The sequence below is a fragment of the Thamnophis sirtalis genome, unplaced genomic scaffold (assembly GCF_051295495.1).
Source record: "Thamnophis sirtalis isolate CommonGarterSnake01/CBP01778 unplaced genomic scaffold, rThaSir2_p1.2 scaffold_1, whole genome shotgun sequence".
NCBI classification, from domain to species: domain Eukaryota; kingdom Metazoa; phylum Chordata; class Lepidosauria; order Squamata; family Natricidae; genus Thamnophis; species Thamnophis sirtalis.
Genome location: NW_028261381.1, coordinates 91,185,077 through 91,679,340, shown reverse-complemented (window position 1 = coordinate 91,679,340; position 494,264 = coordinate 91,185,077). Strand labels below are relative to the sequence as shown.

Here is a 494,264-nt window from a genome sequence, read left to right as displayed (position 1 = left end):
ATGATAGATAGATAGATAGATAGATAGATAGATAGATAGATAGATAGATAGATAGATAGATAGATAGATAGATAGATAGATAGATAGATAGATAGATAGATAGATAGATAGATTCATCTATCTATCATCTGTCATCTATCATCTTATCTATCTTATCTATCTGTCTATCTATCTATCTATCTATCTATCTATCTATCTATCTATCTATCTATCTATCATCTGTCTATCTATCTTGTTCTCATATGTTGCCAGGCACCAATAACCAGAGTCAGGTCTGCCCCAACTCAGATCTTATGGGGAAAAAAATATCCTTGACTCCTTTTGGTTGAAGTAATAGGTACTTTTACTAAAGTTGAGTGGTTGCTGTGAAAGAAAGGCTGAAAAAATGTAACCTGTGCCAAGATTACACTCCTCCCCGCCCCCCGGCTTTAGATACTTTGGTAATTAGATTTAGATACTTTGGGAATGGCTTGGATGTTTGGCACCATTCTCTGCAGTTTCACATTCTGTTCCCAGGCCAGGTTCCTTGACAGCTAGTTTATTCCATCAAGGCTATCTTCCTTCCTCCCACTGTTTGTCTTCACATTCCCATGCCCATCTTCACTACTCTACATTCCTTTCCCCTTACCCCCCCCCCTAGCATTATATGGTAGGATGCCAGCAAAGCATCAAGTGAATATAGAAGGTCCGACAATCAGATCCACATGTGAAGGGTTCAATTTATTGCTTTATTGCAATAAATTAAGGGAGGTGGGATTGAACTTCACTCCACTTGACATCTTCTACCAGTCTTTTTCTAACATAAATATATTTAACAGGTTTTACAAAAACAGCAGCTGTGTCCAGAATCTCATAGAAAATGGACCTCTGTAAAACTGACCTGAATTTTCCCATAGTAAAGGAAATAGTCCTTTGTGATTTTAATTAATGAGTAAGAAGTCTCTTTGTGTCAGTAGAAGCAGAAATAAATAAATAATAGTATAAGATGGCAAGGGTCTTCCAATATCTTCCCAGAAGTTGGAAATCAATCAATCAGAATAGAGCTGGAAAGAACCTTCAAAGTCTTCTAGTCCAACCCTCTACTCAAGCAGGAGACCTTATATATTTCAGACAAGTGGCTGTCCAGTTTCTTCTTAAAAACCTCTGTTGATGAAGCACCCATAGCTTCTGAAGGCAAGTTGTTCCACTGGTTAATTTTTCTCACTTTTAAGAAGTTTTTCTTAATTCCAGGTTGCTTCATTAGTTTCCATCCATTGTTTCTTGTCTTGCTTTCTGGTGCTTTGGAAAATAAGTTGACTCCCCCCCCCTTCTTCTTTGTGGACACCTCAAATGCTGGAACAATGCTGTTTCATTCCATTTCAATTGAAAATGGGAAAAATTCAGTTGAAAAAAGGAAAAATGGAAAAAAAGCACTAGAAAAGAAATGAATGTACACAAAGTAGACAAAATGTATTAAGGAGCTTGTTGAAAATTTTATTATTCCATAAATAGACTACAAATTCTATCTCTGATCTTAATATAACTGGTACATTTGAGTAAATTATTAGGAAAATTATAGTTTTCATATGGCAGAAAAATAGTTTAAGCAGCCATAAAGAACAACTATTAGCTACTTGGCACATGAAATACAAATGATGACATGGAGTTCTTAGCTTATTTAACAAGATGCATTCCTTTCCTAACAATTGGCAAACAAAACACAAAATCCATGGAATAGAAAGAGGAATTCACCCAAAGTGACAGACATGAATAAAACTATGATATGCATGTTTAGAAGTGAGAATAAAAGAGAAATGAGTATTGAGTCATTTTGATGTATTAGGAAAACTTTTGTAGAGATTATGGGAAAAGACCTTTCTAGGCTTATCGCCATTTTGGTTCTTTTACAGCCTGCTCCAAACCAAATCTCCCAAAGAGGTTTGAATTATAATTATTATTCCCAGGCGCTTATCCATTGCTTGTGTTGCATAATAAGCATGAAAATGCAATACATTAGGAAGGCTTAAAGAAGGCTCATCTGCCATAATAACTGAATAATTCCATGCTGGAAAGGGAAAAATAGACAGGAATTCATTTGTTCTTGCTTGAAAGGCTACATTGTCCAAGGCTGTGATTTATACAAACCAGTACATCAAATTGCATTCAGTGAAATTTATTTTTTTGGGTAAAGATGAATGGGACAGTGAAATGTGAAATTCAGTTGCCTTGATTTCCTCTTCATGAAAGAAAACATTACACTGTTGAATTTATGCAATAAGCAATTGGACTAGAAAAGTCACAGGTTCCACTCTCTTCCATAATTTTAGAAATTTGTACAAGCTATTAAAACAGACAAAAAAGCTGATTCATATGTCCTCATTGCCACAGTGTGAAGATGCCTCACTAACAATGTTTGATGAAGGGTCCTCACAAGATTATTTTATTTTACTATCTTCCCTCTTTATGACAGCCTGAATTCAAATCTAAAGGTTTTTATATAAAAGCAATATTTTCCCTCTTGTTCTCACATGAAACTTTCCAACCTAGGGTATTAATGAACAATGATTATTGTAACTAGTAATATAGTTAGGGACTAGGAAATCCAGGTCCTACTGGATTTGTAACAATCCATTTGTTACAATCATGTCCCCTTCTACATCTGGTTTCTGGGTACCATGGCACTATTATCATTTCTGTGAGGGGAAACTAGACACATGTTCAGGGGATCAGAACTTCACAACTCCCAACAACTGAAAAGCCTTGAAAGACAGGGGCCTCAATTCCCAACCCTTTGCTATGCTGGCTGGTGATAAATGTGAGATGAATCTCAATGCCAGTAAGGTTGGTCTAGAATGCCAGTTGTATTCTGGTCTAAGCTTCTCTAATAATTCTTTTGCCAAGAGTCAGTGTAGAGTTGCTCAATTTCAGCAGGATAGTTGTTATGGGATCATTGAGCAGAAACCTGCAAGGAGCAAGGTAGAAGGTGGCAACTGTGGGTTCTACTCTACTAGTCAACTTTAGGGGGCAGTGCTCCTCTCTGTTTTTGTAAGCCAATTGAGCAGTTCTGTCTGAAGATAATTCTGCAGTCATGTGGCTATCATAACATGACACTGCAGCACAGAATGTACAGTACAGTGGCACATAGAATGCTGTTACCTTCCCACAAAAGTGGTACCTACTTGCATTTTCATATGCTTTCAAACTGCTAGGTTGGCAGGAGCTGAAGCAAGGGCATTCCATCATGTGCTGGTAAGACTTGAACTGCTGAAGGAAGAAGGGGGATAAATCAGAGCATCAAAGAGTTAGCTGTTCAGAAAGATAGTTTTGCACTAAAGCAGGGTCAAGAGGAAAAGCAAAGCCTTGGAGTTGCTTATTTGGGCAACATTCAGGAGCACATCTGGAGTTTGATTTTTTTTTAAAATCACTGAGTGGCATAAGAAATAGCAGGGAATCCAAAAGATCTGTTGGAATATCTGGAGTACTAAGTACTAACTATCTGTTATTGTTCTGCAATAAGAGGACAGCAACATTGGCCAACTTTGTTGCTGAACTGCATTGTTGACATACTTTTCTCCCAATAGAATGTGGCACATTGAAGCAGCTTTGTGAAAGAGCCCCATATGGCAATCCCACTAATCTTCAACAAGCTGGAAACTATCCCCCCCCCCACTAAAAAAAATCCTAGTGCATTGCTCTGTTCCCAGATTTATTTGAATTTGGAAGCAATGATCATACAGTACAAGTCCTTAAGCCTTTCCTCCAAGACAGTACTAGAAAATACCATTATACAGCAAACAAATAATATTCAGGAATATAATAAGACAAATAAAGAAAGATCTTATGCCTCTATTGACAGTAAGGGAAGCTTAAGCAGATGACACAGATCAGATCTCCTTCAAAACCAGCAAACACGCAGCAATCTCTTAATTAGATCAACATAAATGTTCCATCCCATGGGCAATTTTGACTAGATGTAGAGTGTCTGAACCAGTGCGGGTTCCTACCGGTTAAGACCAGTTTAACCAAACTGGTAGTGATATGGTGGCCTGGGTCACTGGAACCGGCAGCAACCCAGGCCTGCCATGCCCCCGAACTAGTTTGCTGGTCGGTGCCATCGGCAGTGCCATCTTGTTTTTTAATTCTGCACATGTGCAGAACAATTTCTAGTGAACTGCACATACGCACACATTAGCAAACCAGCAGTAGTGCTGGCCGGAACCCACCCCTGATCTAAACCCTAATTAAACACATCTACTTTTCAGTGGATTCATCACACAGGATTTTAACAAGGAGAAGGAGAACAAGCCTATCTTATCTTGGCATATTTTGCTCTCCTGCCAAGAATGAGAAAAACAAGGCTAAAGAGTCTTTGTTTATACCATCTCAAAGTTAAGGAGTATCTGTTATCAAGGTTAATTGGATTGAAGATGAGAAAGACCATCCTACTCTACATGGGTGCCACATCAAGGACAAGGCAGAACAAAGTGTAAACCAAATATAACTGTTCAGTGACTAAAATAAATGCCTGTGTAACTCTTCATGGAATATTTTGCTATTACTTGTAAAAAGTCTATGATCTAAGGAAAGAGTACATATCTCTATGTTGTTTCTCTTCATCATTCTTCTGATAAAATCAGCAGCACTAGACATAAGACAAAAAAAGAAGAAGGGAAAATAAATTTAAATATATAAGAAGAAATTAAAAGACAATTCCTTACAAGTTCTGTATAAAATTCAATTACCTTATTGAGCTCTGGTGGCACAGTGGCTAGAATGCTGTATTGCAGATTAATTCTGCTGACTGCCGTCTGCCAGCAGTTTGAGTCTCACTAGCTCAATCCTTCTTCCATCCTTCTGAAGCTTCCATCCTTCTGAAGTCAGTAAAATGAGGACCCAGATTATTGGGGGCAATATGTTGACTCTGTAAACTACTTAGAGAGGGCTGTAAAACACTATGAAGCTATAAGTTAAGAGCTATTGCTATTGCTATTGTGAAGATGCCAAACACCAGAGTTCAGATACAGACTGAAAGCAGGTTTCTCCTGAAATTTTGGCAGAAGTGATTTGAGGTGACATAAATTGCTTCCTTGAGAAAAATCATGTTGCCTCTTCACTTTGAAGAAAATAGTTATGTTGCCTCAATGGTACAAATCTTTTTATCAAAGCAAATCGAAGTCACTTTGCACTTGTCTAAAATATGTAGTATACATAGCTGAAGAATCATTTTCAACAGTGAAATAATCACTATCTTAGGATCTGTAGACATTCCAGCTAGGACATTTGTTCAAACATGCCACAAGTCATCACCAGTCACCTATATACTATTGATGTTAATACATATTTATGTAGCACTTGTCATACACGACATATTTTACAAGTCATGTCTCATTCGTCTTCTTTAAGTGTTATCATTACTTTGTCAGTGTTGTAAAGATTTTTTTCCCTTCAAACTGGAAGATCTGATTTGCACAAGGCTACTCAAGGAATCCTTGTGAGAAATGGAAATGAATTTCAAACCATTCTAAGCCTGATTTTTTTTTTAAATCCACCATACAGCAATAGGAGTGAAATGAACATAGGACAAAGAATCACAGAGCTGGAAGAGACTTTAGAAGTTTTCTAATCCAGCTCCTGCTCAAGGCAGGAGACCTTATACCATCCTGGTTAAATGATTGTCCAATCTAGTTTTTAAAACTTCCAGTGATGAAGCACCCACAATTCCAGGAAGCAACTGATCCCACTGATTAACTGTTCTCACTGCCAGAAAAATTCTACTTAATTCTAGGTTGGATATCTCTTTAATATTGCCTTTTGTCCTGCCCTCTGATGCTTTGTAGAGTAAATTAATCCCTCCTTCTCAGTCACAGCCCCTCAAGAATTGGGAAAAAAAAGTTAATATGTCATCCAATCTTTCTCTTAAATAGGCTAAACATACTAGGCTCCAAAACTATTTATCATACAATTTAGACCTCAGATCCTTTGCCATCTTTGTTACTCTTCTCTGTGTACTTTAAAGAGTCTCGGAATCTATTTTGTATCACAGTGACCAGAATTGTTTGTAGTACTCGAAATGTGGCCTCAACTAGTGTGACATAAATCAACATTATCACTTCCTGTGATCTTGATGCTATTGCACTACTGACGCAGCCCAGGACTGTACTGGTGCTTTTTTTTGGAAGCTGCAGCACATCCCTGCTTATACTTAAGTGATGGTCCATGAGGATACCAGATCTCTCTCACAAATACTACTCTTAACCACTCGTACCACCTATTCTGTACTTATACATTTGGTTTTTCCTCCTTAAGTGGTGGAACTTGCTCTTGTCATCACTGAACTGAATCTTGTTGGGATTTTGTTTCCTTTCTAGAGATTATGAACTCTAGTAAAAATTAGAAATGTTGGAATATATTTCAAAAATGAAAATACCCACAAATAAACACAATTAAGAATATCGTCTTATACAATGTTTCCTTGTGGCCAGCAGGTGGCTCCCTTAGCACTATGGATTCACGTTTTAAAAGAGAGAGACTGAATCAGAATAGAGCAAGAAAAATACCGCTTTTCTTCTGTCATCAGCACTGATAGCTGCTAAAATAGATATAAACTGGCTGTAAGAGCATGGTTGAATAACTGCAGAATATATACAGTATCTTATGACATTGGTTTTATTTAAATGATTGCATTTTTACACATGCAGACTATAGGAGAAGAAGGAGAAAGTATTCAATATGACAACTAATATATATATATGTGTGTGTGTGTGTGTGTGTATGTATATATATATATATATATATATATATATATATATATATATATATATATATATATATATATATATGTATATATATATATATATATATGTATATATATATATATATATGTATATATATATATATATGTATATATGTATATATATATATATATATATATATATATATATATATATATGTATATATATATATATATGTATATATATATATATATATATATATATATATATATATATATATATATATATATATATATATATATATATATATATATATATATATAATTTCAGCTATCAAATATATACTGTTAATGCAGGGCAGTTTTCAGATAATCATTTAGTATTGGCTATTTGTTGGCTTTTAAACAAGTTATGTAAAACAATGAATGCTTACACTAATTAACTATATCTTAATCATTAAATACTCCTTTTTGGATCTGTATCTATTTTAATGTAAGACAAAATGTATCAGAGGTTAGTAAAATAATGAATATTAAAGTATTTGTATATCTTTGATATCAATCAGAATTTGTTTTAAAAAATGAATTAGACACCGTGACACCTTTCCCCTCCTTAGTTATTAAAAGGCACTGGTGCTAATTTACTATTCTAGCTTTACATCTGGCTTAAGCTGGGGTTCATTCTTGGTTTGAAGTCTCTTAGTGCAAATGTCCCAGGAGGGAAGAGAAATTTGGAATAATTAGCTTCCACTTTTCAAGTCCTTCCTGCAACGTAGAATCCACTTGTTTTCATTGGTATCGTTAAGTCCCTCCCAACTCAACAAATGTGAACTGAAATATGAATTAGAACTAAAACAAAGTTATTAAGAGCAGATCCTAGCAGGCATACAGATGTCTCCACTTATCCTGTTTATTGCTATTGCAGCTGCACAGAAGACCATAACAGTTCTTTTACACAAGTGCAGAAGAACTTTTTAAAGAAGTAGGGGACTTTTTCCCCACCTCTTAAAACCTGGAAAAACTAGGAAATCCATAGCCTGCATCCACTTTACTGGAATTGGTGATACTGGCATTTTGTAAGCAAATGAGAGTTTTCCTGAATTAATCAAAGGACAGTTTGTTTCCAAGTTTTTAGTCTACAGGCAAACTGGATTAGCTGGTGTCACTTCATCTTAACCAGCAGATACCTGAACTTTTTAAGTACAGTGGACTGAAATGTCACTTGAGAAAATTGAACTGGGCATTTTACCTCCAGAAGAAGCAGATGGCAGATGTGCTTCACAGCCAGAGCTTAATGAGACCAAATTCAGCAGCCCACATGTGGATTGGTTCAAATATGAACCTTATTCTTCAGTCTCTTTACCTAGTGGTAAGCGCCTCACTTTATATTTTATTTTGGGGTGCTATTTTGTAATTAACAATGGAGCAATATGTAGACTTGAATATAATATTAGGCTTTTGACCATCAGCACTGATAGCTGCTAAAATAGATATAAACTGGCTGTAAGAGCATGGTTGAATAACTGCAGAATATATACAGTATCTTATGACATTGGTTTTATTTAAATGATCACATTTTAAAATATATTTATAGGGACTATAGAATGCTTGCAGTCAATGAATGCAGCTGACCTGTATTTACTTAGAGCCTTTTCCATTATGCAATATTCATGCTCTTTTAATTGGTGGATGGTGATTCATCCTACTGATGTTAACTCTGCCAATCAAAAAAATAATGTGCTTCTTTGGTAGTAAGTAGCTGACCTCCGTCTACAAAAGGTACTTCTCTGGCACTTCTAAGAGAAAAGAAGGGAGCATGAGCTAATCATGTACAAAATAAGGTTGTTCAAATTGCTGCTTTGTACATTTTCAAATGAGATGTCACTGCATTTATGTCTTTATGGCATAGGAGATATTCTTTGTTTTCTGTGACAGTAAGTCTGGTCTTTGCATGTAACAGTATAATCTTATTCATTCATGCTCAGAAATAATTCTCAATGAGTTCAGTAGATCATATGGTTGAATATATAAAATTAACACTAAGGTCCTGCAAGCCAAGGAGGGTTACCAAAGGTGTTGCTAATGATAATGTTCCATCAATATTTATAATGTAAACCCATATCTTGACTAACCTATGCGATAATAAATGTCTTAATCTGATGATACCACGCAACACTTCATTTTGACACAGGTGGCCTGATTTTAATGGCAAAAATACACTCAATGGAAGCAATATGTTAATGTTTTCTATATATATTGTGTATCATTAAGTGGTTGTTTTGACAACTGCAACTAAATCTGGTACCCAGTTGTTGCAATGAATATTTTACCCATGGTGATGGCAACTTTGAACTAAATTGCTACACAAATATATCATACAAACTTGTTTCCTCTTAATTTCACATGAGAACTTAAAATAAAGTGCACTGAATTGTCAATTGAGAAGACTGAAGTGGACAATTTTTTTCTTTAGCAAATGAATTAAATTTACATGCATTTGGGGAGGGGGGATCTACATGACCTGCCAGACTACATAGCTTGCCAGAGTATTGTGTTGTGTTGTATTCTATTGACATATTAGTAATTGAATTTGTTGTTCATAAACTGTGTCACTCACTCATACGTCCATGAATTATTCTCCACAATTTCCATCACGTTGCAAAATAAGGAGTAGAGAAAGGATACTTTTCAAAAGAAAATGGAGAATTGCAAAATATTCTACTCTCAGTTATCCCATGCTTGTAATTGCCATGCCCAACATTGATATAAAAATTGTCATCTAAGACCAATTTTAAGGGCTGTCTTAAACATATGAGTTGGAAGAAATCCTTTCTGAAGATTCATTGAAGTTAATACTCTGAAGCATTTTTTTTACTTGCGAAACCTCTTGGATCATTTATTATGTATGGTTTGTTAGTTGTTTTTTCAAAGCAAAATTAAATACAAAACCCTATTAAATACAATGTTTAAAAATAAAAACAAGAGTACAAAGGGCAGTTCCTGTCTACAAGGAGGACTTAGTAAAATATTATACATTTTGTTTGTGCTCATACTGTATGTACACAATTCTTCAAATTCTATTCAATATTTTCGAGGCTGTGACTAAGAGAAACAAAATAGTTCATACCTGGTTCAGTATTGGATTGAGATTTTCTCTGCTGTAATAGGAAGTTTATTTCATGATGTATGTCATCTGACACGATTCATAGGAGATACCTGACTTAGGTTTGCATTTGATGTATAATCACTTGTTACCTGAGCAAGTACAAACAAATTAAACATATGACACCTGAATGTAAGCAGTGTCTTATTTACAACTAGTGGGAAAAAGAACAATCTCACAGGAATAAGAAACAGTTCTAAAGCATAATTAGCATCTGCTTATGAAAACAGCACACAGTAGAAAGGCTGTGAGTTTCTCCAGTTATCTGTGACTTGTTCAAGTACTGTTGTTGGTCCTCTTATCACTTCTTCGTGTTTTTTTTTCCTCTTTATATCCAGGTTGTTCTTGACTTATAACCACAATTAAGCACAAACTTTCTGTTGCTAAGCAAGTTAAGTAAAGTTTGCACTATTTTGCAAACACAGATAAGCAAATCACTGCAATTGTTAACTTTAACTTTAATTGTTGTTAAGTGAGTCTGACTTCCCATTGACTTTGCTTGTCAGAAAATCGCAAAAGATGATCACATAACTCTGGCACATTGCAAACTTTATAAATACCGTTGGTTGCCAAGCATCCAAATTTTGATAATGTGACCATGAGGATGTCATGTGAAAACAGTCATAACTCACTTTTTTTAAGGCCCATTGTAACGAATCATTTAAATAGTAAAGTGATAAATTTATGTAATAAATGCATAATGACAATTAAAACTGCCCATTAGTTCATGTGGCTTGGTAATGAATGAGTAAATCTAACTAATCTGGCATTGCAACATTAAGAGAACCAATAGAAAGTACTAAAGCCTTTTAGTCTTTGTACATTTCTGCTGCCCTCTAGTGAGCTTCCATTTTTTTATATCTCGGTTCTTGCTCATGTTAATACGTGGCACGACATAACCACGAACGTCAAAAGCGCACCGACAACACCGCGGTGCTAAAACCGCGATGTCAAAAGCGCGGCCACAACAGCGCGCCGACAACAGCGCGCCGACAGAAGCGCGATTTAACTTAAGGTAAGGTTTAGGGTTAGGTTTAGGGTTAGGTTTAGGGTTAGGTTTAGGGTTAGGTTTAGGGTTAGGTTTAGGGTTAGGTTTAGGGTTAGGTTTAGGGTAGGTTTAGCGTTAGGTTTAGGGTTAGGTTTAGGGTTATTTTTAGGGTTATGTTACAGCGCGCTTCTGTCGGCACGCTGTTGTCGGCGTGCTATTGTCGCGCGGTTTTGACGGTGCGGTTTTGTCACCGCACTTTAGTCACACGCGCTTTAGTCTACCACGGTTTTGTGATGGAACCATGTTAATAAGGGTATTTGAACAAACCATAGCAATTTCAGGGCCTACTGTTCTCTCTTAACTGTTGCAATGTGTTCTGTCTGCCTCCTTACTTTTAATTTTGTCATGTGAATATTGCTGATTTTATTTCTAAACACCATCATATTATTACACTTACATGCACGTACTTAGTTTTTAATGGATTGCTATTTTTGATACATGTAATTGCTGATCATTTCTGAGTCCAAAGCCCTAATTTTAACATCTTTATTTGTGAAAGTTGTTGTAAGTTGGCTTTTGAGGCAGTCAGTGGATCACAAGAAATAGTTTAATCTTGAACTGACAATTATATATCTTTCCCTTCATATTCAATGCAAATGAGTTGTCAACCGGTGGGCTTATTAAGAGTGGCCAACTCCCACTTTGGTTGGTGGCAAGTTTATCTTCTGCCTCCCTTCTGTAGCACAGAATATTGTTCATCAAGTTGCTCAAGTTTGTCATGTCTTGCTTCTTCACAACATCTGGCCATCTGAGACAGGGGTGGGTGGCTGCCAGCATTGCTGCCAGTTCGCTTTGTGCATGCACTTCACTTGTGCATGTGCAGTTGACTATAAATTGCTCTGTGCATGCGCACAACATTTAAAAAATTACTAAAAAAGATGCTGGCAATGGCATTGGCAACCAAGGAACCAGTTCAGGAGGGTGGCCAGCCTGAGTCACCACCAGTTTTGGCAACCAAGGCCAAAATACCACTACCGGTTTGCCCAAACCAGTGCAAACCACCTCTAATCTGGAACCTCTTCTGGAAGGAAAGGTGAAGTATTAAAAGTGCTCATAGTTCTTCTGTTCATTGAGGGTTTCTAAAATGTCTGGTATTATCTCTTGACAGGGTAGTCCTGCTCCTGAAAAACATGCAAGCAACTTCATGGTCTTCCTATGATTGCAGCTATTGCTTAGTGGGCAAGTGTAAATTGTGGCCAGAGGGCCTTTCTATAGCAGAAAAGTTCTATAGCAGAAAAACCACTGATTGATGGATGGATGGATGGATGGATGGATGGATGGGTGGGTGGATTGATTGAATTTATATGGCTACCTAGCTTACATGCAATAATTTTAGACAGCTCAGAACAAAAGCAATAAAACAACAAAGAAACTACTGTATCACTCTCACCAATGAGTATAAAATATCTGTGATTTCTATAGGATTAGGTTTATTTCATCATTATATTTGGGTTTGATTATATCATGGAGATTTTATTACATTATTTTATGAATATAGTATAAAACACTCTACATGTTTTCAACTGCAGCAGGTATATGTCCAATAAATACCTTTTCCTAGCTTGGAAAAGTGAAGAAGAAAGAAATGTGGAATTACTGCTAAAATCTGCTTAAATTCCACCCAAGAACTCTTCCAGGTGGCTTATTGTAATATGCTTTGTTACATCTTATTCCTGGGCTTCTCTCCAGATTAGCATGGGATACAATCGGACAAAGCACCCATTAAATAATTGAAACAAACACAGAATGCCCATTGGTTCTAGCCAGGTCCCTAACCTTTATCACTAGTGAATTCAACAGTACTTGTCCTCCCCTACAGCATAATTAATTCACCTCAAAGTATCTAAGCACTGAAGGAACTTTACCCTGGCATGATGTTATGTCCTCCTAGAGTGGTCTGTCATTTGATATGTATAGTTTGCCACATACTAACATTTATTCTCCCCTACATGATGTAATGGTCCTACATCATCTTTCTGATTCTTTTTAGACAACTGTTTTTATGTACAATTTAAAAAATATTTTTAAGCTTTTTATTATTTTAGGCTCTGATGTACCTTTTAAACCTTTTTAATTATTCATACCTCAGACACCATATCCTTGACCATAATAAAGATTTATTTTGATTTTTTGGAACATGCTTTATTATTTATATATTACATTTGTATGTCATTCATCCATAAGGCTTTCCCCCATCAGTTGGCCCCCAAACGTACCAGGCATAATTGTCTCCAACTTGACGTACAGTGATATATTGCTATTAAAAAGTGAAATGACTTAGCTCGGTGAAGTGTTTTTGTGTGAGCGAAAACTGCGACTGATAATCTCATTGCTTTCAACATGGGGTTGACTTCTAAAAGTGCTGTATATATACATATATAGAAAAAAGTCTACTCTTTAGCAATGTTGGGGTTTCTCCCTGCATTCTTTTATTGGCTACTGTTCTAGGCAATGATAACTATTGGACCATGTTCCGTTTAGAGTGGTGCATAGGAAGCATCTTTCACAGGAAGATTTTTGCAGTGTTACTTATTTCACATATAACATATTTCATCTGGTAATGTACTCCACTTTGATTCCAATTTGAGGCTTAGGTTCTCTAAGTCTAGTTAACCAGGCACCTTTTATAAAGAATAATCCATTGCATTTTGATACCACTGAATTAATAATCACCATATCCATTGGCAGAAGGAAGGCTAACAAACCTGTTACATTAGGAACTTTTAGGGTTGAGTGTTGCAATTGCTACTACTTCAATTAATTTAAAAGAGCCTTCTGTACTCTTAGCAGATTTTTGTATCATTTATTAGACTTGGCTTTATCTATATGAGTCCCTCTCTGTAAAGTAGGCTCTTTGCCAGAGATAATTGAAAGCTCACACAGAGATTTGACACACTGAGTCACTGCCCTCTGCCCTCAAGGTTCTTGGCTTATGTACTCACATGGCAAAAACTAGATGGAAACTAATCTGGATATAGAAGTTCAATATTTCCCAAGGGTATAGTATATCATTCCTGCTCTTCCTCCTTCTGATGAGCTATTTACTTTTAAGTTAGGACACTGTTATACAAATCCTAGTCTATTTTAAAAGCAAATGTCCAATGATTTATGATTGTTCAGAACAGGTTGGCATAGTTTGGTTAAAGCTCTTTCTTACACAGTGTAATAGATAAAGATAATTTTTCTCAGAGGAAAAGATGACTGATATACGCAACTGTCTAATTTCACCACACAACTACGGTATTAAATTAATGGACTGTATCAAAAAATGTTGCATGTGACTAAAATCAGTAAATGATTTGCTTCAGAGCAGATTCCCTGTTGCATTTCCTATTATCTCTTCTATTGTTCTGTCAGCGTGGATTTCTTTTGTGTCTAGGTTTTTCAAATGTCTTACCTCTCATTTTATTTAAGCCCTTTCTTGTCTTGGGAGAATGCTTAATGGTCTATGCTAGAAGTCATAAATTAAGCCAATTTCTATTCCTCTCACTACCCATGATGATATTCCGTGTTGGTAGTGGGATTTCTGGAAGTTAATTCCATGAAATACTAAGAACACTCTTGCATTGTAATTAGCAAGGTCTACTGTAATGAACTAATGAACAGTGTTTAAATGAATCAACAGAGTATTTTTGCAAAACAGATGATTCAGTGCTGATTCTAACTTGAGAGTTTACCGATCTTGAGAATTTACTCTTGCAAAAAGGGATTTATGTACCTTGCCATAATTTTGAATGATGATCACTTTCCGTCCAAATGATTTCCAGGCATTAAAATCTACTCAAAAAAATTCCCTACTCTGTATAAAGTTTTCCCTCTTCTGCAAGAAACATTTGCAAATTAGGGGGAAAGATTCTGGACAAGAGAATTTGCATTCCAAACATGTTTTCCTTGGGAAAGCTCAACGGATGAGATTGCTCATGGGGTCTGAAGTCTGACTGATCACCAGACGTATGTTGGGAAACACATTTTCATTTTGTTGGTTGTCTCTGGAAGTGAATGATTTGCTTGTTGTAGAACTAGACTACTGACAGACTGCCTATACCCACACAGAGTGCCTAGAAATGCCTTACTTTTGGGCATTTTAATAAATGAAGTTAGACTGATTAGTACCAGGGACAGAGCTTTTATTGGGTGATGCCTTCCTTTGCGTCTGTCTTCTGCAGAAAATGAGGGAGGCTTTGTCCATTCCAATCCTATTTCTTTTAATCTCTGGAATTAATTCATTGCTTCATTTCACTTTGTGCCTGGCAATTGTGAAAGGTTGCAATTAAGTTCATTTGTCTTTTTTAATGGGACTTTGTACATTAGGAGCAGAAAGGTAAAGATGCCCCAAAAAGGAGTGCATGAATGATAAAATGGTAAGATAAATAAACACTTTGAAGGATTCACATAATTGAGTCTTTTTTTAATATTACTTATCTCTTTTTTATTTATAACTTACATTTTTAGTTCCTTTGGGGAAGATAGCTTGGAACAAATTATTTTTGCCTTACAAAAAATCAGTGTAGGAAGCAGAGTGTTATAAATAAAGAGGAGTCTAAAAAGTCTAAATATTTTTTTAAAAAAGAAAATTTGGCTGCCTGTTCGTCTCCACTGGCAAGTGTGAACAATGCTGTTTTACTTAAAAGTCCATTCTGTCTGACATCATATAGCTTGAAAGTAGACATTTACACAAATGTTGTTAATTAGGCTTGTATTTATCATGTTTACTTTTTTTCTGCACCCTCCTCAAACTCTCCAAAAGAAAGAGCTGAATAATAAGATCAAATGCCTTTACAGATAACACATTTCTCAATCTCTGTATTTTGTGATTTAAGCAGACTCAAAATTGACTTTAACAAGGTGGGGTTGAAAAAGATTGTCATACATAAGCAATCACTTTGTGTGTGTTTTTCTACATTAACGTGGGTCAGGAGAAGAAGACAAATTAAAGATGTGGGAATAAAAATAGCATTCTGAAAATTAAGGACTTTGTGTTATTGATTCTTAAGAATCCATTTAAGATCTATACAATTTGAAGATCAAACAAGAGTCACAAGGGTAAATGTGACAGAAAAGGCTGCTCTGATTTCTCAATACTTTACCCAAAAGATTCACAAGTTGAAGCAGGGAATTAAGTAATTCAAAGCCATGTGCCTTGCAAGCTTGATGGCTTTTCTGACACTTTTAGGGTGATAAGAGTAATAAAACGTAATTTCCATGTATGCAGAAATTGAGTTTGATTGGAATTCTTACACTGACATGAGAATAGCAATAGCACTTAGACTTATATACTGCTTCACAATACTTTACAGCCCTCTTTAAGCAGTTTACAGAGTCAGCATGTTGCCTCTAACAATCTGGATCCTCATTTTACATACCTCAGAAGGATGGAAGGCTGAGTCAATCTTGAGCAGGTGGGAATCGAACTACCAAACTGCAGGGAGCCAGCAGTCAGGAGAAGTAGCCTGTAGTACTGCAGTCTAACCACTGCGCCACCACAGCTCACCACCACACTCACCATCACAGCTCATGAAGGCAGTCATTCAGTTTTATTTTATATTTGATTTATTCTGGAGTGGCAAGGTTACACTGCTTTAGGCCGAGGTGGCGCAGTGGTTAAATGCAGCACTGCAGGCTACTTCAGCTGACTGCAGTTCTGCAGTTCGGCTGTTCAAATCTCACCGGCTCAAGGTTGACTCAGCCTTCCATCCTTCCGAGGTAGGTAAAATGAGGACCAAGATTGTTGTTGGGGGCAATATGCTGACTCTGTAAACCGCTTAGAAAGGGCTGAAAGCCCTATGAAGCGGTATATAAGTCTAACTGCTATTGCTTTCTCTTCAATTCTACATCCAATCACAAACCATCACTTTTCTCTCTTCTCTGTTAATGGAATGAATGGCATTCTTGTGCAACCTCGTTAACAAGTGGAAATTTAACCTTGTTCTCACTTCTCCCATTATTTTTTCAAGACTGATCACTTCAGCTTAAGTTATTGGATCAAAACTTTCTTTTCAGTGTTGGACTGGATTAAAGTCACTCAACAATGGGTTAGTGGAAGTCAGAAGAATATAGGTGTTGGCTCCACTGTTTGTTTACTTCTTTAAGAATGTGGTTAGCAAGGAAATTAATAATTATTTTTCCCATGTTCACTTCTTTTTCTGTGTCTTAAATGGTTCTGTGACATTATATCTCATTGTGCCACCCTGATTTTTATGATGACTAACTTCTAAGTTAGAGTATGGTCAGGAGAAAGCAACACTTCTCTCCAACTTGGCAAGCCACAGAATCCAAAGAATGCAGTAGTTCCCTCCATGAATGAAACACCCTTCTCACCATTCCATACAACTCAATGGGAATAGTTCGAACAATTCTAACAGCAATATCTAGCCATAGATATAGGTGGCCCTCAACTTTCATGGCCAAAATGTCCATTGCTAAGCAGGACGGTTATTGAGTGTTGCCCCATTTTATGATCTATCTTGCCATAGTTGTTTGTTGTGGCCCAGCCAGAAGCCATTGGAGTTGCAAATAAACTCCAACAGTGAGGGGCCCTATTAGTCGGCTCTGGAAGAGGTGGAGGACCCTGGACAGGGTTCAGACTCTGAGCAGGGACCAGAGAGGCTGGTTGGCCACCAGGAGGCACCTGAAGCATGGAGCAGTGGTGAAAGCCAAAGGGAGTTGATCCCAGACGCCAGGCAAAAGCAGGCAGATAACTGCCAACAGCAACTATGCAGATACAGAAGATAATTGGACCCAGGTGGTTGTAATTAGGCTCCTCCCAAGAGAGTATATAAGAAGAGACTTTGGGAGGAGGTTGTTTTCAGAATTCAACTATTATACTAAAGCTGGAGAAGCTCTGGTGTGTATATCTTATCTGGGAAGTCTGGGTTGCTGCCAAAGTCTTGTCGGTGTGTTAATTTACTGTGAATAAATTGTCTAGCAGTAATCTTGTGTCGGCATGACTCACTATATGGAGGGGGGGTCAGAACAGTTGTTTAAGTGAATTGTTGAAGTTGCTAAATTAGTAAACCCAGTTGTTGTGAATCTGACTTTGCTTGTCAGAAGGTTGCAAAAAGTGATCATGTTGTGGCCCCAAGATACTGCAACCATCATACATACAGTATGTGCCATTATTAAGCATCCAAATTTTGATCATGTGACTATCGCTGTTGCTGCAACAGACATAAGTTGAAAAATGGCCATGAGTCACTTTTTTCAGTGCTGTTGTAACTTTGAATGGTGATTAAGTAAATGGTTGTCAGTGGACTACTGCAACGTGCTCTACATGGGGCAGCCCTTGAAGAGCATTTGGAGACTTCAGCTTGTCCAGAATGCAGCCGCGCGAGCGATTGTGGGTGCACCTCGGTTCACCTATGTAACACCTATCCTCTGCGAGCTGCACTGGCTGCCTATTGGTCTTCCGATACGCTTCAAGGCGCTAGTCGTCACTTATAAAGCCCTTCATGGTATTGGACCTGGGTACTTGAGAGACCGCCTGCTGCCAATTACCTCCACTAGACCGATCAGATCCCACAAATTAGGCCTCCTCCGAATTCCATCCGCCAGCCAATGCCGACTGGCGACTACCCGGAGGAGAGCCTTCTCTGTGGCTGCTCCGACCCTCTGGAATGAGCTCCCCGTGGAGATTCGAACCCTCAACACCCTCCAGGCCTTCCGCAAAGCCCTTAAAACTTGGCTGTTCCGACAGGCCTGGGCCTAAAGAGTTTTTGCCCCCCTTCTCGAATGGTATGGTTGTTGTGTGTTTTTAAATTTTTGTATTGTTATGTCTCGTCTTTTTTATCCCCCTGTCTGTACCTCCTTCCCTGATTGAATTGTGAGCCGCCCTGAGTCCCCTTCGGGGAAAAGGGCGGCATATAAATGTAATCAATCAATCAATCAATCAATCAATCAATCAGTTGAGGACCACCTATATCTGTGACTAGGTAAAGCTTTCCTCAACTCAAACAAGGACACATTTTTAAAATAGTTCCTCAAGGTCTCAGTTGACAGGTATTTGTACATGGTGTGATAATGATGTATTTATAACTTTAATAAATAAAATTACTGCCAAGCTAGGCCAGGCCAGGCCAAGCACTTAAAAGACTTGGAAAAATTCTAAAAAGAAAAGATGTGATTCATAACATAAAGCAGTAAGCAACTCAAGGCTTCCTTGGATCTCCCAAATGGGAAAGCCACACTCATTGTAAAAATGCCAGAACATAATTGGGAACAACATGTAGATGGACCAGAATAGATCACACAATTTCCTCATGTTTTCCTTCCCACCATCTCCATAATCAAAGGATGTATTTCAAAACATTTGCAGCCCCTATCACACTCTCAGAATAAAGGGTATTCTAACAAACACTAACAAAGGGTGGCTCAGTGGCTAAGATGCTACGTTTGTCGATTAGAAAGTTCAGCAGTTTGGCAGTTCAAATCCCTAGAGCAGTGCATCCGAGTAAGCTCCCGATACTTGCCCCAGCTTCAGCCAAACTAGAAGTTCAAAAATACATAAAAATGCAAGTAGAAAAATAGGAACCACCTTTAGTGGAAAGGTAACAGCGTTCCGTGCGCCTTTGGCATTAAGTCATAGCAATAGCAATAGCAATAGCAGTTAGACTTATATACCGCTTCATAGGGCTTTCAGCCCTCTCTAAGCGGTTTACTGAGTCAGCATATTGCCCGCACAGTCTGGGTCCTCATTTCACCTACCTCGGAAGGATGGAAGGCTGAGTTAACCTTGAGCCGGTGAGATTAGAACCGCTGAACTGCAGATAACAGTCAGCTGTAGTGGCCTTCAGTACTGCACCCTAACCACTGCGCCACCTTGGCTCTTCATGCTGACCACATGACCACGAAAATGTCTTCGGACAACGCTGGCTCTTCGGCTTTGAAACAGAGATGAGCACCGCCCCCTAGAGTCGGAAATGACTAGCACATATGTGTGAGTGGAACCTTTACCTTTACCTAACAAATAACAGAGAAATGTCTTCTTTATATACAAAAGCCAAACAATGCTTTTGTATATAAAAGCATACATTCTGAAGTATATTTTGGTTCAAAGGTTTGTCCATTTCAAAACCTTTCCCTAACCATTTTCAAATGTACTTGTATATTTAAGGTATTTGCTTTGAAATTACCTAATGTGCCCTTAACTATCTTTCTTAATCCCCAATTAACTAAACCACTAAGTATATTAGTCTCACTTTGTAAGAAGACTACTCCAACTCTTTTTCTACCTTTCACAAATTTGTAGAATTTCCTAGTTCTATGCAACCATACACATGTAATATTTTCATTGAAGTCTTTATCATATCACATTTCTTTCCTAACCTTCATATACGCCGAATGGGCCCAACCCATTCGGCGGGTCACATGCTCGACCTCGTATTCCTCTCGGAGCAGTGGATTTGTGACCTTGGTCTGAGGGGTAACGACATCATACCCCTGTCGTGGTCAGACCACTGCCTACTGAGGCTCGACTTCCGGAGACCAAACCCCCACTGTAGGGAGGAGGAACCGACCAGGTGGTTCCGCCCCAGGCGACTTATGGAACCGTTAAGGTTCCAGACGGAGCTTGGGGTCATTCCTGATACTTTCGCCCACAGTCCGGTAGAGACTCTGGTTGCTGCTTGGCACTCGGCAGCATCGGAGGCCCTCGACCGGATTGCGCCACTACGGCCCCTCCGAGGCGGCGGATCCCGGAGACCCCCTTGGTTCACCGAGGAACTCCGGGAGATGAAGCGCCGGAGGAGATGCCTAGAGCACCGATGGAGGTCCGATAAGTCCGAATCGAACCGAGCAATGGTAACCACCTGCACCAAGGAATACACCAGGGCACTTAGGGCAGCGAAAAGATCTCACATAGCCACCTTGGTTGCGTCCGCTGAGTCCCACCCAGCCGCCCTGTTTAAGATAACCCGCTCCCTATTAAATAAAAGGGAAGCGGGGGAACCCTTGCAGGGCAGAGCTGAGGATTATGCCCAATTCTTAGCGGACAAAATTGCTCGGTTTCGGTCAGACTTGGACTCCATCCCCGCAGTTCCAGCCGAGGCACAAGAGGATCAAGTAGAACAGCACTGGGTTGAGTTTCAAGATGTTACCGCCAGGGATGTGGACAAGGCCATGAGGGCTGTAAGTGCCTCCACCTGCGTACTGGACCCGTGTCCCTCATGGCTGGTTACTAACAGCAGTGAGGTGACACGAGGCTGGATCCAGGCGGTTGTGACCGCCTCTCTTCGGGAGGGGAACTTCCCCGCCGCATTGAAAGCGGCGGTGGTGAGACCCCTCCTAAAGAAGCCATCTCTGGATCCAGCTGTTCTTAATAACTATCGCCCAGTCTCCAACCTTCCCTTTCTTGGGAAGGTTGTTGAGAAGGTGGTGGCCTTCCAGCTCCAACGGTCCTTGGAGGAAGCAAACTATCTTGACCCCTTCCAGTCAGGCTTCAGACCCGGTTACAGCACAGAAACCGCTTTGGTCGCATTGAGCGATGATCTCTGGAGAGCCAGAGATGGAGGACACTCCTCCATCCTGGTCCTCCTTGACCTCTCAGCGGCTTTCGATACCATCGACCATGGTATCCTTCTGCGACGACTGCGGGAGGTGGGAGTGGGAGGCACCATGTTGCGGTGGTTCTCCTCCTACCTCTCGGACAGGTCGCAGTCGGTGTTAGTGGGGGGGCAGAGATCGTCCCCTAGGCCCCTAACATATGGGGTGCCTCAGGGCTCGGTCTTATCCCCCCTACTATTCAACATCTACATGAAACCGCTGGGAGAGATCATCCGTAGGCACGGGATTAGATACCATCAATATGCGGACGATACCCAGTTGTATCTGTCCGCCCCGTGCCAACTCAATGAAGCGGCAGACGTGATGAACCGAGGCCTTGAAGCCGTTATGGACTGGATGAGGGTTAACAAGCTTGTGCTCAACCCAGAAAAGACCGAGTGGCTGTTGTGCTTCCCTCCCAAAGATTCGACCAATATTCCATCACTCAGGCTGGGGGGTCAAATTTTATACCCCTCAGAGAGGGTTCGCAACTTAGGAGTCCTCCTGGATCCACAGCTATCGTTTGACCACCACCTGACGGCTGTGACCAGGGGGGCATTCGCCCAGGTTCGCCTGGTGCGCCAGTTGCGACCCTACCTGAATCGGGAGGCGCTCACAACAGTCACTCGGGCCCTTGTGACCTCTAGGCTGGAATACTGCAATGTGCTCTACATGGGGCTGCCCTTGAAGAGCATCCGGCGACTTCAGTTAGTGCAGAACGCGGCCGCGCGAGTGATTGTGGGTGCACCTCGGTTCACCCATATAACACCTATCCTCCGCGAGCTGCGCTGGCTACCTGTCGATCTCCGGATGCGCTTCAAGGTGCTATTAGTCACCCATAAAGCCCTGCATGGTAGTGGATCTGGATACTTGAGAGACCGCCTTCTGCCAATTACCTCCCTGCGACCAATTAGATCTCACAGATTGGGCCTCCTCCGTATTCCATCGGCCAGCCAGTGCCGGCTGGCAACTACAAGGAGGAGGGTCTTCTCAGTAGTAGCCCCGACCCTTTGGAACGAACTCCCCGTGGAGATTCGTACCCTCACCACCGTCCAGGCCTTCCGCACAGCCCTCAAGAACTGGCTAGCCCGTCAGGCCTGGGGATAAGGATAGCCGCCCCTCCCGAATGATGAATGTATGTTGCTTATTACTTTTATTATATGTGTCTACGTCATTATTTGTATTCCCCCTCCCTGATTTTATGTGAGCCGCCCTGAGTCCCCTCAGGGAAAAGGGCGGCATACAAATGTTAATAAACATCTAAACATCTAAACATATACTGTATGTCAAAAGAATGCATGAGGGGGAAAGTTACACGCACACTCTTTTTTAGCCATGCACAAGATTGATTGATTGATTGATTGATTTTCCTTCCTTCCTTCCTTCCTTCCTTCCTTCATTCATTCATTCATTCATTCATTCATTCAATTTATATTGCTCCCATTTCATATTTAAGAGATTCTGTGAATGTTACAAAAAATACCTAAAATATATAAAATGTACAATATAAAAATTAAACATATAGCAGCAAAGAATAATCTGATCTAACTAACTATCCATGCAGCCAGAAAAAGATGGTCAGCCTCATCAAAGGTCAACAAAGATGGGGACATCATATGTGTATATCAATTACATTCTGATCAAAGACATAAGGTTCACCCTCCAAAGTACATGCTTTTTTTGTTTGTTTTCAATAATGGACTAGAAGTAGAAGAAAAGACCAAGAGAGCTGAAGATTATCTATGTTTTTTCCCAAGCTAAGGAAAAACCCTTTATGTTTAGGTTTGATCCTTCTATGGCCTTCTCTGTTTAAAATCTTTGTCAAGAGGTTTGGAGCATTTAAGAGAGAAGTTTCTACATCTGTTCTTTTGATTTATGGAATTCTTCACTTAGAGATCTTAATAAAATTTCTGAGAAACCATAAAAATACCTTGGTAGCATGATAGCTAACAATATTAAGGGCTACCCCTCTTGATATAACACAGGCAAAGTTTTCATAAGCTATGCTAATTTCCATGACAAAAGGCACACGTCCTGTTTTTTGACAGAGAACTTCAGTGCTTAAGGAATAAACAGCATGATGTCCATTTTAAGGTACAGTGTTTATCTGTTTTCCAGAAATTGTGTTATTGTCAGCTCTTCTGGAGAAAGGGGCCCCAGGGGGTCACTAAATGGAGATCAAGTATATAATAAAATAATAAAGTTGGGATAAACTAGTTTTTTTAATAAAAAAAAGTTCAGTGTGATAGCAAATCCAAAAATTGCTTAGCCCTAATTAAAAGTTCTCTATCATGTCAACTTTAACATTTGAAAATTAGACTTTGTTCTTAACTTTCAGGTTATATATTAATTTCTTTATACTAAAGTTCTACTCCTGATTCATGTTTTTATCTCCAGGTCCACACACCAATGTAATTTCTCTGTAGAGCCCATTTTAACACTGCATTTAATGGAAAATTCATAGTTTAACTCGGTGTAAATGGGTAAGGACTATTTCTAAGTAATAAACCATACATATGCACACGTAATACCTGAAATGTTTGAAAAAAATATTTTTATGAATTTTTAAACATACCAATTGCACTGCTCTTCAAAGTTGTTCTTTGTTGTTTTCAGACACATCTATGCCTTGGTTAGGCAAATGTCTTTGTTTTAAAAATCTAACATAATGCACACTTATTTTGATGTAAAATGGTACATTAATGAAGAATTTGGAGTAAAGTAAATATAATAGTCTGTATTTCATAAGAAAGTTTCCAAAAGTGGAAGATATTTTTCTTTTCTTTTTTCCTCTTTCTCCCTGGGGCTCACTAAACACTCATCCAGGCATGCACAGACACAGGGACAAAATGTCAAGTTGTAAATAATGACAGGAAGTATTTTCAAAGAATGTATACACTTTATTTGTAGGCTTCAAAAGTTCTTTAAATGGATATTGAATGCAAATTTCTGTTTATTACATTTTTCCTTTGTTTGGGAGTAAGTTGTCCTTGTCCTTCAGATAAATTTATCTAGTTGAATGTATTTTAGTCTCTTCTTCTTTTTGCTACTATCAAAAGAACACAGTGTTCAAAAGACTGCATAAAAAGGAAGTAGTGAAATGCCAAAGGAAGTCAGATATTATCCTATTTCCATAGTTTCCTAGATAATATGCCAGCATATTCAATAAATAGCAAATTCACATTCTTCTTTTTTTTCTTTTGACAATTTTCTCTTTCTTTGTAACAGCTTATTTATTTGTTAGTGAGATTTCTATTCTGGTTTTTCTTTTCGGAGGTCAAGGTAGCTTACACAGCAACTCCCTCTCCTACTGCATGTTAGCTTTGTACTACTTATCCATGAAAATTTTATTTTGACCGAAATCTGGCAGAATCAAAATATTCTGAATAGAATTTCTGCAATGTGACAGTTCTGGGTTTCAGACAAAATATATTTCAGGTAGAAAATGATACTGTGTCTTAAAAATAACCAACTGGGTTTCCAATATTTTTCAATATTCTCTGAAACTATGAATAAATGTATGTGTGCCACTGTATATGTGGGGCCCATTGAAGTTAATATTATTCCAGATGTTTATATACAGAATAACAGAGTTGGAATGAACCTTGGAAGTCATCTAGTCCAACCCCCTTTACCATGTTAATTGAATCAGAATAGAGCTGGAAGGGACCTTGGAAATCTTCTAGTCCAACCACCTGCTCAAGCAGGAGATGCTATACAATTTGGCTGTCCAGTCTCTTCTTAAAAACCTCCAGTGATGAAGCACCCACAACTACTGAAGGCAAGCTATTCCACTGGTTAATTGTTCTCACTGTTAGGAAGTTTCTCCTTAATTCCAGATTGCTTCTCTCCTTGATTAGTTTCCATCCATTGTTTCTTGTCTTGCCTTCTGGTGGTTTAGATAATAGCTTGATTCCCTTCTTCTTTGTGTCAGCCCTTCCAATACTGAAGTACTGCTATCATGTCACCCCTTCTTTCCTCTAGACTAGCCTTGCCCGATTCCTGCAACCGTTCTTCATATGTTGTAGTCTGCAGGCCCTTAATCATCCCAGTTGTTATTTTCTGCACTCTTTCCAAAGTCTCAACATCTTTTTTGTAACGTGGTGACTAAAACTGGATGCATTAAATTGCTTACACAATCAAGATGCACCAGCTTACCCTGCACTAGCCTGGATGAGATTATTCATTTACTAATGAAACTGATAGGCTGCCCCAAACTATTACAATTCTTATTGATCAATAACACATTGGCTTGGCATCAAGAGAGAGAGAAAGTTGTAAACTACCATTGGTTTCTCACAGACTTGCTCCTCTATGGCTGAAGACTCTTGATTTTTTCCCTCTAGTCTTCCTGTTTTTTGTTTTTTTGCATCATGTGCATTTTAAATTATTATTTTACTTCATCATTAACAAAACACAATATGTTTATTTATTTTTTATTTTTTATTGATTTGATTTGTCAATCATTTACAAGATAATAGGTATAAGAATAAACAAGAGTATGAATAAAATGGGGACGAATAAATGGGGACAGTAGGACAGGGACGGTAGGCATGATGGTGTGCTTATGCACACTCCTTACAGATCTCCTAGGATTGGGGTGAGGTCAATAGTAGACAGTTTAAGGCTAAAGTTTTAACGATTTGAAGATGTAACAACAGAGTCAGGTAGTCAATTCCAGGCATTGACCATTCTATTGCTGAAGTCATATATTCTGCAAACAAATTTGGAGCAGTTTACATTGAGTTTGTATCTGTTGTGTGCTCTTGTATTATTGTGGTTGATATATATATGGCTAGTAAATAAAGTATTTCTTTTTATTATTCTTAGAATTTCCATAAATGTCTACCATATGTAAACAAGCTTCAATAAATTGCTTGTTTACACTACTTAGAATAGCCCTTCTGGCCCATCTTTCTTTCATTTAGCCACTGTTTGCTTTTTTAATCTTCTCATTCTATATTTAACTAATGTGGGCTTAATTCTTCAAGGCAAAGACCATTCTCTAAAAAGCCCTGTAAAAATGCCATGCACAACATGAAAATGGCTACTATAAATACATTTCAAATAAATTAGAACAGATTCCACTGTTGTAGTTGGATACAGTGCTGAGTTTATAGCAAAGGCATCGGCAACAGCTAAAATATGTATCAGTATTTGCGGTTGTAGAACAAACTGCTTGTAAGAGATTAGACCCTATTTCTCCACCACATACAATCAAATGTATTTCTTTTCAATTTCAGACTTGATAGCTATCATTTTGTCAGTTGGGAAATGAAACAGAACAGCAAAGATGAAGCTATTTCTTTTCATATGTAAGGATTCTCTATATAAGTATATACATCTGGAAAGCTCATTTTGAAGTGAATTAAAGTGTCATTTCAAGAATAAAATCACTTTTCTTTAATCATACTGCTCATACTGCTGTTTTGGTACTTTGAGGAAAAGTACTGGCCATAATATTTATCTTCCACGGAACTAACCCTGTTCTAAAGCCTTACTGTAAGAGAACCACAAAGTGATGGAATTGTCCAGTATATATTAGTGTATTGTGTACTGTATATACTCAAGTATAAGCCTAGTTTTTCAGCCCACTTTTTGAGCTGAAAAAAGCCGCCTCGGCTTATACTCGAGTCAGTGAAAAATTTGCCTGAAATGGAGGAGAAAAAGGGGCGGGGCCATGCCGCTGGGTGACGCTCGTGAATGGCCCAGCGCCCCTGAGTTTCCCCTCCCTCTGTGTCAGTTTGCCGCGCAGCATGCACCGCACCATCCCCCCTCCTCACGTTCTAATGTAATGCAGGGCTATCTTACGATTCCCCTTCCTCCCTCTCCTGCCGCTCTGCAACGATGTCCCACCTCCTCCTTGTTATGGCAAGCAGCCACATAGCGATGTCCCACCTCCTCTGGTACAGTGATCCAATGATAGGAATCACTGTGCCGTGTGTCATAGGAGGCGGGACATCATCATCACAGCGGGACATCAGCATCATGAGGTGAGTGAAGTATTTCATTGAATACACCGGTATTGTGTGATAATAATTTGTTATGCAGAGCAAATTTTTACAATGGCTACTGTATATTTAATGGGCACAGGCAGGCTGTATATGTTATTCAATGGGCAATGGCATTATTGGTATCTATTTTTATTTTTGAAATTTATCGGTAGCTGCTGCATTTCCCACCCTAGGCTTATACTCGAGTCAATAACTTTTCCAGTTTTTTGTGGTAAAATTAGGTGCCTCGGCTTATATTCGGGTCGGCCTATACTCGAGTATATACGGTAGTATTGCATAGTATTAGCATATTAATGTATTGTGTGGTATTGTACACTGTTAGTATACTGCATAATATTATGAATTGTGTATTCCTCCAGATGTATGTCAGCTTCAGTTGTTATTGTTACTATCATTTTCATCATAATTTTCTCAGCAGAAAAATACACTTGATATTGAATGGGCTTGAAAATTAAGTATTAAGCCCAATTATTATTCACATTACTTGGAATTTCTGTAGGCTATACTGAAAAATAAACCTAGGATAACACAATGGCAAACTCTCCCTTATCTATGATTTAAAAAAACTTGAATGAACATGTTCATGCCATCACAGGTGGAGCTCAACTTGAATGAGTGACAATGATGAAGATGATGTTAGATGTATATTCCACATTTTTCTATGAACTCATGGTGGCTTCATTTATTCCCAAAGCAACCATTTCAGATAGGTTGGGGTGGGAGAAAATGTCTAGCCTAGTATCAAACAATAAATTTCTATATTTGAGAATGTACTTTAATCAATATCTCACTCACTAGATAGCTTCTTCAATTGCATGAAAATGAAAGAGATGATATGTCAGGCCTGAATGACTCAAAGTGATTGTAGAGGATAGACAATAAGGGATATAAATAGACAAAACTGATGGGTCTTTGTATGACTCCTGTCCATGTATTTTTAGCCTTTGTATGGTGTGAATATACAGACAAGGCAAGGGGGGAAAAGTAAGAATGAAATCCCAGATATGAAACAAATACTGATTGTAACGTATTTTGATTCTTTTGATTATGATAGGAAACAGGATTGAGTTCTTACGCTGATCTCTCCCCATGTTTTTATACTACCTAGAATTTGTTCTTTGGGACAAGTTCTGTTTATTTCAAGGGAGAATCCACTTCCAGTAAGACTCTTGTGAAGCTGGGATGCTTGCAGGAAAAGCTTCCTTCTCCTATTTGGTCAGGCTTCATTTTAAGGAACATAAACAGCAGCTGAAATAGAGCTTCTCAGTGAGGCATTTGCAAATTTGCCTGCTCAGACAAAAGGAAAGGAAAAAGGCTTGATACATAGGCCATTCTCAGAAGTTGAAGAATAGCTGGTATGAACTACGTCCTGAAAACTTTCAGTTCTTGCTCATTCTACTTAAAAAATCAAAAATCCATAGCTATAGAAAGATCTTGGATAATCATAACCACTATCTCTGTTTTCTTTTGTCACAATTGTTCTACTTCTATTTGCAGTTCTTTATTTTTCTTCAATTCTTTCTCTTCTCCTGTATTCTTCTTTCTCCAAGTAATCCAACATCCACTATCCAGAATTTTTTTGTCTTTTGTATCGAAAATTGTTCTCTGTGGTGTTGTTGACAGATGCTTGTCTGTTTGTATTCTGAAATTCCAGAGTACTTTAGTTTCATTTCTTGCAGATATTTCAATGGACTATTGTTGCTATTTTGTCGTGACATTGTTTCTAGTCAGTCTGTGCAATCTTCTTGCAACAGCTAACCAAGTGGCCCACTGTTTCTTCAGCTTCCTTTATCATCATTACTATTATTATATACATAACAATATATTAAACCATAGTTGCCAGTTCTTTAGCTGATGTTGACCTTTATACACATCAAATTCATCCTAAGAACCTAAGATATCACAATGTATCAGCATAATATATGTGCCAATCCAAGCACTATGGTCTTTTATAATTGATTGATGGAAATTTAGTCAATGCTTAAATTTTCTAAGTGTCATCCAAAATTTTTTGCTATGACATCCAATGTATTGATAACCACTAAGACTGGTTTATGCCATAATAATCAATGCCATAATTGATTACCATATTTTTCAGAGTGTAAAACGCACCCGAGTATAAAACACACCTTAGTTTTTGGGGAGGAAAATAGCAGGGGGGAATTCTGCCTACCTGATATTCATCTGGCTAGAGTCCTTAATCTGGTCAGCTTGAGTACATAAGTTTGCTGGTTTTGAGCATGCGCGCACACAAGCTTTTTATCCCCTGCTTGGGGATAAAAAAACAGCTTCTAAAGCACAGCTGATTGTGGGAAAGAGAAGCAATGAGAAAAGCAGGGCAAGCCTGGAAGATTGCTTCATTCATTAGCACCCCCTTAAGGGTGGAAAAATGCTTTTAAAAATCTACATTTGGAGTATAAGACGCACCCAAATTTCAGCCTCTTTTAGGAGGGAAAACATGTGTCTTATACTCTGAAAAATAAGGTATTTAGTCAGTTTGTATTCCTAGCTATGACATGCAAGGAACTCTGGAATTAGAGGAAAACTTTGTAGAAGTTGTAAGAACATTGTTATATGGAAAAGAAAACCCAGGGTTTTTTTTTTTCGTCAGATGCAATTTAGTACTGTTCATACAATATCCTTTCTGCAGACTTATATGTAACCATGTTGTACTATAAAAGTAATTGCGTTCACTCAAACTTTAAAACATACTGAAATAATAAGAATATAAATAATAATACAATACAAATACTAGTCTATAAATACCAGCAAATATGGTTTTCTGGTTTTTAAAAAACTATATTTGATATTGCTTAAGTTGATAAAATGAATGCTGACATTATAAGGTATTATGAATGCAAGAAATGGATGTAATCTGTTGCTGATATTTTTGCAACTTTAAAAAATATGATGCTGAAAAAAATTGGCTCACTGAAAAGAATAAATAGGTGATGGAATTCATGCCAGGTATTTTTGTCAGAAATGTCACAGCAATGAGCTTCCTGATTTAAATCTCTTAGCAATAGAGCATTTTGTTCTGCTTGACATGAAGGCAATTGGTGGGCCACTCTGGGAATAGAAAATCAACAATACACCAGCTGTCATTTTATCTTCTATCACTAGTCAGAACTAAGCTGTTTTGAAAGCCAGAGCATTTTCAAGATAACTTTGTTTTCTGTTTCTGTCCCTTTACATTGTTAGAATAGAGCTGGAGAGAAAAGCTATGGCTAAGATTCCCAACTGGGGTAGTTTAAAGGGCCCAAGATCAATAACTTGTTTGATTTGTAACAACATAAGAAGGTCCTTTGGAAATGCTTTGGGAAGGCCAGAAAGTGGCTGTGTGTGCAATGTCCAGTCATTCTCTTGATTTCTGACAGCAGAAGCCCTTGTGAGGCATCTGGTCTGGAACATTTGGAGCTTTCAAAATTATTATGAGTACTAGTTTTTCATAGATGTATCTTTCTCTGATCACCTACAGAAACCATCCAGGAAATTTTAAAGAAATGATTGCATGGTATCAAATTAGCAAACACTGAAGACATAAAGCTATGTGAACAATGTGGTCTAATATACATATGTAAGAAGGAAAATAGCAATAGCAGTTAGACTTATATACCGCTTCATAGGGCTTTCAGCCCTCTCTAAGCGGTTTACAGAGTCAGCATATCGCCCCCACAGTCTGGGTCCTCATTTTACCCACCTCGGAAGGATGGAAGGCTGAGTCAACCTTGAGCCGGTGAGATTTGAACTGCTGAACTGCAGCTAACAGTCAGCTGAAGTGGCTGAAGTACTGCACTCTAACCACTGATTATTATTACCCTGTTGCTTTGCATGTACACTAAGAGCTTTTGCACTGGAGACAAATTCCTTGTGTATCTAAGCCCATTTGGCCAATCAAGTATTCTAGGCTCAGCTCTGCTCTGCTCTGCTCTGCTCTGCTCTGCTCTGCTCTGCTCTGCTCTGCTCTGCTCTGCTTTGCTATGCTTAATATATGAGAAAGGTTGATATTTGACCTGCCATGTTGAGCTAAAATAGTGATAAGAATAAATATCATGGCATCTGCTTTTCTAGGGCAGATTTTACAGCTCTTCAATCTCTCTTTTCCTCCTCCGCCCCCAACCCTGTTACTTAGTTTAGACCTCAGCAAAGGAAGTTGACAGATTAGTAAGAGGTAGCTACAATGTTAAGTGTGTAGTTGATATTGAGTGCCCAATAGACAAAAATGGGAAATAAGCATTTAGCTTATCTGGCCATTAGCATTTAAGCATTTAGTTTATTCTTTAAAGAAATGTCTTGTCCCTGCACCCTTTTTGTTATATCACTTGCCAAGGATGTTGAAGAACTCCAAAAGTTGACACATTCTTCTTTTATTAATTTGTTCCTAGTAGCTCAAGTTACACTGGTTTTTCTAAAATTTTGTGTGTGTGTGTGCTTTTTCTAAAATGGAATTTTTTTTGTTGTCTTCTCTTTGGTTTTCATCTATCTTTTGCTTGAAGTGTAGGAAATGAAATGTTGTGGCTGGTTGGTTTGCACAGAGCCGATCATGCTATTTTGTACTGCCTTATCAGTTCCCCTATTCTCCTTATGTCGGGAAGGGAAATGAGTAATTGGAATGTGATATCTCCAGTCCTGTGAATAGTGAATTTACCTTTACCAAGAAGGATAAAAGAAAACAGGCTTTCATTCTCAAAACTCATCTCTAAATCTCTAACAGATTAAATTTACCATGTATTGGACGGGTTTTGTTTTAAAGTCTAGTTTAAAATATGGAATCAAATTATTATGAAAAGACTCCTATTGAAATGTATGACTGACCCGATATCCTCAAATCCTCTGTCATTTTGCAGGGCTGAATCATAGTTCAATATTTTACTTGAGAATATGTTGTGATTGATTCTAAAATATCTAGAAAAATGGTATGGATTCTTGTTTAATTCCCTCCACTATGGGGAAAAAGTAAAATATTGATTGACAATGTCCAAATGTAAATCTGTCCTAACTGAATTAGGATTTATTGATTAAAAGACAAAGTGAGTTGTAACTAAAATTAAAATTCAGCTATTGGGATCATTCAAGAAGGGGTTCACCACTGAGATATTTTTCTGTTGAGAAGGTCATTTGCTCATGCATAAAAGAGAATTGAAAGTTACCAGGCATTAAAAGCCCCATAATGTTATTACTGCTGTTGTGAAATATCTTTGTGAGCAAATGAAATAATCTACCGACAAATTTTGTTTCCGAGGAGAAAACTATTGTATATAAATGTTTTCTTTTCAAACTCTCTTTCTTTCTGCCTCTGTCTCTCTCATTTCTAAATTTTATTTTATATCTTATTCTATAGATACTCTTTTTTATAGACCTTCACTGTGTATCCTATTCTGTGGCTCTTACAAGTTTCTATGGGTTTACTATGCCTGTAAACTTTCTCTTTTCTCTCTTTTTGTTGCTTGATGTTATCAGGATTTAGCTAACCCCATCCCACAACTGGGGTATAATATTATTTTCCTCATCCAGCCAAAATGCTTCAGGCTCCCAGGTTTGGCCCTCTTGGCTGTTACCAATGCTAGCTGGCTATTGGTGCTGCTACAGAAGAAGATGTGGTTGCTGGACTCTATGTCTCTGGTCACACTTTGTATCTGGATTCTAAACTTCCGGTAGTTCCTTGCTTTCGATTAAGGCCTTTCTGCTTCTGTGCTTCCAGACATCTCTTACTGATTGCTGATTCTGGTCCCTCATAGTCATCAAATCAGCTTTGATATTGGCATATTTTGCACTGCCACATACTCTTTCCCCCTCTCCGATGCATGCCATTGCAATTCAATGGCTCCTCTTGATATAGCTACAAAAGAAAAAAGAAAAAGGACTTCAGAGGATAGTATGACTCAACATGATTCTTATTGTTGTTGTTAGTTGCAAAGTCATGTTTGACCCATCACGATCCCATGGACAACATTCCTCTAGGCCTTCCTCTTCTCTACCATCCTCTGGAGTTTATTTAAGCTCATGCATACTGCTTTGGTGATTCCATCCAGCCACCTCATTCTCTGCCATTCCCTTCTTCTTTTGCCCTCAGTCTTTCCCAGGCTTAGGCTCTTCTTCAGTGAGCCCTCCCTTCTCATTAGGTGGCTAAAGTATTTGAGTTTCATCTTCAGGAGGCCACTTCTAAAGAGCAGTCAGGGTTGATATCCTCTAGGACTGGCCGGTTTGATCTTCTTGCAGTCCAAGGGACTCATAGGAGTCTTCTCCAGCACCATAATTCAAAGGCCTCAATTCTTTGGTGCTCAACCTTCCTTATGGTCCAATTTTCACAGAACAGGGACATATAAGAAGAAGCACAGAGGAGAAATTAACAAACTGCATTGTGACATTATGATGTGAACTCCAATGGCTCATACCCTGATGTCTCATTTTAGCACGTACCAGTACTTGTTATGCTGGAGTTTATGTTGAGATGTCATGACACATATTTCCAGATTGTTCTTCATTGCAATTAAAAGGAGGTCTCTTTGCTTGGTGGCAGTTCCCTTAACCAATGACCACAACAATATGCAATTATGCTACTCCAGTGATTTTTAATTGATTGAAAACTATGCTATTGTTTGCAAAACTATAATTATTGGTCTTGGGGGATAGGAGAGGGGGAAGAATGAAGGTATCTGCAAATATGAACAGACTGTGTAAAGCTGTGCAAAATCATCTGAAGGAATCATTTATAGAGCAAGCAAAGCTTTCCTCCCAACTCAGAGTGCTACGTCTTCCTGAAGTTTGGTGTTTGTGGGCTTCCTTATATTGTTTGATAAATCTAGCACTGCACATACTTTCTGTAGGATTGCTGCTATTTTACTTCTGCAAAATCTGTGGATAAATCTCTAGGGAAGCCAGGATTCCCTAATAATAAACAGGTTTTTTTTAAATTTTCTAAATTTAGAGTAAGTGAATGACATAATACTTCTCAAGACTGTTAAAATTGTTTTTGTTTATTCTTTTGATAAATACATTATTTCTCCAGAACTGGAAGAGCAACACCATGTTCTCAAAATATCATTGTGATATATCTTTGTTGTTAATGGATGATATTAATAATAATAATAATGATAAGACAACAATAAGCAATAACCTAAAACTGCCGCGAACTCTATTTGTTCATCTTATAATATACAACCATGCATGTGAAATCATAAATTAATGGATAAAAATGTATATGAATGGGCATTTGAATTTTCTTTCATTTACCAGTAATAAAAAAAATTGTTTGCATTTTTGAAAGATTTAATATTATGAAGAAGTATCTTAGAAAGGGAGTTCTATATTTTTGCATTCTTCAATGTAAGAACTCCACCTGGTCGATATTATGTTTTAGTGATGGAAGCATAAATTTTGTTAACTCTTAAAATTTGGAGTTAAAAACTTAGTTGTGGAAAAGTCAAATTAATGTTGGCAAAGCAATGTTGAAGCACACAGAAGCTTTTTTCCAGTAGAAACCTCAGTACTGGTGCTATTTGGCAAATATATCTTTTTTTTTTTTTTGGTTCAAAAGTTTTATTTTCTTTTAAAACAAACATTTCATCATTCCTCAATCAGTAAGACAGTACAATTTTTTTGTGTGTCAAAACAGTTCTAGTTTACCACCAAATTCTTGTCTAGCCTAATGTATACCCCTCCCTCCCCCCTCCCCCCAACTCCCCTCTTCCTCCCCCCCCCGACTTCCCAGAACCCGTACACGGTATGGATTTTTAACAAACACAGTGTAAAATCTATTGAGAAAAAAGAAATAAAGAAATTAATGACATCTCTACATTGATCTTAGCTTCTTCTTGCTGAGCTAACTTTAAACAATTTAAATCATTTCTGATCTTAAGCATAGGCTAACTGGAATTTCTTGGTCCCGTATTTATTTTGTATATAGTCGATCCATTTTTTCCAGTCTCGTTTATATCTCTCATTTGAGTGATCTTTAAGATATGCCAATATTTTAGCCATCTCAGCTAAGTTTGTAACTTTCAATGTCCATTCTTGAATTGTAGGCAAGTCTTCCTTCTTCCAGTATTGCTCCACCGGCAAATATATCTTTAATGGTAGTGCTCTCTGGTTGTTTTCTTGCAGATGTTTCATTACCCAAACTAGTTAGCATCATCAAAAACCCACTAGTCATGAGTGGGTTAGGGTATGTGTGTATATATATCATTTTTTCTTCTTCTTTGCTTTCATTTCCATTTTATTCACTGAAAAATGATACGGTCATTTTATTCTGAGTTTAATGTGGTAAAATGCTACACTTGGCTTTAAAATAAACTGTCTACATTTTGTGTAGCTCATCACAAGACATAAATGAAGTCAAAATTCAGTACCTTGTGTAAAAGAAGACTCACCTTGGGAACATAAGTTTCACAAAGTAATAATGGTTTGAAGTGTTCCTTTTCAACAATAATATTTTTTCTCAAAATGATCTGATGTAATTGTTTCCTCAGAGAGCCAACCCTGCATGGGAAAGGCTTCTGTTAACCTGATTTAAACAAAATGTTCCCTGAAGCCGATATTACACCCACATACCTTTGCTTTATTTTAATTGAAGGTACATTCATGGATTATGGATCTGAGCGAATAAGGAAAATAAATGATAATTTTTCTCTGATAATTTTTCAGAAAAGATACAGATGTTTCTAACTTTTCAGTAACCCATGGGGAAATGCAGTGGGGAAGTGATGATGATCTGTCAAAAAACAGTGAAAGTATCTGTCTTCTAGTGATCACAGTGTAACACATAATGATTTTTTCCACTTTAAAAAAAAAGTCATTGGCAAATAAATTCACACTGTGGCTGATATGAGTCTAACATAAATGAGATGTTTAAACTGTGTTATGATTTCATCACTTCCTTCCAAGCAGCAGAACGTCCTCTATTTGCATTGGATATTGGTTGAAAATTTCCTTCATTTGTGTAGTTTGCAAATTTCTTTAATTTTCATTATAAACTGTTTACTATTTCCTTAAGAGTCCTTTAGCAATGCAGCAACTAGTCTTTCAATATTAGTTCTTTAATTGCATTGCAGTCTTAACTGTAATATTCAAATGCAGTGATCAGATGCAATTATAACATTGTAATCTGCCAGGAGATTTGCTAGCTCAATCTCTGGTGTGATGTAGAACTACGGTAAATAATAAATGAATGAAAGCCAGTGTGAACTTAAATATATTTTGACATGAAGGCATATGAAATCATAATATTAATATAATTGCTGATGGTGTTACCTAGCTCAGTAATGGAAATTATTACCCAAGCATTTTCCTCTATAAATTTTACTATCCTGTCATTCTTCTTGAGAGATAAAAAGATATCCAAGGAAATAAAACAAGTTGCATAGCACCAAGTGGACAAAGGAGAATAAACCCATAGTATTTGTTTACCCAAGGGTGTTGAACTCTAGATTTCTAACCAAACCCTTCTGCTTTTGGCTTTATAACAGGAGAAGTATTCTGATCATGACATTTTCCTAGTTAAATTGCTTTAAACACACACACACACACACACACACACACACGTGAAAATCTACGAAACACACACACACACAGGTGTAGGTATGCTCATCATCAATTCCAAAATGGGCAGGTTAGTTATTTTACAGGTTTCTGATTCGGAATTAAAAAATAGAAAAGAAAATCTGATATTCTCTATCTGAAAAACTTCCCATATTTTTTTTTAAAAAGAAGTCTTATTGATTTAGAATCTGTGGGCTGAACTTTTTAGCTCCATAATTCACAGATGTGTTTGATGCGTCCGTAAGTCTGTCAAATTTGCTATAAGGGAGGGAGGCAAAAAGGCTCTTCCCCTTCTTCATTCTGTTTTCAAGTGCCTAAATAAAGTATGGTGCTTTGGACTTAAGTATAAGCCTTCCTGACATAAAATCAATTGAAACATGCAAGACAGAATCACTGTCTATGAATGCAGGCAAAAGATTTTTTTTTCCAAATCAACTCTTCCAATCATTGATTTGAAGCAATCTAAGATTAGAATGGTATTATTTTGCACAGAAACCTCTAGCAATCCTAATTAAATATGATAAATAGTTCTAACTGCAGTTTAGGAAACAAATACAGATAATTCATGTATAATTAGCTCTCCTGTAGCACTGTACATTTTAAAAAACTCTCATAAAATAGGATCTATGGAGCAACTTAATATCTAGGTGATAAAATGGGAACAAGGTGGGTTTTTCTTGTCCAGTTGTAGTTTTGTTTATTTGGAAAAGCTTTCTTTTTAGAATTGTTGAATTGGGTTAATACACATTTGTTATGCTATAGTGTGTGTCTCTGTGCGTCTGTACACTTGGTCTAGCACTCTGTTTGTATTTATGTATTATTGCTTCCTCTTGTGCTAAACCTTGTTTTAGCTTCTGCTTATTTATTCTGCTTGAAAAATTGTATCCTGCCAGCTTAAAGAGTGAATTTTGCAAGAAAAATGTGCCGTAAAATATTGTTATTGCATTTTATAGCTTCCTGTGACCACAGTGGAATTTAGAATTCAAATGTATAGGACACACTCTCTGAGGGTACGTGATTCTGAGGTAAACAAGATGTACATTATGCCAGGATATTAAAACAGAAATGGCAAAAAAAACTAAAAATGGAGTTCAGTTATTATTTGCAGCTACTAAAATTTAAAAGAATGCTACTGAAATGACTGTTTGAAAACAAACTATGATAAGGGTACACCAATAACATGTCAAGTACTTTAAGCTTAATTGATGGCAATTATTTTAGAATGAAATAGCATATAAAAATTACCGATGTTTTATACAGATGGCCTAAAAGCTTCAATAGGGAAATAGGATCTTGTGCAGCCTGAAACTCAACAGGTATGAGTTAAAACTTTTAAGGAGGAGGAATATTAAACCATATTGGAAGGAGGAAATTAACTCTTGCTTGAAGGTAAGAGTAAGAGTTGCTTGCATGGAACTGCTGCAGCACAGATTGAATGAGAACTCCTGTATATGATGCCCCTATTCAGCCCAGGCTGTAGTAAGATTAAACTACCCTTAAACAGAGGCAGTTATCTTGTTGTGTAGTCCAGGTTTTGTCTACAATTTTTGCCTTATAATTATTTTGGTGTGCACTCCACTTATAGTATGGGCACACATACATCTGCACACAATTAGAAGGAACATAGCTTGATTTAAAAACTTTTGCAAAAGTTACAATTGATACATTTGGAAACCTCCTATTCTGATCTTTAAAGGATCTATAGCATAATTTTCTTTCTTTATAAGGGCCTGTCAGTTTTGTTTTAACCTGTTGAATAGTCTTTTCAGTTCGTTCCCTCTCTTTGTCATCGTCCCCACCATCCATATCCTAGGTCTTTCGTACAAATTGTTTCTAACATATACGTTTCTTGGTTGATATATAATGATATGATCCAATAAGGTACAAAATTTAGGTTCATATCTTGGATAGGATTTGTCTCCTATAATTTGGGGACCCTGATTTAACATCCATCCCAATTTGATCCTGCTTCATTTCCAAGTCCAGACAAATCCAGCTACTCTTGGCTGAGAATGAATTCAGTGTCAGAAGGCAAATAAAGTTTAACAGAGGGAACAGAGATCTGGTACTATTCCACAATGTCAACTGATGTGGATATGTTGTTCATAGATAAAAAAGGTAACAAAAAAAAGTTGAAAGGGGGAGAAAAGGAATCCAAAATTACCCCAGTTAAAACTCACTTAAAATATTATAATACAATAAAAATATAAAGGTATCCATATAATATAGAGGTGGATCTCGGAATGTCGGTTTTGTGTGATTTGCCATATAAAATAACCCAAGTGAAATAAGTGCTAGTTTATGTGATTATAAGCAGTACCGATATTCATTTCTACAACAACGACCCACTTCAGGGTGGGGGCCCCCTGTTTGTTTTTGTTTCAATAATCACATATGAAGAAACTGAGCAAAAATGTTATTGACTGTCTCTAATGAGATATAAAATAAATCAAACATTTCTTTCCCCCGTGGGAAAAAAATACATTGGGAGAAGATATATTGGCCTGGCAAAGTATCATTTAAGTTTGCCCTGTGGCTTACCCCATCTTTCCTTTTTATATTTGTAGAGGCTTCCTTTAAAAACCAGACGAAACCTTTATCTGCTGTGTGCCTAAATTTGACTCTGGAGTAGGAAATACATTTAACTTGTTTTTCAAAAAAATATAAGCAAGATTTTAAGTTCTTTCGAGGTATAATTAATGCAAACTACAAAACAAAATAAAAAGTAATAATCAATATTAACAGTGAGGCAAACTTTGACCATGATTTGTACTTAAAGCTGAAGAGAATTCTAATTCAATATTTAAAGAATGAGTAAATATTTGTCTTAACAGATTTCATTCTGAAAAACATGCTAAGCATCCCAACTAATAAAATAATGAAATATGATAATCCGAAGCACCTTAGAAAAACCAAACAAATGTTAACATTATATTTTCAACTCACAATCCAAGAAGCAATGGATGGAAACTAATCAAGGAAAAAAGCAACCCGGAACTAAGGAGAAATTTCCTGACATAACAATTAATCAGTGGAAAAAGTTGCCTCGGAAAGTTGTGAATGTGGCAACTCTGCAAATTTTTAAGAAGAGGTTTGATAGCCTGACAGCCTGACAGTCTGAAATGGTATAGGGTTTCCTGCCTGAGCAGGCAGTTGGATTAGAAGACTTCCAAGATCCCTTTCAACTCGTTTATTCTGTTATCCTATGAGGATCCAGTATATTTTGAAATTCATGCATTTGAAGACAGATAATTTAATGGCATAGAAATCTAGCTATTTCTAGCTACGGTGTTTAGATAGTTTCTTGTTTCATTTTACCATTTCTTGGTAAAATGAAACCTAGCTTTGACCTAGACAGGTTTCATAGCTAGAATTTTTTCAAAAATAGTACTGTACATGCATATGAAATTGCTACTGAAGCTTCTATTGATATGATAAAGGAAGAGAAGGAAGGAAGGAATTAAGGAAGGAAGGAAGGAAGGAAGAAGGAAGGCAGGCAGGCAGGAAGGAAGGAAGCGTGCTTGTCTTGTAGTAGTAGTACTGAAATTTGTGATATCTCCCAAATGTTACTTCAAATGGATTGATTCCTTTAGTGCCATCAAGTTATTGTTGACTCTTTGTTCCACATAGATTTTTCTCCATGACAACCTTTCCCTAACCAGGTGTTTCAACTTTTCCAATGGTACCCAAATCCCAGTTGTAACTAAGTCCATCCATCTTGCTGATTGTTGTCCCCTTTTCTTTTCTTCCACCTTTCCCAGCATTAGAGCCTTGTCTAGAGAATTAGGTTTTCACATAATGTACCCAGTGTAGAATATGTTTTAGGCTGGTTAATGCCTCAAGTGAGAACTTTGGGTTAATGATTTGTTTGATGATCCATTTGCTTGTTTTTTGGCAAATACTTGAAAAAGATTTCTACTATTGAGAATGCCATCAGTAAAGAGGAGAAGGACCCAAGAATTGTATTCCATTCCCTGTACTGATCTGTCATTTTTTAAACCAATATTCTTTGAGACCAACAAGAATCAAATTAATTGCAAATAGTACTTGCTGATTTTAGCAGAAAACGTATTGCTTGGGAATGCTGAGCTCTTGGGAATTGTGTTCTCTTAATGGCTTTATCCATTCTCTCCTGCTTTAAATTGCTCTAATTTAAAGGTGCAACTACTGTTGCAAATGGTAGTCTCAGGAGGGTGGATTTAAAAGGCCAATTTCAATAACTGATTTACATCTAATTAACCCAATTTGAAATAGGCATTTCCAGAATGATTTTGCAAGCTGGTTCACTAGTGTGCTTGTAATGGTTGCATGTTTGCAACTGAAAAAAGTAAAATTAGATGATGATTACCAGTTTGTGATTCTAGTATAAAATCTGTTGTTTACATTCAATTTGGATTATTTAGTTTTAATGAACAGCACTGTAGATTATTTATAAATCAACAAACTAACAATTTTCTTTATATAATTCAAACATATCCAAATTTGAGCCATTAAGCCTAATCTATTTTTATATCAGATCAACTGATCAACTTTGTGCATGCAAGATCAATGAACAAAGTAACTTATTTGATAACTAACATGTTGTGTATAATTTGGAAGTTGAACAAACTTCCATTCAAGCAAGTGTGTGTGTCTGTGTGTGTCTGTGTGTGTCTGAGTGTGTGTGTGTGTGTGTGTGTGTGTGTGTGTGTGTAATAGAATAACAAGAGTTGTGAGGGACCCTGAAGTTCCAACATCTTCTTAGAAATCTGTTCCAGTGTTGGGGCATTCACAACTTCTGGAGGCAAGTTCTTCCACTGATTAATTGTTCTAAGTGTCGGGAAATGTTTCCTTAGTTCTAAGTTGCTTCTCTCCTTGATTAGTTTCCACCCATTGCTTCTTGTCAGGTGGAAAACAGCTTGACTCCCTCTTCTTTGTGGCAACCCCTAAGATATTGGAACACTGCTATCACGTCTCCACTAGTCCCTCTTTTCATTAAACTAGACATATCCGGTTCCTGCAACTGTTCTTCATATGTTTTAGCTTCCAGTCCCCTTATCATCTTTGTTATTCTTCTCTGCATTCTTTCTAGAGTCTCAACATGTTTTTTGCATCGTGATGACCAAAACTGAATGCAGTATTCCAAGTCTGATTGGGTTTATGATATTGGAACATTCTAGATGCAACAGCTTATTCTTACTGAGAAAATTCAGAGAATAATAATTTAATGCTGTGCTTTAGACTAAATTGTATTCAAAACTTAGGGAGTGGATAGAATGAATATTAGTTTGATTTATATTTTAATGTTTATCAAAATTACATTTTCTTTACATACAAAGTGGAACAATTATTTTGAGGATCTTATATTTCTTTAAAAATTTATATTATTTTTATACTAATCTAATTTAAAAATCAGTACAAAGTGCAATAGGAAAAAATAGATTAAAACCCATATATTAAGTGAAAATACTTGCAAACATTATATATTATAGGAGAATATATTATACAGAGAGAGAGAGAGAGAGAGAGAGAGAGAGAGAGAGAGAGAGAGAGAGAGAGAGAGAGAGAGAGAGAGAGAGAGAGAGATGTGTTAAAAATTGTGTGGAAATACAAAGAAATCTTAAGAAATATGCAAATTTATGTAGACATGAAATCTGGTTTTGAAAAAAAATGTAAATGTTCTAGAAAACAAAACCGACAGTGTTAGCCATCCACAGAACTGAAAACTATAAAGAACAAGCTTGTGTAAATATGTTTGATTTGTTCAAGGAACAATGAATTTCTACTTTGGTTGGGTTTGTCAGAGACCCACAAGTGGTCTCAGGACATCGTTGAAAGAGTTTATCTTCACCATTCATATGGTTTGTTTGTTTCTTTTAAAGCTAAGTTGTTATTATAACACTCAGAATGCACAAAGCCAATGAATCTAGGAAGCCAATGATTCGATACAGAAATAGAAAATGTAGCTGACATTAATTTCTGGTATATTTCGTGTTGGTTTCCTAGATGGAGTTCATTGATAGATTTTTATTGTTTGATTTTGTGCTGTGAAATTGTTTGTGATTCCTAGTGACCATGCAGATAGATTTTCTCCATGACAATCTATCCTTGACCAGCTCTTTCGGGCCTTCTCTTGGTGCACTCCTTACCATTGTACCATTATACCATTGGAGCCCATCTCTCAAAGGTATTCTCAAGAATCTTCTCCAATGTCAAAGTTCAAAAGCATCAACACACTTACAAAGTCCAACTTTCACTTCTAGAGAGGGTCATGGCTTGCACAATTCTGATCTCTGTAGGTATCGACACATCATAGCATTTGAATATCTTTTGAATAGCATTTAAATACCTTCCCACTGTCTCTTCTCCTGAATTCCTAACTTTGGAAGTAGAGTATTAAACTAGATGTGATCTGATGCATGAAGCAATTCATAGATCCTAGGGGATCACCCCTCTGGATCTTAGTTTAGTTCTCTGCCACTAAAGAGTAATGAATAAAAGCATATGAAATTGATGAATGCACAAATGTTAAGGGCTATGTTTATAAGATTTTCATGCCTGTCCTACTGAGTGCTAGTCTGTGATACATTTCTTGGCTGCTTGTTCTTTTACTGTTGCTATAAAAGCCAGACTGCCAAGGTTGGTTGTTCTATCTGTTATCATTAATTTGATCTTCTTTACATTTAAAGAATGTACAGTTTCTGTATCTGTTCTAACATGACCACGGCTTTGCATGTTAATATTAAATGCACTGCTGTTTATAAAAGAATAGCAGTGTTTTCTTTTAATGAAACTTTCACCATAGATTGCTATTTGGATATTAGGAAAAGGAGCACAAAAATGTGCAAACCCTGAGCGCCCTCTCGTGGTCTCTAAAATTCTATCCCTGCAGTTGTATACATAGTTTCTGAAAGGTATATAAGTCTGTCCCTCGGAATCAGTAGGGAAATTACATATAGGATTGCAGCCTCAATAAATCATTTTAAACAACTAGTTAATCAAAAAAGTAAACAAGCATTCGCATTAGAAATTATTAATAGCTGTGTCAATGACTGTGACAGCAATTAATTGGAAAGAGCTTGAACTTGCCACATTTTGATTTATGTTCTTCAAAAAGTTGGTTAAGCCAATACAAGTTCTGAAATCCAGTGCTCACAAAGCAGAAAATAAAAATGCAATAGTATGTTCCATCTGCTTAACAGTCTTAGAGCCATAAGCATCTGGTACGAACCACAATGATGAAAAATGATGAAATGTTGCAGGAACCAATCTGGGTCAGTCACTGGGACCAGATGATGAAATGTGCTTTGTGAAATCACAACACAAATCCAAGTCTCATAAACTTGGGTCATGTCATTGGGTGCAAGTGCATAAATCACATGGTTTTCCCAGTGTGCCTTCCCACCTGCCTTCTTCTGAATTCCTAAATTTGGAAGTAGACTATCTAGACTCAGATGTCACCTAAGGTACAAAGTAGTTCTTAGATCCTGGTTGATCTCAGGTTATTGTGGTTCCGTTCCCACTGTAGAGCAATGAATAAAAGCATATGAAACTTTTGAATGCACAAATGTTAAGGGCTATGATTATAATTATTTACACACTTTAACTACCAGTGAATGCCGTGCAACTTAAATCTGAATAAGCAAGCAGAGGACTGGGTTGTAAGCAATTTTAAGAAAATGGCTTTAAAGTATAAAACCTCACTACCTTATTTTTGAAGTAATTGTTTTAGTGGTAACAGTATCAGAGTAACAGATTTGGAAGGGACCTTTGAGGACTTCTAGTCCAACCCTCTGCCCAAGCAGGAGACTCTATACCAGGGGTGTCAAACTGGATTTCTTCGAGGGCCAGATTAGCATTGTAGTTCTCCTTCATAGACTGGTGGGAGGGAGGGGCAGAGAGATGGATGCCTCCTGCAGTACCCTGCTGGCCAAAATGTGGTGAGGGGGTCCACATGCAGCCCCAAACCTCTCATTTTCTTTCTCCATAATCTTCTGCAGCAGTCTGCTAGCTGAAAATGGGCCGCATGTGGCACATTTTTGACCAATTTTCACCCGATTTTCAATCTGTTTTTGGCTATTTTCCAGCCCCCTTTTGGCCTGATTTTTGGGCCATGTTTGGGCCAGTTTTTGGGCAGTACAGTGCTGCAGGATGCCATGGAGGGTGAAAACAAGGCAAAGGGGGCCGCATATGGTCTGTTTTAGCCACCAGAGGCACCGCGGGCCAATCCTTTGATATTTCCAGGCTGTCTCTGTGGGTTGGATTTAAGCATCCTGCAGGCCGGATCTGACCCAGGGGCCTTGAGTTTGATACCCCTGCTCTATACCATTCCAGGCAAGTGGCTGTCCAGTCGCTTCTTAAAAGCCTCCATTGATGGAGCACCCATAACTTCTGAAGGTAAACCATGTCACATTAATTGTTTCTCTTTAGTATTAAGTTGCTTCTCTCCTTGATTAGTTTCCACCCATTGTTTCTTGTTTTGCCTTCTGGTGCTTTGGAAAATAGGCTGACCCCTTCTTCTTTTCTGTTCTGTTCTATTGATTCTATACCCTCTGGTCCAGTGGTGGGTTATGATTGGTGCGCCTTGGTATGGGCGTACTGGTGCCTGCCAGGAACACCAGGTACCATTCCTGTATGGTGCTCCAGAGGGCCCACCCGCCTGCGCTCTTTACCAGTATTTGAAGTTTTTGGGGCTTCCACGCATGCGCACGGAGCGCATGGCACCTGCGCAATGCTCCGCCTAGCAGCTGGAGTGTCACGGAGCATCGTGGGTTGTAAGTACGCATGCACGTGCTACACACGTTCATGTGATGGGCGCTCAGCCCCGTTGCACTGTACCGGTTGCAACGGGATCTGGAAACCACCACTGCTCTGGTCTACATATATATCTTTAATTTCTTGCATGTAAACTTTCTAAAGATGAATGTAACTGAGAATGCCATTAGTTAGGTCACCTATCTCTTAATAGCAGTTAGACTTATATACCGCTTCATAGGGCTTTCAGTCCTCTCTAAGCAGTTTACAAAGTCAGCATATTGCCCACAACAACAATCCGGGTCCTCATTTTACCCACCTTGGAAGGATGGAAGGCTGAGTCAACCCTGAGCTGATGAGATTTGAACAGCCGAACTGCAGAACTGCAGTCAGCTGAAGTAGCCTGCAGTGCTGCATTTAACCACTGCGCCACCTCGGCTCTTAACTACCTTCATAAAGCAAAGATTAAGGAAGGAAAAGCAGATTTCAACTGTAGTAACTTGAATTATTTTATAAAGCAGATGATATATTTTGAAAGAACTCAAAAGTACCAAACGTTCTCCAAAACCATACTTTTAAGTATGTGGTGAAGCAGATGGCAGCAAATATGGATCAAAAAGTTTGTCATCAGACTTTTGAGAAAAAAAAGGAAATAAAGAAGGAAAATGGTTCTCATTGTATGAATAATATCTTGAAAGAACGAACAGCACCCCCATTCAATGAAATGCTAGTATTGCTAATGGGATTTCATACGGTAGAAAAACGGTGGACCATATCAGTCAATAGTAAAGAATGTCAAACTTAGTTAAAGGAAATTCAGATGAAATGTTGACTGAATGGAAGATTTTATAGTTACAAAAAGCAATAAAGCAGATATGAAAGAAGATTCAGTTTATCACACCCTTAATAAAACATCACAAAATCATCTCCTGGTATTTACCTCTATTCACTGAGTGGTTTGATATGTGTAATTTTGTAATGGAAAATCTTTAACTGCAGCTCATATAGTGTATTTTTATTCAGCGGATGATATGCCTGCGTGGTGTATGTGTTTTATTTTATTTTTATTTTATTTATTCCTCACGCAAAAATTACAAATTCAAAGGAGCAAAATAAAATAAAAAAAAGTGACATGGATGATAGGGATCTTAGTAAACTTATTCAGATCACCTTGGGAACCTCTTAAATATTGAGTGAGCTCCACCGAAGTTAAGTTAGAATTAAAACTATGAAAGTTAATAGATGATATAACTGAATCAAGTAAAATATTGATATTATTTCAATTTTTTTTTGCAGTTAAGTTTAAAGCTGTTTACTTGAAGTTCAAAGAGGTTGTTCACACGTGTTGCCTTTGATTAAAACTTAAAAAAGTCATTTATAGGTCAAATGCTACTATGTACAATTTTACATACAATACTGAATATTATGCGATACTAAATCTCACCATAGTTCTAAACTATCCAAACCAAGAAATTGAAGCCTAGTTGTCAAGCTTCAAATGGTGTTTTTGCTGTTGCAACTATTATCACTTCTCAGCTTGCCAACAAACTATGGGAGGGAGGGAAGGGAAAGATAGAACGAAAATCCAAACATCAAGATGCCTGCCATGGGAACCAAGGACGTTTCAGGAGGTGTTTACTAAAACTGAAGAAGACTTTCTCACAACAATACTCGAAGTCTCCATTAGACAATGTGACCTGACCTAATGGGGGGGAGGAAGATCTTGAATGTTAACTGTTCTGACCACCCTTGTTCCACACCAAAGCACACTCCGAGCCAAAGATACTTTACGCAATTTATTAACAGACAAACAGGTCCTTGGCAGCAAACCGGCACAGAGAAGCTTGGGCAGCAATCCAACACAGATAAGCCGTGGCAGCAATCCAGCCTGCCAAGCTCACAATAATGTTCTCCAACATTAGTTCCTGCGTTGACTTCTGCAAAAGGGGCGTGTGCACAAGCAGTCCTTTTATAGTCTGGAGAGGAGCCTAATTACCACCAGCTGAGTGCAATTACCTCCTGTACTTGCGCAACTGTTCCTTACGCTTATTAGCTCTTCGGTGCCGGGCATCCAGGAACAACTCACTGCTGATGTCAGGATCACACTTCCTTGTCTCCTCCCCACTGATCCAAGGCTCAGGCACCACCTGGTGGCCAACCAGCCTCTCTGTGCCCTGCTTGGAGTCGGAACTCTGTCCAGGGTCCTCCACATCCTCCAGAGCTGATTCATAGGGCCCCTCGCTGTCGGAGTCTAGTGGCAGCTCCAATGGTTCCTGCTGGGCCACAACAGTTAACTATATGGGATTGCACAGGAAATAGTTAGATCTGGTTTTTCCCTCATCTTTGCCAATATGATGTACTCATTAAAGTTTTGCATTAAGAGATTGAATTGTCTCAGTCGTGCTTGCTTTTGGTTGGGTTCGTCATTTGGAACATTCACACTGATAGAATAAGGTATTTTCTATTATGGACAGAAGAGACAAGACCTTTCTTGTAAAGTTCCTCTGAACTTGTTCAATTGATTTACAACAGTTCACTTAGTGACTGTTTGAAGTTACATCAGCACTGAAAAAGTGACTTATGACTTTTTTTTTCACACACCACCATTGCAGCAACCCTTGGTAACATGACCAAAATTGAGATGCTTGGCAATTGACACATATTTATGACACTTGCAGTATCCCAGGGTCATGGGATCACCTTTTGCAATCTTCTGACCAGGAAAGTCAATGGGAACGTAACAACCATGTTAATAACTTCAGTGTTTCACTTAACAACTCCAGCAAGAAAGGTTGTAAAAAGGGGGGCAAATTACTTAACAAATGTTTCATTTAGGAACATAAATTTTGGGCTCAGTTATGATTGTATGTTGAGGACTACCTATATCCGATATGTGGTAAGGATTCCAAACAGTTGTACAGTATTCTAGGATTGGTCTAATGTATGTTTTGTAAGCTCTAGTGAGAAACATCACTTTTATTGTTTTTTAGCAATGCTATTGCAATGAACTTTAGAACATAAATGTTTATGGGCTATATGCTACCCTTTCAGTTTTGAAGAGTAGAATAGGTAAAGGTTCCCCTCGCACATATGTGCTAGTCATTCCTGAATCTATGGGGCGGTGCTCATCTCTGTTTCAAAGCCGAAGAGCCAGAGCTGTCCAAAGACATCTCTGTGGTCATGTGGCCAGCGTGACTAAATCCCACAGAACGCTGTTACCTTCCCACCAAAGGTGATCCCTATTTTTCTACTTGCATTTTTACATGCTTTCAAATTGCTAGGTTGGCAGAAGCTGGGACAAGTAATGGCAGCTCACTCCCTTATGCGGTGCTAGGGATTTGAACAACTGAACTGCTGACCTTTCTGATCAACAAGCTCAGTGTCTTAGCCCCTGAGCCCCTGGGTCCCACAAGAGTAGAATATAGATTTTTAAAATACATTTTTAAAAAAACAAGAAATTGATCTCAGAGCTTTCACTTTTGAGGATTGAGAAAGCCAGGTTCGGGAGAAAGGCTCAGATTTCTCTTCCCACACTTATGCTGTTGTGCTTGGGGGTAGACCTGGGAGCAATTTCTAGGAATTATAGCACTAAGGAGACTTTAGTTCTACAAGTCACTTAAGCCAGTCATTGGGATTGTGCCATTAATTGCTCTCCAATTGATTGCATAATCAGGGGAGGGCGGAGCATGTCCAAAAGAGGACATGAAAATAGAAGCAAATGCTTCTAATTTGTTATATTAGGAACAAGGGTCAGGGCTATGAAAGAACAACTTCAAATACTAAAAAATAAGTTGTACAGAAAGCCAAGATCTGTCTCCATCATTTTAGTTTTCAGTCTGTTTAATACAGGATTTAGCTGAATTCTGGAAAAAGGCTTTTGACATTAGGTTTACCTAAGTGGATTTCTCAGTTTCACTGGATTTCTTCAAGCTGAGTTTAGACTGGGTGTGGGCAACCAGAGCCATCTGCTGCTCTTTTATCCCCCTGCTGTGACTCCCTGTTGGCTAAACTGGATGAAACTGGATGGCCCCACCCATTGCCCTCCCCTCCCCATCACTCCTAGCCTGCCCTGAGAAGGTAAGACCCTGGCCCTGCCTGGCTGCAGCCAACCACGCTGTTTTTGCCACCTCCATAACCTGCCCGCTGCTCTCGCAGCACTGTTAAATTTAGCGCACTTCACAATGGGGGAGATGGTGTCCCCTCCTCCTCCTGGAGCCATTATGATGCAGAACTACAGCCAGGTCAGGCCAGTGTCTCAGGGTGGAGAGCTTCTTAGGTGAGACAAGAAGTGACTGGGAGGGGAGGTCGAGGGGCAGGGCCAGCCAGTGGTGTGTTCAGCTGACAGGGAGCCACAGGAGGGGGACAAAAGAGGTTCATTTATCTTGGAACGACTCTGAAATGACTCTTGAGTTAAATCATATGGTAAAAAGCACCCAAAGAAGAAGAAAGACCAACAACAGCAAAAAAAAACAAAAAAAAACAACTCCATAAACCAACCCTCACCTGCTTTTGAAATGATTCAAGTCACACACACACACACACACACACACGCAAACACAGGGGGAGAGAGAGAGAAAGAGAGGGAGAAAGAGAGAGAGAGAGAGATGAGAGAGGGGGGAGAGAGAGTTGGAGAGAAAGACAGACAGAGAGACAGAGAGAGATATACCTGTTTCCTCACAGAAAAGGAAACACTGGAGCCACAAAACCTGGGTAGATGTGGCTGGGGGATCATGTGACTGCGCGGGAGTGAGTGACTTTGAATTGGCCATTCTCACCCAGGTTTTGTGGCTCCTGGTGTTTTCTTTTCTGTGAGAAATGGGTCCAAATGGCTCTTTGAATGTTTAAGGTTGCAGACCCCTGGTCTAGAGTGCCATTAGTTAGGGTGATTTTAATTTTTACTTCTCAGCAAAGAAGTTGACTTAATAACTTAGATGCCCATTCTGCCAGTTCGGGAATCCTATAAATGTTTTGGACTTTCTGGAATTCTAGAATTATCTTTTCAGAGTTGCTTTCATGTACATATACTGTATGCTTCTGTTGAATTTATCCATACATGCTCCTCATGCCTTAAAAATCAGTTTTGAATGAGAATATATAAACTTTCATAGACAAACCAGCAAACTTATGTGCTGAAATTGACCAGACTAAGGATGCTAGCCAGATTCAACACTGGAATGTCATTGCATAAAACATGCCCAACTTTAATCTTGAATAAAGGAAATTCAGATTCCTTGTAGTTTGATGTGACCATAATACATCATCTGATCCAAATGATAACATTTGATAATCAGATAAATTACACCTAGAAATGTTAATTTGAGTATTTGGCTTTTTAATTTTAATTTTATTTTTTACTCACTGGTTTTGTAGTGAGACTGGAAAATACATGTGAAGGCAAGAGTAATATCAACTTTATTTTTGCAGGATAATTTAAGGGAAGAAAAGGAAAGGAAAAAATAACTTATTGACATAGGATAAAGGGAAGACATGCCTTCTGCATGTCATTATTCCTGAGCTTTCTGTAATTCTGAGTAGATCTGGGGAAAAAGAAAGTAATGCTATGTGAGTTCATCAGAGCTAATCAAATAAGCCTGTTTGTGGGCAGACAGTGTACTTAAACCATTATATCTGTTACTTATGCTAGTCTTAAGAAGACCAGAATCAGATCTGAACAATAATGTGTCATATAAGCCTTTATATGGTTTTCCTTTTGTATAATTGTGCCAGCTATTTAGTTAAATTAATTATCTGTATGCTGCCACTACCTTCTGCACAAATACGTTACAAACTGCTCACAAACAGCCAGGTTGAATCAAACCTAGGATTGATGTGTCCCAGCAGATGGCAGCATCAGGCCAATCTTGTCTTGGCTCAGGAAGCGGAGCAAATAATTTAGGACTAGAAACTAAGCTACGAAGTTGAAATGGCTGAGAAAACATATTAAAAGAAAATAGTAGTACATCACTTCCATATTTCTGTCAAGAAAATTACGTAATATGTTGAGTTCAACTTGTAGAAGATTGAATTGCCAGTTTAAATATATTCATGGTTACAATAAGCATTAATGCAGAAAGAGGTTGGAGGTCACTCCTTGGTGGAGGCAACCAGCTGTGAATGCAAGAAGCCAAACTAAAAACATACTTTTAAAGTCCTTGGGGAAGGGCTTTTAAGCAAATGCAGCCCTTTTGAAGTTTCAGGCTGTCATACTATAAATCAAACTATAATTTCAACAAAAGAGAACAGCCAACCCAGCAGCCTAAAAAAGAGAGTTGAAGGCAGAATGCAACTCATGGGATGTGAGCTGCCTTTTGTAGAAGACTACATTTATGTAGTTTGCCCCTCTCCAACAGATTTTGAATGCCAGCATCACTGAAATTTAGGAAGTCTTGTCACCTTCCAGCCAACATTTCATTGAGGAACTGGCAAGAGGCCCATTCAGGACAGGTAAATTATCCATGAAGGACTAGTGGAAATTTACAAGACTCAGCAAAAAATCTTGCTGCAGAGTTTTTTCCCTGTCACTGCAAATTGTGAAAAGAATTTCATATCCTACCATTGTGTGGCATATGCAGTTTTTAAAAATACAAATGTAATCATAATCTCTTGCAAAATTTTAGGTTTACATGGAACCCTAGTTGAGAAAGACTCCTCAAGGTTTCTGAATACTTCCTTTTTGATGTTTAGGCTTATTCCTGGAGAGATACATTAATAGGCTAATAGATGCTAAATTAGAACCTGCTTCTTGGTTGATACATAGAAAAATGCATGAAAAGTTGCAGTTGAAGGATGTGTGCACAGATAATTTATAATAGTCTTACAATTTGTCCTACATTCTCACAGATAACGGTGCCTATAATTTATGCGAAACATGTGGGTTCAGTCCCAAATGAAAATGGATGAATTGGTTTTAACCCACTGTCCCCTATTTCTCAATCTCTCCATTAAAAAGTGAGAATAAAAATCTGTTTGAATGTATGTTAATGTTGCCAAACATATTTTGCATTGAAGTACATTTTTAAAAGTGATTTCCACTGAGACCTGGAATGGTGAATCATTTAGTAAGCAATATAGAGGTTGTATTCAGCAGGCTCTGACCAGTTCTGGAGAACCGGTAGCGGAAATTTTGAGTAGTTTGGAGAACCAATAAATACCACCTATGACTGGCCCTATTCCCATCTATTCGCTGCCTCCTGAGTCCCAGCTGATTGGGAGAGAATGGGGATTTTGCAGGAACCTTCCCCTGGAATGGGGAGGGAATAGAGATTTTACAGTATCCTTTCCCTGCCACACCCACCAAGCCACACTCACCAAGCCATGCCACATCCACCAATCACAGAACTGGTAGTAAAAAAAAATTAATCCCACCACTGAAGCAATAATAGGATGAGGTGGACTAAGTCCCTGGGAGGAATCTATCATTTTCACTCTATCCAAGACAATGCACTTCAGGATCCCGTGTAGTCTGTAAATATGCTGCACAAACATCTTGGCTAGGACCCGGATTGAAGGAAGCTTTGAACATGCCACAAAGTGCACTTGCTTTGAGAATAGGTCAATGACAGTATAGATTACGGTATTCCCAACACTCTCAGGCAGTTCTGTGGTAAAGTCTATGGATATCTCCTCTCACTGGTTAGCGGGGTTGGCTGCAGATTGTAGCAAGTCTGGAGGTTTCCCAGGTAGGCACTTCATGGAGGCACAAATGGGGCAACTGGTCATATCAGTTTCTATGTCCCTTTTCATCTTTGGCCATCAAAACTGTCTCTTTGGCAAATGAAAGGTTTTCACAAATCCAACACACACACACACACACACACACACACACACACACACACACACACACACACACACTTTGGCTTTCTATATTGAAAATGATTTGGAAGAAGTGCTTTGGTCCTTCAGCACAGTCAACCTTTCTTCAGGTTTTAGTCTGACCCTGAAATAAGATGACATTGTTTAATAAGCAAAGTCATCACATTTAATGTAGCGCTAAAGTTTGCAAAGTGGGTGGCTATTGTTTTAACCCTGTGAATGGGAAGATGAATGAGACTGAGAGAATTATGGTTGGAATAAGACAAGTGGAAGATGCAATTGTAAGATTGAAGGGATTGTAATTTTTCTTGATTCATAGAGTTCTCCTCCATTTAGGGGGTAAAGGGGCAAACAGGTCATTAGTTACCCTGTTTTCCTATGTGAAAATGATGATGGGTTAGCTAGCAAAGAAGTAGAGAAGGTTATTTTTAGAGCTGACATCATTTTGTTATCTGAGCCTAGCATGAGAGCTGAAACATTTACCAACTAAATCAGGAGCCAGTTTGAATGCTAAATTTAGACATAACAACTCTAGATTTTAACATGGAAAAGATAATAGCAAAATAAGACGGTTATTTGAGCAGTTGTTGTGAATATAATTTTGCTGGTTTTATTCCTTCCTGTACATTCAGCATCTTCATAAATGACTTGGACAAGGGGATAGAAGAGTTATTCATCAAATTTGCAGATGACACAAAGCTTACTTACACTTTGGAAGATAGACTCAAAATTCAGAAGGGTATTGACAGACTTGAGCATTGGATCCAGAGGTGGGTTCCTACCAATTCGCACCTATTCGGTAGAACCTGTTCGTCAAATCTACCGAACTGGTTAGAAGAGGTTCCACCAGTGGACCCAGAAAGCAGGCCCCACCTACAGAAGAGATTCCAAAAATTTTTGAAACCCACCACTGGTCCTTGGATATGATTATTCTACACTATCATGCTCATATTTATAAAACTCAGTGCCTCTGTGAAAGGTAAGGATGACTACTGTGTTTGTGGTGCAATCAGAACATTGCGTGTGTTGAAGTTGTTTTAACGCAAACCAAAGATGCCTTTTAAAAAACAAGTTTACATCATATTCTTATGCATGCCAGTGCTGTGTGTGAGGTAATTTAAGGTGGTTCTGACAAGTGTCATCGGCATCTTCACATGGATGGCAAGCCACTCCCACAAAGGAGGCCCCACTCACAGAGTAGGTTCAAACAATTTTTGAAACCCACCACTGATTGGGCTCAAGCCAACAAGGTACAGTTCATTGATGGGAAAAAAAGTAAAAACCTTAGGCGGGGGAAAAAAAGCAAATGCACAGGTACAACATATGCACTAACTTTCTCATTTTTGAGAGAGATCTAAATGTACTGGTAGAACATCACTTCAGTGTAAGCTAGGTGCCAAAAAACCAATGCAGTTAGAGAAGGCTTAGAGGTGGTATGATAGACATCTTTCAATAGTTGAAGGCTGTCACAGGGTGGAAGCTCATCAGGGAGAGATTCAACCTGGAACAAAGGAGGAATTTCCTGACAGCAAGAATGATTAATCAATGGAAAAAGCTTGTCTCCCAGAATTCACTCCATCACTAGAGGTTTTCAAGAAAAGCCACGGTGGCACAGTGGTTAGAGTGCAGTACTGCAGGCTACTTCTGTTGATCACTGGCTGACAGTAGTTTGGCAGATTGAATCTCACCAGCTCAAGGTTGACTCAGCCTTCCATCCTTCAGAGGATGGTAAAAAGAGGTTGTTGGGGGCAATATGCTGACTCTGTACCCGCTTAGAAAGGGCTGGAAAGCACTATGAAGTAGTATATAACTCTAAGTGCTATTGCTAAAGATTGTACAATCAACTGTCTGGAATGGTATAAGGATTCCTGTCCTGCCTTGGACAGGGGGTTGTACTCGAAGACTTCTAAAACTTTAGTACTACATTGCAGAAAAAGTAGTGGAAGTTGGAATCAACTTCCAGCAAGGGTAATAGGTCGAACAGTAACTGAATTTAAATATGCTTGGGAGAAACACATGTCCACTGTCTGATAAAATTTTGAAAAGTAAAATAATAATAAAAAAAAATCCTCAAAGGACACACTCGAAGGGATGAATAAACAAAGAGACCACAGTGGAACAATCAGATACAAGGCCCTTAATACCCACCCATTCATAGTGGAGAATGAGACTGTTGCCAAACCAGGGGTGGGCTCCTATGGGTTCACCCAGGTTTGGGAGAACCCATAGCTAATGTCAGTTTGGAGAACCTCCAAATCCCACCCCTGGCTGGCCCCGCCCATCATGCCCCACCCTGCCACCCCACTACGCCCCTCCCAGGAGTCTCCATGCACCCTGTTTTGGATGTGAGGTAAGTGCAGGGCCTGCTCGGAGGCTTAGGGAGGGGAAAAACAGGGATCCCAGAAGACCTCTTGGCCCCAGGGAGGCAGTTTTCACTCTCTCAGAGGCTCAAGAAAAGCCTCTCGAGAAGGTGAAAGCAGCTCCCCCACCATGGTGAGGAATCTGACTAGGCTACGCCCACCATGGCCATGTCCACCCAGCAACTGAGCAGAGAACCTGTTGCTGAAACTTTTGTGCCAAACTATTTTTTTTATCCAGTCATCTTCAAACTGGATGAATAACTTGTTCTAGAAACTTACTTTTCTGCAGCATATGAAAAACTACATCTCCTGAAGTTCTGCCAATAGAATCAGACTTCCTATCTAAACCATATTTATAAGTAATGTAGCTGTCGCATCTTGAGGTATAAAAGTAATTGGCTATTATTGACTCATTTAGCATTGCCATTTCTGACTTTTTAACTGAAGATGGTAATGTTTTGCTAATAGGTGCTGAAGTAATGATTTATTTAATGCATTATATTAATTTAAATCCTGTTATTGGCATCAAAATATAGTTAGAAATCAGTTAAAAACTTTTCTCCCAGTCAAAATGTGTGTTTGATAGGCAAATTAATAACAATGGATGATTAAATTCTGAAATTGCTTAACTTAATCATTCTAATTATGGATAATTAGACAATAAAGCAATGCAGCCTGATGTGAAACTGAAATGTGCTACTTAGTGAAAATATCTCTAAGAGCCTGATGGAGTGCAAGCTTTGCATTAGGAAAAAAAGGTGTAGTAAAGGGTGTTGAATTGTGAGCTTCAAGGTGTGGACTAGAGGTGGTATTCAGCCAGTTATCTCTGGTTCGGGTGAACCTGTAGCGGTGGCTGTGGGAGGCTCCGCCCACTCACCCTAACGTAATGTGCAAGCATTGTGTATGAACAGAAGGTGATGCACATGTGCAGGCATGGCATGTGCACTCACGTTTGTGAAATGGGTAGGGAAGATAAGTGAATCTCACTGCTGGTGTGGACTTCAGTTTATTATAATCTGATATTTTTATGGCTTCCCCTTTTCATTTCACTGGGGATCTCACCAGAAATCCTAAGACTCTTGAATAGAGCTTCACACCCTTGTTTAGGGAAAAAAAACCTTTGAAGGAATATATATATATATAAATTTAGTATATAAATTTTTATTTGGAAGCAGCAGAGAAATTGACACAGACTTCTCCAAAAGATCAGCAGCTCCAAAAGATCCACAATGACACCGAAAAACAACACACACCTAGTGCATAACTTTTGTGTTCCCCATTGCCCTTATCTGCCTTTCTTCTTCTAGTGTATTCCCGCAGGTGCAGGGTCTGCTTTTCATATCATTGAATGCCACTTTGCATGGTTAGCTGCATGTCCGGGACACACGCTCACAGCTTGCATACCTTTGTTGATAGTGTCTCGTCATCTCTGTTTTGGATGCCGGCAAGGTCACGGGACATTGACATCTAGGCTGTCTTGGCAATGGTGGAAGGTTCTGCTCCAGGGGTGGGTTCCTGAACTGGTTAGTACCGGCTCTCTGCATGTGTGCTTTGTGCATGCGCTGGCCACACATTGCTTGCACATGCGCATTGACTTAAAAATGCTGCACACATGCACATAACCATGCCAGCAATGGCAGAAGACACTGGAGAACCGATTCAGGGACGTGTCAGGCCTGTGTCACTGCTGGTTCTGCCACCCAAGCCTGAATTCTACTACCAGTTCGGCTAAACTGGGCCGAACCAGAAGCAACCCACCTCTGAGCTGTTGTGAGGACATATCCATACCAATGGAGCTGGACTTGTCTCATCTTCTCATCTGCTTCTGATCTCCTTGGTCATAAATGTTGATTCTTTAAGAGTTAAAGCAGTGACCTTAAAATAGAATAGGGATGTACACCAAATGGAATATAAGTTTTGTATTGTGTAAGTGCTATCTCCCCATTCCAGGCTGACGAAACAAAACAGAAGTCTAAAACTGTTTGGGGTGTTCTGAACATAGAAGAGATTTCTAACAAAGCTTTTGAGATGCAAGAGTCTAGATAATCACTAGATGACAGCAAAGAGATACAGAAATGTCTTCCTTGACTTCAAAATACTGTAACAATTTGCCCTGGAGATAGGTGTATAATCAAAATATGAGAAATAGACTCATTCTGAGATTTTTGATCCATCACACAAGATAATCAGTGAATTATTTTCTCCAGGAGAGGAGATATTCTGGCAGAAAACATTACATTAATATATTTTTTCTATATCTGTATTGTTGAGATCTACAAGTCACATTCTACTCTGGTTTTAAAAAGTTCAGTTGCAGATTGAATTTTTTCCCCTTGCTTATTCTCAAAACTAGATGTGCTTCCCTCCCATGGAGAATTTCAGTTTATACCAATAAAATTAAAAGGGAGGAAGGGGGTGATCCAGGAGAGAATCCTATTCTGGGAAACATACACATACATACATGATCACACACACAAATTCCCTCCCTGGCCCAGAGGCAACATTTACATCTTATAAATTACATTTGCACAATATTTGTACTACCTTACATTTATAATACTCAGCATACAAAAGAAAATATTACGCATGAATCATGAACACAACCTTACTATGCAAAACAGCCCTTCTTTTTATATTTGAAATGCTAAAGGAAAAAATGCAGCAAGCAGATCAAACTAAAAATTCAAAGATACTTTAGCAGAAAAAGGTGCCAGAGACCATATTAACAGTGTGAAGGAAATACACAGAATGAATCTCTTGAGAATGAAGAAAGAGGCCTAGCTGTTAATCTCCTCCAATGTGACTAGGAGAGGTTCACCTTAAGGAAGGCAAGTTGTTATAGTCAGGGTCCAGTGGTGGGTTACGAACAGGCATACTAGTGCCTGCCAGGAACACCAGGTATGTTCCAGTACAGTGCTCCGGAGGGCCCACCCGCCTGCCTCTGCTCCTTACTGGTATTTGAGCTGTTTGGGGGCTTCCACGCATGGCGTGTAGGGTGCCTGCACGATGCTCCGCCGAGCAGCTGGAGTGTAATAGAGGCGTCATGGTGTGTCACAGGCGGTAAGTAAACATGCACATGCTGCGTGTGTGTGCATACATGCTGCGCACGTTCATGTGGTGGCCGTCCAGCCCCTTTGCACCATACCGTTTGCAATGAGATCCGGAACCCACCACTGCCTTGGTCCAATGCTTTTGTGTATTGAGATATTGCCCTATTGCCCTGCCCTGGAGAACACTTTCTTTTGGGTTGTTAGTTGGTAGAAAAAAACCATGCTGCTGAGAGCAGCTATTGTCAAAGCTTGCTAGATGTTACCACTGGTTGCTCTAAAATGGACTAGCTCCATCTTCTCAGCTTTCTTGGCTTGGTCATGCAATATAATATCAATGATACTGCTTTGTTAGCCAAGTCAACAAACATCAACCATATGCAAGGATGCTGCTTCATGATGAAGTTAGAGTTCTTGGGCCAGCCAAGAAAAATCCTACTCTAACATTAGACTTTGGCTTCTGCTGCTAGAGTAGAAGAAAATGTGCTGGATGATCCAGGCCTCTTCTCTTTGCTTTGGCTGAGTCTTCTGTCCTCTACCTAGGCCATTTCCACAACCAGGATTTTTTCCACTGGGGAAAATTATCAGTTAAGGTAATTGTCCCCTTCTTCCTTGGATCAAATAATCTGGCAAGCATTAATATTTTGCTTGCTGCCGAACAACTTCAGTGTGAAATATTAAGAGTCTAACATTTTCAGAGCCAAGTTTCTTCTAGTGTGCAACAGGTAGATGGAATTCCATTGAATAGGTACAATCTGAGGGATCAGGTGTAGGGTTGGGTATATTATGACTGTGCTTTGCTCTAACCCTTGCATCCCCTTTTTATTGTAGTGGAACTTGTCAGATCAACTGTTAAATGAGATTTTCTCTAAGAACATTGATGGTGACTTGATGCCAGCTGCAGTTGGCATTGTCAACAACCTGGTGTTGTCCCTTCCAGACCAAAATGTCTACAATTAGACATAGTTTAGGACTAATGCAGCTGATGCTAATAGACTGTTCCTGATGGTTCATGCATTTCATGTTAGATATTCGGTCCATGATCACAATTGAAATTTGGCTGGCCAAAGGTTTCAACATGTGATTCATGTTCATATTTTTATCCCACTCCTACTAATGCTTTCTTAGGCAAATTTGGGAAATATGCACTCTATATCAATCAAACCAAGTGTATGAATTGGCTATCTAAATGTTGGGACCTACTGATTTCAGAAGTACTGACACTTCTTTGCTGCTTTGGTGATACAAAGAAGACACATCTGTCTTCTTTATATCACATGGCACATGAATGGAACTGGTAAATAGGAAGTACCAAAATCCAGCATTCTCCACTATGTTGAATAGCTCTTATCTGAAGCCATCTTCATTGTGATAACATGCATCATGCTTGACATCTTTTGGCTTCCTGTTGCTTGAACAACCCCCTCCCAACTTCAATAACTTTGTACACATCCTGCTTTGCTTAAGAGGTAGTATTTGCTTCTCCTTGGCAACCCAGCCTTCCTGTTGCTGCCAGAGGAGGATGACATCCAAGGAGGTGCTTAAGTAGCCTGAGTATGAAAGATGCCTGCTCTTCTTCTCACTGCTGCCCCATGACTTTCCCCGTGACCCGACAAATGCGCGAACGTCAAAAGTGCGGCGACAAAACCGCGGCGCTAAAACCGCGATGTCAAAAGCGCGCCGACAACAGCGCGCCGACAAAAGCGCGCCGACAGAAGCGCAATTTAAGTTAAGGTAAGGTTTAGGGTTAGGTTTAGGGTTAGATTTAGGGTTTGGTTTAGGGTTAGGGTTACAGCACGCTTCTGTCGGTGCGCTGTTGTCAGCGCACTTCAGCGCTCATTCGTCGGCACAGTTTTGTCACCGCGGTTTAGTCAGGCGCGCTTTTGTCTTTTGCGCATTTGTGGTGGAACCGACTTTCCCAATGAATCTTCAAACATTAGGTTGCCATTGAGCCCAAAATCTGAGTCATTTCTTGGTCAAGGGTAAACTGATAACAGTTTGCTGGATCACAATTATTCACTATTATCAAATGCTATGGCCTGTGATTTAAGAGGTGGCAGTTCCTATCCTCCTCTGATGCCTTCAACCCATGGTTTGGTAGAAGATTAGAGATTAAGCATCGTGCAGAAATGTATTGTTGAGATAATGCTTTTCAATATCACCTGTCATCATTGTGTAATTGGAAGTGAATCCCAACTATCTCTTCCTCCTACCCAGTAATTTTAGAATGTTATTTTTGTATAGTTATTCAAACCAACTAGTATGTCACCATTTGAATAAGAAACATAGATTATTATATCTTTCATAAGTCTAACTTTCTTTGGTAGTTATATAAAGAACTTTGCAAGGCAAAATAATTAAAAAGCAATTAGTGTTTCAGCTACTTGTAACTGCACACTCAAGCCTTTGTTCATTTACGTCAATAATCCCACATCATTTAACCCAGTGTTCTTGAATTCATTATGCTAAATTGTGAAAAAAGCTCTCTGTTAGCCATATGATCAGCCCAACCTATTTTTATTTTATAACTGCTATGAAATAAAGAACATAAAACATACAATATGGGGAAGGTGGAGTGTTGAACCTCATAGGTCTGTGATGGCAAACCTATGGCATGCATGCCTCAGGTGGCAGATTGAGCCCTCTCTGTGGGCACACAAGCCACCACTCACCTCAACCATGCATGCGCGCGTGCCTTCCACTGGCCAGCTGATTTTTGAGTCTCTGTCATGCATGCAGGAGACACGTGAGCATATGTGTGGGTCATGCATGCATGTATGCATGGGGGGAGAACTGGAGGGTGCAGTGCATCCCCGTGCTCCATTTGTGGTGCCAGAAGGCTTCAGTGAGGGCCTCCAGAGCCCAGGGGAGACCATTTTCGCCCTCCCGGATGCTTAATAAAAGCCTTCAGAGCCTGGGGAGGGCAAAAAATGAGCCTCACAGAAGTTATGGAAGTCCAGAAATGGACCTGTTTCTGACCTCTGGAGGGCCTCTGGAGCCCAAAGGAGTCCAGTTTTGCCCTCCCAGAGGTTTGAGAATAGCCTCCAGAGACTGAGGATGGTGGAAAATTGGCCTAGAGGAAGTTCTGAAAATCTGGAGACGGGCCTATTTCCATCTCCGGAGCCCAAGGGAAGTTGTTTTCACCCTCCCGGAGGCTCAAAAAAGCCTCCGGAGCCTGGGGAAGGTGAAAATACACACACACACCACCGTGATGCAGGAGGCCAAGTAGACCGTGCAAGGGGGGTAGTACATGCATGCTTGTGGGGAGGGGGCTCATGCACACATGCACAGGGGTGGGCATATTGCATTGTGGATGTGGACACGCATGCACACTATGATTTTGGCACATGAGGAGAAAAGGTTAGCCATCACTATCATAGGTGATCTATAGGTAATAGATAATTCTTATACTGTTAATGGTATTTCCTAACATTACCTCCAGGTAGAGTTACAGCTTCCATTACATACAGCTCTACATTTATGTCCAAATACACAAGCTTAGGCCCCCGCATACTGCATGCAATATCACAACACATGTATATAAGATACAAAAATTGCTTTTTGAGACCATGTAATCAGTACTGAGGCTCCAACTATGGAAAGGGACCATCTCCTGTCTATGTTGATGCTCGTTGGTTTTCTCAGCTGCTTTGTATTTTAATTTCTGCATACATATATGATTCATTTTTATGATTTTTCCCACCCAGACCTCTTGTTGAGATGGGTGACTATATAAATTGATTAAATAAATAAATGGCCCCACTTTCATTTTAGGATGAAGTAGGAAGAGGACGAAATCTGAATGTTGTGATTTGAGATCATGATCAATAGGAAGGGTGGAAACAGTTCTTGGAGAGTTATGAAGCAGTTCTTACATGGGAAGAGATAAGAGATGCTTGGTCACAATCAACCCAGTGGGAAGGCCCTTGCATCACAAAGAACTTACCCCACCTGCTTATTCTGCTACATGGGACAAACTTCTTATCAATCTTTCTTGGAAGGATCAAATGACACTTGATTCTAGCTGGTGGGAGGTGTGCTCTTGGAGGCAATTTTTAATGAAATAAATGCAACTTATTTAGGGAAAGAAGTTCTACATGTATCTGATTTATCTTCATTCTCCTATACCCCTTGGGACCAATTTATTTCTTCATTCTTCTATGTCTATTGAGGCCAATAGACTTCAAAATTAATTTTGCCTGAGGGTTACAAAGAATTAGATTTAAATTGTTCTCCAATGGCCAATTTAGCCATCCCTCTATAGCCACCAAGCAGTTTTGTGCAACTGGCAGTTTTGTACTTCCCCAGAGCAAGAAATATTGCCCAACATTCCCCAGGAAGGAAGCAAATGTATCTGGATGACTGAAGGAAATTAACTGAGTGATTTTTTGGGGTGTGAGAAATTGTTCAAGACTGGCTTGCGTAATGTTAGCTCCCATGTATTTCTCATTTTCAATCTGCAGGACTTAATTATTGATGTTGATTTTTTTAAATTTTACTTTTTTGGTGTTAGTTCACCGATCATACTTAAGAAGAAGTAGCTTTCACATATTTTTTATATAAGATCTCTAGAGCAATTTGAATTGATTTTTTTAAATATTTCAATAGAAAATGCACTTTGTGAGTATTAGAACAGAACTTTGCATATGAGCAAATAAGTAGACTTTGCTTTCACTTTAAGCAGCATAGATTTAGACTTGTTCAGCAAGTTGAAATTGGCTTAGAATGAGCCAGAATGAAAACATTAGGTTTTTTGTTTTTTAAAAAGGGTGTAAGCAGTGGTGGGATTCAAATAATTTAACAACCAATTCTCTGCCCTAATGACCAGCTGGAGGAGGTGGGGCTTGGTGGTCATGTGACTGGGTGGGTGTGGCCAACTCAATGTCACTCATGTCAATGGGCACTTCGCCTTAGCTGCTACAATGTAATAAGGGTTAACCGGAGAGGCAGTTTCTGTAAGCAGGGCAATAAAGTTTAGGCTAGAAACAGCACCAGAATGTTTCCTTCCTGTCTTCCTTACAGGATTAGCCCTGTAAATTGAAAAAAAAAAGAGATTTCTTCCAACAACTGGTTCTCCGAACTTCTTAGGAAGTTAACAACTGGTTCTCCTGAACAGATGCGAACTGGCTGAATCCCATCACCGGGTGTAAATAAAAGTTACACATTTGGGGGGAAATGTGGGACAGTGTCACTCAGTCATTTTTTGAAGTCTTTACCTCATAGGAATCAATTCTCAACTTCACAATTCAATAAATATGTGAAACAGAAATAAGGTATTTATGCACTCCACTACAAAATCTCCTTATTTTGAAACTCCTATTTTTTCATTTTGAATGGTTTTTACTAAAGAGCTTCAGAAATGTCTGATATGACCCAGAACAACCATTTATTTACAAATAAAGAAACCATGCATATCTTGGGAAATACATGGTGGAGTGGCAGGGGCAGGGTGTGGTGGGCGGGGACAGCCAGGGGTGGGATTTGGAGGTTCTCCAAACCAGCCATAATGTTAGCTACAGGTTCTTTTGACCCTGGGCAAACCTGTAGCAGCCCACCTCTGGATAGATGGATGGATAAATGGATGGATAGATAGGTAGGTGGGTGGATGGGTGGATGGATGGATGGGTGGGTGGGTGGGTGGGTGGGTGGGTGGGTAGATGGATGAGTGGGTGGGTGGGTGGATGGATGGATGGATGAATAGATAGATAGATAGATAGATAGATAGATAGATGATAGATAGATAGATAGATAGATAGATAGATAGATAGATAGATAGATAGAGTAGAAGGGTTTTAATTATGTTGATTGAAAAATATTACAGTGTAATGTATTGTTTGGGCTAACTTGAGAGTACAAACACACAAACACAAAAATTTCTGGAAAATAATAGATTATTACAAATGCCCCTTGATTTGCAGTCAGGTCAACCACTTGTTTAGCTCCATTTCCAAGTCTTCATGGCCTTTCAGATGGGAGCCAATGATGCTCCATAGAGAAGGGGCTTTAATGCAAGTTATATCCTTCACATTCCGAGTTTCGATTTTCAAGTTTAATAAAATTTGTATGCCTCCCACTCCCATTGGGACTCTGAGCGGCTCACAACAAGACAAAAGAAACATTTAAAATTTAAGAATAAAAAATACAATTAAAAGTCCACATCAAATACAATTAAAAGTCCACATCATCCATTCCATCTAAGCGGGGCTGGATATCAATCAACAGCCCCAGGCCTGCCGGAACAGCCAGGTATTGACGGCTTTACGGAAGGCCGGGAGAGTGGTAAGGGTCCAGATCTCTATGGGTAGATCATTCCACAGGGCTGGTGCAGCAACAGAGAAGGCCCTCCCCCAGGGGGCCGCCAGCCGGCATTGTCCGGTTGACGGCACCCAGAGGAGGCCCAACCTGTGCAATCTTGTTGGTCGTTGGGAGGCAAGTAGCAGGAGGCAGTCTCTCAGGTAGCCAGGTCCTAAACCATATAGAGCTTTAAAAGTAATGACCAGCACCTTGAAGCGCATCCGGAGACCAATGGGGAGCCAGTGCAGCTTGCGGAGGATAGGTGTAACATGGGTGCATCTAGATACACCCCATATCGCTCGCGCAGCTGTATTCTGGACCAATTGTAGTCTTTGAACACTCTTCAGGGGCAGCCCCATGTAGAGCGTGTTACAGTAATAAAGTCTTGAGGTGACGAGGGCATGAGGGACTATTCGAAGTGCCTCCCGGTCCAGGTAGGGCCACAACTGGTGCACCAGGCGAACCTGGGCGAAATCCCCCCTTGTCACAGCTGATAGATGGTGCTCTAACGTTAGCTGTGGGTCCAGGAAGACACCCAAATTGCGGGCCCTCTCTGAAGGGTGTATAATTTCACCCCCCAGGTTAAGAGGTGGAATGTCTGGACTAACCTTGGGAGGCAAACTCTTAAATTGCACTTGGGAGTCAATAGACACTCGGTCTTGTCTGGATTGAGTGCAAGCTTGTTCGCTCCCATCCAGACCCTGACAGCCTCCAGGCACTGGCACATCACTTCCACTGCTTCGCTGAGTTGGCACGGGGTGGACAGATACAATTGAGTATCGTCCGCATATTGATTCCATTCACAAATTTCATTCCTTCTAAGTTCAGTAATGCTTACCGAGGAATATATTATTTGCTTTCTTCCATTGAATCTTCTAGTTCTTCTTATTTGGTTTCTATAGTCTCTATAACTGTTTAGATCCTAATTTATTCCTGTCTTGGACACTTCCACATCACACTGGTGGTTTCTTCTTTCTCCCACACAGGATTCAATCTGAAAAGTTATCAGCTGGGTGCACAAGATGCCTTCCAAGAAGAATCTTAGTGCAGCCCTCCTCTTCTAGGAGTCTTAGAAATATTTTCCATTATTAATGAATCCAAATTGTTCCTGTTAGCAACTTTGGTGTAGTCAGTTGTTCACCTCTGATCCCCCACTCCCTCTCACCCTCTTCCTCCTCCCCTCTTCCTATCTTCTAACTTGAAGGAGTAAATAAAAGTTCCCCACACTTCTATTTCTTTCATACTGTGCAGCATGTCATTTTACCTTGCAGGAATTTTTATTTTTCTCTGCTTAGATTATTCAGATTGGATCTCATCTTACTTTTACGGGGAAAAGCACCCTGCTATGAATGTTATATTAAGTGCCTATCATACAAATAACATTTCAACCATCGGTGACTTTTGAGACAACAGATATTGGGAAATGCAACTAGGGTACAACTGGTGAACAGCTTATTTCTGGAATATTTTCCATATTCTATAAATGAGATTTATTTGGAGTATATCTTGGTTTAAAGAAGATATGAATAAAATTTAAACTTAAACACAAGCTAAGGAAAGAATAAACCCTCCTCTTAACAAAAACAAACTGAAAGCTTCTTTTGGGGTCATAGTATTTTTGTTCTTTTTTCAGTGGCTACCAAACTCTTAAATTGCACTGTATTATTCATTAGCAGATAGATTAAATGCATCATGCTCTAATGGTTTTCAAAAAGTCATCTACAGTGTGTAAAAGTACTGCGATCTATGCCAAGCTCCACATGCCCATTTTTTTATTCACTTTGACTTCATTTCCTATTGGCTCAGAGAGATTCACCAGCTGTTGGAGCAAGATCAAACAATTTTGGAAGTGCTAATTTAATATAAATAGCTGGATCTGGTTTGTGAAGGAATCTGTATTAATTTGGGCTGCAGTGGCAGAATTCTCAATTTTCACCTGCTTTTTTCCAAATGCTGGTCAGCCAATGCAAGGTTGCACATTTTGAATGATACAGTGACAGGCTACTGTATGGCAATGGAAACATGGTTAAACAACATGCTGAAAGTCTATCATTTGATGAGCAGCACCTTGGTGTTATATTGCAAATGTCCTTATTAAAAAGTTAAAAGGTAATTTTTAAAATGTTGCAAAAGCATTATGTTACACTGGCAAAATGCGTATGGAAACATTACTATTGTGAAGCCTGATGACTAGGAAGGTGTACAGTAGCCAACATGATAGTGGCATACCATATGACATCTGCTTTGCAAATGATATCCTACTTGCCTTTAGCTCTTTTTTCCTATATCTGTTCTTCCATTCACTGACAGCAATTCACAATTCCCTAGCTTTTATTTAGAATGCTATTAACATTTTATTTCATTCTGCTCCTCCTTACATAACCAAATCTTGTAGGCAATGTTTCACACTGATTCTTCCCCAAGGATATTGTGCAAATGGACATATTATGCAGAATAAATGAAATAATACCATATAGTAAGGAAGTGTTCCGTCTTCAGCTTTTTAAAACTAATTCTAGAAATAATTATACTTTCTTATCAATATAAATTCTGCCAACCTAGCAGTTTGAAAGCATGTAAAAATGCAAGTAGAAAAATTGGAAACACATTTGGTGGGAAGGTAACAGCATTCTGTGTGCCTTCAGCATTTAGTCATGCCGGCCACATGACCATGGAGACGTCTTCGGGCAGCGCTGGCTCTTTGGCTTTGTAATGGAGATGAGCACCGCCCCCTAGAGTCGGGAACGACTAGCACATATGTGCAAGGGGAACCTTTACCTTTACCTATCAAAATAAAAAGCTTTTCCTTTTTTATAACAATAAAGAGAATTGGAATATCCAGCTTTGTGTATAAAATGGATTTAAGCTAGAAGCAGAAAAAAATTAACCATTTGTGGCAGGCGATTGAAATATATAAATATCTGTCAAAGACAGTTCCCAGATGTGAGAGGCAGATATATATTAACTAGAATCCAAGTTCCAGATTAAAGAAAGATAGCCTCCATTATTCTTTCTATAGCACTGTTTTGAAATAGAAAGATAAAATTTATTTTTTGTCTTCCTTAAGCTTCCCCTTCAATAATAGGTCCAATCATATGATGAGTGATATCGCTTGTCTCCTGTGACTATTTTGAGATGAAGATCCGGATATCAGTATGTAAATTAGGGAAAACACTGCAAAGAAAAAAATGTAGGCTAAAAGTCATCTTTTCTTCTTTCGGTTTTATACTTTTTTGGATTCCTAAGAAGAGAACAGAAGTGGCATTGTTTCACAGCCTTTCAAGCTGTGATACCTACAGTATTTACTGAATAGATAATAAAATCTGCCAAGAAGAATGACATAAAAATTTAATCAGTCTTTCTGACCCTCACCTACCTCTATATCTGACTCTGTACATTAGGATATGTAACCAAAAAAAAAAACCCTGATGGAAGTAAAGAAAATACCATTAGATCCAGTCTAGTTGATATTCCCGGCATTTTCAAAATATAATGTCACCACACTGCAGAAGTCAAATCTAGAAGTTACCACATTATGCATGGCAACCAGCCTCTTTCAGTCAAGAGGTATCAAAACCGGTGTATTAATGTAAATAAGTGGAAGTTTCTCTCTAGCACTAGAGCCACTGGGCTATTTGTGATAGGACTCGGTTCTTCAGTGATCCTATACAAAAATCCTGTTCTTTTAGGTGGAACACAAGCTCATTAATGAACTTGTGAATATTGTGAATGTTCTAACATTTGGGGCACTTGTAATGAAAGGATGCAGATATTCCCTTCATTGTTTGTGCTACAACAGCCTTTATTGTAGGAAGTGAAGCAATTTAGATATGGAGCCTACAATTAACTGGGACAATGTTGAGGACCACAACTTTAACTTTGATATTTTATTTACTTTTCTAGTTCTTCAATGCCATAGTAATTCAACTCCCTCAAATCAAGGGGTATTTGTAATAATCTATTATTTTCCAGAAATATTTGTGTTTGTGTGTTTGTACTCTCAAGTTAGCCCAAACAATACATTACACTGTAATATTTTTGAATCAACATAATTAAAACCCTTCTACTTTAAAGAATGAATAAATAATCCAGGACCCATCACGCCAAAATTTTCGCAATGTTTATTCTACAACTTGCCTCCAGAAACTGTAAATGCTCAAACACTGGAAGTTTTAAAGAAGAGATTGGATAACCATTTGTCTGAAGGGTTCCACCACAAAAGCGCGTAGGACAAAATCGCGCTCGACAAAAGCGCGCTGTGACGTCATCACAGCGCGACGAAAAAGTTCGAAAAATGTAAAAATAAAGCGAAAACCTTACCCTAAGCCCCCCAAACCTAACCCTAAACCTAACCCTAAACCTAACTCTTAACCTAACCCTAAACCTAACCCTAAACCTAACCGTTAAAGTAACGAAAAACCTAACGCTAACCCTTAACCTAACCCTAACGCTAACGCTAACGCTCTAAAGCTAACCCTAACCCTTAACCTAACCCTAAACCTAAACCTAACCCTTACCTTTATGTGAATCGGCTTGCTTTAATTTAATTTTTATTAATTTTTATTTGAATTTTTCGATCTTTTTCGTCGCGCTGTGATGACGTCAAAGGCGCGATTTTGTCGATAGCGCTTTTGCCGTCCGCGCTTTTGACGGGTCACGGTCTGAAGTGATGTAGAGTGTCCTGCCTAAGCAGGGGGTTGGACTAGAAGACCTCCAAGGTCCCTTCCAACTCTGTTATTCTATTCTATTCAGTTGCATTTGCAAAGTTGTGGCTGTTGCTATGTCCTCACAGTCATTTGATTGTGATTTCTGACACTCCCTGTTAGTTTCTTACAAGTAGGTCAATGAAAAGGCCAGAAGGAAATTGGACGTTGCTCCTACTCCCACTGCTTTTTTACTCACACATGGTCATTTTCAGAGCAAAACAGTAATAATAACATTCACAAAAATGTAATAGTCTTTCTGGTCACATCAAACTGTACTACCTTTCTCTCAGAGGACATTCTACTGGGTCACAGATTGTTTATGGACATTGCTGTTTTAAGAGCAGGATGGTGGTGTGCTTATCCCTTTATGACTTCCCCACACATTGTGCTTCAGACTTTATTATTTGTTATATGCATATAGTTATAAACCCTATATGTATTTTTTAAACTTACTGAGCCAGACTTGGGGAGAATGAATCAGAATATTTATTATTTTCAGAAGATAGTTTCCTGGTACAAAACAATTCTTTATTTAAATGGTGGTGTATTTCAAATCTAGTTTAAAGAGAAATGATTGCAAGTAAGGAGAGCAGAAATAATCTTTAAAATTTCCAGTTAACAGTAAATAATAGGGTAGCAACTTAAATAGTGACTGTTTTCTCCACTATGTTGTGATATGAGGTTTGTTTATTTTATTTATTTAGTGTATTGCATATCATACATGGATTAGCAGTATATACAGTAGATTAACATTTCACCTACATTAGTAAAACACAATGAAGTATTAATGTTAAAAAAGATCTATGTTCAAATACCAATGTAATACATGGTATTTTCATACAAGTAAATGATAATGTTGAAGTGTGTATGGAATAGAGAAGAGCTCAAATCAAATTTCAATAATAGGTGGCTACGCAGGAAAATAGGCGGTCATAAAAGTTTCTACTACGGTATTGTTGTTACTCTCACACACTCCTCTATGTTTGCTTGTGGACTTTCACTTAAAGCGCAGATGGGAGGAAAAATAATCAGCAGTTTGGTTACTTTCACTCATGGGAGAACTTGTTTTGAAATGTGTTGATCTTCCTTTCTAAAAGCATAATCATAATAATCACACATGAATAACCAGCAAATAAGAGTTAAATTTTTAAACAGAGATAAGCAGAATTCCTCAATTCAAAATTAATATATTCTAAGACAATTTGGGGGTATATACTATATGAACACTGTTTTCATTTGAAATGTGTAAGAACAAGGCAAAAAAAAATTCCTCATTTTTTAATAATGTTAACTTTAAATTCTTTTTTCATATAATAGGATTGTAATTAATTTTTAGTGTATCGCTCCTTTGCTGTCCCTACCAACTAACGTGATGTGATTTTCCAAAGGCCATCTTCATTAGTCAAACTGAAATGTCTGCCAACATTCAAGGTATTTGTTATTTCAAGTCAAGGCATGTCAAACATTCATTGTAGCACTATATGCATTCCTAATGAATACAGAAATAATAAACTATTCTTTTAATAAATGCAATCATGCATAGATTGACATAGAAATAAATTAAGTTCAACAAATCTTACTCCAAACTATACAGATTTGCTGACTGATTGCAGGTTCCAACAGGAGGGGGGGGGGAGGAGGAAAATTATCAGTAAAAATATATCTTGTAGTTCAATCCAAAGAGAAGGATACAGAAAAGCTTAGCTACGGATTAGCAATTGTTTCTAACAGTAGCCATAGTGTTATGGGTGAGGGTGCATATCTTGTGAGATTTCAAGAAGAAAAGTGGGGATCTCATAAAGTTTCCTGGGAGTCTGCATATACATACATTTCTAACAATTAAAGATCAATTGTTAAAGCACCTGTGAAGTCGCTTTCTAGCAACATCACAGGTGCTTTGTCTAAGAGAATATAATACACAGTATTTTTAAACAGACTTTTAGATACTGTAGTATATGCTGTTTATCAGGACACATCTATCTGTTTCCTGCATGCTAACTAAAGCTATTTTTAAAGATTAAAAAACAATGAAGAGAGTATCCAGGGAATAATATAATATTTATAATATTGATGCACATGTAAATTGCCAGCTATCAATTCACAGAAGTCTCTGCTCATTCAAAATGTATAACTGGGCAAAAATGTAACTTTCAGCTTGCTGGGAGCAATAATATTCTTTCGTACTCATGATTCTCTTCCAGTTCACCTAGCATTGAAATAACATGCAGGCTTTCTTTTAGAAACCTATTTGGGATGCATTTGCTGTAAAGGATTTAGCTAGCAAGAACCACTTTCATTCTATTTTAACTGGAGCTCAGTTTATTTCACGGAGTTAGATTTCTTAGACAGGTTTCCCAGGAAATCCTTCTTATGCAAGAAGGAAGGTTTAGTTTTATAATGTTTTGTATGCTATTGAAATTACTGATGCACTATGTGCCAATTGCATTTCTAGAGAGTCTTTAAAGGCACCCATCCATGAATGCATTGCAATAACTAGTTTCGAAGAGATAAGAGTGTGTGTTATTATCACCAAGGATCCCATTCTAAGAAGGACTACAATTGGTGCAGAGATAGTATTCTATTTTCTTCACTACCGGTTTGGAAGTGGAAGCATGTGCAGGAGGTCCTTGATGACATCTGGGTGGGTGGGTAGAGCCTTGTGCCGCCGCCACTACCAGTTCGCCTGAATCGGTGTGAACCAGCAGCATACCACCTCTGCATTGGTGTGTCAGCTATTACAGCAGTAGCCAAGAGTCCATCAAGTAACAAGCCTGCTTCCTTATGAAAAGTTACACCTCATTTTGAATCAGACTTAATGCTCACTGAGAGATTTTCAGCCTGTTTCCTCTTTTCTGTCCTCCATAGCTTTTAGGAACCAAGGCAGGCAGATATCAGCTCAAAGTTTCTTCCCACTGTATTACCAAATGGAACTCCTATTCAGAAAGCAGCAGAACCAGTGCAAAATAGTATCATCCATTTCCAAAGATTACAGGCAGTCCAGAATACTGAGATTGAATATATCACACAGTAGTATATTCAGCCATCTCTGTGATGGCAAATCTATGGCAGGCTCTTTGGGGCAATTTTCCATCCTCCTTAGCCTCCAGAGGCTTTCCTGAAGCGAAAACACCCTCCCCCGACCCTCCAGAAGCTCATTGGGATGTTTTTCGCACTCCCCAGGCTTCAGAAAAATCTCCAGAGCCTGGGGGGGGGGTCATGTGCACATGGGGGTGTTGCATGCACAGGTGGGAAAGGATGATTGAATTGGTGTGGCCACAAATGCATGCGCAATAGCACACATGCACACAATTTTGGCACGCCATAAGAAAAAAGTTCACAATCATTGCCCTGTCTGATGATTAGATAGATTAAGAGTAGACATTTCATTCTTCTTCAAGACAGCTGACACAATTCCAGCTCCCCAATTTTGAAATCTAACTCTCATTAGTTGGCCCAATGAACTTGGCAAAGTATGAAGCCAATCCACAGGTTGTCAAACTCATTCTGTAGAAAATCCTACCCACATTCTAGAAATCCACAATCAAAATTAGCCTCAGATAACCTCACAAGGCATTCCTAAATCCGGCCACCTTATTTAAATCTGCCTATACAGAGCCCAGATGATCAAATATAAGTGATGGTATCAGCAAATCTTTATCAAACATTTCAGCAGCCTATAGGTAAATAAATCTGTCCATCTACTATAAGCAATATTTGCAAATTATATTCTGCCAGTACAATCAGTGTGGAGAACAATAACAATTTGCCATTCTTATTTCTACAGTATAAACCCCAACATGGGTTCTCATCAAGATTTGATCATGTTTATTTCTCACCAGTGATTTAATCATTATTTTGGTTACTTTATCTTCTACATAACCAGTCATTTTCTAAGGAACACCTCAGGATCACAGGGAAGCCATTAAAGAATAGAAATATCCACAAACTTAATTATCTTCAAATTCAAGAATTAGACAGAAATGTGGTGAAACTGATTGTCAGTTTACTGGGAAAGAAATATCCAAAAGACCTACTGGAAAGCAACTAGATTCATAAAGTACCTTGGATAGATAAACTTAATTGGTCCCACACACCAGCATTGACAGGCTACATATTGTTCAGAAATTGATTTGATCATGGCAAAGAATAACAGTAAGATCCTTCATTGTGTCACATCACAACCTAGCAAATAAAATGACATTTGGGGCATGGATGGATTGCAACCTGAATTTACCTGGGAGAAGCCCAGGAGATTTGCCTCCATTGTATCTTAACCTGCGTGTCTTTGAATTCCCCATGAATAATAAAGGCTGTGACCATTAATTTCACAGCTAGTTAAATCTTAACTACTCTGGTAATAAACCAAGCCTTGGAATGACCCTTGGTTTATGAGATCCCAGAATAGGAGCCGTGGTGGCACAGTGGCTAAGATGCAGTATTGTAGGCTAACTCTGCTCACTGCCAGCAGTTTGATCCTGACTGGCTTAAGGTTGACTCAGCCTTCTATCCTTCCAAGGTTGGTAAATGAGGATCCAGATTGTTGGGGAAAATATGCTAACTGTAAACCACTTAGAGAGGGTTGTAAAGTACTATGAAGTGAGTATATAAGTCTAAGTGCTAAGTGCTATGTTCTACAGGTACAAGTTACAATATCCTTGACATGCTCTATTGTCAAATTAGATTGCAAAAGTCAACAGTTGTCTATATCAGATAATCTACAACCTTTTTTTACATTGTTATTCTGTACATTCACAATCAATATGACATTTCCTTGAGTCATATTTTTGATCCCCTGAAGTCATTAAAATTATCATTTGAATCCTTCCTTAGTTAATGCAAATATATTGAGCCAAAATATATTGTATCAGAATCCATTTCATCTAAATGGGATATACATTAAAACATTGCATATGTTTATTGGATTTCATTGAAACCACATGTCCATTTATCGGGATCTCCTGGAAAGTTGGTTCACTTCTTTGTGTCTTCTTCGTGTTTTTTCTTTCTTTTCATTCTTTTCCATTTACTTTTCTTACTTACTTTTTTCTTAAACTTTTTAATTTTTTACCTTTTAACTTTTTCAAATAAAAAGTACAGTAGTTAAAAAAGAAAATTGATTTATGTAGTTGAAAATTAGAATTCTGTATTCACAAAAGGACACATTAATATCCTGGCTTCAAAATCAATGTGATTTGCCGTAAACCAAAAAGCTACTCTGAATCCCCAGGTTTTTATATGCTGATTCTCTTTCCATGAAAAAAAAATTCAAGTAGAAGGCAAGTGATGAGAAACTATGAAATCAAATGTTGCACTGACCATCTGCAGAATTCTTTGCCATCAGACCATTTTTCTCCTCTACTATAGCTTAAGGCAGTCTCTTCTATTGTTGATTGGCAATGCTTCTTTGATGAAAGGTAAATTAAAAAAAGAACTGTCTTCTAGAAACCTATTGAGTTTCCTTCTCTTAAAGAAAAGAATAGAAAAGTGCTAACAAAATTCAAAAGCAACACAGTACTGCATTTCCCCATCGGACGGGTGTAGTGAATTATACCTAAATCATCCACTAAGGGGAGCATGAAGCTGGACCAGCCTTTCTAGTTTCTATGACAACGGCGGGGAGTAAAGTCTTCCAAGCCCAACACTCACTGAAGCAAATGCTGGATTACACAGTCCTTCCAAATGTGCTGGATTCCATGGAGCAGCAAGCAGCTCTGTTTCCTGTTTTGCAACACCTTAATTCCCTCTAGCTTTGTAAATTGGCCCATCCGAGGTCTCATTTATGAAGATGGTTCATCACTCCGGTTCCATACAATCATTTAAACAGCAAAAAGGTCAGTGGGAGTCTTTTCTTTCTCCGGTGATGAGCCTCAAATCATTAAGTGCATGCCCTTGCAGTATTCTTCAGCTTCAGCATAGCAGCTGCTAGAAAGATTTGGAGCAGAAAACCAATGCAGGCAGCTTTTAAAACTCTTGCAGTAAGTTAAAATGCTCTTTTGCACTGGAGCTTGAAGGAGTTCTCTGGGTGGAGGAATAACCCTCTTGGCTACATTAAATACTTTTTTTCCCTGTAAAAAGCTTTAAAAGATATGAGTTATGTACTTAAAAACAGCTTCTTCATCACGAGATTGCATTCTTCCACAATTAGAAATGAACAAATGGTTGTTGCAGCAATTCACTCCACTATTATCTATCTATCTATCTATCTATCTATCTATCTATCTATCTATCTATCTATCTATCTATCTATCTATCTATCTATCTTCAATCGACTGTCTGTCTGTCTGTCTATTATCTATTTATCATCTATCTATCATCTATCTGTCACAGTATAGAATAATATAGATTCTGTTTCTGTTATTGGAAATCATTAGCAAGTAGAATAATGTCTTGCTTCATAAGCATGTTTGTGTTTAACTCTGACTCTCGAAATTATTCCAGTAGTTAATACTGTAAGTCCATTCAAGGTTTTATGGCTATTCTATTAAGTAAACTCATGAGATACTGTTTTCTGATTTGGAAAGGCTGCAGTTTGGTTTGTAGCATGGAATGGAAGACTGGTATAAAAAGAACTTCCTAGGGAGCTGATTTGGATGATCTTAAAATGTGTCCCATTATTGTGATTCTGTTCTTGTCTTTACAAAATATGCACTTTCACAGGAAACGTGTTCCTTCTTTTGTACACATTTTTTTTTCTTGGAACTTTCGAGAGTGCTTAAAAAGCTTTCTGCATTTCATTGATCTGGATCATAACCCTATGAATCAGTAATCCCATTTTTATATGTGGAGGGGGGAATGGAGGGGTAAGCCATGAGACACCTGCTGGTATAGAGTAAATTTTAACATTAAGAAAGGGTTAAGCATCTCGAAGCCTTCCCCTCTGACTGTTAGGCTTTTTAATTTGCTCACATATTAAAAACAGAGTGCTAAAAAACAGAGGTACGTTTCTATGTAGTCAAACCTTGCTTCTTTTCCTCCATTTACCTATTTTGCAGTCAGTTGCAATAGTCAACTCCAACATGGCCTAATAATAAGATTTCCTATAGTGTAACTCATGTCTAATCAAATACATTTCTGAACTATTACAAAACAAAAGGTGTCCTCAGTAGCAATGTTCTACCTATAGTTAATGAAAATGTTGCATTTAAATGTGTGTTTACTGATTTAAGCATTTTCACAAGCATCCATGAGTTAGCTACAAGAGGTGTAAAGATGCCAAAGAGATCAGGGTGATGGTAGTTTTGACAGGTACAATACGGAAACAGATAATACTTCTTCCTTTGCACAAATATCCTTTGTGTAACTTGTCTAGCAACTTCACTACTTTTCAGTATTTAGTGATGGAGTAAGCACTTTAGAATACATTTCCATTAAGCTTTTCCTCAAATTATTTTGGGACATTATTGTTCTTTGTTTAAGAAAATTAAGAATTAAGAAAAACCTTGACCGTAACTCTACTGGATAAATGTTAAATTGTATTTTATTGTTTATTTTGTTTTCTTTCTATAACATATTTCCTACTAGTAAAATCCTATCTGTTCTTCTTTGTGGGTGCCAACTGAATGAATAAACATTTTCCCAAATTCTTGTTAGTATCTGAACTTTTAAAATGATGTTATGAAAAGTGTTCCAGCACAGGATTGTCCTTTAACACCTTAATTCCCTGGGACAAGTTTATCAAGAATAATGTCCCTTCATAATTCTTGAATAAAGGAAAAAATATACTAATCTCCTTAAATAGTTATTATAAGTTATTTTCCAAGCTTAAGGACTTACTTCCTCTGCTTTTAATTTTGTGATTTGCCTGAATCAGGGTTGTCAAACTCATGTCATCACGGCAGCATCACATGACGTATCAGGACTCCCCCCCTTTTCTAAACAGGGCATGGGTGTGACTAGCATGTGACACATCTGGCCCTTGGGCTGGAAGTTTGACAGCCCTGAACTAAATGGTCACAGAAAGAACCAGGGTAAACTATATACTACTCTCCAGAAGTTTTAGTTATAATTCCCAGGATCCCTTACCACTGGCCACAGATGTGGGAATGATCTGAATTAAAATGGACACCAAGCTGCCCATCTGACCTACAGAAATCTTGGGCTCTGAAGGCAACATTGTGAAGCTTGAAAAGACCTCATTCCAAGGAATCCTAACCAAATGTGACTGGTAAAGATGGAGTGTTTTCTGAAGCTACTTTGCCTAATATAAAATGCTTAATATAAATTGCCTGAATGTTCCATGGGGAATTACATTGTCCCTAATATACATCCCCACACCCAGCCCAGTAATAGGACAAATACTGAATTTAACTATGTTAATTTGCACACATGTGTAATTTTTGTACATTAATTTGCATACATGTATAATTCCAAGCCTGGTATTTGTGTGTGTGTGTGTGTGTGTGTGTGTGTGTGTCTGTGTCTGTGTGTCTGTGTCTGTGTGTCTGTGTCTGTGTCTGTGTCTGTGTGTCTGTGTCTGTGTCTGTGTCTGTGTCTGTGTGTCTGTGTGTCTGTGTCTGTGTGTCTGTGTGCAGAATGACCTAATAGGCATTTTATACAAAACATGTTGAAAGAGATGTGAACTCTAAGCTTCTAATCTCTTAAGCATACTGCTGATGTAAGTTAAGTTAGCACACTTCATTTTCCCAGTTATTAATTCAGCTGTCTTTCTTTTCTTGCACCAAATTTTAAATTTGGGGACGATGGAATAAGGAGAGTTTCAATAATCTTGAAATGAAATTATAATGTTAACACCTAATTCAGTAGTTCTTAAATGCAAAGGTATTAGCAGATAGGAAATGTTACTTCTTTTCATTAAAAAAATAACAACTAAGAAAAATGAATACTATTATATAATTTAGAACAAATGTGTGTCTTGGAGATACACACCACACACACATATGCATACACACATGCACAAACACACACACACACACACACACACATGTGCACCCTTTAGGGTTAGAGATGGTAAAATAAATAGCAGTTTTGCCATACATGTGAACCTGACATGCAGTAAATTATTTTGCCACTTAGCTTGTTCATCAGCAGTATGGAAGACATGACTCAGAGATATTCCAAGTAATTGTTTGCAGTCTCACTAAATGTTCTTTATTTACATTTAGTCACATTCATTTTAAAAGACAAATCTACCTACCTTCATATTCTAGAGTTATTTTCATACTCGGTAAACAGCAATGTACATATGCTACAATTGTTAAAGTCCATTGATTCATCTAGTGAGCAATATTATGCAAAATAATTTAAAAGTGCAAATTAATGTATTAACATATGAATCTTAGAAATTCAAATTATGTGAAACAAAGGAAGTATGCACTTTCTTATTTTCTTGCTATTTCCCTGTTTTTTTTAAAATGAAATAGCAGTTAATAACCAAGTACCATCTGCAGTGCATTCCCAGAGACACTTCAAGGTAAAAATCATTATATATTATTCTTATATGGCAGTCCTACAGTTGTCAAGTTTGAAATAGATACTGACCTGATTTGCAAGCATGAACTGCATTTACCTGAAGTTCATAATCACTTCTCTCTTTTTTTCTATGATATGGTTGTGAGGAAATAATACATTTTAATCATCATCATCATCATCCCTAGTGAGGCTCTACCTTGCCATGGTTGTGGAGCTTGTGTGCTCTGAGGAAAATGAGAGCTATGCCAGACTGGACAGGTCACATACTGGACAGGTCACATCAGAGGAGATAGACAAAGAGACTTTCTTTCCATAAAAAATGCCACACTGGCTCGGATGTCACCCTGGTTAACAAGGTCCAAACCAGTGGTGTGATATGAATGGTATGCCCCGATACGGGCATACCGGTGCCTACTGGGTACCATTCCGGTACCATGCTCCAGAGGGCCCACATGCCCGCCTTCCTTACCTGTATTTGAGCAGATCGGGGCTTCCGCGCATGCGCACATAGTGTACAGCACCTGCGCAATCCTCCACCAAGCAACTGGAGCATCGCAGGTGGTAAGTATGCATGTGTGCATGCATGTGGTGGATGCCTGGCCCCACTGAACCATACTGGTTACAATGGGATCCAGAACCCACCACTGGTCCACACTAGATGTTGGAGTTGCTGGATATCTGGTGAAAAATGGGCTACAGGACTCAGGACTGTTGGCTGAGCAATCAGGACCAGCAGCTGCAGAACTACTGGAAGAAAATGTGTTTACCTGTCACAAATATACATATCCTGCAACAATATCTATAATACCTATAATATCTCTAATAGTATAAGGACTCAATAGGTAGATGAAAATGCCAACCCAGACTGAACATCTGGCTGACTGTGCAATGAATAATAATAACAACAACAAAAATTAATAATACATACATTTTATTATTCTCACTGGATCCTAAGCAGTAGTTAACAGATTATATCTTGTAATAAACTAGCTCTTAACACTATGATATGAAGCTGACTTGGTAAAGCAAATTTGACCTAAGTTTGGCCATAAATAATTTAATTTGGGTTGACACTTCAAGCTAGAGCTAATAAAAAATAGAAATGAAACTGTCCCATCTCTTCATTGTGACATTATTGGATCAAGAAGAGCTCCCTAAACTCAATATCATAAAACTGAACTATAGCTTAATTAAAAGACAAAAATAAAATCAGAGTTTTCAGCAAATCTTGTAGAAGCTCAAAGAAATTGTATAGGAAAGGCAATATGTTGTATACTAATGATACTAATAGATATAACACCAAATTATATAGCTATTCCCATTCTAAGTTTCTGTTTAAGAGAGCTTTTTTAAAGTTTCTGTCTTATTCAATGAATGAAAACCACTTGAAGCTTCATAACTATAATTTTCCCTATATGCAATATTTAACTTTAGATCCTCACTGGCTTTTTGTACTATATATTGTATTTTTCCTTATATCTAGTAAAGCCTCTTGGATATGCTCCCAAGCAATGCACAAACCATAATAATAAAGATATTGAACACCCCATGACTTGCTATTTCCTTCTTTGATTAGTATGGCAAAAGCAAAGACCTCAAGCGTATTTGATAATTTGACCTTACCTCTACAGGTTATTTGGGAGCACTTCTAATTTGAAATAAATTGAAGCTCTCAGCAAACCAGCCCTGATACACATTGATTCAAAATATATATATATCTCTCTCTCTCCCTCTCCCTCTCCCTCTCCCCCCCCCCTCTCTCTGAAATGTAGTTTTTAAATAGTTTTACTCATGCAGAAAGTTTCAGTTTTCACATCTGGTATTTTACTTCTGGTATTTTCGTTCTATGTTTTATATTAAATGATTGGGCTTTTCCTTTATATCCTTTCGACCTTTGTGTGAGATAACTTAACCAGGGAAAGTAAGTTATTGGCCTAAAATGATCAAGTCCCCTTTGTGACTAAGAAGGAATTTTAACTTCCTCTCAAGACTATCTAACATGGAAATCATCGGTGGATGAAAGACAGAAGGTTTCATAGCAATAGCAATAGCAATAGCAGTTAGACTTATATACCGCTTCATAGGGCTTTCAGCCCTCTCTAAGCGGTTTACAGAGTCAGCATATTGCCCCCAACAACAATCCGGGTCCTCATTTTACCCACCTCGGAAGGATGGAAGGCTGAATCAACCCTGAGCCAGTGAGATTTGAACAGCCGAACTGCAGAACTGCAGTCAGCTGAAGTAGCCTGCAGTGCTGCATTTAACCACTGCGCCACCTCGGCTCTTTCATTATGCACTCATACTACAATGGTATTAATTGCCGTCAGTGGGCATAATGGCCACCCATTTTATGAACTAGAAAAGTTCATGAGGATAAGGCTAATAGTGACTGGTGTATAAATTTGGATGACTGTACGCTATTTCTTAAATTGAAAGCAAGCAAGGATGTCATCAGCATTATGAAAATGGCTGGAGTTGCATCCTGTCATCACACTGAATACTTTGTAGATACCATAAAAACACTGGAGGGGAAATTGTTCTTGGTCTGGTTTCTTGCTGGTAACCTTTCCAGCTGATCTAGTTGGCTGCTGTATTTACACTGGGACGTTTGACTTGTGTCTGAAGAACTCTTCATGTATTTGCAAATGCTTAAAAGTTTCAGTTTTGGTACATAAATTAAAATGTGTGGCATATTTGATGACAGACTGTAAGAAAATTCATCACGATTGATTTGACAGACGGTTTTGAGTAATAAAGTTTCCAGTTTTAGTTGCCGATGATAAGCCTCAGAAAAGACAGTTATCTGTTAATACTATGGTAGGATAGCATACAGCTTTATGAAGAAACACCCTTTTGATTTTTCTGACTTTTTGCACATCTTTGACAATTGATGTTTCATGTGGATCCTACTGATGGAAGTTTGAATGACAAAATATCATCAGTGTTATTCAGCTATTTCACAGACATTGAACATGTTCCATTGTGAAAAAATAATTGCCATCCTGTCAATTCAGTTAAAGGAATAAATAAAATGAGTTGTGTGGGTACTTCATTAAACAATCAAGGATGATTTAAGCCAGGTTTATGAATCTCATAGGTTTTGGCTCTCTTTGTCTCAGTGATGTTTTGCCACACAGATTCTAGAGGCACATGATGACACCATTCATCTCATACAAATTGTCACTCAAGAGAGGATTAGCACAATGAGGAGTCCTCCATGCATTCTGAGTTTGTTTGTTTTCTTGTAGATGTTTCATTGCCCAAACTGGGTAACATCCTCAGTGCACAATTAACTCAGCATTAACATCAGCACAATGGCTAAGGGACTGATTTGCTGCCTCAGGACATGTACAATATCAAGTAATTGAATGAAGTACACATTATGCTTTGAATCAGGATTACTACAGGAGAATATCAGACCATACGTTAGCTGCAACTGCAAATAATCATGGCAGTGAACTGAAAGATACCAGCCAGTTTACAATAGAGCAGTGGTTCCCAAACTTGGCAACTTTAAGACTTGTGGACTTCAACTCCCAGAATTCTCCAGCTAGCTCTTCTGGCTGGAGAACTCTGGGAGTTGAAGTCCACAAGTCTTAAAGTTGCCAAGTTTGGGAACCACTGCAATAGAGGGAATACAGGAAAAAGTACAGTGTTTTAAAATGGTCAAGTCAATGCTTAGCTCTAAATAGCAAGAGCAAGAGCACTTAGACTTACATACTACTTCACAATGCTTTACAGCCCTCCCTAACCAGTTTAAAGATATTCCATTCACATCAAATAGTTTCTTCCTTCCATTCTTCTACAGTGTTTTCTCCATATGCACAGTACCTAAAATGGACAATACAATTACAGTATGTGAGAAAAACAGATTAGATAAGGGAATGAAATTTGCTGCAAAGAAACTTTAATTTATGATGAAAGGGTCTCTTCTTCACCATCCACCAGTGACGTGCAGTCAGCTTTAGCCCTGGTGAGGCACTTTTTAGACTTGTGGACTTCAACTCCCAGAATTCCACAGCCAGGCATGCTCAGTTCCGATTTAAAGTGACAGCATTTTCCCCCTTGCAAAATAAGTTTTCCCATTCTTTTTCTTCTCCCTCCCCCTCCTTCCTCCCTCTCTCCCTCACTCCCCCCTCTCTCAAACAGACACACGCACACAGAGAACTTCGATCCCTCTCTCATTCACTCACTCTCAAACACAAACACAGAAGTTGGATTGGATATATTTTCCAAAGACTTGAAAGCAGCTCCTCTGTCATACCCTCCCCTTCCCCTGCTGCCTTCTGATCAAACTTTTTGAATTCCTCCCCCCTCCCCACACGCACCTTTTCCAGCTGTTTCAGAGACGATTTCAACTCTGCTTCTCCCTGCCCTGCCCTCTTGAAAAGCCAGAGCTCTGTCAGACTGAGCTAGTTGCTCCCAGAGAACTCTAAAAAGCCTCTAAAAAGGCCCTCTACAGGAGGCGAGAGAATACGTGCCTCATTTGCATAAGGAATTCTTTGCTTGTTAACCCTTGCTTAACTCTTAAAAGGCAAAAAATTCCTTATGCAAAAGAGGCCCCTAGTTCTCTGGCCTCCTCCTAGTTAATACTGAGAGCAGACACCAAGCCATTGTGACTTGAAATCTGGTAGCAACTACCCTGGCTTTAATTATTTTAAGAAAATTATTTAAAATCCTTTCCTTTCCCTGAGGAGACTGGTGAGGTCCCGCCTCCCTTGCCTCTAGTGACTGCATGTCCCTGCCATCCACAAGTCTATATCACATGAAAATGGCAGTAAATAAAGAACAGAAGGCAGAACAATTGCAGGTTGGACTGTAAAATACATGAATTACCTTAAAAACACATTTTACTTTTTTAAAAAATCCTGTAATTCATGCCAAAACTTCTAGAATACTTGGTGAAACCTTAAGACTTGGCTTCATTTCAAACCAAGCTTCTTAATAAGGTTTCCCTTATTATAAAACACTGTACTTTTTCCTCTGCATTCCCTCTATTGTCAACCTTAAGCTGATCAGAATAGAACTCCTGGCAGTGAGCGGTGATTAGCCTGCAATACTGCATTCTAACCACTGTACCACTCCTAAAGCTCATGGAAATGTTGTAACAAGATGTGAAATAAGTAAGTCATGATGGAAAATCTCCAAGTGGTACTGAGTTGAATCACTTTGTCATGGGGAAATAGGACAAAGTAGACAAGATGAAAATAACACTTTTGCCAGCAAAGTACCAGTGTCAATGTCAGATGCATGGACAAAGTGATGAGGTGTCAACTGTGTTGCCATTAACTGTTATCTTGCCTGGTCCAGCCACACCTCTGGATGGAAATATTCATGGGAATATGAGAGACAAATCATAAATTACAAAATAGAAACTGTCACAATGATTCTACCAAAAGTTGATTACTGAATCTAAGGGGATAATTTTTCTCTCATCCTGAAGCATCATGTGTGAGATGATTTATATATGAAATAATGAAACAAGTAGCTGACTTCAGTGTTAATTGTTCTCTTGAACTTCATTTCCATGAAACTCTGATTAAACCCATTGGCAAATATATGCAAAAAAAAAAATCAGACATCCCAAAGGGAGTGAATATTTTTTTGCAGAATTCTAGATAATGTATACTTTAAATAGAATGACCAAGGGATGCTTTGGTTTACATCCCTGATAAATTAGGCTATGAATCCATTTCTACCAAAATGCTTTGCATCCAGAGATGACATCCTAATAGGCATTTTTACTCTGCCCTGTGACTCCCAGAAGTGCTTATTTTTGTGTCACTTTCTGAAAGTCAACAAGGGTCCTCATTAAAACTTTGGAATACTATGTCAAATTTTGCAGAAACTGATAACCAAATCACGTATGACACCAGGAAGTGTCTGAAGGATATCAGCATGTTGACCAATCCATAATTTAGAATGTGTAAGAAAAAGACATTTGCTATGTTTGTTAAAACAGAATGTTTTCTGTTAAAATTGCAGATAGTTTGATTATTTTTCCTTGTTTTGCTCAAAAAGTCCTTGATAAACCACTTTACAAGGAAAAAGAAGAAATGTCAGTATATCCCAAAATGTCAGGTGACTCATTGTGATCTTTTTAAGTGTATTGAAGAGAAATAACCATCTTGCCAACAGGTGCATGGTGCCACCTGTTCAGTTTTTGCATTCCTTCTTCCTTTGGCAGCTTTACAGTTGCCTTATAGATGCACTTTTAAAAAAAATACTACCATTCGCCTACACTTCAAGAAATCTGAATTGCATTTTATTTCTATGAAAAATAATGTAAGCATTTCTTATTAGAAGGTCAAGCAACAAGTTTAACAACAAGTAGTATTCATTTCCAGCTTTCTTACATTTGAAAGCAGCAAATAAATAGTTTGTCATTTAACAAATTCCAGAAAATTTTGATGGATAAGATACATTTCATCATAAAAATAAGAACATGTGCAGGGAATATTAGGGATAAACAGGGATGGAAGACCATCAATCTCCAAACATTAATTTTTCTTGAACCTAAGAAATAATCTGTTGAAAAAAGGTATAGTTAAAGGCAAAGGGTAGCAGCCTGGGCAGCGTTTTGGTCGAAGTAAAATAATTTCACTGAGGGATATGCCTAGTTTTCATGAAAGCAGACACAATGGCAACTTTATTAACCATCTCAACCAAACTCCATTAAACTTCTCTGAACCATTTCTAGATATGATCATTTTTATTACAGTTCAGAAGTATGTATCCATTTGCTAAGCTCTGCTGCACACATACTACTTGGATGCTATGTTCTACCTGTGCTGTCAATCTCTTGAATATATCAGTTCACAAAGTTCACAAAGCCCACAAATAGGTTAGCAGAGTTTGTAGCTAGTGTTTCCTTGTAAGTCTGAATTTGTACTCTTAATCAAATAACCCAAATGCTTGTTGTACATTTTTGCAATGTCATGGACAAATATATTCACATGAGTTTGAAATTTGATTTTGATTGCTTTGATTTTTTATTCCATTTCTTTCTCCCCCTCCCCCTCTCTCCTTCCTTTGAGACTTTCAACTCTAGCAGTATAGTCTTTGATGCATTTTTCTTACATAATTACTAAATTTCATTTCTAGCTATTCTGGATATATGGGGGTGTGATGGTTCAATGGTTAAAGATGCAGAGTCTGTCAGCTGGAAAGATGGACAGTTCAACACCCAAGCATTGCCCTCTCTTCCTTGCCACAGCATCTGCCCACATAGCAGTTTGAAAGCAAGTAAATGCGTGTAGATAAATAGGTACCACTTAGGTGGGAAGGTAACAGTGTTTCATGTGCCTTGGCATATAATCAGGCTGATCACATGGCCACAGAATTATCTTTGGACAACACTGGCTCCCTTGGTTAAAAAAACAAAGTTGAGCACCGTCTTCTAGAGTTGGACACAACTGGACAGGAGAAACTTTTACCTTTACTTATTCTGAATATACTTGTTTCTTATAAATGCCAATATTAACTTTAAATTAATTTAATTAATATCATTAATGTTGGTTTATCAGGAAATTTCCAGATAAATACTAACTTTGAATTTAAGATGGATGTTCAAGAGACAGCCTATTAAGCATCAATGTAGAGTTAATTTGCCTGAGTTAGACTTGCCTCTAAGAAAGTGGTTCCAAACCTACTTGAGTTGGTTTAATCATATCCACAAATCAATTAGAACATTCAGTTGACTTTAAAACAAATCCTAGTATTATGTAGCTTTCAGTACCATGGGCTGGAGAGCAGCAGGGTACAGCAGATGGAGTTACCATTTTGATGATTAAGACAAGTTGTATATGAAATCCAAGTCAAGAACAGAATGTGAACACCAGGTGTTGAAATTTACAAATATGGGGCTATGAATTTTTGTCTAACAGTAGTAGTAATTCACTAAATTTGCTATCCTTGGGTGTGTACCATAAAATGATGATACCACTTGGCAGGGCTTACTAGGAAACTTCTATTCTACAGAAGACTAAGGTCATCTTTGTTCTTTTGATATGCTAACTGTCTTTGCCAGCATCCAATGGTTATCTTATATTTACAGCCAAGATTTGGTAGTTTTATCAAAAAATTAAAACACTTTCCCCAATACATTGCTTTCATTGTTGTTGCCACATGTAGTAATTACATGTTCCGAATTAGTTAATCAAAATGAACTACGCAATTTTTTCTTCATTTTAAGTAGGTTGATAAATATGAATGCAGGGACCAAAATAGATAAATAATATGTAGAGCTTGATGAAAAGATGGAGAAAATACTGTTCAGGCTTTCCACTTGTAATAAAAATTAAGATATACCTCCTGCTTTTTAAGTATAATATAAATCATAATCATAAAGGGTTGAAAAGGATCATGGAAATTATCTGGACACATGTATATCTGGGGATGAATCCAATGCTAGAGTATCTCTAGATTTTGTATCCTTTCCATAATGATCATTCTGGTGAGGTGAAATCTTGGTCTGGCATAGGATTCTTGGAACATGGTTTATAATAAAAAGAATTCATTCCAGTCTCTGGAATGAATAATAAATAATAAAATAAGGATTATATGCTTCACTTAATTTGAACATGCTAACTCTAGATGAACATTAGAAGTAGACTTTGATCATGTTTCTGGCATATTAATATATCAATCCCTCTTAATTTTACTAAGTAAGCCCTCTTTCCTCTTTAGGAAATAGTTCTCTGCCTACAGTTTTGAAATTTGAGGTTGGCTAGGCTATTTTTTTCTAGGAGCTGCATCACTTGTCCAGGTTCCCAGAACATCACAACAAGATTCATGGCTGATAACAGAAATATCACCAGCGTGGGCAGAACTGAAATTGAAAAGTGAGGTTTAATACAAAGTATTTAAGACAAGTTTTAGAGTTAAGAGTTTTTTTTAAAAAAAAAATAAGTTTCCCAAATTTCAGTGCTATGATTTCAGGAAGGCTCTTGATGTAACTAAATAGAGTAGCTGTTCACTCAGCCCATAGGACACGGGGTGTCAAACTCGTGGTCCCACTTTACTATCACATGATGTTTCATGACGTTTTTCCCCTTCGCGGAGCTGAGGTGGATTTGGCTTGCATGTGATGCATTCCTGCCTGTAGGCCACCAGTTTGACACCCCTGCCATAGGACATGAGTTACCACCTATATAGAAAACCATGTGACATCAAATGTGACAATAGCACTTAGACTTATCTTCCACTGCATAGCCCTTTAGAGTATGTTCTGAGTAGTTTACAATGTCAACATATTGTCCCCAACAATTTGGGTTCCCATTGTACCAATCTTGGAAGGATGGAAGGCTTAGTCAACCTTGAGTGTCAAGTGCCAGGAAAAATGCTAGGAGATTCAAGCAGTTCAAATGAGTATAAAGATTTATGGTAAGCTTACTATAATCTGAACTACTAATGATCAAGGGAAATTAGCGAGAATTAAGAATAGAAAGGAATTCAGGGTGGCCTAGACTTAGATATTTGCATGCAGAGACTAATTACTTACAATGTTTTGACCCGTTCGTTGGGTTTACCCTGGTCTTCTCGTACATCGAGCTCCATCAGGATCAAACTCTAGGCTGTTGGCAAAGTTTGCCTGCAATACTGCATTATAACCACTACACCCTCATTGCTCCTGGTGGTAATTTACTGGACCATCTTAAAATTATGAATATACTGTCAAAAGTTAGAGGGTTATATGAATGCTATACCTTTCAACAATACAGAGTCAATAAAGAAAGTATTTTCCTCAATTTACAGTATAAATTTAATGTATTATTAAAGCACTGTTTTTATGCCCAGCTGACTTCAAAAATGAACTTATTTTCATTCTTAAATATGTGCTTGGTTATTATTTTTAATAACCAGTAATTATTCCCTCTCTGCAGAGAACAATAGGCATTAAAATTCAGCAAAGGGGGAAATCAATAACTATTTATTGCTTTTACATAATTTAAACTGTTTCCTAAAAGATAATTAATACTGAAAAAGCTGTACCACAGAGTTACAAACAATCATTTCTTGATTTATTTATTTTAAAAAAGGCACATGAAAAGTTCAGATTTGCTTTGAAACATAAGATTGCAAATTTAAAATTTTAATGTTACAATAGGAGAAAATTAAATGAGACTGTGTCATATAATGCTGGGTGCAACAAAGCAGCTAACACAAACTTTCCTGATTTAGTTATCTCAAACTGTATCTGACTATGATTTTAACTGTTCCAATCCATGCTAGTTTAAGATTATAAAAACAGAAATCATAGAACATATTAGTGCAGGTTGTCCTCAACTTATAATCACAATTGTGCCCAAAATATATGATGTTAAGTGAGATAATAGTTGTGAATTTTGGCCCATTTTACAACCTTTCTTGTCACCATTGTTAAGTGAATCACTGCAGCTTTTAAGTTAGTAATACAGTTGTTAAGTGAATTTTGCTTTCCCATTAGCTCTGCTTGTTAGATCCCAAAGGTGATTGCATCATCCTGGATCATTGCAACTGTCATAAGTATGAACCAGCATCCCAATTTTGATCACATGACGATGGGGATGCTGCAAAGGTTGTAAGCGTTAAAAACAGTCATAAGTCTTTTTTTTCACTGTTGTTGTAACTTTGAACAGTCACTAAATGAATGGTTGTAAGTCAAGGACTACCTGTATTGGAAGGTAGATTTAAGTAATATATCAATTTCAAAACCATATTTTTCGGAGTATAAAACACATCTTTTTTCCTCAAAAAAGAGGCTAAAAATCTGGATGCTTCTTATACATTGAATACAGCATGTTTTGCCTCCCGAAGCCCCACCCATTAACCAAAATTGTTGTGCATACCCTTATGGAGGTTTTCAAAGAGCTCCTGGGGGCTGGGGAGGGCAGAAATGAGCAAAAAACCAGGCCATTTTTTGCCCCCAGCCCCAGCAGCACTCTATAAGCTTCTATAAGGCTATGTATGCAATTCTTTTGACAAACAGGCTTGTTTTTTGCTTGTTTTTAATGCCCCCCCCTCCCCAGGAGCACTCTGCAAGCTCCCCAAGGCTATTCATGCCTTTTTTTTTTTTTCAAAAAAACCCGGGGCCATTTTCATGAAAAACAGGCAGTTTTTGGGAGGTTTGCAGAGTGCAAAAACTTTTTTTTCCCTTTCGGAAAGCTCTTTAACTGATTGATGAGAATTACATTGATCAAGTGCTGTGCCAGCAGAAACAAAGTCTTAGGTGCTGCAGATTGTCAGCAATTTCCTTCTCCAGCATATGGATAAATATACCTGGAAACATCTACCTACCTATTCTCTCTCTCTCTTTCTCTCTCCCTACCTACCTACCTACTGTATTTCTCTCTCTCTCTTTCTCTCTCTGTATCCCTCAGTCTACCTACTACTCTCTTTCTCTCTCCCTAACTACCTACTGTCTCTTTCTCTCTCTCTTCTCCTCTATCTACCTACATACCTACCTACTCTCTCTCTCTCCCTACCTATTGTATATATCTCTCTCCCTCTCTCTCTATTTCTCTCTCTCTATCCTTCTACCTACCAACCTACCTACTCTCTCCCCCCTCTCTCTCCCTACCTATCTACTGCATTTCTCTCTATATCTCTTTCTATTTCCCTCTCTCGATCGCTCTATCTACCTACTGTATTTCTCTCTCTTTCTCTCCCTTTCTATCTCTCTATCTACCTAATACCTACCTACTTTTTTTAAATTTGCCTCTTCAAAACCTTGGTGCGTCTTAAACTCTGGTGCATCTTATACTCTGGTATATAGTGTGCTGTAAAAACTATCATTTTGAGAAGGAAAGAAAGAACATGAGATGAGTATGTGTGTTTGTATGTGTTTGCCTATTTTCTTTTCTTTTTTTTTTTTTTGAATATTTCATAACTTTATGTCTGGAACTGGGAAACATATTTAATTGAGGCTCTGATTTCTTTCTGTGTAAAACTCCTGCAACCACTTGCGTTTTACTGATATTCATTTTGTCTCACAATGATAAGAGAGCATGTAGCATTAAACTTGACTGATTTTTTTGGGAGTGGGGGAGGTGTCCATTTTTTCCAATTTGTTTTAAAATGTAGAAAGCAATAAGGTTAGAAGGAAAAATGAATAACTGCACTGAGGATCATTTAAGCTACAGTCAGCTACTTTACGCAAATTTCCATTTTTGAAATTAAAAGAAACCCACATGAATCCTTTCTGATATAAAATAAAAAATGCAGAGACAAACTTGGATGAAGAAACTTCAAAAACATCCCTAAGGAGAAAACTGTTAGGACTTCTGTCTAAGTACCATGCCTTTGATTTTGCATCTCTCACTTAGATTCCGCAGAATAATTTGGCAGCTAATGTCTGCCTTATCTCAAGCAGGACGTGTCAGCAACGGCATTCCAGATGGGGGTATGTGTAGAAAGAAAAAAGAGTTTGAGATTGTGCTTTTTATTTTGTAAATGGTGCAAACATAAAAGACATCTAGGCTTTCTTCTTTCTTTCCACCAGTTTTGGAAGTTTTCTCTATCAGCTTTGCAACTGGACAGCACAACAGGAGAGAATACATCGCATTAATAACTCATTCATTTAACTCATTTTATTATTTGTCAAGCATAACATATTAGTTTAAACATGATTATGAAACATGAAATGGATATGAATAAATGGGGACATTAGGACAGGGATGGTAGGCACTTTGGTGCGCTTGTGCATGCCCCTTACAGACCTCTTAGGAGTGGGGTGAGGTCAAAAGTAGACAGTCTAAGGTTAAAGTTGTTGGATTTGGGGAGGAAACCCCAGAGTCAGGTAGTGCATTCCAGGCATTAACCACTCTGTTGCCGAAGTCATATTTTCTGCAATCAAGTTTGGAGCAGTTTACCTTAAGTTTGTATCTATTGGGTGTTCGTGTATTGTTGTGGTTGAAGCTGAAGTCGTCATTGACAGGTAGGACATTGTAGCAGACAATTTTATGTACTACGCTTAGGTAAGACCGAAGGCGGCGTAGTTCTAAGTTGTCTAGTCCGAAAATTTCAAGCCTGGTGGCATAAAATACTCTGTTGTGAGCAGAGGAGTGGGGGACCTACTGTAGAGCAGAGCCAGCAAAGGATGTGACTTGGAAACAGCCAGAATTCCAAACTGAGAGGCTTAAAGAATGGCTACCTATTCCTGCTTTTCACTTTTTCTGCAATGATAAGTCCTGTTTATTCCTGACTCATAAGGAAGCAGTAGGGCAGCATTTCTTTCCCCATCTTCAGTTATCTGCATGGCACTGATTTGATCTCAAACTTAGCATTATGTCGTTTTGTGAAAGTCTATTTTGTTTGCATTGTCATTAAGAAGCAATTTTGTTTTCTGTATTATTAAAATTATTTTAAGAGTCCCCTATCTTTGGTTTTTGTTTTGCTTTGATTTTTAAGCAAGTACAATAGCCTTTACATAATTGAATACTATTGAACCATTCCTGCATCATTTTTTCCATAAGGAAATGACCTTTCACCTCCCAAGCACTTTTACTGACAAGCTTCCTGGATTTGACAGGCATTTCTATTATCTGTTCTCAAGTGGTCCTGGAGAATTGGCAACCACTACACAAAAAGATTGAGAGGAATTTCTTCAGAGTCAATTTCACCTCATTCTCTTTAAAAGCATCGTTCCCTGTGCTGAGATTCAGGGGAGGAAATCAGGGGGTTACTTTAATATTTCAGTCTAAAGCTACATATGTTGGCATGGGATGCTCATTCCATGATATTTCTTCATTACTTTAGGTCCTGTTCATCGATGATAACATCAACTTCATTATTATTATTTAATTGCGCAAGCAATTATATCCTGGAACATAGCGGGAAACACTTTGAATGATTTGTACCAATAGGAATATGTTGAGAGATCTGGGCTTTCTAGTTCAAGAGTAATAAATAATACACCATGTTGTAGTGGTAAATGACTGCATTGTCAAAGGCAAATTGAACATAATCAGATAATATTGGCAATACTATTGCACTAGAGAATTACTGCTGAGCATAGAACAGTTTCAATAATAGTCAGGACAGTTGCAGTATAATAATTCCACCTTACCTATTGGTAGAATCCTGTAAACTAATATTTTGCACTGCAGCAGAAAAAAGGTGACATTATTCCTGGAATTTAGTTAGAATTCCCCATCAGTAGACAGACTTCTCATATTTCCAGCCTCTTTTGTTTATTTACACACAAAAGATATATTTGAGATATATGAACAGTCAGTTTTAGTTTCAGAACCAAACAGTCCTCTGAATTGTGCCAGTTAAGCAGTGTTATTGAATGGCAAATCCCTACCCCTTTAAGCCTGTCATTCCTCATGTTGTAAACATTGTTTGAAAGTATTTCAGGAAAAAAGCTAGCTGAAGGGTTGACAGAAGACATGTAAAACTTATTTAACAAAGCTTATTTTTAATGATTTAAACCACATACTGAACAACCTATAAGAAATAGTCCGTCTGCCCTTCCTTCCTTCCTTCCTTCCTTCCTTCCTCCCTCCCTCCCTCCATCCATCCATCCATCCATCCATCCATCCATTCATCCATCGATCCATTCAGGGAGGAATGGTTGGCAATACAAACAATAAATAACTTTGACTAAAAATTGAGCATTGAAATTTCCATAATAATAAATATAAAAAATAAAACATCCACAGTAACATTTTAACACAATAGATTAATTTATAAATGGCAATTAGCCTTTTAAAACCCCTCATTAAAATTTCCACAGTTCACAAACATGCAATTTGAGCCTCAAATACCAAAGGCACTCAAAATAGCTTGATTTTCACTGCTTTCATGAAAGAAGGAAACAATGGAAGCTTGGCTCTAATATTCAAGGGAAAATTACTTAGCAGTATTTTGTATAGTATGCCTGTTTAACTTAACACCCAAGGAAGATAATACAATGCAATGCAATGCAATGCAATGCAATGCAATGCAATGCAATGCAATACATACTATATAGGGAATATAACATATCTTAGAATATAATATATTCAGATAGCTTCCATTATCTGAAATGGAAGAAAGACTGCTTGTGATAACAAGTCTTTCACAGCAGTAAACCTTTTAAGCCACCCAGCGGCTTCATGGAGCTTTAAGAAATTCAATAAATAATATGAAAATAGTGATAGATAGATAGATAGATAGATAGATAGATAGATGGATGGATGGATGGATGGATGGATGGATGGATGGATGGATGGATGGATGGATGGATGGATGGATGGATGGATGGATGGACGGACATACAGACAGACAGATCTGTGCCAAGTATGATCCACTGCCCAGCTTTGTGACAAGCTAAGTTACACCTTTCTATCAGTTCCTCAGTTCCTCCAAAGCATTTTTTTTCTTCCTGCTTCATGCATTTTTTTGGTTGTTATTGCTAAAATTAATGTTCCATTATCTTGTACTACTCGATGAAGAGTAGTATAAAAATAGAAGTCTAAAAGTACCATGTGTGCATTCAAGTGTAGAATTACTCCTCATAAATAGGATTTCTAGTCAACTGAATATTAATTCAGATTAATCTATAGAGGAACAATATTAGAGAGGTGAGTGTGAGATTGTTTTGGAACAGTGCCGTAAAATAGGCCAGTGTTTCTTTAAAATATGATAAATAGTAATCCTTACAATTCCCAGTTTCTCTTGATAGACATTTTAGAAATTGTCTTCCAACCCATGTAACTGCCTGTTGGAGAAGGATGAAGTAAAACTTCCCCAGAGCTGTCCCATTTTAAATTTATTGGTAGAATAGTATAAAATATAGAAGATTTTAGTAAGCAAAGGTCAAATTGCAATCATCAGTTAATCCAGATCAATCAGAAATAGTTTGACTAACTAATTGTATTTACAAATGGTCCAACATAAATTGAACATGAAATTTGAGACAAAGCAAAATAGAAAAACACTACTAATATGTGTTGTCTTGTACAAGAGGGAAACAGAAATAAGATTTGAGAAAGGTTATAAAATTGTTCCTTATGTGGAAGAAGTAATTCAAAGATTTCTTAAATTGCTCTTTATAGTCTAGTCCTTCAGCTTAGCCAGTGATGGGATAATAGAGCCAAAAAGAAGCAAATCATTAAATTATCACCAGGCAGGCAATTTGGAGAACTTACATTACATTATCCCACATGGCCAGGATAGAAAGGAATAATTCTCCTGTCCTCTTCTCTAACAATTAGATTCTATTAAATGACACCATTGAAATATTTCACATTACTAACATTGTTCCTCAAATCAAGGATGCTGGCCATATATTCTGCTAAAAGGCAAGGCTTTAATTATTAATTCAATATTTGTCCTGTCTTAATTTAATTTTTCACTTTTTATTTTTATCAGTTGTTAGTCATCTTGAGCACCCAATTTTGGTAAAAATGCATGGGATCTGTGAAATACATCTCAGAGCATCTGGTTGACCTTGAAGCTAATCAAGTTCAAATATCATTAGCACATGGATAGATAATATTATGATAATGTATTAGAATGAGAAGTCAAAAGAAAGAAATCAATAGTAGTTACTACTGGCAATAAAATTCATGGACATGTCCATAGGTTCAGATGGATTTTTTTCAACACAAACTGGCTCAAAGCATGAGTGGAAGAAGAAAAAATGTAGATATACATCAAGAGTTTTTAATGATATATAATACAACACAATAGCAGGGTTGGAAGGGATCTTGGAGGTCTTCTAGTCCAAACCTCTGCCTAGGCAGGAAACCCTATACTGTTTCAGACAAATGGCTATCCAACATCTTCTTAAAGACTTCCAGTGTTGGGGCATTCACAACTTCTGGAGGCAAGCTGTTTCACTGATTAATTGTTCTAATTGTCTGGCAATTTCTCATCAGTTCTAAGTTGCTTCTCTCTTTGATTAGGTTCCACCCATTGCTTCTTGTTCTACCCTCAGGTGCCTTGGAGAATAGTTTGACTCCCTCTTCTTTGTGGCAACCCCCGAGATACTGGAACACTGCTATCATGTCTCCCCTAGTCCTTGTTTTCATTAAACTAGACATACCCATTTCCTGAAACTGTTCTTCATAAGTTTTAGTCTCCAGTCCCCTAATCATCTTTGTTGCTCTTCTCTGCATTCTTTCTAGAGTCTCCACATCTTTTCTACATTGTGGTGACCAAAACTGAATGCAGTATTCCAAGTGTGGCCTTACCAAGGCATTATAAAGTGATATTAACACTTCGCATGATCTTGATTCTATCCCTCTGTTTATGTAGCCGAGAAGTGTGTTGGCTTTTTTGGCAGCTGCTGCACACTGCTGGCTCATATTTAAGTGGTTGTCCACTAGGACTCCAAGATCCCTCACACAGTTACTACAATTGAGCAAGGTACCACCTATACTCTACTTGTGCATTTTGTTTTTCTTGCCTATATGTAGAACCTTACTCTTTTCACTATTGAATTTCATTTTATTAGACAGTGCCCAATGTTCAAGTTTGTCAGTGCATGATGTGTTTTTTAAATCTATCTTTTCTTTCCTCTTCTTTTCTTTTGATTTATTGTATTGTTAGCCGCCCAGAGTCCCATGGGATTGGGCGGCATACAAATGTTATTAAACTTCAAACTTGTCAAGATCCTTCTGTATTTTAAGCCTATCTTCTGGAATGTTGGCTATTCCTGCCCACTTGGTGTCATCTGCAAATTTGATGAGTTCCCCATTTATTCCCTTATCCAAATCATTGATGAAGATGTTGAAGAGTACTGGGCCCAAAACAGAGCCTTGGGGTACTCCACTGCATACTTCCCTCCATGAAGATGCAGTTTCATTGAGGACTATACGTTGAGTGCGGTTGGTCAGCCAGTTACAAATCCATCTGGTGGTGATGCTGTCTAACCCACATTCTTCTACTTTATCTAGTAGTAGGTTATGGTCTACCTTATCAAATGCCTTACTGAAGTCCAAATAAACTATATTTATGACATTCCTCTGGTCCACTAATTTTGTCATTTCATGATCTGTTTTTGACAAACCCATGTTGGCTTTTGGCTATTACTTTGTTTACTTCTAGGTGTTCGCTAATTCATTGCTTGATTATCTTTTCCAGAATCTTTCCTGGTATTGAGGTCAGGCTGATAAGTCTGTAGTTTCCTGGATCTATTTTTTTTCCTTTGTTGAAGATGGGAACCACATCAGCTCTTATAAAGAGGTTTAATCTTAATGAGGGTTCTTTGATCAGTGACACATTAAACAGGTTCACACAATAATTATGATCCAATATTATTAAGTCCACAAAAATTATACTAAATAGTATTTAATTTTATTTGTTAGACTTATAAACTATCTTTCTTTCACTTGTACATATTTCTTTCACTTGTACATATTTTACAATTGTTTTTCCCCAATAACCAGTGATCAGACTCCAAATCATTAGAGACATGTCATGACTGATGGTGGACTTGAATCTGGGTCTCTCTGAATTTTATCTATCAATTTAACTTTTATATCTTCATGATTTTCTAATGGTAAGCTTCTGAAATTGTTTTGTATTTGCAGCAGATCTTAAAATTGTATGAGCAGGAAAGTGTAAGGAGTAACTAAGAAGAACTAACTAATGCCTCCAAGTCAGGATGCGGTTGTTTGAGCAAATCAGGCAAAAAGAGAAGTATTTTTAGATGCTTAAATCAATAGTTAATTGCATTTCAATTAAAGCAAGAGAAATTTTATTCTGTCCATTAGTTCAATAAGTGTTTCTTCGTTGTATAAGCACAAATGGTAGATGTAATGATAATAAGGAATGGATGTCCTGTGAAAAATATTGGAATATTTTCTAGAAGTCAATCTATTGGTGCATTCCTGCTATTTTTTTTCTAAATCATGTATTTCTATAGGCGACCCTAACTTCTCATGTTCAGCTATAAGCAGCATACCTCTTATTGCTAGGTATCAGTAAAGAAGAAAGAGCCTTGAGAATTCTTTGCAGGAAGGAAATATCACCAAAACTGGAAGACTAGGAGCTAGAATCATCAGGATCTTCTATTTTTAAGAGAACAAATCACATTACAAAATCAAAATTACAAAATTTCAGTGAATGTTCTAATGTTGACATAGTTACATCCCAAAGATATATAGAATACTTTCATATTCTGTCAACAATAACATGGAGCTAATCAGCACTGATGATTTAAGATTAATGTTCTTCATAATTTTTAAACTAGCTGTTTTATTTTAGATTTATTTGCAACAGGATACTGAAATGAATAAAGAAATCTATCACAACATTGACACTATAGTCTAGTCATAGAGATAAATTTTGGATAGGATATTCTGATTTCTGTATTACTCTAGAGGTTCAGGTTCCTGGATTTCAGTGATGTAGAATAAATTATAGTTTTGACATTTATTTATACTGCTTCTAGGGTAGTGGTTACTGCTGCTTCTGTTTGCATACAGTTATTTCTCATCTGTCTTATTGCTACAAATACTTCCACCAATGAACTTTTACAAATTTCATGCTTAAAGACCCAGAGAAACATTTACAACAGGTCTAATTTCAGCTGCAAATAAACATCAATTAGAAATTAGTCCTGCATGTTGACAAGAATATTCAGTTTATCCAACAACTCACTTAAAATAATAGGACTACTCATGCTTAAAATGTGTAAGTGTTTTTCTGGCAACAGCTAAATTATAGCAAATGCTACAGGCATCCTTATATAATGGAGAGACTCAAAAGCACTTTCCCTTTATAGTATTACCTTGCGCAAGCTTTATGTTACTGTAAAAAATTACATCATGTAAAGAAGTTCTAAAATAGGAGATTATATGGTAACTGCCTGCCAGCAGATTTAGCCTACTAAAAAATCTAGCTGAAGTCCAACTGCTTCCATAATAGCATCCTTATAGCTGGTGATGAGATAAATAACTCTGCTTAGAACTTTATCCATCTCTAATTGAAAGTGAACTTATTTATAGCCATAATAAACCTAGAAGCTTTTCTTCTGATGCAGCTCTGGTTACTTTGAGGAGAAAATATATAGGATGCTGTTACAACTGAAGAATAGCACCTTGAATCAAAGTGATGACAATTGCGTGTTTAAACTATGAAAGTGCATGATTTAGTATAGTTCTTTTTTTCTTCTTAATTTCATAAGGATCACTGAGAGTGATAATGTTTCCCCTTTGGTAAACAAGTTTTGCTTTTGATTGCAATAGGAAGATTTATTTTTTTAAAAAGCTATATCTTTTAAATATTTTGACAAAAAAATCATTATTTTTCAAAATGGAGGAGAGAGTGGAGGTTGTGTGGTGCAGGATCTTTGTAGATGTTTTTTATGTGTTGCAGGTGGTGAGATATATATTGGTCTATTTGGATTCTTAACACTCTGGGCTCATCACTAAGATGTTGGAGGCATTTAGTGATGAGCTAGAGTGTTAAGAATTGGATTGTGGGCTGAATCAGCTGGACTGTGGGGCTTGAATTCTCTTCTAGGACATTGGCTATGAGGAGAGAAAGACACACTATTGCTTATTCCTATAAATTACCACCAGCAGGGGCTGAGATTATTCTTGTGGAGGCTTGCTGAACTGTGATGACTGGTATTTTATTGTTTGATGGTGGTGACGCACCCAGTGGATGGAAAAACAGTGAGGGAGATGCAAGGCTGGAAGCCTTGACAGCAATAGTGATCCTTGTAAGATGATCTTTCCTCAACCTGGTGGCTGGACTTTACAAAATTGCATTGGGTGCAGGAGCAATAGTGCTCATTTTTTTGATGCCAATGGTGTGCAGTTACACACAGCAAATGTTAACTTTCGGATGGTGCCTTAGTGGATTTCATAGAGGATGCTACCACAGTGCTCTCTATGGTTACTTCAGTACAGGGGTGGGGAGGATTGCCAGGACTTAAAAAATTGGTTTGCTTTTCATTTTGGTCAGGATGGCTAAATGAAAAAAGTTTAGCAACAGCGGAAGACTTGTGCCTAGAAACTGCTGCAAAACCCTGCTGCAGGAATGAAGTCCTACTTTTGGCCCTTGTTGTTTGGAGGGCTGCAGGGTTAGGTACTGTCTCCATTCCTGTTTTAATATCTGTATGAATTTCTGGGTGAGATCATACATTGCCATGGGGTGATGTCACATCTGTATGTTGATGATACCCAGTTGTATTCCTCCACCTAGTCAGTTAAGTGATGCCGTTGACTTGATATCCTTTCTCAGTGAATGAAAGCTGTATGGGTTCAACTGTCCTCATAAGACCATGTGGCTTTAGAGTCTTCTTATGGGCATTTCTATATATCTGAGATGCAGTTGCACTGCCCCAAACAGACCCAGTGAAACAATTTAAGAATTCTTCTAGTCTTAAAGAACAGATGACAGTTGTAGCCCAAAGGACCTTTGCCCAGCTGCAAATAATGCATAGTTGTGCCCATTTCTAAATTAGGAGGCTCTACTAACAATTATTCATAATCCACCCACCTTCCAGATTGACTACTATAATACGCCCTATACAGGGCTGATCTTAAAGGGTATTGGAAGCTTCAACTGGTGCAAAATGAATCAATGCAGGCAATTATGTGTGTTTCAAGAACTTCCCTTTCTGTATCTCTGCTTCATGAGCTGGATTGGTTATGGGTTTGCTTCCAGGTCCAATTTAAGGTGCTGGTTATGATCTTTAAAGCATTTGATCAGGTTGTTTGGGGACCATCTCTCGCTAGTAACTTCTATCCATCCTATCAGGTTTGTTAGGAGAGGTATGTCAGGAAATGTATGTTGAGTGTCTGGTAATCTTTATCTGATGTGTCCTAAGAGAAAGTCTTTTCTGCCATAGCAACTCCTGTTATCTTCTCGGAAGGCCCTCAAAATATGTTTTTTCTCAATGAGCTTGGGGATCCCATGATGAGTGGAGCCTGTTATATTGTTATATGATTATTAACTAATGCATTCTCTGTAGGCTAGCTGCCTTCCCCCCCCCCCCTTTGTTTTTATTTTTAATTTAAATTGTGGTTTTATTTTTATGTATCTTGCTTTTATGCATTTTGTTTTATTATGTATGCCACCCAGAGCCATTATATGAGACAGTGTAAGAGATGACCAGCCTGAGCCCGACGGAGAGGTCAAGCATATAATCTGTCTCAGGTCCTTTGTGCCCACAAGAGATCTAAGTCCAGACCACCTTGAATTTCACCAATTTGCTTTGCACTGCTGTATCTTTTTAGGATCTGAAGAATGTTTGTTATCAGAAAACAGAAAATATTATAGGAGGTCCCTAAGTAAAATCTTTGATATGTTTCAGATAGAAAGATATAAAGGGAATCCTAAAATTCAGAATCTGGGGGAGAAAGCATTTGCACTTTCCCTTCCCTGAAAGTTTTTTTTATTGCAATGGTGAACCTAAAGAAACAATCTGAAAACTCTCTAACAGACTAGACAGAGTGACAAATTAATGTCTCTGGGCTTTGTTTTGTATTCTGTTGGGTCAATACGTCTGAAAATTCCTTCTAAAACACTTGAAAGCCACATTCTTTATAGACTGATACAGCTTTGAAGTTTTGAGAAGCTTCAGTTTAATTCAGACCATATTGCTTTGCCCCGGACATAACTATTAAAAATAATTCACAATGATTTAGAATTGATCCAAAATGAATTTCTATTATTTTATAGGCTGTATGCCTATAAAGTTACTCACTCTTACTAAAATCTTGCATACATACAGAACATACACTATGTGCCTTTTAAAAAAAGATAAGCAAATGGCTGACAGTACCCTAAGGGCTTGGGTGATATCCAAGGTGTGAGAAATACGAATAGTTTTTATAAGAAAGAATTACTTAAAATAGCTCAGTGATAACATGTGCAATGAGGAACGTGTGTGCTAATTGGCTATTGAAATGGGGAATGAAAAATCTTAGAAAACTGAATGGAATTGAATGTTTTGGTAATCCTATGGATGGGCTGGTCAAAACCAGCATTCTACATTTAGATGACTCAGATTAGTTTCCAAAATCAAATTAAAAAACCTCACAGAAGAGGTTGATTTGAAAATAGTGCTTTTGTTTTCCATGTGTCTCTCTAGTTAGCTAGTGCAACAAGACTATAAACACAAGGTACTAGTTGGGAAATGCAAAAGTTATTGACAGTGAGAGAACTGGATCTATCTGGAGGTATTCCTTTTAATGTGCAATCAATAATCACTGCAGGAAAGAAAAAAAAAACCATCATCGCCCCGTATATCAAATTCATCTTATTTTCACAAGATACTCTCAGTGTTCATAGGATTGGTAGATGACTCAGGAAATGCAATGTTATTTCAAGAGTTGTTCCTACAGTGTGCTGATATATTGATAGGGTAATTATTGGGTGTTAACAAGCTAATATTCACACAATTAAAGCTTGCTGATTTCTGTAAGAGAGTGAATACAGATTACAGATAAAATGAGCATTAGTTTCAAATGTCTTTTATCTGGTGCTCTGAATTTCAACAAAAAAAGGACAAGGCTAATTTATTTAACATTGTCCCTAGAATTGCTGGGGAATCATAGACAACACCATCTAATATTCAATTAAAATATAAGCTCAAAAGTGGTCCTAAATGCATCATTCACATTAAACAAAAGGTAATAACGATGAAAAAGTTTCATCAGAGTTCAGCCTCAAGAGTTCATTTGTCATAGGTTAGTTTTGAGTTCAGCTCAGTCTGGCTTCCCCTTCTATAGCTACTATAAAAGAAGCATAAGAAATTAGATACAAACCATTTCCGAATACTATAAGACAGGAGTGTCAAACTGGCAGCCCAAGGGGCAGATGCGTCACGTGCAGGCCACACCCACCCCAGTTCCGTGAAGGGAAAAAATGTCACAATACGTCACATGATGACAATGTGACACAGTGAGTTTGATAACAGTGTTATAAGATATACTTCTCCAGTTTCACTTTTTATGAATTACCCCAGTGGTTCCCAAACAGCAGAGCTGGCTGGAGAATTCTGGGAGTTGAAGTCCACAAGTCTTAAAGTTGCCAAGTTTGGGAACCACTGAATTACCCTAAACTTTGATAGAAAATCTTTTTTCTTCGCCTGATATAGACATTAGGAGCTGTTTTTGAGCTGCTATCTTTGCTTTCCTCAATGGAGACCTTGAGTTACCCATCCAAAATTCATCTCCAGTTTTCACCTAACTCAAGCTGTTTTGCATTCCATACATCTAAGGTTAATTTTTTGTTTCAATTTGTTTCTACTTATTAAGATAAAAAGTAATCTAGTGACATAATTCTGTTAAAACCCACTCAGAAAGGAGAAAGTTTCAATCTTTTCACGTCCCTGTTCCTTTTCATTACTTTTACTCATTTTAATGATCTGAAATATAAATCTACTTCTTCCAGGGTTCTGTTATTTTTCACAACACTTCTGCTTATTTGTTTGTTTCCTATGGGGAATAGTAGTGATGAAAATAGCAGTAGTAGCAGCAGGAGTGCTAATAAATAGTTATAATCTTGTAGAACCCTTCATTCAAAAGAGACAACAAGGAGGAAACAAAAAGATTAAAACACAGAGTCTTCAACACCCAACACCCAGATAACCAGGGATTAACAACAGATGAACAATCAAGCAGAAAACAATGCTGCAGTCATTGGACTACAAGGAGAAAGCCACACCTCCCACCAATATTGGCAGGGCAAGCTCTGTATATAATCAGGGAGAAAACCTACACTCACTAGTTTTGATGATGTTACCTAGTCAAAAATAAAATCACTGTAATCAAACAACCAAACTCAGAGACCATCAAGGATGCCACAGTTCAACCCCAAACGGCATCCATTCTCTTCTATCAGACTCATAGTTTTAACAGTAATTGGTTTAATCACAATGGAAAGGCAACCTATGGAAGAAAAAAATGTGGAAGGCAAAATCCACCCAAATTGAACCCAGGACCTCAATAGATTTCAGAATAAAAAAGGCAGATGTCTGGAGCCATTCTGAACAAAATAAAATCAGCTTAAAAGAACAATTTGAGAGACTACTGGTAAGCAGATGGCCTCTTCTATTATGAACCAGCTGGATCTTTTTGACAAGGTTTGGGAATTCATCCTTTTATAAAAGCAAGAAGAATGAGACACAAATAGGCCATGACAAAATAAAATCATAGCGTGGTAGTGATACAATTGCAACATGATATGGTTCAGAGTTCTTTGAAACAGAATGTTGTAGACAAGGAAGCTCTTTGGTCATTTCTCCTCAAGGGATATTCAGCATCTTCAGGGGACATACAACCATCATTTTGCCAAAATACTGTATCAATAATGGGCTTTTTTATCACTTCAATAATGGTAGTATAAGAAACAGGTGGGGAAACTGGGAAAGTATTTCACACCACCCATTCATTTATACAGTACAGGAGAAATGCTAGTGATTAAACATGTGATATTCTGCATGTAACAACTTTATTCTTTATGAATATTTATCTATTTTATAATTATATAAATTTGGGTGGATTGCAAATCATAAAATATATTTCAAAAAATATTTTTTTCTTTAAAAAAGCCAATGAAAAGATAAAATACCAATCACCATCATACATTGGTAAACAGATACACATAAGGGACAATAAAGCATGGCCAAGTTCTGCTTATTAAGAAATGTGTGACTAAAATGCCAGATTTTCTCTGGCACTTAAAGCAAATGATCTTGGCAGCATTAGAACGCCTCAAAGAGAAGACTCTGACTTAAATTCTGGGATAATATTCTTGCAGATACAGAGAAATGAGGAGCAATTCTTCCTTAAAGTTTGGGCAGTTATGAGTACATACTTGGAGAAACATCACCTCAAGTAAAGGGGTATTAAAGGCTTTAGTGAAATACGGTAGATCTTTTCAACTCTTTCTGCCAGCTCAACTACATCATTTTCCTTGGCATTATTAATAAACAAAGCTTGCCAGGTTTTGTTAATGAAAGAATGAGCTACCTTTACGCAGGAGATGACTGCAGTGGGAAGGGACAGTAATGCAAATCATGCAATCCTTTAGCTGAGGCAGATTTTTTTGTGGTTTACTTCATCAATTGGGAGGGTTTTAAAAAGTGTTTATCCTAATTGAAAATATAAAGTATGATTTACCTTTTTATCCTCTCAAAATGATAGAATACTGCATCATTAGAAAAAAATAGCATAAGATATTATATTGGGAAAAAGTATTTTTTTTTCTAACATGCATTTCTGTGTATGACCCACAATGCATGTATTGGAGAAAATATTCATATAGATAATATATGACATATGTTTATGTCAACATTTGTAAAATTTGTACATTAAGGTAGAAATTAACAAAATGAATTTTAAAGTAAGAAAATGGGAATCAGAGTCCAAAATTCATCCATCTTTATGTATTCCTTGATACTAATGCATTATTTAATTCTAAGGAAATATTAGGTCCTCTACTTCAAAGATAAATGAAAATTCCAGAGTTTCCCCCCCCCCCATTAATTGGAGAATTTTGGAAATACTTGGAGACATTTCTATAATGTGTTTTTCTTTACCTATCTGTTGCAGGCCTAAAAGCAGGAAATCTGTCATTTGTACATTATGCTTATTTAAGCAAAATATACCATTTCTATAAATTGTCTTCAAATAATCTGTCATAATTCAGCAACTGTTGCTCAATAATGGACCACATGTTCTTATATAAGTAGAGCTTTTTATTTAGTATTAGAGCAGCAGAGTGCCAAAGCATAGTTTCTGGTGGCAACTGGATGAGTAGGAGCTGATATTTGATGACAGAGCATCATCCATGCTTGGAGACTTCAACATGTGAGAGAATAATTTACCTCCTTTCAGAGTTGCTTCTCTTCCCCAAAGGTTCTACTGAGAGCTTTTCCCTAAATTCTTGATCACTCAACTGGTCTTTCTCTATAAGTAATAGTAATACATGAATTTCAGAAATGTGAAACTGAGGGAGGAGGATTATTACTTTCTTTCCACTTGCTGTTTTTCCTTACATTATTTTGGAGTTTGGAGTTTGGAGTTTATTCAATTTGTAGGCCACCCTATTCCCCGAAGGGACTCAGGGAAGCTGAACAAAAGCCAAGGGAGGGGAAATTACAAAAAGTAAGACAAAAAACAATCAGACAATACGAACAACTTAAAAGCACAACAGACACAGCAAATTCGAGTAGGGGGGAGGAACTCAACCCCAGGCTTGCTGGGACAGCCAGGTCTTCACGGACGTCCGGAAGGCCCGAAGGGTGGAGAGGGTCCGAATCTCCACGGGGAACTTGTTCCAAAGGGCCGGAGCAGCCACAGAGAAGGCCCTCCTCCGAGTAGTCGCCAGCCGACATTGGGCGACAGATGGAATACGGAGGAGGCCTAATCTGTGGGAACGAATGGGTCTGTGGGAGGTAATCGGCAGAAGGCGGTCTCTCAAGTACCCAGGTCCAATACCATGTAGGGCTTTATAAGTAATAACTAGCACCCTGAAGCATATCCAGAGACGAATAGGTAGCCAGTGCAGCTCGCGGAGGATAGGTGTAACGTGGGTGTACCGGGGTGCACCCACAATCGCTCACGCGGCTGCATTCTTTTATTTTGCCTGTTCCGCTTTACTCCAATTCCAGTCAATCTTTGCTTTCCTTATGAAAAAACTTACAATAGGTTTTATTTCTTCATCTCAAAGTCCTTATATCAGATCTTTTCTTAAAAAAAAATAACTCTGTGTAAATGGTCATACAGAGACTGTGCAATTATTGTCACCAGCCAGTTTGAATAGCATTGGATTAATAGCATTGCTGCTGACTGCTTTCAGGTTTCCTCAGTGCAGTCAGGTGAATACAGATTGATTTTAGTAGAAAAAGTTTAATGGGCTGGCATAAAAGGAACTAAGTATGACAACTGAGGCAAACTAATCTCTTAAATGACTAACAACATGTGAGTCATGTTTCCCACACGATGTAGATTATTGTTTTCCCACAGAAATAGATGGAATTCATCTAGTGTGGTTAACTTTATCATCAATCTTCTGGGAAAAAAAATCAAGCAAACAAATAAGAATAATAACTAGGAGTCAGTGGAAATAAGGGAAAGTTCCATGACATTTTAGCCATTAGTATATACTTTGCTAACCTAAGTGCCTGGAGTCAGAAAGTGAAATGGAAGATATGGATTTAAATTGCAGATTTTGATTGTTGTGGTATAGGAGCAAACTATTAGTAAGAGATATTGTATACCATTTACTGAGAGAGAAGGTAGGTTTTCCTTTCCTAAAAGTGTGCAGATGGAAGCTAGAGACACATCTATAATGAATATTTTCAATTTGATTCCCCACATTGAAGAGTTTGACTCAATGGGGTAAATGTTCCTTCCAACTTTAGCATTTTATGACCACTACATGGAAATAATGGTCAATCAGCTCTGTTTGGATAATCTATGAGCAGTACATGAGAGCAATCGTTAATATAATTTTTTTCTTCAATGAGCAATACCATTTCAACATAGAAGATTCTATTTCAACATGAAGATTTGTTTAACTACATAGCAAACAGCTGTTGGTGGACCAATGCTACATTAATTTGTACTATGTCATCCAAATACTTTATATTGGCATTACACCCCATGGGAGTAAAACAGACCTCAATACTCACTATGCTTATTCTTCAGATATTCAGATCTATGCACAAATCCATCTTGTGGTGACATATATTTTCTGGATCAGAAGTCTTTGTTTATGTCCAGTCTCTCAGTCACCTGTCTCAGTAACCTCTTGTTTGAATTACTTCAGTATATTGTATATGAGAATTGTCTTGAAAATGCAACTTGCCCCAAATACATCAGGTGGAAAGCAATTTGCCCAAGTAACATTTCTGATCTGTTGACTTCAAATTCACTTCCAAGTACAATTCAGATTGCTGAATGGCACTTTTAAAATACTTCAGAATTCAGGTCTTGGTATCTTCAAGCCACCTTCTCCAACTGGCTTCAGCCTTTCCTTTGATAAAAGGAACAGGACGGAGTCCCTAGCTTAAAGGAAGGTTGTCTGATGAGGTCCTGGATCAGGCCTTCTGAGATAGTTCACCTTTTCTCTGGGACAGCATATACCCCTTCAGAGAAGACAGGCCCCAATCTTGCTTGCTTTTTCTGATAGTCTGTTTCAGTAGGTCTTTGGATTCTAAAGTATATTCTTGTATTTCTTGGAAGTAGTAGTATATATAAGTTATGGCCAGGGGTGAGATCCTAACAGTATAACAACTTGTTTGCTTCACTCGTGTGTGCTTGATGCATTTTATGCATGCATGTGCAGTTTACCATCATTCCAGTGGTGGGTTCCAGATCCCGTTGCAACCGGTATGGGCGCAGCACAGGCACAGTGTGTGCATGCATAGCTACCATGCAGGCACCCACCACATGAACAGGCAGCATCTGTGATGCTCAGCTGCTCGGCAGAGCATCATGCAGGAGCCATATGCTCCATGCGCATGCGCAAATGCCCCATCGGCTGAAATAGTGGTAAGTGGAGCGGCCAGCTGGGTGGGCTATCTGGAGCACCATACTGGAACGGTACCTGGTCGTCCCATCAGGCACCGATACGCCAGTGATATGTTGCAGGCTGTATGCCCTGGTACAGGAATACGGGAGCCTGCCCGGAGCACTGGATACCATTCTGGTATGGTGCTCCAGAGGATCCACCTGCCTGTCCAAGCTCCTTACCTGTTCTTCAAAGCCTTTGGTGCTTCTGCACACATGCATGCGCATACAGCGCCTATGCACCTCTCTGCTGAGCAGCCGCGGAGGCTTGCGGTAGCATCGCTGGCAGGTACGACACATGCATACACTGTGTGTGTGTGCACACTTTCAAACCATACTGGTTGGAATGGGATCCGGAACCCACCACTGTGGTATGTCGGTATCAGGGTGTAGCAGTCATATCCCACCACTGCGTCACTCTGACAGACAGCTGGTTACACAGCAGCAGCGGTGGTGATCACGCATGTGCAGTTCACTGTTTCCTGATAAAAACAAGTATGGAGCAGGGGTGGGCCCAAACTTCCTTGCTCTCCACTGCTTACTGGAACTACCAGTTCGACTGAACCTGTCCGAATGAGTAGAATTCCACCCCTGGTTATGGCTGATCTTCAACATTTGGAAATTTTACTATAGCATAGTTTTGGATTTTAGTTTATACTTTTATTACAGTCCTGTTTTGAAGGGCTGAGAGCGAGCCACTCAAATATAATTAAAGTGACATGTCTCATCTTTAGCTTGCTTTATGTCATTTTTTTTTCACTCACCTAAAAAGTAGAACACTTAGAGGAATCCCTTCTATCTCAGGAGACCGGAAAAATGATAAAATGGGGAACTCCTGAAGTAAAACAAAGGTGAAGAGAGTGAGAGAAACACAATATTAAAAGAAAAAAGTTTTTTTAGGTTTTGAATTAATGACCTTATATTCACAAGACAAAAGTTACAACCCTTGTGTTAATAAAGATTCAAAAGATATTAGAAGGCATTGCAATTTTTAAAGCTAATGCCTGCATGTATGAACATTTTGAACTGTGTGTTTGTTTGTTTGTGTGTGTGTGTGTGTGTGTGTGTGTGTGTGTGTGTGTGTGTGTGTGAGAGAGAGAGAGAGAGAGAGAGAGAGAGAGAGAGAGAGAGAGAGAGAGATTCAGTTTCATTTTGTATACAAATACTTTATATACATAGAAAAGTATGTGTGTTTTATTGATGAATGTATATGTACAATATGTATGCAGAGAGAGGAGGGAGAGGGAGAGACCCACCACAGACTAGAATTAGGAATCCAGCTTAGCCTTAGGGCACAGCTGTCTCTATGATCCTATTCTTACAATGTTGGCTTTACTCTAAGGTGGAAATACTTTTACTATTGAGACATTTCCATAATGGCTTGTGAGGCATTTAGTCTAGACAGCAAACTTCCATCTCTCATTGGACAATTTGCCTGCTACAGCTAGCACTAGCTTTCTGGAAAAGAAAGGCAGAATGAGAGATTGCTGTCTAGATCAAATGCCTCACAAGCCATTATGGAAGTGTCTCAACACTAGAAGTATTTCTTAAGATGCCTTAGAGTAAATCCAGCATTAGTATAGAATAGGATTGTAGAGGCAGCTGTGCTCCAGTGGTGGGTTGCAGACAGTACATCCAGGTACAAGTGTACTAGAGCCTGCCCGGAGCACAGGATACCATTCCGGTATGGTGTTCCAGAGGGTCCACCCGCCTGCTCATGCTCCTTACCTGTCTTTTAAGTCTTCAGCGCTTCTGCACATGTGCACTGAGCAGCTGGAGCATCGTGGAGGCTCGCAGAGGTGCTAAGACACATGTGGACGCTGCCTGACCCGTTCCAACCATAGCAGTTGGAATGGGATCCGGAACCCACCACTGCTGTGCCCTAAAGCTAATCTAGATTCCTAATCCCAGCCTATCCTATGCCTTCCCTTTCTAATCTGCTTAATAACAGCTCAAAACAATGAGAGGATTAGGCTTCATCAGTCCTGCAGCTTTCACTATTTTCCTATACTAGGAAAAGGGAGCCTGGAGATGGAAAGGCTAATAGAAAGTCTCCAGCATGTTCCCATTTGTTCATTAACTAAAGTCTGATAATAAAAGAAGTTGTCTTCTCATTGATGTTCACATCTCTGTTCATCATTCTCAGTTTCTATGAAGCATAGGATCCCCACCCCCCAGCAGCTATGTATTTTTTATTTCTTTATCTCAGAAATGTTAATAGATGAAAGTCTACCATGTCGGAATTGGCTTGCTGGTGGGAACAAAAGAGAAAAGAACTAAACCTAACACCATGAAAACCATAAAGTAACATTGGTTCTTGGTTCTACTTTTGTTAAAATGAAAATTTGGAATTTCTATAAAATGCAAGCAGTTAATGTCCTTAAAAATATGCATTTTTCCCCTTATGAAAGGCAGCTGAAAGGGTAGGACAGCTTGTTTGTAGGAAGTCCTGAATAGGTCTCAGAAGATTGAGTGATGTAACAGATTTAAGCTGTGGTATTTCTCGGTTTATTATAATTATTTATATCTCATGTTTCAGGACGCAAATTGGGTCAAGACACTTTACAAGTAACATAAACACGAATTAAAGGGAAAGTAATCAAAATAAGCTCAAGATTTGTTTAAAGAATTCTTCTTAGTAATGTCCAGAGATTGAGAGTAAGCAGGAAACATCCTTAAAGCAGGTATCATGGCCCCTTCGAAGCCTGAATCCATGGAGGAGGAGAAGCCAGAGCTGGGGCCAACAGAGGTCGGGGGGCAGCCTTGTTGGCTTTGCCTGAATGTAGGGAAGAGGAGGACAAGGCAACCCCAGGTCCCTCAGGCTTGGGATGGCTTGCCAGCAGGGAAGAACAGGGGCAGGACATCCAAGAAAGGGGGGAAGAGAGGGCAGGCAATGGAGATGAGGAAGACGGAGCTGAGGCGATGAGCAAGGACCACCCCCTCCTGATTCCCAAGCATGGAGAGTGGAGAGGAGGTGGGAACAGCGCAGACCGACCCAACCACTCAGGAGGAGAGTGCCCCATTTCTCTTTATAAGGCACACCTGAGACTTAAGGAGCATTGTGGGAACAAGTGCTAAATTCATGGAGTTTTGTGTTCTATTGCCAATGTCTGGAGTTCACTAGACTTCTTGCCTTATCATTGCCTTGTTCCTTTACTTTGTGGACTCATTGCTTTGTTGCTTTGCTGGACTTCTTGCCTTGAAGCCATTGTGCTAACAGCATTTTGCTAGACTACTCACAGCCAGAGGCTGCTGGAGGTGTGTGTGTATGATAGCAGTTTGCTCTGGGACTTGTCATAAGAGTGGGAGCATTTGGGGGAATATTGGAGCAATAAAGGGGTGTTTGAACTATCAGCTGATTGTGTTGCCTCACCCCGGGTCATCACAGCAGGTGTCCAGATTTTCTGTTTCTCTCCCTGTACTTTATTTTTCTGGATTCTTGTGATAAAAAGTTTTTTTTCTCTAAAAGAACAAGGTACTAATAGCAGCAAACACACCTGTTCATATGTGATTTAAAAACTTGTCATAGAGATTAAATTTGGAACTGATGTGTGCTTTGGAAAGATGCCACATGGATCCTACACATCTCTTCTGTTTGGGATCTGACCTGGACTAAACTTCCCACCCAATCTTTCCCATTTCCTTCAGATCAATAAAGCTGATATTGTAAATGCTCCCACCCAAGGTTGAGAACTTGGCAAACCTGGGTGGGTGGAAATAATTCTCTTATAATTCTTGTTGTATTTAAGGGAAATTTAACACAAATAAATGAAAGGCTCCTTCTTGGTTTCCAACAGAAAAAATAACTCGCTATTAATATTTTGAATAGCTCAATTAAAAGAAAATACAAATGCTTAGTACCATTAGCGCCAAATTCTTTTACACTGGGCTAGGAATAACCTTTAAACACTCCTGAGTGTGTGAGTATTTCTTCTTGTGCCCATAAAAGAGGCATGTGATGATAACATGTCTGCTTAGTCCCAGTGTTGTGTGTTCGGGCACACAAACCACAACTCAAGAGTTCCCCGAGAGAACTTTTAATCTGGATTCTACTGTGACACTGGCAGAATTTAAGCCATTTTTTTCAATCATCTGGCTGATTCTCCTCCCCTTCAAGATCAACCCAAGCAAATATCTGGGATTCCAAAGGCTAATATAATCATTCTGTTAATTCACAGTCTCTCTTTTGTGCTTATCTATCACACTCAATAGTTTTTCTCTTCTTCTTCATGATCTCAATCTTTCCTTGTATTCCAGCCTTCTTTTTAATTTAATATTTTAATTTCTTACTTATTCCATTGTCATCTCATGGTCTATTGACCCTTGTGGCAAAGATCTCTGAACCATTGTCTTTTTCTATTGCACTTCTCTTTAGCTAAACATCTGCTGAGTGCTCAGGCTTTTATTTCCTTCATCCCTCATAAATCCTTCCTGCTCTTCTTTTAAACTTTCATTTTACATTTTAACTTGTACCTTTCTATATCTTTTCTCCAAAGCAAAACTCTTCCTGTGGTAAAAAAAATATATTAAACCCCCTCTCTTTCTGTTGCCAATATTCTTCTAGCCAAAACCTCCCTCTTTGCAATCATGTGTGGGTGGTACTCCATATGTATTGAAGTACGTATTTGATACATACGGAGTGTGTATGTAAAGAGATCATAGAACATAAAATACAAAATTGGATGGATGGGTAAACTCCAATCAACCAATTTATCCAGGATATCATCCCATATATTATATTTGCAAATTGTAATATTTTCAAGCATCCCTATGTTGAAGGTCTGCTTTGGGTTTTTACGTTGTCACAAAAGGAGATGGAGAAAATAGGATATTTTTTAAAGGGAATCACATGGGATTTCAAAATGTATACTAAAGCTGCATATTTTCAGTACAAAATTCACTGACCTACTTAAAACTATATTCTGAATTTTAAAAAAATATGTTTCATCCTTGGTTACAACTTGCTTAAATCAGTGATAAATCTGATATGGGCCATTTACTAATGGTCAAATGACAGATAGTTAAATGTTATTTGAAGAGATCAGATTCACGCTGAAACACAAAGGTTGTTGGGGAAACAAAACAGTACTGAAGCAAACTAGACAATTTAAATAGACAAAAAGAACGCAGGAGCTATGATAAAAAAAATTAGTGGTAAATCCATGTTAGATGGAGGTATGAGAGTGCTAGGAACAAACATTTTTAAAAAAACATTGCATGAGTTATAATTTGAGTCTTAAATTTAAACAATATTTTGGAAGAAAAAACTAATTTAGATTTAAGGAAAAATTAGAACTATTAGTAAAAGTAATCAGAATTTTGTTTTAATATCTGCTAAAAATAAGTCAAAACAATGTAGAATACTTTAAAACACAATGCATTAAAAGAATAATGAGGCTTTGGAATACATTAGAAACGTCTCAAAGTGGTGGCAGTATGCTGGGAAGTGTAAGATTTAAAATTTAAAAAAACCAACATTCATGTCAGCTCCAGAGAAGACAATACCTTTTTATTCTTTTCTCTTTTTAGCTAGCTAACGATAACAGAGCAAAAAAGAAGTTTGTTTGCTACTCCTGTTAGATATTCAGAACCAAAAGAGAATTTTTTCCTTCAACGGCACAAGATGTTATTGTATTCCCTAAAGAGTTCTCTGATGCAAGTTCACCTTTTTGGATCATAAATAATATATGGAAACATATGGGAAAGCTGAATTTTATTTCTTTGTGTAGAGGAAATAACAAATTGACCTGATAGATAAGACTGACTATATACCAAAATTTAAGCAAATAAATCCTTCAGGAAACATTAGCTTTTACAGATTTTGTAGGTGCCAAAGCCCAACACCTACACACATATAACTCAATTAATTCTGAATTAAAACTCATCTTAAAATCTTGCATAATTGATTTGTAAAATGAGTCATAATATATGTAAGTGGGGAACAAAAATGGTCAGGGGAAAGACAAGTGTGACTTGCCATCCGTTCCCCTCCTCCCCAACCATTTGAAGGTTTTGATTGAATCTGGACTATTTCTCTCTTCATTGCCTACCTTTCTTACTTATATCTTTCCTCCTTTCTTGTTTGTTCTGAACTAGATCCATATTGTTCCCTTATGGATGGATGGGTTAAATAAAATATCGAGACTTTCAAAATTGGTTTGAGGTGCTAGAAAGTCTTAATTCTTAGAGGATACCACTGCAGCTTTTATTCTATATCAGAGACTGGGTTAATTGGTGATTTTTAAACTAGTATCTCTTAGTCTAAAATTTATACAATGTAGTTACACAGTGTTGATGCTTCTGCCGGTTGACTTTTCATATGAATGAAATCACATATCACACCGCGGTTCGCCCACATAACACCCATCCTCCGCGAGCTGCACTGGCTACCTGTTGATCTCCGGGTGCGCTTCAGGGTCCTGTTGGCCATCTTTAAAGCCCTTCATGGTAGTGGATCTGAGTACTTGAGAGACCGCCTTCTGCCGATTACCTCCCTCCAACCGATAAGATTGCACAGACTGGGCCTCCTCCGAATTCCATCCGCCAGTCAATGTTGACTGGCGACTACACGGAGGAGAGCCTTTTCTGTTGCAGCTCCGACCCTGTGGAACGATCTCCCCGTCGAGATACGCACCCTCACCACCATCCAGGCCTTCCGCGCAGCCCTTAAGATCTGGCTATCCCAACAGGCCTGGGGATAAGTCTCTAATTTGCCCCACCCGAATGTTGAATGTTGAATGCAAGTTGTGTTTTTATTACTTTATTTATTTTGTTCACATATTGTTTGTATTGAATTGCACCCCCTCCCTAATGATTGTAAGCCGCCCTGAGTCCCCTCAGGGAAAAGGGCGGCCTATAAATCCAAATAAAATACCAAAAAAAAAAAATACATAGTTAAAAAATCAAGACATGGCTAGGATAAAATGATCAAAACTCCACCTGATTTTTATGGACATCATGCCTAAAAAAATGTGGTGCTTCAACCACACGATCTTGGTTAATAACAGTGAAAACTACAAAGAGGTTTAATAGCACCAAAGGATGTGTGCTTGTACCCTTAAGATTCCAATAAAAGTTCAGGATGAAGTGTGGAGAGCACAGCCAGGTACAAATAAAGAACTGTGTATCTAGAAAGTACAGTATAAGAGCTTGAATATTCACCAGCCTAGGACATCTTTGTGATGAATGTGTTTAATTATTATCATTAGGGACAATAACTTTTTAGAACTTTCTATCCAATGAAATTCAAGCAGTATCAGTCCTCTCTTATAGCAATGATTTCACAAAGTGTATTTGCAAAAAAGATTAAGGTAAAGGTTCTGTTTGCACATATGTGCTAGTCGTTCTGACTCTAGGGGGTAGGGCTCATCTCTGTTTCAAAGCGGAAGAGCAGTGCTGTCCGAAGACATCTCCGTGGTCGTGGCCAGCATGACTAAATACTGAAGGTGCACGGATCACTGTTACCTTCCCACCAACAAAAAAGATTATAGAAATATATTATTGAGAAGCCAGAATACAATGTAGATGCTAAATCCAAGGTACAATGTTTATATAGATTCCCCAAAGCTTTATTACAAGTGGGATACTCTTCTCACACATTATCCATTCTCAGGAAAGATCACCCAGCAAAATGTGTGGTGATAGTTCCTGGCAACAACATACTTTGTTTTCTTTTAAAACTTAGGCTGCTTGGGCAATCTTGCAAGGTTGGTTCAGAGTTACATGTTGACTTTTACTGGGTAAGCCATTTATATGTGTGTGTGTGTGTGTGTGTGTGTGTGTGTGTGTCTGTGTGTGTCTCTGTGTGTGTGTCTGTGTTGTATTTGTGCTGATAAATAAATAAGGGGAGACTAGTATAGATCTATTTCATGCTATTTAGCTCTCATATATATATATATATATATATATATATATATATATATATATATATATATATATATATATATATATATATATATATATATATATATATATATATATATATATATACACACATACATACATACATACATATGCATGCACATGCACATGCACATGCACATGCACATGCACATGCACATGCACATACACATACACATACACATACACATACACATACACACATACACACACATATATATATATATATATATATATATATATATATATATATATATATATATATATATATATATATATATATATATATATATATATATATATATATATATATAAAATCTATTAATAGAATGCCTTGATCTGAAGCTTAAATGCTAGAGAATCTAACTGGACACTGGTATAAAATTGTACTGAATCTGCCTGTATATTTTAGCCTCCAAGCCAATGTGAACTGTAACTCTCCTTTTTGTGATTAAGCCCCATCACAAGAAACATTGAAGTATTAAAATGGTTATTCAAAAACCTCTTTTGGATTGTAACACTTGCAGAAATTGTTTGCAATATGCTCTTTGTTCAAAGAAATGGAAATAAACATTCCATGAATGCCAGTCAAACAGTTCTCAAAGTAAAAGAAAAAGGTTATAAAGCACAATATGTTTGTCATTTTTTTTTGTTCTTTTGGGATATACACCGAAGTTCTACCATATCTGGATTAAAATGAAGAAAGTAACATTGTATCATTATAATCAGTGGTGGGTTGCCATTTTTTTTACTACTGGTTCACTCACATACATGCTCTCTCTCATGCATATGACGCAGAAGCATCCGGGCAGGTGGGCAGAGTCTCTCGCCATCACCACTACCAGTTCCCCCAATCTGGGCTGAACCAGGAGCAACCCACCTCTGATTATAATGCAAACCCCACTGTCAGCCTCTGCTTTGCTACTGCTTCGGCTGCCATTGAAATGGGGAGGGGGGGCATGGTATTTGGGAGGGGACTCATTGTTGTGCTGGAGGAATATTCTGGATTTTGAACTGTCCACCTTACTGCACATGTGGAGGAGGAGTGCTTCCCGCCAAGGCCAATGGACCAGCATTCCATCCTGGTGATGCCTTTCAAAGTTATCTCACACCTGACATTTGGGAGAATTATGATTGGACTGTGCACGGGATGCCAAGGGGAGGGGAATGAATTATACAATATATTATTCGCTTTCGTGCCTAAATAACCAGACTTAGCTTAGCTACGCTTCTATTCATTTATAATTAGTAAAAGTACACTTGATTTCTACCAATGGAGTCCTGTGGTTTTCTTTCCTGATTTTTGAATGAAGAAGGGCTGACACCCACTCCCTTTGAACATGCATGTAATGTAACAACATAGATACAAAAGGGCACCAGTATGATGCTTTTCTCAAAAGGACACCAGTATGATGCTTTTCTCATTTGCCTCCCATCTCTGATTTCCCCCCATGGATCCATATTATATAAAAATAGCAGGGGGAACTGCCCTATAAAAATGTTACTTCCAAACTTAACTTCCAAACTTATCTCCAAGACTTTTAATTTAATAGAACCAAAGAAGCAAATGTCTGAGAAAGAGTCATCTATACTATTCACTGCATATTTGATGTGTTCACATGTAACCACTTTAATGAGTGCATTGTTTATTTGGGTTTCAGAAAAGATTTCTCTGCCAATTAAAATTGCAGAAATGTCAGCCATTAATTAATCTTTCAGCAATAGCTTTGATACTGAGACAATTATCTGTTTAAAGGTTATCTTCTCCATTTAATCAGAACAGTTTCATGGTGGGATGTCAACAGATGTCTTAGCTCAGCTGTAGGGTCATGGCAGGAAAGTGAATTCAAAATGGCAAGAGACAAGGAGCATTAGTCCAGAGATCAATCAACAAAGAAAACAAATTCTAGATAAGTCTATCTGTTGATATAAAGATACAACGGGCAAGAATCTGTAAAAGTCCAGTTCACCACTACACAATAGTAAACAGTTCTGTATCTGAGTTCTAGTGCAGTGAAGACAAGGAGCTAAATAAAAGTTTGCTAATGACAGTATTGAAACCTGTTATTTTACCAATCACCACCCCAAACAAGACTTTTTATTCGTTGTTTTCCCAGCTGCCTTCCAAGTAGAATTATTGCACCTGAAGAATTCTTATAACTGAACCCTTGTCCACTTTCCAATTTTACAGCATTGGTTGTTTCTGCTCTTGTTTGCAGCAATGTTGAACACAGATGAGGATTGGGAGGTAAAGGGGATATCGCTAAATAGATTTGTAGGGAAGTAGGTGCATGGATGAACAAATCTGATTAATTTTTACTATGGATAGTAAATAGTAACAATAATAATGCTTTGCGTTACTTGTCAAATTTAAGACAATTTGGTTTTCCCAGCCAATTTCAAACTTTATACTTTATCCCAGAGGTGAGAAGATGCAGCAGCCTTTCAGAAGCTATTTTTCCTAATGATAAAATGTCTTTGGGCAGATTTTCATTCATCCAGGTCAGGTTGTCTCAAGGGTGCTTTTTTCAAAAAGCAACAGGACTTGGTTTTTCCTTAAAGACATTTCACTTGTCAACCCAAAACCTTTTTCAGTTCAGTTTTCTAAAGCTATCTTTCATGCTTTTGTGCATCATATGTAGCAGATAATACTTTTGTGGCTATGCACATTTCATATCTAATATGCCAGATGATTTATTTCCTTTGAATTAGATATTAATGTGATACAGATCAGAAGGAAAGTAATGGCAGTTGCAAATTATTTATCTCTATGTGGTTTCTTTGTGTATTAATGTTTTCATCTGGGAAATACAAAGATTTGATTTGGAAGTGTTAATTACTTTAACACCTCTATATCTGTACTGTGGGCATTTCATTTATTTATTTTCATCATAAAGCATATTGCTCAGAGTAGTTACCCTTTCCAGGCAATTAAGTGCATCTGGCTGTTGTTTTTTCAAATGTTTTAATAATAGCTATGGGGAAAAATTTACAGAGTGATCCCTTTGTGAATTAAAAACCATGCTATCCCTTCAATATGTAACAAATTAAAAATCTTTAATAACCTAACTTTTCTGAGAACAAATCTTGCTTTGTCCTTACTGTCTGAAATGATGCAAATGTGAAGGAGAAGAATGATTGCTCCATTTTTCTGATTTGTGGTCATTTGGAAGGGGGGTATGTCAAATTATGACTAAACAATAAAATCAATGCAACCTATTCTAAGAGACCAAAATTTTGAACAAATACTTTCTCCCTCAGAATGTTGAATTTTTGTTTAAAATACATCTTTCACATAAAACTAAATCTATTTTCCCCCCCAGGGCAGCCTGCAAAATGCAATAACTATACCTACATCAAATACACGTTAATGCATTTCAAAGTCCAAGAGAATAAAAATGAATTTTGCCTGATTTTGAAAAGATAAGACTACTAGTACTCCAGAAGTCTCCCTTGATGGCTCACTTGTAGCTTGATGGCTCTGCCTCTCCTTGTGTATGTTGTATACTTGGAATCAGGTAGCTCTGGAAGAATGGCTTTAATGTATAAGCATTAAAGTGGGTGGAGTGAGCAAAGGAACTTAGTTCTAAAATGCATAATGTAGTGCCAGCTTTTTGATTTGCGAATGGAAGAAAAAGCCACCCTTTGAAATTCTGTAGGTTTTCAAAAACCGTTTGATTCAACAATCAAGTAAATGCATGTTGTGATAAATGAGAAGCTTTCAAGTAGTTCCATAATTATGAATCCTAGATGTTTTCAGAACATGGGTATCACTTCTCTGTCTGAATTCAGTGAATGTGCAATGAGAGTTGCAGTGTTGGTGATGTTCAGCTTCAACATTCAAAATTCATGAATCGTTGGATTGCACATAAGCTGACATAATGAAGTATTTCACCCAGTGGATGTATAATACACTACTCTGATGGAGAGAAGCACCTAACAGAACTACATCATCCTGCTTTTACAATCAAGGCAACCTCATTCAGTCATCATCAAAGAACTTATTCTTGACTGAGTGAAACAATGCAGAGCCCTGTGCTGCTAAATAGAAGTAGGAAAGTATTTCATTTTGTAGAGATGCTTCAAAGAAGTTATTCGATCACATTTCCTTGACAGTGAAGAAATCCTTTAAGATTCTGTTCAATTCTAATTTCCGTCTCCAGTTCCTTGCCAAAAAAAGTCAATTCAAAAGTTGTTACTTAGAGATCATTATGCTCCCCTGAATCCCTATTGAATGAACAAGGTAGTGCATTGCCAATGTTATCCCAGACAGTGTTATCATTACTGTCATGTACCACACTGCCTTTTTCTCTATCTCCTCCCTCAAATGCAACGTCCTATTCAAGCTCACTATTATTATTATTCTCATCTTGGCAGACTAGGTACAGCTGCAAAAGGTTCTAGGATAATGAATGGTTTCTTTCTAACAAACAGTTTTTTGTCCTAAAATGATTGGGTCATATTACATTGCCATCCTTTGCAGGGAGATAAGGAAATTGAGGACAATATGCACACACAAATTTTAGGTCAGTAATTATAATACAGGAAGATGTTAAAACCTACTTGACAACTAATGAGTTCTATGAATTAAAAAGCTATTCCCATGCTAATGAATTTTAACTGCAGTGGTAGAAAAATACAGTCTCTTTTTCAGTTTGTTTCAGTTTGCCAAGTTATCATTACTAAATAGAAATTGATCCATTTAATATGTGAGATACTTTAGCATAATACATATTACTTTGTAAGTAAGAAATATGTAATGTTTGAGCATAAATTCAGATGCTGATACCAGAATAGCTTCCCCTTTTCCATTCCATTGAAGAGCTAACTCTGTGTGCATCCTTGCCACTATAATGAATGAGGATGTCTTTGTATCTCTATGTTTAGTATTTGCATCAGTATTCCACAGTGGTGGGTTTCAAAATTTTTTAGAACCTCTTCTGCAGATGTGGCCTGCTTTGTCCCCCTGGGAATAGGGCGGCATACAAGTCTAATAAACTCAACTAAACCCAACTTGTGGGAGTGGCTTGCCAGCCATGTGACCAGGTGGGAGTGGCTCGCTGGCATGGCCAACTTGTAAAATGTGGTGAAACTCACTTAACAACACTCTTGCTTAGCAACCAAAATGTTGGCTCAGAAACTCTGGCATTTGAAGCACGCAAGTCTTAAAGCTGTCAAGTTACAAGACCCTTGTACCCCTAACCCTTTAGAAAAAAACTCAAGAATGTTCAAACTTGAAAGCTTTAAGACTTGTGGATTTCAAATCCCAGAATTGCTCCTCTCGCTCTTCATCTTGATGATGTGCAGACGGGCGGGGGGAGGGGGCTGGAACCAGTCCTAAATGTCAATGTAGATTTGTGGAACCCCTTTATAGAAGAGGCTAGAACTGGCAGGAACCCACCCCTGGTATTCCCACTATTCCCACATATGCAGGTTTTGAATTATAAACTTGGGGAAGGGAGCAACAACATACCTGGTAATCTATACTCAAGACAGATTTGAAGGTTACTGCAGCTTCAGTCGACCAGAAGGTCCAAATGTATAACCCATAACACAATAATCAAACCAAGTACTGAGGCAAATAAATAAGTAAATATTTATGCAAATAATAAGACTTGGTGTTAGTAAGACTATTTTCTCAGAAGAAGCATCTTTCCGGTAGCAATAATTTTATTCTGCCATGGTAAGCATTGCTACACATGGGGGGCAAGTGATGCTGAAATATACTTCATAAAATAAAGAACTGTTAACTGGAGTGGTACAACACCATCTGCCTTAATGTGGTTAGATTTAGAATTTAAAAAATAGTGAAACAAGGTTTCACAGTATCCTTTAAAGATGTTGCTATAAAATTGGTCCAATGATATTCACAAATCACCCTTTTGCTTTGGCAGTTTAGTAAATAATTATATTTGGAAAATGAAATGTGCAGCCACTGAAAAATATCAATATTTTTGGGCTGTATTTGGAAGGATTGCATAATTCTACTCAATTATTGTTTGTTGCAGTGGAAGTAGGTAGCAGGACTCAATATGTGAACTTAGCAATTAAAAATGACTATGGCTTAGATCCAAATGTAGCCTAGCAGAAATGATAGGAATTTCTATTCGCTTATAACTTTATTAGAGCTCTTCTGGATAGGCCACAAACCTATGTAACCAAAGCATGGTCAAGCATCCTTAGGCCACGTTCTTAGTAGACTACTGCAATATGCTGTCAGGTAGGATTACCCCTTAAGAAAACACTACCTCTCTTATAAGCCCTGTTAGAACCAGCAGGGGGATCAAGCTTCAGGATCACATCAATTAAATAAGGCCATCATGAAGGAGTCAGAAAGTATGCCTTTTCTGCCATAGTGTTTGCCCTCTGAAATAGTGGAGATTGTCCCTGACTCTAGAGGCCCGGAAATTGTGAAAACCTGGCTTTTTATCCAGCTATGGGGATCAAGGAAGAGATTAAAGCCCAGGTGGTTTGTAATTATGTGGTTTTTCCTCATGGCGGCCATTTATTTATATTTAATTATTGTAAGTTTTGAATTACATAATTTAAGGGCCATGCTGTAATTTTTTTGCCATACAGAGTTATTGTGACAAGATGGGTAGCCATGTAAAACTAAATAAATAAATAAAATATCATCCCTTGGAATGTGTCTTCAGCAGCTTACAAAATGAACATAGCTATCATTCCACTACTACTATTATTATTATTATACAATTGTATCACAGCGGCCAGTTGTTTCGCCGGATTTGGCAATGGTTACTAGTCGGGCCCCACCCAGGGGCCTAGGACGTCGTAATGTATTTTCATAATATGCGTGCAGATCCAAGCAGTGCGGCTTTTTGCATTTGACTGATGGTGATTTTGTCAATTTTTAACTGTTTTAAATGTAATTCCAGTGCTTTTGGAATAGCACCTAGTGTGCCAATTACCATGGAATTACCACTGCTGGTTTCTGCCATAGTCGTTAAATTTCGATTTTTAAGTCCTGGTATTTTGCAATTTTTTCATGTTCCTTCTCGGCGACCCTGCTATCACCTGGTATTGCAATGTCTATGATTGTGACCTTATTTTTCTCAACCAGTGTGATGTCTGGTGTATTATGCGCCAGTATTTTGTCGGTTTGTATACGGAAATCCCACAAGATCTTGACCATCTGATTTTCGGTGAGTTTTTCAGGCTGATGTTCCCACCAGTTTATTGCTGTTTTAATATTATAATTTTTGCACAAATTCCAATGGATCATTTGTGCTACTGAATTGTGCTGCAATATATAATCAGTCTGCGCGATTATTTTACAGCAGCTGAGTATGTGATCAACAGTTTCATCAGCTTCCTTGCAAAGTCTGCATTTGGCATCATCAGAGGATTTTTCGATTTTGGCCTTAATGGCATTTGTACGGATAGCTTGTTCTTGCGCAGCCAGGATTAGTGACTTAGTTTCTTTCTTTAATGTACCTGTTGTTAACCATAACCAAGTTTGTTCACTGTCCACTTTATCTTTTATTTTTTCCAGAAATTGGCCATGCAGTGCTTTGTTCTGCCAACTCTCCATTCTTGATTTTATCACATCTTTTCTGTATTCTTGTTTCGTCTGTTGGGCCTTCAGTAGATTTTTGTTCTTTACTTCGATTAATAGATGTTCTTGACTTTCTTTTAAATAATCAGCCAGTGCATGTTTTTCTTCTTCAACTGTTTGCTTCACTTGTAATAATCCTCTGCCACCTGATTTTCGGGGCAGGTACAGCCTATCAGTATCACCACGTGGATGTAAACTGTAGTGCATTGTCATTAGTTTCCTGGTTTTTCGGTCCAAAAGGTCCAAATCAGCTTGTGTCCAGTTAACTATACCAGCTGTGTATCTTATAACTGGTATTGCCCAGGTATTTATGGCCTTGATTGTATTTCCACCATTCAATTTAGATTTCAAAATTTTCCTAACTCTGTTGGTGTACTCTCGCCTCACAATAGTTTTTACTTCTCCATGCTTGATGCTATCCAACTGCAGAATGCCTAAGTATTTGTAGGCTTCATTTTCTTTACATTTAATTAATTGGCCATTGGGCATTTCAATTCCCTCACATGCAGTGATTTTGCCCCTTTTTATGGATAAAGTGGTGCATTTTTCCATGCCAAACTGCATTGAAATATCGGTGCTGAATACTCGGACTGTGTTTGTCAATGATTGGATTTCTATTTCTGACTTTCCATAGAGTTTCAAATCATCCATATATAGTAAATGCGAATTTTTTTCAGCTTCCTTGGTTGTTTGGTAGCCTAATTTCATTTTTTTAAAAGATTACTGATAGTGGGATCATTGCTATGATGAAGAGAAGAGGTGAAAGTGAATCACCCTGGAAAATTCCTCGCTTGATATTAACCATTCCGTAGATCTCATTCCCTACTGCCAACTCAGTTCTCCATTGTTTCATCACCTTTTCAGTAAAGGATGTAATATTTTTGCTAATGCCAGTTGTTTCTAAGCATTTTATGATCCAACTATGTGGCAGTGAGTCAAATCCTTTTTGTAATCAATCTAGACCATATTCAAGTTCGTTTTTCTGTTCTTACAATTTTCTAATATCATTTTATCAATTAGAAGCTGATCTTTTGTGCCCCTGCTCCTTCTTTTGTTGCCTTTTTGCTCTACTGGCAAGATGTTGTTTGTTTCCAAATAATCCATCATGTTATCTAAAATAATGCCTGTGAGTAATTTGAAGGTTGTTGGCAAGCATGTTATTGGTCTGTAGTTTTCAGGTGTTGTTCCTTTAGTTGCATCTTTCTGAATCAAGTATGTTTTTCCAGTTGTCAACCATTCATCAATTTGGCCCTTTTGTAAAATTTCATTCAGTTGCCTGGCCAATATTGCATGTAAACTGGTCAGATATTTGAGCCAGAAACCATGTAATTGGTCCTTTCCAGGTGATGTCCAATTCTTTACCTTTTTAACTCGATTTTTGACCATCTCAGTTGTTATTTCTAATACTTGCATTTGTTTGTTGCCAATGCTTTTCTCAAAGTCATGTATCCATTTGCTTCCTTGTTGTAGTCCTTTGCATTTTCCCACAATTCTTTCCAGAATTCAACTGTGGCCTGTTTTTCTGGTTTTTCACTTTTGGTGTCACCATTCACATTAAGACTTTGATAAAAACGCTGTTGGTCTGATCAAAATTGCTGATTTTGTTTATATTGGATAATTCTTGCCTCATATCTTTCAATTTTTCTAGCTGTTGCTGTTATCTGCTGTTTTACAATCTCTACAGCTTCATTAATGTTTCTTGTATCCAATCTATATCTTCTGATTAGCCGATCTATGATTTTGTTGTTTTTAAGCCATTGCTCATGCATGTTCTTTAAGTTACTAGCATCTGCCCTTAATTTTTTGATTTTTTGTTCTAAACGGATTTTCCACTTTGGCTTTGATGCTTTTTCTGTTGTGTGACTAGGTACTTTAATTTTAATGCCTAGTTCATTAGTGACTATTACAGCTGCGCTGTACATTAACTGGTTTGTTTCCAAGATGGATCCCGGTTCAATTGTTGAAAACACTGCATTAACCATTTTCATGATAGGGGCCAAAATTTTCTTAGGCACAGTTTTTAATGATGGTAAACGTTGCCTTTCCTCATTAAGCAGAAAATGCTCCATGATCTTATCCTTCAATTCTTTTTGTTTTTGAGTTAGTTCATCAGTTGGTTCAGTCAAACTGGTTCTAGTGGTAGTGATGTTATTTCCTCCCCGAGAGCTTCTTCTGGGAGTTCTACTATAATGTCTTTAGTTGTGTCTTGAATATCAGTTATTTTCGCTTGTGATATTGTTTTTTGGGTTTTGCAATTTGCCTGAATTTCCTCATGTTCAACTTCACTAAACACTTTATTCCATATAATAAATCGCCTTTGATCTGCTAGTCGTTGTTCACTAACATTTGAATCTGGATATTGTTGTTTCCATAATTCATACATTCGCTTTAAATAGCCTCCTTTTTCTGGCTCTGAGTTGTAGTAACAGGCCATTATGGCACGGTTTTCATCTGCACTATATTTTTGTTGTTTTGTTGGCTGGTCCACTTGTAGCCCACTTGTCGACGGATGTCCAGGGACCCCAACATCCGCTGCGGCTCTTGTTAACCTGCGCAACGACCGATGTGGTATGGAATTCTTATTTGTTTTTTTCACCATATTGTATGGGTTGGCGGGTTTTTTTTTATGGGACTAGATGCCAACCTGACCCCAACCCTCCTCCTTTCTCATCCGGGCTTGGGACCGGCAACGGCGGAGTTGTTGTTGTTGTTGTTGTTGTTGTTGTTATTATTATTATTATTATTATTATTATTATTATTATTATTACTGCAGAAACTGGTGTTCAGGTAACAAAACTGGATACAAATTGCCCAGGGTGGGTTGCTGCCGGCATTACTGCCGGTTCGGTCCATGCAAAAGTTTTGCTGAACCGGTAGGAACTCACCACTGAAATTGCCCTTTTTTAAAATAAGAAATTCTCATGATTCATCAATTACTTAATGAACACGGTGGGGAGAAAACTAGGTATATAAATATTTAAATGCAGGGAAAAGTGAATGACATATCTATTCAGGCAGGCGGTTGAATACATCATCCTTAAAACGAATGCGCTAGTTTTATAATCCATGTTATTTCTCTCACTTCTAAAGCTACCTAAGTCCTTATGTCCAGTGATGATAAATTCCATATGAATTGTGTGTCAGCGGGAACCCAGCTTTCTTTTATCTGAACTAAATGCCCACCCATCGGATAGCTTTTTTTTTTAATGAGAAAGAGAAAAGAAAAGCTCCACTTCAAAAAAGGAAAGTTCACTAAATGTGATGTAGGAAACTCTTTCTATTCACCTTTCATCTCAGGTCATTAAAAGAATAAAGGGTCTTTGTGTTTTCCAATCAGAATATCCCAATGGAACGATAAAGTGAAGAAGAAATTGCAAACGCTACATCAAAAAGATTGAATTCAATCTGTGTTTAAGAACTGCTGTATTAAATGACCAGCAATGGGAGTCTGTCATATTGAACTATCAGGCAAGTGTTTCAGCCAACTGTTTGAACAGGCTCACAAAGAGATTCATAACTCCCAGAAGGCAATGTTTGGATCACACAAATCTTCAATCTCTAGATTTGTGGCATTTTAAGAACTCTGTCCTTCTAACACGTAATGCTCAGATAATTGCTATAATTTAATCTCAGGTTTTTCATTGGTTTCAGGCATGAATACAAGCAGGAGTGAGACAGTGAAAGAACCACCCTTAAAGCCCTCCAGAAGATCCTTGCCATGCCTTGCCCAGAGCCAAACCCATCCACAAAGTCTCAGCAAGCATTCCTCATTTCTTCAGCCAAATCAAGTGATGCCTCTGCCCCAGCCTCAGCTTCAGTCTCAGTCTCAGACTTTGACTGCAGAGGCATCAAGTGCTACAGTCAATGTAGTATCAGAACGAGGTGAGTGTTGATTTAATCAGATCTCTCTGCTTCTTTACAATTTATGATACTGAACAAACCAAAGCAATTCAGCCACAATGGATTTTAGAGAGAATGCGAGACAGACAGAGACACAGAGGGAGGGAGGGAGGAGAGAGATACACACACAGAGAGAGACAGACACAGAGAGAAAATCATATAGAGAGACACAGAGGAAGGGAGGGGGGGAGGGAGAGGCAAAGAGCCACACAAAGAGAGAGAGAGAGAGAGAGACAGACAGACAGACATACAGACAGACAGACAGACAGATAGACAGATAGACAGACTCGACAGACTCACACAGAGAGAGAAAGAGAAAGGAAGGAAGAAAGAAAAAAGAAAAAAAGAAAGAAAAAGAGTGAGAGAGAGATGAAAGAAAAAAAGAAAAAAGGGACAGAGTGACAAAAGGAAGGAGAGAGAGAGAGAAAGAGAAAGAAAGAAAGAAAGAAAGAAAGAAAGAAAGAAAGAAAGAAAGAAAGAAAGAAAGAAAGAAAGAAAGAAAGAAAACACATGGCCGGCAAGCCACTCCCACCAGGTCACATGGCTGGCAAGCCACTCCTACAAAGGAGGCCACACCCACAGAGTAGGTTCCAAATTTTTTTGAAACCCACCACAGATTTTGCCAATGTAAATTAGTCTGATGCATTTTTTTTAATTATCTTCTAGCCAAAGTGATGGAAACCTTGGAAAACAACTTACTCAAGTTATCCAATACAGAATACTGTGATCCATTTTTAGGTGAGTTTTCTCTACATTGTTATATTGTACAGCACTTATTAGAACTAGCCCTATTTCTGTTTCAGGAGGCGAGTGAGTGCTAACCAAAAAGTTCCTATTATTCCATAAACTAAGCGATAGACAACTATGAGCCCTTAATGATCTCAACTCCCAGAATTCCTGAGCCAGCCATGATGACTCACAAATTCTGGACCTGCAAGCCACAGTTGTAAAGGAACATAGTTACCCACCCCTGTCATAGACCATTTATAGTAGTGCTTGAATTTACCATCATCATCCTTCAGCAACAACATATCAGTTATTTGCTAAAACCACTGAGAATGGGATAGTATGTTTTTTCAGTTCTCATTGATTACCATCTCATCAGCATTCTTACCATGGGTCACGCCAGTTGGGGCTACTGGGAGTTAGGATTCAGATTCTCCATCCTTGAGTCAAATTGCTAGTGCTACTATGTAGATTAAATATTATTAAATAAACCAGATGATATATATCTCTGTTAGATTGATATTTGACCTTTTCTTCAAGAGGAAACATGGCAAGCACACATTTCCTCCTTCAATTTTTCACATTACATCAATCCCTAGGTTGCGACAGAATAATTAGTCAAATATCACTGAATTAATTTCCTGGTGGAGAATAAACTTGAACTTGGGTGCCTTATTTAACCCAGCTTTTTAACCTATCACCACACTGTCCTTTCATTCAATGGCATTTCTTTTTGGATGAAGCGGAAATTAGATTTAAAGAGAGGCACATATTTGTAAGACAAATGCTGCTGAATTTCTCTGTATATTAGGTGTTATGAGTATCATGAAGATATGCTAAAGATGCCCTTGGGAGAAGCAGAAAAACCAGCAACATTTTTATTACAATGATGTATTACTGGACAAGGAGTGATTCAAATATTTACAAGGATGAATCTGATGTTGCAATATTTTTTCTTCTGTTTTGTTTTGCATCAAACCTTTGTTTCCAATTATCTCTTTCTTCCCTAGAATACTTTCAATTGCAACTATCAATTTTAGAGGAAAACCTCTTGATTTTTAAGATTTGTTCATTCTCAAAGTGGTCTATTTAACTGTGGCTATTTCTTCCTCTTCTTGTGAACAACTTAAGCAATTGATTATGAATGAAAAGGAATGACACATCTAGAGCCTGTACCTCACAAGTGATAGAGCTTATTTAGCACATATGGTGAATGAGTTTCATTCCTTTCATGATCTACTATGAGCTTTCCCCCTGGGGATATTAAGGATGGATCTGAATTAAGTGAATTAGATAAATATTTAATCAAGTAGCTTGAAGAAAGGAAAAATAAATGGAAAATGGTAAGATAGAGCTGCAAGAAAGTGGTGGAAAATGAAGCTATTAAAGGATATTGTATAAAATCCAATTGATTTTCATCTGTATTGTAACATTGGCTGTAGAATTTCAACATGTTTTGGAGCACATGGGCTGCACTCTTGTTTTTGGATTTTGGTTATTTAATAAATTTTTAATTAAGTTTATCAGGACATAAAATACAGAAAAAGAAAATGAAAATAGTGGGAAAATGGGGGAGGAAAAAGGGTTTTGGAGGATAAAGAAAGAAAAGCATTGACTTCCAACTCTGTTTAGAATAGGATAATAACATTACAGGCACACCATTTTACTTTTACATGCCAATATGAACTAGCCATTTCTTTAACTACAAACCTAACTAATCATCAAAACCCAAGTCAAATTTTCATATATTTTTTTCCATCTCAAGCACAAAACCTAGAAACAGTTTCCACATAGAAACAAAGTTGAATATGTTCTTTTCTTTAATTAAAATACTCCATTTGGGGGGTTTTGTTCTATATTATTGAAAAATCTATGTGATGTTTTGATGGATGAAATTAGCTGGATGAAATGGATGAAGGGTCCATTTTTTAATTCTACCTTATGAAAAACCCAGATATTTTTTTTCCTGAACCATGGGTGCTCCCATGAAAGTGAATACAATCAGTTATACACTATAGAATATTCTATTCTTTATTCAGCAGCTAGAACGAATTAGAAAAATATTTAGCCCCTGAAGGGTTACCTTGACTACAGTGAAGAATAAAACTCTAGACTTGAATGTTTTGCTTAGACCATTGAATAAACTACCTATTCTGTGCAAAAAAAAAAAAAACCCTTAAAAAACATAAATGACAACATCTTCAACAAGTGGTTGAATGTAACCTTGTGGACAGATCCAGTGAAGAATCAATTTTGAGACATTGCTTATAGTACAGGTCATAAATTTGCACCCTAGAAACAATCAAAGAAAATGTCGATACAAGTAGTCCTTGACTTATGGCCAGAATTGAGCCTAAAATTTCCCACTGTTGAGAAGTGAAGTATTTGTTAAGTGAGCTTTGCCCCATTTTACGATCTTTCTTGCCACAGTTGTTAAGAGAATGACTGCAATTGTGAAGTTAGCAACACGGTTGTTAAGTGAATCTGGCTTCCCCGTTGACTTTGCTTGTGAGAAGCAAAAGATGCTCACATGACCCTGCATAAATATGAGTCAGTTGCCAAGCATCTGAATTTTGATCATGTGACCATGGAGATGTTGCAATGGTCATTTAGTGTTAAAAGCAATCATAAGTCACCTTTTTCAGAGCTGCTGTAACCTCAAACGGTCACTAAATTAACTGTTGTAAGCCGATGACTACTTGCACTATACTATTATGAATGTAGGAAGCAACAACTAATTCTGCATTGCTTCTGACTTTCAAAGAATTCTGCATAGCCATGTAGGTAAGAAAACAGATCAGTGGTGGGTTGCAGGCAGTATGGGCGTACTGGTGCCTGCTGGGAGCACAGGGTACTGTTCCGGTATGGTGCTCCAGAGGGCCTGCCCACCCGCCCACCCGAGCTCCTTACCTGTATTTGAACTCTTCGGCACTTTGACGCACGCACACGGAGTGTACGGTGCCTGCGCAATGCTACGCCGAGCAGCTGGAGGTCACAGAGGCATTGTGGAGGTAAGGACGCATGTGCGCGCGTGCTGTGCATGTGCATGTGGAGGACACTGGGCCCCGTTGCACCGTACCAGTTGCAACGTGATCCGGAACCCACCACTGAAACAGATACATGCAGCCCCCCCAAAAAAACACATTCTTGAAGAAATTGTCATCCAATGTGACAACAGTGAAAAACCTACAGTGCATGTTATGAATGCATTGTCAAGTCCTCAAATTCAAATGATTTTAACGGGGCTTATGTGTTTGTCCTTTGAAATAAACGTATCTCTGGTTCAATATATAGATAACCTGATGCAGTTAGAGATACAATTTGTGAAGCCAGATCAGAGATAAAAGGTTTCAAGAAGGGCATGAAAGGGAAATGTTACTGTATCTCAGCTCTTTCAGTTCTTCTCAAACTGCAATAGTAGCTAAATGAAATGGACAAACGACTGAGACAAACAAATTGTAGGCTAGCAGAAAAGCAGCTTAGTAAGAGCATTAACCAAAGGCCATTCCAGGGAAATCGTGTGTCGGGGGGTTAGGGGGAGGATTGCATTAAAACAACTCAGTTTGCTATTACGTATGAATGTCTAAGTAAAGCATAGATAATTATTAACCACAGTATAATTCTTCAGATTCAACTCCATAAACATGCTGGGGATGGGTTTTAGACTAAAGCAATATCTATAACATTTGAAATAAGTATGCCTTAACTAAATGGCAGCTGCAGAGGGTGCTGGGAAAAAAAATATGGCTGTTTTCAAGACCTGCAGTCAGAACTCAGCTTGCATTCTCTGTACTCAGTTTTGGAACTGATCTACAGAACTTATTATAAGGAACCTAGAACAAACTGTAGTATCGGATTCTAGTTTAACCAATTGTAATGTGATTAGTTTAAGTAAACCAAAATGTCCCAGATTATTATAGAACCAATCCAAGGGTGGGCTTCAAAAAATTTAGCAAGGGGTTCTCTGCCCGGTTTCTGGGTGGGTGTGACCATGCTGGGCGTGGTCAGTATTTCTCCTACTCCATACAATATGACCAGTTGTATTTACTACAGAAAACTTAAGATTTTATTGGGTGTGTGTGTGTGTTTGTTTGTGTGTGTGTATGTCTGTGGGTGTCTCTGTGTGTGTCTGTGTCTATGTCTGTGTGTGTGTGTCTGTGTGCCTCCTATTGTTCCAAAAAGAAATGATTTTTGATTTCACAGGACAATCACTAAATTTGACAATTATTTATTTATTTAATCTATTTATATGGCACTGCCAAACTTATTCTCATCACAAAGAAAAAATACAAAGTAGACCTCGACTTACAGCAGTTAATTTAGTGACTATTCAGAGTTTCAACAGCACTGGAAAAAGTGGCTTATGACCTTTTTTCCTACTTAAAACCATTGCAGTATCCCCATGATCACATGATCAAAACCTGGGGATTTGGCAATTGGACTCATATTTATGATGGTTGCAGTGTCCCAGGAGTTATCTGATCACTTTTTGTAACTTTTTGCCAAGCAAAGTCAATGGGGAAACTGTATTTAACAAACTTGTTATTAGTTTAACAACTGAAGTGATTCACTTAACTTTACAACTGTGCAAGAAATGTAATAAAATGGGGCAAAACTCAATTAACAAATGTCTCAGAAATTTTGGGGTCAGTTTTGGTCATACGTCGAGGACTATGTATAAAACAAAAGTCATGCATAATTAAACGCATAGCACTGCAAGAATATGAAAAAAATGGCAACAACACAACACGAATCAGGGGAAAGCTCTCCAAAAAGAGTTTGGTCTTTAGAAGTTAGTGGAAAACTATGGTAGCAATGAGGGAATTTAAGAAAAATGTACACTTATTTATTGTAGTGTTCATGGCCGGAAACCAAAACTCTTCAGCCCACTGACTCCTTTGAGAAGTTTCAATTTTTCATTGACCACCCCAAAATTTATTACATAATTTAATAAATATTATTTTAAATAATAGTACTACAAATGATAATAACAGTAACAACAACAGCTTGGAAACCTTATGGGTCACTACTGTCTACTTTGGAGAATTCTGGCTCATGACGTTTTCTAGGGTGGAGAAGAAGGGCAGTTTCCCTAGTTACTACTGATTGGTTCCCAACACAACAGGGGTGGGTTTCTACCGGCATTACTGCCAGTTTGGCGTGCTCCATGCATATGCGCATTTGCAGTTATAAAGGTCTTGCATGCGCACAACATTACAGGAAAAAAAGGAAAAAAATAAATTTTGTAATGAAGATTGTCCTGCCCATGCGCAGAACTGAAAATTAAGATGGCACCACCGATGATAGAACTGGTTTGGGGCCAAGTTACTGGTCCAAACCAGTGGGAACCCACCTCTGCAACACAATCCTTATCCATAGGTAACACAACACTTATCCATAGATAACTAAACTGTGGTTTACTGAACTAACACCAAGTAACTTATTACTGGAGAAAAATGCTAATAATAAATGTATAATTTTTTTGATAATAAGCTTAGTAATTTGAACCTAGAGCAATAAATGTTTCATGAAAACCAGCATCACTAATGTTTAATTTTTTTTATACATTATATTAAATATTGGCAAACTAAAACAATTAGAGATGAGACAAAAAATGTTGACTATGCTTCTGGAAAGTATTTTAGTAAAAAGCAAACAAAAACAATATTTGGCTTTGATCATTATCTAAAACCTTTAGGATTTCCAAGTGCCAACAAGGCCAATCATGTTTGTGTTTTTTTGTGCAGAAAAGACAAAATAAAAAGTGCCTCTATCAGTTTTTTTCTTTTCTACAAGGAAAAATAAGGAAGAATCTGTTCTAGGCTTCATTTTATTTACTTTTGATTTTGAAATGGTATGGCCTTCTTTTACAAAATATAAATTTTGGAATATAAATAATATTCTGAATTGCAGATAAATTAAAGACTGTTGTATTCATGTACATATTTAATCTATTTAAATAGAACTCACTTCTGCTTGATTTGGTTTTAGACTTTCTTTATAGTTTATCCATTAACCAAGTAGTGATACCTTGTAATTTCATCTGTATCTAAGAAAATGGCAGCTTTGGATAAATACCCCTAAAATAGAGTCAGTCAGAGGAAAACAAACTAGAAAGTCTCAATATATAAGACTATAACTCCCACAAGCCCCAGCTATCAAGATAATTGGCCATGGCTATAGGTGATGTAATGCAAATACCTGAAGCACCAGATCACCCACCATGGCTTTCCAACCTAGCTGGAGACTTCAAATAGAATATGAGTCTCTTTTGTTATACAAAGGGTCTCTGATGACTAATGGCCATGACTCATGAACCCAAAAAAATGTACTGCAGTGATCTGACCTAACCTGTAGGCACATTCTATTCATATAAACTGCAGAGTCCTCGGAGTTACAACCGGCACCTGTCAAGAACTTCAAGAAGTGTTCTGATTGGCCGCAACACGCCTGCTGGTTGGCTGGAAATTGCAGACCTCCAATTGGTTCCCCGTCTGACAGCTCCTGCATAAATAGCTGTCAGACGGGGAGATGTTGTTCCTTTGTTCATAGTTGGTCTGTTAATAAAACAGTTTAGCATTCAGCCAGTGTTCTGTGCTTGAGTGAAGTGGGATCATAAAACTGGCGATGAAGAGTGTGTTACCAAACCCGCTGTGGAGACCAGCATGGCTGCTGTTAATGCTTTTACTGAATTCTGCCTGGGAAAAGAATCTTGGGAAGCTTTTCTCGACCATTTCAAGTGCTTCCTCCAGGCAAATGACTTCTCAGAGCTTCTTCCTGACAGAAAAAGGGGCTTATTTCTGAGTTATTGTGGGCCGGAAATGTTTGCCACTGCTCGTGCAGATTGGTGCTTATACTAAGAATGTAGCAATGGGAAAGAAGTATTGGTAGAGAACCTGTTAAAAGCCCCAAATAGCAGCATGATATTTATATAACACATTAGAACATAAAGAACAATAAGGCCACTCTATAACTGTCTATCACATAAAATCCATAATTGTATACACAAGGGGGGAAAAGGATGAAAAGCAGAACACATCCTATAGCCAGGTCAACAGGTTCATAGGAAAGATTTGAATTTATTCAATTCAATGGTTCCCTACAGCCATAAACTGTATATAATCCCTTCAAAATGCCTTGGTGTAGACCCTGAAGCCTCCTATCAACATGACTTTGGGGAAATAATCACCTTAAATATATTTTAAGCAGTTGTCTGAGGTTTTTGTCTGTGTATCCTTCAACCAGTAAGCTATGCCTTTGAGAATCTGATCTAAAATAGATCTGAAAACACTGATAAAATGGGAGGTAATTTATTTTACATCAGTTTGACTTGTAATAACATCTGTACATCAAAACTTGAAAAGTGAAAACTTAAAAATGTTCATCCTCCTCCCATTACTCTTGACTTTCTACAAAGGTATGCAACTACAACTTCACAAAGGCTGTGATCATAGAGCATGCTTGTTTAAACTCTGTAAATTTATAACAAACATTCGATAAAGATATACTTAACATAAAAGCTACCATAGCTTCCCCTCGACATAAAAAAAATCAATATATATTTTAATCCATTTCACAAAGAATACTCAACTATCTCACTAATGCTGATACCTGAATTATTTTTCTACTGCAATTATCAGTAGGGGATTTGTTTTGATTTTTGCTGACATAAACTTCCTGAATAACTTGCTTAATAACTGACAGTTTATGTATAGAATGTTCTGATGTCTAATCAAATATTGCCAATGCTGGAGCACCAAAAAGCTGATGTTGAAAAAAAGTTGAGATTTTAAGCTACAAGTACTCAGTCTGTTTTAATTAATGAATATCTCTCAATTGCTAAAGAACAAGTGGTTTATGGCATGTTGGTATCATAAAACATATTTCAGAATTAAACAAGAGAAATTTTGCTTAAAGTAAGTATTGACTTTGTCCCAAAATAATGGGATACTGAATATGTGGCAAATGCAAATAATTAAGGGAACTATGCTTGTATAGAGGGACATGGCAGCTCAGTGGCTAAGATGCTGAGCTTGTCGATCAGAAAGGTTGGCAGTTCAGTGGTTCGAATCCCTAGCGCCGCATAATGGAGTGTGCTCCCATTACTTGTCCCAGCTTCTGGCAACCTAGCAATTCAAAAGCATGTAAAAATGCAAGTAGAAAAAATAGGAACCACCTTTGGTGGGAAGATAACCATGTTCCATGCACCTTTGGCGCTTAGATATGCTGACCACATGACCATGGACACATCTTCAGACAGCGCTGGCTCTTCGGCTTTGAAATGGAAATGAGCACCGCCCCCTAGAGCCAGGAACAACTAGTACATATGTGTGAGGAGAACCTTTATGCTTGTATCTTTGCTATAATGTCTCCATAGTAATACCATATAAGTCCATGTGTTTCTGGTATTTTTTTTCCCTTCTCAGACATAGGAAAAGAGAAAGACACATATACAGATGATTCAGAACATGGAAATTATGATTCTCGTACAGATGAATCTCTGCTTATTAAAAATACACCTACAAGGCAGAAACCAGAACCTCGGACAAAGTCTTCATTGAAGGTAATAGCTTTTGCATATTTACATTTTGTCTTCCCTTTTCTGATATCAGTATTAAGAGTACAGGTAGTCCTCCAGTTAACAACAGTTTTGTTTAGTGACTGTTGAAAGTTACAGTGTCATGACCATTTTCACATTTAGATTTGTTCCAGCATCTCTATGGTCATGTGATCAAAATTCAGATGCTTGACAATTGGTTCATATTTATGACAGTGACAGTGTCCCAAGGTCATATGATCAATTTTTGTGACCTGACAAGCAAAGTCAATGAGGAAGCAGATTCACTTAACAACCGGGTTACCAGTTTAACAACTGCAAGGATTCACTTAGCAACTGTGGCAAGAAAAGTCATAAAATGGGGCAAAACTCATTTAACAAATATGTCACTTAGCAACATAAATTTTGGGCTCAATTGTGGTCATAAGTCAAGGACTACCTGTATTAGCATCTAAAGCAGGAGTGTCAAACTCAAGTCCTGTGGGCCAGATCCAGCCCATGATGTCATTAGATCTGCCCACAAAGCTGTCCTGGAAACAGTGAAAAACCATCCCAGTGCCTTGTCCCAGACTGACCAAGTGCGGATCTAAAACTTGGTGATGGCCATCCAGGTTGGAACATGGTCAGTTGTAGATCTGTGGGGCTACCCTGGAGCCAGAATGGGGCTGCTCCCTGCCACATCCCCGGGACATGTGCTGGAGACAGTGGATCCAGGCCACTACAGGTGCACCCAAAGTGAGTGATGTGGAGCTGGCCACACCCACCCAGTTGCCTGTGACCACCCAGCCACACACACACCATCCTCCCAAGGTCAACTGCAACCCTGATGCGGCCCTCAATGAAATCGAATTTGACACCCCTGAGCTAAAGAGCAGATTATTATAAATGTAATCCATGTAAACAAGAGCTGGTATGGTTCAGTGGCTAAGACACCAGGCTATCCACTGAAACCAGTGAACTGACAGCTGTAGTCACACCTTTGGCTTGAAAGCCAGCTGGGTGAATCTGGACCAGTCATTCTCAACCATATTAGGATCAGGCAACAAGCTGGTTAGTCAATTCCTGTTACAACCAATGTTACTTGTGAGGAAATGCTAGAAAGAAAAAAAATGTAATTACAATATATTAATTTTTGGAGTCAGATCACAAGAATGCAGTGGACAAGGCAGTAATAGAGCAATAATTACTGAAGTAGGAAGAGCTAAGATCTGCAGAGTCAGGTTTAGTTATGTTAGGGAAGGGTCTGTGTTTTAATTGCTGGAGACTAAAGTGATATAAATTTGAAAATGTAGTGGGGAAATGTGTATTCATTTTATAGTCATTACAATAAAGCAGATTTGGGTCAAAGTTCCTCCCACTCCATTTAAGCATCATTTTATAAAGCTTGCTATTTTATATAACAATAAATGGTTCCCAAAATTATTTGATGTGTAATCATCTGTATAATTCCATATGTGATGTATGGACATAAAATGTTCCCTTGAGTTTATTTTTCATTCGAAGTGCAAGTCATAAAACTGCAAGGTCAATTGAAGGAAGGTATTTGTCTTTTTTCTGGCATCCATTTTTCTTATCAAAATTGCCCTTAAGGATGCTTTTCATCCCACTAACAAATGAAAGGAAATTATGGTCCCTCCATCCCCACCAAGGGAAAATCCAGATCTGTAAATATATGGGGTATTTTATCTTGCACATGAGATGGGTTGGTCGTTCAGAAATCCATTACAAATCTCAAGCCTGTTATACTTGCAGAATCACCTAACATATGGAGTCTTTGAATGGTACATGTACCACAATTTTCACTCTGTTCTCCTAGAATAACAAATATATCCCCTGACAGTACATGAAATAAACAGAAAATAAATTGTTGGTACCCACCCTCTCCATGTTTTTAGTCCTTTCTGTATATATTTGTCTGGCCATCTGTTAGTAGGCTTCATGAGGAGGATTTAGGATTATGTCCGTGAAAAGATTTGTGTGATAGAGATAACATTCTCATTGGCAAACAGCAGAGGCAGTGAAACGTGCTTTGATGAAATACATTCCATTGCCCTGAAGTGTTTCTTTTTCTTCTACTTGTTACTCATGCTGCGCTTTCTCAAACCTTGGAGAAGTTGTGTTGCTGAAGAAGATGTGAGAGTATGAAAAAAAGGTCAAAGGGAAACATTATTTGTTTAATTTCTACATGAAACTGCCGTGAGAGGTCACCCTTTGGCACAAGACTAAGTATCATCAGTATGCACATAATACTCAGTTGTGTATCTGTGCCAATGTTATTATATATTTTGCCAGTTAATTGAGATTGAGATAAAGAAGAATATGCTCAATGTAACTCTAGCAAGACTGTGAGTCACTGTGAGGTTTGGGTCCCTTTGCAAATCAGTTGTGAGGATTTTTCCATCTTTCATTCTGGATGGGGTTGTCTTGATTTTACGTAGCCAGTGCATACTGATTTGTTATTTAAACCTTTCTCCCAACCAAAATGTTTGCTCTTCCATAAACAAATTATTATTGGCAGACTTCATTCCTTGACAATACCTTCCTTCTTTTTCAGTTTAAAATCTCAGCTAGCTATGATCATGAAAAATGATAGCTGTGCACATTTTTGAGATCAGATACTTTTCCAACAATGTGAGCCTTGATGTTTTTTTTTTCAATTTTTAATTTTATTTGGTTTATCAAACATGTACAAAGTAACAGGTATACGTATAAACATAACATGAACAAATGAAATGAGTACAAATAAATGGGGACAATAGGACAGGGACGGTAGGCACACTATCATTATGCATGCCCCCTTTCCAGACCTCTTAGGAATGGGGTGAGGTCCATGGTAGACAGTTTGAGGTTGAAGCTGTGGGGGTTTGAGGATGTAACAACAGAGTCAGGTAGAGCATTTCAGGCATTTACCACTCTGTTGCTGAAGTCGTATTTTATGCAATATGTGTGTTGTATGTGAAGAGAGTCACTATTATTCACACTATACTTTAACTTTTGCTGATGTTTAAATACCAAAGTGTTAAGAGGAGAGGCAGTAGTTTAAAAAATATTAGAAATGATGTACAGTACATCATGATTCCATTCTAGAATCTACATATTTAGTAATTCATATCTCTCCTCTTTGATGTTACTCCTACACACTTACTCCTACATACCTTGAGTTATGAAATAGCTTAAAGTTAAAGGTGGAAAGCCACTAATATCAAATAGCAGGTGGTATGCTATTTCCTTTCAATAGATACTATGCGATTTCAAAAGGAATGCAGGTATCACTATAGCAAATCAAGCTGTATGTTAATGCTGCAGTTCTATACTTAGATATCCATGGAGCATTGAATTCATTTATGTGTGTATAGAATTTCACCTATAAAAGCTGCAAAAGAATGCAGTAGGGTGCATAGGCATTAACATTATAGAAGCAATCAGTGCCTAAACGAGAAATTTCATTCTCCTTTCTATTATTCATGTACAGAAATAAAAGCCATATCACTGCTAGTCATTTCATAAACTTTCATTAGAGACTCATTTCTGTAGCAACTAATAATATTCTGCACTTTTTGCCTTAATCAATAAAAATCATAAAGTAATCTGAAGAGGATTCTGCCGTTTACTGCCCAAAATATATTTGATAGGCTGCATTTGTGCAAACCATTAACAATCTCATCATCATCATCATCATCATCATCATCATCATCATCAACAACAACATCAACATCAACATCAACATCAACATCATCATTATCCTTAATGCATTATATGAACCCAGCCTGTGAAGTTAATTTATAGCTAATGTTTTGTGCAAATCTAGAATTTTGTCTTAACTGAGAAATTTGTAGTTCAGTTAAGTATGAGCAAGCATTTTATGCAAACAAATAATACTATACCAGTTTTATAAGTATCAATAGTAGCTTTCTGCTATGGTCCTGTCATCTGTGCTTTCCTGAACTCCCAGTAAAGGTAGTTCTTGACTTATGGCCACAGTGCATTTCAACATTTCCATTGCTAAGCATGATGGTTGTTAAGTGAGTATGCCCAATTTTACAACCCTTTTGCCATCATTGTTAAGTGAATCACATGACTGTGATTTCATGACCCATGAAACTAGCTTCTCCCATTGACTTTGCTTGTCAGAAGCTGGCTGGGAAGCTCTTAAATGGTGATCATGTCACCCCAGGATGCTGCAGCTGTCATAAATATATGTAAGTTGACAGGTGCCCAATTTTTGATTGGATGATTGTGATGATGCAGTGACAGCCATAAGTGTGAAGACCAATCATAAGCCCTTATTTTCAGTGCCATTGTATTTGGCAGTTGAAACACAATCATTGTAATCAAATGGTTGTAAGTTGAAGACTAGTATAGTCCGCTGTGGACCTTCTCCGCTGCAAATGAATATGCACTAATATTATCCATGAAGGTCTTCAGATTGGTAAGAGAAATAAAATGGTGCCTCTATCATAACTTCTTCCAGAAGTAGATCACATATTAGTACTGGCAGACCTGCTGATGAAGCCAAGTCTCTGAATATTTGCAGGCAAAGTTATATATCTTCACAGAATATCATACATCAACACTGTTGTGATAAACTGCTGAATTGAAAGATTATTTATTGCTAGGAAAACTGCCACAATTCATCACATCCTATAATATTTCCTACAGTGCTCCATTCTTTGAACATCTATTGAATAGTGATGTTTTGGAAGACATCTTCCTGAGTCAGCAGAGGCTCTAGATTCTAGTATGGTTTTCAGTCAGACCCGAAGTGTTGCGTTAAGCCACAGTGCGATGTATGTTCCCAGTTGATTAAGCTCAGAATAAATGGATATAGATTGTTATACGATTTGTCACAGGTTGTAAAAGTCCAGACTAATGTGAAAAATGCCAAGTCCCCTGTGATACTTAGTGCTTATATTTATAATATTTTTTTTCGGCTCAGCACTTAAAAATGAAACATGCTTATATTTTAATTGATCTGCTTTTACTAATATATATCGTATTTTTTGCAGTCTAAGATGCACCTTCCCCCACACACACACACACTAAAAGAGCGTGGAAATGTTGGCGCGTTTTATACAGAGAATGCAGCCATTTTTGGCCTCCTGAAACCCTGGCCCTGCATCTTATTTTTGTGAAAAATGGGCAAAAAACAACCCATTTTCCACAAACACAGAGGCATATTTGCCTTCCCCCACCCCTGCTAAAGCCTGCAGAGTACTCCTAGGGGCTGGGGAGAACAAAAACCTTTGTTCTTATTTACCTCTTCAAAATCTTGCTGCGTCTTATACACTGGTGCGTCTTATAGTCCAAAAAATATGGTATATATAATTAATCAATCTCCAGAAGCTAAACAGGGTCAGCTCTGGTTAGTAAATGAATGGGAGCTCATCAGTAAATCCAACTGGAAAATGTAAGCTCTCCTCCCAAAAGATTTTGTTTGAGGGGGAGAAAACACTGAAAGAAGATAATTAATTCTGTATTGTTTCAAAGACAATTAAGTAGACTTGCCATTAAGTAGACTTGCCTTCTTAAGTCACAGAAGTCAAGGTCAAATCGAACTATTTAGCAATAACACTTAGACTTATAAACCCTTTAACAGTGATTTACAGCACTCTCTAAGTGGCCAGCATATTGTCCCCAACAATCTAGATCCTCAGTTTATCGCCCTCAGAAGGATGAAAGGCTGAGTCAACCTTGAATTGGTCAGGATCAAATTCCTGGAAGTGGGCAGAGTTAGCATGCAATACTGCATCCTACCTATTTCACCATTAGACAGTATGTTTATTGCTAACATACTGTAATTATTTTTTTACCATGTTAATGGTACTATCATTACAGAAAGATAAGCTTTCAAAGATTGCACAAAAACAAATACCGAGAAAGGGTTTTTCTTAAGCCAATTTAACCCTTCAGAAAAATGACCTATGTCTTTGATATAGTTGGACCCAATATATTAAAATTTTAGAATTTTAATCTTGGCTTAAATCTCTTCAAGTGATACAAACATTTGATTATTAAATCTGCTTTCTTTAAAAATATCAAACATCTTGAGGTATGACATTTGATACATCATTTCAGTTTTTAATTTTAATCAAATAGTTGGCAAGAGAAGTTTTCCATTATAAGTGAATTTGCTCATCTGTCCTTAAAATAATAGTCATACTGAATGTTTTTAGCCTCACGAAGCAGCTTCCACCTGTACATTCTCAGCTTACTCATTTTCTTAGGTATAATAATTAATTATCACATTTTGCCTTAAATGCTTTCAACACCCACCAAAATAACTTGTGGTTGCATATCTGATGTGACTTAATGATCCATATTTCAGCACATGACATAATATAATTCATATGTTCATATAATATGAACATCATATAAGTCATATCAGATGTGGCTCAGTGGTCCATATTTCAGCACATGATATAATATATTTCATATGGTGGTGAGGACCAGACTGTTACTTAGCATTTTCAGGCACTACATCCTTTCAAAGAGTCTGTAAAGCTACTTTGAAAGTCATCCTTACATCATCTTCAGTCTCATAAAACACAGTTGCAGGGTGGTTTTAACAGCCAAATGTTTCCTCTTGATTACATAACTAACTAGGCTTTCATTAGTAGTTAACCATTTTAGCCATTGTTAATGTATAGAAATCTAATGTGTGCAAGTGACAATAAGTATATCGACCACATTTAGCAAGAATTCCAATATGGAATTCAGAAAATGAATATATGAAAAACCTTTAAAAATGTTGAGTGAAAAAATAGAAAGATAGTTTGATCTCCACAGGATGTCACTTAACTCCTTTTAAAAATTAATCAATCTGTCTGTGTGTCTGTCTGTCTCTACTTACTCTATCTATCTATCTATCTATCTATCTATCTATCTATCTATCTATCTATCTATCTAAAATGTATATAGCCATCATCTTACAAACAACTCTGAGTGGTGTACAACAAAGCTAGCAGTAAATAACTAAACATTAAACAGTTATAGTCGTTATTATTAAAACATTTAAAATTTAAATGTTTTAAATTTATTAAATTTATATTTAATTTAAAATTATAAAAACTAAACTAAAAGGAAGGAATATTAGGTTAAGAGATGTTGATAATAGTGAAGCCACCTTAATAATTCTCTGGTCCCTTAAAGTTCCCAGGCTGGATAATGCAACCCGGTTTTGAGGGACTATTGGAAAGTCAAAAGTGGTAGATCCAGGTTCAGCTAGGGTGGGAAGATGGGATTCCATAGACACAGTGCCACAGCTGAAAAAAATATGCTGCCTGGGGCCCATCAAATGTAATTCCCTAGGGGTACCCGTAGTATGTCCTCTTTGCTGAATCTGATGGGACAGGCAGGTGTAAATGGAGTGGTTATCCCACAGATAATCCTTCTCAATGATGAAGTTTAGAACCAACACCCATACGTTATTCCTAACAAAGCTGCTCCTTCTTGGAAGATGGAGATGACATCTGATTTGAGGGCACTTGTTAAACAATGCCAATTAAGTGATTTATGATTTGTTACCAACTTAGTGTAAAGTATCTTGAAGTTGATGCTTTACACTAGATTAGTTAGGTAGCATTTTGGAGAGAAGGTTCAATTTTAACAATGTTTCAAATTTTTACCTTACTTTGTCCACCCCCTACTACTTATGATATGTGAATAAGTGTGGGTAATACATATGAATGGGATATATCTCTACATATATTTATGTACAAAATGGAAAATTAAAGACTAAATAGAAGCAAAAATTTAAAACGGCAACTATGTTGTCAGTTCTGCCTCAAATATGTCATGGCAACACTTTTTTATATCAGCTAATTTCCTGCAGGAAAGCTGCTAGAATTAAGGATGAGCAACAATGGAAACATGGCAATAGCAATTGCAATAGCAGTAGACTTATATACCGCTTCATAGGCCTTTCAGGCCTCTCTAAGCGGTTTACAGAGAGTCAGCATATTGCCCCCAACAATCTGGGTCCTCATTTTACCCACCTCGGAAGGATGGAAGGCTGAGTCAACCCTGAGCCGGTGAGATTTGAACCGCTGACCTGCTGATCTAGCAGTAGCCTGCAGTGCTGCATTTAACCACTGCGCCACATGGCTCTAGATAATGATTCCATTTCTTCAGAAGGCACCAATACAATATCTTGTCTTTTCTTGCATACCTAATAATATGTTGCAAGTGGATCTGCATATCAAGTTTATAGAAATAAGATTTACCATAGCTAAAGATACATGGTGTGCTTTCTGCATTGTGGAATCAAACAACACCTTTGTCTGATATACAAAGATAGACAAAATACCTGAAAGGGTACAATGTGCCTCCAGCAATCTTACTCAAGGGTGTAGCATCTCTGTTTCAAAAGGGTCGTTTTGAGGTATCCTTCCTTACTCAAAAGGGTTAGACTGCATTATTCTTTTTGGATTTTGTGTGGACGCTTTTGAGCTTTGGCTGAAATGAGCTCAAACCATTTAATAATTTATTCAAAAGGATATTAAAATACACATATAGCAAATTACTTTGGAATTGGTTACTAAGAACCCTATTAAAATAATATCCTCTCTCACAGAAGCAGAAGGCTGTGTTAATGGATCGAAGGTACTGGGTAGAATTTAGAAATGGACATATTATACCTCTTTAGCAGGGATGTCAAACTGGCGGCCCACAGGCCAGATGTGTCACATGCAGGCCACGCCCACCCCAGCTCCGCAAATGGAAAGACATCATAAAATGTCATGTGATGGCAATGTGATGCGATGATACAGTGACACCCATGCTCTATAGCAAGTACAAACTTTTGATCTTTAACTATTATTACTTATATAAATAAATAATGCATTTGAAGTAAAGAAATATAGAAAACTGGTAGCAGAAAAAGTCCTAGTAGTCCATCAAATGTGCCCTTTGAGGGTTTTTTGTTTGCTTTTTGTTTTCTATTTAACTCAAGCAATAATCATTATTTTTGTTTATTTTTATTTTATTTTAAATTTTTATTGGATGATGGACATGCATTTAATCCAAGCATGTTTAAACTCAGTTAGTGATGAGAATGTTTTTTTTTTCTTTATGACCCATGGTGGTGCAGTAGAATTAAGTATTGCAGGCTAATTTTGTGACTGCCAACTGCCAGCAGTTCTGTAGTTCGATTCTCACCGGCTCAAGATTGACTCAGCCTTCCATGCCTCCAAGGTCAGTAAAATGAGGACCCAGATTGTTAGGGGCAATATACTGACTCAGTAAACAGCTTAGAGAGAGCTGTAAAGTACTGTGAAGTGGTATATACCCTGTTTCCCTGAAAATAAGACCTCCCCGGATAATAAGCCCAATCGGGCTTTTGAGCACATGTGCAAAAATAAACCCCCTCACGAAAATAAGCCCTCCCTGAAAATATTGCAATACAGCAGCAGCCATGAGGTGACCACGCTCATCTCCTCCTGCACCTCAAAAATAATAAGACCTCCCCCAAAATAAGGCCAAGTGCTTATTTTAGGGGTCAATAACATAAGACCCTGTCTTATTTTGGGGAAAACATGGTAAGTCTAAGTGCTATCACTGAATGCTTTTACTGAAGAACAATTCCAAAATGATCTAGTTGAGTTTTGTCTATGTTTCATCAAGCATCTTGGTAGTGAGGATGGTGAATTATACACTTCCTAGACTTAAGTCTTTTAGATATGAAGACAAATGTGAATTGTTTTGGAGTGCTAAGTTGTCAAAGATGACCTTTAAAAAAAATTCCCTTGAATTCTTTGCATTATAAGGAGGTATGATCAAACAATACTCTCTTTTCTGTAAAGTTCTGTCCAGTATTTTTATATTTGAGCTTTGGAAAGGATTCAGAAGAAGAGCTGACAGGAAGAAACTTCTTTGATTAATGTCTTCTATCTTCCCTTGAGTGTGTATCATTGCAATTTAATATGGTTTCCTCTCAGTTTGAAACAAAGATTAAAAGGTAATCTGATTACTATTTCTGTTTAAAGCAACAGCATTCCTGGATGATGAAAAAGAGCCTTTGTCTGCCAGAGAAGCATGGCTTCTATACTTTTGCCTTTGCTCATATATCTCAAAATATCTTATTAAATGAGACTTAATTTATCATTTTTTTGCAGTTCAAGAATGAATCAAACCAGATTAAATTGGATAAGAGAAATGTGTTTTGTCTAATTTGAAAACGGATTTATTGATTTGTTAGCAAAGATCTGCATTCAATGATTTACAAGATAGTCTCCTTCCCTCGCCATATCCACTTTTCCATAGAATATAAGGTTTCTTAATTAAGGGGAAATTAATCTGACTTTGTAACATAGTACTACTCACAGTGCTGTCCACAGTCACATTATAGGGGACATGGACAGCATTAAAAAATTAATAAATAAATAAACAGTGGTCAAAAAGCTACCAACAGAAGCAGTTAAAGATTTTCACAAAAGGTTTTTAAAGATTTTCAGATAAGATAAATGACTGGTTCATCTCTCATACAAAACCATATTATAGTTTGCTTTTGACTTAGTGTGATGCCTGAAACCTGCCAAGATGTTTTGGTAAACCATTGTATTTAGCAGTTTAGTGTTAAGTGTGATCAGGTCACTGTGGCTTCTTAAACAAAGCATGATTATGATTTATGTCTCATGATATAATACAATAATTGATCGGCTACTGATAAAATACTTTATCGGATTGATCCACTGATGGCAAAATTGGGAAAGAGGAGGTTCCTAAATCAAACAATATTTTCAATTGTATCACTTGACAATATAATTTGTATTGTGCAGTGAACAATCTTAGCAAGAATTTAGAATCTTACTGTCAAAGGGTTAGTGGCATCTTTTGACTATGCTACTGGGAGTGAACTTAACTGAGATATATGCTTAACAATTAATTATGGTTTTTTTACAAAATGTGACACCATAATATATTAGCATAGGTTATCTATATTTTATTAAAAGCAATAGTGAGGAATGTCAGCAAGAGATGTCATTTCCAGCATTTTGTCTCATGCAGGGATTTATATGTTATCCTGGGTAATGCCCTCTGCTGGACAAAATGTACCACAACAGTCACATTTAAAACAATAACACTCCCCACTTGCCACCTGTTGACTCTGCAGTTTCTCATTAATGAAGGATTTGCCACGATAGTCATATATCTACACTAGGCAATCCTCCCCTTTCCCCCCCCCAAATAGAGCCTATTTTCAAGTGATACTGAATATCAGTCATACTGAAATAAAATCAATTGTGAATTAATGGTAGATTTGAAAATAAGACAGTTCTTCTTAGAGAACAGTTGAAATGTAGATAAAACCAAACAGCGCTCTAATGGGATCCAAAAGAGGCAAAAATAACTGAATGGCATTTTATTGTACAGAGCCACGGTGGCACAGTGGTTAGAGTGCAGACTACAGGCTACTTCTGCTGATCACTGGCTGCCAGCAGTTTGGCAGTTTGAATCTCACCAGCTCAAAGTTGACTCAGCCTTCCATCCTTTCTAGATGGGTAAAACGAGGACCAAGATTGTTGGGGGCAATATGCTGACACTGTAAACTGCTTAGAGAGGGCTCTAAAGCACTGTGAAGTGGTATATAAGTTTAAGTGTTGTTGCTATCCACTGCCCCGATCCGCCAACTTTCAGGAATCCTTAAAACCATATCTCTGATTATTTACAAGGAGTGTTAACTTGATTTAGTCTAATCCAAAACAGTCAAAGCTTGATTCAAAGGGTAATGGTCAGGATGAAGAATATGGTTAGGATAAAGCAGAGGATTAAAGATTCCAAGACACACATCCCACATGAGAGCCAGGATTGGAAGAGCAATGTAGAAAGATATACCTAGCAAAACAGGACATTCGGGATCAAATATGACAAGGTCTGATATACATGAAAATGGATTCTTTCAGCATTACATCCCTTTGGATAAAACCATTAATAAACATGTATTCAGCCTCTGTTAATTCACAGCCAGTACCTAACAGATCTGATTGCAAATGATTGACACATCAAGGGCATACACTGCTAATAAGCAGTGCTATTTGCCCAGCACGGTGGCAAAATTGCACTCCTTCTCTTTTCTGTCTTCTGGCTCTCTACCCAGAGCTGATGTTCTCCTTGTGGGTTGAACAGTGTAGCTAATATGAATGGGGTAAGAGGTAAGGCTAGCTTAAGTAACTTATTTCCGATTCTCAGTTATCAATATCAAAGATTGGGACTCACTGCAAAGATAAGACTAGGAGTCAATCCCTTTTCCTCTTCATCGAGAGAGGAAACAAACTTTCCCCAGAATGGGGAAGGAAGGAAGTCCCTATCTTTGGAATTAAAATTGGTCTGGAACTATTGAGAGAGGCTATAGTAATAACATTTTGGATGCTGTGCTGAGGTTTTTTCCTCCCTCCCTCTCCTATTTTAATGCAGTGTTGCATAACCTTGGCAAATTTAAGATGTGTGGATTTTAGTTCCTGGGATTCTCCAGCCAGCCATGCTGGCTGGGAAATTCTAGGAGTTGATGCCTTTCATCTTATAGTTGCCAAGGATAATAAACACTGTTCTAATGATTTAGGGAGGTGTCAATCTGAATTTCTTTTTCAAGCCTTTTGTATTTCCTAGGCTTAATTCATGTCTGATAACCCCTCCACGTTGATCTCTGATTCTACAGAATTCCATGCCAGCTTGCTTGAATGGTGTGTAATTCTGCTCTGTCAGGAATATGCTGAAAGAAGCTCATGAAATCCCCTTATTATTGGAAGGGGAAATTATCTAAGCCCTTGTTAAATTAATTTATTTGCTAATTATTCTCTTGCCTCTCTCTCTTCTCCCTTCAAGGTGGCAGAACACCTGTTGTTTTAGTACACTTGACTCAAACCCACTAACACTTCCCGTGCCAAAGCAAGCTTGAGGTTACGATTTCTCTTGGAAGAGTCAAGAATCCAGAAATTGCATCATTTCATATTTTGTTATTATTATTTCTTCAGTCAATAGGATGAGGAGTGGTCAATCTTTTGAAGAGACAAATACTTCAGCAGTTATCCCAAGGTCATGCAGGCAGTTGCTTACCCTGGTTGAACTGTTGTAGATAGATTGTTACTGATGATTGCTTTTGTCAGGAAGGCTTCTACAATTATTTACAGAGCCAAAAGCATATCCTAATAAAATTAAATGCACCATAGTTTTCTTCCAAATTATGACTGCCCCCAAGTGACATTGTGTTCAAAGATATACTAAAATAGACTTCATCTCCCTGCAAAATGTAAGAGAGAAAACATGGCAAAGTGTATGTCAAGACCCCATCAAGTTTGCAGTACTGTTTCTTTTAATGAATCTTATCCATCCAGTTACCAACCTAAAGAACATCTGGCCATTGGCTTCCAAAAGATGGCCCACTCCTGATTAACATCATGACATGAATGAGCTGCAGCAGGCTCAATATATAGATTAAACTGTTCGCATTTCTGGAAATATATATCACTTTTTTTCCAATCTTCCTTTCTTGTCTTGTCTTGAGAGGTCAGTTAAGGTGATGAATAAATGACTGCAAAGATTACAGAAGAACAAGCTGAGCAGCACATTCTTTTATTTCAAGCTGACTGGTAGAAAAGTGGAGAATAGAAGGGATAACTTTTATGAAGATAGTTCTTTGCATTTCACCGATGAAATAGGAAAACATCAGGACAACAAATGGCCACAATGAGTTTGATGGAGTGCCAGCCAGCGAAAGAGCTATTATCCAATAGATCTCCCTTTGGCCATGTTGGTGACAACACAGTCAGAAATAAAGCTTGATGCAGTGCAGTCTTGAACTTATTTATGCAGAACTGTGATCCATTCTACAAAAGGGACGTTGGTTGTCATGAGGCAGCTTTAATTCCATATTTAAAAAGTTGCCATTAAAAAGGTGAAATTGCTGAGGGAAGCTGAAACATTCTGGGAACATCATAGACATATCTATGCAGCTTTCTTGGCAGCAGTGTATGCATTTGCCAGTGCTTTGATCTCCCAGTTTAGCTACAGTCCTAGTATTTCCTGGTAATGGCCCGCCTAAGTCCTAACTAAGCCCAACCTTGCAGTATTTTTTTTTTATCTTCTAGAAGGTTGGATAGGTGTCACCATCTGAATTAATGCATCTTTAAATCATTAGAGTCTATTGCCCGTGGTTCTCTGTTGTTTATTCAGAACACATCTAAAGGACTGGTGGAACTGTAGACTGGTTGTAGAATATTCATTAATTCAAACTTAAAGTGCATAATTTCATCTTCCAGGCACCTGGCACCTTCCAGGTCTGAACTTCTGGGAACTGCAGTTCAAAATGTCTGGAGAGAATAGGACAAGCTGCCAAAGATTAATAATGACCTGATTCATTGTGTCAGTTCTAATGAGGTGAAGAAGCACCAAGAAGGAAATATTGAAGACTTATAGAATTCCCAAGTTTGGGGAGTAGAATTACACTGTCACTCTCTCTCTCAACTTGTCCCATACATATCCTTTAGAAAAAGTCAAAATCAGGTGAAACAAAACAATATTGGGGTGATACAAACAATTCAGTAAAGATTGTGTGTTAACGGTGGCCATAGATTTCTGACTGAGTATAAGGCCCAAAAATAGCTTCCCTAATGAAGGGGAAATAGAGAATGGGATATTTATCAAGTAAATCAGTAAATAATGTGAAAGATGATTACAACTGACTAGCTGTAATCCCAACAAGAGCAAATTTCTTATCCTGCTGTTGTACATTTACATTTCTGCTCTGAACCAAAAAGAGAGATGAGGGATGGTGTAGAATATTTATAGAGCTAGTTATATTTTCCCACACTTCCTCCATACTGTTAAACATCAACTTTACTTATAATGGAATTATGATGTGTGCAACCTAGTACTTGCTCATGATTTCAACTCTCCAAGAATATTGCACTTTTCTGTCATTCTGAATCAGGTTCATCTGAAGCATAAGACTAGACACAAAAAGAGAAATGCTGAACCTATTTTTCCTCAATTAGTAGGATTGGATTTTACTCTTTAATAATAGGTATTATACTGTCATTGCTCCCTGAGATTCTGTATACATAATGGACAAAATAATGTATTAGAGTCAATAAATCAGGAGCAGTTGCACCTGGATACATACCAAATCTATTTTCTTGCTTGTCCCTCTTCTGTTCTTATACCTTGCATGTACCCATATAAGAGTATGGTTATTGCTGAAAACCTCATCCAAAGGCCATAAATATTCTTGAAACTGAAACAAATTGCAACCTGCAACATTTTAGTTCAGAATTTTGCTGACTTTCTTCTGTCTTCGTCATTTCATGAATTGTTTTGTTTTGTTTCTAATTTTCTGAGTCACTACAAAAGTGGAAGCTGTTGTCAACCTAGGCCTCAGAGCCATGAAAGATGTTTCTCAAGGGTAGGATTTAATGATGCTTTAGGAAAGGAGAGGACGATGTGTTTAAAAAAATCTTCATGGAGATTGACTGTCTCTGTGGAATGGCTTGCACTGGTTTCTGAGCAGCATTGTTGTCCACCGGGAGGGTCATAAAAGTCAGAGGGCAGCCACAGTGATTGAAGGCCTACTTTTTTATTTTTATTTTTATGTGCATCACAGTTGCCCTTGTTTCTGAGGAAAGGCAAATAACCAGCTCCAGGGCCACTGGGACTGCAGGGAAGGATGGATTGGAATTCAAAATGTTGTCACTGATGTCTAGATAACAGGTCGGCAATCCGAGAACTCTTCCATGCTGCCTTTTCCAAAACTGAACAGCATTAGCTGTGCTGTTTTGAGGCAGGAAAGATTAAAACAGTGACGTGCGGTGAAGCTTCTGCTTTCACTTTTAATAAAACCATTCTAATATGACTAATTCTTTAATTATTGTTGTTTTCACCCAACTATTTTGGATTGTATGTTTGGCTTTTGACCATAAATATACCAGTACTTTAATAATTGTATTGCTTGACACTGTTTAAAAGAGATGCACTGGTTAAAATCTCAATTAGGGAGTCTGAGATTCAAAATGTTTGCTTCATATAGAGTTTATTAGTCACTCGTCCCTAGTCCAACATACCAAGATGTATTATGGGATAACATTGGAGGAGTTCTACTGATCCTTTATGAGACATATCAAAATAAGTAAGCAAAGAAGCAAAAGTTCTCAAAATTCTTGCAAAACAAATCCTTTGTAACTCACTTTGTATCATCAACCTATTTATTTAGTCCGATATCTGCCTCCTGCTAAGGAGACATCATATAGATTGACAGCACTGAATGTCACCAATATCCTGATTACCTTTATCTAAATTTGTGGAGTTTAAGGAACAAATGGTTTAAAAAAAGTGTGAGAAAGAGAGAGAAGTACTTTCGTCTAGGTTTCTCTTCTGTCTTGGGTATAATTCTTAGGGCTAAAAAGAAACTATTGTTCCTAAAAATACATCCCATATTTTAATCATTGGTTGGACTGTGTTGCTATGTTTAAGAGTCCATTATATACCCTCTTTTTCTTTCAGAGTGACATGTCTGCACTGGCAACATCAGGTTTATTCTTCAAAGATGGCAAAAAACGTATTGATTACATTTTAGTCTACAAAAAATCCAGTACTCAAATTGAGAAAAGAAGCACCTTTGAAAAGAATTTACGAGCGGAAGGATTAATGTTAGAAAGAGAGGTGGGTAGTGTTTCCTATTTGTTCAAAATGGCTGCTACAGTGAGGAAAATCCATTATATGATTTGTATCTTACTGGAGTGATTGCAGCAGGGGTGGGTTTCAACCAGTTCGCGGTGGTCCCTGCGAACCGGTTGGTCGGCGAACCCGGAAGTAAGTAAGTAAGTAAGCCCGCCCGCGCTCCTTACCCAGTTTTGATGAGTTCTGTGCTTCCACGCATGCGCAGGATGCATACAGCGCCTGCGCGATCCTCCAGGAGCAGCTGGAGCATCGCACAGATGCTAGTACACATGCATGAGCCACGCACGCCGCACGCCGCACGCATGCACGAGGACGCCGCCGGCCCCGTTCCAACCGAACCGGTTGGAACGGGGCGAGAAACCCACCCCTGGATTGCAGGGTTAACTGGGCCTCATAAGAGAACTTGCAGAGTAGAAAAGAGGGAGGGTTAAGAAAACAAGCAGCTTGACAGATAGTGTAAAAAGTAGGGAAGGGAAGGAGGAAAAAAGCAAATAAATATTTTTTAAAAGAAAAAAGAGGGAAATTAGTAGTCCAGGATGGGTTCCTGTACTAGTTGGAATTGATTCGCTTCACGCCCACACACCAACCATGTGTTGCTCATGCAAGCACAATTGACTATAATTTGTTCTGCGCATGTGTAGAAACATGTCGGCAATGGCAGAAGAGACCGGGGAACCGGTTCGGGGGCATGGCTGGCCTGGGTCGCTGCTGGTTCTATGACCCAAGCCAAATCACAACTACCGGTTCGGCCAAACCAGGCTGAACTGGGAGCAACCCATCTCTGTAGTCGTCCATGTGAAAAGCTCAAAAATAATTCTGCATGGAGGAGTTTTGTTGATGGACTTCTTTAAGGAAAAACAATTTACTGTTTGATCTGATCATAACAGTATTTTTATCAAATTGTTCAGAATCAACCAATCTTCTAGGAAAGTGAGAGGCCATTTATAACCTCCTCTCCTATCTAAGATGCAATGTTTTAAGGAAAAAGACATTTTGGGCTAGTGGCAGTGAGATTTTAAAGTATTATTTATGCCCCAAATAAACTTAGTCAAAAATGATGCCACTTCTCACCAAATAAATTTGGCTTCATCGTAAATAAAAACAAAGCAATCATAAAGCACAGGGAGTAAAATGACAGATTGTCAATTGCTTTGCGGTATAAAATAAAAACTGTTGTTTGAAGGATTGCTCTGTAATTTATTAAGAATAGTCAAAAAATAACATGACTTTATGGGATAACAGCCTTGAAGCTTCTGAAAAATTGTGATAACTCTGTTCTTTGATAAACTGCAATCCTAGCTAGATTACAGGTAAGACAAAATTCCTCTCTTTTTTGACCAAAGAAGAATACATACAGGATATTTATAGTCCTGTATGTATTCTTTTGTCCAAGTAGATAGTTTAAATAACACACACTTATGTGCACATTTTTAGAAAAAAATAAAGAGAATGCCACCTGGATCTGAAAGATTTGTGCCTGTTACATTGTTTCTTTTTTGCAGCCAGCTGTTACAGACAATGACATTATGTTTGTAAAAATCCACTGTCCTTGGGATACACTCTGCAAATATGCCGAAAGAATGAACATTAGGATGCCTTTCAGGTAACAATAAAATGCTTAATTTTTTCACTTGTTAAACTAAGAATGTATTTTTTTCTAACAAGCACATTTATTTATAGCTCTCATAGTGTTTTATTAATAGCGGTAGCAATAGCACTTAGACTGTACCTCTCTGAGCGGTTTGCAATGTCAGCATATTACCCCCAACAATCTGGGTTCCCATGTTACTGATCTAAGAAGGATGGAAGGCTGTGTCAGCCTTGGGTTCCATCAGGATTGAACTCCAAGATGTGGGCAGACTTAGACTGAAATACTGCAGTCCAGTATGACCACCAGGGATCATTGACAAACACACTACACTCTGTGAGGGATATTGTTGCTTCAAGGATTGCTGTGTTGATCCAGTCACTGGGAAATCTTGTCTGGGAAGTTTTTAAAGCAGGAAACAATATTGCAGGATTCATAGCACTGGGTATGGCTACAAGAGAGAGAAGATCCTCTTCCTTCTCTATATTTCCATCATGCAGAACAAAATTAGCAAGTTAGGTACCTCATTTTCCTTCCTACTGCTTACAGTCCCGGAAGGGGACAGACAAATGTGAGCATACTTACATCTTTGGTATTTTTATTACAGCTAGCAAAGAAATCAGATTAGAGTAAATCAAAACTCTTTGTCTCACAATTGCTCAGCATTGTTGAATGCATAAGCAATAGACAAATAAAAGTCATTGTGGTCACTCTCAAACATGCCTGTACAGCCTAATTTGGGTTCATCCTTGTAATATGGTGAATTGATACCAACTGATTTATGCAGTTCATTAGCTTGTGTACATTTAGCACATTGAAAGTTGTTTTAAGGCACAAGCTTCTATAATTTTGAAATACCCAAAGCAGCTCTAATTGGTTCCCTGCTTTAATGCAAATTAATCCCAATGGAGGATAAGTACATCTGCTGGCTCATGGGTTTTGATTGCAGCCTCCAGTTATTTACTCCAGAGAAAAGGTCTTGAAGTTAGTTGGGCTCTTCCAGAAATAAGTACAAATAAGTATCAATCATCACAAAATGAGCCATTGGCTTAAACAGCAAAAAGGCAAATCAATTACAGGAAATTATTACATTGCTCTTCAGCAATGCTATAAACAATCCACTATTTCTCTCATATTAATTTCATTCAGGAAAAAAATAGTAAAAGATGAGCAAGGGGGGGGGGAACAAGCAAACAATGGGCCATTTTCACAAAAATGGACCCTTTTTTCAAAAAAGGGACATGAATAGCCTTTAGGAGACTTATAGAGTGCTTCTGGGGGCTGGGGGGGGCAAAAATTAGCAAAAACAGCCTGTTTTTTTGCTTATTTCTGTCCTCCCCAGCCCCCAGGAGCACTCTGAAAGCCTCCTAAAGGCTTTGCACAGCCATTTTGGTGAAGGTTACGGGGTTTCAGGAGGCAAAAAAATGCTGTATTCATTGTCTAAGACACTCCCAGATTTTCAGCCTCTTTTTTAAGGGAAAAGGGTCTGTCTTATATTCCAAAAAATATGGTGGTAGGAAAAGGCCACAGGGCTAGAGCAATGTTCCTTCTTCCAGTGTGTAATATTTAGAGAGGGATAGATTGGGGAAATGAAGTTACATTTGGACCAAATCTGGATTGAAACCTGAAATTGAAAAATGTTCCCCTCTCTTTAAAAATGCCAAGCTGAGTGAAGAAACTACATGCAAGTTAATCTCATTATCTGTCCCTGATTTAATGACATTATTTTAAGCACAGGACTCCTTTGGGCATTGGGATAAGATTACTACTGAAAGCTGAAGAAAATCTAACAATTTTCTTGTCAGTGCTGTCCTTAATTTTGATTCAAAATGAATTAAAGATATTTTAATAACCTTGCCTCAGTCAAAACCTATATACCTGGACATGTGTTTGAACCTTTTGGGTACTGATCCTGAAACCAAATATTTAAAAATTTCCAACATGTTGCATTTTTTTCCCGTTTTTGAACAACTAAACACTGAAAATTCAAAATATATGATTTTTCAGTTTCCTATCCAACATGCAGAATGCTTGAATGATCTACTAAATCTTTAGTGATCTACTTTTTGTTATTATGCCATTAGCATAACTTGGTAAATTATCCTGCTTTTCAGGCATAGCTTCAATCTAATATGATATAGCTTTTCACTACTGTGCATTGCACTGCTTACCAATCAGGGAGATACATACAGTGTGTAAGATACATAAACACAGTTTGTATATATATGCACACAAAACTTGTTCTCTTCAACTCTTCAACTGGAGAAGTTCTCTTTCTAACAATCATAGGGAATATGCCAATCAGATTATCATTGTATAATTATTGAGTTTTACTGTGAAAAATTGTTTCAATAGTATCATACTGCTGCTATGCAGCCCATCTGGTAAACTAATGGAGAGTTAGTAGGAAGCCTTAGCACTACCTATCATACGAAGTGCCACTTTTATCCACAACTTGCCTATCCATGACTCATAAATGAAGTCACTCAGTCTTTGGGGAGGGAGAGGTGGTGGTTATTGTTGAGCATGATTTGTCTTTTTAAAAAACCTGCAATTTGAATTCCACATAAATGTATCTATTTTCCTAACTAAATCAATACACATTTAAAAATGGAAAAATTAATACCAGGCAAAATTCCAACAGCATGAAGAACCTAAGCAGTTATTTTCCATGGCATGCCTTTATGTATTGTATTTCCAAAATGGGGTCCTCTTTGCATTTATTACCTCAGAAAATATTGGAAGAATGATAATATTGGAAGAATATATATATGGCTCATTCAAAGTTTATTGTAATTATTTAAGGATAATTGATGCTAGTGCAAACAGAAGCAGAATAGAAAAGCAAATAATTCCTTTCTATGCATCCAGCTATCTATTATCCATGACTTGTGTACAGTATTAGCTGATATTTTTGTTCATACTATTTGAGTTGAGAGTTCGATTTAAGTAGCTCAGTTTTTATCCAAGCCATTGAGTTTCTATCCACTTTCCTTTTGTAATGGTGCATGTTATGAAATCACAAAGCTCTAAATCTTGTATGTATTTCCTTCACCTTGATGTAAAATGTTACTCTGATGATTTTTGCTGTTCTTTCAGGAAAAAATGTTATTACACTGACTGGAGGAGCAAAACCATGGGCAGGTTGGTGGGTGATGCATAGCTTTTAATTTTACCAGATAGTCATCCCATATATAACAAATCCATTATAGCAGTTGTAAATTTATCACAAAGGGTTTTGAGAAAGCTGATTGAATATTGGAGGCAGTAGAACTTAGATGCTTATTTATTTTCAGCTTTAAGCATGTGACTGACCTCAGCAGAAATAAGATAACCCAAAGAATCTTCCAAAGCAGTGATTATGTTCAATTTGGAAACAGCAATGAGGTAAAAATAAGAAAGGTTTAAAGAAAATGGATCTTTACATCTCTGAATAGCAAGAAATTTGTAGAAGCTTCAGTTTTGTATAGTACTTAGTACTGTTGTACTAAGTCTTCCAAAGAACATTTACTTTGAAGAACCTGTGGGTACTCATTTGTATATTAGATTTCAGGTCATGTAACACACCTTGTTAGCCATTTATATGTGATACCAAAAGCCCATCACAGTATATTTAGGAAGAAGATAGAAATATTGTCTCCATTAAACTCCCTTCCTTGGCTCCAATCCGACAAGCTTTAGGCCCCTTCAAGTGAACAAGACAAAGGCACACTGAGATCATATATACTAAGCATATAATATCATCAGTGGCATCTTGAATTGCTTCTCCACCACCATGATGATGATAGCCACTCTGGGAAGTCAAAAACATTTAAAAGCAAAGAATATAAAAACACAAAACAGAAGGGGAAAAAACAATAATGGCAAGGAAAACAAACCCAGAAGAGATCAAGAAAAGAAAGAAAGGGTATCAGCCATTCTACTAAAGATCTAGATCAGGGTGAGAAACTCATGTTGTCACGACAGTGTCACATGATGTATCAGGACTTTTTTCCTCTTCACTAAACCGGGCATGAGTGTTGTCAGTGTCTGACTCATCTGGTCCTTGGGCCGGGAGTTTGACAGCCCTGATTGAGATGAAGAGCCAAAACTTTAGGAACCTTTGAAAAAACCAGTAAGGTATGAAACACTTTGAATTTTGAATTTTGAACTGAAGAAAACTCAGGAAAACTGCACTCTGGTGTTGAAAGTCTCAATTATTGCTTTTAAATATAAACTGTTTAAAAGCCTTTTTCAAACATTGGTATTTCCAATATTGACATAAATGTTTCATGAAGAATTTTTGCTCCATCTAGCTGTTTCTTTAAAAAAAAAATGTATTATTTCTTATGGAATTTAGATAAGTTCTACTGCACTTCCATCAAAGTCCATTAGGCAGTGTTGAAATTCACATGAAATTAGCATGTGAAATTCTCTTGTTGTAAAACCATTTTCTCCTGTGATGGATAAACTCCATATCAAAATTTAATTGGAAGGAGAAGCAACACACATAATACTTTGAAACAGAATGGCAAAATGATCCTAACTTTGCTTCAAAATAATCATCTTGGATATTACATTTTTACCTTGTCTTTACTTCTGATATTGATTCAGTATCTAAGTTAAGTGAAGATAATGAGAGTAAGATAATGATCTAACTAGGATTTCTAGGAATATACGTACATATTGTCAATATTCATACACTAATTATTTTAAATATATATACAGTATATATTGTGTGAAAGCTATTGCTTTTCACACACAGATATAAAATATTTGTAGACTGTAGCTTTGGATTATAAAAAATTTACAACTGCTTCCTTCCTCTCCCCAGTCATGCACGTGCTTGCTTTGTATCAGATAGTTCTCCTATATTATACATGTTTATACTTACTTGCTTTAAATGATGTGAAATAAACCATTTTCTCTCAAGAAATTAAAATCTAGGCAGGGATCACATTCAGGCTATATTAATAAACATGACAGTTTATACATTTATGGAATTATTATGATGGAAGTTGAAACTCAAAACAATGAATGTATATTCAGAATTACAGATTTGTGTGTGTTTGTTAACTCTGTTCTCTAAACTTTGAGTTCAAAGGATAATCACAGTCAGCTCAATATCTTCAATCACATTAATATCAAAGCCGCCTAGATTGTGACTCCAAGGAAATTTTAATCACTTTTCTAGGATGTAGGCTTTTCTCTGAAAAGAAACAAAAATATTTACTTTTCACTTACTAAAGAAAGTAGGGGGAATAAAAAGCAATACAACCCATAACCAAATACACTGCAGTATGCTATTATAGCAATAGCAATAGCACTTAGACTTACATACCACTTCACAGTGCTTTATACACTATCTAATATTTGCCCCCAACAATCTGGGTTATCATTCTACTGACCTCAGAAGGATGGAAGGCAGAGTCAACCTTGAGCTGGTCAGGATCAAAGCAATCTAATTCCTGGCAATGTGAGCAGAGTTAGCCTGCAATATTGCATTCTAACCATTCCACCAATATGTTTTTGACTTTAGTTTTGCCAGGTAAGGCAACACATTTTTTCATACAGCATGTAGAACTACTGTATGTCTGAGAGAAAGCTTACTAAACATAAATGGAATTGTATTGAGCATTGTGAAATGTGCCTTTCTAATGGCTTGTTCTCACAAGTCCATGTAATTTTTTTAAAACAGCTTGTTGCCTGCTCATAATAGCATTTAAGAGCAGAAAGATAGCAGGTAGTCTTTGTTCATGCTATCAAGTTAGTCAAGAGACTTTCCTGTGACTTCTAGGAATCAATGAAGACTCGCATATGAAGATGTACATTAGATCTGACCAAAGGCTTATGTAGTCTAGCATGCTTTCATATTCTTAGCATTCTCTTCCAGTGGCCAATCAAAAAATCAATGAGAAATTTCTGAGCGTGATAGCTACTTTTCATCAATCTCTCAGTACAATGGGAGCATCAGTACAATGGGATGCCTCTGATTTTTGGTTGTAATGAATAGCCATCATGATTAGCAGCCTGTGATATCTTCTCCATTATTCAACTACCTAGTATTTAAAGTTATCCAACTTGCTGGCTATTACCACAACACAGAATAAGGAATTCTATACAATAACTGTAGATTGTCAAAAGTAGACTTTTCTTCTGGGAGCTTTCCTAAATTACTACTACTACTACTACTACTACTACTACTACTACTACTACTACTACTACTACTACATTACTACTACTACTGCAACTACTGTAGTATGTGGGGGGGGGGAGAGATCCCATTCTTTTCTGGGAAGTCCTAGTCATAAACATCTTGGTTATCCTTTTCTACACCTTACCTTAGAATCTTTCTTGGGGATTGGGGAAAATGCACTACAGTCAGACCATTAAATTGAGGAATGGCATGTTGTGTGCAATTTCACTTTCAATTTTCTTCCTATTAATTCTGAAAGTGGATTTTTTTTTTTACAATGTATAACTTCCTTGCCTATTTAGGGATGCTTCAATAAATTGAGCTCTTTTTTCCATAAAAGGATGTTGCTTCTTACATTATATTTTAAAGGCAGCGTGATACACAGATAAACTCCATCTAGAGTAATAATTTTATTCCAGGAAAAACAGTATTAAAGCACACAATACCCTGTTTACTCCCAAATCTTTTCCCCGAAGAGACGTTTTGAGAGGTTCACTTGCTGAAAAGAAGTAAAAGAGCTTTCTCTGACAGTTACTCAATCCTGATAGAAGTTACTATATATCACTGGAGTTACTATATTGCAATTTGTTACCTTGTCCTCTATGACTTTGTTAAACTATGTTTAACATCGTTCAGGTTGATAGCAATTAGTCTATGGAAATGACAATTCAGCATTATCATAATGTCAGAGTGAAATCTTCCAGCCAATGCATCTCAAACTCTGATCAAATATCATTCTTTCATATTCATATCACTTTGTATTGATATGTTCTGACATAAACCTCATTTATACAAATTGCACCACAGTTTAAAAAAAATAAATGCTAAGGATTAAAATAATTAATCTGAATGTTGATACACAATGATATCTATTTGACATTTCTTACCAAAGTTTATTTTGGCTTAAAATGAAAGAATAATTCATCCTTTTGCTGTTTGCACTCATTTCACATTTGGGGCCTATATCTATGGATTTGCTCATCATTATTTTAAAAAAATCAATTTTATTTTTTGAAGGTATTACATGAATTTAGGCAAAACGTATTTTCAGTTTACATTTACAATTGTAATTTTGCTTTTAAAACTAGTAGGAAAATGTCTTTTTTCATTGAATGGATGACAGTGCAATAATGAAATGAAAAGCTAGACAGTTGTAGAATTTGGATAACAGGATTCTTTATTATCTTCTTTTTAGCAATTTTTTAAAAAAATGTACTCAAATTATTTTTCAAATGTGTCTTGAAAATATAAAATCTTTGTAAAAAGTTGTGTTTTAGCTTTATACAGTATATGCAGTGATATGTTGGTGGCTTATTTTTTGTTTAGTACACTTTCAAAATATATACTGCTTCTTATATTTTAAGCCGGACATATGCTCTTGTAAGACTCTTCAAAGAAGGCACCAGTTTGACCAGTGAATATAAATTTATATACTTCTAATTATTTTTTGAAGAAATATTAAGCTCATTATCAGCTCCCACTCACTTCTAGTTCTTGCAGGCAACTAAACCCTTTGGGGCAATGAAGGTGAAGGTGTAGGAAGCAGTTATAAAGAACTTCAGTGGTTCCTATAGTAAAAATGCAATCATGATCTTCAATGACATTTTAACCAGAAAAAATATAACATCAAGTTCATTAATGAAATCATGACTTCCTTGTCATGAAAATTGCACTAGATGGACATGCCTAACTTCCATTTTTAAAAGCAGCTATAAGAAAGTCATTGAATTTTTGTTATTGCAGATTTTCAAGGTCTCTTGCTTTTCTACATACATTATTATAATTATTGTCAAAAGTACTCAGAGATCTAAGAATCTTCTATCATTGATTCTTCAGTGGAATAACTTTCTCAGGCAGAATTAGGGCCCAGTCTGCGAACCCACCCCCTTACCACACAAGCATATTTCAGTAATGCATAGCATTTCAATAATACACAAGTTTGAGGACACTGACTGCTCAGTCAGTAATGAGAATCAGGGCTATCAAAGTTTCGGGGACTAGGCCCCATTGCTGAGCATGAGACAGAACATAGCATCAGTACCAGAGATCAAGGCCATCTTACCTGTAGTCACTCACCACTTGTTTACTCCTGTATCTCCCTGTGCTTGCCTCCTCCCTCTTAAAAAAGCCATCGCCTGATCCTTGACTTCCCACCTCCAGATCAAAGGGCCCTATCACAGACTAGAGTAAGATTATAATATTTCAAAATAATTGACCTTTTTGATGCCCAAATGCTTCTGTAAAACCAGCCTCCTCCTATATACTAAAGATGTTTTAGTAAAGGTAAAGGTTCCCCTGGCACATATGTGCTAGTTGTTCCCAGCTCATCTCCATTTCAAAGCCAAAGAGCCAACACTGTCCAAAGATGTCTCTGTGGTCATGTGGCCAGCATGACTAAATGCTGAAGGCACACAGAACACTGTTACTTTCCCACCAAAGGTGGTTCCTATTTTTCTACTTGCATTTTTACATTCTTTCAAATTGGTAGGTTGGCAGAAGCTGGGACAAGTAACGAGAGCTCACTCCATTACGCCGTGCTAGGGATTCGAACCGCCGAACTGCCAACCTTTCTGATTGATAAGCTCAGCACCTTAGCCACTGAGCCACCACATCCCTTTAGAAGATGTCTTACCCATGTAGTCAATGCTCTCCTAAGGGATTTTTTTTTGGGGGGGGGTAGAGGTTTTTTTTCTCCCTGAACAAGTCCTCACAGTTTTCTTATCAAGATGGATTGCCTTCTTCCTAGAGCTGAGAAGGAGCAAACAAGTAACTGTCTCAAGGTCACCCATCTGACTTTCTGCCTAAAGTGGGACTAGAACTTACATTTTCCCAGTTTCTAGAGTACTCATCATGGATTTCTTTCATTGGGACACAAATTATTGTATAAAATATTCCACCAGGAAAAGCTGTCAATCAATCCTGTGAGTCCTATGGATATAATATTAAATGTATGGATTCCTAGCACTTTTTTAAAGAGGAGGTAGACTTCAAATAAAATTAAAATTTATTTCAGAGTCAGATATTAAATGCATGTGATAAATAGGATCTTTTATTATTATTACATAATTTATCTTTCCCAATGTTTTCTTGCCATATTCTCTCTCTCTCCCTCTCTTCCTGCCTCTCTCCTAAGCATGTATTAAGATTGGCAGAGTTTTCATGCCACAACTCCTTACCTATTCATATGCACAAATAAGCAGGTGTATCAATTAAAGCTTAATCTGCCAGATCTATTTAGCTGAATTGCCAAGGAGCATGCAAAGAGCCGCAGAACATCCCCAAATGTCTGCTAAGAATTAGAGGCATTTAGAATTCTTGGAGAGGACCTTAAATTATACCATCAATTTGGGGATGCATGGATCTACTCTCCTGAATAACTTCCCTTCCCTAAATGAACAGAGAGCAATTTCATTTTCATTCTATTCTTCTGCATTCTCCATTATTGTCCTGTTCTGCCTTTACCTAACCAATGTTATTCATAGGATTCCAGATATCTCATGACATTTGACCATGGATTCCCCTTCATGCTATTAAAGATAATTAGCTTTAGTTTGAAACAGTAGCAACAATGCTCTGACACCATAAATAACAATCAGATTACATCAAAAGCTCTTATCTTACACGTAATACTCCTTGGTGATTCAGAAGTGGCTGGAGCAAGGACATATTAAACTTCCTACTTCTCACTAGCTGTAATTCCAATCCAGATTGGAATATTTTGAATTAAATCAAAAGAAATTGGAGCATGATGACATTCATTGCATATCCTTTCCAGTTTAGTCCTCAGTAGAACATTGTTCAGTCCTTACATATATCACTTGGGGGAATCATTCCCTAAACTGGACTTCAAACAGATATGGGTTCTTCAACTCCTATCACTGGCCATACTGGAATCCATGCACCCAAACTGGAAAAGGCCATTTTAGAAATTCCTACTGGCCATTTCCCTTCTTCTCCCCTCCTTCATTAGAACTGTGTTATAAATTATAGGGGTTTTTATTTCTTCACCTTATAGACTTTCTATATCTACCTCTTGTTTTGCTTTAGATGAAAAATTATTTTGGAGACCATGCGATTGTTTCTTGATTTGAAGCCTAGCATTGTCCTTCCAGTATTCATTTCAGCACGTCACATATATAATGAAAGGTATAAAAGACATAAGGTAATAAACAAAATGTGGTTTCTTTTCCCCAGTTTACAGAGGAATATGAGGGAGTTGAAAAGCTGGTTGCCCAGAAATCCAATGAAACTTGATAAAGAAGCGCTTCCTGATCTGGAAGAAACAGATTGCTACACAGCTCCATTCAGCCGAGCACGTATTCATCAGTATGTGGTGAATTTAAAATATATTCATAGAGACAAGCAATAATGTTTCTTTTTTTCTTTCATGGGTTAACATAACAATATCCACAATATTAACAAATGTAATATTCAAACTGAATGGAAAACATAGTCCAAAAATGTTGGAGTCCATATTCAGCCATAAGTTGCAGAAGCATTTTCAGATGCATTGATCAGAAGCTGGTTCCACTCAACTAAAGTTGACTTTCTTAAATCATATCCATAATGGTTCAAAGACATAAGATTCAGTTTAGTCCTTTGAACTCGTAATTGTTTTAAGATGTTCTCTGTAATTGCTTCATTGCATGGTGGCTTATTTCAAGCAACTATTTCAAGTTCTCTGAACAATGCATATTTTGTTTTATTATTTTTGTCCTTCTATCGTAACAGTTTCAAAACAGCTTCAAAATGCATAAATAAAACTATTAATATCTGTTTTAAATTTGATAAAAAATTATTCATTATGATAAATATTTTATGCTGATACATTGAAAGCTGTTTCCAACATTGATATTGTCTCTTCAACAGTTTTACAATAAACAACAAAGATAGCTTCTTCAGCAATTCTACAAGGAGCAGGATGGTACACCACATGTTACAGAGAACAAAGTATGAAGATGGAAAACCAAAAATGGGTACAAGTTCATTTTAATATAACAGTGCAGGTGTTGGAATTCTTGTTAAATAAATTCTTCCCTGATTTTGGCCTCAAGCCTCCTAAAAGATCTGATATGTCACTGACCGGATTTTGAACATGAAGGCATTAATGGTCTTGGACAGCCAAGTTTCAGTAATTGTGCCAGATATGCAGCCTCATCCGCCATCAGGCCATGCATGAAGATGGCCTTACTGCAAACAGACCTTCCATTCACTATCAGCACTTTAAAGCCAGATTCTCTAGCAATTTGGCCATTTGACCTTGATATGGAGTCATTAATTTGGAAGTTGAGATTGCCAATTTTCCCTGTAACAGTCCAAGGGATGCTCTGTGACAAATCTCCTTTGGCCCAGTACAATGGCTACAATCAATTCATCGTGCCAGAGTTGAGTAGTTCATCCCCTCTTTTGTAATCATTCAGGATTTACACACACACACACACAAACACACACACACACCATTCTCTATTCCTTACTTCTTCTAGTGCCTTCACAACCTTTCTTGCTGGAAAAAAAATCATTACTGATTTGATCCTTTTTGAGCAGTGTACACCATATTTAGTTAAATAGTCATTATTAGGCAAAAAAAAAAACAACACCCTAAACAACCACACTTTGAAGACTAAGGGAGAGCTCTTTGCCAAATGTCAACATAAGCAAAAAGAAAAGTTCATATACCATATTAAGAAGCCAATGAAAATGCTTAGTGAATAATAAAAATGTTTCTCAGTTAAACAAGCAAGCACTTCTTTATGACTGAGATCCATAACACTTCCAAGAAAATATTGCTCTCTAAACTTTTTCAGTATCCCAAATTGTTTCTCCCTACTGCTTTTGTGGCCAAACAGAAGTTATAAAAATAATTTCCAATAAGGCTCTTTGATTTCCTCTGCAAAACATTGTTTGGTAGTAAAAAGAGAAAGAAATAATACTGGGATAAAAATAATTGTCTGGTTGTAGGTTATAACTTACATAATTCTTCCTCCAGAAGAAGATATTTTTCCCCACTTGATGCTTCCATTTTTATGAAAAAGCTTGCCTCAAAGCAGCACATTCCATTTTGCAAATGGAAATGGAAAACAAGTTTCAGATTGAGGATGTTTCTTATCACTTTGTTTAATTCTGAGAAAATTCCAAATACATCCAAGATGATCTACTTTCTCTTTTGATTATAGAGCTCTATGAGAAATAGATGCACTTGGCTATTGCTTCTACTACAGGTAGTAATCAGAAAACAGTTAACATAAATTAACTTCAAGACAGCCTGTTGTCTCATGCATTCCTAGCAATGTTGCTTTTTGATCCTTGACTGATATTACATTGTAAAACAGAATTCACCAAACCTTAGAATGTGAGTGGTGTTTAGGCTTGGGGAGACAGATTAATTTTATTCCACTGATGTTTCAAGTCATGTTAAAACACATGTTCAAAACAACTATGAACTATTTTCCTTTGAATCTGGCCATCTGCCAGCATGATCAGAGATAAAACCCATAAATCATCGATCAGTGCTGTACTTGGAAGGCTAATCCCAATCATAATAATAAACAGAAGGTTGGTATAGGACATCATAGAATAATTCTGCTGAAAAACCTTGAGATAATAAGGCCTCAAAGTAAGAGTTCTCAGCTAATAGGATTCCAAACTTGAAACAGTTTCATATCTATATTTTACTCTTTATTTATGTGTAAAGAAAAAGGTCTGGTACTTACTTATTTTAAAATTTGTAACATGTCTCCTTCCTTTTAGGCATTAACAGATTGCTCAGCAATGGAACTTATGAAGCTGCATTTCCTCCTCATGAGGTAGTTTAAGTAGCAGTGCTTTAATGTGATATGCTAAATTTGCTTTAATCTCCTGGAGCCCAGCTAACATTTAAAGTTTCTGTTGAGTATTTCTGTTTTTCATTTATATGAGGTTTCTCTGAGTGTCCTTTTTTCTGACAGTGATAATATGCCTGGTGATATTGTGCAGCAATTTCTGTAAGGCTTCTCTGAAAATTATTTTTCCTCTGACAATGATAACATGTCTGATGCTATTGTGCAGTTTTACACTGTATTAGATATTTTTCATTGCCTGGCAGTCAGCCCTATCTGATGCTTATTTGCTCAGAAACAAGGTGCAGTGGGATTTATTCTGTACCAATATCCAAAAGGTTTCAGCCTAAAATATAGAACTAGTTCCTGTGCTATTTTGAAACTCTTTCCTTAAAAAACAGTAAAGCTATAATTTATAGAAGCTGCCTTATACTAATTTTTCCCCTTGAGAGACCAAATTTTAGATTTCTGGCTCATACATTTATGGCCGACATTTTAGATTCTAAAGAGTTGCCACTGATTCCATTCACTGTGTTAAATCATGACTGCTGTGTGTTTTAGAGAAAGAGCTAGACAGGGTGTGAGAGAGAGAGATTTAATATGTGTTCTGCAGTGAGAACATAAATATAGTTTTGATGCAGACAGTTGAATAGAACTCAGCTTGAAGTATACTTTAAATATATATTACAGAGAAACAGAGAGGAAATTCTTGACAAATGTCTTGACGCAGTCCAGTCAAGAAAACATTCCTCAGTGCCCTTACAGATCTGACTTACAGGGCTTGGCTGAAGGCCCACTCCCCATTTTGTTATGACAATGTGAAAGAAGATTGTCTCAGCAAGACAGAACACATTGCACCCTGGACCAAGGTCCCTGGTACTAACTAATTCCTTCCTGTAAATCTGAAAATGCACCTGAATTGCAATAACATGGCATGTTGTAACACAATGGCCCCCAAATTTTTGGGCACAAGGGATCGGTTCCATGGAGAGAATTGTTTCCACAGACTGGAGGGAACATGGTTTTGTGTGCTGCTTGCATCCTACAGATATGACTTTGCTTGTTTGTGTGGACTGATTTCTGACATGACATGGACTGGTGCCGGTCCATGCACCGGGGGTTTGGAGGGCCCTGTTGTAGCATGTACTTCAGTCAGAGATGCAGACATTTGATGTACACACAGCTTCAGTATTAGCCTCTTATCATGCACTGGGTAAGACAACAGAGAAAAAAATTACAGCAGAAGTTATTAAAATAACAATTAAAATAGCAATGAAACACACAATTGTCCGACCTTTCAAGATTAGTAGAAGGTGAAAGAGCTTATACACAAACATAGTAATATAATAGGAAATTTCCTCTGAATAGTAGTGACTTCCAATTCAATGCTTATTTTAAAGACTGTTTACTGAACTAGAGTTTCCCAGATTGTATTCTCTGGACTCTGGAGTTCCCCAGAGAAATGGGGAACATACATGCATGCATACATAACATTTATTTAGTCACCCATCTTTCAATCAACTCTAGGTGGCTCCCAAATAGGAGTCCTAGGAGAAACCAAGGGCAAAAGAAGATAAGAGAAAAAAAGGTCATGCATGTGTGGACAGTTTTGCTTCACTAGAGTTCTTGATCAATGATTCTAGGATTCATTCATTCACTCACTCACTCACTCACTCACTCACTCACTCACTCACTTAAAATGAGTGCTAAAATCTTAGAAAGTTTGAAAACTTCCATTTTATATATTCTACTACTGGTAGTATTACATTATCAATTGATGTATTTATTTATTCAATTCTTATAATGCTTCAATTGTATTATCTTTATTTTTTATTGGTTTTATTGTAATTTCTTGATGGTTGTGAACCATCAAAAATCACTGAGAATCAGGAGGCATATAAATTTAATAAATTATAGCTGGATTTGTCATTTTTGGTGAGAAATGATAGTGAATGATGATGATGATGATGATGATGATGATGATGATGATGATGATGATGATGATGATGATGATGATGATGATGGAAGCATTGCATGATGGAAGCTGTTCCAAGAAAAGCTGCCTTTTACTATTAATGATTTGGTCAGTTCCGGCGGGGTTCAAGTGGAGTTCCAGATATTTTGGAATTATTATGTGTGAACAATTCACAGTTAGATTCATAGTCTAAAACAAACATTATTAATTATTACTGGTAGCATCTAAGAATATAGGCAGTCCCAACCAGGGTAATGTTTGTAAAATTCGGATGTTCAGACATGATAAATTCAATCTTTCCAGGTATTTTTATTCTTTAATAGCATGAATACTTGTAAGGAAAATATGGAAAAAAGAACTTTTTAGCAAGGTACATAATTACAATCTTTAATCAGGGCTTCTGAACTAACTTACAGATTTTTATTGAATATATTTCCTCATCCCCAAAGTGTACATAGAAGTAGAATATTAGATCTGAATCCACTCTTTCTATCTGCTACAGTGATATATTTAATAAATTGCTTCTCCTCCTCCTCAATGTTTAATTGTAATGTAAAAATTAATCAGAATGAATGAGATGATTATTATAATGTATTCCATAAATATGCTATATAAATTTGCATTAATAATTAAGGGAGTTTCTCAGCTGGAAAGTGCTGCAGTTCCGCAATGTTGGGACAAAACATTTCTATTTTCTAGATAATTCAGTCTGATTATATTCCAAAGAAATGTTTTCATGCTGCTAAGAGGTTTCTGAGCTGTATCAGCTCTAGCAAAAAGATGGATGGTTGCTTAGAACTGTTCAATGTTACATAAGCAAATTATTAATAATATCCTCATTTTTTCAAAAGAAGCACTTATCTTAATAACATATTTTAAGACCCCATTTGCTATAATTATCATTCCAATTCTTCTTTATTTTGATTTGGGATTACATGTGTACTCCAGGGAAGTCACAAGAGCAGGCATCCTATCAAAACACATGGCGCTAATAACCATCGGCATCTATTATATGAACGATGGGCACGATGGGGGATGTGGTACAAATATCAACCCCTGGATCTAATTAGGTAATGTATATATGTAATATAGTAGAAGTTGTTTGTGTTCTGTGTCACTGACCTTCCCATGAGCAGTTCAATGTAACTGTTCTTCTTTTGTGGGACAGAGAAGACCTCTTTTTAATGATCTAACTGAAGGGGAAATGGTAGGTCATTATTCTTAAAAGCCATTGTACTGAAGGGTATTTTATTGCAGTGGTGCAGATGAGGTCATTTGCATCAAATGAAAAATGTAAATGCATCGCAAATCACTTGCATTTGCACAAGTGATTCAAATTGATACAAATAACTTCATTTGCACCATTATGCAGATTGCAATAGAATTACACCTACTGCACACAAACTCTAAAAAGCTGGGACCTATAAATTTGAGGTTCGCTTAATTTCACAATCCATGGGTACCCTGTTTGATTGATAACCGTTGAAGTACTTCTAACCAAAAAGAAATTGTGTTAGTCATACCTGTCTGACTGCGTTTAGAAACATCTACAGTATAGAGACTTCCATTAAAGATATTAGTGATTTTTGTTGCTTTAAATTACAATAAAAGTACCAGAAAAATAAAAGTGGATAAATTGCTCCAAAATTCCTTACTCGGCTAGACTCAGGATAAATTGCAAATTTGGAAGCAGTCCAAAATCCACCTAGTTTCTCAGCCTCACTTGGAAGATCCTAATTTCAATTGCCATCATCTCTCTGTAAGTTCTGTCTAAACAGTTTAATCAAAGCATATTAGAAGAACCCAAGCATTTATTTTTCATTTTTTTCCTTCCTAGGATTTTCTTTTGAGTGCAAGGTCCACTTCTTTTTTTTTCCAGATAAATCAAGTGTTGATCCATTAGTTGCAATAGGAATTGACCAACTGGACTGTCACCTAAACCTGATGTCATGAGCTGAAAGAATGACTGGCCCAAAGTCACCCAATTAACTTTCATGCCTAAAGAGGACCCAGATTTCACCGTTTCTGTCATGTTTCTAGCCTTGTGCCTTAACCACTTGAGCAAACTGGCTCTCAGTTGTTTCTTTTTAACTGCATTAGTGATAACCTATGACTGGTTTTTGTTTTGTTGATTTTATGTATGAATTGTCAAAGCCAATCCAAACAGACTATTATGTCTTTGCTCAAATGTCTCCTTCTCCTAATCCTGCCCTTGCTTTATGCAAATTCTAGTTGCATAAAGCAAGGGCAGCATGCTGATGAAAACAACATGAATTTTCTTAAATGCAAACAAAAGCCCTTGAATTAGATGTTATAGTGATTTTTTTAAATTCTTCAGTTCTATATAAAATGTCCTTCCTCTGTCATAATTGATATGATTATAATTCATCTCAACATTTAAAGCAATAGTGACCTCTCTCTCTCCCTGTCTTCCTGTCTCCCCCCCCCGCCCCCGCTCTCTTTTAAATGCAGACGGTATTTTGGAGAGAAAATTGGTCTTTATTTTGCTTGGTTGGGATGGTACACCGGGATGCTTATCCCTGCTGCACTTGTTGGATTATGTGTTTTCCTTTATGGGTTATTTACCATGGATTCTAGCCAAGTAAGGTAAGAAGTGAAAGAATACCATGTTTAAAAACAAATAAATGGCAAAGTGGTGGATCAGCCAAGGAAATGTTATACTTTGAATGGCCGTGGAGCTCTCTGGAAAGCTCTCTGTTCCAGAAAGGTGCTCTTCTGCTTAAATGTGTATTTATTTATTACTAGATTTGTATGACTTTATTTGTTTATTAATATAAATATATACCACCTGTCTGCAATGTTATAAAGCAGCTAAGTCTTGCCTCAGCATCTTAGGGCTGCTCTCTGCAGAAATACAGATAGTCTTCAACTAACAACATTATTTTCAAGTTACAACGGCCTTGAAAAAAGTGACTTATAGCTGTTTTTCACACATGACTATTGCAGCATCCCCATAATTACGTGATAAAAATTCAGATGCTTGGCAAATTGACTCATATTTATGACTGTTGTAATGTCCTGATGTTATGTGATAATCTTTTGTGACATTCTGATGATCAAAGTCAATGGGGAAGCCATTTCATACGTCTATCATATATAGGAGGTTAATACTGAGAATATATGAATGTAGTATTCTGCAACTACTTAACTAAATAATTGCAAAATCCATAAGCAGAATGCATTGCCTTTTCACTTCTTCTACCCATTGACTGAATTGTCTGTTGGTGGCCTAGAGTTTTCTGTGGTATTTATTTGGTATTTGATTGGGTAAGAGATAATGATGTATCCTAGTTTACTCTAGTTTATAGGAGTGCAGTTCATTGGTATTCAAATGAGAGTCGGGGATCTGGGATGATAAAATGCAGTGGTGCAAGTGGTATGTTGTTGAGTGAGGGAGAAAATGTAAAATGGTACTCCAGATTAGGAGATACTTGCAAGTTGCAAAAATATCCCTGAAATAGAAGCCAGTAGAATAATTGTTCCCTGTTGGTAGGATGAGGCCCTTTGACTTGGGGGAAGAATATTTGGATCAAGAGATGCAAAAGATGTGGCCTGGAGAATTAAGCATGCAAAGATACCATGGTGGGAACAGGAAGAGGGATTGCAAAAGCAGAGGCTAGGCCATTTGTTGGGAAGGTGACTTTCCAATAATTCATTCCAATTTTGTTTGTCCCAATGACTTGACATCTAAAGTCCAGTAATCCTGGCTAGCTATTCTTATTTAATGCTTGGTTAGTCTATAATTAAACTTTCATTAACCACAATTTAATTGTGGACAAGAGAGCTACCCTTGTATGCATTATTGAAATGTGGCCGAATGAATGGGAAAGATGCAGCTTTTTGGAGACGTGTCCAGGTGGGGTTCACGTGAGGCACCAACTGTGACTCCAGGCAATGCAGGGAATTTCAGAAATTCTTATAGCTCCTAAATTACTGCTCCAAAGGAGGCTGATTGCTTTGCCTGGAGGCTATAGGGTTTCTGGATGGGGAGGAACACGTTTCAACCTATCTGTCAGCCCTTTGAAGTAGACTAGGTCAGGAAACAGATCAAACAAGGATATGAGAAGTGTTATTTATTATTGTACAGTATTTTAACAGAGTCTATCAGAGTAACTCTCTGCCTACTCTTAAACCACATACAATCAAGGCATGTTGTTTTACATTTCTTTTCATGCTTTTCAATTTTCCATTCTCATTTACATTCTCTTAACTATTCTTGCATTCCTTCGTCAATGTTATTCTTTCAACTCCTCTATAGAATCCTGGCAAAACCACATGACAATAAATTTTAAAGCCTCCCAAATCTGGATATTTTCCATCTTTAAGTCTGAATCAGCTTTCTTGTTGAGACAGAGTTGGTGTACAATTTTGGGAAGAGGTGTCTTCTGGACTCATAGTTCCTGCTTGCACTCATTTTTCGATCAGGACTAATCCATGGTCATTTGTGCTTTAGTTACCTCCCAATTTGATTATTAGAATATGTTCTATCTAGGGCTGCTCCTGAACAGCGTTCAGAAGTTGTTACTGTTCCAAAATATGACAGTATGGCTAACCTTGAAAATATCAAGGTATGAACATAGAACATCAATGTTCCATGGGCTGCATTCACTCTTGAAAAGCTGCTGAGACAATTCAGAGGGATCACTGTCACCTCCATAGCCTTACACAGCACAAAGGCAACTCATTTTTCTATAATTGTTGCTGACTATCTCACCCACCTATCAAGATAGACCAGTGGTGGGTTGCAGGTGGTACGGGCGTACCGGTGCCTGCCCGGAGCACCAGATACCGTTCCGGTACAGTGCTCCGGAGGGCCCGCCTGCCCACCCGAGCTCCTTACCTGTCTTTAAACTCTTCAGCGCTTCCATGCATGTGCATGGCACGTAGAGTGCCTGTGTGACGGAGGCATCACTGGAGGGTAAGACGCATGCACGCTCACTGCGTGCATTCATGTGGAGGATGCCGGGCCCTTTGCAACCAGCACGGTTGCAACGGGATCCGGAACCCACCACTGAGATAGACACATTCCAGGTTCTTTCTAGTAAGCGGCATGATCTGGCAAGACCCAGAAGTAATGCCTTTTCTGCCATGGCAGATGCTGTGTGGAGCAGCATCCCCCTAGGATTTAGATGGCTCTATGCCATTTAATAAGGCTTTAAAGGGCTGGCTTTTCCCTCAAGTGCAAGGATTGGGTGGTAAGAGAAGCCTGTTAACTACTTGCATTATGTCTGTAAGGTAAAAGGGACTTCTGATACATTGGAAGTTGATTGTTATTGCAGTTATTTTTAATGTTTTGGGAGTCTTGTTGTTAGCTGTCCAGATTTGCTACAACAAGATGGACAGCCACATAAGTTGTTTAAAAAAGTAGTCTCAGGATAGAATGACAATTATGAGCATAATAACATTTTCCCCAAAGTTCCCAATAAATCGTAGTCCATAGAACAGGGGTGTCAAACTTGCAGCCCACGGATCGAATGCATCACACATTGACCATGCCTCCCCTGTTTTAGCGAAGGGGATATGCCACGTGACGACAACATGACAATGTGACTTTGACAACCCTGTTTAGAAAGTCGTCCGATGATAATATTACAAGTTTATGAAGGCACTATTGGTTATAGCAGGGTACTTAGCAGGCTGAGTGTACTGCTAGATTATAGCTTCATTGCTTTGATGCAACATTGTGCACCACTAGCTAGCTCCGTGTGCACTAAAGCATGTACAAAGCATATCTCCCTCTGCAAAAGATAAGACTTTCACACAAACTTGAGTAGGAAAGTTTTATTTTCCAGCAAATGAAATTGTTTGCTTTGAAAGTTCTGCCAAGTTTCAAAAGTTCCTATTTTGAGTGAATCTATGTGTATTGTACATATGATTTTTACAGCAATATATAATTTCTTAAAGTTATGTAAGAGTATACCATGTAGCTAAAGCAAGTCTTCCATCTAGTGGCTTGTGATGACTTTGACATTTAAAACAAAATAGCTGAATAATACAGCTTTTAGAAGGAATGATGAGTAGATAATTCAGATGTTATTGTTATTCACAGCAAAACACGATTACTTGATCTGAATATAAATGGAGTTATATAGGCATATATCCTAGCTATATATATCCTCACATTATGCATGCTGATTTGAGATTTCAAACCAGCCAAATGGATAAATTTAGCAGTTAAAGTGGTAAGTGTTCTTGTATAAAATAAACATAGCCAGGTGTTTATTCCATATTAAAAAAGCCAAGCATTATTTTACCTATCTCAGCATTAGGTATGTTTTTGTTTAACAAAACAAAGAAGCATAAAAGCTAAATCATTAAACAAACATATCAAATTCCAAGGTAATTCATTGAAACAAAAGCCATCACTAAGACACTCACATAGCCCAAAACTTGCAGCAGTAAAACTAATCTCTGGAAAAGAAGCATGTTATTTCTTTAAAATTTCATAAAATATGATTTTTATGGTGGATTTTTAAACTTATCTTGGGAAATAAGAATACAAACAATTGGCAGAAACTACATATGTAAACAAAGAGCTATATTTTCTGCTCCTCTTCAGCACACAAGAATGAATCATAGTCAGATGAGCCTATTTGAACAATAGGGATGGGTGGATTGACAGCGAACCAATCTGTTTTATGACATAAATGTACAGTATAGCTTTCTGCTCCAGAGGTTTTATGTAGATTTTTAATAATAAGCTTGATTTTTAAAATGTTTTAACTGCCAGGGGTTCTTGCTTTCCTTAATTTATCAGCAAAAATGCTTCCCCACTAAATTGCAGTAGCAAAGAGTCTTTTGCAAAGCATCTGTATAGCTGTATGATAAGTATCACAACCAACTGGATAAAAAGGTGCAAGTATAGACTTTCAAAGACTCAAAAGGTCTGATAAATAATCTGATTCCAAAAAAGCTAATGAAATTACTAAACAAGAAAGAATGCCACTGATTGCTATGCATTAAATGCAAGCCTCATTTATAATGAATTCAAGATTTGTCTTTTTTTCTATTTGGGCAGGATAGCAAACTAGAAAGAATTGTCTCGTTGGCAAAAGGGACTGTTTACACCTGTGTCTCTTGGATATCTATAGTATCCAGGAAGTGCAGCAAAGGAGAATTAGTATGTCTCTAGAGAGAGAAAGATATGGGGCATTTTAACGTTGGCAAGAAAGACAAAACCAAAAGATGTAGGCTTTTATAAAAGTTTCAAAAGTGTCTAATCCCCATTCACAGAAGACTAATTTACAGCTGGATTTAATCTTCATCTGGAACTGTGGGGAAATTCTTTTATATCCCTATAAATGCATAAAGAACTAGCCAGATGATTCCTTAAAACTAGGACATGACATCTTAGTCCCCATTTATGCACGTAATGACTTTAATTGACCAATAAAGCGGGCTGAGAGTTCTGGAAATGTTTGATCTTGGATTGAAAAATAAGATCAAAAACTTCCTAATGAATGACTCAAACATGTTACAAAAATTATCTACTTTCTTATCACCAAAGGCAGTGTTGAGATTTTTATCTAATTCTACTTTTTAGGCAATGCAAACTGAAGAGTTCTATAAAATAATTTGGAATCCATATATTCCTCCCTTGGGACTCTTTTCATGAGAGTTTTTTATGATGAATCCAAAACTATTTGTTGACAGCAAAAAGCTAATGTTAAATTAACTCTACGTATTCTTTTGTGTCTGCAGTAAATTTTGTCCCACTCCAAACTGAGAGTGAAAAAATATGTTTCCTGGAAAACTACAAATGGTGTGCTCTGTCAAATACACTCATCAGTGTCCATATAACTTGCATCTGTTTGGATAACCTTTTGCTTTCTTGCATCCCTGCTGTAGCAAAGAGATCTGTGAAGCAAATGACACCATCATGTGTCCCATGTGTGAGAAGAGCTGCACACTGCAAAAGCTCAATGAAAGCTGCATCTACGCAAAGGTAACTGGTTTTTCCATGATAATTGGTTTTTGTTTCCCACAGGGCTTCTGTGACCCAGCAAGGTGGGCTAAGGCCATGTAGAACAGGACTAGTCTCATTGTAACAGCTGTAATAGCTGAATCTTGCAAGTCTGAATGTGCCTCCTTCTCTCCCACTCTATGGACTTGTGGGTTCATAGAGTGAGACTTTGGGTATCTCATCACTGGAGGCTTTCAAGAAGAGACTGGACAGCCCTTGTATGAAATGATATAGTATCTCCTGCTTGTGCAGGGAATTGAATGAGATGACCTCCAAAGTTCCTTCCAACTGTTATTCTATATTCTATGTTCTAACTAAGAAGGGACTAGCCTGAGAAGTTTTCTCACAGTACAACATTAAGGTCAGATAAGAGGGGTTTGAGTTTGCCTCAGGCTGAAAGCCGTCTTATCTGTCCTTAATAGTGGCTCTTCCTCCTATCCCTTAAAGACATTCACTCCCCTCTCCAGATTCCACTGAAAACTATTTGTGTTATATTTCCCTCCTAATATCCAGAATTGCACTGATCTTTAAATAGCAGCTGATCCTGCCATTTCATTGTGTTCACTATCTCACAAGAACCATCGAGTTGGTCGACAACAAAATGTTTGTGATAGAATCTAAAGGTAAGCATAATCTGGGTGGGTCACTGGGGACAGAGGCTTAGTCTTCCAAGCTCATTTGGACTCATGCTGGGGCTCATCTCCCCCCCCCCCCGCCCGGGAACTTTTCTCTCAGCAGAATATGTGACTTGGGCTATTGTATGTCATATTTATCAGATTATACCTCCTTCCTAGTTCACAAAGTGAGGGAGAGAGAAGCACTTGCTTGCTTTCTTGCTTGCTTGCTTATCTACTTACCTACCTACCTACGTACCTACTTACCTGCTTACTTACTTATTTACTTAGTTACTTACTTACTTACTTACTTATTTACTTACTTACAGCATAAAATAGCCCAAAGCATATATTCCGGTAGAGAAAAGTTCTCTGGGGATGGGCTCCAGCACAAGCCCGAAAACCCGGAAGACTAAACCTCTGGTCCCAGTCAATGATCCAGTTTGGATTCTGCAACATTATCCTGGGACACATATATTTGCCTTAATTCATAACAATATTACAGGTAGTCCTCATATTATAACAGTTCCAGTTCATTTAGTGACCTTTCGAAGTTACAGTGGCGCTGAAAAAAGTGACTTATGACTGTTTTTCACACTTAAGACTTTTGCAGCATCCCCACCGTCACATGATCAAAATCCAGATGCTTGGCAACTGACTCATATTTATGATGATTGCTGTGCCCCATGGGTCATGGGATCATCTTTTGTGATCTTCTGACCAACAAAGTCAATGGGGATGCCAGATTCACTTAACAACCAAGTGTTACTAACTTAACAGAGCTGGCACAGTGGTTAGTGGTGCAGTACTGCAGGCCACTTTAGCTGACTGTGATCTGCAGTTCAGCAGTTCAAATCTCACCGGCTCAAGGTCGACTCAGCCTTCCATCCTTCCAAGGTGGGTGAAATGAGGACCCGGACTGTGGGGGCAAGTTGCTGACTCAATTTGCTAAAAAAAATTGTAAACTGCTTAGAGAGGGCTGAAAGCAACTGCAGTGATTCACAAGAAAAGTCATAAAATGTGGCAAAACTCACTTAACAATTATCTCATTTAGCAACAGAAATGTTAGGCTCCATTGTGGTCATATATCCAGGACTCTGTTAATAACATGATGTTTGCCAGATTCTGGATGGAGTTAGGAAAGGCAAATGTCAATCCTAAAACGAGCCTGCTCACTTTCTACTCTGTGAGACAAAAGATCTTCAAAGTATAAAATGTATACAGTGAACAAATAATATACTTGTGAAACATTAGGAAGGTATTGGAGGCAATGCTTACAAATCCAAATTTAGTTTTCAGACAGCCAGTATAGTTAGTTATAAACAATCCTGCTTTGGATAATAAATAGTTCGTACATATTTTAGCTTTTGACTAGCTGATTCCAGAATCAGGTGACATTACTGCTTCCAGTTACTTATCTGTATTGTATGCTTCCTGAAAACTGTGTACAATATCTGTAAAACAAATCTTGATTGCTTCATCGGTTGGCAGAAATATGTGAATTTATTACTTCCTTTTCAAATTGTTGCATGCATCTGTAGCAACCAAAACCAGATAAATCATTTTGCAATAATCGTTCATCTATTGTGGAACTCACAAAACAAACAAATTAAATTGTTATTCTAATACCCAAGGAAGGAGTGGTTACCCGACCTAGAAACCTCATTTCTATTTGTGGAAAGCAAAAATCGGTGTGGAGACACATAGGTGCGAGATGTAGATAACCTTGCATAATTTGGATCCAAAACCACTGTATCTGCTTTATCTAGTTTCGCACATCCCCTCCCAATTAGACTGGTCCCAATCAAATTAATATATTTCTCAAATTGAAAACAAAGCGAGCCTCTTGTTTGTGACTCAAGCCAAGCGGTTGAACCTTATGAGAAACTAATTGCATAACTGTAAATCAGTTCATGAGCTCACTAAAACTAGGGCAAAGACAAGAGCCCGCAGAGAAGAATGTAAGCAGATCAGATCTTCATGAACACGAGACGTGTGATATCAAGAGATTTCCCCCCTTGCTTAAAGAAGGCAGTTTCAAAGAACAGGTTTGTGATAAAGCAGAATCAGAGCAGGTCTGCATCTTTTGTATTGATCAAATTCAAAATCTCAACAGAGACTGTGTCTATATAGATACATATATACTTGCCAAGAATTTTAATTAAATTTAAGATGCAATCCTACTGTGTATATAATATCAATCCAATCTGAAAACAGTCAGAAAACACATATATACTTTATCACTAAAATGTACTCTTACTGTATCTAAATGGTGTACTCCAGGGGTGGGTTCCTGCCAGTTGTAACCTCTTCTATGGAAGAGGTTCCGCAAATCTACAGTGCTGTTTAGAACTGATTCCAGCTCCCTCCCTCCACCCTTCCACACATCATCAAGATGAGGAGTGAAAGGAGGAATTCTGGGAGTTGAAGTCCACAAATCTTAAAGCTGTCAAGTTTGAACACCCCTGGGGTTTTTTTTCTAAAGGGTTAGGGGTGCAAGGTCTTGTAACTTGACAGCTTTAAGACTTGCGTGCTTCAAATGCCAGAGTTTCTGAGCCAACATTTTGATTGCTAAGCAAGAGCATTGTTAAGTGAGTTTCACTACATTTTACAAGTTGGCCACGCCCACCCAGTCACATGACTGCCAAGCCACTCCCACCCGATCACATGGCTGGCAAGCCACTCCCACAAAGCAGGCCACACCTACAGAAGAGGTTCTAAAAAAATTTGAAACCCACCACTAGTGCACTCCATTTGCACCTTCTAAAAGACCATTCCCATGTCATTAAGAATGTAAGAGTAACTCAGCCCTGTGAGTCCAGAAAGAAGCAATGATTATAATTAATTGGCATGCTGACAATCAAAAGTCTGTTGCTGAGGAAGCTGAGTGGCAGGCTATGGAATCCTGTTTATAGAATGGTTTCTTTTAGATTCTGACATTTTTTTGCAATTGGACTAAGATGAATAATGTGATAGTGCAGATAGTTTTTTGAAGTGTAATGTGCTTTATTTTTACAGTGCTAATGTTCTATTTTGCTCAGAGCAGCCTACAGTAATAGCATTTTCCATTTATCATGAACTTATGGATAATCCTCCCTTCGCATCCACTCATTCAGTGACCATTCAAAGTGATGATGTTGAATAAGGAGATTTACAACCAGTTCTCATAAATGCATCCTTTGCTGCATTCCTGCTGTCACATTGCGATTTGTATGCTTGGCAACCAGCTCACAATAATAATGGTTGCAGCATCCTGCAGTGATCCTGCAGAAGATCAGGCATGATTGCCATGCATGATCTTCTCTGCCAGCTTCTGACAAGCAGTCAATGAGAAAACCAATAGTGCCAAAGGTGTTGTTTTTTTTCAGGAGACAACTGAACTGTCTTGTTTTTCTTTGAAGACATTTTGCTTCTCATCCAAGAAGATTCTTCAGCTCTGACTGGATGGTGGGGAATGTTTCCTGCTCCATTCCCCACCATCCAGTCAGAGCCAAAGAAGCTTCTTGGATGAAAAGCAAAATGTTTTCAAAGAAAAACGAAAAAAATCCAGTTGCCTCATGGAGAAGCACTTTTGGAACAACCATTACCTGGATGGCTGAAAATTTCCATAGACACCAGGAAAACCAATAGAAGGTTGTAAATGGTGATCATGTGATATACTGCTTAATGATTATGTGGGATTCATTTAAAAAAGGCTAGTATGTCACAGTCATGTGTCACAGGCAAAGCCATGTGGCACAGTCATATGGGTCATACTTTGCAAGAGCAACACTTAGCAACCAGAGTTGCCAGTCCCAATAGCCACTGTTAAGCAAGGGTCACTTGTATATCTGCTAAGTAGGGAGTACCTCAACCCTATCCGAGGCTGGTCCAAGAGAGTGACTGGGTCAAGTTCATTCAGTGGAGCACAAATTGGGACTCTCCATTTCTAGTGCAATACTTACACAACCACAATATCTCCCTGCCTCTCTGTAATAACAGTAACCACACACAGATGGAGAGGTTCTGTAAAATATGCCTTTATTTCTCAAAGTTGATTAATTGGCATATGAAGAAGGCCTTTTATGCATTCAGTTGTTTTTATTTATTGCTTAGAAGCTACAATTTACTCCCTTGAGAGCTGTGCTTTGTCCCATTCTCTCTGTTTTCTGGAAAGGAATCAAGACCTTCCTTTGCTGCCTGATTTTTCTGATGGAACTAATTTATAATAATTGAAATGTGTTTAAGCTGTTGTAATTGTTTCCATTTACTGTTAGATTGAGTTGGTCTATGGGAAGGAGAGAAAACCATACATATCAAGGAGCAAACAAATATGATCTGAAATGAGAACTGCTTCTTTAAAATTAATTTCAATTATTAGTTTCTTGATATTTGAAATTCATGGCCCTATTTTTCCCACAAAGTTCCATAATTTTGATTTAATAAGTGTCACAGAACAAATTACGTGGTTTGATGTTCTGCATAATAGATTCTGTATACTGTATATCCTGAAAGCTACTCTGCATTTATGATAATTTGCACAAGAAAGCAGAGAAGTAAAAATGTTTTTTTTTAATTCAAAGAAATTGAACTATGTTTGTATATCTGAGGCTGGAGCTCAATAATTTGTTATAACTTTCACCTTTTTGGCTTTCTTAACATTTTAAGTAGTTTCATTAATAATTTGCATAATTTTCTTTATTTTTTTTTCTCCTAAGGTTACATACTTATTTGATAATGGAGGAACTGTCTTCTTTGCCATTTTTATGGCTATATGGGGTAAGTTTATATTAACATTTAATGTTTAATATGTAATGTTTAATATTAATAATGTAATCAGTGTCCAACATCTAATCAGTGGAGTTAATAGTTGAAGTAAAATGTAATATGGAAAATTATATTTTAAATCTATTGGCAGGCATTTGGAACAGATGTCTTTATGGGATATATTTGCTTGACGTGTCTGGATCTATTTTCTACTATAAGGGATGAATGAGTGTAAAATGTAAAGGAAATTCTGCCATATGTATTCCTTAAAGCAAATTTGGATATTCAGTTTTAATGAATTTTGCAGCAGCACAAAGAATAGCACCTTTTCCTAGCATATAACTTTCCTTTTATTAAAATATATGCAAAAATGCATGTGTAAAACAAAAGATGCTACTGAAATTTGATTCAAGTAACAGTAATTCTTTTTTTTAAAGCACCAGGTAATTTGCATTTAGAAACATGTATTCTGTATGAGAAAAATTCTGTTATCAAATGATGAAGTCAGTCCTGATGGTTCTGTCTGATTGCTGACACTGGTGGATGATGAGTATATAAATCACATGAAAAGTGCATCGATGGCTAAAAACAAAATTTAAAAAAACCTCCAGAAAGATTCCTTTGTATATTTTGGAGGGAAAGGGGGCAATTGTAACTATGGTACAGTTGAAATGTTGAACTTTTTATTGATATTATATGAAATCTTCTTTGGAATGAGGACACATTTAAAGGTGCAAAATGTAATGATAGCAATAGCATTTAGATTTATATAGTGCTTTACAGCCCCTCTAAGTGGTTTACAGAGTCAGCATATTGCCCCCAACCAGTGGTGGGTTTCAAAAATTTTTGGAACCTACTCTGTGGGTGTGGCCTCCTTTGTGGGAGTGGCTTGCCGGCCATGTGACCTGGTGGGAGTGGCTTGCTGGCCATGTGTTCTCTCTCTCTCTCTCTCTCTCTCTCTCTCTCTCTCTCTCTCTCTCTCTCTCTCTCTCTCTCTCTCTCTCTTTCCTTCCTTTTGTCTCTCTGTCCCTTTTTTCTTTTTTTTCATTTCTCTCACTCTTTTTCTTTCTTTTTTCTTTTTTTATTTATTTATTTCTTCCTTTCTTTCTCTATGTGTGTCAGTCTGTCTGTCTGTGTGTGGCAGTGGTGGGTTTCAAAAAGTTTTGGAACCTCTTTTGTAGGTGTGGCCTGCTTTCTGGGTCCACTTGTGGAACCTCTTCTAACCGGTTCGGTAGATTTGACGAACCGGTTCTACCGAATAGGTGCGAACTGGTAGGAACCCACCTCTGCCCCCAACAATCTGGGTGCTCATTTTACCCACCTCGGTAGGATGGAAGGCTGAGTCAACCTTGAGCCAGGTGAGATTTGAAATGCCAAATTTCAGGCAGCAGTACTGCAGTCTAACCACTGCACCACTGTACTTGTGTACAAATAGTCTTCACTTAACCACAATTAGGATTGGCAACACCACTGTTAAGTGAAATCTTGCCTCCAGAAGTTATGAATGCCCCAACACTGGAAGTCTTTAAGAAGATGTTGGATAGCCATTTGTCTGGAATGGTATAGGGTTTCCTGCCTAGGCAGGGGGTTGGACTAGAAGACCTCCAAGGTCCCTTCCAACTCTGCTATTATATTGTATTGCATTGATATAGTTAGGGTTAGGAACTGACTTACAATGTCTGTTCTGCTGCGGTTATTAAGTGAATCATCAGTGGTTGTTCAGTGAGATATCATATGACTATGATTTGTGATTTTACTGGCAGCTTCTCCATTGATTTTATTTTTGTGAACCTTGCAAATGGTAATCACATGACCTCAGGATGTTGCAACAGCTATAAATACACATTGAATGCAAAGAACCCAAGTCACAATCATGTGACCACAGAGGAACCTGCAATGGGTGTAAGTTGTAAAATCATTTTTTCAGCACTATGATAAATGCAAACAATTATTACACAGACCAGTGGTTTACCAAGACTATATGTATTGCAAAAGGAAGCAAGCAAGTGAAATTACATTGACTTCTTTCTGCAGGATTGGGGACTGCAATGAAAACATTTAAAATAAGCATCTAGCATCTAGTAAACCCTTGCAAGGACAATCCTCTGTAAGATACTACAAAACCTTTGCCTTTCTGAGTTCTTATCACTTCTTTTTTATCTGGCATTTAGCCTGTGTGCTCTTTCCCTATCTTTACTTTTCTTCCAATCTCTGACTATTGGCATCTCTAAGTATTGGTTTCCATAGGATATGGTCAAACAAATGCAGAATAATGGCCATAACAATATCATTAAAACTCCTTTCATTTTTTATGTGCATCACCCTCTTATGTGTTTAGGTCCTCCCAACTGTACTAAAATATGTGTGTACGTGTGTGTGTGTGTGTGTGTGTGTGTGTGTGTGTACACAGAGAGAGTCTTGCTATTACTTGACATGTTCTATATGCAGGCAGTAAACAGATGACAAGAACAAGACAAACCACTGCCCAGATAATAAAGCAAATTTCTGCAGATAAGAGGCAATTAGGCTGTCCCTTCTAAATTTTTTGCCTTATCTTGAAAAATATCTGTGGGAACTAAACTACCAGAATGAGGCTTCAGAGAATAATAAATTTGTCTATTCTTCCCTGGTTTCTTTCATGCAACTTCCACAAATCTTCTTCTTTTACCAAAATGCTTTAAAAATGGTATTTCAGTATCAGAAAAATAAATGAAAATTGAGTCACAAGATACCAGACACTTATTTTACTATGTGACATGCTTAGTAAACAATGTACTATATTTATTTTTCACAATTGTAAGATCATCTTTCTGTATGGAATCCCTTTTGGCTTTTGGACTTTCAGAAGAGCATCTTTTTCTCATGCCCATTATATCAGAGCAGAGGTGGTATTCAGCAGGTTCTGACCAGTTCTGGAGAACTGGTAGAGAAAATTTTGAGTAGTTTGGAGAACTGGTAAATACCATCTCTGACTGGCCCCACCCCTATCTATTCTCTACCTCCCGAGTCCCAGATGATCGGGAGGAAATGGGGATTTTGCAGTTGCCTTCTCCTGGAGTCAGGTGGGAATGGAGATTTTACAGTATCCTTCCCTTGCCACACTCACCAAGCTGTGCCGTGCCTACCAAGCCACGCCCACAGAATCGGTAGTAAAAATGGTTGAATCCCACCACTGTATCAGAGGCACAATTGCTGAACATGGGGGGAAGGTTTCTCAGTGAATATCAAAATACATTTTACCATGGTAGTGCAGTGGTTAGAGTGTAATATTGCAGGCTACTTCTGCTGACTGCCGTTCAAATCTCACTAGGCTCAAGATTAACTCAGCCTTCCATCCTTCCGAGGTGGATAAAATGAGGACCCAAAATTGTTGGGGGCAATATGCTGACTCGGTAAACCACTTAGAGAGGGCTGTAAAGCATTGTCAAGTGGTATATAAGTCTAAGTGCTATTGCTAAGTGCTATTGCTATTGCTTTCCTCCTCACCTCCAATTCTTCAGCATGGCTTCCCATGAACATCTGAATTCCCACCCACTTTGATCTTATGAACCAAGATTGATTCTTGACAAAAGTAAAGTTGAAACTATTAGTGTGGTGTGGCAAAATAAGAAGTGTAAATCACCCTTGGTTTGGTAACTTGGAATACAATCCCCTTTTCGTCCCTTTAGGTAAAATCAATTCCAAGATGGATTTTAATTTATTTTTTAAAGGCAGCTTGTTCTTATTACATTTTCTATGTACTCCTTTTATTTATTTGACTCATGTTCTAAATAAATGGAAATCTTAAAATGATCATGAAACAACAGGACAAGAAAACAAATACACACACCAGTTTAAGGTACTAGAAAGACAGTAGTTTTTAAAGCATTTTGAGTATACGCCTTTTTGCTTGAAGATGTTAAAGTGCAACATTTTTTGACAAAATTAGCTTTGGTCAGGAAAAGCTTTCCCAAACAGTTTGAAATGATCCTGATATAATATGTGCTAAAATGTGACTGAAAGTAGACCTACAGCACAGTTTGTGCTGAGCAAAAACGGTTGGCTGTATTTTAGTGCAAATGTTTTGAACAACGAAACCAGAGCTTCAGGGAATAGTACATAATGACAGAAACCAGGGCAAGCCACTAAAAGGCAAAACCACAGTGACATATGATACAAACCTATCCTTACATGCTTTCATCCTGATGCATGATGCAACAGTACATGTGTTGTGGTATTTGTGAATGCTGTTCTAAGGCCCAAGAGGAGCAAATTTATTTTCCTGAAATACAAATGTGGTACATTAGCCTAGCTTCCTTTTGAGATTTAGTTTATCTATAAAAATAATTAAAAGCCTTGAAGTTGCTTATTCTTCTGCCCAATTGAGTAATCATGTGGTTTATATCTTAGGCTCCATTATAACAACTCGGCTGCATTAATAGAGGAATAGAATCAAGATCACATGAAATATAGCTTTATAATGGCTTAATAAGACCACATTCGGAATATTGCACCCAGTTTTGGTCACCATAATAGAAAAAGACATCGAGACTCTAGAAAGAGCACAGAGAAGAACAACAAAAACGATTAGGGAACTGGAAGCTAAAAGAAATGAGGAACAGTTGCAGGTATTGAATATGTCCAGTTAATGAAAAGAAGGACTAGGAGGTCATATGATAGCAGTGTTCCAATATCTAAGGGGTTAAAACAAAGAAGAGGGAGTCAACCTATTTTCCAAAGCACCTGAAAACAGGAAAGAAGCAATGGGTGGAAACTAATTAAGGAAAGAACCATCCTAGAACTATGGACAAATTTTCCAACAATAGAGCAATCAATCAGTGGAATAACTTGCCTCCAGAAGTTGTGGGTACACCAACACTGCAGGTTTTAAAATGAGATTGGACAACCATTTCTCTGAAATGATATAAGATTTCCTGTTTAAATTGGGAGTTGGACTAGAAGACCTCCAAGGTCCCTTTCAACTCAGCTATTCTGTTAACTTTCTTTTATTGTCAGCCTGATGTACTACAGATGAGCTGCAGTTCCAGTTCCTTGAATTCCCAAATAACCTGTAATTTGGAAAGTTGGGCAGTTGTAATTCCAACATATCTAGGAGACATCACTTTGGTGAATGTGGCTATTTATTCTAAATTGACCTACCAATAATAATTAGATGATTAGGTAATTTATTTATTTGATAACAAAATAAAATTAGGGTGCTCTGCTACATTAAAAAAAACTCTGTTATAACAAAATTAGCTTCCTCCTAAATCTGGGGAGGGCAGCTTTTCTTCATGTTCCTTTTTACTAAGATCTTTTTCCAGAAAAGCTCGAGGGTGAGCTGGTGATGACACTAGAATGGGCAGAGATGTACGCTTTTTTTTCCTTCCAATTGGAGCAAAGTATAGAAAGAGAACACTCTGGAGGCTATTTTAAAAAATGAGGGAGAACAACATTGCCAAAAATTATCATTTTTGCCACTGAATTTAAGCAGTGCCATGAAAATAGTTTACCTGCTCAGTATTAAACAATCAGTTCCTTGAGAAAAATATTGAACTCTGAATGTCATTAGAATTAGTATTTGGAAGGATGAAGAGGATTTTACTAGACTGTATATTATCACTAATGTTGTGATACTTGTATAATTTCATTTAGAGGCTGAATTGTTGAAAAATTGCTCTTCTTTGAAAGGGTAAAAAATCCCTTTTGTCCAATATCCTATTTTCAGTAGACATTAGCACAGATTTTGGGGATATTATTAAGCAGAAAAGTTCAGCATTTCTCAGTCTGAAGCATACTGATTGTAAATGATCTTATATTCCGTCATAATTAATAACTTCTTTACAAATATTTGGGTTTAAAAGAAAATTATGCAAATATTTTTATATAAGTAGTTTGGATTGTTTTTGTTTAATTCATAGCATGGATGTCTAAAATAATACAAATGGACCAGAACTTACATTTGTGACCGGTTTACATATGTAGTGTTATCACTTGGTAGGTAACAGCAGAGGCAGCAAATGTCCATCAATAAACATTACCAATATAAAAAAGGTTACTTCAGATCAAGGACCCAGTGTTCTTAGAAGTCTACTCATACTTATGAGTCTGCCAGCATTTCTTCTAATGGGATAGCATATATTCATTCACTCTCATATGCAAAAGATTGGTAAAAAGAGTATGACATGACCTGCAATCATCACTTCCTACACACATTCAAATTTTATAGGGGCCACATGAAGGAACAAGATCTATATGTTTTTAATTCTAACATATGGCTTTATGCATTTCTGCTGAAGGCTGTGATGATGTCATGTCATCCATTGGGATTGCATTGTATGATGTTTCTTTGTGGTTCTGGACAGGGTTCTCACTGGCTGCCATGGGATTGTAGTAGGATATATCTCCAAAGTTTGCATTGAAAGGTTCAGGTGTAGCATCTAGTCGCAGAACTGCAAGATATACATTGACAATATTTACACATGTTTTACACAATACATCTTTGGACAGAATGTTAAAGACATTATGTGAGTTCTTTTAGACCAGGTTTTGCATACAAACTTGCAATACATTAAATCCAATATATACATGCAATTATGTGGGTTCCTCCATGTTTGACTCATGTGACTTGGAATTTTATAGTCATTCATTCATTCATTAAGATAATTGCCCATCTCTCAATTGCAAAAAAAAATGTGGTACTGCACCTCCTTAAAAACTAAGCATAGGGAGAAGTAGGAAATTTGGAAAGCAGCCCACCAGCTATGCCTTCTCATGCATGATAAAACTGTGGAGAGAAGCCTTATTGCAGGCACACAGGTCATTTCACAGCAGCAGCCAGAAATCAAGGTCTTCAAAGGAATGAATTCATGTTTGGGATGAATTCAAATGGTTGGAAAGCTAACTTGGTACGATACTTTAAATCAGCCTTTCCCAAGAATAACCTGACACCTTTCTCCTACCATATCTCCCTCTGCCCATCTTAACTTTGATCTTCCTACTTGCCCTCATTCCCATCAACTCCAACCTTTCCCATTCAGCTCACCTGGCCCCACCCTCAGAGCCACCATATACATCACTGGCATGCAGCCCACAGGAAATCCCTGATAGCTGCTTCTGCACACAACTCAGGAGCTATCCTCAGTCTCTGTAAGTAATCTAACAATTGGACCTCTCTCCCATCAACATAGCTGCCAGCTGGAAACCTCTATCAACAGGATTCCCATCAGTAAGCACCTCACAATTGGACAGGAAGTCATCCCCAGGTCCTTGGTTCTTTCTGAGCTTGGTTGTTTTCTTGCAGATTCTTCATTACCAAATTAAATAAGATCATCATCTTTTCCTCTCTGTCTGGGACCGAGAGAGTGCCAGCTCCCTTTCTCCCTCCAGATACCCAATAAAATTGCTCTGCGAGGTATCCCATCTCATATCAATACAGACTAAAGTTCTTTGTCAAGAGAAATTAGAAAAACAATCTGTTACTAAAGTGTTCCTATCCAAATGGATAAGAGTATTCAAAGTGAAATGAGAGTGAAAAGACTGTTTTCAAGCCAAAGGTCAAAGGTTGAATTTGCAATGTGAGAGAAGTAACAACTGACATCTATTTCTACCCTCTAAATGTACTGCTTTCACATTATGGCAATAGAACCACCAGGAAGTATTGATTAACCCTAAATCAAAATGGCTTTAACTGGCATAAAGAAGAAGAGGAACTGAACATATAGTTATTGCATAACTTCCTTTCCTGTTATTTCTAAAACTTATCCTTTAAAACAGGGTTGTCAAACTGGATTTGTTCAAGGGCCGGATCAGCATTGTAGTCCGTGGGCCGGCCAGAGGGGGGGAATGGGACAGGCCTCCTGCAGTACCCTGCCAGCCAAAACAGGGTGAGTTAGAGCCGTGTGCAGACCCCCCCCATGCCCCGTTTTCAGTCTGAATGGCCTCATGCAGCAACCTGGCGGCTCCCAGCCCATTTTGGCTGTCAGAGGTGTCACCGGCTGGTCCTTTGTTATTTCGAGGCCAGCCTCCCAGGTCATATTTAAGCACTCCGCAGTCCACATCCATCCCGCAGGCCCTGAGTTTGACACCCCTGCTTTAAAATGACACATCTCAAAACCATACTTTCAAACCACAAAATCCATTTGACTCTTATGATTCTATTTCTTGAAATAGATTATTACCTGGATCATTTCTTGTGTCATCATAAAGTCGCTGATGTCCGAACGATTCAGTTTTTCTTTTACCACAGATTAAATATCCAACCAGGCAAATCAGTGCAGAGCCTAATATTGCTCCTACAATTGCTCCAAATATTACCCCTCCATTAATATGGCTTTCTGGAAAACAGATTAACATAATCATCTTCATGAAAACAACATCTGGTGCTAATGAAAATTTGTTTTGTTTTAATTCAGAACTTTTCAGGAATAGACACAGATAAGGTTTAAATGAATGCTGTCCTAAACATTTACTACTTTGGTTATTTAATGGAGGGAAAAAAATTTCTCCTTAAAAAAAATCCAGAGGCAAAGATAATGTGGAAAAGTTCATGCTGAGGGGAAAAAATATCATACCAGGTGGCTGAGAACTGGGTATGAATGTTCTGACTTTCTTTCTACAGTAATCTTTTATCAACCACAGTCTTCCTTGGAGTTAAATCACCATGGAAAAACCCAAGAATAAAAATCTATATTTTGTTTCAATTCCTCCAACACTATATAAGAAATGTAGTCCTCAATTTACAGCCACAGTTGGGACTATAAAATTTATTGTTGAGTAGTACAGTCATTAAATGAGGCATCACATGAATGCAGCTAAATTTACAACCTTTTTTGCATGGTCATTTAGTGAGACATCATGTCATTATGAATTTCAACCTCTTGCTGCTTCCCCATTGAATTTGGTTGTCAGAAGCCAGCTGGAGAAGTTGCAAATGGAGATAATAGACCCTAGTATGCTGCAACCAGTATGCTGCAAAATGCTTAAACATGGGGTAAGAATATAAACTACAATCCATCTAATTAGTTTTGCAAAAATATAAATTCTAGTAAAGGAAAATGTAACTTTCCCTCTTTTCACTGCACTGAATGAAAAAAATAGTTTAAAATATAGACAAAACAATAATTCTCACCTAAGGAAAATGAAATCTTTCTTATAATGCTTTGGACAAGTCTACAAAAAAAACCCTACAGTTACCGTATTTTTGGAGTATAAGATGCACCCTTTTTCCCTCAAAAAAGAGGCTGAAAATCTGGGTGCGTCTTATGCACTGAATACAGCATTTTTTGCCTCCCGAAACCCTGCCCCCTTCACCAAAATGGCCATACATACCAGTTTTCAAGCACTCTAATCATTATCAGTTGACGGTGAGGACACTGCAATGGTCATAAGTGTGAGGAACAATGATAAATCACTTTTTTCAACACCATTGTAATGTTAAACAGTTGCTAAACAAATGGTTGTAAGTCAAGAACTACCAGAAAAACTGTTGAGTTATTATAAAGTGACTGTTATTAGGGAAAGAGGAAAAAACAGAGGAAGCCCAGAGGAAGGTCTTTGTGAATCATTTTGACATAATTACTAATTTAAATCTGAATTGCATAGCCTGTGGCTTTTCAAAGATTCAAGCCATGTGCTGTGAGCCAGAGTCTTAGATGTGGCCTGAAGATTCTGTCCAAAAGTTGCCACTTAATTATCTTTAATGAGGCAAAAGGAGAAAAAGCTTAAACATGGGGTAAGAATATAATCTACAATCCATCTAATTAGTTCTGTAAAAATATAAATTCTAGTAAAGGAAAATGTAACTTTCCCTCTTTTCACTGCACTGAATGAAAAAAATAGTTTAAAATATAGACAAAACAATAATTCTCACCTAAGAAAAATGAAATCTTTCTTATAATGCTTTGGACAAGTCTACAAAAAAAACTATAGTTACCGTATTTTTTGGAGTATAAGACACACCTTTTTCCCTCAAAAAAGAGGCTGAAATCTGGGTGCGTCTTATACACTGAATACAACATTTTTGCCTCCCGAAACCCTGCCCCCTTACCAAAAATGGCCATGCATAGCCTTTAGGAGGTTTCCAAAGTGCTCCTGGAGGCTGGGAAGGCAGAAATGAGCAAAAATGGGCTGTTTTTTGCTCAATTTTGCCCAGCTTCACACCCCCTCCCAGAGCACTCTACAAACCTCCTAAAGGCTATTCATGCTCTTTTTAAAAAAAAACTGGGCCTGTTTTCATGAAAAATGGGCTGTTTTGGGAGGTCTGCAGAGTGCAAAAACTTTTTTTTTTAATTTGCCTCTTCAAAATCTTGGTGCGTCTTATACTCTGATGTATCTTATACTCTGAAAGATACGGTATGTATACCACCCAGAATCAATTTTCATGAGATGGGGGACCATATAAATTTGATTAATAAATAAATAATTTTCACTCATCTAACAACAAATGGACCTACTTGTTTTTAGAAAAGTAGTACAGACTTATTTCATTCTATTACAATGATACTCAATGTATTGAAATTTTAGTAAGAACATCTTTATTGATTCACTCCAGAGGTGTGGTATTCAGCAGGTTCTGACCAGTTCTGGAGAACCAGTAGCAGAAATTTTAATTCGTTTAGAGAAGCAATATATACCACCTCTGACTGCTCCGACCCCATCTATTTTCTGCCTCCCGAATCCCAGCTGATCGGGAGAGAATGGGAATTTTGCAGTAACCTTCCTCTGGAGTGGGGTGAGAATGGAGATTTTACAGTATCCTTCCCCTGTCATGCCCACCGAGCCATGCCATGCCCACCAAGCCGCACCCACAGAACCGGTAGTAAAAAAAATTGAACCCCACCACTGATTCATTCATAATTTTGATTCAACTAAGAACAGGATTACTTAAGATAACATGTTTATCACTTAGATTCCTTTATAATATTCACTTTCTATAATATTCTGTTTCTAAGAATTATTTGTCAACTGCTTTTAAAGTAAAATGATAACAGTAAGCTGTCTACTGTAGAAGGAGTACAATTGCATAGTTAATAGCATTGGGTGGTGACATTAATTAAGGACAATTAATTTTCTTACCTTTTGGGGCTTCTCTTGGTCCTGTAAAGCTATCCGTTGCTTTGGGAGGCAGCTTTGCTGTTGTTGATAATTCAGTTGTAACAGTACTACTCCTAGTAGTTAACAACATAGGTGTTGTATTTGATAGATTTTTAGTGGGATGAAATGTTAAACCATCTACTTGAGTTGTGTTATGGGAAACCCTGGTCGTGAAACTGATGTTAGGAGTGCTTGTGGTGACACTGTTTGATTCAGTTTCAAATGACTTGAAGTAAGTGGTAGCTTCATATTTTCTAGAAGTATTTGCAGGCATTCCCGAAGAGGATATTCTATGCTTTGCATCTTTTGTAGTAAAAGTTGGTGGATGTGTTGTTGGTAATAGCAAAGTGTGAAGAGATGATGTTGGAGTCAGGGTTGAGGTGGTCTTGTTGCTTGGAGTATTGCTTTCTGTTACAGTACTATCATTTGGACTAGCACTGATATTTCTAGATTCTGTAGAAGTTCTATCAAAGGTCACATTGAATATAGTTGGACTCACAGGAGTGCTGCTTACCCTGCTTCTTGAAGATGTGGGATTCACTGTATCTTCACTGTGATTTCTGGCCAACTGCAGACTAATCAGCAGCAAAATGAACAATGTGCCCTCAGATGTTGGCATTATTTCACAGCCTCAATACTTGTTTCTTGGTATACAATGCCTAAGGGGAACATGTTTAAAAATTCATTGAGTTCTTGGTGGAATTTAATATATTCACAGAGAATATCTTCCTGTTCTACTGCTTATATTCCGAATGGGACTAGGAAAGTTAAGTAAATCAGTAATGAAAAATGTCACTGTAAATGTGAATTGTTTATACTTTTTTCATATATTGGAGACTAATACTTCCTAAGATACATCTATGTTTTGTATACATTCAGTATCTGTGTAATTAGTATTCAGGTCAAATTTCCTGATGTCCTAGGGCAGTGATGGCGAACCTATGACACGCGTGTCAGTGCTGACACGCGTAGCCATTTGGGGTGACACGCACAGGATTTCATGCGATTCATCCTCGGCTCCTGCACAGCCGCCGAGGATGAAAGAATCTGTGCTGGAGGAACGGGGGGGGGGGGCGGGACGTGTGATCTCCCCCGCCCACACTCACTTACTGTATCGCCGCCCCCCCTTTCTGAGCGCAGGGGCTGCTGGTAAGGCGTGCGTGCCGTGCGCACACACGTCATCAGCGCGGCGAGGGAGGACCCACAGGAGAGGGAACAGTGCGCGCCTCTCTCCAGTCAGGCCGGCACAGAGAGTCTACTCCTGGGACTGTCGGTTATGACCGCACCACAGCAGGGAACAGCGGAGTGCCAACGGGAACTGTGAGCGCCATTAGCAGCAACTATTGGGGTGCCATGGACTTGTAATTGCCCACAATAACTGAGATAAGTGAGGGGGAGGTTGTGTTAGCTTGTTAGGCTAGTTAACCCCTAATTGGCTATCTATAATTCTATCTGCTGTCACTGGCCCACTGATGGAGCACCCAAAAAATAAAAAACAAAGGTTAAGTAAAGGGAGTGGTAGTGGCAGTGGCCGACCCTTTCAAGAGACATGGAGCGAGATGTATGGCATTATAGAAAAAAATGGCAGATCATTTTGCGTTCTATGTACTGAAACGGTAGTAAGCAGAACGTGGAATATAAATAGACATTTTGAAACTAATCATTCCCAGCTCTTGGAAAAAAGTGAGGATGAAAGGAGAGAATACATTTCCAGGAAGCTACACCTTTATAAGAGCCAATCTAACTCCATCCTTAAATTTATGAAAGGCTCTACAAATTTAAACTCTGCAAGTTTGAGCATTGCTCACTCCATAGCTCAGCATGCAAAAGCGCTTAACAAAGAAGTTACTAAGCAGGTATGTTAAATAATTTGTTTTTGGTTTATTAAATACAATTATATATTGCAATTATACATTTCTGTAGTTTAAACTATAAATTGCGCAAAATTATGTTTTTGTCGAAGTGACACACAACGCGAGTTATGCTCGATTTTTTGCCGATTTTTGACACACCACGCCAAAAAGGTTGCCCATCACTGTCCTAGGGAGAGTCTGTTCTATTATTATGTAGAATGTTAACATAAGAATGTTTATGTATTTAGTCTCATCTGCTATAGTGGAGGCGGTGGGGGTAGATGACTAATTTCATAGCCAGGGACAGAGGCAGAAGCCCGGTTGAAGGCAATTCCATTTAATATAAACCAAAGACATGCACATGTACCCCATTGATAAGAAAGGCTAAAATTATGCTCCTAGCTCTTGTTCTACTAATATCCTTACAACAATCTACTAATAGGTCAGGTTTACTGCAATCTGTGATTATATGTTGGAGCATATGACCTAATTTAATGAGATTCTGATAGGGATGCATCTAATCATCTTAATCCATTTTACATTATTTTTACATGAACTGAATCATATGTCAATCCTCTCAAATATTTGTAACACCCCTTAGTGTTTTCATGCATTATGCATTAACTAGAAATTGCTTTCTGTCAGCCTCATTTCACTGCTTTTGCTTTCTGATGTGGACTTAAACAAAAGTGAAATAAAAACAATCAGACTTTTTAATTATGAATAATTTCTTAGCCTAACATGAGATGTGCATTGCACTTCCATTTGTATCCAGTCCTATTCAGCATATATTTAATATGTCACAGGCTATTCCTGTGAATGCAATCAGACTACATTTACAAAGGGTCTCATTTTATTGGCTTGTAATTATTTTGTCACTCTAGCCAGATACATAAAACAACTAATCATATGTTACTGTTATTTTTAATGTGTATTTTATCTAGCTAGTTCTATTCCAAATGTAGCTATTATTTTAGTTAATTGACTCAAATCATTTTAGTTACTTTTCCCCATAAGTGAAATTATTCAATATATAAAACTAATGTGCTTAATCTGGGTTACAATTCATGATAAGATTGTCATACTCTGTGGCATTTAGCCATAGCTAATAACTATAAAGCCACCAACAGAAAGAATAAAAAATAATGTGACCTTTTATGTTATGTCATTTAATATTAACATACCCAAAACATTTATTTTTGAATTTTGCCTAAATCTTTCCTTTGTACATGAAAGCAGTGGTGGGATTAAAATAATTTAACAACTGGTTCTCTGCTCTAATGATTTCTTCCAATAACTCTGTGTGTGTGTGTGTGTGTGTGTGTGTGTGTGTATCTGTCTGTCTGTCTGTCTGTCTGTCTGCCTACCTGCCTGCCTGCCTGCCTGCCTGCCTGCCTGCCTGCCTGCCTGCCTTCCTGCCTGCTTGTATTCGGGTCTTTTCCCGTGTAAGATTGAGATTGTCTTGGCAACGTTTCGGTGAGGTCCCACTCACCATCTTCAGGCTGGTGTTTTCGGCTTCGTGCTTGTGCAACATGACATTAATCTTCAATGACCTGAAGAAAATTTCATCTCAGGCAGCTTATGAAATGACCTCAGAGTCAGTGCCAGTCTGAACTTTGGGAGAAAGCTATTTCTCAAAGTGGAAGCCGTTACATAAATAATTCTCTAAAAGTCTTACAGTTGTCATCTATCTCATATGGGGAATAACAATATCCTCAATTGGGATGAGCACGTAGGATGGATTAGTTCTACCTCGAGTGTTTCTGAGAGGTAAGCCATTGAGGTCATTTAAGGTCAAAATCAACACTATGAATTGTGCCTAGAAATGTAATGGAAGCCAATGCAGTTTTCGGCAGCGTAAGGATTACCTTACTATTACAGCTCTCACCAAGAAGTGGCCAATTGCATTTTGCATCAATGGCAGTTTCCAAGTAGGGCTCAAAGACAACCCCACATGAAGTACATTGTGGTAGCATAATCTGATGCATGAGTTTCTGTGACTATGGCTTTAGCAACTGGAGTCTTTAAATTCAGGCCATCTGTTGGTAAATTCTCAGCCTTGATTTGGCTTGAAGTTACTATTAGATGCTAAGCCCAGATCTCAAAGATCATTAGATTGTTACCCCTCTTTTCCTTCGGAGGGACTGTAATAATAAATATGTGCAACAGGAAATTAATTGAAAAATAAATAAAAATAACAAAGAATGAAACATTAATCTAAGTAAAAAAAGCCCATCTACCACTTCCAAACTAGAGTCACATGTAGACTTTGGTAAGTGACATAATTGTTACAAGAGTTGGAACAATTTCTTCAAAAGATGATCTACATGTCTTTACTTTCATTGCCATGAAGTAGGAATATACACACTTATCAGTTAATTTTTTTATTTTCTTATACACTGTATAAAAAGGGAATCTAGCTTGTATTAAAATTTTATGATTAAATATAATCTTATTTTTGAGGTAAATAACTTTAAAGTTAAAATACCTTATATACATGGAGGTTAAAATGACTAAAATATAATGAACCATGCAAGTAAAATCCTGGCTATAATTTCTCTCTTTTTTCCTTTTCATTGTTAGCGATTGTCACAATGTTTTTTTGTTTTTGTTTTCTCCACTGGAGAAATGCAGATGATAGATAGATAGATAGATAGATAGATAGATAGATAGATAGATAGATAGATAGATAGATAGATAGATAGATAGATAGATAGGCAGGCAGGCAGGCAGGCAGGCAGGCAGGCAGGCAGGCAGGCAGGCAGGCAGGCAGGCAGGCAGGCAGGCACATAGATACACGTACACACACACACACACAAACAAACACATTTTTACATTGTTATGAAAAGTGTGAAACTGCAAATGATGAAATCCAAACTTTGAACTTGACAGGCACGGTAATAATAATGATAATAATAAAAAAATAACCCAATCAGAAGTTGCCATCCAGTAAAAAGATTGTTGGAGTAATCCTCTATGTACATGTTGTGAAAACAAATTAGCATTTAAAGTGATATTGTGCTACCTCAGCAACAGTTTCACATACGTAGACTTTCTAACAATGAACACAAAAAGGAGTTATAAACGCAATATCAATTAAATATGCTAGTTTCACATCTTTAAGAACGGTCCAGAAGTGTGCCAGATGATTTAACTGATCTGGACATGACCTAGCTGACAGAAACAGAAGTTTTTAACCAAGCAGACTTATAAAAGGTGACTGCAAGTGAAATTGCTGAATGAAAGCCATGAAAAGAAAACCACTTACCTTTTCAACTCAGCAATGTTCGAAAAGTGCTGTATTATTTGCTTCTAAACTCGAGTGCAATTAGCTTAACAGTCTGCTGAAAAGAAGAGAAGGCAAGTAATGGAAGTATATCAATGCTGCAGTGGACAGGAATGCAGGGTAGGAATTAAATTAGGTGGGGCTCTACTTCTCTGGGTGTAACAGATCACCTGAGAACCAGAATGACTGCTTCTCAGTAGTCATTGTGAAGGCATACCATTCATAGAATGTGAAACTATTGAAATTAAGGGGACGGGAAGTATCAGAAGTATTCTGATACTTCCCCCAATGATGCATGATGTGTAATGTGTTCTACGAGAAAAATATTTTCAAATATGAGAGAGGGAGGGAGGGAGGAAGGAGAGAGAGAGAGAGAGAGAGAGAGAGAGAGAGAGAGAGAGAGAGAGAGAGAGAGAGAGATTTTAGAAATGACCTGCCAATTTTGTAATATACACTTTTACAACTTAGCAGTTTGAGCTGAGGATCCAAATGTTGTTGCTGCTGTTGTTGTCTTAATTGACTGTCTTTCAAAAAGTTCCAAAAAATAAATCCCAAAATATTTGATTAAAGAACTGTCACTGTTCTAGCCACAACCCACTGTGTTTCAATCTGCTTCAGCTTGAGGCAACATTGCTGTTAAACTTTATATCTAAATATTGCAAACTAAATAGGGAACCAATTTTCTTTGCCTGTGTAATTAAAAGAAAAAGAAATCTGCTCTGTATGTTACATTGCTCTTCTTGTCTAGCAAGGGTTGACATGAGAGTAAATTACAAATTATATATGCAGCCTACTAATCAAAGAGAGAAAGCTTTTTGAAGAACAACACTTTCATTTTCTCCAGCCCTATGCACTCTCCTGAATTCTTAAAATGCATCACTTCATAGACAAGCTTCTAAATAATGACTCTTATCAGGGAAGCTGAGGAAAGGAGAAGATCACTCAGGTGGAAAGCTCTGTCTAATAAGTAGAACTCTGGAGTCCTTAATGCAGGTCTGTCAAACTCCTGGCCCATGGGCCAGATGCGTCATGCGCTAGCTATGACCAGTTTAGCGAAGGGGTGAAAAGTCCAGATATATCACATGATGCCGCCATGAAGATGTGAGTTTGACAACCCTGCCTTAGTGGTTCTCTGAGGTTGGTGGTTTTCTTGCAAAAGTTTCATTACCAAACTAAATAACATCATCACTGCTAGAAGGGAATGGGGTTTGCTCTAATTTTTATAGACTGGCAGCTTGTTCTGGTCAGTATTGATAGAAGTGTCCGTGGTGATTCCTTTATTAGGCTATTATTTACTACTAGTTTGTTTATCTGCATTGGTAGACACTGGTAGATAAAAATAAAAGCAAATTCCACTCCTTTCTAGCACTGACAATGTGAAGTTATTTAGTAATAAAACTTCTGCAAGAAAATCACCAAGCTCAGAGAGTACCAAGAACTGCAACAATTCAACCTGAACTGCAAATATTATCTTGTATAAGTAGAACTGTTTATCCCATTCTAACCAATAACCATTATTTTGTTGTGATTCATGAAGAAGCAGTAGAACTGCTTTTTGCTTATTCTTTCTACCAGTACTTCTCATGATATTAACTTTAACCTTTACAATTGAATAAATCTAAATAGACAAGTATTTCTACATGTTTAGAAACATCTCCCGCAAGGTACCATTATAACTTTATTTCCTTTCCTATATGTGGCAACTTTTCAATATGTCAGGTTTCCTGCCAGTCCACTTTGGGAAGGTTGTATTTTTTCCAAGTGTTTTGAGAAAGGAACTCACTCAGGTGTTACTGAAATGTGCTGGATTTGTTCTTAGTTAAAATTCTTGAAGTATTTAAGGATACTTCATAGACTACTTCAGATAATTTCTCCGACAAGCTACTCTGCACCAGAACAGGATGCACGTCTTTCCCAAAACCACATAATGAAGAACTTTATAGTGTCTCATTATTTCATGATTCCTTTTACTTATTTATTTTTATTTATTAAATGTATATAAGTACCCTCAAAACATGACTATGAGTAATGTATACCTAATATTGCATCAAAATGACTTTCATAATGACTGAGGTTCAAATACAAAAAGGATAGATAGTAGATGCATCCAGTTCTGTGAAGTTCTGCCTTTTCCTATGTGTAACATTTTAAGTAGAGGGATATATATTTCTAAGCCAACATGGTTGCCAACATGAAATATTTAACCATGTTTTAAGTATCACATTTGTATCTCAGGTATAGTATTAGTGATAAAACTGATGGATAGTGGTATATAGTAAGAGCCCTGTTGGCACAGTGGTTAAGTGGAGTACTGCAGGCATACTCTGCTCACAGCCTGGAGTTTGATCCTGACAGGGCTCAAGGTTGACTCAGTCTTCTATTCTTCCAAGGTTGGTAAAATGACGGCCCATATTTTTGGGACCAATATGCAAATAATGATTACATTGTAAGCAGCCCAGAGAGTGCTAAAGAATGTTGGGGTGGTATATTAAGTCTAAAATGCCATTGCTATTGCTATTTCTCAACTGCTACATTAAAAGCTATAATTAAAATTTTAGTGGGGAAAACAATTTCTTCCCCAAGATTAGAATGGCCCCAACCCTGCTGGTTTTTGTTTAAATGTTAGTTGCTCAGAGTGAAATGAACAGCCATTTGGGATGGATGAATTTCTGTTCTACTACATCAACTCCAATAAAGAACTCATGCTATCTGGGGCAAAGCTTTTAAGGTTTCTTTTACCAGGAAATTTGCCATGGTTAGAGCCTCCACCCATCTGTTATTAATCACTTACTATAAATGTCATAACAAATTCTAGGACACATTGCAAAAGGGCAAGTGCTCTTCTTTAAGGTGACTTGACAGGTAACCTGTCATGTTAGCACTACACAATGCTCTTGAGTGAGAAATTAAATACCTGGAGTATATAACATAGCAAAAATGATGTTCAGAGCAAGATGACCAAAGGTCAGTGGGAATCTTCTACAAGCACTGCCAAGATGGAACTGTGACTATGGGAAAATAAAATGGTAAAGCTTATGAGTGCAATCTCCAACCATTTTGTCTTTCTTCAATGTTTGTAATGCTGAATATGTGACCATCAAGGCAGTGCCTACTTAAGGACATATGGTACTCCTTAGCCACATTGACTTATGGTGCTTTCTTCTGCTGATGTTAATGATTTGTCTTTTTTAAACTATTTGGAATGAGCGGTGGCATTGATGACTATGTTTTGGTGCCTCAAGCCAGTGCCTTTTTAGCCTTAACCTAAAGCCAGCCCTGTGATAGTCATTACATTAATGAAAAATCTATAGATACAGCTTCATTTTTTTGTTATTTTTTTTCAAAGTATGACATTTGCAACTTAAAGCTGAAAAACCCACCACTGTGAATTTTCACTTGAAAGCAGAAATGCAACTTTTCTTAACTAGTTCTGAGAACGCCCCTTTACTTTAGCAAATTGAATTTCTGCATTTAATGATGCCTCACCATTTTCAAAGAGATGTAGAAGTTAAACAATATAGGTGTCAGCATAGGTTACATCAACATAGGTTACATATATTATGAAACTGGATAAATCCCTATGCTACAAAAGTATTCAAGAAAATAGACAATTCAATTTTCTCAGAATTCCTTTCTAAATTTGGAATTGTGGACCAATAAACTATCAATCACCTCAGTGATATTGACATATATCTCATGGTTTTTTTACAGCTACAGTCTTCTTAGAATTTTGGAAAAGACGACGAGCTGTACTTACTTACGATTGGGACCTCATAGACTGGGAAGATGAAGAGGTAAGAATCCTTTATAATAGCAGTTTTGATATCTACATGTGTTGATTTTTCAAGACTGACAGGTACCATGCAACATGTCTGCCTCTTTGACAGCTTATATTTATTGAATGTCAACTCCAGCTTGATTTCTTTTACACCTAATTATTTGAATGTGTGTGTGCGCGCACACATATACACACAAGATTACAGCCTGACAAATGAATAATAATAGAATGTTGGCTGAATTAAGCATTTAAAGAAATAGATATAGATGATAAACTTCTTTCAATCACTTCTGTAGAGAGAGAGTTACCTTCGGCAAGGCAAGAAGCATGCAAGTTTGATTGACAAGCAGGCAGGCAAACCAATAAACAAATAAATAGTTTGTATATGGCATTTGTGTGCCAGGATCACTTTTCTTAGTATGTGTTTCCATTTATGATAATGCTAGCTTGTTGTTGTAGCCAACAGAACTCTAGAATTTGGATGTTCATGAATATAGTCCACTATTCCCACTACAATGAGACATATATCCACACACAAACAAGTCTGGACTAAATTAAAACTTTGCAATTGCAGGAAGAACTTCGTCCCCAGTTTGAAGCAAAATATTCTCAAGTGGAGCGAGTAAATCCTATAACAGGAAAACCTGAACCTTTTCAACCTTTTCCTGATAAACTTACTCGACTGATGGTATCTGTGTCAGGAATATTTTTCATGGTAAAATCTCTGAAATTGTCTACTTCTTGTTTGTATTTGTATTTGTATTTATTTGGTTTGTATGCCGCCCAATCTCGGAAGACTCAGGGCGGCTTACAGGTAAAAAAGAGAAGGGGGGACATACAAAGAATACAAACAACATTAAAATTCGACAACATTCATAACTTAAGATGGGGCTGGATAAATCAACAGCCCCAGGCCTGCCAGAACAGCCAGGTCTTAGTCGCTTTGCGGAAGGCCGGGAAGGTAGTAAGGGTCCGGATCTCAACGGGGAGATTGTTTCATAGGGCCGGAGCAGCTACAGAGAAGGCCCTCCCCTGGGGAGTCACCAGCTGACATTGACCAACAGATAGAATCTGGAGGAGGCCTAATCTGTGCAATCTAATAGGTCTCTGGGAGGTAACTTGTTGTATTCCTTGTTGACATTTGTCAAATTATTCTGACCTAATGAATAATACAGGTAGTCCTTGACGTACGACCGCAATTAAGCTCAATATTTCTGTTGCTAAGTGAGACATTTGTTACATGTCTATTTTACAACCTTTCTCGCCATATTTATTAAGTGAATCACTGCAGTTGTTAAGTTAGCAACACAGTTGTTAAGTGAATCTGTCTGTCCCATTGATTTCACTTGTCAGAAGATCCCAAAGGGGGATCCCATAACCTAACGGTCAATATGAGTCGGTTGCCAAACGTTTGAATTTTGATCATGTGACCATGGGGATGCTACAATGGTCATAAGCATGAAAAAGGGACATAACTCGCTTTTTTCAGTGGTGTTGTAACTTTGAACAGTCACTAAACGAACTGTTCTAAATTGAGGACTACCTGTAGAGATGAGTCACATAATAATGGAGTCACGTCTTGGTCTTAATGCTCAATTGTATGTGTTTCTTCAATTTTCATATGTCTGCAGATTTCATTAGTGCTAACTGCAGTGTTCGCAGTGGTGGTCTATCGTCTGGTGGCTATGGAGCGGTTTGCCTCTTTCCAATGGTATTTCATAAAAATGTACTGGCAGTTTGCAACTTCAGGCACTGGTGTCTGTATCAACTTTATAATCATCATGTCCCTTAATGTAGTAAGTTCCTGACTTTTTTGGATTGTGTGTGAAAATTTAGATATATCAATAAATGCATTAAAATATAAAGTTGGTACACTATGTTTGACGGTTTGCTATAATCTCAACAAATCTGAAAGGAACTGATTCCAGTTTAGAATCTAATTTACATTTGAATTTTTTCCTGTTCAGATATAAGTATAATTAATTTACAATTTATTTTTTTTAAAAAAAATTAAAACACAAATAATACAAACAGTACATATATAATACAAAAAAAAAAAAAGAAAAAAGAAAAAATCACCTATTACAGTGCGCCACCAACCCCTGGAGACCTTTTTTTTTCACCCTTATATTTCTTAGATATACAATATATTCCAATTGTGGCCTTATACTCTCCATATATTCTTGAGTAGGTTTATTCCCTTTGCCTCCCACCAACACTGATTTTATGAAATCCCCCCATATTTCATTATAATTATTTACTTTAATCATTCTTTTTAAGTTTAATTACTGTTGTTAATTTATCATTTGCTGCCATACTCTAAATGTCATTATACCACTCATTTCTTTGAATATCCCAATTTCATCCCCAATATTTAGCCATTACTAATCTACCTGCTCAACTTTTAAGAGCAACACAGTCCTGTGCTATTCTGATTATGTAAGCTGGTTAAAGTGCTAAGTCTTTCACAATTCATATCAAGAACTAGTGTAAAAAAAAATGTGAGACTAAGGACTGGCAACCGACTGTGTTATGGAATTCAGAGTTAATTAGTTATCTTTCAATTTAATGTTCACCACAGTGTTGCCGTGACGATAATGTGAATGTGAGGAAAGACCCTTTTAAATAACATCTCAAAGGTACTTTTTTTTTCCAAAAGGCAACCAGGCTTTCTTGGTTTTCTTCTTTGAAAATATTTACAATAGCTTTTCATTCAAGAAGCTTCTTCAGTTCAGAAATGAAGAAGCTTCTTGGATGAGAAGCGAAATGTTTTCAAAGAAAAACCCAAGAAAGTCTTTTGGGGAAAAAAAGCATCTTTGGGATAACCATGACCTAGCTCAGGGGTGTCAAACTCAATTTCATTGAGGGCCACATCAGGGTTGTGTTTGATTTTGGGGGCTGGGGGGGGCATGGCCAGCTCAACATCATTTGTGTCCGGCCGCCTGTTCTGGCCCAAGCGCTGTGCCAGCAAAAACAGGCTTCTGAACTCCGTTTTTGACCGTGATGGCTTCCTGCAACCCACTGTCAGTGAAAAATTTGCTGGCAGAGGCACCATGGACCAGTCCTTTGCTGTTTCCAGGATAGCCCTGCAGGCCAGATCCGGCCCCTGGGCCTTGAGTTTGATACCCCTGACCTAGATGATTGAGTACCTCCATAGACACTTGTAAATAAACCTTCTTGAAAGATTTTAAAATATAATCATGAAATTAATGTTCAAAGAGTGTTCAACACACAACCAATTGCTGAATTGTCTTAGATAGTTAACAATAGCTTTCTAGTTAGTTTATGGTATACCAGCAAAAACAGCTCAAAATGCTTGCTTAAAATCAGAAGCCAGAAGAATGAAAATGCTTTTTAAAAACTAAAACACTGCTACCATCGCATGATAATCCCTAAGGTATGGCAAATGAAAGTTCTTGGTCTGGAAATGAGATTATAACAGATATAACTCAGGCTGTTCTGCAGCAAGCATTTGCAGTCAATGCCATGGCTGAGGTAGCCCATTGATTGATTGCTATCTGCATTCCTGTACTTTCTAGACAAATCAGACACTAAAGCACTCTCAGGGGATGAACAAAGAACCATTTGATGCTGCAGACCATTAGTAATAAGACGGGCATCCATATAGTGCACACTAAGGTATACTACGACTGAAAAATAAGCAAGACTTAATTAGCTGGCTGGTACTTCAAACTACACAGTGCAGACAGCTTGAAACTGGAGGGAATACTTGCATTCTTCACATGAAGCCTTCCAAAGTTATAACAGAACAGAAAGAGAAAAACATTAAACACATAATTGTAAACTTGTTCTGAATTTGAATGTTGATGAAATGTTTATAAATTCAAGTCACATTTAGTTTTCATCTTGCCCCTGTTTATTTTCTGGAGTACAATTGCTAATACACCACTGGGAGCCTGGAAAAAAAAGAAAAGTACATCAGTGACATAACATCCACTTCTAAATTCAAGAGTTCTTCAGTTCCTGGACTGAAATAGAAATTTTGGAACTATTTGTTCTAATAAGTTCATTCTATGTTGATGTAATCTTATTCTTGGTTACTGTGCAGTTTAAACACAATGAAACAATAGGTATTTAATGAGAAAGTTGTTTTCCCTCAAAAAGATATCTTTATAAATATATTTCTCATAAATAATAACAACAACAACAACAACACACACAAAAACACATATTGCTATTACTATTGCTATTTGCCATCAATCCTACCCCTGTTATTAGTTGTACAGCATGTTAAGGTAAAGGTTTCCCTTGCCCATATATGGTAGTCGTTCCTGACTCTAGGGGGGGTGCTCATCTCCGTTTCAAAGCCAAAGAGCCAGCGCTGTTCGAAGACGTCTCCGTAGGCATGTGGTTGGCATGACTAAATGCTGAAGGTGCACGGAACGCTGTTACCTTCCCACCAAGGTTGTCCCTATTTTTCTACTTGCATTTTTACATGCTTTTGAACTGCTAGGTTGGCAGAAGCTAGGACAAGTAACAGGAGCTCACTCCGCTACCCAACGAAATATAAAACTCAACAAAACAACCTTGAACATTATGAAAATACAAACTTTAATATTTGCAGATGCCCACACTTCAGAGAAGGGCAAAATCTGGAAGTTAAATTCAATCCAATTTGCATTTCAAAAATGGGTATATAGCTTTGTAGAAGCCTTTCCTGCTGCAGCACATAAGATTTTAATTAGACATTCTATTTAAAATTGAACCGAGGAAAACAAGCAAATCGCTTCCCTTGTCAAAATGCTATTGAACTGAATGCATTTGGGGGATTTCATAGCTATTATCCCCTTTACTTCCATATCTCTAATCTCCCTAAGAACATTACATTTTTAATAGATGAGGCCTTCTGTTTTTTGTATCCATATTGAGGACTGTATTCCATGACTGCAGATGATTTTTTTCCCATTTCAAAATAAACATCAAATAAGCAAGCATTGTTAGCATTTGCAGGAAGTGCTACATACACCAAAATGCAGGAATGTCTGCAGAGGGCTTTTTAAATAACCGAGATTTTATTGCAAATATACCATTGAAACCTCAGCCCTTTTTTAAGGGTGTGAAAAAGTGGTGGGTTTCAATTGCATGATCCTATCTTGACTTTTTTGCCCCCTTTCCACAAATGATTCTTTCAGAATGCTTACTTCTCTCCTTGCAAGGCATGAAGAGGTTTGAGCAAAAGCTTGAACAAGAAAATATATTGAGTGAGGCAATGCACATTTCAGGAAGGCAGACTTAAAAAAAAGCATGTTTATCTCCTCTATTTATTCTTGGGAAATTTCAGCAGAGAGATAAGAGTTCAGGAACCACAATGACGAGCTGATTTTGTGTCAACTGTACATTTTGCTAGGTGATCATTTTGAAGGCTTCCTTCAATGGAATCAGGGTCCGTTACTATAGCAGTTATCAGTGTTATTAAAATGGCGAAGAATAAATGTGTCATAGCAACTTGCTGTTTGTTAATGGCTCTCTGTGTTTATTGCACTTGGGAAATGCATCCTTGACGCCTTTCTCTAACAATATAAAAATTATCTGAAATCTGATAGCTGGAACACAACAAGTGCACGCAAAGCACTTTCCAGAAAGGCAACGCTCTTACAATTACGGAGATACTCCGAGAAACATATATCATTTAAACCTGCCACAGGGTAGAAATTAGAAGTTAGAAGAATGGGTGTGGATTACTTACTAGGACTGATATCTATAAAACTGGAAATTCCAGTTTGAAATGCACTCAATCTGCGGGCACAAGCACACCATTCTTTGCCAATTAAACAGTTATCCTTCTCTTGATATAGTATATGGCATATCTCTTGAGGGCAAACACTTAACACACTCACAATCTTGGTCAAGCTATTCATAGGTAAGGCATAAGATGCCTTTGATTTTTTTTCCTATTGTTTATCGTAGGAAATATTAATCATTAAGAAGTTTGATTAGAGGTTATTTTTACAAATGCTTTTTAGAATTAAACAATCATGTTTTAAAGTGGGATGTTTGTAAAATGTATCTTCTTCTCTTATGTTGCTTTCAGGTATATGAAAAAGTTGCCTATCTTTTAACAAATCTAGGTAAGTAAAGATTTTTCCAAAAATAATTTTAGTTCCACTGGAGATGTGGCACTTGCAGAATACAGTATTGACCCTTGGTTGTATATTCTATTCTATTAGGGTTAATCCAACAGCTTTATTCGGGTTTAAACCACTCAGTGTTTTGACATTGTAAATAGCCAGTAAAACTTAGCAAGTAAATAAGAAAATAAAGTAATAAAGTGTTACGGTAGTATTCTAGTTTGTGCTGTTTCTTAATTGTTCTGCCTTGTTCTAATAAACTGATTACGTGCTCATCACTTTAATGAAATTTATTTATTTATTTATTTATTTATTTATTTATTTATTTATTTATTTATTTATTTATCTATATCCCACCATTATTATTTTCACAAATAATTCAAGATGACAAACATCTCCAATACACTTTCCTTCTCCTGTTATCCCTACACTAACAACCCTGTGGGGTGAGTTGGGCTGAGAGAAAGTGTGTCTGGCCCAAATTCACCCTGCTGACTTCTATGGCTAAGGCAGGACTTGAATTCATGGTCTGTTGCTTTCTAACCTGGTACCTTCACCACTAGACCAAACTGGCTCTCCACTCTTCCCTACACCCTGTAGGGCTATGTCCAAACCAGCCATATACCTCTAATATAACCCTAACGGAAGAACTTTTTGTTCAAACCCTGAATCTTATTTTGCTAATAATCCTTTGCAATAAATTACAAGAAACAGAAGTAGCTGACCATCACCTTGTTTCATTTTGCATACATGTGTAGTTATCCATCTTTGCATTCCTTCAGAACTGTAAGCTGTTCCTGATTTTCATTAGGATTAACAATCCTGGTTTCCACAGATCTGAATGAAACAGGGTGACAGCAAAAGTCAGAGCTTTCCTCATCTCATTGCTGTCACCTAGTCCAGACCTGATCACCTTAATTTCTAGACAAGTTACATTTAATATTAGCAATAAAGGATTTTAAAGACTAAAGACAGTCACGAGTGATAGGTATCAAACACGAAACTGCCCATTCCATTGAAAATGATATTGAGTATCTAAGATTCATCCAGGTAACCAATACACCAGAGAAATTAATGGTCATAGAATTATAATAATTTTCTATTGCAGTCCTACATTAGTGGTAGTGCATTGATCATTGAGTTCCATGGATTTATTCCAAAGAATAAGGATGCTTGTGTATGTATGTATGTATGCATGTATACATACATACATACATACATACATACATACATACATACAGAGAGAGAGAGAGACAGACAGACAGACAGACAGACAGAGAGACAGAGAGACAGAGAGACAGAGAGACAGAGAGACAGAGAGACAGAGAGAGAGAGAGGGAGAGGGAGAAATTTATTTTATTGGCAAATATTTTATATCTGTTTGTTTGATGTATTTGTATACTACTATAATCTCCTTCCACATGAGAATGTACAAAGGTTCCCAGAATTTCACTATAGATCAATTTTATGGCAAGAAGTTTCAAGTTAAGTATTTGACTTAATAGGCAGATTGAAATCTATATGGTATATGCTTAAAGTGAAAAATGTTGTGTTCTTTTACAGTCTATGATGGAATTTTTGTTGAGACTTTTTGTTTTCTTTTTACAGAACACCCCAGAACAGATTCAGAGTGGGAAAACAGTTTTGCTTTGAAAATGTTTCTTTTCCAGTTTGTTAATTTAAACAGTTCTATTTTCTACATTGCATTTTTTCTTGGAAGGTAAGTTAACTTAAAGTGAATTGAGAACATTGTTTTGTGATGTATTGACATTGTTTTTAGAGGAATAACAGGAATAACAGAGGACAGTAAAGCATGCTTCACAATCCAGTGCCTGGATGGATGGATGGATGGATGGATGGATGGATGGATGGATGGATGGATGGATGGATGGATGGATGGAAGGAAGGAAGGAAGGAAGGAAGGAAGGAAGGAAGGAAGGAAGGAAGGAAGGAAGGAAGGAAGGAGTCTCTACTCCACCACATTTGATTGGCAGTGCAACTAGTGCTTGGCAATGGTTTAACCATAAATGAGTTGCTACATCATCATCTTTGGGTTCCTCAGCCTAACTGACAACTGATGAAGCAGATAGGAGCTGCTTTGCTTGATTATTTTTGCTGTGTTATGCATGTGGGGGGGGGAGATCAGAAGGAAGGGAAGATGTAATAAGTGTACACTTATATATTTTGCTATGTATTTACTACATGGTATGCACGTGTTTGAAACTCGGATAAGTATTTATAATTCTACTTCATTTGATTCATGCTTACAAAGCAAATGGCAGAGGTCAATAGATTGCCTACAGAGATAAATGGTGTAAATTATATTTGGTGAATACATATTGTGATATGGAAATTGCATCCACAGACATCTGTTTGTAACTGTGATGATGAAAAATGGGTAGTATGGTGTGCAAGTATAAGAGACAGAGTTTGCATTGTAACATTAAAACTTGTTTTTCTGGTTTGCCCCTTTTTGCAGATGCTAGGATTGCATTGTTTCAGTTCTCTTGATTGTGTCTTTGTTCCTCTGCCAATTACAGTCCACTCCTGGCTTTCTTCTGTATGAATTTTCATGCTCTATTTTGTACGCATTGTTCTCAAACTCCTTGGCTCTCACTGCTGTTTCATGGAGAGTTATGAAAAGTGATATAATTGTCTATGGTCAGACTGTTAGATTCAAATAATATAAATAATTTCACACTAAACACCAGAAAAAAACTAGAATGGATTGCTGTTAATATACATCACAACAGCAACTAAGATTATGATCCATGTCTTTTACTAGGCTGTTCTAGAAGTTGTCTATATGACAGTGTTATAAAATAGGTTCAGAATTTCAAAATCATTCCAAACAATGCTTAATCTTTTTTATTGATCAACTTGTAAAACTTTTCTCTTTGTACTACATTTTGTTGAGGAGCAGAAATCTTATCTTTCAGATTCGCTGGTCGTCCTGGAATGTACAACAAACTTTTCAACAAATGGAGATTAGAAGAGGTAATAGTGTTTCTTATTCATTCAGTTTTATTTTTTTTTTAAATATTTATAAACTACTGCCTTTTAACATTAATTTTCATAACTGCTTGTTTCTTTGGCTGCTGGTAGGCTAAATATGTCTGCCTAGTCTACAGAAAAGAAGAATTAGGGGTGACATGATAGCAATATTCCAGTATTTTAGGGACTGCCACAAAGAAGAGAGGGGTCAACTTATTTTACAAAGCGCTAGAAAGCAGGGCAAGAAACGATGGATGGAAACTAATCAAGGAGAGAAGCAACCTGGAATTAAGGAAAAAACTTCCTAGAAGTGAAGACAATTAACCAGTGGAACAGCTTGCCTTCCGAGGTTGTGGGTGCTTCATCACTGGAGTTTTTAAGAAGATACTGGATGGCCTGAACTAATATAGAGTCTCCTGCTTGAGCATGGGGTTGGAATACAGTTCAAGTTCCCCTCCAGCTCTATTCTGATTTATGACTTATGCATTGTAGGGTTATCAATATTGACTTGATGACATATCATAATCCCAAGTCATGTTTTGTCATATGTATGGCCATGTAAATACAATAAATAAATAAATAATCATCAAATTATAAAATAATTTGCCTGATATAACAAATAAATTAATCACAGTGATTGAACTGCCTTCAAGAATAGTTTAAATTAAAAAACAAATCTTTGTTCTTCTTTTACTGATTTTTTTCCCTAGTGTCATCCAAGTGGCTGCTTAATAGATCTATGTCTGCAAATGGGTGTAATCATGGTTTTAAAACAAATGTGGAACAATTTCATGGAGCTTGGTTATCCGTAAGTATGATACATAGTGTTAGGTAAGCTCCCCGTTGGGAGAGCAAGTTCAGAGAAGCGTTGTTAGAGTTGTGTTGGAGAACACACAAACCAGCATACAGAGACACTGCAGTTTAAATAGGCGTTTACTTTCATGGAAATAGAGGTATCAGAGTCCACCAAACAATCCAAGTCATACACGGATAAGACAGTCATCAATGTCTTTCAGTTAAGGGATAATCCAAATAACATACTCCATAAACATACAAACAGTCCGGTACTCAAAGTTTGCTAACAGTTGCAAAACTTACAATAGCTCACAGCACTTTCTAACAGCCAGCTTCCAACACACAGAGATCAGATCAGCCCAGCATCTAAGGAACAGAGAGCTCACAGTCATTCTGGCTCCCTCTTATGGCAGATTGAGGAAAACAGCAACCAATCACACTTTACAGTATGCTTTAAAGAAACAGGTACATTGTTACATGATTTATATATTGCCAACCCAACCGTTAGATTATATTCCTAACACATAGTATCTTTATATTTCTATCAAATAAAAATATTTTCCTGTTTCTGCAAATTTTGCTCTTTGCAAATTGTGATACAGACATGGTTGCCACCAATTTTCAGTGAGGCCATATTTCTGGTTTTTTTTTCCTGACTAAGTAAATATAAAATATGCAGTGGGTTTATACATGCTTCTATGGATGAAAAAATATGTTCAAAATAATTATTTAAGGAGATGTTGAATACTATTTTGTGAAGATTTTTGTTTTAAATGACTCATATTAATTAGAAATGTAGATACTGTGTAGATTAATGGAACATATCATTTAAAAATAGACCACTCTGCCTAATGTAAATATAATGCCTGAGCAACATAAAAATAAGTCTCTTTTTTGTCAATTTTATTTATTAGGGAAAGATTTTTTTTTTAAAAAAAAGAACACATAATATCAAAACAGTAGAAAGAGCAGGATTTATACCTTCTTGTAGGGTACATATTGAAATCTTTTCATTAAAATCCTATATTTAAAATATTTATTTTAGTACCGTGTTTCCCCAAAAATAAGACCTATTTTCTTTTGACTCCCGAAATAAGCACTTGGCATTATTTTTGGGGAGATCTTATTATTTTTGAGGTGCAGGAGGTAGTGAGCCTGGTCACCTGATGGCTGCTGCTGTGTTGCAATATTTTTGGGGAGGGCTTATTTTGGGGGGAGGGCTTATTTTAGCACATGCACTCAAAAGCCCAATTGGGCTTATTATCCAGGGAGGTCTTATTTTCAGGAAAACAGGGTATCTCTGACCCTAATGTAAGGGTTAGGGTTAGGGTGATCACAAAATCAATATATATTTCATCTCGAATTGCCTTTAATAATTATATGTTATTAAGAAAAAAAGTCAAAGAGCATTTGCACAGACCATCAAAATAATCATTACTTCTTGATAGGTCTTGATAAGACCATCTGCACAAACAGGGATCTCCTTTCTTTAGGAAAGGAAGAAAATGGTAAATCCAAACATCATTTGGGGGGAGGGACCCTGCAGGTGACACTACAGATTTCATGCTCTGGCTATCTAATGCAGGTTACTCCAGAATTGGTGGTCACGACGCAAGATCAAGAAAGGAGGACAGTTACTAGAGCATAAAGTGTCCTTATCTCAGTGGGAAAAAGATTGGAATCTACAGCCCATGAATCTCCATGGTCTGATGGACGAATACTTGGAAATGGGTGAGCATTGTGATAGAAAAGAAGATGTTTCTTTTGAGGGAGGTAGAAGATTTGCTTACCATTTTTATTTCTAACTATGTGAACTTCCTTTCTAGTTCTACAGTTTGGCTTCACTACAATCTTTGTTGCTGCTTTTCCACTAGCACCTTTGTTGGCTTTGCTTAATAATATTATAGAAATCAGGCTTGATGCATACAAGTTCGTCACACAGTGGAGGAGGCCAATGCCTGCAAGAGCAACTGACATAGGTGAGATTTGTCTGTATGCAGTCAGTGTAATGCCAATGTTAGAGTTCTTCAGCAGAAATAATTTGTCATTATGGATCCATTGCCATTTTTCTCATTGTGAATTTTTTGCAGGCAAAATTACATTTTGCAAAAGGTGGTGTGCATTTTATAAGTCAGTCACATGTGTATAGATTCCAGTGGGGTTTTTTTTCATTAATAAAACAGATGACATTGGATAAACTGAAATGGGAAGCACAATAGTTTTGAAAGACTTAAACACCCTGAATAAGGGACCCTCGGAGACTTTCTTCCTTCCTTCCTTCCTTCCTTCCTTCCTTCCTTCCTTTCTTTCTTTCTTTCTTTCTTTCATCAAACATGTACAAGATAACAGGTATAAGTATAAACATCGACACAGTATGGACGTGAACACAGTAAATGGGTATGGATAAATGGGGACAGCACGCCAGGTACTGTAGGCACACTGGTATGCTTATGCATGTCCTCCTACAGATCTCTTAGGAAAGAGGTGAGGTCCACACTAGACAGTTTAAGGTTAAAGTTATAGGGGTTTGAGGATGTAACAACAGAGTCAGGTAGAGCATTGACCACTCTGTTGCTGAAGTCATATTTTCAGCAATCACATTTTGAGCGGTTTACCTTTAGTTTTTTATCTATGGTTTGTCCATGTATTATTGCAGTTGAAGCTGAAGTAGTCATTGACAGGTAGGATTTGCCTCTGTTCTGTGTAAACAGGCAATGAACTGAACCAAACAGGCAGTTGTTCCATCTCTATATCGCTGTCATTCAGTTGAGATTCCTGCAACAAGTTGATATAGTATGAAAGCACCATTTTTAATGCATGTATGATGTTAGAATTATAAGCGAGGCAAAATGGATTATCATTTATTGTGACAGCAAAGGGCAGGTTCATAGACAGGTTCTGAAAGTGGATGTTTACTTCCTAGACTAATTTAAATGAAGGGCAAGACACACAGCATTGTTGGAAGTTGCTGTTTAATTCTGTTATGTAACTGGACAAATCTTTATGATGCTTTATCAGCTTTGTATTTTAGTCATACTGTAATTCTTCTCTTCTAGGTATCTGGTATGGCATACTCGAGGGAATAGGAGTTCTAGCTGTAATCACCAATGCATTTGTCATTGCCATTACTTCGGACTATATCCCACGTTTTGTTTATGCATACAAATATGGACCTTGTATCAACGAAGGATACAGACAGGAAAAGTAATTCTGCCTTTGCTATCCTTTTGCTTTTTAACCGATGTCTTAACTTCTGCATTTTCATCAAGTTTGTCAGCAGATTTGCTTTCCCCCTTGGGGAATTTTCCACTTGCAATTTGTCTATGACTTTGCTATTTTGACAAATTACATCTATACCAAAGGTTGTGCCAATGAAGCTCAAAAATCTTAATCAATCTCCACTTGCAGAATTGTTGTCTTCGGCTTATGTACCCGAACTGTGTTGTTTTTAAGTTTGTTGTATTCAGTGGAACAGCTTCACAGTTTCAATGCCTTAATATGTTCAAGACTGTGAAGATGCTTTAAAAAAACATTATTCTACCTGTGGCAAATATCACACAAATAAAATAATATTGCAAGTGTACTTGTTCATCAGGCCCTTACTGGATGAAACTAAAATCCAGAACCTTGAAAATAATATTAGAAAAATCTCCTATTCCATTCCCCAACCACAGAACATTCATTTCAGTAGATCTCATATCCTGATATCACTAAAACTAGCATTTCATCAGCAGACCATGGCAGGGGTTTGCTTAGAAAAATACAGATAATCCACAATGTCAAAAGTACGTTCCCTATCTTAAAGGGAAACTACCTATGATCTTCCATGTGTTTTGGGCCACAACTTTCACAAAAAAATGTATCAGCTATGATTGAAGTCCAAAACTTTAGAGGTAATCAGATTGCTTACTTCTGAATTTCTGACTTAATAGTCTGCTATTTCAGTTTCATTTATTTTGCTATTTACAATTTCTTAAATTTCGATTGACAATGTTTTCTGATTCTTTGACTTTACAGTTACACATTTAATAGGTAGGTATAACAGAGGAGTTATTGTATCATGCAGATAGGTTTTTTCTCTCTCTCGCACTAATTCAGTTCCATTATCCATGCTATGGCTGTAACCTTTTTTCCCAGATAATCTTCAAATTTTTTTATAAGAAATAAACAGATGAGGCTCTATTCTAAGCCTTAGCCCATAACCTCAATAAATGTTTTCATGAAAATGCCTTGGCATGGTCCTCATTTCATTAACATTTTCTTTTAGATCTGAGCAGGAACAAATATATATATTTATTGAGTTTACATCAAACTTGCATGAAAAACAGCATAAATTAGTTCAAAATAGAAGTTTCCATGGAATCAACATTATCTTATATTTTTTTACATGTACTAATGCCTCTTTGTAGGATGGGTACTAAATATCCGTCAACCAAATAATTATTTAGCAAACTGAAATATTGCTACCTTGGTGTCCATTATTTTACCAGTGACATCATCATGTGAAAATAATGCCTCCATTCCAGGATTCCAAAAACAGATTTCTATAGTAGGGGCTGTCTATCTGAATCCTGTCCATAAGCACACTTTGACATCCTTCTTCACTTTGAGAAGGGAAGTAGTTTCATTCAGCATCCCATAATTGTTGAAACTGAATGACAGGAAGGAGGTTTTTTTTTATTTAGCATTAGTTATGACTTCTAAGCCAAAGGGAGGGGAATCCACATGTGCATGCATCAAATTCCAAGGCATAAACTTCATTGCACATACTCAGAGCTTTATGGTTTTCTTGCAGCATAGCTCCTGCTACCCGCATATGAAATTTTATGACATTTTGTCCTCATCATCCACTGAAGATATGACCAGCATGCCATAACATATGTAGGCATGCATGGGTAAGGGCAACCAGGGCGAATGAAACATGTTTTGCATGCCTGGTTTCTGACAAAGTAATTATTCAGGACCAAATGTATTGATTAGTCTTTTTTTATCTCCTAGATGTTTGAAAGGATATGTCAACAGTAGCTTATCAATATTTGATCTCAGTGAACTCGGCAAGGGATATTCAGGGTACTGCAGGTATGTATTACAAGCATGGCTTTGTAACTTCCAGGATGGAGATCATTCTAATTGTATGAGGAAACTGTCAAAATCCTAGATTCTACTTTTTTTTAACTTTCAATTAATGGAATCCATAAAAATGGAAAGACGTTCGTACATGTGAGAATTGAGTGAGAGACGTTAAAACTGTCACGCCATGTATCTTTAAGTGAATTCAATCAATTATTTTGATGCAATATGCATTCCTCATTTTTTAATTGATCTAAAGTATTTGTATCCCTAAGTCTGTAGAGCTGAATGGTACTTACAGCAATGTAAAAAATATCAAAGTCTAACAAAGTAAAGGTAAAAATGACAGGACAAAAAATCTCAGTAGAAGTTCAGCAACAAAGCCACCAAGCAGAGAAAGAGCTATTCCTTTGAGAAAGGATGCAAAACAAACAAAGGAAAAACACTTCCATCTCTTCCTGTCAGCAAAAGTCCTCCCTCTTGCTACTTATGTCCCCATGGTGTGGCTGTCCCATAAATAATGAAGGATCACATTTTATAATGTGCTTTTGCCTAATGCAGCCTAATCCAACCTATATTTAAATGGCTTGTGCTGCAGTTATCTGGAGAGTTTGAGATTAGGAGAAGCAAACTGATCCATATCCATTTTCCTCTTTCTATTTGCTGTTTTCCCATTTCTTTATCTGCAGATATTCTTGTGTGTGCGTGTGCGCGCGCGTGCGTGCATCAATTATAAGAGATATATGCTATCCATTATGATCATAAACCAGAAATTCAATATACTGAAAAGAACTGGATAAATAATAAAATGTTATGACATACCAATGCTTTTCATGTATAAGCATGGTTATCTCTTCAGTCATTCTGCCCTGTGGTGGTGAAATATCTCTATTTGTCCATCTCTGTCTATGATATATGCATATGTATGTATATATTTGTATGTATGTGGATGGGTGGATGGATGGATGAAAGGATGGATGTATGGATGGGTGGGTGGGTGAGTGTGTGACCATGGGTGGGTGTATACGGACAAATCATGTGTCTAAAAATGAGGCTGTGCATGAATGGCTGTGCATGTCAATATCTGAAAAGGATCACTAGATAGACAGACAGATAGAATCAACTGTTGTCCTTCTTTGCTTCTGTTACAGGTATAGAGATTACAGAGCACCTCCGTGGAGTTCAACTCCATATGAATTCACCTTACAGTTCTGGCATGTTTTAGCAGCTCGATTGGCTTTCATTATAGTCTTTGAGGTGAGTAAAATTGAGAATTGAATGGAGAGCCACCTAGTTGTCTTATGCAGGGAGAAAAAAGTCCATACAAGTTTCTATTACCGTATTTTTTTTTTCAGACACATCTTTTTCTCTCAAAAAAGAGGCTGAAAATCTGGGTGCACCTTATACACTGAATACAGCATTTTTAGCCTCCCAAAACTCCATCCCTTCACCAAAATGGTGGTGCATATCTTGTAGGAGGCTTTCGGAGAGCTCCTGGGGGCTGGAGCAAATTTGCCTCCCCCGGCCCCCAGGAGCACTCTAAGCTTCTAATGCCCTTTTTTGACAAAAAATGGGCCCGTTTTTGTGACAAATGGGCCATTTTTTGCTCATTTTCCCCCCAGGAACACTCTAAAATACTCCTAAGGACTATTAATGCCCTTTTTAAAAAAAAAAAAACAGGCCCATTTTTCGTGAAAAATGGAGGTTTGCAGAGTTCAAAACCTTTTTTCTCTTAATTTGCCTCTTAAAACCTTGGTGAGTCTTATACTCCGGTGGGTCTTATACTCCGAAAAATATGGTAGTTCTTTAGAAGTGGATTATGTGTAGCAATACTGGCTGCATTCATGCAACATCCTAGGCTAAAAACATTGATTAGCAAGTGAGTGACCTACCAATGAATGCACACACATACTTGCACACATCCACACATAGGACACGGGTGTTTAAGCTGATTTTATGATGCCTGGAATTATCCAAAACAGAAATTTGTGATCCCTAGGATCGAAATGCTGAAGAATTTATGCAAGACTTAATTGAAATACACTGTAATTATTATTAATATAAAAGAAGCTTACTCAATATTAAAATGAATTAAATGGGTTTATCAAACCTTCAAGCATATGATACATTAACTTAATTTTATTCCTCAAAGAACTTATTTTTCACCAAGGATCACACGTGTGCTGTCAGAAATCCCACCTCTTACATAAAAGTCAACCTGTATATTTGGAGCAGATGTTAAAAGACCTCAAAGTATATACACCATATTTCTTGGTTAGGATAAACTCCATGTATTTCTTTACCTATCACCAATAGGATAAAAGTAGTGAAAGGATTAATAGAAATATAACCATAATTATTCAATTTGATGGGAAAATGTGCGTTCCATTTTTTCATTAAAATGATAATTACATTGTTAGAAAAATAAATAGTCAGAATTCTAGTATTTAAGGGTGTTAAGGCAATCAATGAAGTTCACCAATGTTTCATTCTGCAGTCGTACATTTCAGCATCTGAGGATTTCCTGGATTTCCATGATTTAGTTATCAATATTGTAGGAGGAGAGCTCTGATAATCTATGGTGACACTTTCATTAGCAACTAACATATTTTATTAAAAGCCTAAACATTTATGAATTCCAGTTCACTTCATCAGAAACAATGGGGTGACAAACAATGACTCAGATGACTCAATATATGACCTTCCCCCCCAACCCCCCCCCCCACAAATATACAACCCTTGCCTAAATCCAGTAACAATTAAAAATTCCAAAGAAATGTTAAGGTACTGTGAAAATTAATGAAACGAGAGGTTTTGAGGAAAGGGCATCCATGAGGAATAGCAATAGAATTATGGACCACTTTATAGTGCTTTACAACCCTCTCTAAGCAGTTTACAGAGTCAGCATATTGCCCCCCAACAATCTGGGTCCTCATTTTACCCACCTCAGAAGGATAGAAGACTGAATCAATCTTGAGCCTGTCAGGAATCAAAGATCAAAGGAATCAAGATGGTGGTTATGGCATGACATTAGTACACATGAAACAAGTTTTTAATCTTAATGCACCTGCCATCTTGCAGATTTTGACAAAGGGGGAATGTATGTCTACAAAGGACAAATTTATAGAATGACAATGCCCAAGGACAAATTTGGTTTTTGAACAAAGTATACTGGACATTTCCAAACAACATCAAATCAGCATGAGCATTTTAAAAATGTCTACTCACCTCTCTCTTTCTCTCTCTTTCAGCATCTAGTTTTTGGAATAAAATCTTTCATTGCCTACCTGATTCCAGATATGCCCAAAGACTTATGTGACAGAATGCGAAGGGAGAAATACTTAGTTCAGGAAATGATGTATGAGGCTGAGCTGGAGCATTTGCAAAGAGAGCGAAAAAAGAATGGTAGGCAGTATCACCACGAATGGCCTTAGCTAATAAGAAAGGATGAAATAAACAAGGGGGCAAAAACCATCAGCAGAAGCATCATGACTGAACATTTCCAGAAGTCAAGATGAAGGTGGAATTTGGAAAGAAGACAACAGAATCAAGCTGTGTATGTGTGTTGATGTAAGGAAGTAATGTTATCAAGCTTTCTTGTAAAATTGGGGGGAAAAAATCCTGTTACCAGCAGACACAATCAACCGTTCTGCTTCTTCCATGCTCTGTGCTCAAAAAAAAAAAAAAAAGACCATAGAGGATCAGAAGTTCTAGAAGAGGAGAATTTACTGGGCAAGCACATAATAAACCCAACAGATCTGAGAAAATGTAGAGTCCTTTACTTATTTGTTAAACTTTCATAGTAAGGGGTTTATTTTTAATTTTTTTAAAAAAAAATGATGTGCTTATTCACTACTTCTACCCCTTCTGTTTGCATAAATAAATGAAGAACTCAGACAATTGCTGCCTTAGTGGCCATCCGTTGATGCTGTAACAGTCCGTGAGGCTTCCCGTTTTGTCAGGTTTATCCTTGTCTCTTGCTGAGATTGTGGATGTTAAAAGGGAGGTCAGCCTGTCCTATATTTACTATGCAGTTTGATGTTTTGCACATCACTTTTTGTTGGTTTGTATGCATAATTCAATGTACATTCGAGTGTGCATAGACATGCACATGCAGACATACACATCTACTGTGTGTGCCTCTCTGTGTGCAGATACGTATGTGTATATGTGCATGTGTGTGCATACCCATATGTGTATGTCTCCCTATGTATGTGTACACATGCACAGACACACACAGACACACATACAAAGCAAGACTTCGAGCCAAGATTCAATGATCCACTACTGCATGAGGTATCTTGATTCTTCGTGCAGAGCAATGTATATCTCAGCTAAATGTCTTATACAAAGAAAATGATCCTGGCCTTGGAGAAATTGCAGATGAATGGAGAAGCCTGCAAGCCTACTTGGCTCCTTCTGCACATACTTTGATGTGCATAAAGCTGCATGAGTGTTTCTTTTCCCCAGCTCAGAAAACCTGGGATGCTGACTCACCACTGCACTGCCCTTGATGAATCAACTCTTTGGGGAAAATATGTGGCATTTTCCATTGCTCTTGATATTCAATGTGCAACTGAAGGCCGTTTCCTCATACCTCTTAAGTGAACTGTCCTATCCATGCTCTAACGCAGCATGCAGAAGCAGCATGCAGAAGTATAACTCTGTGAATATTTTATATTTCACAAAAATGTCAACCTGAAATGTCTCAGTCTGTAGCAAATATAAAACCAATGTTATTATTTACCGTATGCAAGCTTCCTGCTTATGCAGCAAATGAGGCACAACAGCACTGAACTGCTTTTCCAAGAAAAGAGATAGGACCGTACGTAACACTTTTTTTTCTTTAAAAACAAATTATGGAAGTAGGAAGAGAAATAGGATTAAATTATTCTCCAATGGAATGTCTTGCCAAGATGTATCTAAAAACTCCTTCAAACAAGTGAATTGACTATGGTGATACTCAACTTCCAGAACCAGGCAACAATAACACTTAGAAGGTGTTAAAGAAGTGATTGTCACAACAATTGTTTATTAACTGCTTTTCCTAGGTTTTTTTAAATGAGGAAGAGTATGAAACACCAGACTAAAATATGTGTGCGAGATTTACTTATATGCGAAACACTCCAAAGTTTTTGCATTTTCCTTTTACAAAATGATCAGGTATACTAAAGTTTCTTATTTATATCAACCAAAGCAAGTTTTAAAGGTGTCCTGCTGTCCAGGTTTTGTATTGTTATATAGCAAAGCACAGCAAATATATCTCATGTAAAGAAATGGTTTATAGATGTGATATTACACTATTTGCATGAAATGCATCTTCTCTTTCACTTGAAACCATCAGTGATTTCATTCCCACACCATTATTCTACTTCTCAAGGAGTTTTTCTTCCTCTTTCTTCAAAATATTTTCTTACATTATAACAATCAGCTTTATAATATTACTATTGATATTGATTCTCTGATCCAGCAATTGCTTATACAGATATTAATTCCAGGCCTTTCCATCACTGATTTCCCATGTTTTAATCCCAGTATAATGTTGCATATGTCAACACTGATGCTACCCCTGTGCGCCCATGAATAGAAAAGCTTGCCAGCCTGCAAACTTTATGGGTGCATCAGTTTTCCCAGAACTGTCAGAATCAGTACAAAGTGCACTTTTTTGCATGCTGCGAAGCATAGTTTATGTTAGCTTTATCTGACACTTAAGTTTTGCCATACTGCAATTCTGATTGCCTTGGCAGGACCCAAGCTTTAGAATGGATTCTGTTTGTCAGTTTGTATTCCCGTTAATTGGTGTTCTGTTTATCACTGTTTATTCCAATTAATCACAGGACAAACTTATGCTGCATTCTCAAAACTAGGTTCTGTGGTTTCAAGGAGTTGCCAGTGCCATTAATTTAACGTGTAAATTTGAAATTCTAAATTCTTCTCCTAGACAAATGTCATTCTGAGTAAACATCTACCTAATTACTAAACAAAAATGCCAAAAAAAAACATTATGTTTGCACTCCTGTAACCCCAATACAAACATAATGAATGTTTTAATCCAGTTTTTATTGTGGAAAATTACAAATTCTAGTTACTTCCCCAGCTGGAAAGGATAAAGGCTTTGATTTTGCAAATCTATCAATTTTGTTTTGCAGTTATTGGAAAGTTTCTGAAATAATTTTAAAAAACCTGTTTGTGTTCCTTTCTTTAAAATAAATTGGGTCTCAACGGTGTCCTAGAAGATTGCTGATGTATAGAGAGTTATAGGCTTTAGCTGAGAGAAATGCTCTGCTAGGTTTGGTTTACTATGTTGCATTGAATGCATATTATCTTATAAAGATATACAGCACACACTGTTCTCAGGAAATATGCATTACATGAGTGCTGGTTAAAGATTCAACTTCCTGTTTTTTGTACTTCTAAATACTTGTATTTTGAAATGACCAATACCAGTGGTATGTGCATGCAAAGCCACAGAGCTTCAACTAGCATTCATGCAAAAAAAAAAATTAATTGCTTTAGATCATTGTTGATCTAGCCTACAATAACTTTGGTCTATGCATGTTCTTTCCAACAGACTGCATGAGCAGCTACAGTCTGTCTTTAAAAATCTACAGTTTGTTATTAGTCCAGAATGTCTTAACTATTACCGACTCAACTCAGTGTCTTGGTGCATTCAAGAGAGAAAAAAAACTTGCTTGAAAAATAAACATTTGTTTACTACTTACTAGTCTTACTCTACTTCCCTCCCATTAAATGTTGTCGTTTACTGTGTGAGAGCACAAAAGTGGGAATTTATAAAAGGAACAAAAAAAGATCTTAATGTTGGTCTCAGCTCTTGACATGTTCATGCCTACATCCATATTGTTTTCTTGATAAAAGTTTCTTTCTTCTTCATATACCTTGAGGAATGGTACAAGATGATCTTTTTCAGTGGCAGCAAACTGAAGTCGAGGGCTGGACTTGGTGGTGCTGCCGAGTGCCATTGTTTAGGGTGGACTACATGGGGGAGTGGGGAGACAGAGATTGTGAATTGTTTCTTTTTTGGTGTGTGTGTGTGTGTGTGTGTGTGTGTGTGTATGTGTGACATTCCAGCAGAGTCAAATTAAGTATTTACTGAATTTGACAGATTGAGCCCAACAGGTTTGCAATCACTGTCCTAAATTAACAAATGATTCAGTCCAGACATATATTCATTCATAAATCCTTTATTTGGAAGCCTATAAAACATGGCGGGAAATAACCTTCCAGAGATTTAAAAAAAATCCCCGATGCTATAATAATAATAATAATATTCAATTTATATGCTGGCTTGCACTTTTAACCCAGGGTTTGGTTTCCCACTTTTGTTACTGTCGGTTCACTCAGGAACGGGCTTCACGCATGCACATGCTTAATGCGTGCTATGCACGCATGCATAGTAGTAAAAAAATTGCTTCTGTGCATGCGCAGAAGCAAAAAACAAGATAGAACTGGTTTGGAGGCATGGCCAGTTGAGTTACTACCTGGTCTGAACCAGTAAGAACCCACCTCTGTTTTAACCCCAAGGGAGCAGCATTAAAATCCAAACCATGGTATAAACAAGATGGTGGGATTCTTTTAAAAAGTTTTACTCCTTAAAGTACCGCTAGTGTTTTAGAAACCATTCCTGATCCATTATGAAACTGACCTGAATAGATATGACCCTCTATTAAATAATAAATAAATGACTTCTAAGCAAATTAGCAGACATAAATAAAGTGTGTTTTCTTCTGTTCTTATGAAATCTCTATGTCAACTATTTGTCTTCTTTTTACAATTTGTGCTAAAAATAGGATTCAGTCAAGCTTGTATTAGTGTAGGATTTCTCATCGTGGTTATAACCAGGTAAATTGTTTGTCCATCCATTCTTCAGCCCATCATTTGCATCTGCCTTTGTTTCAAAGTCAATTTTCAATTCATCCTGAGAAGAAATGTTTTTTTTAAAAAACCATTAAACGATGCAGGTGGTTACACCTAAATCCACTGCCACAACCTTAAATGGAGTGAAATGTGCCTTTCTTAGTTATATACTTAGTTATATACTGAAATAATAGTAATCTGAATCTAACAATCTGCCCATCAGCACTCTTTCAGAAATAAAGCTCCGATAATTCTATTGCTTAAAATTATACTAGCATTTTACCAGTTTTTCACTTGATTCATATTTTAATTTAAGCCTGTCCAATGAGAATTCAACTTTATCATGGTAAAAATCATCCAGCTGTAACTTGGCTAAAATAAAGACATTATCAGTCTGACTCATAGGGTTCATTAGAATGGCTGTGGAATTCTGGGAGTTTAAGTCCACACGTCTTCAACTAGCCAAAGTTAAGAAACATTGTCATAAGGTATTCAGAATTAGGGATGCTTTAGGAATTTGATATTATCAAATTCTTCTAACATAAACTTCTGAACAAAATAAATAGATTGGAACCCGATGATGGGTTTTCACACCTCCCCAAATCTATTAATGCTATTCCTAGCTCAAAACAACATGAATTTTCAATTAATTAGAAATATATATATATTTGGGCATACCAGGGGTTGTGACACTAATTACACACACACACACACACACACACACACACACACACACACACACACACACACACACACACACACACACACACACACATATATATATATATATATATATATATATATATATATATATATATATATTAGATTTTCTCCCTTTATTTATTTATCAGCACAAATTAAAAAAACATATATATATATGTATGTATGTAATTTGAAATAAAAACTATTTAGTGTTCTATCATATAAATTTTAGGATAACCTCTTAGGAACCATAAGATTTTTTTTGAAGTCCAGTCCTTAGTGAAAATGTCTTTATGGAAAAGTGATGAAAAAATTAAGCAGGGCAGGATATCAAGAAATAGGATGGAGTCTATAAGGCTCAATCCCATTCATTGCTCTAATATGTCAAACAATATGTCAAAAGAATAATACAATAAACTTACTTGAAGTTCTTTATTGTTATGATCCACTCCACACCAGCAAAACGTTTTGTATTTAGGAGACCAGAAACAAAATAGATTGCAGATTGGGCGAATTAATATTGGTTTAATATCTTTCCCTTTATTAGGACCTAGATAGAATAAAAAATCATTAATTGTCTATCAAAAAAGCAAATATTTTCTAATATTTTATACAAAATCTTAATTCTGAAAGCAGACATTTCCATGTCTTGTTAAGTCACAGTCATTCTTTTAGTATAAAATAATTAGAATCCATGTCCCTAATTCATCCAGGAGTTTCAACAAATTTTGAAATAATGTAAATCTTATCAATCCACTTGTTAGTTTTAGCAACCTACATTGGACCTTCTTCTGGTAACTGAAATTAATGTAGATTTTCTAGAAGCAGGCTACCGAAATCTTGGCTATTAATGAAACATTTAACCCAATGATTGCTGGCCATTTTATTAATTCTCACCCAAATGATTCAATTAATACAATATATGAAGTAAACTTAAAAATTACACAGGAATATATTTTGTCTTATTTGTGGTAATGATATTCCCACCGTAAGCAACAACAGGAACAAAATATGTTTGGTGATATTCAGTGTAGTGGAAACTAAAAAACAGCATTGTGAAAAACTCCACAAACATACTTTTAATCAGCAGTATTGTCAACCAAATATCAAATGCAGTTTAAATGTAAAGAAATGCTCTTAGAATGGGGGGAAGAGACAAAGACACATACAATGATGGAGCCATTCGATACTAAATAAGAAATGCTTGAAATCCTAGGGCAGTGTTGGCGAACCTTTTTGGCATCGACTGCAAAAACTGGGGACGCATGCACGCGCACACATGCTGGAGACCAGAAAAACAGCCGCCTGGTCTTCCAGTTTCAGGTGTGTATGTACACATGAAGATCAGCTGGCCACTGTGCCTGCACATGCCAGAAACCAGAAAAACAGCTGCCCGGTGCGCATGCACGTGCCAGAAACTAGAAGAGCAGCTGTCCAGCGCAAGAATGCACACTGAGCAGCTGCTCTTCTGGTTTCTGGTACTCCCATGCACGTGAAGACCAGCTGGCCGGTGCTCGAGAACCCAGAGAAGCAATAGACGATGGTTCGCATTCCCAGGGAGAAGGCTCTGTGTGCCACTTTCTTCATGCATGCTATTGGTTCACCATCACTGCCGTAGGTAATAGTTCAGTGAAGCAGAACTATTCACTCCAAGATAGATATAGATAGTTACTCCATGCTACTCATTGAAAAGCCATCTCAGCCAGTGGAATAGCTCACCAACTCATTCCAGAGGAAACCTACTTTGAAACCCTTCTGCCAAAAGGTTTTAGCTGATAGGGTCCAGAGGAACAGCCTTTTTTAGTCCCACCCTCATCCCCCACATCCTGGCCTTCCAGAAGAACCTTAAAACATGACTCTGTGGGCCTGGGGCCTTGATAGGAGTGCTTCATGCTGGGAAAATGACTGGTCTACCCCCATGTCACCTATCCTCTTGGTTTTTAGTCTTATTTAATCTTGATTGATTGATTGATTGATTGATTGATTGATTGATTTATTTATTTATTTATTTATTTATTTATTTATTTATTTATTTGTATATAGGTGATATTTTGTATTATCCTTTTATAATTTTGTAAGCCATTATCTATCTATGTCCTAATATTTACCTGAAATATGGTCTTTTGCAAATTTTAAACTATTTCTTATAGATCTTCCCCTTTACTTGTATAGCAAATATGCTGTGTTACTTCAATATTCTCTTCTCAAAGTTAAGCACATCCATTTTTTTCAAACATTCCTCATGGGACTTAGTTTCCAGCCCTCTCACCAATATCCTTCTTAAATGTGAAGCCAAAATCTGGATATAGCTCTGTGATATTCCATCTCATTTCTAGCCAAAACTTGTTCACCTCAATTGGAACTGAATGGCAACCAGATGCAATGTCTTGTTTACTCTTTGAGAAGTTAACCAGCCTTGAGAATGTCCAGATCATTAAAAGTAAAGCTATTGTTTTGCTTGTTTCAAAAAATAGTTAAAGCCCATGAGTAACAGAATAGTAAAAAATTAAGGTTGTTTTCAGGACTGGGAATATCAGAAAAGAACTGACCTGTCACAAAACTGATCAGTAGCCCTGCAATTATACATCCAAGACAGCCAACAGCACTGTAGTAGAGATATGACAAAGAATACCAGGAATCTGCTAAGTAAGGCCTGGGAAGACAAAATGGAACAAAGTCAATAGTTGCTGTGCTGTACACACAGTTCCCTTACCAATTGGGTTTAAATCCTAATACCATACAGATTATTGATAAACTTTAAAACACTCATATGTTTAATTGCAATTTAATGATACTTAACTACAACAAAATAGATACATATATAGACTTATGGTAGATAGATTGAAGACAGACAGACAGACAGACAGATGATAAAATGATTAATTGCAATAGTGGACTATAATTACTGTGGAAAGCAATTATGAACCACTGCCATAAAATATATAGATGGTTAGATAAGAATGGTACCTTTCAGGAGGTAAAGTAGGAACTATGGGTACAACCATATCAGTACTATTGCATCCAGCGGTTGAAAGGTAGAGTGGCAGAGTTTTTGATGGTGGAGCAGGATACACAAAAGCTCCAATGGCGACCCAAAATGCCAAAGTGATTCCAGTAGCAAGACCACCAAAGGCACCCTTAAACAAATGCAACCATGAAACATTATTATTGGAGTTGTCAAATACCTGTAAATCTTCTAAGGTAGGAAAAGTATTTGTCACTTCTGAAGGACATCAGCTGCAGCATATCCTAATATCTGGCAAGAGACTCATAATTTATGAAACAATAAGAAGATTGCTCATATCACATCCCAGTTAACAATGAAGTGTCATGACAGATGGATCTTTTGCTATGTTTAAAAACAATATTAAAAATCAACAAAAGCAGTAGATTATATATGCAAAGATAATGCTATTCTTGTTACTTACTTTCCAATTGGTACAAGGAAAAATAATTCCCAGTGTAAATAATCCCAGCATAGGTCCTCCACACATTCCATGAATACTAAGTGAAGCCTAGTTAGAAAATATATCACAGTTATCAAATATATACTGTATATGTCCAATTTCTATAACCTACTGTTTAATTGTTTTACAGAGAAGTTTTTTCTTGTATAGTACATGGGCAGAGGTGGTAATCAGCTGGTTCAGACCAGTTCGGCCGAATCAGTAGTGGCAACCTGCAGGTGGGCCCACCCATCCACCCCCACACTATGCTATCCTATTTAGCCACATTTTCTAAGCCGCATGCATGCATCCAAGCTGCACGTGTAAGCAAAGCGCATGTGTGGAAAGCGTGCATGCTCACATTTTCAGTGCACGGTGAACTGGTGGTAAACTTATGTGAAACCCACCTCTCTACATGGGCATACATTGAAAAAACATTTAGAAAATTCATTTCTATAATGCTATCCAACTCAAACTACCTCATCAACAATAAAAAAAGAGATGTATGTCTATCTTCAACAAGGTATGTATTTTCCAACATGTATTGCTTATTCAAATCCATTTTAAGCAGTCTTTTTATTTATTTATTAAACTCATATGAAGAGGCAACTAATCATCCTTTATTTAAATACCAGCCCTAAGATCTTGCTTGTGAAGAGACTCAAAACGTGTGCATAAATATGTAAAATTATCACAACCATAATTTCTGGTTTCTTAGGTTCATCCAGGAGATTTCTGTGGTATATGTGACAGGGTACACATGGTAAAGCAGGAGGCTCCTGCATACTTTCATGATTTAGGATTCATGAATGCAAATGAAATACAATTTAATCCTGCATATATACATTGCCTATATTTTTAAATGCCTTATTTATTCTCAAGGATAAAAGAGATAACAAATTTAATCAAAAAGAAAAGTTGTTTCAATTAAATAGGTTCCATGATTACTCTTCCTGATAATAATGCGTAGGGAAAGCAACTGATGACATATGAATATGAATGGGTTTAATAGCAGATAAGCAGACTATGAATTTAATCTGAGCAGAGTTTTCTGGACTTTTAAAACCATCTGTCACACTTTCTCACTATGGAAGTTGAAACTTCCTTATTCAGGGAGGATTATACAAATTCAAGGTCATACCAAAATTTTAATTGTTTAGTTACCTGCACAACACCACCCATGAGTGATGCAGCTACAGCCATTGTAGTACACAACCCTCCAAATAGTACGCCTAGAGAAAAGGAAACAGTTTTCATTATATATATTCAAATATATTTTCATCAGATTGTTGACAACCTGTGGATGGGTTCTAAAATTTCCTCCTATCAAAAGAACATTTCCTGAGATTTACTCTATATGGGACTTTTCAGAAAGCAGGAAGTTTGTGATGGAATATTTGCCCATTCTTCCCTTCTCCTTTAACTTCCTTAATTGCCTGAAACTTTCACAGAAGCTTTTCATAAAAAATAACTAGTTAAAGGGAGATGAGAAAATCAGTTGAAATCAGGTTCACATTTGCTCCTTTAGCAGAAATTCCCAAGAGATTTTCAACCTATTATTCCTAACTGCATTATGCAATATGATGCTGACACCTTCATTTTGGCACTTGCTTTAAAATAATATTTTTCCCTTTGATGTTGCTATTTTGAAGACACTGAAAGAAAAAACTTCAAATTTCAATTACTCATGGATAGAAGCCAGTGTAATTAACAACGAAAGCATCTTTTTAATGGCTTACTTTGCAGGAAAAAAGTTACAACAGTTATCTATCATATTTTTCATTTAAAATCATGTTCATAGGTCATGATAGTAAATATCAATAAGCGAAGCTTTCATTCTATTATGATGCCACAGAATGACATTTCCATGATCTCTTTGAGCATAAATATTTAAGTCACAGTCTATCAAAGTAATCCAATCTCTTACTTGACTATTCATATGTATTGATGACTCTGCTTTTAGCTGCTAGGTTGTATCTTTGTTTGAATCCATTGTCTTTCAAGGATGGTCAATAGATTAAAAATTTATGCCTTAATCAATGTGTACAGATTATAAGGAAGCACTAACTTCCTTTAAGATAGTTAATATCAGAGGTGGGTTGCAGGAGGTATGCCCCAGTACAGGTGTACCAGTGCCTTCCTGGAGCATCAGGTACTGTTCTGGTACGGTGCTCTGGAGGGCCTGGCCGCCTTACCTGTCTTTAAATTCTTTGGCGCTTCCACACATGGCACATACCATGCCTGCATGATGCTCCACTGAGCAGCTGGAGTATCGTGGAGGCTCACAGAGGTGTCGCTGGATGGTAAGATGCATGCACGTGCTGCGCATGTTCATGTGGAGGACATCAGGCCCCATTGCAATTGTACCGATTGCAACGGGATCCAAAACCCACCACTGGTTAATATGCAGTGTTTTTAAGCCTACAGCTCAGAAAAAGGTGGAACACACTAAATTAGCTCAATGATGATTCTATTAATCCTCCCTTGATTTTTTTATAAAACTATAGTTTATGTGCAGCTGATTAGGAACCCAACATCTCTGGATATACTGCTCCAAAATTATTGCTGATAATTTGAGATGATAAACATCTCAAAGGGGAGCAAATCATCAATAAATAATCATACCTTTCTTTGCATACACTGATAAGAGAAACTGTGTATAATTTATGGCCCAGACACAGCCCTTGTGATATTGTATTAAGGACTTTTGAAAAGTGGCATATCATTTAAACATATCAGTTTTAAAGACATTTTCATTTTGAACAATAGATTAAAAAACATTTTATTTAAAGTTAAGAAAAGGTCATATTTTCCACCTACATAAGCCTTTGCTGGTCCAAGTGCTTGCACGATTAGACAGTTTTGGAAAAAAGTTCTTGACAAAATCTTCAAATGTTACTGTTGCCAGAGCATTTATACTTGCAGCCACAGTGCTATAAAAATAAGCATGTACAAGGTCAGAACTACAGATTAGTCCTTAAACTGTGACTTGTCCTGGGACAAGTAATGCTAAATTATTTCCACCCATCTACCAAATAGCCCAGTATTGCAAAACAAGTAAAAAGTAAAAGAAGAAATAAATATGAGGCAAATCAAATAAAAGAAAGAAGGATTTGAACAAACTGCCTGTTCTATATTGCTAATACTGCCACCATCACTCTGTATGGTAAGATAGCTGAATCTTCTGTTCCACAAATAATAATAATTATTATTATTATAATGTCGCTAACATTCAAGATGTCTTTATATAATATACTAAACCTGGATTAAAGCATAATTGCTTGTTCTTATAACATGCTATGCCTAAACAAAATAGGTCATGTGGTTGCTTGGTTCATAACCTACTAAAATAGTGGGATTCCTACAACTTCCATTCCATTTTAGCTTAGATTAGCATGTTGTTGTGTGAATTTAGACTTTGCCCAATAGAGCCAGATTAGAAATTGTGAAACTGGGAAAAAGTACACTTTATTTGAGGGCAAGAATTTATCTAGCTGCATTCCCTGAACAGAGATTACTTATGGGCTTCAGACATTATTATACACTATGGTTTGCTGTAATCCTAACTTCTTCTTCATATGATTCCCTAAATTAAAATTAAATAAGCATCATTGATTAATACAGTGAATGAATACATTTAAACTATGTGAATACTTACGTTGCAGCTTATCTTATTTTTGAGACAAGGTTTACTAGTATCCTCATAGCTAAGGATTATGATATTTTTACTATTTCTTTTATTTTTTATTAATTTTGTATTAGTTTATAAAAATATAAAATACAAAGAAAAATAAAATGAGAAAGTAAACGAGGAAAGGGGAAAGGAAAAAGTGTAGGGTCGAGAGGAAAAACAGACAAGCTTTAACTTCCAATTCTTTCTAGTGAAGTAGAATAAGGTTACAACATACAGCCTTGACTTTTACTTTTACATAGTAATATATACTAGCCATTTCTATAACAACAAACCTATATAATCAACAAAGTCAAAGTTTCATTTTTTTCCACCTCAAGCACAAAGTCCAGAAGTAATTTCCAAGCAGAAACAAAGTTAGCTGCGTTCTTTCCTTTAATTAAAGTGGTCAGTTTAGCCATCTCTGCTAACTCCATCAGCTTTTGCAGTCAGTCATCCCTTATGGGAATTAAAGTATCTGGTCATTTTTGTGCATAGACCATTCTTGCTGCTGGATATTTTTTTACTATTTCTGCATCTCACATTGCTTTTCCATGGCTCTCTTTTCTTCCTTCAGGGAGGACCTGGCATATATGACTTCTCTTGCAATAAACATGGAAATATTTTACATTAGCACAGTTATCCCTTTTTTATATAAACAGAAGTTCTGCTTCCATTACTTGAATGGTTAAACTCTTCATACAGTAACTGATTATGTGATCATGCAATGACATTAATGCTACAGTGTCAAAAGAGTTTTCATACATGAAAATGTTGTGCAAGGAGGTATAATTTGTTTCTTTGTTGTTGTTCTTGTTTGTTTCTTTTGAATTGGTGTTGATTCCTAGCAACTTCTTGGCAACATTTTTGGAAATGGTTGCCATTGTTTCCTTCCCAACACTGAGGGTGAATGACCCAAGATCACTCAGTTGGCTTTGTGCCTAAAGGAAGAAACTCATGGTCTCACCAAGCTGGGTCTCATGACGGTGTGAATAAAGTTTACTAAGATCTCTGGATAGTTTTACGGAGGATACTTAAATAGTTACCTTCAAGGAAAAATTGAAGCATTAAGATAGTCAACATATTATTACATTTTATCTATTTTAGTTTTCCTTCCAGCTTCTTCCAAAAATCTCTTTCTTTTTTGCCTCCCTCCCAATCCTACAAATGCAACATCTTCCAAGGAACAAGGAATTGATGGAATAACTAATTTTCCTATTACAAATGGGACATTATTCTATTCCTAAGAATAAGCAGCCTTTGCCTCAAATCGCCTGTACTCATCCTGGCCTTCTGATTTTCTGATTTCTTAAAGAATAATTAATGCTAATACTCTAATGTATGGCACATACATTATCGAATGCATGTAGCACGCACACACACACATAATCTAACAGCACATAGATGATACCATGTTTTTAAAATAAATTTAGAAAGAGAAGATAATCTGTCTGTCAAGTTCCCTGCAGGCTTTGCACTGAGAAAGGCAAAGAGTGGGCAGCATTTCATTGTAGGAAGAGGAAAGGAAGGACACAAGGCAGCTTTTCAAGAACTTCATTCCCTTCCACTTGGTTTGACACACCTCCATTAAATCCAGCATAGGACAGACCTTAGTGTTCCACTGAATGCACATGCAACAAATAGGCCTGGAAGTCCAGGAGCCGATGAAAATATTATCATCACAAAATATGGCATTAACTGGAGAGAGAAAAAAGGAGAGAAAGAAGATTAGGAACACTCTTGCTATACAGAGCAACCTTAATGCAAATATAAACTGATCTCTTGAACTCCACAAATCTCAGGGTAAAGAGCACCATCATGTGCACAAAGGAAGACACCTCTGTGCTTCATTTTCCAGTGAAATAAATGAAGCTAAAGGGCAGAGGGCCTTTGTTCCTGTAACATGGTGAGTGTAGGGTTTAGATTTCAAGAGGGAATGGACACATTGGACAGCCTGTATGGTGGCTGATTCATCAAGAAGAAATATGACCTATAAAGTGATAATTCCCCCATACCAATTCTATCTTAGATACCCAATGCAAGATCAAAGTGATGGGGATACGATAATGGAGAGAGGAATACCTACATGCTGAAAGATCAATCTTCACCACTTCCTGGCAATGGAGATCCCATCCTGAGAAAATTGCTACCAGGTGTAGATAAATTGTCTACAGATAAACTGTCTTCCTTCTCTTTAATTTGCCCACCATTCTTTGCGGTAGATTAAAAAAATGCTAGGACATCAACCAGAAGAGGTATAACCAGAATTTGGGGTTTATCATATCCTCTCCAATTTTTGAATTTTTATAAAGAAAAACATTATACTTGGGGGGGAAAGCTTTAAAAAGAAGATAAGATAAGATAGCCTTTATAGTCATTTTTTCCTGATGGGCATTCTGGCACACATTAAAAATGAAATTCTGTTGCCTGCTTTTAAAAGTGTACACATATATAACACACATATAGATATTCTATACATATACATAGGTATATTCCTACACCCTAACAAATAAATACATATAAATATTAATCACTGTCCATCAACACTCTCCAAGAAATAAGGTCAACTTAGTAGGGTTTCAAGCCACAAAGAATATTATTGCCCATTGACTTTCCATTGTCCTTCTTCACTAAGCTAAATGGACTAATTATCTAACTCATATAGATCTTTTATGCTCTTCTGCTGTTAGACCAGACCTTTCAGACTCTGCCCACATCCTGGAATTCGACCCTGTTGGGGCTCAATATTGATTCAGCCTTCCATCCTTCTGAGTTGGGTAAAATGAGGACCCAGATTGTTGGGGGCAATATGCTGACATTGCAAACTACACAGAGAGTGCTGTAAAGTACTATGGGGCAGTATATAAGTAAGAACAATTGCTTTTAGTAGCTATTAATGTGCTTTCTTGCTAGTTCTACTTATTTATTAATCATATTTATATGACTGTGTCCATCTCACAAGAAATAACTATGCAGCATATAAAAAATATATGCACTAATTATTTTGTTGTTATTGTTCCTCTTCCTTTTTAATTGCTGCACATGGAACATAGATCTCAACAGGAGTATTTGCAAATGTCCCCATGTCAAGTCCCTCCATTTGCACATCATTAAAAAATGTTGCAGAAATACTCAAATAATCCTGCACCACTGAGTTCAGCACAGCTGCATTTAAAGAACAATTCCAATCACAGAACACTTCTCTGTTTACAATTTTAAATAATTTATTTACCTGATCTGGTGCTGAAATGAAATCTGCAGTCCAAGGATCACAGCTCATAAAAAAGGAATACATCACCAATCCACAGAGAACTGCACACACCAGGATGGCCCATAATCCCACCAAATTAAGGTAAAGTGCACTGAGAAGAAAAAAGATGAATTAGAAATCATTCAATAAAGAAAAAAATCATGTCTTTTTATTTTTAAAAAAAGTGTCCTGAAAATTCTTAATTCTATCTCAGAGTATGATAGCCACATTAGTTTTTGACAAGACGTTTCTTACCACAGTTAAAAGAAGCAAAGATGTAACCCTTTCTCTGTGTACCACAATAAAAGAAGTCCACAATTTGCCCCTTCGTACATAATCCCAGTAGTTTGAGATGCTCTTTTCATAATGTATTTACTTCCTGCGACTCTTTCAGTGCCCAAGATAGTTTTTTTGAAATGTACTATTAACTTTCCCTGTCCCTGACATAAATGAATGTGATTTGTGTGGAAAACAACTTGGAAAGTGATAATCCTTCACTCTGTTGTGTATTTAGATGGAAGTGGAATTTCACATTTAATATTTGAAATCCTATCTGTGTGGCTAGATACTCTGTTAAGATTGTTCATTTGTTTTCTAGTACTAATAAATGACATCAGTCTCAAAGGATGCTGGGCAACATACAAGAGCAATAAAAAGAGTAAATAAATAAATAATAATAATCACAAAAAGCAACAATCAATGCTGGTAAGAGAGTTAATTTGGTCTAGAGTGTTAGGCACCATGTAGAAAGCAGTCAGTCATTCTCGCTAAACCTGACCCACCTCACAGGGTTGTTGTGAGGAAAATAGGAGGAGGAAAATGTGATGAATATGAGTTGTTTGTAAAAAAAATAATAAAGATATGATACAAATAAATAATAAAACCAAACAAATCACAAAAAAGCAATGATAAATCCCCAATAAACCCAATAAAGGAAACCACAGTCAAAATTAGATTTAAATAATAGTTAAGGTTGTAAGGCAGAAGTCAGGAATGGGAGCTTTTTATCTCTCTCATGCTGCACAAACCTCACAAGACTAGGGAATTTTCTTCTAGCCTTCTCTCAATGGCCAGTTATGTATCCCAAGTACTATGCATAAGATAGTTCATTAAAAAAAGTTATTAATAGACTTTTCAAAATTAAAAATAATTATATTCTAATTTTAAATTACATTAACTTTGAAAGCTACAGTACTTACAGTTTGGCATGCTTTTCTGTTTTACATGAAATGCATCTTTGTATTGTGGACTGATTAACCCCATAAATTCCCAGCCAAGTAAATGTTCCTCCTACTGAGATTGTCCAAAATGTATGTCTTCTCAGCGGGTCAAAATCAAAGCTACATAAATAAAACATGAAAACTATTAATTGCCCATTGTTTAAGTAGCAGACTAATAAATTAAAACTAATTTACTTCTACCGGAATTAAGAAACTTCAAGGCAGGAATCCAGTAAACAGCTAAATAAATGCACAGATCTGGAAGGAATAGCAATAGCATGTAGACTTAGATTCTACTCCACAGTGCTTTTCAGCACTCTCTAAGATTCAGGTTCGAATCCCAGAAGCATATAGCTAGCTGATGAGCTAAATAGCTTAAAATAGATCTATATTAGTCTTCCTTTATTTCTTCATTGGTAAATATAAAATTCAATACAAAAATGGTCGTCGCAAAAGCAACTGTTTGCAAAGGATCCTGGATTGGGGCTGAAAGGCAAAATCAGAAGCAGTATGCTCCATCCCATTTTTGTGTAAACCAGATTACCCTGATAGACCTGTCTCACCGCAAATAAACACTCACTCTCTGAGTGGTTTACAATGTCAGCATATTGCCCTCAACAATCTCGTTTTGCTGATCTCACAAGAAAGGAAAGCTAAGTCAACCTCAAGACTTTGTCAGAATCAAACCCTTGGAAGTGGACAGAGTTAGCCAGCAATACTGTATTCAAATCACTGCGCCACTGGGGTGGAATTGGCTAGTTGGTGCGTCTTATAATTTGAAATCCATGTTAAAAATAAGCATTCAGGTTGCATAAGTAAAGAGATGTATATTGAAATCAGGACTCCATCTTGAAAAAGGCAACATGTACAATTCTTATTCAATCTGATCTCATAAATCAGCTCAGATTAACCAGACCCAATCTTGTTTAGCATTCTACACAAAGTTGGCTGGATGCTAAATTGGGCACCTTTGAGCAAAGAAAAATGGTGATGCACAAATAATGGATTTCACCAAGAAGAAGGTAAGAAGTTCAATGCTGGAATTGCCTAGGTGGTCATCTGGTCCAGAGCCTTATTCCTAAGACCTGCCAATGGACCCCTAAGGAAATTAAAGCAGAACAGGAGAGCAAGAGAAGATGATACTTGATTGTTCACTCACTTCTAAACCCATTAGACAAAATTAGTGGAACAGTTGATTGAAATCTGTATTTTCTTCCATTTCCTCCCTTTTAAGAGTTATGTTTTTAAGCTATATTCCTGGGACAAGGGAATAGCAAACTGCTTGCATATCACTGGTGTGAAAACTAGATAAATGTGTTCATAAAGAAATCAGGATTCAAAGCCTATTTGAAAGGCACTTTACTTTCTAAATGATTTTACTTCAACAATTACATTTGTAAGTGTATTTTTTTAATCTTTACTGTTTGGGTGGCACTGCACTATGATATTTTTTCTCCAATCCATTTTTCTGTTTCACTATTGTTTCCCCCAAATTTTATCTGCTCCCGCACAAACAAAAACATTTCATTCTGTGCTGCTCTGTCATTTCATGTTTCTGTAAACCCGATTGTGCTTTTATTCCCTTATCATTGTTCTTGCTCTTTTTTTATTATAAAAGCAACTTTTATAGAAACATATTTTGCAGTTCTCACTGAGCTACCATTCAGTTTGTAGAGCAATTCTCTGTTTTTTTGAATTGCCATTTCTTTTGCATGGGCTTTGATTTTTATGTTTTTTACCCCTTTGCTTCATTTTCCCTGTAAAGTACACCATAGTTGTTCTACTTGACATTCAATTTGATTGTATTCTGGTCGTCAAATCACTGCTGACTCTTTGTGGAACTATACCCTGTTTTAAATTGCTTGATGACTACATTTTATCCCTTCAGTCTCAGGTTTGCCTGGGATTCTTCACATTTCACATACCAGATTTCAAGAAATTTTATTTTAATACCTTTCGAGGGTGGTGGAGGAATGAGACATGATTGGCTTCCTCACATTGGTTATAATACCTATGAAACCATAACATGTTTTAGGGTCCAGATGTACTAAACCAGATATTCATTTTTAAGGCACTAATCGTTTTTCTTAGTATTCCAAATAACATGAGAAATAACTCAAATCTGAAAATAGCAAGGATAAATTTATTTTGGGATGCCTAGATCAAAAAGTAGATACTTTAATTTATCTGGTATAATTATTGTTTTAAAGATTTTGAGGAATATCATTTCGAGTTTCATATACTCCCACTATATACTTGATAATGTGTATTACTGACACATGTATTAACTGAACAATATGGCCTTATGTTTTAGAAGTTTCTAAAATACCTAGAATTTTAGTGTTTTAAGCTAGATGTTGTGCTTAAATGAAAACAGTAATGCAATTCTTTAAAGTTAAACTGTGAAATGATATTAATATGTAATATATTTGTTCTGTGAAGGAAGAATAGGAATCACCATTTTTGGAAAATCAGCAGAAAATATTACTTTGGGTTTACTGAATCCCACACAGGGGTCCAGAGTTTTTAAAACAAGGTGGGGACTTTTGATTCTCTTTGTTGGTGATGTAAGAAATTGGAAGGTTTTTTAACTCCTATGATTTGGATCCATTCTGTTATAGTTTGGATTTGGTGTCAAATTAATATATAGTTTAATTTAATTTTGAAAGAAATAAAGAGGTATTCTCCAATTCTTAGTTATTCTACTTGCAGTATGAGCCAAAGAGTTTCATTCCTCCATCATGCGTACTAAGCCTGTAGAATTGGGGGGTGGGGGTGGCTAACATTTTATCTTCTCCTTGACTTTACCATTCTTGGAAAATTTCTACCATTTTCAGGGTATGTCAAATCAAAGGTTTAAAATACACTCCCATACATAGATATTGCTACAAAGTTAAAAATTATTATCTTTCATTTTTGACATGAAACCCCAAAAAACTATAAACCTATCATTATAAACACCAAATCAGATCATGAGAAGCCATTGTACTTACTCAAAGATATTGAGACGAGATCCATTTTGAGCAGTTTCCCAAACGTTTCCAATACCTCCAGTCTTAAAAGTTCCTTGAATTAAAACTGTCAGGAACCCAACCAGCATAACAATCAGTTGAAAGGCATCTGTCCAGACAACAGCTTTCAACCCTCCCTAATTCAAAGAAAAAGATAATATTGTGTTTATCTTGATTTTGAGTTGCACCAATTCAGTTTAAAACTCTAATTCCAGCAAGGTTTTATTATGTTGAATACTGATTAGTCCCTTTCTTTCTACCCACAGCCAATTGTTAGTGCATCATAGGACAGAATTCACATACAAGATACTTTCTCTTCAGTGATAATTCACAATAATCACATGCTTTAGAATAGACTATGAACAGAGGTGGTATTCAGCAGGTTCTGACCAGTTCTGGAGAACCAGTAGTAGAAATTTTGAGTAGTTCAGAGAACCAGTAAATGCCACCTGTGACTGGCGCCTCCCTCATCTATTCTCTGTCTCCTGAGTCCCAGCTGATTCAGAGAAAATGGGGATTTTGCAGTGACCTTCCCCTGCCACGTCTACCAATCCATGTCACACCCACACAACCAGTAGTAAAAAAAAATGAATCCCATCACTGACTATGAGTGATCCAAGAATATGGGCCACTCATAGTCTACCAATGAATTTCCACTCATTGGTAAGCCTTCCCTTCAATCCTACATAGGCTTTTCAGCCATTTCCCTAAGTAAATGGTTGAAAACTGAATAAAGGAAAAGGAATAAAGGCTTAAAACTGAATAAAGGACAGGATAGTTGATGCATGATTATTTTAAGCCTGAGCACAGCTCCCAAATATTTATTTATTAATCCCAATTAGGGATCACTTGTCTCCAATAGTTTCTGTCCATCTAGCATGTTCCAGTAGAGTAAGTATACTCCAGGTCTCTTCTATGAAATGACATCATTTTTAAAAAATTAAGGAAGTATGACTTTTTCGTTGTACCTCCAACCTTCTGGAAACAGCAATCACCCAGAGGTGAGGACAGTGCCCTCTTTCTGTGGGTTTTAGGAAGTTCTTAAAATTTGCTTTTGGGCGCTGCCTTTTTTTTCTCTTTTTTTGCATGGCTGCCTATGGATATATTATATGGCTGCCTATAGAATTTAGGCTTTATCTGTTTTTATGGATTTGGGAGGAGGTATATGCTCTCCAGAATTCAGCAGAGGTAGGCAGGCATGATAAATGTAATTGATAAATAAAGTAGGGTTTTAGATCATTTGGAGAAATAGTGTGCATGGAGGTAACATAAAATAAGATATGGTTGCAAGTTATATACTCACTTTCACTCTATCGTGTATTTAAATAATTGGGAAAAAATACCTCTATTGAAAGCACATTTAACTGAACAAAAGTATGGTTTAGGTGAATATTTTGAAACAAATCATACATTTGAGACTATAAAATGTTTGATTTTTGTAGAAAAAAATACTGAAGTTTTCAAGTTCATCTTAATATTTGTGGTCAACTGTAAAACCTCATTAGAATATAAATGCCAGTTATTTAGCAATAGCAATAGCAATAGCAGTTAGACTTATATACGACTTCATAGGGCTTTCAGCCCTCTCTAAGCGGTTTACAGAATCAGCATATTGCCCCCAACAACAATCCGGGTCCTCATTTTACCCACCTCGGAAGGATGGAAGGCTGAGTCAACCCTGAGCTGGTGAGATTTGAACAGCTGAACTGCTGAACTGCAGTCAGCTGAAGTAGCCTGCAGTGCTGCAGTTAACCACTGCACCACCTCGGCTCTCAACCATTCCTCTAAAAACACTTATAGTTGAACTACAGCAGAAACATACCAGTGTACAGTAGAAGGTGCAAACGATTCCTGTTGCAAATACTGAGCCCCAGAGATTAAATCCTGTCACTGGAAAATCAAAGGGAGTGTAATGAGATATACTTCGGGTTACTTTAAAAAAAATCAAATTAACTATAGTTGTTTATTTTTAAATATACAATAGTATGAGAGAAAGTACTGTTACTTAATCTGTTGCCATCATTTTCTTTTATGTGCTGCAGAACTAAAGTTCGTTTCCACCTTTTATAGTCTTTTGTTTTCGTTTGCACAGGTGGTAAATTCAGTTTGCCAAATACATGGGCCAAATCTCAAGAGAAAGAAAAAGAATGCCTATCATCCTCCCCCCAAAAAACTATCATTTGCAGGAAACACCAGATCAATAAGTGAGAAACCTCAGCTTTATCCTGTTTCACATTACGTAAGACATTAAAGTAACGGGCTGGAAGGACAGAAAATGTCAAAGTACAGAAGAAAGTCTTAATCTATTATCTTAAAATGGGCCCTTTGCCCAGAACTTGAGAAAACTATTCAGAATCTATCTTCTCTAGTTACTTTTTAGCAAAAGGGGAGGGGAGGGGTAACATATGTATATCAGACTGAATAAAAGGAAAAGTAAGGGGGAAGGGAGTTTCCAGATAGGCAGATAACAGAAAACAAATTTCCCTTTTCTCCTGTCCTTTTCAAGTCAACAACAAAGCACTTACCTTGATTGAGAGCCAAAGCTGGAGCATAAACTACCACTCCTGTGTAAAGGATCTATAAAGAGTAGAAAAAACTATTAGTAAGTATTTCAAAGGGAATATTCATAGGGAGAAAAATCAAAAGAAGAAGGAGATTCATCTGGGATCATATTCCAAGGTTTTGACTGGAAAGTGGCTGGCACCCAGAGGCAGGCTTACACACAAGTGGAAATATATTATTTATGAACGATATTCATTCATTCCTCTACATTGTCTGCCTCATTTTCCCTCAGTTTACAATGCCTTTAACATCTGTATGACCATGTCCATCTTTTAGGTTGAAAATACTAACAGCAGTTCAAGCTACTACTAGCAGGAAAAATACCCATGATTCTTGTCCTAAATAATGTAGATTGATTTCTAGATTGTAACATAGATATGTTACATATTTTAGACTAGGCTTCAAAAAAAGAACTCAAAATGGATAAAATTCATAGAATATTATTGAGCCACTTGTGGTCTGTTTTAACCCATATGATTCAGGGGTGGGTTCTGACTGGCATTACTGCCAGTCTGCTTATGGGTACATGTGGTCGCACATGGTTGTGCTGTACGCATGCTGTGCATGCATGCTCAGTTCGATAGAAATTGTTTTGTGCATGCGCAGAAAAACAAGATCGCAACAGTAACTGTATCAACCGGGGAACTGGTTCAGAGGCATGGCCAGCCTGGGTCGCTGTTGGTTCTGTGACCCAGGCCGGCATAACACTACTGGTTTGGCCAAACCGGGCCAAACCTTTGATATGATTGCTTTGAAAAATCTGCACAAAAATATCTTGTACATGAGTTCTGATCTCTAGAAGTGATGGACCTCAAGTTCCCCCAGTTCCCATCTCAATTTGGCCTTCCTGTAATTTCATTAACTGATGACACCAGAAATGTTGGAATGTACAAAGGTAAATCATAATAATTAAATGTATTTAATTGATACATTTGAATCTATACTGTGGTTTATTCAGAAAATTACACAGCTGTTTTAACTGAAATTTATTCTGTGGTAAGGCTGTAATGCTTAAAGTTAGAAGTTTGGGGAACTCTTTGAACTTTTCTCAACGTATTATGATGTCTTATTTTAATCAGAGGTAATTTTGTATGCATGTGTGAATGATCCTAATCTGAAGCAAATCCACAGAATAAACCAATCAGCCTAACATCAGTACCTGGAAAGAAACTAGAAAAGACTAAAAAAAAATCTGCAAACATCTAGAAACATAAAGTTATAACTAGAAGTCACAATGTGTTTATTAAAAACAGATCATACTTTAATAAAGTGACTAAATTAGAAGACCAGTGAAATGCCATTGGCATAGTTTATTTAGAGTTCAGTAAGGCATTCGACAAAGTATACCACAACCTAGCTCTTAGTAAGCTAGAAAAATATGGGATAGACAGCATCGCTACCAAATGGATTTGTAACTGGCTGACAAACCATACTCATCAAGTAGTTCTTAATGGTACCACATCTATATGGAAGAAAGTAAACAGTGGGGTATCACAAGATTTTATCTTAGGCTCTGTAGTCTTCAATATCTTCATAAATGATTTAAATGAGGGAATAGAAGAACTTATCAAATTTGCAGATGACATTAAGCTAATAGGAATAGCCAACGCAAGCTCAGAATCCAAAAAGATCTTGACAGACTTGAACAATCCAACCAAATGAAATTTAATGTGGAGAAAAGCAAGGCTTTACACTTAGACAAGAAAAAACAAAGGTACAAGTACAGATTATTAGGCAAAACCTGGCTCAAAAATGGGACTTTGGAGTCCTAGTGGACAACCTTTTTTTTGCAGTTCTACAGAATGTCATAAAATTGCAAATTAAACCATTTCTAAAAGGTGCCAATCTACTGCTGATGCTTTTTTAAGTATGTGGAATTAATTTTAGAGAGTGGAATTCGTCTGGGAACAAACATTCCCCTAAGTAAGCAGATGCATGAAGTTGCCATCAAGAAAAGCCAATTAACCTTATAGTGCTTACAAAGCAATCTCAAACAGCAACAGAGCACTCATCTTTCCATTGGCTATTTGTGATCCACACAACACTGTTTCCTGAAAATGATTTCTTGGTATATGGTTGCCTAAGATGTTGGAGGAAGGATTTTCTCTTTATCATCTGCAAAGTACAAATAAAGATGTTCCTTAACTCCTCTGAAGCAAATCGCATTTAAAGAAATATTTACCTACCCTACCTCTGGCATTCCCTAGAAAGAAGACTGGCTTATTATTAGAAACATGAAAACCGAAATCTCACAGTTATTAAACATTCCACATTGTGAATAAAGTTATATGGATGGCTTCACAAGTTATGTGAATGCATCAATTAAAAATAGTACAGATTCTCTCTGAAATGGCCAATAAGATTGCACTGCATCCCTGGAGCATGGGAGTATGTGGTACAAACTAGTTCAAGACAAACCATCTATGACTCCTAAAGCCCTGATATGAATCTGTTCTATAATCTTCTGTATAGTGTATAGATTACACTATTTACTATATTCTAAAGTACAACATAAATGGTAGCTAAAATGTTTGCAGCAGGGATTAATTTGGAAAAACGTGCATCTTTTTACAGTCCCACAATCTATGTTGAAACCTGTTCTCATTTCTCTTGAATGCAGAATGTTATGCAGTCCAGAAAGAGTCTAGATCAGGAGTGACCTCGGTGGTGGATGAGGGTGGCCTATGGGGTGGGTGTGGCTGACTGGGTGAGCACAGCAACTGTTCAAACTGCTGGCATGTTTCCTCTTTGCATTGGTTGGATTGGGCCAAAGCCATGCTGGCCCAATGTTTCCACTTCGGATTGGGTAGACCGGGCGAAAGCTAAATGAGCTGCCCCTTACATTTTACAGTACAGCCCTGTGGGCCTATCCAATCACATCAAGGGCTGGATCTGACCTTGTGTTTGATACCCGTGGTCTAGATTCATTGTAAATGTTAGTTAATTTTAAAAAAGGTAAAGGGATCCCTACGGATTTTACTCCGCTAGTCATTGCCAACTATAGGGAGCAGTGCTCATTTCTGTTTCAAGGCCATTCAGTCAGTGTTGCCGAAAGAAATTTCCATGGTCATGTGGCCAGCATGACATAATGGAGTGCTGTTACCTTCCTGCCAAAGTGGTACTTATTTATCTAATCGCACTTGCATGCTTTTGAACTGCTAGGTGGGGATGAACGTGAGCAAGAATGGGAGTCATCATTCCAGCTGACAAGCACAGCATCTTTACCACTGAGTCATCACGCTGCCCCTATTAAATGTTAGTTAATGGGGTGATGAAAATCTAGAAAGATTATACCCTTCCATCTTTAAATGTCGAATTTGATGCTATGACAAATCAATGTGATCTAGATTCTTCTATGTCCAGAATTTTATCACTCTTTAATTTTCAAAACACTACATATATAGACATCCTCTATCACATTCACTGTGTTGTAGGAGAAAATGAAACTGATTTTGAACAAAAGATCTATCTATTCTTTGGACTAATGCCAAAATATTTTAAAATCACATTTTTCATGCAAATGAAGAAAATGTCTTACCGTTTGCAGTATGTAAATCAGGGTTGCTGCCATGCGAACAGGCTTGTTAAATCTTAACTCCAGGTACTAGGGGAAGGGATGGGTACAGTAAATAAAAATATCTGTTGCTTTATCATCCCCTGCATTACATTTTGTTCAAGAAATAGTTCCAGTAATGACTGTGAAATGATCTTCCCATAGACAATACCAGCAATTGTTTGTGTATATATGTGTGTATATGTATATGCATAATTTTTGCTTGCTTGTTTGTTTTATAATGTTTATGTAGTGTATATTGGAGGTGGTGACCCTTTGAAAGATGTATGCAATGAAATTTCATTTTAATGTATGCTGATTAGTGTACATTTAAAATGACAATAAAGTTATTCTAAGTCGAATTGGAAGTTCAATTAGTATAGGTGGTCCTTGATTTAGTGAGACAGTTGCCCCAATTTATGATCTTTCTTGCCACAGTTGTTAAGTGAATCACTGCAGTAGTTAAGAGTTACATGGTTGTTAAGTGAATCTGGTTTCCCCATGGACTTTGCTTGTCAGAAGGTCGCAAAAGGTGATCACATAACCCCAGGACACTGCAACAGTCATAAATATGAGTCAAACGTCTGAATTTTGGTCAAGTGACCATGGGGGTGCTGCAGTGGTCATAAGTATGAAAAATGGTCATAAGTCATTTTTTCCAATGCCATTGTAACTTCAAACAGTCACTAAATGAACTGTTGTAAGTTGAGGACTACCTGTAACTTGTCCTACATCCTGGAATGAAGACATGGGATTGATAGGGCCCATAACTTTATTTTACTTGCAGCAATGGTCAGCAACATTACACACGCGGGTTCAAGAATGGACTCCAGGAAGCTCTCCAGAAATGTCAAGCATTTATAAGATAACTTAAATCTCACAGAAGTCTTCATCTTTCAATATTAAAACTTGGATCTGTGTGGATATCTGCCTAAATTGTTCAATGGGTTATAAACTACACCTCCAACCAAAAAGGGTTGTCAACATTACAGAAACCTGCAGAGTGTTCTATAATTACATTTCAAAAACCCGGAGTGTATTTTCTCATCCTGAAATATTTCAGTTCTTTTGGCAAGTCAGACACTATAATTTTACATCTCTGTATGAGGGTTGAGTGGTTCCATTTATGAGATAATTGGATTCTTAATGGTTTCTAATGGGAGGTTAGTTAAGTAATCCTTTATTAAGTATTCCCCTATTAAATTATTAATCAAACAATTAAATTGTGAATGTAACATTAGGAGAAAATCCATTGTCCCAGAAACAGCCTGTCTTATTACTGAGATGGGATACTATAATCTGTAAATTACTATTTGCTACAGTTCCTTGAATTTAGTTCATATACATATTCTGGACAAGTTTAATTTGTTTCTCCATTTCATTATTCTGACTTTTTAATATGCAAATCATTCTGAGTTAGTTGGAATCAAACATTCTTTGAATCTATGTAATGAATAAAATACTACAATGATGGGAAATGTGAGAAGAAAAATGGATTTTTAAACATTGATTTTTATCTGTCTGTCTAACTTCCCTGGTCTCTCTCTCTCTCTCTCTCTCTCTCTCTCTCTCTCTCTCTCTCTCTCTCTCTCTCTCTCTCTCTCTCTCTCTCTCTCTCCCTCTCCCTCTCCCTCTCCCTCTCCCTCTCCCTCTCCCTCTCCCTCTCCCTCTCCCTCTCCCCCTCTCTCTCCCCCTCCCTCCCTCTTTCTCTCCCCTTCCCTCCCTTCCTTTCTCCCTCCCTCCCTCTCTCTCCCTCTCCCTCACTACATACACTCACACTAAGATGAGATAAGTGATTGTATGAAACAGAATCCTTATTTTTAATACTGAAATATGGGAAGAGCAGGTTTTTGTTAGCATATCATTACACCTCTTCTTTTCTATTTCAAAAAATTAATTATTTCATGTTACTGAAGATATTTGACAATGTTCTAACAGTTTAGTGAGAATTATTCTCTATCTTTGCAATCTACAGATAATTGTAGGAAATAATACATTTGTAAAAGTTGGTCATAATGGTCTCTTTCAGTTAAATAGTCTGTCCTTTAGAAACAAAAGCATGCCTGCTATTATCTAATTTATATACAAATTCATTGTAGATTTGTAGATTTTAACTCATTTTCTGTCTCCATATTAATGTAGGTTCCTCTGCATCTTGCTACCTTTTAGATATATTGTGATTGCTCTTCCCAAAATGGCAAGTTTGCAGAAGAGACGATATCCTGTCAGGTGTCTCTTATCTCAACAAAGGTAATGCCAAGATGTCTTAGATGGCCAAATGGAATGTGGTCCAGGATCTGGAGCAAGACTCACTTTCTAGAAAGGGGAACTTACCTCATAAGTGCTTGTGATCCCAGATCTGTAGAAAACAGGTAGAAAAAGTTCTGAGGTAGAAATGATGACAAAAGTATATGCTATGGCAAACAGAAGGAAAGAGGCTCCATGGCGATAGACCTCAGCTGGGGTTCCCAGCACAGTGACGGCTGACATGAAACTTGCAGTGAGGGACAGAGCCACTGGTCCACAGGTCATCTGCCTACCACCAACCAAGAAATCCCCAGAGCTTGCTTTTTTCCGCTCCTTAATTGCAAAAAAGATCCCAATGCCAGAAGAGACCAGAAAAAGGGCAGCAAAGACCAAATAGTCCCAAACGACAAAACTTTCCACCACTGGTGGGATGAACTTGCCCATGGTGGTAATTGGCTGGCTTCTTGTCAGTTTGAGCAATTCTTTTGACTGTTTAAAGAAAGACTTCCAAAAGGGAGAACAAATCTACAGTGCCATGAGTTTAGCAATTCGATTTTCCAAAAGGCAAATATAATCCAGGGTCCAATTGATATTAACTTCAGACTTCACTCCAAAGTCATGGTGCAGAGATGGTTAAAAAAAACAATTGCTTTTCATATAATGTCTTCCTGGTCAAAGAAATAGTCAAGGCTTTTGCTAATAAAGATTGAAAAAAGGAAAGATCCAAGAGTTCACACCCTTTTTATCTGAGAAACTTTATTAAGGTTAAACATTACTTTAGCACATTGAGTAACTGCATTGGATTGGTCAGCCTGTTATACAATGAACATTTAAGGGGGATAAAACCATGCTGGAACTGACCAAAGGCCTAGGATGTCCAGTACTATATTCCTGCAGCACTTGGCCAAATATCTATGAGAAATATATCAGCCAGAGATGTATGAATTAGCCTCCCCCTATAAATGCTCTTCAACAATTATGATTAAAAGCCTCTGATATTGAAACTCATATATAAGAAAATGAATTGCCAAAATAATCTAAATCTGGTTGAGTCAAAAGTTAACAAATTAATGGTCTGTGATAAGTTTAGAAGCTTTGAAACTGTAGAGATTGTTCACTTGTGGAAGATCCAGATAAACCAGTTGAAATCCTCTGGGAAATTTTTCCATTGACAAAAAGATACTCAGGCTTAGTTGCTCTCAATGCTGACAGAAATGCATATAACTTTTTTTAATACCTTAGGATCAAAACACACTACATATAACAACTCATAAGATCCAAAAGGCTATCTGTCCCTCTCTTGATCTTAAGAAAAATTAAATTTTGGAACTAAGATTTAGAATACAGAATTGATAGAAGGATAATTCTATCCTCAGTTCTCTGCTCCCAAATATATTGTCCTATACTTTCTTATCCTGCCTTTATGTTCCATGACAATGTCAAAATATTCGCCAAATTTCCTATTACACTTGTCACCTGATTTAATTTGTATGCTTAATTTAGATGTAGCCTGCTAAAGTTGCATAGTGGTTATAGGGCGTTGGATTGGAATTCTAAGCATTTGGCTCAAGCGTCCACTTGATCAGGCAGTAGTTGGATAACTAGATCCCTGTAAGTCAGCTACTTGTTCCTTGCCCAATAAATTTATATAGTAGATAGAATATAAGGTAGAACATAGGATAAATGCACAAGGCAGGATAATAGGATAAAATAGCCAAATCAAGCTTAATTGTTACTGAAGTATACATCTTCCTATAAACTAAACAAGTCAACCTGCTCAAGTAGAGCAGGGATGTCAAATTCAGTTTCATTGAGGGATGCATCAGAGTTGTGTTTGACCTCTGTGGGGCGGAGTGTGTAGCTAGGGAGGCATGGCCAACTCAATATCCATATCCTGCAGCCCTCTGCCAGCAAAAATGGAGCTCAGAGCGCATCCCTCCTGAGTTCATTTTTGACTGCAATGGCCTGCTACAGCTTTCTGCCAACAAAAATGGAGCTCGGGGTGCCAAGCTCCATTTTTGCTGGCAGAGGTTCAGCATGCCACTCCTTTAATGTTTCCAGGGTGGCCCCGCAGGCCAGATCTAAGCACACCATGGCCCAATTTGGCCTGTGGGCCTTGAGTTTGACATCCCTGAGATAGAGGGTTTCCATGATTGAATTTTACATGCCTCTGACCAAAGAAAGAGCTGGGTTTTGCATTTCGTCCTTTGACGTGCTATTTTTCTCTATTGATGGAATCTTTTCTCATTTAGTTATTTGCAAGCACAGGAAGTTTCATCTGTAGTTTGAACAGTACAAAGGGCATTTACCATCTGATTAAGTATGAAAATGAAACTGATAACATTTGCATCTTTCTATCTAATTCATGTTCTGCTGCAATCATTGTCATTTTAGGAAACCATCCCGACTTTGATGTTGTGGTTTCATAGTTCATTAGAAATCAGAAGCATATGTTTTGTACATGTCAAGGTAATAAATAGATTTATTCTGGAAAGTAGACAAAATCTAGCAGACATGGAAGGGTAAAAAGAAGACTATACAATTCAAGTTGGTTTAAAGCCCTACATGGCCTGGGACCAGGTTATTTGAGGGACCGCTTTTCCCTGATCCCATCCACTCCTCCCACCAAGTTTCATAGAATAGGTATATTATGGCTTCCAACAAAAACAGTTAAGTTTATTAGCTCCTATACAACAGGCTTTTTCTGCTGTACCACCAGTATTAAGAAATCTTCTCTCCCCCCATCCCCAGAAATAAGATTGGCCTCATTACTACCGAGCTTCTGAACATCTGTCAAGACCTGGTTATACCAGTAGATCTGGGGACCCTAGGCGAAGGGGAACTTGTGAAGTGGTTCCCTTATTATTAACTTTCTTCCATGTAGTTATTCCCTTTTCCCATTTTAGTTTTGCTTTGTATGTTTTTTATTATTGATAATTATTATTATGTAGTGGTTTAAACTAATAGTTTCCTTACTTATTTACTGTTTTTTGCATGTCTAGAGTCACTTCTTTATAAATTTGATAAATAAACAAAGCAACCTAGGTTACTCTAGGGATTGAATTTTACATACGGTTAGATTTTATTGTTCTGTGTTCTTGTTTGCACCAGTAGCTATTGAGTTACATTTTAATTTCAGGCATTTTCCAGCTAATCTGACATAAATCAGTAAGAGTAGCCAAACAAAATTTACCTTCCACTATTAATATTAAACCTGCAAAATGGGATTAACAGCTCGCCCATGGATCTGACAATAATAATGTCACAACATTACATCAAGGGAAATCTTCAGGTTAAATACCAACTGGGGCGCCTGAGTAAATATTAACCTCATAATCCATAATGACAATTTTGTTCTTGGATGATAAACAAGTTCACAATACAGCTAACCAACTAATTAAGAGTATCATTTATAGCTTTTCATATCTATTAAGAATTTTTTTCTACAGTATGAAATGTTGAAAGAATGATTTACTTCTTCAAAACATGTATCAGCTTGGAAAAACATCATTTTCAGCAATAGCAAATGTAGTTGGAGCTAAATTGGGATCATGGCAACTGAAAATGCATAAATATACTTTGAATATTTGAAAGTGTTTATTAACAAAATACCAGCCCAATATAGTAATCATAGGGTGTTAAATTGTAAGAAAACAAAAACAGATAGAGAGGAATGGGATTGCCTGCAGAAGGGTGTGACTGGCTGCCTGGCTGGCAGATGCCCTTAAACATGTCTCACTTACACTTCTACTCTTACAGATATACAGTATACAAGTACATCACATCTCATAATAGGTATATAATTTACAAACATGCAAAATATATGCATATTTTGTCCTGAATTCTAAAATTTAGCCAGAATGTAGAAGGACAGATATAAGACATGTGAAAAACATTCCTGCTTTCATTTTAATGTTTACTGGACTAAAGAACAACACATAGGAAATGTAAGTGATATCATTGGTGCAGTACATTCTTTTTAATCATAACAGCCACAAATATGAATATCATTTGATAGATGGTAATAATAATTTGTTACATTTATATTCCTCCTCTCTTCTGTGAATGGAAGGTAGCTAAAATGTCATATTTCCCCATAGAAAGCACCTCATAAAAAGCCCTAGAGCACAGTGGTTAGAATGCAGTTTTGCAGGTTAATTCTGCCCATATCCTGGAGTTCGGTCCTGACAGAGCTCCAGGTTGCCTCAGCCTTCCATCCTTCCAAGGTCGGCAAAATGAGGACCTAAATTATTGTGGGCAATATGCTGACATTGAAAACTGCTCAGTGAGTGCTGAATCGCACTATGAGGTGCTATATAAGTCTAAGGGCTAATGGTATAAGGTAAGTTGGGCTAAGATACCCACTGACTTTTCACATATAAGGGTGGATTCGAATCAGGGTATCTTTCAGAATGTCTGTACTGGGTCAAGAATGGCAAGATGGTAGACCAAATTTCATGATGCTGGTCCTGTTATTTTTGTACATGTATTGATGCTGCATGCATGTTCATCTTGCATCAAGAGTTTTTAATCTGCCATCTTGCAGATTTAAGCAAATGCATAGCCATGGATGTTTATGGTCTTTCTAGTCTTAAACCAATACCTTACCAAATATATATTGTGCCGATTTTCAGGAGATGGCTTCAAAGGTTTTATCACAATCAATTTTGGAAACAATTCAAAAAATGTTAAATATTTGTTATTTTATTTATGTATAGCATGGGTAAAGGCATGTTAAAGAGAGCTCCTCCTGTCATTGGTTTTGAAGAAAAGACAGGACATTCATTTGTCCAGATAGCATAAGGACTCCTGCCTTGGGCAGCAGATTGACTAGAAGACCTCCAAGGTTCACCCACCCCTATGATTCTATGATTCTGCAAACTCTCATTTTAGGGCAGAAATAGCATGGTTGAGAAAGGATAACACACACAAACACACACACACACAAGTCTAATCTGTCTACTATATTGCAAATATCATATTGACAAAGCTTTATGAGCCAACCACTGGCTTGTGTTTTGCTGCTTCTGATCTCTGGGTTTTGTGAGGCTTTTTATGGTCTTATCTTTTTATTTGCCTTTTAGATTTTTTTATGTGATTTAGTTGCAGGATAATGTTTGTTAATCATAATTCAGTAAATAAAAAACTGAGCAGTGTTCTGCTGGATTGGACCCTTGATCCATCTAGTTTTCCAGTCTAGGCTCACAATGGCCAACCAAGTGCCCAAAGAAGCATATTAGTTTTCCATCGAATGGCCTTCAGAGGCAATTACACTGTCAACAAAGCTAATAGCTGTGGATTCCTTGACTTCATAATTGGTCTAACCCTTTCTTGAAGCCAGCCGAACTGGTGGCAAGCACCACATCTCTTGGTATGGTCTACCCCAGTTGTACAAGTGGATTCAGAACAGTTGTGCAAACAGATGCAAGCAAGACACAAAAGAGTGTTAAGGAGATGAAAAAGCTAACTGGCCAGTCAATCATACTAACATCAGAGAACCCAACATATGATTCAACCTACTCCAAATTCTCTGTACACATCAAAAGTTACAATGTCTTCTGTTGTTTGTTAGAATCTCAGGAGCAGAACCACATAGAAGAGATAACAGGAAGCTTCCACTATGGTCAGGAATTTAACAACAGAAATTTACCTTATTTTTTAATAAATGTATCTAACTTGTTTCTATCTTCAAACATGGAAATCCATATGTTTATTTGAATAAATTTGCAATTCCAAACTGAATTGCAAGGAACTAATTAAAGCCATAAAATTTATTTGTATTATCCACTTGTGAGCTTTTGGCTTAATCTGTTAATACAGTCATTGAACCTGAAGCACAGCTTGTTCTGCCTTATACTTGGATCAGTAATATGAACATTGTGCCATTTCTTTGACTTCCAGTAAGTTAAGTGTTTCTTTGGATTTTTCCTCCTTCAATTATTAGTAAATGTCTCAATTAAGTGAACCCTTATCAGTAGGTTAATTTGTAACCAATATCTTAAAGTTAATTGGAAGGTAATATCTCAGGTTCAATAAGGAAGTGGGAATGTGTTCCCTTTAGGTCCCCTAAAATGTTTTGCAATCATTAGGATTTAACAGTGATGATTAGATGTACCTCTTGTAAGAATCTGGGCTGCCAGGAACAGCCAGCCTTCCAAATGTTCCTTTGCTATCTCTTCCAAGTTTCCAGACTTTTCAGATAATTCAGATGACTGTAAAGTCAAGCATAAATATGTTGACATTAAAAGTGGGGTTTCAGTGATGTTACGTGTCGTGGTTTTGCTTTGCAAGACAGACTATTATTTTATTCCATTATTATCACCATATGGATTAAGTAGGCATGCAAAAGATGTTATCCCGGGGTCATTTGCTGAACACCAACATTATTTTGGGTTCCCCAGATTCCCAACAGTAAATCTTCTCCTCTCCTCTTTTCCCCTTTTTCCCCTTTTCCCCCCTTTTCTCCCCTTCCTTCTTTCTTTCTTTCCTTCCTTCCTTCCTTCCTTCCTTCCTTCCTTCCTTCCTTCCTTCTTTTTGCTAGTTTCAAGAGGCAAAATTCTTGCTTTAACTACTGGTAGTTGATCCTCCTGGGCTTCAGTGCACTTTGAGCAGTAAATTCCTTCAACGCTTTTGATCAATTGCAGTTGTTTTCACTTATTCTATCAGAAACTTATAAGGATTTTGCAATGTTCTGCACCATTGTTTATGATGTCTGCTTATTTTTTATTTTCTTTGATTAATGTCCAGCTGATTGTGGCGTTAGAAACGGTGTTGATCTGGAAGACATAAAATATGCGCCACGCAGCATATTCTTCGTTCTTCTACTATGTCCTATATCCATTTTAATCACTTCTTTATATGATCACCATGTTGGTAATGCAACTGCAATACATGCCATCTTTCATAGGCAGCACAGTTGAAATACATTTAGACTTTGTGTTACTTACCATGTCATCTTCCATGTTTCACTGGTATATATTACAATTGGCAAATGAGTAGAGAGTACTGTTATAAAATAAGAGATTTGTCTCAGTGTTAATAGATTACACAGTCTAGATTGGATGCAACCAATGAAATGCTACAAAAGTCTTTTGAGCTCTGGATTTAACATTTGTCATAGCTTTTTGCTGTGATGCCTCTTTAAGTGCCCCCCCCCAAAGCTTTTTTTACAAAAGAATTGGTATCGAAGTCACCCTGGTGAACTTATGGTTAAATAATATCTTTTCATTTTGATGATCTATCTTCAAGTCTAAGAAGGAGTTAGAATCAGAAGGACATGTCTGCCATTGGTTTACATATTTACAACTGAAATAAAGATTTAAATGAGACAAAAAGATTTATCGTTTTGACTTTGTCAAAAATAAATTGGAAATCCTACTGTGTGATAATGGTGAACGTATTATTCCTAAGGTCTATAAATTATTATTGAATTTGAATTTGGAAAATGAATATGTAAAGCATTGCAGGATTCACTGAGCAAGGAACTTTGGATATGATGTATTGCTTGACCTGTGGAAGAATATGTGGACAAAAGGTTTAACATTTACACTAAATTGTAATTTAAAAGAAAATTTCTATAAGATGATTTATCACTGGTATTTAACATCAGACAAGCTGTCAAAAATGTATAAAGGTATTTCAAATGAATGTTGTAAATGCAAATGTAAAATGTAAAGGAGGAACTTTTATCATTTATGGTAGACATGTGACAAAGCAAAGAAATATTGTTGTAGGATTCACATCCTAATATGGAAGATTCTCAAAGTCAATATAAAGATAAAACCAGAAAATTTTCTTTGGGGTTTAATGGAAAAAGTCTGGGGTGTAAATTGGAACTTTGATGTTAAATATGTTGATGGCAGCAAGACTATTTGATGCACAAAAAATGGAAGGACACTTTGATTCCCACAATGGACAAATGGCTGCAAAAGTTGATGCAAAAGTTAGCAGAGATGACTAAACTAAGTGCTTTGATTAAAGGAAAAAAATACAATTATTTCTGTTTCAATTTGGAAACCACTTCTGGACTTTGTGCTTGAGGTGTAAAAAAAATGAAACTTTAATTTTGAATTTTACCGATTTTATAGGTTTGTTGCAGTGGTGAAATTCAGATTTTTTTTTTACTACCAGTTCTGTGGGCATCACTTGGTGGGCATGGCAAGGGAAGGTTACTGCAAAATCTCCATTCCCACCCCACTCTGGGACCAGCCAGAGGTGGTATTTGCCGGTTCTCCAAACTACTAAAAATTCTGCTACCAGTTGTCCAGAACCTGTCAGAACCTGCTGAATTTCACCCCTGGTTTGTTGTTATAGAAATGGCTAGTTTATACTATTATATAAAAGTAAAAAGTTGAGATTTGATGTTATTATCTTATTCTACTGCACCAAAGGAAGTTGGCAATCACCTTTTCTTTCTTTTTCCTCTCTTTTTTACACTTTCCCCTTTTCTTTTCTCTCCCCTATTTTTCCTATTGTTTTCTTTTGTATTTTATTTTATAAACTATTTTTTTAAAGAGCCGAGGTGGCGCAGTGGTTAGGGTGCAGTACTGCAGTCCACTTCAGCTGACTGTTATCTGCAGTTCAGCGGTTCTAATCTCACCGGCTCAAGGTTGACTCAGCCTTCCATCCTTCCGAGGTGGGTGAAATGAGGACTCAGACTGTGGGGGGCGATATGCTGACTCTGTAAACCGCTTAGAGAGGGCTGAAAGCCCTATGAAGCGGTATATAAGTCTAACTGCTATTGCTATTGCTATTAAAAAATTATTTATTGCAGCTTTTCCATGACTTCAAAATGTAATTCCCAGATAGGTGCAGTGCTCCAGCTCCTTTATGCATTCGCATCCAGCAAGGGGTGTTATGGTTCTTCTAGAAATTCATCTTACTTTCAGCTTTTCATATATGTAAGGATTTGTTTTGACTCCTTAAATCATCTGAAATCCTTTCCAAAATGAGCCTTAACCTTCCCACTTCTGCAATGTGATTATTAACAGGGCCAAGTAAAGGTTGGTAAGTTCTTAAAATGATGGGGGTCACATACAGCTATAGTAACAAGCATTTTAACAGGCTATAAAGCCCATTTTTAAAACTGTATGGCAATATTCTATATACTGTATATGTTCTTATTTAATGAATATGGAACATCTGGCTGGGAATTCTGACATCTGTAATTCCAGTTTAACTGGAGAGGAATAGGCTTGAGATGCAATAAAGTATACTGCAGAAAACCCCTATATGACATTCTTCTGAACCAAATTTTATACCGCATGCCTATTTTATGCTGTACATGTCAGTGGGTGGGCAGCAACATTAATCAAACCAGGGAAAGACACAGAAATTACATTTCCTTGGTATCTGATACAATATCCATAGATATTGCTGCACATGCGATCAGCAATGTATTAGAGTCACAAAGTTATGTTGGAACACTGAGCATAAAATGTCAAAGAAAGTTTGAGGTAGACAGAAAGGTAGAGTAAAGAAGGGAGGAGATGAATTTAGAATAGAAGCTATTTTTTAATATCTGAAGATTATATAGCAAAATAATCTACCATTCCAAACTTCCAAAATTATCAACAAGTTCTGGATAACTCCAAAACTTGGCTGAAGCTATCCAGAATTCCTTAGAGAAAAGGCAGTGAACAACAGAGGGGACTTCATAAATAACCATTTGCACATCCTTGCCCAAGTTTGGGGGGCGTTGTTTTTTTTTTGCTTGTGCTTTGGCATGCCTAAAGCAGCAGTGATGCTCAGAAAACCTGTCAAGTATTTGGCACGAATGAATTTCTGATTAACCGTATTCTCTACAGCATCCAAAATTTATTTGGCAATCGCAGCAGTGAAGGGAAAGTTTCCAAAAACTTGAAACTCTCACTCTATAGCAGGATTTAAATTTTAAAATGATGCTAATTATTATTTCAATTTTTAAAAAGCTGCTACCTTATAAAACCTAAATCTACCAAGATCTCTATGCTTTCTTAAATATCTTATTAAAATAAGAAATCATAGTTGGCTCATTGTGTATGCCAAGACATTGCATGGATTCTTGCAGGGATGCCTAATAAGTTACTTGATCTCTCCCATCTCTGCTAAAAGTCCAAGTCCAACCAAGATTCTGGTTTTTATGTAATAGTGGCTATGAATCATTTGTAACGAACTTGGAAGCTAAAAATTAAACTGATTGTACCTTAGAGCACACCTTAAAACTCCCATCCAAATTCACAGTAAAATCTCTAATTAATCCTGATTTAATAGACACTTGATGCAACCAAGTAAATCTATGTGTAAAGAGTCCCTTGAAATTCACAGACAATTTTATGGCATTCAAAATAGTCCAAAGGAGGCAGTTCAATTTTACACCTATATTATTACACCTGCAGTAATTCATGGCACTGGTATAAGGATAGCATTACACCAAAGATACTATTTTCCATAGTAATATACTACATGAATTATTCAGCATATTCAACACACATTTGGAGTTAAGGGTTACTCCTCTCCACCTAATTGTACAGTAAAACAAAGTCTTTCTGTATTGACTTTTGCTAATATACTGTAACTCTGGATACCCAGAATATTGTTTGCGTATCCAGAGATACAGTATGTTAGCAAAAGTCAATATCCTCTATTGCAATGGCATTCTTGTTGTTCCCTTTAGTAAGAAAAGGGAATTTACTGAAGATTTACAGAAATATTTTAATAAATAATCCTATTAAACCTTATCTCTTTGTGAATTATGTGAGAACTCTGAAACAATCAACAGACTGTTACAACCACATGACATCACTGGAATATGCAAAAGAACTAAACCCTTCAAAACATGTTAAGTAAACCAAAAGACCCAGTAGCCCAAAAAGAAAAAAGCACAAGTCATCTACAATATACAGTACAAATATTGCAACAACCACTGTGTAGAACAGACAGGCAGAAGACTAGGAGAACACAGCTATGAATACCAACTATCAGACATGATGAAAACTCCTTAATCTCACAACACATGGACAGATTAAACCAGTGACATGCAGTCAGGGGAGGAAGGGGAGGCAGAGTCTCACCACTGTCATCATGAAAAGAAAAAAAATGTAAAAGGAAAAAGGCTGAGGTAGTTGCTGCGAGAGTCACAGTGGATGACTCTGCTTAGTGCTTAAATGTTTAAAAAAGCCTCTAAAAAAGTGCCCTGTACAGAAGGAGGCGGGAGAACCATGTGCCTCATTTAGTCTGACTTTATGATCACTCAAGCAGAGTTAAGCAAGGGTTAAAAGCAGAAAAATTCCTTATGTAGATGAGGCATGTGGTTCTCTTGCCTCCTCCCATAGGGTTTTTTTTAGAGGCTTTTTTAAACAGTTAATCAGAGTCATCCATTGAGGACTCTGGCAGCAGCTAACCCAGCCTGACCTCAGCAGCTCTTGCCTTTTTCCTTTTATATGTTTACATTTTCATGATGGCAGACAAGAGCAGGGTTGAAATCCTCTGTGATTGTGAAACAGCTGGAAAAGGTATGTGGGTCGGAGGGAGGGGGAGGAATTCAAAATTAATGTAATTTGTAAGTAATTGTAAGTAATTTGTGTGTGTGTGTGTGTATGTGTGTGTGTGTGTTTGTTTCTTCACTCAGAGGGAAGGGGGTAGGAGAGGGAGGGAGGGCAGCCCACCAGCTTTCTTTCTCTGTGTAGGGGCAGTGTTTGTTTCTTCATTCAGAAGGAAGGGGGTAGGAGAGGCAGGGAAGGCAGCCCGCCAGCTTTCTTTCTCTGTGTCAGGGCAGCCCACCAGCAGAGGTGGGTCTTTTACCCGCCTCTGCTGGCGGGCTGGCACTTACTTACTTTCTAGAAAGCGGCTTGTTTGAGAAGAAAGGGGCAGCCCGCCAGCTTTCTTTCTCTGTGTTGGGGCAGCCCGCCAGCAGAGGCGGGTCTTTTATCCGCCTCTGCTGGCAGGCTGGCACTTTCTTTCTTTCTAGAAAGCGGCTTTTTGCTGCCTCGGCGCTATGTCCGACATAGAAGTGGGATGCCTCTATGTCAGACATAGCATTAGGGCAGCCAAAAGCTGCTTTCAAGAAAGTGGGCAAAAGCTGCTTTCAGGAAAGCAACGCCTCTATGTCGGATATAGCGCCAGGGCGGACAAAAGCTGCTTTCTTTGTTTTTGCCTCACCAGCCATAAACCTCACTGCACGTCACTGGATTAAACCATAGTTTAAACTGGGAAATTGTAAGTATCCTAGATTAAATCATATCCAAAACATTAGGGAATTCCTGAAAACTTGGCATTCAGACAAATCAGCCATTAACAGATATATAGAAATTAACTACATTTACATACCATTCAAAAGACACAATGAAAAGTTAAGAAGGAAACTAAGTTAAGAAGCTACTATGTAGTAGCTAACATCTAGATAAGCAGGGATTAACACCAGGCAAACTATCAAGCAGAAATTAGTACCATAATCAAGGAACTACCGAAGAGAAAATCACACTCCTACCAATACTGGCAGAGCAAGCTACTATATATAGTCAGGGAGCACATTGCATACTCACTACGACTGTTGATATGGTCTGATTTGGTAATGAAGACTCTGCAAGCAAACAACCAAGCTCAGAGAGCACCAAAGAATACCAACCATGAGCTATGTGTACTGTACTTTATTTTATTGTGATTCATTTTGCTTAAGAGAAGAGGCCATCAGAATTGTTTTGATGACCAATCTGAATGGCTTAAAAAGGATCTAGATTGACCATCTCCATCATGACCTTTGTTGCTCTTTGTTACCCAAAGAGATTTAGAGCTGACAACTGTGATCAACACTGATGGAGATCTGCTCAACAAAAATCCTTTGTGTCTTTTTTTCACAGTGCAAGCTTTACAGGAAATGATTGGGAAAGTAGAAAGGACAATTTATTTTGCTCCAAAAAGCAACCAAAGGAACTTATTTCACTTTTTTTACCACATTAAAGTCTTTGTTTCTCATATTAAAAAGTGGACAGGGTATTTTCATCTGCTATTTTGTAGGAAATGAACTAGCAGGAGGCATGGCAGAAAGAACAATGGATTTTACATAAATATTTTTAAAAGGTTCACAATGTGTTGAATTTGCAGGAAAAAACTGTGAACTTGTTTTACACATCCTAGAAACTAATTGTACACTTTTGGTACATTCTACAAAACCTTTTTAATCCAGGAACTCAAAAAAATCTGCATCATTTCCATAATTTTGGAAGCTATGCTTTTTATTTTTAAAGTAAGATCATCTTGCCAAGGAAAACGATACCATTGTGTTCCAAAGAAACTATTTACCATAAAACCAGAATGTCTATTATCAGTTTTATTTTATTCATATCTTGGTTTCGTTAAATCCTCAATATTTCCTCTTTCATTATTTTAGATATGAAGGTGGTAAAGTATCTGATTTTTCAAAATAGTGTATAATTACACTATATGCTAACATATTTTATTTTATTATTTATTTATTTTGCTGTTCTCATGTCAAAACATATCTTTTTTCCCATTGCTTTGCTTCTATCTTTAAATTCCTCAATTTTTTTCTGTCAAACCTCATTTAACTATAAACACAGGGGCCATAGCCATTTCATGAAACTAGTATCTAATTGCCAAGCATAATTCCTTTTCCCCTAGTCTTCAATCTTTTAAAAAGCTATTTCTACCTAGCAAAAAGAATCTAAAGGACTGCTTTTAATTAGATTCTTTTTCTCATAGCCTTGGGAATCCAACAATGGTTAATTCATTGGTCCCATGAAACAAGTCTTTGTTCCATGCTGCCATGTCTTTTTGCTCATGCAAGGTAATACGTAAGCCAATAAATAAAACCATAAAGTATGTAGGATATTGGTTTAATGCAACACTCTAATAAAATGAAAGGTCAAAGTCTTGCATTAGTATTTTTTTAATTTGGTTTCCTGGTTTAACATCTGAGAAAAGGCATTTTCTTCATGAGACTATGTATGTGATTGTGGTTAGACTCCATATATTGTCCATAAAGTATATTTTAAAAAAAGACAGTGTAAGTTCTACCTTAAGAGTACCAGTTTGGTATAGCTGTTAAGGGCATCAAATTAGAAACCATGAGATTGAGTCCTATCTTAGGCACAAAGCCAGCTGTATGACCTTGGGCCAGTCACTCTCTTTCAATCCTAGGAAGAAGGCAATGGCAAACTGCTTCTGAAATGTTTCTAGGAAAACTGTAGGGATTTATCCAGGTAGTCACCAATAGTCAACATTAATTTGAAGATTTTTATTTTTTTTTAAACCTAAAATAAAACTAAAATCATCTTATACATCTTGCAGCTCTGGGACTGTTCCTTAAGATTCCAAGCAACCTTTACTCAGATATAATATAGGGACTAGCTTCATTCTCCTCTTCCTTCTATTCTCCTCTTCCTCTTCCTCTTCCTCCTCCTCCTTCTCCTCCTCCTCCTCCTTCTCCATCATACTAATATAGAAGCCTATTTCAAAACTTCTATCCTGATAGCTAAACATGAAAAGCATAGTCATAATGTAAATAATAATATCTCAAATTGAGAGGTGAGTGGAGAAAGATATATACTGTTAGATAGATTAATAAATTAATACCAATAATATGAACAGGAATCTTTTATGTAAGATGAAACTAATCATTTTAATAATCCAAAGGGGGGGGGGAATTGGCTTCCCTTTGTCCTATCCTGCAGATATTGTTACAATAATAGTTCACTGTAAATGCAAGTTTGGGAATGGGATGGAGAGGAAACAATTTTACATAATGGAAAAACTGCAAAGTAGTTTTAGATATCTTCCTTCAATATTGATATCCATCTGAAACTAAATCCTATGAGGAATATCTTTTTAATTTAGCCTGTTTTCTTAGTTCCCAGATGAATGGAAAAATTTTACATTTTAAAGAGATTTATCAGTTCATGAAGCTGTTGCATTGTTTCTAAAGGTAAATGAGCACAAGAATTCTTTTTCCCTTAAGGAATATTCATTAGCTTTCCAAAAGATTTAGTTTCTAATTAAGGTTCTGGGGTTTATAATAAACAATGTATGCAGTCAAATATTGTTGCTTAATCCATCTAAATATCCATTATGGGGTCAGTCTACTCATATCAATTTATGTATGTAATTGTGACTGAAATTTTAGAAAGAAATAAAAGAGGTTTGAATGCAAGAGTTTGAAAATATGTGAAGAAAAACCAATTATTTTTGAAAGGTTTTAAGCAGAGCAGAGTTCAGGGCAATGTGTGATTCCCACTTCTGAATGCCACCTTAAGTAGTTTTGATTTAAAAATCTAATACATGATATATTTGTTATTACAGTAATTTGGTATTTTGCTTAGTTTGTCATTCCCAGCTTTCAATGTAATCTATCTTACTTCTATATCAATTTGCATTTAACTAAAGGATTAATGTTTATACATATTTGAATAGAAGAAAATTTCTTCTTCCTGCTAAGATATAGAAGATACATGGACAAACCATAGTTTCAAAATGTGAGAATCTGTGAGCATCCTAGCTAAATCCAAAAATGCTACGGAATTCCTGTAATTCAGACAAATCAACAATCAATAAGACACATTCAATTAAAACACATACATATCAATGGTAGGATATGACCAATGCGCCCCGGTATGGGCATACTGGTGCCTGATGGGAGCACCAGGGACTGTTCCAGTACGATGCTCCAGAGGGCCCCACTTGCCCGCCTCTCTTCCTTACCTGTATTTGAGCTGATCAGGGCTTATGCACACGTGCACGGATCGTATGGCGCCTGCGTGATGCTCCGCCAAACAGCTGGAGTGTTGCAGAGAATCGCGGGTGGTACATACACATGCTGCGCACATGCATGTGGTGTACGCCCGGCCCCGTTACACTGTACTGGTTGCAACAGGATCCACTACTGATACACATCACTAGAAAGTGGCAGCAAAAAAGCTAACAAGAAAACAAAAAGACTGAAAAACATATTCTTAAGCAGCCTCCACCTAGCTAAGCAAAGATTAATACCAGAAGAACAGTTACGCAGAAAACAATAACCTAATCAAGGAGAAAACTGCACCCCTACCAACAGTAGCAGGGCAAGCTATTATATAGGTGGCACAGTGGTTAAATGCAGCACTGCAGGCTACTGCTAGATCAGCAGGTCAGCGGTTCAAATCTCACCGGCTCAGGGTTGACTCAGCCTTCCATCCTTCCGAGGTGGGTAAAATGAGGACCCAGATTGTTGGGGGCAATATGCTGACTCTCTGTAAACCGCTTAGAGAGGCCTGAAAGGCCTATGAAGCGGTATATAAGTCTACTGCTATTGCTATATATAAACAAAGGGGAGGGGGGGAAGCCACACTCACAGGCACAGATGATGTTACCTAGTCAGGTAATGAAACATCTGCAAGCAAATAACCTTCATGGTATTGGACCTGGGTACTTGCTGCCAATTACCTCCCAAAGACCCGTCAGATCTCACAGGGTCGGCCTCCTCCGGGTTCCGTCCACCAGCCAATGCCATCTGGCTACTACCCGGGGGAGGGCCTTCTCTGTAGCAGCTCCGGCCCTTTGGAATGAACTCCCCGCGGAGATCTGGACCCTCACCTCTCTCCAGGCCTTCCGGAAAGCCGTCAAAACCTGGCTGTGCCAGCAGGCCTGGGGTTGATGAGTTCCCCTCCCCTCTCGACTGGTATGGCTGTGTGATTTTCGTGTATTTTAATTATGTGTACTGTTGTTTATGTTCCCTTTCCCCTTTGAGTTGTTCACCACCCTGAGTCCCTCCTGGAGAAGGGCGGCATACAAATAAACCAAATACAATACAATACAATACAATAACCAAACTCAGAAAGCACCAAGGACTCCACCATTCAACCCCAACTACAGTACATATATTCTCTTTTATTGGCTAATAAAAAGTACCCACCCACACAACCACCCTATCTCAAGAGCTAGGAAAACAACTAGGGTTTCCTTATAAGGGTTAGCGCAGCATAAAGCTCTTACTTCCTTTTCTAGGTTGACTAATAATCTAATTCAGTTCAAGTATTCTTTTATGTAGGAGAGAAAACATAAAACATACAGTAATTCTGCAATTTTGACCGAAACTTGCACATTTTAACTGCTCCCAAGCAATTGTGTTCATAAAGATAATGAAGAGAATTATGTGTAAATGCCTATATTCATGCACATTTTTCCATGCTATGGATATTTCTGCATGTTCAGATGACTACTGATCCTGTGGACTTTTCTCAATTTCTAATTATTTTATATTTCATTTGTTTGTGTCATTTTTCTGGTTTGTGAATGTGTAGACATTTACAAACATGCATACCCAACACACATTACACATACATTTTTCTGTAACTGTATTTATTATATTCTGTGTTTTGTATCTCTTCCTCTTCCTCAATAACCAGGAATTGAGCTGTGGTGGCACAGTAGTTAGAGTGCAATACTGCAGGCTACTTCTGCTGACTCGCTGCAATTTGGCAGTTCAAATTTCACCAGGCTCAATGTTGATTCAGCCATCCATCCTTCTGAGGTGGGTAAAATGAGCACCCAGATTGTTGGGGGCAATATGCTGACTCTGTAAACCGTTTAGAGAGGGCTGTAAAACACTGTAAAATGGTATATAAGTCTAAGTGCTATTGCTATTAGATCCTCTCATTACGTCTGAATATGGGCCTTGGTAATTGCTGAGTTTTTATAATAACTCGTTTTAACTCTTTAAATTTAATTCTATTGTTTCCTGCACTGATTTCATCAGACAGGAGTACAACTGTCTTTTTAAATTGCACCTTTTAATACCAAGGAAAAAATATATTCTGGCTGAAGTAAAAATATTCATAATAAGACTCAAGTTCCCCTTGCTTATTTTTTCCCTCTTTTTAATATTTAATTTCCATTTTTCTTGTAACTTAATTGTATTATTACCTTGTGTCAAATATTACCTGTAATGTTCTGTTATTTAATGAATATATTAAACTGAGGTGCAAAAATACTGTCAAATGTCAGGGAGAAACATTAACCCCTCCATTAATAGTAAAAGAACATCTAGTGCATAAAATACATGGAAGTCAAATACAAGTTAAAGGGTTTTCTTTACTTCAGACAGTTAAGGACTTTGACAGTTCAAAAGCACGATTTCATTAATGATTACTTGTTCAAATAAACAGACACTTATCTCTTTATAATGAAGGTCAGCAGCAGAACAGTAAATCAGATTTCAATATGCTAAGGCTATAAAATATGTGGTGGTTTTGAGCATCTAATTTTATACTGCTCTTATATGGTTCCCATGTCTTCCGTGTGATACAAATATCCTGATTGTAGGCAAACTCAACAATGTTTGACCTTTGTCAGCTGTTACCGTCCAGATCACAGATTTTGTAAGTGCATGTTTTTCAGCATAAAGTTATCCACGCTTCACATATTCCATGACGACTCACTTGACATTGAGTCAGTAGAGGTAGGATACAGTCTACTGAAACTTTAAATAAGCCCTTATAATTTACCAAAGGCGATAAATTTTAAAAAAAATTGCTTAAAATGTCATTCTTGGAGAAAAATGTAACTTGTTTCTTTTCTTTTTTGATGGAATGCAAGTTTTTTTTTATATGATTGACTGTTGGGAAGTAAGATACAAATGTCAAAAATTACTGCTCTGCTTCATCAATCTGTCTCCAGTGTCCATTGGGACACTTTCAGGAAACAGATAAACAATATATGAATGCAATAGCACTTTCTGCTTACTGTAGGTTTTTCAGCAATTGATATTAGGGTGCATAATGCTTTATATAAAGGAAGTGTTTTCTGGATATCATGACTAAAAGCTATTTTTATAGCTATACAAATAAATGTCCATCACATTATCTGATCCTGAATTCCATAAATTAAAACTTTAGTTTGAAAAAATACATTCCGAATCACCTACCATTGAACTTCCTTGGCAACCCTGTGTTCTAGTATTATTAGAAATGTTTCAAATTCCTAATAATAAATTGTACCAAGTGTTTGCATGATTTTTTAAATAATATCCCATCATCACAGAGAGGTATAACTGAAATTTCCTATGAAATAAATTTATAAAGTCTTGAATCATCATTATCATCACAGCATGGAAGAGTGCACATGCATCCTGAAATAAGTATAAATTTCATAGACAGTGACATTCATGTACTTTTTATCAGACTAAATAAATGCTAATACAATCTAATAAAATAAAACAAATCTCAGGAATGTTGAATGTGAAGTAAAGTTGGGATACAGGGATGTAATCACACTGAGAAAAAGATATTAGAGATAGAAATGTTACCCAAGCTAGTGCTTACTTTATTAAATTAGATCAGGACGAATTCCATGTGTCAATAAGAAACTTTATGAGAAAAGATAAGGACCTGAAACCCAACCTTCTCTTTGTACCTCGCATTATACAATTGACTGTAGAAAATCACATGTAAATCTTCAAGATATGTGCTAGCTCAGATTTGTACAAAGCACTGGAGAATCTTTTGCAAAAAAAAATTAAAAATTAATAAGTAATGATTTAGATTTATATCTCATCTTTCTTCTAAGAGCTAATGATGGAATACATAGCACCAAGGGTAGATGCTGCCAGTTTGGACCGGTTCATCCAAACTGGTAGTAAAAAAAATGCTACTGGTTTGGGTGAACCAGGATTCCGATGATCAGCTGTGCAATGATCAGCTGTGCAATGATCAGCTGTGCTGAACAACTTATATTTGCTAGAAATTGCCTGGTGATTTCGCCCAAACAGGTAGTATTTTTTACTACCAGTTTGGCAGAACCAGTAGTTCCAACGATCAGCTGTGTGACAATCAGCTGTGCCACATGATTTATATTCTCTAGAAAGCAGGAAAACCTGCTTTCTAGCAAATCTAAATCACACGGCACAGCTCTTGCCCCCCTCGCTGTTCTACTTACCTTTCCAGACTCAGAAAAGGCTTCTTAATGCTCCTTTTTCAGCGCTGCATGGTAGCGCCTGCGGTAGAACCTGCCCACAAAGCAAACCGTTAGCAAAGCGAACCAGTAGCAGACCTCAGAGCATTTCACCCCTGCATAGCACATGATTTTTCCTTAACAACAATTCTATGCATTAGGTTAGGCCAGTGATGGCTAACCTTTTTCAGATTGCGTGCCAAAAGCGGGGGGGAGTGCAGGGGGGTCGTGTACAGGCGTGCCAACACCTATAATGCTATGTGCATGACCCCCCACCCTCCCTTCCCGCTTTTAGCCCACAATGGACCCATTTCTCGCCATCCCAAGGCTCCATAGGCTTTCTAGGAGCCTGGGGAGGGCGAAAACAATCTCTCCTGCCCCCTGGAGGCCCTGTGGAGGCTTCAGGAGGTTGTATTGGCAACCTGGAAGTTCAGTAATAATGTCTTGCAGTTTGCCTCTAGGGCCGTTTTTTGCCCTCCGGAGTCTTCAGGGAAGCCTCCTGAAGTCTCCAGAGGGCAAAAAACAGCCAACGTGCAAACTGGAAGTCTGTTCCCGAGGGTGAATAATGGCCGAAAAAAAAGGCCAAAATCAGCTGTCTAGCACACGACTGCGTGCTGGAGCTGACAGGCAAAACCTTACATACCCTAACAAATAGCTCCATGTGCTACCTGTGGCATGTGTGCCATAGATTCGCCATCACAGGGTTAGGCTGATAAAGAGTAAACTTCTGAACCACCATTTTTATTTCTTCGTAGAATTTTTCCTACAAGTGCAAGCTCTTTTTTCCCCCCAAATCATCCAAATCTTGATCCACTGGTTGCTAAAAAAATGGACCAACCAGTTTTTCATCTGAACCTGACATCATGTGATGAGACAGAGTGATTGGTCCAAGTCACCCCAGTTGGTTTTCATACCTACAGCAGAACTAGAACACACAGTTCTAGCTTGGTGCCTTAACAACCAGGCCAAACTGGCTCCCAATATCTTAACCACCATGACATGTGATATGTTGCAATTTTATGAAACATGGTTTGCCAAACAGTGCTACTCATTACTTCATTTAATTCTGGCTTCCACATATTTTTAAAATGAATATGTATATGAATGTATATGTTTGGTATGCAATAGAAGCAACAACATAGGTAATTTCAAATGTAGTTAAAGTTTCATTTTTACATGGATTAAATTTAACTTTGTTTTGATTGTGAATGAAAAACTCTTCTGGTTTATTTCACTCTCTCTCCATTTTTGTTACAAAAATATTGATGGAAGTACAATAGAGATTTGGTTATATTCACCAGGTTTATCTAAGCATATATGCAAATCATTCTATTTAAATTGCAACCACAAGATGGCAGCCTCTTCATATTTTAATAATACAATTTTCTTCTGAAGGTTTTTTAATTTGGGTTGGAATTGAGTTATTGTGTATTTGTCCCATTTCATTAGTCAAAAATGTTCCTTCAATTATTGCAAGATTTTGAAATGAAAAACCAATAAATAACTATTCAAAAATATAAGAGTGTTGCATTTATCCCTCTGTGAACTAAATACTTTGTAATGTAAGGCTTTCGCAGGTAATGTGTAATTTTTCCCACACTGTGATATTCGACCTGGATAACTCACGTAAATCAACAGGAAATGAGCTTGCCTTCAAGGATTTATTAGGAAGCCCTTATTGGAGATGCTGAGTCATTAAAACATGCAGTTCGGGTTAGAGCAAATAAAAAAACACCAGCAATAAATCCAGTACAATTATTTTGGAAAATCACCTAACAGAGTACATCAGTGGCCTAGTTTACAGAAGGAACTTCCTATTTCCATGGGAAATCACATAAAAACTCTACACAGGAAAGAAAGCTCTATCTATATCCGGGATGGCGAACCTATGGCATGTGGGACACAGGTGGCATGTGGAGCCATTTGTCAGGGCACGCAAGGCATTGCCCTGTCAGCTGGCCAGCGCACATACGCGTGCTGGTCAGTTAGCTTTAGCCTTTTTTGAGGCCATTTTTCACCCTCCCCAGGCTCCAGAGGCTTTATAGGAACCTGGGGAGGGCGAAAACAGCCTCCCCTATCTGCCTGGAGGCCCTCCGGAGACTTCAGGAGCTTCCCTGAAGCTTCCAGAGTGCAAAAAACTGACCCTATGGGCAAACCGGAAGTTCAGGAACGGAGTTCCGGTTTTCTCGTAGGGCCAGTTTAAACTCTCCATAGCCTTCAGAGGCCTTCCGGATGCTTCCCTGAAGGCTCCGGAGGATGAAAAATGACCCTACGAGCAAACCGAAAGTCACTTTGCTCGTAGGGCTGATTTAAGCCTGCAGGGGCCTTCCAGAGGCTTCCCTGGAGGCTCCGAAGGACTAAAAATGGCCCAACGGACAAACCTGGGTGACTTCCGGTTTGCTCATAGGGTAGTATTTCATCCTCCAGAGCCTTCAGGGAAGCCTCCAGAAGGCTCCCGGGGGCTTAAACCCGCCCTACTAGCAAACCAGGTAGGGCTGGTTTTTTGCGCTCCAGAGGCTTCAGGGAAGTTCCTGAAGCCTCTGGAGGGCCTCCAGGAGGGAAAGGCTGTTTCACCATCGCTGGTCTAGATTTTCTGAAAAGATTCAGAAAAGATTTTCTGGAAAGAAAAGATAATAGATTTGATGTGATAATAGATAATAACTCCTAATCAGAGAGTATTAAATATACTTGCTTTCCAAAAACCTTCCCAATGCTATACCCATATAACCCATTATTATAAGATATTTATATTATTGTAGTCCATACAACAGAATTCAGCTAGGTAAGGTGATCATTATTGCCTTCATGAAAATGCTGGAGGTTTTCTTTTCTTCAGTGAGGCATCCCATATACTGTATGTGCATTTTTTTTCAAGCATATGGTTCTGCCTGGAAATTGTGGCCATAACCTACAATATTGTACATATAGCACAGGAAGGGAACTGATTCAGGATAGGATACAGGATATATAGGGTAGCAGCATAGATGTTTTGTTTTAATGTTTTCTTTCTTTGCTTGCTTTCAGGGATTCAATACCACGCTTCAAAAAGTATTAGTATCTCATTTACTAGAGATATTGAAACGTGAAATAATTGCACTGGGGAAGGTATTGAATTAGATGATCTAATCTTTTTTTATTCTATGATTTTTATCTTTCAGTACTGCTTTGAAGGAATGTTCCTATCAAAAGGAAACATCCCTTCATAGATTTGCATAACCCTTTGATGGAAGTATTCCTATTGAACTGACTTGGCCAGAATAATGTTTTATCCATTTAGAGTTTTCCCCCATACTTTTTTCTGCTCTATGTGTAAAACAACTGAGTATTAATAAGAAACCATCTGCTCTTTCGATATATAATTTTTATTAAGAAAATAAAAATGAATACAAACAAATCTAGAGTAAAGAGGGGGGGGGAGAAGGAAATTAAAGAAATAGCAAAAAGTGCAAGAAAAAATTGAAGAAAATATAAAATAAAGAAAAATAATATAAAGAAGTTGTTTCCAATATTCTTCAAAACCACAAATCACAAACTTTATCTTCTTTTGTCATATTTATATAAAATGTCCTTAGAAGTTCCTAAAACCAATAAGTGTAGATGATGTCTTTTCTCTAATTAAAGAAGTCAAAGAATTAAAATAGACAACAAAGACCTATCATTTGAAGCAAAGTAAGTCAGAATTTGAAATATAATTGTGTACCAATGATGAACGTGTCTAAATGATGAAAGCTGTCTAAACTTTTGTTGAAATTTGAAATGGAAGATCAGATCAGATTTATTATATGATAAAGTGGGCTAAGAATTATGGTTATAATATACAGATGGATCAATGTGAAAATATGTGCTCAAAAGCAATAGCAATAGCACCTAGACTTATATACCACTCCAGAATGCTTTGCAGCACTCTCTAAGCAGTTTACAGTGTGAGCATATTGCCCAACAATTTCAATTCTGAACAATGCTGTAAAGTATGATGGAGCAGTATATATTGACCTCGGAAGGATGGAAGGATGGGTCAATCTTGAGCCGATCAGGATCGAACTCCTGGCAGTGGGCAGATTAGCCTGCAATACTGCATTCTAACCACTGTACCGCATACACTGTTATGATCTCAAAGAGATTTTTTATAAAATGCTGTATCATTGGTACATGACTGCATACAAATTGTCCAGATTATATAATGGCATTTCAAATTATGTTGGAAATGTGAACAATATGAAGGGACATTTTATCACGCTTGCTAGATATGTTTTTAAAAAAAGCTTTAAAATTTGAATTCAAATACATACTTTCATATAGAGAATTTTAAAGATCAATATTCAATTGAAGCCAAACTCTTTCTTTTTAGAATCAATTAACTCTTATAATTAACAATTAGAGAAAAATCACTGAATTTGGTTTCAATATATGATTACTGTGGCAAGATTACTACATGCACAGAGATGGAAAGATTTGACACTACTCCTAAGGAAGAATGGTTAGCAAATTTGACAGATTTTGCTGAAATGGATACAGTGACTTCTTTTTTTAATTTTTATTGTTTTTATAAAACAAAAACACAAAAAATAATCTTTCGTTACATCTTGTAGAAAGCGTATCGATTGGTTACAAATACATTTCATGTGTTTCTTCCACAGTCATTACATATACTTCATTCAAATTAAGTTGTACATTTTAGAATTTATGTATTTTACTATCACTGTACCACAATTTTAATTTGATTACAGTTACTTAAATGTGTTTTTATCTAAAATCATTTGTATTTGAAGACACAACCACCTATTGGCATCCTTTCGCAATCTCAATGAGTCTGCCATAACTTTACATCTTTATAACATATTCTAAAACAAAGTCAGTTAGTAGGATATCTAATATTCCCCCCCTTCCCCTCCCCCAAACTCACAAATTAAAGCTTATGTCCAATTTGTTTTTACTGGTACAACACACCTGTATATATCATTAAATATTATCCATTAATATTTCCTTGTTATTATTGTAGTTTACTAAAAAATATTTACTATTTATCTCTCTTCAGGCCCAAAAGAGATTATACCTTTATAACCAGCTCTAAACCAGAATTTATTAATAAGATTTATAGGTCTTTTCCCTAAATCCCAGATTACAATTTATATCCAGTTTATTTTACTAATTAAGGTTGTCATTTAATTATTATTATCGTAGTTAATTACATGTTATCAAAATAAACATTTAAAATCTAAGGCAATCTAAGAGATGTTAACATTCCTACTTAATAATCACCAAAGTATCCATTAACATTTCCTTATTATTATTATAGTTAAAAAAAATGGATTGTTTATTTGTATCACATCTCCTCTCTTCTGATCCAAATTAATTATACCTTCATAACAAGATCTATACAAAAAATTATTAATAAGATTTATAAGTCTTTTTGCCAAATCCCAATTTACAATTTATGGCCCGATTATTTATCCTAATTAAGGTTATCATATCATTGTTAATGTCATAGTAAATTATATGTTGAATAAACATTCAATGATAATCTAAGACAGTCTACAAAATACTAAAATCCCTACTTATTAATCATCAAAAATTAGCTAACTTTTTGTCATCAACTAGCATTATCAACCTGTATCTTTCCAGTAGCAAAATGGTCTTATCTCTCTTGCCAGTTGTTGTGTGTCAATTCTCTTTTCAGCTCCTTTCCAGGGTTATAAACTTCTCTCCGCACTTTGTAGCTTAGAAGATCTCTCATGTAGTTTCGTTGCCCTTGAATTGTTATTAACATTAGCTTAGCTTTGGTTATCAAACTTATTTCTGGATAGATTTGTCTTCTTAACTCCATCCTTTTCGTTCTTTTTTTTTCTCCTGTATCTTGGGATTTGGGATAAAGCTCCAGATTGTCAGATACAGTTACTTCTTTAATTAAAGAAACCATCTATTATTTAATAACAAGGAACAGAAGTGTACTTGGTTACTTGTCAGTCCACAGCTGGTCACCAAGCAGTAACACACAATACAATCCTTCTTCAGGAATATGATTTTGCTAATTCTTTTAGCCCAGCTAGTACCAGTTTTCTCATTTCTGTTGAATAAACTCCAGTTATCAACACAAAGCACTTCCATATAAGGGGGCTATTCTGCCTCAAAAGTATCCTGAACCTATGATTGCCTGACATCAGTTGAGTTCACCAATTGAACTGATTTAGTTCTGGCTCTCAGACAATCTTCTTTTTTCCAGCACTGAAACTTTGCAAAAGCTTTGGTGGTTTGTTTCCGTACTAAATTTATGTGTAACCCTGCTTCCCAGTTCTTAGTTTAGTTGCACCAGCAGGGCTGACATTAAAAAGCACACTATTTCCTCCTTCTCTTTTACAGAAGATAAGTGTACATATGAAGCATGGATTGTTTTTTTCATTCCATAGTTCCTGAGTGAAGTTGAAGGGTAGTTGGATGCCCCAGCACAATGGAATCTGGTAAATGTCCATGGAGTTGCTCAGTCATCCAGGTTATGATTGTCCCAAAGATGCTTTCTTTCAAGAGGCAACTGGACTTTTTTGTTTTTCTTTGAAAGTGTTTAGCTTCTCATCCAAGAAGCTTCTCCAGTTTCTTGAATGAGAAGCAAAATGTCTTCAAGAAAAACCAAAGGTCCAATTGCCTCTTGAAAAAAACACCTTTGGGACAATCTGGTAAATAATTCTCTCCCTTTCCCTCCCTCCCTCCCTCCCTCCCTCACTCACTCACTCACTCACTCTGCCTCTCTCCCTCTCATTCTGTGTATGTGAAAGGGGGAGAAGAGAAAGAGAGAGAGAGACTTCTTGCTTCTCTTACTCAGATCAGATTTCTATTTTCAAGAAGATTCCCATGCACGCAGCTCCGACAGAATGTCTTCAGTGATTGAAGGAACTGTGAAGTTCCATAAACAAAAGAAAAAGGCTGAGCATCTTGAGCAGCTAAAGAAAAAAAACACACAACTTTCAGAAATGAGAACCTGAAGGATCTGAATTTTCCCTCTAAGCCATTCAAGATGAAAATGCTCTTGAAATATGAAGGAATTGTCTTCTTGGACAAAGAGAGAGCCATAGAAGCAGGGCAGCTGCAGGATCAAAGTCCCTTGGATGCTGCAAGTGGACAGAGCAGCTGGAGTGAATTGCACAGTGGTGAAGGACACCATTCTTATGCAATAAGAGGCTTAAATTAAGCAAAGACATATGGAAAACTCTGACAGACTTACATGAAAATATACTCCATCTCTGAAGTGTAACTTTTGGAAAGCTTGCATCAAGCATCTGGAAAAGAAAAGGAACATGGATATAAATAAAATAAAAGTTTTGTAAATCAGTTAGAGAGACAAAAATTTCCAAGAAATAAATTTTTATTTGCTTTTATTTTAAATTCATTGATTGTATGATTGTTGCGTGTTTTAAATCATGTATTGTTTTGTGTTGTTGTTAATTTGTCTGTATCCCCCTTCCCTGGTTTGAGTTGTGAGCCGCCCTGAGTCCCCCTTCGGGGGAAAAGGGTGGCATATAAATGAAATAAACATACAACAAACATACAACAACATTCCCTTGAAAGGAGGAGGAGGAGGAGGGGGAGGGGGGAGGAGGAGGAGGAGGAGAAGAAGAAGAAGAAGAAGAAGAAGAAGAAGAAGAAGAAGAAGAAGAAGAAGAAGAAGAAGAAGAAGAAGAAGAAGAAGAAGAAGAAGAAGAAAGGCTTCTTCTAATATTACATTATGGAATAATGCATTATTCTAAGGATGAAATTAGATGTTAAATTAACCTTATAGCATATACTTGACACTTATTAGAAAAACTGCAAGAAGGTGTTTGCAAATCAAGACCATCTTATGAGAAAAGGGGATAGTCAAATCTCCAGCGGCAAGTACTGTCTGATCAACGCCACGAAAGAATTAAGAAATTACAATATTAAAGAAGCAAATGTAACTGAAACACTAAATATTTGTTTAAGTTTTCTATAAATATTATGCATAGAGTTGACTATAAATTACTTAAGAAAGCCTTTTAGGAAAAACATTTGCTGGCATTCAAAAAGTCTACAATTATCCTTAAATGACTCCACCACTATCTGGTGTTTGAATTCGGTTTGCTCTCAGAAGGATTTTATTTTTCATTCATTTTGAAAGAGGAGACAGACATTTTATTAAAATTCACAAAGCCCTGACAAATTAAACTAGGAAGGAGCTTTTTCACTGCTGGAAATTGGAACAAATTTGTCTGGTATTTGTGGTTTTACATTTTGACAGGCAAGAACAATAACAGGTCCAGGAGATCGACGTTTCCAATTTAGCCTCCTTTTTCATTTTTCCTTCATCTGGTCACCAATATTACATTAATACGATAAGAGGAAAACAAAAAAAAAATGTCCCTTTGGGCTGTCTTGTTCTCTTTTCTTCAAATGGAATATCAAGACACAACCTTTTAATTTAACCTTTTGCATTAATCTTCAGTACATTTATTGCTATATTCTCCTGTGTTTAAATTTTGATTAGGTTTTAAATAGTTTTAATTGGGTTGGTATCCATTTATTTTTCTTAGCTGGCTAAAGTGCCATTTTACAACCTGATCCACAATTTAGCAGCATAAGTATTATTTATTTATTTTCCAGGTGATAAAAGACCACAATTACAAATTAAAAGCAAACAAAATGTTTTGTATACTATCAGGGCAATTATTTTCAAGTATTAAAATACTCTTTCCAACTATAGCTAGGAACATGGTACCTAAAGTGGCATTATACTCATAAAGCTAATTCTGCTGACTGCCGATTGTCACCAGTTCAGCAGTTCGATTCTCACCAGCTCAAGGTTCAGCCTTCATCCTTCTTAGGTTAGAAAAATGAGGGTCCAGATTGTTTGGGCAATATGCTGATTCTGTAAACCACTTAAAGAGGGCTATAAATCACAGTGAAGCAGTATGTAAGTCTAAGTGCCATTGCTATTGCTATTTTAATTTTCTAATCTGGTGTTCAACATTCTCCACAAATCAACACATTAAAAAAGTGTATTTCCAAGGGCCTAAATTTCACAAATTACAACTAATTCCATAGATTGTGGCCAGCACTGAATAAGTTTTAATTTTCCAGTCAACTGAAGAAAGAAAACTATTCAATTTTGAAGTATGAAAAATACATTTTTTTCAAACAATGACGAACTTGGAATACCAGAACATCATTTTATTTTTATAAAAATAAGGCCAAATTTAAGCTTACTTCTCAATATCACCCAAATATGTATAGCATCTTTAAAAATTAAAAATGGCTGATTTTAGCTAACATTGATATCATCAAAGTCAGCTAATGACTTCCTATTCTAGCTGATTTTTTTTTCAGCAATATACTTGAAACTGTTCAAATAGAAACAGATTCAAGTCTAGAGATTATAAAAATATATGGAGCAAGAAATGGCTCTAACAACCTAGAAATTAAGAGAAATAGTGATAACAATATATTCAAACTACCTCAATAATACAGGATATGATTAGATAGTGAGTCAAAGCACTAACATATGCAGTATGCCTGGAAGCATGCAGTTTCATTTTATTTTTCATATATCTAACAAATATATAACATAGTATAGCATACAGTAGCACAGAACCAAGTTTGGACTCATTGTTTTGTTACTATAGCCATACATTTTTAATTTAAGTACCAGTATCTTTTATTTCCTAAGTATTCTGCTTTGACAAAGATAATAATGTCTTCTAATAAATATTGAGCTGTGGCTGATTGGTTTCTCTTTCTTGTTTTCTCCAGTTGTGGACCATTGAATATTGGTCTTCCATTAATTCTATTTTTATCAAATACTGAGAAAATGAAGACAAAGGGCCAATGTCTGCCATTTTTCTTCTTGTTCTACCAAAAAATTATCTGTTTCCAATGTTAATTTGGAATACTGACTCCTCTTTCACTATTCCGGTGGTTAGTATTTTGACAAATAGGTTTACTACTTATTTTTTAAATGAATTGAAACATGTTTGCATTTAAGCTGTGAAGTCCTCACAAATATTGTTCCAAAGAGAATAAAATCTCAAATAAAACATTTTTTGAATGTCTATATTTTAGGAACAACAGCAGCAGGGAAATGAGCCATCTAAAGTTTTCGCTCCTATTAGGCCACAACTTATTGTACTTATTATTACAATAAAAACACCAAGAGGGAGTAAGAGAGGAAAATATCACTGCTTCCAAAAATAATAAAACTCCATTGAAAAGACTGAAAATAGCATCTAATACTATTTGCCAGTTATGCAGATTTATTCCAGATAACCAGAATATACCTTTCCCCAAATGGGACAGGAAATCTACTTCCTGGAAAGCATTGGCTCTGAACTGTTGATGGCACCACTATCAAAACATGCAACTGTTAAAATTAAGATTATTTGAAATAGTTGATGTTCAGAAATATTTGCTGGTGTTTCAGAGACATATTCTGTAAGAGAGAAGACCTGAGCTCATAGAACATTTACCTCTGATAACCTTTCATATATTCCTGACCCTTTATTAGCTTCCACTACTGCAAGAACCATAAGGCTGATTTCAAACATCCAGCAACACAGGTTTGCAGCACAAAATATTGCACTTCTGACATCAGAATTATGCCCAATGGCGGAAAAATGTTAAACTTGGCCTGTGTCAATGCAATATATTAGAATGCACCAGCTTTGTTATGTTCCATTCAATAAAACCTGCAAAATTCTTTTGGATTGGCTAATTTTACAGGAAGCCATAGCTCAGAAATCCCATTCCTTTCTTTTTAATGGACATCTGTCCTTATAAACAAATCTAAAATCAATCTGACTACATACGGTAAGTTACAAAACAATTTGTACATGAAACTCTAGGAAAAATGTTTTGTGTTCATGACTTCCATCCTGTATTGTCAGAAGACTTGAACTCAGCAGAAATAAATAATTAGGAAATAAAATACAAGAAAACCACTGAAAAAATAAATTAGTTTATTCCATTTAGGTATTCTGAAAGTCACTTGAACTAAAAAACAAAATATAATTTTTTTCTTCTAATTTCTTCATGGAATTTTTTTGGGTGCTAATGAGAATGTACTTGTTCAAATGCTAGAAAATCTATTATAAATATTGGTGTGATTTCAAAACTAGACAATAAAGTGTCACATGCTGTATAAAGGATTTAAGGAAATTGGCTATCTCTGGTTCCAAATATAAGTAATGTTTAAAATCCTGACTGGTCTTTCTTAGAACAATTTATTTGCAATAATATATAAGTCTATTTAGAAATAAATTCCAAACAATTGAGGGGTGGGGTTATTAAAGATTATTATGTATAGGATTCCTGCTAGAAGGATAAAATGTTTATGCCCTTTCCCAAACAACAAGCCAGAATGGCTTTGTGGATGTTGTCTTTCAAAAGCAACAGAAAAGAAGCTTGAATTAGTCAGGAGGGACTTTATCATGACAACTGTTGGTAGACAAACTCTGCCAAATGTAGTTTTTGCACGAAATTCTGACTTGACTTGTTGACAATTTTCTCATTCAGAGAGTAGAGAAAACACAGGAGGATCAATTATCAATACTAATAATTAGGAAGCACTCAGGAACCGAAGGGAAAACAATGGGTATTTTAGGGAAAATATTTATGAAATACCATGTTATTTGAATTTCAGAAAAAGTTAAAGTTGGTGGTGTCAAATATCATTCCTTGTCTCCTTGTCAAGGAAGGAAATGTTATAGTAAACACAGCAATCATAAGTAAGATTCCTAAATTCCTATTTAGGGGTGAAAACAGGGGCAGGTTAAGGAAGAGTATACACAGATAACCCAAATTTGTAAAGATGCTGTCATAAAGGATAACAATGAAAAGATAATGAAAACAAGGTGAAACTATTTTTTTTCAGGCTTCTCTGAGAAGAGGATTTAAGCCTCAAAAGTACAATTGTCAGTTGAAGGAGCAACATTCCATAGGAAGCTTGATAAAAATTAGGACACTCAAAACTTGCCCGATCTTTGGGATTGGAATATTCTGGACTCTAGAAATTATACTTCCCCTATGAACCATGCAAATCTTCAGATGTTTGGGCTTTTTTAGACCTGTGTTCCTGAAGAAAGGCAGCTTCATAAATTTCAGAGATTATGTTAAACTGGCTCACATACCTGACTATCCAGGGCTTTGGTACTTGCTAACTGCTAACTCAGCACACTGAGGATTTTCTTGAAGTTTTCTTGAACATGTGCAGAATCAATGCTATATAAAAGCATTAGCACAATAAGAGCTTCTCTTTATGTGCAGTTCGTAGGGTTCATAGGTGTTGAGATAAAGGACAGAGGTTTCCATTCAAGTTTTATCTTGGTTTATTGTCATTTTTATATCAGATATTTTCTCCAAGCATCACAAGTTAGGATGCATGGTTTTTTCTCTTACATGCTTTAATAAATGTACTTTTATTACATTAGTAAGTAATATGCAAGGATATTCCTCTTCTTCACAGTTTTTGGATATCATTTCATATTTTTTTTCCTTTCTCCACTGATCTGCATGATGAAAGCCAAAGGTGCTATGTAAAAAAGATGTTCAGTGCTTTGAGTAATGACCTATGTATCCTATAAGTTTTGATGATTATAGCAACATTTTTCCAAGTCATTTCCTGATGCTGTAGAATTTGCTATCAGTTTGTGTGCCTAGATGTGTGGGACAGTATCTGATTTTTTCCCCACCTCAAATCTGAAACTATCACTTGTTTGGATCTGAGGTATCTCAAACTGAAACTCTGACTACTGGAAATTCTGGAAACAGATGGCTGGTGGGATATCCAAAAATATGGGTGCAATCATCCATGGAATCCAGCACATGTTTATCTATCCATTTGTCAATCCTTTCTTTCCTCCACCCTTCTAAACGGCTACAAATCTCAGATTATGTTCTTAGCTTTTAGAATCATTCTCCCTGAATGAAGTATTCATTAACAGCTTCAGTGGGTAAATGAGTAAATCACTCCTTCCTTCCTGTCCAGTTTTCATTAGAACCACTGGGCAAGAGTCCAACTCTCAGCAGGTGAGGCTGAATGAAATCAAGCTGTATAAGCAAGGCAACAAACCGTGTCCACTGTTCCAAATGCAGAGAAGCCCAATTAAACTGGTTATGTGAATGGCAAGTATTGCCACTGATCATGTTACACTGATGGAATTTTTGTTCTCTTTTCGATGTGGTTTTCTTTTCCAAAGGAAAATGCAAGAACTTCTTTTCTCTAAATAGATAGTATTTTTCATTATCATCCAGTAGGACAGGAAACTATGCACAATCGGAGTAGCAATCACCTCCTGTGAGATAACATGAGAATGATAATAAATGTATGAGAAAAGCAAAACATTAGTTTTAAAGTGGACATTCTGTCTTTAATTCTGAATTTGGGCATCAATAAAAAGTTAGCACTAAACAAAAACAAAGCTCCCTAAATAAAATATAAGCCAAGATATTCAACATGATGATGATGATGATGATGATGATTTTATGATTTCATTTCTGAAATACTTTAAATTGTACACCCTTATTTATTAACCCTTTATATAAAGTTTAAAATCTTAACGATCACATCAGCATAAAATATTTCTTTACTCTCTACTGGTTTGAAAAGCAGGACCAATTTCTTTGTTTTGCCAATGCCAGCAGTTTTGGAGAGACAGATTAATTTGTGTACCTCATTAGAATTGAAAAAAAAGTTATGTATCAGTTTCAACTAAGAAATATTCTGTTGTTTGAATAAATTATTTCCATCTACTTAAAAATACAAAATTAGAATATTGTGCAAAAGTTCATTTATTTCAGTAATGCAACTTAAAAGGTAAAACTAATATATGAGATAGACTCATTACATGCAAAGCAAGATAGTTCAAGCTTTGATTTGTCATAATTGTGATGATTATGGCTTACAGCTCATGAAAACCCCAAATCCACAATCTCAGAAAATTAAAATATTACATGCAATCAATTAAACAAGGATTGTACATAGAACAATATTGGACCTCTGAAAAGTATAAGCATGCATATGTACTCAGTACTTGGTTTGAGCCCCTTTTGCAGCAATAACGGCCTCAATGCGGTGTGGCATGGAAGCTATCAGCCTGTGGCACTGCTGAGGTGTTATGGAAGACCAGTATGCTTCAATAGTGGCCTTCAGCTCTTCTGCATTGTTCGGTCTCATGTCTCTCATCTTTCTCTTGGCAATGCCCCATAGATTCTTTATGGAGTTCGGGTCAGGCGAGTTTGCTGGCCAATCAAGCACAGTAATCCCACGGTAATTGAACCAGGCTTTGGTGCTTTTGGCAGTGTGGGCAGGTGCCAGGTCCTGCTGGAAAATGAAGTCAGCATCCCCATAAAGCTCTTCTGCAGAAGGAAGCATGAAGTGCTCCAAAATCTCCTGGTAGATGGCTGCATTGACCCTGGACTTAAGGAGCGCCTTAATAAGAGGAATACGACATTTGAAGCCCATGTCCAGGATCCATCTGTGTGTGGTGGCCCTTGATACACTGACTCCAGCCTCAGTCCACTCCTTGTGAAAGTCCCCAACACTTTTGAATGGCCTTTTCCTGACAATCCTCTTCAGGCTGCGGTCATCCCTGCTGCTTGTGCACCATTTTCTTCCACACAACTTTCTATTAATATGCTTTGATACAGCACTTTGGGAACATCCAACTTCTTTTGCAATTACCTTTTGAGGCTTTCCCTCCTTATGGAGGGTATCGATCAGTGATGGGTTTCAAAAATTGTTCGAACCTACTCTGTGGGTGTGGCCTCCTTTGTGGGAGTGGCTTGCCACCCATGTGACTGGATGGGAGTGGCTTGCCACCCATGTGACCGGATATGAAGATGCCGACGACACTTGTCAGAACCACCTTAAATTACCTCACAAACAGCACTGGCATGCATAAGAATATGATGTAAACTTGTTTTTTAAAAGGCATCTTTGGTTTGCGTTAAAACAACTTCAACACACACAATGTTCTGATTGCACCACAAATGCAGTAGTCATCCTTACCTTTCACAGAGGCACTGAGTTTTATAAATATGAGCATGATAGTGTAGAATAAGCATATCCAAGGACCAGTGGTGGGTTTCAAAAAATTTTGGAACCTTTTCTGTAGTTGTGGTCTGCTTTCTGGGTCCACTGGTGGAACCTCTTCTAACTGGTTCAGTAGATTTGATGAACCGGTTCTACCGAATAGGTGCGAACTGGTAGGAACCCACCTGGTGTTGATGATGGTTTTCTGCACAACTATCAGGTCAGCAGTCTTTCCCATGATTGTGATTCCTACTGAACCAGACTGAGAGACCATTTAAAGGCTCAGGAACCCTTTGTAGGTGTTATGGCTTAATTAGCTGATTAGAGTGGGACACTTTGAGCCAAGAATATTGCACCTTTTCACAATATTCTAATTTTCTGAGATCGTGGATTTGGGGTTTTCATGAGCAGTAAGCCATAATCATCACAATTATGACAAATCACACCTTGAACTATCTTGCTTTGCATGTAATGAGTCTTATCTCATATATTAGTTTCACCTTTTAAGTTGCATTACTTAAATAAATGAACTTTTGCAAGATTTTCTAATTTTTTGAGTTTCACCTGCAATGATGCTATTGGCAACTCACCAAGAGAATAATGACACACTGTTAAAAGAGTCATCATTTTGTTTTTATTTTTATTAAGTCAAGAAAGAACAAGTACGTCTGTTTTCCCCTAAATATTTTTTTTTTATATTTACTTAAAAACTGTTTTCTATATTATGTTCTGAAACTGAATTAAATGGGCTGCTGTCTTAATTTTGCACAGAAAGCTGTGGATATTCTGTGGTCATATTTTAAAATGAAAATTGGTCACATTTTTTCATTCTGTACATAGTATGTTTTTTCCTTGTCTCAATTTAAAATTAACCCAACAATTTATACAATTTACAGGGGAAAATCACTGAACAAATGCAATATTTAGCATGTGTGGCAATTTGCTAAGTTGGAGTAAAATATGTTCACTATTTTTATTAGGAGCAATAATGTATTGGTAAAGCATTCAGAAAAAGAATGCTATTGAAATGGTGGAATTATATTATACTATAATATAATTAGATGGCATCAGTTACTATTAAAGTCATGATTCAGCATGCTTTTTAAAAAATCAACGTGTGACATTTTGTCTTTCTTGTTTGCCAAAGAATCTCTGTAGAGCAGGGATATCAAACTCGTGGAATCACGTTGTCATCACATGACATATCGTGATTTTTTCCCCTTCACTAAAATGGTGGTGCTGTAGAGCTTGCTTTGTCTAATCCTTGTTTTTTTTTTCTTGTTGAGAAGCATTTTATTAAGCCTATTTTAACAGAGTTGAGACAATCATCTAGAAGTAGAAATCAAGATTACAAAAACAAATGAATATTCCCTTCTGTTGCTGCCATTCCTGGGATTGAGTAGCTGCCCTTTGTCTGTTTGTTCAGCTTAGATTCCAACATTTGTTAGAAAAAGTCCATCCAGTGTTTCATAGCAGCCTGTTAAAGCTGGCTGTTAGATCTCAGCTAAGGCCAGTAGACGGGCAGCCCCGAAATCTATTGCAATGCAAAGACAAACTCATTATGAGGTGAAAAAATCTTATACTTGTGCATGCATAGGTGCTGCTTGCAATACCTAGTCTATAGGAAAGGATACTCCCTCTCTGAAGCCACCCGGGTTAAAAGTTGAGATGCAAAGGCCAACAGGTTGATTAAACAGTTCCATGATAAACACCCTCATAAGCCCAAAGGGCCACCTGGGGGGTGGGGGTAGGAGAGGTTGAAGGTGATATGGATTAACCTCCCTTTGATTTGCTCTTGCAGGAGGGTCTTCTCAACTGAGGGGGGCAGCCTGTCAGCCCTGAAGCCATTTTGGGAGCATCTTCAGGGCTGCCACAGCAAGGCCAGTGGAGCTGTGGGAACATGAGAGGGGAGATAGAGATAGCTGGGGAGATGTGTAGCCAAAATAACATTTTTCCCATGGGAGCCAAGGATACTCTACCAGGTGTTGGAGGGGCATGGACAAAAGCCAGCTGGAGTTGGGACTGCAACCTGATAGGGCCAAGTGATTAATGTTTGACCTGGGGCAAGAACTTGGGGTTTTGATTTGGGTGGGGAAAACCTTGGGTCCTTCAGAGACCAGCTGTGCCACTATGACATACCTAATAAATTCATACTTTGATGAAACTCAGGGTTTTGATTGCTTTAGGTCTATTACTTGGAACCCTGACACCCTTAGTTTCTTGTCTAAGGGACTTGTCCTTGTCCTTCATCCAAAAAGCTACCTAGCTTACCTTATTGTGAAATAAGACCTCAGATGACTGAGTTACCATATTTCAAACATGTATGATTCTTGCTCATGTTCTGTGAACTTCAGATCTTCACTCCTTTTTATCATGAGCTTCTTCTTTTGAACGCTTTCTTTTTCAGAATCTTCTCTGGTGCCAAAATAAACATAAGAGGAGGGATTTATAAATGGGTGACTTATTTTGTGTAATCATTGTCTGTCTTGGCACAAGAGTTTCCTTAGGAAGGTGAAGGATGACATGGATTGGAATCACAATTCTGGAGAAGGAATTTGCCTTAACTCTGTTGTCGTGGTATATCTAAGTTTAAATATGTCTATGAAGATTCTCAGTCATCCAGGCCATGGTTGTCCCAAATGTTCCTTTTTCAAGAGGCAACTGGACTTTCTGGTTTTTCTTTGAAGACATTTTGCCTCTCATCCAAGAAGAAGATGAGCTTCTTTGCTGAAGAAGCTTCTTAGATGAGAAGCAAAACATCTTCAAACAAAAACCAGAAAATCCAATTGCTCTTGAGAAAAGTACCTTTGGGATAGGTTTAGATATGATCCTTTATTTGAAATGTTATCAGTTGTAAGACTGATTATGCATGTAGGTTCATCTTGGGAAATTAAAATAGGACAATCCTCGCTACACAAATGTGATAATAAACTGGGCTAATCATTTTGAAATGAAGCTTAGTTGTTCCATTCAGGCAGATGGAAATATGCAGGAAAGAGTGTCAATTGTGAGAGTGGTAGGAGAGATTAGACGTGACCATACCTTATTCTGATTTCTTGAGATTGGCCAAATAGAATTCTTTATTGCAGATATGGGTATTTTGCAATCCTGGGACCACATCCAGTCTGTGGGCTGTCCAGTCTGGCACATGGTGGAAGTTATCATTGTCAGGGCAAGATGGGAGGCAGGCAGTAGGAAGCAGGGCGGTGATGTGTGTGGCACCATCACTGGGGAAAGAGCATCATTGTCAGAGGTAGGACATCAATGGTGGTGGCCCTTCACAATAGTCCCAGTTTTTCATGTGGCCCCATGGGAAACTTAATTGTACCCCCTAATTTATTGTATCAGGCTTGTAACTACGGTATTCTACTAATACCAGAAACCCAGTAGCTTAAACCATCTCTTTGATAACAATATCAGATATCAGTTATCTGTATGAAGACGCAGAAAGATGTAATCTTCATTCTTGATGTTGTTCAGCATACAACAATGATTTGCATCTTTGCCCCAGCTCCTGTTCTCTGAAAGGTTATAGCTAAAGAGAGAGTTGATCATAATTTACTAGCATCCTATTGTACTTCCCCACTTTCTTGCTAAACTAAACTTCAGAAACTTTTCCCTTACTGCAGAGGTGGGAAACTATGGCCCCTTTATCACTTGTAGACTTCAACTCCCAGAGTTCTTGAGCCAGCTGGCTCAGGAATTCTGGGAGTTAAAATACACAAATCATAAAGGGGCCATAGTTCTTCACCCCTGCCTTACTAGATGGCTTTAGTGACTAATTGTTCACCTTCCACAACTATCTAACATTCCCAAGTGAACCATCTTTCTGGATCAAGTTGATTCTTCCAAACATTTATCCAAAATTCCATCTATTATACCCTGCAATCTTATCAATGTGGTCCAGCCACTCTCTGGCCCATCTGGATTACTCAGCCTATTAAGGCTACACAATATTCAGTAATTAGCTTATGTTCTAGCAACTTCTAAAGTATAAACAAACTATAAACCAAGCCCTAACTTGTTAAACAGAGCCACAACTCATGCTTTGACTTTTATTATTTTTTCAACAGCAACAGCTTCATAAATTTTAAATTACATTTATCACTAAAATAATCAGTACTGACAATGCTTAACTTAAATATTTTAAAAAATCCCTTTCCTTGATTTCTAGTACATCTCATCAAAAAAATAAGTAATTGTGCAGCCAATACAAATTTATTGCAATGACTTTTAAATGTTTTCTATAAGTATCATAAATATTGCTATCAACACACTTTGTGTGCCAAGCATCTTCTCATGTTTATTTTGTTTCCAACTAACAATGGAATTGTGAGAAAATGGCTGTCAGCTTCAGACTATAACCAAGATTCATCCTCCTTAGATTAAAGAGCCAAAACTGTTGACAACAATAATAAGAACTAAATGAAGACAGCCAACAATCTGTAAACAAGTACTAACTTGTGCATATTTGAAGGCTTAAATATTTTTGACACAAGAAAGAGGAGGATCGAGCTATGCTGCATTATATAATTAAATGGGTAGCCCTTGATTTATTACCGTAAGTGGGCCTAACATTTCTGTTGCTAAGCAAGATAGTGAGTTTCGCCCCATTTTGTGACCTTTTTTATTAAGCAAATCACTGCAGTTGTTAACCAGACTTGAAATTTTGGGCTTGGACAATCTGGAACTGCAGTATGCGGTATGATCTAAGCACAGTACACAACATTGTCTGCTAAACATCTTACCTGTCAATGACTTCTTCAGCTTCAACCTCAATAATATACGGGCAAACAATCAATACAAACTCAATGTAAACCGCTCCAAACTCGATTGCAGAAAATAAGACTTCAGAAACAGAGTGGTCAATGCCTGGAATGTTCTACCTGACTCTGTTGTTATATCCTCAAACCCTCACAGCTTCAACTTTAAACTGTCTACTGTGGACCTCACCCCATTCCTAAGAGGTCCGTAAAGGGGGCGTGCATAAGTGCACCAGCATGCCTAATGTCCCTGTCCTACTGTCCCCATTTATTTGTATTCATTTCTTTCATTCACATCCATGTTTATATTTATACCTGCTATCTTGTACATGTTTGGCAAACTAATAAATACAAATGAATGGGGTTAAGCAAATCTGTCTTTACCCACTGACTTTGCTCGTCCGAAGTCAATGTTACAGATGGTGATCACATGACCCTGGGATACTGCAACTGCATTAAATACATGCCAGTTGCCAAATGCCCAAATTTTGATCGTGTGGCCATGAGGATGCTGCAATGGTCATCAGGATGAAAAACGATCATAAATCACTTTCTTCAGTGCCGCTGTAACTAAACTAGCCACTAAAAGAATGGTTCTAAATCAAGGACTGCCTGTATAGGTCCATGCAGTTGGTTAATGAAATCATTATACAAATGAAAAAAATTGTAAATGGATTCCAGATTGTTTCTCTTTTATCTGCTTGCTATTCCTCATCCAGCTCTCCAACAATTCATTCCCACCTTTCTGCCATTGTTTCCACATTATAATGGTTTGGTTTGGTTTCTTACACATAAATTCCCACGATTTGCTGGAAGTTTTTGTGCAGAAAGGAGAATGAAGTTGGGTGATAACACACCATACATATCTCTATTACAGATTACAGAGAAGGAACGTGGCACAGGATTGCTGGATTTGGCAGCAACACAATGATTGATGCAATGTACCATTCAATCTTCAGTGTATCAGATGAGCTTATCCGACTGAAATAAAAAGATGGTTGGTTCTTATTATTCACAAATCACGGTTAGATTCACGTTGGTTATGATCCATGGAATAAAGTAATTTGTCTAAGTGGATTTGAATGATGCTTGGGACTTCAAAGACAGATTGAAAACATGGCAAAAGATGAGAAATCCTTTGACAAATTATCCCTCTTTTGCAATCTTCCATTTGGAAAAAAACGTTGGGCTGCATGACTGTTTTAGTCACCACGGGAATAAGGATAATATAAATTAATTAGAAGTTGGAGATTACATAAATCATCATTCCTGCTTTGCTTTACTTCCCTCCAAAGAAATTGCAATAGAAGAAATAGGAACAAAAACTATTTTCATTCCCACGTTCCAAATTGTACACAGACTGGTACATGCCTAAGAAAGTAAGACTAGTTCAAGAAACTGGTTTTTTAGCTCTATAACTTTAATTACCTTCATGCTATTTCCATTTAAGAAATGACAATAGGAAATGTTATTGGGGATCCAATGGGGGAGTACTACACTGGAGGAGGCTACTAGTTGATAGCAAACCACACCTCCCTCCTCAATGCCTGCTTCCCACCCGCCCACCATTTGTTCTCATATCTGTATTCTCTTTGTTTTCTTTTTCATTGTTTATTCTGTTGTTACATTACTTTACTATTGTTTGTTTACACTTCTTTTCATTCTCCTGTTCTTATTATTGTAAACCACCTAGAGTAGCGCCATAGTGAGGTAGTCAGCAAATAAATTTAACAAATTAATAAAAATAACAATTACCATATTTTTCAGAGTATAAGATGCACCCTTTTCACCAAAAAAAGAGGGTGAAAATCTGGGTGCATCTTATACACTGAATACAGCTTTTTTGGCCTCCCAAAACCCCACCCCCTTTCATAAAAATGGATGTGCAGAGGGTTTGGGAGGCCTGCAAAGTGCTCCTGGGTGCTGGGGAAAGCAAAAACAAGTGAAAAACAGGCCATTTTTTTCTTGTCCCACCCCCATCCCCCAGGAGCACTCTACAAGCCTACCACAGCCTATGCATGCCCTGTTTTTTGCACACAAAAAAAACAGGTCCATTTTCATGAAAAATGGGCCATTTTTGTTCAATTTTGCCCCCCATCGCATCCCCCAGGAGCACTTTGCAGGCCATTCAAACTCTCTGCATGTCCCATTTTTCACAAAAAAAAGGCGTGAAGAGGGTTTGGGAGGCATCTTATACTCTGGTGCGTCTTATAGTATGAAAAATACAGTAAATGTCTATCCTGACTGCCAATTACCTCAACCAATTACCTCCACCAGACCGATTAGATCCCACAGACTAGGCCTCCTCCGAATTCCATCCGCCGGCCAGTGTCGACTGGTGACTACCCGGAGGAGAGCCTTCTCTGTGGCTGCTCCGACCCTCTGGAACAAACTCCCCGTGGAGATTCACACCCTCACCACCCTCCAGGCCTTCCGCAAAGCCCTTAAAACCTGGCTGTTCCGACAGGCCTGGGGCTAAAGAACCGTTGCCCCTATCTCGAATGGTATGATTGTTGCGTGTTTTTAAATTATGTATTGTTTTGTGTTGTTGTAAATTTGTCTGTATCCCCCTTCCCTGGTTTGAGTTGTGAGCCGCCCTGAGTCCCCCTTCGGAGGAAAAGGGCGGCATACAAATGAAATAAACATTCATTCATTCAACATTCAACTGGAAATATCAAGAGCTCACATCAGGGTAAGACATATTCTATGATTTTTCACCTGAAAAACATTTTGGACAGAGTGGCCCATTGGTTTGAAAGAGGGGTCAAAGAGGACATCTATGTCAAAATTGAACACCTCTCTTTCAACAGAGGGGGAAGGATATGACATCATCTATTTCCACTCTTCAACACAATCCTTTCAACAATTCCAAGAAGGCTCCACACCCATTTGCATTGCTCAGGTGATTCTGAGGGCATAAATAAACCTCCCCGTGGCCTCAACAACTCTGTGACCAGCTGTCTACAAGGAATATAAATCCTTCTATTCCCCACCATCCAGTCAGAGGGTGTTGAAGCTTTTTGGAGTGAAACATCTTCAAAGAAACAGAAGAAAGTCCAGTATAGAGTCAGCATATCACCCCCACAGTCTGGGTCCTCATTTCACCCACCTCAGAAGGATGGAAGGCTGAGTCAACCTTTAGCCGGTGAGATTAGAACCGCTGAACTGCAGATAACAGTCAGCTGAAGTGGCCTGCAATACTGCACCCTAACCACTGCGCCACCTCGGCTCTTATAGATTTATAAGAATTATAACATATGTAGGCATGTCTATACTGTATATTCAAATCAATCAAGTAATAATACAAGATTGCAGGCTTGTTTAAGTTGTCAGGAATAACCATAAGCCAAAACATTACAATGTCTTTTGATCTAACTGTGAAAGGAACTAAAATAGGAAGGACAAAGAAATAGTTTTATACCATAGCATTATTGTTCTAATATGGAAAATTCATTCTGAACTACACTGTGGTTATGAAACCAAATACATTATGCAATACTCGTTCCACTGCTTTAGGATGAGTTAATAACATTAATAAGAAAATCATGACCATTAAAAAAGTTGTTCTAAAGGAAAATGGCATGCCTGTGCACAACTTGTACTAAGATCCAAGCCAATTAATGAAGAAATATTGAATTTTTGATAATATTTTCTGAGAAAATTCTATGTTATTTCCTATGTTCTAGAAAATAACTTCTTAATCAGGTAGACCAGGGGTTCCCAACTGCTGTGCTGCACCCATTACTGGGCTGTGGCCAGTGGTGGGTTCCAACTGGTTCGGCCAAATCGGTAGGTAGGTTGGCAGAGTGGATCGCTGGAACTGACAACCACCCAGGCCTGCCACGCCCTGAAGTGATTCTCGCCTACGGCACCGCCATCTTGTTTTTGGCTTCTACACATGCGCAGAAGCCTTTTTATAGTACTGTGCATGCACCTGCAGTGCGTTTTCAAGCATGTATGAAGCACATCCCTGAGCGAACCGGCATTAGCGGCTGCTGGAACCCACCACTGGCTGTGGCCCATTTGGAACCGAGCCACAGAAGTGGTGGGTGGGTGTACACACACAGCTCCACTTGTGGGAGCAATGGGTGAGTATATGCATGCAGCTCCATTTGCAGAAGTGGCAGATGCATGTGCCTGCTGCTCAGCCAATGGAGTTGCACTCTGCTCACCCAGAACCATTTCCTTGGTTTGCAAAGCTGGAAAAGTGGGGATCACTGAGAAAGGCAACTATCAGATTTTCATGAGTAATTAGGATATAGTCAGTCATGCTGAGAGAATTAAGCAATCGCAATGAAACAATCCAGCATTATTACCGTAGTAAGGAATTGGAAGGAAGGGAAATTTGAAACCCCATCTTTCATTATGATTCAATCATGCCCTTTTGGTGACTGGTCAGTGATAGGAAGAATTTTTATATGCAAAATCTGAATGCTTCTTAGGTTGGTAAAATAAAGCTTTTCTTAAAATCTACCACTAATCTGTGGAAATTACTGGACGATTTTTTTTTTACTGAGTTTGCTCTGCTACAGTATAAAAGATACCTAATTCTACAGCAAAGAATGAGTCTTTTGTAATTTCACATACCATAAAATCTTCCATTGGTCCCAGATCTGTCCCAAGGTAAATCACAGGCACTACTATATATATCTTACAATACTGACAATTTCTGGGATAATAAATTGCACTGCCTCTTTAAAACATGGCAGGACAGGATATGGCTGAATTCTTATATTCAATGAGAATTTCTCTGTCTGTGTGAAGTAGACATTGACAATACACTGTCTGTTGGAAGTTCTTCATTACAATGAGGCAAGTAATGTATGCAAGCAACACATGGCATAAATGGACAGTTACTGTGAAGTTCCTGTGACTATATATTCCTTTCCACCGGCAGATGCATGTTAAGAATTAGATTCAAATATGACTGGATTTGTGGTCACTATTTTATGTTATGCCTACAGCAGCTCTATTCATAGTAAGTGGGACATCTGGATAAAATTTGCTCTAGCACGCAGAACTGGCAGGGTTTGTTCATGCTGGATGAATCCAATGCCACAAGCAGAAGGCTACAATCAGCTGAAGGAAAAAAGTAGCCACGGAAACCAAATGTGATTTGTATCTTATTCAAAGAAGATGATTGAATGTACCTTGAAAACGAGGCTTTGGGCAAATGAAAGACTAACTAGTTAATCATAACAACATCCTTATTTCTTTGAATTCAACTGCCATCAACTTCCAGCAGTGCTAGGACTTCTATTCCCTATAAATCTGTAGGGCAAAAAAATTGGGAAAGGATTTGTAGCTCTTTAAGGTATAATTGGATTTTCTGATTGCAGGTAGGCCCAGACTTTCAATCATTAGAATATAAACTGATAGCCAACTTACTAGCACTGATAATGTTACCTATTTATAGGGTGACCAGACGTCCCGCTTTTGGCGGGACAGCCACGCCTTTTCATAAATTTTCCCGCATCCCGCACGGTTCTTTAAAAAACACACTTTTTTTGGTGCTTGCAGCTCCCTCGCTCCCCGCCCATCAGCTGCTAGCTCGCTGGGCTGGCTCATCATTCCGTTCTATCCTACAAATTTAAGCCAGCCCAGCCTGCCGTTCGCTGATTGGATTGGCCTGGACTCCAGCCAATCAGTGAGCTGGCTGGGATGGGAAATTTTCAGCACGCCACGTGCTGAAAATTTTCCATCCCAACCAGCTCACTGATTGGCTGGACTCTGCTTAGCTGAGCACGCCTGCGCGAGTCTCCATTTCATTTCGTCTTTTGGGGTTGCAGCTGCGCTTACTCACTGGTGAGTAATCATGTTATGGATTGGTACCGGTGGGAATCGGGAGACGCTGCGGGGAGGAGACAGCCCTCCTCTCCTTTGCGGAGTTCATTTCACCTCCTCTCGTCACAGCCAGCCCCTGTGCTGCGCCGCCACGGGCGGCAGAAGCTCTGGAACCGAGTGGAAGTTCTCTGCACGAGTGAAACAGCTGCCGCCGCTCGCACAGAGAACTTCCACTCGGTCATGGACTCACGGAGCTTCTGCTGGCGTGGCGGCGCCTGTGCTGCGCGGTTCCCAGCGACCACACTGCGAGTCCGCGAGGCGTGGTCGCGTCCCGCCAACCTCCCCTGCGGCTCTCCTGCCGCGGCGTCCGTTTCAGTCGCGCAGAGAACTTCCACTTGCTTCTGGGGCTTGTGCCGCCAGGCAGAAGCCCCGGGACCGAGTAGAAGTTCTCTGCGCGAGGTGAAACGACACGCCGCCACCTCGCTCTCCTGCCACAGCGTCCGTTTCAGTCGCGCAGAGAACTTCCACTTGCTTCTGGGGCTGCTGCCACCCGGCAGAAGCCCTGGGACCGAGTGGAAGTTCTCTGTGCGAGGTGAAACGGCACGCCGCCGCCCCGCTCTCCTGCAGGGGCGTCCATTTCAGTTGCGCAGAGAACTTCCACTCTGCTTCGCAGGTTACGAAAATCTCGTTTGATTTGCACACTGTTTTTTAAAAGTTAGATAAAGAAATTATGCTGTGAAAGCGACTAGAAAGCCCCCCCCCTCTTCCTGTGTGCGAGAAAGGGAAGGAGATGAAGGAAGGAGGGAGGGGGAGGAAAAGAAGAAGGGAGGGGGGAGAAGATGAAAGGAGAAAAGATGGATGGAAGGAGAAAGAATGGAAGGAGAAGGAGGAAGATGAAAGAAGAAAGGAAGAAAAAGAAGAAGGGAGGGAGAAAAGAGGGAAGGAGGTAGGAAGAAAAGGGGAAGAGAGGGAAAGAGCAGAAAGACAAAGAGGTTGAAGTTGATAGGCAAGAGGAATGGGGAAGGAAGGAAAAAAGAAAAAGAGGGAGATAGGAAAGAAGAAAAGATGGAACTAGAAAGGAAAGAAGGGAGGGAGGGAGGAAAGGGGAAGACAGGGAAAGAGCAGAAAGACAGAGAAGGTGAAGGTAGATAGGCAGAAGGAAGGAAGAAGGAAGAAATAGGAAAGGAGGGAAGGAGGAAGGAACAGAAGCGAAGAGGAAGAGAGAAATGGAAAGAGCAGAAAGACAGAGAAGGTAGATAGGCAAAAGAAATGAAGCTGAAAGAATGGAAGGAGGAAGGAAGGGAAAAAAGGAGGAAGGGAGTGAGTGAGGAAAGAAGAGATGATGGAAGGAGAAAGGAAGGACGGGAGGGAAAAAGCAGAAGACGGATAAGGTGAAGGTAGATAAGCAAGAGGAATGAAGGAAGAAGTGAGGAGTCTCGAGGAGGGGGAAAACATTTAGTGACCAAAGTTACAATGGCATTGAAAAAAGTGACTGATGACCATTTTTCACACTTAGCGACCGTTGCAGCATCCTCATGGTCACGTGATAAAAAATTTGTTTGGCAACAGATTCGTATTTATGCTGGTTTCAGTGTCCTGGGGCGACCTTTTGACAAAAAAAAATTTTTTTAATCAAGCCCCCCCCCCCCCCGGTCAATGGTGTCCCTCTTTACCAATCTGAAAATCTGGTCACCTTACCTATTTAGGGTAATGAAACATCTGCAAGAAAACAAGCTCAGGGAGCCTCATTACAATCATTTATTTAGTGATCATTTGAAGTTACAATAGGATTGAAAAAAGTGACTTACAACCATGTTCCAAATATCATCCAGAATCAAATCAGACTCCAAGGCATAGCTTTCCTCAAAGTTCCAATTTAATAAGAGAGACATGTTGGTACAATCCATGGAAACCCAAATCTGAAAGTTTCCTGGATTTCCACCCAGTTGAAAAATTCAAAACCTTGCTCCCACACCCACAAGTTCATCACATGGTCCAATCTTCCTCTGCCGTGCTGGCATTTCCACCCATCTAGTTCCGGTCAGGTGCAGAGGTGCAGAGACAAAGGATGACCTTGGGCTTCTAGAAAGGAATGTTCTATTTTGACAACAACACATTCTACAATTCTACTCCTTACTATTCCCCCTCCCAATTACCCCATTAATGAAACATCATAGTAAAATAATAGAGAAAGTGTGGCAGGCCAAAGATCCTAAAAGGAATATGACAGCAGGCCTGACAATTCTCATGGCCCCATCATCAAAATGTGGGGCTTGGTAGCCAGCATTTATTTATAATGGTTGCAGCATCCCCAGGTCTAGTAATCAACATTAGTGACCTTCCCAGCCGGCTTTCAACAAGCAAAGTTAAGTAGAAGAATTTGTGAATGTGCCGGTGATTCAAGTCACCCATTTAGAACTCACACAATCCTAGCAAAGAGTGCATTAGTGCTTTTACAATTATTACCCGGCTTGCATAAATCTAAATTTAAATAATTAATCCAGTCAGAGGGAGTTGTCCCTCTGACTGTGGAGACACAGCATGGATACTTTGCCCAGCCTTCTGGCTCATAGCTTTAACTCTCTTTGTTCTTTTCTGTATTCACTTAAGGAGCCTTTCCATACAGTTCCTGGAGTACATGCTGTTCTAAATGCTTGAATGCGGCAAAAATAAAACAAGGCTGTGAAACCACGGTGAAGGAGGCTGACTCTTTGCAGTGGCTGCCAATGTGTTTTTCCTCTCTGAGAAGACACTTGCTTTCTAACAGCAGCTACCACCTCTAATGGATAAAGTGGGGATAACATCACTGCAAATGAGGCACCGAGTTGTGAAAGCTGATGCCTGTGTAGAATCAGAAGTCATACTGACAACCATTATCTTTTTCCTTTGCAAAAGATAGGGCTAGAATGCACCATAAAAACTGCTGGATATTCCAAGTTCATGTAAGGTTTTATGAGACTTAGAAGCATCTCAATGTGGTTCCAATAAAGAGGTAAACTGGTCTGGTTAGAAAGCTACCAGCTATTAATTTTAACATCTGTAGCTTATATAAAAACCATGGAAATGTCATGTCAGAGCAAGTAAAAGAATATGCCCACGGTCCTAGCTTTACATTTAAAATAGTATTTTGTGAAGAACTGTGGTCTATATAATTTTGTTGAAATCATCATAGGAAAGCATAAAACTGAAATGAAGCAAGGAAACGATCTACAACAGATCTTCAGTAATCTATACCCAGGTGTGTACTTTAATCCATTAAACTTGCATGCTAGAGGCAACTATTCTATTCTTAAAGAAGGATAGGCCACATAATCTGAACTGATAACAAAACTACTCTAATTGTGGGATTTTATAGAGTAAATTATTAGACAATGTCATAATCCACTGTGTTTTTAATTTTTATCTTATTATTACCTATAAGAATGGATTTTTGAAACTTTCTGACAGCCTTCTCTTCTATACTAAACCTTTAAATCTCTCTTCTTTCCCAATTAAATTACTGCCTCTTCTGAATTTATATATATACATGAAATCCGAACTACCCACAATTTTGTCCAGCAAAATGTTAAGAGTAAAGCATTGTTGTTTCCTTTCATCCTTTAGTCTCTGTAAAATGTGTTTGAACTGCTGGAGAACAATGGCCCTAAATCAAAAGAATTAAAGCGCTGTTATATGCTTGTAATGAATACATTTGGAAACTAGGGATTGGATTACCTTTCTTGGAAAAAGAAAGAAGAAAAACTGCCTAATTGGATTGAAAATTGGAAACAAAAACAGCCACAGACCAAGTTGTTCAAACTGAAAAAGAAATTTTATCTTAGGCTCCCACTGGAAAATGCTATATATCAATTACCTTTTTATTAATTGGAAAATGCCCATTACTCACCTTTTTCTACACTATTTTTCTAGGAGGTACCATTTTCATGATTACTCTCCAGTTGAAGGAAAATTAGAAGAACCTGGGGACAGAATCAAGAGAGAAATCAGTCTGGAATATTTAAGTTGCCACAAGTGATCCAAGTCCAGCCCCCTTGAATTCCATTCACTCTTTTCTAGCACCAATTAAGTGCTGACCGTTCATTGACAAGTGGCCCTGATTCTTCATGATTGACACATTGTCTGCTATGGCCTCTCTGACCTTATGAGCAAATAAAGATATCAGCTTTTTTCTCTTGATATCTCAGGCTGGTAGTCAAGCTGATGTGACCATAAATAAAGCCATCCGCTGTCTGGTGTTGTGCCTTCAATGCTATAATCAATCCTCTAAGCTTATGAAAATATAAGGGGAAAAATAAATAGGAAGTTGGGGATGGTTTTCTTGTTTCATTCTTTCTTATTCCACTTTCCTTTAACAGCTCCTGTTTTATATCTTAGCTTCTGCCAAGTCTAAAATGAACTAAAATTGTGATCCATATCTCACTGGAAACAGTTACGGTAAGTTTTATTACATTTGACTCTCTCTAGTTGTCTCTGACAAAATCATTAATTAACCATTGTTTTTATAGTACAAAGTAATTTATTATAATAATAATAATAATAAATTAAGAATATAGATGTAAATGCCAAATAAGAAACAGTGCTTTAGTACAATGGCAGACTAGAATGTGGTTTGTCATCAATCAACAGTGAAAATTTATCAGTGTCTTAGGATCTAGATCAGTGGTTCCCAACCTTTTTTTGGCCATGTGCCATCTAAGAATTTCTAAAATCCTGATCCCCACCCCCCTGTGACGTATAATTCTTATTTTACTCAAAAAGTGAACTCTACTCATGCAGAGGAAGCTTAAAAGGCCATTAACTTGGTTTAAACAAGGTTCAAATTTCCCCCATTAAAAATCAAATTGCCCCCCTGTGGGGTGTGGGAACCATTGATCTAGATTATGATTCTGTAGGAAATGCTTTAGGGTGATACAACAGAAAACCTGTAAAGAAACATATATGATCTGATTCAACAGACCTTTGATAACTTTGACCAATTTCCCAGTTTTGCCCATGGAACCTTATCTTTGCATGGCAAAGAGGCAGGATAATGGCTGCCCTTCTTCTTTGTATTGCAGCCAAGTCAAGTCATGTTGGTGAACCTTGAAGCCTGAATCTCTTTGGTTATTGATATATACCTATTTTAACCTTGGTTCCCTTCCTGACCTCAGAACATATTCATAGCCTCACAGAATGCAAAAGTCACATTCTGGTTCTGCCCCAACTTCTTGGTTAAACTACATTTACAATAAGTCCCAAAGGTGCTTTTTCAAGAGATGGTCTTGTTATTATTTGAAGATGTTTTGCTTCTCAACTAAGAAGCTTCTTCAGCTCTGACTGGATGGTGGGCAATGAAAGGATTTAAATTCCTTGCTGGTCATTTGCATTCTTTTAGCAAGTTGTTAAGGCCACCTAGAAGTTTATCTGTGTCCTCAGAGTCACCTGAATAGTGCAAATGGGTATGGAGCCTTTTTGGAACTGCTAAAATGACTGTGTTGTAGACTGGAGATAGACGATATTATATCCTGCCTGTCTGTCGAGAGAAGGTTGTTCAATTTTGACATAGATCTTTCAAACCAGATGTCTTCTTTGTTCAAAATGTGAACTTTGTTGTCTTCAAAAGAGTTGCCTTTGTCTTTTAAATGTAGATGGATACTGAAACTTGTCTTGATGGGTTTGTTCTCCTATGTTGTGCCATACATTTATGAAGTGGTTGTTTTGTTTCCCCAATATATAGATTTGCATAAGTCTCACTGCATTGTGCTGCATATAGGACATAGTTCTGTTTGTGTCTGGGTGTTTTATCCTTGGGGTGGACAAGCTTCTGCCTTAGTGTATTCTTGGGTTTAAAGTTAAATATTTCATGTTTATGAAGTACTTGCAGTATTCTATATGTTTATCAAAAACATTGTATATTATTCTTTTTAAAGGAGACTATCAAGCCATTTTTCCTGGAAAGCTGGAAACTATTGCTTTTAATTTCTTGGATTCAGTTTGTCCATCATTAAAGCACCTAAAGTGTTCTGCTATTCTTTACAATAATATCTCAATTTTTCCAGACAGATACATCCCCACCACAAGAACACTATTTGTATGTAATTCCAACAAATGTAAGTAATGCCTGGGCCATTATGGGCTGAGCAATTTTCTGCTATTTATCTTGGCACAAAAATGCAGACTGAGTTTTTCCAGATCTCCATAGTTCATTAACACAAAAGATTGGAATTATGTCATTCATTGAAAAAAGAAATACATCAGATTTACTATAGAATTATTGAATGGATTGGTTATGCAGGACAGAAACTTTTCATTTGTTTCCAAAAACTTGGATGACTTCTTTTCCTTTTGCCAAGCTATATGCACATCTGATTCTTAGGTTCTATGGAACTTTGAACACATGTGAACCACACTGCTACAATAAAACTGTAGCAGAACACAAGCTTCCCCTCGTATGATAAAGCAATGGAAATCGCATTTCCTATCTCAGACGTTTTCTGGAACTGTTCCCACTTTGACACCATTTCCATGGCATAGTGCAGTTAGATGGTAGGTAGTGTTGTCACTACCTATCTGCCCTGGAAGGGATGGTGATAGTTATCTGGTGTCTTTCCTCTAACTCAAGCATATAGGATAGTTAGGGATATTGCAGCCTTTCCTGGGCATTTCCTAGCTTTGTTGCATAAAATCATCATCTGAAGAAGTACAATAGGCAGGTGCATTTTATATTCCTGCAATTAATTCTTCTTCTCAATCACTGCATTTAAGGGCTTATCCTTCAGCATGACCAGGGGTGGGCTTCAAAAATTTTAGTAAGGGGTTCTCTGCCCAGTTGCTGGGTGGGTATGGCCATGGTGGGCATGGCCTAGTCAACCTCCTGCAAGACAGTGCAGGAGGGGTTGCCCTCCCCAGGCTCTGGAGGCTTTCTTTGAGCCTCTAGGAGGGGGAAAACAGCCACCCCAGGCTCCGGAGCCCCTCTGGAGTTTCCGGTCTTCCCGAACTTTCAGAAGACCCGTTTTCCACCCTCCCTGAGCCTCCACATGTGCCCTACACTTACCTGCATCCAAAATGGGTCGTGTGGGGACTCCTGAGAGGGATGGGAAAGGGTGGGCAGGGCCTCCAGGAGTGGGATTTGGGGGTTGTCTGAATTGCACACAATCTTAGCTAGAGTTTCTCTCAAACCCCTGCCAACCCCCCAGAGCGACATGGACTGCTCATAACTCTAACCAGTTTATGGATGGACTCGGCTGGGGACTACTGGCCCTGTACCATCAGGGACTGATGATGTGCTCCCCAGCCAGTCAGACAGGCATCCATTGTGAGAATCACATGTGTGGGTTCTTTGAACAGCAGCCCACCCGAGTATGACTATATGTGACATTGAATGTGGGGCATATGTATATATTTGCTCACCACCGATATCTTCCTCTCACTTTTCTCACAATATCTCATATCTTTCTCCCATACCTAAATTGTCCATGTTGACTACATCATTCTGAATGATCAGAATTAATTTGATTTAATTTGATCATTTAAGCAGCTCAGGAACAGATAAGAAGTGAGACAGAGAAATACAATCATTTCTTTGGAAGGATTTGACAAGCTACCCTGCTTGTTAGAACATTCTTTCTGGAAGATCCATGTCTGAACAATAGTAGCCTTCCTAGATTCATTATTGATGGGGTCGTGGGAACGGCCTGGAAACTTAAATTTTCACTTCCTCTCCCCTGGAAACTGGCCCTGCCTCATCTTCAGGCTTGATTTATGTACCCTTTTGTGACTCCTTTTTTGTACTACAGAACAACAACCATTAAGAAAGAGCAGCGCAATCAACATTGTACTGGCAGCTTTTCCTATTGCCATAGCAAAAGCTGGACTTTGCTAGAGACTGTAAGTTAGAAAAGTTCTGGCTGACCCTTGACTGTCATCCCCAAATGTGTTTCATTAAGAAACCTCTTAGGTTATCTCAAATATCTTGCTATATCATAAGAAAAATATTCTCCTTTCTTGGAAAAAAAGGTATGTGATCCAGCTTCAAATGTAGTCTTACATTGTAATACATTATTACAATAACAGAATAACAGAGTTGGAAGGGACCTTGGAGGTCTTCTAGTCGTCCCCCCGCTCCGCTCAGGCAGGAAACCCTTTACTATTTCAGACAAATGGTTGTCCAATCTCTTCTTAATAACTTCCAGTGTTGGAGCAGCCACAACTTCTGGAGGCAAGTTGTTCCATTGAATTGTTCTAGCTGTCAGGAAATTTCTCCTTAGTTCTAGGTTGTCAGTTTGGCCGATCACCAGGCTCAAGGTTGGCTCAGCCTTCCATCCTTCCGAGGTGGGTAAAATGAGGACCCAGATTGTTGGGGGCAATAGGCTGACTCTGTAAACTGCTTAAAGAGGGCTGTGAACAGTGGGGGTTCCTACAGGTTCGGACCGGTTCGGCTGAACCAGTTGTAGCTTCGCGGCCTGGGTCGCTGGAACTGGCCTCCCACACCCCCGAATCAGTTCTCTTACATCTTGTTTTTTGCTTCTGCACATGCAGAGAGCAATTTTAGTTGTATTGTGCATGTGCATGCTGCGTGCAACAAGCACACACACACGGTGTACCCCTGAGTGAAAAAGCAGTGGTCTCTGCTGGAACCCATCACTGGCTATAAAGCACTATGAAGCAGTATGTAATCTAAGTGCTATTGCTATTGTCCCAAGGTGCTTCTTCAAGAGGCAACTGGACTTTTATCAGAAAGTCCAGTTGTCTCTTGAAAAAAAGCACCTTTGGGACAACCATGACCTGGATGACTGAGCAACTCCATGGACATTTAGTTTTAGGTTGCTTCTCTCCTTGATTAGTTTCCATCTATTGCTTTTTGTAGTACCTCAGGTGCCTTGGAGAATAGTTTGACTCCCTCTTCTTTGTGGCAACCCCTGAGATATTGGAACATTGCTATCATGCCTCCACTAGTCCTTTTCATTAGGCTAGACATACCCAGCAACTGTTTTTTATATGTTTTAGTCTTGATATATAATATTAAACAATATTATATAGGATGCATGAAACAATTTGTTTGAACCAAAGTACAAATTAAAATAATTGCATACTAGAAAGAATAAAGTAGCCTTGTTATTATCATAGACAGATTATTTGTTCCATTTTATAGGCTAAAGATACAAACAGATACATTCATTGCTATGTGAATTTACAAAATAGCACAAGATGTTATAACATTTGAAATACTCCAGGATATTTTTGAAGAATGGGCCAGAAATTAGTAGCCACAATGTCAGATATATTGGAAATTATGTCCACTTCTATGAATATCCCATGTTCAAAATGAATTAATGAAAAGTGACAGATATGATACAAATTTTACCTGATGCAGAAATACTAGAACCAGAAATACTGAATAATAATCATAATAATCCCATAGAGATTATAAAATAAAGTTGAAACACAAATGTCTAGCTAAGGGAATGAGATGGATAAGGACTTGAAAATAAATATAATAAACCAAGAGATTGGTCAAGATAATATTGTACCTTTTACATAATTAATAGAGAAAGGAGGAAAAAAAGAGAAATCCAAGACAAGTGATTCAAACATATTGTACTTCCCATTTTCCTAACATTGGCAGTACTGACAGCTTTACTTCATTTCAGCTTTTGGCAAAGCAAAAACCAAATACCTGTAACAAATTTTGATCTACATTCTCCTAGTAAATATTTTTAATAATGTCCCTTAGGGGGAAAAACATTCATCAATTATTAAACCAAGCAGACAATTAAGTGTCATCCTTATTAGAACTTATTACAATAGCTGCCAAGAGTTATTGTGTAGTAAGATGGGCAGCCAATAGAAGAGAGAAGAGAAAGGAGAGAGGGGAGGGGGAGGGAGACAGAGAGAGGGGGGAGGGAGGGAGGGAGAGAGTCTTTGGGGAAAGTTTTAGAAAGGTAGAACAATATGCTGACATTACAGTATTATCATTATAATCTAGTAGAATACTTACCCACATAACTGGCAAAAGTCAGAATGGAAAAAACATCTGCAAACTGCAGAGTCTGCTGTTGGCAACATCCTGTCTGTTGGCTTCCCCAACATATCTGTCTATATAAAAGCTGAGATGTTCAGAGATTGTGACAATTTTATCCACAGAAGAGTTTTAGTTCATTCATAGACATGAATGCTATCCACGTATTTATAAGGAAGAAGCAAAAGACATCAGAGAAGTGGGAACCAATTTCCTTTTCCTGAATGTTTCTCTCACATTCCAAAATGTCTAAAACAGACACTGCATTATATCATGGAAAATAAGGAATTGTTTTGTTACCACTAACTTGAAAGAAGTGAGCTTTTCTAATAAATTCCTTTTTTTTCTTTTTTTGCACCATTGATAACAACAACTGCAGAAAACTCTCTTCATCTTAACTGGTTTGGACTGGATTGAATCTCAAAGAGAACAAGTAATACAGCCCCATTTTGCACATCTTGGAGCATTCCCATATTGCATAGTCAAAACTCAGTTGCAAAAAAGGAAAGCTTTTTGTTTGTTTTTTGTTTTGGCAAAAGGTAAGGGCGAAATAGTTGTGTTAACTTCCCACAAAGCTTAATTCCCTTATTCTCCATTTTAATTCCCCTTCAGCCTCTCCAAATAATCTCCAGTAATATCACGATGTCCCTGTTCACCCTGTTCATTCCAGAGGAGGGAGGGAGGGAGGGAGGGAGGGAGGGAGGGAAGGAGGGAGGGAGGGAGGGAAGGAGGGAAGGAAGGAAGGAAGGAAGGAAGGAAGGAAGGAAGGAAGGAAGGAAGGAAGGAAGGAAGGAAGGAAGGAAGGAAAATATTTGCAGTTCTTGGACAGATGATATTTTTAAAAAGTGGTATTTTGGTAAATTAGGATCAGTCTCTCCGTGATCATTCTTTGAGATTTTATTGTCTGCCTTTGTCATCTTTTGTTGCCCTGCTTTAGTTTCCTTGGTGTCATGAAAAGAGAAGATTTATACTGTATCTTTCTTCCCTTTCTTTTCTCTTAGTGGTGTGGCTTAAGATATGCTTTTGGATTCCCTCTTCTTCTCTCTTTCTAACTTTCCCTTAGATCTTATATTATTTGCCTAATTTATATAGCCACCCATCTCGCAGAACAAGTGAGTCTGGACAGTTTACAACAATCAATATATAACTTACAGTTATTAAAAAATTAAGCAATTATTATATGATTCAATTGATTCAATTTCAGAATCAAATTTATGGTATATACTACCTCTGACCCTGTTTTTATGATACAATGTAAAATTTGGAAATCTTGGCTAATTTTGCTCAACATTTTACTCCGTGAGTGTAATGGGCAGTAAACATGGAAAATTTAAAATCACTTTTCTCTTCTGAGATTTAAAGCTCACTTGTTTTTAAATGTACAGAAATTGCTCAAGCTGGCAAATCAGAGAACAACACTGCTCTTCTATCAATCCAGACAGAAACAATTGTGGAACATTACATAAATATAAAATAGGGGTATTCCAGTCTCAAGGCTGGGAAAGAATTGCCAAAAACAGACTTAACCTTCTAGGAGGGAAAGGACCAGTGGTGGGTTGCAGGCTGTACGCCCTGGTACGAGTGTACCGGAACCTGCCCGGAGCATGAGATACCGTTCCAGTACAGTGCTCCGGAGGGCCCACCTGCCCGCCTGAGCTCCTTACCTGTCTTTTAAGCCTTTTGTGCTTCCGCGCACGTGCACGGCATATACAGCGCATGCGCGACACTCCATCAAGCAGCCAGAGCATCACGTAGGCTTGCAGAGGCATTGCGGGGGCTTGCGGAGGCATCACAGGTAGGTTCAATGCATGCACATGCCACACGCCACATGGGCGACACCAGGCCTGTTCCAACCATACTAATTGGAATGGGATCCAGAACCCACCACTGGAAGGGACAATAAGGTTGAAGGGACAGAAGGTAAGAACAGTGAAGCTTGGAAAGCAATGGATCTAGGTCTTATGACCACAACAGAATCCCAAATTTTTGTTGCCAAGCAAGGGTATTGTTAAGTGAGTTTTGTTCCATTTTACAACCTTTCCGCCACAGTTTTTAAGTGAATCACTGCAGGTGTTAAGTGAGTCACGTTGTCATTAAGCAAATCTGGCTTTCCCCATTAACTTTGCTTGTCAGAAGCTGGCTAGGAAGGTTAAAAATTGTGATCAAATGAACCTGGGATAGTGCAACTGTCATAACATGCCAGTTGCCAAGCACCCGGATTTTGATCATAAGATCATGGGGATGCTGCAAATGGTCATAAATGTGAAAAACTGTCATAACTCACTTTTTTCCAGTAAATCAGTAAATGAATGATTGTAAATTGAGGGCTTATAGGGTATATTTCCCTGGGGGTTTTTTCTTGATCTTTTTCTTTTCTTTTTCTTTTTTGTATTGTTTTTACTTCTTATGCTTTTATTCTTATTGTCATATGCATAGAGTTAAGTGCCACAAGATAAACAACTGTATGAATCTTTTAAATAAATATATAGTTTGTTGACTCAAAAGGATGAGAAAAAGAGGTTTCCCTTTTAAATTCTGGGTTTCCTTCTTTCATACATGCCCTGTATGCCTGTATGATGTACTGTACACTCCTCTGCTCACAATAGAATCCCTTATGCCATCATGCTGAAAATGTTGGTTTTGGAAAACCTGGAACTACTCCGCCTGTAGTCCAATCTAAGAGAGTACATAAAATTGTCTGCTACAACGTTCTACCTGTCAACGACTACTTCAGCTTCAACAGCAATAATACACGGGCAAACAATAGATACAAATTCAAGGTAAACTCTCCAGACTCAATTGCAGAAAATGCGACTTCAGCAACAGAGCTGTCAATGCCTGGAATGCTCTACCCGGCTCCATTGTTACATCCTCAAACCTCCATAGCTTCAACCTTAAACTGTCTACTGTGGACCTCACCCCATTCCTAAGAGGTCTGTAAAGGGAGCATGCATAAGCGCACCAGCGTGCCTATCGTTCCTGTCCTACTGTTGCCATTTATTTGTATTCATTTCCTTTGTTCATGTCCATGTTTATACTTATATCCTGCTATCCTGTACATGTTTGACAAACTAAATAAAAAAATAAAAAAAATAAATGATTGAATGTGGATATGTGTGTTTATGTGTATATAAGACATTCCGCAATTTGCAAATTTTCTGTATTAAAGAACTAACTAGCAGCAAGTTCTTGAAGCTGGGGAATTATTATCTGGTTCCTGTATTCATCACTGAATATCAGGGAGAGTAGAGAGTTGTAGCAATGTCTGTCCTGAAGACTGACACCAGGGCTATCTTCGGTAGTCAGAGATGAGGGATCTGTTAGATGATTAACTTACTACAAATTAATTAACTGAGAGACTGTTTTAAAAGTTGTATCTTCTACGTTAGAACCATGCTGTGGAGATCCTGTTCCTGATTTCTGACACTACAAAGCAATTGCTTTGTGCATGCTTCCTGAATATTTCATGACTGGGCTATTGTAGCCAATCACTGCTGACTGGTTTCTGTTGAAGAGTTTACAATCCAACATGGCACACATTTTCTCTTTTATTTCTCAAGGTGATATTTGCAGTGTACATATTTTAGACAAAATGTCCTGCTTTGAATTAATATAAAAATAACAATTGGTGAGATAGACTACAAAATGTCAATCTTAAGGCAATCCTTGCAATTGCAAAAGTATATATTTTTCTAATCAGAGCATTTCAGTCCATCATCTGTTAATGCTGTTAAAATGAAGGGACAAATAAGCCTAAATTTAGATAACCTCAGTTAAACAAATTTGTGATTCACAGATGCTCTTCTGTGAAGACTGGTTCCACCACAAAAGCGCGTAGGACAAAATCGCGCTCGACAAAAGCGCGCTGTGACGTCATCACAGCGCGACGAAAAAGTTCGAAAAATGTAAAAATAAAGCGAAAACCTTACCCTAAGCCCCCCAAACCTAACCCTAAACCTAACCCTAAACCTAAGTCTTAACCTAACCCTAAACCTAACCCTAAACCTAACCGTTAAAGTAACGAAAAACCTAACGCTAACCCTTAACCTAACCCTAACGCTAATGCTAACGCTCTAAAGCTAACCCTAACCCTTAACCTAACCCTAACCCTAACCCTAAACCTAACCCTTACCTTTATGTGAATCGGCTTGCTTTAATTTAATTTTTATTAATTTTTATTTGAATTTTTCGATCTTTTTCGTCGCGCTGTGATGACGTCAAAGGCGCGATTTTGTCGATCGCGCTTTTGCCGTCCGCGCTTTTGACGGGTCATGGTGAAGACTAACATAAATGTTCCATGGTTTGTTAAAGATGTGTTTTAAGGTGAGGTCTGGAATCAATATGATTCAAACAAGCTAGCAAACTTTTTATGGCAGTCAGAACTGTGTAAAAAAAAGTACAAACTTTTTAAACACCATTCTTACTGTTAGCCCTCCTAATTCCTAACCTCTGGAAGTCTCTCCTCCCTCGTTCTTTTTTTAACCCCCAAACTGTAACTTCTAGCACAAAATAAATTGCTATTCAAAGATGTTGCCCACTCAAAGGTGGCACAGGAAACAACTCCAATACTTAATTAAGTGGAAGGGCTACCCCTTTACCCAAAGGCATCTTGGGTAAAGAGTAGGAACATCGAGGCTGAGCACCTTATAGCAAACCCAAACAAGCCTGGGTGGTGGTGGTGTCACAGCCCTAAACCTGTACTCAAATTATTTTTTCTTTGCACAGGTTGCCTTCAGGAAATGAGGGGAGCCGAATGTCAACTCGCAAAGCAACCCTGGCCCACTCTCGAATTGCAATAGGCAGGAGGGGGGAAATACTGATGAAGCAGCATAGCAACCACAAGCAGAAGCACATTGCACGCATATCTTTCTCAAGGCTACATCCCAGGTTACCTCCAACAGCCAGAGGGGAGTAATCTCTTTAGCCCACGAAAGTGCTTCATTGGAGAATGTGATTTATGACACACCCTGGGAGGAGGGTGGATAATTGGTCATAATTGGGCTTTTTATAGGGGCAGATCTGGTTTCACTTGGGTATGTGCCAACAGGTTGCTCCTAATAAATAACTGGATTTCTTTTGAAGCTTGGCTTGAGGCTCATGATTTAATTAGAAAGGCATCAAAACCCTGACATATAATAGGATATGTCATGTTTGGGATATGGAACAAACAGTAGCACTATTCAATTTGGGATGTCTGCATTTGATTTCATATTATTGGTCTGGAAGGAAGATTTTTTTTATCTTTAACACTTGTATTTTCAACTTTTGGCAGTCCAATGATTTATTTTTGTTGTTGTATGTATTATTCACTGAAATACATAGAGTAAGTCTTCCTGCCCTGCATGGAGGTATGATAGGCCTATTTCTTTATACGGATGCTATTTTAGTATGGGTATGTATTCCATTAAGCAAACTCCAGCTCACAAAATTTATTGCACAATAGGAGTATTTATATTAGTTTTGCAGAAGCCACACAGGGTCAATGTAAGCCTTTTTACCTGCAATAGAACAGTAAATTGTGTTTCCTCCCATTTGCCCAATTTATGGTGCATAAAGTTCATAGCCAGATAGCTTATTTCGGCATCTTAGACAGAAAATTTTTCAACAGTTTCTTCTAGTCCTGCAAATAAAAATATAATGGTGACTGAAAAATATAAGATAAATTACATCTGCTTTTCCATAATATTCATTTTGTGCTGTGTTACTAAGAGTAAGATTGTGCTTAGGTTCCTAAAAAATGTAGGCATAGTTTAAAAACTATCAAACAGGACAAGGTTGCCATATCTGAGCTATAAGAATCCAGGAGACAGCTAGAGGGCAGCAGAGGCATGTACTTTGCTACCATCTACTGGTCACCTGGAACTTTGCACTTAAATTTTGCAACCTGTTACATATTAAGCTATAATAGCTAGGTTCAAACCTAGTGCCAGATCACAGTATGGTATTGCGTTTTATTATCAGCACATACAAGAGGCTGACATTATTGTGTTTTTTTGAATACATAGAGACTTCATAAATCTGAAAATCACAAGCGAATCAGTCTGCACATAAAGAATCTTAAAATTAGCTGACTGCACTTTATAAGTCATAGAAATAGTCCTTATATGAATTCACCCACAGAATTTTCAGGAAGAGATTACAACATAAACACTGGAAGTTTGTGACAGCTACATTATTCACTTAATATGGAAATAAATATGACATAAGTTCTTTTGCGAATGATGTGGTAATGATGCAAAATAATTTTACTCCTGTTCACCAATTTACTATTAAAGAGACACCAGTTTAATATGTAATAATAGCATTAAACATGAAAAAAAAACTATGAGACTGGTCCTACAAGAAGTGTTGCATAGATGCAGAACTTCATAGCATAGACGAATCTGCATATCTGAGGCATACTTTATATGTGCATGGCTATCTTTCTTTTTGGTTTCCTAATTAAGTTGGGTTTTAACTCATTCTGAAATTCAACCACATCATTTCTTCTTTCTTAATTATTTATTATAGTTTTTATGAATTCCATTATTCAACTCTGCCTTCAATGCTGTTGAACTAAATCCCCTCAAATCTAACGTTTGTGCATATTGTCTTACTCTTAATGAACATTCCATAGCTAAGTTTGAATGGTAATTATATGATGTAATTCTAACTGTAATTTTCATTTCTTTTGAAAGATTATTTCCCAAAATAAAACTGTTCTCAGATGAAATCCAGCCATTTCCAACCTGCTGCCTTCCAGTTGCTATAAGACTACAGTGTTTACAATTCCTTATGGCAGCAGGAGAGGAAGACTGATATAATCTAAAAAGTTTCTTACAAAATGAAATCAACAAGAAAATATCTGGGAACAGAATGTTTCTCAGGGTCAGATTATAGATTTTACTGCTTGAATTTATATTATATTCTTCCAAAATCTATATATGACTTTGGAAACAAGATTGAGTCAATGTTATGGATGAATTCTGACAAATCCAAGCTGTAGGATTCAACTGGGGGGAAAACAAAATGAAACATTATTTCCTTTAAAATAAATAAATAGATACAATCTCATGTTTCCACAACAGAAGTAAGAGTCAGTATAAACAAATGTATGCTAATAAACATGGGACCATAGAACAGAAAGTGTTGGATAAATTCTTGCATATGCTTGTTTCTGGTTGCTTCTTATGTAGTGGAAAAGAAATAATTATTTTTGGTCGAAAGTTTGTAAAAACCATGATCTGATTTGTAAACATAAAAGTATAAAATGAATTATCCCGCAAAAGTGTTTATGACAGTATTTCAAAGCTCCCTTCCAGATTTGTTAATGGGAAAACTGAACTAAGGAAAAAAACAATAATTGGTGTGTTCATTTTAGATAATTAAATGAGGTATGTGACATTTGGCAGTGTATAAACTATCAATTAATATATATGAAATATCTGTTCATATATAAGATAAGGAATACATTTGGGCATGTTGAAGAATGATGTCCTGAAGTTCTGCTCAACTCTGGAAAGTTTTCCTGGTGCTCTTATGGAAATGACATGCCTTTATTTTTATTTTTTTCTCGAACCCTTGTTCTTTCATTAATCTTGACTTGGCTCACATTAATAGTATTGTGACCTTTTAATTTAACTATGATTTCATATCACAATTCTGGTGAAAGAATTCCAGTGAGCATCAGATCTGCAATTTTGGATTATATCTTTTTGTATCGGTTTCCAACTGGCTGTGAAGATATTAATTCTATCAAGTGACTCTGCAAATATGATAAACAAATAAAAATATTGCAAATATGATAAATAAGTAAATAAATAGTAATAAATAAATAGTGTTGCATTAGCTATAGATCAGACAAATTCAGATTCTGAAGAATGCATAGTAGTCTAAATGGAAGGATAATAATGGAAATTTAGCAGTAGCAAATACCAGTGAAAACTATGTCCCTGGGCATTTAGTCAACACTGTGGCTTTAATTATTACTGTTGTAAAACCACAGAAGGTTATTATATAACAGAGGCCCAGAGAACAAATGAAGGCACATGTCCACATTTCCAATAGCATGGATTCTTGCTAATCTTGTATACATACTACATGCAATGGCCATCTTCAGTTGCTTTGGCTTTGTCATGATCGGATATGTCAAATCTTGTCATTTTGTGACATACAGTGGGACTTTTCTTTAAAAGCTAGGTATGGTTTCATTTCTTTTCACGTCACAGCTCTAGTCAAAGCAGATATTTTTATTTTATAACTGGCAGTTGTGCTTCCCCATATATACATGAATGCATTTAAGTTTCTTGATGTACACAAACTTAAGCAAGTATATATGTCCAATTAGACTCACTCAGCAAAAGGAAAGGGATTAGCAATGGATTTCCTGACACAGAAAGTTCAGAGCACAAAGCAGCAGAAGGATTATCCAAGTGAGTGGGGAGTTTGGCCATCCAGACTGAGCCTGGCAAGTCACTGTCAAGACATTCCAATCTGGAGGAAAGTTTTTTTTTAAATCAGCTTAATGTCAGCCTGCACCAGCATGGGACAGGAACAGCTTAAGGGTGAAGAATGGATATACAAAAAAGTTAAATAATAAGTTGCATACCTGATATATTTCTTGGTTACTTGCTGCTTGAATATATAATCAATTTAGCTTATTGCTTATTCCAAACTTAATTTTTTTTATTTAACAAAACAAAAAATTATCCATATTTCTCCCTCCCTCCCCCCAACTTTCATCCCTCCTTTCCTTTCCTTCCTTCCCTTCCTTCCTTTCCTTCCTTCCTTTGATGATCATAAGAATAACTCATACTCCAGCTTTTTTTTCTTTTTCTGTCCTGAAATATCTTTAGTCCCCTTTTCAAATGTCCTGCTATTTCAAGTTTTACTTTTTAAAGTCACTTAGTGCTATAACTTCTTTGACAAAAAGCTATCATCCTCCAATATATTGTACCTACTGTTTCACCTCAATAGATACAAAAGTTGTCCATTTTAATTGCTTTCTAATTACACTTAACAGACACGCCTTTCCCCAGCCTGAACTCTTCTCAGCCTGGTTAAGCTATTTCTTTGTTGAATTAACTGGTTTCCTTCCATGCCTGTAATCTACTATTTCAATTTTGGCAACTAAGTATAATTAATTTATCTCGCACTTTCACTGGCAGTCAATCGGTAACTACTTTTTTTACCATGCAATTCCAACACAGTGGAGCTCCTAATACTGATTTCTCTTTTGGGGTAATTTTCTGCATTCACATGCTCTGATTTTCAATTACTCAAGAACACTTTTGTTCTTAATCAGATTTTCTTATCTACTCTATTACCTACCTATCTACTAGTAGAAGGTGGCATCCCAATCACTTTGAAATTGGTATCACCTCTGTGACCAATCGCAGTAGAAAGAAGTAACTGCAAACTTTGTAGGAAAAAGAGTACCAAAGTAGCAGCTACCAGAAAAAGAAGCAGTGGAAGATTGCTGAATATTTTTGGACAAAAATTGACTAAATACACAGGCTAAGCACTTTTCAGGAAAATTTTTAATATTATGAAAATTGCTAGTTGCAAAACTGGAAAATATTTAAGCAGCTTTACTATTATGGTACGGCCAATTCTTCCAGGATTTGTTTCTCTTATACTATTTTTTATTTATTTATCCCTTGCCAATGATGTCTCCACTGATGGAAGAATTAATTCCTATATATTTCTGAGTGCACATGTGTTTTTATAATCAACTATCAAGTTTGCATTTTATTAAAGGGCCAACTGTGTGAAAGGGGATATCTATGGACAAGCTGGCTAAAATGAATGTTTTTAGTGCTACTATTAAAAAGTCTTGTGATTAATAAAACCTTGTGATTAATGGTAACACTCCAGTAAATAGCAGCAGGACTTAAATGGAAGAGATCTGTCTCAACTATACTGAATGTCATCAAGACATGTCAAACTTGTCTTCTTTTATGTCTGCTGATGAAATAAAATGTTTCTATGTGAAATACTATTTGTTTGCAAATGTTTACCCGTAATTGACTTTGCTGGTTCTAAAGTATTGAATTTATATGTCTGAATATAATAATGGATATTATTACTAAAATACTAAGATGCCAAGATGTTTAATGTGGGATCCCAAAACCTATGTCCCAACACCTCCTGTGAATTGTGCAAAAAGCCAATGTATAGTTTTTCCCTTGAGGCTTACCAAATAATTAATAAAACATGAAAAGATGAAAGAAGTACTTAACTGAAAGCTGCAACCAATACTGTTGCAGCTACAATGGGTAGAACATGCTGCAGAATCCAAATAAGGGGTAACTAAGTGATTAGTCTAAGCTTGAGTGACCAAGAGCAAGTCACTTGAGAAATGGGTGCAATTTGTGCAAATATCTCCCAGCCATGAAGCTACAATCTTCAGATTTCCACGCAGTTGAAATTAATGTAAACTTTTTAAAAATATATCAAATGGAGCAAAGTTTTTGATTCTGAAGAAAATGATGTCATTTAATTTTAACCAAGATTATACTTATTCTTTGTTTTTGTTTTTGTTTTATTATTGACCTTATTTTGAAGAACCTCTAATAATCTCAAAATTTAGATAGACAGATAGACAGACAGATATTTATATTTGTATTTGTATTCATATTCATATTTAGTATTTTTCTTTTGTCAAAGTATGCTCCCTCCCATATTTGGGCAAACCAGGTGCTTTGACAAAAGAAAAAAGTACTTAATCATTCTCCTGGCTCAACTAATAAGGGAGGAGAGCTTGTTAATACAACTGCACACAGGTAGTTCTTATTTAACAACTACCTGGTGTTTGAAGTTATTGAAAAAAGTGACTTTTCAACCAGTCCCAAAGGACTAGTCAGGAGGGACACCTTCTAAGGTGCCCGAAGGGGGAGACCCAGCAGGGGTTTTAAGAGAAGGACTTGAAGCATGCCCCTCCTATCTAATCTACCATCAGAGCATCCCCATGGTCACATAATCAAAATTCTGACATTTCATAGCCAACAGGTGTTGTGACAGTCTCAGTGCTCTGTGGTCACATGATCGCCATTTGAGCACTTCCCAGAGTCAGGGGAGAAGCCAGCAGCAAAATTGCAAGTTGCAGTCATGTGACGTCCCACTTAATATCAGTGTGAGTCATGGCAAGATCAAATGAGGAGATTAACAATGAACAGCCAGTTCCAGAATTGCCAGATGCACTGCTGCTGGAGAATCTGCATTCAGAGAAGGCTGGGCTGTCAGCTAACCAGAAAGCCCAGCTGCTGCTGGACTCTGAAGCATTTGTTCATTAGCTAAGGGCTATTTTCTTGGAGCTGCTGTACCGAATTGTAAATAAATTCTTCACTTCAGTAATCACAAGAAAATGTATCAGTTCCACCTTTCATTTAAATTCTATGGAGTAAAAAGAGAATAAAAGAAGTGTTCTTTATTTATTTTTTTGAAAACGCGTTTAGTCAAATGATATTTAACATTTATATAAATTAAAATGATCCACTGTAACTGTAACTGCCTTTAGCATTAAATTGTTTTAGCTTTTGTGCACATGTCAGAAACCCGGCTTGTCTTAAGCCCCTGTTGAAAGTGCAGGGAAAGAGAAGGAAGGAAAATGGATTTAACCTTCTCTAGATTGATGGTTGCCTTGTTGAGAATAGATATGGGGAAACTCCAGTGTCCTGATGTCAGCCCTGATGAATAAACCAGACAGAAGACAGGACTAGATGAACTAGTTCTACTTTACTATAAAGTTGCATTAACAGAATGTGGCAAGTTTGAAAATACAAGCTTGCTGCCACCACTTTTAAGTGCTTGATCCATTAGGGAAGTTCCTTTGTCTTTCTTTCTCGGACTGTTAAGCCTCTGGGAGCTCCTGCCTCACTTGACTGATTGTTTCCTAGGTAGTATCCCATCTCCTGCATCTTCCCCAAGGTCATCCACATATTCTATTGCACTTGAAAAGTGCTGACTTTTAGTTAACTTGGAATCCATGCTCACAAGCAGCATAGTGGTGGGATTCAAAAAAATTTACTACTGGTTCTGTGGGCATGTCTTGGTGAGCATGGCTTGGTGGGCATGGCAAGGAAAGGATACTACAAAATCCCCCTTTCCTCCCCACTCCAGGGGAAGGATACTGCAAAATCTCAATTCCCTCCTGATCAGCTGAGATTTGGGAGGCAGAGAATAAATGGGGACATGGCCCATCAGAGGTGGTATTTATGGTTCTCTGAACTACTCAAAATTTCTGCTACTAGTTCTCCAGAACTGGTCAGAACCTGCTGAATACCACCTCTGAAGCAGAACCATCTTAAGTGCATATGAAGAGTAGAGATCTGTTGTTTACTATCTGCTGAAAATAAAACATGGCCCAGCACAACCGGAGGATATAGACTGAGAAAAGATTTTATGTAAGATATAGAGTTCTCTGAAGTAGCTAACCTATCCTTTAGAAACTCTGTTGTAACAATCATCTTCATCATCTGAATGTGGAAATATTGAGACTGAGGAAGCCCTACAGCAGAGTTTATAAGCATTTACAGATTTACAAGAACACTGGAACAATAACTATAACTTTTCCCCATATACATGTAATAGGGAATTTCGTGTACATGCTACCATGTTTGCCAAAGCTTCTTTTTGAAAAGATTCAGAAATTTTCAGGAAAAAAATGAGAAATGCCTTATCAAAGAAAGATCTCTACTTCAGGGATGGCAACATGTAGTTGTGAAGTCTCCAGTAACCTCCAGATCTCCTTTTGGTGGCTCCAACACCTCAACTGCTCTGTCAAGTGTATACTTCCCAGAATTGATAGTATCCCCCTCCATTATGTGAAAGAACTGTAATATCAGCTGTTAGACTTAACATGTTTCAAAACAGAGGAGGAGATAAAGCAATTCTTCAGATTTTTTGGCTTGTGTGCCCAGTACATCTTCTTCCCATCCGATCTGCATTATCGCTCCCACCTACTGTGATCTTGGCTTCTCCTCCTCCTCCTCCAAAAACAAAATGTGATTTCTAGCCCCTTGAATTCACCTAAATTCCTACTCCCGAGCTATGGATATTCGCTGCTATTGCAAATTCACCTAAATTATTTTACTGAATTTAATCAAAGGCCTATCAAATCCAATATAACTAACTCTGTCCCGCTTTGTTCTCTGATGTCACTGAAATGCCATTTCAGATCCCAGAGTAGAATTGGGATCTAGTTGGGATCTTGGGATCTAGTTAGAATGTCCAGATAGATAACAAAAAACAAAAAAAACAATTGTGTAGTTGAGTAGCTGAGACTATGTTCAAAATATAATTATTTGGGGTGCTAAATATAGGCTTATCCCAACTATCAATGAGCACTAACAGATACCCACTGCATTTGAAGTAAAAATAAGATTTGTAAGAAAGCCACATTTCTAACAATACTATATTTGGAAGAGAGAGAGGGAGGGAGGGATTGGGGAGGGAGGGAGAGAAAGAGAGAGAGTCCAGGGAGGCTAGACAGACATATTTAGAATCTTTTTGAAAATACAGATCAAAATCAATGTTAAAAAATCAATTTCTTCTCTCGTTTCCTGTCATTGTGTATGCTTTATTCATTACATAGATTCAAAGAATGTTTGACTCCAACTAACTCTGAATGATTTGCATAATAAAAAGTCAGAATAATAATAAAAGTCAGTTTAATAAATTAAACTTGTCCAGAATATGTATGTGAACTAAATTCAAGGAACTGTAGCGAATAGTAATTTATAGGGCATAGTATCCCATCTCAATAACAAGAGAGGTTGGTTACCATTTTAAACAGAAAGACTCATAGTCAAAAAGACTTTACTAACCACAGGGAAGGTGAGAGATAGACACAGGGTCAGCTTGGAAAGAACTTTCCCCTTATGTATCTCTCATCATTTGCCCTATTCTCAAAAAGGGTTCATAGATGCAAAGAGATGATACAATCTCCAATATAATATCCATCTGTTTGCTTGAGAGAAACTTTCAAGGTTTTTTTACCCTTATAACTCCTCATCAACCCCATCCAGTTTTGCAAACACTTTATGTACCTTCTAAAAGACTGAATACAACTCTTCATCCAACCACGATTGCCAAGTCGTGTCTCCAATAGGAAACTATTGTGCATAAGGTGTGTGCCAATACATGGCAGGGCAGTTGTTCTTGTAATATGGTGGTTCCATCTGTCATCTATACATTGATTGGCATCTTTACTAATCCATTATACTTGCAAATGCACTGTTCTGTGTTTGCCAAATCTTTTGAAGACCTCATTGGAATGGTTACGTCATGAGAATACGACCTAGTTTGTGGTTTGTTTGTTTTTTCATAATGTACTGAAATCCCTTGGGTTTCAAAAACAATCCTAGTGTTCAGAAGAATTTAAACCAGGAGCTCTAAATCATAGCAGAGGTTTGGCAAGCATTCGTGGAATTTACATCTGCTTGATATAACACTGGCCAATCCAATTTTCATGCAATTGTTCACAGATGGTTTGATCGGATGGAGATACGTTATTTGGCTGTCATTGTGCCCAAGTCTGGCTGAAAGTGAAAGAGTCATCAGGTGTTACAAATCCTGGAAAACTGGAACTAGAAGTAAATTTGCACATTTTGGTTCATTTTCCTCTTTTTTTCCTGCCTCCACTCCTGGTTTTGTAACATGATTTATGACAGCAAATTGTTTCCCCCAGTTGTCGAAACCTTGTTTTGCCCTGCAAAATAGCTTAACAGACATTTATCAGTTCCTTGGCAGCATTACTTTATTGATCTATAAATAAAAACCATGACTACAGCCCTTTGGCAAAGACAACTGCTCTGTGAAAGTAGAATGGGGATTGGTTTACAATAATCCTTTTGCCTGCCTTCTTTCATCTCAAATATTTTGTTTTCATTTCTGTGAATATTTGCATTCATTTGGCGATATTAGCCTGTATTAAAAAGAGGCTGAGTCATCTTGTCTGTTGCTCTGTATCTGCCTGCCTGCCAGCCTGCCTGCCAGCCTGCCTGCCTGCCTGCCTGCCTGCCTGCCTGCCTGCCTGCCTATCTATCTATCTATCTATCTATCTATCTATCTATCTATCTATCTATCTACCTACCTACCTACCTACCTACCTACCTACCTACCTATCTATCTATCTATCATCTGTCTACTTACCTATCTATCTTCTGTTCACCCGATCTCACCACATATAAAGCTTAACAAAATTGTTTAGAGTCTAAGGCAAAAGATTTCAGTATTGAAAATGTATTTGTATTTGCACATTTGTGTTATAGTGCTTGAGTGATGGAACACCAAAAAAATCCCAGGGCTATCTTTCAATATAGGAATATACCATCCCAAACACACTTATTCATACTTCACAATATTAATATTTGTTTCTATCCATTACTAATAAATCTATATAAATATTTGGCTTTTCTTTTTAGCTAGGGGATAAGAATTTCAGATTGCGTAATGAACTTTGAGAAGCCTGTTTGGTTATTTTGCTGGTTTCAATTGTAAAGACAACAGAAAAAGACAAAGCATATAAAAGACAAAGAGAGAAATATACTGTAGGACATAATATAAATGTATACATAAATTATAAACCCTAACTCAAATATATTGTTTTATTTTGCTGTTGTTACTTTACATTATGTTTGCTATTCCATATGCCATACACCAAGGTGAAAGCTGGGTGAAAAACCTGAGAATGGTGGACATCAATAATTAAATATTCCTGAACTGGGAAAACATTGCCGTTCCAGGAGTTTCACTTCTAAAAACAAAGCCTTAAAGAGCAGGAGCTTCTTCAACGACTTTAACACAGGGGTGCAAACACAAGGCCAATTGAGCTGGATCCAGTGGTGAGATTCAAATAATTTAACAACCATTTCTCTGCCCTAATGATTTCTTCCAACAACCAGTTTACCAAACTTCTCAGAAAGTTATCAACCGATTCTCCTGAAGTGGTGCGATCTAGCTGAATCCCACCACTGGCTGGATCCTGGCCATTATGTGGTTGGTTATGGCCTATGGGGCTGTCCTGGAAAATGCAAGGGGCCCACCCACGTCATTTCCGCACAGTCTACCCAATGCAAAGGGGAAACATCAGGCCAGCATGGCTTTGGTCTGGTCTACCCAATGCAAAGAGGAAACATCAGCAGTTTGGGGTGTGGCATCAAGCTGGACATGCCCACCCAGTTGGCACACCCACCCAGTCAGCCATAACCAGTGAGTGGCATCAAGCTGGTCATGCCCATCCAATTGGCCACACCCATGCAGTCAGCCATGCTTCCCAGCCCTCCTGAAGTAAACCACACCCCTGATGAGGCCCTCAATGATATTGAGTTTGAGTTTCCCTGCTTTAACACAATCCTAAAAAAGACAGATTACTGTAATGAAGGAATTAGCAAATGATACATAACTGATATATTAGAATTACCAGTTGGTTGAATGTTTATTTTTATTGCATTTAGAATAAAAAATAAAAAATAGAAAAATATATTGTGCAGTTCTGCATGGATTGTCAGATACTTGCTCTTTAATGAGCAAGGACTGAGCTTTTTTCTTTTGCCATGCATCAATTTCTATAGCAGTTTATAACGTTCCTAGCATCCCATACTGGAAGGCAAATCATTGGAAAGAAAACAAATGCCGATAGTTAATTAAAATAAATAACTCCCATAATTAGAGGGTACAACTAATAATGTGCATGTTAAAATGTTTTTTTTTAATGTTGGTTTCTTAATGGAAAATACAGTGTCTAGCAAATCAGCTCTTATTTCCTGGGTTTGGGTCAAAAAGGAAGTCAGCTTACAAACATACCCTGATCCAGCGAAAAGTGAGTGGGAAAGTTCCTTGGCAGGACAACTATAGGAACTTGGCTTGTATACAGAGAAAATATACTGCAGATGTATAAATTATGCAAGCTCGGACAGCACTGGTCAGATGTTTCTGTGCTGGAGTCATGTGGGGAAAAGAGTCTAGACATTATGTTTCTTTATTTTTACATATGTATAATTTTTTTACATTTGTCCAATCTTAGAAGTCGTTTTAGCAAAAGAACATTTAACAACATTGTACTGTCGTCTAATGTCCCTCTGTAAGTTCTAAAGTGAAGTTTTAGTCAAACACTTCCTTTGTTGTTGGTGTAAGTTATATATGTCATGGTAGGGAATGGTAGTTTCATGGTGGCATCAGCTTTTTCATTATTATTACCCATATTATTCATCAGAGTTATATCCTGCCTTTTCTCCAAGATAATTTCCATAATTTATGTTCAGAACAGTAGCTTTCCTTGCCTTTTGAAAGAGTTTGAAGAATTCGGTTGTCAGCTCACATGGGACACACAGAAGAGTACACAACCTTGTGGTTGGTTAGCACCTTAAGCACCCCTACCTTTCGAGCTTTTAATTTATTTCATCCTTCATTTTGCCAGGCTCATTTTACTGAGATAGAAACATAAAAACCATATAAAAGTATTATAATTGTACACCAACCAGAGTCACTCTAAAAGTGAGATGTATATGGTCTCTACATTTGATGAATAAATAAACCCAGGGAGGTTGATTGGGTTGGGAGAAGGTGATTTGTCCCAAAATGAGTTTCTTTGGCTAAGGGTAGACTGAAGCTGGTTTCAGTGACTAAAATCCAATACATTAATCCCATTACCATACTGACCATTGTTCCGTTTAGATGTCTCAATTCCTTAATATGGATGTTTCTTCTATGATGCTATTGTGAATATTCTGTTGAACAAAATCAAAATATCATTTCGAGCACATTTGTTTACAAAAGGAAGTCCATAGTTTTCCAATGCAATGTTTGTAAGATATAAAGTAGTTTTAGGGTAAGCTTGAGTACAGGTAACATTTTTCATCCAAATGGAGATCCTTCTTCATCACAATCCCCAGTCACAGCAGTGTTCTTCTTACATTTGGAATAACATAAACAGTCTGAGTTCCAAGCCTAACCTTTTGACTAGGGATTAAGCAAGTGAAAAAGGAATATTGAGGCTTCATAACTCTTCTACATAAAAAATTGAAAAAGAGCATAAGGCTTTTACATTTTGCCTCTCAAAATTCATTTTTAAATAATAAAATAGAATAAGACTATTTGCAAAGCATCCATTACTATACATGCTCAGGTACATACATCCACCTATGGCTGAAGAAACACTGCTATTTCAGAAGTACACATCTTCAAAACAGGATTGACTCTCAATTAATATAGACTGAGTATTCCAGGGGGTAGTTTTGAACTGTTTTATAGTCACTTCATTACTCTAAGTCAAAATAGCAAAAGGTCCTCTTAGGATATTTTAATACTTAGTATACTTGACATCTTAGGATATCAAGGACCTAGGAGTACACATCTCAAATGATCTAAGCCCCAGAGCCCACTATAAGAGCATTGTCAAAAAGGCATTAAGAGTTGTTAACCTAATTTTGTTAAGCTTCTTCATTGTATTGCTAACTAGGGCATACAAGACCTTTCCCAGACCAATTCTCAAATACAGCTCATCTGCCTAGAATCCACATTGTACATCAGACATTAATACAATTGAGTGGGTCCAGAGGCATTTCACGAGAAGAGTACTCCACTCCTCTACTCATAACAGAATTCCCTATACAACCAGATTTGAAATTTTGGTTTGGACAATCTGGAACTGTGCCGCCTACAACATGATCTAAGCACAGTACACAAAATTGTCTGTTACAACATCTTACCTGTCAATGACTTCTTCAGCTTCAACCTCAATAATACATGAGCAAACAATAGCTAGAAACTCAAGGTAAACTGTTCCAAACATCATTGCAGAGAATATGACTTCAGTAACAGAGTGGTCAATGCCCAGAATGCTCTAACTGACTCTGTTGTTACCTCATCTAACCATCACAAATTCAATCTTAAACTGTCTACCGTGGACCTTACCCCGTTCCTAAGAGGTCCGTAAAGGGGGTGTGCAGAAGTGCACCAGCGTGCCTAATGTCCCTGTCCTACTATCCCAATCTATTTGTATTCATTTGTTTCATTTATATCCATATTTATATTTATACCTGCTATCTTGTACATGTTTGACAAACTAATAAATATAAATACAAATATTTAGGGGAACAACTGAAGTAAGATCCTGAAATGGAGATTTCTTGAGAATACATAAGCTATCTGAGAAACCAAAGTGAGATGAAGGAGACTAGATGGTGGATTGCTTTGGCTTGCAGAAATAACTGCAAGACAAAACTAAAACATGTCAAGCTGAGACAGAGTTATGACTTTTCTTCTTTATATTTAGGTTGCAGGAAGTGAGCACAAGGTGTTCCTCAAGTCAAGATAAGATTTTAAAAGGGTCAGCATAAAGGCATCACTTGGACTGTAGCAAAGTTTTACTGAGCAAAGTCTAGCAAAAATAGAAATACCAAAAAAGAAGGTTTCAAAATTGCAAGTTCGTGGTCAGCCATGGTATATTCACCCAGGATATATATAGTCTGGAAAAAAATATTTGCCTGTTGAGTCTAATGAAAAACCCCAGGGAGGGAAATTATGAAAGAAACTAGAAAGATGTATCATTCAAGAGTAGTGTTTTTTTGTCTTTCAATTCCTGATGTAAAAGAGGTAGAACACTGAATAAAACACAAAAGAGGTTGGTTCCCTAAATAGGGAGCCAGACAGAAGAAGAAGTATGATCTTTCCTTGTTTTGAGTATGATGTATGTTAAAGTATGTTTCTGAGTAAAAATGAGCCATACAAAACCTGTAGGAGATTTCCATTTCCAGTATCTTGAAAGAAGAATATTCATGACTTCACTGTCTGGGTGGCAACAGTTGTACTCAAATACATCTGGAAGTGATCAAGCTAGGAAAGCTAGTATATATTTCCTATAATCACCGAGTTATTGGAATTACTGAGCTTTTAAATTGCCTCATACTACATATTACAAAGGTACAATGGTGAATGGCCCACATGAGACTCTACAGTCAATCTTCCCCAAATAATTTCCCTATCCACAGAATATATCCTAGAATACTATCTAGAAGTGCAAGTTTTAGGAACTCATTATAGACCAATGCAGCTTGCTGGGGAGTAGAAGGATTTTAATGGAGCAAAGCTGTATTAATTTACTCACCTTATTTATTTTTCATTCATTCACACACTCATTCAAAGCGATTCATAGTGGGGTAGTAATAACTTTTATTTTATAAAACTCAGACTCTTTTGGCTGTGATTTGATCTGGCAAAAAGTTGAAAAACAGTCTCAGCAGAGGTGAGATCCAGAAGCTCTGCATGTATGAGAAAAGAGTTTTGTAAAATTATTTATAAAATATCTTTCACCTTAATCCAAAGAAATACTTTACACAGTATGGCCTACTTGCAGAACAAATTTCCTGACTTGCTTTAGCACCTGACATTTTTGGAATGGATTTTCATTACCACATCCCTAAAAATAAAGTCTTGAAATCAAACAATACTGAAGAAATTATATGAAACAGTCAAACATTTTTGAGAGTCAGCTTGTCTTTTTGCTTCATTATTTTTTTTATATTTCATTGTACATGCTTCATTTTCAGCTCACTTAATGTATTCTTTAGGGAAAGCTAGCCAATTTGAATTTCATTTGAAATTATTTGGATGGCATGTAAAAACCTCAAGATGAAGAGTTGGCATTTCAAGTGAACTTATTTTATTTTATTTTTAGGATTGTGATAATGTAAAGTTCTGAACAATTGTTAGCATAAATATGAACCCAAGAGATATATTTGTAAATTTTGTATTACTATTTGGATAGACAGAAGAAATTAAAAGTAGACAGAGTATCAGTCTACATCAGGGGTGTCAAACTTGATTTCATTGAGGAACGCATCAGGGTTGCGTTTGACCTAGGGGGCTTGGGGAGCATGGCCATTGTGGACATGGTCAGCTCAATGTCACTTGGGGGGCTGTTAGAGCCTGAGAACTCTGCCAGCAAAAATGGGCTCCGAGGCTCCATTTTTGGTTCCGACGACTTCCTGAAACCCTCTGCCAGCAAAACCTGAGCATAGAACAGCAGCCTGCAGCCCTTGTGACCTCCATTTTTGCTGACAGAGACACTGTGGGACAGTCCTTCGCTGTTTCCAGTGTGGTCCTGCAGGCCAGATTCAGCCCCTGGGCTTTGAGTTTGACACCCCTGGTCTACATTATAGTGAGGACAATTTATATTGTCAGGTGATGAGGTGAAACCATGATCACCCAATAATAATCTATTTTGTTTGGGGGGGGGGGCTCAAGGATGCATTAGAAAGTATAATTGATTCTTCATATTGGCATTTTTCCAAAATGAAAATAACATTTGATATTGTCAGTAGCTTCAACAAATGCTGCTGTATCTCCCTGACATTAAAAAGTATTGTTTTTCTATCATACTTTGACATTATATACAGTACTTCTCAGGAGTCTAGTTTTTCCATTCACAAAGGATTTCTTGTCCTGCAAGATGGACTAGACTAATTTAAACCTGTTTACAGCTACATAATTATAAAACAGATTATTTTAAACATTTCTGTGTATAAGTTGTTTTATTCAGAAAGAGGGTTCTGTCAGCCCTCTTCAGAGTGCAGAAATCCAGATGAGCACTAGAGAATAGCAATAATCTAGAACGGTCTGTATCTTTATTATCACCTCGCCTGTCTGTATTTTTTGGCAACCCATACAAACAAGTCTTGCTCATTCCTATTTTTTATACCACTTTCCACACCTTTACTCATTCCAGAAATAGAAAGCAAATGAGTTTTTTATTCCAATTAAAATATTACACTCAATATTTAATCCAGAATCTTCATCCCTTTTGCTTGCATTGTTCCATATCACTTATTTGCTTGCCCTGATTACTAGGATTATTCTATTATTCATTTTTTTAAAATTGGTTTGAAAAGTAATTTATCATCTCATTCCCTTTGGAGGAAATGCTCTGAAGTTTCCTATTTCTTGTCAGTTGCAGAGCATCAGAACCAAAGTGAGGGGTTATGTTTCTCTTCATCTCTTTCCACCATAGAGGAAGGAGTACATCTAGAGTAACATGAAAGTCAGACCTTTATTTCTGCCACGCGTGAAGCTCTGAAATAAATCTATGAAAATTCAGTGTGTTTGAAAACTTCAATTTCTGTCTTATACAGTTCCTGCCATATTTGCTCTCAAACTTTTCTAATATCAGGAACTTCTAACACCATCTTCACCATATGGTGGACAAATGAAATCTTTGTTGTATTTCTTCTTCTGGGTGTCCCCAAAGATGCTTTTCCAAAATGCAACTGGACTTTCTTTCTTTTTCCCTTAAAAGTGTTTTGCTTCTCGTCCAGGAAGCTTCCTCACTTCTGAAGAAGACAAAGCTTCTTGGATGGGAATGGAATGGAATAGAATAGAATTATTTATTGGCCAAGTGTGATTGGACACAAGGAATTTGTCTTTGGTGCATAAAAGGAAAAAAAGAAAAAATACATTCATCAAAAATCATAAGATACAACACTTAATGATAGTCATAGGTTACTAATAAGCAACCAAATCATACTAGGAAACAAACAGAATAATATAAATTGTAAAAATAGAAGCAACATGGTTACAGTCATAAGTGGGAGGACATAGGTAATAGGGAAGATGAGAAAAGTAATCATAATACAATCTTAGTAAGTAGTTTGATGAAACATTTTCAAGAAAAAACCAAGAAAATCCAGCTGTCTTTTGGAAAAATACCTTTGGGATAACCATGGCATTGTCCCATCATTGAGAATCTCCATAGACATTCATTTTCTGGGGTTACAGCAATGTCCTCAATTTGGAAAGTAAAAATCTGACCACTCTGAGTTTCCTGTGATATTACAATAATCTAGGGACTATAAAATTAGATTCTAAATCTCTAATTTTATTATTATTATATACCTAAAGGGATTTAGGGAAGATTTTAAAAAGTAACTATAGAACAAAATGTTGAAATCTTCTTTACCTAGTGTTACTATATTCATTGTTCAGGGCTATATACAGGAGTACCATATTTTTGGAGTATAAGATGCACCTTTTCCTCCAAAAGAGAGAGTGAAATTTTGGGTGTGTCTTATATCTGAATATAGCCCCACCCACCACCCACCAGATGCCAAAAACATGAGGCATGGAGGCAGCGATGGTCTGTGACAATCCTTGCAGCCTGGAACAGCTGATTGGGGGTATTCTGTCAGTCTGATCCACCCGCCAATCAGCGTGCTGAATCAGGCTGCAATAAGTGCTGTAGCTGACCTGGCTGGTCAGTGTTTGCAGCAGCAATCACATTCAGAAAGCAGAATGTGTACAGAAGTAACTGATTCGAAAGGATTCAAAATAATAATAATATACAATACATTACCAAAAGCAGGTTTTTCAAGGTAGCACTAAATACAAGCACAACACAAGCAGTTTCACTTTCAGTTCTTGGCTAAGACTCCTTCCTGTCTCCTTGTTGCTCACACAGCAAATTTCAGAGTCCAAATAGCCCTCATTGGCTGACTTAGTTGCCCTGCCTATTCATTGGCTGACCTTGTTACCATGTGTCAGCTGAATACCATGGATGCTGGTAGGCAGAGGTAGAATTTTTCTTATTATTATTTTCCTCCCCAAAAACTCAAGTGCATCTTATACTCTGGAGTCTCTTATACTCCAAAAATACAGTATAATGACTGGATATTATGTTACAATAAATTTGATTAGTTAACATATTTACCTAACCACATATCACAATGGAACTTACTTCAGATAAATTTGAAGTGTTCTTTAAAGGGAAATCTATAAGCAAAGGGAATGCTGAAATATTAGGTAGAATACAAGTGGCTTGCTTGAAAGTGAAAAATATCACTATAATAACTGGATGTATATTGGCGTACAGTCTGCTCCATAAGGCTTTGTGAGAATTAAACTATGTCATGATACAGGAATCTTATAAACTAACATGTATCTCCTAAGGTCGTGTACACTATAAAGCATGAAATATTAGAAGCATCTGTTGGCCGTACACTGTAAAGGTGTGGACTCTTTAATGACTAGACTGAAGATTAATGATGCAGCCTGTTACAGGCGTGGGGGGTGGAGGTGCCTTTTTCTGTTGACCTCTGAAATCATAATGAAAGAAACATGTCTACTCTTGAGAAGAACAATTGCTAGAGAAGTTCTGAACATCTCTGGTCCACCCACAGCATTTAATAAGCTTTGGCTTTTAAGTTCAACTATTAACCATCTGAAACCATCTTTTTCTGTAAGCCGCCCTGAGTCTTTCGAGAGTGAGCGGCATACAAGCCCTAATAAACTCAAACTCAATATCCTTTAATTGAGGTTCAAGAAATACAAATAACATTGTTTGTAAATCTGTAAGTAAATACAAGTAATAATGAATAATATATGAAGGCTGGGCTAGGGGGATTATGCTTGAAATGATCCTTTGTGCTAAATCCTGTATTTAATATTCCATTGCATTTGCTTAAGTTTCCATGTGAAACTAGATGACAAATAAGAGTCCATCCTTAATTTGTTTAACTCATAGATGTCTCACTCCCAAAATGTTAGTATAGACAGAATATACACTGCTGTTTTAATGGCATTTGGAAACTATAACTAAAATTCATTCCAAATTGTGGGTTAGTTGGCAGCCTCGGGTACATTTCTAAACCAAAAATCTTACTTTTTCATTCATATATTTTGCTAGGGCCTTGTATGTATAAAGTAACTGAAAAAGCAGTAACGGTACTGATTCTCCTTATTAAAAACATAGTACAAATAATTTTGATAATATTATTGTTTTATCCTCATGCTTACGACTGACAGCCGGCAACAGCTAAGTCGCGCCTGATTGGCTAAGGCGCGGCTGGCTGAGCACGGGCTGTCAGAAGCAGACCTATTGGTCGCTCTGCTTGACAGCTCCATATAAATAGCTGTCAAGCAGGGCGAGGTGCTGAATTGCTATTTACTTTGTTATCGTTGCCTCTGTTTGAAAAAAAACCTGTTTGAATTACCTCAGGCGCCTTCTGTCTCATCAATCCTCGGTCTACTTCAATTATCAACCACAAATAATTGAGCTTAACACTGGCTGATATTTTACTTACACAAAATGTGGTTTCTCTACAAAATTGGAATGAAGGAACTATGTGTATGCAGATTACACTGACTTAACACAAACTTTCATATGTGTATTATTCCCCTGAGGTTGCATGTGTACTATGTTCAGCAATTATAGACAACTAAGGATGTCACTTTTCAGATATCTACCCCTATAGATATTGGTGATGGGATTAACAACAAATATATGACATCAGAAACAAGAACTAGAGTATTGATTTAGATCTATACACGAATAAATAGCATGAATGAATAACATACTAATGTAAGAAATTTCCAGTAATTGTATACCTGATTTTATGTGTTCAAGTTTTATTTATAAATATATAAACATACAGTCCTTCCTTCCTTCCTTCCTTCCTTCCTTCCTTCCTTTTGGGGGGGAGGGGAAGAAGAAAACATGAAAAATGCCACATCTCACGACATCATACAGCCATAAAATTACAGTAAAGGAGAGAGAAAGAACACAGAAAAATTAATTAACAAGATGACTACCACAGAGAAGACTGATCTCCAATCAGGAATCCTGTGAACCCCTCAAATCATTTGTCTCGTTTGCCAAGAAGGAATCCGAAGTGACATGGGTGCAACAAGCTGAAGTTGCCTTGATATTGTTGTTACTAATTGAGTTCTTATTGTATATGGTTGAACCACAAATATTTCTTTGTGCATTTTCTGTAGTCTCAGAGTTTAACTGTCTCTAAGCAATAACTATTTCCTCCATAATATTTGAAATTATCTATAATATTGGCATTATCTGTCCAAGAGCAACTGGTTACAACCTCTTTTGTTGGTAGTCATTTCTAATGAGGTTTCTCCAGTACCCACAAGCAGAATCTCCCTTCATTACTATAATGGTATGAAAAATTATTATGAGACAAATTCATCTTTCCTGGGTCATTAAAAATTTGACCTTAAGTATTTTTTGTGTGTTACTGTGACATAACACACACACACCCCAAAAAATCAGTGATTGTCAGGAATCGAAAGGAGACAAAATGATAATAGTTAGTAAAGGAAAGTGTGAAAGATGTTGTAGGAAGTTAAAACCCACTCCTCTTCTAGAAAATGAAATATATTAGGAAATATTAAAAGGGCAGACTATTTCCCCCTAAAAGGTAGAAATTCATCCCCCCTCCACCTTTGTCAATGGGTCATTAAGGACTGAGCCAGTCTATTCTACATAACAAAGATCTGACTCCTTCAAGCAGAGCCATAATAAAAATCCCAAAGCCGTTTCATTACATCATCACTTAGCAACAGCTTAAGCAAGCTTGGAACTCGAAAGACAACCTACAGAGTTGCCCCTGCATGGTCCAATGGGAGTTTGACAACCAATCAGAATACAAGCTCAAATTCAAAAGCCCAGAGATGGCATAAAACCAGGGACTCTCAACATCTCTGCCATTTTTTTAAAGATCTTCAAAGCATGTGATCCCTTTTCCCCCAGGACCTCAGACCATGTAGTCCTGTCCACCATTAAAATCATCTTTCCAAGCAGTCTCCATGTTTCCAGTGTCTTTCTCCCAATTTGGAACTGAATCTAGAAGGACATTTCTTCCAACAATGTGAATTGGATAATAATGAGTGTAGGGGTGAACTCAGGAACCCCTGGAGTGTTTAATAGCCTCATTCGCTCATCAGAATTATTTCACAATTATTTTCTAAAACATGGGTAGCTGTTTTTCTATATTTTACAAATTTCCAGTCTCAAATTTCTTGGGAGCCAATGAGCCATGTTTCAATAACAGTGGACAGAAAAGACATAATACTTAATCATTTTCTTGGTTCAGCTGATAAGGGAGGAGAGCTTGTGGTTTAGCGGCTAATACAACAGCCTAACATGTAAAAACAGCACAGGTTCGAATCCCAGTAAGGGTATGGCTAGCTGTTGAGAGCGAAATAGCTTGAAATAGATCTATACTAGTCTCCCTTTATTTATTTATCAGCACAAATGCAACACATACACACACATACACACACGTGTGTGTGTGTGTGTGTGTGTGATAGAGAGAGAGAGAGAGAGAATATACATACATATTCTCCATCAGTTGCATTTATCTGTGATGTAAAAAAAATCATTAGGATAACTTGCTGATGTAAGCATACCCTGTAGATGACAAATTGCAGGGCTTATAAGAGTCATACTTCCTCTTGTTGCCAATGAATAAATAGAAAAAAAACATGTTTTTCATCAATTTATAATATCCCCTTGGTGCCATAAGTCTCAGAATTTTTGAATTCAATTGGCTAGTCTTACAGTGATAGAAGCCAGATCCACATTCAAAAAATTGAGACCAACAAAATATTAAATGGTATTTTTTTTCACTTGATGTTTGCGAATATGTATGCAATCAAATGTACACATCTGATAGTATCTACAAGTTTCTACTAACTTTGACCTGTTCTTTTGATTGTCAAACTGTGGACGATGCTCCTTTGAGAAATATGGTTATCTCTAGTTAAGACTAGAATTGGATTCACATAAAGTTCTATAGAGCAATATTAGCTTGGTCTGGGCTAGCCTGTGTTGCAAATCAATATTATGGTTATTTAAAACCATTTTTAAATAAACTATAGCTTAGTGAAGAATATGAACACAACCACATAGATCTTCCTTAATAGGAGAGTTGAGGCTGGAAGTGGTGGTCCCCTGGCCAGAGTGGCTTTTGTGTAAACATAAACTATGTATTTGGGTCTCAATTTTATTATTTTACAAGTAACTCGAGGTGGTGAATAAATCCAACATACGGTATCTTCCTCCTACTTTTCTTTCTCATAACCAGAGGTGGGTTCCTACCAGTTTGGACCAGTTCATCCAAGTAAGTAGTAACTCAGCCTGCTACACTCCCAAACCAGTTCTATCAGCAATGGCACCATCTTGATTTTTTGATTCTGCGCATGCGCAGAACAATCTTCATTGCAAAAATTTAATTGTTTTCCCTTTTCTACTGTTGTGTGCATGCACAGACCTTTTTAGGTGCAACTGCGCATGCGCATGGAGCAAAAAGTTTTGCACGACAAATCAGCAGTAATGCCGGTAGCAACCCACCCCTGCCCATAACAACTATGTGAGATGAGTAGGGCTGAGAGAGAATAACTGGCCCAAAGTCACCTAGCTGGCTTTATGTTTATATAATAGTCATCTAATTGAATACTTATTCAGAGGAAAATGACATCATAAATATGAACTACATCAGAATGCAAGGAAACAAAGTTAAGGACAATTACATTTTTTTCTAAAACAGGGCATAAGAATATTACTAGATTTTTTAACTAGTCCATCATTTGTCATTAGCCTTTTTCAATTTTCATAGTATCTTATATTCTGGCATTCCTTTGGGATAAGTCTACTTTGAGCAGAAATTAAAATGTAATTTGGTGTAATGATCATCAATATATACATGAATAAATAAATAATAATTTGCAATAATATTCCTATAGTATGAACATGGTGCTAAATGTTTTATTGCAAGGATATTATCAAATCTCCATGGATTATATACAAACAATGCAAGTATGTTTAGGAATGCAATTTGGAAATCTGCCCATAGGTAAAGATAAAGGTTCCCCTCGCACATAAGTGCTAATCGTTTCCAACTATTAGGGGGCGGTGCTCATCTCTGTTTCAAAGCCGAAGAGCCAGCACTGTCCAAAGACGTTCTCCATGGTCATGTGGCCAGCATGACTAAATGTCGAAGGTGCATGGAACATTGTTACCTTCCCACCAAAGGTGGTTTCTATTTTTCTACTTGAATTTTTATGTGCTTCTGAACTGCTAGGTTGGCAGAAGCTGGGACAAGTAACGGGAACTCACTCTGTTACGTGGTGCTAGGGATTCAAAATGCTGGAGTGCCGACCTTTCTAATCGACAAGCTCAGCATCTTAGCCACTAAGCCACCTCGTCCCTCTAATCTGCCCATATGGATGGCTTTTATAAGGATATTAATGATTCAATTTTCAAATATCTTACACGCAAAAGATGAACTTTTTCAAAGCATGATGTTGGGACAGTATCATCAGCAATAGTCTAAAGTAAGCCAGGAACCAGGAGCTTGAGTTGAAACCAGGAATTAGAACGAAAAAGCAAGTCAGGACAGATCATGAAGAATAACCTAGGAATCCAGATACAGTACCAAAGGATTCAGAAGCACTCCAAGGAAGCCACAAACACATTCCAACTAGAATTGGAAGCTTTCCTAAGGATCTTTTTGTTTAGAAAAAAGTGGCAGGTTTGGATGGATAGGTTCATTCCATGTCCAATGACTGAATTGGCAAGAGAAATAGTGCAGTACACTATACAACAATTACCTCTAGAACAGCGGTCACCAACTGGTGGTCCGTGGACCAGTGGTGGTCCATGAGAAAATTTTGGTACGCAGAAAAATTACTTGCATTTTTTATATTGTACTAAATACTATTTATCTATTTGAAAATTCATATTAGTAGTCTGCAGGATTTAAAATTCTGAGTTTAGTGGTCCATGAGGTCCAAAAGATTGGTGACCCCTATCCTAGAAGCATATGATAGACAAGCCCAAGGTCTAGAAGTCAATCAATCAAACCTTTATTATAGTCAAAGAGTAGCATAAGAGTCCAGTAAAAATTTGAGTAGCTCCTGATAAAATATCTACCTTGTGGTCATCTCTGATGTTCCAAAAATGCAGGAGAAAGGGAGGAAATTCTGTGTGAATGAAGCAGAATTCTGAAAGTTTCCAGTCTAAGCTTCCTACTTAAGCATTTCATTAATATTTTATAATTTATAGTCTCTGTCAATAACCATGTGGAATATAGATTTTACACCAAGGATTTGTTTTGTTTGTTGAACACTCATTCTTGAGGACAGTTTAAGCTTTGAAAAACTTTCACAGCAATGCTTGATGCAATGCAGACATGAAAAGTTCTTTCACAATAAGTATTTGGCAACGTATTTATTTGAAACTAAGTATAGATACTTTGCAGGCCAGCTCTTCCAAAGGAAAATGCAAAAAAAAAAAGTCATTTATAATCATATTGGCCAATTAAAATAATTCCCTAGAAGTTCTACAGATGTATCAGATTTTTCATTTTTGGGTGGAGAGAGGGAAACAAATGTGACCCAACTATAGGTTTTTAGGTTTAGGTTTAGGTTTATTGGGATTTATATGCCGCCCTTTTCCCTGAGGGGACTCAGGGCGGCTTACAACCACAGGGGAGGGGAAGTGCAAGGTCAAAACAAACACTTTGTGAACAAAAGAAAAATAATAAAACACAACTTTCATTCAACAATCAAACACTCGGGCAGGTAATTGAAGCCTATCCCCAGGCCTGCTGGGAGAGCCAGATCTTGAGGGCTGCGCGGAAGGTCTGGATCGTGGTGAGGGTGCGGATCTCCATGGGGAGCTCGTTCCATAGGGTCGGGGCAGCAACAGAAAAGGCTCTCCTCCGTGTGGTCGCCAGTTGACATTGACTGGCAGATGGAATTCGGAGGAGGCCCAGTCTGTGCGATCTGATTGGTCGATTTAGGGAGGTAATCGGCAGAAGGCGGTCTCTCAAGTACCCAGATCCACTGCCATGGAGTGCTTTAAAGATGGTCATCATTATCCTGAAGCGCACCCGGAGACCAACAGGCAGCCAGTGCAGCTCGCGGAGGACAGGTGTAACGTGGGCGAACCGAGGTGCGCCCACTATCACTCGCGCGGCTGCATTTTGGACTAGCTGTAGTCGCCGGATGCACTTCAGGGGCAACCCCATGTAGAGCACATTGCAGTATTCCAGTCTAGAGATCACAAGGGCTCGAGTGACTGTTGTGAGGGCCCCCCGATCTAGGTAGGGCCGCAACTGGCGGACCAGGCGAACCTGGGCAAATGCCCCCCTGGTCACAGCTGACAGCTGGTGGTCAAAAGTCAGCTGTGGATCCAGGAGGACTCCTAAGTTGCGGACCCTATCTGAGGGGTATAAAATTTGACCCCCCAGCCTAAGCGTTGGTGTATTAGCCAAATTATTAGGGGGGAAACACAACAGCCACTCGGTCTTATCCGGGTTGAGCACCAGTTTGTTAGCACTCATCCAGTTCTTAACGGCCTCCAGACCCCGGTTCATCACGTCCACCGCTTCATTGAGTTGGCACGGGGCGGACAGATACAATTGTGTATCGTCCGCATATTGATGGTATTTTATCCCGTGCCTCCGAATGATCTCGCCCAGCGGTTTCATGTATATGTTAAATAGTAGGGGGGATAGGACCGAACCCTGAGGTACTCCACATGTTAGGGGCCTCAGGGACGATCTCTGCCCCCCCACTAACACCGACTGCGACCTGTCCGAGAGGTAGGAGGAGAACCACCGCAAAACAGTGCCTCCCACTCCCACCTCCCGCAGTCGTCGCAGAAGGATACCATGGTCGATGGTATCGAAAGCCGCTGAGAGGTCAAGGAGAACCAGGATGGACGCATAGCCTCCATCTCTGGCCCTCCAGAGATCATCGGTCAATGCGACCAAAGCGGTTTCTGTGCTGTAACCAGGTCTGAAGCCGGACTGGAAGGGGTCAAGATAGCTAGCTTCCTCCAAGGCCCATCGAAGCTGAAAGGCCACCACCTTCTCAACAACCTTCCCGATAAAGGGAAGGTTGGAGACAGGACGAAAGTTGTTTAAGATGGCTGGATCTAACAATAGTTTCTTTAGGAGGGGTCTCACCACCGCCGTTTTGAGTGCGGCGGGGAAGTGCCCCTCCCGAAGGGAGGCGGTGACAACCGCCTGGATCCAGCCATGTGTCACCTCCCTGCTGTTAGCCACCAGCCAGGAGGGACACGGGTCCAGAATACAAGTGGAGGCACTTACAGCTCGGATGGCCTTGTCCACATCCCCAGAGGCAACTTCCTGGAACTCAACCCAGAGCTGATGTGGCAAATGATCCTCCTGTGTCTCAGCTGGATCTACTGCGGTGGAGTCCAAGTCCGATCGAAACCGAGCTACTTTGTCCGCCAAGAATTGAGCATAATCCTCAGCCCTACCCTGCAAGGGGTCTCCCGCATCCCTCCTATTAAGGAGGGAGCGGGTTATCCTGAACAGGGCGGCTGGGCGTGACTCGGCGGACGCAACCAAGGAAGAAATATATGATCTTTTTGCAGTTCTTAATGCTCGGACATAGTCCTTGGTGCAGGTAGTTAAGAGTGCTCGGTTTGCCTCGGACCTATCGGACCTCCACTGGTGCTCTAGGCATCTCCTCCGGCGTTTCTTCTCCCGGAGTTCCTCGGTAAACCAGGGAACTCTCCGGGATCCACTGACCCGGAGGGGCCGTAGTGGCGCAATCCGGTCGAGAGACTCCGACGCCGCCGAGTACCAGGCGGCAGCCAGAGTCTCCGCCGAACTGTGGGCGAGGGTATCAGGAATAACCCCAAGCTCCGTCTGGAACCTCAAAGGGTCCATAAGTCGCCTGGGGCGGAACCACCTGGTCGGTTCCTCCTCCCTACGGTGGGGGTTTGGCCTCCGGAAGTCAAGCCTCAGTAGGCAATGGTCTGACCACGACAGGGGTATGATCTCATTACCCCTCAGACCAAGATCACACATCCACTGCTCTGAGAGAAATACGAGGTCGAGCATGTGACCCGCTGCATGGGTTGGGCCCCGAATTACTTGGGTCAAGCCCATGGCTGTCATGGAAGCCATGAACTCCTGCGCCCCATCAGAGTGTTCACCGAGCGATGGCAAGTTGAAATCCCCCAGAACTATAAGCCTGGGGAACTCAACTGCCAGCTCGGCTACTGACTCGAGGAGCGAGGGGAGGGATGCTGCAACGCAGTTGGGAGGCAGGTACGTTAGCAGCAAACCCACTTGACCCTTGAGGTCCAACTTTATCAGCAGAGACTCACACCCGACAAGCTCCGGAGCAGGGACCCTACGAGGTAACAGAGACTCCCGGATTACAATAGCCACACCGCCACCCCTTCCCTGGGCTCTCGGCTGATGAAGCACCTGAAATCCCTCTGGGCACATCTCTACAAGGGGGACTCTTCCTTCTGTGCCCAGCCAGGTTTCAGTAATACATGCCAGGTCTGCCCTCTCGTCAACAATTAAGTCCCGGACGAGGGGAGCTTTGTGAACAACAGACCTGGCATTTAGCGACAACAGCCTGAGACCAGGGTCCTGACTACTCGCGCCATCTGGTCTTGGAGTGGGACTCCTAGGGCCGGAAGGAGGGATCTCTGTAATGTAGCGAACCCTCCTTCCCCGGTAATGGCCAGCCCTAAGGTCCCCGCCGTATCTGCCTCTCCCTGTCACGACCGCTATGCTCCAACCCACTCCCATGTCCATGGTCCCCCCAACCACCCCGGTTCCTCCCGCCTTCCCCAGCAGGTCCTCCGAGTCAAGCATTCTCATTTATCCACTCTAACAAATCCCACGTAAGAATTTAAAACATATAAAATACAAAGGTAACAATTACTAAAAGTGGGCCATTCACTCAATTCCAAGCAACTCCCATACACTCAACATTCTATTTAAAATTGCGCAGTTATAATATATAATAATAATATGGAAACAGTGGAGGAAGCGATGGTCTGCTCCTCTCCCTTCTTATGTCCTGGGGAGATGTCCTTAGCCACCAAGTCAAAAGTACGTAGTATATAAGGTGGCTGTAGGCAAACAAGATTGAGTATAAAGCTCCAGAGTTCGTAGACGGCTCCCATATAGTCTTGCCCCACTGGTGGAGGTTAGCGGGCTGTATATTCGAAAGTCTCTTTCTCAAAGATATATAAGGGCCCCAATGTAGGAGGCCAGAGTTCGAGGCTAACTTGCACCGCTCTTGCAAATGGAAGGAAAATTGCTGGTATTTTCGGGGCTCAGTCCTTGTCCCTGCTGTCGCCATCCTCTATTGCTCCTTGCCAGTTGGCCACAGTCCTACTCCTCTTAATAATTAAGTGAGCAGGGAGCAAGGTCCAGAGGGGGCTACAGCGATAATAAATGGCAAAACAGCAGATGATAAATAATAAATTAGGTAACAGGTAGTAAAGTGAGCAGAGATAGATCCGAGGGGGGGGGAGGGCGTCTAGGGTAGTAGCAAGCACGACCATTCAATCTGTAGATTCAGTGCAGCCTCCAACAGCTTCCGACAGCCCCCTTCTTTAAAGTAAACTAAGTTAAAAAAGTTCACCCCTCTTAGCTCACTAGTCACTCACTAGTCACCAAGACTCACAGACACAGACACCACCACTCAGCTCCAGCATAGTCATAGTTATTTATTTCAATGAAATAAATAATTTAATAAACTGCAAATCAATTCAATAGAAATACAACTTTTCCAAAGAAATAGGAATAAAATACTGTTAAAATTATTGGTTCTGAGCATTTTGTTTTAAAAAAATAGCAAATACTGGTAAAATTTACCTAATGTCGTTTCCTTTACAGAAAGGCCTAGTAATCTTTACAATTGTTCTTCCTTTTGTCAACCACACTGCACCACACTAAACCATAATTTTGGGAAGTAGAATAAATAGAATAACTACCCATCTTTTTGGGAGTATAACACACACCTTTTTTCCTCAAAAAAGAGGCTGAAAATCTGGGTGTGTCTTATACAACATTTTTTTGCCTCCTCAAACCCTGCCCTGTTTGCAAAAATGGCTGTGCATAGCTTGTAGGAGGCTTTCAGAGAGCTCTTGTGGGCTGAGGAGGGCAGAAATGAGCAAGAAATGGGCAATTTTTTTCTCAATCCCCTCACCAACCCCCAGGAGCACTCTATAAGCTTCATAATGTCCTTTTTTGACAAGAAACGGACCCATTTTTGTGAAAAATGGACCATATTTTGCTCATTTTGCCCCCCCCCCCCAGAGCACTCTACCAGCCTCCTAAGAGCTAGTCATGTCCTTTAAAAAAAATGGGCCTGTTTTTGCAAAAAAAAAAAGGGGGCTGTTTGGGGAAGGTTTGCAGAGTGCAAAAACTTTTTTTTTAATTTGCCTCTTCAAAACCTTGGTGCGTTTTATAATCCGAAAAATATGGTATTTCCATTTTTACTATCAGAGCTTCTCCCTCAATGCAGAATGCATTTGGATTCTACTTTTACTTTTTCCCAGACTCATAGAATCAAAGCTATCATACCGCTATAAAATACAAATGGACTCTGTTCCTCTAGGTAGACAAACTGTAATAAAATGGCAGCCAATGAATTCTATAAATAAATAAATTTTTATGGATGTAGAATCTTGCTACTTTAGCTCTAGGAAGAATGATGTTCCTGAGAAGGGCAATATGTCCAAGGAGATTCTCAGTCATCCAGGTCATGGTTGTCCCAAAGGTGCTTTTTTTCCAAGAGGCAACTGCACTTTCTGGTTTTTCTTTGTCTTTGGGATTTAATAGCGGTATGATAGCTTTGATTCTAAAACCAGAAAAAGTGCCTTTGAGAAAGGCAATGACTTCTGTTCGTATTGTAGAATTAGTAAGATTTAGTTTCCAAATTGCCAAGCTTTATGCCCAAATTCAACCCACCACTTCCTATTTCTTAGAACATTTATATTCTTTCCATGACAAGATGTCAACATGAATTTTTAGCTGGAACATAAATTAGCCCTGGTTATTGTGGATATTGTTATTGTGCTTCAACAGAGACAGGCTTAATTAAGAATCACTGGAACAATTGCTTATTCTGAGAAATGCCGCATGACTCAGCTTTTGAACCATATGGCACAAGAGGAAACTCATTCAGTGCACAACATTGCAATTCAATTAGTGCATTGAAAACATAATTAAAACACAGATGCGACTAAATTAGAATACAGATAGACAAGAAGTGTAGATGGTGGCTTAACAGGAAGAAGTGAGGTTGATGGAACTATGTAGCTTAGAAAAGAATAAAGTAGCTTGGGGACTCAGCTTTGTCTTAGTGAGATCCCACAATCTTGTTTTCTGTCCTTTAACAGGGAGGGAAATTTTTTTGCCATCTATTTTTATTTTACAGGAGTTGTAAACATGAAATTCATCATGGTTCTGCCTACCCAACCTGAGAAGTTAGAGAACTTAAACTTCAGCCTAACTGGTAATTATGGTGATGTGGCATTTAAAAGGAAAACATAAGCCATCTAAAGCCTTTGTAGCCATACCTCATTTATAGAAATAGCTCTTAGACTTACATACTGTCCTATCATGCTTTACAGCCCTCGCTAAGCAGTTTACAGAGTCAGCATATTGCCCCCAACAATCTGAGTCCTCATTTTACCGACTTCAGAAGCATGGAAGGCTGAGTCAACCTTGATCAAACTCCAATCTGTGGAGTTTGCAATATTTCACTCCAACCACTGCGCCATCAGGGCTCCATTTCATTTATCTTCATAGTACAGAATCAATCAATGCTTCCTCCAGCTGATCAGTAAAGGAATACAGAAAATATTCCATTAAATCACCTTACCATTATTCCTTACTGAATAAATGTCTCCCATAAATTGGGTTATCAATAGTTTTGTGACCAGTTGTTACTGCAGCTACCATTGGAAAAGTTAATAATGCAGACTGGTACGTATATACTATCCTGGGTGAGTGGAGAACAGATAGGCTGGGAGGATTCAAGAATTCCTACCAAAGGGAAAAACAGACTGCTCAAAAGCTTCATAAGTAAGGCTGAAATATTGCAGAGAAAATACCAGCCTTGATCTGTTTTTTTTTTTTAAGTTCTCAGCAGAACTGTTAAACAAAAAGCACTAATAAAATCCAGGTCTCAAAAGCCTCTGATATTATATAATTCCAAACTAATAGATGGCCATTTGAATTATTACTACCCTAGTTGAGACACAAATGCATTTTCTATATTAAAAAGTCACCAAAGCCATTCATACAGAGCCAGGGTAATGCTGTTAGCAATTTCATTATATACTTTTCTTTAAAGACATTTCCATGGAAAGTTTTTATAAGAACACATGCCATTAAGATGAGACATCACTGCTACAGGAAACTTTCCCATGGTTGATTATATTAGTGGATGTTCCATGTAAAAAGAAACCTGCATTTTAAAATCTTAGTATAGGTTTAGGATCCAAAACTTTCAACATTTTTGCTGATATGTGCATATTTGTTAAGCCGAAACAACTCCGTGTTGCTTTATTAATTCATGAGTTTCTGCTGAATATAGAGAACACATAAGCAGTTACAGTTATACTCTTCCATCATTACTAGCCAGGATTTTTTTTCTGAGATCACTAAAGTCAGAGCCATTGTGCTCAATACATCAAAAATTATATTCTAGCAAAAAAAAAATGCATACATACTTTAATATAAATATCAAATACACTGCATTTTTTTCAGATAACATCAAATAAATTACTCCATTGATTGTAAAGTTTGTAAAGAAGCAAGATCTTACGGAAGAAAGTTGGTTGGTTGGTTGGTTGGTTGGTTGGTTGGTTGGTTGGTTGGTTGGTTGGTTGGTTGGAATGAAGTCAGGGTCAACTCTTAGCAGCCAGTTAGATTTTCTCCATGTCAATTTTTTCCCAACCTAGCCTTGCAGGTCTTCCAACAGTGAACCTATTGCCACTGTAATTGGTCACCTTGTTACTCTTTTCTTTCCTTCTCCTTGTCTCTAGGTAGTTCTTTACTTAATATCTGATATAGATAATTTGAATCTGGTCATGTATGCCTCAACTATAGGGAACTATATTTGTTTGTTGTGCTATTTGTTTGTTTTCTTGGCTATCCATAGTGTTCTCAGGAATCTTGTTTAATACGGTACATGTGTTCAAAAACATCAATACACTTTCTATCTGGCTTAGCCAAAGTCTAACTTCTGTTTTTATAATGTGTCATGGGGATATATTGTTGATCTTTGTAGGTATGAAGAGAAAAGTAGTTTTCTTTTAAATTGAAAAGTAATAAATTCCCTTAGATGTCCAATTTTATTGCACTGGATTTTGAACAAGCCAGGGATTTTTCTTCCAGTCATTTGGAAGTGTTACATTTTCTATTCAAAATAATCATTAACTGTATTGGTAATTAAACAACTACACATTTTTATTGGAATACCACAACTTTTTATAGCATAAAGTAAGGAGACAACGCTAGAACAATATAAGCTGGAATAAAACTGAGACTGAACCCTAGTGAGTCCAATAATGTTTTGATGAACCATTTCTATTACAAATTGGAAATAATATTTTGTACGTCATCATTATTTTACAAGATGCTTTTAATAGCATCCCAGTGTTCAGTGTTCAATCTAATGCCACAAAAGCTTAGATTTCTTTGCCCAATGCTTAAGGTTTCTCATTTGCTAGAAGTTATTAAGAACTTGGTATCAAAGGCAGCCCAACCATTTTCTTAACCACAGATGTTTTAGAGAAGACAGAATTGCATTCTTAGAGCATCAGGAAGTAGCATGGCATGAAGGCAACAGAATATGAGTTTGTTGTATATTTAATGATGATGTCATTATTGAAAGGCTATCTCTTCTGTAAATCTCATTCTAGTTTAAACAGATCCAGAAATATTTTCAAAGACTTGTTCTGTCAAAGATGCTGTTTATTTCTCTGAACAAGCAATCATAATTCATAGCATTTAAACAACATTTATGCATTCCAAGATAAACATGGCAGTTGTGTTGAATCTGAGCTTGTCAACCAAGATTTCCCAACAAAGTTCTTCTCAGCTGCTTGAGCGGCCTCTCTTGAAGGACACACGTAGTTTTTTTTCCCCTGAGAAACTCTAATACACATTGAATGACTGTTTTCTTCATTATTGCACTCCATTTTCTCAAATTATTTTATGGTGTTAAATAAAATAGAAGAAAAAGAATAGCTATAGCCCACATTCTTGAAAATATAATTTAACATTGATAATGATGATAGCAATAATAGAAAAGAAGGTTACGATCTGGAGGTTATGTGACAAATAGAAAAGAAACCTATCTGGAAGTAAGGTTAATCTGCTACACATGGTTGAATTTGAAATATGGAAAGTATTGTGCCTGCCACAAGCTCCCAAGGCAATTTTCTTAGAATAAAAATGCATTGATTACTACCTCACTAATTTAATTTAATAATGTTTTAGATATCAAAAAGGATTTAGTATGAAATTGTATGGTAGTTATTTAATTTCACTCAATACAAGAGGTATAGAAAATTCACATTTCCAGCTTTCATACATGTCTGTCCTGTTTATAATATCACTGCATGCATTAATTGTCTTCTTTACTGAATCTTGACCCCAGATGTCCTGCCTTTCCTCTCCCTGCTTTTTCAGGCTATGAACCATACACAGCTCAACTTATCCCAGACTAGCACAAAATAAATCATTCCACAAAGCATTATATATACTTTGCTTTGAAACCTTTCAAAACATTTGGCTAGATTTTCTCCTCATTAGTTTTTCCATAATAATTATTGCCGAATAGAGTCTGTTTACACTACAGTATTACCAAAAATAAGTGTATCAGCCATCCCAAGACAGTAGCAATCAAATGAGTGTTTGTTTTAAAACCAGTATGCATTCCATGGCCTCAGGCAAGGTGTCCAAGCAAACTGTTTACTAGCCTGAATAATGAACCAAAGAAATTAATGGGTTGGTTGGATAAAGATCTGAATAGCTCTAGTTCCAGTTATAAAGCATCCAGATGTGCCTTGGGATCCAATAGAGCTTTCATGAAAATGTCAGAGATTCACATCATGGAAAACCAAATTGCATGGTACTCATTAAAAGGAGATTTAAAAACATGGGTGTTAAAATTAAAATAATAGGTCCCACCAACCAGTTAGAACTAAAAAAGCTTCTTGAATGTGAAACAAAACATTTTGAAAGGGGAAAGTCCAGTTGCCTTTTGGAAACCTGGCCTTTTAGTCCCATAATATCTGCCTGGCCACTTCTATCCAGCAATGGCGGGTTAAGGCTCACTGGTGCCCCAAGCACTGACAAATCTTGGTGCCCCCTCCTTTGTACGTACTGTACAGATCGTCATTGAGGTTTTTTCTTTCTCAACTTTGTGGTGTCCCTTTTGGGCCTGGTGTGCTAAGCATGTGCTTAGTCTGCTTAATGGTTAATACACCACTGCTTTTAACAATGTGCAAAGCTCTCAGAGTCACTGGTAGTTGAATGGAATATAAATTCAATTTATTATTATTATTATTATTATTATTATTATTATTATTATTATTAGTAGTAGTAGTAGTAGTAGTAGTAGTAGTAGTAGTAGTATATAGTTTATTCATTAAACATGAAACTCAGCCAACTAAACATTCACAAATGCATTACAAATACCATTGATGGATGCTAATGGTCGATATGGTTTGTTGCCAGCATCCTAGGTATCAATCAAGTACCTTCTTAAAATATAAGATGTTCCAAGTAGCACAGTTGTTGTTGTTGATGTTGTTATTGCTGTTATCAATATCATCATCACTATTATCATCATCTACACAAATGTGCACCTAGTTTTCTAAACTGATTGTATGAGCTTAAAGCCATCAACACTAAACATTGCTTTTCAATACAGACGTACCACAGTCTTACACAGTTTTGCACAGAAAGAAATAACTACATTTCAGCCAGACAAATATTAGTGACAATCATTTAAATCTGAGCCAACAGTGTGCTGCAACTGCCAAAATAGCCAACCCAGTCCTAGGTTGCATTAATAGAGGGATAGAATCAATATCACATGAAGAGTTAATACCATTTTTTAATGTGTTGGCAAGACCACACTTGGAATACTGCATTCAACTTTGGTTGCCACAATGTAAAAAATGTGTTGAAATTCTAGAAAGAGTGCAGAGAAGAGCAACAGATATGATTAAGCAACTGGAGACTAAAACATATGAACAATGGCATGGAACTGGGTATGTCTAGTTTAATGAAAAGAAGGACTAGGGGTGATATGATAGCAATGTGCCAATGTCTCAGGGGTTGCCACAAAGAAGAGGGAGTCAACCTTTTCTCCAAAGCACCTGAAGAAGCAATGAATGGAAACTAATTAAGAAAGAACCAACCCTAAAACTAAGGAGAAATTTCCTGATAATTAGAACAAGTAATCAGTGGAACAACTGTCTTCTAGAATTTGTGGGCACTCCACAACTTCTAGAAGACTCCACTACAATTTGAAATGGTAAAGGAGTTCCTGTGTGATGCCCCGGTCAGAGTCTGCAGGGAAGATGAGCTGGAACAAGAGTCGACAGAGATCGAAAAGGTAGCTCCATTGGCCTTGGAGGAAAGTGGGAAAGAGTCAGTCCAGGCAAGGCTTTTCAGGATTAGATAGGCTTGCAAACAGGGAAGAGCAGGAGAGACAGAGCTCAGGTGAAGAGCAAGAACCACCCCCTCCTGATCCTAGAGCACAGAGAAAAGAGAGAAGGCAAGGACCAGCTATGAGCCAGCTATGAGGGAGGAGAGTGGCCCGCCCCGCTTCACAAGGCACAACTGGGACTGAGATGTAAGGAGGTGCCAATGGGAGGGGCATTTGTCAGGAACAAGCATTGAATCTGTGGAGCCTCATGTGCACTTGCCGACATGAGGATATTACTGTGCTCTGTCATGTGGGGCTCACCGGTTTGCCTGCTTGGCTGAACCTCTTGCTCTGATTACTGTTTGGCTAACCTGGCTTACTGGCCTACTCACAGCCAGAGGCTACTGAAGGTGCATGTGAGAACTTTTCTCCAGGACTTGTAGTAAATATGGGGATGTTTGAGAGCAAAGTTGGAGCAATAAAGGGTAGTTAGACCTGTTCTCTGGCTGTGTTGCATTTCTGCCATGCCCGGGTCATCACAGCCTGCTTGAGAAGATGGTTGTACTAGAAGATGTGATTTGATTTAATTTGATTTATTGGATTTCTATGCCGCCCTATTCCCAGAGGGACTCAGGGTGGCATAGAAAGACCTCCAAGATCCCTTCCAACTCTGTAATTCTGTTATTCTATTACTTCATTTTAACTGTAAAAAAGTTGTAATGGTTGCAGTCATGGGAAAACCCAAGTTCTACTCCATCCTCAGGCACAGAAACTCATGGGGTAACTTTGGATCAGTCATACTCTTTCAACCCTCAGGATTATTATTATGAATAACAATAGGATAAAGGAATGCTACATACTTAAGTTCTTGAGTAAAAGATGAGGCATACAATTGAGCAGTGGTGCAAGACAGTTTGGAAAATAAGCATATTAATGTGGTACTTAATATCAAACTGCAGAGACTTTGCTTAAAGTCATTGGGATGATGATGATGATGATGATGATGATGATGATGATAATGATGATGATGATAAATTATTGAACAAGTTTTAAATCTTAAATGCATGTTAAAGTAGTTTTTAAAAAAACGAAGCACAATCCTTTGGTCACATGATCAGTATTCCATATCTATTTCCTGTTATAACCCATTGTCCAAGATAGGAGTAAGAAAAAGCAATTGCCAAATGATTAAGCAATGAAATAAATTAAAATACTATTTTAGCAATAGCAGTTAGACTTATATATCGCATGGTGCTTTACAGCCTAAGCAGGTTACAGCATCAGTATATTGCCCCCCAAAATTTGGGTCCTCATTTTACTGACTTTGAAAGGATGGAAGGTGACTCAACCTTGAGCTGGTGAGATTCGAACTACCAAATTGCAGGCAGCAGGCACACCACAGATATAGCCTGCAGTACTGCATTCTAACCACTGCACCACCATGGCTCTGATAATAATTATAATGTCTGAGTTGTGTCATTTTCTTGATTTGATATATGTTAGCCATCTGTAGCCTTCACCTGCAATCAGTTATGATCCAGATGTTTTGCATTAAAAAAAAAAGAATAGCTATTAGAATCTAGAAAATGTTTTAGTTTGGTCCCCAAATTAGATCTGATTATATACTGTTCTGATCAAACAACCCTACTATTCTGTTACAAAACAAGTACAAAACTATTTCAAAACATTTTTCATAAATAAGCATATTGTCATAATTTTAGTATTTTTAAGAAGAGAATTTTGGTAATTGTTTGTGAATAGACATCCTCTCCAAAACCATGCAATTTTTTTGACAATGGACTATTATTTCATGTTATATTTCATGCATTTTGACAGAATGGGTTATTCATCTGCAGACAAATGTATTATAGTTTACTTTCTACTGGATTTCAAGTAGATTAATGTATTATAGCTTACTTTCTACTTTCAAGAAGATTTCAGAAACATATTATCATAAGAGAAAGTTTGTTACTAGTATGAGTAGAGACAGTGTGAGAGACAGACAATAGTAGTTTGTGATATATCTTTTGGGTTTTTTCCCATGAATATTAAAGACAGTTTTAAAAACTACCCATGATATATACATTGACTTTGGTAAACATTTTCAGAAGTTATTTTATATTGTTACAGAAATGTTGGGAGAGAATGCTAGAAGTTATTGTGGGGGTGGAATTGAGTACATGTTGGTGAAACTATTCTTTCCTGTTCTTGTTTTATTATTCCAGTTTATAAAACATAATCTGCAGGCAGATAAGGGTTGTATGCAAAGACTCTGGTGAGCTACAGCAGCTGCATACACTGCTCTAAGTTACACTGGTGTTCTCAGAGTACCCTGAATATCATGCACGTACATCTCTGTACCTCTACATTAGATATTAAGACTCGCATGCAGAGATGTATGGACAAAACAAACCACAGTTTCCTCAACATTTGGGATATGCTTATCAGCTAAAATGTAATAACATTTACAAATCATAGCTGACAAAATTCAAGTTGCATTTTATCTTAGAGATTTGAAAGCAACAAGACTCAACCATTTTTAAATTCATTTCCAAATGCAACCATACAACCAGGAAATATCAAGTTTACAGCGGCTTCAGTTTTTGGAGGAATGAAATGAAAATAGTGGGACTCTTGAAACTCTACAAGACATCAATGAGAAATTTGAGTAATTTTACCACAAGAAATGTTTGAAAATGTTGGTATCTGTTATAAAATAGAGATAAAACAAAACAGACTCTAGAAAAGTTGAATACCGAAAAGTTAGATCCGCCACCCCCACCCCCCTAACTTGGCAATTTTAGGATGAGTGGACTTTAACTCCCAGAATTGCCCAACCAGTAGCTGGAATTAAAGTTCATTCATTTTATTGCCAAGTTTGAAAAACACTGAGTCAGACTGAGCCAATACAGAAAGTGACCTGCTCTGGATGTCCATGGGAGCTTCAAAAGTGAAGTGAATGACAACAAGTGCATCATCACGTCATAACATAAAGTTATGGTATTTACATAATGATGCCACACTATATGCATCACCTTTTTTGCATCATCGTGTTTTACTTCCTCTTAAAAAATTCAAGTTCTTTTTTCAAAAATAAAATTTTGGTAAAAGTAGAAAAGCCCACCTTCTGACTATTCCTGGTCTTGCAAGCTTGTTTGCCTGGCTCATTGACCAGAATCTCATGTCAATGTAATGGAGTTCATTACATTATGCAACCTTTAGTTTTACATTACTTTTCTCAATGGAAGAAAGGAAAGCTGTAACAATCAGACTTTGCAAAGCTCAAAAACACCCAAGAGACAAACAAGTCAAACTTTTAATCTGCTCTGATCTGGTTCAGTAATTCAGTCATTCAAATATAAGGAGTAATCCAATTAGGTGTTATTCAAATTGCAAAATCTCTTGGTAGATTCACATAGCTATTCTTGGTAGGTAGAAAGAATTTTTACTTGCTAAATAGAAAGAATTTTTATTGAACACAGCATAAAATATAAGATTCTCCTTTACTTTTCAATAAGGTATATTGAAAAAGTACATGAATGAAGCACATGAAAGAAAGTAAAACAGCTGGTAAATCAACCACAGCATAATAATACCCTACTGCAAACACTAGGTCTGATTTTAAGATTATTCAAAAAATATGCTTCTTATATGATTCACCCATTGGAAGAAAAAACTCCACATCCATCAGATTGTTAGCATTATAGCTGAATTATTGTTTGTTGTAATGTGGCAGGCTATTTCTGAATTCTAAAAACATTGGAATCACCAGATGGGAACCTTCCTTTACCAAAGCCACTTTTTAAATGAATTTCTGCTGTGTATCATTGCTTCATGTAGATTATATATGATAATAACTTTACAAAAACCTCACCCATCCTCTAGTTAGTCATTTAAAAAAATGAATATACTGAATTCTGAAAAGTTGTCCACTGGAGTAATTGTCTATCCATGAGGGAAAAGAATGAAGGAATCATGTCTTAGAGTAAATGTTGGTGCCAGCTACTTTCCCTCTTTTTTTTTCTGGCAGACTTGATCATTGCATTGGATTCCATCAGCTAGATATAGCTGCTCTAAGGTATATGCCGTATTCCATCACCAGTGCCCTTTAGTAGCCAAACATAACAATTCCTATAATAAAATATAGTACAAAGCATGAAATGCAAAAATGAAGGTATAAAAAAGGATTATCATTTTTACTATCATTTTCCAAATGAGCAGTGAGGGACTCTTCAAACAGATCAATACATCTCCTCAGCAGCAATCAACATTCATATCAGCAGAGATTAACACCAAGATTAACACTAGGTCAACAATCAAACAAACCATACCCAATGAAGAAACTATGTATCCAGACAAACACACTAACAGTATATAAAACCCTAATCAAGGAACAATCAAGATCATTCAGCCATACTGATAGGGCAACTTACTATCAGTCACAGTATATAAAAATAAGAGCAAATCACATTCCCTTTTAAATATTACTGGTTCCTAGTTAAGTAGTTAAATGTCTGCAAGAAAACCTTAGAAAGTGCCAAGGACCTCACGGATTCATTCATAAATGTCCATAAAAATATTATTATCTAACACACCTTCCTCCTCCTATTTTCCCCACAACAATCCTGTGAGATGTGTTGGTGTGAGAGACTGTGACAGCTGGATTTCATGGATAAGGAAGACCTTGAACTCAGAATCTCTTGCTTTCTAACCTGCTGCTTTCTAACCTGCTGCATTAACCACTAGAAACTAGTAGACCAACTGCCTATAAGTGTGAGGAAATCCCAGAGTAAATTTATATGAAATATAGATGAAACAACTGAACATATAGGTAGCTAAAATGACATCACCTATGTAAAATAGGGAGAAATGAGCTTGTTTGCGATATTTCAAAGAAAGACAGATGTGGAAGGAATCTTTGATAATTTAACTGAAACACTTCATGCACAATATCATGTAGCAGATACATTTGTTTTAGTTATACAAGTAATTTATCTTCCCTATCTTTTCCTTTCTCTCTTTTCAAAATTATACCTTGGATTGGAAAAGCATAAACACATGAGTTGTCTATTGTTAAACTTTACACATCAGGGGATGTGGTAATGAATGCCTCAATTTTCCCCATGAAAAATGGCTACTGTACAATTGGTCTCATTATTCAATATTGTGAGAAGCCTTGGGTCCAGGGGGCACAGCCACATGCCATCGAACTAATTTCTAATATGCCAGCAGAACAAAATTAATTCCTTAAGTATACAGGGTTCACAACATTTATTTAATTTCATTAATGAAAGTAAATGTAGTTCATTAATGATTTGATGGATTTGTTTTGATAGCTGAGTTGAAATGTTATTGAAGCCTCTTTTCAAAGTTTGGCAAATTCCTAGAAACTATAGGAACAATAAATGAGGAATGTATCATTAAAAAATAAAATAATCCAGTTAAACACGCAGGAAAATGATTCAAAAAGAATGTTAATTGTAAATTGCATCAGAATATGGCTGGTAGACAAGGATGCCAATGAGGTAATATTAAAACTCTTAAGGCTCAATTCCTGGATAGGTTTTTCATATTAACTGTACTCTTGATAAAGGAGGATTAAAATTTTCCAGGCATTTAGAAATGTTTCTTCAGTGCTATTTGAACATTAACAAACAGTTTGAAGGAATTGAAAGGATTTCTTTCTTTATTATTTTACTCAGGTGCATATAGCTTTATATTGTTACCAATAATTTATCCTGCTTTAATTCCTATGTGAAATAATATTGAACATGATAAATATTGCTTTCTGGAACATTCTGACAAATTATTTACATTTTGCCTGCTCAAAATTGAATAGGCCCGTTATATTTTTCTACAAAAGATAGACTACTCTGATTTTTTAAAGAAAATCAGCCCAATTAAGTCTACAGTGAAAAACAAAACTTCTAAAACATTCTGGCATTTTACTGCTTGAATTCAGTTCTTCAGTTCCAACAGCTTTGTATATAATGCACAATGACATCAACACAAATATTGAAGCAATTCACATAGAATTAACTTCGCAGATATCACTAGTACATCTAATAAGAAACAATTATTCACATACCTGTTTTTTGCCCCTGTCGCACATGCATAACAACATATTTATTAAGGGGAGAGGTTTTTTTACTGTAGAAATGAGAGCATCCATATCTCTCTCTTTCCCCTTTCCTCCCTTTCTCTCTCACTCTCTTTCAAACACTCTCATTACACTGAGGGGTCCTTGGTGCTCTGTGAGTTTGCTTGTGTTCTTGCAGACATTTCATTACCCTAACTAGATAACATCATTAGTGCTAGCGTAGTTAGTGTAATGAAATGTCAGCAAGAAAACAAGCAAGCTCCCAGAGCACCAAGAACCCCTCATTTCAGCCCTGAGCTGCAAATATTCTCCTGTATTCGTAGCATGTTATACTGTATGACTGCAAAATAATGTATGTGCTCTTTTAAAAAAAGTTGTCTTGGAAACAAAAAAGCAAAGATTAAATGACAGAATAGGTATACTTGGGTAGATACCGAACTAATAAAGCATGAATGGGATGTCAAGACTATCTAGTTTTTGAAACTTTCTTACTAGAGGGCTTTTTGATTTTGATATCTCTGATTAGTTAAGTGCTTTGTTGAATATTTAAAGTGCAGAAATTTCAATTCCTGGTGATATATACTATTGTTCCTTGACATTATATGTTACTGAGTCATGAAATATGCCTTACTCCAAAGTTGATAAGCATATGGAACAAATCAAGCACTCCTAAGCCTGTATATCCTTGAAATATGGCTCAGTGAGTCTCAAATGAAATGATTCATAAACAAAACATTTAACTTCAGAGTATTAAACTGCCACTGAGATTCCATAGAAATGTAACTGAGTATTCTATATCTAATCTGGATTTGCCGTTCTTGGTGGAAAGTAGTAAAAACAATTTTACATCTCACAAACCTATCTGGAATCAAAGTAAGATTTATTTGTGGGCATTCGGAAGTTATAGGGAAATAAGTGATTAAATCACATATAGTCTTTTCAGATTGAATTTGCCAACAAGTCAAGCTCCACCTTGCCCTGTCTTTAATGATTTTACTTCTTGCAATGACTTCTTTGCTGATTTTTTTTTTTTTTTTGGCTGGGTTTAGTAAAATCATAGAAGTGCAAAGAATGCATTGTTATGAAGATTCCGACATTCATTGCATATCTTCTGGAAGAGATATATGATCCACCTGTAGTTTCAATTAAAAAGAAAGGGGAAATCATCAAGCACCTCCAAAAACAGATACAGATTTGCATAAATTTGTTTATGGTAATTGGCATACTTCAAACCTATTTCAGAAAAATGGCTCTAGATCTTGTGCAAGTATACAGTAGTATCACACTGTTATTCATTAGCACAGCTAATTCTGTATGGCTTTTATGCCAGTGTAAAAAAAGTGTAAGCGTAAAAAAAGATATTGTTTTCAAATACCCTTTATATGCAGTTGTTCTGAAAACAACTGCATATAAAAAAATCAGACAGAATCCAAAATAAATGGACTACTCACAGAAATTAGCTGTGCTTATTCAAGATTTGAAGGAGATTTTCAAATTATATAGATGCACACACAGAAGTACTGTAATTTTAAAAGAATTATTATATAGCTTACTAAAATGGGGCAGCCCATTTTCTGGCCACACACTCTGTATGCATTCCCACTTAGCTATTGAAATGTCATTCTCTCTATTATTATGGTCCTTTAAACCAGATGTTGACTGAACAACCCTTCAAACAAAGGACGTTGTCTGGTAGCCCTTCAAATTAGAGGCTATACTCCATAGCAGTGATGGAGAACCTTTTTCACCTTGGGTGCCAAATGCACGTCCTTGTGTGCCCACACCCATAATTTAATTTCCCCCGTGCCATGCATGCTACACATGCATATGTGACCTCCCCTGCTGCCCTGTACACGGCTTTCTTGATCCCTGGGGAGGGTGAACACACACACCCCGAGGCCCGCTGGAGACTGGAAATGGGCCATTTTCCAACTACCAGTGGCCCAGTAGGTCCGTTTTTCGTCTTTCCCAAGCTCCAGAGGCTGTCTAGGAGCCTGTGGAAGGTGAAAACGGCCTCTCCCGCCCTCCCCTCAGAGGCCCATTTTCTGCCTTCTGGTGGGCCCGTTTTTCACCTTCCCCTGGCTCCAGAGGCTTTCTAGGAGCCTTGGGGGGGGGGGGGAAGGCCCAACATGCAAACTGGAAGTTTGGAAATGGACTTCCGGTTTGTGTGTTGGGCTATTTTTCTCCCTCCGGAAGCTTCAGAAGGCTTCCCTGAAGCCTCTAGTGGGTGAAAAACAGCCCAATGCACCAACCAGAAGTCCGTTCCCAAACTTCCGGTTTGCTCATTGGGCAGTTTTTTGCCCTCTGGAGCAGTTAGGTTTTTTTGCTTCCATATAGATCTGAGGCATTATATTCCCAGATTCTAAGGTTTTTGAATTTTAAGCTTCCAAGTATGGAGTATATATTCCAGTGTATAAAGTTATAATGAGAATGTGCAGTTCAAAGTACAAGTTTATTGTTGTGCTGAGATTTTTGGTATATAACTATGGATTGAGTTTTGTGTTAGGCATTCTATTTTGCAATGCCAAAACCATAAAATCCACCCAAAAAACATGGACAATAGTGTATTTTAAATATAAAAATGCAAACACAAACCAACCCAAAATGTCTATGAGACCATGCTGAAAGCAGTTTATGACCTCGTCAAGAGTCATTTTAATAAAGCTTTTTTAAAATATCAGATACAAGTACAAAAAATTAACAAAATTATTGCCCATAGGAAACCTTCAACATAATTTATATTTATGAAACTGTGCTTCCAAAACCTATTGGGAAAGTATATATAGTTTATTTATGCTTCCAGTTTTATATAATGTGGTTCAAGCCATGAAAAATGGCCACATAATTAAGGTAAGTAAACAAAATGTCTATCATTATAAGTTTATATAACTTGTCCTTTCAGACCGCTAAGGACCAGCATTAATTTTCTGTATATAACCATATTGTTCCAATGTCATATGAGAAAATATTGGGTGAGTTGTTTTAAAATCCTTTCAGTCTTTAGGAATCTATCAGCAACAATGACAAACAAGTGTCTTCCAAATATAACTCTACAATACTCCATTTAGCACTGATGGCAAATTGTGCTGTTTGATGGATTATGGGAGTGGCAGTCTACCATATTCAAGGGGCATTCAGGTGGAAAGAAAACAAAGTATAAAATTCAATCACTGGAATAAACTCCTTGTTCCAAAACAAGTCTTTATCTGCCCATCACAATCCTAACAAAATGAAGCATGGTAGGAAAACAACACAGCTTTTTTAAAAAATCTTTCTGGCCAAGTCCTGGAGATGAACTGTTTTAAATAGGGGGGGAAAAAACCATGAGGTCACTTTTCTTGGCGAAAAAGCTTGCACGGTTTCCATCAACTTCAGTAGCAACATTACTTTCTGCTATGAAAAAACTGGGCACTGACTTCTGTGGTGTCACTTGGAGGACAAACCAGCCCCAAGAGCAAACTTCTTGCTGTCCTATGGAACTTAAGCCAAAAAAATTAAATTTCATAATGCAATATTGCATATTTAAACAGCTGTACAGTGGTTAGCTGCTATAGGTCAGTTGCATAAAATATCCTCTGTATGTAGGTTTCTGTATGTGTGTAGGGATACATAGGGGTGTGTGTGTAATGTGTATCACATTTTTAAAGAAAAATCTCTACCAGTAGACAATAGTGCCATTGTTATTTATTTTTTTACTCTGGTTATCATTTTAACCCGCTTTGTATGCTGCCTGTGATTGGGCTCTCTTAGACATTGAATTAATCAATTAATCAAGAATATAGCAATACCAATAGCAGTTAGACTTATATACCGCTTCATAGGGCTTTCAGCCCTCTCTAAGCGGTTTAAAGAGTCAGCATATTGCCCCCAACAACAATCCGAGTCCTCAATATATAGATCAGTGATGGCTAACCTTTTTGCCAAGTGCCCAAAGCGCGAGTGTGTTACCCCCCCAAAATACAATACTCATGCGCCCCCCCCCGCACATGCTCCCCCCTGCACACACCCCACATCCTACACATTGGCGAGAGATTCAAAGACCAGCTGGCTGACGGGAAGCACATGTGCATGCATGGCAGAACTGAACTGGGGCGACAGCTGCGTTCCCACAGAGAGGGCACTGCATGCCACCTGTGGCACAGGTGCCATAGGTTGGCCATCATGGAGAGGGAGGGAGAGCGAGAGGGAGATGACAAAATAGTTTAATCCTGGATTTTTCCTTCTCCTCTTTCTTTTATTTCTAATGCAGCCTAGTTTGATCTTGCATTAGAGACACATTTTCTTTGTTCTTTGTCATATTAGCTAGCACTCCACAAACTATTTAAACCATCTTCTTTTAATTTAATACCATAGAAATGTGTTGTATGCTCCAGCCACAAAGCAACACGCAAAGGCATATTTCTATGAAAATCCATTTATTTTATGACTGAACGAGTGGGGTTTGCTTTTTGCCTTCCAGAAACTCAAGGAGGTATCAAGACATCAAGAAAATTAAGAATCCTAGAAATGTGTTGGGGGGGGGCACCAATTAAGGCAGAATAACTGCTTTTAACCACCCATTGCTTATAAAGTTCTGCTGGGAAGCTCTATGAATCTTTGTAGTAGAGTGAGGACTTGGCCCTTTGGATTATTTTGGACCAAAAGAGCTTCCATAGGCCTTTGAAATAGTAGTTAACTTGTTTTATAAATGTAAGGATTTAACAAATGCCTTGCTATTTTGGTAGAAAAATGCCTGGCACTCTGAGTTTTGAAAAGGATCATAAATGAGATTCAAAAGGAGAAAACTGGAGTATCTTAGGGATGAGGAGCATAAACAAACATCTGAGGCCTTGTTGTATCATCTTTCCATACCAGTTAATTCTTCCTTAACTATTCTTCCTAAGTACCTTCAGCTTTTGTATTTGAAGTAACAATATCGTTTCCAGTAATATCGTGTTTGACATCCCTGCCCTAGAAAGTACTTTTGATACGTAACGTCTTCTATAAATATAAGACCATAACCTAGACAGTTTAAAGCAGTTCATCCACTTTACAGAAATTCTTTTACAACTCTGTAATACAAAACAGGATGCTATTTGAGAACTGCTATTTTTGTTTCAATGAATTTTCTTAAAAATTCAACTGAACTTTGTGTACTGGATTCCTTCATTGCTATATTTATTGGTGTTCTTTAGGAACTTGTAAAACATAACTATTTGCAAGACCTATTTAGTTTCTTCTTATGCAAGATTTGTGTGTTGTGTGTGCTTTTCTTCCTTCTTCTAATTTGCCTGGAACATGTATTAAGTTAAATGTATAATGCCTTCCATTTCCTGGATCTTCCTACCCTGGACTCAACATTTTTGAGTCAAGTACTGAAGAAGATGCATATAGGGGAAGATGCCAGGATGATTACAATGTAAAAAACCAGGGACTGGTTTTGTGGAAGACAATTTTTCCACAGACTAGGAGGAAGGAGCATGCAACCTAGATCCCTCACATGGGCAGTTTACATTAGGGTTCAATGACAATCGAATGCCTAACGATCTGAGGTAGAGCTGAGGTGGTGATACTAGTTGCTGGGGACTGGTTGCAAATATAGATATAGCTTTGTTTGCTTTTCTGCCTGCCGCTCACCTTCAGCTGTGGTGGCCCAGTTCCTAACAGGCCATAGATCGGTTCTGGTCCATGGATTACAGCACAGTTGCCAGTGGGAATGACTATTCTTTCCAGAACAAGAGGCAGGGTACATATGTTCAGTATAGTAGGGATGATTCATCTCTATTCTACAATTCACGATTCCATTATGTCATTTGGATTCCTATTATTTCTATTTTAAGAATAAAAAAGCTATACTTTGTAAACAACACATAACTCTTGTTTTCATGACCATTTCACGATTTAACTGAATATTCCAGGTTACTTTCTAGTTCGTTTTTCCACACCCCTTCCACAATCCCAGGAAAAGAAGTTACTTATGTTTACCCTACTTATTGAACAATTTAACATTTAAAGCATAGAAACATGCTTTAAAACGCAAATGTAGACTTTAAACTTGCATTTTCAAAAACCAGTCTCCTACTATTATCTTCAAAAGTAGGCTGACCAGCCTTATTTGGAGGTTTTGCTGGAAACAGGTCGCTGTTCTTTCCAAATCGAATCCACTTGACCCCAAACTTGATTTGATGAAGAATCTTTACAAGATCCCCCTTGCACAAGATTCTCCACTCCCCCACACACACACTTTCTATGGGAAAATCCACTCCTGTAGAATCGTGGGCTCTCCAAGCAGAGATGATACTGTCGCTTTAATAATGACATTGAGGTAAGGCTTCATTCCAAACTTGGTGTCTGGGCTTCTCCGTAAGCAACGGGGGCCCACTGCTGTAATTTGAGAGGAGAAGAGAGAGATCCTACGGCCAAAAGCTGAACTCCCGCGTTAGCAGCACCAATCCAGATGTAGAGTGGAGGGGGAAAAAAGTAGCCCAAAGCGCTTGCAGCAGCTTCGGGCAGGTCTCACTCAAATCTGGACGCCAGCACGCCCTCTCTTCCTCCCTCCCTCCCTGTTTTTAACTTGGGAGTTTCCTAGCGCGCGTGGAGACAGGAGAAAGGAAAACGTGGTTAAGGAAAAGTTGGTGGGAAAGAAGCCAGAGGCTCCTCCTTTTAAGGTTTGTTGATTCCCCCCCCCCACTCCCACAACCACCCCCTTCCCGGGCAAAACAACCCCAAAGTTCTCGCGGGCAAATCGGGGAGCGAGAAGGGCCAAGCGAGGGCTTTCCAGCGGGTCCCAATGAAGCCCTGCAAGAAAGGCGGCCACAACCGGAGGACTTGAAACTAGGCGCGACCGGAGTTGCCTTTGCCCTCCTCCACTTCAGGACGCTTAGAGTGTCGGGGCAGCTTCCCTCTCCCCCCACCCCACCTCGGGATGCTGCTGGGGCTCCTCTCGGTGTGGCTGCTGAGCTGTTCGATCAGCTTGTGCCACGGCTACTTCGACGGCCCGCTTTATCCGGAGATGTCCAACGGGACGTTGCATCACTATTTCGTGCCCGACGGGGACTACGAGGAGAACGATGACCCGGAGAAGTGTCAGCTGCTTTTCAGGGTGAGCGACCGCCTGCGCTGCACAGCGGGCGGGGAGGGTGAACGCTCGCATCCCGTGGCGGCGGCGGCGGCATCAGCAGCACCCGCTTTGACGCTGCGCGAGGAATTCACCCTCCTGGGCCGGCAGGTGGAGGACACGGCGCGCGTGCTGGAAGGCATCCAGAAGAGCATCGCCTACGACCTGGACGGCGAGGAAAGCTACGGCAACTACCTGCGCAGGGAATCCGCGCAGATCGGGGACGCCTACGCCAGCTCGGAGAAGTCGCTGGGGGAGCTGGAAAACAAGTTCCGGCAGGGCCAGGAGCACGAGAGCCACGAGGAGAGCCGCCTCAACGACGACTTCCTGGGAATGCTGGTGCATGCGCGGGCCCTCCTCAAGGAGACGCTGACCGTCTCGGCCGGCCTGCGGGACAAGTACGAGCTGCTGGCGCTCACCATCCGGAGCCACGGAGCCCGCCTCAGCCGCCTCAAGACAGAGTATCTCAAGGGCTGAGCGGAACGGGCGCCTCAAATGGCTTCGAGCGACTTCCCTCTCCCAGTGGCCGGCCACGCCAGCGGGACTCTTGCCGGCCACGCTTCCCCACGGACTTTCCTCCATCGCATGCCACCGACCGACCCTTGCTACAGTACCTCAGTGCAGATTGTTTGCAATTTCCCCCCGAGCACCTTGAAAGAGCAAAATAAATTCCAGGAAAACTGCCTTTAGGTGGCGCGAAAGACGAAACATCGACAGTTAATGGTTTCCCATTGGGGAGGGGAAAAAACTGATGGGGGCGCTATTTTTGCTAGGTACCCAAAAAATTCCAGATGTCATCCGCCTATTTTTAAGTTCGTTTCTTAGGTTTCTGACAGATGGAAATTTGAGTTATTGGGGAGGGGGTGTCTATGTCAGTAAAAAAAAGCGTTTGTGGAATTCCAACTGGCAAAACGTTGAAAGACGCACACAAGCTTGCTTTATTGCATTCATCCGCTTTCTTTAGCATAAGGTATCTGAAATAGGGTGAACAAATAAAGTGGCCATTGGCACAATATATGTACTAACTCATTGGGATGGCTTCTCCTCCTGTAGTTAATTTGCAAGTTTTGACTTACTTGGAAGTAAGCTCTACTGAGTAAAAAAAAAAAAAAAAAAAGTCTGGATTTGGAGTCAATATAAGAGTTGCTGTGATTAAAAGCTTTGAAGATAATTCCTTTTAATTCCTTTTTAGTGAGTTCAAATAAGTATATACAATGGTATAGTCAAACATCTCAGTTCTGGAGGATTAGAAGTATCTGCTATGTTGCAATAGTTTTATAATCTATTGGTCAGAATTCAGCATTGTTATATACACTTAAGCCCTACTGATTTATTGTTTTATGGAATGTGTTGTATAACCTTGAGGAGAAATGTTATAGACGTGACATGTTAAGTTACAAGTTTGGAACTTTGTTCTCTAGTTCTTTCAGATGAAATCTTTTGAACTTCCATAGTAATCCAGTATTACTAAAAATCAATAATTGATAGAACATCTGGTGCCAAGGTTTCCATAGATTTTATTTTGCTTCTTTTTTTAAAAAAATAAACCTATAAGGTTGCACTGCTTGTCTCATTCCACACTGACAATTGAAGAACTCAGTTAAAGTAATGTATTAATCCTTTTACAGATTGATTATAACTACCCTGGAAATTTGTAATGTTATCAATGGCTTGTGGAAAATTCTGGAATGATAGTTATTTCATTTTAATTCATCAGGAAAAGAAAAAAATAATGCTTTATGTTGGGTGTTAAAGTAATTTCCCCCATCATTTTATTCAGTGTTTTATGAAATTCAAAAGGCCATTCGAACAAGAATATGATAGCTATAAACATGCACTCAACACCAGGTAACAGTTATTTTCTCTCTCAGTTTTATTTTTATTTTCCCTGAATCATGATCACACAAAGAAATATCTTTATCATTATTTTTTTTAGATGTCATTCATAGAATGGAAAAGTACAGTTCCCTAGTACTACAGTAAAAGTTGTAAATCACATGCATTTTGTTCACAATCTGTGCAGAGTACATAACTGGCTGTGTTCTGAACTTTACAAAAATAGGCATCAGAAGATAATATTCTGGTATCATAAGACTAATTGCTTCAGCTATAGTTTGATGTAATGTGTATTCTAAAATAAGCAAGTTTTTTTTAAGGGCAAATCAACCCCTATGGTTTCCCAGGAAAACTCAGCCAAATTGGAAGCAATAACTCACTGTGCCTCTCCCTGTTCTGCACAAATGGCTTTAAATTCCTTAAAGAGATTTTGCAGAGCTAAAGCTACTGTTGAATGTTGCTTGGCTCCTTCTAAGATAACAATTTCCTTCCCAAAGAATTCTTTTGGATTGCCAACAATTAGGCAGATATTGGAACAATTTATCAATCCAAGAATGCCTACATTGTAATGTTCCATAACTGATGTCCATTGAATTCTATAGAAATTTTTTTATGCTAAGTTGATAATATAGGCATAGCCTTTAGAAACAACCAAAAAGATTGAATTGATTTTTGCTATTGGTACTCCACTGACAGGTTATATGGTTTTGTGCTTCTGGAAGGCTGCAACAAACCAAGTAATTCTTTCAAAAGAATGGTGGCAACCCAAAGCAAGGTGATAAAAATGGGTTTGAGGCTTTTGTTTTTTTTTGCATAGAAAACTCATATTTAAGTCAAACTAAGATTAATTTAAATTTGTCCCACTTTTCAGAAGAAAATAGAGGCTTCTAAAATCATGAAAAGAAGAGGGAGTAGAGGGATAGTCAGCGACGTTTCAGAGAAACTGAACAGCAGCTTTGCATTTTAACTTAAGACCAAATGACAGTAGCCAGTTTTCAATACTGTAAAATATCCTTTCCTCTTTTGGCCCATATATATTATCACCAATACTGCTTCAACCAAGCACTGATCCCCCAAGCATTGATTGTGATAGGATGTTGCCACATGTTAAAATAAATGATACTCTGCAATTGTAAGATATATGACACATTCCTTAGTCAGATAGGATATTTAGAAATAGGTATTAGAACCTCAGGATATAGTTGTGACCAAAAGATACTCAGCAAAATTAAAAGATACTAATTTTCCTGCCATTATCCTCAAAGCAGCAAGAATAGATTTGCATGGTGCCGAATTCTTATTTTTTTCATTAAAAAGTGAAATGATATTGTGATATGTAGCATAAGACCACAAAGGGTCTGATTTTTCCCCTTTTGACGACTAGATATACAGTGTCTACAAGAGCAATATTTCCAAAAGCAACCAACAACAGGATTACAATGGCTTCTACACAATGTTTTCTTTAAACATACATTATTTAATAATGTAATTCCATCAGTGAAAACCTAATCAGCTTTATAAATCCATGAAATCAGGCTCATCATCATTGCATATCCCATCTATATTGCTGTATGTGAAAATGCTGTCATTTCTGACAGTTCATGTCTTCACTTTTCCTTAAAATGTATGCATCATTTTTGCAACAAAGCATAATCCATAATAAAAAATGTCAGTTATCAGCTTCATTCCCTTCAAATAATATAAGGGGACATTTTTTAAGATAGTACAATTCAACAAAAAATCCTCATCATGAAACCCCATTGACCTTAAAACTAATCACCCCTTGAATCTCTGTTTGGCATTAGCGAGGCTTTAGTTTTGATGGAATTAAGTTTAGAATTATTTACTTCACCTAGATTTTTTTAACTATCACAGCAAGGCAGGATATTTTATTATTGAGATAACTTACTAAAGATTGCCATCTAGTGCTTTAGAAAGTCTGATATATGCTTACTTTGGAAGAATCCACCAATAGAATCAGCTTCTCAAAATGTGATTTATTAGCTGTGTGTTATAGTTTTTAACCCAAAAGTGCTTTTTCAAAAGACAAATGGACTTTGTTTTTCCTTGAAACTGCCTTTTGCAAAAGCACCTTTGGGACCTCCATGATCTGAATGACTGAGAATATCTACAGACATTTATGATTTTTAAGTTTATAACTTTAACACAAGAAATATATATGAAGCTAAAAACTAAAGCATTCTAAATTTTAACATCCCTTTTTTATAGTCCACAGTTTATCTCCAATGGCAGATGATGTACTTTTTTTTACTGTCTCTAAAACAAATGCTTGAATATTAAGAATGAGCCAAAAAAAATTGGATTCATATCTTGGAATTCTTTCCCTCTCTTAGCCAAACTGTTTTCATTCTTATTTTCTTTCATTTGATTTTATTACTCTCCCAGTTACAATCTTTGAACAGAATTGTAGCTCCAGTTGCTTCAGCCAACATGCTGAAATGGGCATGGGTTGTAGTCTATACCCAGGCTTAGGTTTTTTGAGTATATAATGATAAATGTATGGTTTGTAAGTACTCTGGGTTGGTCTGTCAAACATTTAAAGCAATGTTTCCTTTTTGAAAATAAAAATTGTAAATAATACCTTTATTACATTATAAATCTTTATTTTAGAGGTCTCAAAAGAGCCAGACTCCTATAATTTTAATAATATAAATAACTTACATGTTAGTTGGTTGCCTATTACCATTCTATATTAAACTGAAAGGATTCCCGTCCCCTTTTGTATCATTATTCTCTCCCTTTCTTTGCATTATCACTTTTTTATTATTCACAGTATGAATCCATATTTATGAGAAGCAGCTGCTTTTCCCCCTCAAGATTCTAAACATTCTGATTTCTAAACATACTGTATTTCCTTGAAAGATTAGTTGCTACTATGTAAATGTGTTTGGCTCCTAAAGCTAGTTGTAGTTCTTTTAACATACATCATCAATAATTTTATCCTTTCCATGCTTTTTGCTAGCTTTCTTGAAATCATCTTCCTGGACAACAGCAAAACTGCATGGAGAGTTTTTAAAAACCATTGTTCTAAATTGAATATTAATTCAATTAATACAATTCAATAACTAATGTTAGCTATCAACATGGGGAAAAGGCAATTTTTCATTTATTCAGTTTTAATATATTTAAGAAATACTTTAAAACATGTTCCTGCAACTCAGAGAGATGTTAATATTTATTTATCATAGGCTTTGGACAGATTTTTCTTTTAGAATACCAAGGATTTTTTGTAGATTTTGTGCAGTTTGTTAAAACTTGGTTTATTAAGTCCAGTTTACAATGTACAAGGATAAAAGTGATACAAAACAGATTAAGGCAGCTACAGATTTAACTGCTTTGTAAAAGAGGAACTTTCAGTTCAATTCCCTTTTCAACTTACTAAAGGAGTACTGTAGTGAGTGATTTCTTGCAGGATTCTTAAACTAAATGTGTCTCTAAAGATACTACAAGAACTCAAATCTTCCCTAAATTCTCATTCTCTCTGGAAATTCATTCTTCCAATGAATATTGTGCTTAAGCATTGGACTACATGAAAAAGATCCTCTTATATTATCTATAAATCCTTGGAATATTAGAACAGTAAGCATACTGTCTGGTCTGCAGAAATTCAGAGGACAATTAGCAGTAAAGGTTGACATTTTCTGCTGCCATCTAGTGGTTGTCCAGATGTTTGTAATCTAAGATGTTTGTAGTCTTAATACAGTGTTGTGTAATTTTAATGACCTACAGTTCCATCTGCTTGGAAAAATCAAAGGCAATCAAAAAACAAATCAACAGGAGATCAGATATTATTGCCACTAACTCAAACCTAAAACAACCGTCTCCAAATTTCATAGATATCATTCAGTCTGGTTTGGCAATTCCTCTTGGCTTGGAATGGCAATGACAGAATTTTTTTGTGTAGCCACTTCATAGATCTTCCAGGGATTATATAAATGATACCTTTTCTTTGAATTTTCAATAATACCGGACATGGGCTTTGATTGGAGCAATATTGGAACTTTTTTTGGAATCATATTGTTATGCTTTTGTTGAATAACTTGACTAAATTTGTTCTTAAGTATGTACATGGAGAGGTTAGCAGAAAAAAAAATCTAAATGTTTTCCAAAGGGGTGGAGCTCCAATCAGAACTTAATGAAAAAAAGAGATTGAATACTGAGTCTTGTCCCGAAGGTTGACCCAATTAGTATACATGAAATTGATTGTGGAAGCAAAACACTAATATCATAATCTTGCTAATTTATTTGGATATTATGTTATGTTAAAGAATGTTTCCTTACAAGTTTTAAATTTTTAATAAGTCATTATTGTTTCTCTGCTTATTTAGCATGTAAATGGACATGATTAAACAAGTAATATAGAGCTATGAGGATCAAAAAGAATCCCATTTTTACCATTTACACACTTGAGAAATTGTAAATGTAAAAGAACAGCACTCTCTTAATTTGTTTTCATGATTGATTCTGAATTATCCTGCTTATCAGTATTTCTGTAACGTTTTCTATACAGGATGCCATAAGTACATTTTCTTTACTGTTCTACATATTATTATTATTATTAAGTTAATAAAGTATGTTTATGCTTTGGAATGTTTCTTTTGAACACTGCATTACTATATATTTTTTAAAATGAGCCTTTTCAAGGATGCCTAACTATACATAATTATTTGTATATACACACATAAAAAAAGAAACATCACAATAATGAAAACTCTTTAATTTTATAACACAGACACAGACTCAATCATAGTTTCATTGGGGAACCTGTAAGTATCCTAGACCAAGCTAAATCCAAAACATGCTAGGAAATTTCAGAAACTTGGCATTCAGATAATTCAGTCATGAATAAAAACATGGATAAACCACATTACATACCATTCATGAGACAATAAAAAGCTAAGAAGGAAATGAAAAAACAACAACACATCCTCTTCAGAAGCCAAACACCCAAATAAGCAGGGATTAACACCAGACAAATAATCATGCAGAAGACAATTCCTTAATCATGGAACTATAGGTAGTGCACAATTTACGACCATTTGATTAGTACCATTCAAAGTTATGATGGTGCTGAAAAGTGATGAATGGCTCTTACACTTACAATAGTCACAGTGCCCCTGCGATCGTGTTTGCAATTCAGGCGCTTGGCAACCAGCATGTATTTACCACAATTGCAGCATATTGGGAGAGGTTACATAATTAACTTTTGCAACCTTCCCAATCAGCTTCTAATAAGCAAAGTCAATAGGGAAATTGGATTTGCTTGATGATGGCGTAGTTTAGTTAATTACTAAAAGTAGACATAAAGTAGGTCATGACTCGCTTAATAATAGCATTGCTTAATATCAGAAGTTTTGGTCTCAATTGTGGTCATAAGGCAAGGACTATCTGCAATAGTAATTCACTGACTGAATATAGCTGAGATTTCTAGATACAACAGCACTTTTTAAAAAATAGTGTAAAATATTTCACTGTGAATGAGAACTAGATGCTAAGAAATAGTTATAACTGGATGTCTTTCAAGAATCAGTGATACTAGAATATAAGAAGATATTATAGTAGATAATCCTCTATATTATGAACATACAAAGGAATTGCAAGAAGAAAATATGTCATCTTAACCTTTGGGAAGGGCAGTAGAAAAAACATAGTAAATTATTTCAGGAACACACACAACTGAAGATGTCTTGGATTATTGCCCAAGATAAAATGCGGGATAAAATAATAATAACTTGATATACTTCAGTTTGATTAATGATGGTCAATCTCAGGACTTGATGGAATCAGTAAATTAGCTTAATATTAAATGTTTCAGTAAAATTACATTGTAACTGCAACAAAAATGTGTAACACACTATAAAGGAAATGAATTCCAGATTTGAATTACGTATTACTCTAGATATTTTTAGTTAAAATACTCATTTTATAAGCATTTGGAAAATAGAAGGGCAATCATAATGAGTCATACGTCTGCTGAACAATTATGTAATCTAAAAGGGAGCAGACTTAATTTCAGTTGGATAACATTCTTTTTCATTTGGATCTCAAATACCCTTTATATTTTTCACCTGATGTACCAGTCAAGCAAACATTTCAGACTATATTGCTTACACAGCTTGTTTGCAAAAAAGCTGCAGAAATATTTTTAACTCTCAGTATACACCATCTTTCCTTTTACTGCATTTTGTAAAATTATGCAAAATAGCAAAAAAGGGGGAAAGAAACCATAAGTAAAAGAATGCAACAAGAAAAGGGAAATATGCCTAAACCAACATCATTTGCTACATCTATCCATCAGTTTCTATTTTTGCAAATGAATCTTGATTCCACTACATTCAAACAATGCTTTATACATTGCCTTTGTTCTTTACGTTTATTGCTTCTCTGTTTGTTTCTTATCCAACCACATTTTCTTCTCCTCTTTTAGAACCATACACACTTCTAGGTATTTGTTTTGTGATTTATGTTTTGACATGACAAGTGTCAGATCTACACTGCTTATTATATCATAAAATCACCAAAGTATCACTGCAAATCCTTCAGATTCTAACCAACAATACAAAATCTCACAAAAGTATGTGGGAAGTTATCATCCAGCCCTCTCCCAGAAAAATGAAATATCCTAGGAAATATTGAAAAGGCAGAATATTTCTCTGGATGTGAAAAGAAGCATGTTTTAAAAGACAGAATAGTTGCCTGTAGCTTCTTGCCCACCCCCACTTTGTCAATAGGCCCATTAAGACTAGCCAGGCTAGCCCACTTTACATAATAAAGACTTCAGCAGCAGCTGCAGAAAGGCATGATTGGCCTTTCACTCAGGTCTCCACATCACATCTGAGAACTCATCTATGGATTCAAAACAGCCTAGAAAGTAGCCCCCTGCATGGCACCATGGGAGTCTGACAACCAATCAGAATACATTTCTTACACAGGAACAGGAAACAGAGAGGTGGGACTAAACAGGGTATAAAAAGCCTAGCAAGCCCCTTCCTCAGCCCTTCTCTTCTTCTCCACCTACATTGAAGCATGTGATCACCTTTTCTGGTCAGGGCTCAAGCCATGTGGCCCTGTCCAACAATAAACCATCTTTCCAAGCAGCCTCGATGTCTTCAGTGTCTTCTTCCCCACTTGGAGCTGAACCCAGAAGGACATTTCTTTCAACAAGTACTTACACATCCACATTCCCAACCAGCACACTACTAATGTCATTTTTCAAATTAAAATTGTATCAATAAGTACATTAAATTATCAAGGGAATATTTTACATCTCTATCTTAATCCCTGTTCAATATTTAACCGTTGTTACTCATTCTATTTATTCTCATGTATATTTTATTTTAATATCATATATTACTCTTATTACATTCAGCAGTTCAGCTACTCTTACTGCATTCAATTCCATATTTGCACAAAATATTCAATAATTAAAACATGATGAAATCCATTTTATCCTAAAGGTAAAGGTTCCCCTTGCACCAGGGGTGGGTTTCAAAAATTGTTCGAACCTACTCTGTGGGCGTGGCCTCCTTTGTGGGAGTGGCTTGCTGCCCATGTGACCGGATGGGAGTGGCTTGCCACCCATGTGACTGGATGGGAGTGGCCTGCCACCCATGTGACCTGGTGGGAGTGGCCAAGACGATGTTATTACTAGATATTACAAATTACTAGATATTATTAATATTACCAGATAATTATTAATGCATAGATAACTGTGGGACATTACACACCCACCCACACCCACAAACTATGACAGTGCTAGGAAAACACCAAAAAAATAAAAATCCCCCCCCCCCAAAAAAAAGACTGCCAATGAAACCAGTTTTTTTTTCCTAAGCCTAAGAACAGGAAAGACAAAGCCACTAGAATAAAAACCATCAAGGCAATGTGGAAAATTATAAAGGACAGGCACTCACAGAACCATCAACCACCTCAGAATTACCTAAACAAGTAAGGTGACCAGATTTTCAGATTGGTAAAGAGGGACACCATTGACCGGGGGGGGGGGAGCTAGGCCGCGGCAGTTACTGCCAGCCCGCGACCTCGCTAGGGACGTCTGGTCACCTTAATTATATACATCCTCTCTCTCTCTATCCATCCATCCATCTGTCTATCTGCCTGCCTATCTAGTTATGGTATCCCTCTCCCTCTTTCCCCCTCTCTTTCTCCATCCATCTATCTGCTTGCCTACCTATCTCTCTCTCTTTCTCTCTATCCATCCGTCTATCTGCCTGCCTATCTGTCTATCTAGTTATGGTCTCTCTCTCTCTCCCTCTCCCTCCCTCATCTCATTATCATCTATCTCAGTGTTTCTCCACCTTTTTATAAAAATAATTTTTTTATTTATTTTTTGTTACATAGACGACACATACCCACAACAATAAAAACAAAACAAAACAAAAAGAAAAAAACCCATCATCACATATAGCATGTCGTTTGGTTACAAGTGTTTTAACATTTATCATTCTTATACATTTATTATTTCATTTAATAGGTTATAATATACAGTTTGGGTTGCTTTGTTTACCATCCCTTCCTCCTGTTATAACACCACCTTATTTTCCCTTTCTTTTCTCCCTTCCTCCCTTCTCTACTTTCTTCCTTCCTGCTCTCCTTCCCCTTCCTTCTTCCCTTACCTTTCTCCTACTCCTGCTCTTCCTCTTCCCCTTTCTACCCTCTCTCCCCCTCTTTCTCTCCTTTCCATCCTCCTCTCCTCTTTCTTCTTTCCCCCATCTTCCTTTCATTCTCTCCTCCTTTCTCCCTTTCTCCCAACTCCCTTTCTGGGAGTTGAAGTCCACACACTTTCAAGTCTCCAAGGTGGAGAAAGACTGATCTATCTAATTAATATAATTATTTCTCCCTCTCTTTTTCACTCTCTTTCCAGCGCACACACGCAAATGCATAGGGCAGCCCACCTCACACACAGGTAACTCCGGGTGGCTTACGGGAAGAGGACAGCCGACCACTCACCCACGCGGGGGGGGGGGGGGGGGGGCAGGATTTCGCCAAGAAAAGTTAACTTTCCTGCGAAAGGGGCCGGCAGCCTCTCAGCTCTTCCCGGCCGGGGAGACCTCCCACCACTTCCACTCCTGCGACCCTCCTCCCGCCTCCTCGGAGCTTCAAGCAAGCTAACTGGGAAGGCCGGGGAAGAAGAAGAAGGGGCGGCGCGAGGTCAGCGGTCCTTGGGGGCGCGGCGGAAGCCCTGCCAAAGCGCCCCTTTCCCGGCTCGGCTGCCCTTGCTCAACACAGAAGGGGAGGAGGAGGAAGATAAAGCGGCGGGGTGGTTCCTGCAGCCGCCAAGGCGGGAAAGGTGCGCTTTGACAGAGCTTCCACAGCCCTGCCAAAGCGCCCCTTTCCCGGCTCGGCTGCCGTTGCTGCTGCTCAGGGCAGAAGGGGAGGAGGAGGAGGAGGAGGAAGATAAAGCGGCAGGGTGGTTCCTGCAGCCGCCAAGGCGGGAAAGGTGCGCTTTGACAGAGCTTCCACAGCCCTGCCAAAGCGCCCCTTTCCCGGCTCGGCTGCCGTTGCTGCTGCTCAGGGCAGAAGGGGAGGAGGAGGAGGAGGAGGAAGATAAAGCGGCAGGGTGGTTCCTGCAGCCGCCAAGGCGGGAAAGGTGCGCTTTGACAGAGCTTCCACAGCCCTGCCAAAGCGCCCCTTTCCCGGCTCGGCTGCCGTTGCTGCTGCTCAGGGCAGAAGGGGAGGAGGAGGAGGAAGATAAAGTGGTGGGGTGGTTCCTGCAGCTGCCAAGGCGGGAAAGGTGCGCTTTGACAGAGCTTCCACAGCCCTGCCAAAGCGCCCCTTTCCCGGCTCAGCTGCCGCTGCTGCTGCTCAGGGCAGAATGGGAGGAGGAGGAGGAGGAAGATAAAGCGGCAGGGCGGTCCCTGCAGCCACCGAGGTGAGAAAGGTGCACTTTGACAGGGCTTCCTCTCCGGAGAGGCGTTTTTTAAAAAGAAAAACCCTGCAGGCACACAGCGACAGGGGCTAGGAGCTAGGAACCCGGGAGTTAATTACTTCCGGGTTCACTGACGAACAGGATCGCAAGAACCGGTGCGAACCGGGAGGAACCCACCCCTGCCTTGCACATATGTGCTAGTCATTCACAAGTCTAGGGGGCGGTGCTTATCTCTGTTTCAAAGCCGAAGAGCCCTGTCCGAAGACATCTCCATGGTCGTGTGGCCGGCATGGCTAAACATCGAAGGCATTTTTACATGCTTTCAAACTGCTAGGTTGGCAGAAGCTGGGCAAGTAACAGGAGCTCACCCCATTATGTGGCGCTAGGGATTAGAACCCCCTAACTTCCGACCTTCTGATCAACAAGCTCAGCGTCTTAGCCACTACATCACTATGCCATTTTATCCTACACTTTCTCTAACTCAACAAACATGCAATAAACCTCCTTTCTCACATTCATTTATTTCTCAGTGACCTAATAAAAAGCAGAATTCAGTCTGCACACACCCTGCCAGACATAAAATGAACCTATACTTCCCAACTTTTGTAATCACCTTTCAATCAATATTCTACTGATTACAGGCATGCTTCACAAATAACACTAACAATAACATTATTTCTTCTATCATGTGGCATAGATACAGTATCTCACACACAGATCCTGCATAACAAAACACATCCTTATTTTAACATGTCTAGTTACATCATACTGCACTCTTCTAGAGATTCAAGATCAGAATCTGTAATATGTATCCATACTTGTACATTCTCTTTCTTGGAGTGATTCTGCAATTATTTTAACTTCTTTTATTCTTTCCACTTCTTCAATGGCCATTCCTCTCATAATCCATTTTTTCTATTATAAAATAATGCTTTTATAAACTTTTATTGCATTAATATCCTTCACTAATTCTTTCCATTTTTCACCATAAACCATCAACACAATCAGGCATTTAGAACTGTACAGGTAGTCCAGAGTTTAAGAACAAGTTCCATTCTCCAATCTATCTTTAAGCCAAATTTGTATGTAAGCCAGAACAATATTATTGTATAATACTGAATAAGTAGTGTTGTGTGATGAATTTTAATCATTGTGTATTTAACTTGAATCATTGTGTATTTAACTTGAATTTTGCTACAATAGCCTCTATTCTTACTTATGAGTTGTGCTTAAACTGGGGCATTATTAACATGGGGACTTCTTGTGTTCATTTTGCTATCTTGTATGAACAATAGACATACTTAAGCCACATATTTGAAACAAACAGATCTTTTTCTAGTTAGATACTGTATTCAACAGTCACCCTTCTAATTCATTCTTGGGCTTCTAAAAGGCCCAATCACTTTTTTTCTTTATTTACCTCATTCTCACCATTTTCCCTTTCATGCCACTTAACAGAATTCTTCTTCCTCTACCACAATCCTTCAGAATATTATACAATTCCAGTCAAAAATAGTCTGCTTGTTCCATTTTTACAATTCTTTGGAACAAATGTAGAACTAATAATAATTTAAGTATTGCTATTGTCATTTGCACCCACAATAAACTAGATAACACAAATCACATTTTCTGAACTGTGAAGCAATTGGTGCCAAAGGCTAAAGAAAAAAATCTGCTGATATTGCCTTTCTTTCTCTTTCTTTTCAGCAGAAATATTACAAACAGAACTATACTTGGAAATGAAATGGAGTCATGACATCAGCTTTTTGAATCCAGTCTCAAGATTTTACCTAGAGAGATCATTGCCTGCTTTAATGATATCAAAATAAAGCACACTTTAAGTATAGAATTCAGTAATCTTTGAACATCTGATCTTCAAAAATGGGCAATCTGGACATTTGAATTAACTTTCATAGCACTCAAGGAAACTAATATGGTTCACCAAGAATAGATTGTTGAAATCATAAACTATGGACTGATTAGAAAATCACAACCAATGCCGACTGGCGACTACCCGGAGGAGAGCCTTCTCTGTGGCTGCTCCAACCCTCTGGAACGAGCTCCCCGTGGAGATTCGAACCCTCACCACCCTCCAGGCCTTCTGCAAAGCCCTTAAAAGCTGGCTGTTCCAACAGGCCTGGGGCTAAAGAGTTTTTGCCCCCCTTCTCGAATGGTATGGTTGTTGTGTGTTTTTTAAATTTTGTATTGTTATGTCTTGTCTTTTTTTTATTCCCTTGTCTGTACCCCCTTCCCTGATTGAATTGTGAGCCGCCCTGAGTCCCCTTCAGGGAAAAGGACAGCATACAAATGTAATAAATAAATAAATAAATAAATAAATCAACTGATAATTACAGTTCAGATTTTAGAATGTATATCCGTGGTGACCAGGAACTGACAACAACTTGATGTCACATAATCAATCGTTTTCAAACTTGGAAAAACTTGACAGTTTTGTTCAGCCTGGTGCTTTCCAAGAGTTATAATCTTCACATTGCTTCCAGTAGTATCTGAGGATGATGAAAATTAAGAGAATTAAAATTCATTCCATTTTTCAAGACACTAGTCTGGGGAAGACCTGATTCAGAACACACCAACTGATAGATAGATTAAATGTATGGTAAAAAATTTCAACTATTTTTTTTTTTAAAGTAAAAAGCAGCCCATTGGAAACGACAGAGCTGTGGTTGAGAAAGAGCTGATTCTTATCTTTCCTGCTACCCCTTGGAAGTAGGGGAACTTCTAATCAAGAGCAGGAGATCCTCCCCCACATACTTTTTTGCTGCAGGCTGTCATTTCTGACTACTTCTTAAAAAGCAAAGAGGCATGCCAGAGAAAACAGCCGCTGCTCTTCATCTCCTCTCTTGCTCACCCCCCATCCCACTCCCAATACTATAAAGCAGAACCGGCTTCAAATGCTGCATTGAGAACCTGTGCAGCACAGGCAGCCTTCGTGGATAAGTGATAAGGAAGCCGGAGAGAACTAGCACTCCCCGTTCCCTTCATCCCTTCCCCCGTTTTCTCCCCCCCCCCCCCCCAAGGCAAAGTTGAGCGTGCGCGCAGTTCTCCCTTCCTTTAGTGACCTTCGCAGTTGCTAATTATTGTTTTTACGGGCGACCTTAGTCCTACTTTCCAATCCTTCTTGGCTGAGTCCGCTGGCACCGCTTTCTGTCTGCCCTGTCAAACCAGGAATTGGCCAGGGCTCTTTGTCCCGTTTCTAATGTCTCGAAAGTAAAGAATCTGCACCGCGCAGCTCTTACAACTTGTAGAAACGTTGGTGGTCTCCCCACTAGAGCTGCGGTTTTTCCACCGGGCAATCGGGACCGAGAGTAACCACCTTTTCCGGCGTAGCCAGGAGAAGTATTGCCCACTGTATGATCCTGGAAATAGATGAGTGTAAAGAAGCCTATGACTCCCCTGAAAGGTAGGATTTCACAAGTGCCGGTCTAGTTTATTAGATTAGTCTAAGTATGTCATATGTGAGACATAGTAGGCTAACTATCTCTGCATCCAAAGCAAATGTTTATGTAAAACAAATGTATACAACGATTGTGTGGATGCAATTGATTTTACTTCAATTAATAAACAACCACATGGAAAAATGGGGCGATCCCCCATGTGAATATGCAGCCATGCAATGAATGCAGGAAATGCCTACTGTATTTGAAAACCCATTTTGCAGTTAAGTTCAGGATTATGAGGTTCCTAATTGGTGGCAGTTGATTCATTTTTGCTCCTGTTGGCCTTCCCAGTAGAGTAATAGTGGGGAAAAGCACATGCCTGAAAGGTTGAATTCTGTGCCAAAAAAAAGTCAACACTTAAAAATGATAATATATATTTTAAAAAATGATTCAGCATTGTACATTAAATGGAACTTTGGTATAATCAGGCAGAATTGGAAATAAGTTTCATATGACACAATCTAAAAAAAGTATATCACCATAGAGTATTTCCGTTATTGTAAAATGCATGTATCTCAGAGTTCATATGATATGTAACATTTTAATATAAATGGATCACAAACTTGGAGATGAGACACAATCTTTTTAAAGTATGTGAATTCTGATAAATTACCTTTGTTGCAGATTACTAAAACCATAAAATTTATTTAACACTCTGTAAGAAATTAATGTGATGATAGACCACTGAACACACTGAACCTTTAAAAGAATTTATAGACCATAAATACTTGGAAATTGATAGTATAGATTTATGGATGGATGGATGGATGGATGGATGGATGGATGGATGGATGGATGGATGGATGGAATGATATAGGTCACATTTTGTCACCTTTGCGGAGTGTTGTTTATTTATTTATTTATTTACTTACTTACTTACTTACTTACTTACTTACTTACTTATTTTTCTCCTACCCTTACTTCTTTTCTAAATAACTCAAAGTATCGAACCTACTAATACTCCTTTCTCTTCCTTTTCTCTCCACAACAACCCTATGAAATGGGTTGGGCTGAGAGCATGACTGGCCCAAAGGCGGGGATAGTCTCATGATTTCTAGTCTGTCTTAATCACTAGACCAATCTGGAGTTTTGAGTCTGTGAATCTTAAGAAAGTGGATAGCTTTCTCTGTATTTCAGTTCTGCACCTGTGGATTGGACAGTCTGCCACACTTGGCTTGTGAAAACTGCTAGGGAGAGGACTGGAAGCTGGATCCAGACTGTAGTCAATACTCCTTTGAGAGAAGGTAAGTTCTCAGCAACCCTGAAAACAGGTATGACTCATCCCTTAGTAGGTCAGTGATCTGAGTAAATTACAGGCTATATAATATAAAATTGTGGATTAAGTTTGTGTGCAAATGGTATTGTTGGTTTGTATTAAGGATCACTACCCAGAGACCAGTAAAATGTGGGCAATCCAAATAACTGAATAATTCAATTATTTTATTTTTGATTGCTACTATACATATACATGTTTTATGTTCAGTTAATGGCCCTAAACACTGTTTATTCCTTTTGAATAAGATATTTAGCCTGTCATTAATCTTTATTTAAGAAGAAACCCAATTAATATTTAATTTTATTCAGAAAAATCATAATATACTAGACTAGTAGTATAAAAAGGTTTGATTATAGATAAAGAAATCTTGCTGGGTTTTAGCTTAGTTCAGCCAGCAGATTTTTGAGTATTTGATTCTATGTTTAAGTTATGTACTTGCTTTGGAAGAAAGAATCCATATTTCAAGCCGATATCCCAAATCCTCAGCAGTTGCAACTGGTATCCATCCATTGGTGCTTGAGTGACTGAGAACACAACATTAATGAAAGCTGGAGCCAAGGAAATTGTCTTCCACCATTCCAGTCATCCAGTTTCGTATCCTGCTTTTTAAGGAATTTGATCACCAAACTTCAAAACCATATCTCAAAACTTTGACACTTCTACATGCCTAAAATAGTTGGGCGAAGGGGCAGAGGAACCAGGTGTGCGAGAATGAAGGAGACAGATCAGGAAAAAAACAACATGGAATATTTACTCATTTACTTACTAGCTACTGTGTTTCCCCGAAAATAAAAGAGTCTTATTTTCTTTTGACCCCCGAAATAAGCACTTGGCCTTATTTTTGGGGAGGTCTTATTATTTTTGAGGTGCAGGAGGCGGCAAACGTGGTCACCTTATGGCTGCTGCTGTGTTACAATATTTTCAGGGGAGGGCTTATTTTAGCGAATGCGCTCAAAAGTCCGATTGGACATTATCCAGGAGGTTTTATTTTCAGGGAAACAAGGTATATACTACAGAGTTATCCATATACCAGCTGGCTGCTACAAAGAGAAATTACTTCTTAACTTTCAAGTTTCTGTTTATTTACCTTTCTTCTCTGCAGTACTCTTATGTGACACTACAGGATGTAGGCTTGTGTACATGGTGATTTGATTTCCACTCTTCAAATACATGTTTCTGTAGTGTATCATTGGCACAATTAAGCATAACTTCTATATTAGTTTCTGTTGTTCAGATTAGGGAAACATTTAAAGGGATCCATGAACTCCTTACGCTGAAATAAATAGGAGATAGTAGCAACAGGCTATTTCATTGAAAAGAAATGAAGAATAGTAGGTAATTCTGTTGAATGGAGTGAGGGATTGGTATAAAAGCGGTATGATTTAGGGAGAATGAAATCAGTATTTTAATTTGTTTGAAACTAACATGATGGATAACCAAAATCTTGAAGAGAGAATGCAAAGTGTCTAAAATTAAGCAGATCAATAATATTGAGGTAGGGTTTAGTGGAGAGAGAACTTCAAAGGCCATAAGTACATATAAGACCATAAGTTGTTGGTAAAAAAGTTGTTAATGATTTAGACGTGGCATGCGTATCACAGGTGGCACACACAGCCATTTGTCAGGGCACGCGAAGAGTTTCCCTGTCAGCTGGCCAGCGCACATATGTGCACTGGCAAGCTGAGTTCAGCCTTTTTTAAAGCCATTTTTTGCCCTCTCCAGGCTCCAGAGGCTTTATAGAAGCCTGGGGAGGGCGAAAACAGCCTCCCCTCCCCCCCAGAAGCCCTCTGGAGGTTTCAGGAGCTTCCCTGACGTCTCTGGAGCACAAAAAACCCGGCCCTATGGGCAAACCAGAACTTCAGGAATGGACTTCCGGTTTGCTAGTAGTGCCAGTTTAAGCCCTCAGAAGCCTTCAGGGGCCCTCCAAAGAATGAAAAACGACCCTACGAGCAAACCAGAAATGACTTCTGGTTTGCTTGTAGGGCCGTTTTTAGTCTTCCGGAGCCTTCAGGGAAGCCTTCTGAGGGCTCCTGAACACTCTGGAGGGCTAAAATTGGCCCTACGAGCAACTCGGAAGTGACTTCCGGTTTGCTCGTAGGGTCATTTTTTGCCCTACGGAGGCTTCAGGGAAACTCCTGAAGCCTCAGGAGGGCCTCCGGTGGGCGGGGGAAGCTGTTTTTGCCCTCCCCAAGATCCTATAAAGCCTCTGGAGTCTGGGGAGGGTGAAAAAGCATGCAAAAAAATGGGGGAGTGCCTGTCATGCACGCATGCACACTGGGTGGTCGCGCATTGCATTATGGGTGTGACACGCTCGCACATAACCCCCCTGCGTTCCCCCCGTTTATGGCACGTGAGGCAAAAAACGTTCGCCATCGCTGATTTAGACAGTGATCCTGATCTATGTTATGTACATCTGCCTTATATGCAAAGATCAATTTCATTGATATATTTTGCAAGAAAGTTTTTTCAAAGCTATATATTCTTCCCATACCCTTCCCATATCCCAATATGCACCTATTAGATGCATTATTTAAAATACTTTATCCATTTCTTTAAGGTCAGAAAGAAAACATATAAAAGCACCAGGACTGAATTTGATTCAAAGTACATTTTACTTTTACCTTATTCCAGCGATATAACAGACTTTAAATACCAGTTACATGAAATCAACAGATTGGCCCAATTATGTAATTATGAAGTCAATAAGCAATAGCACTTAGATTTATATACTGGGTCACAGTGTGTATGTAGCTGTCATAATTTTTACTACCTTAAAAAAAGCTGCTGCATAATCCAGGTAAGTAAAATAAAAGTAGATTTTCTGAGTTTCTATAATTTTTTTTCCTAAAGAAAATAGACCAGTATTGTAAATCTGTGTTCCCCTCTGCTAATAATTGATCAGGTCACCACAGGACAAATTTGCAGGCTATCTGGAAAGCTCATGGCCTGACCATTGTTGAAGTTTGCATCATTGGCACTCTATTATCACAAAAGGTGATGGGCAAAAGATGTGAAAGAGCTTCCCCTGCCTTGTTTTAAGCGAACTCAGAAGGATGGAAGACTGAGTCAACCTTGAGCCAGTGAGAATCAAACTGCTGGCAGTCGGCAGAATTAGCCTGCAATACTGCACTCTAACCACTCACTCACCAAAGCTCTTAGAACACATTGCTTTCCTTGTGGGATCCCATAAGTGGACTAAAGAGTATTTAACTATAATTATCATTTATTATCACTGTTTCATGTGCTGTGTTGCTCTGTTGGGTCTCTCCCTGTTACAAATAGCAATTAATAGGAGTTTACTTCTACCCCCATGTTCTCTGACACTCAGCAGATCTTCTCAGCGATAATGAAAATATTCAATATGAACAATAAGGAAAGAACATATGTAGTAGATTATCTGGTTCATTTAATTACACAATGCCATTTCTTTAAGCACGTTTTGACTGTCAGGCCATTGTGAAGATGTGAGTCCATTGTATGCATGTTTTTAGTTGCCTGGGTGTGGTAAAAAAAGGGGGTGCATCTATAAATGTAGAAAGATTTAAAAATTGTCTTCTTGCATTCACACACAGAAAAATCAACAGTGATTAAATAATTTCCAGATCTTTGATCTCATTTCTATAATGTATATTATTACTAAAATATATACAGTGAGGCAAAAAAGTATTTAGTCAGCCACCAATTGTGCAAGTTCTCCCACTTAAAAAGATGAGAGAGGCCTGTAATTGACATTACCTGGTGGCGTAGTGTGTTACTGATGGTAGCCTTTGTTACATTGGTCCCAGCTCTCTGCAGGTCATTCACTAGGTCCCCCCGTGTGGTTCTGGGATTTTTGCTCACCGTTCTTGTGATCATTTTGACCCCACGGGATGAGATCTTGCATGGAGCCTCAGATCGAGGGAGATTATCAGTGGTCTTGTATGTCTTCCATTTTCTAATTATTGCTCCCACAGTTGATTTCTTCACACCAAGCTGCTTGCCTATTGCAGATTCAGTCTTCCCAGCCTGGTGCAGGTCTACAATTTTGTTTCTGGTGTCCTTCGACAGCTCTTTGGTCTTCACCATAGTGGAATTTGGAGTGTGACTGTTTGAGGTTGTGGAGATGTGTCTTTTATACTGCTAACAAGTTCAAACAGGTGCCATTAATACAGGTAATGAGTGGAGGACAGAGGAGCCTCTTAAAGAAGAAGTTACAGGTCTGTGATAGCCAGAAATCTTGCTTGTTTGTAGGTGACCAAATACTTATTTTCCACCATAATTTGCAAAAAAAAAATATCGTTCCAAATCAGACAATGTGATTGTCTGGATTTGTTTTCTCATTTTGTCTCTCATAGTTGAGGTCTACCTATGATGTCAATTACAGGCCTCTCTCATCTTTTTAAGTGGGAGAACTTGCACAATTGGTGGCTGACTAAATATTTTTTTGCCCCACTGTATTGTGATATTTTTATACATATCTTCATGTTCTGCCACAATGATTTATTGAGTTTTCCATCCCACATGCATATGGATAATTTTCATAAATTAATATTGTTTTTCTTCAAAATAGAACTCACTGTGTATAAGTTCAGAGACTTTCACTCAATTGTGGTTTTGTGGAGGAGGGAATCCCAAGCATAAGGTATTAATTATGGAAACCCATCACATTTGGAAAAAAACAGGTCAAGGAAGCTATTCAGTGGTCTCTGGTGCTATTAATTTCACATTCTCAGAAAAGCTTTGCTTACTGAGATGCCAATGCAGCATTCATAGCTACAGGAGAGTATGGAGGAGGAAGAGAGAAGATTCAGTTCACCAGGAAAACCATTTTATGCATTTGTTAACTTATAACAGTGATGGCTAACCTTTTTCTAAAGGTGTGCCAAAACTGTATGTGCGGGCACTATCACGCATGTGCACGCCCCCCCAACTGCACATGCGCAAGCAACCACCACCACCACTCATGAATGAGCGACACACACACACACACACACGGGAAATTATCGCTCTCCCCAGGCTCCGGAGGCTTTCCTGAAGCCTTGGGGTGGGGGTTGAAAATGGCTTCCCCCAGCCCTCTAGAAGGCTGAAAATCAGCTGGCCAGCACACGCATGCGCACAGGAGCTGAGGGCTGCCATGCCGGCAAATATGGCTCCGCGTGCCACTTGTGGCACACGTGCCATAGATTTGCCGTCACAAATATATAACAAGTGACAAGGAAGATAATCAATATACAGCTTAACCAGATGTATTTAATTTTATTACAGGTGCTTGATGCCTAGCTTCCAGTGTTTTTATCGTTTGAATTTATATTCCGTTGTTTTATCCATAGGTCATTCAATCCCTCTCTTTCATGAAATCAATGAAAATACCTAAAATTGTTATTGAGGTACAAATACATTTGTACTTGGTATTCAAAAATAATTCCTTATTTTAATAATATGCAATTAACTTTCAGAAATACAGTCAGTGAGACTTTATTAGATGGGGGTGGGTAATAGGGGGCAGGGATTCACTGAAAACAGAAAGAGACATTCCTTCAAATACAATCTTTCTTTCTTTCTTTCTTTCTTTCTTTCTTTCTTTCTTTCTTTCTTCTTCTTCCTTCTTCTTCTTCTTCTTCTTCTTCTTCTTCTTCCTCCTCCTCCTCCTCCTCCTCCTCCTCCTCCTCCTCCTCCTCCTCCTCCTCCTCCTCCTCCTCCTCCCATTAAAACCATATTTTTCTTTCAGAACTGATGGAAGACAACTTTCATAGGAGAAGGCATTGATGAAGGGAATACCAAGCGAGTGAAAGTAAAATGTGGATGTTACTTGCTAAAAACTTGCTAAGGACAAAACTTTATGAAGAGTGCTCTCGAATTTTGCTGCGAACACCAAAGGGCAAGCTGAGGTCTCAAAAATATTTTTCATTGAGCAGTAAACCTTGGCTACATTCAGCAAAGATAGCTCATGCAGTTCAGACCTTCAATATCGGCACAACTATCCAGAAAGTGGAAACTCTAGAGAAAAAACAGTTTATCTGTGTTCATTGGGAAGATGGCAGTGAGAGCCTTTATCCTTCAGTGTGGCTACGAGATAATTGCCAGTGCCCAGACTGCTTCCTACACTCTGCTAAAGCGCGAAAACTCCTCCTGGAAAATCTAGATATCGATATCGAGGTGAAAGATGTCATTTTGACAGAACAGAAAAAGGTAAAAGAGTTTATGGGTATGTGCAGTTGTAATAAAAATGAATACAACAAAATAAAACCATGTAATAAATCGATTAAACAAAATCATGTGACTCAAGCTGTTTTGGCCCGTGACCCGACAAAAGGGCGAGTGACAAAACCGCGCCCGACTAAACCGCATCGCTAAAACCGCGACGTCATCAACGTGCCGACAACAGCGCGGAGACAGAAGGGCGCTTTACAACAGCGCGGCGACAGAAAGCCGATTTAACTTAAGGTTAGAGTTAGGGTTAGGGTTACGTTTAGGGTTAGCGTTACGTTTAGGTTTAGGTTTAGTTTTACAGCGCGCTTCTGTTGCCATGCTGTTGTCGGCGTGATTCAGCGCTCATTCGTCAGAGTGCTTTAGAACATGCGGTTTTGTCAACGCGGTTTAGTTGGGCGTGGTTTTATCGTTCGCCCTTTTGTCGGTGAACCGTTTTGGCCAAAGAGACAACACTTCCCCTGATTTAGATATTAGATTTCTATTGATGCACCCTAAAATCTACCTTTCTGCGATCACATAATTCTGCTGGCCAGTATTTTTTGCAGTCTACTACTGTTCCAAAATCTTTTTAACAAAGTGTTTTTACCAAGCCAGTTATCTCTCATCTTGTAACCTTGCTGTGGTATCTATTAAATTTTGTTCTTTGCAAAGGTACAAGATGTTCACTTGCATGGAATTCACTTGACTTTGCATTCTTTGCAAGGCCGAAAGAACTCTATGAAACAATTTTGAATAAAGTGCCATTCACACTGTGCTACAAACAGTACAAATGAATGCCTTTCAATGTTTGTTTCTATTTCATGGAAGAAGGTAAATATTGTATGGCCAGATGACCACACCAGTGAATTTGAGGCTGAATGGTTGAAGAGAAGATGCTTTTCTGACCAAGCTAGAGCAAAAGCACGAGAAGAATTGTTTTTATCAGGTAAGAATTTATGTTGTTGTGATAAAGTATTAAGGCAAGAGTCTCAGACATGGCCACATGCTGATCTCCAAGTCATTTTCTACATCAGTACTTTGTAGGCACTAAGGTTTCTATCTAGGAAGGCCGTGATGCCAGACACTACATAGATGCACAGTCTAGCTCCGTGATGGCGAACTTATGGCACGCGTGCCACAGGTGGCAGACAGAGCCCTCTTTGTGGGCATGTGAGTCGTCTCCCCAGTTCAGTCACACCGTGCATGCACACACGCCTCCCGACGACCAGCTGGATTTCGGGTCTCTGCCGCGCATGTGCCGGGGGCCTGGGGGGGAGTACAAGGGCGTCACACATGCATGCATGGGGAGGGCAGGGCATGCGGAGGGTCGCATGTTGCATTATGGGTGCTTGCCCTTTCGGCACGTGACGACAAAAAGGTAAGCCATCACTGGTCTAGGTCATGATGTGTGTTCTTACAATTCTCCTTAACACAACCCTGCTTAACTCAGCAGGGTTGTGTCCACTGGACTCTGCAGTTGGCACCTCAAAGTCTGTCAGGCCTGGCAGTGCTGCCTATGAGAATCCTTTACCATGGCAGGCCCTGCTTCTGAGGCAGCTGTAAGGAGACGGTGTGAAATATGGCTTAGTTAGGGAAGATGGGTCAGGAATGAAGAAGGAGGAAACAGCTGAGAAGGAATGGATCTCACTGCCACACTGTAGGGCTTTCTCTGCCAGATGAGGATCAGAAAGACATCAAGTAAGCAAGACTTTGCTATTATGGAAAGGAAAGAAGGATTTTGCTGTGCCAGGAAAGAAAAGAAAATGAGAAGCAGGCAAAAAGAACAAAATATCCTTCCACTCAGGAAGGAAAGAGAATGAAAACAGTATTTTGGCAGGTCTTAGTGGAATAGAATTCCTAGATTATATCCTCCGAGATAGAATCTTAAAGCTATAAATATATTACTTATAAAACTGAGTAATAACAACCAATTTTGATTTTATGGTCAATGAAAAATATTGCTAAGTGGTCAAATACTCTGCAATATAATGTTTCTCAAATAGTTCAGATTTGCAGGTTTTTTTATTAAATGTATTTATATTAAATAGCATATCGTGATTCTACTCATTATATTCATTTTTGACACACTACAAACTTTTGCATCAGTATATGAAAAGGCTTTAGAGCTGCAGCCATTGGGCTAATGATAATAATGGCCCTCATGATTATTTGAATTTGAGAGCTCTGTATTATAATGCAGAACTACGGGTATGCCAGTATTGATTTTCTATATGTATTTTTTTTCTTTTTGCTAAAACTGGCACTAACGCTTGCCTTTTAAGGACCAAGTGAGTTTCTGTACTGTACAAAGCAGCTTGAAAAGATCAGGCAGAGGAAGGATCACTGATTAACTAAAACTCAGAAGGAATATGGCAGCACCTTTTCCAACTAGCTGGGCGAGATCATTCGGAGGCACGGGATAAAATACCACCAATATGCGGACGATACACAATTGTATCTGTCCGCCCCGTGCCAACTCAATGAAGCGGTGGACGTGATGAGCCAGGGACTTGAAGCTGTTAGGGACTGGATGAGCGCTAACAAACTGGTACTCAACCCGGACAAGACCGAGTGGCTGTTGTGCTTCCCTCCCAATAATTTGGCTGACATTCCAACACTCAGGCTGGGGGGTCAAATTTTATACCCCTCAGATAGGGTCCGTAACTTAGGAGTCCTCCTGGATTCACAGCTGACTTTCGACCATCAGCTGTCGGCTGTGACCAGGGGGGCATTTGCCCAGGTTCGCCTGGTCCGCCAGTTACGGCCCTACCTGAACCGGGAGGCTCTCGCAACAGTCACTCGAGCCCTTGTGATCTCTAGGCTGGAATACTGCAATGGGCTCTACATGGGGTTGCCCTTGAAGAGCATCCGGCGACTGCAGTTAGTCCAGAATGCAGCCACGCGAGTGATAGTGGGCGCACCGCGGTTCGCCCACATTACACCTATCCTCCGCGAGCTGCACTGGCTACCTGTAGGTCTCCGGGTGCGCTTCAGGGTATTGATGACCACCTTTAAAGCACTCCATGGTAGTGGATCTGGATATTTGAGAGACCGCCTTCTGCCGATCACCTCCCTCCGACCGATTAGATCGCACAGGCTCGGCCTCCTCCGAATTCCATCCGCCAGTCAATGTCGACTGGCGACTACACGGAGGAGAGCCTTTTCTGTTGCAGCTCCGACCCTGTGGAACGAGCTCCCCGTTGAGATTCGTACCCTCACCACCATCCAGACCTTCCGCACAGCCCTCAAGACCTGGCTCTCCCAGCAGGCCTGGGGATAGGTTTCCAATTTACCCGCCCGAGTGCTGACTGTTGAATGCATGTTGTGTTTATCATTTTATTTTGTTCACTATTGTTTGTCTTTGGTACTGCACCCCCTCCCTTTGTGATTGTAAGCCGCCCTGAGTCCCCTCAGGGAGAAGGGCGGCCTATAAATCTCAATAAAATGTGAAATGTGAAATGTGAATTAAAGCTTAATTAAAAGGCATAAGCTTTCATGAGCTGACATTCATTGCATCAGATGAATAAAGTAGCTATAATGATATGGGAATAGGTAGGTAGGTGGGCAGGCAAGGGAATCCAACTTAAAGGTAAAGGTAAAGATTCCCCTCACACCTATGTGCTAGTCGTTCCCGACTCTAGGGGAACTCCCAGTTTCAAAGCCAAAGAGCCAGAGCTGTCCATGTCATGTGGCCGGCATGACTAAACGCCGAAGGTGCACGGAGCGCAGTTACCTTCCCACCAAAGTGGTTCCTATTTTTCTACTTGCATTTTTACATGTTTTCGAACTGCTAGGTTGGCAGAAGCTGGGACAAATAATGGGAGCTCACTCCGTTATGCAGTGCTAGATATTCGAACTGTCAAACTGCCGACCTTTCTGATCAACAAGCTCAGCGTCTCAGCCACTGAGCTTGCAATCCATCTTACAAATGCCTATTTAATTTTTATATATTTACTTTCATCATCTATTGATGATGTGCCTATTTGATATAGTTCGGCAAAGTAGTAGCTCACTTTTCAGTGTCAGAGTTGCTGTTTCATTGACTTTCCACAGTTGTCTATACAAGATACTTTTTCATCAAAAGGGAGTGGACCTCTTGTCATCCTGGAGAATGTTGAGCACCTCACTTTTCATATTGCAGAGATTCTTTGCTCTGATTATTGAAGTTGAGGCTGTTCCATGTAGCAAAGAGGCACAATTTCACGCCACAATAATAAGTGCAACCAATTAAATGTGTACCAGAAAAATAATTCATTTTCCGTCCAGGTAACTATATTTGGCACTGTGATTTAAGGAAATTTAATCTATATATCAACATTCGCTAATGCTGCTTCTTTTATTTAATCAGCATGGTAGCTGAAAGCCATTAAAGGGTACTGAGAGAGGAAAAGGGGAAGTTTTGTGAACCTCAAAATAATATGGGTGTTTTATTAAAGTAACAATCCTTTGATTTGAGAAAGTTATAAAACTACACAAGTTTCATTTATGTATATAATTATATATCAGTCTTCTCTTTCGGGAAAGATGACAGAAAAAATTGTAGCTGCAGACTCATGAATTATTCTGATTCTCTGGCCCTTTGGGATTATCCGCTAAAATGTGGTCCTTAATTTGTTTTTGTTACCTTGCTAAGTGACCTATTGCCTAAAGTGAATGCAGGGAATGGAAACTTGTGCAATTGCTGTCAAACACTAGGTTCAGTATTGACATGACAATCTAATTTGGATGAAATCTCCCCTGTAAGATTAACTATTGAGTAGAATCCCTATTCTTTGTCACTGTGAATTGCTGCCTGGTCATTCATACAAGCATTTTCAGGGGGAGGTTGTTGGCCAATAAAATATGAAATACTACCAACATGTTTGCATATTGAATGAATGAAATATTAAGAGCTACCAACATCTGGACTGGTTTGGAAGCTGTTGGCAATCTTTTATCAGCCATTTTTGCAGCCAAAAATCTTTAAACCTGTATATAATTCTGACAACTAGACTAGACAGACCCATTCTATCACTTCTTGTGACCATTTCTGGGCAGGGTGTATTTTTGCAGAAATGAGAAAATTACACTGTTTGCAACTAGCATTTAACTGTATAGGTTTTCAGCAAAGTTCTGAAATTCAGTTTTACTATACATGTTATGATTTTTTCTCGTGTGGATGCGGATAATGAATAGAAAGCAAACCGTTTGGGGTTATTTTCAATGGGATCAGCTATTTCTCCTAATAATACATCAAATCCAGTGGTGGGATTCAATTTTTTTTGCTACCAGTTCTGTAGGTGTTGCTTTGGGGGCATGGCAGGGGAAGGTTACTGCAAAATTCCCATGCCCTCCCCACCCTACTAAGATACTTTCCAGCTCTGTTCTCCTGATCAGGGCAACAAAAGAAGATCAGCGGGGTGGGACCAGGTTATTTGCCAATTCTCCGAACTACTCAAAATTTCTGCTACCAGTTCTCCAGAACCTGTCAGAACTGGCTGAATACCACCTCTAATCAAATCATACACCTTCTCGATTGCAACCAAATCAATAAAACTACTGCCCAAATAACCACTTTCCGAACTATTTGTTCTCAGATATAATTTAAATTGCTGATTAAAAACTTTATATTACTTGAGTTCAAGGTATATTTACAGTTATAAAGCATTATCCTCCAGTTAATAAACAGGTATGTTGCTACTTGAGGATAGTTCTGCATTCTTATTTTGCTGAAAATAAGAGGGGGAGAGAAATGAAAGAATATGAAATACAAGAGCTATTTTGTTCCTTAGCTAGAGGTTTTTGCAATGCAGAAGCCCAGCTCTTCCCTTGAGAGCAGTTTAAAAAAATCATAAATGCCTTAATTGAATAGTATAAATGGTCTCTGTTAACCTGTCCATTAACATAATGTTTTTACACCAAATTCCAGGGAAGGAAATGGCTTCTTGCAGTGAATTGATTTATGGAATTTTCCTTAGATTTTTTTTTTACTAACAGAGGCTTGAATTATTCAGTTCGTCACATGATGGAGAGAGTTTCCCTCTCTTGGTCACTAGGGAGCAATGGGTCTTCCCCTTCTATTCTACCACATTTATTTTCACTGAGTAACAGAAACATGAAAAGAACACATATTTTCACTTGCTTTAATTTTTATATCATACATTATGAAATCAGGCAAGTAAGTGCTGTACACCAATTTAGATAATCCAGTTTACAAACCAATATACAGGTAGTCCTCGACTTACGACCACAATTGAGCCCAAAATTTCTGTTGTTAAGTGAGACATTTGTGAAGTGAGTTTTGCCCCATTTAATGACTTTTCTTGGCACAATTGTTAAGTGAATCACTGCTGTTAACGTGAATCTGGCTTCCCCGTTGATTTTACTCGTCAAAAGGTCGCAAAAGGTGATCACATGACCCCGGGACACAGCAAAGATCATAAATATGAACCAGTCGCCATGTGTCCGAATTTTGATCACATGATCATGGGGATGCAGCAAAGGTGAAAAACGGTTATAAGTCACATTTGTCACTGCCATTGTAACTGAACAGTCACTAAATGAACTGTTGAAAGTTGAGCGGTCTCCCTTGCCCCCTCTTCCTCCCTCTCATTTTAAGTCACAATAGCCAAAGTCACAGATTCTAAAGTCTGTTCACCCTATCGTAGATCTGTTTTTCATTAGTAATGACAAAATTAGTTTGAAAGTCATGCGAGAGTTCTATTGGACTTCCTTCTGAAATCTAAGCTACTAAAGTTGCCTCCAAATTGTTTGACAGATAAACCCATTTTTCAGGGCTGAGCTGCCTGCCTTTTTAACATTTCTTAGCAAATATGCTTTCAGCAGCAAAGTGGAAATTATATTGAGTGTGGTTAAGACATGGAAACCATGTGCATCCTGAAAGAAAAAAATAATGTATATGTGATTCCAACAAAACAAGGCAGTCTCTATGGGAAACAATAATGGAATCACAGTAATAAACCTTAAGTAATATAAATGTTCGATATGTTTTCCATCTTCTGATTTCAAGTTTATTGCTCAATGTAGATATCAAGCCAATTCTACACAGTGGCTTTATTTATATCTGCCCACTGATGTATGAGTAGGATTATCCCAGTCTCAGAAATTCAGCCTGGGAGCTTCCCCATCATGTACTTACCCATGAATTCCTCTGCTTTCTTTCCCACATTAAATAGACAAATATACAAGTGCATTAATCTTTTCTGAAGACTGATACACTTTTCTCTATATATCTAGCTAACCATCAAGAAATAAAAGTATAGAACCTTGTAAATGTTTTATGTTTGTCTTGAGTCAGAGTTAATCAGACAGTTGAATTCCTATCCGATAACATTAACAATTTTTAGATATGTACAGGTAATCCTTGCTTACTGGCTGCTTTGTGAAGTGATGTTGGTAATGAAAAAATAATTTTGAGACTAAGGTGCATATTTACAATCTCTCTCTCTCCCCCCCCTCCCTCCCTCCCTCTCTCTCTCCCTCTCTCCCTCCCTCCCCACTTCTCTCTCTATTACTTGTTTGCCACTACAATCGGTTACTACATCTTGTCCTGTGCCTTCTCCCCCTCAGAAAGCAGGGATAGTGGAAAGGGAGGAATTGCACAGAGTTAGCACCATGGGGAATACACATCAAAAGGAACATACCACTACCAATTGTTTGCTAATAAGTTTATCATTGGTTACCATAATTATTTTTCAGTGATTAATTTTAAGTGTTAACTATTAAAATATAGATCTTTCAAGGGATTTCCTATTTTCAAATGAATCCCATAGCATCTCCCTATACGGCTGGGAAAACATACCATATTTTTCGGAGTATAAGACACACCTTTTCCCCCCCCAAAAAAGGGTGAAAATTTGTGTGTGTCTTATGCACTGAATTCAGCATTTTTGGCCTACTGAAACTCCGCACCACGCATCCAGTTTTTTGCAAAAATGGACAGCAGAGGGTTTGGGAGGTTTGGGAGGCCTGAAAAGTGCTCCTGGGGGCTGGGGAGGGTGAAACATGGGTCTGTTTTTGCCCTCCCCAGCCCCCAGGAGCACTCTATAGGTCCCCTACACCCTCTGCACACCTTTTTTTTTTTTTTTGCAAAATTGGGCCCATTTTCATTAAAAACTAGGCGTTTTTTGCCCTCCCCAGCCCCCAGGAGCACTCTACAGGTCTCTCAAACTCACTGCATGCCCCCTTTTCACAAAAAATAGGGCTTGCAGAGAGTTTGGGAGCCTGCAGAGTGCTCCTAGGGGCTGGGGAGGGCAAAAACTTTTTTTAAAATGTACCTCTTCAAAATCTTGGTGCATCGTATACTCTGATGCGTCTTATAGTCCAAAAAATATGGTACCTAATATTCTGGATATTTGCTGTTACTCATTTGAAAAATACTCAATTATGTGGCCCAATGATCTAACTGTTGATAACATAGCTTTCTATGTTCCTATGAACATTTTAAATCACAGTTGTGCATTCCGTATACCAACTCAATAAATGATCAAATGATCAATAACAATTAATAGTTTCAGGTTTGGGTTGAATCTATGGAATTTATTAAGAATTGAAATTTAGCAGTTGAAGAACTTGACCCATTTAAATATGTTGCTGAAATATATTTTTTTAAGTTTAATGAATGTTTATTTGAGCTATCTTTCAGGTGTGATTCTTCTTCTCTCCTATTATAAAAGAGATACTGCGCCAATTCTAATGGTTTATTATTGAAATTTTAAATCATTTCTTTTTCTTCCTATTCTTTGCTTTAAGAAACTTTGTAAACTGAAAAATAAGTTGTGAGTTTCTGGATAAATAATCTAATTTGAACTAATTTCCATTGGTACATTGCAGTATAATAAACATCACAGTGACACATTGCAGTATAATAAATGGATTGACGCAACAAACTCTTAACTCAGAAGTCCAAAAGTTTAAACAATGAAAATATAAATTTTGTAAGCTATTAAATAATTTTATGTAAGAATCATAGTCTGCCTAGTCTGGGAAAGAGGCCATTATATTGCCCAGAGTATCATTAAATTGAGCAACTCTGTAAAGGATTAAGGAAGAGCTGAAGACCAACATCCTGCACTGTATTCTTAGTTAGCCAAAGTGTTGAAGTAGTTAGTGTCAAAGTATGATATCATCACTATCTATTGCCACATCTATAGAATCATATGTTGCTTCTAATTTGCAATCATGAGAGTCAGAAAGCATTCTGTTAGGTATGTAGTGTATCCAGAGACCATCAGTTTCTCACTTTTTTTACATTGATGCCAAAATGACAGTATTGTCAAATATCTGTAATTTATGCACAACAAGAAAATTTAGACCAAGTATAAGAAATGGAAAAACATATCTTTCATCTCTTTTTAAATCTGTGGCCGGTTGACATTTGCTACTTTATCCTTAAAAACAGAAGTGTGTCTGGTATATTTATAAATAGCTTTCAGTCCATGTCAATAAAGGATTCTCTAATAAGGATTAATACCTACAAAGATATGGAAAATATTTTTAGAAACTGAAAGAGAAACAGAGATACAGGAAATAAAAGAGTAACTGAAAAGAGAGACAGATTCATGCCTAATGTTCCTTTTCAGCAATACTGAAATGTGTGTAAATAATTTGTCATAGTAAATGGAAATGTTGGATTCCACCTTGTTGTAGTTGAGGCAATAGTTGGAAATTCTCCCTTTTCCCCACAATAGCCAATTAATTGCTATTAAAATACCTATTCGTTTTAAAGCTTATTTTGTTTGCTTTTTTTTTCAAAGTAATTTTCCTATATATGTCTGTTAGCACAGTTCAGATTAGCTTTTATACAGCCTTTAGGAGAATGTAAAAGTTATACCTTTAGATGCCAGTGACTGTATGAAAACACGTACATTGCTACTGTACATTGCATTGTCCTGTAATCCCTCAAGGAACAGAAAAGGGAATATAGCTGAATCTTTGAATGGTAATTTAATTAAGTGTTTTCATTAAAAACTTTCACATTTTTCTTTGATTTATTTAATTGGTATACCTGGAGCAAAAATACTACCTGTTAAACTTTCTGCCTCTCTATTGCATCTTTCCTCCCACCATGTTTCTTCCAGATGTTCTGTAGTATTGCTGCAGAATTCTCAGCCAGAATAAACAACAATCTTGCTAGCTGTGAATTTTGGAAATTAAAATCTCAGAGGGCAGGGAGGTGGGGAAGATAGCTGCATTTCATTACATGCACCTCATACATTGCTATTTTTTTAACCTCCTCCTTTAGCTCATTGTAATCAGGTTTTTCAGGGGACACGGTGGTTCAGTGACTAAGACGCTGAGCTTGTAAATCACAAAGGTCAGCAGTTCAGCAGTTCGAATCCCTAGCGCCATGTAATGGAATAAGCTCCTGTTTCTTGTCCCAGCTTCTGCCAAGCTAGCAGTTTGAAAGCACGTAAAAAATGCAAGTAGAAAAATCAGAATCACCTTTGGTGGGAAGGTAACAGCGTTCTGTGCGCCTTTATTATAGATAGCTGCAGTAGTTTCTTGTCTTTCATGATCCAGCAGTAGTTACTTTTTCAATAGGAAAGTACTATGACAGCCATTGCTAAAAGTAAATCTTGGGTATTTTATTGTTCCTGGGCATTTTGTCATGCTGGCCACATGACTACAGAGACATCTTTAGACAACACTGGCTCTTCAGCTTTGAAACGGAAATGAACACCACCCCTTAGAGTCAGGAATGACTATCACGTATGTGCGAAGGGAACCTTTACCTTTTACCTCATACATAGTGTTTTTTTTACCTCCTCCTTTAGCCCATTGTAATCAGGTTTTTATTTCTAATTTCAGTTGCTCTTCTTTTTCCTGAAACATTAGCATATGGTTTACTGTGGCCAAACTAAACACTTTGTTGATTGTTATGCTAGTTTATTAACCTGTTTGTCTACTTCACACATAAAATGGAGAAGGGGAGTTTCCATGCAAAGAAACTAAATCCTTCTCCTATGATTTGAGGTATTCCATTTCCTCCTCATTAGACACAGAATGGAAGAGGTTGAAGAAGCAACGAAGGGTTAAGACCCAATTATGGGTCTCTTAATTCTGAAAATCGATCGATATACAGTATCTCACTCTTCATAAGCCAAGCAAACATGGGAACCACAAATATGCTTTCCTCCACCATGTCTGTTTTGGCATCCGTCTCTCCCCCAAAGGATTCCCACAAAACATGTTCTCTTGTCAAAATCTGACTGACAGATTAGCAATAAAAGGAACTGGCAAAGAGTACCTAGCTAAATCCCTTGGCTGTCTATTATTATAGAGTGCTTTCTAAAATGGAAAAGAGAAAAATTCCAAGGAAATCACGTCACCTTTTTAAAGATCTATATGTACACATACTGCACGAGCACACAGATGTAGCATATGTTTCTTCTGGCTCTGGATCTTGACATGCTTTATGCAACTGCCGTTTTATTATAGATAGCTGCAGTAGTTTCTTGTCTTTCATGATCCAGCAGTAGTTACTTTTTCAATAGGAAAGTACTATGACAGCCATTGCTAAAAGTAAATCTTGGGTATTTTATTGTTCCTGGGAAAGCACACAACTATTCCATCAGATAAATAATCTGGTTTATCCAACAGCCCGAGGAAAGTCGTGAAAACAGTAACAGACCCACATTTTTTTAACCCTCCCTGCCCCAAAGTGATATTCCAGGAAGAGTGTTTCTAAACCTAGAAGTTCCTGAAAGGATACTTCTAATATTCATGCCTGAACCAAGACATTTCCGAAATGAGGATGATTTGATATTCCCTGTATAAAGAAGAACAAAAGGCATCTTCTTCCATTGCAATCATTAGTTGAGTTAGGGAATACTTTAGATTGTTTGGTAAAATGCTAGAGTCTTTCAGATTTTGTTCTAAAGTTTGTAATTATTTACAATTTGCAACATTATGCACACAGTTTAAAAACCTGAGAGATTTCCCAAATGTTACTTTTGAAATTTAGCCCTTTTTCTGTATTTTTAGCAATGAGATAAGCTTTTCCTTTTGGCAGATAGAATTCTCCCAGCTGTGTCATTTCATGAGAGGTTGCAAAAGGCTACAACTCCATTGTGAGAGATTCGCTTTTGGAAATCAGTTCTTTTAACTTTGTACGCCTTGATGAGAAACCTTGCAACTTTTCTAGGTATTTGGGAAATAGTCATTTTTTAAAAAGAGTCATTGATTTATTTCAAAAGCAATATATGGCCACCTATCCTGAGCAGCTAACAACCGCCAAACTAATGTAAACAAACTAAACAATACAAGCAGAAACACCCCCAAATTAAATCCCATCACACTATCCAAAGCACCATAACAACCTCACATTGGCTGCATATGTGCTGGTCTCAATTCACATGCTGGCCTACTTTCTGAGTGAAGAACCAGGTCTTCATGGCTTTCTGAGAGGCCAAAAGTATAGAGTCCCTCTAAATTTTAGTGGGGAGGCTGTTCCACCACAATTCATATGGTTTCTTTTATGTGGACTAGATTCTTCACACATTAAAATAATTTATCACTGTTGAGGTGCTGCTGTTTTGAAATCAGCTAGTTCTACACAGTTAATATATAGACCTATTTTGTTCAATAATGCCAGTTCTTTTTATGTCTGTTCATCACTAACATTCAGAACGGGACTTGTTCCATAATAATTATGCAATGTTACTCAGCTGCTTTCAGCCTGCCTTAGTAGTCTTTATTATTTATAATTGAGTGCTACTAAAGAATTACTATTCTTATTGTATTTATTTTATTAATCTTCCATTACATTTTTAAAGAAGTCCAATTCTATAATGACTATTTCCAAAAGCCTGCAAAAAACAACCATTCCAAATGGAAAAATACACAGGACCCGCCAAACACTGTAATCCAAGGCTTGGAGGGGACACAGATTTTTAAGGCTGTTTTAAACACTGTCAATCCTGGTCTGGCTGAGGTAGAAGGCCTGGCGGTGGATGTCCTCTGAGTTTATCTCCACTAGGTCAATCAGGGCCAGCTCGTCAATGGACCACATGAATTTCCCAGGGCTCCCTATGGGCAGGGTAGCGCGGAAGGCGCTGGGGCTGTAGATGGTCTGCTCCTGCAAGTGGCAAATGTCGCCGGGACTCTTGAAGTGGTTCTGCACCTGGCCGCGAGTCTCGGTCGGTGGCATTCCCAGGCGTTGCCTTCTGGCGCCTACGCTCAGCAGCCTCCCCCCACGACAGGACACCTGAGTTCACACTAGATAAAACTCAGTGAGGGAGGTACTGAAGAGGGAAGGTGTTATGGCAGAGAAAGCACATTTCTTATGTCCAATTAGGTTACTATTTCTTGAAGAAGACAGGAGTATGTCTACTATTTCTGATTATATTATCTGAGCAGAAACTACATAAATTCTGTGAAGAACTTGACAGGTAATAAGCAATACTCGAATTGCACCCAGAGTCTACTAAAAATCAGTGTAGTTCATGAAGCAAAGGCTTTAGATGAGTACAATATGGCATGCCCCTAGTTACCTACGCCACTGCATTTTCAAGGGTACCTCCAACTAGAGCGCATTGCCATAATACAATGTGTGAGTGCTGATCTGAAAGGACTCCTAGTCCAGGTAGCGACATCATTGGCATACAAGATGGACTTAAATTAAAACCTTCATAGCCAAACTGCTACCTTGAGCACTATGAGTCCGTGTAGACCCCCAAATTATGCACCAGTTATGAAGGGGGCAGTGCAACCCTGTCCAGTATTAAAGATGAATAATTCCCATCTCTGGGGTTTAAAACCCAATTAGTACTAGATTTTGTCAAGGATGTGCTTGAACCTCTTCCTTCCAACTATCGCCAGTATTTCCCAAATAGTCTGGAATCAAGATGTGCATTTAAGTATCATCCACATATTGATTACATATGACCACAAACCAATGAACGTCCTCGCACGATGATAAATGTTAAACAGAAGACACTAGAGGCTTTGGACTTGATTTCTTCCCTCCTATCAAATCAACTGAACCCAACCATAGAGATAGTAAGTAAAAGACTGTGATGTGTCTCCGTTCCTAAATTGTGTGGGTAGATCAGGAGGATACCATGTCCAATGTTGTTGAAAACATCAGATAAATTATTGATGTGCTCTTCCTATTCTGGCTCCATCAAAAACAGTTATTAACAAGACCAACCTGAATTTCTCAGTACTATATCCAAGCCTGAAATCTGACTGGAAAGGGTTCACATAAATCGGTTTCTACCAGGGTTTTCTTTAATCAAAACCTAATCACCTTTTCAACCTTCCCTAAAAGGAAAGTTGGAAATGGGATGAAAATTATCCAGTACAACTTTGTTTCAGCAAAACGTCTTGAATGGACTCAATACCCCTTCTTCATGTCACCTTCGGGACAACCTTAAACAATCAGGAGGGACATGGTTATAATAAACTTGTAGTCATATTAGCCAATCCAAGGATCCTGTTTACCTCCTGAGGAGGTAACTCAAGAGTTAAAGGCTCAAACTCATCTCAGCTACTCACATAAGACCTTGCTTCAATCATTCATCAGGACTCACAAAATCATAGTTCAGCTCCAAGTCAATCCCCATAACTTTTTTTGGCACTATTCTTCACAGTGACTCTGCAGATGGTCCTGTAATTCATTCTTTCCCAGCAGGGTATGGATCATTTTAAAAGAGGGAATCTGGATGACTATTTGTGGACATGATAAGAGTAGAAAAATAATGTATTGCTACTCTTATTACCACTATGTGATTGCTCATATGGGATCCTATTTGTGCTCCAATTTGTTCTTCATCTTCCTCCAACAGAGTGCTAGGCACCTCTCCAGGATCAGCAAACAACAAGAGGCCGTAGGGCAGCAATTCAGCCAAAGGCCCCTGTTACAGACAGTGATCAAATATTCAGCTAAAATGCTCATCAGATCCTTAGGGTGGGAAAATCCAAGCTTCTTCTGGAAGCCAGCAGGGTTTATAGTCTGTGGTAGATCAATCTAATAGGTCCTATTTTCCTTCTGGAGGAGGTAGCTCCAGTAGGCTAAAAAAAACAAATTAAGGAGTTATCTGACCATGGCAAAAGATTAATTGTAACATCCTCAAGAGTCAAATGCACATTGCCCTGAAATAAAAACAGATTTAATGTATGATCTTTGGCTTATGACAAGCTCTCAATTATGTAGTTGGCTCCATGGTAGGTGTCACCTCCTGAGCTGACCCAGATTCAACCTCTCCTAGGGGGAGATTGAAGTCCCCAAGAACAAAAAGGCTTGGGGTTTCCATACCAACCTGAGGATGAAATGTACCAGGTCGAGCAGGAATGTTACCACGCAGCAGGGAAGCTAATGTATCAGCAACAATTCCAAGTGCTCCCTACAACAGAGCTTCAACCAGAGAATCACACCTTCTATTACCTGCAAAACAGCACCTCTAATAGTTCATGAGACCTCCTTAATAACAACTAACATTCCATCCTCTTTCTCTGGAAGCACAGCTAGTATTAGATTCAAAACTCAGATGGGCATAGCTGTGAGCAGGGCAAGCTCTCTCGAAGCTTACCTGGGTCTCATCTGACATTTTTTTAAAAAAAATAAAAAAATAAAAAATGAAGATAATTGAAAATAACAAATACATAAATTAAGAAGAAAAAAAACTCAAAGGGAAGACTTGATGGATCACAATGTCTTTTTCTACTGTCAGTGTTTTATGTTTCTGTGTCTCAGGGATGCACATCAGGTTGGTGGCTATTCATCCGCCATGGAAGAACTTACTACATAACAACCTGGTTCTCTGAGTAATTCCTTCCATTGCCAAATTGTTTCTTTTTTTAAAAAAAATGACCTATAATCTATTTTCCTATAACTGGAATCTATTATTTTGCCTACTGTTCTATGGAAAGATGAAAAAGATGTTTTAAACCTTTCTAACAGCTTTTTATAATTTAGAAGTCCTTCTTCACTCATTCTCCCCTGGGCAAGTGTACATAATTAACAATTACTTCAATCTCCCTTCACATGACTAGCTCACTGATTCTTCCCCCTTGATCTTCTCGGAACCAGTCTGTCTGCATTTATAGTATGATACCGAAAACTGAACACAAAACCCAAGTTCCAGTCTGATCAGTATAGAATAAAATGGAATTCTTTATAATAAAATAATTCATAATAATTGATTTATATATTTCTTTTGCAGAGCGCCAGTATTGGGGTTCTGATCTTGAACTCCCTACTATGGACTTTGAAGAAGTACTGCACAGTGATGAAAGGGCATACAAGTGGTTGGTTACCCTTAAAAAGGTGGGAATTGTGCTTCTAACAGGAGCTGCTATCAAACAGGGAGAAATTCTGAAGCTCGGACAACGCATTGGTTTCCTTCGCCTCACGTTTTATGGGTAAGTTGTTACATTTTTAAAAATGATGTGGCTTTGTCTGCCATGTCTAAGCATACACTTTTTGGGGTGGGGAAGAATAAATGTATATAAATATTATGTTGCCATTTTCTTCACGTTTTTGGTATTACTAGTACCAGAAAAGATCCTAGTAGAGTTAACGGCATTTCAATTGGTCCAGAGACAGCTTCAGTATTCAGGTATAACACAAACCATGGTTTAACCTTAACAATAGCCAGACAGATAAGAATCCTATATTGCTCTGCGTCTACCAGGACAACTGTTAAGAAAGATTTGGAAATTATTTTTAGGAAGTCCATTTTAATTAATGGCAATTTACCAGTTTTGATTGGGGGGGAAATGATAAATTTGATATATATATTTTTTGAAACAAGGCAACTTCCTACCATTGCCATCAGCAGAAGTTTAAAATAAGCTGTGATTAATCTTTATTAGACATTTTTAATATCCTCCCAACCAACCCAAGGAGAAAAGCAGAGAGCAGACCTTCCTTATCTGAGCTATGATTAGCATATCTGAGCTGTAGTAATCAAGATAACTAGTAGATAATAGCAAAACTATGTTTATTTCCATATATTAATTGGATATTGGTGTATTAAGCCTACAAGCAAGCTTATAGTATATTTTTGTCTTGTTTTAGATGTGAAACAGCAGGAAACTGTTTCTTGGCACTTTGCCCTTGAAATTTAGCAATATAATTTTGGGAGATCCAGGAAGTATACAAAAAGGATTTTGTCAGTCACATAGAATTTGCAGACTGCTGCTCATGATGTAAAGTAAATCATGGTGTTAACATTTCAGGTGAACCAATTCTTGGTATAGAATAAATGTAAATTTTTTAACTCGCAGTGCTATAGTTAACAGTAAAAAGTTTTAGAACCAGTTTCCCATAAATCCCAGAATCTTTGATTGTTTGCCCTGCAAGACTCAGCTAATGAGAGTTATAATTGGAAACATTTTGAGGTCATTAAGTACCATAGATTAGCACACTGACATTTTCATTTTCCCATTTTGTATCCTGGATATAATTAAAAACAAGTGTACTTTAATTAGAGTAAGGTCTCATTTCTCCCAATATGTGCATATTGGCACACTAGCCAATGTGATAAGAGGCCCTGTGGATTATTAATAAAATTTGTATCTCCTTTAAAGGAATTAAATCCATCATTTAAGCTCTCCACCTGCAATAATGGTGTTAGACTTCAGAGGTCTAATTTGGTGTAAAACTGATTATATATCTCTGTTCAGGGCCATTGATTTCCAGCCATGGTGTCTTATCGCTACTTCGTTCTTCCTATGTTTCAACTTATTTCTCTTGTTAATCTTAAAGCAGCCTGTAGACATCTGTTCAGAATTTGTTGCTATGGTTAATATGGGTTATGGGAAGCTTCATTTTAAATGCTGATAATATCCTTCAGAAATGTGACTGTTTAATTCAAATGTGCAGTAGAAACATATTTTCCAGTTTGTTGAGAAATAGGCTTATGCAGGAAAACACTTTTTATCAGTCACAATCACAAGCATGTTTAACTGTCTCAGCAGAAAGAGTCTTGTAGAAATGCCGAGAATATTTTGTGTGACTTTTATTGTGATTTAATTTTTTATTTATTTATTAAATTTATGGGCCAACCATCTTACCACATGGTAAACTCTGGGAGGCTTACAATATTAAAATACTTTTTTTCAGATTCTACAACTGGGGTGTCTTTTGAGTTAGGCCAGGGGTTGGCAACCTTGAAGATTCAAAAGATCTACAAAAGCCCTAAATGGAAGCCTCCTGTTCATTTCTGGAGCTGACTGGAAGTCCAGTTCCCCCACCATAGAGTCTCCTCCTAGTGTGGCATCCTTTTTCCTCTACCTGTCCTAACTGAAAGCCCTATCAATTGTGGAGCCGATTGGTGACAGGAAGCTGCAGCAAAGAGATGAAAGAGCCACATGTGGCTCCAGAGCCACGGGTTGCTGACCCCTGAGTTAGGCAATCTTGAAACTTTGGCTTCTGTGGTAGAATTATCATATCTGACTGCCAAAATCCAGATGATGATGATTATTATTAGATTTTTAGTCTATCTTTTCTTTTACATAACTTAAGGTGGCAAATAGACTTCCTACCTCTTAATATCCCTACAACAATCCTGCGTGGTAGATTGGTCTAAGAGAGAGTGACTGACCTACAGTTACCCAGCTGGTTTTCATGTCAAAGGGAGGCCTAGAATTCACTGCCTCTTAGTTTATAAAACAGCAATTTAGCCACTTTCAGATTAGTAGGAGATGGCAACAAAGACAAAACTCTATTTGGTGAAACCAAGTGGTCATTTGGATATTTGTTATCCAAATAATGGTAGTTTTATCTGTTGATTTAAAAATACACATTAGATGTGTCTGTTTGCGATTTTAGTAATGTCTCCAAAATCTGCATATCTAGAGTAGACTCTCACATTACAAGAAAAAGGACAACTTGAAAATTATTTCGGGATTCTCTGTAAAGGCCAGCAGATCCCCAGTATTTCCAGTGCCTCATTTAAGAGCTATTGTAACAATGAAATTTCTGCAAGTTATGCATTTAATAATCTGCTGAAAAGCCACAAAACCCAGTATATTCAAAGGCTTCCAGGCAATAAGTACTACGTTAATAGTTTCCCCTCTTTTGTTTTAGATAATATTTGTTAGTCTTGTTAGAAACTAAAAATTCTCCACTTCTTTTTCCTCTGTCTGAAACTATTGAAAACAAACAGGAGAAAGTGATTACATATACGCATTCCAAACCTTGACTATAAGATTTGGCTACATAAACAGAGGGATAGAATCAAGATCACGTGAAGTGTTAATACCACTTTATAATGCCTTGGTAAGGCCACACTTGGAATATTGCATTCAGTTTTGGTCGCCATGATGTAAAAAAGATGTGGAGACTCTAGAAAGAGTGCAGAGAAGAGCAACAAAGATGATTAGGGGACTGGAGACTAAAACATATGAAGAACGGTTGCAGGAACTGGGTATGTCTAGTTTAAGAGAAAGAAGGACTAGGGGAGACATGATAACAGTGTTCCAATATCTCAGGGGTTGCCACAAAGAAGAGGGAGTCAAACTATTCTCCAAGGCACCTGAGGGTAGAACAAGAAGTAATGCGTGGAAACTAATCAAGGAGAGAAGCAACATAGAACTGAGGAGAAATTTCCTGGCAGTTAGAACAATTAATCAGTGGAACAGCTTGCCTCCAGAAGTTATGAATGTCCCAACACTCCAAGTCTTTAAGACGATGTTGAATAGTCATTTGTCTGGAATGGTATAGGGTTTCCTGCCTAGGCAGGGGGTTGGACTAGAAGACTTCCAAGGTCCCTTCCAACTCTGCTATTGTATTGTATTTACATTCCTTTCAGATTAGAACACAAGAGCAACAATCATTCACACACACCCAGCCATGTTTTTTATGCAAGGTGATATGGAAGCTCCATTTGCGTATGCAGCATTGACTTAACCAGTCTTACCCAAATTCGCACACTGCACAGATAATACAGAGATCGATAATCCATGGTTGGAAATGGCTAGAACAGACAGTCCCCTACTCATGAACTTTTGAGTTACAAACGTTTGTAACTCCAACCTAGAAGGTCCTGGAAGATAGAAGAAGGCAGCAAAGGCTTCATTTATGGTGCACTGTCAGTCTATTGTCAAGAAGACTGGCTGTGGCCCCTTCCCAGGGTACAGGCCCATTCCCTTGGCAGAATACCTCGGCCGAGCAGAGTCTGAAAGAGGTCCAACCTCCGTCCCTCCAGATGGGAAAAACTCACCAGGTTGGGAGGTGTTTGCTCTGCTGACCCAGGAAGAGGTATGCATGCATACATACATACATACATACATACATATGCATGTACCCACATATATTATATGACATGGAAAAACAACACAGTCTAGTTCAGGTGTATACATGTACATGGCGAGAGAAACAAATCTTGCAAGTTTTCCAGACGGATGCCATAGGGAACAAAGCTGTTACAGAATCTGAAAGTCCTGCTAGAAATACTTCAAAACCTCCCCCCAAAGGGGAGCAACAGAAACAGACTGTAAAGTAGGTGTGTGGGATCTCTAACAATGCTTTGAGCTCTAAGCACATAGCACTTGTAAGCACTGTCCTGAATAATGGGAAGCGAGCTTCCTATAATCTTCTCTGCTGTCCTTACCACTCTCTGAATGGGCTTTCTATCTGAGGCACTGCTACCACCAAACCAAATAGTGATGCAATTTGTTAAAACACTCTCAATTGTGCCTCTGTAAAAGCGGCCAAGATTGAAAGAGAAAGATGTGCTCTCCTCATCCGATACAGGAAATGAAGACACTGGTTTGCACGTTTCACTAAGGATGATGTCTGGAGAGACCAATTCAGATTGTTAATTATCTGCAGCCCCAGATACTTAATGCTGTTAAGGTACCTGGGGCCAGATTTTCCCACCACTAGAAATCCCCACCAAATGCACCTCCTTATTCTTGTGGAAAATGGCAAAGCAAAGGATGGCCCACTGCTGTTCATGGGGTCAAGACCAACCAGTGTGTACCTTAGTCCTCTTCCTATGGGTCACAAGGATGGCAGCATCTGGTTGTCTTGCCAAAGGCCTTTCCCCAGTGACAGTTCCCATGGAACAACTCTAGGACACCCCTTAATGCTGGTGGTCAAAGCTGCAATGGATGCAGAAAAACACTCTCAAAAGTAGAGAATAAGTCAGTATGTTCCAGCAGAAAATCATTGGCACTGGATGTGCCATGTCATGTTGAATTTCCACCATGAAATTACAGACCATTTTGAAATAGTCTCTTTTTTCTGATGATTTCTGAATAATCCCGTCTACTATCTTTAAAAAGAACATATTAAGCTAGACAAATAAACCTAGCTCAGGGAGGGAGAGAAAGGAAGAAGGGTCATTTTTATTGTATCATTCCTTGCATTTAGAGAAAAATATACTATTTATTTTATAATTCTATCCAGTCTGTTTATCTGTCTCATTCGTACAACCCCCCCCCCCAACACAAACACAGATACACAGATAGAGGGAGAGAGAAAAACAATTACAACAACTACAAACTACTTGGGTTTGAGTTAATTGACTATAACCAACCAAGTTAAGCTATATTGAAATTCCCAGAGCAAGTTAATATTTGTTAAATAGAAGAGTTTGTTACGAGTTAAAAATAGCAAAGCAGCGGTTTGGAAAAATCATCTCTGCCAGTTGACTGTAATGGATAGTGAATATGTGATGAATTAAGCAGGCAATGTTTGACAGAGGGTTAGCCAAGAGGGTGGGGAAGACAAGAGGAGCAAAATGTACTGAATGAAGTCTGTGTGCAACAGCATAAAATAGAAAGATGTTAAAAGGGCTAAAATTTAAAGTTTCAGGAAGGGGGATGAAGTTTTTTTAAACATTCCAGAAAACTTTATCACGCTGCACATCTCGTCCTTAGGTAGAATTGAAGTTTCAGTTGTATAGTAATTACACAAGTTCATTTCCTTTAGGAAGAGGAAGTTGCTGAGAACTTTTTAATATTTGTGTACCATGGCAATGTCGTAAGCCTCTAAAGATTGCATATAAACACCGTGCTGTAATTTAGTGTCTCTCATACCATCTTCAGTATGATGAGGTTCGATATTTGGACCATGGACGACTTTCCCTACTAAATCCTGTCCAACCTTGAGTCATTCTTCTGTTATGGATAAAAGCTAGTTGAAGATTGCGTGCTTGTATAGTTTTTAATTGTGGCATATTGACTGAAACCTTTTTAGATCTAAAAGATGTCTCTCTGGTTTTAGTTATGCTACAATACATGATTACCTGCGTAAGGTACATTAGGTGTTTGATCTATCTGAGGCCCAGTCTAAAAAGTTTGTATTTGTTCAGTTTGAAAATCAAGGCCAATTGCTTCACAGATTTCATATTTTAATTTGCATATGGCTCAGAGTTTTTCAGCCCACTCTGAGATATGAGTGATAATAAAGAACAAGCTGTTTCAAGCAGTTCATTTCTATGTTGGATCAAAGCAAAGCATTCAGGTGAAAATGGAGTAGAAAATGGAATACGGTATGTGGTTAATATTAAAACATGATACGGCTTTCTGAAACTTTTCTGACTTTATTACAGTTTTTTTGCAGTCTGGGAGAAGTGGGTAAAAGAAGCAAAAGAAGCTCCTCTCAAATTCTTTCCCTTCTCTCCTCTTACTTACTTACTGAAAAAATTAACAGAGTTGAAAGGGACCTTGTAGGTCATCTAGCCAACACCCGATCTCCCTACCCAAGCAGGAGACACTACACCATTTCTGCCAGATGGCAGTTCAGTCTCTTCTTGAAAGCTTCCAGTGATGAAGCTCCCACAACTTCTGAAGGCAAACTGTTCCATTGGTTGATTGTTCTAGCTGTCAGAAAGTTCCTCCTTATTTCTAGGTTGAATCTCTCCCTTGTTCAGTTTCTATCCATTATTCCTTGTCTGGCCTTCGGGTGCTTTGGAAAATAGGTTAATCACTGCCGTGTTTATACAGTGACTTTATTATGTTGTTTTTGCTCCAGGGTCCTTCAAAGAATTTGTAGCTCACTCACACAGCATTTAATTTTACCTGTCTCAGATCACTGAGATTTGAGCCATCAGTGTAACCTCCAACTGACCCATTGGAGAATGCAAATAAGCTAGCTCCCTAATACCCATTCTGTAATTCAGTTGTACCATAAATCTCTCTATGCAACATGGCCCGTGTCCTTTGTTCATGATTTCTGAACACATGTCTCTGTTGGCAGACAGACATGTGTTGCTATTGAGAAGAAGCTTCTATTGCAATTCTATTGCTTTTAAAAATGTCTTGTGAACACTGAAGGTGAAATCGTCGCATTCTACCTTTGGTGTGATTTTGTATCTGTGTGCATGAGTCACGATGCAGGCAATCATGTTCTCATTCTTTCCCTTGATTGGACTTTCAGGGGAATCATTCAAAAAAGGATGATTGCAGAAGACACACTTGATGTATATGACTACAGTAGTACCTGTTACACAGCAATGCTTTGAGATTATAGCATTTCAGATGTGAAAAGTTTCATACTTACTTTATCTGAAATTTCAGAAATTTTGCTTTGTGAAGAAGAAGATGGCTAGTTTTAAAGGGGGGGGCAAGACACAAGCACTTATCAATATGTACAAAATCTTTTGTGTATCTAGTTGAGCACAATATTTTGTTGTATTCAAAACTAATTTCTTCAGTATATGAGGATGTTTTTTAATGATCAGAATCCTTTTTACATCTAAACATTAATTATAAAGCCAGAAAGATTCTAGTTGTTAATGTATTTCTTTAAATAAGGATGGATTATGAATTTAATAGATTTTTAAATAATCTTTTTAGAAGGAATTTATTTATCTTTGAAACAAATGTAAACAATTATGCCATGTTTAGTTTATAGCTGTCATCTGACAACATTCATATCTAAAAGAGAGGCAAATACTATGGAAATTTAAAAAGCATTTGAATAAGACAAATGTAAAATATTTTCAAGTAATAAAATAATAGATGACCCCATAAATGAAAGGGTCAGAAATTAATCAATGCAAACATATTTGCATTATTACTATGAATGTCATTGATCATTGTAGCCTACTAAATCAAAATCCATCCTTAATTTAGACTTCGATCAGTAAATTGACTGGGCTTACCATGTTGTACAAACTGATTTATGGCTTAACACGGCATGTAAAAACCAGTGAATTGTCCTAATTCAATAAAGAATTATTACAGAATTATGGAATAATGTACAGTATGAACTTTATATATCTAAGCCATTGCTAGTGAAGGCCCTGGCAGGGCAAAGAGATTGCTTAAGCAAATTACCTCTTCCTGAGGTGATTTTTTTTGCAGTGGAACACTTCCCTGAAGAGACCTATTTCCAAGTTAGCAAGTTTGGGAAATGATTTTTTTTTATTATCATTTATTATCATTGTATTTACAAATAGTTGCTAAATAATCCCTAAACTAGGAGTGGATGTACTTCAAATTCATATTGTCAGCCTCTCTCAAAGTATACAACCTTTCTCGTTCCTTTGCCAACCCAGAGCCAGTTTGTTCTGGCCATGTTTTACCATCCTCACTTATATATAGGATTCACATGAAGACAGTGGGGTATTGTGGGATTCCTAGCACCTTCCACAGCATGATGTGGCTGACACAATCAAGGACCTTTCTTATAATCAGCAACACATATACTAACATATTTTTTGGGTCTTCCTTGACTTTGCAATTATATAGCATGCATCAGCTGTAATATCTCTTGTTCTAACCCTTTTCTAAACAATTAACTGCCAATGCTTTGTATCACTAATGACTCTATTTGTTTTTCTTTTCTGAACACTGAAGGAGATGCCAACCTCCAATTGGCAAGCTAAAGGATGTCAATGGACAGATAATAACCCTTTCTATGTAGAGCTATAATCTGTATTGGATGATCCTAAGCATTATTTTGCTAGCATGTGACATTAAGTAGTTTACACACTCTGTTACATCACATTACTATATTCCGATATATAGATTGACATCTTCCAATCTATACCATTCTACAAATTTATTTGGCATATCCTCATAAAATATTTATTGATTTTTTATTTTAATTTTTTGGATGCTTGTTATATTTTTGTGGCCTGTAGCCTTCTGATTTGGTAATGACTGGATGTAATGACTGACTTGGTCTTCTAGTATTAGAATTTCTTGTAAACAGAAAGTATTTTCAAAAGTATGCTGGATATTGGGAAATGTACTGTACAAGTATTTCAGTGTATTTCTTTCATCTTTTTGGATTTTCTTGGAATTGGTTATTATCTGTCCATTGGCATTTTTTAGCATGCCAATTCGAGGTTGGAATCTCTTTCAGTGTTCAGTAAAGAAAAACAAATAGACTGTTATAGTCATTAGCAATGCAAAGCATTGCCAGTTAATTGTTTACATGGATGAATACAAATAAGAGCTCATGGGATATTATTTTTCAGGAAAGGGAATTTCAGATCTGAACATTCCTTTCCAGATGTGTTATTAGTTGCTTTTCCCCCAAAGGAAAGAGTAGTTTTGCAGGAAGAAAGAAGAAGAAAAAGAAGAAGGAAGAATAAAAAGAGGAGGAGAAGGATTATTCAAAGCCCATCTTTCTCTGTTCTCTGTCACCTGTGATTGCGATAATTGTCCTCCCCATCTCAAACAATGATTAGCTGCATTTTAAAAAGTTTAATAAATGCTATTAATAAAATGATAAAAACAGTGAGACATTGATAATTTAATATGGATGTTAATTTTGGGATTATTCTGTTTTTGGAACTGCAAAATTTGCATCTAGATTTTTACGGGCAAATTATCCTTTTGTTTTTTCATTTCTTGTTCATTATAAAGGCCTACTTGGCAAGTGCAAGACAAATTGGATGCAAACAACGTGGCGTACACAACTGAGAAGCTAAGTTTTCATACCGATTACCCTGTTCTACAATTTCCACCAGGGGTAAGAGAAACATAAAAAACAAAGCAGTAGTAAAGTGGATGCCAATCAGAGGTGGGTTTCTGCCGGTTCTCCTTGGATTGGGCGAACATGTAGTGGCAGTGGCGGGAGACTCTGCCCGTCCACCCGGATGCTTCTGCGCTTGCACAGAAACGTCACGTGAGCACGCGTGCAAATACGAGCGAACCGGTAGTGAAATAAGTTGCAACCCACCTCTGGTGCCAATAGCATAGTAATAGAAATGTTTTGATTAGCCATGCATTATGTTGTATGAGAGCCAGTTTGATATAATGGTTAAAGGCACCAGAGCAGAAGCTGGGAGCCCATGAGTATTATTCAGGGAAGATCAGCATTAAAAAAAGTGTTTTCAAACAAAATTTAAAACACACCAACTTTGCCAGTTGTGGCAGAACTTTCCATAGGACCCAGTTTACAACTGTGTCATGAACATAGAGCCTCTCCTGAAGGTCCAGAATGTTTACATAAATAATGGTATTATTTGAGTTAATCGGATTCCAAATTGTTTAGAGATTTGTGAATTAACACTAACATCTTGAAGCTGGCTCATTAACACAGTAGAACTGAGACATGCTTAATCATCTTCCTAGTGTTTTCTGAACTAATTGCAGCACTGAACTATTCCCAAGTTCACAAAGCATATCATAATAATCCAATTTTGAGACACTTATTGCAGGAAATCTAATTGTCAAGCTCTCCAAGTCCAAAAACAGAGAACTGATTTATGAAATGCAGATAGTAATAGGTGACTGTGCCTCTAATGAAGAGGACAGATTCAGGCTGCATTAACAGAGGGATAGAATCAAGAAAACGTGAAGTGTAAAATACTACTTTATGATGCTGTGGTAATACCACACTTGGATCCAGCTTTGCATCCAGCTTTGGTTGCCACTATGTAAAAAAAGATGTTGAGACACAAAAAAGTGTGCAGCGAAAAGCACCAAAGATGATTAGGGGACTGAAAGATATAAAGGACAGTTACTGGAATTGGATATATCTAGTTTAATGAAAAGAAGGATTGGGGGTGACATGATAGCAGTGTTCCAATATCTCAGTGGTTACCACAAAGAAGAGGAAGTCAGCTTATTCTCCAAAGCACCTGAAGGCAGGACAAGAAGCAATGGATGGAAACTAATCGAGAAGAGAACCAATCTAGAACTAAGGAGAAATTTTCTGACAGTTAGAATAATTAATTTGTAGAACAACTTGCCTCCAGAAGTTGTGACTGCTCCAACACTGGAAGTTTTAAGAAGAGATTGGACAACCATTTGTCTGAAATGGTATAGGATTTCCCACCTGAGCAGGGAGTTGGAATAGAAGACAGTTCCAGATCCCTTTCAACTCTGTTATTCTATAAATTCTGAAAAGTACAACCTATTGGCGGAGCGTCACGCAGGCACCGTGCGCATAAGTCCCGATCAGCTCAAATACATGTAAGGAGGGCCGATGGGCCCTCTGGAACATTGTACCAGAACGGTACCTGGTGCTCTCAGCAGGCACTGGTACGCCCATACCAGGACGTACCGGTCGTATCCCACCACTGTTCTGTTGGTTCATAAAATATATTATATGTTACTCCTGATATAAGCAACCTTGTAATCATTCAGACATTTTACAACAGCTGCAATATTTTGCAGTTCACCATAGTTATAGGGCTGATAAAATCAAAGCATCAGGAGAGCACTATACTCTATTGTTTGAGGTTAGTATTTCTCAAATCCATTTTAATCAGCTCAGATGTAGTCACAGATGCACACAGTTTGTAATATTGTGTTATCTATTGTGTTATTTATGCCACATACTATGAAGTTTTAGCTGACAAACCTGTTCATGTGTTATATAAAAGTGAAAAACGGTAGGGCGCTGTAACATTGCATTAAGAAGATTCTAAAGCAATGCAAAGTTAACATCATTTAACTCTCCTAATGAAAAACAGTGAAATATGAAAAGGGTTCCACCTACCATATTCAGCAGTGAGAGCCCTTATTCAGTATAAACATTCTGTTTAAATTTATAAGAGGCTCCAAATGGTGCAAATTGGCCTTTGTGAATATCAATTCTGGTGAGGTTTACAGAGTTATTTTCTGCATAATCACTTTAAATCAACCATGTACTAAATTACGTTCAGCTCAAACTGCATCTGTTGCTGTAATAACTATGTAGTGTATTGCAAAGAAATGTTTAAAATTTCTCAGATGGAATCATGGGAGAAAACCTTGGTGTTTCAGTGGACAAAATGTATACATAATTCTGTTCAGTATTTTAATAACCTTCTGAACTTCTAATGCTGCCCATATTTCTGCCATTCTTGCTGTATCTGCAAAGATGGGGAAATTAATGTGGTCTGTGTGTTGTTGTAGGAAATTTTTACTCAAGGTCTTCAAACAATGTATGGTATCATACTTTTGATGAATTAAGCAGATTGTGTGCTATTAAATAGATGCCTTTTTTCAGATTTGGGAGTTACCTTGAAAATTCATTTAGAGGTTGTACAAGTACATATGGTATGGCAATCAAGGGGAAGTTTTGAAATGGGGGAAAAAAAGAAAATTTATATTCTAATTTATGCCAAGAATCACACCAAGATATTACTTTCAAATGCTTGTAAGAATTTTTGAAAACATAGTTTTAAACAAAAGGTTTTGCAAGTAATCTTTACAGTTTCTATGTTTTTAGGTTTGGGGTTTTTAAAGAATTAAACCATCTCATGTTATATAGTAAGGAGACTTCTGATATAAAATATAAATGTAGAGCATAATGTTGGACTAATAATAATAACCTGTTATTAATTTGTTCCAGATTCAGTTTCTGCATTGTATAAAACAAACTTCTACTGGAGGGGAGAGTGAAGTTGTGGATGGATTTCATGTAGCCAATAAGTTGAAGGAGCAAAATCCTTGTGCCTTCAAAATCTTGACCTCTACATTTGTAGATTTCACAGACACTGGAGTTGATTACTGTGATTTTGCCATGCAAGCCAAACAAAGAATTATAGAGTAGGTAACATTGAATTATACGGTATATTTTTATCTGATGCTGCCTTATTCCTGAACTGTAAGCCAAAGTATCTTTTTGCTTTATTTATTTAGCACATTTATATGGCCATCTATCTCTCTGGTTTTATTGAACAAAATAAAAAGTGTTAAGGCTATGCCTGCCATCTTGTGGACAGGAATATATATCAGCTTTTTAAAAATGTGTGTACTGTTCTTATTATCATATTGAGAGAGAGACAGAGAGAGAGAGAGACAGAGAGAGAGAGAGAGCCACATCCATATAATATATACATATGTACTTATGTAAGTATGTATATGTATATATATTATATATAATTATATGATACAATAATACATTACAATACATTGTTATATTATCAGGGGTATGAAACCCATTAGCACTGGCCACGCTCACCCCGGTTTTAGCGAAGGGGAAAAGTCGCGATACGTCACGTGACGACAACGTGATGCCATGAGTTTGACACCCCTGTATTATATTATTGCATTTTTGAAATTTATCTGCATGTAATTTTGGTTTTTTGTTAATACAGCCCTCAGCAAAGCATTAAGTACTACTGGGTGGAGGAAGCTTTATAATGGGCAAATGGTTGGTTTAATTTCTCCTACATTCATTTTATAGGATTTTTTTTTTTACAGTTAAGACACTCTTCTTATTAAAAAAGGTGATAGAAATCCAATGCTACACTAAGCAGATAGTTGAATAAACTATGATGAAGCCTCAAAATTTAAAAACAAAAGACTTGTCTCTGACAGTTTTGCTTTCGTATTTAACTTTTCCCTAATCTCAAATTCATAAGGAAATTTGGGGAAATTTATTTGTTTCAATGAAACAAACCAGTCAGATTCTCAGTTATTTGCCATTTAGCAGTTAATTTATTGTAAGTTTCATAGTTTATTCATTATAAGATTTATAACCCTAACCCATTTAAAATACCAGTGAATGAAGTATCACTGGTATTGATTCTTATACCAGTTATTTTTCTGGTATACGTAAAACTGTTGAAAAATTTGAGGATAACCTGAATTGTTCTCTCATTTCTCCACAGTGTAGATGAAAAGGGCCAAGTGATTCGTATCAATTTTAACAATGCAACCAGAGATACAATATTTGACATACCTGCTGAAAAAGTAAAGCCATTTTATGCTGCTCTCAAGGACTATGTTGTTCTCCTAAATAGCACGGATTATAAATATTCATACAAAATGAAGCCAGGTAAGCCTGGATGAAATGGTAATCAGGTTTTTTTCCCCCCAGCTGATTTAAAAGTCTCTTTCAGTAGAAATAGGAAGAAATATACAAAAACTTCTTTAGTTTTTGAGAGTACTTAAATGCTGTAGGCCAGTGGCCCCCAATCTTTTGGGCACCAAGGACTGGTCCTATGGAGAGAGATTTTTCCATAGAGCAGAGGGGGTGCTTTTTCATATGCTGGCTATATCCCATATATGTGTGGCCCAGTTTTGGTCCAAGGACTGGGGTGGCAGTGCACAGACTGGGGTTTGGGGATGCCCGCTAACTATAGTATAAAAGTTAGAAAAAAAATCTCAGAAAAAAAACAGCAACAAACTACTTTTGAAAAAAATTGCCAAGAAAACTGCATACCAGTGCAATCATCAGATTTTAAGATGTGTTTAGAGCAGTGGTAGTTAACCTGGTCCCTACCGCCCACTAGTGGGCGTTCCAGCTTTCATGGTGGGCGGTAGGGGTTTGCTGTAACTCTGCTTTATAAATTTTATAAAGTAAAGTTATTTCCCTACTTTATAAATCACCATTACTGTGGAACTGGTGGGCGGTTAGAAAATTTTACTACTAACAGAGATACAAAAGTAGGTATAAAAAGGTTGACTACCCCTGGTTTAGAGAATTACTGGATACAGTAGTTCCAATTGTTGCATCAGTAAGCCTTTCTGCTCCATCATATCCTTAATTAGTATAGACATATTTACCACAGATTTTATTTTAAAATAATTATTGTCTTCTTTCTAGGTGACATAGTGGTATTTGATAATTGGCGTTTACTTCATGGTCGGCAGAGTTATCAGGCAGGAGCAGAAATATCCCGTCATCTTGAAGGAGCCTACGCAGACTGGGATGTAGTAATGTCAAGACTCCGAAACTTACAAAAGAATGTTCTGGGGAGACAATACCTTTGAAGCTTGCCCTAAAGAGAACTCTTGGGATTGGATTTTTTTCCATAACGGAAAGTGAACCTGATATATTCCCAGTTTATTCAGGGCATTCCTGAATAAGCTAGGTGTTGTCTATCGTGTTGAATATGTAGATGATCTCTTAAACAAAGAATAATATGGGTTCTTACAGGTAGTCCTCAATGTACGTCTGATTGGTTAGTAACCGTTCAGAGTTATGACACACAGAAAAAAAGGACTGTTAACCTGGCTCCCCCCCCCAATGTGAATATATTTTGGGTGCTCAGCAACCTGCCTACATTTGCAGCCATTTAACGCATTCTGCAGTCATTTGATCACAATTTACAATATTTTTTTGCCAGGAACTGATGCTTATCTCCAATTTGCAGCAAAAATCATTCTTTGCAGACAATTGGTTCACTTAACGACCTTGGCATTTGCTTAACAACTGTGGTGGATCCACTTAACAATCATGATGATATGCTTAATGACCATTGTATAAAATGTAAAAATGAATTGGTGATGTGATGACCTGCGTAACAACTGGCACGACTTTTGACCATAATTCTGTTCTTAATTGCAATCATAAATTGAGGACTATTTGTACTGTGAGAAAACATAGTTTGCCCTTTCTTGCTAATTAGAGTCTGAGCAACTTCCAAGTTTTCCAAAGAATATTGAAGAATAGACTAACAAAAACCAAGAATAGCATGTAATGTTGAAAACCTTTAACAAAGTTTTGTCCATTTTGGAGGCAGATGCATTGAGGACAGGAAAGAAATCAGAGGTGGAATGGGAAGTTCTCTTTATGAAGTGAGAAGTCCATTCCTATTAATCCTCTGAAATCAGGTTATTTTCTTTTCAGAGCCTAAAAAGTTAATAGTCTGTCATTTTTGTGGAGTATAAACTGACTCATAGGTACAAACCAAAACAATAATTAACAAAAACAAGAATTTTTGTTTCAGTTTTCAAAGTTACAGTATGTTGTTCTTATATTTGTAATGCCTTATGAACACCAACATGGGACGCAGTGGCTCAGTAGTTAGGATCGTTAAAGATCAGCAGTTCGAGCCCCGAGTGCTGTGAGACAGAGTGAGCTCCCATCACTAGTCTCAGCTCCTCCCAACCCAGCAGGTTGAAAGCATGCATATGCAAGTAGATGAATAAGTGCATATAAGCATGCAGGAAAGTAGCAGTGTTCCATGTTTCACTGAACACTCTGTGCTGAGTTGTGATGTCATGCTAGCCACATGATCAATTGTCTCTGAACAATGCTGACTCTTTGGCTTAAGAAAGGGAGATGAAAATTAAAATTGGTCACAACTACAGAGTAATATGTAGACCCATGGGGACACCTTACCTCTTTTTTTTTCCTTATGTAGACCAACACATTTTATTTTGCAAATGAAAAGTTAAACTCATGTGAAACAAGCTAGGAAAATTTTAAGCATCATGAAATTTTACTAAATTAATCCATTCATACAAAAATATGTGTCATGAAAATTATAATGAAATAAGTGTATGCTTTTTACAGCTCCTAAAATTTTATATCGTAGAATGGCAACAAATTCTTGGAAGAATCAAACCACTATGCACAACATACTGAGCTTAGCACAATGTATGAATTATTTTAATTCTGGTTCTTTCTAATGATATCATGCGAAATGAAATAGTGTCCTGACTATTTTTCAAAAGTGACTTAAAAGAACTAAGATGAATTTCTTTTGCACAAGAGTAGATCTTACATAATAGTAAAGAATCTCCCGTGCATACTGTTGCTGTGATTAATTTTTATGGTGCTTTTTTTTTCCCTCTTGACTTGCAGCAAAGAAGTTGCAAGTTGGAGTGTCTTAACTTTTTATTGAACTGTCATTTATTCTCCCAAATTCAGTTACATTTATTGTTTTGACCATTGGTTGTAACAAATAAGATGAAACCTGCACAAAATATTAATAAAAAGATTAAAATGTGCAAAAATCAGTAAAAAAAAAAACCATTAAAGCAAATATAATATTAGCCTTAGGAACTTTTCATAAAATATTGTCTCTGTTTAGCAACAGCTCATGCAACGTTTTAATTTCTGTAGCACACTCTTCTCATCTAAATTCATTAGGTATTCAATTTTATATGTATCAGGCCCAAATTATTTTCTTACCAAGAAGGGATCCTGATGTTTTCCCGGTGCTGAAGGAGAAATAAAGCAATACAATAAATAATGGATAAAATCTTTTGTAATCTCTTTGGAGCAAGGGCAGAACCACATATTATATGGGATGTTGAGAAATCAGCCCTCTATAACTGCGTCTATTTCCAAATAATGTTAACATTAATTTTTGGTTTTATGACCTGCATATCAAGGGGCAATTTTATATTGTGATAAATGTAAACAAATTTAAAAACATTTGATACCCTGTTTTCAAATAATAGATTATTTTTTGAATAATTTGAATTTGGGGGAAAAATCCAGAGTAAAAGCAAAGGTAAGCATTTGTTGTTAGTTGCAAAATCATGCTCGACCCATCATGACCCCATGAACAATGTCCTTCCTGTCCTCCAGCATCTTCTGGAGTACATTTAAGCTCACAATGGCTGCTTCAGTGACTCCAGCCAGCGACCTCATTCTCTGTCGTCCTCTTTTCTTTTGCCCTCAATCTTTCACAGCATTAAGCTCTTTTCCAGTGAGTCCTTCCTGCTCATTAGGTAAGATAAGTGTTGTGGCCCGGCAGGAGTCGTTGGAGCTGCCGCCAGACTCCCAACGGCGAGGGGTCTTATGAGTTGGTATTGTATAGCCAGCAACAGCCTGTGCTGCGCCCTGATTGGCTGGGACGCAGCACAGCCTGTGATTGGATAGTAAAGTGACAGTTAATGACAGTTGCTGTGCCTGAGAGTATAAATACCGTGACCGTTTGCAACGGAATTGAATCGCTGTCATCTGAAATAAAGAACTTGCTCTCTGTTCCATGGCTCCTGCGTCTTCCCTCACAATACACAAAACTTGGAAGAGGTGGAGGACCCAGGACAGGGTGTTGTGGCCCGGCAGGAGCTGTTAGAGCTGCCGCCAGAATCCGACAATACGGGGGCTGGTGGGTCGGCCTTGGAGAAGGTGGAGGAACCTGGATGGGGTGTCGATGCCGCGCAGGGCAGGAAGAGACGTGGCCACCGGATACCAGGGGAGCATTGGATCAAGGGGAATGTTCCTGAAGGTATTTGGGAGTTATATAAGGAGGCACACATGCTGAGGGTTACTCAGTGTAAGGAACAAAGGAGGAAACACAGGAAATGATTGTGGGCCTATCTTATGGACAACCCATCCCGACCGCATCCGGACTGTCAGACCCGGGGAAGGGTCCTGCGGTGAGGGATAGTGTTGTGGCTCGGTAGGAGCCTTTGGAGCTGCTATCAGACTCTGACACAGAAACCTCCTGTGAGTGGTTTCAGGATGCTTACAGGAGAGGATAACAAGCAGCTGTGGCTCGTTAAGGATCTCCTGCGGATAAAAGACTGATGGTGCCACGCCCTAGTTGCAGAAGTCAACGTTCGTTCCGTTCCTGTTCTAGTCAAGTCTGTTCGTTTGCAATCGTCGAGAAGAAGCACTTGGATAAGTGATTTGAATTATATAAACCTGTTTGGCTGTAGTTTACTTTTGCCAGAGAATTTATCTGTGTTTATTTAGGTCTCGCAGCCAGCAAGAGCTGGGACTGATAAAAACATTCCTTTGCAAGCTATGTGTGGCTGTACTTTTTGAACGGGCTAGGTGGGGGTCAGAACAGGTAAGTATACGATTGGATAAAATAGTAATCCAGTTGCTGCAACAAGGAGTGGAGAAATTCATTGGCTCCAGGAGGTACCAGTTGACAAATCGGGGATCAGGTAGGGAGAGGAGACTATCCCAGTAATTAAATCCTGTTACAGTTTATAAATGAAACTGCAAGATGATTGTACACAATAAATTACTATTAAGTCAGGGATCTGTAAGTAGCTTATGTATTCTAATGTGGATCATATCAGTGTGGAATGTTCAAATAACTGACAAGATTTCCTTGAAATTATTAAAATTATACAACGCAGTATATTTATTCCCATGTTGACATCTGCAGTCATCTGCCTCCATCACTACCATCTGGAAAGTTTGCACATACTTAATGCAAATTAACTGATCCACACTGAGCTGGATAATTTGTCACTAGAAGCCTGTCTATCCTTTTCAGTTTCTGCCTTTTTTTTCAGCTACGTATAAAATCTATCATTTCTACTCTTCCTCTGCTTAGTGCTGGGTTATATTTTTGCAATGTATTTGCATTATATTTATTGCCTATATTTTCAGTGTCTCTCTCAAGAAGACTGCCATTTTAAGCACTTTTCCCCAAGTACATTTCATGGTACTACTTGGTACTTAACTTCTGAACAATCATAAGAACCCAGTAGTATCATACAAATATAAATTGTTTTGAATTCTGCAAATAATAATGATAATTCTTCATCTTGGAAAAGTCTGCAAGAAGACACAGGCACACCATATCCAGAGAGTAAATGGAAATCACAGAACACGTATTAGCCGTACAAAGTTTCTAGGGCTTAGTCCTTCCAAAGGTCAAGAACAGGTATATTCCTTTAAAGTATCTGGAATAGCATGTCAATTCATACATTTCTGTTCTGGAGGTGTCTGATATCTGAACACACACAGATATGGTTTCCAAAACAACGTCTGTTAACGTTTGTTGGAAGAAATCCTCTGGGTTCAATTCCAAGTGGGGGAAAAGACACTGGAGCATGGAGGCTGCTTGGAAAGATGGTTTAATGGTGGACAGGATTACATGGCTTGAGCTCATGAACAGAAAAGGGGGGGTTACATGCTTCATGATGTTGGATGAAGAAGAAAAAGAGAGCAAGATGCTGAAAGTCCCTGGTTTTATGCCATCTGCCCTTTGAGCTTGATCTTGTATTTTGATTGGTTGTCAGACTTCCATGGGGCCATGCAGGGGCAATTCTTAGGCTATGCTTTGAGTCCAAGTTTGGTTGCCTTGCTGGCTGATGTAATTTTCCCCTTTGCCTTGTAGTGAGTTTCTGCAGAAGGCTAATCTTACCTTTGTTATGTAGAATAGACTAGATTAGATTTTAATGGCTCATTGAGAAAGGTGGGGGTGGCAGGAATCTGCAGGAAGCTACTTTGCCTTTAAAAACATGTTTCTCCCTTTTCAAATCTAGAAAAATAGAATATTCTGCCTTTTTAGTATTTCCCAGGATACTGTATTTTCCGGCATATAAGATGACTTTTTAACCCCAAAAAATTGTTTCAAAAATCAGGGGTCGTCTTATATACCAGGTATAAGAAAGGCCATATCAAAAAACCAAAACCATCAACTGGTGTATAAAAAATCAAAGAACAATATTGACGTTGATTAAAAACATGTTCATTGAAATGAGGTTGTTTGGGGGGAAAAAACTGGCTGCTTTTCCTAGCTCATCATTCACTCCTCCTACGCGCCATCGCTCCTGCCAACCCGCACCGCACCTTGGGGACCCAAGCACTGCCTCCCCGCCTGGCTGGGCTGTCGCGCTGCTGATAGCAGGCGGAGGAGCTGACGGGCTGGCTGCTGGTGCTGGCTCGGAGCGCTCCGCTGCTGCTGGTCCTCCTTGCGCTTTGCCACCCCCTTCCTCTTGGCAGGGGATCAGCGGAGAGGGGTGCACTAGAAGGGAAAAACGTAGGACTTAAATGTCTTTCTCGTCCCCCCAGCTTGGCCCTTTCTCACTTCCTATTGAACTTCAGAAGGGAACTGACCAAGGTGACACCAGAGCCTTGGTTGCTTCATGCGGGATTGTGCTGCAGCTCTGTCTGCCGAGTGTTTGTGTGTATGTGTGTGTGTAGCTCCTGTGCTGAAATTCCAATGCAGGCAGACATGTGCATGTGCCCACACACAGCCCGCTGCCTTAATCACGTTAATTTAGCAATTGATCTTGTGTGTTGTGCGACATTGGTGTCTGTGGCGGGCCTGTCTTCGCATTAAAAGTTTGGTGACTGAAATAATAGGCAAGGAAAGCTGGGCCAGGGATTAAAAAGGAACAAGCTGAACTTTCTCCTATAGTGGAATTCCATAGGTAATCAAAACAGCCATTCCTGATCTGCTTTTGGGACCTGCGTGACACAATACAGCTGGAAGGTACAGGTAGGCTTCTACTTACAACAGTTCATTTAGTGAGCATTCAAACTTACATCCTCACTGGAAAAAAATGACTTCTGACCATTTTTTTCAGAGTTACAACCTTTGGTCAGGGGATCAAAATTCAGATGCTTGGCAACTGGTTCAAACTTATGACGGTTGCTGTGTCCCAAGGTTGTATGATCAATGTTTGCAACCTTTTGACAACCTTTTGACTCGGGAAAGAGGTGGAGGATTAGGGGAGCTTTAAAAAAAAAAAGCCAGCATAGCATTTCATATTCTGTTTTTCGGGCATACAGGAGACAAAATCCAGTCTAGTAGCTGGGAAGCTCTATAATACAGGCAATACTTGTAGCCTTGGCAGTTTGTGGGCTGTTCACTTCTCCTCGAGCGAGGAAACCCTCTGTTTGGTGAGAGCGAGGGGTATCCACGTCTCGGCGTTTCCTTCGGCTCCCCGCCTTTTTCCTCCATCAGCTGAGGCAGTGGGTAGAGTTGCTGGGCAGGGAGGATGCTTGCGGCAGCTTCTCTCTCTGAAGCGCTAGGAAAAGCCCTTTGGGTACAAAAGGTGGCCCGGAGCCACCTTTACTTTCAAAGCAGCGATGCTGGGATATTCGGCCTGAATTGGACTGAAGCCTGTTCCCCACACCTGACCCCCATCACCAGAAGAAGGCAACCCGACTCATCTGGGGCCCAGTTTGGGGAAGGGGAGTGTTAGAAGGAAAAGCCACCTGGTTCAGTTCCAAGCTGGGAGAAAGGTTCTCGAAATAAAATGGAGGCTGATTGGCTATTTGGTGTGCCTTGGAAGAGGGGTAGTCTTATACAGTGACTATAGACCAAACCCTATATTTTAACAAGAAAAGTAGGGGGTCGTCTTATACACCCAGTCGCCTTATACGCTGGAAAATACAGTATTTCATTTTTTTAGAAGAAGGGTGGGTTTTAACTTCCTACACATTATTCTGTGTAAACCTCTTCCCGTTAACACCATTAATTTAGCTTTTTATCAAAGCAGAACATCCATGCCAACAAATTCACATTTTTATCCTGCAAAAATGTACAATGTTTAAATGAAATCTGTTCAGCTTATGGTTACACTGAAAGCAAGTTCTGCAATAAAAACCTATCAGCCATTCAATAATTCTGAATTGAAATGTTCAGGTTCATTTGAGAATATAGACAATATTAGTTTCTTTTTCTTCTTATGTTGAATTTTGGAATTATATTAAAGTTTTATATTACACAGCCAAAGTTATGTACTTTATTACAAACATTGGCTTTTAGTTTTTGTTTGATATCCAACTATGTGGATTAAAAGGAAAATCAAATTCCTCTGTTGATATAAATGCAAATTACACTTGAGATAGTATTTTCTGAAACTGAAACCAGAATTTTCAGGTTCAGTTATTTGGATATAACTTTACCCTCACTAACTTTTTAAGACTTTCTAAGAATCATTTTATTTCATGTATCTATGCATCAGTAAAATCTGGTTTGGGATTGATTAACCAGTTGGATTATTACCTTTTTGCAAAACCCATTTCTTTTCAAACTTACATCATATTAAGATCCTAGATTAAACATAAAAGCAAAGAGAGAAAGTTTAGGTCAGGACTGTCAATCGCGGGCCCCACAGGCCAGATGTATCATATGCTGGCCACACCAATGCCCAGTTTAGGGAAGGGGGGAAAAGTCAGGATACATCATGTGATGCCACCGTGACATGCGTTTGACACTCCTGATTTAGGGAATCATTCAAAGAATTATAGGAAATGAAAGGCACGATTTACTAAATAAAATGTTATTCATCTACTTGAAAGAAAATTCTGGTCCATTTAAAGCTATGGGTGGACTCCATTCCCAGTAGAGCTGGCAAGAGAATTCCATCACCTAGTGGTATTAGAATTATTTGGATGTCATTTGATAATGGTCTACCAGTGTTTTGATCAAGGCTTCCCAAGAGCATGAAACAAACTCCTTGTCCCAGCAAAAAACCCTTTTATTAATTTACTGTTAATTCTGCTTATTCACAGCCGGCAAAGTCTTTCAGAAGAGGATTTACAGTCACAGAGCTTATCTTCCTTGGAGAGCTGACAGACCGATATCTGCCGAACTTGGCAAGGCATCTCGGAGAGTCACTAACCAATTAGTGAACTAATTGTCTCCTGCAAACTCCACTCCCCTTTCTCTCCTCTTTTATTTCCTCTGGGAGGGGTCGTTCATCATCTGGCCTTACTCCCAAGTCGACCCCTGTTCTTTAGTTGTTCCTTTCATCTGGCAAGTCTATGCATATGCGCACTGGGAACGGGCTCCAGCTGTTAAATTTGCCTCACTGCTGTCTGACTCTGACAACAGCTGATAACTGGCATACAGCTCTGGCCCACTCTCTGCCTCCAACACAGAGCCCTCATCAGAGCCTTCCCCAGACTCCAGGACTGGCCCATGTTCCTCACCAACCTCCTCACTGTCCCAATCTGCTGCCAGCTCTGCTGGCCACTGGTGGTCCACAACAACCAGGTAGAGATTTATGATTATCTGCTCTTGTATGTGCCTCCTTAATTATTACCTGGAGCTGTATTGTGAATGCCATCACTTCTTTACCAGAGTCTGTTTCTGTCTTCTGCCTTCTGGTTTAGTTTAAAACCCTCCTGTTGAGGTTAACAAGGGCATTTCCCCTGCCCTTTTGAGATACCTCCTGCACCTGCCTAGGAATCCTTTCTAGAAGTGATATGAACTATGACCCAGGAATCCAAAATTTCCCCAAAAATACCATCTTCATAGCCAATTTTCAGGATCCTGCTTTTCTTTCCATAAATAATAGCAAGGATGATGGCTGAAACCAATATACATATCTTCAGCTCTTCTATCTTTCTACCCCTGATACCCAAAACAGGTGCCTTCAGAAATCCAGGACAAGCAGTCTAGCAGATTTGATCAAATTATTTATGATCAAGTGATTTATTTGCCAGATTCATTTTGTTATGAAATTGGCGGCAAACAAATGCAATAAACAAAAAAGGGATACTTCAGTGTTTAAGCAACCACTTATTCTAACATTCCTTTATTTATTTCAATACAAATAATTGACAATGGCAATTCAGAATTATTTCTTTGCATAATTTATCCACTAGGGACTGGGCCAAGAAAGTGAAAATCTTGATTTGTACTTCAAATAATTTGTCATCAATGAAACCCCACATTCATGGTTGCTGTAATAGTAAAGTAGTGAAGCAGGGTTTCCATCTAGTGGCTTGTTATGGAAATCATAGACAGTCTACAAACGGCAAATATTTGAGTAACTTTAATTGGCTGAAATAATATTCTATAACTATCAGATTTGGGCAATCTGATGTCATCAGTGAGTAGATTTTTTGCCACCCAAATATAATACCTTAGATTTCATGGCAACTTGTTAGCACTTCATATGATTAAAAAAGTAGATACCACGGCAATAAAATAGGTTTTAGTTGATGAAACTCTTTGGTTCTCTCTCTCCTTCTATCGCCCTTCCTTCTGCAAAACAAGGAGCAGGTAATTGTATTGGTTTATTCCAGTCTTTCTCGGCGTATATTCTCCCAGTTGTGTGAAAGTTACTGCTGAAAATTCTAGAAGTCAAGTCCTAATTATATATTGTTCTAATAAAAGACTTTGATCCCTTGTAAGACCACAGTGATTTCACAATACTGATCATTGGGTAATATGATCTAGAGATCGCTTACAATAAACAGGAGCTGAAATATACTAGCATCCATATAAAAGAAACACAACATCCCATTCAATTTAGATTCCAATTGAACTGTAAATTCTGATATTTACTGTTGTAAAATTGATTCCACAGGATAAAGATTCCCATGGACTCCCCTCGCCTTCCTTCCCTCTTTGAATATCAGAGGAAAGAAAGAAGACTCTGAAGAACTGCAAACCCAATCCCCCAGTTGAGCCTCACAAAGAAGTTGGGATGTGTGTCAGATGGATACCCTATCCATTTGATACAAATCGGTCTTAATTCAAAAAAGAAAACAAACAAACACATAATGAGTTATCCCGATTTTTTTTAAAGGGGAGGAAGGGGAGCTATGATTGGAGTACATTAATCCTTCTTTTTCTTTCAGACAAGTAACAAATATTGGGCTTTATCCCTCCCACTGCTTTTATATTTAATCTGTGCCCATAATTTGATGGCATTCTTTTACTGGAGTTGTGAATGTTGTCACGTATGTGGTTGTCCTAAATAGACCTCCTTCCTGTTAATGCTATTTTCTTGTGGAATGTTATCTACGGGTTGGTATTTTTCTTGCCAATGGAAGTATGTCAATACTGGGCACCAGTCTCTCCTCTCATACCAATGCTAACACTGTGTCAACAAACAACATTGTTTGCACACACAGAAGAAGTGTTGACCATTGCTCTTTAAAAACACGGGTATTCAGCTAAAAGGTCAACAGAAACGACCCTTTTACCCTACCTAACAATATTTGAGCTTTGTGAGAAGAACAAGATGTTAAACTGAAGTCTGAAAAGTCAATATTTAAATGCTGCTGTGGCCTCCAAATGGGATGTATCAGAAAAGAGGCAAACGGATAACCTGTTTGCTGCCATTGCCAAGGTAGCATTTTTCAATATGAATCCAAACAATTCACCATTTTTGTAAAATGCCAAACCAGAGGTGGGTTTCACATAATTTTGCCGATTCGCCATGCACTGAAACTGTGAGCATGTGCCTCCCGTGCATGCGTTTTGCTCACACATGTGGCTTGCACGTATGCGCTCGGCTTAGAAAACGTGGCTAAAAAGGACGGCATAGAGCCGGGGTAGTTGGGCGCAACTGGGCCCACCCACAGTTTGCCACTACCAGTTCACCTGAACCTGTCCGAACTGGTTGAATACCACCACTGTACCAAACTTCTGCATTTGTACAAGCCTTGTAATTAAATATTTCTAATTCTTTGTGCTTTTAGAGCTCAGTTTAATAATAATACAATTGACAGATGTTATCATTCCCACACTTCTCACTATGGGGTAGGATTCCAGCTAAGCATCACATGAACTCAGGGATAGAGAAATAGTGGCCATCCAAATGTGATTGAACTATAACTAGCAATCCATTATTGTTAGGTAAGCAGTAACAGGAAACCCCGGAGGTTCCCCAGTTGTGCAGTAACAGGTTAAGAAGAGTTTAATCTTTAGCACCAACAGTATTATTATTACCACAAATGTTCAGGAAAGATACCTTGCGCATGAACTTGCTTTTGTATCCCCAATGTGTTTTCTTTTAGGACACATGACTGGGAATCAGTAATTTAATCTCTTAGGGATCTGAGATTCAATTTCTATCAAGGGATATGATGCAATCGAGCTGACAGAATGGCCTTGTAAAATTAATACCTTATCCAAATTAACAAGACCTAAGGTTAGGAATTCAGGTGCTTTGCTTTCTAGGGTGGAGTGTCACCACCCCCTTCTGAAGATCAAGAGGTCTTTCAGATGGGAGTTAATCTTCACAAGCCAGTCGCGTTGCCTTAAACTTTTAGCTTTTTTCAATTATAGACAGATATGCTTTCGACCAGGGGTCTCCAACCTTGGCAACTTTAAGTCTGGTGGACTTCAACTCCCAGAATTCCCCAGCCTGGGAAAATTCTGGGAGTTGAAGTCCACCAGGCTTAAAGTTGCCAAGGTTGGAGACTCCTGCTTTAGACAGCCCTACATCTGGGATGTTGAAGTCATTTGATTGGAATAGGACGTTTTCATCAGGCTCCTAAAAACTACCTTCATTCAATGTGAAAAGATACCCAAACATTAGTGTATATTTCAGGAATACTGAGTTCTTCCTATATCTTTGTTAAAGCTGCAAATTATGATACACTGGAAGCTTCAACTATTTTAGTAAATAGGTGAATGAGTCATTTCATTACGATACCTTGATCATTTAAATTTTAATCAGATTGTAATTTAGTCATCTTCCATATGAGAAGGAAAATGAGTTTTAAAGCAGCCAAGATAACGGGAATTTAATCCTTTTTGATAGATTTCTGAATACAAAATTACTTTAATTATTTGGCAGAATGGTGAAAAATGATTAGAAATGCTCATTTGCTCCTTACTTTTTTAATTTGCTACTTAATTAAAATCTATGAAGAAACTTGGAGCACCTTTAAGTACTAATCTATTTCTTATAATCTTACATTTAGTAGATTTAATACATCTTTTTAATGGAAATATATTCAGTATATATTATTGCTGCTGCTGCTGTTATTATTATTACTACTACTACTACTATTACAACTACTACTACTACTACATTTGATAGCTTTGATTACTTTTTCTGCAAATTGATGTCTATGCCTCCAACTAATTTATAGGATACTAGCTGATAACCTGGTGTTGCCCAGGTATTTATTTATCCCAATGCTGTATTAGACAGGAAAGCCCTGATTTTGGCGACAATTACATTAGTTACAAATGTTTTCCCTGTGCCCCCAGAAGTATCAAAGAAAGTGATACCACCTTGTTTTGCTGGCTGATCCATGAGGGAGCCCCCTTGTGGAGTACTGTGAAGCCATTACCATGGCAACTCCACTGCGCTGTACAGTAGAAGCCATTTTACAACAGTACAGTAGAAGCTGTTTTAAGGCACAACAGGCTGTAGCTTAACAGAATACACATCCCAAGGGGTGTTAGGGGTGTCTTACCCCCCACAATATTTGTTTCCAGAGAGTAAGTCATCTGTGTACCAAATTTGGTTGAAATTGCTCAAGGCCTTCCAGAGTTATGCTGGAACACACATACACATACAGAGAGAGTCATTATATATATGATTGTCAAGTACATTGAAGTAGACTACAAATCAAGAACACAATAGGAAGAGAGAGTTTTTTAAAAATAGTAATAGTGGATGTTGCATAGATAATGCAGAATATGGCAATAAGGAAGAGTCCAAAATTCCATGATAAAAATCTTTTCTGAATAATATGGAACAATATGAATGGCAGAATAGAAATTAGGTTGAAATTAGAACCCCAGTGGTCTTTTTTCACAATCCACAACTGTTGTTCATTAGTATTTCACTAAAGAGTTTGCTGATGCCATAAATGTATCACATAGATATAGAGATTGTGCAGGTCTGATTATGTTCGATGTTTCCCCTATATCAACATTTACATCCATAGGACAGAATCAAATCCAGAAAGAGGATTTCTGGGCAGAATAACTCCTTCCACCCAAAGATTATATTTGCTTGACTGAAGAAATGTATTTAATTTCAAAGTGTATATCAACTGGAAAAGCATGTTTATGTGTTCCAGCAATCTTTGCCCTGCTCGTGAGCTCAGCCATGACAAGATAGAGTAAATAAGCTATCATCTGAGTTAAAAATGAACTAGCAGGGATTTGCCAGGAAAGTTCTACATCCAGAGATCTTTTAGATGAACAAATGATCACACCCAGCTGACAAAAATTTACTACTATGAGGAGCATGTTCCATAATTTTTTTTTTAAAAAAATGTGCTACTGGGCTTTCTTTGAGGACTTCCTGTGCAAAATGAGAATGATGAGGGTCCACCATGGAATAAAAATGAATAGGGAAGGACCCATCTCAATTCTGCTTTCTACCAAGCCAGAATACATTGACCCATACCAGAAGATTTGTTGTTAAGACAGCATGAAAATAATCAGAGTAAGCCATTCATCTGCAAGTTTGTTTACTTGCTGATTGCATGTGTAACCAGGAAAAAAGCAGCTTGTTTATATCCAGGGTCCATGTTTTCAATTCTAATTAAACCAAGAGCCATTCATTGTGTATGTGTGGCATTCTCTACTCTTTGAGACAAGAATGAGCCCATGCTACAGTATTGTGATATTCCAAAAACACAACACTGCAGGGAACAAAGGGGCTATTTGTAATATAACATTAATCCCCAATTGTTAAGTGATGAGGCCACAGAAATAAGGGCTCTATTTGAGTGGTCCATTCTTGGTGTTTGATAGACCTTCCAGAAGGAATTTAGGACATGTCTCAAGACCTACATTACTGCTGTGAATGAGCAGGTGATGATAACCCTGGATTGGATTGTCCCCTGAGTAGACTCTGCATGTGAATCCTGGAGAACTCCCTGATTTTCAGAGGAACTCTGGGAGATGAAGTGGCACAAGAGCTGCCTCAAAACCTGCAATAGGAAGATGCAGAATCTGAGAACAGGAGCAACCACTGTCGCAATTTAAACAGTGCAAATTACTTATTTCCCCACTCTTATTGCATGCACAGATAGATTGATATCTGTCCATGCAATAAGAAACCTGAAACAGTGACCCTGTTTCAGGTAACTTGATCCTTCCCATGTAAGGAGCAGATGGAGGACTCTTAACAAGGTCGTTGTTAGAATTATCCTAAGAATCTGTAATTTAAGTCCACTGAGAATTGGACTGTGCTAATCCCATGGAATTGACTAAGGCTTAGTTTTGCCCATTTGTCTGGTATGAGGTTGAAAATCTTTTAGCCCTGATAAGGTCCTTGAGTGTTCAAAATGTAAGCGGCAACAATAACTAGGATTCAAATGTACCTAAGAGAAGACCATGCCTGCAATTTAATTTCCCTAATAGTACTACTTGTAAGACTCAAAAATAATTGATTCATTACAGCAACGGTTGAAACTTCTAATACTCAACTTTATTATGAGGGTGGGAGTTGTTTTGTCTTTAAGTACATATTCCATTAGTAAAGAAGTCCGATACCATTTCTGTATTCAACAATTTTTAATATCTATCACCTTCTGTCATGTATTAGTGGAAGTTGCAGTCAAAAACATTTGTTGGTGGGCCAGGTAGCCTGCCTATTTTAGACTACAATTCCTATGCCCATGTATCTTGGATGCATCTTGGATAACCTGCATAGAACTTTATTTGTACAGAACCATTTTCTAGTAAACCAAAGTAAAAAAAACTTTCATCAGCTAATCATCTTGAATAATACCCTGCCAATAAAAGATCACCTAAGAGCCAACATACATACATATATACATACATACATGCATACATACATACATACACATACATACATATGAATGTATGTGTGCAGGTGTGTATGTATGTATGTATGTATGTATGTATGTATGTATGTATGTATGTATGTGTGTTCCAGCATAACTCTGGAACACCTCAAGCAATTTCAACCAAACCTGGTACACAGATGACTTGCCCTCTAGAAACAAATACTCGGGGGGGGGGGGGGGGGGGAGAGACATCACTGGTGTGTGTGTGTGTGTGTGTGTGTGTGTGTGTGTGTGTGTGTGTGTGTGTGTTCCAGCATAACTCTGGAATACCTGGCTCATTAAGGAGAGTGAGTGTGGCATCCTAGAGCAGCAATTGTTTGTGATGTCAGTTCCTTCACAGCTTCCTCTAGAAACCCAGCCATGATGTTCGCCCTCCAGTGGACCAATGGGGAAGTGCCTAATGGATTTGGGGCAAAGTGCCAGGATTGTAGACAGGGAGAGAAAGAGGAGCGCATGGGAGGAGGAAGGGCAGGGATGATGGGCATGGGAGTAGGGGAAAAAAAGGCCCCTCTCAATGGCTCCTGTCAGACAAACGCTTCGACGTCTATAAATACCCGGGCAACACCAAGTTATCAGCTAGTGTATATATAAATACTGAGACTGAAACACAACAAGAGCAAGAGCACTTAGGCTTATATATCACTTCACAGTGCTTTACAGCACTCTCTGAGCAGTTTACAGAATTGGCATATTGCTCCCAATAATCTGAGTCCTCATTTTACTGACTTCAGAAAGATGTAAGCTTGAGTCCACTTTGACATGACTCAGGATCGAACTCCTGGCTGTGGGCTCCTGCTTCTTTGTTATTTCCAGATTAATTCGCCCTTGATTTTTAAAAAGTTATATTTCCTGACTTCTCATTAGCATTCCTCCTTATACCAAGCCAAACTGTCTTCAGTCTAAGGACCCTTCAGTTGCACAAAACACCAATTCCATTGGACTGTATGGTGGACAAAATTAGTCCTCCTTTAAACATCTACACCTCCACGTGGTCTTGGCAATATGAGAGGAATATTTTTCACCACTGGGGGGCATTAATGCACTTACTTATATGCTGTGAAGCTATCTGATCACTGCCAGCATTATCCAGCACAAGACTGCAGGTTTTATGCATACTATTCATGGCTCAGTTAACCATGTTATCATTTAGGAATATTAATTTTGTTCATATATAAAATCTCCATTTTAAAATAGAAACTAAAAGTATTTTCCCCTTCCTCATCTCAGTTAAATATGTGTTGGCAAAGGTAATAGCAAAACAGTTCATATTGCTGTTACATGAAAAATGAACTTTTATTTTAAGATCAGACAAACATTATCTGGGAATTTTTCCACCCTCAATATAGCTAATAGCATGTTCGATTTTCTTCAGATTGTTGAGATTTGAGCTAGAGGAGATCAACCCGGACTGTTCTTTAGAAGACCAGATCCTGAAGATGAAACTCAAATACTTTGACCATCTAATGAGAAGGAAGGACCCACTGGAAAAGAGCCTAATGCTGGGAAATATTGAGGGCAAAAGAAGAAGGGGACGACAGAGAATGAGGTGACTGGATGGAGTCACCGAAGCATTAGGCTTGAGCTTAAATGGACTCCAGAGGATGGTAGAGGACAGGAAGCCTGGAGGAACATTGTCCATGGGGTCGTAACAACAACTAAGACTAACCACAAAGAATAGACAATCAAAAATCTGGCCTTTTAAAGTTTTACTCTTAGAACCCAGGTTTTTCTCTAAAAAGAGGGGAAACTTACATAGCAGAAGTGATATTATGAGGAAGCATGCTATGTGGACCAACGGCATGGCAGAGGTAGGGAAGATTTAGTGCCACTAATGTGCCTTTAAAGAGAAGCAGTTTTACAGCTAGGATCCCTATCAAAGTGCAGTTCAACATGTTGGTTATGACCTTTAAGCCCTTGCTGGCTTAGTCCAGGCTACCTGATGAACAGCCTTGTCCCACTAAGATGAGCCAAATCTTACTCATGCTAGCAGAGAGGGCCTACAAAGAACTCTGGCTATTGGGATCCAGAAAAACTTTCTCTGCTGCAGCATCCACCCTTTGGAACATCTTACCTTCCAGGGTAAAATCTATCCCCATCCTCCTATTCTTCAACAAGAACCTGAAGATCTGTCTCTGTTGGTTGGCCTGGGAACCAAATGGAGGAGTTCCATGCTGGAGATGGCTGCTGAATTGATGACAGATTCCATCTCCCTTCCTTGCTCTCTACTCTTCACCAGTCCATCTTTTTGGTTGATGGACTGATGTATTTGGATTGATGTACTGATAATATTGATGTATTCTCATTGTGTTCTTTTTTCATTGTTTATTTTATTGTTCTATTATCTTACCTCTGTTCTGTCTACACTCTCTTCATTTCTTTTTATTGTTGTAAGCTGCCTAGAGTAGGTGGCAAATAATAATAAATATCTTTCATTTTTTTAAAAAGGAATTGTGGAGGCTTTCTTCTCAGGTAGTAGATTAGAATCAGTTATCTTTGGTTAGTTTGTATATACATGATTACTACTACTATTACCACAAATCTTTCCAGAAAATAATCTTTTAATGGCTTTTTCTTCAGGCAAGATTTATCTAAACTTTTCCCTTGCCAAATGTCACATCAACAAGGCAAATGTGTTGAGTAGTCTTCTCCAAGTTTCACCCATTTATGTTGCCTTCATATTTCATCATGATTTAATGTCTAGATCTCTTTTGATGCTGGGCACTGCTGCCTATTAAGGAGTATAGTGACTCTTCACTATAGCTGCAGGTCTACTTAAGTTTCCTAAGTTTTTCCCCACAAGATTCCATCAGAATGGAAATCTTAGTTTCAAATCTCTACATTGGAGTCGTAAAACCAAACTCTTAGCTCAGAGATGGGTTGCTATTCTTTTTACTACCAGTTCGAGCGTGCTTCCGCATGTGCATGTGCAGAAGCATCCAGGTGGGTGGGCGGAGCCTACTGCCACCACTACTACCAGTTAGGCCAATCCGGGCCGAAGCAGCAACAACCCACTTCTGCCTTAGCTGTAATTCACCTGGAATTCTCCATCAAACAGACATTTTCCTTTAATGCTTTTTAAATCCTAACCACATATTGATGAATCAATATCTTTTAAGAAGCAATCCAACTATGTTGCCTCATTGCCAATTCAAGGTGTATGTTATTATTCTAAGATAGGTTGAAATCAATAATTCCCTTCTATATCTTGCCCACTCTTTTAACACTCAGAAATCTCCAGGCAATGTGGTCTTTCTAAGAATTCTGGAGGTTGATTCCAAGGATGGGAAAAGCAAAAATAAGCCAAAATAGGCATCAAGTATGTTACTACTAGGCCTGTTTTAGATTATAAAAAGTTCTGTCAGAACACATTGGACTGTGGCTACAGCATCTTTTAACCTATTAAGGCAACCACATCAATTACAGCACTGCACAGCCTAATTATAGTTTACTATTTATTCTCTCCCTCCCTCCCTCTCTCTCTCTCTCCCTCCCTCTCTTTCTGTCTCTCTGTCTCTGTGTCTCCCCCTCCCATTTTCCCTTACCAATATACTGCTTCAATTAGTATTATTATTGTAAATATAAAGTATAACTAAATAGACATTAGCCCTAAAAACAAGCATGCAAAATATTTCATTTGGCAGCAACAGCTAGTGTAAACTGTGATCAAATAGGGCAACCTACCCTCTAAGTCACAGGCACAGAATGTTAAGCAACAATAAGATCTATTTCAAAGTGTTATGCTTAGGATCAACCCATTTGTCTCTTTCATCTTTTTGAATATTTGCTGTATGTTATTGTCATAATATTGTAAGATCTGATAATTGGGCCAAATAATTCAGGAACATATTTAAGCATTCTCAATGAGAAATAAGTTCTGGGAAGTTGCAATGGTTCTTTTTCTGTGGACCGATTATATCTGTAGTATTACCATTGCAATCTTTAAATCCCCAAGACTCTATTTGAACTGCAAAGCCCATCAGATGATAAAATGCTTCTAAAATTAATTAATCTTCTAATATAAGGCTCCCAGATTAAATATACAAATAGAACTTCTGTGCCATTCATAGCTGAGTGAATTGGTTAGCTGAGCTTCTCTTCACCACAGCATTCCTTTCCCAAAATTCTCTCTTCTTGCATTGGGCAATCACATCCCGAGCAATGGAAAAACCTGGAAGATTTGTAAGAGCAACATTAGACTGAAGAACAGCTATGGCTCAAACTGCAAGCCAAATGTAATTCTACCAACCCAAAGCTCCCTTTTTACTGTGTGTTTCTAGAAAGTATGTAGATATTATAATATTTACACTGCTGTGCATCTTGAATGAAACTTTAGGTAGCTCTCAACCCAAAAATATAGCAATATCTGTCTACAATAAAAGAACAACATTAAAACAGAAAAGACCTGACATCGCAGTTGGAAGTGTCCCATGCAGCCCACAAAACGTTTATCCTACCAATCTGACCATATACCTTATGGCATTTGGGAGAAAAGCCAGATCCTTTGGGAAGGTTAAAATGATGGGGACTGCCAAACTTCTTCCTAAGGCAGGGGCTGCCATGGAACTGACATGCTTCCTAGGTCTCATAAGATGTAAATAAAAACGGTAGCCCAAAGAATAATGAAATGGCTTATAAAAAGTGTCAGTACACAACATGGGGACAGAAGTAGATACAGTAGACTCTCTGGTCATAACCGTAGTTCCATAACTTTGGTCACAAACCAATTCTGTTGTGACCCGAACCTAATTTTGGAAATTTGGTGATTACAAAAAAAATGGTGGGGAAGGAGAAATTGGCCACACACAAAAAAGTTTTGAATTTTTTGGTCAGAATCCAATTTGATCATGGTCAGAAGCATTCATGACCAGAGGTTCTACTGTATGTTATGTGAAGAATCTTTTTCCACTGCTGAGTTGAAGGCCCCAAACCAAGAATAACTGTCAAGGCAGCCTCCCTCAGTAACCAAGAAAGAAACCACTCAACTCCATTTTGCAGAAATGTACTTTTACTGGTCATGAGTAGATAGCAGCTAAGCAAAGCAAGATCTGAGGCAAAAGCACACGTAATCATAGATATCAATATGTGACCCAACTCCCTCCCCCTAGTAACCCCATCTCATAGTCCAATCCGCACATCCCCCAGGTGTCATGTGGGAGACATTTTCAAAAAGCACCATCAGGTATACTGGACAGTTGGCCTTGGCGGCAAATCCACTATCTGCAGCATGCGCAGTAGATGGTGAGAACAACTCTTTTTGCAATCACTCCTGTACTGAATACTTCCCCACCCAAATGCCATGCCCTCCTCCCCGTTTCAATGGCAGCTGAAAGCAAGTAGCGAGGCAGAGGCTGACAATAACAGAATTTTTCCAAGCAGAGTTGTTTATTGTTACACACCTATAGACAAAATCTTGTCAGACTGAGCACTCTACTATCTGCATCTACAGTCTAATCTGTGAAGTAATAAGGAGGAGCTGTCTTCACTCTCTTTCTCTCACAAATAATATGTAGGCTGAGTTGCCTCTTATCCTCTCAAATGCGTACCCGCCGCCAGGAATCCACCTCCTCACCACATTCCATCACAATTACCCACTTATCATTGTTTCCTTTGTTCTGCTGCCTCTAGTGCTTCCATCACAAGTCATTTTGGTTACCCGACTTCTCTCAGAAATAATGATTGAGTTGAATAGATTGCCACTGTCTGCAGATGGTGAGGGTTGGGGCGAAATGTGTTAGCCCTTCAAGATAGACCAAACTAGGGAAACCAAAGTTATGAATGCTAATACTACTTTTGTTATAAGGTTACAGTAACAGGATCTTGAAAATCTCACCATGCTTCCTAGCAAACTAGGGGGAGTCAAGCCCAAGACCAGAAGTCTTCAAACTTGGCAACTTTAAGACTTGTGGATTTCAAGTCTCAGAATTCTCCAGCCAGCAATGGTTAAAGTCCACAAGTCTTAAAGTTGCCAAGTTTGGGAACCCCTGCCCAAGACTCTTTCAAATCACATTTCTGCCTTGGATTCAACTTTCTTTTATCTAAACATTGACTTGGTCATGGTTCTTCATCCTGTTCCTCAAGGTTATTAGTATTGTATTGTACAGTACAGTACAGTATAATATAGTGTAACAGAATACTACTTTATTACCAATAGGGATGATTTAAGCCTGTTTCGCTCCTAAATTGGAATTGAGAAAGGCTATATCATAAGGAGATATAAGATGTTGCCATGGCATAGTTATGTCTTGGTTTGGTGCAAATTGGGAAAGGAGCAAAGTCAGATAACGAGTCCATCCAGCACAGATAATACAAATTGCACAATACTAGTATTTCCTCAGACAAATTTATAAATTGCAATTTTCCAGAAGCACTGAGGCATTTCTGAGTTGAAAGGATTAGCAGGTGACCTCACTGTTGCCCTGGGGACGCCCAGTTGGAGGTTCCTTTCATGTCCCCACGCAGGAGGTGGAGCAAAGGATGGGAGCTCACTTTGTCTCATGGCAGCACTTGGGTCTCAAACATGGGCTTGCTAACCTCCAAAATCCTAACTACACAAGCCACCATGGTCCAATTTATAAATAATGGGAAATCTTAAACTAAAGTGTTAAACAACATTACCCAAAAGGGAAAATAACCTCCAGGTAATATGGAACCTACTATGATCCTAGACCCACAGTGGGTAACAATATCTGCAATCTGTGTTTGCAGACTCTTAACTATAGGCCTTCTGTGCATAACATCTGACCTAATCTTTTTAAATGCTCTGATTCATCCTTTTCTTGTGTCTTAATTGCCACCTTTCCTGATGAAGACATCTACAGCATTTGGGTTGTATCTAATGAAGCTGTTGATCTGGGATTCTTTCTTTCCATTGAAGCAGGACTGCCTACTTTTAATAAGATTCTTTTTTGAATAATACTAATAAAAACATTTATTTGTAAAAGCAAGTGATATGGTATTGCAAACTTTGCAGCTTGATGTGATATGCTTTTTTTGTTGTGACTTTGGGATCACAATGGAAATGCCTCAAAGTTATCAAATAGGAATGCATAGTTCATAGAATATATCATTTCACTGTTCAGCAGGCAGTGAAATGTGAACTGGCTTAGCAGGTCTGACAATAACATTATCCAAAGTGAATCTTACAAGAAAGAAGACAAGCTAGTTTCTCCTTTCCGATAGAACCTAACATGGATACAGAGCAACATAAATAAGCAAGTGTGGATATTTGTCTTAAAGCTGTGTTACTGCTGACTTTATTTGGAGTCAGAGAACAGAAATAGAAGACAACAGGGATTTACTAAAAATACTGAATTGGCTTTGGTCTTTCAAGTATCTGCCTTTATTTTTTCCCCTTTTCTTCATTATCAGATTTCAGTAGGCTGATTTAGGGCAATAAAAACCCTAATAAATAACTTTATCTGTTATCATCTGACCTTAATCGTTCAGGTGTTGCTCTGTCCACTAAGGATAGTCAAAGCAAAACAGAAATTGTTGAAAGTGTTGTTCCATATTAACAACGTGGCGCTTACAGTAAAAGTACATGAAGTGTCTATACTAGATATTTTATTTATTTATTATTAAACTTACGTTCTACCTATCTTGCCAGAAGCGATTCCAGGCAACTCAAAATTATTCAATTAAAATGCAATATAAAACATTAAAATAATAATTAAAGGTCTTACATTGAGCATTTAAATTTAAATTTTGGTTAAAATAAAATTGGCCAGGAGGAAGGAGTAGGGGGGAAAGTGTCCACGGGGAAGAGATGTGGTGTTAGCCACTTCCAAAATGTCATACCAGTTGGCACAACAGATAGTATATTAAAGAATATTAGAATATGCAAAACTGTCAAATAAAATAAATGGTGGAAATCATAATCTAAAGATCTATAAGGAAGAGAATTAATGAATTCAAAATAGTAAAGCAAAAAAAAATCATGGGAAGTATATGAAATAGATGGATATTTGGATGAGAATATAGATTTTTTCTCCCTTTCACAGGGAATAGCAAAATGACCCCTAAATCTAGTGGTGAATTTAATATGAATTTAACATGGTTGTGATTAGGGCTAAATATATATCCTTTCAAAGGTTCCTTCATATTTACTCATTAATATTAATTTTCTTATACACACAGGAAGATTTATGTATGTGCTCAAACACAGAGTTTTTAATCCCTGTAGGAAAAAAAGAGGTAGTTATGTCATATTTTTTGTCAAAAAATTATAATGTCCATTGAGATACAAATCAGTCAGATTTTCAATTTGGTAGTATATTTGTTCAATGGAAATGGACTAATGAAATGTCAAAATGAAAATATAGCTATACACACTAGGTGTGGTGATCAGTGGTTAGAATGCAGTACTGTAGGCTATTTGTAGACCGCAGTTTGGCAGTTTGATTCTCACCGGCTCAAGGTTGACTCAGCCTTCCAGTCTTCCAAGGTCAGTAAAATGAGGAGCCAGAATGTTGGGGGCAATATACTGACTCTGTAAACTGCTTAGAGATGGTTGTGAAGCACTGTGAAGCAATATATAAGTCTAAGAGCTATTGCTATTAGTGTGAATAATATTTGCAATACACTAAAATCTACTTAGTCCATGAGTTTATGCTGACACTTGCCATAAGACCTTTCTGATGTCAAGGATTCCCAGTGTAGAAAGAACCAACAAAAAGTCATTTCTTTTGTTGGTCTATGCAAGCTGCAAGGGAGAATCCAGCCTCAGATTTCTGTTTCTTAAACCAAAGTCCTCTTACCTAATATCTGAAAGGTTGTTTTTCCAGATTTTATTGTAATAATGGTAGCCAAGGATGGTCTGCGGGCTTCATCCTGCCCCAAGGTTTAGTGCTCTCTCATATCTTCCTACTGGTTTGCAAGAGTATTTGCAGCAACATCATATTTCTACACCTGCCAGCTACTTGGACATTTATGTTGATCAGAATCCAGCATATGGAACAGCATCCAGGAATGATGTAAAATCAAAAGAACACAAAAAACACATCCAAAGGTTTTATTTCAAATATTTTAAAGGTATAGGAATTAAGTCCATGGAGCTGTCTGTGCTGCATAAAGATTCCAAGGATTATAATACTCAACCATGTGCTTCTTAAAATGTGTATCTTCTCCAAAAACTGGACAGACTTAGATGTACATTGTTATCTATAATAAGAGGTTCGATATTCAGAGTGTCCCTAATGATTACTTCTTTTTATGCAAGGCTGGTAATCCAGTAGTGGAAAAGAATTGGCTTCAATCAGTCTTGCCTTACTATCATTTATAAAGATTGTCCTAATGGATAAAAACCAATCTAAAGACTGGATTAATAGGAACAATAGATTTAAGATAGAATTGTCATGAAATGCAAAAAGTGGTGAGTTTTCTAGGTAAAACTGAATCAAGCCATCTTCAATACTTATATTAAATCTGAATTTATTTTGTTTTTTTATTTTAATATTTCTCCTCGCATCTTATACCATCTTATACAAATAAATATATGGATTCACTATGTGGATATAAGAGCAAAAGATATTGCTTTAACATTAAAACATTGTAATTATGAAACTTACTGATTTTATTACTGAAGTATCCATAATTATGAATTAGTTCAGTTTTTGAAACAGGTAATAGAAAATTTTCATTTGTATATGACTTAGTACAGATAAGTCAGAAACAGAATTCTGATTATTTTTGTTGTTTCAGGCAAATTCTGAGATTCTTATGATTATTGTCTGCAATAATGATGATGATTAACATGTTTTCCTAAGCATTGAATAATTATATGTTTTATATATTTTCTCTGATGACTGCCCTGAAATCCACTTGGTGCTAATTAAGTTAATTATGTAAGATTGAAACTTGCTGAAAAGCTTCAATACAGGTTAGTCAAGTATCATGTCGAATAAATGAACAGGAAGAAGAAAAATGTTTCATTAAAATTGTTTTTTTTAATTGTTTCGTTCTTTCTAGTTACCCTAGTTAGCATGTATACAAAGTCTACATATTCAAGTTGTTTAATCTCAACCAGAAGATTATAAAGTTCTGGATATATATATCAAATTTCCCAGTTTCTCTGAAATAGTTTGTGCTATTTTAGAAGCATACATGTTTTACAGAGCTGAATGTGCCCATTAACTTCATTGATTTTGAAATAACTGTTACAACATGGCATGGATTTTGCTGTTGCTTAAATTTTCAGTTTGGAATTTGAATTTTGCTAGAATTTGTTTAGATTAAATGAGGGGGGAAATGTTCAAGATGGCAGCCATAACCATGTGGTCAAAGTCCCTTCTTTACAGGTGTCATGATTCTTCTGGCTACATTTTTTGACTCCCTTGAATTAAACGTTGCCATGTAAATGAGTGGTTCTCATCCTTTTATTTTAAGCAGACTAGGACATAGCTGATAAAGCCTTTGCAAAACATAGGACTGCAGTACCTGTGAGACACCTCCCTCTATGGGAAGTGTCATCTATGGGACTTAAAAAATATTTGGGAAAAGTTATGGATTAGAAAAAAGCATGATATAAGGAGACCTTCAAGATTGGTTATTAGAGGAAATGAAAAAAAGCTAAAGATTACAGAAGACCCACTAATAACGTAGTCACCACAATGTGGTCGCCACTATGTAAAAAAGGGTTGAGGCTCTGGAAATAATACAGAGAAAAGCAACAAAGTAACAAAGATGATTAGATGGCTGGAGGTTGAAATATATAAAGAACAGTTGATGGAACTGGGCATGTCTATTTTAATGAAAAGAAGGAGTAGGGGTGACATGATAGCAGTGTTCAAATATCTCAGGGGCTGCTACAAAGAAGAGGGAGTCAAGCACTGGTGGGTTTCAATTTTTTTTAGAACTCTTCTGTAGGTGTGGCCTGCTTTGTGGGAGTGGCTTGCTGGCCATGTGACTGGGTGGGAGTGGCTTGCCAGCCATGTGACTGGGTGGGCATGGCCAATTTGTAAAATGTGGTGAAACTCACTTAACAACACTCTTGTTTAGCAACCAAAATGTTGGCTCAGAAACTCTGGCATTTGAAGCACACAAGTCTTAAAGCTGTCAAGTTACAAGACACTTGCACCCCTAACCCTTTAGAAAAACAACCCCCCAGGGGTGTTCAAACTTGACAGCTTTAAGACTTGTGGACTTCAACTCCCAGAATTCCTCCTCTCGGTCTTCATCTTTATGATGTGTGGATGTGTGGGGGGAGAGAGCTGGAACCGGTTCTAAACGGCACTGTAGATTTGTGGAACCTCTTCTATAGAAGAGGTTAGAACTGGCAGGAACCCACCCCTGGAGTCAAGCTATTCTCCAAAGCACCCGAGGGTAGGACAAGAAGAAATGGATGGAAACTGATCAAGGAGAGAAGTAACCTAGAACTAAGGAAAAATTTCCTGGCAGATGGAATAATTAATCAGTTGTACAACTTGCTTCCAGAAGTTGTGAATGCTCCAACACTGGAAGTGTATAAGAGATTGGACAGCCATAAATGGTATAGGGATTCCTGCCTGAGCAGGGGGTTGGACTAGAAGACCTCCAATATCCCTTTCCACTCTGTCATTCTATTCAAGTATGAAACAAAGTATTTTAACTTTGGAAGAATTGAGGGATATTTGACAATAATGTACTCAGAGCTTTTTCTCAAGGTACTGTGCTTTATAAAAATGAGTGTAAAAGAGGGGATAGAAAAGGGTATAAATGAGAATCAGGCTATTTTGGATATGAATTTAAAAAGTGACAGACTAAAGAATGGTTTTAACAAAGATGTTATCAGGATTTGCAGATTAAATTAGCTGATTTTTAATCGGTAAAAGGCATACATAAAATAATAATAAGTCACTTTTGAATGTATGGATTTCAACTAAGAGTGACTTGATCAACTTTCTTATTTTAGACTTACAAAGGAGATGTGGTATATTTATGAAGGAATTATTGTAAAAAGAGAGAATGAAAAGAAATAAGCTTTTGGAACACTACTTAAAATGAATAAACATCAAAGTTTTTTTAAAAAATAATAATATATTATTTAGGTTCTATAAACTGTATTATTTTGAAATACCATCCTGTTTATGATGCTTTCTGCTTCTCAGATTTTAAAAGATATTTAAAGAAGATCCTGGTTGATAACGCTAGGCAGCTTTAAAAAAAAAAATACAGGGTGGAGATTCTCAAAAACAAGAACCGTGGCTGATTACAAGCTGAATAGAAGTCAGCAGTGCAATCTGACTGCATGCATACAGTATATGTAATTCTAGAGTGTGTCAATAGCAGTGTAATCTACAAATCAAGGGAAATTCCATTATATTCTACATTCCTCAGAAAGCACCTTAAGTTCCTTGCCTAGCTATGAGCATCAAAAGGAGACATTTTAAGGGAAGTTCAGATAAATTGGAATGGATTCAGAGTATGGTTTTTTTTTTAAAATGGTCACTGCAGTGGTACAACTGAAACTGTGACTCTTTATTGAGGGACTCAAAACTAAGTTTTACGATGAGAAGTTGAGAGGACCGGATAGTAAGAGTAAAATGAAACAAGAGAATAATTGTTAAGTGCCTGGAGGCATGTTGCTTAACTGTCACTTTGGGGGCAAGGGAAACTGGCATCCTGGCATATTTGCTGCTACTGAATGAGGTCATGCGGAGCTATTTTGATTGCAGTCACTCATCTTCTGCAGTGACCCAGTCCCACCCTAAATCTATAAATATAATTACATAATGCAGAGGGTTTCTTTCAGTTTTATAAACATATAGGAAAAATAGGTTTTACTATGTGTGTTAACTGCAGAAATATCGATAAATGTTAGAACTGTTTTCTGTATAGTCCTAAAGAATATGTTTTAATTTATCTGCCTATTGAAATAGGATATAATCTTATCTGAATCTTACATAATTAGAAGTAATTGCATCCAAAGAAAGTTGCTTATGAGTTTTTTCTTCAGTTTAGGAAGAGGAGCTAGAACTTTTTTAACAAAAACTAAACCAATCACAATGAAAATATGTAGAAAGATGCTCTCTCTCTCCCTCTCCCTCCCTCCCTCCCTCCCTCCCTCCCTCTCCCTCCCTCCCTATTTATTTAAAAGTTATTCATGAGTCAGACTGGAAGAAAGTTGTCAGTTGACATCAAATAAATAAATGATGGAAGGTAAAATTGAATGCATAATACATTCAATACATTCAATTGAATTGAATTGAAATTGAAATTGAAGGAAGTTTGAAAGTGGCATTCTGTAGAGAGGGTGAATGAATAGTTTGTAAAAGATGGCATATCAAGTATTTCATAGAGAGAGGCAGTGGTGGGATTCAAATAATTTAACAACCAGTTCTCTGCCCTAATGACCAGCAGGATAGATGGGGCTTGGTGGTCATGTGACTGGGTGGGCGTGTCCAACTCAACATCACTCATGTCGATGGGCGCTTCACCTTAGCTGTTACAATGTAATAAGGGTTAACCAGAGAGGCAGTTTCTGTAAACAGGGCAATAAAGATTAGGCTATAAACAACACCAGAATGTTTCTTTCCTGCCTTCCTTATAGGATTAGCCTGTAAAGTGGGAAAAAACAAAATGAGATTTCTTCCAACAACTGGTTCTCTGAACTGCTTAGAAAGTTACCAACCGGTTCTCCCGAATAGGTGCGAACTGGCTGAATCTCACCACTGGAGAGAGGCAATAATGCAATGTTCTCCAAACGCTAATAAATAAAGTAATAAATTGAGTACAACCATTCCAATCATTCAGCCTCTGTTTTTTCAAATATGGCCTCCTTTTTGTCTCAGTGCATTAAATCAAGAACCTTAGTTTTCCAATCATCAAAAAAGTTTGTGTGCTTTTTTTTCTCTTCCAGTGATGAACTTGCAAGCAGTATGTTAGGTTTTTGTTTCTGTTTGGATAAAATTTATGATAAATCCAAGCCTGACGAGCAGTGGTTGATCTTAACGATGATTTGGCCCCAAGCATCTGTTTCATATCCAGTAGAAAGCAGGACTGAAGCTGTCTTTTCCACTAGTATACAAACTTGGTGCAAGATCGTATCTGTGGTGTCCTATTAAAAGACACAAGCACAGTCAGTGAAAGAAAGACAGTGTCCCAGTTTGCAACTACAGCATTTTTTTCAGTTAAAATCATAACCCTCTTTGAATACGATTCAAGAAGTTTGCCTGTAAAAAATTGGTAGGTTGATGGTGTGTCAAGTTGAGAGGTGAAAAGTAACATAGATGGACTTTGTCTCTTCCCACTTGGCTAATGTTTTCATGAACTGGCCAACTGTTGTAGTAAGGCAGTGTATACCAAGTAGGTGCCACTGTTACTTCTTTTATAATACTTATTGCATTGAACTTTGGAGGAGAAATGAATGTGCCAGTCCTAGAACCGCTATAGAGAAAACATAGGATTGGATGACAAAGTTGTAAAACTGCTTGTTAATATGTTTATCTATATCCCCTTGACATTTTGATCCCTCCATTCCATTAAAAATATGATTCCCTGAGAACTGGGAGCATCATTTCCTTTTTACAGATCTAAATCAGAAGCTATATTTTTAGAAGGAATTTGAGTGAAAGAAAATATATCTGAATGCTAAGTAAAATTAGCAGAAAGGTACTTACACTTTTCTACTGTATCCTTTGGTATTTCCGTGAATCAATACCTTAATGAATACATAAAGGCTTTACAGGTTTTTTTAAAAAATAGTTTTATCGGACAAGCTGAATACATTAATAGATAGTAGAAATACACCGAAGGGAGGAGTAGAGGGATAGAAGAAGTGGTAGAGAGGGTGAGAGAGAGGATTGGAGGGAGTAAGAGAAGGAAGGGAGGGAGTGTACTGGGAGAGAGGAGTGGTAGAGGGGGAGGGGAAGTAGGGTAGAGGGGAATGAAGGAGGGAAGATGGAAAGTTGGAGGGGGGCGTAAGAAAGGGTGTATGGAGGGTCGAAGAGGTACATTGGGTTTCTATTTTGGGGGGTATTGTTGACAAGAAGAATGGCTGTGTTTATTGTTTAATGTTATATGGCCCCAGTTATGCACAGTATATATGTGACTGTACGAAATGAAAATGGAAAATAAAAAAAATGCATTTACAAACAAAAAAATAGTTTTATCTGGTAACAAATTATTCATTTGTTCATTTAAAAAAAAACCTTTAAATGACAATAGCATAATAACAGACTAAATGCAGGGATGGGATTCGGTTCAGGCAATAGTCGGTAGATCCGACTATCAGCTGAGAGTGAATCGGTTAGCTCTGACTTTGAAGTGGGCCCGCCCGCCCCTGCTCTATACTCACCTACATTTCCTTTTCCGAAGCCCAGCTGATCGGGGCAGCAGAGTGGATTGCTACGCCTCAGCTGTTTTCCTCGCCAGCAGTAATGCTGAGGGTGAGTTTTTGGCAAAGCACACACTCAACGAGCCGATTGTTAAACGGGTAGGATCCCACCCCTGGCTAAATGGGTTATAACTCAAAACCTATTTGTAATGCTACAACATAACATGGATTTATAGCATTTATCTACATACAGATTTTAAAAGTCCACACCTTTAGGAGCAGGAGGCAAATGCCAACAAGATGAAAAAAGTCCAGCTTGATTCCTGGGGAGTGTGTGAATGTGTCCAGGTAGTCTTCTTGACAGGAACAAATTAATGATTTGTCTGTGCCTGCTTTGGTTTTTTTCCCCCTCAACTTTCCCATCTATTTACAGGTTGGCAGTTCCCTGGTTGGCAAGACAGTCAAATATACACAGATACAATTTTGTTCAATCTTCAGGATCAGTCAAGATCCCCTAGGGCCTAAGGCCAAGGAGGTGCTACCTGCTGTGGCCAAATACTGAATGTACCAAATAAATCTATTTTGAAACTGTTAGGTATATGGCATGGAAACTTCCTACAAAGGGGTTCTCTCTCCCTCTCTCTCTCCTCTCTCTTCTTCCCTCCCTTCCCCCCCTCTCTCTCACACACACACAAGCACACAAAAACAAAATTTGTAATAAAATGTGTTGCAGAATTTATTAGTTTCCTCATTATTTGCTTTACTAAGGATAATGGTGATGTTATTGGGAAAATATGTTAATAATTTCAATTTTTTATCTTTTTTTCAAGTAAACATTTAGAAGCAATAGTTCTGTTTCTGAATACAAGCAGGAATCAGCAAAGGGAAGTGGTGTGAAATAAAAGAAACATGTCCTTACCTAAAGGGTAATCAAAGTAAAAAGGTAGAAAAAAGATAAATAACTCTGAACAAGAGAGTTTCTACTTAATAGCACTACTTATTACTTATTAAATATTTATTTAATACCACTAATGGCAATTTACAGTATGTATCATGTCATGGAATCTTGTATTATTGTCCCATGTGTCGTTTTAAAATCCTCCATTGCACAGAACTAATTCTGGCAACAGGGGACAAAAAATAAAATCCTGTTAGCCTTTCTTGTCAGCACATGATTCCCGATCAGCAAAGTTCACCTGAGGCATTTTGAAGTGATGACAAGTCAGGTTATGACATAAAAATTCCTCATGCCTTCTTTTGTTATCAGCAGTATAATTATGTCTCAACAAAAGGATTTAATCTAAAGCTGTGGAGAGTCAGAGAGTTAATTATATTAAATAAGAATCCGGTTAGTGAACTGTCAGAGTATACTGCTCCAGGCTGCCATAAAGGCATGAGTTGGAAACATGACAGTGGTATATTACCCACCTCAGACTAAGCCTGTTCCAGAAGTAAACCTCCTACGGATAATGACAGACCTTCTAAAACAACCTTCTTCAACCAGGTCACCATCAGTCCCAACCAATGCAGAAACTGTTTTTTTAACACATCTCTACTCTTTCCAAATATTTTCCAGTCAAATAATATGTTTACAAACACCACTGCCACACCTTGAATGAATAGCTGCCTTTATCATCAAATACCTATCAGAAGGAGCTCTGGGGGCACAGTGGTCAGACTGCAGTATTGCAGGCAGGCATACAGCCATGAGTTTGATCCTGACTGAGGCAAATGAGGATGCAGATTGTTGAGTGCAATATGCTGACACTGTAAACCGCTCAGAAAGTGCTGTAACACAATATGGAGCAGAATATAAGTGCTAGTGCTATTGCTATCAATGGCTGTTCTCCTTTCTTTTCTCTGTGAATTAGAGAATTATTGGGAAAGACAAGTTGATATGCCCAGAGATGGTAGGAGTTTACCGCTCACCTACATTCCTAGCCCTCCACCCTGTACCGGTGGTGGGCTCCAGCCAATACGGCCCGGTACGATTGTACCAATAGTAGCTGGGAGCAACAACCACCATACTGGTATGGTGACTCATTTGGCCCACCCGCATACCATACCTGTTTATAACGTGACCAGCCAATTGCAGACACGCGCACAGTGTGCGGCGCCTGTGCAACCTCCACTGAGCACCTAGGTGTTGCAAGGGCGGTGGTGTGTGCAGTGCACATGCACGACTAGGACGCCTGGCCCCGTGCGCAGCGTACCATTTGTGACGGGGACTGGAACCCACCACTGCCCTGTACCCACTTATCATTTCTATTACAAATCGATGGTAATTCCAGGTGAAGATGACTGAAAAAGTCAGGCTGTTTTAAGAAATAGCAAAGAAAAGCTACATTTGTGCCAAGTCTGAAGCATTCTGTTGACTCATTTTGAAAGCATGTATAAAAATTGTACATCTTTAACAGTCCTTCTTTGCTTATTCTTAGTCACGCCTCATCCTTTTAGTAACAAGGCTTTTGCTGAGTGTGGTCTGTAAGAATGTTAATCTTAAAAGCAAACAGAGCCCTGCTTGTGGTTGGAAAAGTGGTTCTCCATGCTATGTTGCATCTGAAAAAAAGCACAGTAATCCTACATATACAATAAGCCATCTAAGAAACCTAGAAGGGCATTCATCAAAATATAACCTCATCAGGGGTTACCAGATATCCAGGCAAAAGAGGACATGTTCTCTTCTGAGTCCACAAACTCCTTTGTCCAACTTTTTGAGTTCCTTATTTACTTTTATTTTGGACTATTAGATCGGGTAAAGGAGGCACACAAAGGCTTCAGTAACAACAGCTCTTTATTGCAAGTCAAGTAAACATCCGGCTGAAGATGGGTCAGACAGCATCCCCTTTTAAAGGGATCTGTCAGATTCTTGACCAATGGGAATTGCCCTCTGTTCCCGCCAGAACAGAGGACCTTGGTGGAAACCTCTATCTGGGGGGGAGGAGATATCTAACATGGACTGTTTCACAGCAGTAATCATTTAAACTTTTATGTATTGTGATCTTCCAAATTCGCTTCTTTTCCTTGTCTATTGATACATTGATAACTTAGATTTGCCTTATTTATTTCCTGATTCCATCAGGCAGCTTCAATCCAGCCCCTTCAAGTGAATGATCATTGTAATCTGTAGATCACATAATTCACTATACATTTCTGTGGTGAAATTTGAAAAGTGGGTCATCAATTCTATATTATCAGTAGTATATGTTCTTGAAAATACAGATTTGTTTGAAAAATATTGCAATTGAAAATCAATATATATTTTTATTGAAGCACTTTGCAGTTTTTTGCTATGGTTTTGTCACAGAGGCCAAGAAAGGGAGTGTGTCCTTCCTCCTACCCCTTTGTCATACTTCTTAATTGTCTATGTGTTTCTTTGCCTGTTGAAATACCTGGTAATCCTAACCTCATCATATATTTAGCATGTTTTCATGCTTGTTTCATGCATGTTGTTAGCATGTTTGTGGTGGGGAAAAACATAACTCAGAGAATATAATAACGCTTAATAAACGTGGCTGCAGAGCTCCAAGTTGATTTGATATTTGTTCTCAGGTTACCTTACTAAATAAAAAGAACTCATCAAATTTGCAGATGACACCAGCTGGCAGGAATAGCCAACACTCCAGAAGATAGGCTTAAGATACAGAAGGATTTTGACAGACATGAACATTGGGCGCTATCTAACAAAATGAAACTTAATGGTGAAAAAAGTAAGGTTCCACATTTAGGAAAGAAAAACAAAATGCACAGGTACAGTGTATGTGGTGCCTTGCTCAATAGTAGTAACTATGAGAGGGATATTGGAATCCTAGTGGACAACCATTTAAATACGAGCCAGCAGTGTGCTGCAGCTGCCAGAAAAGCTAACACAGTTTTAGGCTACATAACAGAGGGATAGAATCAAGATCACGTGATGTGTTAATACCACTTTATAATGCCTTGGTAAGGCCACACTTGGAATACTGCATCCAGTTTTGATAGCCACAATGTAAAAAAGATGTGGAGACTCTAGAAAGAGTGCACAGAAGAACAACAAAGATGATTAGGAGACTGGAGGTTAAAACATGAAGAACTGTTGCAAGAACTGGGTATGTCTAGTTTAATGAAAAAAAGGACTAGTGGAGACATGATAGCAGTGTTCCAATATCTCAGGGTTTGCCACAAAGAAGAGGGAGTCAAACTATTCTCCACAGCACCTGAGGATAGAATAAGAAGCAATGAGTGGAAATTAATCAAGGAGAGAAGCAACTTAGAACTGAGGAGAAATTTCCTGACAATTAGAACAATTAATCAGTGGAACAACTTGCCTCCAGAAGTTGTGAACGCCCCAACACTGGAATTCTTTAAGAAGATGTTGCATAATCATTTGTCTGAAGTGGTGTAGGGTTTCTTGCCTAGGCAGGGGGTTGGACTAGAACACCTCCAAGGTCCCTTCCAACTCTGTTATTCTATTCCATTTCATTCTATTCTATTCTATTCTATTCTATTCTATTCTATTCTAACGGCATCTACCATAAAGTACTACCTATAAATACGACATGCACAGGACTTAATTAAATGCAATAATAGCTGGAATGTGTGCCACAAATACTGCGAAGTAAGAGACTAAGAGTTATGAACCTATATATAGTTTGGAGAATAAATTGACACAATAACTGGATGGTCCGGCTAGAAATTAAGGCCTGATTTTTTTTTTATTTCTTGTGCATTGACATAATGCATACAATGCAATAATTTTGGCTCAGATGTCAAAAATGAAGTCTCTTTCTCTCTCTCTTTCTCTTGTTTGCCAACAATAATCCTAAATGCATTCAAAAATCAATATTCATATTAACTGCTTACGCTGAAGTTTGTTAGTAAGCTTCAAGATTTCACCCTTCAGGACAATTTTTTTTTTAATATATGTGCATGCACCATCAGTCTTCCTTCTGGTCACAAGCAAATCGGGTTGCGACCAAAGTCCTGGAACAGATTACGGTCATGACCGGAAGTTCCACTGCATAAGTTGTGCTTGACTTACAACAGTTTGTTTAGTGACTGTTCGAGGTTACAACGGTACTGAAAATAGTGACTAAGGACCATTTTTCACACTGATGACGATTGCAGCATCCCCGTGGTCATGTGATCAAAATTCAGATGCTTGGCAAATAACTCATATTTATGATGGCTGCAATGCCCCAGGGTCCCGTGATCCTCTTTTGTGAACTTCTGACAAGCAAAGTCAAGGGGGAAGCCAGATTCACTTAAGAACCGTGTTACTAATTGAACAACTGCAGTGAACCACTTAGCAACTGTGGCAAGAAAAGTCATATATTGGGAAAAAACTTACTTAATAAATGTCTCACTTAACAACAGAAATGTTGGGCTCAATTGTGGTCTCAAGTTCAAGACTACCTGTATTGGTATTCTAAAATCAAATCAATTACAAAGATAATTAGCTGCCTAATAATCTGGTCATCCCTACTTACAACAAGGCGAAGGATATTTTACTGAATTAAGGAAAATTGCATGTACTGATGCTCAGCTGCAATCATACACAAGCTCTCTAGTCGGGGATGACTTGTGTTATATTTGCATTTCAATTTCAGTAAGTCCATTCACACCTTAGCCACCCAGTGTACACATATGTTTGCTCAGATGACTTGTAAACCATGCACTAAAGCCACAAAACTCTAAAACAGAACTGAACTCAACTAAAAGCAACAGAAATACAGCATACATAATGTATTAATCCCCAACTAGAGAGCTTTGATATGAACCTCTCCACCCAAACCAGGGATGGGTTTCTGCTGGCATTACTGCCGGTTCAGTGCACACATGATTTTGCTCCGTGTATGTGCACAGGAGCCTATAAATAACATTTTAAAAGGTCAAAAAAAGATATCGCGGTGTCCAATGAAACAGTTCAGAGCCATGGCGAACATGCCATCCCTACTGGTTCAGAGACTCAGTTGCCATTTCCACTACCGGTTCCACCGAGCCAGTGCAAACTGGTAGGAACCCACCTCTGACCCAAACCATCTATGGCAGTTGCTCACATTTTTCATCTCTCCATCACAAGTTTTAATCATCCAGAAGAAAGTTCAGTCTAATGCTCAAAAAGATGTAATACCTCTCCATAAATTCTGAAAGACAGTCAATTTGATGTAGTGCATAAGACACTCTACTAGAAACTGGAAGGCTGTGAGTTCTAGTCCTGCCTTAGGCACAAAACCATCCAGGTAAGCTTGGGCCAGTCACTCTCAGCCTTGGGAAGAAAGCAATGGCAAATCACTTCTGAAAATGTTGCCAAGAAAACTGCACAGATAAAACAGGAGTCTAACTTTGATTAAAGTTACTTTATAAGAGCAACTTCTCCCTAACCAAATATTGTCTACATCTAGGAAATGTATGTTGTTTTATGCAGAACACAAGCACCAGCAGGCAAGGATGATTTGAAATAGCCTTTATCAAAACTATCACTATTGTGCAAAGACTGCAGGTATGACAGCCTGGTTCATTTTGACCTGTTTCAATGGAATCCCAAAGATACAGTAGTTGAGTGAGATTATAGGAAGATTAAAAGCAACTAGTCTACATGTTGGAACTAGCTTTTCATTTCTGAGCATTGTGATGAAAGATGTTCAAGTTAATTTCTCCACATTCCTCTTGACTAGGGAAGGGGATATTCAATTGCTAACAGTTAGGACCCAGTTAGCTGTCCACACATGGATTTCTTTTTGGGGAGTGAAACTGATCAATTCAAAAGAAGCTACAATGTGCTTAGGAAGACCTGCAAAAGCATCTAGGTTTGCAGTGAACAAACTTTCCAATCCAAGTTTATCTACTGACAGGAGCTACCCAGGAGAGTCAAATTGTCTCTTGGCCCTGCAAGAGTAAGCACTTTTTATATCAGGTGCTGGGGAATGAATGTGAGATTTTTTGCATGTAAAATTTGTACTGTGCCACAAATACAAGAGCAGCACCTTTCACAATAGTGACAATATGATAGTATTCTTATCATCCCTACTTAAGGCAGAGCATGGGTCTGTAGCCTCATTTCTAACAGAATAACAGAGTTGGAAGGAGCCCTGTAATGTTTTAGACAAATGGTTGTCCAATCTCTTCTTTAAAACCTCCAGAGCACCCACAACCTCTGGAGGCAAGTCATTCCACTGATTAATTCTCCTAATTGGCCAGAAATTTAACTACTGTTTCAATTACATTTTCCCTCTTTTCGAGTTTTAGAGCTTTTCAAGGTTTTAGGGCTTAGAATTTCTCTGTTTCAAGACATGCAAGTTTCATTACTTTCTTCACATTACTTTCTTTTATGAGGGAGACTCCTGGGTGGCAAAGAGGTGAAAGCAATAGCATGGAAGTATAGTAGAAAAAGGGACGTGGTGGTTCAGTGGCTAAGACACTGAGCTTGCTGATCAGAAAGGTCGGCAGTTTGAATCCCTAGCACTGCATAACAGAGTGAGCTCCCATTACTTGTCCCAGCTTCTGCCAACCTAGCAGTTTGAAAGCATGTAAACATGTAAGTAGAAAAATAGGAACCACCTTTGGTGGGAAGTTAACAGACTTTGGTGGGAAGTTAACAGACTTTGGTTTAGTCATGGTGGCCACATGACCACGGAGACATCTTTGGACACTGTTGGCTCTTCGGTTTTGAACGGAGATGAGCACCGCCCTCTAGAGTCAGGAATGACTACCAATATGTACAAGGGGAAACTTTACCTTTACTTTTATTACCATAAATTACCAGAAAAAGATTACCATGGGGGTTTTTCAACAAAGTCAATATAGGGGTTGTAATTGCATGATCAAAGCCCTGATGTAGGAGAAGAGGAGGCAGAGCTGGGGGGGGGACAGAGTTAAGTTCATCATAAGGTTAGAATCATTACATTCCCACAAATGGTCCAAATCCAACTACTCTTGAATCCTTAACTGGTGTCAGTTTAATATTGAACTTTAGTTGACTAGATTGCTGTGTATAGGCCTGAGCAATAAATATTTTGAACTGCAATTTAACCAATGGTTCTAATCCTTCACACTTGACACTCACTCTTTTACTGTGCATTACATTAAAAAACGGGCTGAGGCTTTAATTGCATATGGTAGAAGCCACTATGTTGATACTTGTTTGGAAAGGCATGTTTGGGACATGGTGCGGAAATGACCTCAGATGCACATAATGAAATCATCTTGTTAATTTGAAATATATAGTAAATGGAAGGAAGTAATTATGTATATTTAGATATTTGATTTGAAAAACCCAAGTCTGTATATAAAAGAGCTACCCTGCAATAAATCACATGCCAGGGGACCAGGACATAAATTAGCATGAGAAGTTACTCACAATTGGTACATTTATTAAGTTAGGAGCTGTGAGTTCAAAAGGGCTTCCAAACTGTACACCAAGAAATCTTTTAATAATGGTATTTCCCTAGTGCCTGCTTTACAATGATGAAAGTATTTAATTGACGACTATCTCAGATTGTAATTACTCTTCATTTCCACAGCACTCTGAATATCCAGGGTTCATTAACACCCTCTTGAAAAACAAAAAGGCACTTACTTTTACTGCATCCTTTAAAATGTTCCTGTTTTTTTAACAAAATAATCAGACTTGCTCTCTCTTTATTGTTAAGGATATATACATACATACATACATACATACATACATACATACATACATACATACATATATATATATATATATATATATATATATATATATATATATATATGGCAGTTGTGTTAGCCACTAAATGCAACACATATATACACATACACATACACATACACATACACATACACATACACATACACATACACATACACATACACATACACATACACATACACATACACATACACATACACATACACATATATATGGAAAAGAGCCACCAAATGCAAAACATTTTCAAATACATACTGATGTATGAAATATTTATGTTTCTTCCTCTTTCAAATCTCTGATTGTGTGAACTGAATACTGATTGCATGATACTATATTGGAGTTTATTGAGAAAATGTTTTCTGAACAAAAGAATGTTTTGGTTTTGAGTATAGAAAAAACAAGCTCAATCTAAATGTTCTTATATGCTTTGAATTATTGTTTAATTTACACCTTTCAGATGTTTTCTTGTAAACTGGCTTAAGCACAATGTATGATGGCATCTGCAGTGTGATTGATAAGAAACAAATGGAAATTATTCTGATCTTCTAGATCAGGGGTGTCAAACTCAAGGCCCGGAGGCCGGATCTGGACTGTGGGTGCTTAGATCGAGCCCGCGGGGCTGCCCTAAAAACAGCAATGACCGGCCTGTGGTGCTTCTGCCAGCAAAAACAGAACTCGGAAGGGTCACAGGTGACCCTCCCAGGCTCCAGTTCAGCCATGATGGCCTCCTGCCACCCTCTGCCAATGAATATGGAGCTCTATTTTCACTGGCAGAGGGTGGCAGGAGGCTGTCATGGCTGAAAACTGAACTCAGGAACCCGTTTTCGCTGGCATAACACTTGGGCCACCACAAACACCCCTGACACAAGTGTCATCAAGCTGGCCATGCCTACCCTGCCCACCCCACCCCTGCCCCCAAGGTCAAATACAACCCTGACGTGGCCCTCAATGAAATCGAGTTTGACACCCCTGCTCTAGATAACAGGACCTGCACCTGCAACATTGATAACAGCAATGTTATCAACCAATAAGACAGATATTTCCAGCATTATTACATAATGCTTAAAACTGTACATAGCATGAACAAAATTGTTAAATATGTTAATCTTTGCATTTACAGCTAATTAGTTCATACATAGGAGAAATGGGTCATCTCCAAAGGTTAAGAGAGAATTATTAGAAAACTCAAATAAGGACTTTAGGTCAACATTTTTTTCTTTGACGTAGTCACTTTCTGGTGATTGTAGGCATGTTTGTTCAATCAACTTTAGAGAGTTCAATGCCTCTTGACATCATTGAATCCTGCCGATTTATATCAAGTCAGCCTCCTTTGATGGAAAGGTTAACAATTATGCTACCTTATCCAAGCACTGTCTGTTCCCACTTATAATTAACTCACATAAGAACAAAGGTGTAGTTAACCTAGAAAATAGCAGGGGAGATGGGCATTAAAGACAAAGCACGACTGGAAATTAAAATGTGATTAAACCGGTAGCCATGCGTACTTGTATGGTCATATCAGATTTTATTTCCTTTTATTTTCAGTATCTATTCACTCACTGTTCTGTTTTGGACAATAGACCAATCCATTCAATTATTCAAACCTAAAAGGAAAATAAAGAAATACATTTGGTTTGTATAAAGATGTCACATGAGTAGACAAAGAATGAATCAGGTCATGTTTGTAAATCCAACATGCATTGTTTTTCTGTTATAAAGTAATAATTCTGCTACAGTATAGTTGGGCTGATCTTCATGTAATTTAAAGCACTACAATGAACCATATTATACTTCCAAAAACCCTATCAACAAACTTAGCAATATTAAATAAAAATGTGGTAATGAGGGACAAGCTTCTATATAAAATGTGCTCAACTCCTCCACTATTTTATACTTCTGACATAATACATTAGATAATCTTTTTTTAACATCCCACAAAGTGATAGTATATATGAAACAATATTTTGTTGAATGAATCTCATTTTAAAACCACAAGAAGCACTTCAAGACTTTTAAGTATTGAATTTGTTAACATGAAACATTATAACTCTTTATTCCAAAATATTTATCATTTTTAACAAGCCTTTACCCTGTTTAGCCATGGAAATATGAGATGATCTTTGAACGGCACTAGTTCAAAAGGTTATTATGAAACTAACAGCATATATAGGGACGCAGTGGCTCAGTGGTTAAGACACTGAGTTTGTCAATCAGAAAGGTCGGCAGTTTGGCGTTTCGAATCCCTAGCACCGCATAACGGAGTGAGCTCCTGTTACTTGTCCCAGCTTCTGACAACCTAGCAGTTCAAAAGCATGTAAAAATTCAAGTAGTAAAATAGGAACCACCTTTGGTGGGAAGGTAACAGCATTCTGTGCGCCTTCGGCATTCAGTCATGCCACCACATGACTACAGAGACATCTTTGGACAGTGCTGGCTCTTCAGCTTAGAAACGGAGATGAGAATTGCCCCTAGAGCTGGAAACAATTAGCATATATGTGTGAGGGGAACCTTTACCTTTAACAGCGTATATGGTGTGCTGTACACATATCCATCAATGCCAGGAGATCCAATAGGATAGACATTCTACAAATGAAAAACAAACAAGCATCACTCTTTCCATGGGATGACTCTTCAGACACTTCTAAAATATCATATTAAAAAATTAGTATGTGGTAATATTTCAACTGCAGAAATAGCAATGTATGAATCTCTGCATTGGCTATTTCTGGAAACACCAATGAAAGCATGTCATACAGGCTTCACAGAAAGAAGAGTGTTGTTTCTGCCACACCCTTGGTCGTGAACATTGTGTTTGTTTCCAAGCTACTTAAGGTTTTAACTGCCCTTTATTTCAAATAGGGCCTCTTAAGGAGCCTGGCTTTTGCTTGTTGTTGTTTGTTTGTTTTTGTTTTTACAGAAAACAAAGCAATTTGCTTGCAGCTGCATGCTTATTTAAGGACAAAAATTTCATTAACTGAAAATTAAAGCGCAAGATTTTTCTGTTCAAAATACTCAGTGAGAAACATATATTCCTAGCAGCCAGCATGCTAGCCTAGACTGCTTCCTTTAGTAAATAAAGTGAACCTGGAAGTTTCATTTTCGTTTAGAGCAAAAGAGGATAACCCATGATTTTATTAGTGCCCCATTTAAAGCCAATGACACCAGAACTAAAGTATTGACAAGAGTTATCAGAATGGAAGATCAATTTCCGTGGCAAAAAAGCCAGATTTGTAGTCAGGGACATGTCTCCCTGTAATTGTGTGAGTGTGTTGTATGTATGTGTGTACATATATACCTTTGAGTCAGTGTTGTCTTGCGGTAACTGCCTACACAACTCCCTACAATTTTCTTGGCCTGATTTTAGAAAGTTAGCTTTGCCTCCTTCTTAGAGACTGACTGGCCCAAGGTTACCCAGCTGGATTTATGCCAAAGATGTGACTAGAACTCACAGTCTCCTAGTTGTTAGTCCAGTGCCTTAAATACAACACCAAACTGTCTATGGAGATTCTTAGTTATCCAGGTCATAGCTGTCCCAAAGGTGCTTTTTTCAAGAGGCACCTGGACTTTCTTTGTTTTTCTTTGAAGATGTTTCACTTCTCATCCAAGGAGCTAAAGAAGCTTCTTGGATGAGAAGTAAAATGTCTTCAAAGAAAAACAAGGAAGTTTAGTTGCCTCTTGAAAAAGCACCTTTGGGACAACGCCAAACTGAGTGGTGAATATTACTGTTTTCTTTTTGAGCATTAGACTAGTTTTTGACCCACACTATCCTGCATGCCCTATCTGACCCAAGCAGCACGAACCACGGCTCCCCACATTACCCGCACTCCCTTCCTGATCCATGTGGCATCTCTCATGCACCCCATGTAAATTCCTGAGCACCCCCTCCTTCTCCCTTCTCTACCCGAAAACAGCCACTTACTTGTCTGCTGGCCTTGGACTTGCAACTTCCTGCTGACTTCCCTATTGACTTTGTACCTGAAACCTTCCACAAGCAAAGTAAATGGGGAAGCTGGTAGGAAATTGAGCAAGGGAGGGAGGGAGGGATGGAGGGAAAGAAGGAAGGAAGGAAGGTCATTGCCAGCTCCCCACAAGGAAACTTGGGAAGGTGGCAGGAAGTCAAAAATTGTTTTTTGGGGGGCATTATCATTCTGTTCCTCTATTTAGATAAGAAAATATCTCTGAATAGATGAACCAAAGGATCATGGACTGTCTAGTACTCGTATGATGAGGTGGCGCAGTGGTTAGGGTGCAGTACTGCAGGCCACTTCAGCTGACTGTTATCTGCAGTTCAGCGGTTCTAATCTCACCGGCTCAAGGTTGACCCAGCCTTCCATCCTTCCAAGGTGGGTGAAATGAGGACCCAGACTGTGGGGGCGATATGCTGACTCTGTAAACCGCTTAGAGAGGGCTGAAAGCCCTATGAAGCGGTATATAAGTCTTACTGCTATTGCTATTGCTGTTGCTATTTATTTTGCTTTTTGCTTTTTAAATAGTGTTAAGTGTATTTGGAGAGTTTCTCTGCAATTTCCAGAATGAGAGCAGACTGAGTCATTGACTTTTGGACATCTCTGCTTTTGAGATATGAGAGCAAGCAGAAATTTTTTAGAAAATTATCATTAATGCCAATACCAAATTAACATTTTTTTTTAGAATTTGCCTATTGAGGCCTCTTGGGGGTTTATCTCTTGCCTCAGAGTGACCTGAATCAGATTGAAAATGCAGGTGGAATCTTCTTGAAAGTGCTGAAAGGAGTGAATTGAAGATACGTGCTATATTATTCTCTCCTTTCCCCTATTGAGAAAGGGTTGCTCAGTTTTAACATAGATGGCCTCTTTCAAAGCAATGGTCCTCTCTGTCCAGAACATCTCTATCCAGAATATGGATAGAACTGTCAGACCTAATCCTTCCATTCTCCTCACCATCTGGTCAGAATTGATGAAAGTTTGGGGATTAGAAACAACACATCTTCAAGGAAAAACAAGGAAAATCCAGCTGCCTTTTGAAAAAGCATCCTTTGAGACAGTGTGGGATTCAAAAAAATTTACTACCGGTTCTGTGGGTGTGGCTTGGTGGGCGTGGTGTGACTTGGTGGGCATGGCTTGGTGGGTGTGGCAGGGGAAGGATACTATAAAATCTCCATTCCCTCCTGATCATCTGGGACTCGGGAGGCAGAGAATAGGTGGGGGCGGGGCCTGTCAGAGGTGATATTTACCGGTTCTCTGGACTACTCAAAATTTACCAGTTCTCCAGAACTAGTCAGAATCTGCTGAATGCCACCTTTGCTTTGAGACAATCATGACCTGTATGACTGAGAATCTCCATAGACCTTTAAATTCATAAACTCCCTTCCTTTGTTCCAGAAAATAACAACGTTAAAAATGTATTAGGCTTTAATGGTTGCTCAAACATTATTCAATTGCTTCAAATAAATCTACAGGCTACACAGCTATTCGGAAATCAGTTTCCAAAGTATTCTGAAACATGATCTAGCAATACAACCTTGTTTTATCTTATGGCAATGGAATTGCAGCTTTGAGGTAGCCTTGCAAGCTTCCAGCATCTTATATCCTGAAACCCAGGGAGCAAAAAGTCTTCTTATGACAAGATTTCCTAAGAAATCAAACTATGTTTCTTCTGGCTTCTCCTTTACCAGCAACCACTAAGAACTAATAGTCAATTTGGTGGTGTTTATGTACAGAACCAGAAGTAAAACTCAAATAGTAGAGTGCATTTTTATTTCCCATCTGCTTGTTGGATAACCATAAGAACCTGTTCCTGCCTTTGCCGGCTCAAAATAATCATATCTAGGATAAATTAAAGGCACCATTTAGCACAAGTTCCATTTGAAGCCAGAAGAAATATAAAAGTTCCAGGCAATCTCAACACTAGCATGAGGTTTGTGTGTTTTTGTGCCTTGGCACTGGCTGAAATCATGCTGGCTCTTTTTCTATTTTCTACTTTCCTAACAACCTGACATTCTTCCTTTCACATTTCAAAGTTTACTCATCAAGGCTTGTTCTCTCTTCCCAACCTCACCAGACTGTCTGGCTCCTCATTGTATCTTCCTCCATCAAATAGTTTACAAGGAGTACTATATCATGATTTGGGACAAATCTCTGGAACTCAGATGGTGCCAGAGCGCATTGAAGGGATGAAAGATCAGTTAAATACAAATTTGGAACTAAAATTGCCAATGTACACCTAGTAACCAGAGAGTTGATTTTGATTTGAAAGAAGTTTCCTATGATACTTCACATCACCTTATTACTCTAGAAGATTATGGAAAGTATTGACCTTCTTTTTCATGCTGCTAGATGCACTTTTTGCTCAGTAGTTGAGGCCTGAATTCTCAAAGAGATATTTTGTTACCATAATGTAATGGTAATGTAATGTCCATTTATGTTGACATCAAATTATATTGCATGGTGAAGCTTGTTTGAGCATTTCAGTAAATATCATGGTAGAAACATTAGCGGTTACTAAAGAAGATGAAAATAACTGCCTGTAGAAGCTTAGGGACTGGGATGAGGGATGGGGGATGAGGCAAGGGTTCTCACAAGCAGAGAAGGGATCTACTTCCAAGTTCCAAGAAGCACTAATATTTCCAGATGGAAAATGTCTTCAGAACACTTACTCTTTCACAGAGCTTCAAATAAATTGGCTCGGCTCCAAACAGAGCCAAGTATGCAATCAAAGGATGGAAGTATAGAAGTACCCACTGTTTACTTGGATTTTCCAAGAGGTTCTAATCAGTATTATTCCCAAGACAAGAAGAGAGGTCCTGCAATAGATTAGTATCTGTTAAAGAACAGGACACAAAAAAAGAAGGCATGGACAGATTTTACAGTGGACTGATATGAATGGACCTCCAATGGATCTGTTGAGATCATTCTACAATTTTGATGGAAGCCTCCATGGAAATGTCTTCTATACATGCACACAAATCCTCAGAAGATTGAAAAACTATTTCAAGGAACTGCTTGGAGTTTTCAACAATTGAAGTTTTATAAGTGGTTTGGAGTGCCACTGTATGCAATATCTCAGAGGTCAGCAACCTGCGGCTCTGGAGTTGCATGTGGCTCTTTCATTCCTCTGCTGTGACTTCCTGTTGCTGGTCAGCTCCACCATTGGGATAGGGTTTCGGTTAGCTCAGGTAGAAGGAAAAGGACACTGTGCTAGGAGGAGACTTTATGGTGGGGGAACCAGACTTCCAGTTGGCTCCAGAATTGAACGAGCAGTTTCCAGTTAGCATCTTTGTGGCTTTTTGAGTGTTTAAGGTTGATGACCCCTGGAATGGCAGAGCTTGATGACCCCTGGAATGGCAGAGCCATTCACTATTACTTATTCCTGAAAGACCATTGCTCTTCAGGGATATATTAGCATGGAATTTTAGATATTCTAAACAAGCTTGTGGTACTTCTGATAGGCAGCAACAGCCCAAGGACAGTTACCTGAACCAGATTTTTCTTTGTTATCTGCTACTATACTATTGATATGAAATTCCCTACCTTTTAAGATATAGCTGACATGTTTTTCTTTGCAATATTACCAGTTGCTGAAGATGGGCCTCTTTACCCATCCATGCCGTTGGCTTATGCTAAAAGTATTTTTCTGCCGGTTGCTTTTATTCATTTATAGTATTGGTTTTACAGTAATTATTGTAAAATATTATTTTTATTGTAAACAATGGTTCCATATGCACTGCAGTCTATACGTTCAGCTACAGTAGTAGTAATAGCAATATGTAAAAATGTAAATAATATAAATCAATAATATTGTGAATAGCTAGGGTTACAATACATGAAAAATATATGCTGGGGAATTATAAAAATGGAAAGGAAGAAAAGATATCCAATGGAACAACAGCTCATCTTCTTTGAAGAAAGATTACAATTTTCATTGTCTCCTAATGAAGGACCCCCTTTGCACAATACAAATATGTATAAGCAATGGGATTCAATGCCCAAGTCAAACCTGAACATCTTTAAGAGAAGATAAGAGAAACTGATAGAAGATAAATTTACCTATTGTTCTATTGATGATAATTACTATATTATCCTCACTATCAAAACCACCATCTTTCTCTTTAACTACCATTTGATGAAAAGCATGGCAGGGGAACAATTTTTCTTCCTTATACTGATTGTGTGTATATTTGATCATTGCCAGAACCAAATACTGGATAGAATAAATCAATTGATAGGCTCTAACTGGCTGTTCTCTCAGCATCAGTCATCTTGCCAGCAGTGATCTAAGCATTTCATCATACTGTTCTCTCCAATCTATATCTCTTGACACCTCTTGACCTCCTATCATCAAAGGAGGATACAGATATATCAAAGAAAATAAGTTCCTATGCACAGGTCAAGCATAGCTAAGCTTCCAAGCTTCAACATTTCCCTTGATCTTTCAACAGTAGCCATTCTTCTCCCATGGCATGGAAGCAACCCTGAGACCAATGCCATGTTGGTCTCTTAGCTGTATGCTTTTAAAATGGAAAACTCTTAAGATAATTTAACTTTTTAATATATTTTTCTCTTACGTGGAGCCAGAATGCCTGGAACAAGTAAAATCTCTCAGTGGGCTACTATACTCATAGATCTTTTAGAGTAAATATAATAAAATGGTTCTTACCAAAGAATCATGTTGACATAGTCCCTCCCTTGCTGTTTGATTTATTAGGAGACTAAGTAGACCCAATAATGGAGATGGATTTTTCTTTGGTGAAAGCCAAAGTTGATGAATGTTGATGAAAGCTGAAGTGTCAAAGGGATATATTTCCTCCCTCAGGCTTCTTTTAGGCTGAACTTGCTTGAGGGTTTGCTTCAATCTCAATAGCTAACAGCAGAATGAGTTACTCAGGGATGCATACTTAAAACAGGGAAATGGCATTCATAGATTGACTGTTTTGACTGAAACTGCCTACCCTCTCTTCTGTCACGCTAAGGGAGAATCAGATATTCTTTCCTTTTAATTATAGAGTGTTGCTGGCTGGGTGAAATCTGGGAGTTGAAATCCACAAGTCTTAAAGTTGCCAAGTTTGATGGTCCCTGGTCTATTGTTTTGAGCACTGTTCTCTTGTTATTGTTTGTATGAATTCTGACTTCTCATTTGAAATATTATTCAATTCCGGTCCATCCACTTTGGTCAACTAAAGTTGTACTGACAGAAGCCAAACTGAAGCTGTAAGTTCAGATTTTCTCTTTTTCTATCATCTAATTGTTTCCGGTTGTATGTGTAATTAGTTAGCTGCTGTTTTCCACAAGGGGATGCTTAATACTCTTTTTTTTCCTCCCATTTAACATGAAAGGGATGCTTAACATAGTTCCTTGATCAGAAAAGCTAAAGAAGAAACGGAGCCTTGCCCAGGTAGGATAAACTAAACATGACTGTTTCTCCTGAAGGCATGACAGCAAGATGGGGTTTTCTGATAAAGGAAAGAATGGAGAGACAATTCCATGTGTTTTTAACTAAAGCTGTTAAGTCAATCTTCACATCCCTCATTGAAGTCATCAATCACAACATAAGCAAAATAGAGCTGAGTGCACAGCTGCTAGCATGCCACTGTAAATGAACTTACTGCCAATGGAGCCCAGCCCCGCCAAGTTGGCGTCACAGGAGGGAAAAATCCTCAGCTGGAAAAATAAACTAATCAGGTATCACAAACCCTTTTCTTACAGACTAATTTTTAACTCTTTGCAAGCTCATTTATCAGTAAGGTTTGGGCCAGAAGGTGACCTATATGGGAAAACAGCATTCTGGGGTCTTGATAGCGACATACATTTGAAGAGGTGGATCACATTCACAGTATAATTCTCCCCCAACTGTATGCATATGCCAAAAATTATTAAGAGAAGTTTGCTTTATTGTTAGGGTTCACCGACAAATGCACGCTCGACAAAAGCGCGCTGACAAAACCGTGGCGAGAAAACCACGAGGTTGAAATCGCGCCCACAGAAGGGCACCTACAAATGCACGCCGACAAAAGCGCGCCATCAACAAACAATGCGAAAATAACGTAATAACCCTAACCCTAACCCTAAACCTAACCCTAACCCTTACCCTAACCCTTACCTTAACCCTAATCATGCTTTTGTGGGTGCGGTTTTGTCGGCACTCTTTTGTGGGCACGATTTCGACCTCACAGTTTTCTCGCCGCAGTTTTGTCGGCACGCTTTTGTCAAGCACGCATTTGTACTGTTGGAATACACATAGTCATTGACTTGCAACAGTTCATTTAGTGACTGTTCAAAGTTACAATGGCACTGAAAAAGTGACCCATGACCATTTTTCACAATTACAACTTATATGTAGCAACCTACATGCAGCATACAACCAACCTACATACAATCTACGTGCAGCATCCCCATGGTTACATGATCAATAGCAATAGCAGTAGACATATACCGCTTCATAGGGCTTTCAGCCCTCTCTAAGCGGTTTACAGAGAGTCAGCATATTGCCCCCAACAATCTGGGTCCTCATTTTACCCACCTTGGAAGGATGGAAGGCTGAGTCAACCTTGAGCCGGTGAGATTTGAACCGCTGAACTGCTGATCTAGCAGTAGCCTGCAGTGCTGCATTTAACCACTGCGCCACCTTGGCTCGGATCAACATACAGACACTTGGCAACTGATTCGTATTTATGACTGTTGCAGTGTCCTGGGATCATGTGATAACCTTTTGTGAGCTTCTCACAAACAAAGTCAATGGGGAAGCCAGATTCATTTAGTAGTGTGTTACTAACATAACAATAGCCGTGATTCATTAACAACTGGCAAGAAAGATCGTAAAATGAGGCAAAACTCACAACATCTGTCTCGGTTAGCAACAGAAATTTTGGGCTCAATTGTGGTCGTACGTTGAGGATTACCTATAATCATGACTGTAGAACTCAATATAAAAAGGTTTGCTTGCATTTGACAAGCTCCATGGTCTAAATATGAAATACTTAGTTGCTGTTTTCATGTCCAAAATTGAGTTTCCTCAATCAGACATCCTGTTTGTGAATTCCTTAGGGTGTGAATCCACTTTAATTGGGATTTTGTTGAGCCTGGTTTGTTGTTAAAGCAGAGTGGCCCAAGTTAAGTTAAACTCTAATGGATGGATTGCAAAGCCAAAACTAAATGAGATATTATGTGCTGTATGCATTCATTCAATTACTGTAGCTTTGTCATGTGAATTAGTTCTTGGATGCAGTTTGTACTCTGCTGGAATTTTTCAGTTTAAGCCAACGGAAAAATATTAGTGGTGTTTTGTAACAAATTTACCATTATATAATTGTTGTTGTTTTCTCTTTGAAAGATCTAATCAAGATGTGTTGGGTGGTTATGATTTAAAATGTCTTCTTCAGAGTATTTTCTGCTCATCAGTCCTTTTTCCAACTTTGTTGGTGTTGCCTTTTCCTTTATGACTTGTAGATTGGGTTCACCCAGTTGATAAGGTTTCTATAGCTCATTACACCAAATTATGTTGTAGTATGATGTGTGAATTCAGCCACATGGGGGCTATGTGCAAGGACTATTTGGACATTTTAATGAAGCTATGTCTGAGTACTGGTTTGTATCATGCACATTGCACCATGTTATTCTACTCTTTAGCCAAAAAGATGGCACATTGAACCAGCAACTATCTAACCATGTCATAGACTAGCATGTTATGTAAATATGGCCCATGACAATTTACATGTGTTGTGAGATTGCAGGAAGAATATGTTTGAATTATCTGGCTATATAAAAAATACTTGACTATATTCAAATAACATATTTAGCATTTATACTCATTAGACACATATTGCCACTTTTAATATCCCATGACCTCTTTCATTGAGGTTGTAAGCTTACTATACTGCCTAAACTCCAAATTGTCACCAGAGTAGATCCCTTTTAACTCAAAGCTTTTCTTATGACATATTGTTAAGCATTAGCATACAGCATGCTGATCAACAGTTAGGGTTAGAATTTGTGGAATAGTTGCCCAATTTTGTATAACCTCTTGAGCCTCATACCAACTAGAAAATTTTGATCCAAGTCTGTTGTCTTAGCCCAGCTAAAGTGTAGTCTAGGGCATTTGTTTGAGTCCTCACAAAAGTATACATGAAGGCTACATGTGTCCTGTTTTCAGCTCCTTTACGTCAACATCAGTTGAGTCAAATAGTTACACACCTTGAGGTATATTCCAATTATTTGTTTCTGCAGAGGTAAGAATTTCAGATCTTGGTTCGAGATTTCATTTGACGTTTACTAAGTGACTTTGGGCCCGTCGCTACCTCTTCCTCTAATATACATAGCAGAAAGGGAAGTGGAATGGAGAGAATAAAATGCACAGACCTACATGTCTACGGAAAAAAAATGAGGGGATACAAACACATTGTATAAATAGAACACTGTGAGAAAACAGGAAAATGACATGATGCTTTTAACATATGTTGCTCAAAGGAAAGAAAAAATCACACTTTTCTTTCAGTTAATTGTACATATAGTTACAGTAAATCATGTCCCACTGCTTGTTCAGGGTCTTTTTCTGATGAGGCTGCCCATATGAAAGGAAGTATAATTGGATTTATTTTGTTCTGAAATAAATGGTATCCAACAACGGCAGAACTGCTGCATATAATAACAAAAATCAGACTCAATCAATCCTGTCGTGCAAACTGAGATATTTTTTTTTAGAAAAAAAGTTTGCTTTCAACCCAAAGGGCAGTTTCCAAAAGATCATTAAGAAACTTTCACTCGGAACAATATTTTTTTTTACTAGGTTGGGTTCACCCCCTTCTTCCCCCACACAGTAGATTCCAACATTTATAATTGCTTACAGTGATGTTTAAATTTATCCAAGGGTGGGCTGTAGTGAAGAAATAACATTGGGTCTAATTATGTTTATTTTCCATAGAACTTACACCATGCCATCGAGTATTACATAAAATTAAATCCCTAAACTTTGCAAAAACAATGAAAATGTGGAGGCATAAACCCAGAGACGCAGAGAAATTCTCCACCCAAGGATCATATTTCTGATTGCTTTGAGGCCACCAAAGAAGAGTGGTCATGGTGTCGATTAGTTATAGTTCATCAACCAAGAATGGAGCAGTAAGGCAGATGCCAACTCTCTTCAGACATAGCAAAAGCATTGATAAGTCAAACATCAGCATCTACATATACTTCATTGAGGTGTCAGTTTAGACCATATCCTATGTGCAGCCTTGAAATATATTCAGCAGAAGATAGACACAGTCAAGACAGAGCCAAGGTGGCGCAGTGGTTAAATGCAGCACTGCAGGCTACTTCAGCTGACTGCAGTTCTGCAGTTCGGCTGTTCAAATCTCACCAGCTCAGGGTTGACTCAGCCTTCCATCCTTCCGAGGTGGGTAAAATGAGGACCCGGATTGTTGTTGGGGGCGATATGCTGACTCTGTAAACCGCTTAGAGAGGGCTATTGCTACAGTCTGAATTTCGGCTTGGTCTTCAAAACCAACTTTTATCTTATTTCTAAACAAACTGATATGTGCATATATTCCCCTACAGAGAAGAAATAATGTGATATAACTTGGTGTGATTGCTTTGTCAAATATTAATGGTACCTTTTTAATGATTTTTTTCCACCAAGCTTAATGTGGTGTTTGGAATGGGTCTGTTATTGTGTCTGCTGAAAATTAAATGCTACATTTTTTAATATAGGCAGGCTGTGGATTGGGGATTTCAGAACATCTGAACTTAAGCTCTGTTTCAAAAAATATATTTCTAAATAAAAATTGCACTCTTGCTTTGAATTGGTGCAACGTTAACACATTTTTGATACATGACATAATTGAATGTGGACACAAATGCTTGTATAATACATATTGGGGATCAATCTTTGGAAATTTAAAGGCTTTAGAAAGAAGTGCTATAAATGTCTGGTGCTGTTTAATGGCTTCCTGTTGAAACATGCTACATAGTTACCACCAAGGACTGCCCGTTAATATCTGGAAATGTGATTGTAATCTTTCTGAATGCTTTCAGTAATTTCTAAGCCTAATTTTTCCCAGATCCAGAAATAAAATGGGTGAAAACCAAATTTAAAATGCGTTATTTGCATACTTGGCTGAGCATAAACTAAACTGACTTATCTTTCTATCCCTACTTCAGAATCCCAGAGGCCTTCAATGTTTTTTCCTGACTGCTTTTGGCCTAAGTAATAAGCCCTTCTATGACTTCCAAGATCTAAATGCTGCTTTTAATTCTGAAAGAAAATTATGTTTACACTGAGCATATAAAGTCTCATATTCTGCATGTTATCCTGTGTGCATTGGGGTTTGTAGCTGAAGGCTTTCTAATTCCATGTTTTAGTTTAGATTGTCAACAGCCTAAATAGCACCAGAATGAATGTGTTGTTCTGAGTAGACACATCAGTGTTGACATAAAATAATTTCACCTCATATTTCTAAGTCATTTATCAGAACATTGTGCTTTTTTTGTAAATCACCACTATGAGTTCTTCTAATCCTGTATGAGGTACAAATCAGTTGAGTGACTTTGGCCAGTTGTTCTTTCTTAGTACTAGGAAGAATGGCAAACTACTCCAAAAATATTGCAAAGAAAACTTCAGGGACTTGCCAGCAGTCAAGAGAAAAGAAAGGAGGAGAGAGGACAGGAGAGGAGAGAAGAGAAAATATTTGCATTCTAATGATATTCAAATCTATGTTCATTCTATGTAGTTAATAATAGGAATAGAAGAACTACAACAGCCATAACAATTGATACAGAGCCGATTAAATGGGTTGGGGAGTCTATGAGTTATTCTAATTTGAACTTTTAATTTTGTAAGCATCCCATAGTCAATATACGTAAATTGGGAGTCCATATAAATTTCTTTAATAAATAAACGAGCAGGGATAAAAAAAAGTATTAGATATACCCATATTCTCGTACACTCCCAAATTTTTGAAGTTCCTAACATTTGTGCTATTTTTTCTCACTGCTGTCTAAAGCAAAATGAGTTAAAATTTTCCATACTTCTTGTTTTGGCTTGTTCTCAGTACGTCATGCTCATTTTTCACGTATATTAATTTGGTTAAAAAAATATTACTTCATATTCTAAGAGACTGCCTTGCTTTTTGTTTGCTTTTTAAATAATCTATAGATAAATAGCAATTCAGCAGATTAAATTTGTCAGGAATAGATAAATGGATAAAAATATACATTTTTTTTAATACAAATTGAAAAATAGCGAATATCAGGTTGGAAATTTGAAAGAAAGAAAAGGGCATCCCAATACAGTTTTCTTAGTAACATCTTTTGATACATTTCGTGATGCTATGCATTACTTTCAACCATTTCTAGTATTGGCAAATTTTATCCAAGTCAGTTTATTTGCACAAATAAATATTCAAGATCATAAGAGAGAAAACAATGCAGCTTTGCCGAGAAGAATGAAAAAGCCATCATACTAATCAAAGACAATGATTAAATCTTAAACTGCTTATTTAATTCCACAAGTATTTATAAAGAATGAAATATAAGTAGACAATGCAAGTTTCATGTTCTATTGTTCAGTTAAGTTACTGGTTTGGAAGTGGATATTATAATAAATTATAGTAAATTGGCTTTTTTGCTAGTTATATGCACTGCAGATACAGATCCCCTTTTTTATTATAAAAATAGATGGCAGCTTCTTCTATGTTAATTAAATCTTTAGGGATGTTAAGAATTTTAGATGTTGAACGTACCTGAGAAGAGATCTTTGAACTAGATGAATTTACCAGTTTTGATCAAATACTTTGTGAAAATAGACCACTTAAGAAAGATTTGTGTCTCTTGGAGATGGTGCATTTTCCTCTGAAATGAAATTAATTCCAATAGTCTGAAAGCAGCTGGGCATCTGGCAAGCTGAAAAAAGCCCACCCCCAAAAAATATATATTTCTGGGGAGCAACAGCATCTGCAAGGGTTGGAGAAACAATGACAGCAATGTCACAATGCAAATCTTGCCACTTTTCTAGATGAGTTGTGCTTGGATGGGCGCATCCAAGAGGATTCAGTTTGCAATGCGATGTCATTTCCATCAGCATAATGAAAACAGGGGATCCCATTGCTGGGTGGGAGGGATGGGGACCAGTTAGGAAAAGCAGGGAAAGCATGGCTTCTGAAAATTTCTCCCACCCCTTAAAAGCAGCTCCGCTCTGGTTCTCATGACCTTAGAGCAAAAGGACTTAAGAATGGCACCATTGGCACCATTCTGAACCACTGACCATTGGTGCCTTTTCCATAAAAATACAGTTTTTTTAAAAAAAATTCTTTCTCAGCAACCTCTAGTCTGATCCCATTTATTTTTGAAATATTTTTTTCACAGCAAACGTATTGCCATTCTGCTCTGCTTTCCAAAAGTTATTCTGCTGATTCTTAAACAGATACTTCACTTCTAAATTATAGAATCATAAGGCTGGAAGAGACTTTGGAGGTCTTCTAATCCAAGATTCACACTCCTTTACATAATGTCTTTGCAACACTCCAAAGGTGGGTTGGAAAGAAGGGAGGAACAATCATTGTGAACTGCTCTGGAAATGCAGGAGTTCAACTCTGACCTCTGATATGTTCTTTGTTCTAACACAAGGACTCCTATCCTGACATATAAGTATCAGCAAACATGTTTCTTAATTTGCTGAACTTTATTTATTGGAGGATGAAGTAGCACAGTTTGTTGCACCCCGGGGTCATAGCAGCATTCCATGTTTTGCATCTAGCGCTGTTTCTTTACGTGGCTTTCTCCATTGCCATCGCCTCCTGCTTATCATCTAGACTGCTATATTCTATATGCAATCGTTGATAATTTAGCATACTTCTTTCATATTCTAGAGTTAGATCTGTCTGAAAAGACTATCCTGCTTCTTGCCCTGGTAATATTTCTCTTCCTGCCTAATGTCAGACTATGTGTTGATTGATGCAGGTCCAATGCATAGTTGCAGTTGGCACCCACTGTTGCCTCCTTGCATGGCCTTCTAGCACAGCTGCCGCCGCCTTCACATTTCCCCTGGACTGGAAGGGTGCATCTGTTTTTCATTTGAAGTCATTATAATAATTGTTTGGCATTGACATTGTATTTGAGAAGTGAACAAGCTTCAGTAATGTATTTCAGATGGAGGCCTTTCGATTCTTTTGCATGAAATAAAAATTAAGATTGTAGTGGAGAGGGAAGCCAAAGGAGGCCTCTGTATCCTAAAATGAGAATACTGTACAAATATGTTCAATGTTATCATCTTAAAACATACTCTAATATGCAAAATGAAGATTACTGGAAAGGAATCAAAACAATGACAAGGATTTCTCATATATTTACTCTCTGTCATGATTTGCTATATTTATGCTTTTCCCCTTGCCATCATTCTCTGTAAAGAAAGTAAGAATATAAGCAGTGCCTGCTGGAACAGACTCCTGGCTGATCTACTGTAGTCCAGCAATCTGTTCTCATAGTGACCAAGTCCCTACAGATGGAAGCCTATTGGTCTCCCAACAGATGGGCCTGAGAGACAGTCATGCTGCCATCAAGACTAATAGCCCTTGATCTCCCCGACTTCCATGAATCAGTCCAACCACTTTTTTTAAAGCCAGCCAAGCTGGTAGTCATAATCACATCTTGAAGTAACAAATTCCCGACTTCAATTACAGGTGGTGTTAAAAAACATTTCTTTTTGTCTTTCTTGTTTCTTTCAAGATTCAATTTCAGTGGCATCTCAGAAAACACCCCTAAAAGTTGATCGGACACATATGTTTGAATGAACGAATACTGAAATTGATTGTTCTCTCTCTCTCTCTCTCCATTTCTCTCTCTCTCTCTCTCTCTCTCTCCTGTCCCCCCTCCCTCCACACCAGTAGTGGGTTGCAGGAAGTACACCCCAGTACGGGCGTACCAGAGCCTGCCCGAAGCACCAGGTACCATTGGTAAACTCTTTGGTGCTTATGTGCACATGCATGGTGCATACAGCGCCTGCGTGACACTCTATTGGAGTGTCACGGAAGCTCACGGAAGTGTCGTTGGAAGATAAGATGCATGTTTGTGTTCATGTGGAGGACGCCAGGCTGGAACCCACCACTGCTCCACGCACACACAGTGTTCTATAACATAATTTTTAATGTGCACACCCATTATATACTCCCCCGGTATATTGTAGTTTGTATAAAGATATTGATACCATATTGGCTTTTTTACAATATTCTTCCCAATGAATTCAAACAGAGAATTTGTTTTTGTTTTTTAAATAGCAGCCACTAATTGTGCTGCTGATATTTTCTTTGAATTGTTCACCCCAACTCGAAGATCAATGCACAGTTGCTTGGAATGGGTTTTTAAATGCATCTCTTTTCATTTACTTGTATTGAACTGACCTTGCCATGATGATTAGGTGACCAGCCCAAAGAGACCCTTTTGACACTCATTAAACCCTTGGTGGTGCAGTGGTTAGAATATAGTACTGCAGGCTACTTCTACTGACTGCTGGTTGCCTGCAATTTGGCAGTTCAAATCTCACCAGGCTCAAGGTTGATTCAGTCTTCCATCCCTCTGAGGTCAGTAAAACAAGGACTCCGATTGTTGGGGGCAATATGCTGCCTCTGTAAGCTGCTTAAAGAGGGCTGTAAACTACTATGAAGTGGTATATACCATATTTTTCAAAATATAAAACACACCTTTTTCCCTCAAAAAAGAGATGAAAATCTGAGTGCGTCTTATACACTGAATTTTTGGCATCCCGAGACCCTGTCCCCTTCACCAAAATGGCCATGCATAGCCTTTAGGAGGCTTCCAGAGTACTCTATAAGCCTCCTAAAGGCTATGCATACCCTTTTTTTGACAAAAAAATGGGCCTGTTTTCACAAAAAATGGACCATTTTTTGGAGGTCTGAAGAGTGCAAAACTTTTTTTTAATTTGCCTCTTCAAAATCTTGTTGCATCTTATACTCCAGTGTGTCTTATACTCTGAAAAATACGGTAAGTCTAAGTGCTATTGCTATTACAATTCCTATTTATTTGATTGTTTAGTACCATCAACACATCAAGTCACTTCATTCTAAATCCAGATAATTTATAACAAATTAACAGGACCAATTCACCTCTAATTTACAAGTCATCCTCTTATTCCTATTGTTTCTTTCCTGTTCATGAACTAGTTATCAGTCACACAAAAAAAAATCTCTCTCCTTTTTTGTGTTTGCTGGATTTCTTTGGAAACGTTTGAAGGCAAAGAAGTTGTTTAAAGGCCAAGTATATAATTTATATTATCTCCATTTTCTCACTGTATAAAAACCCTAATATTTTTTGCCAAGGTAAAAAAATGGTTCAACAGTCTACATTCATCCCTGTTTATAGTTTCTTTTTCCTCTTCACTAAAAATATTTTAAATTAGAAATAAAAAATATTTGAAATAAAAAAATATTTGAAATAAAAAAATATTTAAAATAAAAAATATTTAAAATAAAAATAAAAAATATTTGAAATAAAAAAATATTTAAATTAAAAAATATTTGAAATAAAAAATATTTAAAATTAAAAATATTTGAAATAAAAAATATTTAAAATAAAAATAAAAACATTTTAAAATAAAAATATTTTTAAATGAAAATAAAATAACACTACAATTTGAGATTGTCCCTTTATCATTGTCTTTATCATTCTTCCAGGGGAGAAAAAAAAATCTTTAGGAGTCTTTCATATCCATTGTAATCACCTGGTGTCTGCCACAACCTCAATTTTATCAAGACTAGACATTAAAAGTTATCAAATATGATTATTATTTGCATAAGACATTGAAATAATCACTTCATCTTATTTTACTCCAATCAACAGTCTGCAAGCTAAAATAGGAAATTATCTTAGGAAATTTAACTGTCAACAGACAGAATTTCAGTTAATGTGTGTTAATAACACTAGGCAAAGAACGTCCAACCTAATACAGCAGCCAATGTATGGGTTTGATTTCACATAGAATTGAAAAGCCAAATTAATAGTAACATTGGGGAAAGGGGGTTAGAAAGGACTTGAGGGACCTTTATAGTCTATTGGAATTATGGAATAGGCTTGCCCTATCCATTACCATAAACCAAGCCTTTAGTAAACACAGAACTCTTCTGAAAGCATTTTCTAATTTTACAAATTTTGCACATTAGCCATCATACATTCCAATTGCATTATTATTATGGTTGATGTTAATTCATTTTTCTATGTAATTACAGTGGATGTTTTGGTTGTCTTACTATTTTTGCATCAACATTTGAATTGTTGAATTATGGGTATAAATCAGCAGAGCCCTGGCAGATTGAATAGTATACAAATACATTAAAAAATACCATTACTGAAGAGATTGAGAACTAAAGTCCACAGATTTGGACAATGCTCAGGTTAGGACAAGTCTCCCTATTCAGCATTCAGAGCCCTTGAATGTACAGAGTTAACGAGCGGGATAAGACAGAACTGGACTCTGATGCTACAATGCATCGCTGAACATACTCCACTGAACGTTTATTAAATATGTAAATGCTTGAACAAAACTTGAATTTAAACTAATGAAAATATGACATCAAAGTTTTTGGAAGAATCAATCTCACACTATTCAAATCATTCATTCAAAAGCATTAAAACAACTGGAAGTGCTTATTGAATAACTGAATTATGTACTCTGAGAAATGACTCTGAAAGGTTAATTATGGATCCAGCATGTACAAACTAATGAAAATAAAACAGAAGCATGTGGAAGGCATCAAGTTTACAATTTTTAACATGAGCAGCACTAATAGACCTTTTCTATTGCCAGGCACAACCCTTGTAATTCTACAAATTAGGCCAACCCCTTGGGAATGGTGTGCCTGCAGCTGCTGAACAGATGTGGGAATGAAAAACGAGGCAGATTCATCCAAATAAAACCGGAAGGTTTTGCAGTTAATAAAATTACTACTAATCTGCTGCTAACTGACTATAGTCCGATCTAAAAGGCCAGGCATTTCATCTTGTAGAAAAAATACATCTAAGGGATGAAAGGTAAAATAGCTGCACTGGAAAACTCATTACAATTTAGGCCTTATGCTGAAGTTTCCTTGAGGGAGAAAAGACAAGAACTCTATGACAGCCACAAAAGAGCTGGAGGGACAAACAAACATTACTATATATTTGCAATCCCTTATTCACAAACATCCTAAAGCAAATACAGGATGGCTGTATTATTAAGAAAACATAGTTGAATTGGTGTAATTATTTGTCTTTGGTAGATTTGCTAGAGGACAAAATATGAAATAGGAATTACATTGCATATAACCGTCCTTAAGAGATACATTACTTCTAAATGCAGACAACTACCAGAGAAGAAAAGAGTGGACAAATCTTTGTTCAGGATGACATAAGAACTTTTGCCTTGGGCAGGAGGTTCGATTAGAAGACCTCTAAAGTCCCTTCCAGCCTTATCATTCTATGATTTAGAAGTAATGTCTCTGCTAAGGGTGGTGCATTCTCTGTGCTTTCTGTGGTCAGACCAGGGTGTCCATTTGGAGGTGGGAAGTAGGGGTGACAGAAAACTGTTTGAAGCCATGCCCTTTTGTGATATATAATAAAAGGGACAGCATTTGGCTTGCACCCTTGATTTTTTTCCCCACTCCTGCAGGTCCCACAGCATTTAGCCTACCTTTTTATCAGGAATAAGATAAATTCTTATATATACAGGCCTAGTGAGAAACTTGTTATTGGCTTCATACCTCAACACCAATGCATTTTTTTCCTTCCAATTCTAATTTATATAATTTAATGTCTAGGTTCCCTTCTCCAATGTATGTGAATTTGCATCATGGGCATCAGAAGGAAGAGCTTCCCTTCCTAATGTAACTCCAATGGAAGATGGTATTTTAAAATTTTATTAGCAAATCAATCCAAATATAGTAAAGGAAAAGGAAAGGCTGTATACAGTAGCTAGAAGGAGAGGTGAGCTTTCCACGCTGCACTGAAGAAGCACAAAAAATCAAGCCACAGCTGTAAAGGAATAGAGGAAGAGAATACCACTATGGATGGAGCAGTGCAGAAGTGCAGTCTTAAAACCAAGTCAGGTTATGAGTAGCCCTATTCAATTTGAGAGCTATAAAATGGGCCTTGTCTACCCAGATATTTATGTTTAATAAGCTTGCTTACGGTGATTTGAATTTGCCTTTATCAAAGGTTTTGTGTTATACAACGGTAATGTAGGTCTTTTTGTCGAGTCAAAGAGGCAGAAGGGTTTGCTTCAGCAAGACATTTTGGATTGCCATGCAGCCCGGACGAGCACTCCTGATAGCCAGCAGAAATGTTGATGCCCACATTGTACAGCTGCAGAAAACCACAACTGGCAATTAATTCCGGTTGGATGAACTTCACTTTACTCTAGAAAAAAACAACAACTGAAGGAGCCACACTATTCCGCAGCACAGCTTCAAGCAGGTGAGTCATTTCAGCTTTCATCAAAACAAGGCACATCATAGGAAGATCTGCATTGTTTTTAATTCCCAGTGCATTATGAACACCGACCTGTGGTAATCCAGCAGGGTGTTTACGGAACCTGTTCGAACAGTTACCCTGCTTTTGAAGAAATTAAATGCTTCTGCAGATAAAAGTTTGCAAAGTATCCTTGACAGAAGATTCAGGTCAGAATGGAATTCCAACTGTCTTACGAAGGTAATTTTTCCCTTGAGAAAAACTGCATTCCACACTCCTAAGGATTACAGACACCCTTTCAGTCTGTACAGCTGGTGCGGGGCCTGTTTTCTCCTTTTCCACAGCTGTTGGATCGCCTCTGTGGCTTCTATGCACAAAAGGCAGAATACAAAAAGTGGAGGGTGCAAAGGAAACAACACACAAAAAAAGAGCTTAACGTAGAATCACATTCTTCCCGGTAAGGTCATACAAAGCCCAATTGAAATATATCAGATTACTCTCCTTATTGTTACTTTCCTCCCAAGCCTTGGCTGTTTAGAGTCTAGTTTTTGTTTAACAACTATCTTCCTCAGTTCCCACGGTAATACCCAAGAATCATCTCTCTTATAGGGAATGTTCAACTCACATCCACAATTATTTCCTTTTTTAAGCAAGGTAGTTGTTAAGTGAGTTGTGCCCAGTATCATGCCATTTTTGCCACGGCTGCTAAGTGAATCACTGCAGCTGTTTAGTGCTTAAAAACCTCAGCAATAGTAAATTCGGGAGAATTGCAACAGTGGCAATGAACATTCACTCTTCCTTGTGAACATGGTCACATCCTAGCAACATTTCCACTCTATGCTAGAGAAACCCTTATTTCCATGGGCTGGAATTAAAAGAAAAACAGCTGCCTGGTTGACTCTCAGGCAATATTTGGAGAATAAATCAACTAATTAGGCAGGGAAACAAAAAAAATGAGAAAGGCCCCAAGGGAAGACTTTATCCATTCCAAATTAATGTAAAATCACTTTTACAGGTGGGCACCAAACTTGTGCTCACTATTTACTTATACTGATAAATCACCTTCTTTCCCTAAAGAGTGGGACTTGGCCATAATTATCCATACATTCAAGAGGGACAGGAAAAATGAATTAGTTAACTAGTGCCCTGTCAACCTACGAAACATTACCGTATTAGCAAGCTACAGAGCTTGCTAATAATATTTAGTGGGCTGGCAGGGCAATTATACAGCACAGAGCAGTGCAGTACAAATATTTCTACTGTAAGCTGCTAGGCTGGCTGGAGGGGGATATTTTTTTGGGACATAAGGGGGAGGTAGGCTTTAGATCAGGTGGATCCGGTCTGGATTAGGGCTTAGAGCTTTGCTATCTGTTTGAAAAATAAAACTCAGTTATCTAAAGCAGCTTTGCATACGACCTTTGTTGACTTTAAATAGGCTTTTGATTCAACACGTATGGAAATCCTTTGGAGACTCAATGTCTCCTCAATGGATTAGAGACTCAATGTCTCCTCAATGGATTGAGCCTTCCAAAGACCTCACATGGGTTTCATACTCCATAGCACACATAGCTTTGTAGAAGCCTTCACTGGCCCACCCATGATCTGTAGTGCCCACCTGTAGTCCTTGCTGGTCTGTCTATGACTACAGCTGGCCTGCTTGCAGCCTCTACCTCCTACCATGCTCAAAAGCAACTACTGGTCCAACTGTGGTCCTCACCGACTCACCCACAGCTCCCACTAGCCCACCCGCACTCAATGTTCTTTAACACAGGCAGTTTCTTTCAGCTGTTGATCTATTTCCAACTAAACATAATAACTTTTCTTCCTCCTCTCTTCCATGTTGTGGACATGATGTATAATATAACTTCCTTTTGATTTCTGCAATGCTAAAACAGCTGTTGTTGTCCCATCGGGGTTTGTATTTCACTAATAACTGAGCAGAGGCATTTTATGCTTGGAAATCTTGAATCAATGTGAAATAGTTTCATTGATTATTAGCTTATGGATGGGTCAAACTGCTCATGAGAGAATCATTCACAGTTTGACCCAGTGATGCAGTTTAGGACTACATTACTAAACAGGATCTGGTGGTAACTTAGACCTTGGAGACCACCCAAGGCACAGTATTCAGCTCCTGCTATATGCAGAAAGAACACACATCTGACATCTGCTAGCATATATTTTAGGGGACAGAAAATGTTCCTTAGCTTAAACATGGTCTCCACACCCCATTTCCGTTTCCTCCCACAGGAACCACAATAGCTAGGTTGGTTCAGACCTGGATAAGATACTGCACAGCTGTTTCAGCCATTTCAAGGTTGACCACAGCTTGAATGAGATATATTGATATCCATCAGATTATTTCGCACATTAAGCTATGTCGTGGATGGCACTCTCTCCAATTTTCCCATTGTATCTCCCTAAAAAAAAAATCCCTGTGAAATCTATTTGCTTCCCTTTCCACAGACCCCTCTCTCTTCCACATTCCTCATCCCTGAACAAAATAGTCAAACCACAATGCTATCCAAAGATTTTGGGAAGTCCAACCTGTTTTCAGGGCAACAGCTTGATGAAGAATGGATATAGAATATTACATGCTTACGAATATCTATGGTAGCGTCATACAAGAACCACTACTACTGCTAATGTTGCTGTTTGTTTTTCTTTCCTCTTAATTCCAAAATGTTTCCTGCTTTTCCAATGACCACAGCGGAAAAGAAATTACAAAATAATTATGTCCTATAAATACCAATGAGGCGGTGTACCCATTGCCTGGCTAAACTAAGAAAGTACCAGATGTTTGCCTAGCAATTTTGTACCTTGCCTATATTTATCCTGGACAATAAATTAGGTAAGGTTTATTCTGATGGGACAAAGTAATGGAAGGGATATAGATGCAGTTGATATGTAGATTAGGGAAAAGGCCACCAAAAAAGGAAGAAAATTTGTGAATTCTCTCTTGGTTTTGTGATGATAGATCTTCTCTTCCTAAGGGTTTGAAGACCAGATATGGAAGATAAGAGGAAAACCTAATAAATAATAGTAAAAAAAAATGTCTAAGATCTTATTCGTGGGTCATTCCAAGTTACAGATAATTGACTTGGGACATCTGTTTCCAGGTTCAAGGTTCAATTTCCAGAAAATGTTGAAGTCTGAGAGGCAGTGGTTATCACCCAAGTGGCTAATAAAAACTATCGTATAATTTGCATAATAATAGCACTTTAAGGGACATTCTGCTCTGATTTCTTAGATCTACATGTAAACTACATGCTGGCCTGTAAAAGGCTTTTGGTTGGCTTAGAGATGAGGAACAAAGGAACCAGGTTGGCGACTGTTCAAGTGATGAGTAAGAGAAAGCTGAGAAAGCTACTTGTGGCCCAGATTCAAAGTTCTGATGTGCACCTCTCCAGTTATATGACTGCACCCAAATGGATTGCATTTATGGCTATTTGTAGCATCCCCCAATCATGAGACCACAATTTACATTTTTGCCAAAAAATGGTGTTTAGTTTTAATTTCTGGCAAAACCCATAATGAACAATGAGTTTACTTAAGAATGGTGGTGTTTGCTTAATGACTGTAATGTTCACATAATGATTTTGGCAACAAGGGTCGTAAAATCGGGTCTGGTCATGTGGTGACTCAGTTTATGACTGTCATGAATTATGATCAAAATTGAGGGCTCAAACAAAAAAGGCAATGGAACAATCTATGGAACAATCAATCAAGTCTTTGCCTTTTTTAAAAAAATCTCTGACACATATACAAGAGTTTTGACTGAAACTTCATGGCCACCATCTTTTTACTGTTTACTTCCTTGTCCCTACCTCATTTCATGATGTTGTCTATCACATTCTGCTTGCAGCCCTCAGATTCCAGAGGCAGAAAACTAAAATATACCATATTTTATATTATATTAAAAAAATACTCAATATATAGGAAAATACATCAGACACTTAAATGTGTCCTATCAGTGTAGATAGAATTCTTACAGACTCATTTTTACAAATAAATATATATTCATGATTCCAAGTACCTTATGAAAATATAAGCATGGTACTAAATTTGCACAATGTTTATTTGTTTGCTAATCTGCACAATAGAAAATGAGTGCAGGGAGAAATGTTTCCAAGTTTCCATATTGATATGATCCAACATACATAATCAAAAATTGTATCAAATTATTGCCTATTTAAGAAACTAGATTTGGAAGAACAGGAATTCAAGAAGAAAACAAGACATTGTCTGTTTATGTTTTATAAAACTTTCCCAAATCTCTATATACTAAAGACATGGGGGTGGGGGAACCCAGACACATAGTAAAGTAGAAAAAAACAGAATACATATACTATATTGAGAAAATCTGTTTATCCCATTAATCAACACATAATTAAACTTGATCAAAATATTTATCAATCTTACCATTGTATGAATAAAACCAGAGTAAACAAACACATAGCATTGATCCAACATTATAAATCTGATATCACCCTGTCTTTTGAGTTGAAAAGTAATCTCTTTTTTTTTTTTTTTTTTTTGCTGTATGCCATGATTGATATGATTCTTCATTTAATAAAACATTTAACTTGTTGAATATGTAATAGTATAACTTTCTGGTTATGGCCATGGTAGTATTTGAAATGGAACACTTGCATACTTACTACTATTACGGTACATAAAAACGGGGACAAAGTTAATGCAATTTCAAATTTCTTGATATTATTGGAAAAAAGGATATTGGAAGGAGGGGGGTTAAACTGCCAATTAAGCTGCTCAAATTCGATTATAATGAGAATTAACAAAATTTAGCTGGACAGCAGAATGCTGCATTTTTTGTAAAGGACATATTTATATTTTTCTTTGGAGCTTGGAGTTGCAAGACAACCCATGGGCTGTGGAAAAGAGGAAGCAATTCTTTTATCGCCAATGACTTAACAGGAGATCTTTTCAAGTTATTATCTCTGAATAGTCACTGCCCAGTCAATAAGGCAGCTGTAAGAGCTTTTGTTTTCCCAAAGTGATATAAGCAGGATTGGCATCTTGCTTTACTGTTCTAAGCTTTTAGGAAGAGCCACAGCAGAATATCACAGACACAGAAGAAACACCATTCTGTTTTGTCTAAATCAATGAGGAAACTTTTTCTCAACTGCATTCTTTCATAATCAAAGTTGCCAATTGATAAAAAGAAATATATTACATGCCGAAAAGAGGTAAGCACAAAACAGAGCTCACAGAACTGTTTAAATCAGGGGTGTTCAAACTTGGCAACTTTAAGACTTGTGGACTTCAAGTCTCAGAATTTGCCAACCAGTATGGCAGTATTGACAATGCTGAACACTCCTGGTTTTAAATCTTTGTCCAGGGCTACATCAGACATTGAGGCTAAAACAAAAGTTGATCTTGATTCCTCCAGCCAGGTATCTGTTCACTTGTTCAGAACTAAGACTTGGTTTAGTTATAAACAATATTTGAAATGGAAAAATCTGAACAATATGCAGAAGACCTTTACAAATGGAAAGAAGGGATCAGCTGGTTTTCATTCAGAAGAACCTGATTTTTCACATACAGTAGCAGTAGAGCAGTGATGGCGAACCTATGACACGCGTGTCAGTGCTGACACACGTAGCCATTTGGGGTGACACGCACAGGATTTCATGCGATTCATCCTCGGCTCCTGCACGGCCGCCGAGGATGAAAGAATCTGTGCTGGAGGAATGGGGGGGGCGGGACGTGTGATCTCCCCCGCCCACACTCACTTACTGTATCACCGCCGCCCCTTTCTGAGCGCAGGGGCTGCTGATAAGGCGTGCGTGCCATGCGCACACATGTCATCAGCACGGCGAGGGAGGACCTGCAGGAGAGGAGCGCGGGAACAGTGCGCGCCTCTCTCCAGTCAGGCCGGCACAGAGAGTCTACTCCTGGGACTGTCGGTTACGACCGCACCACAGCAGGGAACAGCAGAGTGCCAATGGGAACTGTGAGCGCCATTAGCAGCAACTATTGGGGTGCCATGGACTTGTAATTGCCCACAATAACTGAGATAAGTGAGGGGGAGGTTGTGTTAGCTTGTTAGACTAGTTAACCCCTAATTGGCTATCTATAATTCTATCTGCTGTCACTGGCCCACTGATGGAGCACCCAAAAAACAAAAAACAAAGGTTAAGTAAAGGGAGTGGTAGTGGCAGTGGCCAACCCTTTCAAGAGACATGGAGCGAGATGTATGGCATTATAGAAAAAAATGGCAGATCATTTTGCGTTCTATGTACTGAAACGTTAGTAAGCAGAACGTGGAATATAAATAGACATTTTGAAACTAATCATTCCCAGCTCTTGGAAAAAAGTGAGGATGAAAGAAGTTACTAAGCAGGTATGTTAAATAATTTGTTTTTGGTTTATTAAATACAATTATATATTGCAATTATACATTTTTGTAGTTTAAACTATAAATTGCGCAAAATTATGTTTTTGTCGAAGTGACACACAACGTGAGTTATGCTTGATTTTTTGCTGATTTTTGACACACCACGCCAAAAAGGTTGCCCATCACTGCAGTAGAGTATGACAGTGCCACAGAGGAACTTTATTAGAACAGATACTTTTGCATATGCTCAGATGTTCTTACATTAAATAACTGATTATTTCTATTCCTGAACTCCATCTTGGCTCTAGACAAATGCACATCTATACCTAAATATATGTTCTTTGCTACTTGGATGTAAATGATAAACCTTGGACTACAATGGGAAGTAAGGAGGTTCCTTCAGTCTGCTATCTTCTGCTGTTCATGCTACTTTCTTCATTAACTTGTCTTCATCTTTCAGTATTTTTTTTTAATCTTTCGACTCAAGGCTACAGATTCAGATTTGTGTGTGTATCCAGCTTTGGAATGATTCCATTTGCTGTCCCACACAGTTTCTTCAACCATATCCAGGCAACTCAAAGACTACAAAACGAACTTTTCTCTTGACATTGAAATGATTAAAAAAATGATTCTCATGAACTTCAACGGGTTAGCTTACAAATTCCAGTAAGATGTGGCTCAGAGACACATCTTACAGCACAAATATTCTGAAGATTTTTACCAGGTTGTGGAAGCCTGGTATAATTTTAAATAAGACTATTAAATATATTGCTGCTGTTTTTTTGTACAACAGTAGCATTTTTTCATTCCCATAATGTTTATGCTTTGGAGTTACAGCCAGAGTAGCCAGAAGGTTTTCAAATTATATGCGGAGGTTCAAAAAGACATTTTTTAATCCAGGTAGCAATCCTCATTCCTAATTAGCTTGCCTTTTTTGTAACCTAAGATCTTTCAAGTTAACGTCAAAAAAGTGACACTTTTTTTAGTTGGATGATAAATCCACTCCACAAATAGACACAAAACGGGAGAAGGTGGTGTTTGAAGGATAAAGTCCATTACTCTTACTTGTGGCATTTGATTTTAAATTTATTAATAATCAACAACACAATAGAATGCACACGCACGCACACACAACTTTGTTTAATTATGCTACATATCTAAAGCTACCGTAATTAAGTGGATTAATCTTCTTGGATTTAATTATTCATTTTAAAAGTATAAATAATAGCTTAGATTATATTAAATCTTAAATTGACTTCGCAGAAAGGTTTTGTTTGTTTATTTGGTTGGTTCATTTCTTTTCTGTTTTTTTTTTCCTTTTGATAATCCAAACAACAAAAACAACTAAACATTAAAAACAGTTGATGGATTTGTTACTAGTTGCAGCCAGACAGCTAATGAGACAGGTAGACAGACTTGGATAAACAGGAAAAGGTCTGAGAATTTCCATACAGTGACAAATATGCTAGAAAATCACTGTAATGGAAAAACTAGCAAAAAAAAAGTAGACAGCAATATCATAACAACTCAGTAGATGATTTTTTTTTTACTTCATTGGGTTTAAACTTTAATTATGTGCAAGAAAGACATAATGATTGTTTGGTAATCATTCTGAGGTTAATACTCATTTAATTTCTCACCTCTCCCCAGCCATTTCCACCTCTGTGCAATAATTTAGAACCAATATTTTTAGGATCAGCTGCTGAAATCCTTTAAAATTAGAGAAGAACAGTCTATTTCCAGCTTGAAACCAACACTGATACTAAATTGCTCTGAAAATTACACTTCATTGTGTAGGAAGTTAAAACCCACCCCTCTCCCTGAAAAATGAAATATCCTGGGAAATATTGAAAAGGCGGAATATTATATTTCCTAGATAAAAAATGGAGAAACATGTTTTTAGGCAGGAAACAGTCTCCCTCTTAACACCCCCCACCTTTGTCAATGGGCCATTAAAAGACCTGAGCCAGTCTATTCTACATAACAAATACCCCCTTCAGCTTCAGGGTGATGGGATTAAGGCATGATAGTATTAGCCCGTTACCCATTTCACCACAGGGTACCTGGGAAGAAGCAATGCTCAACCAAACTTGGACTCAAAACACAGCCTACAGAGTTGCCCCTGCATGGCCCCATGGGAGCCTGACAACCAATCAGAATACAAGGTTCAAAGCCCAGAGAGGGCATAAAACCAGGGACTTTCAGCATCTCTGCCTCTTCTTCAGCTAACATCTTGAAGCATGTAATCCCCCTTTTCTGTTCAGGAACTCAAGCCATGTGATCCTGTTCATCATTAAACCATCTTTCCAAGCAGCTTCCATGTTTCCAGTCTGTTTCCCCCCGCTTGGAACTGAACCTAGAAGGACATTTCTTCCAACAGTTGGATTTTGCTTAAATATGTTTTCCTATTCTTAAAAGCCAAATCCAAGAGGGGAAGAAAACCTGAAACCAAATGCCATGGATTTGGGTCCAAGCATAACATATGGAAGTCCAAAAATAACAGCAGAGATATTGTGGCAATGCCTGACCTTCTGAATCACACACTGCCTGCATCACATGCCACACAAGTGACTTTCCAAGCTTGATTATTAGAGATGCAGAACTATTATATGAAGGAAAAAAAAGCTTTAGTGGGATTATACCGTTTGGAAGTGAAAGCAAAGGTTCATATTTTTGAACACTTGCAAGTGGGGAAAAAAAGAAAGAACCAGCAGCTCCTTCCAACCCAGTGGCAGATTAAGGCTCACTGATGCCCTAAGTACTGACAAATCTTGGTGCCCCCTTCCTTTATACACACTGTACAAATCTTCATTGGGTTTTTTTCTTTCTCAACATTATGGTGCCCCCTTGGGCCTGGTGCCATAAGCACGTGCTTAGTTTGCTTAATGGTTAATACACCACAGTTCCAACCAGTGGTGAGTTCCGGATCCCGTTGCAACCTGTACGGTTGCAACGGGGCCCGGAGTCCTCTACATGAACGCATGTGGTGTTTTGCCATCCAGCAATTCCTCTGCAAGCCTCTACGATGCTCCAGCTGCTCGGCAGAGTGCTGCGCAGGCGCTGTATGCGTCATGCGCATGTGCATGCGCGAAAGGACCAAAAAGTTTAAAGACAGGTAAGGAGCGCGGGCGAGCGGGTGGGCCCTCCAGAGCATCGGAACGGAACAGTATCTGGTGCTCCAGGCAGGCTCTGGAATGCCTGTACTGGGGCATACCGCCTGCAACCCACCACTGGTTCCAACCATATAAAATAACAATATTCCTGCAAGTTTCATTAGATAGGAAAAGCTATTGTGAATGAGAACCATTATTCAACCATGTGTTACTCTTATTTGAAAATAACGTAGCCCACATACAAGGGCAACCATTTGATTTTACGGTGAAAGGAACAAATCTGGACAAGTAGGGAATGCCATTTGTAGGTTTGGCATTCAAACCAGTTATGGAAAATTGGAAAATTCCCAATCAAATCAAGGAAATAAATAGGCCTGTTGATTCACATCTAAAAACATCTTAAAAATTGGTTTGGAATGTACCAGAGCCATTTTTATAAAACTCGGTCTTGAACATTTCACGGAGTTGCTTTCAGATGCCAGAAGTGACATAATTCTTTAAAATGAGTATAAATGTTGAATGTTTATGTATATGAAAAAACAAACATGTGGATGTTTCCAGCATTTATGTAGGCAGTCGTTTCTTTTCCAAATGTTCCTTTTAGTTGTTTCTTTTTGTATTGTTTCTCTAGAGTCTTAAAGCTTGGATCATTTTTTTTAATGTATGAATTATTTGTGCAACATATGAACATGTGAGGAGAGAAAAAGAGAAAGAGAGGGAGTGAAACATCAGCTGATAGCCTCTTTTCTTTGCTAAAAATATTTTTACTAGGTTTCTAAAGGATTAGCTAAACCTCAGCATTTCTAAAGCTATCATTTAAAATCTCAAGGCTAACCCAGGTCTAGAAAGATCCTTTTCTAGAAACAATATCATTATGTATAATAGCATCGATAGCAGTGACTAAAGCCTGCAATTCTTAGCTTTAACTCAGGCATACTTCCAGAGAAAGTCTTTTCACTGAAAACAATGGAAGGTGTCCTAAATATTTAAGATAGAATTGTGGAACTGCATTTTTATTTTTTGTTGTCATTGACATCTTGTCTCAAATTCAGTTCCCAACAGTGACTATTAATTTGTTGCTCCTGGTTTTTTGTTTTGCTTGTTTCTCCAATCTAATCCAAGTAGATTGTTATTTATGTAATAATTTAGTTTCAATTTAATAATTGCATTACTTACATTTCATTATGTAATGTGGTAGTTTTGAGATTGGGCAATCTGGCAATTATTTTACTCTCTTGTGATTTTGGGACCCGGTCATGTCTTTCACATATGAAGTGTATCCTCAGTATCACTTGAACCAAATGTTTTGAATTTGATTTCCTCTGTATCAGATTTTTCTCCCTCTGCCAAAAAACTAAATACAGTTGCAGTCTGAAAAAACGGTCTCTAATTTTCTGCAAAATTATCCGTAAATCAGTAGTGGGATTAAAAATTTTTTTACTACCGCTTCTGTGGGCATGGCTTGTTGGGTTTGGCGTAGCTTGTTGGGCATAGCAGGGGAAGGATACTGTAAAATCTCCATTCCCACCTGACTCCAGGGAAAGGTTACTGCAAAATCCACATTTCCTCCCAATCAGCTGGGACTCGGGAGGCAGAGAATAGATGGGGGCGGGGCAAGTCAGAGGTGGTATTTACCGGTTCTCTGATCTACTCAAAATTTCCGCTACCAGTTCTCCAGAACTGGTCAGAACCTGCTGAATACCACCTCTGCAGTAAATGTATTTTGAAATATTGCATATAATTAGAATTTGCAATTAGAAATTGTGATAACTACAATGCATCATATAGACAATAGCTCATAATTTATGTAATGTAAGCTCAGTTAGTTTGACTTGGACATTCATTCCAGATAATAATTAGAGATTACAACAATACAATATTGTCAGATAATATGGCCACAGAATAGTTCTGGAAATTAATTCAAGAACTTAGCAAATGTTATTTGGTTTTGAGAAATAGATTCAAAGGAAAAGCAGCTCTAATCAAAACCCCTTGGAAATCTACAAATCTCAAGATCAGATAGCATAAACCCCTCCCTGTTTATATTTTTTTCACTTGGATATCTATGGAGATTTCTGTTTCTAGCTATATATCTGTTATTTTAATTTCCCATCTGAGCATAGTGCTATAATTAGTACATTTCTAGCAACTCTATTTAGAGCATTTTCATTAAATAAGCAACTTGTTGTCCACTAATTCAACATTTCAAAAATTTATGTTCAATCTTTATACATATAGCAGATATTACATTGGGAAGGTAGTGGCATTAATTCTACATCAAGGGTGTCAAACTCGCATTGTCACATTGTCATCATGTGTTATATTTTCCCCCTTTGTTAAACTGGAGGTGAGCGTGGCCAGCACATGATGTATCCAACCCACGGCCCGTGAGTTTGACACCACTGCTCTACACATTTCACTATTTGGCACAAATTGGACTTTCACTGAAAAAGTCCTCATTAAAGGTGACAGCTTTCCCTAATGTATCTGGCAAGAATGTAGCACTGTGGCTTTTCCCACCAACTGTGTTATTTGTGTAAATAGAAAAGAGAGAGCCTAAACCAGGTAGCATAAGGAAGATCCAGGAAAAGATACTTTCTGGGGAAAAACACTCATATTCCCAGCTATTCCCCAGTCTACGCATTATTGCCTCTAAACAAAGCCATGTGTTTCATGTCACTACTTTTGGCCAATGCTTACTCAGTTACCTTTATTTCCAAAGTTTTTTCTAACATTATGCTCTTTGGCTAATTTCAGGCAATATCCCAAACCAAAACATGTCAAACTACCTTGTGACTTCTGTTATCCCAGCTGTTGTGGTTATATAAACCATGGTTTATTTATGCAAACCTAGCAATTTAATCAACATATTATGTGTAAACAAACCATTTAAAAAAAAATAAGAAGTCACAATTAACTTATGTCTCAATCTCATTGTTACAGGCTGCATTCTAAGGACAAATGTAAAGGTATGTGCCACTTCTTGACCTTGGGGTTGAAATCAAGTGTATCATACTGGTGTCCTTATTCCAAAGTAAGAATATGATGCTCTGTTTCAGATCATAACCACTGTACATGGAGAATAGAAAGCGAACCATTTCCTCGTTTGTAATCATCTTCAAAACCAGCATTTCTCAACCAGACAACTTTAAGAAATGTGGACTCCCAGCCATTTTACTTTTTCAATTTCTTTAAACAAAACCCAAACCCCCTTGAGTGCCCTCAAATTGACATGAGTTGAGTTTTTTTTTTTAAAAAAAGCATGAGGCATAGAGTAACATTTTGGTATTAAAAAGGATATAAAAGAAGAAAGCTTTCTTTGCTCGCCAAATATAATTATGTCCTAATTAAAATAATAGAAATCATTATGTCTATGTGTGTATGTTTGTATGTTTATGCATTGTATGCAAAAACATTCAGGCAATATACATTTTACGTATTTTGTAGCTTAATCTCAATTCTAGAGAAAAGATTGGGGTAGCTAAAACAAATATCTCTATGTGTGCTACACTGCAAGATCTGAAGAACTGTGTATGTAACATTATTATTATTTTTCATATGAGGAAAAAAAACCCTAAAACTTTATCCAGCTTCAGTTCATGAAGCCAAACATAAGCAGCAACTAAAGTCTCAGCATAAATACAAACTTTGGTCTGCAAGCTGACCATTGCTAATTATTTTTTTCATGATCTTTTGCATTCTTTCAGTGTGGTTATCATCAAGTAGCCCAGGTTTGGAGCAACCTGCCTTCCCCTTTTGCATCCTTTTGTCAAGTGCAGGGGCCTACATGCAGATTCATTCCTCCTGCATGATCTGCATGGGATTCACAGCCCAGCTATTTACGCAAGGCAAGGAGGACTTAAGAAAACAATGAAAGTTGTAGCAACAACTCTGTGGTTTAAAAAAGCCTGCATTTGGGAGCATGTACAAGCTGTTTGATAGATTATATGTAGGCAGCTATTGTACTAGATAATAGCAGGACTGGTCAAGCTTTAACCTTCCAGCTGCTGCAAAAATGGAGAGTTGTGACATCTTCCACCATGGTGAATCTTTACAGAGGATGCTAAGAATTCATTAAATTTCCTTATTATATCAAGAGGATTGAAAACATTATCTTTGGGACCCAAAGGTACTTTTTCAAGAGGCAACTGGACTTTCTGGTTTTTCTTTGAAAACATTCAAGCTTCTTCAGTTCTTCCTGGACAAGAAACGAAATATCTTCAAATATAATATGGAAACCGGACAAAGTAAGTCCAGTTCCTCTAGAAAAAGCATCTTTGGGACAACCATGACTTGGATGACTGAGAATCTCCATAGACATTATCTTTGAGACAATTTCTTCTGTACCATTTTCCTGATTGTTCATCCATTTCATGCTCTATTTAAGAGAAAGACAACATAGGATAGATTTCCCTAGTCCAGGGTCCTCTAGATTCAATGTTACCTGCTGACCTTTTTATTTTCATTTTTTTTCCTTTCCTATTTGACTCCTCACACCCCAATATTTTAACTATCAAGCTGATTTTCTTCCTAACAACTGAAAGAAATTGTATAGGTTCATTCACAGAGAGAAAAACAGGGGCAGAAGTATCTGTGATTAGTTGTATGAGGATACACAGCCATTATCCTGTTCACTATTGCAACTGTTTGTGTTTCTTCTTTGTTTGTTTTTTTAAGGACAAGGTTTTATGCAATTATATTTCACATAAGATCATTCCCAAAAGGAGCAGAAAAATACAGTTCATTCTCCTGAATTAAGATGGATGCTATTTTTATAATATTGTTGAACTCTTTAATCCTGGAATACTATATCCCAAAGCAAAGCTATTTTCAAGAGCTTTTCTAGTGTCATATTATACCAGCATTAATGGCCCCACCTGCAATAATAAAATTATTGTTTTTAATAAAAAATGATACTTTTGCTTGGAATGTTCTCAAACACAGTTGCTAACTTGGAAGGCAAATCATCCATTGAAACCATTTTCAAATCAGTAGGAGTTCGTTTCAAAGCAGCACCAGATTTCAGTGGAACAGAACAGAAAATGAAATAACATGAGCTTCCTGCTGACATTTTAAAATCAACTCTTTGTTGAAGAATAAGATCTCTTTCTTTCATCAGATCCTAAGGTTCGGATCTCATTCCCAGTATTTCTGTCATCTGAACAATAGTGATTATGTATGGTTGTGTTTTATCAAAATGCAATTATCATAATTTTGAGACAGTTAAGGAACCCCCCCCCCCAATATAAATCTACATATGGTGGAAAGCAAGGCAGTTCTTCAAAAATGGATCCATAGATATTTTCACATAGCATGCTCACTCGTTTTCAGGTAAATCACTCCAATGTTCTGGATTTGGTGTGACATTGAACTATCAGTGGGATTATTCATATTATTCTTCATCTATCAGTAGAGTATACATAAAACTGCATTGTTGATGGCTATATCCCAGTATCTGAAATCTATTAAAAATTCAAGCTTTTTTTCAAATATGAGGGCTGGCTAAAAGAAATATATTGAAAGCAAACACCCATACCTGATTTGCAGTTATGGTTTTCTGTCAACATTTTGAATTAGGATTGAGCTGGATTTTTTTGTTTTTTTGTTTCTTTCTTTACGTTGGGGTAAGGAAGATTTTCAAAGTTTGGGAATTGTGTCTATATCAGTTTTCTTGACGGAGAATGTTTCCTCACAATGGAGAAACAAGATATTTTCCCTTGTTTCTCCAATGATATTTGAAACTTTATTACTCAGCTAGTACTGCCATATGTAATCATATTTTACTTGTTTTATTTAGTGTACTAGAATTATATTAAAAATGACATATTGAACCACAAGCTAATCACATGGGTGAGGCAAAATTGTGGCTGAATATTTTGAGGTTTGGTGTGACATACAAGCCCACAATATATCGCATTCTAATGACTATAAGACAATAGATACAGAGCTATTTGAGTATTCCCAAGTATGTACATGTCCTGACATTGTAATTTTACAATGCATTTCTCCTTTGTATGAGAAAGATGGTTCCATTTCTTATTTATTCTTCCCAATTCAACAAAGTGTTGGAAAATTATGTACAAGGGGGTTTAGATCTCTGTTCATCTGTGCTAGAGGACTACTCTACAAAATCAGAACAGAGTGGGATTGAATGTAACATGTTAAGAGAAGCTGGCAAGAAAAAGGTTGAATTTTAAAAGGCAGATCAGGCTGAGGGCTTCAGGAAAAAGAATCTAGGAAAAAAATTCTCCAATGCTATGGAAAGATAATTGGGGAGTGGTAATTGCTAACTTTTTCATGCCAAATCTATTTTCTCCTCCCACTTAGTTGTAGAAGCTACAGTGGAGTGTATAGTCTTCTTTTTAGTCCCAGCATATATATACATATCAAGTGATACAGACACAGGGAAAAACAGAAAGGCACAGTGATGCAAAATGTTACTTTGTTACACAGAAGAAAATACAAATGCTTTTTCTAGCCTCTGGTGGAAAAGGGTAAGAAAAAAATTCCAGAAGTATTCTTTCCCCCTTATCAATCCTTAAAGCTTCCTTTAAAAAGCTATGATTTTTTTAGACATATAAGATAGTTGATCAGAATGGAATGCTGATCATGTAAGTAAATACATTTTCTAAAGGATAATGTATATTTTTACAATGTTTGGCAGATCTCTAGGTCTGCAATTCCTTCACCACCACCCCCAATCCCTCTTCCTCATTGTAATAAGTCTTTCTGATTTGATTGGAGAACTCTGATTTTTTTTCTTATTATTAGTCTACCATTGCAAATCTTTTCCTCAAGAAAGTTCTAAGGTTCTTCTCATAATTCTGTACCAAAGGCATACAAATATGTCGTCTGATTATTTACCACAGAATCAGTGCCAATCTTTACTTGCTGCACAGATAAATATTTTTCAGGATGATCTGTCCCCAACCTGGTCCATTAGGTCTTCCAATGGTGCAGCATTGGCACAGTAACAGAATCCATCCACTTTCTACCAGTCATTTTCTTTTCTTTTCTATCTTTCCCAGCATTACAGAATTCTCTAAAAAGCTAGGATTTTGCATTAGTGTCAGATAAATTAGTGTCACACAGTATGTGTCTTGAATGAGAACACTGGGTTGATTTGTTCAATGATTTATTTGGGGTTTTTTTCTTGGCTATTGGTAGTCTTCTCCAACACCAAATACTGTATGTAATGTATGTAATGTAACATAACATCAGGTATGACTACAGGATTCTATTTTCCCCACACCACGTGGAGAGAGATGTTTTTAAATTGATAAATGGCCATTTCTGCTAATATCTTCCACAATCATTTGAGGTCAGGAGACATGGATGTAACCCTGGAATATAAATTCTTGTGGTGAGAAATGAATTAAATAATGGCAAAAACTCAAAATCATTTGAAGCTCAGTATCCCTTAATCTTTCTTTTTGAAGCATTTCAGCTGTCTTAGAGAAGCTATACATCAGTTATTAAGATCTCGTGTTAAGTATTCTTTCTCCACTGAGAGTAAAATGTGTCAGTCAAGGTCAACATTTTGAATTAGGATTGAGCTGGATGCTATGATGTTAAATCTACTCAATAATTATAATGTAGATCCATGTTTCTTAATTACAGTGCTATTAGATTTAGTTTGGAGAAAAAAACATTGAAATGTCCTTAAAAATTGTTCTGTATCATCTCCACTGGGCCAAAATCAGTGTATGGACAAGTTTATATTCCGTATGTTTGCAGTGCAAGCAAATAGGCTTTTATTTGAATTCTCTCACTCTATAATCAAAGATGTTTCTTAGTTAATGATGGTAGGGCACTACCCTCCTATTACCTCTGATTACCCAAGATAGTCTCTCAGCTATTTGCTTAGCATAATTTTCATGGCCTAAATTCAAGCCCAATGTTGGGTAATGATCATCAGGGTCAGGACATTGGCAAATAGATCTGGCATGAAAAGTTAGCTGATGAAGGCTTGCTAGGACACACCAATCTGATGATGCTCGACACATCTTTTTTTGCTATATGTGCATGTTGATAGTTAAGATGCCAATTTATTAGTTTATTTGAAAATATATTATTTTTTAGAAACAATATACAGTACTTACTTTGGAAAGTAAGATTTAAATTGCTTAAGTTGCAGTAGTTGGCATCTCTTGCAGCCTCCTGTTTTTTTTTTTTTTTAAAATGTATTCTCTCTGTTAGGAATATAATCTAACGGTTGGGTTGGCAATATATAAATCATGTAAAATGTTGTATCTGTTTCTTTAAATCATACTGTAAAATGTGATTGCTTGCTGTTTTTCCTCAATCGAGCATAAGAGGGAGCCAGAATGACTGTTAGCTCTCTGTTTGTTAGATGCTGGGCTGATCTGGAAGTGCCGTGAGCTATTGTAAGTTTTGCAACTGCTAGCAAACTTTGGGCACCGAACTGATTATATGATACTGGATTATGTTATTTGGCTTATCCCTTAACTGAAAGACATTGGTGACTGACTGTCTTATCCGTGTATGACTTGGACTGTTTGATGGACTCTGATACCTCTATTTGCACGAAAGTAAAAGGCTGCAGTGTCTTTGTGTGCTGGTTTGTGTGTTCTCCAACACAACTCTAACAACGCTTCTCTGAACATACTTGCTCTCCCAACGGGGAGCTTACCTAACACTCTCAGTTCTGTCTCTTTTCATTTATTTATTCCATTTATTATTGTTCTGTTGGTGGGTCTTGTGGGAAAAATTCTGTGCAATTGCTCTACAGTTGGGAGAAGCATATAAGCACACTTCAGATATTCCCCATAGTGAATATACACGCTCAGTCATCATTATGTAATGTACATGTCTATGCATTTGCATCGTAGTATCTGCAAAGCACCATTTTAATAATTACATATCCGGTCCTATTCCGTTCACTCAATTTGATCAGAACAAAATACTTTTGGAATACAGAATTATGGAGATGACCTATTGTGAGTCTGTCTAAAACTGTTCTTTCTACATTCTAGATTCTAGATAGTAGATCAATGATATTATTATTATTGCCATTGTCTTAACAGAGACCAATAACGACACCAAGATTCTGATTTATTTGTTTTACTATTATTTAAACTAAAAGAACTG

At 37.9% G+C, this 494,264-nt stretch overlaps 5 protein-coding genes across 6 annotated transcripts; 3 read left to right on the top strand and 2 right to left on the bottom strand.

The window, feature by feature from the left end:
* The first annotated feature begins 7,626 nt into the window (after nt 1–7,626).
* Nucleotides 7,627–225,363, top strand: ANO3 (anoctamin 3). The gene is made up of 27 exons (XM_087718950.1): nt 7,627–8,078; nt 127,965–128,195; nt 128,880–128,951; nt 137,366–137,502; nt 153,985–154,143; nt 155,664–155,764; nt 158,849–158,893; nt 166,119–166,250; nt 166,794–166,900; nt 168,672–168,727; nt 171,663–171,784; nt 173,187–173,321; nt 178,584–178,680; nt 184,010–184,070; nt 203,982–204,064; nt 204,623–204,763; nt 205,680–205,844; nt 210,101–210,137; nt 211,746–211,857; nt 213,077–213,134; nt 213,842–213,939; nt 215,512–215,657; nt 215,753–215,905; nt 216,983–217,130; nt 218,925–219,005; nt 220,148–220,253; nt 222,248–225,363. Exons 1-27 carry the CDS (start codon nt 7,925–7,927, stop codon nt 222,428–222,430), a joined length of 3,120 nt encoding a protein of 1,039 aa, XP_087575076.1. The 5' UTR covers nt 7,627–7,924; the 3' UTR covers nt 222,431–225,363.
* MUC15 (mucin 15, cell surface associated) lies at nt 189,917–200,454 on the bottom strand. Its single transcript, XM_087718936.1, has 4 exons — nt 200,253–200,454; nt 195,114–195,790; nt 192,218–192,373; nt 189,917–190,489 (listed from the first exon to the last, which is right to left on the bottom strand). Exons 2-4 carry the CDS (start codon nt 195,748–195,750, stop codon nt 190,305–190,307), a joined length of 978 nt encoding a protein of 325 aa, XP_087575062.1. The 5' UTR covers nt 195,751–195,790; nt 200,253–200,454; the 3' UTR covers nt 189,917–190,304.
* Nucleotides 225,364–226,182: 819 nt separating the features above from the next.
* Nucleotides 226,183–251,254, bottom strand: SLC5A12 (solute carrier family 5 member 12). Its single transcript, XM_087718929.1, has 15 exons — nt 250,620–251,254; nt 248,271–248,336; nt 244,696–244,747; nt 243,993–244,060; nt 242,153–242,307; nt 239,139–239,279; nt 237,922–238,051; nt 236,299–236,387; nt 233,840–233,952; nt 232,184–232,251; nt 231,002–231,088; nt 230,541–230,710; nt 230,123–230,226; nt 227,996–228,123; nt 226,183–226,932 (listed from the first exon to the last, which is right to left on the bottom strand). The coding sequence occupies exons 1-15, from the start codon at nt 250,974–250,976 to the stop codon at nt 226,795–226,797; spliced, it is 1,866 nt and encodes a 621-aa protein (XP_087575055.1). The 5' UTR covers nt 250,977–251,254; the 3' UTR covers nt 226,183–226,794.
* A 108,988-nt stretch (nt 251,255–360,242) lies between these two features.
* On the top strand, nt 360,243–364,037 carry FIBIN (fin bud initiation factor homolog). Its single transcript, XM_014069197.2, has one exon. It carries the CDS (start codon nt 360,255–360,257, stop codon nt 360,921–360,923), a length of 669 nt encoding a protein of 222 aa, XP_013924672.2. The 5' UTR covers nt 360,243–360,254; the 3' UTR covers nt 360,924–364,037.
* Nucleotides 364,038–375,252: 11,215 nt separating this feature from the next.
* On the top strand, nt 375,253–414,404 carry BBOX1 (gamma-butyrobetaine hydroxylase 1). Of its 2 annotated transcripts, none has more exons than XM_087718911.1 (9): nt 375,253–375,610; nt 376,785–376,891; nt 382,631–383,091; nt 383,923–384,037; nt 399,258–399,456; nt 408,868–408,973; nt 411,788–411,984; nt 413,052–413,218; nt 413,990–414,404. In XM_087718911.1, the coding sequence occupies exons 3-9, from the start codon at nt 382,699–382,701 to the stop codon at nt 414,154–414,156; spliced, it is 1,344 nt and encodes a 447-aa protein (XP_087575037.1). In that variant the 5' UTR covers nt 375,253–375,610; nt 376,785–376,891; nt 382,631–382,698; the 3' UTR covers nt 414,157–414,404. The 2 variants fall into 2 exon arrangements, with proteins under 2 accessions (XP_087575037.1, XP_087575031.1); XM_087718905.1 differs by having other exon boundaries at nt 383,920–384,037.
* Nucleotides 414,405–494,264: the final 79,860 nt, after the last annotated feature.

Excerpts from the sequence above, each read along its gene's own strand:
- ANO3 (XM_087718950.1), top strand. The coding sequence starts at position 7,925 with ATGTCACTTGAGAAAATTGAACTGGGCATTTTACCTCCAGAAGAAGCA. Across the intron at positions 128,196-128,879 it reads CAATGTAGTATCAGAACGAG|CCAAAGTGATGGAAACCTTG; the intron begins GTGAGTGTTGAT and ends ATTATCTTCTAG. Across the intron at positions 213,940-215,511 it reads TTCATGGAGCTTGGTTATCC|GTTACTCCAGAATTGGTGGT; the intron begins GTAAGTATGATA and ends TATCTAATGCAG.
- MUC15 (XM_087718936.1), bottom strand. The coding sequence starts at position 195,750 with ATGCCAACATCTGAGGGCACATTGTTCATTTTGCTGCTGATTAGTCTG. Across the intron at positions 192,374-195,113 it reads ACCAAGAGAAGCCCCAAAAG|AAAGCCATATTAATGGAGGG; the intron begins GTAAGAAAATTA and ends TCTGTTTTCCAG. Across the intron at positions 190,490-192,217 it reads TGACACAAGAAATGATCCAG|TTCTGCGACTAGATGCTACA; the intron begins GTAATAATCTAT and ends TATATCTTGCAG.
- SLC5A12 (XM_087718929.1), bottom strand. The coding sequence starts at position 250,976 with ATGGGCAAGTTCATCCCACCAGTGGTGGAAAGTTTTGTCGTTTGGGAC. Across the intron at positions 230,711-231,001 it reads TTCCTTGTACCAATTGGAAA|GGTGCCTTTGGTGGTCTTGC; the intron begins GTAAGTAACAAG and ends CATTTGTTTAAG. Across the intron at positions 226,933-227,995 it reads ATAACAATAAAGAACTTCAA|GATGAATTGAAAATTGACTT; the intron begins GTAAGTTTATTG and ends ATTTCTTCTCAG.
- FIBIN (XM_014069197.2), top strand. The coding sequence starts at position 360,255 with ATGCTGCTGGGGCTCCTCTCGGTGTGGCTGCTGAGCTGTTCGATCAGC.
- BBOX1 (XM_087718905.1), top strand. The coding sequence starts at position 382,699 with ATGTGGATGTTACTTGCTAAAAACTTGCTAAGGACAAAACTTTATGAA. Across the intron at positions 399,457-408,867 it reads CTTCGCCTCACGTTTTATGG|GCCTACTTGGCAAGTGCAAG; the intron begins GTAAGTTGTTAC and ends TTCATTATAAAG. Across the intron at positions 413,219-413,989 it reads TTCATACAAAATGAAGCCAG|GTGACATAGTGGTATTTGAT; the intron begins GTAAGCCTGGAT and ends TCTTCTTTCTAG.